Source organism: Lemur catta, chromosome 7 (assembly GCF_020740605.2).
Source record: "Lemur catta isolate mLemCat1 chromosome 7, mLemCat1.pri, whole genome shotgun sequence".
NCBI classification, from domain to species: Eukaryota; Metazoa; Chordata; class Mammalia; order Primates; family Lemuridae; genus Lemur; species Lemur catta.
The window spans coordinates 100,929,102-101,481,493 of NC_059134.1; the positions used below are offsets into that span (position 1 = coordinate 100,929,102).

Genomic DNA, 552,392 nt, shown 5'->3' on the forward strand with positions numbered 1-552,392 from the left:
CCTGGGAACTTCTCCTGGGTGGAACGAGATCATGTTCATCTGTACATTCTCAAGACCTGGCCCAAGGCCTATGCTACAGACCATGTTTACTGGGGAACAGAAAGGGCGTGAGTCAATTGTATCCTAGCATGTTAATAAGTCGTTTTTGTTTCCTTACCTTGTCTTATATTTGGGCCCTTTAGGCCACTTCCAGGTTTTCTTAGTGGTGTAAATCGGCTACTGTGGTCTGTGAATTATTTTTATTATCTACGGAGTCATTTCTTTAGGCCTCCTTTCCAAAGTGAACCATCGGAGTCATGGTTCTTGCTAGTTTTGTGGGTCTTGTTATATGCAGCCAGATTTCCCCTGGGACAGATCAAACCTGAGGACAGAGTTGTGTGCTTTAGAGCAGCAACACCACCCTGGAGCCCAACAAGTCTCTGGGGTTACGGGACCCTCTGCAGAGATGTTTAATCATGTGGACAGGAATTGTGTGATTTTAGGCTGCCCAGAAAAGTTCAGTATAACACAGAGAGCACATTACAGAGAAGCCTGCCACAGCCCACAGGTTTCCCAGAGGCCCAGATGGAGCTCAGTGTGAAGAAGGACCACATCTGAGGTCACTTGGCAGCAGATGTACAGGGTTCTGAAAAATCTGTGGATGAAAAATGGTGACAATTCTATCTATTGACTTCAGCTTTTATGTGACTTGGGGAGGAGCTACTATTTCAAGCTGCCTTGGTGGAATATCTCACACCACCTCCTAGAGATGGAAACGTTCTCAGGGTCAGCCCAGCTCCGGCACCACTATGGACCATTCCGATGGGGTCCTGGGGGAGGGGCATTTGCTCAGCAGATAAAAGTAGGCAGGATTCAGATTGGCAGCAAGTGGGGAGGGAAGGGGGAGTGAACAACATGGCCAAGAGATGGTTGTAGGGATGAGTTTGGGATGGTGGCAGGAAGTGAGGCCCCTGGTTGGTCTGAGCAGAGGCTTGTTCGAGGGTGATGGAAAATTAGGTGGGTTAGAAAACAAGGGTGTCAATAATGGAGGGTCTTGAGTAGCACACTGGGCACTTTGCCCTTTGTTTCTCAGTGTCCATCCAACAGATGATTTCTATACCAAACGTAGGATGGATTCTCCAGTTTTTTACAAAACTTCTATAGGATCCCCTTAAATATTGTCCTCCCCACTCCCCACCCCCACTTTGCATTCGGAAGGATTCAGTTTACAAAATATTATTAGTTTGTAGCTTTGGTAGGATTGCCAGATAAAATGCAGGACACCCAGTTAAATTCAAATTTCATGTGAACAATGAATAGTTTTTTAGGGTAAGTATATCCCAGACATTGCATGGAACATACTTACACTAAGAAAAGCATTCATTTTTATCTGAAATTCAAATTGAACCAGGCATTCTGTATTGCATTTGCTAAATCTGGCAACCCTAACTTTGAGGGTTCTGGTTTGCTGGACAGAGCTGGTGATGGAGGCTCCACAGGCTGGAGGCTGCCCTAAGAAAACCAGGCTAGAAAGGACAGATAGGGGAATGGTGGGTGTGGTCACCAGTAGGCTTCTGTCTCCCTCAGTCTCCCAGGGGCAGACGAAGAGCCCACGCCAAGCCCATTGTAAAGCCAGCGATGCAACCTGTTGAGAAGCAGAATCCTGAAGACCCTCAGATTTCCAAGGAGCCCAGCACAGAGGTGACAGGAAGCCCCTGGGCCTCCTACTGCAGCCTGCAGGGGAGGCAGGAGGGCTGGAGAAAGTTCCTCTGCCTGGGTGGAGGCCTGAGCCCCGATTGCCACACCCCAGCCTCCCGCTGCTGGGGAGTCCAGGCCCAGGGCCGGAAGGACAGGCACAGGAGGTTCCAGAGCTGGAGCGCCCCCTTGAGGCTCCTTCACACCTTCTACCACCACTTCCTCCATGGGGTGGGGGGAAACAGAGGACAGAGCCCCTGAAAAACAGGGAGATGGCATGGGAGAACCCAGCCTCCTGGGTGAGCAGCCTCATGCCACTTCAGTGACCATGGCACCTTCTCTGCAAAGCCGCCTTCTTCAGAGCAAAAGCTGAGCCTGCAGCCAGAACCTACGGTCACATTCCTGCTTACACTCCTGAGCACGTCTGAGCCCACCGAGCCGAAAGACCTTGACTCGTAAGGCTGTGTGAGTGTGTGTGAGTGCGTGTATGTGTAAAGTGCAGGGAGGCCTGGGGTGTCCCCCACTGCCCGGGAGCATTCAAACCTGAGCCGGGACTCAGCCCTGGGCTGTGCACAACAGGGGCCCAGACAGTACTGAAGGAGCCTGGGCCTCCCCACTCTGCCCACCCGCCTTGTCCAGCCTGTAGACCTTCTGGTCCAACCCTCACTGCCCACCTGCTCAGGGACTTGGAGATCCAGGAATACCGGTTCCTAGATCAGGAAGACTGGGGCCCCCAGCGGACCTCAAAGGAGATCAGGCATTTGCAGAATGACTGTATGAGGTGAGCCCAGCGGGCAGCTGGGGGTGGTAGGATGGCAGGGCTTCCCCCTACTGAGGCCAGGCCTGGTTCTCAGGTCAGAGCCCACATGCCTGGTTAGCAGGCAGTCCAATAGCTGTCAACCAGGGAGCTGCACCTTTAATTGTCCAAGAACTTGAGGGGTGGTTCAGTCTGTGGGGAAGGGTGTCTGCTCTCTGGGTATCAGGCTCTGCGGCTGGGGTCTGCATGTTCCCATGGCCACTTGCCGCTCTGTGGTAATCCCAGGGTCAGAGCCCTACCTGGTGACAGAGGTCCTGAGGTGGGGTGGGGTGTGACACTGCATGTGGGCACCCAGGCCGTGGGTCTGAGTGATCAGCTCTTCATTCATACACAGCTGACCTGGAGCACTCGGGCAGGGCTGGTTCCAGGGTCGGCCTTGTCACCGGCCTGGAGCCACAGAACCCTGTCATAGCCCCGACTATAGCTCAAAGGGATGACTAGCCCTGTGCCAACCACCCCCTTCCAAATGGGACCTCAGAGGGTTTCTAGCTCAGCCCATAGAAGCAGCCTGCCATGCTCTTGCTAAGGAAGACAAAAAGCATGGTTAGTCTCTGTCTGGGGCCCCTGATACAAGTCACTCAGGGAGAAAATTCCCTTCCTGCCTGTGGTTTTACCAGGACAAAAAGACTGAGCTCTCAGTGACACACTGATCCCAGGTGGCTACAGGACCAGGTGGCTGGTGCAGGAAAAGTGTGTGAGGGGTGCTGCCTGGGACAAGAGCCTGGGGACTAAGGCTGGGGGCCATCTGTCTTTCAACCCTAGGCTTCGGGAGTCACTGAGCAGTACCCAAATGGACAACCTGGTCCTCGGGGAGAAGCTGCAAAACCTGGTGAGACCCTCCGCCCAGGACCCCCTTCCTTTGTCTTGCCTCCTCCCTGCCTGCCAGCCCAGCTCCGGTGCTCGAGGGGCCCCAGGCTGTCCTGCCCGGTCAGCTGCCCACCTCTGGCCCTTTTGCTCAGCCCACCTTGCTGTATCAAAGCCTGAAGGAGGGAGCCCAGGCCATCCAGGAGGAAGTGAAAGTCATCCAGGAGGAAGTGAAAGCCATCCAGGAGGAAGCCCAGGCCCTGTTCCAGGTGCGTGGGCAGCACTGGCAGGCGGGGAGGGGGGACGCCTGCCCAGCATTGCTCATTCGCAGTCCTGTGCCTCTGCCCGCAGCATCCCAGCTCCCAGAACGTAGCCCTGCTCCTCATGCCACCTGACCAGCCCCACGACCAGAGGGACAAGAGTCAGCCCTGGCTGGGCCCAAGGCCAGAGTCCAGACACCTCCTCGGGAGGCTGTACCATCAGCTAGTGCCTCTCTAGGTCCCAGCAATAAACTTCGCCCCTGAGCTGCGGCTCTACCTCGTGTCTATGGGCCCTGGTCCTGGGTGGTGGGGGTGGGGAGCAGGAGGTCACCAAATCCACACCGAGCTCAGCCCCTGGGCCACCCTCTGACATCATCCCAGTTCCTTCTGTTTGCCTGTCCCCAATCTCCTCCCCGACATGGCCTTGCCCTCCCCCACCCCCCCAGAGAAGCTTCCAGGTCTGGTTGGTGTCAGCCTTAGAGAAACAGAGAGACATCCTCAAGGGCAATGTTCCCATGATAAGTGCTGGGGCGGGACTGGAAGGGGGCCACAGCCTCTCCCAGGAAGGATCCAGGCACCTGCTGTAACTCCAAAGTACAGAAAAATACTAGGGTAGTGGCAAGAGCCACTACCCACCTGGTGACCTTGGATAAGCCCTCTCTGCTTTGTAAGTCACAGGGTGTCAGGGAGAGAGGTAGTGGGCTCAACACCCAATACTCCTCAGGCCTGGAGATGCATCTGGCCCCACTCAACCCCCACTAGAGAACTCTCTGGCCCAGGGTCTCCTGGGGCCTCCTGTGAGCCCCAACCCCCCTCCACCAATGGGAATGCCAAAAGCAGACACATATACAGTCCAGGGGGACAAAAGAGGAAGGAATCCTGATAGAAGGTTGCTAAATTAGATACCAAATTGGTTAATATTCTCCAGGGCAATCTTTTTAAAAGTCTGTAACCCTAAGACTGGGCAGAAATCATTTGCATCTTAATCAATTTTCTGTACTGTAACCTCTAGCTTTACAGAGTCCAGGCCTAATCAACGGTAAAAGATCAATCAAGCAGAATTCCCTTGCTAATCTTTTAGTGTGACATGAAAAGGGCCAGGGATGATCTTTTTGCCCCATGTTCCTGTAGAGAGACACCAGCCAAGAGGATGGAAATTCAGGTTTGGGGCTCCTCCTCAGGCCTGGCTTGACTTACATCAGACTTCTAGGGCACCATGCCCAGCAAAACACCTGGTGACACACTTACTAGTGAAGGTTTGATTATGTCCCAGCTTCAGACTGAGCTGAGCTGAGCTGAGCTAACATCTCTGACTTAGCAGCCCACCTCTCCCGAGACTCCACCCTCCTCACTTGATGGCTGTAGGGGTCCCAGGCCTCCCCACCCCCTACTTTCTGACCTGTCCTTGAGCAGCTGTAGAAATAGCTGTCTTGCCATTTTTCCAGAAGAAATCATCTGACAGTGAGGTTGAAGATAGTTGGCTCAACAGCTAAATGTTTAAATCGATTTACCCATTTAAGGACTTCTATCAATAAGACACAGTCTTCAGCAAGGTGCTATTTGAGCCTGCTTCCTCTAAAGGCCTCTTAGCCTGGGAGGGCATGCAAGCTGGTTACATTAATACTGTCTGGCTGCAGGAAATCGAGGCTATTACAGAGCCTCCTCCCCAGTTATCTCCAAACCACAGAAGCGCTTGCAGATGCCCACATGCATCCTGGCCATGGCCCTGTGGCCCGGGGCCCCCACATTGGCTGCCCTGAGCTCAGTCCCTGAAGCCACTGGGGTCGACGCCGCATCCAAGCAGTACCAGCCCAGCACAGCCCAGCCCAGCCCAGCCCAGTGGTCCCTTTCATGGGAGCGCCCACAGCAAATCTAGGTGGGCCCCAGGGCGTTACCCAGTCTTTTAGTTCACACACATTTCCCCAAGATCTGTTAGTCAAAGGGAGTTACCATGTCAGTCACAAGCTGTGCCCAGATCTTTTAGTCTGTCATCAAGGCCCCGGGCTGGGTTGACAAACCAGGCTCCTCTGTCCCCCTTGGTACCATCTCTCTCGAGAGGGGCAGAACGGGATGCCTCTCCCCTGCCTGGTGATGAGAGGTGGCATAGCCTCGTGACTATGAGTGCAGGAGCTCGTTCTAATCGCAGCTCCACTACCTGCTAGCTTGTGTGACCTTGATTGAGTGACTGGACTCGCCTCTCCATCTGTAACGTGCGGTTGACCATTGTGCCCACCTCAGAGGGCTCTCGGGAGGACTGAGTGATTCAGTGTGGGTTCCGAGCAGTGTTGGCGGCCAGTGAGTGTTGGCAGTTGTTATCTGACCTCCAGTGGATCTTCCCAGGCCCCCAGACTGGCTTTAGAGGCCCAGTGGAAGCAGCTTTGAGTACCAGTGCTCCCAGCAGGCTCCCTGCCCCGCCCAGCAGCCCTGCTATTCCTGCCCGAGAGAGTGGCCAGGCAGCCCGGCAGCCCCTTCCTTCCTCCTGCAGCATCATTCTTTGGGAACATCCAGCTCTGGAGGTCTGTTAGATGGCCCCTCCCCTCTCACAAGCCCCCCGTGCCTGGCTCAGCAATCCCAGTGAGGCTTACCCAGAGGGGTCTGTTTCCCCAGGGCTTCCTTGGCCACCTCTTCTATCTCTCGTTTTCCTGGACACCCCTTGGACAGCGACAGCCAGAGCAGGAGCGTTGAGAAGCTGTGCTGGTGTAGGCCAGCTCTGCACCCAGTCCACGAATGCTCGCTGTGCACCCCCCGGTGCCAGGCACTGCTCTGGCTGCGGGGCTTCTGCGGTGGATAAAACAAAGATGCCTGCCCTGGTGGGACCTGCACTCTGGGAGGGGATACAAGAAATAACGAGCAAGTCAGATGGGGATAGATGCAGTGGAGAAAACCAAGCTTTGGAGGGGAGGGGAAGGCTGAGGGAGGGGAAGGAATGCAATTTTAGGTAGTCAAGGAAGATGTCCCTGAGAAGTGACATTTGAGCAAAGACACAAAGGACCTGAGGGAGAGCCCTGTGGGCAGCTGGGGGAACAGGTTCCAGGGAGTGAGAGAGGAGCTGCTAGGTTCTGGGGATGGTGGAGGCTGGCGCGGCGGAGCAGCGAGCGAGGGGGAGGAGGAGGGATGAGGACAAGGCCCTGATAGTGACCTTGTCACTCTGAGAGACAAGGGAGACTTGGAGGGCTGTGAGCACAGTTGTGACATGGCCCGACTTGTGTTTTACAAGGACTACTCTGACTGCTAAAGGGGACAAGAATGCCATCAGAGAGACCAGGTAAGAGGCTACTACAATAATCTGGGGAAAAGAGGACAGGATCTTGGGCCAGGCTGGATTCTGGGTTTGTTTTGAAAGTACAGCCAACACAGCTTACTGACAGAGTGGAAGTGGAGTGTGACAGAGACAGGAGTAAAAACCTAACTCCTCAATTTTCTGCCTGAGGGACTAAGGATGGAGCTGCTGGTACTCAAAGTGAGGCCTGCGGGAGGAGGAGGCTTAAGGAGGAAGATGAGGAGCTATGTTTGGGGTGTGTTGAGAGTCCGGAATGCTTCTTGACCACACAAATGTGGGCGTAAAGTAGGCAGCTGGAAATACAAGACTAGAGTTCAGGGGCCAGGTGTGAATTGGAGACACCTGTGGGTTTTCGGTCCACACTTGGTCATTTGCATTGACTATCTATTGCTGTGTAACAAATGACTCCACAACCTAGCAGCTTAAAGCCATAAACATTTACTATCTCACACAGTTTCCACAGGTTAGGAATTTGGAAGTGGCTTGGTTGGGTGGTCTCCTGGGGTTGCAATCAAGATGTGAGCTGGGGCTGCAGGCTTCAGAAGGTGTGGCTGGTGCCAGAGGACCCCCTCCCCAGGTGGCTCACTCACAGGGCTGGCAAGTTAGTGCTGATTGTTGGCCGGGGGACTCAGCTCCTCACCATGTGGCCTGTCCATAGGGTTGCTTGAGCATCCTCACAACATGGCGTCAGTAAGGTCATGTGACTCTGCAGGCACATCCAGAGGCAGGGGTGCAGATGCAGAGCAGGCAGAGTGAGTCAGATGTGACCAGGATGGGGTTTTCCCAGTGAATGTGACCAAAGCAGAGAGGATAGGGGGTTGAGAGGGCTTCAAAGTCCCCAAAATGGGCAAGGAGGGAGAAGAGCACATCTGGGAGGTGGAGAGTGGGAAGGAGCCAGCACCAATGTCTTGGTGGTCCTGGAGGGACTGAGGACCCCTTAGAGTCACTTGATGAAGTGAGTAAGTGGGAAGATAAAAGGGTGGTCATATGCTTTAGCTACTTTAAGTGATTTCCATCAACACCCACAATCCAGAATGTTCTGGGAAGGGCCACACCACCCTCCCAGCCAAGAAGGGGAAAGGAAAATTGACCAAGTTGATGTCTGGTGCCTACAGCAGTGTAGACACCAACGAAGTCTAACAACCTGAGCTGATTTCTTGGGTGTCGCACACACACTGCCACACACTCTCAGACATAAACCACACTGACAGCAGAGTGACCCACTCAGAAGTCACACACTTGTTCAGGTGTCCTTTCTGTGACTTCACATGTTCAAGGGGTTAAATCCTTCCAGGAGTGGGTAGGGCAGGGCCGTGGGGCTGCTGCCTTGGTGTCATCCCCATGTCTGTGCCTCGGCTTATCAGCTGACTTTGGCGTCCTGCTGCCCATCTGGTGGTGCCTGTCCTCTCGTGGCCTCATAAGGAAGGTGTGCAGTCCCTGAACTGTTGGGGCTCTGATAAGATCCAAGGTCACATTCCGGGCGCTGATAGTCACCTGGCAAAGAGTGGCAGCTTCCTGGTGCACCTCCCTGAAGTCACTGATCACACAATACTGTCCTGACCAGCGCACAAGGGGAGATGAGTGCAGGGCAGGTGGTGCTGGCACAATGGGGTTGTGAGCAGGAAGGGGCTGCTCTGAGAGGGGGCTGTGAAATCACACACGTGCACACACAGTCCACCGTGGTCCAGCGCCCCCATCCTCTGTACCGAGTACTTGGGGTCGCACTTGCCCTCTCAGCCTTCAGACATGCTGGTTCATCTGCACGATGGCCCGCCCTTGCCTCGCCTTCCCTGCATGCCGAACACCTTCTCTCCTCGGAGGATCCCCCAAATGCCCCCTCCTAAGAAGAACTCCTCATTCTCCCCTCTAGGAGCACGGCGGTCCTACCTCTTTAGGGCACTTACCACAGGGCTGAACCCAAAGCCTGTCTCCCCTGCTGGACTTTGCATCCCCAGGGCCTAGATGGACCCAGCACAGAGCTGAATGAGTGAACAGTGCTTGCATGGGCAGGCAAGGGGCGAATAAATGAATGGAGGATGGGTGGGTGGATAAACAGGAGGGCGGATGGATGGATTCCAGATAGGGCAGGGGCTGGAAGAGGAAGTCACCTTGCCAAGGAAGTATGGGCTTCCCCTGCTGTGTCCTCTGGACACCTCCCTTCCCAACAGTCCCACCTCCTCACATAAACTGGGTCCCCTTCAGGATAGATACAGAGAATTCTTCTGGGTCCCCCTTCTTCCTTTAGCTCTACACCTTGTGTTTTAGAGTGAAGAGTGACTAAAATTTATTGAGCTCTCACTATGTGCCACATGTTGGGCTAGACGTTTCTATAGATGCCATCTTTTTTTTTTTTTTTTTTTGAGACAGAGTCTCACTCTGTTGCCCAGGCTAGAGTGCCGTGGCATCTTCCTAGCTCACAGCAACCTCAAACTCCTGGGCTCAAGCGATCCTCCTGCCTCAGCCTCCCGAGTAGCAGGGACTACAGGTGGGTACCACCACGCTTGGCTAATTTTTTTGTTTCTGTTTTTAGTTGCTTGGCTAATTTTTTTCTATTTTTAGTGGAGATGGGGTTTTGCTCTTGCTCAGATTGGTCTTGAACTCCTGACTTCAAGCGATCCTCCCGCCTTGGTCTCCCACAGTGCTAGGAGACGCCATTTTGTTTAATGAAAGCACCACCACGTTTTGTGAAGTAGGTTTTATTATCTTCATTGTTCAAGCTAAGAAAAGAGGCTTAGAGAAGCTAAGTGAATTGCCTAAGGTCACGCAGCTTATGTCCAGCAAGGATGGAATTTGAACTCGAATTCTGCTCAGGCAGGCAGAGCAGGATGTGTTGGATTCACTGGTGGGAGGGAGAGAGGCGGTGCTGGTGGGCGGTGGGCACAGCCCTGCTCTGGATGCAGGGGCTCTGAGTTCCAGTCCTGGCTTGGCCTGTGTTTTACTGGGAGACGCTGGGTGAGACCCTTCACTCTTGGGCTTGAGTGTCCCTGGGGGACTTGCCGCCCTTGGAGGCCCCTTCCAGGTGAATAATGCAGAACGTGGTGGATGTGAGCAGCTCCTGGCTCTTACCACGAGATGTTCCCTCACTTTCCCTGCCAGCTGGGGGCCAAAGGGCAGTGCCACCCATGGAGTAATGGTTAACTAGGCCCAATGCCCCATCTATAAGGAGGCCCTCGTCAGCCCACCCCAGCTGGCGAAGATTCCACAGGATGCAGTGGGTGAAGGGGCTGGGGCTGGGGCTGGGCGCTGCTGCCTTCTTGGCACTGGGGATCATCCTGGGGCACTTTGCCATCCCTCAAAATTCCCCCAGCATCTCAGCCACCCAGGACCTGGACCTGGAGATCCTGGAGACTGTCATGGGGCAGCTGGATGCCAGCAGGATCCGGGAGAACCTTAGGTGAGAGGCAGCTCTGCCCGCTCCCCCTGCATGCCAGGGGCCCCTCCCTGACACCAGCCCCGCCACTCCCACTGCCCACCCTGCAGAGAACTCTCCAGGGAGCCGCACCTGGCCTCCAGCTCCCGCGATGAGGCCCTGGTGCAGCTGCTGCTGCAGCGCTGGACGGACCCAGCGTCAGGCCTGGACTCCGCCGAGGCCTTTGAGTACGAGGTGCTGCTGTCCTTCCCCAGCCAGGAGCAGCCCAACAGCGTGGATGTTGGTGAGTCCTTCCCAGGCTTGGGAATGCCCAGGGCAGGGAGTGGGGGAGCTGCTGGGCCCAGCCCTGACATTGCCCCCGTCTGCAGTGGGCTCCGCTGGGGATGTCCTCTACTCCTGCCGCCGGAGCGAGGAGAACCTGACTGGGGAGCAGGGGGGACCCGATGTAGTGCCACCTTACGCTGCCTATGCACCCCCTGGAACTCCACAGGTGGGCCTGGAACCCCCCTACTGCCCTGGCCCAGCTCAGGGCCACCTGGTTCCCACCCAGGCTTCTCCCCACCCTGACCCAGGGGGAGCTGAGGGAAACTGCATCTATTGGGGGGCAGCGCCACCCCCGGAGTTTACTCAGCTCCACACTCCATCACTACTTTCCTCCAGCAGTCATTTAACAAACACTAGCAGCTCCTGCTCAAGGCCAGACCTGTTACAGGGCACCGAGACACAGAGGACATCAGGGGTGATTGTCCCTGGGGGAGCTTCTAAGTGAAGTGAGGAAACCGAATCAAAATCCTTCCTCCTGCCCCTCAGCTTTCCTGTCCCTTTCCCCATTGGCCTGTGCTGAGCCCAGCTCTAAGGATCACGTCCTCTTGGGTCTAGGGCCTCCTCGTCTATGCCAACCAGGGCAGGGAAGAAGACTTCATGGAGCTGCAGACTCAAGGCATCACACTGGAGGGCACCATCGCCCTGACTCGCTATGGGGGTATAGGGCGTGGGGCCAAGGTGAGCAGCGGTAGCCCCCAGTGTACCGGTCCTGGGTGGGAGGAGTTGGGCAGTGACAGGAGGAAGTGAGGAGAAGGGGCAGTGTTGAGTGGGGGCCAAGCCTGGGCTGGGGCAGGAGAGGCAAGCTGTATTCAGGCTGTACCACTGATGGGCTGTGTGGCCTTGGGTGCCTCCCCCGACCTCTCTGAGCCTTAGGAAATAAAGGGATTGGACAAAACATTTGGCTCTGGTATGCTGGAAGCTCAGTCCTCCTGTGAAGTACTTCTTGAGACTATTCAAACTTAAAGCCCTCCTGTTGCCCCTCCCCATTTCTTTTCTATCCTAAACCTTGACTAGGTATTGCGTACCTATGGTTTAAAAATGTAAGAAAAAAACATGTTTAAGCTGGGTGCCGTGGCTTCACATCTGCAATTCTATGCCTTTGGGAGGCCAAGGTGGGAGGATCACTTGAGGCCAGGAGTTCGTTCAAGACCAGCCTGGGCAACATGTTGAGACCCTGTCTCTACAAAAAAAAAATTTTTTTTGAGACAGAGTCTCACTCTGTTCCCCTGGCTAGAGTGCCATGGCGTCAGCCTAGCTCACAGCAACCTCAAACTCCTGGGCTCAAGCAATCCTCCTGCCTCAGCCTCCTGAGTAGCTGGAACTACAGGCATGTGCCACCATACCCAGCTACTTTTTTCTATATATTTTTAGTCATCCAGATAATTTCTTTCTATTTTTAGTAGAGATGGGGTCTTGCTCTTGTTCAGGCTGGTCTCAAACTCCTGACCTCGAGCGATCCTCCCGCCTCAGCCTCCCAGAGTGCTAGGATTACAGGCGTGAGCCACCACGCCCGGCCTACAAAATTTGTTTTTAAAAATTAGCTGAGCATGGTAGTGTGTGCCTGTAGTGTCAGCTACTTGGGATGCTGAGGCTTGAGCCCAGGAGTTCGAGACTGCAGTGAGCTATGATCACGCTCCTGCACTCTAGCCCTGGCAACAGAGTGAGACCCTGTCTCAAAAAAAAAAAAGAAAAGAAAAGGATTCTGGAGATGGGTAGTGGTGATGGTTGCACAACAATGTGAATGTCCTTAACACCACCGATCTGTATATTTAAGATGATAAATTTTATGTTATGTGTATTTTACAATTTTTAAAAAAGTGCCTATGATAAATGCTGAGAAAAGAGAGAGAGGGAGCGACGGAAGAAAAGAAGGAAAAAGGAAAAGAATGGAAGGAAAAAAAGAAAGAAAAAAGAAAGGAGACAAGCAGAGTGGAAATACACAGATTAGAAAATTTCCAGTTTAATAAAAAAGAGTATAAAGTGAAAAAGTTCTCCGGTTATGCCATCCTCCAAAGAAGTAACCACTTCTTTTCTTAGTTTATGCATAATCTAGCCAGAGTTTTCTTTTAGAAGAAGCATATACGGTACAAATACTCTATATATCTTACCTCCTCTCCCAGCCATTTTACATAAAAATAGTGTCCTAGACCCAGGCTTCTGAACTGTGCTTTTTTCATCTTTATACCTCCTGCAGATCTTTCTTCTTTCTTTTTGTTTTACAAGGACATTTCTTTTTCTTTTTTTATTTTTTGTTCTTATTTCAGCATATTGTAGGGGTACAAAAGTTTAGGTTACGTATATTGCCCTTGCTCCCCCACCCCCCTCTGCAGATCATTCTTAATCAGTACACAAACTGCATCTTTTTTTTTTGGTACAGTTTTGGTTTTACTGTAGTACATTCTATATGTGTATATATGTAGTATAGTATATATATATTATATAATATAAAATTTGTCATTTTAAGCATACAGTGCGGGGGCATTAAGCACATTCACAATGTTAACCATCACCACTATCCATTTCCAGAACCTTTTCAATATTTCAAACAGAAACTATTTAACAACACCTCCCCATTTGCCCTCCCCTAGACTCTATTTTGTTTTCTTTAACCCCCGTTCTACTTTCTGTCTCTATGAACTTGCCTATTCTAGGTACCACATATAAGTGGAATCATAAAATATTTGTCCTTTTGTGTCTGGCTTATTTCACTCAGCATAAAGTCTTTTTTTTTTTTTCTTTCTTTTGAGACAGAGTCTCACTCTCTTGCCCGGGCTAGAGTGCTGTGGCGTCAGCCTAGCCCATACCAACCCCAAACTCCTAGGCTCAAGCGATCCTCCTGCCTCAGCCTCGCAAATAGCTGGGACTACAGGTGCACGCCATTACACCTGGCTAATTTTTCTATTTTGGGTAGAGACGGAGTCTTGCTCTTGCTTAGGCTGGTCTTGAACTCCTGACTTTAAGCAATCCTCCTGCCTCAGCCTCCCAACAGGCACGTGCCACCATGCCCAACTAATTTTTTCTATTTTTAGTTGTTTGGCTAATTTCTTTCTATTTTTGGTAGAAACAGGGTCTCATTCTTGCTCAGGCTGGTCTTGAACTCCTGAGCTCAAGCAATCCTCCCGCCTCAGCCTCCCAGAGTGCTAAGATTACAGGCGTGAACCACTACGCCCGGCCCAGCATAAAGTCTTGAAGGTTTGTTGATGTTGTATCAGAACTTCATTCCTTTTAAAGGCTGAGTAATATTCCATCATATGTTATATACCACATTTTGTTTATCCATTCATCCGTGATGGGCTCTTGGGTTGTGTCTATCTACCCTTTGGCTATTGCGGATGCTGCTGCTGTGAACCTGAGTGCACAAGGACATGCTTGTCCTGTCATACAGCAGAGCCATAGCATTCCATTGCAGGATGTCCCCGTTTATTCAATCAAACCTCACTGGTAGGTGTTGGCTTGGCCACACCCAAGCAGTATGTTGTGGTTGCAAGCAGCACCTCCACAGATGCTTTATGCAAAGGTAGACCCATCCTGGCTTCCGCAGCAGAGGAGAGAGGAAGGCCAACATGACGTGCCCCGCCGTCGTCCCTCCCCTACTCACAGCCTCCTTCTGTCTCCTGCAGGCTGTGAATGCCGCCAAGTACGGGGTGGCTGGGGTGCTGGTATACACAGACCCTGGCGACATCAACGACGGACTGAGCCTACCCAACGAGACCTTTCCCAACTCCTGGTACCTGCCTCCCTCGGGAGTGGAGCGAGGGTCCTACTATGAGTATTTTGGGGACCCCCTGACTCCCTACCTTCCAGCCAACCCCTCTTCCTTCCGCCTGGACCTTACCAATGTCTCCGGATTCCCCCCGATTCCCACACAGCCCATTGGCTTCCAGGATGCAAAAGTCCTGCTCTGGTGAGTCTGTGCCCTGGGTGTCCTGCCCATCCCCCAGTGGCCTCCAAACTTCAACCCAACACCCACATTTACTCTGAAGAGCCTCCCCCTCCTCCTCAGTAACCTCAATGGATCCCTGGCCCCAGCTGCCTGGCAGGGAGCACTGGGCTGTGACTACAGGTTGGGGCCTGGCTTCCACCCTGAAGGTGACTTTCCAGAAGACAGGTGAGGTGGGGCCGCTCCTCACTGGATGCCCTCTGTCCCCAACTCCCCTCTCCTCCTCCCTTGTTATTCCTCTCCTACCCTGGGTTTTCCCTCTCCCTGCTTCAAGGCCTTCCCCCTTCTCCTGTCTCCCAACTGGTCCCTGGACCCCGAAGTGTCTGTCTTGTCTTTGGGGAAGCCCGGGAAACACAAGGTCCTGTGGGTCCCCTGCTCTACCCCACTCATCTCCACCTCTGCACTCCAGCTACTCCCTCCCTTCAAGATGCCAAGCTCCATCCCTAATCAGGGCCTCTGCCACTCCTGGCCTCCACCACCCTCTGGCCACCAGGTGTCCTCCCAGGCCCCTTCACCTCCTGCAGCTGTTCACATCCTTGTGGGAATCCCCACAAGCATGGGGGGCCACGGCTGTCATTGCCCAGAGCCTAGTAACGTGCTGGGCATACACTAAGAGCCCAGCGAGTACTCACTGGGTGAGTGAGCGAATGAAAAGAATTAGGAGCAGAAGAGCTGGGCTCTAGCCTTTTTGCCTGTCTTGGTACTTCTGGGCAAGTGACCTTGAAATGTCCCTTTCCTGCTCCAAGCCTCAGTTTCTTCAGCATTGGGTGGGGGCAGTGGGCAGGGCCAAGACTCTTGTCACAGCCCTCACCCTCCCCAGCCAGGTGAATGTGAGTGTTCACAATTACCTGCAGCTGAGGAACTCCTCCAACGTCCTGGGGATCATCCGCGGGGCTGTGGAGCCTGGTGAGCCCCCGTTCTTGCTCAGTGTGCCCCGTTCCCACTCCGCCCTCATCCAGCCCTGCTGCCCCGCCCACCCCTCCCTCTTCTCTGGTTCTCTGACTGTTCCTCTGGCCAGACCGCTATGTGCTGTATGGAAACCACCGCGACAGCTGGGTACACGGGGCTGTGGACCCTAGCAGCGGCACCGCTGTCCTCCTGGAGCTCTCTCGCATCCTGGGGACCCTGCTGAAGAAGGGTGAGGTGGCCCCCTCCCCTAGTCCAGGGACTCTCTACCCAGGAGGTCACCTCCAGCCCACTCCTCCTATTCCACCTCCTCTCCCTCACTCTTCAGTGCCCACTTGTGCCAAGCCTGGGGGCTCAGGGGGCAGAGATGCCTGGGACGCCAGCCCTGGCCGGGAGTAGCCCAGTGTGGTACCAGGAATGGGCTGCTGACTGACTCATGCAGCAGCTTCTGAGCGCCTCCTGTTGCCTGGATGGCGTAGGCCCCGTGCTGCCATGAGCAAGGCCGTGCCCAGGCTCTGCCCTCGGGGCACTTCAGCCGCGCTTGGGCACAGACGACAGATGATGGTTAACCACAAACATGTCTCTTGTGCCTATGATGTGCCAGGCCAGTTTGAGGCAGGTCTCTCTGCGGAGGCGGCATTTCAGTGCTTCGGGGAAGGGGAGGCAGGTCCAGGAGGGGGGCGAGGAGGTGGCAGCTGGTATGGAGGCTGGCAAGGCTAGGTGAGGTGGCAAGGCAGGCAGGGAGTTTGGAGTTCAGCCCAAAGAGGCTGGGGAGCTGGTGAATGATTTTAATCAGGAGAATGATGTGATGGAGCCCAAATTCTAAACAGCTTCCTGTGCTGCAGGGGGAAGGGCATGGGGGGAGGGGCAAGGTCTTCCCAGGGCTGGAGGTGTGCTGGGGCTTGGACAAGGGTGGGGCCAGAGGGGTGAGACCATCTGCTGGCCTGGGATCTGCTGGCTACAGAGGGGAGGGAGAGGACAAGTAGAGGGCTCTGGTCTAAGCAACTCCATGTATGGTGGTGCCATTTACGAAAAACAGAACAGGGCAGATATAGGACAAAACTCATCAAGGTCTCCGAAGGTGGCCAGTGACCGTGGTAAGAGGAGCAGTGTGTGCATAGAAATTGGAGGTGGAAGCCAGGCTTGCAGGTATTCCAAGAGGTAGTGTGGGGCAGTGGTTAAACAAGCCTCAGGGACTCTGGAGCCCAAGGCCTGGATGTGAACCTGGCTCTGCTGCTTACTGGCCGTGTGACCCTGGGAAGGTCATGTAACTTCCTTATGGCTCAGTTCCTTCAACTGTGACATGGAGATGATAATGGCATGTCCCTCAAGGTGTTGTTGTAAGGATTGGCTCGCTATGAAGAAAGCCCTGGTTGTGAACGAGGTTTGCATGGGATAGGTGGAGGCGAGAGTTCAGGGGACAGGGTTAGATGGTCTTCCCGGACAAGCCTATGTTGGGGGGTGGGTGCATACTGGCAGAAGGGACCACCTGACTGAAGGAGCTGAGTGTTGGGGTCAGTGTTGCGGGGGATGTCACAGACAGGATGAGGCTGGAAAGAGGACAGAGCCTCCTGGAAGGCCTGGCTGAAGGGTACCAGGACATCCTGTCACTAGCTGCCCCGCCTTTTCCTCCCCTCCTCTCCATGTCTCTAACCTTTCCCCTAAGCCACGCTGAGATCTGGGGACCCTGCCCTCCAGCCCTCTATCCCCCTCCCCAGGCACCTGGCGACCCCGCAGATCCATCGTGTTTGCGAGCTGGGGGGCAGAGGAGTTTGGGCTCATTGGTTCCACGGAATTCACAGAGGTGAGTGAGCCCCACAGGTAGTGGATCGAAAGGGGATCCCAGGGTGGGACAGCGCTGGGCTGACATTGCCTCTCGCACCCATAGGAGTTCTTCAGCAAGCTGCAGGAGCGCACGGTAGCCTACCTCAATGTGGACATCTCTGTTTTTGGTATGGGGGGAAGTGGCTGGCCTGGGTGGATGAAGGAAGGGGCAGGGGCCAGAATAGTCTTTCTCTCCTCCCCCCACAGCCAATGCTACCCTTAGGGTGCAGGGGACACCCCCTGTCCAGAGTGTCGTCTTCTCTGCAGCCAAAGAGGTGGAAGGGGGTGGGCGGGGCAGGGATGGGGCTGTATGGGTGGGCGGGGCTGGGGACTGATACCTTTTAGAGGGGCTGGGGTGGGACAGCAGCTGGGGCAAGCCTTGTAAGACTGGGGGGATGGTGGGTGGGCTGGAGACTGGGGTCTGGGTGGAGACCTGCGGAGGACGTGCCTTGTTGGGGCTGAGGAGGGGCCGCACCAAGACTAGATTACCCTCCCGGCCAGATCCGCTCACCAGGCCCAGGAGACCTCAGCATCTACGACAACTGGATCCGGTACTTCAACCGCAGCAGCCCAGTGTATGGCCTGGTCCCCAGGTGAGCCCAGGGGCGCGAAGTGGGCCTGTGGCATGGCGGCCCAGCCCAGCGCCCTCCAGCCTGGCCCCTTCCTTCCTGCAGTCTGGGCTCTCTGAGTGCAGGCAGCGACTATGCGCCCTTCATTCACTTCCTGGGCATCTCCTCCATGGACATCGCCTACACCTATGACCGGGTGAGCAGCACCGCTCCGTCCCCACCTCCATGCCTTGCTCCACAGCCCCCTTCTCTCTTTCGGGCTGTTCTAGGGCAGGCTGAATCTGGCTTCTTCACTCAGTGGCTGTGCTACCTCCCCCAAGTTTGTTAACCTCTCTGAGCATCTGTTTATGCTTATCTATGGTATTTTATCAAACATAAGATACCACTGGTTGACTGTAAGATGTACCACTATGTTATACCTATTCTGGAGGGAAAAAGCCCCACTGCCAATCAGTTATAGGATGACAATGACTATAAGAGGCATCCTGATTCCAGAGATCTTAAAATGGGGGGCAGTCATCTCAGCATTGATTAAACAACGGTATGAAACAGGGATGATCCACAGTGTGGGTGTGAGGATGAAATGAGACGAGGGAAGCCGAGTGCCAGCCTGCATCTCCCTGTTTGACACCCCAAAAAGCCCTTTCTTACGGCCACACAGATTCTGAGTGGTAGAGCTGGGATTCGAATCCCCTTATCTGACTGCAAAGCCCCAGCTCTTCTCCTTCATGTGAAACTTGAAACTGGCACCGACCCAGCTCTGCCACTCATTAGCTGTGTGCTGGTGCGATGTCAGACAGTTTAGCCTCTTTGAGCCTTAGTTTTCTCCTCTGTAAAGTGGGACTCCTAGAACCCACCTCATGGATGTGGTGAGGATTCAATGAAGATGATGCCAGGCCAAGCGCGGTGGCTCACGCCTGTAATCTCAGCACTTTGGGAGGCCGAGGCGGGGAGTTCCAGACCAGCCTTGGCAACATAGTGAGACCCAGTCTCTATAAAAAATTAGCTGGGCATGATGGTGCACACCTGTAGTCCCAGCAGGAGAATCACCTGGGCCCAGGAGCTGAAGGTTACAGTGAGTTATAATTGCGCCACTGCACTCTAGCCTGGGCAACAGAGCAAAACCCTGTCTCAAATAAATAAATACAACAAAGCAATGGAGATAATGCAGCTCACTGGAGGTACACCTTCTCCTACTCCCATCCCAAGCCTGTCACCTCTGGGCCTTGTTCCCCCAGAGCAAGACCTCAGCCCGAATCTACCCCACCTACCACACAGCCTTCGACACCTTTGATTACGTGGACAAGTTTGTGGACCCTGGTGAGGAGGTGGGGAATGGGTCATCCTGAGACCTGAGGAGGATGGGCTGAGGACTGAGCCCTCACCTTGTCACCCTCCCTACAGGCTTCAGCAGCCACCAGGCTGTAGCGCGGACAGCTGGGAGCGTGATTCTCCGGCTCAGCGATAGCCTCTTCCTGCCCCTCAACGTCAGTGACTACAGCGACACCCTCCGCAGCTTCCTGCAGGCTGCCCAGCAGGACCTTGGGGCTCTGCTTGAGCAGCACAGCATCAGCCTGGGTATGGACACCCCCAACACTGAGTCATGGGGAGCCCTGCACCCACAGGTCTAAGCCACTGGTTGTTCCTCACAGAGCCTCTGGTGACCGCAGTGGAGAAGTTTGAGGCAGCAGCCGCAGCCTTGGGCCAATACATGTCAACACTGCAGAAGGGCAGCCCTGAGTGAGCAAGGGCAGCGGGCAGGCGTGTGGAAGGGCAGCGTCCAGGGCAGGACGCCAGGTTGGCAGCTATGCTGCTGGCTCCAGTGTGACTGGCACCTCCTGCATCCACCAGCCCCCTGCAGGTCCGGATGCTCAATGACCAACTGATGCTCTTGGAACGTACCTTCCTGAACCCAAGAGCCTTCCCAGAGGAACTCTACTACAGGTGAGCCTGTCCCAAAGGCCCTGGGGGGGAGGGACCTCCAGGTGGGGCTAGACTGTGGCCACCCATCTCGGGGAGGAGGATGTCAGTTTCTCGGCCCTTCAGAGCACAACCCAGCCCCTTGAGACAGTTGGGGAATGTGAGGCTCAGGGAGGGGAGGCAAACTGGTTGAGGGTTTGCCTGGAGCTGGGACTAGACCATACATCTCCCACCACCACTGCTCTAAGAGACAGGTGTGGGGGGTGCTTTTGTGCCTAGCTGCGTACAGGAGCTGGGCGAGTTCCAGCCTGAGGCTCCTCTTTCCTGGCCCTTGACTGACCCATTTCTCCTGTCAGCCATGTGCTCTGGGCACCCCGCACGGGCTCCACAGCCACATTCCCGGGCCTGGCCAATGCCTGCTCCAGGGCCGGGGACACAAGCCCTGGATCTGAAGCTTGGGCTGAGGTGCAGAGGCAGCTCAGCATCGTGGTGGTGGCCCTGGAGGGTGCAGCAGCCACCCTGAGGCCTGTGACTGACCTCTAATTCCAGCAATCTTTCTTCAGCTCTCCCTTTATCCTAACCCTCTCCCACCCATTTTCCTGGCGTGTGTCCCAGTCTTCCCCCGTGCCAAGAAAGGGCACAACCACGAGACCTTCTCAAGCTTCTCAGGCAATAGCTTGGGGTCCCACCAGTTGCAGACACCCGAGGGGAGTGGCAAGCTCCAGTGAAAATCTCCCTCATCCTGGCACTTAGTTGGCACAGGGTGGACATCAGGGGACAGGGATGGCAAAACCACCAACTGCTCTTGGTGGTGGGTGTATGAGGATGGCATGTATGACGCCAACCTTAGATGCCAAACTCAGAGATCACCAAGGCCACCCCTTAAGGGACCAGTGGGCAAACTGAGGCCCTAGGTGGATAGGGCCTTGCCCAGTCTGTGTTCCTCTGCTTCCACGCTCTTAGCATGGTTTAACTCCCCGCTGTACTCCCCCAAAGAAATAAAGTCTAGAGGTTGATCCCTACAAAATAAGTTTCTTTTATTGTCTGGCAATCATGGAAAAAGAAAACTAAGTGTTCTGACCCAGGCCGGGGCCCTGGGAGATTGCACACTCCCTCCTCAGGCTAGGGACCTGGGCCTGTCCACAGCCTCATCTTCCTCCTCTGCCATGACTACCTCCTCCAGGGTGCGCCCTTGAAGTTTGCTCCCCACTAACACGTTGCAGCTACTGGCAGGGGGCGGCCCTTCCTCAGCATAGCGACCCCTCAGGAACACAACTCTCTCCTCTCCGTCCAAGGGCAGTCCGTGGGCCTGGCACAGGTCCCGGGCTTCGTTGAGTCCATCCAGAGCCAGCAGGTAGACCATGAAGCTCAGAGGCAAGGTCTGCCCCTTTGAGGTACTTAGGGCACGATCAAGGCGGGCGAGGGCTTCACGACGGGCATGGCCCACGTGGCACTGCACGGCGCAGCTTGGCAGGTAGGGCAGGGTCCGGAGTAAGCGGAAAAGCCGGGCAGCGTTGCCCTCGCGGAAGGCAGCGACGACAGCCAGGGCAGTGCGCAAGGGCGGGCAGGCACGCAGGGTGGCAGGCAGCTGCAGAACCTCGTGCAGGGCCTCCGATGAGCCTGTGAGGGCGGAAAGCCAGGATATGGCCGCCTGGTCCTCCCTGGATCAGGCCCACCTCCCATTCCATCCTGCCCATCTCCTCTCCCACCCTGTTCTGGCCTCAGCCACACCTACCTCCACTGGCCCCTGGCCAAGCTCATCTCCAGGCCTCGGTCCCGCCCACCTCCTGCAGGGGTCATACCCACCCCTCCTCGACCACGCCCCTTCTCTAGGCCTAGCCCACCTTCCCTCTCTCTCCCCTCTCAGAAGTAAGATCCAGCCATTGATTGGCCCCTTCCCTGAACCATCTGACTGAGTTGTCACAGGTTCTCAACCTCCTTCAGTCTGGACCCCTATAACACCGAGGAAGTGGGTAGCGTTTACAGATGAGGAAACCGGCCCAGATAATTTAATGACTTGCCTGAGATTGTCCCACAGTTCTTATGTAGTACAGCCTGACCCAAATCCAAGTTTTCTGACTTGGCTTTCCTATTACCCTGGCTGCCCTGCACCCAGAGCTTTGGAAGCCAGCTCTGCCATACCTTCCCCTGACCGCCAGGGAAGGCCATTTCTTCGAGGAGGCTCTCCCTGCTTCCCTTCCAGGACAATCACAGACACTGGAACCTTGGGCCTCTTGTAAACTGCTGCTTCTCTCCCATTAGCGGGTTGTGAAATAAACAGCATTTTATTACAATTAGATATAATACAGTTCTTTTGTGGGTTTTTTTAGAGGTAGGGTCTTGCTCTGTCACCCAGACTGGAGTGCAGTGGCATGGTCAAACTCATGGCAGCCTCAAACTCCTGGGCTCAAGCAATCTTCCTGCCTCTGCCTCTGGCTGCGCTGGGACTACAGCTGCACACCACTACACTCACCTAATTTTTTATAGAGATAGGGTTTCACTATGTTGCCCAGGCTGGTCTCCAACTCTTGGCCTCTCAGCCTCCCAAAATGCTGGGATTACAGGTGTGAGCCACTGTGCCCCGCAACAAAAGAGTTAATTAGAATGCATCACCCATGGAAAGTATCTAAAATTTTGAACCTGCTGTCTCAGATACATTCGTGGGCATATGTTTCTTAGTTGCTTTGCAGCACTGACTGGGGAGTGTAGATTAAAGAAAAGTTTGAAAATCACTATCTAGGCCAGCTCTCCCATTCCAATCCCGCCTCCTTCACTTTTTTACTGAGAAAACTGAGACCCAGCGATGGGCCCAAACTCCCAGGTCGGGGCTGGGCGGACCCTGTGCAATGATATCCTGGGAGTGAGCTAATTGTGAAATGTTAAACCTGCGTCCTCCTCCTACCTCCACTTTCCCCATGGAGGGCTCCCCGGCCCCACGCTCTGCCTCGCCGCTGGGACCCCGACTCACCCAGGTTATAGAGCAGAAAAAGGCCCTGGAAGGTGGCCTGGCGGGGGTGCGGCGCCGCGCCCCGCGCGTAACAGCGCCGCAGCGAGCCGAAGCCCTCCTGCACCTGAGTCTGCAGCAGCACCAGGTCCGAGGGCCCGCGCGCCGCGTCCGGCCCAAGCCGCGCCACCACAGCCAGCAGCGTGGCCAGCGCCGCCTCCAGCACCACGGCTGCCTCGGCGTCGCCCGCGCCCTGCAGGGCCAGGTCCAGTCGCACGGCGCGCAAGCGGTCAGCCACGAAGCTGGCCACCTCGGCGCGGGACGCGTCGGCACTCTCAGCCACCTCACTGGCCAGGTAGCGCACGGTGGCCAGCAGCACCGAGGGTGGACGCAGCTCGCTTGGCGGTGGCCGGGGCTTGCCGGCGGCCGGCCGGCAGTACTCCTTCACTGTGCGCAGCGGGTCGGCGCGGGGCCAGTCCCCGCGGCACCCCGGCGCCACCTCAAAGCGGTGCAGGCGGCGCTCTCTTTCGCGCCGGGCGCGCTCGGCGGCTGGGCACATGTCCGGGCAAGTGCCCACGGGCAGCTGGCAACTGGGCATGGCGGGCTGCGGGGAGAGGGTGGGCGCTCAGCATCCCAGGACGGCGGCACCCACTCGCCCTGTTCCGCGGGAAGGCACGCCACGCCGAGGCCGGCTGAGACTCGGAGACGCGGGCTAAGGCCGAACCTCGCAGGGCCCGCATGCCGGCCCCCCCGCCCGGGTCTCCAGCGTCCTTGCAGCCCGCGCTGCCAGCGCCGGCCTCTCGCCGGCCGCGGCGACTCCGCCTCCCAACACGCGCTGCGCAGCCGTCCCGGACGCCCCTGCCGCTCCGCGCGCTCAGGCCGCGTTAACCCTCGCCCGTCACGCACGGCGCCCAACTTTACGAACCCCCATTAGTGTGTTTTTGAGACGGGGGTCTTGCTATCTTGCCCAGGCTGGTCTCGAGCTCCTGGACTCGGCAGTCCTCCCGCCTCAGCCTCCCCGGTAACTGGGGCTACAGACCCAGGCCACCGGCCCCCGCCCCTCAGGGTTTCGTAGTCCGAGCCGCTCCCAGGATGCACCAGTTTGTAGTCCCTTCCGTAACCAGTCGCCTCGCCGCAAGGGCGGGACATAGAGGGGCGCGGTGGCGGCGGGCCACAACCCCCAGCCCTGCCTGACTCCAGCCCCCTGAACCATCCTTGACTTTGGGGCCTTCAAAATAGGTACCCCCACCTCCGCTTTCGGTTTCTCTCCTTCATCCCTTTTACCCAACGTGTTGGTTCCATCGGCCTGTCATTCTCCTGTTTCCCTGAAGACTATCCTCCCCATTTTCTAGAGCAGGAGTCAGCAAACTTTTCTGCCCGGTAGTAAATGTGGGATTTGTGGGCAGCAAAGACTCATCTCTGCAGCTGCACAGCTCTGCCAGTGCAGTGTGAACGCAGACATAGACAATACTAAATGAAAGAGCCTGTTTGTGTTCCAACAAAATTTTATTTACAAACACGTAAGTTTCATATAATTTTCATCTGTCACAGAATATTATTCTTTTGGTTTTTTTCAACCATTAAAAAAATGTAAAAACCATTCTAGCTCACAGGCCTTACAAGAAAAAACCATGGGCCAGATTTGGCTGCAGGCTGTAGTTTGCAGACCCAGGGTCTAGATGGTAAACTGGTGACCAGAGCCGCTGCTCACACATCAAGAAGACAGGCAGGATCAGAAGTGTGAGTCCCTGATGCCAAGGTGCAGGTGTAGTCAGGGAGCTGAGAATTCATTGTGATTCTCATTCTTGGTCCAGTTACGTACAGAAATGGCCCCTGGGGTTTCGAGATCAAAGGGTAGGGCCAGGCCCTGGGGAAAGAAGGGGGTGTCTGGCAGTGCTGGAGCTAGAGTCCTGGGGAAGAGTCTGCTCCCTCTCAGGGCGGGAGCTGGGACAGGTGCAGGCGCAGGATCTCCTCTGCCCGCTTCAGGTACTCGGCCGCCTTCCTCTTCACACCTTCCCGGCGGGCAGGGGATGGGTCATCTGTGTAGAGAGACTGGCTCAGCCGAGGTGCCTGTGCCCAGCTACCTTTAGAACACTTGGTCTAGTCCCTTATAGTTAACAGAGCATTATCATGTGCCTTTCCCCCTTCCCTGGGACCCAGTGTCTATTCTCCTTCTTTTACAAATAAAGAAACTGAAGCCACAAGAGGTTAAAAAACAAAACAAAACCCTGCCCAAGTTTACACAGCTGGTCAGTGAGGAACAAGGGCTCCCTTCTTCACCGTCCCATCTAGGACACGGGCCTGACCCTCCACCCTCCAGGCCATACTCACCGGGCACTCCCTGAAGCAGGATGTGCACGCCATCTCGGTAGCCCTGCAGTGCAGCAGGGTAGGCGCCCACCTTCTCGTCCCGCAGGGCCTGGGTGATGAGCTCTGTGGCCTGGCTCAGATAGGCAGGGGTGGGCCCTCCTTCCTCATCCTCTTCCTCCTCCTGCCCTCCTGGCTCCCAGGGTTCCTGGTCCAGTCTTTCCGACTCTACTTCCACTGATGCCAGCTCACCTATGTGGGTGGGGCTGGGGCCTGCGCCTGCTGCCATCAAATAAAGAGGACTCAGGCCAGACTGGCCCTTCCTTTCCCAGGACCCGCTGCCCACCCCCAGACCTCTCTTGCCCATAAGGGTATCTGTCCCCAGTAGAGGGGAGTGATTCCTGGGCAATCCAGAAGTTGCCTGTGTATAGCAAACTAGCCACAATCTATTTGGTCAGTGGGGTTCAGTAGGAAGCCTTACCTTCCTACTTCTTTCTTTAGGTACACATTAGTTTATGAGCTCTGGATCACTGGTCCTATTTCTCTCCTGACTCCAGTTAACCTAGAAATCCAAGGATTCCCTCTACAAAGTTTAACTGAAGGATGCTAGGCCAACTGCATCAGGCCAAGGGTAAAAATACTCCAAGCCTTGGAATAATCTTAGAATAATGGATTCAGAGAATCTCAGGGCTTTCCTGAGGTCTTGCAATTCCAGCTGAGGCCCTCAAATGTGAAGACAGTGGGATGCAGGTATCCTCACATTCCAGAGTGAGGGGCTTATCATACCCTCCCGTACTGGCTAGGGGGCGGTCAGACATCCTCCCTGCAGCTTACATGTGAGGCACCTAGAAATCTCTTAAATCTACGGAGCAAAGGCCTTTGAAGGGAAGGTGCAGGGACAGGAACAGGGAGCACCATGACTCCCCACCATCCTGGGGAGGCAGGGGATGGTCATCTCCCCAGCCTCATCCAAGTGAGGAGTTCCACAAGAGCCCTGAGAAGACCGGGGCCTATGGAAGGACAGCTCCCGGCTGGGCCTGCAGCCCTCCCTCTGTTGCCCATGGGGCAGGCAGAAGACTGCCTGGGATACCTGAACACTTGGTTTTAGGGGTCTGGTTGAGGAAGGGAGACTGGAGGATTCCAGTGGTGAGAGGCTTGCTGGAGCTGCCCACGACGGCAGGGCAAGGACATGAGGCAGGGTCTGAGAAAACTGCACTTCCAGCCTGTGGGGGACAAGGCTTTGGGAGTTTTCTGGTGGGCCAAGTGAATGTCTCATGGGGGCGGCCTGTGAGGGGTCTTGAAAAGCTCCTGCCCACAGGGCACCCCAAGGACTCAGCTGGGGCAAGGGCAGAGGGCCCCTCAGAGGCTGGGCACAGCGGCCCATGACCCTGCCTCTGCCTTTCCCTGCAATGGAGGAAGCACAAGAAAAGTGGAAGGACACTCCTCACACCCTTGTCACCGTGGCAGGGGGCCGGGCCACTGGTTGGGCCTGAGGCAAGTGGAGGGGTGAGGCTGAAGACTGGATGGGACATTGATGTCCTGATCTGGACTGGACTGGACTGCTTCATACCTAAGGGCAAGAGCTGCAGTGCCCAAAACTGATCAGAAAACCAAAGGTCTGCCAAAGGGCGAAGAAGAGAAGCCAACAAAACAGGCTTGAAAACACCGTTGAGGAATCCAGAGACTGACTCATGATTACCTTGAAGTGCGATCAGCCACTCAATACCCAGGTTGCAGTGACAGCTTCAATTTGGAGCATTTTAGAATGAACAACTCCAGTGTCTCAGAGCTTGGGACTGTCAGGGCCTGGGATCTCAGGGCAGGAAGGTGCTCAGGACCCTGACCTCCACGGGGCAGCCCTTCTGTCTCGGGCATCCCACGTGCCAGCAGCGGCTCCGGCCTCCAGAAGGGCTTCCCTCTCTGCTCTCTGAGCCCAGACCTCACCCACGCCGACCATGACTTCAGGGTCTGCGGCCGGACCCTGAACCAGCCGGGAAATCTCATCTTGGGCTTCCAACAGAAGGAACTAAAACCTCCCATAGCAGTGTGACCCTGCTCTTTCCAAAGTGTCCTCAGGGAGAAGACCCCATCTCGGGAAATGGCTCATTCCCTTCCAACACGGTTGCACAGGGGCATCCGGCACACCGAGCCACGTGCCCTGGCACGGGATTGTGGAACTTGGGGAAGGGGCACCTGTATCTAATTCTCCCTGAGACTGCCATTTGCCCGCAGGGCAGCACTGCACAGGGGTGTCTTTCTCAGATTTACACAGGCACCCTGCAGGCTAGCGGCAGCTCTGCCTTCCTCCCTGCCCCTAAGGGCCTCCCGCCCCTGCGGCCCCCACTAAGGGCTGTCCCAGCTCATTACCTTCCTTGGAGAAGGGGTCGAATAGGGCAAGCTCAGCCTCCGTGAGGGGTCCTCGGGCAGGGGAACTGGACGCTTCCTCGGCGCTCCCACAGTTAAAGAGGAGATCCAGGGCCTCCTGTGCAGGGCTGGACGGTGGGGGGTCCGCTGAGGAACAGAGTGTGTGGGACATTAACACCCGCACTTATCTTTTCCCAGCTTTCAGAATGGAATGACTCTCTCACTAAATCCTTGCAGCAGCCATGGGCAGAGGCAAGCCCTGTTAGTCATGTCCATTTTCTAGATTAAGAAACTGTAGCCCAGAGAAGGAAGATGACCTGTCCACAGTTCCTCAGCCAGGAAGTGGTAGGGCTGGGACACACCCCAGGCTTTCCACTAAAGTCACTAGGAGGGAGTGTGGACCCCCCAGCCCGTGACTCCCCACTCTGGACCCTCTAGCACTGGCTCCCTCCCCTCACCCCATGTACCTGGCACCTCCAGCTCCTCAAGGCCCTTCCTTTCTGCAGGGAGTGGCTGGGGTAGTCGGGGCTCATCAGGAGGTGGGGTGGGGATCAGAGGGGGTGGCAGGATGTGCAGGTCCCTGGATACCTCCGAGGGCTGTGTCACCTCTCCCCCCTGCAGGAGAGAAAGATCAGAGGTGGGGAGTCATGGCGTGCAGCCTGGTGGGTAGGTAAGCTTCTTACGTGCGGGGAGAAGAGCAGGTACACATACCCGGAAGAACTCCTTGAGCTGGGGGCTGTTGTTGAGCGCAGGTATGTGCACAGTGAAGCGCAGCAAGTCCTCTGCCCCCTTGCGCCGCTCCTCGATCACTGAGGCTTCGAACCGGCCTGCAGTCCCCCAGGACAAGGGGGTGAGGAGAGTGGGCAGTGACTCCACAGGGGCTTCCGGCCCCAAGGCCCACTTTTCCTGGTTCTGTCTGAGAGGCTCTGAGTAACCCACTGGGCTCCTCTCCCTTCTCCCAGCAATCTTCCCTGGCTCCTCCTGGGGCGAGGGCTTGCAGGGGGAGCAATCTCCCTATTCATTCACTTGCCAGGTGTTTACTGAGCACCTACTATATGCTAGGCTCAGAAGGTGGAGAGGAAAGAAACACGGTCTCTGCCCTCATGGAAATCACATCCTAGACAGGAAAAAGGAGGGAATTAACAAGAAACAAAATAATCTCAGATGGCTTTGATGTAATGAGGAGAAAAGTAAGGCTTGGAGAGGGAAAGTGACCTGCCCAAGGTCACAGGGCAAGTAGCCCTTTCTTTACAGTTGCACTGCTCTGTTCTAGGTATTATGTAGAGTGACCTAACTGTAGCCTAACCTACCAGCAGTGACCCTTCACCTTGCTACTAAAGAACATCTCATGGGAGTCTGGAGACCCAAGTAACTGATCAGCACTGTCCAATAGAAATATAATATGAGCTACATGGGCAATTTAAAAATTTTTAGTGGATACATTTGAAAAAAGGAAAAAGAAACAAGTTTATTTTATTATTATTATTATTATTTTGAGACAGAGTCTCACTCTGTTGCCCCTGGTAGAGTGCAGTGGCATCGTCATAGCTCACTGCAACCTCAAACTCCTGGGCTCAAGTGATCCTCCTGTCTCAGCCTCCCAAGTAGTGGGACTACAGGTGCATGCCACCACATCTGGCTAATTTTTTCTAGTTTTGGTAGAGACGGAATCTGGTGTGTTGCCCAGGCTGGTCTCAAACTACTGGTCTCAAGTGATCCTCCCACCTCAACCTCCAGAAGTACTGGGATTACAGGCATAAGCCACCGTGCACATGGTCTAATTTTAGTAATGTATTTTATTTAACCTAATATATCCAAAATCTTATTTCAACATGTAATCAATATAAAAATTATTGAGATTGCTTACATTCTTTCTTCAGTGTGTACTAGATATGTACAGCACATCCCAGTTCAGGCCAGTCACAGCTGAAGTGCCCCTCGGCCGCACGTGACTCGTGACTACAGTTTTGGGCAGCGCAGGTCTGTAGGGAGTACCAGCTGTGGGAAGGAATCCTGGTTCTGCCACTTACAGGCCAAGGCCCTTCACCTCCCTGAGCCTCGGTTCCCTTATCTTGAACATGGGGCTAATAAAGATGGAGGTGTTAAAGGGCCCAACACACGGTAAGGGCCAGGCTGCTCTGAGCCTCAGTTTCCCCATCTGTCAAGTGAGGCTATCTCTAAGGGCCCTTTCAGCTCTCTAAACGTGTCTTTGCCTGGAGTTTCAGGCCCCCTCTGTCCAGCCCTCACTGGCAGAGCTTCCCTTTGCCCAACTCTCCCACTGTCCTTGGCCCGAGTGCCCACTCACCAAACACCTGCGCCTGGGGGAAAGCGGGGAACTCCTCGAGGCGGCGGAAGAGGTTGCGGTGGGTGTAGGCCAGGTCTCCGTGCAGCTTGCGGAAGTCGCTGTACCGCTTCCAGATCACCACCTGTGAGGGATGTGAGACTTAACCTAGACCAGCGATGGTGGGAAGTGGCCTTTCCCACGCCCAGACTGGCCCCAGGGTGTGTGAGGACTAGGACCGGCACCCTCTCCACCCAGGGCCAGGAGGAGGGAGGGCCGATCTCCTCACAGAGTTACCGGCAGCTCTTTTACAATTTTCAGAAATGGATTCACAAAATAGTCCCTCTTCCTCCGGGAGCCTTACCTCTTTGACATCCTCTGGGTCCTTCTTTGAGATGAACTGAGAACAAAAGGCAAGAACCAGATAAGAACCAGATAAGAACCAGAGACTAGGCCTGGTGCAGTGGCTCATGCCAGAGACTGACATTTGACACCCATTGTTCACCCTCTAACGCCCACAGGTACCTTCTAGTTCCCCTCAAAGGGACAGTGCCCTTTGGCCATTGGCATCAAGGCATCCTGGCTTTAAGGTTTTGAGTGTAACTTCCCGCGATTTTTTTTTCTCCAGATAAGGTCTTGCTCTGTCATCCAGGCGGGAGTGCAGTGGTGTGATCACAGCTCACTGCAGCCTCCAACTCTTGGGCTCAAGCGATCCTCCTGCATCAGCCTCCCACAGTGCTGGGATTACAGATGTGAGCCACTGCACCCGGTCGGTTTTTCTATTATGAACCTCAGTTCCTTCATCTGTCAAATAGGAGGATCCCTAAAGGCCCATCCAGACTGCTCCAACCTCAGCCCAGTTCCTTCAAAGGGCCAAATCCCTGCATTTCCTTCTAAAATCAAAGAACCCAACTCTCCAGCAAGGTGAGGCTCTGTCTCAGGAGCCAGTCCTTCCTTAAAGGAGGAGGCCTTGTGCTTGCCCTGGACATAGTAGAAACCCTCACTGGAGCTGATAACCCCTGGAAGGACATGCTTGGGTTGGAGATGGAAAAAAAACTCGGTTTTCATCATGTTATGTTTATAATAATTTTAAAATAATGCCCTATGGTTTAGAGCACTTGACAGTTTTCAAAACCTCTCCCATTCCTTATCCTAGAACCCAATGAGACAGACAGGATTAACACACCCAGTTAAAAGATGAGGAAAGGGAGGCTTTGAGAGGGGGTGTGGCCCAGGCAAGATCGCACCCCAAGTAAGGGAGACTGCTGGGACTAAAATCTTGGCCTTGGCTTTCGACAACAAACACTTGCCTAAAATACTGTGCAAAAGAAACTATACTTAAAAACCATTGAGGAATATATACCTAATAGAGGACTCATATCCAGAATATATAAAGGTCTCCTACAAATCAATATTAAGACAAACCACCCAACTTTTGAAAATAGGCTATAAAATACTTGAATGAGCACCCCTCACAAAAGACAATTTTTTGCTTCACTTTAATAGTCACTAATGCACCAGTTTAATAGGCAATAAGATGAAAATATGCTCAGCATCATGAATCATCAGAGAAGTACAAATTAATACTCCAATGAGATATCACACAACCCAGCAAAAATGGTCAAATTAAAGACACTGATGCTATCAAGAGCTAGGGAGAAGGGGAGTATAAAGTGGTACAACTACTTTGAAACACTGCTTGGCAATTTCTAGTAAAGCTATACATATACCTATCCTATGAACCAACAATTCCATTCCTAGGTGTATACCAAGGAAAAATGAATGCATATGTTTATAAAAAGTTGTACACAAAAGTTTCTACTTTACAACTAAAACTTCTTTTAGAAACAACCCAAATGTCTAACAGTAGGAGAATGAATAAAGAAATGGTGATATATTTATACAATGGACAACTACACATCAATAAAAAAGAACAAGCTGGGTGCGGTGGCACATGCCTGTAGTCCCAGTTACTCGGGAGGCTAAGGCGGGCGGATCTCTTGAGCCCAGGAGTTTGAGGTTGCTGTGAGCTATGATGACACCACTGCACTGTTGCCCAGGCGACAGAGCGAGACCGTGTCTCAAAAGAAAAATATTAAAAAATAAAATAAAATAAAAAGGAACAAACTACTTATACATGCAACAGCACGGATGGATGCCAAAAATATTATAGTGAGTAAAAAAGCTGAACATAAAAGACTACTTGCTGTATGACTCCATTCATGAGGTTCAAGAACAGACAAAACTAATCTATGGTGAAAGAGAACGGTAGTTACCTCTGTGGGAGGGTGATTACTGATTGGAAAGTTGAGAAGAAACATTCTAGGGTAATGGAAATGTCTATGTCTTGATCTGAGTGGTATTTGTACACATGTGTATATACAGAAATTTGACGGAGCAGTACATTTAAAATCTGTGTACATTTATATAAATTACGTTTTAATTTAAAAAAAAATTTTTTTTTTTTTGAGACAGAGTCTCACTCTGTTGCCCGGGCTAGAGTGCCATGGCATCAGGCTCACAGCAACCTCAAACTCCTGGGCTCAAGCGAGCCTCCTGCCTCAGCCTCCTGAGTAGCTGGGACTACAGCCAAGCGCCACCATGCCCGGCTAATTTTTCTATATATATTTTTAGCTGTCCAGATAATTTCTTTCCATTTTTAGTAGAGACGGGGTCTCACTCTTGCTCAGGCTGGTCTCGAACTCCTGAGCTCAAACTATCCACCCGCCTCAGCCTCCCACAAGTGCTAGGATTACAGGCGTGAGCCACCGCGCCCAACCTCAATTTTAAAATTTTAAAAAATAAGATTACAAAAAAACCATTAAGGAATACCAGCAGGTGAAAAAAGCAAGATACAGAAGGCCACTGAATGTAAATATTAATAAAGTGGATACATATAGTCACTTGTAATATAGAGTTTACCTGAAAGGATAAATAAGAAACAAGCAGAAATGGTTCCTTTGTAGAGGTGGAATAGAGACGGTAAGTAAACAAAAATTATTTATCTTTAAAAATTATAAAAACATATGAAATTAATGCATGTTACTTGGTTTAAAAAGCCAACAGAAAGACTTACAGGAAAAGGTTACAGTTCTTTGAGCCAGTCTTCCCACTCCCAGAGTCCGTCTTCCTAGAGACAATCTTTTTATTTGTATTTTTTAGGCAGGGGAAAAACATCATAAAAGATTTGGGACCCAGCGCGGTGGCTCACGCCTGTAATCCTAGTACTCTGGGAGCCCGAAGCGGGAGGATCGCTCGAGGTGAGGAGTTCGAGACCAGCCTGAGCAAGAACCAGACCTCGTCTCTACTAAAAAAATAGAAAGAAGTGATCTGGACAGCTAAAAATATATATAGAAAAAATTAGCCGGGCATGGTGGCACATGCCTGCAGTCCCAGCTACTCAGGGGACTGAGGCAGGGGATTGCTTGAGCCCAGGAGTTTGAGGTTGCTGTGAGCTTGATGCCATGGCACTCTAGCCCAGGCAACAGAGCTAGACTCTGTCTCAAAAAAAAAAAAAAAAAAAAAAGATTTGGGGAGGCTGAGGCAGGAAGTTCACCTGAGGTTAGGAGTTCGAGACCAGCCTGAGCAGAGCGAGACCCCTGTCTCTACTAAAAATAGAAAAATTACCCCAGCAACTAAAAATAGAAACAAAAAATTAGCCAGGTGTGGTGGAGAGTGCCTACAGTTGCAGCTACTCGGGAGGCTGAGGCAGGAGGATCGCCTGAACCCAGGAGTTTGAGGTTGCTGTGAGCTAGGCTAATGCCATGGCACTCGAGCCCTGGCAACAGAGCAAGACTGTGTCTTGAGAGAAAAATATATATATATATTAGGGGAAAGCATATTTTAAACATCTAAGATTCTGCACTTAGATCACTTTGGAAGTGTCTTTATGTGTTTGCTTCACTTTAATAGTTATGAATGCACCAGTTTAATATATGCCTAGTTGAAAATTCTAAAAGCACAGATATTTTACAGTAAAAAGTCTTCTCCCAACCCTTGTCTCCAGCCACCTAGTTCCTCTCCCTGGGGCCCTTCATTGTTACCAGGTCTTGTATATCATTCTACAGCTATCCTCTTACTGTTTTATATTTAATTCTTTTCATGGTTTCCTCCATATCTCTATGCGATGTGCTTATAGTGTTGTTATTGGTTCATGTATCAACTTTAGCCTTTACCTACCGACTTCCTGCTGTGGCCGTGAAAATAGAGGTTCACTCCGTATGTCTTTTTGAACTGTATGAATTTTTTAAACCATAGACTAGTATTATTTTTTGAAAAATTAAACATAATTAAACTCTTTAAAGGGCTTGCATGTAAGTATCAAACAAATCAATAAACAAAACTTACTCCAAGAGATTGGAGTACTAACTCATATTTGGGTTAAAACATAATTTTCATGTTAATGTAGAGAAATTCACAGCCTGATACCCGAACACCACACTTTGGGGTTGGGCACGCACGCCTGGCCAGTCCAGAAACTGCTGTCCACGCCCTTTTAAAAAGGACAGCGCCCTCCCGCGGCCCCGCCCCCTGAAGGTTAAGAAGTAAGCCAAGGCGCTAACCGCAGCCTCCCCTTAAAGGGGAAATTCATTTGTGTGGTCTAAAATGGAAGCTTCCTGCAGAGCCTTGCCTTAAGGCAAAACACGGCCCCCACTCCAGTTAAAAGGGTAAAGTCCCCGCTGGGCCCCACCTACCTGCGCGGTTACTTTGTACTCGGTGTAGCCCTTGGGGTGGGTCCTGGGGTCGGAGACGGTGTAGTGCCGCAAGAAGTCATCCTTCGCCTGGCGGGACATGACAGCTGAGCTGGAGCGGAGGTGACCGCCAACCTCCACCTCCTCCACGCCGCCCCCACCCCTCCGGGCCGGCCTCCGACAGCCGCCGCCTAGCCTGGGCCTGCGCCCTCCTTCCTCCGGCCCAGGGAGCTGCTCGCAAGTGACATCGCCGTTCTCGGCCCGGGCGCACGGCCAAGGGAGCGTCTGAAAAGTTCCCTGTCATCAGTGAAGCGCAAACCTAGGCAATTTGAGAGTAAGGATTGGTTGGGGAGGTTCTGATCTTCTCTGCCGGGCTATCAAGCCTGCCCTACCCGAGCGTAAACGCTCACCACAGACCTCCAAACGACTTCTGCCTCGCTTCCCAATTCCTTCCTTTCATCCACCCACCCAACACTTCTTGTGTCCAATATGTGCCAGACATGACCAAATTATTTCCAGGTCTCCCTCCACAAGCTTCGTTAATTCGTGTTTTCTGGAAACGTGGGGGAAGCAAAAAAAATGCGGGAGGAGGATGGTGCCATGGGCTCTGAAGTCACAATTCTTACTAGCTGCATGAGTTTCCCTTCACTACAGGATGGGGAATGTTTGTAATAGCATCTACTACCCTGGAGGTTTTTTGCAATGGGTTTGCTGCCCGAAATACAGGTGTGGTGAAAACCACCGCTAAATCAAAGCCAAAATGGGAAAGGAAAGACTCCTGTCAATAGAGTTGTCACTGAACGTGTAGTTTCAGGCAAGTCCACCCCTACTGGCCATCCTCCGATCTATAAGTGTGGTGGCATCAACAAAAGAATCCTGGAAAATTTTGAGGAGGAGGCTGCTGAGATGGGAAACGGCTCCTTCAAGCCTTGGTCTTGGATAAAGTGAAAGCCAAACAAATGTGAGAGAGGTTTAACCACTGCGGAAATGTGAGACCAGCAATTACCATGTGACCATCATGGATGCCCCAGGGTGCAGAGACTTTATCAAAAACCTGGTTACAGGCATATTTCAGGCTGACTGTACTGTCCCGAATGTTGCTGCTGGTGTTGGTGAACTTGAAGCTGGCATCTCCAAGAATGAGAGGAGCACATCCTTCTGGCTTACATGCTGGGTGCGAAACCACTAATTGTGTTAACAAAATGGATTCCACTGAGCCAAGCTACAGAGAAGAGATAGGAGGGAATCATTAAGAAAGTCAGCACCTACATTAAGAAATTGGCCACAACCCTGACACAGTGGCATTTGTGCCAATTTCTGATTGGAATGGTGGCAACAGGCTAGAGCCAACTGCTCACTGGTGTTGGCTCAAGGGATGGAAAGTCACCCATAAAGATGGCAGTGCTAACAGAACTACACTGCCTGGAGCTCTGGATTGCATCCCACCTCCACCTGACAAGCCCTTGGATGTCCTGACACCTCCAGGATGCCTACAGAATTGGTGGGATTGGTACTGTTCCTGGGGGCCGAGTGGAGACTGGTGTTCTCAAAGCCCCCATGGTTGGTCACCTTTGCTCCAGCCAATATTACAACCCAAGCAAAATCTGTAGAAATGCGCCATGAACTTGTGAGGCTCCAATGCGACAGTGTGGGTGCAGTGCTCAGAGAAGAGCTGCTCTCGTTACCGGAACTCAGATGTACAGGCGCCCTGGGAATCAGACTCTGGAGGCTCTGAAAGGGGTGGTTCATCCAGGAGGTGCTCAGGAAGAGCTGGAGCTGTCGCCTTGCACAACGCACACCAGGACTGCTCTGAAGACCCCTTTACACGAGGCCCCCACTCTCTGAAGTTCCCTCTACTGCCTGGTTTCCTTCTCACCTTCTTTCTTCCTGTTCTCTCCAAGCCCTTTTCCATCTAGGGCAGTCTGGCCCCTGACCTCAGATCTCCAGCCCCGCCAGCTCCATCACCAGAAGGGGCAAACAGAAGATGGCAGGGGACAAGGAAAGGCTGCAAAGGCGCCAGGCAGGGGTCTGCTTGGCCACAGGATGGAGACTTTCTGCCACAGATCTTTGTGATGAATGTAACTTTATTATTTTCTTATTTGTCTCTAACCATGAAAAATTCATCTTTTCAATCAGGGTGTTGCTTCCTAAGGGCCCCCAGGGGGCCCTGAACACTGGAGTGACTCATCCGTGATAGTGGCTCACTGATGCACGTGATGCATCAGTTGAATCAGGTTGAATTTGCTTAAGCTCCTACTGGTTCAAGTAATAAAATGATAGCGGACACTTACATAGTGCTTATGACATACAAGACACCAACCCATCTGGTGCTCAGCCCGATGCTAGGAGAGAAATTGAGGCACAGACAGTTTAGGCAACTTGCTCAGCATCAACCAGAGAGTGGCAGAGCCAGGATTTGGCTCCGGAGGCTGGGTGTGTTCACTTACCGCAGGCTTTGAGAGCCTGCAGACCACAGTATCTGTGAGCAGCTCAGGGCAGGGGCTTCTAATTTTGTGTGCCGAAGGGCAGTCTGTTTATGTTCTAAGGTTGTCCACCCAACATTCATTGCTCTTCTTCTGCTCTAACAAAACCCAGATTTTGCCCAGGTCTCTACCCCTCCAGGAAAGGATCCTAGTGCCAGCTTCAGAGTAAACCCCAGTGTCTCTTCCTCACCTTTGGATAATAGCATTCAACTGTCCCTTAGGAAAACCACCCTTCCCCCACTGGACACAATCTGGTGGGATTGTTGGGCAGCATGTCTTTACCCAGAGGTCGGCATGGGCTTCAGGCTGGGCCAGGCAGGCTCTCTCTCCCAGGTATTTGCACTGTGAGCAGAGACCAAACTGAAGATGATTAGGCCTGAGCTATCACAGGAGGCAGCAGGGTGTAGTGGCCAAATATGCAGGGTTAAATCCCAGCTACCCCACTTCCTAGCTGGGAGATGTTGAGCTAGTAAGTCATTTAACCTCCCGCGGGCTCAGTTTCCCTCATAAAAGGGAATACTGCGCATGTACTCATCTGGCTGAGCCTAATTGCACTGGCAGGTACATAGTGCTTAGAACAGAACTCTGTAGGGTAAGCAGCTGTGAAAACCAGCCGTGAAAACATCTCTCAGTCTCCTCACTTGGATCGAGGCCTTGGGGGCCCCCTTATCCCCATCCTTTCCCAGCCTGGCCCTGCTTCAGAGTGCCCTATAGCCATCAGGGAAGCCCTTAGCTACCCCTGCCTGATGGAGCCACCATCCCTCCCTCTCCCTGCACACCCTTCTCTACCCAACTTCATGCCCTTGCCCTTCATGCCTCTTTTGTGTGATTCCCTGCCTGAACCTGTGCTGCCTCGTACAGCTGTGCAGGTTGTCCACTGCACATGGGTTCCTGCCTGCGACGAGTTGGGAGCTGATCTCAGCTCATGTTCCATTCAACAAGCTGTGAGCCCTGGTCTGGGGCTGCTCCCTTTTCCTAATTCACACCTATGAGGGTTGCAGTTGCTCTGGTGAACTGTCCTCCCTTTCCTCTATCCATCCTTCATGCCCAGCTTTAATGTCACCTCCTCTGGGAAGCCCGCGTAGACTCTTCCAAAAGAATTAGCTGCAGCCCTGTCCTGTGCTTCTACACTTTTGCACATCTCTTTGACACAGCAGCAGTTAACCCTCGACTGAAATGATCTCTTCCTCCCTGTCTCCTGCAGGACTGTGGGTTCCCAGGTGGTCTCTAATGCTGTTGAATCAACAAATGACTCAGCCAGGAACCAGGGCAAGGAGTGGTTTATTCTCACAGCTGAGCAATGGATGAGGCCCACAGCCTCAGTAGCAGCAGAGGCAGCCCCTCCCAGCCTCAGCCCTCTCTTCTTGGTATGTCAGTTGCAGGCCAGGAACCAGGGTGACAGCCAGAGCACAGCCCTCCCACCATGGGAGCCGGCTGGCCACAGAGCAGCAGCGGGAGGCAGTAGCAGCAGCAGGTTACAGGGTTGGTGGGGGAGTGTTAGTGCGACTGGCTCCCATCCTCCCATGGATGGTGTCTGGTGAGGGAGGGGGGTGGGGGACCTGGACTGCTAGGTGGGGCAGCATCCAGAGTGGCTCAGTCAGCTGTGAATATGCGGCTGGAAATGTCATCCAGGAGCCAGTCGATGCCAGGCAGCAGGTTCTCCCCAGTCACGGCACTGCAGCCCTGGATGCACCAGTGGTGGCTGCGGATGGAGTCCAGCTCCAGGGCCTGGGAGGACAGAAGGTGCTGGTGGTGGCTAGTGACCACAGACACTGCCTGACCCCAGCCCCTTCCTTCTCCTGGCCCAGGGGAACTCCGCACCTCCCTGAGCCCTTGCTCAAGGGTCACCCCATCTAGGAGGCCTCCCCACTGGCCTCTGGTGAGGGTTTGTCAGCCCCCCAGGGCACCAGGGCTCTCTGTACAGTGTCTCCCAGTGTCACCCCTTAGTGATGTAATAGCAGTAAGGACTCCTGAGCATCTACCAGGATCCAGGCAGTGTACCAGGAATCTACATGACCTCTTATCCATTCCTCCAAGGCCTCATGAGCCAGGAACTGTGTGGGCCATTTTATCAAGGAGGAAACCAAAGCTCAAAGAGGTTAAGCAACCTGCCTGAGGTCACACAGCTAATAAATGGCAGAATCAAGACTCTAACCCTGCTCTTTCTCACTACAGTGCTTGAGTACTAGAATAACAGTTAAGATGTAGGCTCTGGGGTTAGACGGGCCTTCTTGTCTACTTACTGGCTGTGTGACCTTGGGTGAGTTACCTAACCCCTCTGAGCCTGCTTTGCCATCTGTAAAATGATAATAATAGTTCTTACCTCATGAGGTTGTGGTGAGAGTGAGATGAGTTAGTCCAAGCAAGCACACAGCACACAGAAAGCACTCATTCTGTGCTGGCCACTGTTATCCAGTGGAATAACCTATTCGCAGGTCTGCTTTCCCTCATGCTGTGGGCCACCACTACACCTTATTAACCAGCTAACTTCCAGTGCCCCGCATAGGTCCTGCCACACAGCAGGGGTTAATAAATGCTTTAAAGTAAATTAATAAAGAAACCCATGCCCTTTTTCCTCCGCAAGCCTGCCCCAGGGCCCGACTCACCTCTCGGATGGCATTAGAGGACAGTGCTCCAGGCAGGTCCTGCTTATTGGCAAAGATGAGGAGGGTTGCTCCGGCCAAACGCTGGGGGAGAGAAAATAGAGGGGTAGGGTGGCAACTCAGAGGACAGCCTGACCCCTCCTCTAATGGCCCGGAGCATCTGGGGTCAAAAATCGACCTGGAAGATCAGGTAAGGCCCCTGGTGGTGGGAGAGGCCCAGGTGGGTGGGCAGTGTGGACACAGCCATGGAGGCCAGCCCCCGCAGGGCGGAGGGAGCCTTGGGCTGGGGCTCTGGATCCAGCCAACCACCACTCAGTGGGCACCCTCCCATGCCTCAGTTTCCTCTTCCTAAACAGGAAGGGAGTATTGGATAAGGTGATCCCTGAGCCCCTTGTGGTTCTAGGCTGCTCCGATCCGATGACCTGACATGCACAGAGAATACGAGTGTCCCAGGGGCCCACGAGGGTCTCCTGGAAGTGATCTTTCCCTCTTCCAAGTTCACACAGCCCTTTAGCTGTTCCACTCCCAACAGGCCTCACTCTCTGCCTCTGATTCTAGTTGTTTCCATATACATGTTTGTGACTGGGAGACTCTCCATGTGAGTGAGTGGATCTGACTCTTTGGGCCTCGACCTCCCAAATGTCAGCATTTGACAGCCATAATCTCATCTGACCTGCTCGACACCCCCAGGAAGGGCTACTGTTATAGCCAGTGACCACATGTCCCTGTGTACCTAGGACTATTTATACCTGTTGTCCCTCTTTCATTCTCAAAAGTATCCTGATTTTCAACTAAATGCAATGTAGTGGCCAGGTGTGGTGGCTCACGCCTGAAATCCCGGTGCTCTGGAAGGCCGAGGCAGGAGGATCACTTGAGCTCAGACGTTTGAGACCAGCCTAAGTAAGAGCGACACCCCATCTCTACTAAAAATAGCAAAAATGAGCTGGGTATAGTGGCGCATTGCCTGTAGTCCCAGCTACTCAGGAGGCTGAGGCAGGACGATCGCTTGACCCCAGGAGTTTGAGGTTGCTGTGAGCTATGATGACACCACTGCACTCTAGCCGGGGCAAGAGAAGGAGACTCTGTCTCTAAATAAATAAATACATACATACATAAAATGCAATGTAGCAACCTGAATCAAATCTTCGAACAGAAAAGGCACATTAGTAGAAAACTGGTAAAACCTAAATAAAATCTGTAGTTAAGATAATAATTCACCAATGTTAATTTCTTAGTTTTGACAGACATACCACCATTATGTAAGATGTTAACATTAGGGGAAATGCAGTGAAGAATATATAAAGTATCTCTATACTATCTTTGCAACTTTTCTGTAACTAAAATTTTATTTAAATAAAAATGTTTTGGACCAGACAATAAACTATAAAATCACCTTAATTATAATCCCCATTTTAGGGGTAAGGAAGTGGAGGCTCAGAGAGGTTATGTGCCTTGCCTAAGATCACACAGCAAAGAGTCAGACTCCTGAGCCAGGCTCCACTGCCTCCCAAAGCTTCCTACTGGCTTTGGGTCATCCTCCCTAAAGCCAAATGATGTGGGTGTCATCATCCCCATTTCAAGGTACAGAAACTGCAGCTCAGAGTAGTGACAGAGTAACACCACAGGGACATGAACCCAGGTTTCAGTCTACAGCATGTGTTCTGCCTCTGGCACCGTAAGCCTCCTACGGTGGGGGCTCAGTGAAGAACAGTCCCTGCCCCAGGCATCTCTCTGGGGTCAGAGACCCCTCTGGGAATCTGCTGAGAAAAGTGTTCACATGTCCACGCATGTGCGCAAAGTGCGGGGGCGGCCCACCTCCTCCACCAGCAGGCTCTGGAGCTCCTTCTGGCAGTCCTGCATGCGCTGGCGGTCGGCGCTGTCCACCACCCAGATGAGGCCGTCGGTGCTCTCAAAGTAGTTCCTCCAGTAGGACCGCAAGGACTTCTGGCCGCCCACGTCCCAGATGTTCAGCTTGAATCTGGGCAGGGAGGGGGTGGCCGGAGGGTCAGCTGGCCCTCTCTTCCATCCCCCCACGCTGCTCTGGGCTGGCCCTCCCACAGGGACCCTGCTTACCCTCGGTGCTCCAGAGTCTTGATGTTGAACCCCAGTGTCGGGGAGATGGTGTCGATGTCTTCCCCATTGAACTTCTTGAGAATGGTTGTTTTTCCGGCATTGTCCAAGCCACTGGGACACATGAGGTTAAGGAGACGTCCCTGTGCTTTGCCAGGTGGTGACATCATCACAGTGCCCCTCTCTTAGGGGACTAATCATTTCCCACCACGTATCAAAATGAGTTGAGCACATGCCTGGCCCATGATAAATGTGAAAATATCAAGATAGAAATATTTCATCACCTCTGCTGACCAAAAGCTTCTTACTTCATGCAACAAATATATATTTGTTGAATATTTACTACATGCCAGACCCTCTTCTGGGTGCTGGAGGACAAAGTCCCTGACCTTATGAAGCTTACACTCTAGTGGGGAAACAGCAGATAAAGTGCAAACAAGAAAATAAGGCACCCTCGATCCTGGCTAGTGCTATAAATACAGCAGAAGACACTTTTGGAGTCACTGGAGGAGGTGCCAGGGAAGGCCTCTCTGAGGTGTCTTGAGCTGGGGCCCAAAATACAAGGACCAGCTTTTTGAAGGACTGAGGGAAGTGCAAATACCTGGCAGCAGCCACCCTCACCTCTGTTTCTGGACTATTCCAAACCCTCTGCTGCAGAGTGGAAAGGAATGGGTGCGCTCACCAGTGGGAGGGAACCACCCTCTTCTGTGCTTGAGGGTCTTCACACACCTCCAGCACTTGCAGCTTGGTGGGGCGTGGTGGGGAAAGGGCAGGTCCTGGCCTCAGGCACCTCTTACTGCCCACTCGACCCGGGGCCAGTGACTCAAACCCAGGAAATGGGGGTGAGGAGAGGACCTCTCCTGAGGCTCAGCCTTGCCCCCTCCCCCCCAGCACCATCATCCATGGTTCCATCTCCCCGATCATCCCCACCAGCTGACAAACTCACTGTTTTTTCTCCCACCCAAGGAGAAGCAAACGAAACCTTCTCTTGATCCCACTCCCCCATCTAGTTATTCATTTATATCTTTCCTTTTGCGGGAAATTTCCTCAAAATAGTTGTTCATAGTCACCCTCTCTAATTTTTGTATTTTTTTTTAGACAGATTCTTGCTCTGTCACCCAGGCTAGAGTGCTATAGCATCATCACAGCTCACTGCAACCTCAAAGTCCTGCACTCAAGTGATCCTCCTGCTTCAGCTTCCCGAGTGGCTGGGATTACAGGCATGCGCCACCATGCCCGGCTAATTTTTCTATTTTTAGTAAAAATGAGATCTTGCTCTTGCTCAGGCTGGTCTTGAACTCCTAGCCTCAAGTGATCCTCCCACCTTGGCCTCTAGAGTATTGGGATTACAGGCGTGAGCCACTGTACCCAGCCTGTATTCTTACTCTTTCTAGAACCCTTCATATCAGGCTTTTCTCCCACTGCTCCACAAAAGTGCTCTTGCCAAGGTCAGTCCCCAGAGATCTCCCTCCCCAGGGCTGCTCTCCAATGTCTGGGCAGCCCTCAGTCCTCATCTTCTGCTCTCCCTTCAGCACCTGACAGAGTGGCTCATCCTCCTTCCCAACACCAACATGTGACTGGCCTTCACTTTGGGACACACCTGTTACCTGGTATTCCTTCACCTCATGGCCCCTCCTCATCTCTCTGACTTCATTCTAGATACCTGGCCTCTCTTTTCTGGCCACACTCATTCCCTAGATTTCATTGAGGATCATGGCTTCAAATGTCATCTTTATGCTTGAAAACTTCCAAGTTTATGCCTCCCACTCATCTGCTCCCCGGGATATTGGTCCCTCTATTTAGTTGTCCACCTGACACTTCTAGGATGTCTCAGGGGCATCTCACGTGGCCAAAACAGATCTCCCACCCTCCCTGATCCTGTTCCTTCCCTAGTCTTCTCCATCTCAGCAAGTGGCTCCTCATCCTCCTCATTGCTTAGGCAAGAAACTTCCATCCTGGTCCAAGCCACCATCCAATCTCGTCTGCACCACTGCAATTTCCTCTCCTCCGCACTTCTCATTTAAACAGAAAGCCAAGAACCAAAGGCCATCCTGACATGGCCACCCAGCTGCCTCTCCTCACGCTCTGCAGCGACGCTGCCCTCTGACATTAGTTTGAATGGTCCTTTGAACGTTCCTCCTTTAGGGCCTTTGCACGTGCTGTTCCCTTTGCCTTCAACAGATTTCCCGCAGATATCTGCATGGTTCATCCCTCACCTCCCTCGTATCTACTCAACTGTCACTTTCTTAGCGTGGCCTTCTTTGACCATTCTATTTTAACTGCATTCTTTCCCATACATACTGCATATTTTACTTATTTGCTGTGTTACCATCTCTCATCCCCACTGCATTACAGCATCTCCATGAAGGCACAGTTGTTTTGTTTTGCTGTTTTGCCCTAGCGCCTAGCAAGAGTAGGCGCCCACTGAATATGTACTGAATGAGTGACTTCTCTGTGCCGTTCTCGGAGCTCTTTAAAACAGACATGATGTGAGTATTATTTTTAAGTTACAGGCGCACATAAATGTCTTCTCTCCACGGCGGCCGGGCCCGCTCCTGCATCATAGATTAGCTACACAAAGCAGGACGATCGAGCGCAGGCGCCCGCTAACGGGACTTAGAAGGTCGGCGGGACCCTCGGGCCTACAAGTCCTCAGCCACCGGGACACAGACCGCTCAAGCAGCAGCAAAGGAACCTACTATTGGACCCACAACAGAAGCAACCCGCAGAATCCACACTCTCCGCCCCAGGGCCGAAGGCGGGGCCCGCTCGCCCCCGGGATTCCGAACTCTAGGGCGGGGCCGGGGCCTGGCACCCTCGGACTGGGGGGAAGAAGGTCAGAGCCCGGGAGGACAGTGGCCCCACGCTCTGGTCAGACCGTCGGATGGTGGCGTCCGAGTCACCTATAGGCCCCACCTTCCCCTTCCATTTGGGACACTTGGTCCTGCCGCTACGCCTTTAGGCCCAGCTCTTTGGCCTTTGGAGCGCCCCCCCCTGCCCCAGCCGGTGGTACAGCCTCCGCCGGCCCCCGCCAGAGCGATTGGTAGGGCCCACGTGCGTGACGCACTACGGGCAGTTGTGCAGGCCGCCGACCGCGGCCCTGCGCCCAGCAGGGGGCGCCTGGCACCGCCCGCCCGGCGAGGCCCCATTACCCTCGCGGCTCCTGCGTCCGGGAGGATACAGCATAAGCAATCGCAGCTCCCGCTCTTTCTGCTTCATCTTCTTCAGAATGGTCAAAAGCCCCATGGTCCCCGTAGCCCCCTCCCGGCAGCCGTTTCTTCTTAGTCCCGGGACCCCGCTCCCTGCTCCTATTGGCTATCACGCCCACCGACAGCACATCCGATTGGTCGGTTCCATGTTTGGTCCCGCCCTCTCCCCACGTGACCGCGAGGCGGCCGAGCTGAGCAGCTGGAATGGTCCCTCTAGCGGTGGTGGGGACTTCTGCGTGGCCACCTGCGTTAACCTTTGGATTCCCGAGTGCTTAGGGTTGGGGGACCAGGGCAAGACCCCATTCCTCTCCCCTCAATACCCGAGGACTCGAACGGGAAGGGAAACCTTGAAGATCCTGGATTGTATTCTGGCTGGATAGGGAGTACCTGAGAAGGGATGCTGACCCAAGAGCCAGAACCAAGAGCCCCAACGGTGGTGACGAGTTCATCCTGGAGCCAGTGTAAGGCCCTGTTCTGGGGAAACATGATCCAAATCCTGCTCATTTTGGGCCTCGGCATCATCCAAAATCTGCTGGAGACAGAGCAGAAAATTAGGCCTGTCCCTTTCCCAGCTCCTATAGGAAGTGGACTGTTGGTTCTGAATCGAGGGCGGTAATGCCCCCCACCGCTCCGGGCCATTTCAGAATGTGCTGGGCGTCTTTAGGTTGTTCCAATGACAGAACTGTAGACCTGCACTGAGAATTGTCCTGCCCAAGATGCCCCTCGTTTCACTGTTGAGAAGCACAATTCGTACGTTTGCAGATGAGAAAACTGAGATCCAGGTGGTGCTAGCACAGAGGCTGGCATGTAGTAGGTGCTTGATGTTGTTGAGTGAATGACTGTCCAAGAGTTTTGTTCTTTACCTCAGTGGTCAAGAAGTCCAGAAAAAGTGAGGAAACTGAGGCCAGGGACGAAGCAGATTGTAAACTCAGGTGAGAGCCTTATTGTCTCACTTTGGGCCCTTCCCCCAGCCCTCTACAGGGTAAATGTGAATAGCAGCATGGAGCAATCTCTGTCTAACGCTTGGGAAAGAACTGTCATCAGGAGCTGAGGATATGGCTAACTCCAGTGTAACCCTTTACAACACATGCCACGTGTTCAGTTTCATCCTTCCTGCAACCCTGAGGTTTGTTTCCTTTTTGTAGATGTGAGAATAGAATCCAGAGAACTTAAGGAGCTTGGCAAGATTCAAACCAAGATCTGGTTGACAGTAAAGTACCGTCTTTCTGGTTGCCTCCATGGAGTTTGCCTAGAGGAGAGGTCTAGATGGAGCTGGAGCTTCCATCCTGCAGAAGGAGGTTGTGGGCAGAGGAGGGCTGGACAGAGTGCCCGAGTGGGCCCCTGCCATCAGCACCATTGACCCTCCCTCAGGCACACACAAGGGAAGAGCTTGTGCATAACTCCTACTTAAAGGCTTTGAAACCCAACTAAGATCAAAATGGGAAATGCCTAGACCAGGAGTCTGCCATTCTGCCTCCAGGAGACTGTGCCATAGAAATTCTGGTATTGCATGTGAGCGTTTATGACAAGGAAGTTCACTGTGGCATGGTTTGGAACAGAAAGAAATTGGAGAAAATCTGAGTGCCTTCAGTGAGGGCAGGTTACCTAAGCCAGGGTAGGTGTATGTGGATTCCATGGAGCCCTTAAGAAGAGTGAGGTGGAAAGATGTCCATACCATATTAAATGAAATAATCAAATTTCAATCCCATTTTTATTTAAAAAATAACATTAACTGGAAATATACCCATTAAACAATGTTCTTCAAACTATGGGATGCAGTCCATTAAGTGGATTGTGAAATTACTGTAGTGTCACAAATAGGTTGAACCATAGGAAATTGCCCATGTTTGACCATTTTGACTACAAAGATATCAGTTTCACACGGTTCAACCTAGTAGCATTAACAAAAATTAAATAGAATGAACCAAACAGAAAACATCACCACCTTTACCCATGTAGTAACAGTAAGTAGTGTTTGGTGAAACATTTGTTTCAGATATTTATATGGATGTATGTACTTCTCACTGTGAGTCACAGAAGAGTTTGAAAATCACTGCAATTCAGCTATCTCTGGAAAGGAAGTTTGGGAGAACTTAAAGTATTACCTTAAGCACTTCTGGATTGTTTTACTTTATTAAACTTCCACTAGCGTTGAAATACTTATTTAAATGTCATATTTGAAGTCCTGCCTGTCCCTGCTGTTGTAGCTTCCTATGGCCACATAGTAGGATTTCAGTGAATGGTGATTTAAAAAAACAACCTACAAGCTCTGTGAAAAGGGGGAGTCCAGGAAGTAACTGTTTAACTTTTGAAGAATTGCCTGTAGCTAGAAATCAGAGGGCAGAGAGGCTTTTAAAGACTAAAGGTAGGGGCTAGGCATGGGCTGTTTTCATTTGCCTCATGGAAAGGAGAAAAGAGAGCTTTTTTCTTTTCTTTTTTTTACTTGAAGCAGAGGAGCAGAAGGAAATGAAATCTTTGGGAAATACCTTTGAAAGAAAACTGGGAAGGAAGATATATAGAGCTGTAGTTATATATAACCGTGAATATTTTTTTTTCACAAGAAAGAATCATGAAATTAAAATACCGAAATCCTGACAACTGTGAAACCTGCTTTTCAAAGGAGAACTTCGAGCTAAGAAAATGGATTGTAACTTGAAGATAGAGTTCCAGATGCCTTTTAAAAAGGCATGTTCGTGGGGTGGGGGGCAATATACGTAACCTAAACTTTTGTACCCCTACAATATGCTGTAATAAGAATTAGAAAAAAAAAAAAAAAGCATGTTCACCCAATGGCTGGGGAGGACGATTTGGCATTATAGTTTTAATTTTAAAAGGTCTTTTAATCAGCCATGCTACTTCATCTATCACCTTTATAATCATAAGGAAAAACAACAAAACTCTTGATATTCTAGAACCAAAAGAAAAAAAGCCATGGGAGGGAACACTCCTTCTGGTTTTTTGTTGTTGTTTTTTTTTTTTTTTTTTTTTGAGACAGAGTCTTGCTCTGTTGCCCCAGCTAGAGTGCTGTGATGTCAGCCTAGCTCACAGCAACCTCAGACTCCTGGGCTCAAGCAATCCTCCTGCCTCAGCCTCCAGAGTAGCTGGGACTATAGGCATGCGCCACCATGCCCGGCTAATTTTTTCTATATATATTTTTAGCTGTCCAGATAATTTCTTTCTATTTTTTAGTAGAGACAAGGTCTCGCTCTTGCTCAGGCTGGTCTCGAACTCCTGACTTTGAGCGATCCTCCCACCTTGGCCTCCCAGAGTGCTAGGATTACAGACGTGAGCCACCGTGCCCGGCCTCCTTCTGTTTTTTGAATGAGGTGTTGCCTGATAAAATAAAAATAAATTTTTTTAAAAGTTAGGGGAGAAGACCCTGCTTAAATTATAATTGCCGATCATTAAACATTAGCAAGAAGTATACCTAAGTATTCTTTTTTAGCATATTTATTTTTAAATATGCTCTAGACACATTTTCTGTTTGATTCTTTTAAACTATAATGTTCATAATAGGGTGTTTAAAATAAAGGTAAAGTTTTAGGCTGGGTGCTATGGCTCATGCCTGTAATCCCAGCACTTTGGAAGGTTGAGACAGGAGGATCACTTGAGGTCAGGAGTTTGAGACCAGCCCCTGAAACATATCGAGACTTTGTCTCTACAAAAAATTAAAAAATTATCCTAGGGAAGTGGTGTGTGCCTGTAGTCTCAACTGTTCAGGAGGATTGTTTGAGCCCAGGAGTTTGAGGCTACAGTGAACTGTGATCATGCCATTGCACCCCAGCCTGGGGAAGAGTGCGAGATCCTGTCTCAAAATAAATAAATAAATAAATAAAGTTACAGTTTTAATGAGAAATCTGAAAACCTGTTTTTCTCTCTGGTTAGATACATCGATGATTCAAGTCTTATTTTTTGGACCATGTGCCTGTGACAGAGGCCCTAACCAGCACTTGGTGGCAGCACACCCAAGTATAGATTTTGTCCTATTAGTAAACAGAACTGGAAGGTTGAATGTGCAGCCTAAACCCTGAAATGGCAACTACATACAGACTACAGTTCTACCCTGGCCTGCTCTAGTATTCCCACCTCTAGTCTTCATCAACTTTAAGCATCCAAGGGCAGCCCTGTCCCCAGGGCTGGTCACTGATTATTCAGTGGGTATATACAACATGCAGGCCACTGCCAAATGCTTCAAATGGCAAGTCACAGTGTTGGAGTACCTTCATTACAAGTCTTAGCCCAGCTGTCTTGTGTGGGAGGCAAAGGAGGCATCCTCTCCAACTTCCAGATGACAAAAAGAGCTGTGACGCACTTCCCTGCCATCCACCCAAGGGCACATGACATCTGCAAGCCTTTCCAGAACTTTTGGCAGTGGGAAGGACTTGAAAACTCTGAGCTCTTCCAACAAGCACGTTTGCAGGCCACCTCACCTGCTGCACACCCTCGAGAACAAGACTGTGCCTGAGCTTCCTGCCTGCACGGGGCCTGGCCTGGTGAATAAGAGCAGTAGTTGCTGACACCCGGCGCCCACGTGCTGCTGTGCTTTCCCTCAGCAAGCTGAGGCTCAGGTACCACTCTTATCTCCATGTGACAGAGCCACCACTCACCTGAATTGTCACAGCAGCCTCCTGACCAGTTTCCATGCTCCCCTTCCCAAGGCACAGAGACTCTTCCAACTTGTGCATCGCATCCCTCCTCTGCCCCAGTCCCTCCCATGCTTCCTGTGTCTTCTAGAGGAAGACCCCAAGGTCTTCGATGGCCTACAAGGCCCTGTATGAGTGGCCCTGTGGCACTGCACCCCAGTCTCCTGCTCCCCCTGCCCTGCCAGTCCCACCTGGGCCTGGGGTGTTACATTCCTCCACCCCACAACCAGTACCTCCCTGTCACCACCCTCTCCTCTTCAATTCTTTGTTATTGTCCAGTGTAAACAAATTTTTTTGTTGTTCAAATATCTCGATGAGGCCCAGCCTGACCCCACTAATTACATGTGAACCCCTCCCACCCACATTCCTCAAATCCTTTACCTAGCTTGTTTTCTCCACAGCACCTATGGCCTTGCAACAGACTGTATAATTCACTTAACTTATTACATTTATTGTCTGCCCCACTCCCCCCTAGAATGGAAAGTCCAGAAGGGAAGGGATTTGCATCTTTTTTTGAAGAACAGATGTCTCCCAGCACCTGGAACAGGGCCTGCCACATAGTAGATGCTCAAGAAAATACTTGCTGCATGATAGAGACAGGGGCAGAGGGTTTGTTAATTGCTTCTAGATGCTCACACAGCTAGGAAGCAGCAGAGCTTTGTCAACCTTGTTCTTAACCACCAGGTTTCTCTGCCCCCCAAATCAGAGACCCAGCTCCCACTCTCTGAGACCCCCACGGATTCCAGCTCCTACCCTAGGCCTAAACCAAGAAGGGCATCTCAGAACCCTGTCCCCACGGGTGTCGGGAAGGGAGACTGAGGTCTGGGTGGAAGCAGGTGGTGGCTACCCTGGGAGCAGAACCCGTGCCCACAGTACCCACCTCAGTTCCTTGTTTTGCAAAGTGCCCTCCTTGGGCTCTGTGGTGTCTGTTTCTCCCAGGAAGCCCCCAGCCGGCCCTGGCCTGGCACATATAAGTTGCAGGTGAACCCAATTCTCCTGCGACCACTCCCAGCCTTTCTTCTGGAGGGGCGGGGTCCCTTTCCTGGCTTCAGGAAACAGACCTCTGGGAGGCCCCATCAGCAGTGCACCCCTCAATCTTCCTGCTGGTCCACGGCAGGTACAAATGCTCCCTGCCCTTCTGGGGGTGCCCAGTCTCCTCCATTATTTCCCCTCCAGGGCCCCGAGACATTGGCTGGGTCAGTGAGGATTAAGATGAGAAGAGCTCACCGAGGCTGTGGCAGAACCCGGGTCTGCCTGGCTCCAAAACCTCCTTGCACTTGGCCAACTCCCCTTCTCTTGCTGAGCCTCAGTTTTCCCAGTTGTAAAACAAGGAAACCAGATAATCTCTAGAGTCCTGTGGCCATGACCCGCTGCCAACCTGCTTGGCCAAAGCTCCCCTGCACCCTTGGTGCCATCCCTGGTGCCGGATCTGCCCAGGGCAGTGCTCTCCTCCCTGGTACATTGCAGGTCTCTGGCCAGGCTGGGTTGGGCTTCATTCCCCAGCCCAGCCCAGCCCGGCCCTCCTGTCTCTAACGGACACAGGGACAAGGTAGAGGGAACTCACTCGAGCTCCCTGGTGACCACTTTGCATGTGTGGTTTCAGTTATCATGACAGTCCTGGCAAAGCAAGGGTATTGTCGCTATTTTACAGACAAGGAAACTGAGGCCCAGAGAAACCAAGGGCCTTGTCCAAGGTCACACAGCTAGCAGTGGCAGAGCAAGGATTTGAACCCAGGTCTCTCTAGGGCTTGGACTACCTGGGAATATCCGGGAGCTGTGGTTGTGACTTCCACTTGCTGCAAAGCCCTGGGATGCTGGCAGACTCTCGGAGCGCTGCTGTTTATTGTTTCTACACCCTGCCCATTTCCAGGAGTTCCTGTCAGCTTCCCAGAAAGGTGTGCGTGTTAAAGGAGTGGCAGAGAATCAGAAGCACCAAGCTGTGGAGGCAGCAAAGGGCCCAGCAGGGCGGGGGCTTGGCTGAGGAGCTGAGTGTGGGGACATCTGCCAGCTCCTGCTTCCTGTCGCTCAGCCCCAAGGCCTGGGCGGGGACAAACCCATAGAACCTCAGGTCAAGTCACCCAGTTCCTGGGAGTCCCAGCTATTTGCAGACTCCAGCTTTAATGAGCACTGGCCACATGCTGTGCTGAAAGTGAAAGTCACCCCAGGCCCCCCAACTTCATGCCTTGGGGAGTCCCCATGACGTCGCTGGCCCAGTATTTAGTTCATCTGAATTCGTCCCCTCAGCAAGCCTTTGTTTTCCTGTGCATGGGTCTCTGACCGCTGGGACCTTCCTCCCCAACTCGGGCAGCTGTGCAGTAATGGAAAGAGAGCGCGGGGCTTGGTGTCAGAGACACGTGGGAATTTGAGTCCATCCACCTGGGGATGTGACCCGGGGCAACGGATGTACAGCCGAGTGGCAGCTTCCGCATATCTGAATCTGAGCCAGGGAGGTGGCATCGGCCCAGCATCCACTCACCCTTCTTCCACTGACAGCACCTGGTGCCCTAGGGAGTGGCCCCTTCCTCACCCGTCATCCCTATGGCTTAGACAGGGCTGACCCCATCCCTGGGCTCCAGGGTGGGCCTGGGACTCTCTGGCTTTGGCAGTCTCACCTTATCTCTGGCCACAGTGACCTATGTCAGGAATAGGCACATGACGTAAGCCAGACCATGGAGAGCCAGGCCTGGGGACTTTGCTGAAACTACTGGGACAGTGGCAGGAGGTGGGGTATGTTTCCCCCTGGGGAAGCCAAGCTGGTGTTTCTGTGGCCCTCTTACGACCACGAGCAGGCCCCGGGAGAGCAGGTGGAGCGAGTCTCCTGGTGACACTGCTTGGGCAGCATGGTCCAGCTGTGCCTGAGGCTGGTGCACTCCAGGCTGGTCAGTAAGTTAAGTTTGACACCATAATTTATAAGGGAGAGAGACTCCTCCAACACAGAGGTCTCCTACCTCTCAGCAAAGGTTTCATGAGTGACTCATAGAGAATACTTCATTTACTGCAACACTGTGTGAAATTAAGGCAAGTCCACTCGAAAGGCAATGAATGACAGTGAAGGGCTAAGTAGGGACAACTAAGAATCCAGACAACCCTAATCTCCCGTCTCTCATTGAGCTCCTTTGTAAGCCTGAGAAATTTGGGGCAGTTTACATCAGATACTAAATGCCACTTCTCACACATAAACACAATCATTAACTTTTTTCCCATTCAAAAGGTACTTCATTGGGAAAAGAAAACCTCATCCCTGTTTTTGCACCCCACCATTTTTTTCTTTTTCTTGTTTTTTTATTTCTTTATTTTAATAGATTTGGGGGGTACATGTTGTACATGTTTGTGTCCCCCACCCCCGAACTCGTGTGTTGAAGCAGCAACCCTCTATATGATGGTATGTGGAGGTGGGGCCCTTAGCAGGTAACTAGGTTTAGACGAGGTCATGAGGGTGGGATTAGTGTCCTCACAAGAAGACAAAGAGACCAGAGCTTTCTGTCTCTCTGCCATGTGAGGACACAGCTAGAATGCAGCTGTCTGCAAGCCAGAAAGACCGCCCTCACCGGAACCACATCTGCCAACACTTCCATCTTGGACTTTCCAGCTTCCAGAACTGTGAGAAATGGATCTGTTGTTTAAGCCACTCAGGCTACGGTAGTGTGTTACAGCGGCCTGAGCAGACTGAGACGCCATCTGAGGTCAGGCTGGATGGCCCCGCCGTCCTTGGTGTCCACCTGGGGGGAAGGGGGGCCTCGCACAGACATTTGTGGTTAAACATTACCTTCCCAGACTCCCTCCCTCCCTGCCACTCCCGCTCCCAGTCGTCTCCTCAAGGAGATCAAGCCATAAACGCTGCCTCCAGGGCTGTGGCCTCCTGGGAGGAGCCACACCTGCTGACTGTCTCCCTTCTAGGGGGAAGACTGGAGGTCCAGGGCTGGGGCTGGGGGCTGGGATGGGGACATGCGGGCCCTAACCCCTCTCCACACACACACACACACACACACACACACACACACACACGCATGCACACACAGGTGTGTTTTCTTAGTTACGTCACGCACGAGCCTCCTGCAGCTGGCTCCCTATGGAGCCCGGGGACTGGCTTAATGAGTCCCGCAGGGGCCCACCTCAGGCAAGACGCCTCAGCCCTCCCGGTTCCTGGGGAACAAAAATAATTCAGAGAAACTGGGGCAGCCTCACCGCATGGGGTGTCCCACTCAGGCCCCTCAGAAGCAAGGAGGGCAAGGCCCAGCTGTCATGCCCAATCCTGCCCCCCGCCCCCCGCCAGGCATTTTTAACGATGACACCGCATTAATCCTAGAGGCCACAGTATGACACCACAAGTGTCAGGCGGGGGAACGGGTCCGGATGGTACTTTACAATGTCCACAAAGCGTCTTTCCATCTTCAGAACAAAGTGTGTCAGATAGGTATGATTTCTCTGCCATCCCCAGCGTACCTGTCAGAAGACCCTATCTGCAGCCCTGGCCATCCCTGTGACCCCACATCATCGGCCCTGAGCCCTCAGGACTCAGGCACACCCCCAAGAAGCACAGACCACAGGACCCTAATACTGTGCGCTGTTCTCAGACAGGAGTCGTCGGCTCCTCCATCCCCTGACAGATGTCCCATCCAGCCGTCTCTCTCAGAGATCCGACACCCGACACCCGTTCAGGTTTGCCTGGGACCGCAGGGCTTACTAGTCCTTAAAAGATTTATTTTTTTATTTTTTAAACAATGGATTTTTTTTTTTTTTTGAGACAGAGTCTCGCTTTGTTGCCCGGGCTAGAGTGAGTGCCATGGCGTCAGCCTAGCTCACAGCAACCTCAAACTCCTGGGCTTAAGCGATCCTCCTGCCTCAGCCTCCCCAGTAGCTGGGACTACAGGCATGCGCCACCATGCCCGGCTAATTTTCTCCGTATATATTTTTAGTTGGCCAGATAATTTCTTTCTATTTTTAGTAGAGACGGGGTCTTGCTCTTGCTCAGGCTGGTCTCGAACTCCTGACCTCAAGCGATCCACCCGCCTCGGCCTCCCAGAATGCTGGGATTACAGGCGTGAGCCACCGCGACCGGCCTTTAAAAGTTTTTATTATGAAACATTTCAGGTATACCCCAAAGTGTGGATAATATCACAGAGAACTGTTTACACAGTTCAGGCTATTAAAACACTATAGACAAGTGGACAGAGTCCCTGTGTGTCCCTCTCAGACCACCCCTCTCTCGCTTCCCTTCACCATTCTCTGAGTGTTGTTTCTCATTCTCAGGCGTATGTTTATCTTTCATTACATATTTATGTGTCCGTGTTATTAAACCTCATAGAAATTATAGCATATTGTTCAGATCTTGTTGCAGCTTGCTATTTTCATACGATAAGTGTAGTTTTGAATCTTACGCCATATCACAATTGTGAATGTTTGTTGAGGTCTTATTCTGTCTGCAGCAGGCATGGGTTCAGTGACTTACCTGCCTTAACTCATTTAATCTTCACAACAAAATTATTTGTATCCCTACTCCACAGATGTGGAAACAGAGGCGCAGGCAGGTGAAATTATGAACCCAGGTCACATAGCTTGCAAGCTGGGCTCTGAACCACCACACATCAGTCTCTCCACTGCTGTGTGGCCTGTGGCATGAAAACAGTAATTTATCCATCTGCTCTATGTAAGGGACTTGCTTACTTTTACAGGCATGCCTCAACGTTGGTCTCAGAGGGCTGGGGGTGGTCGTATTATCTAAGCTCAGCTCCTACACCAAGCCTGGGAGTGAGTATTTGTGCCATCTCTCTCATACCCTTTACAGATGAGGAAACTAAGGCTCAGAGAGGGTAAGTCACCTTCTCAAAGCTGCACAGCTGCAATGTGGGCTGTGAACCTGGGCTCCCTCAATTCCAGAGCCCAGGGGCTCTCCATACCCCACATGCACCCTTGGTGCGTGCTGGCTTCTCCTCTCAGCTCTGTCCCTGGCCCCCTGCCCTCCCTCCCTCAGAACACCCTCCCCACACCTGGCCTTTAGTCAGTCTTCCCTCCTCCCCACCCTCCACCAGCCTCCTTCCAGAGAAGGGGCCCAACCGGAAGGCCAGTTCATGTTAGGAAATTCCACCCACGTGAGCAACCCGGAGCCAGGGATTCTGGGCAGCAAGTGGCTTTAGGAGAAACTGAAACTTGGCTCTCTGGGGGCGGAGTGGTCACTGGGGATTTAAAGAGCTGCCACTTCCTTAGGCCCCCAGAGGGCACTGGAAGGTCACGGCTGCTGAGGGACAGGGACGCTGCACAGGGGTGCCTCTGCTTCCCCTGCCTCAGCCATGCACCTCTGCGGGGGCGATGGGCTGCTAACCGGGACAGTGAGTACAGGGGACCAGAGGTGGGGATGGGAAGGGGAACATGCCTGGGGGACGAGTACTTAGGCAGTGAGAGGTGCACTTGGGAGCTCCAAGTCCCAGCTCTGTCCCCAAGGGCTGTGTGAGGAAGGGCTCTACACACCCCTCTCTGAGTCTCACTTTCTTACCCTGAAGTCAGAGCATTAGAATGAAACCTCTCCAGCTCTCATGTTGCAGATCCAGTCTCCAGTTGAGAACTTGGCCTCTGTCTACCTGTTTCCCCCTCACGGGAGCCTTCTCTTTCCTCTCCAGATTCCCCGGGCTGTGGTTTCCCTCAGAGGCCCTGCCCCTCTCATAGGACCCACGGCCCCTGCCCCCGCCCCTTTGCTGGCAGTGGGTCCTTCCCTAGCCTTTGTCTCTTGGTCTCCCCGTGTCTAAAATGAGCCTGCTGTGGCCATGGACCCCTAGGAGCATGTGGCCAGGATGGAGCTGTGGCACAGAGTCCTCCACCAGGGTAGCCAGAGTCTCACCTGAGGTCCTTACACAAAACACACCCCCAGAGTGACTTGGGAGGGGTTTGGGCTGTGAGGTCCCCAATGGTCCCTCTTGCCCTGACTGTCTGGGCTCTGAGCATTTGGATTAAATATTTTGTCTAAGTTTCATTGACCCCAGAGTAGGGGATGGTCACTACTGTCAACCTTTAAGTCCACTCCTCTGTCAGAATGGACTCTTCATTCATTCATTCTTGGGTACTGCCTCGCTAGAATGTGAGCAATTCGAGGGCAGGGATTTTTGCCTGTTTTGTTCATTGCTGTGTCCCCCTAGCTTAGGATCCGGCACATAGTAGGTGCTTAATAAATGTTTGTTGAGTAAGTGAATGTCAGCTCTGGGCCTGAGCTGGGCAGGGGCATGTGGAACTGAGTCGGCCCCTGGCCCTGCCTTCACGGGCTTACACTGGGGGAACCAGAACCTTGACTGAGGGAAGAACAGCAGTGGGAACAGCAGCAGCTGACCCCCAAGAGCCGCCTGCTCAGTGGGTTTTTCTCCTCTGCTCCTACAGCAGCCCATAAGCGAGGCACCAGGGGGCCACCACTGCAGGGATGGGGTGCCTTGGCCCAGAGAAGTGAGTGACCTGCCCAGAGTGTCAGGGCTGCGCGAATATGGGGTGTGGAGTCAGTCCTGTCTGGGTTTGAACCCCAGGCTCTCAGCTTCCCCGCTCACGCCCGCCCCACGTGAGCTGTGAGCAGGACACAGGGGTGAGGCTGACATTACACGAGGTGTGCAGCACCTGCAGTGGGAGGATGTGGGCCCTGAGGGAGCAAGAGGGGCCTCAGGGAGAACGGGGACCCTCGGAGGCTTGACTCAAGGGGAAAGACTTGGCTGTACAAAGAGCTGGCCAGGACAGAGGATGCAAGGCCCCTGCTGGGACCCTGAGCCCTCTGCCTGGTCCCCTGCAGGATCCTGAGGAGCATCAGAGGCAGCTGAAGAAGAAACAGAAGAACCGGGCGGCTGCCCAGCGCAGCCGACAGAAGCACACAGACAAGGCAGACGCCCTGCACCAGGTGGGAACACCTTCCTTTCCTGTCCCTGACTCCACTCCCCTGGCCCAGCCACCCCTTCTCCATTGTGCCTGTGAGTTCTCCCCTAAATTGCTGTCACCTGGGTTTGGGAGGAGGAAAGGGTCCTGTGCTGAGATTGGGGAATTTCTGAGTGTTGAGTGCAACCATGTGCCAGGTACACAACTGGCTGCAGGGACACAAAGGTTCATCCCCAGCCTGGCTCTGCCCTTAGGGCACCCCAGTCTAGGGGAAGGGAGGTAGGGAGTGGAGGCAAATGGGGAGAGCCCCACACAGTGGCCAGCTGGGGCCCTTGTTAAAATGCAGACTCTTCCTCCCTTTCCAGGTCTCGCCTCTTTAGGCCAAGTTGGGCCCAGGAATCTGTATTGTCATTAATTGCCCTGGAGTCAGCACTCTGGCGGTGGCCAGGACCACACTGTGAGAACTCTGGCTCAGGGTTGGGAAGGGCGAGGTGTGCAGGCCCAGCTGCCAGTTGCTTCCTTTGCTGAGCTCCAGTCCCACCTGAAAAGTAGCACAGACTGGGTGGCTTAAAGCAGACGTTGATCTCTCACAGCTCTGGAGGCGGACAAGTCCAAGATCAAGGTGCGAGCCAGCTTGGTTCCTGGGCAGAGCTCTCTCCCTGACTCGCAGGTGGCACCTCCTCCCTGTGTGCTCAAGGCCTCTCCTCGGTGCACGCGGGAGGAGAGAGCACGATCACTCTCCCTTCCTCTTCTGCTAAGGCCACCAATCCTGCTGGATCAGAACCCCACCCTTCTGACCTCATTGAATCTAAATTACCTCCTAAACACCTTATCTCTGAATACAGTCCCATTGGGGGTTAGGGCTTCAACGTCTGAATTTGGGGGTGGGGACACGATTCAGTCCATAGCACACAGGTAGTGGCAGCAGGCGGTATAAAGAGGAGATGAAGTCTGAGCTGGTGTTGAAGGGTGAATAAGAGTTTTCCCAGAGGATGAAGGTGAGAAAATGCACGGGGGGTGAATGAAACAGTGCTGGCACAGGTACAGGGGGCAGCAGGCACCCTGCAGACCGGCGAGAGTGAGGACTGGTGCTTAGGACGGTGCCTACGAGACCTTGTGCTTTCACCCATTCATTCCTTCCCCGAGACGCCTGTTCCAGAGTATTGAGTGCGTGACAGGCACAATCGAGGCATCAGAGGTACAGCTGTGAGGGCACTCCAGCCCCATCGCAGGGCTTATGTTCTCGTGGGAAAGCCAGACAGACAAACAAATGATCCAGAAAGTATTCGGGATGAAGTCGTTCCAGTTGTTCAGCCTTATGAGACATAGAAGTAAAATTTTTCCTGCATTTTCCCATTTTGCCATCACGAACGGTTATTTAGAGCTGCACGTTGATTCCTGTCCCAGTGGGTTCCCAGAACCCGGTGATCAGCTGATTCGGGGGTGCCAAATTGAACATACCTGCGGTGTCAACCTGTAAAATGGTCCCCTGAATCCTCCCACAGTGCTCCAGTGGCCAAGTCCGGGGCACTGGCAGGTCTGGCGGTGGCATTAAGCAGACTCAAGTGTCCGAGACAGATGACATGAAAGTCCTCACGTGAAGACCAGGTCAGGATTAGCATGGGGAGAGGGGTGGAAGAGCGTCCAGGCGGAGGAGACAGGAAACGTGGTGAAGAAGCAGAGTTCATGTGAGGGACAGGAAGAAGGCGGGAAAGAGAAAGCTGGAGGTCTGAGCTGGGGCCACCATGCAGGCCTCAAATTTCATGACAAGGACTTTGGATCCTGCAGGTCATGGGAGCCTTTAAAGGGCTGTAACTTACAATTAAGGACACACTTGCTGAACGGCTCCTCTGGGCAAGAGAATGGGGTGGTTTGGGGGCACATCAGTTAGGCTGGTGGAGGCCCCAGGCGAGGAATGGTGCTGGCTCCAGGGACCAGTGGTGGGAGGGAGAGCAGACAGTCTGCCCAGTCAGGAGGTGGAACAGGGACACTTGGTGCATGGTTGTGAAGGGCTGGCCATAGAGTGGCCAAGGGGCCCCAGCTTGGACATTCAGCTGGTGGTAAAGCCCTGAAGTCAAGGACCCTGGAAGGGGACAGGGCCCATGCCAGGTCCCTGATGCTGGCTAACAGCTCCTTCCCTGCCCATCTGCTTCTCCTGCAGCAGCACGAGTCCCTGGAAAAACACAACCACGCCCTGCGGAAGGAGATTCAGGCCCTGCAGGCAGAGCTGGCAAGGTGGAGCCGGACGCTGCACATGCATGAGCGCCTGTGCTGCACGGACTGTGCTTCCTGCTTGGCTCCAGGGTCCCCGGACTGCTGGGACCAGACTGAGAAGCCCCTGGTCCCCACCCCTCATGGAAAACAGGGCTGCCAGGAGCAGCCAGGCTTATTCCAGACCCCAGTCTGTTCTCCCCTAGCTCAGCAACTCTCTCCGGGTCCACAGCCTCACAATTCCCCTGGTCTCCTCTCATGTCCTCTGCTCTCACTGTCCCTTGACACTGCTGTGGTTACTGCACCTCCTGCCCAGCTGTCCCCCAGCCCTGTCCTGTCTGCCTCACCCACTGGCTACAGCCTGCTGGAGTCTTCCTCTAAGCTCAGTGCCCTCCTGCTCAGCCCCACAGCCCAACCTGACCCTCTACAGCCCCTCGGGCTGGAGCACTCCACCAGGGGCAGGCTGGGGTCCTCTCCCCACAACCCTTCCCCTGCTCTGAGGCTTGCATGTCAGCAGAGCAGGGAGCATGAGCCTGCTTTCCCTGCAGCAGATTGGCAAGGGCTGAGTGTGGATCCCAGCCCCCACCCTCTCCTGGCCTTCCCTCTGCTCTCCTCTGCTCAAGTCCACTTCTAACCTGGTCCCTGGAGCTGGGCTGGCCCCTCCCTTGGGCTCAGGAGGCAGCCTCAGCACACGGGCATCTCCTCCATTGCTCCCGAAGGCTGCCCCGAGAAGCTGACTGCACATTGGAAAAGGAAGCTGTCCTCAGTGTCTGCTGCTGTGGCAGGCCCTGTCACTGCCACTCTTATTTCAACCTCAAAATAGAGATTATCACCCCACTTTTTCAGATAAGAAAGCAGAGGCCCAGAGACGTCCAAGGTCACACAGCCTTTCTTGGGACCTGAAACACCTCCGTCTGCTCTTCTCTATCCGGGTGGGATCCTGGCCCAGGTGCCCTAGGGGCTGAAGTCCTGGAAACTGAGGAATAATGTGAGGAGGTGCACATTCTGGGAGCAGAGAGGGCCTCTCCCCTCTGTCTCATGATTCCCCAGGCTGGAGCTCTGCAGCCCCAGAAACCCCGCCCTCGCTGGGGCCGGTCCAGAGATCAAGCCTGGGTGGATAGAGGCCAAGCAGAAGCCCTAAAGTGGACTCATTCTCCCCCAAGTAGTGTTTTCAGTGCCAAGAAACTGAAGCTGTGGGTAGCAGTGGAGGAGAGTCCTGGAGCAGGCCCCTCTGGGGTTTCTGCAGGCTGGGGTACTCACAGCCATACCAAGGCTTCTGGGAGATTCTGCAGGGTCCGCTCTCCAGGCTCTTCCCAAATTCCTCCTACCTCCCCAGGGCCCCCAAGGCTGTGGTGGGAGAGCCATTCATCTCACACAAAAGGCAAGAGGGGAGAATGAGGGAAGAGCTGGATTTGCACCTGGCAGCAGGTCTCTGGTAGCACTCCCGTCCCTGTGCAGTCCCCAGGCTCCCACTACTTGGACCCCTCCTACGTAGCTCCCTCGTTGCTCTTTGGCTGAGGCTGACAGCAGCCAAAGAGCAGAGCCTAGGACCAGATGGGAGCTCAGCAGCAGTGTCTGCTGCAAGAGGGGTTCTCGCTGAGACTCCAGGACAAGCACTCTATGTGGGCTTGAGGTGACAAATCGCAGCTCTTCACTCAGATTTTCACATACATGTAAGCAAGATGCTGTTAGTATTTCACACACTCCTGGGTGCTGAACACAAGTCTTGGCACATATGTGATGGCAAATAAATTAAAGTGTTTTCCAGTCCTTGTTGCTTTATCTACTTGTTTGTTTTTCTTTTTGTTTTGATACAGTAGGGTCTTGCTCTGTTGCCCAGGCTGGAGCACAGTGGTGCAATCATAGCTTACTGTAACCTTGAACTCCTGGGCTCAAGCGATTCTCCTGCCTCAGCCTTCTGAGTAGCTGGGACTCCAGGTGCACACCACCATGCCCAGATAGTTTTTAAATTTTTTATTTTAGAAACAGTTTCTCACTATGTTGCCCAGGCTGGTGTTGAACTCCTGGCCTCAAGCAATCTTCCTACCTCAGCCTCCCAAGGACTGGGATTACAGGCATGAACCATCACACCTGGCCTGCCTAGTTGTTTAAAGCTCTGGTTGTACCTATACTGTTGAAAGCAAAAGGTCTTTGAAAGAAGAGGGAATAGTCTAGAATCTTAAAGGTGGGTAATCCCTCATAAACCACCTAATCTCCCTCCCATACTACAGATGAGGAAACTGAGGCCCAGAAAAGGGATGCTCTTGCCCAAGTGTATTAGTCAGGGTTCTCCACAGAAACAGAGCCAACAGGATGTGTGTGCATGTGTGCATGTGTGGGTGCATGTGTGTGTGTGGAGAGAGAGAGAGAGATTTAATAAATTGGTTCACATGATTATGGAGGCTGGCAAGCCCAAAATCTGCCGGGAGGACTGGCAGGCCACAGACCCGGGAAAGAGCTGATGTTCAAGTTCAAGTTCAAAGGCCATCTACTTGCAGAACTTACTCTTGCTTGGGGAAGGTCAGTCTTTCTATTTTAGTCAGGCCTTCAACTGATTGGATGAGGCCCACCCACATCATGGAGGGCAATCTGCTTTACTAAAAGTCCCCCAATTTTAATATCAATCTCATCCAAAAATATAACTCATAAAAATATCCAGAATAATGTCTGACCACGTTTCTGAGCACCGTGGCCCAGCCAAGATGACAAACAAAATTAATCATCATGCCAGGGGCACGTAGCAAAGACATGTCGAAGGATTGAGGATGGCAGCAGAGCCAGGGTCACCAGCAGTTTCAGAGTGAGCGAACTGGGGACAAGGAAGCCAAAATGCAGCTGATTGGGGGTGGGCTGGAGTCTGGGACAAGAGTTGACATTAGGCACTGGGACCAGGACTCAGTGTGGGGGATGAGGATACCGTGGCCTGGCTGTGTTGACACACCCTAAGTAAGTCAGGCACTGTGCTGTGTTTTACTTGGATTAAGTTAATGACACCTCTAGTAACTCTGTGAAGTAAGTATGCTTATCATCCCCACTGTTCAGGAGGGGAAACTGAGGCCCAGAGGAGTTAAGTAGCAAGCCCAAGATCACAGAGCTAGGAAACCATGTAGACTTGGTTCAACAATGAGGAGCCCCTTAATTGCAGGCAATCTCACCCTCAGCCTTCCCTGGCCTCTCACTCCATGCCCTGAACGGAGAGTGGCACACACTGACAGACGTGACCCAGGAGGCTACGACTGTACCTTGAGCTTAAAACAAATAAGAGAGGGGAGCAATTGCTTAAATTAATGTTGGTATGCTCATGTGATAGACGTCTGAAGAGCTGCTAAGAATGAAAAATTCTTTGATGATGATTTAATGAGGTGAGAAGATGCTTGTGACATTTGAAACAGAAAAAATAGAGCGTGTAACTGTCACTACAGTTTGATATTAAGTTTGTTTAAAAACATAAACAGAGTAAAAGGAGTGGGAGGAAATGTAGATTCTTGAGGAGGAACAAGTGCTAATATCTGTGAATCCCCGAATTTGTAAACACAGCTACCACTATAGCATAAGCTTTCCACTGAATATATCCTGGAAATCTATACCTGGGTGTATTAGTTATCTGTTGCTGCATAACAAATTACTCTGTGGCTGGGCATGGTGGCTCACACCTGTAATCCCAGCACTTTGGGAGGCCAAGGCAGGAAGATCGCTTGAGGTCAGGAGTTTGAGACCAGCCTGGGCAACATAGCGAGATCCCATCTCTACGAAAAATTTTAAAAACTAGCTGGGTATGATGGTGCATGTCTGTTGTCCCAGCTACTTGGGAGGCTGAAGCAGGAGGATCACTTGAGCCCAGGAGTTCAAGGCTGCAGTGAGCTACGATCGCACCACTGCACTCCAGCCTGGGCAACAGAGTCAGACTCTGTCCCTAAAAAGACAAAACAAAACAAATTACTCCAAAATTTAGTGGCTTAAGCAACAAACATTTATTGTCCCACAGTTTCTGTGGGTCAAGCATCAGGGGTGACTTAGAGTGCCTCTGGCTCAGTCTCATACAGGGCTGTAGTCCAGGTTGGGATTATAGCTATCTCAAGGCTCAACATGGGGACGATCTGCCTCCAAGCTCACTCATCTGGCTATCTGCAGGCCCCAGGACAGCCACTTCTGAGCTTGCTGCTGACTGCGGAGCTCTGGTTCTGGGAGGCTGTTGGCTGGAGACACTAGTTCCTTGCCACTTGGGCCTCTCCATAGCCCGTTCGACATAGCAGCTGGCTTCCCTCAGAGAAAGCAAGAAAAGGTGAGCAGTGTGGAAGTGTTGGACTGTTTATAACCTGATTTCAGAAATGACATCCTGTCACATTTGCCATATTTGCTTCATTAGAGGCAAGTCCCCAGATTAGCCCACACCCAGAGGAGAGGATTACACGAGGGCATGAAAACCAGGTGGCAGGCTCATGGGGGGCCGTCCTGGGGGCTGCTACTACACCGGGTAGGAGCCAGCACTTGCGTGGACCCTTCTGTTCCCTTTCACCACCAGCAGTAGTAGTTGGCTTTTTTTGGAGAGGCCATTTTTCAGAAGGAAACAGTTTGTGTCCCTTTGCAACAGTGGCAATGCCCCCAGCAGTGAGCGGAGATCTGGTGGGTTTTGGACAAGAGATCTGGAGACTTCCTCCGTGCTCTCACTGAGTGGGACCAGAGGGCTCCAACCATCCACAGAGGGGCTTCCCCGTGTCCTTTCAGCTGCAATAGCTGGAGTGGGGGAAACGTTAGTGAACGGGCAGAAGCTGAGACTCAGGACAGAAGCGCGATGATAAGGGGGCAAAGGAAACAGAGGCACAGGCCAGGCCCGTGACAGCACCACCAGCAGCAAAGTGACCTTGAGGAATCCTCTGTCTCTCTCTGGGCTGTATTTCTTTCATTTAGTCATTTATTCATTTATTCATGTTGTCAGTCAATTAATATTTATTGAGCATCCAGTATATGCCAAACACTATCATAGGTGCCGGGGATATAGCAGTGAACAAGGCTGCGGACATCCCTGCTCTTAAGGTACTAATAGTCAAATCAGGGGAGACAGAGACAATAAACACAAATAAATAAGGTAATTCAGAGAGTGGCATGGGCTATAAAGAAAATAAAGCAGGGAAAGTTGAGAGTCTGGTGAGGGTACTGCTTTTTTAGAGAACTCAGGGAAAGGGTCTCTAAGGAGGTATCATTCAGGACTAAGATCTGAATGTCAAAAGGGAGTCAGCCATGCAAAGATCTAGCATAAGAACATCCCAGGCAGCAGCAATGGCATGTGCAAAGGCCCTGGGGTAGGATAAAGCTAAACTAGAAACGAGGCCAGTGTGACTGGAGCACAATCAATTAGGAGAAAGAGAAAGATGAAGTCTGAGGAGGGTCCAGAAAAATTGTGTAAGCATGTGAAGGATGTGAGATTCTTCCCACATGAGTGGGAAAATTTTGAACAGGGGAATACACTGATTTTTTAAATTCATTTAAAAAATATTTATTGAGCACATACTCTCAAATGCTGTCTTAGGTACTTGAGATAAGGAAGGGAATAAACAAAAATGCTTACATTTTAGTGGGGAAGTGGAGGGAGGAGGAATTGGACAAAAAGAAAAGAGGAATTGAGAGGGTCAGAGTGCAGAAGCTGTAATTTAAAATAGAGTTGTCAAGGTAGCTTAATAGGAAGAGGACATTTGAGAAAAGATTTTAAGGAGCAAGTGAGTTAGCCATGTGGAGATATGTTCCAGGTAGAGGGAAGAGCCAGTGCAAAGGCCCTGGGGCAGGAGTGAGCCTGAAGTATTTAAGTCAGGAAGCTGGTGTGGCTGGCCTGAAGGAGCTGGGGGAAGGTAGCAGCAGGTGAGGTCAGAGAGATATCCAAAGGCCAGATCATAGGGACCACTGTAAGGGCTTTGCTTTTTTCCCATGAATCAGAGAGCTTGACATTTAAAAAAGATGAAATTGTTCATGGGTGAGAGGAGGCAGGGGGGTGGTCAGAAGAGGTGCTTTATAGATGGAGCCGATGGATGTGCTCATGGATTGGATGTGGGCAAAGGGAGAGAGGAAGGATGACTGAGATTTGGGGCCTGAGCAGTTGGTGGTTGGTAGTCCCAAAGCCAGGAGAGACTGGAAGACGAGCAGTTTGGGGTTTGTGTGTGTTAAGGAGGTGGGGCAGGAGCCCTATTTGGGCCATGTTAAATCTGAGATGCCTATTTGACATCTGACTACTTAATAAGAGTTTGGAGATTGGAGAAAGGTCAGGACTGGATATATAGTCATCAGCGGACAACGAGGGATGGGCAAGATGACCTTGAGGGCCCAAGCAGCCTGTGCCTCCATGAGGGCCTCCTCTTCTTGTGCACCCAGAGCTCTCAGCCTGACACTCCTTCCCTCACCACTCCTGCATGCCTAGAAGCTGCCTCTGCCACTCCTCTTCAAATGCTCCTTCCTCTAAGAAGCCTCCATAATCTTCCAAGTTAAGTGACCTCCCTCACCACACCTTCCCTGTGCCTCTCACCAGCATCTATCATTCTCCTTGTGTGGCTGTGTCTTCCTATCTTCTCGTCTTCCTCAATCACAGCACCAGTTTGGTACACAATGAAAACTTTAAAACAGCCCATGTTTTGGGAGGCAGCAGAGCATAGTGGTTAGAGAGCTTAGGATCCAGTGCCAGACAGGATAGGGTTCAAGACCCAGCTCTACTATTTCCTGGTCCAACTTCTTTGAGACTCAGTTTTCTCATCTGAAATATGGGGATTAAAAAAGGTACCCACCTACAATCCACCCCACGTATATGTATGTGTGTATACATATTCATATAAGGTAGATAAATGCAATAGAAAAACATATATTCACCGAAAGACATGAACAAGAATGTTCACATCAGCAATATTCATAATGGTAGAAAACTGGAAACAACCCAAATGCCCATCAACTTTAGAATGAATAAATTGTGGAATATTTTATACAAGTTAATGCTATGGACCAATGAGAATGAACAAATTATAACTATCTGGAATAATGTGAATAAACTTCGCAAGCACCACAATGACCTATAGAAGCTAGACACAAAAGAGGAGACAACTTTTATGATCCATTTATATAGAGTTCAAAATAGAAAAAAATAATCTATAGGGTTAAAAAGTCAAGATGGTGGTTACAGTAGGGGGACAGCCCCTGGAAGGGTACAAGAGGGCCTTTCTGGGATGCTGATATTTATAATGTTCTGTTTCTTGATCTTTGTGGTGTTTGCATGAGCATGTGTGTTGTATGAAAATTCATTGAGCTATACATTTATGATGTGTGCTCTTTTCTGTTACGTCTGATACACTTCAGTAAAAAGGAGCTGCATGTAAGGAGTAGATCATGGTCCATGGCACATAGTAAGTGCTCACTAAACATTAGTTAGTCTGAATGTATGAAATAACCCATCCCTTGCCTCCAAGTGAAATCCATTAACAATCAGAACCATGGACAGATCAGAGCCTGTGCTCAGGGAAGGCTGGAGGAAAGGGAAGAGATCTCAGGTCTGACATGGGACCTGAGGCAGGAAGGAATCTAAGATCTTTCCTTTTGGATTAGTGGTTCAGTGCCTCTGGGGGCATTCCCAACCTGCAGAAAGGAGACTATTCCTTGGGGACTGAGTGTCTGTGTGTGTTCATGCAGAAATACATTCCATCTTAAAAGGTCTACAGCCCCTTGTTTTTCTAAGCCAGTGAATGTTGAAATCTCCCTAGAGAGGCCAGTCCTGGGTCTACTATATCCAACAGCATGTCCAGGCTCTTGCAAGCTTTTCTCCCTTTCTTGAGCTTGTGTTAGGGGACAGGGAAGAGACTCCAATCAGGGTAAAAATAGCCTATGACAAAAGATCTCTCAGTCATGCCCAGACTCCTGACGGACTCCCTGGGGGTGGCCTGCGCCCAGTGTCTAGAACAGACTCCATGGAGGATTCCTGAGCACACTTGAGCCTCCAGAGGCCCAGTCTTTTCAGTTAGGTCCAAACACAAAACTTCTCCCAGGAGTACTCTTCTGAAGGGGTCTCTCCAGGTGGGGAAGGGGTTACCGGGTCAGTGGGTCACCTCCTTCTTGGGAGTTTCCCCTCCTTCCTGGGGTTCTCTGCTTATGTCCTATGACAGCCAGCACCGGCAGGAATCAGTTCCCACTACTATTTTAATAAAACAATGCTCAAAGACCTTCAAAGTCTGGGCTGAGCCTGGATGGATTCGGAGGCCTCTTTAAAAAAATCTATCCCACCCACCACCTCTGTAAGCTCTACAAGGCTCACATCTGAGGTTCTATGGCCTTACTGTGACCCAGACATCCAATGCACAAAGAAGGAGTGATGAAGTGACCTCCTGAATTACAGTATCCTCCCTTAGAAGACACCCCCTGCCCCCACCCCCGGGCTGCCTCTCTGAGCCGGGTCAGTTCTACTCCCTGCGCCCTGCCAGATGAGTCTCTGGCCTGCCAGCTGAGCTGAGGGCCTGGTGGGTAATTGGCCTGGTGGTTAATTGGCCTGGGAAGCCCAAAGGGAGGTGGGGAGGGTGCGGGGAGGGGGAGTCCCAGGTGCTGCAGGAAGTGGAGCTGTTGATTAAGTGGCTCCTTCTCTCAGCCTGGAGGAGACTGGGGAGCCGCACAGGCCCAGGGAGCAGCAGCTCTTAAAGAAGACAAGATCTGGTTCTGCAGGGCATTGCCCCAAGAGCTGTGGGGGTTGGAGAGGACCCCTGCCCCCAACACTTTACTCTTCCTCCCTACGTTAACCTTCTTCAGAGGACAGGGTTTGTTCTGTCCTCTGGGGCTCGCAGGCTGAACTGCTCAGTGGGAGTGAAGCCAGTTATGGAACCCATGTGACCAGGGCCCCTCTGAGAAACCCTTCTGGGAAGTAAGCCCCAGCTCCAGCTCAAAGGGGGTGGGACAATAGTCAAGACCAAGGAAACCCCCTGAAGGGTCAGGCGGTCAGATGGTTGTGAAAAAGCACAGCAATGATGGCCCCTTGACAGTCCCCTGCCCAGGGCTTGGTCCTGAGAAAGCTAGATTACCTAAACCGTTAGCACAACCACACATCGGAAATGCTTCATCCAAAGGTTATCTGAGCTGGTCCTCACCAGCAGGAGCAGCCTCCCCTGGGAACTTAACATGCAAATTATCAGCCCCGCCCCAGATCTACTGAATCAGAAACCTGGGGGCTGGGTCCAGCAATCCACACACTCTCTAGGTGATTCTGATATGCATTCACGTTTGAGAACTAGCACTGGTATAATTGGACAGAACTCCATGACTAGGATGCCCAGTAAACTTCATTTATTTGCAAATTTATTTACATTCATCAAATATTTATTAGCACCTTCTGTGCTAGACCCCTGTTGAGCCCCACAAGGAACCCAAAGTGGGGTAAACCTTAGTCCTGCCCTCCAGGCAGACTGACCAATAAGTACAGGCAAAGCAAAGAAAGCCCCAGGAAGAAGCTGCTCTGTCTGGCTAGGGGGAAATAGAGAGGGCTTCCTAGAGGAAGTGGCATTGAACTGGACCTTGAAGGATGAGTAAGAATCAATAGGCAGAAAACGAAGGGACGGGGATAGGGAAGCGGTGGGTTCCAGGAACATTTTTCTGAAACCCAAATCTAACTTTTAAAAACACCTTATTGCTTTGGGGATACATTCAAGTGGCTCAGCACAAGCTTCTTCATGATCTAGCCCCTACCTCCCTCAGCAACCCCATCTCCTGCCACTCCACACCTTCATTTCTTATATGTGAGTGACACTGAACTTACATAGAGCATCTATTTCTTATCGCCAGGCCTTTGCTCCTGCTGTCCCTTCTGCCTTGTATGTCCCCTCTTGCCTCTTACCCATCCTTCAGGATCCAGTGCAGGTGTTTTCTCCTCCAGGAAGCCCTCTGGACCCCTCCAGGCTGATTGAGTATCATCCTCTAAGTCCCAAGGCCTGAAACACAGGTGCATCAGTGCCATTACTGAACTGTATTTTAAAATCTGCTTCATGTTAATCCCCTTGTTAGAATGTGAAATCTAGTGAATAGGCCTCCCCTTCAACTGTGTGTCCCTAGGGCCCAGTGCACAGACTAGCTTGCAGTTGAGATTTCAATAAATATTTATTTAGCCAATGAAAGAAGGAAGGGAGAATGTTAAATAGGAGGTCCAGAAAACACACACACACACACACACACACACACGCACGCACGCACACACACACACACACACACACACCCTGCGAGAATGGTGAAGAGTCCAACAGGGTGCTCATCCCAAAGGCAAAGGTACAAAATGCTTTCCCTTCCGGAAGGATAGCACTGCTGGAAAAAAAAATTTTTTTTAAATGCTTTCCTTTACATAAAACCTGGAAGAGAGAAGACAGTGCTGAGCAGCCAGGAGCCTCTTGCCATGTGCTTGCTGGCTTGACAGATCTGGTATATGTGCTTTGAATTCAGTTGTCAGCTGTAAAGTGTTCACTCAGTATGTCAAGCTAAGTCTTAACACTGTAAATTATTTCTGAATTGGGATATAGGTTTATTAATCCTCAAGAATCCGAAGGGCGTGTGAAAAGGTGCTCAAAGGCGAGGCATAGTGGCTCAGATCTGTAACCCCAGTGCTCTGGGAGGCTGAGGCAGGAGGATTGTTTGAGGCCAGGAGTTCAAGACCAGCCTGAGCAATACAGTGAGACCCCATCTCTATAAAAAATAAAAAAAATTAGCTGGGCATGGTGGTACGTGCCTCTGGTCCCAGCTACTTGGGAGGCTGAGACAGGAGGATTGCTGGAGCTCAGGAGTTGGGGGCTGCAGTGAGCTCTGATTGCACCACTGCACTCTACTCTAGCATGAGTGACAGAGCAAGACTCTATCTCTTGAAAAAAAATCTTTAGTCATTAGGGAAATGCAAATTAAATGTACAAATAGATACCATTACACATCTAATCTATTGAAACATCAAACTTTTTTTTAATTTGTAAGAATTTTTTTGTAGAGATGGGGCCTCACTATGTTGCCCAGGCTGGTCTTAAACTCCTGGCCTTAAGTGATCCTCCTGCTTCAGCTTCCCAAAGTGCTGGAATTACAGGCATGAGCCACCAGGCCTGGCCTGGAATGACACACATTTTTTAAACTGAAAATACCAAGTGTTGGCAAGGACGCAGAGTTGGTGGGAATGTAAAATGTACAGTTACTCTAGAAAACATTTTTGTAGTTTCTTATAAAGTTAAACACACACCTATAATCCAGCAATCCTACTTCTAGATATCTACTTTAGAAATATGAAGACTTAAATTTACACAACCTATAAGTGAATGTTTATAGAAGCTCTATTCAAAATTTCCAAAATTGGAAACAACCCAAATGTCCATCAGTAGGTAAATGGATAAACAAATGATGGCATATCCATATAACAGAACACTACTCAGCAATAAAAAGGAATGAACTATTGATATACAAACAACATGGATGAATCTAAATGCATTACGCTAACAGAAAGAACCTAATTCCAAAAGGTCACGTACCATATGACTCCATTTATAAGACATTGTGAGGCCAGGCACGGTGGCTCACGCCTGTAATCCTAGCACTCTGGGAGGCTGAGGCGGGTGGATCGCTCAAAGTCAGGAGTTCGAGACCAGCCTGAGCAAGAGCGAGACTTCGTCTCTACTAAAAATAGAAAGAAATTATATGGACAGCTAAAAATATATATATATAGAAAAATTAGCCGGGCATGGTGGTGCATGCCTGTAGTCCCAGATACTCCGGGAGGCTGAGGCAGGAGGATTGCTTGAGCCCAGGAGTGTGAGGTTGCTGTGAGCTAGGCTGACACCACGGCACTCTAGCCCGGGTGACAGAGAGAGACTGTGTCTCAAAAAACAAACAATCGGTGGATAAGTCGCTGAGCTACAGACAAGCGTCCGAGCCCCGGCGGGCGGGACCGCACGCCAGCCCCAGCTCTCGCGTCCAGTGTCCAGCGCCCGTATCTTCCGGGCACCAGCTCAGCGGCGCGCGCGCCCGGCGGGGACGAGATTGGGTGGGGAGCGCGGCTGCGCGTGCGCAGAAGGCCTGGCGGGTGCGCGGCAAGATCCTGGAGGTCGCGGGTGAGCGAGCGAGTGCTCAAAGCCGGCTTTTTGAGGTCGGCAGCCGCCGTTTTAAGAGAGCATTTCTTAGTGGGTATTCCGGCCGTGGCCACTTTTCTGAGACGCGGACCCCTAGTCAGTGTGAGACAGAGCCTGGGAGCTCCTTGGGGCTGAGGTAACGGCACACAGCAGCCCGGTGCCCACGCCAGGGTAGCTTTGGGTTTCTTTTATCTCTGAGGGAAGTTTCTGGCCCGGGCCCCACCGCTCGGCAGCTGCAGTGTATTCCCCCCTCCCCCGAAGGTCGCCTGCTCAGCCCCAGGCCCCTGGGACGCCCAGTACACCGAGGTCCTCCCCGCGCCGCTGCAGCGCCCAGGCGGGAAGGGGCGAGGGAGGCCGGCGGCGGCTGGGCCCTCGGGCAGCGCGAGAGCCCGGGACCCCGGGGCCGACCCCAGGGACCGTGCTCCCTCCCAGCCCCCACCCAGCTCCGCTCACCCCACCCTTAGCAAAAACTTCCGCAGTAACTACAGTCTTCCTTCTGCTCTGTAACACCCTCTCACCCAGGCTTAGCAGTTGCCGCGAAAGCGAGACTGCTTGCATTGAAACATGTCCTGTCACATCATGCCTTAATGATTTGAATGAGTTTCTGGCTTTCAAATGCCCGATTTCACCTGGGAAGTAAATATTTGAGTCATGGCACTCAATCAGATCTCAGTTCAGCTCCCCGGGTCCTGGACTGAGTCTTGGCATCTGGAGAAGTGGATAGAAAGATGCAAACAAGTATACTTTGCTGAGCAGCTTTTATTTTCAGAGCTCTAGTTCCTTCATCTGTGCCTCTGCAGGCAGTAAGCCTGTCACAATACCCAACAGTCCACCAAATCTCTCCGGATGTCTCATGGCACCTCAAACTTGGGCATTTCCAAATACAGACTCAAAATCTTTCCCTCAAAAATTTACTTACCAAGGCTGCTTTTTTTTCAGAAAGTGGCACTTTTATCTCTTCAGTTAGTTGCCCAAGCATTGGGGAGTCATCCTTGACTGTTCTCTCTCTCCCACCCCATCACGTCACAAAATTGTTACTAGGCATCTTCTTAGGCATCTTCCTAATCAGTCCCCTTCTCTTCATCTCCACTGTTTTCACTGTAGGCCGGGCTACTACTACTGTTAGCTTCTGCCTGGAACCACAGGAGTCTCCTAGTTGGTCTCCTTTCATCTGCTCCTGTTCTGGGTTGTTTCCCACATTACAGCCAGAGGGATTTTTTTTTTTAAGTCACAGCCATCTGGTCATGTCATCTTTTTGTTATACCCTACAGTGCCTTCTGATTGTTCTTAGGATAGACTCCATAATCCATAACCTGGTTTATAAGAAAAGGCCTCATCCCTTCCCTATACTTTTCTTCCTAGATGATCTCATCCATTCCTGTAGCTCCACATACCATCTAAATACTGATGACTCAAATGTGTATTTCCGTCCTCATTTCCATCCCTTGCACAGTAGGAGACTGCATCCACTTGGATGTCTCATAGGCCTCTCAGACTTAACCAAAACAGAACTGTTTATTCCTCCTGCCCTCTCCCCACAAATCTTTCTCTAGAATCCTTCCTCACCTCAGTAAAGGGTACGTACCATTGTCTACCTAATTGCAAAGGTCAAAAACCTAAGAGCCATCCTTGATTCCCACATATAGTCCATTAGTTAGTCTAAAATATACCTCAAACTATTCAATAACTACTAAAACTCCGAGTCCAAATCGGAGCTTCTTTCTCTTGGACTACTACAAAAGCTTCCTAATTTGTCTCCCTGCTTCTGCTCTTGTCCTCTTACAGTTCATCTTCTTCTTGGCTGGCAGATATTTAGATATTTCTAAAACATACATCAAATCATTTCTTTCCTCTTTATAAAGCCCCTAGCATAAAATCTGGACTCTTTACAATGGCCTACAAGCCTTACATGGTCTGGCCCATACCTAACACTCTGACTTCATCTGCCTCCTCTCTGTCTTCATTCTCAGCGTTCTAATCACATTGACGTTTCTGTCCATTAAACTACCCATCAAAGGGCATCTGTGATTGTTTTTTTCCCTGTTCGGGATGCTTTTCCCCCTGATCTTTGCATGATTGTTTCCTTTTCATTAAGGCCTCAACTCAGTTGTGATCTCTTCTGAAAAGCCTTCACTGGCCATGCTAGCTAAAGCAGCCTCCTGGTCATTCTCTAAGATAAAACCCTATTGCATTTTCTTCGTACTACGTAGTGTGCCTGAAATTACATTTATTTATATGTCTAGTGTTGCTCTCCACACCTCCTGAAGTGTAAACTCTTAAAGACAAGGAATTGTGTCTCTCTTGTATTAGTGCCCAGAACACTGCCTGATGCACAGTAGGGCATCAGATGTGTGCTGACTCACTCATCTGTATAATCTCATAGCATTGTCTTTCTTGCCCACTGTGTTCCAGGTTACTATACTTCTCTCTTTTAAAAGTGCCATGCTTTTTCTCAACTGAGGACTGTTGCACCTGCTGTTTTCTATACCCACCCCAGACCCTATGCTCACTCTCCATTTGTGCTCATCCTTCAGAAATCAGTCACTTACTTAGAGTGGGTTTCCCTGACTCCAGTCTAGGTTAGGTTTCTCTTTAACATGTTCCCTTACCACCCTATATTTTTTTGTAACAGTCACCACACTTAAAACTATTTGTAAGCTCTGTGCAGGCAAGACCAAGTTCTTATTGTTCTCCACTTTAGCACTTAGTTTCTGGCACACATCAGGAATGCAAGTATTTGTGAACTGAATGAATGAACACTGACTGAACACAAGATTGAGAGGATCAAATCAGGTAAAAATTAGGAGAGTAGTTAGTATGAAGTGTAAGTTAGCTGGATCTGCTGTGCCTATTTCAGAGAAGTTTTTGGTTTGTTTAAGATAGCAGATATGAAAGCATTGTATAAACTGAAGTTGCTTTATAAATACAAGATTTTTTTCCTTTTTGTTTTTCTGCTAAGGCCTAGTCAACATCCCAGATTCCTATGGTCTGATGGCCTTTCAAAGTGCAGAGCTTTCTGTTTCTTAGCAATAATTAGCCCAATTCTGTTATTTTAGAGCTATGCTCAGGTGGTAAAATATAAAGAACTGAGGCTATTATTGAGTCTAGGCTAGTTTGTGAAGTAACCACATTCTTGACACCCTTCATTTAGCTGGACTACCTTGCTGTGGCAATATATCTGAGTTTTAGTCTGGCCCTTATTATGTGACCTTGGCCAAATCAGATTATCTCCTTGTGGCAGGTATATCTTTTTATAAACCTAGTGATTACAATTTTTTTCTTTTTCTTTTTAATTGTTATGGGTACATAATAGTTTTATATCTTTTTAGGGTACATTTGATATTTTGATACAGGCACACAATGTAAATTAATCACGTCAGAGTAATTGGATATCTATCACCTCAGGCATTTATAATTTCTTTGTGTTAGAAACATTCCAATTCCACTCTTTTAGTTATTTTAAAGTAACTTATTGTTGATTATAGTCACTTTGTTGTGCTATCAAATATTATTCATTCTATCTAACTATATTTTTGTACCCATTAACCATCACCACTTTATCCTCCTCCTCCCTTCTGCCCTTCCCAGCCTCTGGTAACCATCATTCTACAATCTGTCTCTATGAGATCTTTTTTTTTTAATATTTAGCTCCCACATATGAGTGACACAAGAGATTTGTCTTTCTCTGCTTAGCTTATTTCACTTAACGTAACGTTCTCCACTTCCATCCATGTTATTGCAAATGGCAGGATTTTGTTCTTTTTTGTGGCTATATATTTCATTGTGTATATGTACCACAATTTCTTTATCCATTATCCATTGATGGACACTTAGGTTGATTTCAAATCTTGGCTATTGTGAATAATGCTACAATAAACATGGGAGTGCAGATATCTTTTCAATATACTGATTTCCCCTCATTACAATATATGTGCAGCAGTGGGATTGCTTGTCATATGGTAGGTCTATTTTTAGTTTTTTTGAGGAACCTCCATACTGTTCTGAGTACAATTTTTGTCTCCCCTGTATCTCACCAGAATTGGATTAATGTTAGCAAAATATTTCAGATTTCCTAAGTGAAATTTGTTCTCCTTATATAAAAAGTCATTTTCTTTTCTTTCTCTCTTATTTTGCTTGAGAGACAGAGTCTTCCTCTGTCACTCAGGCTGGAGTATAGTGGCCGGATCAGAGCTCACCTCTACCTTCCAGTCTCAAGTGATTCTCCCACCTTAGTCTCCCAGGTAGCTGGGACTATAGGTGCATACCACCACACCCAGCTATATATATACACACACACATATACATATATGTATGTGTGTGTATATATATATATATATATATATATATAGTGTGTGTGTGTGTGTGTGTGTGTGTGTGTGTGTGTGTGTGTGTGTGTGGAGATGAGGGTCTTGATATGTTGTCCAGGCTGGTCTTGAACTCCTGGTCTCAAATAATCCTCCAGCCTTGGCCTCCCAAAGTGCTTGGATTACAGGTGTGAGCCACTGTGTTGGCCTTCTTTTCTTATTAACTTAATTTCTTCACAATCTGCCATTCTTTTATACCAAGAGCAAAGCTGTATCTTTTGGAAGTTTTCTTTTCACACTTTCCTATATCTTTCTTATGGCTACTTAGACCTGTAAGATATGTACATCAGAGACTTAGAGTTTACAGCTCAAAATTGTAAAAGATGCTTCTTTTCTCTCTAGCTAAGGATATTCTCTCTACCATTTGCCCTTCTGAAACTACTGATGCTGCTTCTTTTAATTTTTCCTCCTCAAATTCCTTTTTACCATTTTTTTTTCATTTTTAATCTTTTTCTCTACATGTACTGCTTCAGGGCAGTTCGCCCAATGGTGTAACTAAAAAATAAAATGTCCATCAGTGCCTACACTTTTACATCCAAATGCTCTTTGGGTTTCTGGGGTTGGTAGGAGAGTGCTGCAGTAAATTCAATGTGATATGAATGCTAATAGACAAGTTGATCTTCATGCTAACAAGCCACAACTACTGGACAGGGTGGTGAGATGAGAAACCATTGCATTTCCAGAATGAGCAGCACAGTCCTTCTATACAATATATCCATGCAACAAAACTGTACATGTAACCCTTAAATACATGTAACCCTTAAATACATATACACTTTTTTTTTTTTTAGAAAAAGCATAATCCTGGACCTATTGGCCAAAGGTAGTTTTTCATTAGCTTTTACATTTGTTAAGGTGGAAGTGGAAGATGCACTTAGGTGCAAAGAGTAATTTAAGAGTAACTTAAGGCCAGGCTCAGTGGCTCATGCCTGTAATCCTAGCACTGTGGGAGGCCGAGGTGGGAGGATCCCTTAAGCTCAGGAGTTCAAGACCAGAGTGAGCAAGAGGGAGACCCAGTCTCTACTAAAAATAGAAAAATTGGCCAGGCATGGTGGCGCATGCCTGTAGTCCCAGCTATGTGGGAGGCTGAGGCAGGAGAATGGCTTGAACTCAAGAGTTTGAGGTTGCTGTGAGCTAGGCTGACACCATGGCACTCTAGCCCAGGTGACAGAGTAAGACTCCATCTCAAAAAAGCAAAACAAAAAAAAAAAGTAACTTAAGTGTAAAGAGTAACAATGAGTAACTAAGTTAACCTAGGTTAACTTAAACTCCTTTCTGGTTTATTGAGTTGTCTACTAAGGCCTTTTGATTCCATTTCAAGGGGTCTTCCTAACTCTGTTAGGTTTAATTACTCCCCTCCCCCCAAACAAAACAAAATCAAATCTGACATAATTCCAAGGTCATATCTATTCCTGCACAAATGCCAATGACATTTTAAAGGTTGTGTCTTACCAGAAAAAGTAAGAAGAAACCTATGAGAAAACAGAATGACATTAATAAGTGTGGAAGTGTCCTAGATGGTCTTATGTTGTCAGTCTCTTCCTATCTCATATCTTAATACTTTTTTTTAAAAAAATGGCTTCTTTATTGGGTAACCTCTTTGCTACATACTATAATAAACAATTATACATGCATTATTTCATTAATCATCCTAATCACCCTGTAGGTAAGAAAACTGATAATTGAAAATAGAGCTTGAAGACAAACAAATGTGAATGTAACCATTTATATCAAAAATTACAATTCTAAGAACCTTTAATCAGAACAGCTTATATTTTGGTTTGATATCTTTGTACCTATAATGAGTTAGCCTGAGTCACCCAGAAGCATGAGAGTGACCAGGGTTATAATTTAATAAAATAACTCACAGGGTGATATGTTGTAATAGAAAATGCATGAAGCAAAGGATCCACAATCCTGGGACACTAATCCTGGTTCCATACTGGATTATGTGACCTGTGGAAGTCATTGCCTTCTTTGGTGAAGTCACTTCCCTCTCATCCCCTCTAAAATGAAAGGCATGTCCAGCTATAGGCATCCGTGAATCTATAATTGGAAATAGAGGCTTTCAGAGAGTCTGAATCTACTTCAGCAAAGGTGGGCAGACATCTAAGACCAGCCAAGGACTTTTGAAAGCAGAAGTGGTCATCTGTCCTCAATTACATTTCTAAACTGTCTTTGGATTCATAATATCAATGGGATTTCCCTATTTTGTTGCTCACATTCATTAGTGGTCACAGAGCCTATCATGTGCGATCTGTTCAGTAAATGTATTTTGAATAAATGTTTATGGAAGCTCTTTTATTCTTCAATATTGTGGAGGATTTTCCTATCAAATCTCACCAGATATATTTAGTGTCAATACTTCCTTATTGTCTCCTTTCACCTCAGTAGTCAATATGATTATCCTTATATAGCCTTCAGCCCTGCTTCAGGTTCTATGCACTGACCCAGATGTTCCTTTATCTGAAACAAATGACTAAAAATCATGACTTAAAAAATCATGTTCTTTCTAACGTTAGTCCCTACCTGTCATTTAAATTGAATTCTTAGATATTTTCAAGGAAAGGTTCTTGGTTGGGATTTGTCAGATTTGGCATTGAGATTAAAGCTAATCAGTTTTGCTCTCTTGAATTTGCTTTTCTAGTGAAGTATTAAAAGAAAAACTCTTCAAATCTATTATAACGGCTAATATTTACTCTGGAGTTTATGAAGTGGCTACTTACACGATTTTCTCATTTAATCACCACAACAGTTCCAGGGGTGAGTGTAATCTCCATTTGTAGATGTAGAAACTAAGAAATGAAGAGGCTAAGTGATTTTCTCAGGGTCTGATGACTAATAGAGGCAGAAGTAGGACTCAAGCCTTGGTCCTCCAGTTCCAGATCTTGTCTTTTGTACAATCCCATATTGTCTGTAATTTCTTCCTTTGTTTTAAAGCCATGATTTGTGGACACCTAAAAATGGGTTGAGAGTCTGACCCTTCATATGCAAGATCCCATCAACTTAATAGTAGTTGTTGGAACATAATGGCACCATGGCTACCGTATTCAATGTGGAAAATAACCCTGTGAAATATTTGAAAAACTACTACCGTGTGGTTGTTTTGGATTATGCTGTCTAATCTTTGTTTTCAAATGAGGTAATTAATGTGTGGTGTTTGTTTCTGAAGTGCAATTAACGGGAATAGGCCCTAGCTAGAAGAAGGTTGTTTTTTCTTCTTTCAGACAGCTAGCTATGGTGCAGCACGTGAAGTTTCCTCTCTGGATCGTCATTTCCAGCAAATGTTCTTCATTTCCTTTGCTCTGCTGCCCCCAGCCCTCTGTAGGGAGGTTACTATGTCTCAGAAAAATCCCTCACACCTGTAATCCTAGCACTTTGGGAGGCTGAGGCAGGTGGATGGTTTGAGCTCAGAAGTTTGAGACCAGCCTGAGCAACAGTGAGACCCCGTCTCTACTAAAAATAGAAAGAAATTATATGGATATCTAAAAATATATAGAAAAAATTAGCTGGGCATGGTGGCACATGCCTGTAGTCCCAGCTACTCGGGAGGCTGAGGCAGGAGGATCACTTAAGCCCAGGAGTTTGAGGTTGCTGTGAGCTAGGCTGACCCCATGGCACTCTAGCCCAGGCAACAAAGTGAGACTCTGTCTCAAAAAATAAAAAAAATAAAAAATAAAGAAAGAAAGAAAGAAAAGAAAAATCCCTGAATAATTGAGAGTTAAGTTTTTGTGGAAGCAACCTAAGTCTCACCAGGTGGGCTCCCTGCCTACTTAGAAAAGTCATCTGGCACCAAAACTCCATCAAATCTAGCTTGGGTTCCTGCCATGCCTTGAGCATGGGGCATCAGTAAGTTTTTTCTCAGGATATGAACAGTATTTCCCCTCTGGGACTTTGCAGTTGGCACCAACTATTTCTTTTCATTTTTGACTGAAATTGTAGCCTAAATAATTTCATGGGCTCTGGCTCCAACTTCCTGTTGTTCTCTAATCCCAAGCAGCCAAGATCAGACACTGAGGTATCTCTTTACTGGCAGCCCCAGACTTGAACTTTGGAAATTGTGGGAAATTCCATTCTTTGGGCACATAGATCTTATGACTCTACTATATAAGAGTTTTCCCTGCTGAGTAGAAATGGCATCAGGATAATATGGAGGAAAGAATAATGAAAATAGTCCTTTATGCATGTATGATATTTTACTAACAAAATGATTTTATTAATATGTTTATTATCTTCTTTTTTCTTCCTCATAACTCCAGGAAGCAGACTGGCAGAGTGGTTAAGAATATCAAGTCTGGATCTCTCCTGCCTCAGTTTGAATTCAAATTCCAACATTCATAGCTCTGGGCAGGTTACTTCATCTCTCAGTGCCTCAGTTTCCTCATCTATTACATTTAGACTTCTTATCTCATAGGCTTGTTGTGAGGATTAAGTGAAATAATATATGTAAAGCACTTGGAGTAGGGTGTGACAGAAGTTGCTGATAGTTGTTATTGGGCAAGTAGGAGAACCAAGGCTCAGAGAAATTAAGTAGGGACGTGGCAGCTGAGATTCAAACTCAAAGTCTCCTTACTTTGTGCCTGTTCTGTCAAGTCTGTCTCAGTTGCCTCTAATATCAATATTTGTGTTGTATATAGATCATTTTGATCCTTAGGAACTCTGGGCCTCTTTCTCTAATTATTTATTATTTAAAGTTCCTTGTGAAGAGACAGAGTGCAGGGTTTATTATCTTTATCATTTCTACTTTACAAATAAAGAGAGGCACAGGAAAACCCTAGTGACTTAGAAAATCACAGCGTGCTTGATTCTTACTTCTGAGCACATGCCAAATGCCCTCTTGGAGGAGAAGAAACATGCCATCCTTCTTTTTCCATCTTTCCCATTTCCTCAATTCCCCACAGGGAGGATTTTAAGTGGGCAGAGATTCAAGGATAGAAAAAATAAAACTAGTAAGTTCTAGGCGTATAGTAGGCACTCTTGAGACACATGGCAGTGTCACAAGTGGTGGAGAGGAAGGGTAATGGAGAGGCAAGGAAAATAAGGCATTCCCTGGCACCACTGGGAAACAGCGCATATCCTTATTTGCTACATTGACTGTGTCAGGGAGCTGTGGTAATCACTTAATTTTCATCTAAAATTGATAGCAGAGGTTCTCCTACTTGGCCTCTTATTGTTGTATCCTTTTGATTGTCTCATTATTTAACTTGAGCCCTCTTCATATCCACTGAGGTTCCAGGGAAAGTAGGGATGGGGGAAGAGAATAGATTCAAGGGATATTTGGGAAAAACATTTCATTCTAACAGAAATCCTATGAGTCATTAGGGAAGATATTAGTATCATTAGTTTTATGGAAGAGAAGTGACTTGCACAAGTCATAAATGGTAAAACTTGAATTCTAGTCTTTGACTTGAAGCATCGAGATCATTCCAGTACACCATGTATTTTCCCTATGCAAGTAGGAGAATGACCCAGGTGATTAATAGCAGAACTGAGCCCGGTACACAGGCAGTAGGGCTGAGTGTTGGATATTTTACTTATGAAGAAATGCTACAGATTGGGCGGGCTCCCTTTCCTGTATAAAGGAGCAATCTTTAGTTTTTTAGTAATTCTCTAATATTTCTACTTTATTTAGGCTATCATTTGGAAGCAATGAGTTTAAAACCCTTTACCTACCCATTTCCAGAGACGAGGTTTCTTCATGCAGGACCCAATGTGTATAAATTCAAAATCAGATATGGCAACAGCATCAGGTAATTTTAAAGGTAGGAGGGTAAGCTATCCAAGCACCAGTTAGCGCCTTCGCACAGGTCATTTCTTCTCTGCCTTCACTCAGTACAGGAAGCTGGCTAAAGTAGCATCTTGTAGGACTTTCCAAGGCATTTTATATTCAGTATATTTATTATTCATATAAGTTTCTAATTAGAGACAACATACTTTTGAGGCAGTGTTTCTCAAAATTTTTATCTCAGAACCTCTTTGTACTCTTAAAATTATTGAATATCATAGGGCTGAGCATGGTGGCTCATGCCTATAATCCTAGTCCTCTGGGAGGCCAAGGTGGGAGGATGGCTTGAGCTCAGGAGTTCAAGACCAGCCTGAACAAGAGTGAGACCCTGTCTCTAACGAAAAAAAAATTAAAAAAATCAAATACTTTTGATTATGTAGGTTATACCTGTCAATATTTATCATATACAAATTAAAACAGACCAGACTGAACTAACATAATGAGACTCCATGTCTACAAAAAATAGAGGCCAGGTGCGGTGGCTCACGCCTGTAATCCTAGCACTCTGGGTGGCCAAGGCTGGAGGATTGCTTGAGCTCAGGAGTTCGAGACCAGCTTGAGCAAGAGCAAGACCCCGTCTCTACTAAAAATAGAAAGAAATTAGCCAAACAACTAAAAATAGCAAAAATTAGCTGGGCATGGTGGTGCATGCCTGTAGTCCCAGCTACTCAGGAGGCTGAGGCAGTAGGATTGCTTGAGCCCAGGAGTTTGAGGTTGCTGTGAGCTAGGCTGACACCATGGCACTCTAGCCCAGGCAAGACAGTGAGACTCTGTCTCAAAAAAAAAAAAAAATTAAAAAATTAAAAATAATAATAAATAAAATAATACAAAAAATAGAAAAATTAGCTGGCCATGGTGGCATGTGCCTGTAGTCCCAGCTACTCAGGAGGCTGAGGTAGGAGAACTGCTTGAGTCTAGGTGTTGGGAGGTTGCAATGAGCTCTGATCATGCCCTTGCACTCTAGACTGGGCAACAGAGCAAGACTTTGTCTCAAATAAATAAATGAATGACCCTGTCTCAAATAAAACATGCCCCTGCACTGTAGCCTGGGCAACAGAGAGAGACCTTGTGTCTCATTTATTCATACATACATAAATAAATACCCTATCTCAAACAAACAAGCAAACAAACAAATAAATAAATAAATGTAAGAATGATATATTCATTAAATTTTTTTTTGGAGACAGAGTCTCACTCTGATGCCCAGGCTAGAGTGCCATGGCTTCAGCCTAGCTCACAACAACCTCAGACTCCTGGGCTCAAGTGATCCTCCTGCCTCAGCCTCCCGGGTAGCCAGGACTACAGGCATGTGCCACCATGCCTGGCTAATTTTTTCTATATATTTTTAGTTGTCCAGCTAATTTCTTTCTATTTTTAGTAGACACAGGGTCTCACTTTTGCTCAGGCTGGTCTCGAACTCCTGACCTCGACCAATCCTTCCCCCTCAGCCTCCCAGAGTGCTAGGATTACAGGCATGAACCACCACGCCCGACCTAAATGTTAACAAATAACATTTTATTAGAAATTCTACTTTAAAAAAATGAGAAGATTGGCACTGTTTACCTTCCTGGGATTTGCCCCAAGAATCCAAAGGTGGTTCAACATACAAAAACCAATCAACATAATACTTCACATTAATAGAATGAAGGAAAAAAAACTCCATATGATCATCTCAATTGATACAGAATAGAATTTGGCCAAATACAACATCCTTTCATGAAAAAAAAAAACACTTAAAAAAAAAACTAGGAATAGAAGGGAACTTTCTCAACATAATAAAAGCCTTAGGTGAAAAAACCCACAGTTAACATCATACTGAATGATGAAAGACTTAAAGCTTTTCATAAGATAAGGAAGCTTTTCCCCTAAGATAAGGATGCTCACTTTTACCACTTCTATTCAACATAATACTGAAGTTCTAGCCAGAGCACTTAGGCAATAAAAAAAGTATCTAAATTTGAAAGGAAGAAGCAAAACTATCTCAATTATTTGTAGATGATGTGATCTTATAGGTAGAAAACCCTAAAGAATCCACACAAAATAACTGTTAGAGCTAATAAATAAATTCAGCAAAGTTGCAAGATACAGAAATCAATACACAAAATAGTTACGTTTCTATAGGCTGGGAATAAGCAATCTGAAAAGAAAATTAAGAAAACGATTCTACTTACAATAGTGTCAAAAAGAATAAAATACTTAAATTTAACCAAGAAGGGTAAAACTTACACACTGAGAACTATAAAATATTGCTGAAAGAAATTAAAGAAGACTTAAAGAGTAAGACATCCTCTGTTCATGGATTGGGAAATTTAATATCATTAATTAAGATAACAATACTAGCCAAAGCAATCTGCAGATTCAATGTAGTCCCTATCAAAATTCAGATGACTTTATTTTTTTGCAGAAATGGAAAGAGCCATCCTAAAATTCATACGGAATTTCAGGGGAATCCAAAAATCTAAAACAATTGTGAAAAAGAATAAAGTTGGACTCATATTTCCTAATTTTAAAGCTTACTACAAAGCTACAGTAATCAAAACTGCATAAGGACAGACATATATTTATGGAATACAGTTGAGAGCCCAGAAATAAACCCTCACAACTATGGTCAATTGATTTTCAACTGGAGTGCCAAGACCATTCAATGAGGGAAAGAACAGTCTCTTCAACAAATATTAATAGTTCTGGGAAAACTGAATATCCACATGCAGAAGAATAAACTTGTATTCTTACCTTACACAACATACAAAAGTTAACTAAAAATGTATTCAAGACCTAAATTTAAGAGCCAAAACTATAAAACTCTTAGAAAAAACTATAGAGGCAAACCTTCATGACTTTAGATTTGGTTATGGTTTTTTAAGTATGATACCAAAGAAACAGACAACACAAGAAAAATGAATAAATTGGACTTCCTTAAAACTTAAAAATTTTGTGTGTAATGCTGGGCGTGGTGGCTCACGCCTATAATCTGGCACTTTGGGTGGCTGAGGCAGGAGGATTGCTTGAGGCCAGGAGTTCCAGACCAGCCCAGGCAATAGCAAGACCTCATCTCTACAAAAATTAAACTAGTTTTTATTAAAATTAACATTTTACTAACATTAACATTAATTAATGTTAATCAAAATAATTAACATTATTAACATTAACATTTTATTAAAATAAAAAATTGACATGTTTTTATTAAAAATATATTTTCCAGGTGTAGTGGCATATGCATGTAGTCCCAGCCACTGAGGAGGCTGAGGCAAGAGGATCACTTGAGCCCAGGAGTTTGAGGTTGCAGTGAGCTAAGCTGACTGATGATGCCACTGCACTCTAGCCAGGGCAATAGAGCGAGACCCTATCTCAAAAAAAAAAAAAAATTATGTGTCAAAGACACTCAGCAGAGTGAAAAGGCAACCTATATGATGGAAGATAGTATTTGCAAATCATATATCTGATAAGGGTTTAATATCCAGAATATATAAAGAATTCATATAACTTAAAAAACAACCTAGAGCCAGGCGTGGTGGCTCAAGCATGTAATACTAGCACTCTGGGTTGCTGAGGTGGGTAGCTCTCTTGAGCTCAGGAATTCAAGACCAGCCTGAGCAAGAGCAAGACCTTGTCTCTACAAAAAATAGAAATATTAGCCAGGCGTGGTGCTGCACACCTATAGTCCCAGCTACTCAGGAGGCTAAGGCAGGAAGATCACCTGAGCCCAGGAGTTTGAGGTTGCTGTGAGCTAGGCTGACATCACCACACTCTAGCCCGGGTAACAGAGCGAAACTCTGTTTCAAAACAAAAAGATAGGCCGGGCGTGGTGGCTCATGCCTGTAATCCTAGCCCTCTGGGAGGCCGAGGCCGGTGGATTGCTCGAGGTCAGGAGTTCGAGACCAGCCTGAGCGAGACCCCGTCTCTACTAAAAATAGAAAGAAATTATCTGGCCAACTAAAAATATATATAGAAAAAATTAGCCGGGCATGGTGGCACATGCCTGTAGTCCCAGCTACTGGGGAGGCTGAGGCAGTAGGATCGCTTAAGCCCAGGAGTTTGAGGTTGCTGTGAGCTAAGCTGACACCATGGCACTCTAGCCTGGGCAACAGAGCGAGACTGTCTCAAAAAAAAAAAAACCAAAAAGATAAACAATCCAATTGAAAAGTGGACAAAGGACTTGAATAGACGTTTCTCCAAAGAAGATATACAAATGGCCAGTAAATATATGAAAAGATGCCCAATATCATTAGTGACTAGAGAAATGTAAATCAAAACCACAATGAGATATCACTTTATACCTACTAGGATGACTATAATAATTTGAAAAACAAAACAGAAAATAACAGCGTTGGCAAAAATGTGGAGAAATTGGAGCCCCTGTACATCACTGGTAGGAATGTAAAATGGTACAGCTGCTATGGAAAACAGACTGAAGTTTCTCAGAAAGTTAAATGTTACCATATGACCCAGCAATTTCACTCCTAGGTAGATACTCAAAAGAATTGAAAACAGGGACTCAAACAATAACTTGTACGATGTTCATAGCTGCATTATTCACAATAACCAGAAGTTGGAAACAAACCAAGTGTCCATCAACAGATGAATGGATAAACAAAATGTGGTATATATGCACAATGTAATATTATTCAGCTACAAAAAGAAATTGCAAAAGGAAAGAAGTTCTGATACATGTACAACATGGATGAACCTTGAAGTCATTATGCTAAATGAAATAAGCCAAAAGAAAAAACATTGTATGATTCTATTTATGTGAAATTTATAGAATAGGAAAATTCATAGAGACAAAGTATTAATAGATTAGAGGTCACCAGGGGCTGGGAGGAGGGAAGAATAGAGTTATTGCTTAATGAGTACAGTTTTTCTGCTTGGGGTAATAAAAAATTTTGGAAATAGATAATGGCGATGGTTACACAACATTGTGACTATATTTAATATCATTGAATTGTACACTTAAAAATGGTTCAAATGGCAAATTTTAGGTTATAGATTTCTCTTTTTTGAGACGGGGTCTTGCTATATAGGACTCCTGGGCTCAAGCAGTCCTCCTGCCTCAGGCTCCTGAGTAGCTGGGACTACAGGTGCACATCACTGCACCCAGCTAACTGTTTATTTTTTTAGAGATGGGGTCTGTGTTGCCCAGGCTGGTATTGAACTCTTGACGTAAAGCAATCCTCCTGCCCGCAGCCTCCCAAGTACCTGGGATTATTGGTGCAAGCCACTGTGCCAATTTTGTTATAGATTTTTTAAATCACAGTTTTAAAATGTATTAATTTTAAAATAATCATCCATGAGATGTTAACTTTTTTTTTTTAAGAGATGGGGTCTTGCTGTCTCCCCCAGGCTGGAGTGCAGTGGTGGCTGTAGCTTACTGTAACCACAAACTCCTGGGCTCAAGCCATCCTCCCACCTCAGCCTTCCAAGTTGCTGGAATTACAGGCAGGAGCAACTGTGCACGGTTTAACATGTTTTTATTAAAAATATATTTTCCAAAACAAAAAAAAATGGGAAGATTGGTATCATTTTACATTTCTGCAAATCTCATTAATGTCTGGTTAATAGAAGACTGCTAGATTAACATACCTGCTGCTGCATTAACTCTGTTGTGAGGCCGGGCGCTGTGGCTCACACTTGTAATCCTAGCACTCTGGGAGGCTGAGGCGGGTGGATCGTTTGAGCTCAGGAGTTTGAGACAAGCCTGAGCAAGAGCGAGACCCCGTCTCTACTAAAAAAATAGAAAGAAATTAGCTGGACATCTAAAAATATATAGAAAAAATTAGCCGGGCATGGTGGCACATGCCTGTAGTCCCAGCTACTCAGGAGGCTGAGGCAGAAGGATCGCTTGAGCCCAGGAGTTTGAGGTTGCTGTGAGCTAGGCTGACGCTATGGCACTCTAGCCCGGGCAACAGAGTGAGGCTCTGTCCCCCCGCAAAAAAAAATCTGTTGTGAATTATTTTCCGGTTGAATTATGTGAAAAAAAATCCAGTTCACACAGATTTGTAGTTGAGAAGGGTAGGAATATATTAATATTAACAGCCCTCTTAGATCATTGTGGATATTCTTCTTTGAACCTACAACAAAACTTGACAACTAGTTTGGGTTTTTTTTAACTGGTAGTTTTTTTAAAGGTTAGTTGGAATGTGGAATCTGAAATTATATCAGTGAACTTTTAAAAATTCTGTTACATTATAAAATCCATTGGTCTATCTTGTTCTTTAAATGAATGTTTTATCTAGGATGATTTTGTAACATGATGTATTTCACTGGTCATTTGGAAAATTTTGGTTCACTGGCTTATACAGATCCTCCAAAGAGTGACACATTTCATTACATAATATCAAAAAATATTTGTTAATATCACCACTGATATTATCAGAAAAGTGTTTAAGTATTTGGAAGCTGTCAAACTCACAACATTGGATAAAAGTTTTCCAAAATTCATATTTTCACTTGAAAGCCTAAAATTTATCATTGACAACAAATACTGTCAGTTTTTTCTTGGAATTGACATGCTTATTTTTGAAAAAGTGTCTGTCAAACTCCCAACTCTGAATAACAACCATAGTTTGTCAGCTGGTCATTCAAATAAAATATAATTCTGTGAAAAAAGCAGTTAGTTCAATTTGCAGCTTAAACATCACACAGGTGGGTTTCCTCAAGATACCCATCGTATTTCAGTATGCAGCAGAAGTGCTTTATGCATACTTGCTGTTTTATCACAAAACACTTTTATGTAGTCCAGGTTGTGATTTTATAAAAATTAATTTTTTACTGTTTTCTCAAGGATATTAAATGAAACTGGATTTTATTTCCTGTGTGGCAGTGAAGATTATGACTGCTAGTACAGCGTAGTGCAAGTGTCTAGATATGTGCAAAGGCACTAGTAATTTTGCACACCATTCCTTTTGCACTAATGGTTACAAATGTTAACCCAGTGAAAAAGCCAAATACTATTTTAGTATTATTATGAAAATAGTTTTACCCTTGGAGACCCCTTGAAAGAATCTTAAGGTCTCCTAAGGGTCCCCAAACCACACTTTGAATACAATTAGTCTAATGAAATGATGAGCTTTCACAGTGGGAATTTAGGTCTTGGTGAGTTAATGGAGAAGACATTTTGGTACAGCCTTGTACCAATGTTCAGACCATGCCACCTAGGTGATCACTTGTTTCCCATGAGCACTGGGTCAGCCCACACAATTGTTATGTCATGTTTCTTTAGCTCCGTGGAAGTGTCATTTTTGCCCCAGTACAGTCTACCCTCTCCAGAGCTTTTCTTCTTGTCTTACTTTTGTCTGTTTACCTTCTAGAGGAGAAGAGATAGAAGATAAGGAAGTCATCATCCGGGAGCTGGAGGTAAGGAAAGGAGCAGACAACTTCTGAGAAAGATATTTTTTAAGCCAGGGATGGATCCACATCTAGATTTTAATTATTTCCTACAAACTGAGTCACAACCTCTACTTGATAACTTGGCTTCTCCCTGCCACATTTCCTCTGCAAAGAAACTTGACTGTTGTTCCAGGGAAATTTAAAACCTGTATCTTTTCTCAATTCTCCTAGTTGATGTGTCAGCAGCTTTGAGGCTGAGAGTTATTTAGTTTCTACCAGAGTTCCCAGCCTTCGGCAGCTCTCTTTTGTGGCAGCTGGCATAGAGAAAGCTTCCGGAAGACTTCTGCCTTCCAGGGCTCTGGGAAACCTCACCATCCCAACCACTGCCTGGTACTTGACGTTCAGGAAACTCAACTGTAAATACACAGACAAGGCTGCTGTGTCTTCATTTTAATTGGAAACATTTGCAGTTGCTTTATTCCCACTTCATTCATTCCTTTCTACCCAGCTCCTCTAGCTTTAGGTTCTTCCACAGAAGACTAAGCAGGTGGACAGCTTTGCAACTAGGTGAAAGCATTGGACAAAGTGTTAGAGTTCTGGGAGATGGCCCTGCATTCTAGTCCTGGGCTAGCTACAAATTAACAATGTAACCCTTGGCAAATCATATGTCAGTCTGGGTCTTAATTGCCTCATTTGTAAAATGAAAGGTTTAGTTTATCTCCTTCTAACTTTGCAGCGCCTTCTAACTTTGCAGCTCGGTTGATTTATGACTATTGTGATTTCTTAAGACTTATGCTTCCACATTTCAAAGCAATTAAATACACTTAAGCACAAAACTCCATGAGAACAAAACTTTGAGTCATAGCCTTTTTTAAAAAATTTATTTTCTTTCTTTTTCTTTTTTCTTTATTCCCCCTCACCCCCCAGCCACCCTTCAATTGAGTCATAGCCTTAAAGGCACCTGTGGCTCTCTGGCTAAGTGTTGGGTGATACCTTAGGATCTTGCAGGACCCTCAAGGACATCATTATAAATAACAATTATTTTAATATAAGAACATGAAAACTTGCTGTTTATTTTGATTATGAACACAAAAGCTTTTATTTCACTTTGCTTCAGTTAATCTGGGCAGAGAATGCTCAAGGCATCATAGTAAAACAGAGGGAGCATAGACTTTAGGGCCAGTCAAACCTGGATTTGAATTCTAGTTCTGTCATCCACAGTGTGACTTTGGGCAAGTTACCCATCCTCCCTGAGTCTATTTTCTTAGCTGTCAAATGAGATTAATAAGTAATGCCTGTCTTCCAGAGTGTGGTGAGGATTAGAAATAAAACATGTGTAGCCTGGGCAAGGTGGCTCACGCCTGTAATCCTAGCACTCTGGGAGGCTGAGGCGGGCGAGTCGTTTGAGCTCAGGAGTTCGAGACCAGCCTGAACAAGAGGGAGACCCCGTCTCTACTAAAAAAAAAAAAAAAAAAAAAAAAGCAAGAAATTAGCTGGACAACTAAAAATACAGAGAGAAAATTAGCTGGGCATGGTGGCACATGCCTGTAATCCCAGCTACTTGGGAGGCTGAGACAGTAGGATTGCTTGAGACCAGGAGTTTGAGGTTGCTGTGAGTGAGGCTGATGCCACGGCACTCTAGCCCAGGCAACGGAGTGAGACTCTATCACACACAAAAAAAAATGTGTAATGCCTGCCACATAGTAGCTCAATAAACACTAGTTAGAGAGCATTTACATACATTTATATATCATATTAAAGATTCTAGGGGGCCAGGCACGGTGGCTCACACCTGTAATCCTAGCACTCTGGGAGGCCGAGGCGGGTGGATCTTTGAGCTCAGTTCAAGACCAGCTTGAGCAAGAGTGAGACCCCATCTCTACTAAAAATAGAAAGAAATTATATGGACAACTAAAAATTTATATAGAAAAAATTAGCCAGGCATGGTGGCACATGCCTGTAGTCCCAGCTACTTGGGAGGCTGAAGCAGGAGGATCGCTTGAGCCCAGGAGTTTGAAGTTGCTGTGAGCGAGGCTGATGCCACGACACTCTAGCCTGGGCAATAGAGTGAGACTCTATCTCAAAAAAAAAAAGAGAAAAGATTCTAATTTTTCTGATATTTTTAATGTTCTCTTCCTTTTGCTCTCATTAGTTTTGAGGCAGATATTATTATTCTCTTTCATTCATTTAGAAAACATTTATTGAGAAGCAGTCTAGCCTAATGGTTAAGAATGTGAACTCTGGAACCCTACTGCCTGGGTTCATATCTTGGCTCCACTGTTTCTAGCTGTGTAACCTCCAATGAGGTTTTTTTTTTTTTTTTTTTTTTTTGAGACAGAGTCTCACTTTGTTGTCCAGGCTAGAGTGCTGTGGCATCAGCCTAGCTCACAGCAACCTCACATTCCTGGGCTCAAGCCATCCTTCTGCCTCAGCCTCCCAAGTAGCTGGGACTACAGGCATGTGCCACCATGCCCGGCTAATTTTTCTATATATATTTTTAGCTGTCCATATAATTTCTTTCTATTTTTAGTAGAGACGGGGGTCTCGCTCTTGCTCAGGCTGGTCTCGAACTCCTGAACCTTGAGCGATCCTCCCGCCTTGGCCTCCTAGAGTGCTAGGATTACAGGCATGAGCCACCACTCCCAGACTCGAATAAGTTTTTTCACCTCTTTGTTTCCTCATCTGTAAAATGGGAATAATAGAAGTGGCTATCTCGTAGGGTTTTTGTGAGTGTTAAAGTAATTAATATGTATTAAAACAGTAACACTTGCCATAGTTATCACTCAATAGACATTAGCTATTATAAACTAGACATTATGGTAGTACAGAGAATACAAAGATAAACAAGACAGTTTTTGTCTTCTGCAAGCCCAAACATGAGGAAAATGAGTCTGAGAAAGGTCAAATGAGCTAGGACTGAAATTCAGATTTTTTCCTATAGAAATCCAGTATTCTTTATGATACCAAATTGTTTAATTAGTATAGCCTAATAAGCACATGTTAATTAAGGACTATCAATTAAGATTTAAAGAGAAGAAAAGATTTGACTTAAGCAAAAGCAAAATAACTATATATCAGAAATTACCAGTATTATTCATTCATTCAATATACATTTATTGAGGACCTGTTACCCATCATCCACTATGGTAGACACCATAGAAGGGATGCTAATATAAATCAGGTGTATATTTTACTACAAGTAGATCTCCCAGTAAGGAATATAAAACATATGTGGAATGTAGTAAAGGTTCTAGGCTAGCTACCATGAAGTTTGAGGCTAAAAGTTAATTACAACTTGGTAAGTCAGGGAAAGCTTTCTGCAAGAGATGCTTTTTTTTTTTTCAATTATTTCAGCATATTGTGGGGGTACAAAAGTTTAGGTTATGTATATTGCCCTTGCCCCCCCCCCCCAGGAGATGCTTTTGAATTGTACCTTAAAGGACAGGTAGGATTTGGACATGTGCTGATGGATGAAAGGGGCATTTCAGGCAGAGGGAACAGATTATGCAAAAGCATAGAAATGGAGAAGCAGAAGGCATGTTCAGGGAACAGCAAATAGTTCAATTTAGATAGAACATAGGAGTATGTGATGAGAAGTGACAAATATAAACAGAAAGGTTGGCTGAGACTCAATAGTATTAAAGTCATTTCAAATATTTTTTTCAGGATTCTATCCGAGTGGTCTTGGGAAACTTGGACAATCTGCAGCCTTTTGCTACAGAACACTTCATTGTATTTCCCTGTATCCTTTCTTTCCTGGCTGGAAATGAGCTACAACACACATTGTAGATTCAAATGGAAGCAGCAAAACCATAGGCAGTTTGGAGGATAGCTCAGGGAAAGGAGAGGGAGTCTTATTATACCTAATATAGTACTCAGGGATGCATACTGGCATCTTTCCTCACTCCTTAGCACTGTTTCCCAGATAAAAGCAAATGGGAGAGAGTTTCCCACCTGAAATTCAAACATGGGGAAATCGTCTTGATCCCCTACCCATTTGTTTTCACTCTATATGTGGAGATGAAATGGTTTCATGAAAACCTGTCACCTGGTAAGTAGAATGATGTGAGTGTGGGTGGTAGGGAAGAAAATGGGTTAGCACTACCAGCTGAATATGGCTAAATGGGCCACCAGATTGGGCTCCACCCGCACACTGCAGAGGTCAGGAGCATGTGCTCCAAGCCAGACTGCGGGGTTCAAATCTTGGTGGCTTTGCCACTTAATTGCTGTGTAAAGTTAGATAAATTACTGAATCTTTCTGTGCTACCTTTGTGAAATGGCAAAGTATAATATTAGTACCTATCTCATTGAGTTTTTAAAAGGATTAAATAAATATATAAACACTAGTAGATGGAAAGTTTAAAATCTGACTTAGAGTAATCACTCAGTGAAAGACCTTTATGTAAACACTTCCTTCCATTTTAGAGTATTCGGTGGCTTTCACCTTAGAAGTGTCTTAAGGTTATCTCCCAATTTTTTTTTTTTTTTTTTTGAGAGTCTCACTTTGTTGCCCAGGCTAGAGTGAGTGCCGTGGCGTCAGCCTAGCTCACAGCAACCTCAAACTCCTGGGCTTAAGCGATCCTACTGCCTCAGCCTCCCGAGTAGCTGGGACTACAGCCTCCCTACTAGCCACTGTGCCCGGCTAATTTTTTCTATATATATTTTTAGTTGTCCAGATAATTTATTTCTATTTTTAGTAGAGACGGGGTCTTGCTCAGGCTGGTCTCGAACTCCTGACCTCGAGCGATCCACCCGCCTCGGCCTCCCAGAGGGCTAGGATTACAGGGGTGAGCCACCGCGCCCGGCCCCAATTTTTAATCTCTAATGGCCATGACTACTTTTATTCATTGAAGGACAAGTAAACAACTGCCAGTTTGATTTGAAAAGGGCTTGCCTCAAAATATCTCTTTAATTCATTTGTCACTGTTGCCTAAAGTTCCACTTTTTTTTATAGTAAGGATCATCCCTTTTTAAGTGGCATATCATTGTAATGTGAATCAAACCCTTTTCAGCTTATAAATGACAATCATTCTGAAACAGAAGGAAGAGAGTTTGAAGACGCTATTTCTAGGGAAAGTGGTACCAGGCAGAAGGGAGAAGGGCAGATGGGGAGGTTTTGTCTAGGGCCAGTTCCAAAAAATAAATAGTAGCCAGAAATCCAGGTAAAACATAGTTTTCATCCATTATGACATTCAAATTTCCTATTGTAGGGAAGCCAATAAATGACAGTCCTCTGGGGTTGGTAAGTTTGCCTTTTCTGTACAAAATGGAAATTGCCTTTATTGCCTCCTATTGTCCAAAAAGTCCTGCTCTTGTCTCTTCTTACTGTGCCCCTCAGTTGCTGCCCAGGTCTCATCAGAATTGTAAACATAAGACCATATTTTCCCCCTTGGCTAGATTTCTGAGACCATGTCTGTAACAGATGTCCATACCTACTTGCAAAACTGGTGTTAAAAGTTGCCTTTGGCAGCTTAAAGATGGGGGTTCTCTTCACTGTGCCCTCATGAACTGTGGGCAACTCTAGAAAAGGAGGAGTCACAGATGTCTCGTTCCTCTTTAAAGGTCCTAGCTGAGAAGAAAGCAGTAGGAGCCATGATGAGGAAACGAAAATGCATGGAAGAGCCCAGCTCCCCCAGCAGGCCGGGGCTGCACAGGTCAGTGGTGTGGGAGAGAGGCTAACTCCTGCATCCTAGTTAGACTTTGCTAGCTATTGCTGCCAGTTGATCCCATCCTTGGGCAAATCACTTGCTTTTTGGGGGCTTAATCAGCACCTGCCTATGCCAATAGTTGGACTGAGGAAAGGAAGCAAATTGATATTTGCAATATAATTTGAAAATAGTCCCTTTCTCACCAAAGGAGGATTGTTCTATTCATTAAGATGAAGGCTGAGGCTGGGCGCGGTGGCTCACGCCTGTAATCCTAGCACTCTGGGAGGCCGAGGCGGGAGGATCACTCGAGGTCAGGAGTTCGAGACCAGCCTGAGCAAGAGCGAGACCCTGTCTCTACTAAAAATAGAAAAGAAATGATCCGGACAGCTAAAAATACGTAGAGAAAAAAATTAGCCGGGCATGGTAGTGCATGCCTGTAGTCCCAGCTACTCGGGAGGCTGAGGCAGAAGGATTGCTTGAGCCTGGGAGTTTGAGGTTGCTGTGAGCTAGGCTGATGCAACGTCACTCTAGCCCAGGCAACATAGCAAGACTCTGTCTCAAAAAAAAAAAAAAAAAAAGATGAAGGCTGAGAGGAAATACAATCAGACAATTGTATTCAATATAATCAAACAATTGAATCAACACATTCAATTAGTACTTACTATGATAGGACCATGAGAAGGCACAAGACTTATGATGTCTCAGAATATTATACAAAAACATAGGGAAACCCTTGAAAGAGTAAGAACAAATAAAACGTGATTCTATTTTACCCAGTGAGCAGTAAGCTTTTGGAACTTTAAGAGGCAGTCCAGTCCAGGCTAAAATATAAATGTTTGCAAGAGGGTATGTATCAATTATTGGGTGAGGCACTGTGATATTAGGGAGAATATTGAGCACATTCCTAACATGTTGAAGCTGCTATTGTGGAGGCTACTTATGTTCTTCTTTTGATTCTCTGTCAGGGATAAAATGAGTCAGTAAGACAATTCAGTCATTGTTATTAGCATCCTAGAGAGGCCTGCTGGAATAATCCAAGGTGTGGTTTGCTCCCCAGCCCAAGATGCTTTCACTCAAGCTTCACAGAGAACAGCCGTCCTTTTCCTGGGACTCTGTGGGCCCCTATACATACAGGAGCAGCAAGGGTAGACCACAGGAAGCTGACCCCAGGCCCTCCAGATGCACATGTAGGTGAAAAGTTGGGGAACTCCTTTCCAAGCCAGGTGAAATGTGAGAGTACTCCAAGGTGTGAAGCTTTGCTCTGTTCCATTTGACTGAATTTTCTGTGGAGAAGAGGCCTCAGATCTTTTCTTTCTCTGGGTTTTAATGCACAATCAAGTATTTCAAAATATGTTACCTGCTGTCAATCAAGTTTTTCCTTTTTCAAACCCCAGTGTCTCAAGTTGGGATTCTACTGAGAATTAAAGCAGCACCCAAAGAAAATTTGGCCACACAATTTATCCTGCCAGCCAGGAGTGGTATAAAAATAGCTAACCTGATGAAATATTCATTTGGGCCACATTTGCTTGAATGTAGTAATATTGCCTCTGTCAGTAACATTTCCTGGGCTTTTTCTCTCAAACTCAGGGCCAAGATGGAGACTTCCAGCCAAGGCCCCAGCACAAAGAAGCCCGCTATGGAAACCAGGAGGGTAAGCACCAAAATGGAGGCTTTGGAGGTTCTTGGCTGTTCCTACTCTGTTACAAGTCAGGATTCCTGTTACCAGCACATCTTGGTCCTTAGTGCAGATTGAATTGACTGAACTCATTCTCAGGTTTCACTATCCGTAGAACAATATTCAACTATTCCACCCTTGCCACAACCCATCCCAAAAGTGGCTGTATAATACACACATCGATGAGTCCTTTTGTTAAAAGGTCCTCTATTCTCAGCCTGAAAAGCTGCTTCTCATACTCTGTAGTTGAAATAAGAAAATAGGTCTGTACTGAATTGAGGTGGGATCCAGTACATAATTTTCTCTTTAGAAAAATTTTGCCTTCATCTACACTGGGGCCTGAGTCTAGGAATGTCAAGTTTTTACAGGTGAGCTAGACATGTATCAGAACTGGTAACTGATAAGAGGAAAGGTCTACAGCAGTAATGGGCTGTCCCCTGATAGTATTTCATTTATGGATATATCTGTTCCCCATTTAGATACTCATTTATCTGCTACTCCTTTTCAGCACTTCTTTTCCATAGTAGTCTGTAAAATAGTGCCCTTTTTCTTTTCTCCCTTCTTTGAATAGCTGTTAGCTGTTATACATGCCTTATAGATCTTCCTTTTTTTCTTACTTCTCTGTGTCTCCAAAGTAGCTCTGACTCTAAATATCCAAACACAAACAACTCACCTCCTTCACCTTCCCAGAACCCATAACATGATCAGTTATCAAGCAAACATTTATACATACATAACATTCAACAACTTTTTATTGAGTGTCTACTATGTGCCAAGTACTGGGAATATCATGCTGTCCCATAAACATACTCACAGTGTAAGGCTAGGCAGACAATTACTGACAGATGTGCTATGTGCAGGGGTAGAAGGAAGCACAGGATACAAAGGGAACACGAAATGGCCATGAGGAAAGGGTTCCCAGAGTAGCTCAGAGTAGCTTAAAGAGCTCAGGCCAAAAGGCAAGAGTATGGTGCTTTTGGTGACTACAAGCCAGTGCACCTGGAGCTTAGAGCACAGTGCTGAGAAATGTTATTGGAGAGGTCAGCATGGGCTGGATCATGAATGGCCTTGAGGCTACCTTCAAGATCACAGAAATTTCCTTAAAACATTTTTAAGTAGAGGAATGAAGTTATTTTCATTTCCAAACTATCATTCTATCTCCTATTTGCAAGGCATTGTGTTGGGTGCTGGGGCATATATAAACATATGTAACACCTGGTTTCTTTTTTCCAGGAGTTTATAATTTAGTTGGGAGAGGAATGCATCCTTGGGGATTTAGACCGCTACCTCTGTGGGCAGGGGCAGAGTACATGGCCCCAGTTTGTGCCAGGGTGTACTGGCCCACTGAGTGATTTTAGGCAAATAGTCACTTCCTTCTATACCTCCCATCCTTTAGAGAGGTAAGAAGAAATGAGAAAGTACGTGAGAAGTACATGAAGCTCCGGGGAACAAAGACACTTTATACAACGAAGATAATTACTATTAAAGGAACATTTCCCTCACTCTCTACCCTTTGTGCCTTCCTATTCTTAGTTTGACACATCATCTCCCTCAAGAACAGTACCCACAGCTTCTTACTCAACATAATTACCTTTTCAACCTGATTCTGGGTTTAGAAAAAGACTCTGAGTAAAAGGAACATGTTTATTGATTTTGACTCAAAGCCCAAAGACAGTCTCCATTGTAGACCCTGTTCTCAGGGAGAGGATTTCTCCCAAATTAAAGTGATCATAGTGACTCTCAGTGTAAGTCACTTGATCTGGAAAAATTGAATTTGCTTCTATGGTCCAATGCTTAATATTTTCTTCCTCCCTTTGTGGGGAGTTAGGGTGTAAGATCGTAGTCAGTGTGGATGATGCATGTCTGAACACATTGGGAGCCTGTTGGGGAAAGCTTAGAAGAATACAACACTTTTCTGATCCATAAGTTGTGTTTCGGGGAGAATGGGAAGGAAGGGCAGACCCTGTCTGTTTGTTACTGCAGGTCCCAGACCTAGAGATCTGGACTTCAGAAAGATAAAAAATGGAGATGAGCCCAGGAATTTGAGGCTGCAGTGAGCTATGATGGTGCCACTGCACTCCAGCCTGGGTGACAGAGTGAGACCCTGTCTCTAAAACAAACAAAAAATTTTTAATAGGGGAGAGCAGATGAATGGCCCAAAAGTGAAATAGACTGCATATAGCTTCTTTTTTTTTTTTGCCACTTCTGCTTGAACTGATCTGGCCCTGAACATACAAAGGACAATCTTACATCAGGTTTTCAAGGACATTATGCCCTGATGGATGTCCCAGATGGTACCCTCAGTCTTAATTCCAGCTATAATGTTTTTCTTCTCTTACAACTTTTGCCTGAGAAAACCTCTCTCAAGATTAGAGGAGAGGCTGGGCGCGGTGGCTCATGCCTGTAATCTCAGCACTCTGGGAGACCAAGGCGGGTGGATCGCTCAAGGTCAGGAGTTCAAGACCATCCTGAGCCAACGCGAGACCCTGTCTCTACTAAAAAAATAGAAAGAAATTATCTGGCCAACTAAAATATATATAGAAAAAATTAGCCGGGCACGGTGGCACACGCCTGTAGTCCCAGCTACCCGGGAGGCTGAGGCAGTAGGATTGCTGAAGCCCAGGAGTTTGAGGTTGCTGTGAGCTAGGGTGACGCCATGGCACTCACTCTAGCCCGGGCAACAAAGTGAGACTCTGTCTCAAAAAAAAAAAAAAAGATTAGAGGAAAGCCACAAAGGCTATCCTATCTTGTAAAGGGGGTCTCCCCTGGTTCAGGGGTAGGCGCTATACCTCTGCCATAGAGCCTTTGCCCTCTGATACCTACTACCAACCTTAATAGATGCTTTCATTAGGGCCACTCTGTGCAGCAGGATTTAAGCCCACAACCATAGTTTAATTAAGTGTATAAGAATCATTCCCCCAAGCCAGAAACCAGAGATGGGCCCTCTAAATTCCATCTCCACTCTGTCTAGAAAAGTCAAGAATGGTCTTTTTCCTCCTCAGAGTTCCTTTTTGCTTTTCTAGGAATATGACTAAGGTAGCTGCCTATGTGGTCTGGGATTTGAGAGGTTTGCGAAGAAGCTCATCTCAGAAATATCTGCCTTTCTAACCTGAAGCTTACTCTTAGGATGGGGGCCGGTCCTAACTTTTCTAGGGGCTTGTCATGCCTCTGCCTCCCAGAACCCACCTTGCCAGGCCACAGCCCTTTGCTATAGAATTCTTCACCAGCAAAACAGCTCAAGTAACTCTAGCACTGCTGCATAATCAGGCCTGTATGTTCTGACTGGGTGAGGAGAGTAGACAGTTGGCAGAGATTCACAAAGAAAATATATGAACTATGGTTCTGACTGTCAGTATTTACTGGGAAATGTTGTGGGCCTGGAACCAGCCTGTAGAATGTCCTCTTCAAAGTACAAAGGAATTTTTATAAAGCAGTAGCACATGGAGAAATAATAAGATTGCACTGTATTGTGCTGACTGCTAATGCCATAGTCATGTTTCTGCTGCGCCTGGCTCTAGCCATGTTAATTGTATTTACTCTTTAATGGCACTGTGCCCTTGTACATCATCTCTCTGTCTGGAATGTCCTGCTCTCATTGACCATCTCCTCACCCTCATTATGACAAAATCCCACTCATCCATCAAGGCCCCATTCAAATGTCACTTCCCCTATGAAGCCTTCCTTGACTAACTAGTACCCACTCCATTCATGTCCTCAGTAACCACAGCACTCCATATAGACTCATGGAGTAAGTCTTATCACACTGTCTCTAATACTTAATTTGCATGTCAATTTTACCACACAGATTATACATTTCTCCAAGATAAATTTAAGGTCCTCCTGATTTCTGAAACCTCAATATTCTGTCCTTGGCAATAGTAGGCACTCAGTAACATGGTAAGTTAAACCCAGCTTGGTTTGTTCTTGGCTCTGAAATCTCATGATTTTAGAAGGACAGTGATTAGGAAGCAGAAATGAAAAAAGGACAATTCTAAAGACAGAAAAAAAAGAACAAAAACCTGTCTGAGCAGTCAGAAGCCAGGCCCCAGTGCTGATATAAAATCAGTTCACCAGCAAATAGCATTCAGATCACCAAGCTGTGTAGGAATAAAGTTTAAGACTTTCCTTGGGCCTCTTTTAATTAGAACAGGGAAAGAAAAACCCAGCAAGAATGGCAAGAGACCCTGGATTCTGATATCACTGATGTCCAAAAAGAGGGTACGTTCTGAGAAATTCATATTTATTCTCCTTTAATAATCACCTTGTCCTGTTTAATTCTCTGATGAGCAGAACAGCACAGAGCTCTGAGTCTGGGCACACTCAGGGTAATGTGCCTTGCTCCCATGGAGGTGTTTGTTGGCCACCTTCTGGTCCAGGGGCCCATCCTACAGTAATAGAAGCCCCCCAGCTCCCAAAAAAGAGTGAAAGGAGGCAATGCATGCCTGTCCTTTGCTTCTTATGGTGAAGTTGATGCTCCCATGATTCCAAAACATTTCCAACTGGGGTGATAAGTTTTATAGAAAAGTTTGGAGGGATGTGCTTCCCTTTTCTGTACTGTTGGAGAACAATCTCTGGGAAGCTGTCTCTTCTCTTCTCTTGGGGCATTAGCATTAACATTGAAGGTGCAGATGGATGCTCTGCAGGGCTGGGAATGCAAGTCAAGGTATTACCCTTCTACCTTGCTGATCTTTTACCCAGCATGAGGACTCAATGGGGACTACAGTTATTGCAGAAGCAGGGGATATGGAAGCAAGTGAGTTCTTCAAGTTGTCATTCCATGTGAAGGCATATCAGCCATGGTGGGTAGCTGGGACTTGAGCTGTGTAAATATCTCAGGAGCCTGAGTGAATACTCTGAGATCAGAATAGCATCTTACTTAGCTGAGATGAAATTGGGAAGGTCACAACAAACAATTCACCTGGATTTAAAGAAATCTTGGTATAAGGCTGCCCTTGTCTCATGCTGGGTGTCCTGCCTTCTCCTACTCACACAAAAGCAGCCTATGGACTAACACTTCTTCCTGCCTGAGGGTTTTCCTTACAGATTCTAAGTTGGGGGACAGCCTGCCAGGGCCAATTGTCCCACCATTGCAGCAGAGCAGTCCACCTCCACCTAAAGAACTAGGAACCAGTGGCTTCTTTGGGTTTCTAAGGTAAGACAAACTTCTCTCCTGCCATCAAACTGAGATCCAGCTCCAGAGTGGCATTCTAGTTCCAGAGTTTGCCTCATGGAATCTTTCACGGTAATTAGAATAGAGAAAAAAGCAGATTACTTGCAGAGATTTCTCATTGATCTCCAGGATAGATGATGGAAATGAGATTGAGAACAAAAGCCCTCATTGTGAATTTAGACTGTGTCATATTCATTTTTATACAGTTCATCCCCACCCTGGCATGCCCAGCAAGGGCCTGGTTCTGTAAACATTGCGTAAACAGAGACTATTCTTATTTTACTTGGGTCATTCAGATGATTTGGTTACTAAAATATTTCCATTCTCCCCTCTGAATCTAGCTTTGTGTCTTCAGAGTCTTTTTTTCAGAAGATAGCAAGTCCCTCTATTTGTCTAGAGCTCAGCCACCCTACTGCAATTCTTTTTATTTCCTCCTCCTGAGTATAATCTAATTTGGGTACCTTTTCAAATGCTGTTCCAGACTTGAATTTCCATTCAGTGGTTCCCCAGAGCAAAAATGCCCTAGCTAATGAAGCACTAATGGGAATCGGGAAGAAGGGAAGGGGACCTTGTAGAGTCTCAGACTACTCTGCTCTCATTCCTGCAGCTCTCTCTGCCCGTTTCGATATTTCTTCAGGAAGAGCAGCCAATAGTGAGCCTTCCAAATGCAGCCGTGGAAAGAGGATCATCTCTTGCAGTGATTCCTCCCGAGCCATTCTTCCTCCAACTCTATCCTTTTCTTATGACACTTCAGCCATGGGGAATGAGGGCACCAAACTGAGTCCTCTTGTGGGTTTGTCCTGTCCTCTGCCCCTTTATAACTGAATTTTTTTCCTATTTAAAACATTAAGAATGGAACTTTCTAAAATGCTGTGGCCCTGAGGGCCAATTTAGGTCTTTTGTCTCTAGCACTTAGGATTCCAATGACAATAAATTATTTATGAAGTTATCCATTGAATTTAGTGAAGTAGAGAGAGTAAGAGAGAACAAACTCTTCCCTCAAGATACAGAGAAACAATGCATGAAACTTCCTCTATGTCTACCTGGTTACCGTTTACTGGATCACTTTGGGTGGGTGAGTCTGTACCTGACCTCAAACCTTAAACTTCAGTGCCAGGGGTTAGGGAGTGGGGTTTTGCTCAAGACTCACTGTCCAGAGCCCTGCTGACCCAACAGAAATCTCTTCCTCAATTCACCCACTTTGGCCCCAAAATGTAGCCTCTCCATAGGTAAAATGCTTCCCACCTACCTATCCCTCTGGCTCTTTGATAGTAACACAGCTTAGTTTATTAGATTAACTGGAAGTCAGTTCAGGTTAGGGCCCCTGGAGAAGGCCTGGGCACCTGAGCTGTGTCTTCAGCTGAAGAGCTGATCTGAGCTGACAGATAGTTTAGACTTGTGTAGCTTCAGAGGACCCAAATAATCAATAGGAATTTAGGGAAACCTATTTTAGCTCAGGACATAGGAATCACTTTTTAACTGTTGAAAACGTCCAGTATTAGAATGGGCTATGTCCTGAGGTAATCATCCCCTATCACCCAAAGGCGTTAAACAGAGCTGATTATCTGTCACATGCCAGAGTGTTCCCCCAATGAGTGGGAAAGTGGGGGCTGGACTGCTGAGGTCCTGCTGAGTCCCCTTAATTCACTGCCTTAGCCTTTGTTGGGGAGAAGAAAAGAGGTGGACTGCTACAGTGCCCCAGCAAATGAGGACCCAGGGCCTGAGGGGAGGAGGGACTGGAGGGGAAACTGTGAGGTGTGGGGATTTGAGACTTAGCAACATTGGAAACACCAATTCCTCTCAAACTGTGTACAGCCTTCGCTCTAACTGTCCCAAACATGGCCTGCTTTACAAAGCTGCTGAAAGGCACAACTCTAAAATCTGGAGATCTGAGTGCTCATCCTGGCTCTGACTAGCTTACAATGAAGCTTTGGGAAAGCCGCTTTCCTCTCACATTCTTATTTTCTCATCTGGAGATGGAGAGGGTAGGATTTGATGAGCTATAAAGTGCCTTCTAGCTCTAGAAGTCTGTGTGACTGGCCCTGCTCTTTCTAAACAGATCAGTGAGGCAGTGGCCCTGGGAGGAGCTGTCCAGAATCACCACAGTTTCCTTCTGATCTCTACCCTGCCCAACCTCTCTGGCTACTGCTGACCAGGGGTCTTTTTCCAACTTGTCACATTCTTGCCCCAAGTATAATTTAGTACCATGGGGGGGGATGGTAGGAGATTTGGGTTCTATTTTTTTGTTTTGTTTTGTTTTGTTTTGAGGCAGAGTCTCACTCTGTCACCTGGCCTAGAGTACAGTGGTGTCCTCATAGCTCAGGGCAACTTCAAACTCCTGGGTTCAAACAGTCCTCCTGCCAGCCTCCCAAGTAGCTGGGACTACAGGCACAGATGACAATGCCGGGTTAATTTTTCTATTTTTTGTAGAGGGTCTTGCTCTTGATCAGGCCGGTCTTGAACTCTTGGCCTCGAGCAATCCTTCCACCTCAGCCTCCCAAAGTGCTAGGATTATAGGTGTCAGCCACCAACCACACCTGGCCAGAGATTTGGGTTCTAAACCAGTCCTAACGTTAACTGGCTGTGTAACGTTTAGTAAGACACTTTCCTTCTCTAAGCCTTAGTTGCCTGACCTACAAAACCAGAGCTGGACTAAACCATCAGATTTGCTGGGGTTGACAGCTTCAGGCTTGCAGGAAGGAGTCAGGTGGCTGTTATTCCAGACTAGGAGGACTGTCCAGCTCAGAGCCCCACTCTATAGCTGACCCACAGGATAAGAAGTCAACTGCTTGACACTGTGGAAGTGAAGTTCTGAGACAGACTTAGTAACCCCCAACCTCCCTGGCTCTGCCACCAAACACACCTCAGGAAACCCCCAACCCCAGTGTAAATTCCCTCGTCCATAAGACGCTTCTTCCCCAATCCTTTTCCTCTGCAGTCAGTAAAAAACACAGGCAGGGCTGAATTTCGTGGTTTTAAAGTTGGGTTGGCGAGGCCCTGAATAAGGAAGTGTCCTGCCCAAGGTCACACAGCAAAGAAGAGAACCCAAGTGGCCACAGTTTGGCCAGCAGTCCCGACCCCTGTCCTTTAGTGCACATACACTGCATACTCCACCCGCTCCTGGCTTTTCTTCACATCTCCCTTCCCCGACCCTGGACTGCGGGCAGCTTTATGGACAGAGGGAAGCAGAAAGCAGCAGAAGCTACTCTCTGAGGACCACGCCTCAAAGAGCAGGATCTCCCAGGTGGGATTGTGCTGAGGCTTCAGACTGGGAGGCAGGCCTGAAAGCAGATCTCCAAGAGGGCGTGGCTCCAAAACTGCTGGCAAATATAAAAGCCTGGAGAGCAGGCACCAGTCTGGAGACCAGCAGGAGGCACAGGGAGACTGCAAGCCACTCTGCTCCTGGGCCTTGGAAGTGGTGAGCTCCCGGAGGCAGGAGGAGCTCTGGGGAGGGCCTGGGGATGTGGACAGGGCCCTGCAGGCCAAGACGGGGCAGATGGAGGGAGGAAGATGTTTGTGTGCCAGATGGTGAGGGGAATTCCAGGGGAGAATCACCGCACAGAGGGCTGACACACAGGTCCCACCTGGAGACAGCTGCTCACACACACATCCATCTAGAGTGACACAGGCAGACACGCACACATACACACTCAGATACACCTCACCTGTCAGAAAGACTAAGCCCTGGCTCACTCACCTGGAGGCATGCAGTATTTAAAGAATTCCCCCTCCCACCTGCACACCCACACAGAATCTACCCACTATGTTGCAGATGCCTATGTCGTCCCCCCAAACCCTGCTCCTCTGCCTGCTAGTCCTGGCAATCATTGAAAGCTGGGGTCAGGAGACAGCCATCCCAGGCTGCCACATGCACCGTGAGTAACTCTGGGACCAGAGAGATAGGAGGAGTGGAAGTTCTGGGTGGGAGCAAAGAGCTGATAGACCAGACCATGGGGCAGGCAGCTTCTAGACAGACCCACACAGAGGCACAGACAAGAGGAGCTGGGGCAAGCCTTTGCAGAGGCACTGCCTACTGCTCGCCCATCTCCTTCTAGCCTTCAACGTGACAGTGCGAAGTGACCGTCAAGGCACCTGCCAGGGCTCCCATGTGGCACAGGCCTGCGTGGGCCACTGTGAGTCCAGTGCCTTCCCTTCACGGTACTCTGTGCTGGTGGCCAGTGGCTATCGACACAACATCACCTCTGTCTCTCAGTGCTGCACCATCAGCAGCCTGAAGAAGGTGAGGAGGGCCCAGGTCTGGTGGGGGAAGACAAAGGAGAGGGGGATCAAGATGGCCCTGAGAAAGGGCACTGGAACATGGAATCCCCTCTCCTACAGGTGAAGGTGCAGCTGCAGTGTGTGGGGAACCGGAGGGAGGAGCTCGAGATCTTCACGGCCAGGGCCTGCCAGTGTGACATGTGTCGCCTCTCACGCTACTAGCCCACCCTCTCCCCTCCTTCCCCCCTGGGTCGCAGGGCTTGATGTTCTGGTGGGAAAAACCTGGGTCTGGGATTTAAAATCTGGGAGGAGTTCCAACTCTGCTGGTTACTTGCTATGGGATTTTTTTAAATGAAGGGGTTTCTCCAGCTCTGACCCTTTTAAGATTTTGTGATTGTCACCTTCTGGGAAGAGGGAAGATTCTGCCTTTTCCCTGCCTCTTCCTGGCCCTTCTAACCAGTCTTTCATCGTTTCACTTTTCTCTTTGCCCCTACCCCTAAATAAAGCAAGCAGTTCTTGAGTTTCTTTCTTTATTAAGTCTACCCCCCAGCCAGGGGAAGAGGGATAGACCATTATTACTGTGACTCTTACCCCAGGACACTGTGAATCTTTTCTTGCCTGTGCCCTCACCCCTCCCCGTGCCCAATAAATAAAAAGGGGACAAGGAAGTACAGGGTGAGGGAGAGGAAGGAAGGAAGCTGCCCCAGGCCCAGGACAGTATCTGTGTTGAGGGTGAGCTGGGTGAGAATAAATACACCATGGACCCCATGGTGGGGATGAGGAGGGACCTCGAGCTGGCCCGAGGCAAGGGCAGGTGAGGTGCCGAGTGTCCTTGCCCTAGGCTGGGAGCTGGGGGTAGGAGCCTGCCTGCAGCCTGGAGCCCAGCTTTGCAGGGCAGGGGAAGATCCCTGACGGCAGCTTCCTGGTCAAGCTTGCCCTGGTCAAGTCCTGCCATACAGGCCTGAGAGTTCTGTTGCCAAGACCACCATCTCCTCTCCTCGTCTCCTCCCAGTGAAAGCTAGGCCAAGCAGGGAGTCCTCAGAAGCCATTCTGGCAAGGCCAGGGGCAGGTATGTGTCTCTCTGGGCCCCTGGGCAGGAGAAGGGATGGAGGGACTGGCTGGCGCCTTTGAGTTTAGCTTCTCCCCTTCTGAGGGGCTCTCTAGCTCTGACCCCCACTGGTGGACACCTGGGGTGTAAGCTGCTGGAGGGGGCCCTCCCTGGTCCCCTGGGCTCCCTGTAGCCGGCGTAGCTGCAGCTCCTCCAGGCCTTGCCACAGCTCCTGACGCTCCCGGGCCTTCTGCTGCTCCCTGGGGACAGAGAGTGAGGCAGCTCCCCTACCCGGGACCCCCACAGTCCAACCTCCCTCACCACTGCCCCACCTGCGAAGGCAAGGCTTAGAACCATTTTCTGTTCTGGGACTGCATAGGAACCATCTGCTTAGTGAAGAGAGCTGAGGAGAGACTTATCCCAGCCTGCCGTCATGGAGGTGAACAAGCCTGGCTCTGAGTGGCCCCCTGGCTGAAGGGTAGGAAGCTACAGGGAGCCGGAACAGGTCAGTGCCTGGAAGAGCTACTTGGAAGAATGACTAGAGGATGAAGTGGGCAGCCAGGCACAGGACGGCCCAGCACTTGGCAGGAACATGGGAGAGACTTTCAGCATCTGATCAGACAGGGTTTGGGATGGTCCTTTAGGGTTCCCTCCAGCCATGAGGGTCTGATTCCTTCCTGCTCATCTCCCTCTCCCCCACACCTAACCCCCCACCACACTCACTGCTGCTTTTCCAGCTTGTAGGAGGCTGTGAGTTCATCAAACAGCTTTCCATTCATCTCCATGAACGTCTTGAGCACATTGTAGATCAGAGATACGATGGTTCTTGGCAGGGTCAGGGGAGAGGGTTGGGGAGATGAGAACAACTTCAATTTGGCCCCACCTTTCTTTCTGGCATTCTGCCTGTCCCTGTTCCTCAAACACAGGACGTAGCCCTGAACACCACGAGCACTGCCCACTTCTCTGTCCTTTCACCACCCCCTTGGCCATGTTCTGATGCTTTCTCTGATCCTCTCCAGCTAGGAGTAGCCCCAGAGTCTGGACTGACTGACCCAGGTCCCAGTTTCTGTGGGTTAGGTCAAGGCTTGGGGACTCACTGATTCCAGTGCTCCTTGGAGACTTGGTAGAGGGTCCCAAACACAGCAGGCAGCACAGTGTGGCAGTTGTCCTCAATGAGGCTCAGGATATACTCATTGTTCCAGAAATACAGAGCCCGCTCTGCAACCTGGGGCAGACAAAATGGCACAGTGAGCCTGGCAGTGGCTTCTTGTGTGTGTGGAAGGTCTGGTATCCATCCCTACCCCAAAACCTAGGCCCTCTGACCTCCATACACCCCACACTCAGAGCTCATCTGACCCACTGGAGGAAGCAATGTGGTGAAAAGAAAAGAGGACTGGTTTTGTTTTTTTTTTTTTTTTTTGAGACAGAGTCTCACTTTGTTGCCCGGGCTGGAGTGAGTGCCGTGGCATCAGCCTAGCTCACAGCAACCTCAGACTCCTGGGCTTAAGCGATCCTACTGCCTCAGCCTCCCGAGTAGCTGGGACTACAGGCATGAGCCACCATGCCCGGCTAATTTTTTTGTATATATATTTTTAGTTGGCCAGATAATTTCTTTCTATTTTTAGTAGAGACGGGGTCTCACTCTTGCTCAGGCTGGTCTCGAACTCCTGACCTCGAGCGATCCACCCGCCTCGGCCTCCCAGAGCTAGGATTACAGGCGTGAGCCACCGCGCCCGGCCGAGGACTGGTTTTGAAGTCCAATGCTCAGGGGCAAATCGTAACTCCGCTACAGGTTCTGCTATGTCTGTGTGATCGTGGACGAAGGCATTTCACCTCTCAGCCTCAGTTTTTTCTCATCTGTAAAATGGGGCTAATAATACGTACTTCCACAGGACTGTTGTAAGAATCAAATGAGATACTGGACTTTAAGGTGTTTAATAAACTGAAGTACCAGGGTCACTGTGAGGAAGAACTGACTTCCAGGAGGTCATGGCTCATAAGAATGGGAGAAGTCTGGGCACACATGCAGGAGAACATGAGTTACAGTAGCTGGGATGATGTGGAGAAGCCTGGCTGAGTCCTAAGGTGGATCTACTGAAATCTAAGGCCACTAAAAAAGGGGGGAAAGTGGTCACAATCCTCCACCCTACTCTGAAGCACATTTCAGTTTACCAAACGTGTCTACACTCACGATCTCGTCAATCCTCATCACCCCGCTGTCCAAAGATTGTTCTTGGCCCATTTTACAGATGAGAAGCCTTAATGAGAACTGGAGTGGTAAAGTGATTTGCCCAAGGCCCCCCAGCAGAAGGCAGATCTGAGGCTTGACCTAGGTTTCCTGGCCCTAAGTCCAACATCTCCCCGTTATCAGACCTAGGACTGGAGGAGAAACCTCGGACGGAGGGAGCCAGGTCAACTGGCCAACCTTCCCAGGCCACACCCCTGCTCCCACCCCGTACGTCCCACCTCACACCTGGAAATGGGGGCTGGAAACACAGCGAGCCACCTGCTTGAAGAGAGGCTCCTGGATCTTTACGAACTGGGAGGGCTCGATGACATCCAGAATCTCTTCCATCTCCCCCAGAAACATCACCTGGGTGGGGTGGGGGAGGGAACAGGGACAGAGGGACAGCAGCTCACATCTCCCCCCAACACACACACACCTGACTGCCTCTGGAAGCCGACCCCTCCCAACCTCCCTCTGGTGGGCATCACAGCCCTTCATACCTCCTTCTGGGTGCAGGTTTTTGGCCAGTATTTGAGCAGCCCCCGGATCACCTGTGGGGGTTGAGGCAGAAAGGAGTCAGACTGGCAGAGGTGAGGGGCCCACCTTCCCCCAGAAGTACTCACGTGCTCTGTCAAGGTGGCATCCTTCTCTAGGAACTGCACTACACAGTATGCCAACTGCGAGGGGTGATGGGTGGAGAAAAGGAAGACAGGGGTCAGGAGGCGACCAGGTGCCAAGGACTGGCTTCCCAGCACAGGATGCCAGATACCTGCTCACTTACTGCCTCACTCTCTTACTCACCAAGCATTTACTGCCTGCCTAGGATGTACCAGGCATCAGGACCGGTGTTCTGGGAATACAATGATCTCATGGGGGAAATATTCAGCAAACTAATCCTTATAAATTTTGCAGAAGGTTCCATGATAGAATTCTGTATCAAAATCTTTGAGAATATAGAAGGAAGAGAGTTTAACTCTGCTTAGGGCAGGTAGAAAGGGAAGGGGCCGGGGAAGCTTCACAGGTCAGCCTTAAAGGGCCAGTAGGAATTCTCTAAGGTAGGTGGAAAAGAATTATAAAGTGGGATAGGATCCCATGACGTCCAGGCCCCACGGGCTGCTCTGACTCTGTCAGAAGGTCCTGCTGCATCATGGCCAGGACTGGGCCTCACCTGGGCATGAAAGACAGACAGTGACTTGACAGAGTGTAGAGGAATCAGGACGCGAACCAGAAACTGCTTGTGCTCCGTCTTCAGGGGCAGCGCAAAGCCATTGATGATGCTGAGGATTGGCAGAAGAGAGGAGGAGGGCTCAGATGACCCAGCCCCAATCCCTCCTTTCAAAATCCTAAGCTCCCGCTGAGGGCCAGGGATAATCACCTTCCCAAGATCTCTAGCAGCTCAGCCACACCATTGAAATGCTCGAGTTCATAGATGAATCTGCAAGAGGAAGAGAAGAGCAGGAATGCTCAGAGCAATCGGAGTAGGCGCAGACTCGCCTTAGGCATCCTGCCTGCTTGCCCCCTCTCACCCATACTGCCAATCCAACCCTCTCCCAACCCAGACGCTGCGGTCCCTTCCCAATGTCCCAAACCAGGCCCCACTGAGATCCATACCCACCTCTGAAACATCCTTCTCAGCCCTGCCACCTCTGCCACCGAATCCCCAGCTCAACCCTCTCTGCTGTGAAGTGTTCCAGCCCATCTCTTCCTCCCGCAGACCCTAACCCTCATCAGCTGATCCCCGTCCAGCCTGTAGGCACCTAGCCTACGTACTTTACTCTCTGCGCCAGTCAACCAAAAGAATGACAAACAGAGCATCTACTCTATGCCACATCCTTCTCAAAATTATCCCAGGAGGTAGGGCTTACTAAATCCATTATACAGATGAAGAAATCAAGACTCAGCAGTTAATAAGCGGGGAATCTAATGGACCACAAGTTCCTGGAGGACTGAGATTGCGTTTTGCCTATCCTGCAGCTACTAACAATAAAAGCTAATGTTTCAGAGTCCCGACCTCAGTCCAGGAGCTATACTGAGTGCTTTGGAAGCAACACCTCATTCCACCTTGACAACAGTTAGTACTGGTAGCATACCCCTTTGAAAGATGAGGAAACTAGGATATAGCTTAAGTGATTTGCCCAAGTCTACCCAAATATTGGAACCAAACTCAAATGCAGGCCATCTAACTCCAGAGCCATGGTCTCAACTACAAAGCCATGTGATCCCCAGAGGCCCATTGCGTGCTGCTGCTCAATATGTTTGCAGAAAGAATCTCTCTTTGGCCCAGTGCAATAAGGGTCAGAAAATTTAGGCCCTATCTTAGGCCCCTGGACTGACCTAGTCCCTGGAAACTACTTCATCTCCCTTGGTCTCTACTTTCTCATCTGTAAAATGGAAATAAATACCCACTCTCTGCAGATATCGCAGGCTTTATATAATCAATACTATGTAATATGTTACCAAAAAAGAACTTTATGAACCAGAGCGCCACAAAGTCCATACAGCCTGGGAGCCTTTGCCTCCGTCTTCTCCCCAACAGCTCTCTCTCTCTCCCCTGATCCCTGCCAGGCAGGCAGCAGCCACTCACCGGAGGAAGATGTGGTTGCACTGTTTGCGGATGTAGGCCCGGAGACCCAGGAACTTGCCATAGACCCGGTGCAGGATAGTCTTGAGGTACTCACGCTCCCTGGGATCCTCGCTATCAAACAGTTCCAGGAGCTGTAGAAACCAGGGTTGGGATCAGGTGAGCAGTCAACCCAGGTTGCTTCCATCCTATCCCAGGCCCCTCAGAGAGCCTGCCCCTGCCTTATGTTACCACCCAGCCTGGGCTCCCCACTTCACCATCAGAACAAACTTTTGATCCACGTATCTCTTGGCTACGGAGGGCTGGAAGTCTGGGCTCTCCAAGAAACGCAGGAAAAACTCATATACCAGCTGGCAGAGGGGGACAGACAAAAAGGTGAGTTCAGTAACAGCCTCACCCACTTACCCCACCCTATGGCCCTCATCCAACAGTATAGGGGTTAAGGAGACCCTCTCCCTTCTCCTCAGATCTCTTCCACAACTTGGATCCCTGCCTTCTCCAACCCTCCAGACCTGCAGATGTGGCCATGAAGGTTCAAGGTTGGGCTCATCCTCTTCAGGGTCAAATTCAGGGTTCTCACTGGGTGGCAGGGTCCGGAAGATATTCACTGAGATCTGAGGGGCAGAGTCAGTGTTCTTTAAGGAAGAGCCCTTGAAGGCAGAAGCCAGGGTGTTCCCTCATTCAAAGTCCTAATGGGTCGACCTCAGCACCCGCCCCAGCAAGCAATTCATTCCTTGGGCAATCATCACCTGAACACCTAGTTTGTGCCAGCCCTGGGCCAGGGGCTAGGGACCCAAGGATGGACAAGACCTTTTAGGTAGGTACAATCCAGTGGGGAAGATAGAAGTCAAAAGCAGTAAGAGGCCGGGTGCAGTGGCTCACGCCTGTAATCCTAGCACTCTGGGAGGCCGAAGCGGGTGAATTGCTCGAGGTCAGGAGTTCAAGACCAGCCTCAGCAAGAGCGAGACCCCTGTCTCTACTAAAAATAGAAAGAAATTATCTGGCCAACTAAAATATATATATAGAAAAAATTAGCCGGGCATGGTGGCGCATGCCTGTAGTCCCAGCTACTCGGGAGGCTGAGGCAGTAGGATCGCTTAAGCCCAGGAGTTTGAGGTTGCTGTGAGCTAAGCTGACGCCACGGCACTCTAGCCTAGGCAACACAGCGAGACTCTGTCTCAAAAAAAAAAAAAAAGCAGTAAGATCTACAAGCATTCTGGGCAGAAAAGAGGAGATTTCTAGCTTGGGCACTGAGAGTGGCTTCATGGGAAAGGCAGCACCTGAGCCAGGCCATGGAAGGTAAGGGGTGGGGGGAAGGGCACCCCAGGCCTTGGGCAAGCACAAGCAAAGGTGTGGAGGTGGGACAAGCCAGGAGGCCCTGAGTGGGTGCCCGGCAGCAACACAGCAGGGTGGGGGGTTAGATCTGAGATGTGGACCATGAGGCTACACCAAGAAGTGAAGAGTGTAGTGTTATTCTATGCACAGTGGTCCTGTGGGTAGGTCAGTAGGGTTCACACGCCCCCTAAACTGTCTGTCAGAGGCTGGGTGCCAGGCGCTTACCATGCGGATGATGTCTGGGTAGATAGGCTCAATGAGGACACCCCGGGTGCTCCCTACACACTCCACCAGCTCATTGAGTGCTGCCCGCTTCACCTCCTTCCCCTTTAGGTCGGCCACACAGTCCAAGAAGTCAAACATTACCCCACACTGGGCCAGCTTCCGGCTCAGCAGCTCGTGCAGCTCCGAGGCCGGCACATCTGTGGAGGGAGGGAGGGGGCTGAGCCAGGGTTCCAGCTGCCACAGCTCTGGGCAGGGGTGGACCCTCCTAATCCCTAAGGCTGGTTCTCAAGGCCACCTCTGCTGCCCCCAGACTCCGTGCTCTTGTGCCATCTCCCCCTCTTTGCAGGAGCAAACAACACCTGTCCCATCCTCCATTCCTAAGGGTTGGGGGAGCTTCTTCTCTTCCTCCTAATTCAGACTCAGAGAGTTATGATGGCCTGATTTTAAAGCAAGATCACAAGCCCCGGACATGTGGGCTTTCCACAGGTGCCCCAAACAGCCACTACCTCCTTCTCATAGGTGGCACCCTGCTCTAAGTGCCAGAAGTGGGAAGGGGCTCAGGGCCAAGGATCTCTAGGGTGCCCTCCGGCTCAGCTAGTCCAGCCCTATAGGCCAGGGGTGGGGACGGAGGCCACATGGTGGTCACAGGGAGCCAGGCCAAGCACCCAGCCAGGACCCCACAGCCGGCTGGGCTGACAGTGGCCTCCTGGAACCCAGGCTGCAGGCCCCACCCTTAGCCCTGGTCTGCCCCCCAGGGTGGTGCCACCTTCAGATGCCCCACCTCCAGGGATGACAGGCCAGTCAGGCCATGCGTCAGCAGAGAGGGCTAGGGGTCAGCTGCTTCTCACAGCTGGCCTTGCTGGTCCCCTCTGGGGCTCAGGTACCCCAGCAGCCAGCAGCTAGCTCACCTTTGAGCAGGGGCAGTGGTGTGAGCTCTTGCTGATTGCTCTGATAGCGGAACTGAGAAGAGCTGTGGGAGCGCCGGGGCCGGGCCCTGCGGAGGGAACGGCGGGAGAAGCCGTCCACCTTGTCGGGTGGGGGCACAGGCGACAGCCCTGGGGAGGAGGGGCTTGTGGGGGTGCTTGCAGAGGGCAACTTCGTCTCCATGATGGACAGGCAGCAGGTCAAGCTTTCAGAGCCCTTAGGGTTCTCTCTGGGCCTGGAGGATGCTGGGTGAGGCTGGGCAGACTAACTTGGGTCCATCCTGTCAGAGGGGGGGGCACAACCACAGTCCTGAGCCCCCCCCAGGGCCTTCGGCAACTGCCCGGTCCTGGGGGGGTAGGCAGGGTAGAAAGAAGGATGGCTCAGGTCCTTCCTCCAGGTCCTGAAGAGTCCAGTTAGGGTTCCCACCCTGGCTTTTTTGAAAATGAAGTCAGGACAGAAAGGTCAGCAAGAAAGAGACAGAGAGAGCCAGTCAGTTCTTTCAGGACAGATAGCCCGTGGGGCTGCAGCTGAGTGCCCATGTCTGCTTTTCCCTCCTAGCCTTGCCCAGGGTGCAGCCCCCTCCCACCGTGGACATGTTCCTCCCTTCTCCCAGACTGAAAGGCCCCAGGCTCCAAAATAACTGCTCCCAGAATAGGGCCAATCCCCCAAGCCAGCCCCCTACTCAGAATGGGAACCCCTTTCTCATCCCTAGCCCTTTACAGAATGAAACTCTGCTCCACTAACGCCTGCCACTGTGGGCGCCCCCAAGAACGAGGCCGTATTCCCCATGCCAGCCCCATCCTAGAACCCGGCACCCTCCCCCACCTGAGCTCCTCCTTCCTGGCCCCCCAAACCTCATGGGGGGGAACACTCACTTCTCAGAAACCCAGACTGGTCGCCAACCCCTGGAGACTGCCCGTGGGGAGGGGGGCGGTGGTTCAGGGCTCCTCTGCGGCGGTTCCGCTCGGGGCGCTGGGACTGGGCGGCGGCGCTCCTGGGTTCTCTCCCGGGCTCCGGGGGGGCTGGAGCATGCCCCCAGCTCAGCCCCGGGTCGGGGCCGGGCAAATGGCGGGCTCCACGCTGGCCTGGGCAGCGCGCGGACCTCCGCTGAAGTCCTGGGACTCCGACCCAGCGGGGTGCAGCGCAGTGGGAGCCACGGCTCGGTGCGCACCGGCACCCGCCGCCCAGCTGCTCAGGATGACATCAAGTCACCTCCCCCCGCCCGGCCCGCACCTCCCGGCGGGCTGGCGGGGCGGGGCCTGCGACAGGAAGGCCCCGGGGCCGCTGGGAGATGTAGTCCCCGCACCCTTTAAGGGGAGCTACCAAACTGAAGGGGGTAAACCCTAAAGGAGGACTCCGGGCAAAGGCTGCAGCTTTTGAAGCCAGAGAGCAGAGTTGGATGGGCTGTAGCTGGGGACTGGACCCCTGGACTCTGGAAGGGAGACTGTACAGGGAAAGAGGAGGACTCAGGAGTCTGCATCAGGAAACTGGTGGTCCTGGGGAGGGCAAAAAATAAGAAACTGGTGGTGATGCCAGAACACTGGGAGGAAAGAGGCCCAGCATGCTATGCCAGGCCCACGGATTTGGCCTGGGTCATCTGTGCCCCAGGCCATCCCCATGGGAACCCCACCGTCACCCCAAGATGGCCAGACACTTCAGAAATCCCTTGGAAACCGGCACTGAACTAGTTAATTGTCCGCAATGAGTCAGTGCCTGCTGGGAGGGGTGTGGTTCACCAGAGGCTGCTGGGAAATGCAGTCCATCCTCAGGCCTGCAGTCCCCCTCCTGTCCCTTGCTGTCTATGGTGACATCATGGTCTTGAGTTTAAAGGGCCAGCCCTGTGTAGTAAAGCAGGAGAGCAGGAGGTTTTCTCCGGGGACTGCCACTGCCCCCCACTAGGCAATCTGGCCTCCTCATGGATCTCCCAGACTCTCTGGGCCCTAAGATGTGTGGGGAGGGCCAGGGAGAGGGAGGAGTATCTCCTTCAAAATCCTGCTGCTGGGTGTCCAGGACACAGGTGGGATTCTAGGAGTTTGGCATTCTGGCCACAAGTCCCCAGCCTACAGTCCTGGGTCCCCTTCCTAGGACCCTGGACCCCAACCCCCTTTATTTCCCTGAACTTCATCTCCTGCACTGCTGTGAAATCTTCACCCTGGAATTTTGCCTGGATGAACAACTGGTTTATGCTGAGCAGCAGGAAAGGGAGAGGAGACTGGACAGAGAGATCGAGGAGAGGGTTAGGCCCTTTTCAGAGTCTGCTGCACCCTGCTTTGGTTGGGCCTTGGTGACCATTCAGTGCTCCAGAAGAACCACCTAGCCATCCTCCCTGCTGCAGAGGGAGCCTGGGTGCCCAAGAGGTGCCCACATGCTAGAGCAACGGAAAGCAGAGGTCTGTACTGAGGCCTGCACTTTAGCCAGGCTGGGATTCATGACTATATCACCGGAGACCCAGCTAGCATTCCACTGCTCAGGAATCTTCAGCAGTCCTTGCCCACCTGGCTCTTTGTGTCCTCGTGTGTCAGTTGGGAATCCATAATCTCCCTCCTTCCCTGCATCCCAGGTCAGGAAGTGAAGCTTCTTCCACATCCCTGAACAAGCTGGGGGAAGACCAGCCCACAGAGCTTTCTATAGCTAGGCAAGGATCCCAAGGCCCAGAGAGGAGAAGGTCACACAGCTTGTCACCAAAACCTGGTACTGGGGCCCAGGCCTCCACATCCCAGCTGGCTCCAGCCTGCCACCACAGGCCCCCTGGGAGCCAGTGCCCTGGTCTCAAGGCCAGACTGACCATGGATGGCTGGTGCTCTGTGCAAAGGAGATGGTCCATTTGAGGACTGGGGGACTGAAGGGTGGAGGAGAGGCATAAGACTTCTGGAAGAAATAGCATTTGAACTGGGTCTCAAAATAAGCATAATGTCACCTGGGGGATGCAGGGTTGAAAATCCTTTTCTTAATGTCTTTATTGAGATACCATTCACATACCATAAAATTCACCCATTTTGGAGTCCTTGTTTAATGGATATGATATTTCAGTTTTGCAAGATGAAAAAGTTCCAGAAATTGGTTGTACAACAATGTGAATATTCTTAACACTACTGAACTGTACACTTAAAAATGGTATTAACTATCCTTTTCTTAGGGTTGTGCTACTGTCCAAAGAGTGTGTAGTGAGGGCAGTACTGCTAACGCCTGCACAGCATGCCCCTATCAACTAGAGCTTGGCTTTACCTTGGTGCGATTTTGGAAAAAAAGATATTAAGATGGCAAAATTTATGTTATGTATGTTTTACCACAATTTAAGTAAAATATGTTACATTGTGATATGCAATGATAGAAAAATATTCAAAAGAAAACTAAAAACTAAAAAAATTCATCCATTTTAGTTGTACAATTCAATGGTATTTAGCATATTCATAGATGAAATTTTTTTTTTAGATGTGTCCAGATCCTGCTACACTCCTCATGGGTGCCCCTGAGCTACCTGGTGGAGCTCCTCTGGCCTTGTCATCTTCCTGGCGACCTCCTCCCTCTGGCTCCACCCAGCCTTGAAGGATAGGCCTCTCTTTCTCCTGGAAAGCCCTTCCCTCAAATAAAATCTAAGCCTTCCAGGAAGGACCAAAAAGCTACAGCCCCCAGGCCGCCTTCCATGCTCCCTTCCACACCTATCTTGATCCTACTGAGGACAATTCCCAGAGGGTGTGCCATCCCTTGGGGGAAGGGAGAGAATTCTTCAGGTCAGGGCCCCTGAGGCCTAGAGCATGCTGTTTGCCTGATGAGTTCCCACCTAATCTGAGGTGGGGAGGCCCCCCCCAGGAGCCTCCCTTCCTGGGCAAAGCCTGGCCCTCCGCTTTTGCTCTCCATGGGGAGGAATCTTCCCCAGACCTCTTGGGTTGACCAGGATCCAATTGTCCAGTAGAAGCTCCCTAATGCAGTGCCCAGGGCCAGTGTATTTTTTAGGACTGCGGGACCTAAAGTGGGGCTTGGGACGTTATCCCAGAAATGCCCCATGGGGTTCCTGTCACCACCTTCTCTCCAAAAAGAATATTGTCTCCTTTAATCTGCCAGTATTTTTCATTTACTCCTTCAGCTTCTGCTGCAAGGCCTGGGCTAGGTTGTGGAATGACTGTCTTTGGAGTTGGTTTTCTGTGGAACTTGTGGTGAAGTGTGTGGGGAAGATGGCAGAAAGACCTTGCTGCCCCCTCTCAGTCCTGTCTAATCTGCTGTGGCTCAGGCTCAGGAATGGACACACAGGCACAACTCCTAAGAGACAGGTGTGCCAGCCAGTCAAGTTGTTAATATAATGAGAGACAGATGTGAGTAGAGCCTGACCCTGGAGTCCACCTCAGCCGAGGAAAGTAGACTTGGGAAGCAGCCTCCTCAGAGGGGAGCTGGGGGCCTAGACATAGGGAATGACCCTGTGTCCCCAGGCTTTGCACATTGTACATCCCATTCCCACAGCAGGGAATGGTCACGCCTTCCTCGACAGGACATGAGAACAACTTTTCCTGGACTCCAGGAGAATGTGCCCTTTTATTTCTACTGCCTTTGTCTCTTCCCCCTCGCCCCCAGGAACACTGTGTTGAGACCCACTGCCTTTGGAAGAAATGTTGCTCCACAGCACTATGTGCATAGCCTCAGTTTCACCTCCCGCAAAAGTGGGGGTATTAACACTGCCTCCCTTGTGAGCCTATGGTGAAGAGCAGAGCAGATGAGATAAGGCACGTAAAGTAGGGAGCCCAGGGCCTAGGACATCACACAGGCTTAATTCATGGTATGTTATTTTTATTTTATTAAGTTAGTAAACAACCAATGAACACAGCACTGTCCCTGGCCTGTCATGGAGAGCAGGCAGATCTCTTGATTCACTCCACAAGCACTTTCTGAACGGTCACCAACTCAGCCTACCTCTGTGAATGGGGCCTTCCTAGGGATTCCTGAATTCTCTCGGAGGCTGCTCCTCAGTCCCTTCCAGGTAATTTAAGCTGCCCCTGCCTACCAACATAACCCCAGGTAACAGGGGATAAAACTGGGGCTTGCAAGAGGAGCAGTGACTTGCCTGAGACTGGGAATCGAATCCAGGTCTTTGCCCCCGGGCCAGGGCAGTTGTCCTTGCTACAGGCTGACATTTAGCATTAGATTGGCAATAGTCCAACTCCCTAGTAAAGCTAAAACAGGACCACAATTACCCATGGATAGCCCTGAAGTCACCCTATGATATAAGAGGTTTTGTGTGGCCAATCCTACAGAGCAGGCCTCAGGAAACTTTTTCTGTAAAGGTCCAGAAAATAAATTAGGCTTTGCAGGCCCCTGTCTCAAGTACTCAACTTGGCCATCGTAATAATAGCAAGAAAACAGCCCTAGGTGGTACTTAAGCAAATACGCATGGCTGCGTTCCACTAAAACTTTACTTCTAAACACTGAAATGTGATTTTCACATGTCATGAATTGTTAATACTTCTGATTTTTTTTTTTTAAAGAGACGGGGGGTGGGGGTGGGGGTCTCGCTCAGGCTGGTCTTGAACTCCTGACCTTAAGGGATCTGCCCGCCTTGGCCTCCCAGAGGGCTAGGATTACAGGCGTGAGCCACCGCGCCCGGCCAATACTTCTGATTTTTTACTAACAATTAAAAAATGTAAAAGCCTATTTTTAGTTCACAGGCTGTAAAAAACAATGGACCCCTGCACAAGGGAGGTAGAGTCCATTCTTTGATTTTAGGATTAGAGACAGGAAAAAGATAGGAAAAGCTATTATTATTCCAGAAGGGAGCCTGAGACCTTACCAACAGCAGAGAGACGGGAGGGTCGGTTAATCTGCTGAGTACTGGGTGGTGAGGAGTGGAAAAACAGACTTTCCAAGTGAGGGACTTAGCAACCTTTATAAACCAGTTTTCTTATTAATACCTGTCAAATGGTGACAATAATCCCTACCTTAGAGGGTTGTTAAGAGGGTTGAGTGAGCTAAAGGATGGTAAAGCGTTTTGCAAAATGCAAAAGTTTATTCACCGAATCGTTTGCACAGATGCTCACAATGACTTTATTCCTCTGAGGAGCCTTTTATGTACGAAGTTTGAAGAGACACGGTCTCTTTAAGTCTTCTCCAACCACTTAAAGTAGTTGGACGAATCAGCACATGCGCATTCCTCCGCGGGACTGGCAACAGCCTTCCCAGAACCTGTAGAAGGAGGTTGAAGGTCCTCCCACACAGTAGTTATACGCAAGCGTAAATCATTATTGAGAGCACTATATCATGCAGAGAGCCCAGTCCCTTTTTCGCGCCCGAAGGCCCCGCCCCCGTAGCCAATCAGTAGGCCTCGCCCTTTGCAATGGCCAATAGTCGTGAGCGTGGGGGGCGTGGCTGGACGCTCGGGGGCGCGGCCTGGCGCTGAGAGAAGCTGCGGGGAGAGCCGGGGGCTCTAGTGAACAGCGTAGCCGGACGGGGATTGCCGGCGAGCGGCGAGCGGAGGCGGTTCGGGCCCGGCGGTCTCCGAGATGTCACGATGGCTGTGGCCATGGTCAAACTGTGTGAAAGAACGGGTCTGTCGCTACTTGCTGCACCATTATCTAGGCCACTTTTTCCAGGAGCACCTCAGCCTGGACCAACTCAGTCTCGATCTGTACAAGGGCAGCGTTACTCTGCGGGATATCCACCTGGAGATCTGGGTGAGGAGTCAGGCCCAAGGCCAGGAAGGTGCGGAGGGCGGGAGCGCAGCGACCTAAGGCTCTCCGCGAAAGGATCAGGTTGGGGGACCTGGCATCAGGTGTAGAGAGCCGGGGGTGTCCAGCCCTCTCGAGGTGTCAGAGGCACCCCGGCTTGTTTCTTCAGTTTCTTGCCAGAGCCAAAGCCGGGCAGGAAGGGTCTCCACAGAAGTGAGGTTGGGGAGGAGGGTGTCACTTGTCTGGAGAACACCAGCATAAGCACATAAGTTTGGGGGCTGAGTTAAGGAGGGTGGTACTGAGGAGCTAAGGAGAGGGTGGAGAGGGAGCATAGGAACTGGGAACCCGGTGGAACTGGGCCAGGGTAGTGACAGAGTTGGGACTCAGGCACCTGGTCAGGGAAGGCTAGTAGGGGTCCAGGGCCCTGGGGAGGACACCTGTGGAAAATGTGCCTTGACCTCTTGACCCCACGATCCTGGGCCGGGTGGTGGGTGGGGTTGCCTCCGGATGTGGATGTCAACAACCCCGTCAGCACCAGTGTTGATCAACAACTCGTGCGACTGCTGCTGCCGTCTACTTCCTGCTTTGGGGAGAGTGGGACGACCAAGCGGGTGTTGGGGGAGGGATTTGGGGTCAGCATCCCTACCTGAAGGGGACCCCTGGCCTCAGGCAGGGAGATGGCCACGGGAGGTGCTGAGGAAGCCAAGAGGAGTAAGGTCTGGGTCAGGTCTGAGGCTGGGGGTGGTGAGGGCCCTTGACTCACAGCTCAGCTGACCTGAGGAGTTTCAAAGAAGCCACCAATTAGAGGCACCAGCCCAGGGCTGGTACTGGGTCAACCCTCCAGGTCCAGAGCAGCAAGGGTGGGCATGGGGGCAGGGACTTCTCAGTTTTCTGGCTGGCCTCAGGGGTCTATAGCTCTCAGCAGGAAGAGCTAGGCATTAGGGGTAAGCCAGGCCTTGGTGAGCAAGTGTGGCATAGGGGGATAAGCCTGAGCCCTCAGTTGGGGCACCTCCCAGTAGCCTGTTGTCTGATTCCAGTGTAGGAGGCTCTCTCTGACCTCTGACCTCAACCTCTTAGGCTGGCCTAATGGCCTAGACCTCTAGGCTGCCCCTGTCTATTTTCAGCTCCAGAAAACACTTCCACTCCTCTGCCCTGCTCTCCTTTTTGGTATTGAATTGGCTTCTGGCTAGGCTGCTTTCTGCCTCCAGGGAGGCACCGGCTCTGGACGATATGCACGTGCTTCCTTGATAACCAGCCCCTCCTCCCAGCCTACAGCCCCCACCTCGAAGGCACCAAAAGAAGTGGAGTGCCTGGGGAGTCAGGAAAGAGGCCTGGGTCCCAGTCTCAGTCCCCACAGTATACTGGATGACTAGACTAGTCTTGTTTCTCTAGGCCTCAGTTTCCCCATCTGTGGGTCTCTGGCTGAGGAATTTGGCCTAGATCTCTGTGGGCCTTCTAGCTCTGTTTTGTGGTTATTTATTCTGGGAGCCAACAAGTATTTACTGAGGCCCTCTCTGGGTGGCAACACACAGTGCTTGGGGTCACAGGGGGAAGGCAGGTAGACTGCTGCCTTCAAGGAGGTCCCAGGCTGGCACAGGTACAAGTCTAATACAGACATTTTAGCCAGGGGCTCAGAGAGAGGTATAGCTTCACTGTATTTGGGGCTTGGGGGGGTCCCATCTGGCCTCCGGTTAGCCCCTCTGAACACTTCCCCTTAAACTCTGTGTTCACCCAGGGTAAATGTGGGTGCTGCTGTGCTCTCTGCCAGGCATTTGTGTTTGTTTGTTTTGGTTTTGGTTTTTTTGAGATAAGAGTTTCACTCTGTCACCCCAGGTAGAGTACAGTGGTGTCATCGTAGCTCACTGCAACCTCAAACTCCTGGGCTCAAGGGATCCCCCTGCTCCAGCCTCTCAAATAGCTGGGACTACAGGCATGCACCACAAGACCTAGCTAATTGTTTTCTGTTTTTTGAAGAGACGGGGTCTCAGTCTTGCTCAGGCTGGTCTCGAACTCCTGAGCTTAAATGATCTTCCTGCCTCGGCCTCCCAGAGTGCTAGGATTATAGGCATGAGCCACCATGCCCGGCCTCTGTCAGGCCTTTATTCTTGTTGTTCCTGTGCCTGCAGCATACCACATACCCACCTGCTTCTTCCTCTTCACCCTTCAGCTCTCCCCTCCTCTGATGGCCCAGGCCTGCTTAGGCAGCCCCCCACCCCCCCATGCTTGCTCACCTGGTGTGCGCTGAGTCCCTGGCTGGAGCCTCGCTAGGCTGGGGAATAACATTTTATTTGCCCATGTAGCGGGTGTCAGAATGTAGAAGGTGCTCAGTAAATATCATTTTGAATTGAATGGAGAGGGAAACAGTTGAGCTGGCTTGCTGGATTGGGCGCCTTTGGAGGACGGGGTGAAGGGGCAGCCTGGGAGTAGGTACAACGTGAGCAAAGGTAGGAGCTTGTAGATAGTGTGTGGAGGGACAGGGAAAGCCAAGGGTGCTCTCCAAGACAGAGTGGCCAGACAAGGCTGTGGCAGCCACCTGGATTTGGGGTTTCCCTGAGCTGGCTTTGTCTTTCGCCTGCTTCCAGTCTGTGAACGAGGTGCTGGAGTCAATGGAGTCGCCGCTGGAGCTGGTGGAAGGCTTCGTGGGCTCCATCGAGGTGGCTGTGCCCTGGGCTGCTCTGCTCACCGACCACTGCACGGTGCGCGTGTCCGGCCTCCAGCTCACCTTGCAGCCCCGCCAGGGCCCAGGTGAGGGCAGGGCGAGGCAGGGGGCACAGAAGCGGGCAGAGACTGGGCCAGGGCACCCAGGAGCTGATTGAGCCTGCCTGCCTTTCCCTCCCTGCAGGCCCAGGAGCTGCCGACTCACAGACCTGGGCCTCATGCATGACCACGAGCCTGCAGTTGGCCCAAGAGTGTCTGCGGGATGGGCTGCCCGAGCCCTCTGAGCCACCGCAGCCCCTAGAGGGGCTGGAGATGTTTGCCCAGACCATCGAGACTGGTGAGCAGGCCCCTCCTGGCCACCCTTCCCCTTCATGACCCACAGGACAGGGGCTTCAGACAGCAGCACAGCCAGCCACCCTGCTGTCTAAATGGGAAACTCTCCCTCCCCGCATGCTGCTTCACCTGACCTGAGACCCCGCCTCCCTCCCCCCCCCAGTGCTGCGGAGGATCAAGGTGACCTTCCTGGACACAGTTGTGAGGGTAGAGCATTCACCGGGTGACGGGGAGCGTGGTGTGGCCATAGAGGTCCACGTGCAGAGGTAAGGGCAGGCTGCGCTGGGCTGGGCTTGGCTGGGCTCGTTTGAAGAAGGGGAGTGAGAGCTGCTGGGTAGCCCCACCCCTGTCCCCACCCCTAGCCTAGGCTCCTGGGAAGTGGCAGGGTGGGCCTGGGTGGTGGTAGGGTTGGAGAGGTGGGCTGTGTTGTGAGCCTGGACTGGTGTCCAGAGGCCTGGGCCAGTTGTGTAGGCCCAGAGTGGTTGAAGCCCCAAGGACCGGTTAGAGAGTGTGAGGAACACGGGCAGGCCTCAGCCCCCAGGCTGGACATGGGGGTCCAGGATGGCCTGGGCATGATGGGTCAGCTCTGCAGGCCAGGCGTCCTGACCCCATGCACCTAGAACAGAGCACTGTGTGGAGAGAGGGGCTCCAGGCCTGGGGTGGCAGGGCAAGGGCTGACCCTACGCTCCCCAGACTAGAGTACTGTGACGAGGCAGTGCGGGACCCAAGCCAGGCACTCCCGGTGGACGTGCATCAGCTGCCTGCCTTCCTGCACAAGCTGCTGCAGCTGTCAGGGGTCCGCCTGTACTTCGAGGAGCTCCCTCAACAGGTGGGCTGACTGATTCCCACAGTCCCTTTCTCCTTCTAATCCCTTGAGCCCTCTCACCCATCCCTTCTGACCATCCCTGACTCCATCTTCTCAACTCCGCCCTCCTACATCCTCTCACCTCCAGGAAAGAGCTTCAGAGCCACCCTTGCAGATTGGCAGCTGCTCAGGCTACATGGAGCTGATGGTGAAGTTGAAACAGAATGAGGTCTTCCCAGGACCCAAGGTGGGTCCCCAGGCCCCTGGGGATGAGGGAGCGTGCCCCATCTCAGATTCCTCCTTAGTAATGCTAATCACCTCCAGGCCACGGGGGGAATGTCAAGTGGGAGAAATTACTGCCTTCTTGGCAACTGGAGAAACTGAGGCTCAGAGAGGTCAAGTTGAGGCCAGGTTCATAGAGTTCATTGATAACAGAGCTTAGCCTGGCAACTAGCATCCTGCTGAAGGCAGGTGGGTGGTGGGTGTCAGAGGGGCTGGGTGGTGAGCATAGTCTCCATGGCTTCTCCCTTGGCCCCCAGTTGGAGGTGGTGGGACAGCTAGGCTCCTTGCACCTGCTCCTGACCCCCCAGCAGCTGCAGAGGCTTCAAGAACTGCTCAGCGCCATAAGCCTTACAGGTGAGGCCCCTGGGAAGTACAGGAGGTGGGTGGTAGCTAGGGAGGGCTGGCCAACCTGGACTGAAGTGTCCTCCCTTGTAGATGCCGAGGGCCTGGCTGACAAGCTGAACAAGAGCCGCCCACTGGATGCTGAAGACCTATGGCTGATTGAGCAGGACCTGAACCAGCAGCTGCAGGCTGGGGCTGTGGCCGAGCCCCTTAGCTCAGACCCCCTTACCAATCCCCTTCTCAACCTGGACAGCACAGGTGGGTGTGGGGTCAGACCCTGGCTGGAGGGACAGCTAGTGTGGATGCAGGAGTCTGGTGGCTGAGTCCAGCTGTCCCTGATGCCCCTCACCTCACCCACAGACCTCTTCTTCTCCATGGCTGGCCTCACGAGCAGTGTGGCCTCAGCCCTCTCCGAGTTCTCCCTCTCTGATGTAGACCTGGGCTCCTCTGTACACAGCGACGTGGCCTCCCGCCGGCTCTCTGCCCAGGCTCACCCAGCCAGTAAGTTGGGGTACCCTGGGTACTCCATGGGCAGGAAGGGCTGGAAAAGGCCGTGGTGCTGTGGGACATCAGATGCATGCAGAAGGCCCCCAGCGATGCCTGGAGGTCACTCTGTGACTTGGTTCCCTGGAGACCAAACTCAGTGTGAGCAGGTGATGCAGTGGACAGAGCCTAGGCGTCTGAGTCAGTGATCTTGGCCAAGCACTTAAACTCTCTGAGACTCAGTTTCTCCTTCTGTAAAAATAGGACAGTAAGATCAGACTTTGCCAGGCTGTCTGTTTTGGTTGATGTTTATGGAGAGCTTATTGTGGGTCAGGCACTGAGCTGGGTGCTTTATCACATCCAATCCTTCCAGCACCCTTGAGAGGATTAAATTGAGTCTGGGCAGAGGGTCTGGCATACAGGAGACACTGTGTCACCCTTGCCTGACCAAGCAGCTGCAGAGCTGCGTGATGGGGCAGGCTTGGCCTCCCACAGTCTGGCTGGCCCAGGCTACTCCCAGTTCCCAGCCCAGTGGCTGATCGTCAGTCATTCTACTGGGGGTACCCATGTGCTCTCAGGAGCCCCTGGTGAAACCTCTGTCCCCTCAGGCAAGATGGCTTCCACACCCCTCCCGGACACCATGCGCCCTGACTCGTTGCTGAAGATGACCTTGGGGGGTGTGACCCTGACCTTGCTTCAGACGTCTGCCCCATCTTCTGGACCACCTGACCTCGCCACCCACTTTTTTGCTGAGTTTGATGCCACCAAGGATGGCCCCTTTGGCTCCCGAGACTTCCACCACCTTCGACCACGCTTCCAGAGGGCCTGTCCTTGTAGCCATCTCCGGTACAAGCCTGAGGCAGGGGCCTGAGGAGAGAATATCAGAGCCCCCCAAGCCCACCCACTGATGCCTGTCTTCTTCCCCCCAGACTAACAGGCACAGCCGTGCAGCTGTCCTGGGAGCTGCGGACAGGCAATAGGCGCCGGCGGACAACCAGCACGGAAATGCACTTTGGGCAGCTTGAGGTTCTGGAGTGTCTGTGGCCCAGGGGCTCTCTGGAGCCTGAGTACACAGAGGTGAGGGCAGACGCAGAGTGTGTGTGGGACAGGGTCTGGAGGTTTGGGTGGGCATCTGGCCCTGCCTGACCCTGTTTACCTCTCGTGCCTCATCCCAGATCCTGAGCTTCCCCAGTAACCTGGGCTCCCAGGCCTCAGCTCGGCCCTGTGCCCACCTGCGCCACACACAGACCCTGCGCCGCGTGCCCAAGGTAACCCACCCCCCACTCCAGGCCTAGAGGCTGTTGGTTGCTTCCCAGGGTGTGCTGATCCCACCTGGCCTCCACCAGTGTCCCCCTGCTCCTCCCCCACCCCCGTTCCCCTCACCCTGTGCTCTAACCAGACCTCACCTCACACTGTTCAGGAGCCCTTGAACCCCCACCCCTGTGCCCTGTCCATGCCATTCTTTTAGGCTGTTTGCTCCCTTTCCCTGTCTCAACATGGCAACTCCCTGCTGGGCCTCTGGGAAGCTGAGAGTGGCAAGTATTGAGTGGCTTTTACTAAATAAACAAGCACGTGGTCTGCATCAGGCAAGGTGGTAAAGTTCTCCCGGTCTCCTCTTGGGCCCCTGCCCAAACTCTTCTCCCAACATTCAGGGGACGCAGGGTTTTGTTATTGCTCGAGGAGGCTCCGTCCCGCCCTCACCCACAGCCACCACTGACCTGAACACCCTCGCCCTCAGAGCCGACCCCGGCGCTCAGTTGCCTGCCATTGCCACTCAGAGCTGGCCCTGGACCTGGCCGACTTCCAGGCGGATGTGGAGCTGGGGGCCCTGAACCGGCTCGCTGCCCTGCTGCACCTGGCCACCGTGCCCCCCGAGCCGCCTGCCAGCCTGCTGGTGAGATGTCCAGCCAGGCAGGGTGGGGGTGGAGAGCAGGGCCTTTGGTTCTGGACTGCAGTGGGAGGGGCCATGGCAGCAGCTCTGACCACCACCCCCGACCCTCCCACAGACAGAGCCCCCATCAATGGCCGAGCAGCAGACAGTGTTCCGGCTCTCAGCTCCCCGGGCCACGATGCGGCTACGCTTCCCCATTGCTGACCTGCGGCCTGAGCGGGACCCCTGGGCGGGCCAAGCTGTGCGTGCTGAGCAGCTTCGGCTGGAGCTGAGTGAGCCCCAGTTCCGGTCAGAGTTTAGCAGTGGGCCTGGGCCCCTCACGCCTACCCGATTAGAACTTACCTGCTCTGACCTGCATGGTAAGAACCCCCTGGTTGATAACACCTGAGGCAGGAGACCTGGGCCTCTGGGAGAGGTGGGCTTGGGGCTATAGAAGGGGCTGGGTCACAGTTGGAGCACACCCTGGCCCAGGCCCTTACTATCTCTGCAGGGCACCAGCATTGCCTGTCCCTGGCCACCTCTAGGCAGCAGTCAGAATGGACCCTTTGTCCCTGGGCTCCTTCAGACCATGGGTGTCAGGCGGGTGGTTAGTGGGGTGCAACTCTGACCCAACCCAGGCACTGGGGAAGAAATAGAAAGAGGTAGTAGTGATAACCCCCTTGCCCTCCACATGCCCTCCAGGTATCTATGAAGATGGGGAGAAACCACCTGTCCCCTGCCTGCGTGTCTCCAAAGTCCTAGACCCCAAAAGCACTGGGCGCAAGTACTTCCTGCCTCAGTAAGTGGGGGCTTTGGAAGGGGCCTCAGAAGAGGAGGGTCCTGCTGGGGCCAGCTTTGGACCAGGTGCTAGGGGCCCTGCAGGCCAGTGACAGGCCTGTGCTCCGGCAGGGTAGTGGTGACCCTGAACCCCCAGTCCAGCAGCATACAGTGGGAGGTGGCCCCGGAGAAGGGAGAGGAGCTGGAGATGTCGGCAGAGAGTCCGTGTGAGCTTCGGGAGCCTGAGCCCTCGCCCTTCTCCTCCAAGAGGACCATGTACGAGACGGAGGAGGTGAGGCCCGGCCCCACCTTCCCAGGACTCCCTCCCATCCCCCAGGTTCTACCGTGGGAGCCACCTGCGTGGCTGTGGACCGGGGTGACAAAACCACCTGGGGTGGGCATGATGTGACCCAACACTGGTGAGGATTCTGTCTCTGTCAGTATTTGCAGCCGATAAAGGCGTCTGAGGCGTCGCTCTCTGCTCACAGGGCGGGGAGTGAACCGCACTGGGAGGGCAGGATCCCATCCCACCTCGGCTGTTTCTCAGCAGTGTACACTCAGGCCTCAGGATCCTCTTTTCTGAAGATGATGGGAGCTGAGGGAGAGGGCCTGGCTTCTGGGGCCAAACTGCCTGGGTTTAAATCCAGACTCTGCCCCTCAGTGGCTATGTCACTTGGGGAGTTATTTAACCTCTTGGAGAATTACCTACATATGAGTTTCCCCTGGGAAGTGGGCACAGTGATCTCTGTCTCCTAGGCCTGTCTTGAGGCTTAAAGGAGTTAACATACGCGAAGCCCTTACAACAGGGCTGGCGTGCCGGCAGCGCTGTATCCCAGATGGCCGCCACACACCCCGGCAGAGAGGGGCTCCTGTGAACGAGCAAATGACCGGCAGTCAGGACTCAGGCTGGAGACAGGCCAGGCATTGCTGAGATGAGTCTCCTGCCGGGGTGCTCTTTCTCCCTCACCCTGTCTAGATGGTGATCCCTGGAGACCCTGAGGAGATGAGGACGTTCCAGAGCCGGACCCTGACACTGTCCCAATGTAGCCTGGAAGTGATCCTGCCCAGTGCCCATGTTTTTCTGCCCAGCAAGGAGGTCTATGAGAGCATCTACAACAGGTAGGGACATGGCGTAGGGCGGGCTGGGTGAATGGCCGGGCCCAGGCCTGCCTCACCTCTGCCATCCGTCCGCCCATCTCAGGATCAACAATGACCTGCTCATGTGGGAGCCTGCGGACCTGCTTCCCACCCCTGAGCCCCCTGCTCAGCCCCCGGGCTGCGTCGGCCCCTTCGGCTCATGGCACGACAACTTTAAGATGTGCAAGTCAGCCTTCAAGCTGGGTATGAGGGGTGCTCTGGCAGGGGTGGAGGGAGAACCCCCAGATTGGGGCAGGGCTGGGCCAGCGCCCCAGCTCTCCTTCCCACCTGGCTGCCTTGATCTCACCCCAGACTCAGACTCGGATGATGAGGATGCCCACTTCTTCTCAGTGGGGACATCAGGTGCCCCCCAGCCCCCTGCCCCTGAGCCCTTAAGTCCTCACTCCAAGAGTACCTTCTCTACATTGGTGACAGTGCTGAAGGGTCGGATCACAGCCCTCTGTGAGACCAAGGTAAGGGCAGCCCTGGGCAGGTGGGCCCCTAACTCCAGAGCCCCCTTCAGCGGGAGAGCAGCTCCAGGTTGGGGACGTAGAGAGCAGAAGGTCAGAGTGGGCTGCACCAACCCACACGCGCCAGCCCAGCCACTTATTAGTACCTCCTGTATGTAATGTGCCACGCTGGGGGTCAGAATGGTCATAGTTTCATCCCAAGGAGGCAGACAGCAGGGTTGCTCCGTTGGGAAAAAGGCAGGTGCTGCCCAGGGCCTCGAGCAGGGTGTGTGGTAGAAGCTAGGGCTGACCCCGCTGGGGCCAGGGCAGTGCGGCTGGTGAAGCCAGGCCGTGTGCTCCGTCTGCAGGACGAGGGCGGGAGGCGGCTGGAGGCCACGCATGGGGAGCTGGTGCTGGACGTGGAGCAGGGCACCATCTTCAGCGTCTCCCAGTACCGCGGCCAGCCCGGGCTCGGCTACTTCTGCCTAGAAGCCGAAAAGGCAACGCTCTATCACCGAGGTGTGAGGGCTGGTTGTTACTGGGGATCTAGGGTCAGGGGTGGTGGGTTTTCAGGAGGGACATGCCCTCCTGGAGTGGGTAGCCAGTTGGCTTGCCAGGGGGCTCACAGTATCCCTCCCCAGCGGCTGTGGATAACTACCTGCTGCCCAGTCACCTGGAACTGCCCAGCTTTGCCCCCCCGGCCCAGCTGTCCCCAACCATCTACCCATCAGAAGAAGGGGTGACTGAGCAGGGAGCCTCGGGCCGCAAGGGCCAGGGCCCTCACATGCTGTCTACTGCCGTGCGCATCCACCTGGACCCCCAGAAAAACGTGAAGGTATAACCTCCCCTGCTTGCCACCCACCCGTATGGCTGGGCACTGCCTCCCTAGCGCCTGGTGGGGCTGGGCTCCCCACTGCCCTGACTGTGCTCCCACCCTCAGGAGTTCCTGGTGACGCTGCAGCTGCACAAAGCCACCCTGCGCCACTACATGGCCCTGCCCGAACAGAGCTGGCACTATCAGGTGAGAGCAAGGGTGGTCTGGGAAGTCACATGGCCTAATGAGGCTGGACTCCTAGTTTGGGCAGGCGTTGGGAAGAGAAGGGGCTAGGCCAGAGCTGACCTTGGCTGGAGCTCCTGGGCCAGGGGTGTGGTGGACAACTGATGGGCGGCAGGTGGGGTGCCAGATGGGGGTGGGGACAGGGAGGGGTGAAAGGAGAGAAGAGGCCACCTTGACCTCACTGCTTCCCCCTCTGGCCTCTGAAGCTGTTGGAGTTCTTAGATGTGCTGGATGACCCTGTGCTGGGTTACCTGCCCCCAACGGTCATCACCATCCTGCACACGCACCTGTTCTCCTGTGCTGTGGACTACAGGTACCCAGCCTGGGCAGGCTAGGGGTTGGGGACAGGGGCAGGCCCTCAGTGTAAGGAGCCTGCCACAGCCCAAGTATGACCCCCAGGCCACTCTATCTCCCTGTGCGTGTCCTCCTCACCGCAGAGACTTTCACCCTCTCCAGCAACATCATCATGGACACCTCCACCTTTTTGCTCAGGTATGCAGGCTGCCCCTGTGCTCCTGGTCCAGCCACCCCTGGCTGGGCTGTACCTGCCACCTGCTATGTATCCTTGGGCCTCTCTGTCTTTCTGTACATTTGGGGTGATGATCCCGTTCTCAGGAATGTGAATTGTTTCCACCCTCCCGAGGGACTTGGACCCTGTAAGTCAGAGCCTTAAAAGCATTTGTAGGCCATGTGTGGTGGCTCATGCCTGTAATGCTAGCATTTTGGGAGGCTGAGGCAGGAGGATCGCTTGAGGTTAGGAGTTCAAGACCAGCCTGAGCAAGAGTGAGACCCCATATCTACTGAAAAATAGAAAAATTAGCCGGGTGTGGTGGTGTGAGCCTGTAGTCCCAGCTACTTGGGAGGCTGAGGCAGGAGGATCACTGGAACCCAGGAGTTTGAGGTTGCTGTGAGCTATGATGACGCCATTGCACTCTAGCCCAGGCAACAGAGCGAGACTCTGTCCCCCCAAAAAAAGCATTTGTGCTCTCTGACCTCTGGGGGTTGTTCTAAGGATGTAAGGATAAGAGAGGTGGAACATAATGCTTCTGTGGTATAATTTAAAACAGTCATAATTTAAAACAGTCAAACTTATAAATGATCTGCCTCCAAATTACAAGCTGAGGAAATAAACATGGCCCACCCAATGGGTAGGATACTGTGCAGCCATTAAAGTCAAGTTGAAGAATAACTTTAAAACATAAGAAAATGCCATAGTGCAAATGTTTACTGAAAAAAATTGGATACAAAGCAATATGTTTTAAAAATATGTTTATGAAGGTATATTTATATATTTCTCTATGTGGCTGCACAGAAAAGATTGGAAGGAGATGTGTAGGGTGGTTTTCTCAGAATTGGGGATTAGCAATTATGGGTGGTTTTAACTTTCTTTTTCATCATTCTAAAATATCTTGAGGAAGTCTTTATTGTATTACTGTTAAAATAAGAATTTATTTTTAAAGACTAACAAACGCTGTAGGGGGAGAAAAGGACATCCCCTCCCAGGACTGTTGTGAGACCCGAGTGAGGTGAGACCCACACGAGGTGGTGGAGCTGGCCGTACTGTGAGAGCGCAGGGCCGCGGCTCGGGAGAGCAGACCTGCTCTCGTGCACATGACAAAACCGAGGCAGGAGAGGGCCCATCGATGCCCCTTCTTGTGGGCCTGGGCGCCCACCGCTTGCCTCTGGGAGCCCTACCCCCATCTGTTTCCCATGGAGCTGCCGCCTGCAGTGGCTCCTGGGCCCTTCTCAGCCCTGTCCCCCACCAGGTTCATCCTTGATGACTCTGCCTTGTACCTGTCCGACAAGTGTGAGGTGGAGACGCTGGACCTGCGGCGAGGTGGGCAGAGCCTGCACTGGGCTCCTCCCTTCTGAGGGTCCATGGTCCCCAGCCACTCCCAGAGCAATTCTGAGCTGCCCCACACACGTGCACACAGCCAGGGCTACCCCGGGTGGACCCAATCCTTCCCTCTGGTGGGGGGTAGGGGCTGGGTGGCAGGAGGCAACAGGGACCTTTCTCCCGCCTCCTGCTGCAGATTATGTCTGTGTCTTGGACGTTGACCTCCTGGAGCTTGTGATCAAAACCTGGAAAGGGAGCACTGAGGGCAAACTGGTGAGTGGCAGCCACCCAGAGTCCCCAGAGCCAGAGTGGGTGCAGGGGCCAAGGGAGGCTTTAGCAGTTGCCTGCCCCCATGAACCTGCTCCCTGCCTGGGCTCCGGTCACAGTGCGTGCTGCGTTTCCCTCTGGGCTGTGGTTGGTGCCCCTCGGGGGTGTCCCTTGGTGTTTGCTGAACGAATGAAGGAACCCAGTGGGTTTTAGCCCTGCCACCAGAGGGCAGCTGCAGCCAGGGCAGAAGCGGGGCCTCAGGAGTCAGACAGCCCTTGTGGGTGCCCAGTTTCCCCATCTGTGAAATGGAGGCAACACGCCCTGCCTCACCGGGCTGAGGCGAGGGGCGCAGCAACCTGGGTGTGCAAAGCCCTTCCTGAGGTGCGGGGGAGGGGCACACTCCTGCCTCCCCATGGAGCCCTGGGCCAGGCCCTGTCACTCTCTGGGCTGTTTGCTCACCTGCTAGGTGGGGTTTCTGAGCGGGCTGCCTGCCCCAGGCAGACCCATCCAGGTGGAACCTGTGGTGGGGACAGTGTGGTGCCCTCGCAGGAGGGGAGGCAGGGCCTGGTCAGCAGTGGGGCCTGTGCTGATGCTGCCCCGCCTGCTCCCAGAGCCAGCCGCTGTTTGAGCTGCGCTGCTCCAACAACGTGGTGCACGTGCACAGCTGTGCCGACTCCTGTGCCCTGCTGGTCAACCTGCTGCAGTACGTAATGAGCGCGGGCGACCTGCACCCCCCAGCCCGGCCCCCCAGCCCCACGGAGATCGCCGGCCAGAAGGTACAGGTGAGGCCTGGCCACACAGGCTGCCAGAGCTCGGCCAGGCCCCCTGCCGCGGCCCTGAGGGGTGGGGATGTCTGGGGTTGGAGGAGCCTCCTCCCCTCCTGTCACTCATCTGTCACTCCCCTGCATGGCCCAGCTCTCCGAGAGCCCTGCCTCCCTGCCCTCGTGCCCACCAGTGGAGACAGCCCTCATCAACCAGCGGGACCTGGCTGACGCCCTCTTAGACACGGAGCGGAGCCTGCGGGAGCTGGCCCAGCCTTCAGGTGGGGTCGGAGGTGCCTTGGGGACAGCTGATACGATCAGGCACCCACAGTGGGCATCTCGCCAAACTGGCCTCTTCTTCCTATAGGTGGCCCCCTCCCTCAGGCCTCACCCGTCTCGGTCTACCTGTTCCCAGGGGAAGGGAGCGGGGCGCAGCCTCCTTCAGCCCCTGCTGGGGGCTCCACTAGCAGCTTAGGCTCGTCGTGCTTAGACTCTCAGGAAGAGGAAAAGGAAGAGGAGGGGGACGGAGACACTCTTGACAGTGATGAGTTCTGCATCCTTGATGCTCCTGGCCTGGGCATCCCGGTATGTGCTGGGGGCCCAGTGTGTTGCCCTCGGGCGGCTGTCTGGGTTGTGGGGCCCAGACGCTCCGCGGTGGTTGCCTGGCTCTTCTGGAGCTTTTGCAGTGAGAGAAGCAGGCAGGAGGCAGTCACTGTCGCCTGGGAGGGGTGCTGGGTCCGTGCCTCCTGACTGGGCTTTGCTGGAATAGATGGATTTCCAGAGGAAGAGGAGGCCTGGCGTCCCATGCGGAAGGACTGGGACTTGGAGGATGAGGAGAGGGTGGTTGGCAAGAGGGGAGGAGAACCGTTCGGCTACAGGGGCCAGTGGGAATATCCAAACTCACCGAGGTCCCAGGGCGACAGAGCTGATGGAAGAAAGGGGCTCTCAGGCCCCTCCTGGACAGGCCACTCAGCGCAGACTCTGGGGATGGTAGCCCAAGAGGGTCATTGTTTATCAAAAACAGGGAGGAGGGAGATGTGAGAACAGGGGAAGAAACAGGGGAGCCGGGTCGGGGGCGGCTGCACGGGGAAGCCTGTGCCGCAGATCTTAGCCGGCTCCTCCCGGCAGCCTCGTGACGGGGAGCCCGTGGTGACACAGCTACATCCCGGCCCCATCATCGTGCGAGACGGACACTTCTCACGGCCGCTGGGCAGCACAGACCTGCTGCGGGCACCTGCCCACTTCCCAGTGCCCAGCAGTCGCGTGGTGCTGCGTGAGGTTTCCCTCATCTGGCACCTCTATGGCGGCCGAGACTTTGGCCCCCACCCTGGCCACAGGTGAGGAGGGGAGGGTTTGGGTGGTGGGAGGCAGGATTGGGGCCCAGGCTCGGTCCAGCTCTGACTTTTAGCAGTGGGTCACCTTGAACCCAGCCACCGCTCAGTGGGTCAGCTTCCTCATCCTGCCCTGCCCCGCCAACCTCCCAGGACTGAGACCGCAGAGGGTCTCTTGCCCCCGGCTAAAGCTTGCTCTGAGGAAGGGGAAGAGAAGGGGTTCCTCTGAGTCAGCTTGTCCCCCGTCCTGCTTTCCAGGGCAAGAGTTGGCCTCACAGGCCCCAGGGCCTCCCCTTCCCGCTGCTCTGGCCCCAACCGGCCCCAGAACTCGTGGCGCACACAGGGGGGCAGCGGGCGGCAGCACCATGTCCTCATGGAGATCCAGCTGAGCAAGGTGAGCGGGTGGGGACATCTGTCACACTAGGCACAGGCTGGACGCTGTTCCAGATGCTGCCCTAGCGATGAGCAAGGCAGGCAGAACCCCTGCCTTTGCAGCGGAGAGAGCCAGGCCAACACCAGGGTCTGTGTAGTGCGGCAGATGGCGAACGGTGTTCGGGGAGTCATCTGGGGGCACAGGTGTGTTGGGAGGATCTGGACAGTCCTCTTGAAAAGGTGCCACTGGCACAGAGACCTACATGAGTGAAAATGTGAGTGGGAAAGAGGTTTTCAGACAGAGGGGACGGCAAGAAAGCTGCAAGTGGGAGTGTCCCGACGTCTTCCAGGAATAGCCAAAGGCCTGGCACAGCCGGAGACCCGGTTCTTACTAGAGACAGGAGCCCCTGAGGAGTTTTGAGGAGAGGCTGCCTTGGGGGTGCGGGGCCTAGCAGCGGGGCTGGTGAGAGTGGGCAGGTTCTGCAGGGATTGGGTGGTGGGAAGACCCGGGTTGGGCACTGGATCAGATGCATGAGGTACAGAGAAGTCTGGAGGGTTCTGGCCAGAGACATTGTGCAGGGGCAGGTCCCACTGGCTGAGAGAAGCCCAGGCCAGTGCTGGGCTTCCCAAGGAACTGCTGGAGGCAGACGACAGAGGAGCACATGGCTGTTGGGAGCTGGGGCTGTGCTGAGAGAACTCAGGAGAGGAGCGTCAGAGCAGTGGCCGGGGCCTCTGAGACCTGATGGGGAGCAGCGGCCGTGTGGGGACAGGGAGCAGGAGGGCAAAGTCCTGGAGAGCAGACAGGCCTGGGCTGTTGGAGGGACAGAGAGGCTGGCGCCACAGGCACCTCCAGCAAGGGCCAGGGCAGGTCTGGGGGGAGAGGCGGGTCCCTGCCAGGCCAAGGCGAGGAGTGGGCGTCATACGCTGCACGAAGATCCCTGCGAGTGTGGGGAGAACGGGTTGGAGAGGACGATGTCTGTCTGGGGAAGAGGGGAGACGGCAGCTGTGGAGGTGACAGACCCTTCAGAGGGAGTCGGTGTTTGAGGAGGGCTTGGTGATGGAGGGGTTGGAGAGTGAGGGCAGAGCCAAGGCGGGGCAGGCAGGTGGCACTTAAGCTTGTCAAGGGCTGCGAGGAAGGGGGCAGGTAGATTCGGAGGAGCTCACGAGTTCTGTGGGATGGCCATGTGGAGGTGTGGGGCTCAGGTGGAGGTGGGCTCAGGAAGGGTCAGTGGGAGAGAAGGGGCCTGGGGCTAGCCCTTCCCCCCGGCTGGGGCCCTGTCTGCCCTGCTCAGGCCTCCGTGCACCCCACAGGTGAGCTTCCAACATGAGGTGTACCCACCGGAGCCAGCCACAGGCCTCGCGACCCCTGGCCGAGAGCTGGAGGAGCAGCCGCTGTCACGCCAGGTGTTCATCGTGCAGGAGCTTGAGGTCCGAGACCGGCTTGCCTCCTCCCAGATCAACAAGTTCTTGTACCTGCACACGAGCGAGCGGATGCCACGGCGTGCCCACTCAAACATGGTACGGCAGCCCTGCCACCCACCGCGGGGCAGGGCACAGGACCATTGAGGACACATCTTCATACACACACATCCCCCGTTTGTGAGCCTGGGAGGAGGGTGGAGGTAGGGTGGTCTTAGCAAAGGGAACAGCCTGTATGGACAAGGCTACCTGGGCGAACTGTCGGGGAACGGGGCCCAGAGGCCCAGCGAGCACCAGAGCTTGCCCTCTGTCCCCAGCTCACCATCAAAGCGCTGCACGTGGCCCCCACCACCAACCTAGGTGGGCCGGAGTGCTGTCTCCGCGTCTCACTGATGCCGCTGCGCCTCAACGTGGACCAGGTGAGTGGGCCAAGGGAGGACAGCCCAGAGTGACCCCCACTGTCTCTGGGCCTCTGAGTCTGACCCATTCCCCAAACTCGCCCCTGCAGGATGCCCTCTTCTTCCTCAAGGACTTTTTCACCAGCCTGGTAGCCGGCATCAACCCCATGGTCCCGGGGGAGACCTCTGCTGAGGGTGAGAGACTGGGCCGTGGAGGGGAGGGTCCAGGCCTCCTGCCTCCCAGGTCAGCCCCGCTCCTAGCCATCCCTGGCTCCATCTCCAATCCGTGACCTCCCCCGCTCTAGCTCGCCCTGGGACCCAAGTCCAGCCCAGCAGCCCCCAGGAAGGGCAGCCCGAGGGCTCGCAGGAAGCCACAGGCAGTGGACGCGGCTCATCCTGTGCTGATCAGCAACCCATCTACTTCAGGTAGGCTGCGGGCTGGGGCCCTGGGCCACACTGCAGGGGCCAGGCCGGTCCCAAAGGACCCTTCTCCCTGCTCCTCCGCCCAGGGAGTTCCGCTTCACATCTGAGGTGCCCATCTGGCTGGATTACCACGGCAAGCACGTCACCATGGACCAGGTGGTAAGTTGGGCTGTCAAGCGGGGTGACCCTGTGTGCCGGACTCTCTGCGGGCTCCCAGTTCTGCTCAGCTCTCGCCGAGTCTCTCTGGGGGCCAGGTTTTGCATTTGGGCACCATCAACTGCCAAGTGGGTCTCCAGTGGCTCCTGTGGGCTGGCCGGCTCCCTGAGTCCCCTCATGTAAACCTGGACCCCCCTGCCACCCCCAGGGCACTTTCGCTGGCCTCCTCATCGGCCTGGCCCAGCTCAACTGCTCTGAGCTGAAGCTAAAGCGACTCTGCTGCCGGCACGGGTGAGCCCCCAGCACCCCAGCCTCTCCTGGGTCCCGTCTTCCCTTTGCTCTGTTCCCGGCTGGTTGTGTGGCCTTGGCCAAGTTATCACCCCTCTCAGGGCCTCAGTTTCTCTGTAAAATGGGCACAGTCATCCCTCCGCTCACAGCTGGGTGGGACCACAGAGAGGGTTGGGGTGTTCACAGCACTTGCCATGGGGTACTGGGTCCTCCTGGCCCCATGCTCTCTCAACGTGTGGCTCTTCCCCATCTCCCCCTCCTCGCCTCTCCCCACTGCTGCCCCAGGCTCCTGGGTGTGGACAAGGTGCTGGGCTATGCTCTCAATGAATGGCTACAAGATATCCGCAAGAACCAGCTGCCCGGCCTGCTGGGAGGCGTGGGCCCCATGCACTCGGTTGTCCAGCTCTGTGAGTGTCTGTGTTTGGAGGCCCTTGGAATTGCCCTTAACCTTGGGCAGCCTAGAAGCTGCCATGGGAATAGGAGGAGGTCCTCAACCAGGGGTGGTGGGGGCAGAGCAGCCTTGGGCATGTCTGACAACCCCATCCCCCCAGTCCAAGGGTTCCGGGACCTACTGTGGCTGCCCATCGAGCAGTACAGGAAGGACGGGCGCCTCATGCGGGGGCTGCAGCGGGGGGCTGCCTCCTTCGGCTCGTCCACGGCCTCCGCCGCCCTGGAACTTAGCAACCGGGTGGTGCAGGCCATCCAGGTGAGTGGGTGCCCGTGTCCGGGCCATGCAGCACCTTGGGGGCAGGTGTGGAGCCTTCTGCCCCACGGCTCTCCACTTCTGCCCTCAAAGCTCTACTGAGTGGACAGTAGAGTGGACAGTTTCTCATTTTATAAAGAGAAACAATCACAAAAAGGAGAGGCTAAGTGTCTTGCCTGGGGCCCTCAGTGGCTCCTGTGCAGGAGGGTGAGTGCCCTCCAGGCCTGCAGAGCCCACTGTGTCTTCCTGCTCATGGCATGTCCTGAAGGAGGTGGGTGGCTGTGTTTACAGACTAACCCACTGAGGTCGAGACTGGCCCAAATTCGTTCGGGCCACAGACTTCCGTAGGCCTGGAGGGATCCCTGGGGAAGCGGGGGACAGCCTGTGAAGGGGGCAGTCCTGAGAGCCACTGTAGCCAGTGCGATGAGCTCTGTGTAGGTGGGGGACGCGCGTGAGGGGACCTGCAAGCTCAGACCCCAGGGGATTGTGGGGGGTCTTGAGAGAGGAGGCGGGAGGGATAAGCAAGCATTTGAGTGCCCAAGGGTGTCGACTGGGTGGGAAAGAGTGACGCTGGGCGAGGAACGCAGGGACAGCGACAGAGGTGCTGGGCTCACTGACGGTCCGTGGCGGTGGGTGAGGGGAACTCAGATCCGTGCTGGCAAGGAAACAGTCTTAGGCAAGCTGCATCTGTCAGCCACAGCCTGCATGTGGTCGGCAGGAGGAGGGCTTGGGTCTGAGAAGACAGTAGGAAAGTCCCCTCAGGAGTCATGTGCTCTGCCTGAAATTCCCTGACCTGGACAGGAGCCGGGAAGGGGAGGAGGAGTGAGAGGAGGTGCTGGCTGTGGGTGCGGCTGGGTGCTGGCAGGCTCCCCGGGCTGGCTGGGGGGCTGGGGGCCAGATGCGTCTTCCCAGGCTGGCTCTCCTCATCCGGTGCTCTCATGTCCTTCAGGCCACAGCTGAGACAGTGTATGACATCCTGTCCCCGACGGCACCCATCTCCCGCTCCCTGCAGGACAAGCGCTCTGCGAGGAAGCTACGCAAGGGCCAGCAGCCCGCTGACCTCCGGGAGGGAGTGGCCAAGGCCTATGACACAGTGCGAGAGGTAATGAGGGCGCCACCCTGCTCCAGCCGTCCCTCACCCCTCTCCTCACTCAGACCCTCACACTGACCTCTGACCTCCACAGGGCATCCTGGACACAGCTCAGACCATCTGTGACGTGGCGTCTCGGGGTCATGAACAGAAGGGGCTGACGGGTGCCGTGGGGGGTGTGATCCGCCAGCTGCCCCCGACAGTGGTGAAGCCACTCATCCTAGCCACGGAAGCCACGTCTAACCTGCTCGGAGGGATGCGCAACCAGATCCTCCCTGACGCCCACAAGGACCACGCCCTCAAGTGGCGCACAGAGGAGGCCCAGGACTGAGCACGCGGCATCCGAGACCCAAAGGGGCGCTGCCCACCCGCCGCTAGGCTGCCCACCGTGCTCAGGCCGGTGCCACCGGCTCCTGAGCCTGCCAAGAGCTCTGACCCACGGCTGGGCCAGGCCCAGCCCCTCAGGGGATGGCCACTGTGACGGACACCTCCCGGCCTGCTGTTGCCAATCCGCTGTGAGAGGGGGGCCCACCTGCCTTGGGGCCTTGGCCCTGTCTCTGCACTTTTCCTCTGGGGAGAAAGGACATTGCCTGTCCCTCCCACCTGGGCCCACACTGCTGCCTTGTCCCAGGACGGAGGCTTTCGGACCCTCGGACCCCTGGACCCCAACCCCACTCAGCCAAGTGTCTTTCTATGTCTCTGGGGGAGGGGGGGAGACGGACACCCGTGTGGTTCGATGTATTATTTTTAAACTCCATGAGTGTGTGGGTCAGTGTCTGCATGAAGTGGAATAAACTGCCCACCGCCAGCCGCCTCTCAGGTCCTGCGTACCTAGACAGCCCCTGTCAGGCCTGGCCTCAGCCCGACCTTGGCTCCTGGCCAGATCCCACCTCTGCACCCAGCACCTGCATGTCACCACCAGGGGGCGCTGCACCCCCAGCCTTGCCGAATAGGTCAGGGCACAGGGACTCAGGCCCCCCAGCCCCATGGCCTCTAAGCCAGCCCTGCGCTCCCTCCCTTGGCCCTGGACTCTGCCTCGTTGCCCTCCCGGGGGGCTGCCACCATGTCCCACTTCTGATGTGCCAGGAGCTGCTTGGGCCTGCCAGGGAGGCAGGAATGGCCCTTGGCGCCCACCTTGCCCAGACATATTTCTTGGCTCTGCCTTATTTGGGGGGCTGTGCAAATGGCGGGGCTGTGGGGGATGCCCGGCTGAGACTGAGGTAACACCCTGGGTCTCTGAGCCTTGGTGCCTCCTCGTGGTCCCTGCCTGGCTGACCCAGGGACCCAGAGTGTCACCTGAGGCCACTCCTAGAAGGCTGAGCTCTGAGCTCTCTGGAGGCTGCTCCCACCATCCCTAGCAGAAGGCTTTTGGGGTGACCAGGCCTCTGCTCTGGTGTTGCAGATCCAAGCCTTGGAGGCGAGACATGCTGGGACAGCACTGTGGCCAGAGGGGTCCCAACTGGCACTACACAGAACTTTACATGGGGTCAGGAAAATGTCCACTGCCCCCCCGCCACACCTTGATTCTTGGAGCAAGGAAGGAGCTGCTCCCAGTAGCACTCCCAGCAGTGGGTGGGCCCATAGGGAAACTGAGGCCCGGGTTAGGAATCAGAGCTAGAGAACCCTCACCTTGCTAAGTTTATCTGCAGACCTCTCGGACTGGCAAAGTCCCCCCCACCCCCGCCAGCTCCTCCTCTGTGACCCCTCCACAGTTAGGGAGGTCTGGGCACCAGGAACAGGCAGACACTGTCCTGGGGGACCCAAGGTTCTAGCTGCCCACAGCCACCTGGGGCGATAGGCTGAGCAAGAGGTGGAGCAAGGGAGAGGCTGGGGGCTGATGCTACCAGGAGGGGCAGGTGGGGCCCGGCCTGATGCTTCCTGGGCCTGCCCCACCCTTCCCCGGGCACAGTCCAGGGTTTCCTGCCCTTCGAACCACACTTGTGATCAGTATTGACTGTGGTGGGATAATCATTAACTGCCACCAGGGGCTGGGCCAACGGCTCAAAAGGCACTGGGCCCAGGGCGTCCCCACTTCCTCCTTGTGTCCCGAGGGCCAGTCAGGCACCCAGGTAAGAGATTTCACTGCGGTAGGACCCCTGCACCCCCTCTTCCCCACGACACTCCTGAGTCCAGGCACCTTTCTGCAGGGCCACCTGCCCTTCTGAGGAAGAGAAGGGATCTGGGCAGCTACTGGGTGACTCTGAGAAGCTCCTTCCTGCTCTGTGCCTCGGTTTCCACCTATGGGAGAAGGCGGCTGGAGGAGCATCAGCTCTGGAGCCGGGATTCCTGATCCGGCACTGCCTCCGCCAGGCCTGGGCACTTGGACCCCACACCGCACGGGACGGGCCTCTGGGAGTGGCGGCAGGGCTTGGGGAGGGGGTGGTCGCCAGCTGTGGTGTCTTCCTTCGCAAGCCTGTTCCCCCAAGCAGAAGGATTCCTGCCTGGGCTCCCTCATCCCCTCAGACTGCATCCCAAGAGGGAGAACACCACCTCAGGGAGGTTGTCAGGGCAGCACAGACCCCAGGGCCCTGCTCTGTCACCTTGGTCAGCCTCCTCTACCTCTCTGGGCCTGTTTCCAATGCTGGCAAAGAGGGACATGGCGCAACTTTGTTCTAGAAGCTCCCTTTTCTCTCTAGAAGCTGTGGAGTCTCCTAAAATGCCCACTGGGTCTCTGCTGGACTGGCACTGGCTCCTGTCGCTGAAGCCTGTCTGGGAAGGGATAAGAACGTACTTTGTGGGAGAAAGGTCTGCTCCCCAGAACCCAGGGCCCGCTCAGGGACCCTGCTCAGCAGCTCCTTCCTCTCCCCACAGTGGAGACAAACACAAGGGTCCCAGAGTGGGCGGCTCCTCCACCCCGCCCAGGCCAGGGTGCAGGACGGCTCACAAGTCCTGACTTGCATGTGAGGGACAAGCAATGGTTCAGAGAGATTAAGCTACTGGCTCAAGGTCACCCAGCTCCCAGGCCCCTGCTGGCTTTTAGGCCACTGAGGTACTGAGTGTTCTTCCAGATGGGCAGGGGCTCATAGCTCTGTTCTTGACGTGCTGCCGGCAGGTTTGTGCATCAGCATCTTTTCAAGTTCCCTGTCATCCCCGTCTCCTCCACCTCGCCATTCTCTGTCCCTGTTTTCCCTGTCCCTTCCCTGCTCCCTGCCTGCTCCTCTCATCTGTTCCTCTCCAGCCCCTCCACCCCCTTCTCTCTCAGTCCTGTCTCCAGCTTCCTATACGGGGCCATCCCATGAAACTGGGTATTTGGAAGTCCCTGGAGACTGAGAAATGCCCAGCTGTCCCTTGTTGTCCCTCTGCCCCATGGCTGCGGCAGGGAGAGTGGGCAAAGGGCAGAGGGCGGAGGCCACAGTGGCCAAACCTGAAAAAGAGGCCCAGCTCTGGTCGCGAAAAAGAAACGAGGAAACAAAAGAACTTGGGGACAGAGGGCGTGGGGGCGTCAGAGTGGGCAAAGACTGCCCGGGAGTCATAAATCTGAGCCGCTCCTGGCTTTATGAGGCAGATTCGGGGTTGAGCCTGAACTTCGCCCAGGAAGGAGTGCTGGCATCACACAGGGCGCCAGGTGTGGGCCCCAGATGATAAGGAGCTTCAATAAAAAGACCACGGACCAGGGGCCCAAGGGGGTGGGCGTGGGGTTCTCCCCAGAACCCTGCCCAGGGGACAGGCCAGGCAGGCAGGGCCCAGGCCTCCAATTGGCTCCCACCCCCTGTAACAGCAACTCCATGTGGAAGTGCCCACTGGTTCCAGTGGGGCTGCTGTTATCTGGGGTGGGGACCAGTACCCACGAAGGAGGAGAGGCAGCCACCACCCAGCAAACCAGCCCGGGATGGCAAAGCGTGGAGGTGGCTGCCGGCCGGCTACCAAGACCGAGTGCACAGGGCTCTGACCTATGAATTGACAGCCAGTGCTCCTGTCTCCCCTCTGGCTGCCAATTCCATAGGTCATAGGTATGTTCGCCTCAATGCCAGCCACCAGGATCTACGGGGCAGGGGCAGGGCTGGGGGTGTCCAGTGGTCAACGAACACCTTGCTACCCCAGAGCAGCACTCAAGGCCCCAACTTTGTCTCATTTCCACTTTTCCATTTCCCCCTTTGTGAGCCCGACTGTTTTAGTCCCGCCTATGCCGCCTGCATGGTGGCATGCCTCTGTGCTCTGCCCATGCTGTTCTTCTGACTGGAACACCCTTCCCAGCTCGTCTGCCACGCTCACACTTACTAACCGATTCAAGCTCTGCCCAAGCATTTGCTGCCTCTAGGAAGCCTCCTTGCAGCTCACTTGATTCTAAATGCCGGCCTGGGCACCCCCAGCACCCTGCGCTGCCCTTGAGCACGGCACTCGCCGAGCCCACTGCTGTCCTGTGCTGTGTCTCCGTCCTCCCCTCCCTGTCTGCAGGCTCAGCCCCCAGCCCAGGTGTGTGCACAGTACGTTTGCTGACAGATCCTGAGCCTCCGTCTTGCCCCCCAAGGAAGCACCCACCAACATACAGTGTGGCCAAGGAATGCCAAGTGCTCTGGGCTCCAGTCTTTGTGCTAGAGCCCCCACCAAGGACGGGGGCCCTGAGCCAGTGTCCCCTCTGCTTGCTCCTCTCTCCTCTCTCTTGCCAGTCTCATCTGCCTGGAGCACAGCCCTGACCCCCAGGCTCCCCTGGCCTGGCTGTGGTTGGCGGAGCAGTAACTCCAGGCCCGGGATTCTAAAGAGGGCCCAGGAGCCCCCTCTGGTTGTGGGGGGTGGGGTCGGCCAACCCCAGCCCAACCCGACCTCCCCCAGACAGCCTCACTTCCCTCTGTTTCTTATATGATGGGGTTCTGGGGAAATTTTCATTTGAATAAAAAGTTCTCTGCTGCTGAAAAATAAATTTTTTTAAATTAGAAACAGACCTAGGAATAAAGTCCAAATTGCTTAATAACAGGAATTGGCCATTGAGGCCTTCCTGTGTGCTCGGCACTTGCATGCGTCACCTGGAGTCCTCGGGACAGCCTTGCAAGGCAACATCATGAACCTGTTTGGGAGATGAGGACACAGGTTCAGAGAGGGTGAGCATTTGCTAAAGTCACAAAGCAAGTTGGACCTTCTCCCTCTGAGGACAAATTTCTGGCTCCCTACTCTGGTCTCTAAGATACTGGCCCTCACTCCTTCCTTCCCACAGGCGGCTTCAACTCACACTGTCCTGGCTGCTCCCAACACCGGGGCTGCCATCTGCCCTTGCCAAGGCCCAGTGCAGAAGCGTCCCTGCAGGCCCTCTGGGGGCTCTGCAGGACCTGCTTCCCCTGCCAGCACCTTATCTCACTCCGCACAGAGTGGAGGGGTGCTTATCTTATCCTCGTGCTGCTCTCAGACTCCTTGAGAGCAAAGTCCAGGACTTACTCATCCTCCCTGGCTTGGCTCCCCGCCCCCCTCCAGCATGGTAGGTGTTCAAGACACACTGGCTGGGTGGTGGGACACTGGACTGCGACCCTCTCAGGGCTGTTAGGCCCCGGCCCAGAGCACTGGCTTAGGGTAGAAGCGGGTGGCAGACAGCAGCCTCTGCTGCCCTGGGGCTCCTCCTCCATCTGTCTCTGTAGAGCACTGTGGTTCCACAAAGGTCTCAGATGGCTCTTGAAGACCAGATCCCAACCATTAGCAAGCAGACCTGACTCGCTCTGACTTGGGGCTGTGGCCTTCACTGACCTGTGGCCTGTTCCCAGCAGGCCCTGGGCCTGTGCACATCTTCCCTAGTCTGAGCCTCATCCCTACCCCCTCTTGGGCCCCCTCGAGACCTGCCTAAGGGCCACTCCCTCCCAGACACCTGCCTGTGCCCTGGAGTCAGCTTCCCACCTGCCCACTCGCTGGCTCCCATGATGCTCTGCGGCCTCTGTTGGCACCCCCATCACACCCCATCACCAATACCTGGCTATTTACCCCACCAGCCTGTGAAGCCCCTGGGAGTTGTGGCCACTGACTTTTTGTTTCCTATAGCCTCAGAGACTGGCATAGAGGAGGTGCTTAATAAACACACAATGCAGAACTGACTGCATGTGTGAATAAAGTTGTTTAGGGAGGGAGCTTCAGACACCTGCGGAGTGGGCAGGGCACCGTGGCCAGCAGGAGGCCCGCAATAAATGCCAGCTGAGGTCTTCCTCACCACCATCAATGTCACACATATGTGAAACGACTGACGCAGCTGACCCGGCATCCTCAGAGGATGTGCACATGGATCACCTGCACATTAACCCTGTCGGACCGAAAAGAAAGGGCTGATAGGGGAAGCAGTGGTCAGGGCTGGCTGGCCTGGATTAGGAACGGCTCCCTGGGAGAGGTGAATTTGAGTTCAGCTTTTGCTGCGGTGAAGCCCAGGAATAGGTCGTGAGCACTAGAGGAGGAAGGAATACCGGGGGACAAAGGTGCTGAAAGGTGACCCAGGAAGGGGGCGGTTAGGGTACGGACGGACAGGCAGGGACTGCTTGCTCTTCTACAAGCCTTACTCCCTGTGCCCACCGCTAGGCGGCGCTATGCACACCTCTCCCTAGCTGCACAGGGCCCATCTCCCGCCCCGCCAAGTCTTCCCAAACAGCCCCCAGTGGCCTGGCCTTTAGCCCACCTGGGAGGGAGCTGTGCCGGGCCTGGACGCTGTCCTGGGCAGAGAGCGCAGCCCGGGTCCCAGGTGTTCAGCGCTCGCCTTCCCCAAAGTGGGGTCCTGGTGTGACCCTTACCACTGCTGTATGTATAAAACATAAACATATAATGTATGTTCGTATAATTCTACAATGGGTCCCTGTGTAACAACCCCCAGAGCCCCCCAGATGTGTCCTTCCAGGTCCTGCGCCCGCCAGGTCAGCACAATCCCAAACTTGATGGAAATCACTTCCCCTGCTTCCTGCCCCTGTGCGCAGCCCAAAGCAGCACGTGTTCATTCGGCCTGGCTCTGTTGTCCTTGTCATACAAATGGAATCACCCGGCTGTGACTGGCTGCTGGAGCTGGGGCTTGTTCTCGCCTGGTCACTGCTGTGCAGTGCTCTGTCCTGGGAGGGTAATACCATTTATTTTTCCACTTTGCTCTAAGTGGACTTTGGTCGCCCCCGCATTTGGGGTTATCATGAGCAATGCTGCCGCGATCGCAAGCCCAGATCCTAGCACAGAGTGACTCTCTAGGAGGGGCTGCTAGGTCACGGGCGGTGAATGTAGGATCCACCTGAAGGAGGGATACCAGGGCATAGGATAGGCCCTTTTGTTTTTCTTTCTGATAATTATGAAATCTTTAGAAAAGCTGCAAGAAAAGTACAAATTACGCCACATACCCTTTACTTGGATCATCGATAGTTCACATTTTGCCATAATATTTGCTTCCTCTGTCTTTCTCACATGTGCGCCCCCCCTTCACACACACATAGACTCTGAGCCACCGGAGAGTAAGATACGTCAGCCACAACCCTTCACCCTTAAATATTTCAACATGTATCTCCGAAGAAAAATGACATCTCTTACACAACCACAATTCAGTTAACAAACTCAGGCCTGGCGACAGTGCTGCAATGCTATTATCTGAGGTGCAGTCCACTTTGAAATGTCACTGATCATCCCAATCCGCTGGTCGGGTCTCTTCAGTCTTCTTTAATCTGGAACCATACTCAGCCTTTCACTGTTTTTCAAGACCTTGGTATTTTTTGAAAATTCAGGTCAGCTGTTTTGTAGAAAGTCCCTCATCTTTTTCCCCCTTTACCTCCAATCAAAAAAGTCAAATTAGTTCACTATGAAAAATTGGGGCAATATAGAAAAGCAAATGAAAGTTGCCCTAGCTCCTACGATGCAGGCATAGCCCTGCAGACATTCCCTGTAGACACGTGAGTAACCGACTCTGCTGTTCCCCATGCCGTGTGCACGTTAACTCAAGACTCATGTGAGGGAGGTGCCTTTGCCGTCTCCCGCTTTACAGCCAGTCTCAGAGACCTTGGATGGCTTACTAAGATCACAGTCAGGAGGACTCGAACCCCTGGGTAACTCTGCTGTGGGGCTGCCCTATGCACTGTAGGGTGGTTAGCTGCGTCCTGGGCCTCCACCCACTAGATGCCAGCAGTAGTTCCCGAAGTTGTGACTACCAAGAATGTCTACAGACGCTGCCAAAATTACCCCCAGGTGAGAACCACTCTGTATATGTGTGTTAAGCCAGTTCATATCGTATTCACTTCTGAAATCTTCTTTCCCGGGTACTGGTACTTCATAGTCACTCTAGTTTCCTTCCATTTCCTTCTCCATCCCATGTCTAATGGCTGCCAGGTGTGGCCTATCAAGGGCCTCCTGGACTGACAAAAAGACAACTCCACTGCTATAGTTGTCTTCTATTGCCATAAAACAAAGTGCCACAAACCTCGTGGTTTAAAGCAACCCCCTCCTTTAAGGGCTCCCAGTTCTGTGGGTCGAAGTCTGGGCACAGTGTACCTGGGTTGTCTGTCTGGAGTCTCAGATGCTGAAAACACGGAGCCAGCCAGGCTGGGTGCTCACCTGGAGGCGCTGCAGAGGAATCTGCTTCCAGCCTCCTTCTTGTGGTTGGCAGAATCCAGTTCCTTGCAGCTACAGAACTCAGGTCCCCATTTCCTTGCTGGAGCTCTGCTGGGGGCTCTCTTGATCCTGAGAGGCCACCCACATTCCTTTCCACATGGTCTCCTCCACCTTCAAACCAACAACTACACACTGAATCTTTCTTGTGTTTTGAATCTCTGACTTCCTTTTCTGCAACTGACCAGCTGGAGAAAATTCTCTCCTTTCAAGGAGCACATGAGAGCAGGTGGGCCCCCAGGATAGTCTCCCTGTGTAGACTGTGCCACCTAACCACAGCCTGTCATGGAATAAGTCCATGAGATTCACACTCCCAGGGTTACACTGGGTATGTACACCAGGGTGGGGGATCTTGGGGACATCATGAAATTCTGCCTACCACAATGACCAAAGGGCAAGAGAGGTGTTTCTGGGGGAGATCATGGAACCAAGGGGCAGAGGGCCAGGCCAGATGACCAGGAGGAGAAGGCCTGACCCCAGCTCTGGGAAGGGCCTTGCTGTGTTCCTGCCCAACAGGTACTTCTGGGAGCAAGCATGGAACTTGGGCAGACACGGGCCTTGGTGGGGACTCTGGCTTCCAGTCCCCACTCAGATGACCCTTCACCATTTTCTGTATTTAAGGTGAACATGCAGGTCAGAGGAACGTCATGGCTGGACCAAAAGGGCAGAGAGAGAGAATAGCTGGCAGCAGAGCAGGTGGGCTGGGGACAGCTCTGTGGACCATCACAGACCATGCCAAGCAACCTGCACAGAGACTTTGATTTGGGGTAAGGAGGAAGGCGGTGTCAGGTCAGCAGAGGGGACTGAAGGGTGGCCTTGGGCGTGCTATCTGACCCCTCCTGAGGTGTGGGTTTGAGAGGATGGGGCACTGGGCCAGAAGCCAGAGGGGCTGGGCTCTGTGCCCTGGTGGCTGAGTGTGACACACAGTTGGGGACAGAACTACCCTCCAGCTTCCAGCCTGTGAGCCACCCGTGGTAAGGCTCAGGGCAGCCCCCAGCCATAGGGGAACTTGGGGTAGAGGCTGTGGCCAGGGAGAGGCAACCAGAGCAGAAGAACATGGGCAGACTTGTTCTTGTGTACACACAAGACACAGCCCAGAGACCTCTAGAAATGCCTGGAGGGAACCTCGGCAGGCCTGTGGCCCACACCCAAGTGGGGCTAAGACCATTGTCACTCAGGCAGCAACACCTGTGCACCTCATTTGTACTCTCAGGCTGCTGAGAGGGCTGGGGGGGGACGTCGGGGCTACACCCATCATTTCATTAGTGTAGGCTAAGTGGGACCCCAGCAACCTGCAAGGAGCCTCTGATGTCATCACTGTAGAAGACAGAATGCTCTTGTGGCAAATAATAAACCACTTCCTGTGGGGTTCCTGTGCACGATCTCTCTACAGCAAAGGCCTGGGGCCCAAGGCAGGGCCAGCTCGGTGCCTGGGCTCCCCAATGAGTTTAAGGTAAACACTAAGCCGTGTTCAGCTGCAGCTCCTGCCCCAACAGTCTCTGCAAGGTGGAGCCAGAGGCTGCTGGGACTAAGACACACATTTAGAAGCCTGAAAGTTGACTATAGTTTTTACTAAAAGCATCCGAGGCCTGTAAGTCTCAGCTCTGCAAGCACTATGCAGTTACACATGCACATTGCGTGGTAAATGTGCAAGCCTGTCCCCTAGGCTGCAGGGCAGCAAAGGGGCTAGAGAGGGCTAGTGAGCTTCAGGGCAGGGAGTTCACGCCAGCCTGCACCTGGGAAAGAGACTCTGGAAACTCCTTCCCTATGCTATTCCACCTGCCTGCCTCGCACCTTCAGAAGGTTAGCACGTGGACAGAGCACGGTATTGAAATTCTGAAGGCTCAGCTTTTCATTCAGCCTGGGCTACCTCGAGCAAGTCACTGGACACCCCAGGGCCTCAGGCTTTTTCTCAGTGGGATTTGAAAGCAGCTAAGATCCTGACACTGTCACCTCCAAACTGGGCTGTGTCCTGGCTGTCAGATGCCCACAGAGGCTTCTGGAGCCCAGCAAGTCCCCCCAGAGGCTGAGCCTAAGGCCATGGCTCCTGCTGCGAGGCCTTGTGGTGTGGAAAGGATGCCCTTTTGGCCAGGCTGGAGATCCTGGCACGCAAAGAAACAGATTTCCTCGGTTTTTCACCTTGTTCTGACAAAATGGATCTGTTGCAGTCTCATGACTGCAAGAACAAAAATCTGTGCTTATATGCAAACTTTCTCAGTGGAAAGAATAAACCACTCCTCGTCCGAGAGAGAAACCTATGTGTTTTTGGCTTTTCCGAGCCTGATTCTTCTGCCATATTTGGAGAAAAACTCCCTCTTTATTATTTTTTTTTTTAAGTTGTCTTTGGGGACCTTGTAGACACTTCCCTAGACTAGGCCATGACATGACTGAACTTCCAGGGGAGGCAAGGCTGCAGGAGACCCCTTTCTGCTGGATGAGGGCAGTCTCTAGGAGACCCAGGGGCACCCCAAGGCTGCATTTGCCGAGAATTGAATGAATGTGTCTGTGAAATGAAGAAGAAAACACTCGGAGTCGGGGATGGACATGGTTTCTGAGACAAAAGGGAAATTGAAGTCGCCATCAGTCTGCCCTTGACCCAGGTAGACAGGCCGAAAGTGAAACAGCAGAGAAACCAAAAGTGAAATGGTTCATTCACATTTTATAAAATTTTCCCACCAAACAGAAACCATCCTACTCAAGGAATACAAAGAAAATTAGGGCATTTTCACAATCAGGAGCATGACAAGATAAGGAAGCTGCCAACTCCATGAAATTGGAGGAACTAATTCCTGGCCACTTGAGCCACAGTAGGGTGAGAGAGAGCTCTTCTTCCAGTCCTTCCAGCTCTGTGAAGTCAAGTGGCCATACATAACAACAGGGTCCGGGTTTCATTTATAAATAACCCAGGAACATTTTGTTGTTTTCAGTTTTCTGGCGCTGGGTTTTCCCAGCACACAGGGCTCTGGGGAGATGTGAAAACCATGGCGGGTCAGTGTGAGTGCTGCGGGGCTCAGAGCAGCCTCATTCAGATGATGGAACAACCGCCTCATTCAGGATCCCTTCCCCCATCGCCCCACCCCCAGCTCTTTCCTAGACCCACCCCAAGATTGCATCTCCAGGGTGGATCCCTCATAGCACTGTGTAGGAGCTAAATCCTTTGGCTTCTAAGGCTGACCCAGGAAGTCTGGACGGGGCCCCCGGAGGCTCCTGGTCACCAATTGGCACGCAGCCTCTGGTGACAAGCCCTGCCTAGCAGCCTCAATATCCTCTTATGGAGAATGCCAAAAAAAAAAAAAAAAAAAGTCTTGATGGCTTCTGTGATTGATGAAAAGAATATTAATGAAATCCCAAATAAAAGCAGTAAGTCAGAGACCTAAGATTGCAGACAGGGCTGATATCTGCTCTCCAGTGGTTAGGGAGGAGGAAGAGTGGAAGGCAATCTAACTTTATCTATTCCCTCAGAGGGTACAGAGGCCAGCTCCTACAAGGGTTGGGTGACCAAACTTCCTACCCTGTTCTCTCTGGATCCCACCTGACTCAGCTCCAGTTCCTACCTTTGTCCCCTTAGCTTGCCAGACTGCATTCTTCTCGCTTGAGGCACCCAGCCCTCTAGGCTTCCACATCTCCCAAAAGCCAGAAAATTGGAGAACAGGCCTTCAAGTTCCCAGGTTCATTTTAGATCTCTCCAAGCCCCGGGGACCCCCTCCCACACTTTAGTGTTCTGATACTGGTTACCTAACAATCACAGTCCCTAAAGCTCTGACATCACCTACTGAAGATTCTCACCAGCCTGGACAGCCAAGCGGGTATACGTGTGGCCAGGGATGATGGCGGGGGCATGAGCCCAATGGAACAGCCAGGAACTGGTGAGGAGTGGGACATAAGTCAGAGTAAAAAATGGTAACTGGTGGTAACCCTGAGAGGAAAGCGGAAGTATTTGGGTTTTTAAATTTCCCCCTAAGTTCCCACAAGATTTCATTGTTGCCCCCACATTTTCCTTCTCCCCACATAGGGAATTTCCGATTTCACTTCCTCCAAACTCAAGTGGCCAGAGAGCCTCAACTTCCTCTTTATGACCTCCCGCCTTGCCACAGTTGCAGCCTCTCTGGGGAAGCCTTCTCTTCACCACCACACGTCAAATGTCACGTATGTCCTCCACCGCTTGTGTCCCTCTCCCAATCCCAGCCCCGTCGGCCTGAGGAAAGGTCAGGCCTTTTGCTGCCAGTCAGACTTTCCCCATCGGCTCCTTCTCCCTCCCCATTTTTCTTTTCTGGTCACCACCCCACCTTGGATTCTCTACTCCCTCAGCTTCCCCTGCTACCTCTTTCCTGTCTCCCCCTATGCAAAGCAGATAAAAGATGAGGGGACGAGAGGAATGTGTGTTAGGGAAGCGCGAAGAAGAGGAGCCGCGACCCTGGGGCCTCCGATGCTTCCGGGGATTCTGAGCCGGTGGGAGGACGGTTCACGGGGGCAACTGCGGGTGGGGCGCGTAGTCAAGGAGCTGGGGTGCGTAACTGGGTTCTTGCGGAGCCAACCTGCGGGGTGCGGGGGCTCACAAGTGCTGCAAGGGGCCTAAGCCCCAAGACCTCACCGCGAGAGGTCCGGCTCCTCGCCTTCCCAACCGCAGCACTTCCGCGAGCAGCCCGAGGGGCGGGGCGAAACAGGTGCAGTTGCCACGGCACCCCGACCAGGGGCTCGCGATATTTGGAATCAGCCAATGGGAGGCGGAGGAGGGGAGGACGTGGCACGCAGCTAAGGGGCGGGGCCTGAGGGGCTCCTTCCTCCCCTCCCCATTCTCGGCTGCTCAAGCGGCGGCGGCGCCAGCCGGATCACAGGGCCGATCCTATAAAGGGCGCTTGGCGGGGCGCGCGCTCCACTTGGCTGAGGGCGTCTCCGCGGGGTGTGCCGTGCGCCTGCGCAGTGTGGGCCGCTCCCCGCCCCCTGCCCCTCTGCTGCCGCCTGCTGCCCTAGTCAGCCAGCCAGCCGGCCGGCCAGGCCCCGCCTCGGCTCTGTGCTCTCGTCCACCTCTCAGCCGCCGGTCTGCCCCGCAGCAGCCAGCCCCGTCTCCAACAGCATGTTCAGCTGGGTCAGCAAGGATGCCCGCCGCAAGAAGGAGCCGGAGCTCTTCCAGACGGTGGCCGAGGGGCTGCGGCAGCTGTACGCGCAGAAGCTGTTGCCCCTGGAGGAGTACTACCGCTTCCACGAGTTCCACTCGCCGGCGCTGGAGGACGCTGACTTCGACAACAAGCCCATGGTGCTCCTCGTGGGCCAGTACAGCACGGGCAAAACCACCTTCATCCGGCACCTGATCGAACAGGACTTCCCGGGGATGCGCATCGGGCCCGAGCCCACCACTGACTCCTTCATCGCCGTCATGCACGGCCCCACCGAGGGCGTGGTGCCGGGCAACGCGCTTGTCGTCGACCCGCGGCGCCCCTTCCGCAAGCTCAACGCCTTCGGCAACGCCTTCCTCAACAGGTACCCACCCCTTGCCATAGGATGCGGGAGGCGCGGCTGAGGTACTCGGTCCCGACCCTCCCGCGGCCGTGGCCCCCGCCGTCCTTTGTCTCCAAGGCCCTGGTGAGACCCTCAGTGACCACTTCCTGGGACGAGCCCTGCTTGTTTTCACAGAAAATCCACTCGGGAGTCTGGGAGTGGGCCTTGCCGGCACCTCCAGCTTCTGTCGCCCCAGAATCTTCCAGGTTATCAGTTTAACTCCCAAACCCCCCGCAGATCCTAGCCCCACTCCCCTCAGAACAGGGCCGTGGTAGGAGAGTGAGGCATTCGTGTTTGCTCTTCCTAGGTCTCCACCTCCTTCCCCACACTGGACACACCGATTCATTCAAATCAGCCCCTCACTCCCCTGCCTTCAGGGCTCTGTTTAAGTGTCCCGGGAAAGCACAAACTGTTAGGCATTCCCTTTGCTGGTGTGGTATCTCTGCTCTACCTCCCCTGGGATGGTGGTTTTGTGTAGGAAGGACAAGGAGGCTCTGCTGTGGCCTGCTAATTTGGGGGCAGCCCTGGAGGCTGGGGACTGATGGGGTTTGAACACTTCCAAAGGCAGCTCTCATAGGGTCAGTGCTGCCTTGAGGGGCTTCAGGAAGCAGCATGAGGTAGTGGCATGGGAGCCCTGAAATGAGATTCCAGCCCCAAGGTCCCTCTGTAGATGCAATAAGATGTTCCTTAACCTACTTGGACCTCAGTTTCCCCAGTTAAATAAGTAAGACCTGCCTGCCCATGAATGCACCGAGATTCTTGCTGTGAGTGAAGCACAGTGGCTCCTCTTGGAGAAGGAGTCACTTTTCTATAAAGGAACTCAACGCATCCCATCCCAACCCCCCAGGGAACATACCAAAGGACTTCACAGACCCTGCCCTCTCTACCACCCCCATTCAAGGAGTGACTCCACATGCCTTTCTAGTCAGGGGAAGAGCCTAGGAAGGAATCTGAATTCTGCCTCCCAGGTCCCCGCCCTTCATGACCACATTCCTTTCCAGACACTGTCCAGCCGTACAGGGCGGCTCGCCCCACAGCGAGCCAGTGCCAAGCCTACCTCCATGCGCAGAGCTAACCTTCAATGTTGTGTTTTTGCCCCTTCCAGGCATGTCAGGTTGTCCTCTTGTTTTATGGCTGTTGGTGTTTGTATGTCAGGGCCACACAAACACCAACCAACCGTTTGGGCTAAGGGTCCTGAAGAGAGAGGCTGGATCCTTTGGCCTTGAGCGATTTTGTTATGCTTGAGTCAGGGTTATGCATCAGCCAGATAGTGTTCATTGTACCCAGACCTCCTGTGTTTTAACATTTTTGTGCCCGTAGATAGGCGATTGGCTCAGACTGTAAGCTGGGGAGAGCCATTTGATCTTGTGGAAAGTTTGGCTGCTGTGCTGGAAAGTCCAAGCATTAGGTCTCTGCTTCCACGCAGAACTCTGGGAAGCCATAAGGAAGGGTCGCTGTACTATCCTCAGGTATTCACTTTTGATTGTAAAGGCAGACCATTTTTGAAAGGAGAAAGAGGGCACATGACTGGTTCTCTGAATTTGGAAACCCAGAGTTTCAGAGCTGGGAGGATCTCAGCATCTCAGCAACCCCTACCTTGTTGATTGAGGAAGCTGAGGGCCCAGGTGACTTTTTGAGGCCTCCCTTTAAGTTTACGCAGTGCTCACTGCCTGGCCTTTGTGGCCAGTTACTGCCTGCTGTTGCTTCTACCCGAAAAAAGAGCAGTTCTGTTTAGGAGCACTTGGTCCAAAACAGGCACTTTGATGACATTGGTGCCACAGGATCTGAAAGCAGAATGCTTTTGTTTCCTTCTTGCCACCACCTCATCTCCAGAGGGTCCATTCTGAACACTGATGGCACTGCCAGAGGCATCCTTATCAGCGGAGCTGAGGCCTGGAGCCGTGTCAGGGTGTATAGTGCAGGGAGTGCCACCAGGCTGGGGAGAGCACAACAAAGGGGGCTTTTCTCTGGTTGATACAGCCTCTTTTCAAGAGACCCTTTGAATCATGATCTTGAGTTTCCGGCCTTCTTCCACTGAGTGCTACTCTAAGAATAAAATCAGATGGAGCAGACCAGGACAGGGCGCAGTCAGGGTGTCCTAAGAGCGTCTTGTGAAAACTCCTCCTTGCATAACTGGGACTGCCCCCTTGTAGTGTGAGGTAAAATCTGCCTCCTTGTTGGTGAGAAGGTGGGATTGGTGCATCTTTACTGCCTGCTGCCTTTCTTGTTGTCTGCCACACTCCCTGGGCTTTGCAGAGCAACTTGTTTCTGGGCCCTACAGATGTTATCTCACTGGCCAGGCTCATTTTTAGGTATGTTACTTCCCATAGCCAGTTCGACTTCCAGTCCTCCTAGGTTGTCATTTTCTCCAGTGGCTCCCGTCCTAGCAGCTCTGCTACTGGCACTAGTGAGGGTGAGGTCCAAGGTCTGTTCACCCTGTGGGTCAGCTGCTCTTGCTCTGTTGCACTTGCAGGCAGCACCTCTCACCCTGGCCAGTTGCCCCCGGCCTGTGGGCCACTGGTCACTTGGGGGAAGGTGACCAAAAGGAGAAGCTAATCAGCTCAGATTCCTCCCCTCTGTTGGAAGGGCTTTCAGTCTGTATCTATAGACAATGGGTCAGTATTTTCTTTGCTCACATGCCTTTTTCAGAGAAGTTTTTAAAGGAGCTTTTTCTGTGTCCCGTAAAGAATCCCTGCTGTCAGTTGAGACAACCCCTTGCTGTTCTGGACTGTTCTAAGCTTAGTGTGGAACTCAGGCAGGCATAGCTGAGCCCTCACCCATGAGTCACCAGCTCTCCGCAGCCTGTTCTCCCTCAGCCTGCTTTGACTTTCAGAGAATGATGTGTCTGTACTTCCTCCACCAGCCTGTGTGGCCCCCTGGCTTTTACTGGCTGCCCATGGCAGCTAGGTGAAAGGGCAGGGCTGGCCCTTGTAGCAAAAGGAAGAGACCAGCTCTTTTTGGCATGTGGAAGGTTAGCCAAGCAGCTGAAAATATTAACTTGGAGTTCCAAAATCCAAGTGTCACCCTCCTGTTTCCCTTCTGAGTTGCATGGTGACCTAGGCTCGCAGTTTTCACTAACAAGTCAGCAGCTTGAAAGTTGAACTCTGGAATTCTGGGGGGAAAGCAGCTGTGAGGGAAGTGCTGGCGTAGGTCAGTTCGTGTCTGCTGGTTGCATGCCCGGTTAGGAAAGTACCTCCAATTTGCTGGCCACCCCTGGAAACTGAGATGACAGAAAAGCTCCTATGAAGTCCTTCCTTCTGGAGAGGAAGCCAGAGATGGAGACAAAGTCCAGAAAGCCCTGTTGTCGCATCTGCAGCAGTGATAACTCCATCTTGATATCTCACTTCTGGCTTTTGCTCTCGTGTAGGTTCATGTGTGCCCAGCTGCCCAACCCTGTGCTGGACAGCATCAGCATCATTGACACTCCTGGGATCCTGTCCGGGGAGAAACAGCGCATCAGCAGAGGTAAACAGGCCCTGACCGCAGCCCCGGGCACTGGTATTGTCAGACTCCTATCTGATATCTGCGACCTGGTTCAGATCTGCCCTTGAGATTTCTTCCAGCCCCAGGCTTTTGAAAAAAGTAGGTCCAAGTGAGAACCCATTTTACAACAGCCTCTTAACTTCCGCAGTGCTGCGAGCACTGAGGGGACAGGAGCTGCTTTCTGCCTTGCTCGCTATGCCCCGGTGACAAGAGCAACCAAGGAGAGACCACAGCCAATTTTGTGCAACTGTCATGCTTTCAAACCCATGAGGCATGCTGGGAACAACAGGATCCGGAGAGAGGGCCTCAGGCCACATGCTGAGGACACAGGAAATGGCTTACTACCTGTGCTCCAGGTTGTCCAGCCAGCACCCTGGCCTCCCTGGGGCTCACTTGCCTTAGCTTGTGTTTAAAAGCTTTGCCTCCCAAAGCTGTCTAAATTCCTAGTGGAGTCCAGCAGGACCATGAGGGAGCCCACCAAAAGGAGAAGTTAGCAGAAATTTGCTGAAACGTTAAGGGGCTAGTGGAAATTCACTTAGCTGTCGATAGTCAGCAGCCTCCCTGGGTGAGGTTTCCATGCTGTGCATTAGTGCTAGGCCCATTCCAGGTGTGTAAACTGCCTGGATGTTGCCAAGCTTTTTTGAAGATCTGGTTTGGGGTGAACCTGAACTGGGTCATCTATCTCCCACTGCCCATTTTTGTAGAAGGGCGGGGGGCTTTGGGACCTGGATGCTTTCTGGGAGGAGCTTGAGGGCAGGTGGCTGGTACCTGGCAGGTCAGGAGTGGCGTCCACAGCTGCCAATGTGAAAATGGAATAAGATCAAACTCAAGGAGAGGTTGAGGACCAGTGACCAGGTTTGTTTATCATTAACTTGCAAATGTTCCTGAGTCCCTTTCTTCTAGAATGCCCAGAGGTAGTGAGCCTTGCGACCTGGGATTTGGGGTGCATGTGTGTCTCTCTGCTGGGGCTCTGAGGGGGTGGGGGCTCTGTTCTTGGTGCTGAGAAACCTCGCTTCTCTTTCTTTCCAGGCTCGTGGGCCCTGCCAATGTGGGATTGCATCAGAGTGTACTGAAACTGCTGTCTCTCTAATCTGGTTGCAAAGCTGCCAATTAAGCTTTTAGGTTCTCCCACCCCTGGTGATAGTGACGCTCCTAGGAGTTCAAGGGAGGAGATTTGGGGACCTGTTTTTTAAAAAGTGAGGGCCAGTTTTTTTCTTTCTTACTACTATTATTGTTCCAACCTGGTTTTAAGAAAATGCCTGATAAGCAAGACTTGTCATTTGCCGAAGCAAGGCCAGAGAGTCTGAATAAGTTACTCTTGAAGAGAGACAAGCACGGAGGGAATGTGTTCTCAGTCTGCCTCCAGGGCCAAGGTATTCTGGAGGGACATTGTTTAAGGCTCTATTGAAGTGTCTTTCAGTAGTAGAGGGGACTCCTCTGACAGGGGCCACGAGATAGAGAAGCCCCTGAGATAGAGAAGCCCTGGTGGGGCGGCTGGTGTGTACACATCCTGGGGCAAGGGACAATAGCGCACAAGAAGAGGTTTATCTGGCCGGAGTGCCACTGCTCAGTGTAGCTTCGGAGCTGAGTTTAGTATGCAAGGGGAGGGCTTTAGGGTTCTGGAGGCCCCTATTGTCTCAAAAAGGAACTCAGAAAGAGCTGTTTTCCACCAGTGCTAGGAAGGCCCCCCCGCTGGACTGTCTTGGACCTTTCGGCGTGTGTCCTCAGAGCTTAGCAGGCTGAGCAGCTCAGACTGTACACCTGGATGTGTTGAGTGCCCTGGCCCCTGCCCGCTAGGACGGTCCCTCTGCTTCCTTTTCCAGTTAGGAGAGACAGGCCCCAAAGCGGCACTTGAGGAATAGGCTCCACAGTCAGAGGACCAGCAGATGTGATGTGTTTCCACTAGTGGTTGGGGGAGGACTCGAGTATGACGGGTGGTCCTGGTCCTCAAGGTGCCCGTGCAAACGACAGATTGGAGGAGTGAGCTGTCGGTACTCTGCCTGTGGGGCCTGCCTGTCCCCTCTGGGAGTAAGGTGTGCCCCTCTGGGTCCCTGAGCTGCCAGGCTCCCCTGAATCCACAGAAGGCCTCCCCGACTGCGCCGTGGACAGGAAGGGGAGGATGGCTGAAAGAAAAGCACATGGCTCCGATTGGAGGAGGGTTTCTTGCTGTGTAATAGCACAAGGTCAGACTGATTTTACTAGACTGTTTGTGTCCTTCCATAGCCCTAGGGGGTCTTAGTTTAAACATATCTTACTTGCTGGGCATGGTGGCATTCACCTGTAATCCCAGCTACTGGGGAGGCTGAGGCGGGAGGATTGCTTGAGCCCAGGAGTTCAAGATCAGCCTGGGTGACATAGCAAGACCCCATCTCAATTAAGGGGAAAAAATAAAATAAAATAATATTTTACCACTATACAATATATACATGTAACGGAAAAAAATGTATTTGTGTGTAATGAAAAAAAAAAGTTACCCAGTTGGGGTTTGGTGTCAGCATTTTGTCCTCAGGAGGAAGACCGTCACCGGGTACCTCTTGGAGTTTCTGGTGTGGACTCCGGGAACCACTAGGTGACTGGGAGGAGTGGATTTAGCCTTCCTGGAGTCCCGCCCATCAGTCAGGCAAAGGCCCGCGTCGCCCTGTCCAGCAGAGGAAGTCAGCAGGGCAGTGCGTTCCAGGCCCCGGGCTGGCCGCCTCCTGCTCCCTTTGCTGGTGGCGTGGAAAGCAGGTGTTTCCCTCAGAAAGACAGGGCCACAGCACGTGGGGCTGGGCAAGCGGCACGCCTTCCCGTGGCCTGCCAGCCTCATTGCCTGGGAACAGACGTCCTCGTGGAAACTGCATGTGCACGAGCGTTGCTAATGACATTTACTTCCATTTCCCACCCTCACTGGGCTGGCTCCTCCTGGCTTCTTTTCCCCTTGTCCCCTAACGTGTGCAGGAAATGCTGTGTGCAAAGATAAGGTGGGGCACCCAGAGCAGTCAGGATGCGCCTGCTCTGTGAGGGACCCTGAGGCACTCTGAAGAGGAGGGGCCCCTGCTGGGGTCTCCGGCTGCTCTGGCCCTTGTGCTAATCTTCTGAGTGACTTTAAAGATACCATTCACCTGTGTCAGCAGAGAAAGGTGGCCTGTGGGTACAGCGTTCATTCGTGAGTGCTGCCCGCGTGACTGATAGAGGGCATTCCAAAGGGCAGCTGGGGTGTGGCACGACTGCCGACCCCCCCCCACAGTCACAGTGCAGCGGAGCCTGGAGCAGGCTCTTCCCACAGCTAAGCTGAAACTTTCGTGCCTCAGTTTCCCTCACAAAAGTTGTGTCATCCGGGAGTGTTGTTTCAACTTAGAGTAGGAGATGGGAGACCTGGCTGGCTCTGTGCCTGACTTTTGCTGGCCCCGTCAACGGGCTCCATTGCGGTATCACAGCAGCTGCATCTGTGTGGAAGCTACTGCATTTCAGAGGAGGAAACAGGCTTAGGAAAGTTGAGTAATTAGCCTAAGATGACACACAGGCTAGCAAATGTTGGGGCTAGGATTCGAACCCAGGCAGGGGCTGTGCATGCACATACCGCAGTGCAGCTGAGGGAGGGCGCCTTGGTGTGGAGTCCCGAGAGCTTGGATTAGACAGACCTTTGAGCCTGCTGGGTCATTACTGTGGCGGTTCAGAGCTGTCCTGAAATGTGCGGAGGCCACGCTCTGCTTCTCTTCCAGCCCAAGGTCAGACTCCAAGTCCACAAATGGACCTGAGGTCTGGGGCCTTGAACGACATTGCTGGTATCGTCTTCCTTTTCCCTGTTTCCTGCCTCCAGCCAGAAATGACCCCCAGGCCACCCAGGGAGTGGCACTTGGAGCCCTGGCCCAGGGTGGCTGGTTTCCTGGGTTCTCATTTGCCCTCCTGCTAACTCCATCCAAGCCTGGGAGCCGTCCTCATCCTTAATAGTCGACAGAGCCTCCACGGCCCAGACTCCCATCTGTGTGGCCTGGAACCCTCTGACCCAGAGGTGGAGCTGCTCTGTAGACAGCCCTCCTCCTGCTGCCGCCCCCGAGGTGCCCCAGCGCTAACAGCCCTCTAGGTTGGTGTTTCACCAGGGCGTTCTGCAGACATTACGGTGTCCCAAGGGGTTGTCCAGAGGCCCTGGGCAAGGCCAAGTGCTGTGTCCCCCTTGGATTCACAGCGTCCACAGCACACATGTAACAGAAGGTTCAAGTCCCACGTCAATACTTTAGGAGCTGAGTGGCCCCGGGGAGTTGCCATGACCCCCGGGAGCCGCGTCAGTACAGTAGGCATAACAATACCAGCCTCTAGGGCTATTGCTGAGTACAGACACTTACTTGTGTTAGGCTCTTGCTCTAGTGCCTGGTACAAGTTAAGTGTTCAAGAGATGTCAGCTGATTAATAATAAAGAGACTGAAAAATCCAGGGTTCCCCAGGCATTGATGAAGGAGACCTTTTTCTGTGTAACCTGGAGGGAGGATCCTCAGAGTAGCACTGAGTCTGCCAGGTTTTCCCTTCATACTCCAGGGCCGCGTTGGGGCTCTGCAGCTTCCAGCCTCCGTGCAGCCTCCCAGGCCTTCAGCTCAGCCCCTGTACCACTGTTCCCTCCCCTAGTCCAGCAGGCCAGAGTGCCAGGAGGCTGTTGGCCGCAGTGCGCGGAGGGGGCGTACCAGGTTGTGCCTGCGGCACCTGTTCCCAGGCTGCGAGCCCCACGGGCGGGGGAGCAGCTGGCCAGGGCGCCGGCACACATGCCATTTATATTTGGAGGACGAGGAATGCGTCATGCGTGTGAAGTGATCCTTGCCCACACACCCAGCAGAATCTGAGCTTCTTGAGCCCAAAATACAAATCCTGCGAGTAAATAAGAGCAAACATTTACGACATGCTCACGGAGTGCCAGGCTCAGCCAAGCCTCCCGGCAGCACTCCGAGGGGGAGGCCGACTGTCTTCCAGCCACAGGTGGGGAGTCCGGGGACTGAAGCTCCAGAGGCAAATGGCCTCTGGGGTCACACAGCTGGTTTGTAGGAGGCTCGGGATGGAAATGTGGGCCTGATTCCAGCGTCCGTTTGTCCTTCCTCCTCTTCTTTGGCTCACTTCAGGCCTGGCCTGTCGAGGTCTGCCGGATACAGTAGAACCCCCCCTTGGCGGCGGGTGTGCTGCTCAGGGAAGCAGCCGGGGCCACCCCCACAGCCAAGATAGAGAGTACTCCTGTGACCCAAAAGTTCCCCCTGGCCCATGTAGTCACTTCTGGTCCCAGGCAGCCCACTGACATTTGTCCCTAAATTTTATCTTTTCTAGAATGTCACATAGGTAGAATCATACAGCATGAAGCCTTAGTGTCTGTCTTCTGTCACTTCTGTCACTGGAGCTTTCTGCTTTTGCGATGCATCCACGTGTTTGAGAGTATCGGGGGTTCGCCCCTTTCTGATGCTGGGCCATGTCCTGTCACAGGAATGTTCACCTGTTGAAGGGCATTGGGGTTGTTTCCAGCTCGGGACAGTTTTAAATTAGTTGCTATAAATGTTTGTGCTCAGCGCTTTGGGTATGTGTTGTCATTTCCTTGGGCAAGTACCTAGGGTGGGGAGGACCCTGACTTTTCACCTCTGTGCTACCCTGGAAAGGCCCTTCCCTTAAGAGCTTCAGCGGAGGAAGCTCAGGAACAAATCCTCCCAGTATAGATTCTTCTCGGTTCCTGAATCGCTGTCTCGCTCTGCCATGCTGCTTTCTCCTGGGCCTGGCCCGGGTTGGAAACCTGTGTGATGGGGAGACCGGCGAGAAATACCGAGGCCCACGCAGCTTGAATGGCAGGAAACAAAAGTCGATTGGAGACAAACCCTCTATTGTTTTGTGTTTTAGAAACTTTTGGAATGTACGAAGCCGATTTTCCCCCAGCTACTGGAACTACCTGCATTTTGGAGGGTGCTAGGGTAGGGCTCGGAGGCATCAAAACAGCTTCCTCCTCTACCTCTCCTGGGTGGCGGAAGGCAGGAAGGTGGCCCCTGTGAACAGGCCAGCCAGCCTCTGGGAAGCTTCAGGTGCCTCCTGAGCAGGAGGGGCCTGGAGGAGGGAACGGAGCCACTGTGGGAGGTGGCACTCGGCCTCCTGCCCAGGGTGCCCGTGCACACCCTGCCCAAGGTGTCAGGCAGCCGAAATGGCTCAGCCTGATTGCCCAGAATAACTCTCTTCTTTTTACCCTCTTGCCCCACTCCCAGGACTTTTTTCTTTCTTTCTTTTAATTGTGGTAAAATATACCTAACATAGCAGATTTGCCATTTTAGTCTTTTATTCCCCCTTTTTAAAAATTCTACTTTTCGGGCCGGGTACGGTGGCTCATGCCTATAATCCTAGCACTCTGAGAGGCCAAGGCAGGAGGATACCTTGAGGTTAGGAGTTCAAGACCAGCTTGAACAAGAGCGAGACCCCGTCTCTACTAAAAATAGCAAAAATTAGCCGGGCATGTCACACACCTATAGTCCCAGCTACTCGGGAGGCTGAGGCAGGAGGATCGCTTGAGCCCAGGAGTTTGAGGTTGCTGTGAGCTAGGCTGATGCCACGGCACTCTAGCCCAGGCAGCAGAGTGAGACTCTGTCTCAAAAAAAAATAAGTAAATAAAATAAAATTCTACCTTTTTCTTTTCTTTTTTGCTTTTTTTTTTTTTTTTCGTAAATCAGAGACCTCTATATCCGTTTCAACCACTCTTAAGTGCACAATTCAGTGGCACTAAGTACATTCACATTATTGTGCGGCCATCACCACCGTCCAGCTCCGGGACTTTTTTCATCTTCCCAAACTGAAACTCTGCCCCCATTAAACGCTAATTCCCCCTCCCTCACCCTGGCCCCACCATCCTACTTTCTGCCTCTGTGCACTTGACTGCTCTGGCTTCCTCCTGTACACCGAACCCTACAGGAACCCTACAGGGGGCTCTTGGCCTTTTGTGAGGGGCTCATTTCACTTAGCTGATGTCTCCGGAGTCCCAGCTTGTCCTGCAGCTCAGGTGGTCCCTGGTGGGTCTGGCTTTACTCACTGAAGTTACTCACTCTGCAGGTGGCCTTTTCTTTCCAGCCCACAGCCCTGGGCCATGTTTTCTGTGTCCTTAGTGGAGCTACAGGTGTCAGCTTTATCACTCCCACCCCTGCATTGGTGGGGACGTCCCCCTTTCTTACTGAGCACACACAGCTTCCTGCTTCTGCTGCGGAATAAGTAATAATTGCTGTTGCATGAGGTGGTGTCTGACTCCTGTTTTGACCACCAGTGTCCCAAAAAAGGCTCGTGGCCTTGGGCAGTGCTGGGGGCGCTGGGCAGTGCTGGGGGCGCTGGCCAGCCCTGTTCTGTGCTTGTGACCTGCGCTGAGCTCCAAGCCCAAGGGCGGCTCGGTGCTGCCGCTGTGTGGTTAGCCCTTGGCACCTCTTGACACCTGGCGAGTGAGGCGCATCCAAGGGCAGTGAGGGGCTGGTTGGTGGTTTGCAGCCACATGGTCCCACACCTGCAATGACATGGCACAGGCCCGAGTGCTGTGGCCCTTTTTGTCGCCTATGGGTATGCTTGGCCAGTCACTGTGTTTTCTCTCAGCAAAAGTGTGAGTGTTCTCTGTAATAAACAGGAAATTTCATTCACCTGCAAAAAAAGGGACTTAGTTCTGTTGACTTGATCTTGAGGCGACGGCCAGTGACTGGATTTGGAGGCAGGGTTGGGTGGGGGGCGGCGCTGGCTGGGGCTCATGGACCCAAGGACTGGCAGAGAGTTTGATGTTCTTCCTCCTTTCTCTCCCTTTCCCCAGGGTCCCCCTCCATCCAGCGGGAGGAGGGAGTGAGGCCACACTGGGTGGAGTTTGGAGGGTGACCTCAGCTCCCCAGGCGCTGTCCTGACTCCTAGGCCAAAGCCAACACGGCCGAGCACAGCCCATGAGGGCGTCCTGTTCCCAAGAACTGAGTTTTGGCATCACTGCCTCCCCAGCTGTGTGAATTCTAATTTCAGCTCGGGCCGGTCTGAGAACAAACAGTTTGATGAGGGGGGAAATGGGGCCCCTTTTGCTGAGCGAGGAGATGCTGCTCAGTCCTTGCGTCATCGATTTTTCAGTGCTGACCTGTGTTCTCAGAGCTGGCCCATGGCCGTGGCAGCCATGGGCCCCAGGCAGGCCTTGCAGGCTCAGCTGGGTGCCCCTGGTGGCGCCAGGGCAGCAGGCGACCTCTCCTTGCCCCTGCTTCCCGCCTGCTGCCCCTGGGCCTTCCCCTCTCTCTGGTTTTCTGCTGATCTTTCACTCTCTGGGCGTCCCTTCCTGTGGTTCTGGGAGTCAGGGCGTCTCAGAGGCCTTGTACTTTGGAACCAGCAGCCTGTGGTCCTGGCTAGCAGCTGGCACATGCTCGATGCCCTCCCACATCTTCTGGGCACGTGGGATCTGGGCCATCCACAGGAGCCTCTGGGAGGCTGACGGGGCTTCCCTGCCCAGCCCGAAGGGCCCCAGCACCATCCTGTGAAGACCCTCCGCCCTTGAGGGGCTGTTTCGGTTCTGAGCAGAGTGCCCTGTGTCCCCGGTGCGCTGGGGCAGGAAAACTGTTGCAAATCACTGCTCTGGAGAGTCTGCCTATGCTGTGTTGACCGAAGCAGTGGATTTGGGATTTTCCTTGCATTTTGGTGACTTTCCTTCAGGACAAAAGCTGGTCTCTGGCCTCAGAGCCGAGCATGGTGAGGTCCCAGGCCGCTCGGCCCGTGTTCCCTCAGCAGGTCTGCAGGGGGTCCGGTGCAATACCTCAGTGGTCCTCCCCGTAATGCTAAGAGGAGGGGTTGCTGTTTGAGTTTTACAGGTGGAGAAAGTACTGAGAAATTAGGAAAAGAACTTGAGGTCACAGAGCCGGTGGCTGGAGCTGGGAGTTGATTGCAGAGCCATCTTATTTAAAAGCCCACATTTTTTTTTTTTTGAGACAGAGTCTCACTGTGTTGCCCAGGCTAGAGTGAGTGCCGTGGGATCAGCCTAGCTCACAGCAACCTCAAACTCCTGGGCTCAAGTGATCCTGCTGCCTCAGCCTTCCGAGTAGCTGAGACTACAGGCATGTGCCACTATGCCTGGCTAATTTTTTCTATATATATATTTTAGCTGTCCATATAATTTCTTTCTATTTTTAGTAGAGATGGGATCTTGCTCTTTCTCAGGCTGGTCTCGAACTCCTGAGCTCAAACGATCTGCCCACCTCAGCCTCCCAGAGTGCTAGGATTACAGGCATGAGCCACCGGCCTAAAAGCCCCATTCTTTCTGCATGTCCCAAGTGTGAGGAGAGGCCCAGCACCCTGTGGCTTTAGGCTCACAGGTGACTGAGGCACACTGGAACCTGGGGGCCTGGCAGCAGGGACGTTTGTCTAACCAAGCAGAGCTTACTCCTCGCAAGCCTCACAGCGCAGTTTATCTCAGGCTGTGCGGGTGGAGGCCGCCTCTCGGGCAGCTCGGGCTGTGGACTTGCCTTCAGCCCGGGAGGGCTTCCCAGGTGGGGGCAGCCTGTGCCACTATGCTGCCTCCCCAGCTCGGGGTGGCTAATCAGCAGGTTCCTCACCAGGGGGACACTGGGGGCTGCCCTCCTGTCACTTCAGGCTGCGCCTGGCTGCTGCCTTTCCTTGACACTTTTTCCCTTTTTTTTTTTTTTTTTTGCACTTCCTGTCCTCTGCAATCTAGAGAATACATATCTAAATCCCCAGCTTGGTCAGAGGGTGGTAAGTGTTTTCCATAGGGGATGCCAGGAGCAGGCCGTGGGGGTGAGGAGCTTGGTTTTGGCCAACAGCTGGGCTATGTCCCAGACTGTTCTCTGGCTTCTCTGGCTTTTTTCAGGAGCTTGACTGCTCTCTGGGAAGTACCTAGTGGTTTTTAAGAGGGCTGATCTATATTTAGGGTGGCCTGGTACCTGTGGATAGACTGAGCCAGGGAACAAAGAAGCTTGCTCAGAATCAGTCAGAGGGCGCATGACACCTCAGGGGCTGGGACTCAAGCTCCCCACAGATGCTAGGCCACTGTTGCCACAGAGTCTTCCTGTCTCTTCTTGGTATTCCTAAAAGGTGAAGACAGAATTTTCATTTCTTCTGGAGGCAGTGGAAGAAGTGGAAACGTTTTGAAGAGCCGTAGTTGTCAGATAGGGTACAAATTAGACTGCTGTTACAGAGACCCAAAAATCATTGGCTTAAATCTGATATCCAGTAGTTTATGTGAAAAATAAGTCCAAGGCCATCCGGACATGCAGCTTTCATCTCTGAACCCAAAGTGGTTGCTCTAGCTCCTATTTTATCACATCTGCATCCCAGTCCTCAGGAAGTTGAGAAAACGACAAAGGGTTCATGTACCTTTTCTCATTTATTTCTGCTGCAAGGGAGATTGAGAAATGCAGTCTTAAGCTAGGAGGCTATGAGTCTAGCTGAAATGAGATAGTTCCATTATTAAAGGAGGAATTCCAGTTAGCAGTCTCTGCCACAGAGGACACAGTTCCCTTTAATGGCTGGGCCTTAATTGGGCCGTAATGGGTTGGTGGGAAACAGCATAGATTAAGGTTTAGAGCTAGAGTCTGTCTAGCCCACCTGCTTCATTTTCAAAAAGCGTTTAAGACCTAGAAAGGAGAAGTGGTTTGTAGCACTTCCTGCACTTGTAGAGCAGAGGTCGGCAGACTTTTTCTGTAAGGGTCAGATAGTTAATATTTTCAGCTTTGCAGACCTCATGGTTTCTGTCACAACGACTAAACTCTGCTATTATAGACAAAAGCAGCCATAGATAATACAAATGAGCTTGGCTGTGTTTCAATAAAACTTTATTTACATAAACAGGTGGTGGGCCAGATTTGGTCCCTGAGCCGTAGTTTGCTGGAGCAGTTAATAAATGAGATTCCTGCAAAATAGGGAGCCTGGGACATAAGCACTATACAAATACCAGCTGCAGTTACTGCTGTCCAAGGGCACACGGCTGGCAGGTGGCAGCACCTGAGTCTGCTCTGCCCACCATACTGTGCTGGGCCGTGTTGCTGGGGTCTCCTCCTCACTCTTGCCCTGGTCTGACCGACCTTAGCGAACTTGGACTTGGCAACTTCCTTTGCTTTAGCATCTGTTGATGCCAGGTGCTGTGTGGGCACCACCATGGCAGGTACAGAAACGGGAGACCTGATGAGCCTGCCTTCAGGGTGCTTTGCTTCCAGACGAGTACATTATGAGAATTTAAAAAATGACCTCAGACTGAGAAATACTAGGCCAAGTTAGAAATACAAGAGCCATCAGAGCAGCCAGGCCCCTCGGTGCCTCGATCTCACCTTTCTCCTCCCCCTCAGGTTATGACTTTGCAGCTGTCCTGGAGTGGTTTGCCGAGAGGGTGGACAGGATCATCCTGCTCTTCGACGCCCACAAGCTGGACATCTCTGATGAATTCTCGGAAGTCATCAAGGCCCTCAAGAACCATGAGGACAAGATCCGCGTGGTGCTGAACAAGGCCGACCAGATCGAGACGCAGCAGTTGATGCGGGTGTACGGGGCCCTCATGTGGTCCCTGGGGAAGATCATCAACACCCCCGAGGTGGTCAGGGTCTACATCGGCTCCTTCTGGTCCCACCCGCTCCTCATCCCCGACAACCGCAAGCTCTTTGAGGCCGAGGAGCAAGACCTCTTCAAAGACATCCAGTCTCTGCCCCGAAATGCCGCCCTCAGGAAGCTCAATGACCTGATCAAGCGGGCGCGGCTGGCCAAGGTAGACCCTGGGACGAGGGGAGCGGCCTATTGCCGGTTGGGACTCGGGGGCTCTGGGACTGGCACTCGGGGCCCCGGGATTGCCCAAGGCCCATCCCTGCCTGCTGCACAGCCAAACCTGCCCTGTGCTGTTTTCATGTGTGCAGAAACCAGTCCTCGTGCACACCCACAGTGCAGCCTGCCCATCTGAGATCCCTTACCTGGCCTCCTCTTAGCCTGTTCTGTTTGTGCTTTATACCCCAAGTACTTGAGGAAGGATTTGAACATGCTGACAACATAGAAACAGCAAACAGGAAGTCACCACTGAGGCAAAGGAGGCAGCCCCAGAAATGGAGTGTTTGGGGGGCATAGGCCTGAACCTCATGGGCTTCCCTCTTGGAGCTGTTAAGCACTGAAGTGTCCCCAGCACAGTGCTAGGCACTGGGGACACAGGAGGAACACAGCCTGCAGCCTAACATTCCCCAGCCTTCATGGGGAAAACAGGGCATACACAAAAAATAAGCATTGGTTGTTTATGTTGTCCAGGGCGAGCACAGGGCACTGCAGGAGCTGACAGCTGGGCAGCTGTCCCGGTGGGGTAGAGGGGCTGGGAGGCCCCGGGCGGGAGTGGATGTTTAGGCTGGGTAGGAAACAGCTAGTAAGGAGAAAGGGCGCCAGCCTGCAGCCCAGAGAGCATGCTGGGTGCTGATGCCCAGCCCACAGTGGGGTGACATCCGTCCACACAGGCCTCATAAACCATCTTCACCCCTTAGGAAGCACAGGGCCCCTGGTACCTGCCGCCAGCATCTGAATTGTTCAAGAGTTTGGAATCTCAGTGGCTGGCCGTGTACTAGAGTGAGAGCCCAGGATGCTGGTGCTAGGAAGTGAAGGTTCATGCCGTCAGTGGACTCTCCAAACACAGAGGGACAGAACATGTCCCCTTAGGGCATCTGACTTGGGACAGCACCACATCATGAGCCAGCCCAGATATGTCATTGTGAGGGATAGTCCCAACTGTGGCTGGGGTTGGCCCTTTGGACGGGAGTATCTAATGTGCACTAAACAGCCGGAAATGACCAAGTCCAAACACTGGCATTTTGGCAGGGCGTGCAGCTGTGCTTTCAGACTCTCAGCACTGGGATCAGGTGTTAAAGGGGTAGACTCTGGCCGCAGCTCCCCTGCCAGGCTGGGTCAGAGCTCGGCTCAGGAACTGCCCTGCCAGCACTGGTTCTCCAGTGAGAAGCCGCAGAGAGCCAGTGCTCACCCCTGCCTGTGGAATGCAGAGAAGGACCAGGGCAGACATTGTGTGGGTGCTGAGCCTCAGTGACGGCCTGTGGCCAAGGACGAAGTCCTCCAGGCTCCAAGTGTGACTGAGGACTGAGGAAGGCGCATTCCAGGGAGCCTGTGCCCCCGCCTGCGCTGGGTGGGTCAGAGGTGTGGAGCCTCATCAGTGGCTGAGCCAGTGGCCCTTACACCCACTGTCTCGAGGCCAGAGCGTCCAGTGGCATTCGGGTGCTGCCTGGTCCAAGGCACTAGAGCTGACCATTTGTCCTGTGCCACTGCACTGGCTCCACCTTGTGACCCAAAGTGCCTGTGGCCGGCAGTTTCGCAGCCTGTTGGCCCCACAGTGCAGGTCTGAGCCACCTCGCCCTGCTGAGCCAGAATCTGCTTATGACTTGAGCCCCTGGGGATCTGCGCATGGGAGCAGGTCGGAGCCTGCTAGGGTTCAGGGCTGCATGTTTTTCAAGATATCTGACTTCTAGCGGTGGCTCATGCCTGTAATCCTAGCACTCTGGGAGGCCAAGGTGGGAGGATCCCTTGAGGTCAGGAGTTTGAGACCAGCCTGAGGGAGAAAGAGACCCCCGTCTCTACTAAAAATAGAAAAACTTAGCCCGGCTTGGTGGCGCAGGCCTGTAGTCCCAGGGTGAGGCAGGAGGATCGCTTAAGCCCAGGAGTTGGAGGCTGCTGTGAGCTAGGCTGATGCCACGGCACTCACTCTAGCCCGGGCAACAGAGTGAGACTCTGTCTCAAAAAAAAAAAAAAAACATATCTCCCTATGAGTGGAGCCAGTTCGGAGAAAGGAACCCATGAGAAAACCCTGGTGACTGAACCCCAGCCTCAAAGGACCAAGGATGTCCTGAGCGAGGCTTGTGGCCCTGGCTGAGCCTCACCCAGCCTCCCTCAAGGACAGGCGGGACAAAAGGCAGTTGTGGGCCCCTGCCTGGTGGCCTGGAGAGGTGGTGTGTGACTGCCTGCCACAGGCATACTGAGTCCCCTCGCCTGGAAACCCTGCCATGTCTCGAAGGCTTCCTTTTCCTGGAGTGAGTGGCGCTCTCTGCACCGACTCTCACTGGCCCGTTGCAGGGCAGAGTGGTGGCCACGGCTCTCTGTGACCTGCCTATTGCAGCATCTCCAGGAGATCCTGGATGGGGGTTAGGGGGGCCGCCTCCCTAAGGCAGTTCCTGGCCAGGCTGCCCGGGCTGGACAGGCGGGGCTCGTGCTGAGCGGAGGGCAGCGGTGGGCTGGAGCCGGCCGCAGCCCTTCGTGGCTGGACGCCGCTTGGCAGGGCCGAAGGATCTGAAGCTGGGCTGCTCTGGAGGGGTGCTAGTGTTCCCGCCGCTGCGGGGAAGTGAAGGGTGTGCCACCCTTAACTCTGCCTGAGCAAGGTACTGGAGCTCAGATAGAGCTCAAAACTGCTGGGAAAAATCTTCGTGAGATTTTTCTAATCCTTAGTCATCTCGAAGCCGTCATGATGATAGAGTGGGGTGTAGCTCAGGCCCGCAGGAGCTGTGTGAGCTCTCCGCGAGCGCGCTGCAGGGATTGGCACGTGCAGCCTCAGCTCTGCAGGAAACACGAGGGGAGGGCACAGACAGAAAGAACGGAGGCTGTGGGCCGCCTTGGCCCCCGGGATGTGGTCCTGGCTCTTCCTCGTAGTAGCCAAGCACCCTGGGTAAGGCCTCCCACCTGCCCACCTTGCTCAGGGCCAAGGTTGAAGTCACCCCACCCTTGGGCCTTGTGGTGCTCACCAAACAGCCTTCTCTTAGTTCACAGACTCGGTTTTCCTCTTCCTGGACCCTCACGGTGTCTCGTGCGGGGCTGTTGTCTGTCCATTTCAAGTGGGTTTTCCTCTCCTTTCCTTCCCTCTGCCCGTGGCAGTGGGTGGCGGTGGCCTCTCCACACTGTGTCTGCTCCTGGGCCCTTGGGTCCTGTGGGACAGCAGCAGCCTGGAGCTCGACGCCATTGCTCCCACTTCCCTGTTCCCGAGCAGCTGGCAGCAGCAGTGTCCCCGGAGGCTCCCTGGGGCCGCCGGGCATATGCCAAGGAAGCACCTGATGTCTGCCCTCCGGTCCCCTTAGGTCCATGCCTACATCATCAGCTCCCTCAAGAAGGAGATGCCCAACGTCTTTGGTAAGGAGAGCAAGAAGAAAGAGCTGGTGAACAACCTGGGAGAGATCTACCAGAAGATCGAACGAGAACATCAGATCTCCCCTGGGGACTTCCCGAGCCTCCGCAAGATGCAGGTACGGCTGTCCTGAGTGCCCCTGGGGCCAGCAGGGAGTCAGGAGGGCCCAGGGCACTCGTTCTGGAGGGAATCCCAGCTCCATGGGGGAGGGCTTTCCAAAACGGAAGCAGCTGGGTTAATCACCAGCACTCCACCCGAATCAGGATTGACCCAGGCAGTGACACCGAGCAGGGGAATGTGGTGACTCACCTTGCGTGGGGGGAGAGGGCTGGGCTGTGCCAGGCACTCTGCGGTGTCCTGTCAGGTAGTCCTGACAGCGCTGCAAGGAAAGTGCTGTTAATGCTTCCTGTTTACAGGTTAGGGAGCCGCGGCCCAGCCGGGTTACCTAAGTTGCCCAAGCTGGAGAGTGGGAGAGCAGCTCTTTCTACTTGAGAGGCCCTCACTTGAGCCGCTTGGCCTGGAGCCTGGGGGGGCCGTCCTTCCCAGCGCTCGTCTTCCTCCCCCCACCCACAGGAACTCCTGCAGACCCAGGACTTCAGCAAGTTCCAGGCCTTGAAGCCCAAGCTTCTGGACACAGTGGACGACATGCTGGCCAACGACATTGCCCGGCTGATGGTGATGGTGCGCCAGGAGGAGTCCCTGATGCCCTCCCAGGCTGTGAAGGGTGGCGCCTTCGACGGCACCATGAACGGGCCCTTTGGGCACGGCTATGGTGAGGGGGCCGGCGAGGGCATCGACGATGTCGAGTGGGTGGTGGGCAAGGACAAGCCCACCTACGATGAGATCTTCTACACGCTGTCCCCCGTCAATGGCAAGATCACAGGCGCCAATGCCAAGAAGGAGATGGTGAAGTCCAAGCTGCCCAACACGGTGCTGGGGAAGATCTGGAAGCTGGCCGACGTGGACAAGGACGGGCTGCTGGACGACGAGGAGTTCGCCCTGGCCAACCACCTCATCAAGGTCAAGTTGGAGGGCCACGAGCTGCCCGCCGACCTGCCCCCACACCTGATCCCGCCCTCCAAGCGGAGGCACGAGTGACTGAGTGACCGATTGACCGGCCTCGCCCCGGCCACCCGCCATCTCCACACCACGCAGCAGGCAGAGGCCTGGGAGGCAGAGACTGGGGGGAGGGGAAGGCTCACCATTTCTCAAGGTCCATAAAGACTGAGCGGATGTTTCCTCAGCTCTTGAAAAGGAAAACCGCCATCTTTATTTTAAGGCTGTTCCTGGGCCCGGCTGGGGAGGCAGGGGTGATACACAGATGTGAATGATGGAATTTTGTGCACAAGAACTATGGATATTTTTAATATATAACGTTAGAGGCACGTTCTTTCTTGCCTCCTGCTCTGTCTGACAGCCCCCCACACACAGCCTCTGTCCCCTCCCGACCTTCCCTCTGCTCTGGCTTTGGCTGGACGGCGCGTGCAGTGACTATGCCCACAAGGGAACTAGCTCGCCCCTTCCGGCAGCTGCCAGGCCAGGGCTGTGTGGACAGGAACGCCCAGCAGCCTCCGGGTTACTTCAGGGGCAGTGGTTTCCTCCCTCACCCGGCTCTGCCTCCTCCCGCACTCTCGGTGAAGTGGGTTCTTGTGCCTTCCCCTTCCCGGGCCCCCTGTGCCCGCCCCTGCTCTTTCCTCCCGTACCCCACCTGCCCCAACACTCCACCTCAGCTGGCAGTCACAGAAGCAAGGCCCAGCCACCTTTGTCTTTCTGGGGACTTGCGGGGAGGAGTGAGAGAAGGTCTTCCAGAAAAATATATAAGCTAGTTTTTGTTCTGTAAAGTGATACCTTTCATACTTGACTGAATTTTCCAGCAACTTCCCAGCCACTTGTTCAAAAGCTGTGATTTTTGTCTCCCCTTCCCCATATTCCAGTCTGGGGGCAGCTCCACCCAGGAGCCATTAGATGCGGGGTCCTGGGGAGCACGCCCCTCCTGGGGCCCCAGAGTTGTGTCCTGGCTGAGCCTGTCCTGGAATATGTCCCCCTCGCTGTACTGGAGCTTTCTGGTGTGCCCCTCCCCCGCCCTCAGGTGGGTGGTGGGTCCTCACGCGTGGTTTGGTGAGGGAGAGAGGAAGCCCGAGGCTCAGCCTGGGCCTAGTGTCCAGACAGCAGGGGTTGAGGGAATCCCCTTCCTTTCCTGCCTTCCTCCTCCCTGGCTGAGCAGAGGAGGGCATATGACTTAGATGTCCTTAGAACGACCCCGCCAGGCTGAGCAATAAGAAACTGGAGCCGGCGTGGTGGCCTGAACCCCTCACTCTGCTTCACCTGGGGAACCGACGCACTCACCACCCCATCGCTGGGCCGTGGGTGGCTGTCGGGCGCAATGGTGAGCCCAAGTGCTTCATGTCCGTGTTCCCCCAGGCCTGGCAGGGGTCGGGAACCCACAGCCTCCTGATTTCAAGATTGTTCGTTCTTAAGCACCAAAGGAGGCAAGAAAAGCTTCATCTTTCTCTGTTGCACCCCTTTTAATAAAATGATTTGATCTGTAAAATTTGGATTCAGTTAAAAGGCTGTACTTAAGGACCTAGAAGGCCACATGTGGCCTTAAGGCCACAGGTTCCCCACCCCTGCCAGGGGTTCAGGGAGTTGCCCCTCTACTGCCCCCCAGCGCTGCTCTGCTGCTCTTGGCCCTGGCCAGCCGGAGTCTCCAGGAACTGGCCTGTTACCTCCCCTGCCCTTCGGCCGCACGGTATTAGGTGAGGGACGCAGACACGTCCTCACCGGCCTCACCGGGAAGCTGCTGCTAAGGTGCAGCAGCTTGTTCACACTCGCCTGTGGGAAGAAAGTGACTGAAGACTTCTTCCTTGCATTAAACAGTTTTAATTGTGCTGAAGCTGGCTTCTGGTGCTTTGTCGTCTTTTCTGGGGGCAGGAGCCAGGCCCTTCTCCCCCTGTGGGGGTCCTGGCAGAGCATTTGGGGCCCGAGATGCCACGGGGTGCTGTGCAGCAGCTGTCGCCTCCTGTGAAGAGGGTGAGGCCTGGACAGGTAGGGAGAGGGGGACTCCAGGGGCTGACGACCCACTTCCTCCTTGTGCTAGGTGGGAGCTGGGCAAGGGTTTACTTGGGGGTGAAGCGGCTGGGAAGACGTCTGATAGCTGAGGACGAGGCTGGCACCCTTCTAGGGTCCTCATGGCATCTCCTCCAGCCTGGCTCCGCCTTAGCCAGGGACAGATAAGTGGGCACCCGTGGGGCCCTCAGCACAGGGAGGGGTCAGTAAATAAAGAGTTCTGGGCTCCAGAGCCAGCCTGGCACCATGCTGGCCCCAAGGGTGGTTTACAGACTGGGAAGCCGGGACCGCTGAAGATGGAGGAAGCAGACAGGCCAGCAACAAAAGTACAATTAAGGGTGGGGCTGGGCAGGCCCGGGTGATGTCAGAGATAGGGAGACTGTACCAGCAGAGGGGAGGGGACCAAGAGACAGAAAAGGGTACAGAATAGGGTAAAGACTGCTCCAGGCAAACTGTGGCAGAAGCAGGATGTAAACAAGAGCCTGAGGATTTGCAGGACCCAATTGTGTCCTCCAGGACGCCCAAGACCGAGAATGGCTGGAGCAGCATTGGTCGTGGAAGGGACCCACCCCAGAGCCCTCTCTCCACCGGGCTTCTAATCCACCGCATGCTTAAAAAGAAATACATGGTGGTGATCCCCCACGCTACCCACCCTAGACTGCAGCTGCACTCAGGGCTGAGAAAGCCAGGTCAAAGATTGAATGCTGTCACTCCAACCTGAGCCCTGAGAGCTTGGGACTGCCCCTCAGCTGGCAGGTGTCACCCAAGAGAGGTCGAGTAGTTAGTGCATCAGAGAAAAGACAGAACTTGGGAGTGCTCGTGGAACGTGAGTCAGGGAAGCTGCCTGCCCTCCTTCCCTGAGCGCATTCCCCCAGTGGGGCTCTGCAGGTGACACGGAGTTTGAACCCCCCCGGGGGCTGCCCCAGGAAGTGCCTGCTGAGCTGAGGCTTGAGGCCAGATGTCCGCCCCAGAACTCAGGGAGGGGTCTTCTTTGGGCCAAGACGGAGGCCTGGGGAGGGCCAGTGGATGTGGACTAAGATGTGGCCACCTACCTGGAGGGCTAGCACCCGCCCCTCCTCCCCAGCTCCCTAGGGGACTTCTTCTCCAGGGACAAAGGAGGGGGTTTCCACCCAGTCCCCAGGCCTCTGGAGTAAGAGGCCTCCGGGACAATCTGATCAGGGTTTCCCACCCAGTGGCACCTCAGAGCCCAGGACCCAGGAGACAAAGCACCCACCACTGCCTCGGCCCCTGCCCGCACAGCAGCTATGTTATGTAGAGGCTGCTGGTAAGGTCTCATTCAGATTAAACATTTCTTCTGCTTCTTAGAAAACAAAGACAGTAACCACAAATCCAACCCAGGGCCCGTTCTTATCTCACACGGGCTGCAGGTAGGACTGGCAGGACTTGCAGAGCCAGGGCGGACTGAAGAGAGGGGGAGAGGGGTCGGGAGGATCCTGCCAGCGCTCCTGCCCACCAGCTTCAGAGCTCAACAGCTCGGGCAACACACAGAGGGCAGCCTTGGGCAGACAGCCCCAGGTTCAAATCCCAGCTCTGCCACTTGCAGGGGGCCAGCCAGTCCTGCAGGCAGGAGCAGCCACATTTCACAGAGGCAGAGCTCCAAGGAGGCCCACCTTTGTGGCCTCCTTGGCTGAGCACCCCAGGGAGGTTAGTTGGCGTGGGGGTAGGGGTGGGGTGCAGGGAGCACGGTGCCCCACCCAACACCCAGAACAAAGCAGGCTGGACCCACCCTTCCCTGAAGCAGCTTGCAGACCCAGTGGCGCCTGGGGGCCAGAGGAGGGGTGGTGGCCAAGGGGGCCCAGGCCTGGCTTCCTGTGCACCTAGAGGGACTGATAATTGTAAAACCACATGGGGCTGCAGCCACTGTGGAGCGTAGGAGCCCCTATGGCTTGTTGGAGCAGCGCGGGGAAGGTTTTTGGAAGAAAAATCAGGATGATGAAACCACCATATGTCCACCCATGTGGAGCTTTGGACTTTTCCAAGGACACACCCCTGGTGTGCAGGGTGGGCAGGGGCAGGGTGTGGGGGCTTCTCAACCCCCACCATCTCCATCAGCCCCTCCCCAGCCCCCCAACAGTCACACATTTCAATAAAACTGGGGGCCTGAGCAGCAAAGGAAGGGTTACCAACTCTCCCGCCTCCAACCACATGGCTGCCCGCACCCCTTCTAGAGAGCAAAGTTAGGACGGCTATTCGTAGCCATACTGGGTACCTCATTTGTCCCTCACACCTGAGCAGGTGTAGTTCTCCATTGTACACAAAAACAGTGTCCAGACAGAAAGGAAGGGACTTGCCCAAGGCCACATGCCTGGTCAGCAGGGACAGGGCTGTATGACCCCACAGCCAGCAGCTCATCCCCTGACCCCTGGGTGGGGATGGGACACCACGCTCTGGTTCCCGAGTGGCTAAGGGCAGCGGTGGCTGCCATTCTCCTCAGCCCTACAGGACCATCTGCTGGGAGCTGCATCCGGAGGCCGGGTCTGGGCGACTCATCCTAGCCACCTGCTGGAGGCTGACTCCCTGGGCCTTGGGGAAGGGGCCGCCACAGCCATGGGCCTACGATGTGACTGCCATGCTACAGACCCCCAGAGCCTACCTTCTGTCTGAGCTGCCTCCTATACCCAAAGGGCCATGCTCTTGGGGTCAAGAACACGGGTCCCCTGCCAGTCACTTATGCTCCCTTCTCTGGGCTTCTCGCTGCCTCTGAACCTTCTCTTTCTGCGAGGCCTGGGTCGCTGAATTGACACTTTCCTTTTCTCCATCCAAGGCCCTTTGCAGAAGCCTACATCAAGTCTACTGCAGTCTGGCCTTTCCCTGCCCCTGTCCCCAGCATCTAGGTGCCAACCACGTGGTTCCCTTCTGCTGCCAGGCACTGACTTAGCTCCAGAACCTGGGGACTCAAGCAGGCTCTGGACCAAGGGAAGGAGCTCAAGGCTGGCACCATCCAGTCTCTGCAGCTCAATGTATTAATCCGCAAAAGGAAGGTAATGATAACTCTCTCCTGGCAGGGCTCTTGTGAAGGTAACAGATCTGAAGTCACTTTGAAATGCCAAGAAGTCCCGTGGGAATGCAAGGTGCTATCAGCATGACTTGTTCCCCCCAGGGCTGGGCAGAGCTGTTGCCAGAGGGGCTGGAGGGTGAGGTGACCACAGAGGAGGAGGAAGGGAGAGAGCCCCCACCACCCAGATGGGCTGGGCTGAGGCTCTGGGGGGACAGGTGCCTCTCACTGGACTCGCACATCCCTGGAGCCCCCCACCCCACTCCCCCGAGAGGGGCCACCGTGTGCAGGGCTCCATAGGGTTTCTGTGGCCCTGGGGGGTCTGGCTGACACGGGATCAGAGAACAGATCTGCTGGGGCCAAGCGAGGCCATGTCCAGGAGCTGCTTCTGTCAGGGCTGGAGGCCTGGCCCTTGTGGAGGCCGGAACGGACCAGGCAGAGATTGCGCCTTTAAAGACTTGCCGGCATTGGAGCTGCAGAGGAGTGAGCAGGGGGCCCGACCCCCTTTTATAGACAAGGAAACTGAAGCCTGCAAATGTGATGTGACAAAACCTAATAAAGTGCAAGAGAGGCAGGGAGGGCCCCAGGCAGCCCCTGGCCTGGGGACTCCGTTATTGCTGTCCGGGACTCAGTTTCCGCTGTACTGTGTGGAGATGGCGTCTGATGCGGGGGAGGATGGACTTTTCTGAGAACTCAGCCTTCAGAGAGGTTGAGAGACTCACCAGAGGTCACACAGGGAATGAGCCAGCACCCAGAGGCCTCACAAGTTGGCCCCGACAGCGGACCCCCGGGGCCGTGTTGGGGTGGGGGTGGAGGATCAGGGTGTCCAAGAGCAGCGGCGGAGGAGAGGCCCATCTTCAACCCAGGCCCCCTCACCCCGATTCTCCAGGTGGGAACTTCACTCCGGCCACAGCGCCTGCCCCGCCTCTGGTCTCTGGCGCCCTCCTGTGGCCTGAGGGAGCAGGCACCTCTCACCTCCTCGGGGCCCCACGCCGCCCGCCTGTAGGACGGCCCAGAATCCCTCCGAGGGACCGGAGGGCTCTGTCAAACCAGAGAAACTCCTGCCCCTACCCCTCCCAGGAGACCCGGTGACAGTGACTGGGATCCCCAGATTTGGGTTTGAATCTTGGCTCCCCTTCCCGGCCTGACTGACTTGGGTAACACATCCGGACTATGTTTCCCCAAATATTTCTCAGATTGTGCGTCCTGCGAAGCCTCAGGGCAGAGTCCCTGAGATCACGCGGGAGACCCCTGACGTGGAGGAGCACCCTGTTTGCTGCCAGGGGGTGCTCAGTTCAGCTCTACAAACACAGAGCTCCTCCTCCCCCAAGGCGGGGAACCTCGCCCTGTCCCTTCGCAAGGAGGTCCCAGTCTGAGAGGGGAGGCAAACCCTTGAACAGATCTTTTAAAGAAAGAATGTGTTGTCTAAAGCCACTAAAATGCCCCACCCTTTAATCTCTCGTCTTGGGCAGACCGAAAGTCCCATGGCGTCTGGTCCAGCCCAGCTGGCTACAGCTGGGCAGAAATCAGAAATACCACCAGAGTCAGCCCCTCCCCTCCCGCCGGTCTCCGGCAGCCCATCGGGACCTCTCCTTGCCCTTCACATTCCAGGCTGAGACTCAGGCCCAGCCCAGCGCCACCCCAGGGGTCTAGCCTCGGAGCCTCCTCATCCTCAGGCCCTCAATTCACCTTCATCCTTCCCAAGCCTCAGTGTGACCATCTGCCAGATGGGTGTGATCATCCCTACCCCACCTTCCTGCCTCCCGGGGCAGCTCTAACGATACAATTAAAGTGAGATGAGAAACTTTGTGGGTGGATGAGGGGGTGCCAAGCGCGGGCAAACCTGGGAGAGAGCGAACTACAACTCCCATCCGGCTCCGGGACCGCGGGCGTCCCCAGCCCCTCTCCCTGACCCAGCCCAGAGGCGGCCGCTGCCCAGGGGGAGAGGGAAGCTGTGGTGCTCTGGGCCTCTCCCACCTGGGTTAGGGCCCGGCGAGGGCCCAGGTAGAGCTGGGCCTGGGGCCGCGCAAGAATCTAGGCGGTCATTTGGACCCAGGGGGACCCCACCCCCACCCCGCCCAGGAGTTACTTTCCGCGTCCCGCCCCCCCCACTTCCTGGCCGGAGTTGGTCCCACCCCCGCGCGCCTCCGCCCTCCCACCTTCACCTTCAGCCGCGGCTCCCATTGGCCGGCGCGCACCTGCCCGTCCGTCGGGGGGCGGGGCGGGGGGCGGGGCGCGGCGTCCAGGTGAGGGCGCGCAGGCTGCGGCGGAGGAAGGTGACAGCGGGGAGGGCGGGACGGTGGGGGTTGGACGCGAGGACCGGCCTACGGACGGACGGACGGACGGACGGACCGACGGGCGGGCATGCGGTCGGGCATGCGGGCGGCCGGGCTCTAGCCAGGGATCGGGGCTCGGGCCGCAGCCATGGAGCGGCGGCTGCGCGCGCTGGAGCGGCTGGCACGGGGCGAGGCCGGCGGCGGCCCCGGGCTCGACGGCCTCCTGGATCTGCTGCTGGGGCTGCACCACGAACTCAGCAGCACCCCCCTGCGGCGGGAGCGCAACGTGGCGCAGTTCCTGAGCTGGGGTGAGTGGCGGTGCGGCAAGGTCGGGGGGGCCGCCCTAGGGAGCCCGCGCCGGGACCCCACGCGCTCCACGCTCACAGGCCCTCCCGCAGGGACCTGCACCCCCAGACGTTCCCCTCGCAGACTCTCCTCACTGGCCCTGACAGGAGAACCCGCGGCCGGCTCACTCACCTGTGCACCTCACCCTCACTCAGATACACACACGCCCCTTCCCACTCACAGACCCCGGCACAGGTACACAGCAAACACTTCACACAGACACACGCAAACTTGTGCCCAGGTATAGACCACAGACACATGTACCAAGGCACGCCCTACGGAGTTGTGTACAAGATTTCTCGCTCACACATCACACCCCACACCCCACACCCCACGCAGACCCACGTCTGCGCCGTGCACTGACACAGGCTCTCTCAGTCTTGCACACTTGCAGATACCCGCACACACAGACACACACCCATCTCCCTGCATACAGGACCACCGCAGCCTGGACTTAGGAGGCAACTTCAGCCCCTTGGTCTCTGCCAGCTGCTGGCCAGGCTCCCTGAGAGCTGTTCCCCCAGGGCCGGGGAGGGGGGCCTGGCTGGAGGTGGGTCTGTGCCTTTTCCTGGTTGACTCATCTGAGTCACCGGGAGTGGCTGGCCTGGGGTGACCCTGAACCTACAGTGGGCCCTGGCGCCACTCAGAGGGTTCCCTCATTATACCCGGCCAGGCCATGGGAGTAAGGCACGGGGGCCTGACCTGGAGGGTAGGGTGAGGCGGGTGTTTGCCCAGTGGGTGACTAGCGTTCCTTGCACTCCTGAGCTCTGGGCAGGCACAAGGCCTGGCCTGGCACACTTGGGGGCCTGCAACCCAGATGTGCCAGCAACTTGGCCCCCAGCCCCAGGCCTCCCGTCCAGGCTGAGGGCAGTCAGACGGCCCCTGTGGGACTCTTGTGTGTTATGCGTGTGTCTGTGTTGTCATCACCTCCCCACACACGTGTGTGTGTGTTTGCACACACATGTGTGCTCCTCCCTGCCTGCCTCTGGCACCTCTACCTGGGACCCCAGCATGGGGACCCATCTGTTGACATCTCCCGAGGTAACTCAAAGGGCGGTGACTCATTCCTCTCCTGCCCCAACTTGTCCCTGCTGCTGCCCAGAGCCCCCATGCCCTGTGGCAAGGGAAGGGGACTGGGCAGCCAGTCCTGGGGGCCTGGATCCTCATGCCTATGGGCCCTGGGCATTGGCCTCTGTCTGGCTGGTGGGTCACCCCTCTGCTCTGGCCTCGGTTCCCCCTCGGAGGCCGGTGGCTCCTTCTCCCCATCTCCACACACAGACCTGGGAAAGAGACAATTAATTTTGGTAATGAAGTTTCCACACCACCCCCGCTGCGGGGGTTCTGCCTGATAAACCTGTGGAGCAGCTCTCTGTCCCACCCATCGGCCCGCCCAGCTGGCAGGGAGTTTACCTCCTGGCAAGGGGAAACTGAGGCAGGGTGCCAGACCACAGCTGCCCCTTGTCCTGAATGGTCACTCCTGCCTCCCTAAGTTCCCAAGACCCAGTTCCCTCCCTCCAGCCTGTGGCTACTCCAGGCCTGGGAAGGGCCTGGGAGTGGCTAGAGATGCCCCTTACAGAGGCATCCAGGACTCTGAGGAAGGAGGAGGTTCTTGGCCAGGCATAGGCCTCCTCCCAGGAGGGAGGCAGGGCTTAGAGCTGTAGGCTGGTCAGGCCTGGAGGGGCTCCTGAGTGCTCACACCCTCAGGTGCTAGTGTCTGTGCCATGGGAAGGTGTTTTGGCTCTGTTTTTGAGTCTTGTGAGCACCTGGGCGACTGGTATTTATGCCTCCAGACTGAGGGGGCCCCACTTGGGGTGCACAGAGCCTGTCCTCCCAGAGCCCGGCAGAGCCACTGTCCTCCCTGCTCTAGGGCTGCCCCAGACCTCACCCCCAGCCAGGTACCTCTATGCCTACAGGGTCCCCAGACCCAGGCCCACAGCTCCCAAATGGCAGAGAATCCTCTCTAGGGACAAGGAATGTCACCCGTCCAGTTTCCCAAGACAGGCCCTGGCCTGGGCCTGTTAGGGGGCCAAGGACTGTGAGCTGGGGTGGGAATGGTCTCCCCATGGTCCCCAGGGCAACCTGGCCAGCCAGGGTCAGGCCCTAGGCTGAGGAGGACCACAAATCCCATCAACGCCTGGGGTGGAGGCTGCCTGGAGTCTGAGGATGGGGGTCCAGAGAGGTCTGGGGGCCAATTGGTAAGCTGAGCCAGGACCCTCACCTTCCACACTTCCTGATCATTGCCACATGGGCTCCAGCTTCTCTCGACCCCTTAGCCAGAGGCTGTCACTGGGGAGGGCATCCCTGCCCTGGGCTCACAGGAGTTGCAGCTCCTGCTTCCCAAGGTGAGAGAGGGAGCTGGCCCCCTCACTCGCCCTGCATGCACTCTGAGCCTCACCCCGTGTCCCCTCAGCCAGCCCCTTCGTAACAAAGGTGAAAGAGCTGCGTCTGCAGAGAGATGACTTTGAGATTTTGAAGGTGATCGGCCGAGGGGCCTTCGGGGAGGTGAGCAAAGGCCCTGGGGTAGGTGGGGAGGAGTGTGTTCCCACCGGGCTGTGCTGACCCCAGCCTTCCCTGTGGCCTCAGGTTGCTGTGGTGAGGCAGAGGGACAGTGGGCAGATTTTTGCCATGAAAATGCTGCACAAGTGGGAGATGCTGAAGAGAGCTGAGGTCAGTGTGGGGTCTGGTGGGCCTTTGGCAGCCTTCACGTGGGTGGGGGTGGGTGTGTGCTGCCCTTGAGGCATCCAGGGGAAGGGGAGGGGGATGGCTGCTGACCAGGCAAAGGATGTCACCCTCAACAGCCACAATCTCCTGTCCCTTCCTCACAATAAACCTTTCTTAAAAGCAAGCAGAGTTGTTCCCCTTTTCCTTACGGTAACACCAAGGCCTAGAGCCATGAAGTGTGGGCTCAGGCTCATCCAAAGCAGCCTGGGGAGAGCAGAGCCGTGACCTCCATCTGAGCCCTTAGACTTACTAAGTCCTTCCCCATCTCCTGAGCTGGCAAGGCAGGGGTGGGGGTTCCTGGGCTCTGATCCCATCCTACCCCTTGCTCCCTAAAACCTGCTGCAGACGGCCTGTTTCCGGGAGGAGCGGGACGTTCTGGTGAAGGGGGACACCCGCTGGGTGACCACTCTGCACTATGCCTTCCAAGACGAGGAGTACCTGGTGAGGACACTCTGCAGGGTTATAGGGGGGTTGCCTAGGGGGGCTGGGGGTGCTGGGACCAAGGAGAGAGACTCCTTCTACTGGGACAAAGAGGCTTCCCTCCCTCCAGCTCCTGGGCCTGGAGCCTCCTGCCTGAGCTCTGGCTGGGAACTGGCTACCCTAGGCATGCTGGGGGACACAGCCCTGCCTTCCCAGAGCCCCATGGGACCAATGTGAGGGTGCAGGTGCCCCTTCCTCCCAGGCTGATTCTTGTTCCCTACGTACCGCCATCCAGTACCTGGTGATGGACTACTATGCCGGTGGGGACCTCCTCACACTGCTGAGCCGCTTTGAGGACCGCCTGCCACCTGAGCTGGCCCAGTTCTACCTGGCGGAGATGGTGCTAGCCATCCACTCGCTGCACCAGCTGGGCTATGTCCACAGGTGGGGCCCCACAGCCCCCTGCCCCATCCAGCCCCTGCTGACTGCTCTGGGGAGAGCTGCTGTTTGCTGAGCACTCAGCGTGTGCCAAACACTGCTGGGGGCTTCATATATGGTTCCTTTGAATCCTTATGCTAAGAAAGCATATGTGGTGAGGGCTGCTCTGGTCCCCATTTTAGTCGAGGAAGTCAGAGCTTAGCACGGGTAAGCACCTGACTCAAGGTGACTTGGCTTGTGGGTGGCTGAGCCGTGGTCTGCACTGGGGATGTCTGGCTCCTGCAGCCCCGACAGCACACTCTCCTGCCTCCAAAGGGTTGTCCTCAATCTAGCCACCTGCTTCCTCCTGGCCACCAGCCTTCTCTCCCTCCCATGTGCACGCACACACCTTGCACCTGGGCATGAGCCTTAACACACATCCACACACACAGGTCAAGCCCCTCATGCTCCCTGCCCTCCCCCAGGGATGTCAAGCCAGACAACGTCCTCTTGGACGTGAATGGACACATTCGCCTGGCTGACTTTGGCTCCTGCCTGCGTCTCAACAATAGCGGCATGGTAAGGACCCCACCCCAGAGTGGGATCAGGGGATACCAGGCAGGCCAACGGGAGCCCCAGGCCCCAGGTGGGGGGGCATCAGGCCAACCCAGCCCTGGCAGGGTTGGAGTGCCAGGGTTGTGGTGAGGGGCCAGCAGCCCCAGCCATGCCCGAAGCTGCCCTCATGGCATCATCAACACCACCCCCCACAGGTGGATTCATCAGTGGCAGTAGGGACACCGGACTATATCTCCCCTGAGATCCTGCAGGCCATGGAGGAGGGCAAGGGCCACTACGGCCCTCAGTGTGACTGGTGGTCACTGGGAGTGTGCGCCTATGAGCTGCTCTTTGGGGAGACGCCCTTCTACGCCGAGTCCCTGGTGGAAACCTATGGCAAGATCATGAACCATGAGGTCTGGTTGCCAGGCTCTGGGGCTCCAGGGAGGGCAGTGGGACTCCCAAGTCTGTGGGCTTGGAATCCTGGACACTTGACCCAGCCTGATTCCCCTGCCCACAGGACCACCTGCAGTTCCCCTCGGATATGCCTGATATACCAGCCAGCGCCCGAGACCTGATCCGACAGTTGCTGTGCCGCCAGGAGGAGCGGCTGGGCCGTGGCGGGCTGGATGACTTCCGGAACCATCCCTTCTTTGAAGGCGTGGACTGGGAGCGGCTGGCGGCCAGCACTGCCCCCTATGTCCCTGAGCTCCAAGGGCCCATGGACACCTCCAACTTTGATGTGGATGATGACACCCTCAACCACCCAGTGAGTGGCTGATGCTACTGCAGGCGGGGAGGTGCCCTGACCCTCACTGGCTGTGGGAACCCTCCAGAAGTTCCCTGGGATGGGCTAGGGGTGAGGCCTTCAGACCCCAGGGGCTTGCAAGAGTTATGGTTCACCTCAGCCTGTTCACCTGTGCTGGAGTGGGTTGTGCCAAGTGAAGGTCCTTTGATCCCAGGTGTCATCCTATTAATCAGCATTCGCAGAAGGAAGAAACTCCCAGCAGCCCCTGGGAGGCCACACCCTCAGGGACTCATGGGAACTGGGGGCTGTTTTCGTGGGGCCGTGTTATGCCCTTAGGTTCCCACCTGAGCAGGTCCCCAGGGGCCTCCTGGTTCCCAGGCCTCCTCTTGGAGCTCTGCCTGTTCACTCTGCCTCTCCTCCCATCTCCTCCTGCAGGGAACCCTGCCACCACCCTCCCATGGGGCCTTCTCGGGCCACCACCTGCCATTCGTGGGCTTTACCTATACCTCCGCCAGGTGAGTTTAGTCCTCACACACCTGGTGGGAAGCTGGGGGCTGCCTGGCCTGGAGGACACTGGAAGCCCACCAGCAACCGGGAAGGAAGGCAGAATGGCTACCCAGTGCCTGCACGTGACAGGTGCTCTGAGCCTGCATGTCCTCAGGGTCCCGGTGAAACCATACCTGTGTCCAGCTGGGCCCCATCCCAGCACGTGGCTCTCTCAGTGCCCTCCACGGCAAGCTGAGGATGGACTGGACTTGGAGCCAGAGGCCTTGATGGACTTTGAAGCCCGTGCGGCTCCCAAGCTTCACTTAGTGCCTCTGTAAAATGGGTGGGATGATCATGCATTTGAGGGGCTGGCGTGAGACTGCGGCAAGGTCCTGGTGAGGCATGCTCTGGGGTACAGGAAATACCTCTGACCCCTACTCATCAGAGCCAACTTGGCCTGTGTCACCACATCCTCTCAATAGCCCTGGGAGAAGCCTTGTTATTGCCACCATTGCCCATGAGGAAACTGAAGCTATGTTAGGTTCAAGGTGATACAGCTTGGAAAGGCTAGGACTAGGGCTCACACCTGGGCCCAGGACCCTGAAGCCTGTGCCCTGGAGCCACTGCCCATGGCACCAGCCTGGGTTCTCCTGAGGGCAAAGTCTGGTCTGGGTGTGTCTTGGGTGATGGAGTGATTGGATGCACTAGGATGGAGGGGGCTTTCTGCCAACATATGTCGCCCCTGTCCTCCCCCAGTCCCAGTCCTGAGGGCAGCTCTGAGCCCTTGGCTGCTCTGGAGCGGAAGCTCCGCTGTCTGGAGCAGGAGAAGGTAGAGCTGAGCCGGAAGTGCCAAGGTACGGGGAGCAGCTGGGGAAGACTGGCTGAGGTTGGGCATGTTGGCCCTGGGGGCTGCTGCTGCAGGAGCAGCTGCTCACCTATGGGGGCTGCCTCCCCTGCCAGAGGCCCTACACACCCCTTCAGACCACTGGGAGCTGCAGCAGCTACAGAAGGAAGTGCAGACTCTACGGGAGAGGTTGTCAGGTATTGCTGGCCCCATCCTACGCCCACGCTGTGGCTGAGTCCCACCTGGGTTCCATTCCTACCCCTGCTCCGTACATGCTGTGTGATCTTGGGGAAGTACCTTAAACCCCCAAGCCTACAGGTGGGAAATGGGCCACCCACCTGGGAGGAGACCCACCTCCCAGGCCGTGGTGAAGGTTCTATGAGACACTGCACGTGCAGTACCTGGCTGAGGCTGGGGCAGTCAGTACGTGCAGGTCTCAGTGACTATTCCTGGCAGAGACGCTGAAGGACAGCCATGCCCCCTTGTCCCAGATGGATGGGTCCCCTGCTAGTAGCCCAGGTCAGGACAGTGACCCATGGCATGAGAGAGACCAGCTCCACCAGGTGAGGGCCTGCTGAGGCTGGTGAGTGGCCCAGGGCTCCATGCTGTGGAGGTCCTTGCCCTGATTCTGGGCCTTGTCCTCCCCACCCTGACTCCCCAGGAGCTGGCTGAGGCTCGGGCAAATCTGCAGGCTCAGGAGCAGGAGCTATGCAGAGCCCGGGAGCAGCAGGAGGAGCTGTCCCAGAGGCTGCAGGAGGCCCAGAAGAGAGAAGCGGCCATAGTCAGCCAGACCCAGGCCCTGAGCTCCCAGCTGAAGGAAGCCCGGGCTACCCAGAGGGAGGTGGGTGAGCAGGAGGGGTGATCTCAAAGTCCACTGCCTCCTCGTGCCTGCTGTGGCTGGCAGAGCCTGAGTCTGGTGAGGTGGGGCAGAGGGATTGGAGTGGGCAAAGTCAGCACTGGCCTGCCTCTGCACCCATCACAGCTGGAAGCCCAGGTGGCCACCCTGAGCCAGGAGGTGACACAGCTGCAGGGACAGTGGGAGCGAAGCCTTGAGGAGTGTTCCCAGGTCAAGGTAGTGAGGTCTTACCCCCTTGGCAAGAGGTGCTTTCCCCCAGGCCTGACCCCTGTGTCCCAGGGGTGGGGTGGGCCATGGCCTCCTGGGCCCCTGCCTTGAACCCCTCTCCACATCCTCAAGACGGTCCACACAGCCTCTGAGACCAATGGCACGGGACCGCCCGAGGGTGGGCCTCAGGAAGCTCAACTGAGGCAGGAGGTAGCTGCTCTGCGGGAGCAGCTGGAGCAGGCCCACAGCCACGGGTGAGCTGGGCAGGAGGGGTGGTGGGGACAGGCTGGACCCAGGCCAGGCTGGGAGTCACTGCCTCGGCCTTCTCCTCCCCAGGCCAAGTGGGAAGGAGGAGGCTCTGTGCCGGCTGCAGGAGGAGAACCGGCGGCTGAGCCGGGAGCAGGAGCGGGTGAGCAGGGCGGACAGAGGGACAGAGTAGACAAGAGAGGGAAGGAGAGCCAGCAGGAGGGTGGGCGGAGCTGCCAGGGGCTGGGCAGGCAGGCTATAGCAGTGAGCAAGGGCAGGCACAGATGGGGCTCTGGGTGCGGGTGGTCCTGTAGGGAGAAAGCAGATGGCCAGGGCTGCTGGAGCACTCTGGGGCTCAGCCACCTCCCTACCCGGTCCCCAGCTGGCAGAAGAGCTGGCGCAGGAGCAGCAGAGCAAGCAGCAGCTGGAGGGCGAGCGGCGGGAGACAGAGAGCAACTGGGAGGCCCAGATCGCCGACATCCTCCGCTGGTGGGTGCTGGTGGGCCAGAGTGGGCCCAGGGAGGGCTGAAGGGCCAGCCCCTAACCCTGAGCCCCTTTCCCAACAGGGTGAATGATGAGAAGGTCTCAAGAGGCTACCTGCAGGCCCTGGCCACCAAGATGGCTGAGGAGCTGGAGTCCTTGCGGAACGTAGGCACCCAGACACTCCCTGCCCGGCCGCTGGTGAGCCCCAGGGACACCCTTGGGGGCTGCAGGGTGCCAGTAGCCTCACTCTGCAGGTGGGGACACTGTGCTCACAGCAGGTCAGTGGCTGAGCTGGGGCTTTGAGCCTGGCCAGGAGGCATGGACAGTGGTGTGCTCTGGGGGAGTGGGCCCCTGAGGCAGCTGGGCCCAGAGGGCATCTTACATGTGTGCCCCGTGGCCATCAGGACCACCAGTGGAAGGCACGACGGCTCCAGAAGATGGAGGCTTCGGCCAGGCTGGAGCTGCAGTCGGCGCTGGAGGCTGAGATCCGCGCCAAGCAGGGCCTGCAGGAGCGGCTGACGCAGGTGCAGGAGGCCCAGCTGCAGGCCGAGCGGTGAGGCTGGGGGCAGGCGCTGCAGGGTTGGGCCCTGTGCAGAGGCCGGTGGCGAGCCCTTGCTGTTCTCCCCCAGCCGTCTGCAAGAGGCCGAGAAGCAGAGCCAGGCCCTGCAGCAGGAGCTGGCCACGCTGCGGGAGGAGCTGCGGGCCCGCGGGCCAGGGGGTGAGTGGCCACTGCCTGCCCATTCTGGAGCCAGGCCCCCACCACAGCTTCATGGCCACAAAGGGGCTCTGGCAATGGCCTGGCAGGGCTGTGGGGACAGGAGTCTGTTCTCGGACTCTGCTGCTTACCCTGCCATCTGTCACCAGCACTCACTGAGCACTTGCTGTGGGCCAACCCTGCCCCCAGCCTGTGGTCCTTTCCCTGTTTTACTCAGGTGGTTAACTGAGGCCCCTGCTGGCCCCAGGTTCATTGGGCCAGGGACCCCATCCCCAGTGACCCACACTCTTTGTTTGCAGACCCCAAGCCGTCAAACTCCCTGATTCCCTTCTTGTCCTTCCGGAGCTCAGAGGTAAGAGACAGGGAGAAGGGGTCAGGGAGGAGTCCTGGAGCAAGGTGCAGGGGCCTTGACTTTGTCCCTCCCTCTCCCATCCCCAGAAGGATCCTGCCAAGGAGACTGGCGTCTTAGGAGAGGCCCCAAGGCCTGGGATGGAGCCAGAGCTGAGGCCAGAGGGCCGACGCAGCCTGCGCTCAGGGGTGAGCACAGGCGGGTTCCAAGGTTGGGGGGCGGGGCCCCACCCCCTGCCCTTCTCACCTATTCACTTCCTCTCCTGCAGACGGTGTTCCCCAGAGTACCTGCAGCCACCACAGCCCCTGCAGAAGGTCCTCCTACTAAGGTCAGCACCTAGCAGGCTGAGCGGGGTGGGGGCGCCAAGCTATTCTGCCAAGCTCCATGGGACCTTCCACGTACATAATGACGGGCAGACACATTTGGGGTGGCCTGAGCCCTCAGGGCCGGGCACAGGGCCCTGGGAGGCTGTGGCAAGCGTGGGTAATGGCACGTTCCCCATCCCCAGCCTGGCTCACACATGCTGCGCCCCCGGAGCTTCCCATCCCCCACCAAGTGTCTCCGCTGCACCTCGCTGATGCTGGGCCTGGGCCGCCAGGGCCTGGGCTGTGACGGTGAGAAGCCCTAGCCCTCCGCACACCCGCTCCCCACACTCCAGCCACAGCCCCCATGTGTGTGACCCTGACACACCCAGGCTGTTTCTCCCAACCGAGGGTCACTGGCACCTGCTGGTCCAATGTCCCAATGCTCAGTTTTTGTTTTTCTTTTCTTACTTGTTGGGGAATTGGTGACAGTTCAGGTGCCACCATGGCCTCAGGGAAGCTGGGGCTGGGAATGCCTAAAGTCCTGGCTCGAGGCTGTCCCTTCCCAGCTTCACCCTATCTGCCCTCTCCCACTTTCCCCACAGCCTGCGGCTACTTCTGTCACTCAACCTGTGCCCCACAGGCCCCACCCTGCCCCGTGCCCCCTGACCTGCTCCACACAGCCCTGGGAGTGCACCCCGAAACGGGCACGGGCACTGCCTACGAGGGCTTCCTGTCGGTGAGCAGGGGCTGGGGGAGGGGGTCGGTATGGGGGGCTGAGGGCTCGCTCGGGCCCTCCCATGCCTGCCTTCCCCCAGGTGCCACGGCCCTCTGGCGTCCGGCGGGGCTGGCAACGGGTGTTTGCTGCGCTCAGCGACTCGCGCCTGCTGCTATTTGACGCCCCTGACCCTCGGCTCAGCCCGGCCAGTGGGGCCCTCCTGCAGGCGCTGGATCTGAGGTGGGTGGTGGCAGCGGGACACAGCCTGGGACTAATGGTGAGGGGGCAGCTGGGGACAGTGAGATCTCTAACCTGCTCCATGGACCTCCCAGGGACCCCCAGTTCTCAGCCACTCCTGTCCTGGCCTCAGATGTCATCCATGCCCAGTCCAAGGATCTGCCACGAATCTTTAGGGTGAGTGCCTGGGGCGCAATGGGCCAGCCACTCTGCCTCCCCATGCTGTCCCCAATCCAGCCACTGTCCTCCCTCTCCACATGCTGGCCACAGTGGCCTCCATTCTGGCCCTAATGAGATCGCCATCTTGCAGCCACAGTGAGCTTCCCACATGAGCATTTGGACACGTCCTGCCTTGTTCAGGACCCTCTGTGGCTCCCATCACCCTCAGGGTGCTCCTCCTGACTGAGGCCTTGAGTCCCCACGGATCTGACCCTGCAGGCCTCCCAGCCCTCTCCCCGGGCACCTCTCCCTGCTCTGGCCACTCCTTGTTTTCTCCAGTTCCAAGGGTTCCCCGTACCCCTGTGCGCCTTATGCTCTGTCCTTCATGTTCTGTTCCCTTTGTATGCAACTGGCAGCCCCCGCCGGTCCCCAGCCCCTCACCCTCCTTGACTAACGCCTGGTTAGTCCACTCACCCTCAGGCTCTGGCAGAAGTTTCACATCTCTTGGGAAGTCATCCTTCAACTCTTGGCCTGGGGTAGGGGCTGTACTCTTGTTCCCACAAGGCCCGTCCTTGCCCTATTATGGCGCTGGTCATACAGTCCTCTGCAAATTGTCTGCATGCTGTCTGACCTCCTGACTAGCTTGTCCCCTGCTGTGGACAGGGCCTAGCGCTGCACCCAACAAGTACACACTCGGTTTCTGTGCACACTGGCTGGTGAGGCGGGAAGGGAGGCAGGATGGCAGGCTCTCAGCCCACAGCCCTCCAGCCTGGACCCTGCCTGCAGGTGACAGCCTCCCAGCTGACCGTGCCACCTACCCTGTGCACCGTGCTGCTGCTGGCTGAGAGCGAGGGGGAGCGGGAGCGCTGGCTGCACATGCTGGGCGAGTTGCAGCAGCTGCTGCTGGACACACGGCCAAGACCCCGGCCCGTGTACACACTCAAGGAGGCCTATGACAACGGGCTGCCACTGCTGCCCCACACACTCTGCGCTGCCATCCTTGGTGAGCTGCCTCGAGGGAGCAATCTGGGCCCGTAGGGTTGGTGCTGGCCCAGGCACAGTCCAGAGGGCCACCATCCCTGCCCATTCCCTGCAGCCATGAGCCGTGGACCCAGCTTTGCACACATATCCTCTCTGCCCTCCTCTGTGCACAGCTGTGTGAAGGGTCCTGGGCCACAGGGCAGGGAGCCTGGCTTCTGGCCACTGCATTTCTCTGTGCCTGTTTCTGCTTTTTCTAAAAGAATTTCAAGCAAGTGGAAGGAGCAAGGGCTTTGAATGAGACAAACAAGGGTCCCGGTCCTGGCTCTCTCTAGCAGCTAGGGGACCGTGGGCAGCCAAAGAACCACCCACCTGGAGCCTCACATCTCCTGGGCGGAGCTGCCACAAGGCTCACTCACGTTCAGCAGGGCCCCTCCGTGACTTACAGCTGGGAAAGATGCCTGAAACAGCACTCTTAGTCTTCTCCTAACAGCTGAGCCCCTGAGCCAGCCCTGCCCTCGCTCAGGGTGGGAGCCATGGGAGAGGGCGTGTGGATCCCCTAGGTCAGTTGGGAGCTGGAGGGGTTAGCCACCGGCATTGCTGCTTCTCTTCCTCACAGCCGCCCTGTGAGAGAGGTGCCATCATTGTCCCCAGTTTGCATAAGGGGAAACTGAGGCTCCAAGTGGTGATGTGACTTACCACAAAACCCACAGCTCAAGATAGTGGGCCTCTCACCTACCCCCTGCCCCCATGGCTTTCTCTCTTTTGAACCAAGGGAGAGAGGGGTCCGGCAACACAGGGACAGTGGGACTATTACCACCCCTACCTCCTCAGGAGAAACAGGCTCAGCAAGGGCAGGTGGACTGCCCAGTTTCTCCACCACTGGACAGACCCTCTGACCCCCGACCCTCTCCCTCCCTCCACCAGACCAGGAGCGGCTTGCTCTGGGCACCGAGGAGGGGCTGTTTGTGATCCATCTGCACAGCAACGGTACATGCCAAGGGCAGGCATGGGTGGGGTCAGCCCAGGGGACAGTGGAGGATGGGGATGTGCTGCTTTCCACTCACCTGTGGGTGACACTCTCCCTTCGACAACCCTGCAGACATCTTCCAGGTGGGGGAGTGCCGGCGGGTGCAGCGGCTGGCTGTGAGCCCCACAGCGGGCCTGCTGATTGTGCTGTGTGGCCGTGGCCCCAGTGTGCGCCTCTTTGCACTGGCCGAGCTGGAGAGCACAGAGGCAGCAGGTGCCAAGATCCCCGAGTCTCGAGGCTGCCAGATGGTGGTAACTGGGCGCATCCTGCAGGATCGCACCCCAGTGCTCTGTGTAGCTGTCAAGCGCCAAGTGCTCTGCTACCAGCTGGGTCCAGGCCCAGGGCCCTGGCAGCACCGCATCCGTGAGTTGCAGGCACCCGCACCTGTGCAGAGCCTGGGGCTGCTGGGCGACCGGCTGTGTGTGGGTGCCGCCGGTGGCTTCACAGTCTACCCACTGCTCAATGAGGCTGCACCACTGGTGCTGGGGTCTGGTCTGGTGCCTGAGGAGCTACCGCCGTCTCGAGGGGGCCTGGGCGAGGCACTGGGCGCCCTGGAGCTCAGCCTCAGTGAGTTCCTGCTGCTCTTCACCACTGCTGGTGTCTACGTGGATGGCACAGGCCGCAAGTCTCGTGGCCATGAGCTGCTGTGGCCAGCAGCACCCACGGGCTGGGGTAAGGCCTGCAGCGGGCCTGGCTGGGGGGCCAGGCGCCTTCGATGTATAGGTGAAGACAGGGTCCTGCCCCAACTCCTGAGTTTGGTATTGGAAGCCCTACACGTCTCATTCCTTGATCCAGTGCACATCCTCCAGCCCAACCACAGCCTGTTCTGCTTTTAGTGGCTTGTGTGGGACCTTCCTCTTCCATGCCTGAGCTGCTCTCCATCTTTTATATCCAGCAAACTCTTAACCAAGTCCAGCTCCAGTGTCAGTGCAGGGCCTGGAGCTGGTAGGCCCTCCAAAGACGACTGCTGCCCTTGCTGTCATTGTTACTAGTGCCTTCATGCTCCTAGCCCTGCCCTCCCCGTCACTTGTCTCTCCCTTCTCTGCTCTCCTACCTCTCCGTTCAGACCTGTGTCCTGGCTCATCACCTCCTACTGAACGACTGGCCTGGTGCACTGGGGGCCTGGGGAATGGGCCCTGTTGGTTTCATCTATATCCAGCACCCAGCCCAGGCAGGCACACTCCAGGGGCTGTGAATGTTTGGAGGGATGAATGAATGAATGGGGTAGTGGGGCAGTCTGGCAGTTAGGTGCATTCATAAGTAACTGGTGTGGTGGGCTAAGGGCTGGAAGAGAGACAGAGCTTCCTCCATGAGCAATGGCTCTTCTAGGATGGGGCTTGTGGCTTGGGAGTAGCACAGACTTTCAGCATTGTAGGCTTTGGACCCAGACAGCCTGGGGCCAAATCCCAGCCCTCACTGGGTGACCCTGACCATTACTTAGCTCCCAGGTTTCCATTCTGTCATCTGTAAGTTAGGGGTGATAATAACAGTACCTGCTCAGAGTTTGAGAATTAAGGGAACTGGGTGTGGTTCACCTGTAATCCCAGCCACTCTGGAGGCTGAGGTGGGAGAATTGCTTGAGGCCAGGAATTCAAGACCAGCCTGGGTGACATAGCAGATTTTGTCTCAAAAGAAAGAGAGAGGAAAGAATTAAGGGAGAAAAAACATGCCAACTGTGCCAGGTATGCAGTGCGTGCTCCACGGTTGTGGAGGTTCTGTAGGGCAGCCCGTAGAGTGTTCAGGGGAAGGACCACTGCGTGGAGTGTGGAAGTTACTGTGCTGTGACAGGGCACAGGGTCCCTGTGGTACAGAGGAGGAAGTGAGCTCAGAGAGGTGCCTGATTTGCTGGGGGCTGCACAGCACAGGCAGTTTCCTGCCTGCAGGTTATGCAGCCCCCTACCTGACAGTGTCCAGCGAGAGCGCCATCGATGTGTTTGACGTGAGGCGAGCAGAATGGGTACAGACGGTGCCGCTCAAGAAGGTGAGGGCCTCCCCAGACCCCTGAGGCTGCACTGGGGTGGGGCTGGGTGGCCTGGCCTGACCTCTGCCTGCCACCTCAGGTGCGGCCCCTGAATCCAGAGGGCTCCTTGTTCCTCTATGGCACCGAGAAGGTCCGCCTGACCTACCTCAGGAACCAGCTGGCAGGTGAGGGAGTGTGTGTGTGTGACCTGAGCGCGAGCTCGCTGGGGCCCTGGGGACTTGCGAGCCCCGCCCTGCTCTCTGCTGCTCCCACAGAGAAGGACGAGTTCGACATCCCCGACCTCACCGACAACAGCCGGCGCCAGCTATTCCGCACCAAGAGCAAGCGCCGCTTCTTTTTCCGGGTGTCGGAGGAGCTGCAGAAGCAGCAGCGCAGGTACGCCTGCGCGGCGCGGGGGGCGGGGCCTCCTGTGGGCGGGACGAAGAGACGCCTGCTGAGGGGCGTTGAGCTTCGCGCCCAGCTCCCGACACACCCTCCACCCACCTGCAGGGACATGCTGAAGGACCCCTTTGTGCGCTCCAAACTCATCTCGCCGCCCACCAATTTCAACCACCTGGTGCACGTGGGCCCCACCAACGGGAGGCCCAGCGCCAGGGATCCGCCCCGGGTGAGTCCTGCGGAGCCAATCACCGGCCTCTGTGGTGAGCTCGAGCCAATCGCAGGCCTCTGTGATTACAGGCCTGTGACTCGTCCCTCCGGCGCTGGGACTCAAGCGCTTCCAGAATGGGGGTCGAGGGCAGTTCGTTCATTCGTCCTGGTCTCTTATTCCTCCGGGTCCCAGCCCCTTTGCACTGTCCCCCAACAGGCTCCGGAAGGGAAGGGCCGAGGTGCCCGCACTTCTGGCCCGCAACGGCCCCACAGCTTCTCGGAGGCGTTGCGTCGCCCAGCCTCTGTGGGCAGTGACGGCCTCGCTGGACATGCAGACCCCAGTAAGGGTAGCCCAGTACTCCACACCCTCCCCCGAGTTCCCACCCGCTGTGGGCTCCTCACATATGACCTTGGCACTTTTGTCCCCTTATCCTGCTCCTGGAGCAGTGAAGAGGAAACCTTGGACATCTCTGTCCAGCGAGTCCGTGTCCTGCCCCCAGGGATCTCTGAGCCCAGCAGCCTCCCTAATACAGGTGAGCTGGTGGGGAGGGGCTTTTCCTCTCCGCCATTCAAAGGACAGGCAGTTCTGTTCTGTGCTAGGCCCCGCTCTGGGACCCGAGGCTAGGGAATGAGCTGAGCCCATCCCTGCCCTCTATCCTAAGAGATGCAGACTCTTACCGATATGACCCCACCAGTGGGCACCAGCAGGGCCCTGGAGGCAGGTGGGCCCAGGTGGGAATCTTGGCTCTGACTGACTGTCCCAGCTGTGTGGCCCCGGGCTAGGTGCCTAAGCTCCCTGAGCTTTGACTCACCTGTAAAATGGTTATTTTCGTGAGACCTGTGTGAGGTGAGGATACCTGGGAATGGCTCAGCACAGTGCCTGGCACAGAGGGAGGATGCCACACGAGGGGAGCTCTGGGAATTCTTAACAGAGGCCCAGCCCATGGTGGGTAGTCAGAGGAAGGAGCAATCCATTCCGACTGCGGACAGGGGAAGACCTAAGAGGAGCTGGGAGGGCACCACTCACCCTCCAGTCACATCTCCAATGCCCCCCATACACACATCCACTCCAGTCACACCAGGCCACTCAGAACCCTGGAACTGGCCATGTTCTTTCACACTTTCAGGCTCTTGCCCCTGCTGTTCCCCCTGTTTTGAATGCCCTTCCCTATCTTTAACCTGATTAACACCCAGGCTTCCCTCCAAGGTGCCCATTACTATCACCTTCAAAGAAGCCTTCCTGGCCACTGGTCAGGTGGTCACTGCCTCCCTGGGGCTGGTGCCACCTTGCCATCCCCCCCGCCAACCCCTTCCCTGAAGCTCCTGCTGTACTGTGGTTTTCTCCTGGGTATCTGTCCTCTCTCCACTGTGGGCTCCTTGATGGTGGGGGTCAGGTTTCATTCTTCTGCCCAGAGTAAAGCATGTTTGTTGATTGGATGAAGAATGGAGTGAATGAACAAAGGGACTTTGAGTTCATTTAGAGTTAAGTAGGATTTCTCCATGTTCTTCCAGTGACCCATGTCCCCCCCTCCTCCCAACTCCACTGCACATCTGGCTTCCTCCAAGGGCCCTGCTACAGCAGGTGATGGGTCCTAGGGAGGCCTTTGGGAGGCACTGGCCCCTGAGGAAATAGTCCTCCCTGCCTCTTCCCACTCTGACATCCTTCTCTTTCCCCTCCAGGTCTCAGAACGACCCCGGAGCCTCCCCCCGGCCCCTGAATCAGAGAGCACCCTTTGATGTTCTCTGCCAGGGCCCACCCCAATCCCAGGACAGAAAGATGTGAGGGAACAAAGTTTGAGAAATGCCATATTCCGGCTGGTCCGGGACATGGAAATTCGGACTCAGGGAGGTCCTGGACTGGGCAGTGACTGGGAGGCTTGCCTGGGTTCCTAGGACTTGGGGGTCCTGACTCCTAGCCCTCATCCTGCCTTCCCCTCTGCTCCCAGCCCCAGCCTGTGCCAGCCATTGGGAATGGAATGGCCCCTCTTCTGCCCTGGTGTCCAGGGGTGATTGTGCCAAAGCTCTTATGGTACCAAGCCCCAGGAGGCTTGTGAGAGTCGGGATGAGAGATGGAGAGGGACCGGGTCCCTGGGAGCAGGTTGGGGATCTTGAGCAGTTGTAGACTGTCTGGTCCCCAGCTGAGGCCAAGATGGGGCAAGTCCAGGTCTGTGTTCAGGGTCTGGGTGGGAAAGGTCTGTGTTCAGGGTCTGGGTGGGAAAGACAGGCACTGATCCAGAGACACGGAGGATGGAGGAGGGAGAGGATGTAGGTGAAGGAGGTGAGGGAGAGGCACCGGAGAGGAAGTAGAGGAGGAGGTAATAATAATCGGAAGGAGGCAGAAGCCATGCAGAGGAGGAGGGAGGGATGAAGAAGGAGGATGCAGAAGAGCAGAAGAGAGATACAAAAGGAGCGGGGAGGAGTGGGAGCTGGAAGAACACAGTCCTACAGTCCCTTCTCTGGGGACGAGCTTGGTGAGACTGGGAACAAGGGGACTCAGTGTCAGCCAGGCCTCTCAGAGGGGAAGAGAATCCTAGGCAGGGAGGGGATAGGGAGGGTATTTATAAGGGCTTCTTGGTGGGAGATGGGCATCTAGAGCGGCTACTGGAGAGTCTCCAGGCATACTCTGGCCCTTCCCAGAAAGGGGGTTCCTTTTCCCCAAAGCTTCCACCAACTGCGTATTAGGGGACTATAGGGGGCATTTTATTATTGATCATAGTCATTATTATTGTTATTATATTACTATTTTTATTAAACCTCCCCCTACTGAGGCGTGGGGGGCAAAATAAATATTTATCTCCTCAAATGCCACATTCCTAGGAGGGACAGACCATGATGCTCTGTGAAGCAGCAAGAAACTAATAAAGACAACTTTGTAAGCTGCTGGTCTCTTTGCCTGGATCTGTCCACCTAGGGTTCAAAAGATGGGATATCAGGGATGGAGGGAGGAGTGGGGGTGACATGGAAAGTTACAGATCAGGTGCCTTCCCTGCATTTTCAGGAATCAGGTGACTCAAATGGAGTAAATTAATAGGGTTTTTTTTTTTTTGAGACAGTGTCTCACTGTCATCCAGCTGTAGTACAGTGTCATCATCATAGCTAACTATAACTGCCTCAGCCTCCCAAGTAGCTGGGACTACAGTATGCGTGTCACCACGCCCAGCTAATTTTTTAATTTTTTGTAGAGATGGTGTCTCACTGTAATGCCCAGTCTGGTCTTGAACTCCTGGCCTCAAGGGATCCTCCTGCCTTGGCCTCCCAAAGTGCTGGGATTACAGGTGTGAGTCTCTGCACCCGCCCAATGAATAGACTTTAATAGCAGAGGGATGGTTTATAAAAATGTGGGCAGTGTTAAGGGAATCCATCAAAGAATGGCAGTGGCCCAGCCCTGGCAGCAGTGGGGAACTTAGAACCCCAAGCCACCTGGGCAGGAAGAGGCAATGGTATTACCTGATAGGAGCTCAGGCTTTTGGTAGAACTTGGCCATGGCTGAGCAGGAAGGCAGCCCAGGAAGTAAATTCCTCCACCTCTAGTAGTACTCTCTCCCATCTCCTGCCTCCCTTTGTCCAAACTCAACCAGCAGCCAGAAGCCCAAGAACTCAGTGACTGCAGGTTGTAGTGGCCAGCTTTAGGGGCACAGCAGGGTGAAGAAGGGAAGTGAATCTGGAGGGCACACCAGGGGTATCCAGTGCCCTGTTGCCCCTCCAGGAGGAGAGGTCTGGGAGGGACCTCACTTGTTTTTAGCTTGGGTGTCCATGGCTGGGCAGGACCCAGACCTTAAGGCTGGGCTGGTTGAGAAAAGGGGAGGGCATGTGCCCTAGGATCAGGGGCAGGCCTGGGGGACCAATGGCTATGCCCCATGGCTCATCGTGGGCCCTAAAGCTAGGGGAAAATAAAAAGAGACTCGGGCTGCCACTGTCTGGTTGTGAATGGCGTTGGAGGGTGTCCATCGAATCCTATGGCCTGGTTAGGAGCCCAGGAGTGAGAGCCAGACAACCTGGATTCTAGTCTAACTGTGCAGCCATGGATAAGTTACTTGACTTCTCTAAGCCTCAGTTTCCCCATATATAAATGGGAATCATAAAATCCATCTCATGGGAGGTTCTGGTGTTTGGTGAGATAGTGATGTAAAATGCCATTGACCCACTCAGGAAATGTGTGCCTATTGGGGTGCAGAGGCCCAAAGAGAGGGTCCTGGACAGACAGCAGGCAGGCTAAGACCTGGAGCCATCCCTCACTATATTGGAGAAATGGCTGCTTCTCTGGTGCTCAGCAATAATTTAGCCAAAAGACTTTCAGATTTCCAAATTTTTATAGTTTTGGAAGATAAATCTCCCACTGTTTTATGTTGACAAATTCCAAACCTACAGAAAGATTGCAAGAATTTGAATTCCATATACTCTTCACCTAGATTCGCCAATTAACATTTGTCTGCCTTTGCTTTACCTACATATCTCTCCATCTCTACATATATATAGCATATATTTTGCTAAACCATTTGAAAGGAAGTTGCAGACATCTTGAACTTTGCACCTAAATGCTTTAGCAAGCATTTCTAAGAATAAGAAGCCACCAAACCCCATAATTATATTGATATAACATTATTTAATATACAGTCTATCATGGGTTGAATTATGAACCCCTAAAACGTGTATGTTGCAGTCAACCCCAAATACCTCGATTGTGAACTTATTTGGAAATAGGATCATTGCAGATGGAATTAGTTAAGATGAGGCCATTGGGGTGGGCCCTAATCCAATATGACTAGTGTCCTTTTAAAAAGGGGAAATTTAGACACAGACTCACACAAGGAGAATATCATGTGAGATGAAGGCACAGACTGAGATCTGGGTGACGCTTCTAAAGCTGAGGAACACCAGAGATTGCCAGCAAATCACCAGAAATTAGGTAAGAGGCATAAAACAGGGTCTTCCTCACAGCCAACAGAAGGAACCAACCCTGCCAACACCTTGATCTTGGACATCTAGCCGCCAGAACTGTGAGACAATAAATTTCTGTTGCTTAAGCTGCCCACTTTGTGTCAAACATGTCCTTGATAGCTGGGCATGGTGGCTCACGCCTTTAATCCTAGCACTTTGGGAGGCCGAGGTGGGAGAATTGCTTGAGGCCAAGAGTTAGAGAACAGCCTGGGCAACACAGTGAGATGCTGTCTCTACAAAAAAATAAAAAAAATAGCCAGGTGTGGTGGCACATGCCTATAGTCCCAGCTACTTGGGAGGCTGAGGCAGGAAGATCACTTGAGCCCAGGAGTTTGAGGCTGCAGTGAGCTATGATCAGGCCACTGCACTCCAGCCTGGGCAACAGAGTAAGATCCTATCTTTAAAAAAAAATGTTCATTACGGCATTTTTGAAATATCAAGGATCCAATTCTGGTTCACATGTTGCATTTGGTTGTCATGTCTCTTTATTCTCCTTTAATCTAGAACAATTCCTTCCTCCCTCTTTATTGTCTTTCATCATCTTGACATTTTTGAAGGGTCCAGTCCAGTTCTTTTTAGAATGAACTACAATTTGCATTTGTCTGATTGTTTCCTCATTAAAATTAGATTGTACTTTTCTGTCAAGAATGTTAGGCTCATGCCTATAATCCTAGCACTCTGGGAGGCCAAGGCAGGAGGATCGCTTGAGGCCAGGAGTTCTGGAGACCAGTCTAAGCAAGAGCAAGACCCTGTCTTTACCAAAAATAGAAAAAATTAGCCGGGAATGGTGGCACGCACCTGTATTCCCAGCTACTTGGGAGGCAGAAGAATCACCTGAGCCCAGGAGTTTGAGGTTGCAGTGAGCTACGATGACGAAGACGCCACTGCACTCTACTCAGGGTGACAGAACAAGACTGCCTCAAAAAAAAAAAAAAAAAGAAAATTAGAGGCTGAATTCCCCCTTGACTCCCTCCCCTCCCCCCATTAAGACTAATTTAAGTTGATGTGCTCCGTGGTTACCTGTACATACATACATATTGGCAGATGTCCAGAAGGACTGCCCCCCCCCTTGCCTCCAGCAGTGGGAATCACATTCCACATCCCTACCCTCACACAGCTGGCTCCCTGCCCCCACCCTACCTCAAAACCCTCCGAAGTGGTCCTGCCCTTCATCCCTGTGGGTCAGTTTCACCACAAGAGACTCTCAGGCTCCCCAGGTTCTCCTCAGGTTCTGCACAGCTCTGGGCACCCCATTTTCTGACATCGTCCCCCCTCCGCAGCCCCTGAAGCTGTCCTTTGTGCCCTCTGTAGTTGACTGTCCATCTTCAGCAAAATCTCCTTGTCCTCACTCCTTCTCCAAACAGTTCCTTATGCCCCCTGCTCTAGCAGAAACCTTGCTCTCCCTGAGGTCACTGCTACTCCTCCTGCCGCCTCCCAGGGTTTCCTATGCCCCTCCTGACACTGGCCCTGGAGGAGGTGAGGTAGGTGTCCTCCCTAGTCCCCATCACCTCTTACAGACATTCTCCATCCCTCCTCCTTTCAAGCACTCAGGTTCAAACTCCAGTTATCAGCTGATACAACCCACTTCGTTTCTGACATCTCCCAACATACGGATGGCTCATTTCTAGATAATTTTGGTTTCTGGCTTGCTGTCACTCCTCATCCCACTCCCGTGTTAATTCTTAGAGATTTCCATATACATGCCAGGCCTCTCAGTTCCTTGGACCCCTCTTCTCCCAGGATCTTGTCCTCTATACTACCTCAGCCACTCATTCCCACAGTCATGCTGGACAGCCATGGTGTCCAGTAAGGAGTCACTAGCCACATCTGGCCATGGAGCACTGTGCCTAGTTGAAATAGCATTTCAGATACACTGCATTAAATAAAATATGTTATTATTATAAAATTAATCCCGACTATGTCTTTATCTTGCTTTTTTTAATGTAGTTTCTGGAAATTCCAAAGTTCCATATGTGGCTCATGTGATGTTTCTTTCTCTTTTTCTATTTCTTTCTCTCTTTTTTTTTTGAAACATAGTCTTTCTCTGTTGTCCGGGCTAGAGTGCCGTGGTGTCAGCCTAGCTCACAGCAACCTCAAACTCCTGGGCTCAAGCAATCCTACTGCCTCAGCCTCCTGTGTAGCTGGGACTACAGGCATGCGCCACCATGCCCGGCTAATTTTTTCTATATATTTTTAGTTGTCCAGCTAATTTCTTTCTATTTCTAGTAGAGACAGGGTCTCGCTCTTGCTCAAGCTGGTCTCTAACTCCCAAGCTCAAACGATCCACCCGCCTCGGCCTCCCAAGTGCTAGGATTACAGGCATGAGCCACTGCACCCAGCCTCTTTCTCTTTTTTTTGAGACAGAGTCTTGCTCTGTTGCCTGGGCATGAGAGCAATGGTGTCTTCATGTCCTCACCCAGCCTACATTCCAGGTCAATCATGAATAATCACTCCTTTGCATGCATGTATTTATTTACTCAGCAAATACTTGTTGTACACCTATTATGTGCCATACTCTATTCTAGGCACATGGGACAGATACATCAGTGAACAAAACAGACACAGTCCCTGTCCTGTGGAGCTTATATTTTGGTGGTAGGAAACAAACAGTAACAAATAAGTCAGTTATATTATATGCTAGAATCGTGGTTCTCAATCAAGGGCTATTTTGACCCCCAGGGCACATTTGGCAATGTCTGGAGACAGTTTTAGTTGTCACAGCTGGGAGAGGGGTGCTGCTGGCATTCACTGGGTAGAAGCCCTGTGTGCTGCTCACCATCCTACAATGTACAGGACAGCCCCCAACCACAAAGAATGTTCCAGTCTCAAATGTCAATAGTGCTTAGATGGAGAAACCCTATTCTAGAAGGTGTTAATGCTTTAGAAAAAAAAGTAGAGCGGGGTCGAGGGACCAATAGAGGAATTTGGGCTGGAGGGTGTGATTTTAAGTAGGAAGGTAAGGTCTGGGACAGTTTCATGGAGAAGGTGACATTTGAACAAAGGTGTGAAGGAGGGAGGGAGGGGATATCTGGAGACAGGACGATGACTGACTGAGCTTCTTATTTCATTGAGAAAACTGAAGCACCCACCACATGTACCGTGCACTTGGCCTTATCTGCAGTTGCTGTGGATAAAGAGCCCACGCTTCTAGCAAAGGCTAAACTTGCCACTCAGAAACTCGTTCCCTCTCACCCACTCAAGGCCACCACTCCTCTCTTATTAACCAACAAAACCTTTTGGACCCTCTTTTTCTCCAGCTATTATCTTATTTTTCTCCCTCCCTTTGCTGCAAAGATCCCTGAAAGAGTTGTGTGTTATCACTGTCTCCAATTTCTTTCCTCCCATTTTTCTTGAGCCCAAGCCCATCAGACTTTTGCTCCCAAACTGCTCTTACTGTGGGCATCAGGGATGCCCTCAGAGCTAAATCCACTGGTGGGTCGTCAGTCCTCAACCTGCTTGACCTATCAGCAGCATCTGACACTGCTGATCACACTGCTGCCTGGATGCTCACTCTTGTTATGCTCTGGGACACCAGATGTTCTCTTTTTCCTCCTGTCTCTCTGGCTAATCCTTCTCAGACTGCTTTGCTGGTTCATCCTGGCTTCCCAAACTCTATAGGGAGGAGCACCCCAGAACTCAGTCTTTGGTGATCTCATCCTCTCCTGCTTTAAATCCTATCCATGAGCTGGGGAGTCCCAGATTTCTCTCTCTAGCCCAGACCTCTTCCCAGAACCCTGAACTCGTGTATCCAGTTGCTGACTCAGCATCTCTACTCAACTGTCCAGGAGGCAATTCAGATTTACCAGGTCCAAAACAACCTCCTGCACAAGTGGGTTTGGCTTTTGCTGGGAGCATGGACAGTTCATCCAAAATAAGTAGAGAGGGCTGGGCGCGGTGGCTCACGCCTGTAATCCTAGCACTCTGGGAGGCCAAGGCAGGTGGATCGCTCGAGGTCAGGAGTTCCAGACCGTCCTGAGCAAGAGCGAGACCTCGTCTCTACTAAAAATAGAAAGAAATTATCTGGCCAACTAAAAATATATATAGAAAAAAACTAGCTGGGCATGGTGGCGCATGCCTGTAGTCCCAGCTACTCGGGAGGCTGAGGCAGGAGGATCGCTTGAGCCCAGGAGTTTGAGGTTGCTGTGAGCTAGGCTGATGCCATGGCACTCACTCTAGCCCGGGCAACAAAGCAAGACTCTGTCTCAAAAAAAAAAAAAAAAAAAGAAGTTTTCCAGTCTTTTCTTCTCAAGTCAGTCTTTGACAAAATCTAGTAAGGATTAGTAAAGGAAAGTGAGGTAGAAGCAAATGGGATGTGGCCAGCCTCTGCCCTGTCATGGCCAGGAACTTAAAACTTCAGGGTTTTTTAGCCAAAGGAGGGTCTGTTAGTCTGTTAGGGAGGGGTAGGACTTTTATTTCAGTCCTCAACCTTGACCCTCTCCAGTGTATCCTCCTCACAGCAGTTGGCACTGTCTTTTTTTATTTTTTTTTTTGAGATAGAGTCTCGCTCTTTTGCCCTGGCTAGAGTGCTGTGGCATAGTTCACAGCAACCTCAAACTCCTGGGCTTAAGCAATCCTTCTGCCTCAGCCTCCCGAGTAGCTGGGACTACAGGCGTGTGCCACCATGCCCAGCTAATTTTTTTCCATATATATTTTTAGCTGTCCAGATAATTTCTTTCCATTTTTTAGTAGAGACGAGGTCTCGCTCTTGATCAGGCTGGTAAACTTTTTTATTTTTGAATAATCTTAGATTTACACAAGAGTGGCAAAGATAGAACAGAATTCCCATAAACCCTGCTCCCCCTAATGTTATCACCTTACACAACCATGGCACGTTTATCAAAATTAATTGATGAAAACTATTCACCAAACAACAGACTTTATTTGAATTCCACACGTAGCGCTCCCAGGTGCCTAAGACTTGACTGATCTTAAAACAGAAAAGTCCCATACCCCTGAGTCCCCTCAGTCCTGGGCCAACTGGGATGGCTGGTCACCCTATTGACTAGTTTTTCCACTGATGTCCTTTTTCTGTTCCAAGATTTCAATCCAGAACACCACATTGCATTTAGTTGTCCTGCCTCTTTAGCTTCTCATCTGCAACAGTTTCTGGGTCCTTCCTTGTCTTTCATGAGCTTTACACTTTTGAGCAGTACTGGTCAGGTATTTTGTAGAATGTCCTCAGCTTGGGTTTATCAGATGTTTTCTCATGATTAGATGAGAGTTAGGGATTTTGAGGAAAACCCAGAGGTGAAGAGGTGAAGGACAGGAATTTAGTGTTTTATTCATTACTATATACTCAGTGCCTAGAACTGAGTGCCTAGCCCATTGTAGGTACCAAAAATTCATTTGTTGAATGAATAAGCATGACTGACTCAGCGAAAATTTAGTATTGTTTCAAAGTTTTAAAATACTAATATAAATACTATCCTAGCACACAAATTGTTCTGCAGCTTATTTCCTTCAAAAATATGCCCTGAGGATCCATTTTAGGGTGCATAGAGCTACTTCATTCTTTACCTTTTACCTTATTATTAATACAAATAACTACAGCGGTTCTTTTATGTTCCTCTTTGCACGTCGGGGAAGAGTTGCTAGACACAGAGTAGGCACATTATTTATACATTAATGGATACTGATAAATATACAACCAAAGTGGCTGAATACATTTACACACGCCACCGGTGTTTATTTATTTATTTTTTGTTGTTGTTTTGGTTTTAAAAAATTTTTTTTTCTTTTTTTAATAATATAAAAATTCTTCATTTCTTTAAATGTATTATATTCTTTTTTGTTTTTCCTTTTATTTTTTCAATAACACCCCTTATGCATATAGCCACCGGTGTTTAAAAGTTTCCCTCATATCTTGCCCACTGACTAGTGACAGCAGAACCTGCAGAAGCGCAGTGACCCCCTGAGCGTGCCCAGCCACTCCTCGGACTATATCTCCCAGAAGGCACCGCGGACACCCCTACTACCCGGTCTGCGGGAAGGGAATGACCAAGCCTGAGTATCTCGGGAAGGCTTCGCCGCCTCCTCTCCTCGCCTACCTCTGCGGCTCCCGGAGCGACGGGCCTACCACTCCCACAAGCCACCGCGAACTGGCCGAGCCCGCCCCATCGCCAGACTCGGCGGGGCGGGGGGGGGGGGGGGGGTCCGACTCCACTTCCCGGCAGGCAGTGCAGGCCGAGGGGCGGGACTTCATTTCCCAGCAGGCTCCAGGCGGCGGGCGCCTCGGTGCCTTGTGTGGGATGTAAGCGCGGAGGTGGGCGCGGGGGACCGAGGCCAGGACTCTCTTTAGGGTTTGGGGGCGTTGGCTTGGGTGTGCCTTCCAGATTGACTCTAGGGGCCCGGGGGTGCAGTCGTACGGAGGGGACGGGGTGGCCATTCGGGGTTCTTAGCGGGGTCCTTGGGGCGCTCCCTCATCGGGGCTGGGGGTCCCAGGGTTGTGGGGGACAAGGAGGCCCTACTACAGCCTCAGCTGAAGGGTCTCGCCGACAAAAGAGAGGGAGCTGGTGAGCGGAGAGTGAAGACAGGGAAGCAGGGAAGTTGTATGTGTGTTGGGGGTGGAACCTTAGCTGAGCCTGGGAGGGGGCTCCCCAGCCGAGCCTGCCCGACCCTCCCTTCCCTGGCTCGCCCGCAGGCCGCCGCCCGCCGCCATGGGGCTGAAGGCCGCCCAGAAGACGCTGTTCCCGCTGCGCTCCATCGACGACGTGGTGCGCCTGTTCGCTGCGGAGCTGGGCCGGGAGGAGCCCGACCTGGTGCTTCTCTCCTTGGTGCTGGGCTTCGTGGAGCATTTCCTGGCTGTCAACCGCGTCATCCCCACCAACGTGCCCGAGCTCACCTTCCAGCCCAGCCCCGCACCTGACCCTCCTGGCGGCCTCACCTACTTCCCTGTGGCTGACCTATCCATCATCGCTGCCCTCTATGCCCGCTTCACCGCCCAGATTCGTGGCGCTGTCGACCTGTCCCTTTACCCTCGAGAGGGAGGTGTCTCCAGCCGTGAGCTAGTGAAGAAGGTCTCCGATGTCATATGGAACAGCCTCAGCCGCTCCTACTTCAAGGACCGGGCCCACATCCAGTCCCTCTTCAGTTTCATCACAGGTTGGAGCCTGACTGGTGGCAAGGGGAGAGAATGAATCCTGTCCCACCTCTTCACAACACTCCATGGTTTACAAGCCCTTTTGAGACCTGTAAACCTTGTGTGGTGGAGCAGGTGTTAGTTGTCCCTTTGCAGTTGGGGAAGCTGAAGCCCAGAGAGGGAAAGTGATGTGCCAGTCTCACACAGAATGGCAGGGCTGGGACTGGAACCTGATCACTTGGCTCCAAATCCATTAGCCTCTCCTCTGCCCCCTCAGAACCCCCACCCCTGACATTGAGCAGCCACAGGAGTCATGCAGCCCAGCATGAGACACAGAGGGTGGTAGCAGATTAAGGGCCAAGGAGACAAAATTGGGCTACACTTGAGATGATTAAATGAAATAATAACTATGAGAATGTTTTGGAAATGAGCAGACCAGGGGCTTAATTTCAAGATTAAGATTTAGGGCTTGTAAAGAGCGACTTTGTGCCAAGCCCAGTTGACTGGCAGTCACATCCTAGTATACCATATTGAGAAGGAATCTGAGGCTGCTTCTGAGCTTAGCAGGAAAGAGTGCAGAGATAAATTAGGAGTATCTTGGTGGGTGTGTGAAAAGAGTGTTGGCCAGAGTGTCCTGTTTTTGCCATCCCTGTTTTAATCTAATAAGTGCAATAAAATGGGAAAATCCTTAAATTCACAGAAATATATAACATGGTTGCAGAGAGAGAAGGGACAGGGTCAAAGTCTGGGTCAGCTACAGGAAATCCAGAAAGGTCTCTTGTTGGGGATGGGGGTGTAAACGGGGAGGGAGAGGCTTTGAACACAGTAGGGAAGAGCAAAAGGGACAGTGGGCAGGAGCGTCTAAAGATGGGGCACAGGCTTAGAGTGGGGCTGGGAGGGAGTGTGGCCCATCACTACCTGTCCCCCTTTCCCCAGGCCAAAGCACAGAGGACTCTCTTTCATTTCCTTCCCCTTCCACAGGCACCAAACTGGACAGCTCTGGTGTGGCCTTTGCTGTGGTGGGGGCCTGCCAGGCCCTGGGTCTCCGGGATGTCCACCTGGCCCTGTCTGAGGATCATGCCTGGGTAGTGTTTGGGCCTAATGGGGAGCAGACAGCTGAGGTCACCTGGCATGGCAAGGGCAACGAGGACCGCAGGGGCCAGACTGTCAACGCGGGTGTGGCTGAGCGGGTATTGTGTTCTCCCAACCTTGTCCCCTTCATACTCTGCTAGCCCAAGCCACCCAAAGGACTTTACTTTCTTGGGCCCCATTCCCCTCTTCCCATCACCACCTATGTATATCAGGAGGGGAAGGCAGAAGAGCCCCTTCCCTGGCTGTCATTCCCTGAAGCAGGCACAGGGTGGACCATCATGAGACATTTGGTCTTGTCTCCTTGAAAGAGCTGGCTGTACCTGAAAGGATCATACATGCGCTGTGATCGCAAGATGGAGGTGGCATTTATGGTGTGTGCCATCAACCCTTCCATCGACCTGCACACCGACTCCCTGGAGCTGCTGCAGCTGCAGCAGGTGAGGGCTGTGCCTGTGGGGCAGGAGCGGGCTAGGCCAGGCTGCTGACTGGACTTGCCGTGGGACCTGGGGCAGGGGCACTTTCCCTTCCTGAGCTTCAACTTCTCTTTCTGTAAAATGGGTTAGTAACTCCTGACCTGGCCTTTCCCAGGGCTATTTGGAGAGTGGAATTGAGACATGAAAGGGCTAGTTCCTGAATTCTGGTCCTTCCACCTTGGTGGGAGATCCCTGTTGGTTCTGGCCCCCACCTCTGCTTGATAGACTGAGGACCCTTCTTCTTCCTACCCTCCTAGCTCATAACTTTCTCTTTTGGCCCCTAGAAGCTGCTCTGGCTGCTCTATGACCTGGGACATCTAGAAAGGTCAGTAGGGGAAAGTGGCCAGGCTGGGCCTTGGGGGCCCAGAGGGCTGGGTGGCAGCCTGAACTTATGATCCTTTCCCAGGTACCCTATGGCACTAGGGAACCTGGCAGATCTGGAGGAGCTGGAGCCCACCCCTGGCCGGCCAGACCCACTGACCCTCTACCACAAGGTGGGGTCATCTCAGGAGGGTGCAGAAGGGAGACCCCAACAGTGGCTGGGGTCCCCTTCTGGGAATTTGGAGGGGCAGGTGAAGTGAGAACTTTGTGTGTTGGGGTGTATTACCATCCAGTTCCACGTTGTATCAGATATACTCTGTGCATACTCCGTGCAGTCAGGGCTGCCTGAACGGTGTTCGGGGTTCTCCAGCCTGAGAGTGGCAGGACCTGGATTTGTCCCTTCAGCCCTTCATTTTCTGCTGCCTCTCACTCTCCTTCCTGGAGTATAACAGAAGGTCAAAAACAGTGGGAGCACGAGGGGGCAATGTTAACTTGGTGAAGGTGGGGGTAGGAGGGCCATTGGCCTTGGCTTGGAAGTCCTTGGTGTTTGTGTAGACGAGTATGTGGGAAAGCCTGGGTAAGAGACAGAGCTCAGAGGGTAGGCCTCTCCCCTCCCTAGGCTTGTTCTGTGTGGGCCCCACCCCTGCAGTTGGCCCCTGGCCTCAACAAGCAATCCTGCAGTCCCAGGGAGGAGCTGGCAGGGAGTGGGTGGGATTGGAGATGGGCAGGACTCTTTGGGCTCTTCCTTTTACCCCTTCTGGGTGTGACCTGATGGGGCATTTGTGCCAGCTGAGGCAGCTGAGGGCTGCCTCCCTGAGGTTCCTCTGCCTCACCCCCCAGGGCATAGCCTCAGCCAAGACCTACTACCGAGATGAGCACATCTACCCCTACATGTACCTGGCCGGCTACCACTGTCGCAACCGCAATGTGCGCGAAGCCCTGCAGGCCTGGGCCGACACAGCCACTGTCATCCAGGAGTGAGGATCTCCCCACTAGGGCCTCCAGCTCCTCCTTTCTTCACCCTCCACCCAGTTTCCAACCACTCTCGTCCAGCAGTGAGGCCTGGATCCTAAGCCCCATCCCCTCTTTGTCCAGTCCCTAGGCAGCCAAAGCCCCCATCACCCAGGAGGTAGGGACTCCTGATTAAGGCCTTGCCTCCCTCCCTCCCTCTCTCCTCCCAGTTTTTAACCACTGTCATCCAGCAGTGGGACCTCCACCTTAGCCCCATGCCCACTCCTTACTGTTGCTCTAGGCTAACACGGACACTATCACTTTGGAATGAAACCCCCAATCACTCCCCCAGTCCCTTGGATGACCCAGGAAAAGAAACCTGGGCTCTACCCCCCACTAGGTCCCCAGGGGTACCCCCCCATGGCAAGACCCCACAGTGCCCACTGCTCTCACAGCTACAACTACTGCCGAGAAGATGAGGAGATCTACAAGGAGTTCTTCGAAGTGGCCAATGATGTCATCCCCAACTTACTGAAGGAGGCAGCCAGCTTGCTGGAGGCAGGCGAGGAGCGGCCAGGAGAACAGAGCCAGGTGAAGGGCTGGTGCTCTAGTCTGTGTCCAGCCTGCCACCTTGCAGGACTCCCCAGCTACAGGACATGGGGCTAAACGAGGAAGGTGGCCCCAAGCAGAAAGCCACATTCTCTTCTGCTGTAGCTGAGGTCCTGGGCCTGGGTTTGAGGGGCAGGGAGTACTTTAGTGGTTTCTACCCTGTGCCTTCAAGTAAATGGGGTGGAAGCTCATCTCTTTCATGGCCAAGGTCCCTCATTCAGCTTACGGGGTGGGATGGAGGTAAAGGATGGTTCCCCTTCCCCAGTCCTGGCTAAGGACTGGTTTTATGAAAGAACGAAGCCTGGGCAAGAGCGAGACCCCATCTCTACACAAAATTGAAAAATTAGCCAGGTGTGGGGGCTCAAGTCTATAGTCCCAGCTACTCGGGAGGCTGAGGCAGGAGGATCACTTGAGCCCAGGAGTTTGAGGTTGTACTGAGCTGTGATTATGCCACTGCACTCCAGCCCAGGTGACAGAGTGAGACCCTATCTCAAAAAAAGAAAGTTCTGGGAATGCTGGGAATGCTCCCAACCTATGTTCACCTCCTCCAGAGCCAGGATTTGTTGCCTAGGTTGGGGGGGGGGGCTGTGCCCTTTGCTTAGGGACGAGTAAGGGGCTCTGACCTGTGCCCTCCCTTCTCCCTCACCCAGGGCACCCAGAGCCAGGGTTCTGCTCTCCAAGACCCTGAGTGCTTCGCCCATCTGCTGCGATTCTACGATGGCATCTGCAAATGGGAGGAGGGCAGCCCCACGCCTGTGCTGCACGTAGGCTGGGCCACCTTCCTTGTGCAGTCCCTCGGACGTTTTGAGGGACAGGTGAGGGGCGGCTGTACAGGAGGGCTGGGCATTCCAGGTGGTGACAGCAGCCACAGGAGAGTCAGACCTTTGTGGCCCAGAGGCAGCATCTGCCCATACCCTTGGGTACAGTTGAGACTGAGACTCCCTATACAGGATGGGATGGCCATGGCAGGGTCCTGGAATTCCAGCCAGTGGGCCGCAGCCTTTCCCTCAGCTTGCTCTCTCATGGCCCAGGTGCGGCAGAAGGTGCGCATAGTCAGCCGGGAGGCCGAGGCAGCAGAGGCCGAGGAGCCCTGGGGCGAGGAAGCGCGGGAAGGCCGGCGGCGGGGCCCGCGGCGAGAGTCCAAGCCAGAGGAGCCTCCACCACCCAAGAAGCCCGCTCTGGACAAGGGCCCGGGCGCCGGCCAGAATGCGGTGTCGGCACCCCCACGGAAGCCCGCAGGGACGGTCCCGGGCACCGCCCGAGGCCCTGAAGGCGGCAGCGCGACTCAGGCGCCAGCACCTGCAGCGTCGCCGCCGCCCGAGGGTCCGGTGCTCACTTTCCAGAGCGAGAAGATGAAGGGCATGAAGGAGCTGCTGGTGGCCACCAAGATCAACTCGAGCGCCATCAAGCTGCAACTCACGGCGCAGTCGCAAGTGCAGATGAAGAAGCAGAAAGTGTCCACACCCAGCGACTACACTCTTTCTTTCCTCAAGCGGCAGCGCAAGGGCCTCTGAGATACCGAGGACTCCCTAACAGCCCACCGGGCCCCAGGGCCCGCCCTCAGTCCGCATCGAGGCTCCACCCAGGTCCTCCCGCTCTGAGCCCAGGCTCCGCCCCCAGCGCTCTGGGGCCTGGGCCGGGCGGCCACCTCAGGACCAGGCCCCACCCCTACCCGGAACCCAGGCATCTGGTCCCCGGAATGCAGACTACGTACATACCCCGTCTACCCCCGACTTAAGATTCGCGCCAGCTCAGAACCGTGGACCCCGCTCCCAGAATCCCAGCCGGCCGATGGAAACCTCACCCCAGTCCCTGATCACCGATCTTTAAAGGTCCAACCCCTGGAAACTCTGGTTCCTCCTCAGAATGGAGGCGCTAACCTAGAGCTAAACCTAGTGCTCCCAGCTTGTAGGGGCTAAGTTTCACCCTTAACCCAAGAAGCACAGGTCCCATCTCCAGCCCTGGAACCCAGAGCCCCTGTTAGCCCCTAGGAGTACATTTCCGCACTTCAGAATTCCAACCTTTGGGAATCCAAGTCCCCTACCCCAAAGAACCTAAATCCTGCTCCAAAACTTGGAAATCCTGGCTTCCTCTCCTTCCTATCCCAAGAGCCCCTTACACGAAACTCTGCACCCAGCCTATGAGAATCCTTAGTCCTGCCCTCTCTCTTCCTGACCTAACTGGCCCGGGATCAGAGCAGGACCTATCTTACGACCCTCTAGGAACCTCCCCGAGGTTCAGTCCATCTCGGGGACCCCGGAGGAAATCTGCAGGGGGTTGGGAGTGGGTGAAGGGAGCCTAATCTCTTCCTATTTTGTACATAGATTTATTTTTCAGTTCTGAGGAAGATAAATACGTTTTGTAAAAAAACAAAACTCATGTCGGTGTTTCATCTGGGAAGTTGGGGATGGGGAGGGGAGTGGGACGCCCCCTCTTTCCTCTGCCTTCTGGCTTTCTGGACTTGGCGCTCCCCACCCATAGAGGGCGAGGAACTGCCGCATGGCTTCAGGACCCAGGCCCCGCCCCGGCCTCGGGACTTCCCCACGTCGCAGAGGGCCTGTCCCGCGGGCGCCTCCTCCCGGCCGGGCGGCGGGGCATCCCCGCCCTGGCCCCGCCCCTCGCCCCGCCCCCGCGGCCTCGGAGCCACCGGCGTCCGCGCCGTCCCGCCCCGCCCCTCGCCGTCCCGCGCCGTCCCGCCCCGGCTCCGCAGCTCGCACCCGCCAGCCAGCCGGCCCGCCCGGCGCCGGGCCATGGCGCTGCTGCGGGACGTGTCGCTGCAGGATCCGCGGGACCGCTTCGAGCTGCTGCAGCGCGTGGGAGCCGGGACCTATGGCGACGTCTACAAGGTGCGCCGGGCGGCAGGACAGGCGGGAGAGCCCGGAGGAGGCTGCGGGCTCTGCGTTCTGCCGCGGGAACCAGCCCCCAGTCCCGCCCCCTCCTCATCCCGCTTCGCCCCTCCGCCCCTGCAGGCCCGCGACACGGTCACGTCCGAACTGGCCGCCGTGAAGATAGTCAAGCTAGACCCAGGTGAGGGCCAGGCCGGGGCCTCTGCGCCGGAGGGAGGGCGGAGCGCTGGCGGGCACGGTGTGCGGGGGCCCGGGGCTGACATTTGTGAGCCCCCCTGAGAGGCATGCCCCAGGAGGTCCTGTCGCTTAGCACCTCTCTGGCCTGGAGGGAGGCACTCTGTACCCATTTTGCAGATGGGGGCACTGAGTCAGGGCGACCCTTGTGCGGCTCCCCCCATGATTTCTTGTGTCCCCCAGGCGACGACATCAGCTCCCTCCAGCAGGAAATCACCATCCTCCGGGAGTGCCGCCACCCCAATGTGGTGGCCTACATTGGCAGCTACCTCAGGTGAGGCTGCTTTATCTTCTGCTCCCAGGCAGCCCCCATGTGGCCTGCTGCGTGCCCACCCCAGCTCTCTGTCCCTTCAGGAATGACCGCCTGTGGATCTGCATGGAGTTCTGCGGAGGGGGGTCCCTGCAGGAGATTTACCACGGTAAGGCCAGGGCTCCAGGCCCCAGAGGGCCAGGGCCTTCCCCTCACCCCACCTCCACCCCAGTGCAGGGGCAGGAGAGGAGAATCTGGGTCCTGGACTTGCGCACCTCTCCACTCCTGGCTGGCTGTGTGACCTTGAGAGAAATGCTGTCCATCTCTGGGCTCAATATCCCTGCCTATACTAGGAGGGAATTTGGCCAACACATCTTTCACTTAGCAGTGCCTGCTGTTTCTCCAACACAGGGTAGCCTGGGAGGGGCAGCATATCCCCTGGCCCCCCTACCAGCCCTCGCACTTTCTGTTTCAGCCACTGGGCCCCTGGAGGAACGGCAGATTGCCTATGTCTGCCGAGAGGCACTGAAGGTAGCTGGGCCCATGAGGCACTCACCACCCCCAATGCACAGGACCTGTGGGCCAAAAGCCCAGTTGAGCAGTGGAGGGTGGGTGGAGTGGCTCAGGCAGGGCTGGCCTGAGGGGCTGTGGGTCCTACAGGGAACGGGCCCCAGCCCTGTTGCCGGAAGCAGCCCATTTCCCTCTTGGCTTAGTTACTTCCTGTTTGGGGAGAGGGGAGGAGGAAGCGGCTTGGGTGGGGGGCCCCCAGTCCTGAGAGGGGGTTCAGGAGAGGGGTGATAGGGCTGGGTAGCTGCTCTCAGAGATTCCTCTTTGTCCCCAGGGGCTCCACCACTTGCATTCTCAGGGGAAGATCCACAGAGACATCAAGGTACGGGTCTGGCCAAGGGCATCATGGGAGGGAGGAGGAGGCTCTCGGGGCACCAGATGGGATTCTCTTTCCTCCATTCCCACAGGGAGCCAACCTTCTCCTCACTCTCCAGGGAGATGTCAAGCTGGGTCAGTACCCTGGGGACACAGGCAGGGTGAGGGTTCTGCGGGAGCTCTGGGAGTCTTAGAGAGAACCTGGACTTCAGTGCTGGGTGTCCTTAGATAAGTCACTTTGCCACTTGAGTCTCAGTTTCCTCATTCAGAAAATGGAGCAGTACTCCCTTCCTTCTAGAGGTTGGATGAGGTTGGGTCTGTATGGAGACTGACATGGGACAGGCACTCGGTCAGGGATAGTGGGTGGTTGACCCCTTTCTGGAGAGGGACCTGGCTTTGCCTTGGGCCTGTGGCAGCTATGACTGAACCTGGGCCCCCTGCCCATCTGAGCCCCACCAGGTGCATCCTGAGCTTGAACCCTGGGGGTGAGATGGCAAGTGGCAGGCAGAGGGCTGGTGAGAGCCACTGCTTCTCCCTGCAGCTGACTTTGGGGTGTCAGGCGAGCTGACGGCGTCTGTGGCCAAGAGGAGGTCTTTCATTGGGACGCCTTACTGGTGAGGCTGCGCCTCAGGCGGAGGGGGCAGGGGACCACAGGTGTGGCACCCAGCCATCCCATGTTACCCCACCTCTAGGATGGCTCCAGAGGTGGCTGCTGTGGAGCGCAAAGGTGGCTACAATGAGCTGTGTGACGTCTGGGCCCTGGGCATCACCGCCATTGAGTTGGGCGAGCTACAGCCCCCTCTGTTTCACCTGCACCCCATGAGGTCAGCTCAGCACTTGCCCCTTGTGTAACCCTTGTCCTGCGGACCTTGGCCTCTGACCTGGCACCCTCCACAGGGCCCTGATGCTCATGTCGAAGAGCAACTTCCAGCCGCCCAAACTGAGAGACAAGACTCGCTGGTGAGGGCCCACATTCTCCTCCTGGGACCTCCCCCCCCCACCTTTTCAGCCAGGCCCCATGAGCGAGGAGGAGCCTTCTGCCAACTCCCAAGGTGCAGCCTCAAGTGCCCTCTCTGGGCTTCTACAGACCATCTGAGCGAGGGGCCTGGTGGCCCTCTGGGCTGAGGATTCAGTGTGGACAGGAAAGAAGGGCAGAGAGTTGATGACAGAGGATCTGCTGTGTCGCAACACAGCATTGCTCAGGCCAGCTGCCCTTGGCCTTTGCTGGCTCTTTCCTACGAGGGCCCAGCAGACTCCTCTGCAGGGGGGACAGGGCAGCAGGTGGGATGCTGTACACAAGAACTAACCTGAGGGGTGGGGAGTGTCGGGGGGGAAAAAAAAAAAAGAACTAACCTGAGTCTGGGGGTGGGGGGCTCTTGTGCCCACTAGGACCCAGAATTTCCACCATTTTCTCAAGCTGGCCTTGATCAAGAACCCCAAGAAGAGGCCAACAGCAGAGAAGCTTCTGCAGGTGGGAGGCAGGGAGTGGGGTAGGGGGCTCAGTGCTCAAAGTCAGGGGCCTGGACAACAGGGGCCAACCTGATCACCCCCTCCTCCAGCACCCATTCATGACCCAGCAGCTCCCTCGGGCCCTCCTCACACAGCTGTTGGACAAGGCCAATGACCCCCATCTGGGAACGCCCTCCCCTGAAGACTGTGAACTGGAGGTGAGTGACAGGGGCTGGGGAATGGGTCTTGGCCGGGCCTGGTTGGAAGGACCCAAATGTGATGTCAGTCAAGATCCCTTCAACTTGTACAATACTTGCACAGGGGGCTTCCCTCCAGTTGGGCCCACCCATTAGGAATCTTTCCTGAGCTGGGTCTTGCCTCCCTGTAACACCCAGGAACCCTGATAGGTTCCTGCCCTCGGGCCCAGGCTGACCAAGACCATGACCCAGCTTCTTTTTGCTTTCTGTGTGATCTCTCAAAAGTTATTTGACATTTTTGTGCCTGTTTTCTTATATGAGGGTGTCATCTCATCTCACGATAATCTCAGAGGGTTGTAGTGAAATCCACGAACACCTAGTATGATACCAGGCGTGAGGCAAGTGGAGGTGTGTGGGTACTGTTTGTTCTCTCTTAGACGTATGACATGTTTCCAGACACCATTCACTCCCGGGGTCAGCACGGCCCGGCCGAGAGGACCCCCTCGGAGATCCAGTGTGAGTCTTCGGGCGGGGCTGTGTGCGGATTTGCTAGGGGGTGGTTCATCCTGAGACTCCAGCCCTCTAACCCCTGTATTCTGGGCCCCCAGTTCACCAGGTGAAATTTGGTGCCCCACGCAGGAAGGAAACAGACCCCCTAAATGAGCCGGTGAGGGGCAGGCTTTGTGGACAGGGTGGTGTGCAGGGGTGGGGTGGGTGGGCACTCTGGGGGAGCTGGGCACCTCCAATCAAGGGAGCTTTGAGTGGGCCTCAGCCACTGTCCAGGCAGGCCTGTCCCACCCAGGGACCCGGAGGGCTAGGGGCTCCTTCCTGGGCCACATTTCCTTTGCTCCCACAGGCTCGGTCTCTGTCTGCCTTGCTGTCTGTCCCTCCCGCCAGTTTGTCTCTTTGCCCTTTTCTTTCACAATTTCTTGGTCTCTCTGCCTCTCACTGTCTCTCCCAAGTCTCTTGCCTGTCAGCAGCTCCCTTTCCACCTGTCTGTCCTTGCTCTTCCGTGAAGCCCTTGACCATCCTCTCACCTTGTCCCTCTCTCTCTGCCCCTTTCTGGGTCTCTGCCGCGGCTTCCCCCAGTGGGAGGAGGAGTGGACGCTGCTGGGGAAGGAGGAGCTGAGTGGGTAAGTGAGGGGAGGGAAGCTGCAGGGAGGGGTTGGGGGCAGCGGAAAGGCTGACCCGTGACCCCTTTGTTCCCCTGCCCAGGAGCCTGCTGCAGTCAGTCCAGGAGGCCCTGGAGGAAAGGTGAGCAGCTGGACCCCAGGGACGGGCATGGGGCAGCCAGGCCTGGGTGTCAGTCACCTCTTCACACCTCAGCTGCCTCTGGTCTGTCCCCTACAGGAGCCTGACCATGCGGCCAGCCTCGGAACTGCAGGTGCAGAATGGAAGGAGGCTGGAGCTGGGCGTGAGGAACCCACTGCAGAGGGTGTGATGGGGTAGGGCAGGTTACAGAGCCACCTGCTAACAGCCAGGCTGGGCCCCCAACCCTCCTGCCAGGAGCTGGACTCTCCAGAGGATTCCATGGGAACCATCAAGCGGGCCCCATTCTTGGGGCCACCCCCCTCTGAGCCTGCAGCTGAGGACCCTCTATCCAGCCCCCCAGGTGAGTCCCAAGCTTGGGAGGCCAGGCAGGCCCAGGGTAGGGGCTGGGCAGAGAATCGCAGCCAGTCTGTGCCTACAGGAACCCTGCCCCCACCTCCACAAGGCCCTGACAGCCCCCCACTGCTGCCCACCGCCTGGGCCACCATAAAGCAGCAGGAGGATCCTGAGGTGAGGGGTGCTGCCAGGGGGTGGGGGGTGGGTGGCAAGGGCCTCACCTTGGCCCTGACCCCTTCCCTCCCTCCTAGAGGTCGTCCTGCCATGGGCTGCCCCCAACCCCCAAGGTGCACGTAAGTGTTTGCCCGTGGCCCCACTGCCCGCACCGCTGCCCCTGCCCTGCCCCTACGTGCCCTTCCAGCCTCTCACTCCTTCACAGATGGGGGCCTGCTTCTCCAAAGTCTTCAATGGCTGCCCCCTGCGGATCCACGCTGCTGTCACCTGGATTCACCCTGTTACTCGGGGTAGGCTGGGAGCAGGGAGGGTGCAGGAGCCCAGGAATCCCTCAGCTTGGGCCAGGGGGCGTGACTGACCTCTGACCTGTGCCCAAACCTGCAGACCAGTTCCTGGTGGTGGGGGCCGAGGAAGGCATCTACACCCTCAACCTGCATGAACTGCACGAGGACACGCTGGAGAAGGTGAGGCCTGGCTGGCCGTGGAGGGTAGAGGGCTTTGAGGGCCCCGGGTGCTGACCACCAGTCCACCTGTCCCTCTGTCATCTCCAGCTGATTTCACACCGCTGCTCCTGGCTCTACTGTGTGAACAATGTGCTGCTGTCACTCTCAGGTACAAGATGGGACTGGCAGGGAGGTGACCCCGCAGCACCCACAGCTCCTCAGTACCCTGCCCACCAGCACCCTCGAGCCCCTGCCTCTCTCCCTCCCTGGCAGGGAAATCTACGCACATCTGGGCCCATGACCTGCCAGGCCTGTTTGAGCAGCGGCGACTACAGCAACAGGTTCCCCTCTCCATCCCCACCAACCGCCTCACCCAGCGCATCATCCCCAGGTCAGGGGCCGTGGTGGCGTGCAGGGAACTGGGAGGCAGAGGGGCAGAGTGGGGCCAGAATGTGGCCCTGCCCGTTACTGGGACCCCTGTGATTTTCGAGGGTTGCTTGCCCTCTCTGAGCCCATTTCCTCCTCCATCAATACAGTTGACAGCCCCCTCCAGGTTTGTAGGGAGGCCAGGAGGAGGTAGTGGACGTGAAAGTGTTTTGCAGATTCTGAGAGCCTGGTTGTTAGGGTATGGTGCTTGATTTGACAGTTGAACATTTCCTGAGCGTGTATGCTGTGCTTGGCCCTGTTCTGGGCCTGGGGACGTAATGAGTCAAATGAGTCCTTGCTTTCAAGAGTCGGGGGAGATGTGGGCCCATTATCAGACAGTTAGCCAGCCTGAGCACGAGCAAGACCCCATCTCTACCAAATACAGAAAAATTAGCCGGGCATGGTGGCACACGCCTGTAGTCCCAGCTACTCGGGGTGTGAGGCAGGAGGATCGCTTAAGCCCAGGAGTTTGAGGCTGCAGTGAGCTGTGATGACACCGCTGCACTCTAGCCAGGGCGACAGAGCGAGACTCTGTCTCAAAAAAAACAAAACAAAAAAAACCACCAGACAGTTAGCACCTGGTGCTGAGAGCCAACTAAAAGGGGACCTGGGAGGGGTCAGGGAGGCCTCAGGGAGGCCAGGCAAGCTCATGGAGTTTGAAAGGACATTAAGGTTTCCCCGGCAGAAGAGCTAGGAACAGCATTCCAGGCAGAGGGAAGAGCGAATGCATGTGGGGTGAATGGATGCTCTGGGGAGCTCAGGGGTGTTTGGCCTGAGGGAGGAGGCAGAATAGCCTGAGTGGAAGCTGCACAGGTGGCAGAGCCCCTGCTTTGATGCTGGGCCCAGGATTTGGGCCTCGTCCAGCTGGCAGTGGCACCATGAGCGTGTTAAAAGGATTGCGCTGTGTGCTCATCGGGATTCTTCCTTTTGTAGGTGATTCAACTCACTGGCGTAAGCACAGAAAGGGGACTTAACGACTCATGTAAATGACAGTTCAGGACTAGGGTTAGCTTCAGGCCCCACCGGATCTGGGTTTAAATGGCCCCAGCAGGAGTCTTTTTGCATGTCTTGGCTTTGTTTTCCTCGTGCTGCCTTCATTCTCACACTGGCTGTCTTGTCACGTGACGGCTGCCCGCACTTGCAGGCCCGTGTCCTGCTAGCTAACAACTCAGTGGAACTAGAACCTCTCTTTCCAAGTCATTCCCACAAAAGTCCCGAAGCCCATTCTTTTTTTTTTTTTTTTTTTGAGACAGAGTCTCACTCTGTTGCCCGGGCTAGAGTGAGTGCCGTGGTGTCAGCCTAGCTCACAGCAACCTCAAACTTCAAACTCCTGGACTCAAGTGATCCTTCTGCCTCAGCCTCCCGAGTAGCTGGGACTACAGGCATGCGCCACCATGCCCGGCTAATTTTTTCTATATATACATATGTTTTTAGCTGTCCATATAATTTCTTTTCTATTTTTAGTAGAGACGGGGTCTTGCTCTTGCTCAGGCTGGTCTCGAACTCCTGAGCTTAAACAATCCGCCCGCTTCGGCCTCCCAGAGTGCTAGGATTACAGGCATGAGCCACCGCGCCCGGCCCCGAAGCCCATTCTCATTGGTCTAGCTTAGGTGCATGCCTGCCCCTGCGCCAGTCACTGGGGCCAGGGGATGTGGGGCGCGGGTGGCCAGGCCAGGGTCACATGCTATCCCCTGGAGCCTGGGGGAGGGAGAAGGGCTCGTCAGCCCCCCAAAGGAAAACCCCAGTCCTCTTGCCAAACGGGAAGGATGCTGGGCAGATGAAAACAAGATGGCTGGCTGTGGCAACAGTGGAAGGGAACAGTGGAGGAGGGAAGGCCGGTGGAGTGGCCTGAGAGGATGGAGGTTGGGCTGAGGGCTGGCACCCGAGCAATGTGCAGGAAGTAGCACTGACAGGATCGAGCGCTGGCTGGAGTGAGGGTGGTGTCAGGAGGTTGCGCAGGAAGATAACGAGCTCTGCCTTGTCATGTGCTTTATGAGATGCCGGGAGGACATCTGAGGGGAGAGTCACTCCTTGATCATTCAGTGAGTATCTCCACAGCATCTTGTAGGTGCCAGGCCGTGTCCTGGGGCTTGAGATGCTCCTTATCTCCTCACCACTGTCTCGTGGAGGGAGACAGACAGTAGTGCACGTGATAAAGGAGGGTGTTCTGTGTGATGCACCAAGGTGGGGGTGGCTCTGTGAAGAAGGCCAGGAGGGTGGGGTGTAGCCTGCGGTTTCAAACAGGGTGGTTGAGAAAGGCCTCGCTGAGAAAGTGCTGTTTGAGCAAAGCCTTAGAGGAGGTGAGGAGGGAGCCCTGTGGGTACCTGGGAGAAGGACGTCCCAGGAAGAGGGATGGCCAGTGCAAAGGCCCTGGGGCAGAAGCAGGCCTGGCCTGTTTGGGGAGCAGCGAAGAAACTGCAGAGGGAGCCATGGGCTGAGAGTTGCACGAGCTCACTGCTGCTGCTGTGTTCACCAGAGTAGAGTGAAGGAGTGAGGCGGAAAGGGGAGACCCCTCAGGAGGCTGTTGGAGGTGGCGGTGGCTTGGGCCAGGGTAGCAGTGAAGGAGGAGAAAATGGTTCGATTCTGGTTCTGTTTTGGAAGTTGAGCCAACAGGATTTCCTGACGGTTGGTGGTGGATGGAAGGGAAAGGAGTCAAGGATGGATGATTCCAGGGTGTTTGGCCTGGGCAACAGGAAGGATGCAGCTGTCATCAGCTGTGGGTTTCAGGGGGAGCTGAATTCAATTTTGTCACATTAAGATGCTTGTTAGATGTGCAAGTGGGACCTCCATCCATCTGTGGCTGGGTGGGGCTGGACTCCAAGGAGAGGGGGTTTGCTATGGGATCAGACATTGTCATGACCATGTGGGTTGTGGGAACCACGGGACTGAGCAGGGAGGGCAGGGGATGCCGGGCCAGTGGCTGCTCCAGCTGGGCAGATCAGGAGGGCCCAGGCCCTTCCTGTGATGTGTTCGCTCCTGGACTGCATCTGGAGCCCTGTGGCCTCAGGGCTTCCTGAGCTCAGTCCCCAAGCGAGCTTGTGCTTTGGCCCAGGACCTGCAGGAAAGAGGCCTGTCAGAGCCCCAAAGAGTTGCAGGCAGCTTTGGGCCAGTGTTTGGGAAATCACAGAGTCACAGTGTCCACTTTGAATGTAAAAAAACAGGGGGCTGGAATTGTTTGGAGAAGAAACAAATACAAAACTATATGCCTCTGTCCCATCCAAAGACCAGTTGGGGAAGCGGGTGGGCAGAACAAGGGGAGAGAGGGAAGTGGCAGACAGACAAATGTTGGCTTCCTGTCCATGTCCTGGCAGAAGGTACAGACAGGACCTGGGTCGCTGAGTGGAGATGGCAGGGCTGCCGGCATGTAGCCCCGTTCCCCAGGGGAAGAAACAGGCCCAGAGGGTCCTCTGGGGGATTACGGGACACTCAGTGACCAAGGCAAAGACCCTTCTCTTTTTTTTTAATTGATAATTTCATTATAGTTATATCATAATTTCTACATTTTTAAGTTTATTTTAGTCAGATACAGTTTTTTTAATTAATTTTTTTATTATTTCAGCATATTGTGGGGGTACAAAAGTTTAGGTTACGTATATTGCCCTTGCCCCACCCCCAGGCAGAGCTTTAAACGTGTCTATCTCCTAGACAGTGTGCATCGCACTTATTATGTATGTATACACCCATCCCCCCCCAAAGACCCTTCTGATGACCATCCCTCACCCGTCTCCCCAGGCAACAAGGGAGCCACCCACTGGACCCTCAGGGCTGTAGCCTCAGCTGAAGAGGCAGAGGACAGGCCCTTAGCCCTTTGAAGTCCTTTAACCTCCTTGGGCCTGTTTTCCCATCTGTGAAATGGGCCATGAGCACTTTGTGCAGTCTGGGAGCCGGAGCCTGCATGCTCTCATTTCTTCATTTATACCTTGTCTTCACCTAAAAAGGATTGTCAATGACTCGAAATAGGTGGAAAAATACTAATACAGGCTGAGACCAGGTGCAGTGGCTCACGCCTGTAATCCCAGCACTTTGGGAGGCCGAGATGGGAGGATCGCTTGAGGCCAGGAGTTCAACACCAGCCTAGGGAACATAGCGAGACCCCCATCTCTATTTAAAAAAAAAAAATACTAATACAGGCTGATAAAAGCCAGCCCTCTGTGAGCACACAATGTGCTGGACACTGCTCTCAGTTTCTCCCCTCTTTGACCCTCCAGGATGGGCACCACTGTTATCCCCATTCTATAGAGGAAATTGAGGCACAGAGATGTTAAGTGACTTGCACAGAATCACAGAGCTAGAGGTAATTCTGTGACCCAAAGCCCTGGACTGGACAGAGACGCTCCAGACTGTCGAGCCTCGAGACCCACTCCAGGTCCTCTGCCCTTCACAGCTGTTCCCTGGGCAAGTTTCTCTGCCTCTCTGAGCCTCAGTCTCTCACCTGTGAAGTGAGAAGATAGTGCCCACTTCATAGGGCTCTGTGGGGACCTTGCCCGCAGATGGCACCCAGACACATGCCCTGGTTGTCACCCCTATAGGCGTTTTGCCCTGTCTACCAAGATTCCCGACACCAAAGGCTGCCTGCAGTGTCGTGTGGGTAAGAATGGGGCCAGGGTGCTGGGCAGGGTGGCAGTGCAGGCCTGGCCCTCTGCCAACTACTACTTCCCGCAGTGCGGAACCCCTACACGGGCAGCACCTTCCTGCTGGCCGCCCTGCCCGCCAGCCTGCTCCTGCTGCAGTGGTATGAGCCGCTGCAGAAGTTCCTGCTGCTGAAGGTGAGGGGTGCTGGGGGAGGCCCAGGGCACCCTCAGGGGTCTGTGGGGAGAAATGGAGACCTGAGCATCCCTGCTGCCCCCCAGAACTTCTCCAGCCCTCTGCCCTGCCCAGCTGGGATGCTGGAGCCACTGGTGCTGGACGGGAAGGAGCTGCCTCAGGTGTGTGTGGGGGCCGAGGCACCCGAGGGGCCTGGCTGTCGTGTCCTGTTCCATGTCCTGCCCCTGGAGGCTGGCCTGACGCCTGACATCCTCATCCCACCTGGTGAGCAGGAGGGCATTTGTCAGAGAGACAGATGGGAGGGAGGCAGGGGTAAGGCTCTCAAACTAGGCTCCTCACAGCCCTGGGCTCTATGGAGACCTGGGGGCCTGCGGGTGCCGAGTCTGGTATGGAGTGCCCGGCCTCCCTTCAACAAGCTTCCATAAAAGGTTTTATAGGCTACAGGGCATGGCAGCTAAGGAAAATCTGGCCAGCGCTGCGCTGGACCGAGGCAGGAGCCGCAGGAAAGAGCCAAACCTGGCAAGGCTGGGACAGGGGCCTCCACCCCGAGCAAGGGAGCTGCAGCTGGGAGCTGGGGCCGCTAGGGAGTAGAGATGGGTGACGGAGAGGGGAAGGTGTACATGGTCTAAGGCCTCCGGGGTGCTGGGTTTTCATTCTTGACCCTCACAACAGCCCTGCAAGGTGGGCATTATCATGCCTGTGTAACAAATGAGGAAACTGAGGCTCACGGTGACTTGTTCCAGGTCACACAGTGACTGAGTCACGAGGCCTGGTTCACCTGACTTTGGAGCCCTCCCATGGCTTCCTGGGACTCCTCCCATGCTCCCCAAGAGCCTGAGGATGGGTCACTTACCCTTTCTGAGCCTCAGTTCCCCAGCTGTGCAGTGAGATTAGGATTCCCAACCCCATGTGGCCATGGTGAGGCTGAAGTGTGCTCATGGCCAAGGGCTGGCTGTAGTATGTCCCCTGTGTTCTGTTGGGGCCCAAGTGTGCTGGTGGCTCAGCCAGCCCTATCTCCCTTCTCTGTCTGCAGAGGGGATCTCAGGCTCGGCCCAGCAGGTGATCCAGGTGGACAGGGACACCGTCCTCGTCAGCTTTGAACGTGAGTGCCCCGGGGTCAGGGCTTGGGCCAGCGGATCGTAGGGGTGAGGGAAGCCTGGTGGTCTGCCTCCCCAGAGGGGCCACGCACCTCCACCTACCAGCCTCCTCCCTGTGCAGGCTGTGTGAGGATAGTCAACATGCAGGGTGAGCCCACGGCCACACTGGCACCTGAGCTGACCTTTGACTTCCCCATCGAGACTGTGGGTGAGTGAGCAGAGGCGGGGTGCGGGACTTTGTCTGGCCTGGAACACGTGAGGAGGCTCAGGGGCCCAGGGCTGGAGGTGGGACAAGGAGGTAGATCCCCCAGCCCCTCTCGAGAGCCAGCTTGGACACTTGAGGTCAGCGAGGACCTGTGGCCCAGACCTGGGTGGGTGTGGCTTGGGGCGTCAGTCTCCTCAGGGCAGGCGCAGGGCTGATGGCAGCCCGGCCTCCTAGTGTGTCTTCAGGACAGCGTGCTGGCCTTCTGGAGCCATGGGATGCAAGGCCGCAGCCTGGATACCAACGAGGTGCGTGGGGCTCAGGGACTGGCCTGCCCCTGCCCTCTGGTCCCCACCTCTCAGTGCCCTTTGTCTTCCCAGGTGACCCAGGAGATCACAGATGAGACGAGGATCTTCCGAGTGCTCGGGGCCTACAGGTGGGCAGTGGTGCCTCAGCCTCCCCAGAGGAGGGACGGGCGTGCCTGAGTGCGTCCCACCCTGCTTACCTCTGCTTCTCCATCCCCTCCAGAGACATCATCCTGGAGAGCATTCCCACCGACAACCTGGGAGCACACAGCAACCTTTACATTCTCACAGGCCATCAGAGCACTTACTGAGCTGCAGGCCTGGCCAGTGGCACCCCGCCCCACCCCCATGCCTTAGTTGCAGACCCTTTTGGGCAAAGGGGCCCCTCCCAGATAGAGGAGCCCAGGCCCCAGCTCTGCTGGGGCTGATGGGCAGAAATAATCCTGAGGTGTTTAGGAGCTGGGGAGGGAGGGGAACCCACCCATGCCTCTGCAATAACTGCACCGGGGAAGCTGCTGTCACCTCCCCCTCCCCAGGGGGCAACCCAGTCCCTAGTGCCCCGAGGCAGGGGGCCCTGGGCCATCCATTCCACATTTCCTTTCCACGCATTCTGCCCAGAGCCTGCCCCAGCACTGTCCTGGGGAACATGGTATTTAAAAGAGAGCACTAGTTTGGTATTAAAGCTGGTTTGGTTTACTCCTCTGGTCCCTCTGGGTGGGGGGAGCTGAGCCCACTGCCTCAACTCCCTCCTCCCCTCCCTCTCTCCCTCTAGCACACCTTTCTGTGGCCACCAGGTACTGTGCACGCACCATGGAAGGGTGGGGCTACCAGTGTTTTGGGGAAGCCTGGTTGGGGTAACAGGAGGCCAGTGGCCCCAGCTGCCATCTCAGCAGCACCGTGTTTTCCTGGGCTCCCTTGCTCAGAACTAACCCTCAGCTTTGCAGTTTAAGGCTTCTGCTGTAGTTTGGCATGCCGAGGACTCATGCAGATGGGGGCTCCTGAACAAAGGGACTCATCATCTCACCTGCTGGCCTGTGGAAGGGCCCAGGAGGGGCCAGCCAAGGGTGTTCCATCCAGCCTCAGAGAGGCTGCTGCCTGTAGAAACAGCCCGCTATGATCTGCAACCCCGCCCAGGCCTGGAGCTGCCTCCCTGCCTCCCACCTCCGGCCTAGGTGTCAGGCCAGGTACATTAGATCACAGCAGGAGCATCAAGTCAGACTGGAGGGAAGATTAGCCTGTGTCCCTATAGCAAATACTCCTGGAGGGCCCCCTCAGTGCCAGGCCCTGGGGTCATTACCAGGATAGGGACCAGCCCCCAGGGAGGGGGCATCCTTGCTGGAGTCCACATGTCAAGGGTGTGTCAGTGACCTTGTGCTTCAGGTTGTCATTCTCCCCTGTTTGCCTCTCAGAGGGTTCCGACCTCAAGGCCTTCCAGGGCCAGGGGTCCCCCTGTTGCCCCAGGCACTGACTGGCTGCTCTTGGGCAGGAGCAGATGAGGCCAAGGAGGCAGGAGGAGCGCTGCCTTGAGGGGTGGGGGGCACAGGCAGGGCTCGGCCTGCAGGGGGAGGAGGGAAGGCCCAGGTCAGGCCTGGAGGTGGTCCCACTATCTTCCTTCTGACATTTAAGACAAGTGTTTGAACAAGAGCTTTCTTGCACATGGTGGCCGGCAGTAAATACTTGCTAAATGAATGAAGCAACGTGGGGGTGGAGGGTGGATGGTGGATGGCCCCCTGTGTGAATAGACTGTGGCTCCCATGGATGTCACATTGTCTCCTTGTCCACCTCCAGCAGAGCTCTGCCTGCTCGGACTCCTTCAGTGACTGGGAGGGTTTCTTGGATGAAATAGGGAGCCAGATCAGGGCAAAGACGAATCTCTTGGTATCAGCTGTTCACACCCGTGTTCCCCATGAGACCCAAAGGAGGGCAAGAGGCACCTTCCAATTCTGATTTGCACCTGCCTGAAGGGCATCTAATGGTCCACATATGAGGGGATAGGGATACAAAATGAATTCCTTTCCAGATCTCTTGGAGGGATACTGGGGGCAGTGGGTGGGGGTGGGGGGTGAGCTCCCATTCCCCAGAAGCCCCTGACCCTAGACCCCAGTGCTCTGGGGAGGGCCGGCCTTCTGCCCACACAGCGGCAGGCACCAGGCAGCGCCACCTTGTGGCAGGTCTCTCCGGTCCTCAGATCCTGTCTGCAAAGGGGGTTTGTGCGTCAGAGTGCAATGTGCCAAAGTGGGGGGGCCTGTGAAACACTGGGGCCTCTGATGAAATGTTTGCTGCCAGCAATGGCAGACTGCAAGCCAAAGAAAGGCCAAAAACCGGGGAACATGCACTGAAAAACTAAAACTTTAAATTTTATTTATGTATTTTTTAGTAGGTAGCCCTTTCCCCATTGTACATATTTTTTAAAATACAAAAGAGGTATGTTATAAGCTTTGTTTGTGGTTAGAAAATAATAAATAAATAAATGAACAAACAAACAAACAGAAGAGATATGGTAAATCTCCCTCTCACCTGTCCCCAGCCACCCAGGTCACGGTTACTTATGAACCCTTCTAGAAGTTTTATGCATACTTGGACAATTTTATTCTTCCCCCTCTTTTATACATATGGTAACATTCCACATACTGTACTGACCTTGCCTTTTTAAACTATATCCTGGAGAATACGAATGTATTAAATTACCACATGTATCCCCAAAATCTCTTAGAGATCTTTCCATTATCAATGTTCCCCTTTGTTTTTTTCAAAGCTGGTGTGTAGGTTCCCTTGTGTAGGTTCCCCATAACTAATGTTAATGAGCTGTTATTAGATCTCTACAGATGGAAATTTAAGTTGTTTCTACTACTGTGATATTACAAACAACACTGCAATAAATATTCTTATGCCAGTGCCACTCTGTACATATGCAGGTGTTTCTGCGGGATAAATTCCTGCAAGTAGCATTACTGAGTCAGAGGTGGCTGCATTTGTCATGGCAATAGCTACTGTCAAATTGCCCTCCACGGAAAGAAACCTGTGGGATGGGTCAGACCAGACACTTTTAAGTCATGTTCATGGACAAGTAGCAGGGACATGGGCACCCCAGAATGTTTGAGTAACTGGCCTGTGCGTGGAGTCATCCTGGCTGGGATGGTCAACGGAGAGCCATGATGTATGCTTCAGGACGGCAAGGGATGTGCCACGTGCCCATAGGATGTATGTCCAGCACCTGCTCACTGCACACAGGAGGGCCTTATGAATGAAGGAGACAACATAACATGGTGGTGAAGAGATGGCCCTGGAGTCTGGCCAGTGGACTGGGTGAGCCACCCCAGCTTGCTGAGCTTTATTCCCCCCAGGTATACCATATCCTAAGCCAACTGCAGGGGTGTTGGGAGGACTGAAAATACTGTAATATACATAATGCAATAACATAGATGAATCTTGGAGGTAAATTAAAACAGTGAACTGCATAAAACTACACACGGTGTTATAGCATATAATAAAGCTCAAAACCAAGCAAAACTATACCATCTATTGTTTGGCAACACAAGCATGTGATAAAATGCTATTAAAGATCAAGGGAAGGAAAAGCACAAAATTCAAGACGGTGGTCCCTGAGGGGAGTGTGGGATGGGATAAGGAAGGACCCCAGGAGTTTGCAAAGGTGTTGCTGGTATCTTGGCTCTCAGGTTCGGCGGTAGGTTCATGGGTGTTCGATTTATAATTCAGCTCCTAACTCAATAAGGTGCCACACATCCTTCTGTATGTATCAAATATTAGGTAATAAAATTTAATTTTAAATACTACTATTTAATAGTAATCACTCAAAAAATAGAACTGGCTTGAAAAACAAAACTAAAAACAAAGATGATCCCTTCCTAAATGAAACCAAGTGGAAAGGAATCACACCAGTGTTCTGCATAGAACTCTGGGCAGAACACTCTCCCTGTAGTTGCTGTCTTCTATGATTATCTTTTCTTTCTCTTTTTTTTTCAAATGTCAAGTTTCTACTTCTATATGTCTTTTATTATTGTTTTTAAACAGCTTTACTGAGGTATAATTGGCGTACAATAAACTGCATTTATTAAAAGTGTACTATGTGATGGCTTTGACATATGTATACACCCGTGAAACCATTAGCACAGTCAAGATAACGAGCATCCCCTTCACTCCCCGGTTTCCCTGTGCTCCTTGGTAATCCCTCCCGCCTGCTCCCCACTGCCTCCCATCTGCAAGTAACCACTGATCAATCTGCTGTCACTATAGACTGATTTGCATCTTCTAGACCTTATACAGCTAGAATCATACAGTATGTATTGTGTTTTCTCTGGCTTCTTTAACTAAGCATAATGATTTTGAGATTCACTCATGTTGCTGCATGTATTAACAGTCATTTCTTTTTATTGCCAAGTGATATTCCACTGTATGGATGTACCACAGTTTGTTTAGCTATTCACCTGTTGATGGACAATGTGGACCATGTCTAGTTTTGAACTATTACAAATAAAGCTGCTATGAACATTCATGTACATGTCTTTGTTGGATATATTCTTTCATTTCTCTTGGGTAAATACTTTAGAGCGGAAGGATTGAGTCATATGTACAAGTATACGCAGTTTAAATTTTTAAGAAATTACCAGCTGAGTGTGGTGGCACGTGCCTGCTGTAGTCAACAGCTACTCAGGAGGATGAAGTGGGAGGACTGCTTGAGCCCAGGAGTTCAAATCCAGCCTTGGTAACATAGTAAGGCCCCATCTGTAAAAAAAAAAAAAAAGTTTTAAATAAATAAATAACAAACTGCCAAATTTTTCCAAAGTGGGTGTACTGTTGGGTTTGGCAACCTCATTCTGTGTTCTTGGTTCTTGGTGTGCTCTTCCCAAAGAATGACCAGACATGCCAAAGTAAGGCAAGCACGAGCTGAAATATAATTGAGGGGGAGCAAGATAGGATTATAGAGCATGAGTTAAGATAGGGGTTTACAGAGCAAGATGCATACGCCACAGATGACAACCAGACCCCCTGTCATAGGAAAACAAAACTTGATTATGGTCTGGGTCTTGTTTTATAGTGTCCGGATAGGGACCTCCTTGTGGCTCAGATGTCATCATGGAACCACTCTGATGGACAGTTGGCAGTTATATGACCTGAGTCTTACTGTGTATGTGGATTTCTCATGAGCCTCTCTCAAAACCTATGGTGGTGGGGGGTGAACCACAACATAAATTTAAGTTAATGAAATGATAATTAGCCTTAGGTTGTCCTAAGTCACCTTCCAGAATCTATTATACCTATGCCACTTTGCCCATAGGCTAGAGTCCTCTGCGTTCTTTTGCAGTTGGTGTGCTAAATTCTGATTGGTAGACTGGTAGGGCGTCCCCACCACCCCCAGGTATGGCAATTTATGGGGACAGGATTAAGGTGGCACAGCACCGAGATGGGTGCCTGAGGCTCACCCTTGTCCCTCTTCCCAGGTATGGCAATTGCTCAAGGCAGCACCAAGACAAGGCACTCACTTTCAACCCTAGAAGACCCAGAATCCTTCGCTAGCTACCTAACAGTACCATTTTACATTCCCACCAGCACTAGAGGAGAGTTCCATTTCCTTCATCCTCATTAACGTTCGGTTTGGTCAGCCTTGTTTAATTTGTGCCATTCAAGTAGGTGTGTAGTGGTATCTCACAGTGGTTTTAATTTGTATTTCCTTACTGAAAAATGACGTTGAGCATCTTTTCCTGTGCTTATTTGCCATCCATACATCTGTTTTGGTGAAGTGTCTGTTCAAATCTTACGTCCTCTTTGCAAAAAAACCAGTTGTTTGTAAGATTTCTTATTGTTGAGTTTTGAGTTTGGATACAAGTTCTTTACCAGACTTGGGATTTGCACATATCTATTATGCTATGATTTCTAATTTGTACCTAAGTCACAAATTCTGCTACCCATTTCTCATTGGCTCAAATTACCTTTAATAGGAAGCTGTTAAATAAACATGGTTGTCAGGACAAAAAAATGAAGGAAAATATTAGTACTTAGTGTATCACAGAGGCTCACTCCAGGGCAGACATTATCATTCCTAATTCGGCTGAGGTGCTAGGCTCTCCAAAGGCTGGACTCAAAACAAACAGCCATGGACTTGCTCCCTCCAGTCTCAGCTAGCTAGATGCTGCTGCCTCTCCATCATGCCCATGGGCTTGGGGTTTCTGAACTATCAGATGTAAAGATAAAAGAAAATGCCAGAGATTAGAAGTAAGAGGCTGGAAACTTCTTGCCCTTTGCACTTCAACAGCAATACTCTGACACCAACTATCGGACTGGATGTTCCATAATTCAATTCACTTCTGACAGGAACCACCTGGAGTTAGCACAGATCCATCCCACAGGTTAGGGAACTCACTTCTGTCCAACTTGGCCACTAATTCCCATGACCTCCTTCAGGTTCAATAATTTGTCAGACTGACACACAGAACTCAGGAAAGTGTTATAATTATGATGACCATTTTACGATAAAGGATACAAATGAACAGGTAAATGAAGAGATATACAGGGCAGTGAGGTCTGGAAGGGTCCTGAGCCCAGGACTTTCTGTCCCTGTAAAGTCAGGGTATGTCACCCTCCTGGTACATCACTATGTTCACCAAACTGGAAGCTCGTTGAACCTTGTTGTTTATAGTTTTTTTTCTTTCTTTCTTTCTTTATTTTTTTTTTTTTGAGACAGAGTCTCTGTTGCCTGGGCTAGAGTGAGTGCCGTGGCATCAGCCTAGCTCACAGCAATCTCACACTCCTGGGCTTAAGCGATCCTACTGCCTCAGCCTCCCGAGTAGCTGGGACTACAGGCATGCACCACCATGCCCGGCTAATTTTTTTTCTCTATATATATTTTTTTAGTTGGCCAGATAATTTCTATTTTTAGTAGAGACGGGGTCTCGCTCTTGCTCAGGCTGGTCTCAAACTCCTGACCTCGAGCGATCCACCCGCCTAGGCCTCCCAGAGAGCTAGGATTACAGGCATGAGCCACTGCACCCAGCCTTTCTTTTTTTTTTTTTTTTGAGACAGGGTCTCACTCTGTCGCCCAGGCTAGAGTGCTGTGACGTCAGCCTAGCTCACAGCAACCTCAAACTCCTGGGCTCAAGCGATCCTCCTGCCTCAGCCTCCCGAGTACCTGGGACCATAGGCATGCGCCACCATGCCCGGCTAATTTTTTCTGTATATTTTTCGTTGTCCAGCTAATTTCTATTTTTTTTTTTTTTTTAGTAGAGACGGGGTCTTGCTCTTGCTCAGGCTTGTTTATAGTTTTTATTGAGGTTTTATCCTGTAGACATGATTAATTAAATCACCGGCCATGTGACTGAACTCAATCTCCAGTCCTTCTGCTCTCCAGTGGGACTGTGCTGAGGCTGAAAGTTGGTTGGTTTTTCTGGTGATCAGCCCCCATCCTGAAGCTTCCTCAGGGCCCTCAGGGCTGGCAACAAGTCCCTATGTTAGTATTAACTAAGGTATGGTCCCAAGAGGTTTATTATAAATAACAAAATACACCATCTTTCAGGAAATTCCAAGAGTGCTTGAAGCTCTGGTTGCCTAGAACTGGGGACAAAGGCCAGATGTGGATTTTTTATCATGCCATAGGCTTGCATAAAATCAGAGGTCTCTGAAATCTGTGTGTTCTGGACCCCGCAGCACAGTAGACAGTCTAGTAAACCAACTGTGCCCTATGTTCTCAAAGAATCAGCACAGTGCCCTGGAGGTGAAAATGACCTGAGATCCCACCTGCAGTAGAAATTTGGTGGTTGCCCTGCCAATGCATTTCTTTATGCCTATGCAGTTAATATATCGTAATTGGATGTCAGACATTTTTAAAAAGTATGAAGAAGCAGGCCTCCACCAGGTACAGTGGCTCATGTCTATAATCCTACCACTCTGGGAGGCCAAGGCAGAAGGATCACTTGAAGTCAGGATTTTGAGATCAGCCTGAGCAAGAACGAGACCCCTATCTCTATTAAAAATGGAAAAATTAGCCAGGCATCATGGCAAGCACCTGTAGTCCCAGCTACTCAGGAGGCTGAGACAGGAGGATCACTTGAGCCCAGGAGTTTGAGGTTGCTGTGAGCTAGGCTGATGCCACAGCACTATAGCCCAGGGGGTGCAGGGGAAGTAAGACTGTCTCCAAAACAAATAAAAAACAATATGGCACAGAGGTCATTCTAGTCAGTTGGTATGGATTAACAGCTTTTCTGGCTGAGCATGGTGGCTCACACCTGTAATCCTAACACTCTGGGAGGCTGAGGTGGGAAGACCGCTTGAGCTCAGGTGTTTGAGACCAGCCTGAGCAAGAGCGAGACCCCCTTCTCTAAAAACAAACAAAAAAAACACCAAAAAACCCCCAATCCCCCCTAGCTTTTCAAGGCTGCCTAATAATCCAGGTTACAAATATTCCAGTTTGTTCAACCATTCATATATTGATGGAAATTCACTGTTTCCAGGGTTTTGCCGTCATAAAAAAAATATTGCAGTAAATACAGAATACTTTGAACACATTACAATTCTTTTTTTTTTTTTTTTTTTTTGAGAAGTCTCACTCTGTTGCCCAGGCTAGAGTGCCATGGTGTCAGCCTAGCTCACAGCAACCTCAAACTCCTGGGCTCAAGCGATCCTCCTGCCTCAGCCTCCTCAGTAGCTGGGACTACAGGCATGCGCCCCATGCCTGGCTAATTTTTCTATACATATATTTTTTAGTTGTCCATATAATTTCTTTCTATTTTCGGTAGAGATGGGGTCTCCCTCTTGCTCAGGCTGGTCTCGAACTCCTGAGCTCAAACGATCCGCCCGCCTCTACCTCCCAGAGTGCTAGGATTACAGGCGTGAGCCACCTCACCCGGCCTGAACACATTATATAATCATATGCCTTGTTTTGGAGCAGATTCCCAGGAGTGAGATGCTGGATTGAAAGGGTTTGTTTGTTTACTTATTTATTTATTTTGAAAGGGGGAACCATTTTAATGGACAACAGAATGCTTTCCAAAAAAGGAATTCACAGCAGCAGGTGTTAGCACATTTATTTTGTTGCTATTTTGAAAAAGAGATTCCTCATTATCACCTTAATTTGCATTTCCCTGATAGGAGGTGTCTTAATATGCTTTATGCTCCTCTAACAGAATACCTGAGACTGGGTAATGTATAAAGAACACAGATGTATTTCTTAACAGTTCTGGAGGCTGGGAAGTCCAAGGTAAAGGGGGCCCCCATCTGGCGAGGGCCTTCTTGCTGGGTCATCCCATTGCAGGAGGCAGAAGGGCAAAATAGCACAAAAGGGAAGGAAAAGGGGGCTGATCTCATCTTTTTATCAGGAACCTATCCCTGAGGTATAAGCATTAATTCATTTCCGAGGGCAGAGCCCTCATGACCTAATTAAAGATCCTCTTGCATTAGAGATTAAGTTTCTAACACATGGGCTGGGCACCCTGGTTCATGCCTCGTCCTAGTACTTTGGGAGACCCAGGTGGGAGGATTGCTTGAAGCCAGGAGTTCAAGACCAGCCTGAGCAACATAGTGAGACCCCCATCTCTACAAAAAATAAAAAAATTAGCCAGGCATGGTGGTGTGCACCTGTAGCCCCAGCAGCCCAGGAGTTTGAGGTTGCAGTAAGCTACGATGATGCATGAGTGATACCATGTATCAAAAAAAAAAAAAAAGAGCTTCTAACACATGAACTTTGGGGAACACATTAAAAATTGTCAACCTAAAATAATCAAAAGGGTCAGAATCTAATTTAAAGGGAGTTTATTCAGGTGCAAAGTGTGAGAATGGACCACCCAGACACACCAACTCCAAAGGAATGGAGTTAGCAGTCCTAAGAAGGGAAGTTAAAGTTTCATTTATACAGGCAGAAACAGAAGAGTTTTTAGCAGGATTACATTATTTAAACATGGTTGGTGCAGTTATGGCAATTTGATCAATTATAGGCAGTGTTTCTTTTTGAGAAGGGTACATTTAATATTTTTTACAGAGGATGTAATAGTCATGGGTTTTCTGTCATCTCGTCTAAGCATAGCAGGACAACAAAGGGGAAGTTAGTCTATGACAAGAATCACTATTTAAGCAGACAGGAGGTTTTTGTCCTCTAGTCATTGTACAAAACAAGAAAAATAAGACAGCGAGTCCATCTATAATCTGAGAAACAAATTCTAACCATGCGTGACTCAGATCACAGTCACATCTCTCTCAAGGCTTAAAATGTTCTGGAGTTTCCAAAAGCTTTAAAATTACATTTACTTGCACAAATTGTAACAAGAGGGTTGTACACCCTTTTGTTTCTTGGTTATTTGGATTCACTGAGACATGCGCATTCATATTTTTTGCTCCTTTTCTATTGTTTTTGCCTTTTTCTAATTTGTTTTTAAGATTTCTCTGTATATTATAGATATTGGCTCTTTATCTGTCATGTGTTGCAAATATTTTTTCCTTTTTTAAAAACATTTTTTTAATTTTTACTATTTACTCTATTGTCTTTGAAATTTTTGCAGCCACGTTTTTTCCCCTAATCTATCGTCTCTTGACTTCTACACGTTTTAGGGTTTTTTGTTAATCAAGTATTAATGTATCTTTTAAATTCAAGGTTCCTGTCTTCCTAGACTCTCAACCTCTATATTATCTTTATAGTCTCCGAAATTGTATTCTAAATGTTTTAAGACCCTACACAATTTATTAACTGTTTACTCCATTTAACTTATGTACCATCTTTGTGATATTTCTACCTCTACCAGCGGAATCTAATTTCGGACTCTATTGTGTTGCACTAATCTTTCTGCAACAATGTCATATTGTGTCATTGTGTCTTACGTACTATGTTTATTAACTGGAAAGGCAAGCCCCTCCTCAGTCTCGTTTACAAGTTTTCCTACTATTTTCACAGTTATTTTACATGATTTTAAGATCATTTAATCAAAGCCCCCTTACCCCGTTGGTATTCCAATGGAAATGTATATTTGTAAACTAACTTGAGACTTGACAGCGTATGTTGTCTTTCACCTGAGATTACGTTGGTCTATTGGTTCGGATATTGTTTCAAATTTTTCAATAAGACTATTTCATAGCTTTTTGGGTCACTTAATTTTTTTTTTTAAAGAAAACAGGAAATCCCTTTTCACCTGCGGCGCCAACGGATCCGGTTTTCCGGCGCGCGCCAGTCCCTCCCCCGCTCCCGCCCCAAGGTTCCGGTTACCATGGGAACGAGGATTGACGTCACTGAGGGCTTCCTCGCCGGACGCCAAGGTAGACCGTGAAACGAAAGAGGCAGAGAGGCGGCTTTGCCCACGTACGCACGCGCACTTCTTGCTCCACGCCTCCCCTACCATAAAGCTGGTTCGGCCCGGCCTTTTCCGCTCTGACTCCTCGCTTAATCCCGGAGAAACTGCTCCCTGGGGCAGGGGAGGAGACAAAGTCTCGAGCCAGCGACGGCCAATCCCACGCCACTACGGAGCAACCGAGATTGACTGACTCCATCATCTGCAGCCAATGACCGAGCTCCTCGCCCCTTCGTCATAGAGTTTGCCCCACCCTATCCCCTCCTTTCTGGACTCTGAGCTCTGTTCGCGCAGTAACAAATGAAGTGCGCGCTGCGACACCACCCTGCCTACCGGACTCCGCCGCCATTTCCTCGCCTGGCCTAACGGCTCGGCCAATCCCAGCGTGCATCGAGAAGGACTAAGGCTCCGCCAATCGGAGTCCGGCGATTCTGACCCTCTCCTCAGCCCGGCCCAATCCAGGCCCCGGCTTCGCCGCCCCCGGCCCGCCCCCGCGGTGCCCTCTCCTCCTCCCTCTTTGTGCGTCTCGCGCCGCCACCGCGTAAGAGGACTGGCTCCGCTCTCCGCGGCAGCGCAGTCGGGTTCCCTCCCCCGGGAGGCTCGCGAAGGAGAAGCCAGCCGCCGCCGAGGAAAAAGAGCCGCTGGTGCTGGTCCCCGGGGGCGCCATGGCGACGGGAGCGAACGCCACGCCGCTGGGTAAGCTCGGCCCCCCCGGCCTCCCTCCGCTTCCCGGGCCCAAAGGGGGCTTCGAACCGGGGCCTGCGCCTGGGGCGGGGCTGCTGGCGCCTGGGCCGCCGCCGCCCCCGCCCGTGGGCTCAATGGGGGCCCTGACCGCGGCCTTCCCCTTCGCGGCGTTGCCGCCGCCGCCTCCGCCGCCGCCCCCCCCACCTCCGCAGCAGCAGCAGCCGCCGCCTCCGCCGTCCCCGGGCGCCTCGTACCCGCCGCCGCAGCCGCCCCCTCCGCCGCCGCTCTATCAGCGCGTGTCGCCGCCGCAGCCGCCGCCGCCACTCCAGCCGCCGCGTCAGGACCAGCAGCCGGGCCCGGCCGGCGGCGGAGGAGGTGAGTCGGGCCGAGAGAGCGCGAGCGGCGTCGCGCGGACGGGCCCGGCCGCCTAAGGGGCGCGCTGCATTGGCGACGGAGGCTGCACGCGGCAGGGGCGCGCGCGCACGGGGAGGCCCGGGCGGAGGCGCCCTAAGGCGCGCGGCCTGGTTCACGGGGCCTGGAGTGCGCACGCGCGCTGGGGGAGGGGTAAATGGCGGGAGGAGGTGTGCTGTGCGCAGACTCAGTGAGGTGGCCGGGCTTTGCGGCTCAGTTCTAAAAGCTGGGGGCCCTCTCTTGCCCTCCAGTCCGCTAGTGTAGGGGAGACGGGTGGAGGGTGTGAATGCCGGGAGGGCGTGAAAGGGTCACCTGACGACTTGTAGCGTGTGTCGTGGTCTGAGAGGAATCTCAAAAGGGAGACGAATACACGAACAGTTCCTCTGCTTGTATAGTACGGCAAGGTGTTGGCGCTGGAGAGCGGGAGAGGCTTCAGATGGTTAGGTCTTTTTTAGCTTTTTGGGGGAGGCGATTCCGGTTTTTTCCAAATCCCCTTTTGCCCTAGAGAATTTTCAAGTGTGACCCGCTTCCCCCTCACTGTTATAAAAGGCTTTCTCTTTGGGCCTGTACCCCTTGGGAAGTAGAACAACTTCTGTGTTCTAAATGTAGGGAGTGTCTGCCTATGTATCGGGAAAAGAGGGCTTCCTTACTGTCATAGCTCGTTCCGTGTTGAACTTTTGATATATCCTTTAAGAGTTCAGGGTCCAACTGGCAAGGAAAAGTGAATGCTGATCTTGGCTAAACTTAAGAAAAGGTGATCTTGTTGAAAAATCAGGTTTTTCACTTAGTAGTGTGTAACTGTAGATTTAGTTGTGTTCTGGCCTATTGTAGAAACTTGACTGGTGAGGGGTGTGGAGGTGGGAGGAGCCAGCAGTGTCCCCATAGTGCTTTACAGACCCGCTGATGGTGATTCTTAAATTTATTGTCTCCCCTGGAGTTTTGAAAGCATCCCTTGAATATTGTGTGTATCTTCTTATTACATCATTTCACTCTGAAGTTTTATGCATTAAGATTTACTTCCTTGTTCACATAGTACAGTTTCTCTAGACAAAAATAAAGAACATGAAATGTTAACTTCGTAACTCAGGACCAGATAACTCTTATAGTGGCCATGTGTTTTAATCTCTGATCTCTGAGGTTGGTTTTCCATTCTGTGTCGTTTAAATTTTAGGTCAGGTTCTCAGTTTCAGAGTCTGCTGAGTTTCTGTGTAATATTTTAGATATCCTGAACTGCCTGTTCGTTACTCTGCTTTACTAGTTTATATTTACACCTGATGGATTTTGTCTATCTTTAGACTTCCCAAGTAAGAAGCGGAAGAGGAGCCGCTGGAACCAAGACACAATGGAACAGAAGACAGTGATTCCAGGAATGCCTACAGTTATCCCCCCTGGACTTACTCGGGAACAAGAAAGAGCTTATATAGGTAAATACACGTTCTGCATCCAAATGCATTTTCAGATTGTTGCTATTTATTCTGAGTGATGCTTCTGTTTGTTTTGAAAATTTGAGATTTTAGTTTTCTTTTTTGATACAAGATGTGTTCAGGTGTACTTTCATGACTCTGATGTGATCCGTCAGTTTTTGCACAGTGAGTCCTGCATTTGCAGCTCCTTGTTTTGGTCTGTTCATAATAGCAGTGTTCTCCACAAGTGCCGGAAAGATAGGGGTCCACTTAGGAGTGAGAATAGTCTCCAGTCGAGCAGCACACCCTTTTCAGCTGCTGCTCATTGCCAGTTGATGAGGTGAGTGTCGTCTGCTGCTCTGAACAGGCCCCAGTGGAGAACACTGCAGGTATTGTAAACAAGATACCTTTTTCACAGCATGGCCTTTCACCATAACTCCATATTCCTCCCCTCCCCTAAAATGTGGTTTTACTTTTATAGGTACTTTCTGAAAGGAAAAAAAACTCAGTTTGAACAAAAAAGTGGTTCTGAAAGTGTGTTTACAGTTCATCCCTTTTTACTATTTTGTTGATTTTTAACCTTCCCTTCAGTATCTTTTCTGGTTTGGTCTTTGGAGAGCTGTCTTAAAATGAACAGGCTCCTGTATTTACTATTAAAGAAGTCTGCTGGAGAAGGGATATACGGCATGGAACTGGAACGAGGTGGTAGGATAAAAGATCTTATCTGCTGGGGAGTTTCAAGAATTAAGAATGACCTATCCACGGTGGAATTGGAATTAACCTCAGAATTACTTTTTTTTTTAGCTGCAAGGTTTTGTGGGTTTTTTTTTTTTTTTTTTCTTTTGAGACACACTTTCACTCTTGTCCTAAGTAGAGTGCCGTGGCGTCAGCCTAGTTCATAGCAACCTCAAACTCCTAGGCTGAAGCGATCCTCCTGCTTCAGCCTCAGCTGGGACTACAGGCATGCGCTACCACGCCTGGCTAATTTTTTCTGTTTTTAGTAGAGATGGGTCTCGTTCTTGCTCAGGCTGGTCTCAAACTCCTGAGCTCAAGCAATCCTCCCGCCTTGGCCTCCCAGAGTGTTAGGATTACAGGCATGAGCCACCGCGCCCGGCCCCCCTTATGTCTCATATTAGACCAGTTTGGGTCTTTACAACCTTGTGGAATGCTGCTAGTGGAGAAGTGTACCAAAAACACAAGCAGATTTAGAAAATGGGAAAAATAAACTATTCTTACAACAACTCTTCTGTGGAGGGCTAAGCACTGAGCCTTAAGGGCTTTTTATAGCTATAATCAAAGTAGACAGAATCAAAAGTAGAGTGTGAAATAGGTTTATTAAGAAGATAGTGATCGTTTTAATTTAATCTTTAGTACCAGCTGTTTATTCAGACTAGAGTCCATAGCCCCACAGTCCAGTTAAGAAGACTGATTGCCTCATGAAGGTGGCTTTCACCTTGAGTTGTTGAGCGCTTAACACTCAACTGCAAAGTCAGGATTTTTCTGGCATAAAGGAGCTTGGGGAGCCATGGGTCTTACTCATCTTTTGTCTCCCGCGATATGCACTGTTTGTCCAGAATACCCTCAATGTTTTTTTTTTTTTGGATATTAACAAGTTTTCATTTCTTCAGTGTTTCAGTGGGGGGGGGGGGCGCGGGGGTGATATAGCCCTGGAGGAGGAAGTATTTAAAATTAGGAGGGTATCCTATCTTGGAGCCAGTTCAACTTTTGACACAACCTAGTAAGACCTGCCCTTATTAGAGATGCCTGCTTAGAACTCTAAGATGCTACAAAGGTAAGGAACAGGTGATTTATTCAGCACGTTGAAGAAAGCCACTCTGGCTCTGCAGTTCCCATTATCTTGGAAAATCAGCTGTGTCACATTTCCCTGGAGTCACTGACAACTTTTGTGAAACCCTCATCTCTCTCTCTGTACAGCCTCATTGGTCAAGGCCTGAGGGCCACATTCATTCTCCTTGACCCACACTTCCCATCTTCTACACGTCAACTCCCTGTATAAGTAGCAAGTCTGAAAGCAGATTTCTAGCACTTTATGGTTACTGGTTTATTAACATAATGTGGTTTGTCATTTAATATTTGAACAATAGCTACAGGTATTGGGAGACCCTTACTAGTACAGGTCTGGTTGTACAGAAAGAGTATGTACAAATTTTTGTAAGGTGTTTAATTGGTTATTAAATGTCTCGTTTAAGGAATTTTAAGCCTGGTATTAATGAAGATTATCTTTGCTCAACTGGTATTTTTCTTTGTCCCATGTTAATTGGGTCTTGTTTTGGGGTATGTTTAATATTTAATGAAGAAAAATGAATTCAAGTCTTGCCCTCAAGTAATTTGGTGGGAATTGGGTATTGGTGATATCATACATGGTTTTTTGATTTCTGGGTGCTAATTGTAAGCAAGCCTTGATGGGGAGGGAGAGGTACAACACCTCATAATAATTGCTTTTACGTTAGCCTTAGTGAACAGTCTTTATTGCTAACCCCTCTTCCAACAAACTGTTTGCTTCCTTAAGTGATAACCATTTTGAAGTGAAAAATACCTATAGATTTAAGTGGATTCCTGCCGATAGGTGGTTGGGGGTTTTTGCCTCAATGTGTTCACTGATCAATCGTCCCTTTCAAAGTCTCCGAGTTCTTCATGCTTGTTGTTGAGATTTGAGATGTTTTTTGGTAACATTGTCTTTTTTCCATCCTTTTTTTTCTTTCCTAACCTGGTTTCTTCCAGTGCAACTGCAGATAGAAGACCTGACTCGTAAACTGCGCACAGGAGACCTGGGCATCCCCCCTAACCCTGAGGACAGGTTGGGAAACAGTTTTAACCAGCTGACAGTAACGCTTTTACCTTTTTCTCAATACGTTTTACTGGTGGCAACATAATAGTGTCAGTTCAATGAAATCCTATCCTAGTAAGACGACTGGTACTCTGACCATTCTGGGGCCTAGGGTTTAATTAGTGATATATATTGTCAGTCAACAGTTAGAAAATTGGAATGAAACTTAATTATTAGGAGAATAAAAAGTCACAGGAAAATGGACAACTGGTTTCCGATTGGTAAGCATGTAGATTTTAACCTGATTTACCCACCCCTAGGGACAGTTAAGGTGGCCCATTAACCTGCCTTTTCAGTACCTGCTTTGGCTGAAAGCCCAGGGGGTAGAGTTTTTCTCACAGGTACACGATGCAGGGATTAAGAATATTTTTGAGCATCGGTGAATTTGAGCAGGCCAGAAACTCGGATCAGCTCATTGCTGCAGTCTTCCTGCTCATGGTTTTGAGATGGTTTTAAAATCAGATGAGATTCCTAACCAATTTCCTTCACTGCCAGTTAATTTTCAGCCTTGGCCATTGCCTGGGGGTGCTGGGAGGGGCCAGAATACTCTTAACTATTTGGGGAAGTCAAGCAACCAACCCTAAATTAAATTACTCTTTTTTTTTTTTTTTTAAAGGGAGCGTGGGCCTCAAACAGCTGTGGTCATGTCATTTCAGTTTACAATTTATCTCGTGTTTTGAAAAATAAAAAGTTTGAGGGAGATGAACTGTTTAAACTCGAATTTTATTGGCTAATTGATCTTTGAGCTGCTAAAATTTGGTAATTTAATAGGATAGTCTCTCCCTCTCACTGAAACTTGTCTTAGTGCATACAACGTAGTTGAAAAGACTTTGCTTTAAAAAGTAGTGTTTTGGGCTTTTGTTACCCAGTTAACAGCTCATTAAATCAGGAAGATGATGTAATGGCTTCAGAAGTCACTCAGGCATCTTTCTGTTTCTGTTGCCCTTAGAAAACAGATTAACTTCCTTATTTCTCCATATTGACTCTTTAATTTTACTTACTAAATTTGTAATTTTTTTTCCTGTAGATTTTGGTTGGAGGGTTGTGTTGTGATTTATATTTCTTTTTGATTTGAGGATTTTTTTTTTTTTTTTTTAAGATTTACATTGTAGGTTATAGACCACAACTGTTTATCGCCTTTTTGGCCTTTTTCCCTTTAATAATATGTCTACAGGTTACCAGGCAATTCCTCCAAAGGTTGAATTTTTAACAAACCTTCTTTGCTTCCTGGAGAACTTACAATTTAGTTGATCTATCCGATGCGTATCCAAGGTGAAGAAGTCGGGCTAGTCTAACCTCTAGAATATTAGCTTTTACCTTTCACTTCTGCAGTTTGGGAGGAGGTTAAACTGGTGTGAGGCCTTTATTTGGCCAATTGGGTGCTGATAAAACTTGTTTTGGTGCTTAGCCAGAATGCTTAATTCTAGACAGCTGTGGGTGGGTATTAACAGTGTCAAGCGTGTTAGAAATAAAACCAGAGCAGGGTTTTTCCTCCCTTGTATTCAGTTTTGGAAGGCCCTAATGCCTGATTGGTTTTGCTTTTAAGACCAGGTTGGAGGGAAATGCATCAGTTTCTTACCTTAATAAGATTATTTCTTAAGAAGGTGTATCTCAAAATTAAGCCACTTTATGCTATTTTGATGTTGCTTAACTTAAACAGTTAAAAATGTTTTAAAATCTCTTTGTAGACTTAAATGTATAAGATGATAGTCCAATGAGTGGGGGTATGTTTGCTTTTGTTCACTATTACTGGATTGTGTTAACAGTTTATACAAATGCTAGAAACGGAGGTGTCAATTAGCCGTTATTAGCAATGAACAAACCTGACCTTTTATTCCATCGTGTGTGTAACGTGGTATGACATGGTTCCCTTTAGGCTGAAGACAGTGGGAGCAGCCGAGTTCAGTCCTTGCTCTCCAACTAGGCAAGGTTCTCTCAACTAAACCAAGGGTATAGGAGTCTTGACTACTTTCAGGATGTTTTTTTAATAACTTGATCCACATGGTCTCTTCCCTTCTTGCAGCTGCTACTAAATTTTCATTCAGATTATCAACCTATGGTCCTTTTTATAATCTTAACTTAGAATTCTAGGAGTGTAACTTCTCTTTTTTTATTACCGCAAAATCCAGCTGTGGTAAACTGACCATTTTATCATTATGATTTTTTTTTTTACTTGTAGCAACAGCATTTTACTCCTTAAAAAAGAGAGAGAGAGAAAATCTGCTTTCTGGACTTTGTAAACTCTGGCGGAGAATCATAGGTTTTCCCCTTGCTGTTTGCAGGTTCAGACCCTAGACAAGTATTTGACCAAATCTGCATTTGCAGCCTCTCTTAGAGGCTGCGTTAGCAATTTAACGTTTTTCTCTACCCAGACTGCCCAACCTCGAACAGCCAGAAAACAGGTTGTCTCCTGGGCCTTGGACACAGCCAGCCAGGCCGTTGAAGCAAAAGCAAAGACGAAGCCTTGAACCATCTCTCTCCATTGTTGGGGCCAAGTAGCTTCAGTAGCCTTGTGTCCCAGTTGCATTGGGTTTAAAGAGCTCATACTTACTATGTGTCAGGGGTACAGACACTCTTCCTGATAGGGCATGAGCTCTCTAAGAATTAACATTTTACCTAAACGTGGGGTTTCTGTGGTTCATAAAGTTGTGATATTGTAATTTTTTTTCAAATGAAAGAAAGTCCATATTTGGCAAGAAGACTCTAGAGGATGATACTGTCCTTGCCATTTACAGTCCAAAAATTTTCCCCAAAGGATAGACTTTTCCCCCCCCCCCTTCACTTTTAGAAGCGAAACCATTTTTTTCCTTTCTCACACACACCTCAGTCCCCCTAATGTTAAGCCAGATCCATCTCCCCATTCCACACGATCTTGAGTAGCACACGTTATGGTCGGTTCCTCCGAAGAGTGTTCTGTTAGGGTCTAAGGCAGAGGGGCTGGGGAAGACTTGTTATAGTCCATGTGGGAATGAGAGAAGTGGGAGCAGAGCAGTAAACGGGGGTCTGTTTCCCACAGGTCCCCTTCCCCCGAGCCCATCTACAACAGTGAGGGGAAGCGGCTTAACACCCGAGAGTTCCGCACCCGGAAAAAACTCGAAGAGGAACGGCACAACCTCATCACAGAGATGGTTGCTCTCAACCCTGATTTCAAGCCACCTGCAGATTACAAGTAAGCAGCAGGGCTACACTGGGACAAGGACACATGAAGGTCATGTGTGATCTCTTGGGACAATTTTGGTACTACTCACCTCTGCCCCAAATCACCCATAAATATTAGCACGTGGTACCAGTGGGTCTAGAAGAGCTATTGGCTATGTGTGTCATCTGTACGTGTGCAGTCAGTGACAGTCTGTCCTTCCTTAGACCTCCAGCAACACGTGTGAGTGATAAAGTAATGATTCCACAAGATGAATATCCGGAAATCAATTTCGTGGGGCTGCTAATTGGGCCCAGGTGAGTAACTGCTAACCTATGGGATATAGAATTCTTTAGAACATCTGAAATGTGTGTGTTATGCCAAATTGGCTGCTGTTGGCTTACTTTCCTGTTTTCAGTAGAATGTTCACTTTGGCTGAACTATGCCATTCTGTGAGAAAATCTCTCTTCTCTGTTCTACTGCATAGAAGTCAAATCTTCGGATTTGCTGTGGCTGACCTTAGAGATTATGGGGTCTTAGTGGGAAAATCCAATTCTCTGCACTTGTAGTTTCCTATTAATGCCTCATCAGCCCAGCCTCTGCCCCCCCTGGACTCTGAACTTGCTTGTCAGATATAAACTCAGTCCTTTCTGCCTCTGATAGAGGAAACACCCTGAAGAACATAGAGAAGGAGTGCAACGCCAAGATCATGATCCGGGGGAAAGGGTCTGTGAAAGAAGGGAAGGTTGGGCGCAAAGATGGCCAGATGTTGCCAGGAGAAGATGAGCCACTTCATGCCTTGGTCACTGCCAATACAATGGAGAATGTCAAAAAGGCGGTAGAGCAGGTAAGTGGTGAGCCCAGAAAGAAAGCTTGCCAGGCATCTACGTGGTGGCCTCAAACACTTATGTAGCTGTCTATTGTGTCTTTATTAGATCAGAAACATCCTGAAACAGGGTATCGAGACCCCAGAGGACCAGAACGACCTACGGAAGATGCAGCTTCGAGAGTTGGCTCGCTTGAATGGGACCCTTCGGGAAGATGATAACAGGTATATAATCAGTTTAAAGGAGAGTGCGGGAAGATGATAACAGGTATATAATTGGTTTAGAGGAGAGTGCGGAGAGACCTGAAGAACCTGTGGAAGTAGAGATTGTCCATAGCCCTTGTTGACTTTTTTCTTTCTCAGCAGGATCTTAAGACCCTGGCAGAGCTCAGAGACCCGCAGCATCACCAACACCACAGTGTGTACCAAGTGTGGAGGGGCTGGCCACATAGCATCAGATTGCAAATTCCAAAGGTGAGGGGCTGGCTCTTCTCATGGTTTTTTGGTAGCCCATGGTGTATAGGACAGCTCTCTCCTTTTGCTCTCTTGTCCAGGCTGGAGTGCAATGGTGCTGATCACAGCTCAGTGTAACCTCGAGCTAGGCTCAAACAGTCCTCCTACCTACCTCAGCCTCCTGAGTAGCTGGGACTACAGGTGTGAGCCACCATGCCCAGCTAATTTTTAAAATTTTTTTTGTAGAGACAGGGTCTTGTTATGTTTTGCAGGCTGGTCTTAAAACTCCTGACCTCAAGCAACACTCCTGCCTCAGCTTCTCAATGTGCTGGGATTACAGCCATCACACCTGGCCAAGACAGCTCTTTATTTATTTATTTATTTATTTTTGAGACAGAGTCTTGCTGTGTTGCCCGGGCTAGAGTGAGTGCCGTGGCGTCAGCCTAGCTCACAGCAACCTCAAACTGCTGGGCTCAAGCGATCCTCCTGCCTCAGCCTCCCGAGTAGCTGGGACTACAGGCATGCACCACCATGCCCGGCCAATTTTTTCTATATATATTTTTAGTTGTCCATATAATTTTTATTTCTATTTTTAGTAGAGACGGGGTCTCGCTCAGGCTGGTCTCGAACTCCTGACCTCGAGCGATCCGCCCGCCTCGGCCTCCCAGAGGGCTGGGATTACAGGCGTGAGCCACCGCGCCCGGCCCAAGACAGCTCTTAATAGCACATTAATGGTTGTTAATCTTAGGGATCCAAGAAAAATATTTTCTTTTTATTTATTTTTTATTTTTTTTTTTGAGACAGAGTCTAGGTCTTTTGCCCTGGCTAGAGTGCTGTGGCTTTAGCCTAGCTCACAGCAACCTCCTGGGCTTTAAGCAGTCCTTCTGCCTTAGCCTTCTAAGTAGCTGGGACTACAGGCCACCATGCCAGGCTAATTTTTTTCTATATATACTTTTAGTTGTCTAAATCATTTCTTTCTATTTTTAGTAGAGACGGGGTCTCGCTCTTGCTCAGGCTGGTCTCAAACTCCTGACCTCAAGCGATCCTCCCACCTCGGCCTCCCAGAGTGCTAGGATTACAGGCGTGAGCCACCGCGACCGGCCCAAGAAAAATATTTTCTGTCAGTGTGGTCTGTAATGTGATTTAAAGCCCAGGATGATTAGAAACATCTGTACAGAAAATATTCCTAATTTGTCTTTAGCCCAAGAAAACTGGAAGCTGACATTCTGGGCATAAATATTTTTACTGGGCTTATAATATTTAAATTCACTACCTTTCCTGCTTAAGATTGGTTCAAGAAGACTAAGCAATTACCGATTTTTTTTTAACCAGTTGCAAATCGGCACTTTATAAATCATTTTTTTTCCTGGGTAGCAAATATGTAAGGCTTCGTTAAGGAAATTTTTTCTGGCAGTTGCTCCAGTCTTGCACATTTTTCCTTCCCTCAAACTGGGAAGGGAGAATTTAATGAATTTGAGAGTTGAGAGAACCTGTGCTTTGGTGGCTGGAGAGGGCTTGGTGCTCAGGGTTTCCTGTGCTCTTCGCCCAGGGCCTCTGCTGTGACAGTTGCCATGGTGATCCCAGGTGCAGAACTGGGCACAGGACTGAAGTTCTGATGAAACTGTTTTGAGCCATGCTCAGTAAGGGGGGGTTAGGAAGATACAATGATCTGATGATTGAATTCTCCAAAGTCGTCTGTGTATAAATTCCTGAGGGTAAAAGCTTCCTTCTTAATGAGTTTTTCCCCTTTCTCTGTGTCTCCTGCCTCACCTTAGGCCTGGTGACCCCCAGTCAGCTCAGGATAAAGCCCGGATGGATAAAGAATACTTGTCCCTCATGGCTGAACTGGGTGAAGCGCCTGTACCAGCATCTGTGGGCTCCACCTCTGGGCCAGCCACCACACCCCTGGCCAGTGCACCTCGGCCTGCTGCTCCTGCCAACAACCCTCCTCCACCGGTGAGCCTCAGGGGCTGGTTCTCTTGGTCTGGCTTTCCCATTCTCTTCCACAGAGAATGGGAGCCATGGCCAACTGCTTTGGGTAGAGCAGGCTGATGAATGTGGCTGGCAACATTGTTCTTCTGGGATGTCAGGCCAGTTTGGGGACCTTTCGCTTTGGGAAGACCATGTTCTTGTGTTCTGGTCCTGTGGCATAACCAGAAGAACAGTGTTGCCACCGGGGGGCACAGGCAGGGACATTGGTGGGAAATGCTCTCACATAGTCTCTTATGTCTACCACCCAGAGCCGCCCGCCCTGGATGAATTCTGGCCCTTCAGAGAGTCGGCCTTACCATGGCATGCACGGAGGTGGTCCTGGCGGGCCTGGAGGCGGCCCCCATAGCTTCCCACACCCATTACCTAGCCTGACAGGTGGGCATGGTGGACATCCCATGCAGCACAACCCTAATGGACCCCCACCCCCTTGGATGCAGCCACCACCACCACCGATGAACCAGGGCCCCCACCCACCTGGGCACCATGGCCCTCCTCCAATGGGTAAGTAAGTGTCAGACCAGAAATCTTGGGGCTTTGGGATAAGCAAGGGTTTCCATCAGGTTGCTGGGAGCTTGGAAGCAGCTCTCAGAGTGGCTAGGTTGTGCCCTGGATCTGCGTGACTTGCCAAGGCTCAGGGTCCAGAAAGAGCAAGATTACATTTTGGTTCAGGTAGTGAGTGACTTCTGGGTGGGGTGGGCACAGATCTGCCTCTTACAGGCACGGTTCTGAGAACTCTTGTAAGGGTGGTGACTTAAACTGTTGGAGAGGGTGTGTCTTTTCTGGCCAGTTCAAATGTCCTGCTAAGTCCCTGCTCTTTCCTTCCATCAAGATCAGTACCTGGGAAGTACGCCTGTGGGCTCTGGGGTCTATCGCCTACATCAAGGAAAAGGTAACAGGTGTCTGCTCCCTTTGCGTCTTCACCTAGGCTTGGGAGTGAGTGGGGGCTCTGGCCCAAATTCTTCTCCTGCCCTGAGGCCTCACCCTTGCCTCCACCTCCCTGCAGGTATGATGCCGCCGCCGCCTATGGGCATGATGCCACCGCCGCCGCCGCCTCCCAGTGGGCAGCCCCCGCCCCCTCCCTCTGGTCCTCTTCCCCCATGGCAACAGCAGCAGCAGCAGCCTCCGCCACCCCCTCCGCCCAGCAGCAGTATGGCTTCCAGTACCCCCTTGCCATGGCAGCAAAGTGAGTAGAATATTTTGGGCTTGTGGGGGTGGGTGGGATGGGGGGCTAGGGCTGAGAGGAATGATAGAACCTCACAGCTCACACAGGCAGGCAGACACACCTTGGGGTGAGACTCTAGTTTCTGTTGGGGTTGAAAACAGAAAGGGCCTCCTGGTCTGGGGGGGTGTCTCGGAGAGGAGAGCTGATGTTTGGTGTGGTTGTGTCTGGGGAGAAATTTGTGGGGGCCGGCCTGGAGGGGAGCCTGCTATTTTAGGTAGGGTGCCAAAAGTCCAGGCTCTCATGGGCTGAGTGAGTTGCTGGCTGGCCCGAGCCTGGTGCATATGGCCCGAGTGGGATGGTGCATGCATGCTCTGGAGAGGGCTGTGATTGGGTTGAGAGACTGCAGACATGGGGCTGGGCAGTGGGGTGAGAGCAGCTGTGGCCTTGAGGTTGAATGTGCCGTTCGGTGGTGGCGGCGGCTGGGCAGAGGGACATCAGAGCCGTTCTTGTGTCTGGTACCTTCCCCTCGGCCCTTCCAGGGGCATTGGTGACAAAGGGCTTACTCTGTTAAGCCCAGAGACTTCGAGGCTGACCCCAGGGTAGTCCTGCCCACCCCTCCACTCCCCATCACCAGGACAGCCCCGCCCGCCCGCCCCCCACCACCGTACCGCATGCCAAGCAAGGAGCAGGCGCCCCTCGCCCCCGTCCCAAGGCAGCAGCCGCAGAGAGCCGCGGTGTGCCCCCGCGCGTGTGACCTTGGGCTTCTTTACCACCCCAGATACGACGACTACCACCACGAGCGCTGGCACAGGGTCCATCCCGCCATGGCAACAGCAGCAGGCGGCTGCCGCAGCTTCTCCAGGAGCCCCTCAGATGCAAGGCAACCCCACTATGGTGCCCCTGCCCCCCGGGGTCCAGCCGCCTCTGCCGCCCGGGGCCCCTCCCCCTCCGCCGCCTCCGCCACCTGGTTCCGGCATGATGTATGCCCCACCCCCTCCTCCTCCGCCTCCCATGGACCCTTCTAACTTTGTCACCATGATGGGCATGGGGGTGGCGGGCATGCCGCCCTTCGGGATGCCTCCAGCTCCCCCACCGCCTCCACCACAGAACTAGACTTGTTTTTTTAAGAAAATATATATTATAGAGAGAGAGAGAGAATTGGTCTCGTTTAAACACACGCCGAACCTCACCATATGGAGCCAGACATTGGGACGCACGCATGTGATTGTATGTGCACGCATGTGTGTGTGTGCACGCATTGGGCTGGGCCAAGCGACTGAGGACTCGCTTGGGAACGGGCAGATGGTAGTAGGGGCGCCAGCTTGGGCTCTTCTGGCGCCCCGTAGCATCGAGTGTCTTCTTTGTCTTCTTTCTCTCCTCACCCAACTCCCTTTGCCTCTCCCCAAACCGGGCCGCCAGGATCCCTCCCCGCAGCAGCGATGGCCCGAGCCATGAGAGTGAGGACTTTCCGCGCCCATTGGTGACCCTTCCAGGCAGACAGCCTCAGCAGCGCCCCTGGTGGACAGGATGGTTCGGCAAAGCAGCCTGAGTTATTTTTGTGGACGGAATCGGAACACGCTGGCTCCATATTGTGAAATTTTTATTAATTTGTTTCTTTTTCCTTTGTTATTTCCTTATTTCTTCCTTTCTTCAGACTCCGTCCAAGGAGACGCTCTCCCCGGTCTTCTGCTGCAATTAGATTCCTTTCCTTTCTCTCCAATTCTTCCCTTGCCAAGGAGAGAGGAGCAAATGGTTTTAGGCACAGGTTTTGGCCATTAATGTCAGGCTAGTGGAGGGGGGGATCATTTGGTTCTAAGTTTTTCAAGGTTCCATAGCTACCCCTGAAGGTGTTTGTTTGTTTTTTGTTTTTCTTACATGTGGGGTTTTATCTCTGCCACCCTTGTTGAAAGTCTTGTATGGTTGCCGTGGGTGTGTCGATCGCCAGGTTCTGGGATCTACATCTGTCCTGGCACTCCTGTGGCAGTAGGTGGGACAGCCTGAGTCACCTTGGGGCTTAACTTATGGCCTGGAGTTCTTTCTGTGCTCCCTGACCACCTAAGCTGCCTCGGATTCCATTTGTTCCTCTTCTTCCTGCAAGGTTTCCTTTTACATTTTATTTTAATCCCAAACATCTGAATGTTTTGCAGTGTCTAGGGGTTTGAGCCCCTTGTTCTTCATTCTACATCCTTTTTCTCCCCCCTTTCCTCTCCATGGAGTGATTATGTTGACGATAATGTGTACTGCGCGTTCTCTTCACTGGTTTATCTGCAGAAATTTCTCTGGGCTTTTTTTCGGTGTTTGATTTAACACTGCCCTAAAGGGGGGATGTTCCATTGAATAAAAGAGCAGTGTGGTTTTCTGGGTCTGCTTATTTTTTTTTTTTTTTTTTCACATAAACCACTTCTACCGGTGGCAGCAGCATCATCAAACTTGCCTGCCTGTGTTCAGCACCTGGCCCCAGGGTGAAACCGTGGGGCATTAATTAAGGAAGCCCGCTGCGTGCCTAACTGCGGGGGCTCCACTGTCTGCCCCTTGTTGACTAGCTATAACATAGCTGAGAACCAGGTTCCCCCCTCCTTGGTTACCCGTTAACTCTGTAGTCTCTGTCTTTTTGAAGGCCTTTTCCTGGGGCTTAAACCCTGCATCTGATGAGCTCCAGTTGTGGTCTATGCCTGAAAGCTGCCACCTGACCAAGGCCCTGGGCCTAGGGAGGCATCAGCACTAAAGGTCAAGCCAACTAATCCTGCCTGTCAGGCACAGAGCAGCTAAAATTAAAACCGCCAAGTGGCTTTTTTCTTCTCTGCTGGTGGCTTGCAGCCTGCCAGCACTGTAGGCTTTAGGGAGTGGTGGGGGCAAGATAAAGTGCCCCACCTTTTGCTTTGCAAGCACCTTGCAAAGAGTCTTAGGCTGTGTCTGAGTTTCTTTCATGTCTTGGGCAGTGGATACTAGCCATTGTGGCACAAGAAAAACCCATGTGAAGTTTCCCCCAGGTAGTGAGGTCCTCACCTAGCTCCTGCTGTTGTTGCTTGGTTGCGCCACCCCTGGGGTGAACTGTCCTGCTTCTCAGCCACCCCTCCTTCCTCTAGGCAGTGCGAGCGCCCCCAGCACCTGGCCACTGGGGCCAGCAACTGGCCTGGGCTGCTCTCCAGTTTTGAGCTGGGGCTGGCTACTGCTGTTGACCGGGAGCACAGCCAGTGTCTGGTCACTGTCCAGGATGCTTGTGCTGCTTTGCTGTGGGCCTGCAGGGCTTAAGGAACCCTTAGAAGCAAGGCAAGTTCCCGGGTTTCCCTAACCAAGCTTGACTAAGATACTTTCCCTTTGTCCTTAACTGATGGAATAGGGGCAGAGCCTGGGGCCTGGCTACCCTCTTTGACCTTGGCTCTCCCTCACTGCTTGCCCTACAAGCTTGGTTTCCCTGGTGGGCTCATTGGGCGGTTAATTAGCTCTTTGAAGCTCTGGAAGCAGCAAAGTGGCGCTATGTGGGTTTTAGAAATAAAATCAATAAATGACTTAACCACAGCCCAGCTATCTTCTCCAGTCTCTCTCCCCTGAGGCCAGCTCCATGCCTGTGCTCCCTCCCTCGCTGCTCCCTGCCGTCAGCTTTTGTTATGGTTTTGGAGAGTAACAAAGTGGCTGACTAAGGCATCAGTCTCTGGAGCTCCAGGCCCAGAAATGGAAGAGACAGCAGAAAGGCTTGGCCCTCAGAACTGCAGCAAGCACCTGCCTTTGCAGCAGAATTGGGGAGAGATGGGAAATGCTTACCCCCCCGTCTTAAGGCACCCAGGGTGCGAAAGAATTCCCTTTACCCTGTCATGTTATGTTGTGACAGGGCTGTTTCTGCTGCTGCAGCAGTGTCCCCACCCGCTCAGCCCACAGGAGGAATGCCAGTTGGGAAAGGTCAGCATTTGGGCTCTGTTACTGAGGCCCAGCCAAGTGCTCTGGAGAAAGCCAGTTTGGTCCAGGGAAGAGGCTGGGTTTCTGGTAGAAACTCAGATAAACAACCTTGAGGGCAGTTCAGGTTGGGAAAGTGTGCTTTTAGGGTTCATTAAAATATATAACTGGCGGGGGGTGGCGGGGTGAAGGGAGGTGGGGAAATGGGGAAACAGAAGCAGGTGAGTTTGAACCTTCAAGGTTTGGTCATGCTGGGCTGGATGTACAAATAATGAGGTGGCCCCTGTAGTGGTGTCACCACTGGAAAAAGGCTGGAAGCACTTTAGGGGCTGCTAGCACAACCCACAAGAAAGACAAGTCAAAGCACCATGCATTGCCCGGTAGAAACTGTTCAGGGCTGCAGCAAGTGCCTGAGTGCAGGAGGGAGGGGGCTGAATTGACAAGAGGGAGGGCCTCGGGCTGGCAGCTGGGAAAGAACGGAACTCACTAGGCCTGCCAATAAGAAGATGGGGAATGGTCTCCTAGGATGGGTCCTGGGTGGTAGGAAGATAGTCTTGCAGGCAATAGTGTGCAAAGGTTTGTGTGGGCAAAACATGCCACCCCAATTGGAGTGTGAGGTGGCAGCATAGCTAACCAGCCGCCACTTGTCCAGTGGTGGCTGCCAGGAGTGCAACTCCCCCAGGGACAAGTGCAGGCCAGGGGAATCTCAGATGCCAGGCCCAGCCAGGGATTCCATGCTTGGTGGAGGGTGGGGCGCAGGCTTTGAAGGGGAAGAGATCTGAGAGCCGCCAGCATTCTTGGTTTTTTTTTTAAGAGACAGGGTCTCTAGCCTAGGCAGGAGTCCAGTGGCACGATCACAGCTCACTGCAGCCTCCAACTCCTGGGCTCAAGCGATCCTCCCGCCTCAGCCTCCCAAAGCACTGGGATTACAGGCATGAGCCACCACACTCAGCTTCTGTCTTGAAATATGGTTTACAAAAAACTTTTTTAAAAAAAGTGGAAATTACAGAAAAATGCAAAAAAGTTTTTCATATTTCCACTAACTATATCTGTGGAGGTGTATTTTGGGGATTTCTTGGTCTTTTTTTCTCCACTTGGAAGACTAGCCAGTTGGTGGGTGATAGCCCGGGGGCAGGGTGGAGCAAGGCTGGGGAGTGGAGTCTAAGGCCTGCGGAGGTAGGACTTGCACTTTGGCCCCCACAGAGCAGTTAATTCCAGGGCTTGGTCTGCTGTGGCCCAGAAAGTCCTCGAAAACTTGGCATTCCCCAAACCAGGCTCTCAATAGCATCCTGTAACTGTCCAGGCCTCTGACCTGCTTCCTTGGCACTCAGCACAGAGCACCCAGTTCCTCCCCTCAACCAGCCCACCACCCCAGCAGGCCCAGGCCGCCTTTGAAATAGCACAAGGTCCTGGGTTCCTTCTGCTCAAAGAACAAAGCAGAATCCAAAGTCTGCCCCCACAAGATTAGGAGGCAACAGTTGATGAGGCAGGGATTTATATTCTCATTTGAGAGTATAAATTTGATGAAGAAATCCAAGGCTCAGAAAGGTAAAACAACCAGCCGAAGGTCACACAAGTCAGTGCCAGGGCCATGACATGACCAGTGAATGGGGGCAGCTTTGAGCCAAAGCCCCAAAAGGAAGGGCCTGAAGCTGCCAGGGCACACAGGAACGTCAAGTCCCCAAGATGCAATTTGGGAGGCCAAGGGAGGAGGGTCACTTGAGGCCAGGAGTTCAAGATCAGCCTGGGTAACATAGTGAAACCCTCGTCTCTATAAAAAATAAATTAGCTGGATGTGATGGTTTGAGCCTATAGTCCTAGCTACTTAAGAGGCTGAAGCAGGAGGATCGCTTGAGCCCAGGAGTTCGTGGCTGCAGCGAGCCACAATTGCGCAATTGCATCCCAGCCTGGGTGACAGAGTGAGACTCTGTATCAAAAAAAAAAAAAAAAAAAAAAAAATCCCCGAGGAGCTGTGAGCCATGGCCGCAGGGGGGAGGAGGGAGTGAGAGAAGGCCTCCAATCACTCATCAGCAGTGGGATTGCAGGGAGAGCACAATATCATGCATCAGTATTATGTGTGGGTGGGAAATGCCTCAGTTTCTCCCACCCCTGTGGGGCCACAGGACTACAGTTCCCAGGGGTCCCTGTTCTAGTCTGGAGGCCTCTAGCCAAAGCTGGCCTGTAATCTGACCATCCCTCTCGAAAAGGTCACTTCAGAGCTCCTTGAGGGACAGCAACAGGGGGAGCTCAGAGCAGCTTTGGTGGGGGTGGGGTGAGGCAGTGGCCCTGCCTCAGACAACCTCCCCCACAACACCCCTTGGAACTCGGGGTCCTGGTCCACCTTCTTGCAGACACCCAGTGTTCTCTGCGAGCTGCACCTCTTCTGTGCAGGGCACTCTGACCCTCAGCTCCTGGCCCCTCAGCCTGCAGGGGGACCTGCCACAACACCTGGACTCCCTCCCCCAGTGCAGCACTCTGCCTACTGCATTTGTCTCCAACTCTGCAAAAGGCAGGGACAAGGGACAGAAGACATAAGACCTGGAGGAAGTAGGTCAGCACAGGGCAGTGAACAAGACAGGCTGGGTTGGCCTGGCCCTATGGAGCTGGTCCCTCCCTCCCTTCTCCTCTGCTCACCCCAAAATAGATCCCTGAGCTGCCAGGCCAAGACCCTCCCATTGCAGGGGGAGGCGGGGCATGCTGCCCAGAGCCAGGCTTTAAATCCCCTCAGGGCTGGGGAGCTCCACTCCCTGGCTGGAGGCACCGCTGAGGCCACTGTCCCCTTGTCCGTCCGTCCATCCATCCATCCTTCTGGCCTGTCCTCCCACAGCCATGTCCCGGCCCCTGTCAGACCAGGAGAAGAGAAAGCAAATCAGTGTGCGTGGCTTGGCCGGCGTGGAGAATGTGACTGATCTAAAGAAGAACTTCAACCGGCACCTACACTTCACACTCGTAAAGGACCGCAATGTGGCCACTCCGAGAGACTACTACTTTGCGCTGGCCCACACCGTGCGCGACCACCTTGTGGGCCGCTGGATCCGCACACAGCAACACTACTATGAGAAGGACCCCAAGGTGCTGCTAGGGACACCCTCGGTGGGGTATGGGCTGGGAGATCTGGATTAAGTGGCTGTTCCTGGTCACTCCATGTTCCTGGGGTTGGAGGATCCAGGAGTGTCAGGTGCAAGGGGTGCTGGGACAGCCCAGGGGAGAAACCTGGGGTGGGGGCAGGTCACGGGGCTCCAGTCAGGTAGGCTGGTTGCAAAGGCCCAGCACCCACTCAGAGAAGGGTAGAGGGCCTGGTGGTGGGCAGGACGATGCCTATGGCCTGGGTTGGACCGGGGTGGAAGGACATGTCAGTCACGGGATGTATTCCTGATGTGCCTGTGCAGCAGGTGGGTGAGGCTGGGGCAGCTGAGGCGGCAGGGATCAAGTGTCTGGTGGGATCACTGGTAAATGTCAGCAACCCAACACCCCACCGTGGGGAGTGGGGGAGGGGCAGGCAGGCCGGGCAGGGAGGGGACCCGGGAAACAGGGAGATCAGGCACTATCAGCATCCTAGCTCCAGGTGCTTCTGGGTCCCCCTCTTGGACTGAGGCTTGAGGGCCAAGGGAACTGGGCTGTGCAAGCAGGGGAGGTGGTAATCTCTAGCCCTGAGTCACTGTGTGACCTTGAGCAAATGACTTTTTTCTCTGGGCCTTGGCCCTGTTCTCTTGCGGAGTACTTGGAGGTGCTTCTCTGTCCTGACTCCCAGATGGGCTGTTGGGAGGCATGTGCATGATGGAAGGGTTTCCCACCTCTCCCGAGCGCCTCAATCCCTCAATGCCCAGCTCCATTTTCCAGATAATGAAACTGAGGCCAGAGAAGAAAGTGATTTGCCCAAATTCAGAGGAATACTGGGACCAGAACCTTACCTGCTGGGCCCCAAAGTCCAAGATGGTTCCTCTGAGTGGTGAGGAAAAACTTGGGGACAGAGATGGGACATGCTGGGGCCCAAGAGTAGGGCAGGAGGGTGAGAGGTCCAGGCCCACGTGGGCCTGGTTGAATGTTGGTGGGTGGCCCTGACACCCTCCCTGGCCCTCTGTCTCCCTGGGCAGAGGATCTACTACCTGTCTTTGGAGTTCTACATGGGACGGACGCTACAAAACACCATGGTGAACTTGGCCTTGGAGAATGCCTGTGATGAGGCCACCTACCAGGTGTGTGGGGGTGGGGGGTGGGGCGAGCCTGAGGGATTGGGGGATTCCCCTGCTGGCGGTTGGCCCTGACCACTGCCACCCCTCCCCCTCCAGCTGGGCCTGGACATGGAGGAACTGGAAGAAATCGAGGAGGACGCAGGGCTGGGCAATGGGGGCCTGGGCCGGCTGGCAGGCAAGTGCACAGGGCTGTGGGGGGTGGGGTGAGCAGAAGGGTTCCTTTGTGCTGAGTGCCTGACACCCACCTCCCTGCACACCCCCAGCCTGCTTTCTGGACTCCATGGCGACGCTGGGCCTGGCTGCCTATGGCTACGGGATTCGCTATGAGTTTGGGATTTTTAACCAGAAGATCTGCGGGGGCTGGCAGGTGAGCAGCCTTGGCCCTGACCTTGTGGGGCCCAGTCATGATGGAGAGGACCCCCATTTGGTTATCCATCTCTGGATAGGTCCAGAATCGGCCCAAAGCTCTGCAGAAAGCATCCTTGCCCCTTACCCATCCCCCCAAAGCCAGCTGGTGACCCCTGGAACAGGTGGTCCACCTGTGGACTTCTTGGGACACATCATGTCCCAGTGAATAGCCTACCAGACTAGGGGCCAGCCCACCTCAGAGCCCTTAATTCACACATAGTAGGGGCTACACCAGGGCCACTGCTCCTGCTCTGCCCCGCTGCCCACTGTGGCATGACTACCAGGCTCTGACGTGGCTCCCTTCCTCCCTGGCCTGCCTTGGGCCCAGATGGAAGAGGCTGATGACTGGCTTCGCTACGGCAACCCCTGGGAGAAGGCCCGACCCGAGTTCATGCTGCCTGTGCACTTCTATGGCCGAGTGGAGCACACCAGCCATGGGGCCAAGTGGGTGGACACGCAGGTGAGCGTGAAGCCGGGGTGGGGGTGGGGGGCATCCAGTGAGGGGAGGAGGCTCCTAGAGGAAGCAGGAAACAGGGAAAGAGTCAGGAGGTTATTGAACCCAGTGCTGTTTTACTACTGAGGACACTGAGGCTCAGAGAGGCTAAGTGACTTACTCAAGGTCACACAGCTGCAGCCAGGAGAGACTGGAGACAGGGTCACCAGGGAGCCAGGCTAAGGGCAGAACCTGAGAGGAAGAGAGAGGCTGCCCTGCTCCACAATGCCCCTCCCCTGACCTGGCTCCTCCCCACAACACAAGACTCATTAGAGGACCAGCATGGTGACTTAATTCTGTAGCAGCCCAGAAAGGGGGGCAGGGGAGACAATGAAAGCCTTGAGTGAGGAATTCCCTTGTCACAGATCAAGCTAGGGGATCGTAAAGCCAAACCAGGTGTCCAAATCCCAGTTCATTCATTCCTCTTGCTGCAGCTGCAGCTCACCAGCCTCCAGATGGGCTGCACGAAAACCGTTAGGCTTTCAGCATTGGGCATTTGTTTACTGTCATCCAGGCTAAGGCCCTGTGGGGCTGCTGGCAGTGCATGCCAGGTGCACATGGCAGCCTGGCTCAAGCAGCTCTGGCTAGAAGGCACTGCCACCTGGCTGTGTGCTCTTGGATCGGTCCCTTCCCTCTCTGGGCGGCAGCTCTGGCTGTGCTCCAATCAGGGGTGACTTAGTGTGGGGAGGGAGGGCAATGCCCTTTCAAAGGGCTCCCTTGGAGGAGTGCATGTGCCCCGCACTGTGGTACCAGGCGGCTATTGGCAGCAGTTATTGACATTTGCTAATTGTGGGGAGGCAGGGCCAGCATTAGTCACTGCTAATTAGCCCTGTGGTCAACCAGGCATAAGACCTTTGAGTAGACTTGACCTCTGTGACTCCTTCAGCCTGGCCCCACATTCCCCCAACCCTCTCATGAGTCCAAAGTGTCTCTAGCTTTTGCTCAGGCCAGGGTGGCCAGCCCAACCCCCTCAGTGCAGAGTGGCCACCAACAGAGCCCCACCTTGGGCTCTGGGTGTGTCACTCTGCTCCTCTTATAATCTTTGCAACAGTCAGACAAGGCAGGGGTTATGGGCATCTGGAGGAAATGTTGGGGAGTGTCTTCTCTATAGATGAGGTCCAGAGAGGCTATGGGTTTGCTCATGGTTACCCAGCTCATAAATGTCAGCGCTGGGACTAGAGCCGGGTTGGGACTCGGCAAAGTGCAGGGACAAAGTCTTGAGTCCTAGCCTTGAGGGGAGGGAGGCCCCATGAGTCAGATACAGGCAGATACCAGGGCTGGCACCCTTGGCAGACCGTCCAGCTCCTGATAAAGTGTGCCTTGCAGGTGGTATTGGCTATGCCCTACGACACACCCGTGCCTGGCTACCGCAACAATGTTGTCAACACTATGCGCCTCTGGTCAGCCAAGGCACCTAATGACTTCAACCTCAAGGACTGTGAGTTCATCCACTGGTAGCAAGCAGCCCCAGCCTGCCCACCGACCACACTCAGCCCAGGCCTGACCCTGTCCTTACTTTCGTCCCGCAGTCAACGTTGGTGGCTATATCCAGGCTGTGCTGGACCGCAACCTGGCGGAGAACATCTCTCGTGTCCTGTACCCCAACGACAACGTGTGTCACCCCCTGGGCTGGAGGCAGAAAGCCTGAGTCCTTGGGAGGGGGTGAGGGAGAGCTGGGGAGGGACAGGTGCTGGTGCCCTAGTCACACCTAGGGCATTTTGCTGGTCTTGTACCTTCTGTCCCCGCAACCCCAAGTTCTTTGAGTGGGAGGACACCTGAGTCCTGAGGGGAGATGGCTAGGGAAGGCAACTTGGAGGCACTGTCCCTTGGTGGCACCCACAATACTCTTGGTCCTTGTGTCCCACTCTTCCTGACGCTCTTCCCCACCACTACTTCTTGGTGGGAGAAAGACCCCTGTGTGCTGGAGGTGGGGCCAGTTCAAGGCCCAGGGGGCTGGTCTGGCCACACCCATAACAGCTCTAGGCCACGCCCCTGCCACGTTGCCTCACCTATTCCATGCTGTCCCCAGTTCTTTGAGGGGAAGGAGCTGCGGCTGAAGCAGGAGTACTTTGTGGTGGCCGCCACCCTCCAGGACATCATTCGTCGCTTCAAGTCCTCCAAGTTTGGCTGCCGTGATCCCGTGCGCACGAACTTCGATGCCTTCCCAGATAAGGTGCTGTGTCCGTGGGATGGGCCACGCTCTGCACCTGGACAGTGTGTGCCATCGCCTCTCCCCTCCAGCCTCAGCCCGCCCCACCCTGTCTCACGGATGAGGGAGTGCAGGCTGGGAGTGTGTGGGTTGTGACTTCTCAGGATCCTCAATCAACAGGCACATAACCTGGGCTTCCTGCCCTTCTCCTGCCCCGCCACTGCCACCATGAGCACCTGCACCCCCAGCTCAGACTTACAACCATGTAGGGCTCTCTGGGGGGCTCTGAAGTGGCAAAGGACAGTGACCATAGCGCTTGGGTTGGAGTCCAGACTGACTTCCGGTCCCCTCCCACAGGTGGCCATTCAGCTTAATGACACCCACCCCTCCTTGGCCATCCCTGAGCTGATGAGGATCCTGGTGGACCTGGAACGGATGGAGTGGGACAAGGTGGGCTTCGGGACCCTTCTACCTGTCTGATGCTCTCTGCTGCAGGGTTCCCTTCCCTTCCCAGTTTGGCGGGTGGAAGGATATGAGTGCAGTGAACAGAGGGGAGTGTGAGACCAGAGGGGTGTGTCCTGGAACCTGGCAGTGGCAGTCCCAACGGCCGCAGTATGTGTGGAGAGCCATGGGGCTCAGGCCGAGTCCGCTTCCCACCCGCATGCTAGGCGTGGGAAGTGACAGTGAAGACCTGCGCCTACACCAATCACACGGTGCTGCCCGAGGCCCTGGAGCGCTGGCCGGTGCACCTCATGGAGACACTGCTGCCGCGGCACCTCCAGATCATCTATGAGATCAACCAGCGCTTCCTTAACGTGAGTCGTGATTCGGGAACGTGTGGCTCTGGGGGAGAGTGGGAACCGAGGCTAAAGGCGGAGTGGGGGCACGGAAAGGGTGTCCACCCAGGATCCCGAGACTGGCTCAGTGAGTGCTGGGTTATGGGTGCTGGCTCCAGGGTTATGGGGCTGGGGACTGGGGTTCTTGGGTCCTGGTCCTAGCTCTGGGCTCTCTGGACACAGCGGGTGGCGGCCGCATTCCCAGGGGACGTAGACCGGCTGCGGCGCATGTCCCTCGTGGAGGAGGGCGCAGTGAAGCGCATCAACATGGCACACCTGTGCATCGCAGGTTCGCACGCCGTCAATGGCGTGGCTCGCATCCATTCTGAGATCCTCAAGAAGACCATGTGAGCTCCGCTCTATGGACCCCGCCCCTCTCACCAGGCCACGCCCCTGTCACTTATAGACCCCGCCCCTCACCGTCTGGCACTGACCATTCATGGTCTCCCGCAGCTGGCCCCTTCCACAGGTGGCGTAGCTCTTACAAGCACCAATCCCCTTCCAGTACAGTCCTGTCCCAAGATGACCTGGTCTTACACACAGCACCCTTCCCCTTCCCCAGGTCTGCAATTCCCCAGCCCAGGCCCCTTTCAGCAAGATACCAGGCTAGGGGCCCCAGGGAGGAGGCCTTCATCCCACAGGGGTGAGTGGCGACCCTCGTCCAACCCCCTCCCGCAGCTTCAAGGACTTTTATGAGCTGGAGCCTCATAAGTTCCAGAATAAGACCAATGGCATCACCCCTCGGCGCTGGCTGGTTCTGTGTAACCCCGGGCTGGCAGAAGTCATTGCTGAGGTGAGAGGCCACTGTATGGCCAGCAGGGTTAATACAGGTCACTTCAGGGATCAGCTGGGTATGGTGGGGTAGGTGGCTCACTGTACCAGGGCTCCCAGCCGAGGGCTGAAATCCATCCTGCCCTAACTTCCCTTGCAGCTGCCTGGAGGAAGGGGCACCGCTTTCTTATTTTCGTGAGGGTGCCCTATGGGCTAGTGGAGGCCCTGGCTTTGGAGGTGAACCTGGTGGGGTTCACAGTCCAATGGGGGGTCATCCATGGGTCACATCTGGAGTGATACTGGAAGGGGCAGATATCTAATAGAGGAGGTGTGAGCTCAAGCCAGCATGACGAAAAGGCCAGGAAGCCAGGAAGGCCTGCAGGGGTCAGGTGGGGTCAGCCATCAGAGCTCAAGGATGAGAGAGGAGGAAGATGGCCAGGGATGCACCATGCCCCAGTCAGGAGGCTGGAGGAGGAGTGGGGAGTGTTCTCAGAGCAGTCTGCTGGGTGGAGGTGGCTTGGCTGACCTGGACAGAGACCCCTCTGTGTCTGGAAGAAGAAGGATGGGCAATGGTCTTGACTGAGAGCCATCTTCCCACAGCGCATCGGGGAGGACTACATCTCAGACCTGGACCAGCTGCGCAAACTTCTCTCTTTTGTGGATGATGAAGCCTTTATCCGGGATGTGGCCAAAGTGAAACAGGTGGGGAGGGCTGCAACCTGGAACAGCTGTGCCAGGGCTGGCACATGGAGAGTGCTGGAGGGGCCAGATGTCTGGGTCAGGGATGGCAAATAGAGCTCATGTCTCCTGCCAGCCCCAGGCCATTGACTGAAGTTGTCTGGAGTCTGAGACATCATCTGACCTCAGGGGAAGAGTGCTGACATTGATTAGCAATGTCTGCCCTGGTGCAGTTGTAGATGAAGGTAGCAAATGAGCCTCCTGTTATCTACCTTCCTGGGCTTGAGTGAATGGAAAGACATGAGGACTGTAGGATTTCCCGGGGCTGAGGCCTATTGGTGAGCACTTCCCCTCTCCCCTTCCTCCAGGAAAACAAGTTGAAGTTCTCTGCGTACCTAGAGAGGGAGTACAAAGTCCACATCAACCCCAACTCACTCTTTGACATCCAGGTGAAACGGATTCATGAATATAAACGACAGCTCCTCAATTGCCTCCATGTCATCACCCTGTACAACCGTGAGTGACAGGGACTCCACCCTGTCTCTCAGTTGTCCCCTCTGTGTACCTGTTAGCATAGCATATAATGCCTAATCAGTATCTTCTTTGGCCTCATGTCAACTCTTGGGTCATGGAATTATCCCCATTTCACGGATAGGCAAACTGAGGCTCAGAGAGGGAAAAGTGAGAGTCACATAGCAAGTGATTGTCCAAGTCAGGCCTACTGTCTCCCAGCTCAGCCCTGTTAGGAGCTACTACCCAGAGGGAACAAGCTGGCCTCCTTGATCCTTCTCCGTTCTCCACAGGCATCAAGAAGGATCCCAACAAGTTTGTTGTGCCTCGAACTGTGATGATTGGAGGGAAGGTGAGAAGCCGGGGCACACTCTGGGCCTTTGATGTCCAGGTTGAGGCCGCTTGGCTGGGTTGCAGGATAGGGGGTACAGAGGGGATTGGCCTGTACAGCTGACCCCAGACTGTGCCCCTACAGGCTGCACCTGGGTACCACATGGCCAAGATGATCATTAAACTCATCACAGCCATTGGGGATGTGGTCAACCATGACCCAGCAGTGGGAGACCGCCTCCGTGTGATCTTCTTGGAGAACTATCGAGTTTCACTGGCTGAGAAAGGTGAGTGCTGCCTATGGAGGCTCTGCCTAGTTCAGTCCCAAGAGGAGACATTAGTCTTCTTTTCCTGGAGTACTTGCACTTAAAAGAAGAATCTGGAGATGGCAATGCTTAAACCACGAGGATACCCCTCTAAGGGTGGAATTTCAGGCAGTACAGGGTGAAATTATCAGGCAGATGGGCCTTACCGGTGCCCTTCAAATCACACAATGGAGGTAGGGGAATCCAGGTTGGACCCAGGTGTCCAAGAATCAACCATAGGTGGAGGGCAGTGGGGGTGGGGTGTGAGAGGGAGACTTGGTTGGTAAAGGCTTGGGGTGTGGGGGGCTCTGAGTCCAGCTATGCCTAGAGCCCCAGTTGGGGTGGGACTCTTCCCTGAGTTTCCTTGTCCCTCTGCTGCTGCTCCACAGTGATCCCGGCTGCTGATCTCTCGGAGCAGATCTCCACTGCAGGCACTGAGGCCTCAGGAACTGGCAACATGAAGTTCATGCTCAATGGAGCGCTGACCATTGGCACCATGGACGGGGCCAACGTGGAGATGGCAGAAGAGGCGGGAGAGGAGAACTTTTTCATATTTGGCATGCGGGTGGAGGACGTGGAAAAGCTCGACCAGAGAGGGTAATGGGGGTCAAGGACGGGTAGGAGGCACCAAGGTGTGCCTCAGTTCCCCAACATAGTTTTCTCTTCCTTTTCCTTCAATTCTGTTATTTCTTTCCCATTTCATTAACCTTATTTCCTGTAAGCTCCCTCAAGAGTTTTCCAGAATCCTGACGGCTGTAACTAAGACCTTGCACAGCCGTGCCCACCTTCCCAGGCATGACTTTTGCTCCCAGAACTGCCCTCCAGCCTGGGCAACAGAGCAAGACCCCACTCTGTTTACTCTAAAAAAGAAACAAAACAACAAAAACAAAAACAAAAACCCACAGTTCTTCAGAGGAGAACTGCCATTTTCCTGGCATTAAAAAAAATGTATTTTTAAATATGATTTTTTCTTACAAAAGTAATACATGCTCACTAATTGGAAAAATACAAAATCAAAAACAAAATGACTGTCACCCATAATCTCATCGCCCAGATTTAAAGCCACAGTCCTCTTTTTTATGTGTGTTTATATATATATTTTTGTATATAATTTTTAAAAGTTGGGAACAATGTATGTACAATTTTGAGTTGTGATGTTTTATTTATTTATTTTTTTTTTTGAGACAGAGTCTCACTTTGTTGCCCGGGCTAGAGTGAGTGCCGTGGCATCAGCCTAGCTCACAGCAACCTCAGACTCCTGGGCTTAAGCGATCCTACTGCCTCAGCCTCCCGAGTAGCTGGGACTACAGGCATGAGCCACCATGCCCGGCTAATTTTTTTTTGTATATATATTTTTAGTTGGCCAGATAATTTCTTTCTATTTTTAGTAGAGACGGGGTCTCACTCTTGCTCAGGCTGGTCTCGAACTCCTGACCTTGAGCGATCCACCCGCCTCGGCCTCCCAGAGCTAGGATTACAGGCGTGAGCCACCGCGCCCGGCCGTGATGTTTTATTTAACATTAGAGAGACATTTCCCGTGTCATTAGTCTTCAAAAATACTTTAAATGTTTGTATAGTGTTCCATCCTATGAACATGTCACAACTTATTTGATCAATTCCATATGATTGGACATTAAGGTTGATTTCCCGTTTGTTAGTCTAAATATCCCTGTGATGAGCAACCTTTTAATATCTATGTCCACATCTCTGATTATTTCCTCTAATTATTAGAAGGGGGATATTTTTGAACCAAAAAGTATGAGTTCTTAAGACTGCTGACACAGATTGCCATTCTGCTTTCCAGAAAGTTTCTACCAGTTTACACTCCCACCAACAGCTTACGAGAGCTGGCATCGCATAGTGAAAGGAATTTCTCCTGTGAGGCTTGACTAGAAAGTTCAGACCTTGTCCTGTGCAATGTTTTGGGCAAGGTCCCACATGTTCAGAACTGGGTTCCAGAACAGCTCTGGCTGTGGGAGGGAGATTAGGCTGGAGAGGGCAGGGGGGACCAGTGTGGGCCTTGATTGGCACCATAATGCAGAGAGAGTCGCTCACATTGGGGCAGCACAGGGGCGGGGATGGGAAGCTGTGGGGGAGTCCTTGGTTTCTGGTTGGAAAGGGGCAGGGAGCGAAAGAGATGAGACTGACCTGTGCAGGGTTTCTAACCCCGGGTGGGGGTGCTGGACAGTCTGCGTTTAAGGGACATACCTGAGGACATACCTGTTGGCTCTTCCTGGAGCCCAAGGGCAAGGCCACGGATGGACTTGGGACAGTGGGGGAGAAAAGCCATTCACAGAGGGAACAAAGCGGCCAGGAGACGGGGGTGATGTCTGGGAGGAAGAACGCTTGTTTTGGGGCCTTGGCTGTAACACTTCCCTTTCTGTCCCCTCCAGGCCTCAGTTTCCTCATCCACAAAATGGGGGATGAAAAACTGAGCAAAGAAGGGAGGGACCTGCCAAGGAAGGACCCTTAGAGGGGATGTGGCAGCCGCAGGGAGGGCAACCATAGGCTGGGCCTGGGTTTTGACCCCGGGGCTTGGTACTTGCCAGATTTCCTGTGGAGGAGGAGTGGGGAACTCCTTACCAGGGAGCTGACCACAGCTCTGCCCTGGCAGGTACAATGCCCAGGAGTACTATGACCGCATTCCCGAGCTTCGCCAAATCATTGAGCAGCTGAGCAGCGGCTTCTTCTCCCCCAAACAGCCCGACCTCTTCAAGGACATTGTCAACATGCTCATGCACCATGACCGGTGAGCTGGTTGGCCAGGGAGCCATGCGCATGGGGCTGCTGGGCTGCACTGGGCTCAGGTGGGGATGGGAGGATGGACAGGAGTCCTGGGCAGTTGGGGCCAGGCTCCTTTGGAAGCGGCATCACTCTCCAGGTCCTAGCTGTCCACTGGGGCACAGGATGGGCTTGGCCCTTGACTCATAGGGGTTATCCTGTCCCTTTAAAGGGGATGGCTTATGCCCGTCCTTTCCCCTCCAGGTTTAAAGTCTTTGCAGATTACGAAGACTACATTAAGTGCCAGGAGAAAGTCAGTAACCTGTACAAGGTGAGGAGTCCTGGGTCAGAGGTTGGCAGGGCTTTGGTGGCCCTGACTGGGTAGAGTCAGAAGGTCCCCCCCACTTCCGTCCCCTCCCCCCAGCCCACAAAATGAATCCAAAGCTTCCTTTGGCTTGTAGAACCCGAGAGAGTGGACGCGGATGGTGATCCGGAACATAGCCACCTCTGGCAAGTTCTCCAGCGACCGCACCATTGCCCAGTATGCCCGGGAGATCTGGGGTGTAGAGCCTTCCCGCCAGCGCCTGCCGGCCCCTGATGAGAAGATCTGAGCCTCCAGACCAGACCCCAAACCCTTGGCCCAGCCCCAGCTCCTCATGCAGAGGGTGGGGTATTGGAGTCAGTTCTCTAAGCCCCTTTTTGGAATCCTCATTTTTCCCCAGCCTCCAGGCCTCAGTGTCCAGCGTGACTAAGGACACTAGTGCCCTTCTGTCTTCAGGCTTTCTGCCCCCTCCTATTTATGGGGTCTGACCAACTGCACCCATTCCCCAATAAATTGTCTCTCCTTGGGAGTCTCCTTATTCCTCTCTGTTGCGAAATATTTTTAGCTCTTGGCGGGCACAACAGCAGCTGCGCAATCGCCCCCTTATCCTCCACCCCCCATATCCCCCCCGAAGGTGCGTCCCGGGGGCGGGGGTAGGGTGAGGGCGGGAGGTGGAAGGGGCGGCCCGTAGGGGCGGGCCCTGGGACTCTCCAGCCCCTTTTCCCAGCGTCACCCTCCACGCCTCTCTTTCCAGTGCTGTGTCCATACTAGGTCAGCGGCCAGCCTGGCTGGCCGGGGCGGGGCATCCGCCTGGGTGGGGCCCACCCGGGTTGGGAGCTGGGACTTAGGCTGAAGCCTCGGGGACTACAGAGGATCCACGCGGTCAGGGATAGGACCCAGGAATGGGAGGCAACCGTAGACGCTTGGCGCCTTCTAGGCTCTGCCCTTAGCCCCGCCCCACTGCGGCGTTGAAGGGTCTCTTAGCAGGTGGTTATGCTTGATCCAAAGTCGGGGGAGTGTTAGGGCAGGGGATACTCATGCATGGACCGCCTAGGCTAGGCCAGTGTTACTGCCTTATTATGGGGAAACTGAGGATCAGAAAGGGCCTGTTCCTAGGTCTCACATTAACAAGATTGAGGTGTGGCCCCGAAGCAGGGAGGGGCAAGCCTCGGAAGGGAGGTTTGGGGTCGGTGGTTTCAAAGTGAGTGTGTCTGAACCCACATGGCCGGAAACCGTTGCCAGCTCTCCTAGGCCCGGCTAGAGGGGACCCCAACCGCCTGCGGCTGCCCCTCCCAAGTTCCTCCCTGCTGGGGCCCAGGCCTCTAAGACCTCCAGTCTCCAAGCTGCGGAGAACCCCGGCCCCCACCGCCTGCGGCTGCCCCTTTTCATCTGGCCCTGTAGGGAGCCAGGCTTCCGGGGCCCCGTCCCTCCTGTACGAACTGGAGCCCCCCCAGCCCATCCCCCGACATCAAGGCCGCGTCTCCAGGTAGCCACGTTTTCATTCCTCGCTCCCTACAGGCCCCTCTCCCCCCAAAATGCTCCTATCTTGTCCTAGCCCCTCCCCCAGACTATCACAAGGACCCGCGGCCCCCAAGCCCCAGACCTCCGTCAGGCCTGTGCCTCCCGCCTCCTGCAGGAAGACGCCCGGCCCGGGGTCGGGTTAGCCCCGTGGGAACGGTTTGTCTCGAAAACAGGAACCCGGGTTGGGGGCTGGGCGGGGCGCCCCTTCCCCACCGCAGTCCGCTTCCTGCCCCTCCCGGCTTCCTCCGCGCGACACCCAGGCAGGGTGGGGGGCAGTAGGGCGTCCAGGGTGGGGGGAGGGGGCTCTTACTTTAGTTACCCCCTCCGCGTCCCGCGCGGCCTGCCCTCGGCTCGCCCACCCTCGGCGCAGCCAGTGGCGCAGCCCCCCGCCCGCTGCCCCGGCCCCCAGGGTGGCGCGGCAGGGGAGGGGTTAAGCTGCCGCAGGGACCGCCGCGTGCGGGGCGAGAGGGAGCCCCGGGTGGGGGAGGCGCAGCCGGCGGTGCGGAGCCGGGCGCAGGGGCGGGAGGGGAGGGGAGGGGAGGGGGCGGCTGCGGCGCGGGGGCGGGGCGGCGGGGAGCGGGGCCGCTGCACGGAGACCTGGCGGCTGCTGCAGCCGCAGCGAGGCCGGCGGGCGGGAGCGCACGGAGGTGGGGCCGGCCGGGCCGGGTGCGGGCTCCTTGCGGCAGGTCCCAAGAGTGAGTGAGCGAGCGAGCGCTGGCGGGGTGCCAGGCAGTGGAGCGCACGGTCCCCTGGGTCCTCCCAGGACGGCGCGGGTGGGCTGGGGGAGGCGGATGGGTGGGGAGTCTGTGGCCCGGGTCGCGGATAGGAGGGAGCTGCCGCGAGAGCTGAGGCGCTCTGGACTACCCGCGGGAGGGGGGCATCCGCGGCGCACCAGGCTCTTCCCAGCAACACCTCAGCGGGGCCCTACTCTGCGAACCCCCATTTGACAGATGAGAAAATCGAGGCTCTAGAGGCCAAGTAATTCTCAAGGTCACACGGCGAGGAAGCAGCAGAGCCAGGCGGGGATGGCTTTAGGCGGCTCATAGGAAAAGTCTGCCTGAGAACTCCGTAGAGGACCCCCGCCCACAGCCTGGGGGCGTATGTGGGGGCGGGGTACCTTTCCGTGGGGCTAGGGTCTGGGAGTTAGGGGAGTCAGGGCGCTGGGGCCGCAGGGCAGGCCCTGCACAGCGGATGGAGTGGGGGGCGGCGGAATGGGCGTGTGCACACCCACGGGGGTGTGTGCATGTGTGTGGGAGAGTGTACATGCGTGGAGATGCACTGGCTTGGGTGTGTGCACACGTGTGCCGTGCACACGTCAGCGCTGCTGTGGAGGCAGGACTCGAGGTTGGCCTGGCTCAAGTGAACAGCAGGTCCGGGAGGCGACCTCGTCCACTGGTTTGCATTCTGGGGTAGAGGAACTGGGTATGTGGTAGAGGAACTGCCTGAGGGTTCCTCCGAGCAGGAGTGCACGGGTGTGGGTGCCATTGTGTGTGAGCGGGAGGATGGGAGGCCAGTGCCTGTGGCCCCGGTGTGGGTGAGCGGGGCATCTTGCACCTTAGTGCAGCCGCCTGGCCTCCGGTGAATAACTTGGGTATGGAATGGTGTCTGTCCCTGCATGGGTGCATATGACCCCGCCAGTGACCAGAGTTGCTAATGGTGTCATGCACGCACTGGTCACCCCTCACGACGCTAGCGCCCCCTTCTGTGCACCCTAATCTGTATGCCCTTACAGTTCGCTTGCTCAAGAGTGGGGGCCTGGGTCGGGAGCGGGGGCTAAGGAGAAAGATGGTCTGTGGAAGAGCTGAGCCGGGACCCCTGGGACCTTCACGGAGGTGGCCTGGGAGCGCTCAGTTCCCAGGCTCAGGCTTCCAGCTGACGCCTCCGGGCCGCAGCGCCCCCCCACCCCCCATCCCCGCCCCAGGAATGTGCCTCTCCTCTTCAGCCCGCCTCTCCAAGTGCAGGTCCCTGGGGACCGCGACAGCCCCGCCTTCCCTTCCCGGGCGCCCTGGAGGGGGCGAGGCGGGCAGGACGCCTGGGTTCTCTCCTCCCCCCTCCCAACTCAGGGAGAAATTCCTCCGAGGTCCCCTCAGGCTCTGGGTTCCCAAAATAACCCTGCGGGGGAAGGGAGGCTGAGGAGGGAGGGAAGCGGGCGAGGCGCAGAGCTGAGCTGCGGGGTGCTGCAGGTGCCTCAGGAGAGGGCGCGAGGAGAAGGGGGCCTGCGGGGGCCTGGGGCACCAGCTAATCCCTGGAGTCCTGGCTCGTCTCCATCCCCGTGGAGCCCCTCGGCCCTCCAGCGACTCCGAGGGTGGGCCGGAAGCCTCTCGGCTCGTTGGTTTCCCAACTAGCGGGTTGCACCATCCCGGGCCAGACCGTTTAACCCCGGGAGTGGCCGCAGCGGACAACTCCGCCCCTGCCCAGCAGGGGGCGTGCCCGCCCCACCCCGTTCCTACCCGCGGGGCCGCTCCCCCGGCCCGCGTCCGCAGACTCAGGCTCTTTCCCGGACAGGGGATAGGTGCGAATCCGGCGGGAGGCTCCCGGAACGCAGCTTGGGCCCAGCCCACCCGCGCTGGCGGCCATGGCGGGCACCCTGGACCTGGACAAGGGCTGCACGGTGGAGGAGCTGCTCCGCGGCTGCATCGAAGCCTTCGGTGAGTGGCTGGGGGTGGGGGGGCCTGTCTCCTAGAGAGACCCACCCAGCTCCGCATCGTGCAGCCTCTTTAACGAAAGCCTCCTCTTCACCACAGGGCAGAGATGCACGAGCTTCAGATAGATGAAATGTTTCCCTTCCCCAGCCTTCCCAAGGCCAGTGGTGATGGGAGGGCTGGGTCCCAGGCACTGACACGGGAGGGGCATTATCTGTCTCCCAGGAGAACCGGAGGAACTTGCTATCTCCGGCCTGGGAGCTGTTTCCGGCTGATGGGGGACGGCTTATCTGGTGAAGGGTGCCCCTTCCCCCCAGCACTCAGGAAATGACCTCTGGATTCTTGACCCCAGGGAACCCAGGCTCCTTCCGCCCCAGCTGGTTCCCCTCCGGAGGATGGGCTGGCTCAGGCGCTCCCCTCCTCCAGCTCCTCAGGGCAGGCCCTCTCCTACTCCCACCCTACCTTTCCTTTCTAGTTTGTCTCCTGGTTTCGGAGTCCTGGGAAAGCGGGAGGTGGGCGGGGTCGGGATTGCGGCCTGAAGGACTGACGCCCGGTGGGCTGCGGGGCAGGGTCTAGAGGCCAAGGCTGCGGGACCCAGCGTCAGCCCGCCTCTCTTTGTTCGGAGTTAGATGACTCCGGGAAGGTGCGGGACCCGCAGCTGGTGCGCATGTTCCTCATGATGCACCCCTGGTACATCCCCTCCTCTCAGCTGGCAGCAAAACTGCTCCATATATATCCTTCGCAGGCCTCACCAAGCCCGCTGCCTTTGGGGTCCACCAGCAGGCCCCGCTGCCCAGGCGGAGAGTGAGCTTCGCCCCTAAGTATAGGCCCGTTCGTTCTGTATTCCAGAATTCAGGCTTTGCCCGCCTCGCGCTGGGGCCTAAGCTCCACCCTTGCGCCCTCGCCACTCAGGCCCCGCCCCAGACTCTCTCCCCAGCTTAGGACTTGCCCGCAGCCCCCCTAGAGTCTAAGACCTGTCCAGGTCCCTGCTCTTGCTTCTCTTCTCTCCTGGAGCCTAGGCTCTGCTTCTCAGCCTCCCCCAGAACCTAGCCCACCCCCAGCCCCTGTATGACCCCCGCAAAGCTCATGCCTCACCCCCAGCATCCTCCAAGAACACAGGCCGCGCCCGGGTGAGCTCTCTCACCACCCCCCCGCGAGCTCCGCCCACAGCGGAGCCAGGCCCTGCCCTAGGAACTCAGCCCCATCCCTGCTTCGCGTTCTAGAGGTTCTAGAGTTAGGCGCCGTCCTTGCTTTCCTTAACTCTCCTTCACTTACCAACAATCCCGGAAGGACAACTCCAATTCACTGCAAGTGAAAACGTGTCACCTGGTCAGGTGAGTCTTCCTCCTGGGGTTCGCGCCCCTCCTCTTGGTCCGTTCTCCCAGGCTTCAGGAGAACCAGAAAGTATGGACAGAGCATTATTCTAGGAGTTGGATGATGTAGGTTTGAAGGGCCTTAGTTTTCTTATCTGCCCAGTGGGGCTGGTTGTCTCAGGGTCTTCTGTAACTTGGAGAAGGAAAGAGCTGGGAGAGGGGGAACCACAGTTTGAGGCTCTTTGCCTCTCTTTGGGGGACTGCAGTGCCGATTAGTTCCTTGGGTAGCCCACTAGGGGACGGTGACGAGAGGCGGGGGGGGGGGGGGGCTGCCTCGGATGACTCCACCCCTCTACTAGGTACTGGATCTCAGCTTTCCCAGCGGAGTTTGACTTGAACCCGGAGCTGGCTGAGCAGATCAAGGAGCTGAAGGCTCTGCTAGACCAAGAAGGGAACCGCCGGCACAGCAGCCTCATTGACATCGAGAGTGTGTGCGTGGGGGGAGCTCAGAGGGCTGGGGGGCACTCAGCATCCTACACCATCTGTGCTTAATAAATGTCTGTTGAATTGAATGAGTGAGGGTCATGTCACTCTCTTGCTTAAAAATCTTCCATGGCTCCCTATCGCCTTCATCTGCACAATAAGGCCCTTGGTAGTCTGACATCAGCTTGGCCTTCCTGTCCATCTCCCACAGCCCACCGCCCATCCCCTACACCTCATGCTGCAGCTACGTGGGTCCACTCTCCATTGTCTGAGCCACTGCATCCTTTCCCACCATGGTGTCTGCTCATAACGTTCCCCTCGCCTCCTCCTCCATGTTACCAAGACCTGGCTCGTATGAAGTCTCTGGGCTCTGAGGGTTCGGAGCTCTTCCAGAGCAGAATTTGTTGTTCCCTCCTCTTCTCCCATGGCATTTTGTACAGATTCCTGTACAAAAACCTCTGTACATGTGTCACGCTGTTTTGTGATTGTGTGTTTCTGTGTCTGTCTCCCTTAGTAGACTGTGAGCTCCTCGAGGGCAGGAACCATGTCTCACTCACCTCTGTATACCCAGCGCCTTGCACAGTGCCTGGCACAGAGTACGTTGTCCATAAACGTGTGTTGAGTGCATGACCGGGATGGGAGATATGGAGTTGCTGAGACTGGAGTCATAGTGTCTAGGACAGTGCCGCACATTTTGGAGGTCTTCCGTCAGCTTGAGTGGCATGTCTGCGTGAGTGCGGGGCCATGAGGCATGGGACATCTCCAGCAAAGGGCTCACTACCCCTGCTCCCCCAGCCCCACCTACAAATGGAAGCGGCAGGTGACCCAGCGGAACCCTGTGGGACAGAAAAAGCGCAAGATGTCCCTGTTGTTTGACCACCTGGAGCCCATGGAGCTGGCGGAGCATCTCACCTACTTGGAGTATCGCTCCTTCTGCAAGATCCTGGTGTGGCCCGAGGGCTTGGGGCCAGGGGTCTGGTGTGGGCTATAAGGGGGTCCCAAGAAGGGTAAGGTCACAGTGTGGGCTTGGGGTTACAGCGTGGGCTTGGGGTTACAGTGTAACCATCAAAGGACAGCTGGAGGTTGAGAAGTGGGCATCCATGAGCGGAGAGGCTGGCAAGGCGCTGAGGCCACTCCCACCCATCCCAGTTCCAGGACTATCACAGTTTCGTGACTCACGGCTGCACCGTGGACAACCCTGTCCTGGAGCGATTCATCTCCCTCTTCAACAGTGTTTCGCAGTGGGTGCAGCTCATGATCCTCAGCAAGCCCACAGCCCCACAGCGGGCCCTGGTCATCACACACTTCGTCCATGTTGCAGAGGTGCTTGCCCCTCCCCGCACCCTTGACCTCCCCATTTGCCAGTCCAGCCTAGCCGTCCTTTCCTTAAACCCACTGCCTCTCTCCAGAAAGGCTGGGCTAAGTTCTGGGCCCGCTTGGTGACTCACTGCCTCCCCCTCCCCATTTGCCTCCCAGAAGCTGCTGCAGCTGCAGAACTTCAACACGCTGATGGCGGTGGTCGGGGGCCTGAGCCACAGCTCCATCTCCCGCCTCAAGGAGACCCACAGCCACGTCAGCCCTGAGACCGTCAAGGTGCCTGTCATAGGGGACTGGCCGGTGCTTCCCAGGTCTGGCCTCACTGTGTCCTGCCAGCAGCGCTGGGGGCTGGCATGACTGTCTCACTTGACAGATAAGAAAACTGAGGCTTGGAGGGGTTAAGTGCTTTTCCCAGGTCGCACAGTGGAAATGGCAGAGTGGGGGCTCATAGGTCCGATCACCTCAAAGCTTATTCTTTGTTCTCCTTTTTTTTTTAAAACATATTGGGTAATGTACCTATAGAAGAGCATATACAATATATTAATAGTTTAAAGAAAAATTATAAAGAAAATGCCTGTGTAAGTGCCAGCCAGGTGAGGAAGTAGGAAATCGCCAGCCCCCAAAGCTCCCAGCACCTTAGAGCATAACTCCCTCCCCACCAGAGGTACCTGATGGCTGCCTTTTGTGACGGTGACTTTGGCTTTCTTTACAGCTTTACCACTTACCTGTGCATCCCAAATACGTGGGAGTTTTTTTTTTTGGCCTGTTTTTAAATGAATGGAATCATGTCATATGTGTTATTTTGTATCTTGCTTCTTTCATTTCACATGGTGTGAGATTCTTTTCATTCTGTTATGTGGAGCAATTGTTCATTCATTTCGTTGCCATATAATATTTTATTGTGAGTCTATCCCACTTTATGTTTCTATTCTATTGTTGAACATTTGGGGGTTTTCCAGTTTTTGCTGTTATGGATGGACAATGCAGCTAGGAACATTCTTCTAGGTCATTGCCCTGTGCTGCCTTGCCTCCCTGAGCCTTGGTTTCTTTTTCTGTTGAATGTTGATGAAGACCTGTGCCTAGGTCTAGTGGTGTGTTTGGCAGTGTGTGTTGCCTTGAACTCATGATCTATGAACTCTGACCTCCAGGGACTGAGAGAATTGCTGTTGGGGGAGAGTAAGGGAGGATTTTACTCTTTCATCTATCCCTGACCCTGACTCCTCTTTCTCTGCTTCCACATTTCCAGGGCCGAGGTGGGGAGGGGGCTTGAGTGGGGTGTGTGTGTGTGACCCTCTGCCTCCCCCCCTAGCTCTGGGAAGGTCTGATGGAACTAGTGACAGCCACAGGCAACTATGGCAACTACCGACGCCGGCTGGCAGCCTGTGTGGGCTTCCGCTTCCCCATCCTGGGTGTGCACCTTAAGGACCTGGTGGCCCTGCAGCTGGCGCTACCTGACTGGCTGGACCCTGCCAGGACCCGGCTCAATGGGGCCAAGATGAAGCAGCTCTTTAGCATCCTGGAAGAGCTGGCCATGGTGACCAGCCTGCGGCCACCGGTGCAAGCCAACCCCGACCTGCTGAGCCTGCTCACGGTGAGGGGCTGGGGGCAGGCAGGCTGGGGGGGCCAGGCACCGGGGGTTGATAGCTCCATCTGGTCCTGGCTGTGGCCTTGGCCTTGGGTTTGGGGTTCTTGTCAAGGAACTCAGATCTAACCTGAGCTCTAGGGTTTGGAATGAATGCTGAGATGGGGTCTGATCTTGAGGCTGGCACGTGGATTGTGTGCTGTGTTTGAGGCTGGGCCTGAGTCTTGGGTTGAGTTCCTGGCAGTGGGTTGTATTTAAGGGTTGGGGCCAAGCTCTGGATTTTGCGGGCAGGGGTGGTTTCTAAACATGTTCCTGGGCACTGAGTGAAGTTCTGGGCTTGGCCTTGAACTTGGTTTGGGGGTCTAGGATGGGAGTTGAGTTCTGGGTTATTTATGGATAACACTTTAGACGTTGGCTGGAACTTAGGTTTTAGGATTTGGAGTGAGTTCTTAGGTGGTTCTGGGCTTTGGACAGGATCAGGGTTGAAATCTGAGCTGGATTCTAGGTGAATCTCAGAGCTCGAGGCTGGGTTCTGACCTGCTTCTTGGCTGAGATCTTGGCAGTGCCTTGTGTTCAAGGTTTGGGGCCAAGCTGTGATCTGGTCTATGTGCTAGGCCAGCGTGGGGTTGCCCGGGTGAGTTCTAAGCCAGGCTTTGTCCTGAGTCTGGCTTCTGAACTGGGCTCTGGACTCTGGGCCATGGGCTCCTATGAACAGTAGGGGCCAGTGGGTGTGATCAGATGCGTGTGTTGCAGGTGTCTCTGGATCAGTATCAGACAGAGGATGAGCTGTACCAGCTGTCCCTGCAGCGGGAGCCTCGCTCCAAGTCCTCGGTGAGGGAGGGACTCCTCACTTTCTCACTTGGCCCACCTGAGAATCCCAGGATATGAGGACAAGAAGAGCTCTTAGAAGCTACCTACCTCACCCTTACTTCTTGTTGGACAGAGGCAACCTGGGGGTGGGGAGGTGGCCTTGGGCAGGCCCCCTTCTTCCCTGGGGATTGCCTGCTCTGGTCCCCTGGTCCCTGGGCTCCCTCCACTTCTGGCCCTAGCTCAGGCCTGACTGTTCCCACAGCCAACCAGCCCCACAAGCTGCACACCGCCTCCCCGACCCCCTGTGCTGGAGGAGTGGACCTCAGCTGCTAAGCCCAAGCTGGACCAGGCCCTCGTGGTGGAGCACATTGAAAAGATGGTGGAGGTGAGACTCCTGCAGCCCGCGCACTGGGGGAAAGGCCACTGACAGAAGCAGTGGTCGGTAAAGGCCGGTTTGCCAGAGCACTGCCTGGGAGCCAGCACTAGTGCCATGTGCAAGGACCAGTGCTTAGTCCCCAGGAGGCACAGGGCACAGCAAGCTGGCTGCACAGGACTGAGGTCCCCGTGGTGGAGTCGGGGAGCCTCTGTGAGACATCCCTTATAATGTGGATTGGGAATGTGGAAAGGGATGGGTCCCGATGTTCCTTTGATTTTCCCTCTCCCACCCCCGTATGTCCCTCTATGTGCCCCAGTCTGTGTTCCGGAACTTTGATGTCGATGGAGATGGCCACATCTCACAGGAGGAGTTCCAGATCATCCGTGGGAACTTCCCTTACCTCAGCGCCTTTGGGGACCTCGACCAGAACCAGTGAGGAGGACTGGGGGACTGGGGGAGAGGGAAGGCAGCCCAGCCCACTTCCCCCGGGCTTCAGGTTCCTCATGTGCGATACCAGGCCATCGAGCTAGATAATCTTGGCTGGGGAAGCTGCCCACATGGGAGGGCCTCTTGCTTTTTGGGGGAGGGGAGGCTACCAGCTGTGGAGGCACAATGTCACCTCACTAATTCAGATAGATGGGGGGCTCCACCTGAATCTTGCAAAGACCATGGCCTGGGGACTATTGCTATGTAAGTGCTGTTTTATTTGTGGAGCTCACAGCTGGCAAAAAGTGTGGGCAAGTTGAGCTCCTGGGTAGCCTCTTTTAATGAATAGATAAGAAATGCCTGTAATTAGCAGCACCCACTTGCTTATCAACAATTCATATGCTGACAATTTGGAAAAACAGCTGGTTCTCTGAAGTAGGTTAAACATGCCCCCTGCAACCATGTTCATGCCCCATTTTTGCTGAGCAGACGAAACCCCAATCAAAATTTACAGTCCATCCCAGATTGATTTATTTTTTAATGTTACCTGGATTTCAAGAGTCCATTGTTGGCCGGGCGCGGTGGCTCATGCCTGTAATCCTAGCCCTCTGGGAGGCCGAGGCGGGCGGATCGTTTGAGCTCAGGAGTTCGAGACCAGCCTGAGCAAGAGCGAGACCCCCGTCTCTACTAAAAATAGAAAGAAATTATACGGACAGCTAAAAATATATATAGAAAAATTAGCCGGGCATGGTGGCGCATGCCTGTAGTCCCAGCTACTCGGGAGGCTGAGGCAGGAGGATTGCTTGAGCCCAGGAGTCTGAGGTTGCTGTGAGCAAGGCTGATGCCACGGCACTCGAGCCCGGGCAACAGAGTGAGACTCTGTCTCAAAAAAAAAAAAAAAAAAAAGAGAGTCCATTGTTTTTTATGTCCACGTTACAAAAATCCATGGTGAAAAAAAAAAAAACAGTCAAATAAATTTATAGTGAACAAAGTGCTTAAAGAAAGAAGTGAAAGTTCCTTCCCTCCTCTCTCACCAGTAGAGGTTACCATGATTAAACACTGTTAACAATGTTAACGGTTTGGCAACATGTGTACCCTTCCAGTCTTTTTCTCTATGCATGTGCAAATTGATAGAGATTTTGTGTTTTTGGTGTCTGTTTCATGGACAAACAGGATTATAGTATAAATCCAGTTCTGCCTGTGGCTTTTGTTGCAGTTGCTTTGTTTTTTCTCCCAGAGTTGAGGCAAAGGTATTTGAGTTCCATATTATTTCCCTGGGTTGGTGGGTGGATTCTTTTCCAGGCCACCTTCTCAGTGAGGGTGCAGCCCTTGGAGACTTTGGAGGCCCCAGCTTCGTGGAGGGGTCTCAGCCTTAACCCTCTGCCTCATGCAGGCCCTAGGCTGTGCGCCTGGCCCTCGGGTGGGTATGAAAACCCGGCATCAAGAGGGAGATCAGCAGCTCCCTCTCAAGATCCGCCCAGCACACTGCTTCATCATGAAGCCCCTCTTTGTTTCTGGAACTTGGCAGTTTCCATTTCCTTCTTGCAAAATCACCTATGCATTCAGAGCAATTTTTGAAATATTTTTAACCAGCATCTAGGTGTTTGTAGCAGTGGGGTTTTCTTATTTCTTGTTTTCTTTGCTTTTCTTTTTCTTTTTTAATCACTGTCTTGACAGAACTGCATGCCTTGCTTTTTTTCCTTTTGTGTTTACTTTCCACTTAACCCTTTATCACAGACATCTTTCCCTGTGGATTCACGTAGAGCTGCCCCATTCTTTAGAACAGTTGCAGAGTATTCCACTGTATGGCTTGACCATCGTTTTCCTAACCGTTCTCCTGCTGATGGACATGTAGACTGTTCCTGTTTTTCACTATTATTATATGCCATGCTGTTGTGAGCATCCTTTTACTGATATACTCAGGCCAGTATTTCTGTAGGAGAAATTCCTAGAAGTGGAATAATTGGATCAAGAAATATGCACATTCTAAATTAGGAGAGAGGCTGCCAAACTGACCTCAGACAAGGTTATACCCGTTTGCACGCCCATCAGCAGTGTACAAGTGCCTGCTTCCCAACTTCCTTGCCAACAGTGGATGCTATAAAAAGCTTTACAGTTTTGTCAGTCTCGTTGGCAAATGGTATCTTGGTTAAATTTGCATTTCTTTAATACTAATGGGGATAGGATATCTTTTTATATGTTTATTGGCCACTTACATTTCTTCTGTTAATTGCCTGTTCATATTCCTTGTCCATTATTCTGCTGGGTTTGTTGGTCTTTTTCTCATTGATTTCTAGGATCTCTGTTAATGGATATTAACTCTTTGCTGTTGAATATGTTTGCAAATATTTTCTCCCTGTTTGTCATTTATGTTGTCTTTTTCCATATAAAATTTAAAAAATTTTGTGTGTTTGATATGTCAGTCTTTTCCTTATGGCTTCTTGGATTTGTGTTATATGTAGAAAGGCCCTCAGCCCCTCAAGATTACAAAATTAGTCTCATATCTTTTCAGGTGCATTTATGATTTTTATTTTTTACATTAGTGTTCTCAATTCAGTGAGAATTTAGTTTTCATGTACAGTATGAGGTAGGCATCTAGATTTATATCTTTTTTTCAATGGCCAGTTGTCCCAATGTGCCATTGATTTGAAGGGCCACCTGGTTCTATTGTGGACCCCCAAATACAGGGGGTGGGAATCCCAAACGAGGGCCAGACCTAGTGGCTGAGGACCCACTACCTTCATGGACACTGTTGTAAGCACACTACGTGCATTTTCTCATTTAATCCTCACAAAAATCCTATGAGGTATAGGAATTCTCATTATGCCCATTTATAGAAAAGGAAACTGAGGTACAGGTAGATTAACTAGCCACAGGTCACGTGGCAGGGAAGTAGAGCTGGGATTTGAACTGAGGCCTGTGTCCAGAACACATGCTTATTCTTTCCCTAAAATATAAGGGAAGAAAAGGATTCTGCTAGAAGCCCTGGGTTATGTGGGGAACCCTAGAGTACAGGTGTCTTTCCAGCAGGATTATGCGAGAGTGACAGGGATGCAGATTTCCCCCGATCTCATCTGGCCCCAGAACTCTCTAGAGAGCTCTTAATTCTCAGGGGTCCTGACTGGTGTGCAGAGCACACTTTGGGAACCTGAGGCTGATGATTCCACAGGAAAGTGCATAGCCCTTTATCTTTGCACACCAAGTGTGAAGTGAGCAGGGCAGGAATATGATCCCCATTGTTCTGAGAAGGAAACCCAGGGAAAGTGACTTGCCCAAGACCACACACCAGTTGATGGCAGCTGCTACATCTGCCAGTGCTTTCTCTTCCCTGCACCAGGAGTCTGAAGTTCAGTGAGGACCTTTTATTTGGTAGGGGTTTCCCAGAGGGATGGGCTAGGCCAGTGGTGGGCAGTCCTGGGAAGGCTGGAGCTGAGGCACCCACCCCCACGCCCCTGCAGGGATGGCTGCATCAGCAGGGAGGAGATGGTCTCCTACTTCTTGCGCTCCAGCTCTGTGCTGGGCGGCCGCATGGGCTTCCTACACAACTTCCAGGAAAGCAACTCCTTGCGCCCGGTCGCCTGCCGCCACTGCAAAGCCCTGGTGAGCGCCCCCTACCTGCTCGCCGCCCCAGACGTTCCCTTGCAGCCCTGCCTCCGTCCCGCCCGTGCCCCGCCCCTTCTGACCCCGCCCCTGCCGGAGCCTTGTCCGTCGAGGCAAACCTGGTTAATTCCACCGGCCTCTCCTCTTGCTGTGGTTCTGTCCCTGACCCTGTCTCTGTCCCTGAAGCGGCTCTAAGACCCTAGTCCCTGCCCTCAAGAAGAGAGAGGGAGAGTCATTACCCCTAAATCCCTCCCTCCCCAGCACGGCCCCTTCCTCTATTGCAGATCCTGGGCATCTACAAGCAGGGCCTCAAATGCCGAGGTGAGACGGAATGAATGGCAGGGCTGCTCTGCTGGGCAGTGCTTTTGGGAGAGTTACTGTTAGGGCGGGGATTCTTATTTTGGTGGGGCAATTGCCAAGCAGTGAAGTCCTTGGGAACCACAAAGGCATGCTGATTGATGTGAAAGGGTAGCCTTTAAGAGGATGTTTATTTTGGTGAGGCAGCTGCCAGGACAGAGAATGTTGGAGAGGGCATAGACTGGCAGTTAGGATGAAGAGAGTACTTTGGAAGGAGATTCTTATTTTGGTGGGGCAGCTGTTCAGGTGCAAAAGAACCTGCCTGAAGGGATAGAGGGTATTCTGACCCATGGCCCTGGCTGGGCTCCCTATTTGCCTTCCCCCAGCCTGTGGTGTGAACTGCCACAAGCAGTGCAAGGACCGCCTGTCAGTGGAGTGCCGGCGCCGGGCCCAGAGTGTGAGTCTGGAGGGGTCTGCACCCTCACCCTCACCCACACACACCCACCATCATCATCGCGCCTTCAGCTTCTCCCTGCCCCGCCCTGGCAGGCGAGGCTCCCGGCCTCCAGGTAAGAGGGAGTCTCGTTTGCACAGGCCTTGGGAGGGAGGGAGGCATCCAGGGCCATTGTGGCAAAGTATTAACTTATGCAGGCTGGAAACCATTCCAGAGTTCATAATTTTCTTATTGTGATGGGACAATAAGAAAGTGTTGGACAGGTAAGGGTGCCAGAAGGAGAGACCCTAATTTATAAAGATGTCTAAAAAATGTAAAAAGTTTTAAGAATCCAGGCACACTTTTACTTTGTTAGAGGGATTGACAAAGGATCGGAGAAGGTGTTACATGAGCCATTTGCTTGCATTTCCCTTTTAGGCTGCACTAGAGGTTGTTCTGAGAAAAGTCCAGGCCCTAATAATTTCCTGGTGGCTCTCTTGGGGTCTCTGGTGGTTTTAGGTCAGTTTGCTGAGTGACAATTGACCAAATAATTATTTTGCTGAGAACAGTCTGAGCAACTATGTTAAACTGGGGTCTAAGGGAGTTGACCACGACCATTTGGCTTGGTATAAGTCCTAAAAAAATAGAGGCAGACACAGGGCGAAGTCCTCAAAAATAGAAGAGGGAAAACCATTTGCATCGAGCCTTCCAGAAGTGCAGGGGTCTAAAATGTGAAGTACACACTGCAAACTGCACTGACAAATCTGTGGCTGCGAAAAAGCTGCAGCAAAATGAAAACTTAGAAAAGGAGCCTCAAATATTGGGCCGTTAGGTCATTCAGGGAATTGATTTTTGGTGGATGGGTCTGCTTCTGGGATGGGGCAGGTGCCTCCTGTGAGGGGGGAAGGGCTGCTGAGGTCACAGGGACCCTAGAGTGGGTTCTGTGACAACCCTCCTCCCAGCAGAGATCCGTGAGGAGGAGGTGCAGACTGTGGAAGATGGGGTGTTTGACATCCACTTGTAATTGATGGTGAGTCCTCCCACAGCCAGCCGGAGCCTCCCCATTTAGGGCTGGGGCTAGGACGGAGGGTATTAAGGAAATGGGTGCTCTGTCCAAATAGCACAGGCTAGGTGGGGGAGTGACTTCCTCACCACCTCTGTTTTTCTTTTCCCAGCTGTGACTGGATCAAGGACTCATTCCTGCCTTGGAGAAAACACTTGGACCAGAGCAGGGAGCCTGGGGGTGCTGGGGCAGGAGGCTGGGGCTGGGGGTGGGTGTGAGGGTGGCATGTGGCTAAGGACAGGGCCTGGGCTGGTGTCCCTAAGGTTGTACAGACTCTTGTGAATATTTGTATTTTCCGGATGGAATAAAAAGGCCCGTGTAATTAACCTGGATCATCAGAGCCTAGAATCCTGGGGGGCTGTATTACAAGGACTACAATCTTGGGATCTAGAGTTTTGTAGCTGGAGAAACTTGGGAGGTCTGGAATCTCATGTGTTTGGAACCTTGGGGGATAGAACCTTAGAAATGGAAAACCTTGGAACATAAGAATCTTGAAGAGTCCAGAATCTTGGGGATCTAACACTTGAAACTATAGTGTCTTTGCACCCCAGGATTGCTGGGCCCAGTGGTCATGTATAACCTTCAGGCTTCAGCCCACAGAAAAAATTCCTTTGCTTGACAGGTGGCCTTTCAGCTCCTGCTTGGACACATCTGGCAATGGGGTGCTGGAGGCCTAGGAGGGAGGGGGCAGCCCAGAGTGCTGGCTGGGGGTGGGGAAGGAAGGAGGGAGAGAGGGACTGGGCAGTCATAGGCCCCTGCTGGGCTCGTGCCTCAGGATAGGGGCTGCACTCCTTGGCCTTGCAGCCTCCCAGAGGCCTGGTACTGCTGCCAGCCGGAAGGACAGTGACTTCCAGAGGAAATGCATATTGATCCTGCTCTCAGCCTCCGGCAGCCTCTCCCAACCCAGCTCTTCCCTCCTGAGCTTGCAGCACAGAGGTTTTGGGGGTCACCGCTACCTGAAGAAGGCTGAGGCCACTTTTAAAGCTGGTCTGGGAGTTTTCTAAAGCTTCTGAAGCTGGGCCAGGCTGTCCCTGGGATCAGGAGGCTCCAGACAGCACCCCTGAGAATGCAAGCTACCTCCCAGTCCCCCAAACTGGGGGTGTCCTACAGCAACTGTGGGATTGTCTTGGGGATGGAGACTTGAGCACCCCAAGTCCAAAGCACAATATCTGCAGACATGGCAATGGTCTCAGCTCCCCCATGAATGCCCCAGTACCCCTCCAGGGTCCCCCCACCTGAGGTCCATCTTCACCTTTGAGATCTCACTCCCCCTGGCCTAGTCCTTATTTTGCGTCGCCCTCTTCTCCCTTCCAATAGCTCAGGCCTGCCCCCTGTTGGGCCCCCCAGCCCTGTCCCCTGTTGAGTGCCCCCTCTGCTCCTCCTTCTGTCCTCAGCCCCCTCCAGCCCTTCCCCCTCTTGAGGCTGTAATATCCGTTTCACGATTTGGGGGCTGAGTTGCTATAACAACAGACGGCGATTGTGTTGTGAAGAGCAGCTTGCTCCTGCGGCACCCGCCTCCTGCACTGCCTCCATCCCTGCAGCCTGGTCGCCTCCCCTTCCCACCACCCCCCAGTTCCAGCCTGGACTCTTCCCTGCGTGTGTGTTTGTGTGTGTGTGTGTGTGTGTGTGTGTGTGTGTGTGTGTGCGCGCGCGCGCATATGCATATATATGCCCAGGTCTGCCCCACCCGGGATGTGATGTGTGCCTGTCTTTTCATGGTTGCATATGTCTGAGCTTCACATTCGCGTGTGTGCATGTGCGTGCACGTGCATATGTGTGTGCATGGACATGCATGCTGTATTCACTGCATTTCCTCTCCCCTGTGTGTCCCCACTGGCCTGTGTGTATGGGAGAAGGGCATGTGCTCAGCATATCACTCAAGTATCCACATTGGATGGGTGCCTGTATGTGTAGGTGGGGTGTGTCTTGAAGTGGTGGGTCCCAACTGCATGGAGGACCTTGTGGAGAGACACTCCTGTAGGTGGGAGGAGCAGGGAGGTGCAGCAGCTGCCAGGTGACCTTTCCTGCCCTTGATGGGCAAAGCTAAGGATGGAGACAGGAGACAAGTGCTCACCCTTACCTGCCTCCCTGCCCAGGCTTATCTATAAGGGTCTGAGAGTTAATCTGATTCACTGCCCCTGTCTGTCCATCTATGCCCTCGAGCCTGGATGGACAGGTGTGTGTGTGAGAGGTTATGTGTGAGTCCGAGAAAGCCGCAGGAAGAGGAGCAGTGGGGAATGGGCGGGGCAGTGGGCTGTGGGGTGAGAGAGGCAATTTCACATTCACAGGCCCTGACTCAGCAGTTCCCATTCTCTGGCTCCTTCAGTGGCCTTGGTGGGGACGATCTGAGGGTCTCTTCAAGGTCAGAGTGGGCCCTAAGTCTGGGACCTGGCTCAGGGATTGCCCTTCCCAACCCCTGGAAAACAGCCCTTCCTGGGTTCCCCTCACAGGCTAGGGAGGGAGATTCTCTCTGGTGATTGTTGTACACAGTCATCCATTCAGTAACTGACCACTCTGTGCAAACTTCTTCAGGGGGGAGGATGACCCCTTGGGCAGGTCCCCTGTGTGCACCTGTATCCTGGGCATATATTCATTTCCGAGTGTGTAGGTACTTGTGTGCACAAGTGTGTGTGTGTGCATGTGTGTGTACATGTGTGTGTTCTTGGGCAAGTATGTGCTTCCTGTGGGTGTCTTACCACGGTGGGGCATTTCTGCAGGTGCCCCTGTGTGTCTCTTTGGGAATGCTTCCTGTTCACGGATAGGTGTGCATGGCTCTGTGTCAACATGTGCATGCATTAGTGGTTGAATACGCGTGTTCTTGCCTGTTGCCTCTGGCTAAGGAAGTGCCAACTGCCACCAGCTGTGCAGATCACAGACCCTGCAACAGAAATTAGGGTCCTGGCAGAATGGTCTGGTGTACATACACACACACACACACACACACACACACACACACACACTGCCTCATTCAGAAGCCCAGTGTCCAACTTTGTGGTACACACAGTAGGTGCCAGGTCCACCTTTTATTGGCTGAGTGAAGAGGTGTCTCCCTCCCCCCCACACTCATACACATGCACAGTGATGCAGACGCCCCTACAGGGAAGAGCTACACCCCAGTACCACACTAACTCTGAAACTCAAGGGAGGGGGAGGAGAGCAGAGAAGAGGGCTGCTGCCAGTTTCCCTCAGTGACCAGGCATGTGAAGCCGCAATCCCGCCCCCAAACCTACTCCCACCCCAGCCCAGGTCTCCAGGCAGGACTGGGAAACCCCAACCTCTTAGGTCTACCTCAACCCCTTCTCTCCCTTCCCGCCCCCCGTCTGTGCTAATCCCAGCAAAGCCCCTCCCTCCTCAGTTCTGGGGGTTTCAAGCTAGGGGCCCCCAGGCGGTGGGAGGCGGGGCCAGTCTACCGCCTGGAAAAAGCCCCCTGGCAGGCGACCGTGGACCGGTTCCCCCTTCCCTGAGCTCCTCGCAGACCCGGCCCGCCCCAGGGCGTAGCCAGCAGAGGGCGCTGCGGCCCCGGCCCCGTGCCAGTCCTGCTCCCGCGGTGCCCCAAGTCCAGGTCCACAGCCTCTCCTTCGGCTTGTCCCAGCCCTGGGCGCTGCCACACAGATTCGTCGTCCGGGGGGTGGGTGCGGGACCCAACCCAAAGGGCGAGGGGCTAGGGCGCCTGAGCTCCCGGAAAAGACCTCTAGGCTGGGTTGGTGGTCGGCTTGGTTGGGGGCCCGGGGGCCCGGGCGCCCGGGCTAAGGACTGGAGAGGCGGGGAAGAGCACGAGAGCCCCAGGGCCGGAACGCCCGGGTCCCGCGTGGGGGAGGGAGGTGGGCCTGTGGAGCCGCGGGACTTGCGGCTTCTGCGCCTTCGCATTGGCTGCGCCGCTCGTCCGTTAGCGCAGCGCGGTCCAATGCGCACGCCTGGGGGGCGGGCCCTGGTGCTGATGCTGCCGTCAGTCGGTGTTGCAGGGATGCGGCGGCGGGAGCAGCCGCCCTGACTCGCGGAGCATCCTCCTCGGAGAGGCACCGCGGCGGGGCCGGCGGGCGGGCGGGGACGCGGCGGGGAGCGAGAGAGGCGCGAGGCGGCGGACACTGCTGGTCCTGGCTCTGCCACCCGCCGGAGACGGGGCGGCCCTTAGCTCTGATCCCCACCCTCCAGCTCCTGGCGCCCCCAGACCCAGGTACAGGAAGGGGGCTGCGGCGGAGACAGGCGGGGGGTGGGAACCGAATCCGGTGAGGGGAGCGGATCGGAGGGGGTGGGGGAGGCATGAAGGATGAATGGGGGGCGGGGGCGCCGCGCTGAGAGGGCTGGCTGGGTGACAGCAAGGAGGGGAAGCCGCGGGTGGGGGGCTTTGGGGGTCGGAGGCTCTCTATGGAAGGGGCACTGGCCCTGAGCTGGGGGGAGTGGAGGGGGTGGGAGGGGAGGGTCATTGGGGGAAGGGATGGGGAGGGAAGAAGGGGCGTTCAGAGGACTAAAGGGGGTCCCTAGCCTGTGCTGGAAGCAGTGCTGGGCCAGAGGGGCTGTTGTGCTGTGGAGGGTCTAAAGGGGAGAAATCAGCGAGAACTGAGCTTCGTGGGAGGAGAAGGAGAGGGGGCCGGCGAGGAGAGAGGAGAGAAGTGGAGAGGGAAGGAGCAGGGCCAAGCCAAGGGCTTCCTTCTGGGGGGACCCACTGAGGACTAGGCTTTCCTGAGGATGGGAGCCAAGGGGAGAGGAGGTTACTGGGAGGGAGCAGAGGGGAAGGTGCCAGCGTGCTGAGGCAGAGATGGTCTGTGCTGGTGGAGAGATGGGGTCTGAGGGAGAGGAGCGGAAGCTTGCGGGGGAAGGCTGGGGGTGATGAGAGAGGGAGACTGGGAAATCAGTAGGAGGGGGCTTGTGCTGGGCTGGGAATGCGCTGGGGGCAGCGACAAGGTTCTGGTCAGAGAGTGCTGCAGGGGGAGAGGGACTGCAGGGCCCTGGGCTTGCTCCCCCACCCCTAAAGAGGAGGGGACCATTTCTGATGTCCCAGCCTCCTCCCCCAGCTGAAGCAGCAGTCTGCCCTGGGTTCTTTGGGCTGGGGTATGAGCCCTTGAACCCTTGATGGGCTCTTGGGGGCAAAATTGGCTTTGGGAGGCTGTTGTCTCCTTTATTCTCACCCCACTCCTGAGTCCTGGGAAAGGGCATTTGGTGCCTCACTGAACCAGCAAGGGCTGGAAGGGGGCTGTTTTTTGGTGCCTGGAGGTGAAAGGAGAGGCTGCCCAGACCTAGAGTGATGGAATAAATCTTGGAGCTGAGTCGTGGGTCTCCAGTCCTTTTGACTACCTTGGAGGCTTCCGTATACCCTCATTTTTGTATGTGTTGGGGGGGGGGGTGGGCTTCTCTCCCCTCTCTCATTCATTCCTGCCCCTTCTTCTAGTCTACCTTCCCAGGCTCTGGGCATTCCTTTTGGGGGAGGGTGGACTTTAGGGTTTTACATTCTCTGTCTTTTGCCAGAGAAGGCGAAAGAGAGAAGGGGGAAGGAAGGAAGAAAGAGAGGAGGGAGGGAGGTCTGCTGGTCTGTTAACTGTGAGGCCTTCTGTTTTGTGGGTGCTTCAGCTGCTCAGGTCCCTAATTCCTCCTGCTGCCAGGGATGGCTCCAGGGATGCTGGCATCCAAGGTGTGGCTGGATCTTTCTGGGGGAGGGGAGAAGGGATTGGCTGGGGGGCTCTTCATTCCTGCTACAGCAAGTGTTTTCAGACCCATCTCAGATCCACAGAGGTGGGTGGGACTGGCCGACAGGCCACGGCTGCTGGGGAGTTCTCTCCAGGAGCCTGGGCCTCCCCTGGCTTCTTGGCTGGGCTGAGCCTTTACACAAGGGACTCCCGAGAGGAGGGGGCTGGGTTCCTGAGGGGCTGGGCACCTGGCTTCCCTTCTGCACTCTCAGTCTATCCAGGTCTGGCTGCTCCCTCCTGCCTGCCCTTGTCAGTGACACAGACACCCTGACACTGACACACACGCTCGGTGGCACGCACCCAGACACACACCTACACAAGCACACACACCTGCATACACAATACACCTCCCAGCAGCATGCCACCTACATTCCCTGCCACCTCAATGCCTGCCTCAGAGACCTCCCCCACACACCCTGCTGTCATGTACATGACACGCACAAGGCCCTTAGATGCCCCCAGAGCCCCCAGCACAGCACCGCCAGCCCTCACCCTCAGACACACACAGCCCCCATGCAACCATTCACCTCTGCAGGTTCCCAGGCATCTAGGCACAGCTGTGCTCCTGCTACACATGCCTTCACTCCCTGGACACACCCTCCCCTCCTAGACACACCATCACTCCCAGATATACACACCCACACATGCACACCCTCCCAGACACACCAAACCCCTGCCCCCCAATAAGTGCATGATTGAGTGCCATGTGCTTGTCTGGGTCCTAAGCACTTTGCCCTAGGCCTTTGTATGTGTTCACGTGTGTGTGCACACAGGTGCATACATGCATGCGAGCACACCCTTTATGTCTTGGCTCACCCCCTAAGTCTCTCTCCCCCTTTCACTCTCCGTTACTCTTTCTCTTATCTTTGTACCCTCAGAAAGCCCCCAAGTCCTAGGCTCTGCCATCCGTCCTGACCATGACCACCATCCCTCCCAGTGGAGCCTAGCACTCAGTCACACCTGGCCTCCTTCTGAGCCACCCCACCCCCCATTTCTCAGCACCTCCACCCCCAGCATTAATCCTCATGTGCGGGGCCCCTACACCTGCCTTTGTGCTGGAGACACACTGTCCATTCATTCACAGCTCCGGCCCGGCCCCCACGGGGATGCCCCAATTGTGTGTCCTCACTCGCCACCCACCCTGTTGCTCCATCTGTTGGAGCAGCTCTCCCACCCCGGCCCCTTCCACATCGACAGGTCTGTGGGCTTTCCCAGACTCATTCAACAAATGGTCCAGCGCACACCTTCGGCGTGTGCATGGCACCTGTTGTCGTTTACAAGGCTGTTTAGCACAGTGGGGTGAGGGGGTGGCTGCATGGACTCAGCTGTACTCCTCAGAGAGCCTCAGTTTCCTTACCTGTAAAATGGGATCCTCACACCTACCTCATGGGGATGTTATGAAGAGGAGATGAGATGATTATTGTGGCAATAACAATAGTAACAACTGTATTTATTGTGTACCTAATGTGTGCCTGGCTCTGTGCTAAGCACACTGTAACCTTTTCTTCACTGGGTGTATTTCTCAGGCACATGGAAGGCCCCCACTAAATGGCAACTATTTTTGTTATCATTATCATAATCTTCTCTGCGCACACACATACACACACACACACACATACACACACCTGTCCTGGTACCTTTTAGAACATTCCAGGCACCTTGTGCTTACTCACAAGGCCGCCCCTGGAAACCATCTGTCCCCTCTGCATCACTGGGCCACACCCACCCAGGTTGGTGTGTCCCAGCTGTGCAAAACATAGGGACACTTGGAGCTCATCTTTCCCACCGCCTACCCCCATGGTGCCACGTGCTCTGGCCCCCACTCCACCGATCGCCCCATTGTACCTCTGCCCCAGCTCGCCCATTTCCCAAGCCCCACACACCTGGCACCATTCAGCATTCTCGCCCTGCACACCTCGAGCTGCCACCCCTTGTGTCCAGCCCTCTTCACACTTCTCTCCATGTGCCCAGAGACCTGCTCAGGGGACTCACAGACATGCCCACTCACTCCCAGCCCACCTGTCTTCAGACCTATTCATTTGTTCTTTTTTTTTTTTTTTTTGAGACAGAGTCTTACTCTGTTGCCCGGGCTAGAGTGCCGTGGCATCAGCTTTGCTCACAGCAACCTCAGACTCCTGGGCTCAGGCAATCCTCCTGCCTCAGCCTCCTGAGTAGCTGGGACTACAGGCATGTGCCACCATGCCCGGCTAATTTTTCTATATATATATCTTTAGCTGTCCGTATAATTTCTTTCTATGTTTAGTAGAGATGGGGTCTCGCTCTTGCTCAGGCTGGTCTCAAACTCCTGAGCTCAAACGATCCGCCCGCCTCGGCCTCCCAGAGTGCTAGGATTACAGGTGTGAGCCACCGTGCCCGGCCTATTCACTTGTTCTTCTACCTTCTGAGGCAGAGTGGAGGGCATCAGGGCTGGGAGTTAGAACCAAATCTGAGTCCCAGCCCTGCCACCTATGAGTTGTGTGACCTGGGGTGGGCCCCTTCTCCCCTCTGCATGTCAGTTTCCTTATCTGTAAGAGGGGCAATGATAATACCTGCCTTGCTTACTTTCCTTACCAGGTGCTGGTGGGAATCAAAGGAAACACCATACACATGTAGTTCTGCAAACTGTAAAAGGCTGAGGAGTCTTAAAATCATCATTAATATGGCACACACTTTTTCACACTTTATGCTAGGCACTGTACTAAGTGCTTTACATATATTAATTCTAATTTTGACAACATTATTATCTCTATACATTAAAAAACTGAAGCACAGAGAGGCTAAGTAACTTGCCAAAGGTCACACAGCTAGATAGGGGTAGGGCTGGTATTTGAACCCAGGCTCCAGAGCCAGTGCCTCTAACCATTGCACTAATTTTTGTTTGCCTACTGCTGAGGTTGTGGCTGGGTGTGTACCTGCTGGGGGTCTTCCCTTGTCTCTGCCAGGCCATCAGGGCTTACAGGAAGGGGCAGGAAGGCAAGGTAGGAACTGTTTGCAGTCTGCCAATCCTGCCTGGTGTTTTAAGGGGAGAGAAGACTCTCCAAAAAACATTCTGCACCTGAAAGGGACCTGATGGGTGAAGCAGTCTGATGTCCCCCTCCAATATGATTCAAGAGCCCCTTCCTGAGCATCTCCGAGCAGTAGTCATCCTGCTTCAGCTCGTACACCTCCACAGACAGGGAACTCACCACCCCCTGAGGCAGCCTACTCCACTGTTGGAGGCTTTGGATTGCCAGCAAGTTTCTCTTTAGCTTGAGCCAAAATCTCCCCCCCGCCCCGCCCCGTAACACGCACTTCTCCCACCTGTCCACGTGCTGCCTTCTGGGGCCACCAGAATGTGTGTAAACCCAGCTCTTCCTCTCTGGCGCCTGGGGGAGGCCCCTGCTGTCTCACTCCCAGCTGGCATGAGAGGATGCTGGCGTGAGGAGAGGAGAGCCAGAGGGAGGCTGGCATTCCCATGGCTGGAGGTGTGTGCGTGTTTGTGTTGGCATGGCCAGAGAGGGGGCTGTGCGGATGCTGGGAGAAGGGCCCCTGGCCAAGCACTCTGCCAGGGGAGGTACAGACTTCCTCATCCCAGAATGTGCACCCATTTGCTCATGTTTTACTGGTGGAGTTGGGGCTGAGGACTTTGGTTGGGCAGGAAGGCTCAGGGCTGCATCAGTGGGTACAGTGAGAAGCATCTAGAATGGAAGCCCAGTGACTTCGGTTCTAGTCTTGCTTTTCTTTGTGATCCCAGCTCAGTCACTGCCCCTCTCTGGGACTCAGTTTCCACCTCAGGTAAAAGTGAGAGAGATGAACTCCATGAGCTCTGAGGCCTCTTTCTCTCAGCCCCAGGGTGGGCTCAGAGTCTGGGGCGCCTGTAGAGGGTGGTGTCCGCTGTGAAGGCCAGCTCAGAGGAGGGTGGGCTCTGAGCCCCAGACACTGCCCTGTGGCCTGGGGACAGTACGAGGTAGAAGAAAGGCCATAGACTTTGCAGCCAGCAGAGCCACACCTGCACTGTGACATCGGGCAAGTGAATACATCTTTCTAAGCTCAGTTTCCTCATCTGAAAGCCTGAGTGACAAAAGTACCTCTTAGAACCTGGAGGATTAAATAAGACAGTGCACATGGGGGTCCCGCCTTATGTAGAGTTTGGAGCCCAAAAGTTGCAACCCAGAGGTTACAATGGCACTGCCCTGGCTGTGGGAGGATGAGGAGGAGGCTGTCTGGCTTAGGAGGACCCAGCAAGAGTTAGTGGGAGAGAACAGAGTCAGGGAGAGAGTAGGCAGGAGTCCTGAGGGCAGCCTAGTCACCCCAAGCCCCACCCCCTCCAGCTTCAGTCACCAGTGGTCTGAGGCTGCAGGGTCCATCTGTGGGCAGGGGATGCTAGGGAGCTGAGTGGGTGCAGAATCCTCGGATTACTGTGGAGGTCAGCTCCCCAGAGCTGTGGTGGCCCCAGGCCAGCAGCGTGCACTGCACGGGGATGCCAGTGAGCACGCAGGGTACGCTGGGGCTGCTTTTGCCAATGTCCCTGCACTGGCAGTGGGCCCTGGAGAAGAAGAGTGGGTCTTGGAGGACAGTGCCTAAGCGCTGTGGGTGCAGGGGGCTTCCACTGCACTGCATGAGCCCAGGGGAGGGGCCACTTCCTTGCACAACTCCAGGGGACACCGTTTACTTGATATAGTTGTGGGAGGCAATGGGCTAGGCCCCTGGGGAGGAGAGTGCTGGAGATTAGGGCTGCTGCTGAGGCCAGAGTGGAGTACCAGGGGCCGAGGGAGGATGGGGCACCCTAGGTCAGCAGGGACACCCTGTGTCCTGGGAGAAGGGTGGGTTGGAGGCTAGGTCAGCACAAGCCTGGCCTGCGGCGGGGAGGCTGGAGGAAGGGGAAGGCTCGGGGAGAGCAGCACATTTCCTGGGCATGGGGTGCGGGGGTGGGGTGGAAGGGACCCAGGTGTCCGCTTAGCTCACACTGCTCTTGGGGATATCTCTGCCTCAGAAGCCTGTAGCTGTCCCAAGGGTCTCTAGGTCCCCAGGGAGAGGACTCAGGGAGGGCTGGGGCATCCTTCTGGTCAGCCCTGCAGCCCCTGTGCCCCTGGCACCGAGCCAGGCCAGCCTGTGCTGCAGAGCTGTGGGCTGTGGGGAGAATGAGTAATGAGCCTTGAGGGGCTGCAGGCTCAGAGCCTGCCCTCACCCCTCCCTCGAGGCGCCCACATAAGCCCAGCCTCTGCCCCACAGCCGCTCACAGACACGTGCCTCCTTCCTCACACAGAGCACGGTCACCTCCTCCTGGACTCTCACTTGCTTCCCAAACCCCGCCCCCTCAACCAGGTAACAGTCCCTCTGGCTCTTAGGACACAGGGCCTGCCTCCCAGGCTCTGTCTGCTTCCCCACCATCCTTCGCTTTCCTCCTCCAACCCCCTGAACGGAGGGTGACACTTCCCTAGGCTTTTCCTCAAGAACCCCACTGCCACTTCCCTAGAGGGTGGGACAAGTGAGCATGGCAGGCGAACTGGGTTGGGAGTGGGGCAGGGGATAGAAATCCCCCCTCTCCCGGGCTTGGGGGTGAGTGGACAGCAGCACAGAATCCTATTCCTTCCGCCAGCAGAAATCGATAGCTAATTAATTCCCTCCCCAAAATAGTGTCTGGAGGTGGGGGTGGGGTCTGGGAGAGAGGCAGATGGAGGCTAGGCTAGGCCAGACTGAGACCCAGACCCCAGCAGGGAGGGAGGAAGGATGGTCACTTCTGGCCACAGGGCTGTGCCTCTGCTGGGGTCTCTGGCTACTCCCTCTGGAAAAGTAGGGGTGCTTTGGCCTTTCCCTCCCCGATGACTGAGGGACCCCCTCTTCTGCCCAGGGCTAGGGTGTGTGTGTGTGAGGGGGGTGAGGGCGTCAATCAGGCTGGGAGCAGGTGCTGCATTTAATTTGATTGGCTAATTAGCTCGCACATGTTAATTATCTCCATTACCCAATGAGGAGAGGCAGTGGCAAAGCTATATATAACCTCGACAGTGTTTGTAGGGAGTGGGGGCTGCTTGCCTAGATCTCCTCCCCTCTGCCTGGGAAGGGGCAGCCCTTGGAGAGGTACTGGGGCAGGACACTTGGGTCCCCCTTGGAGCCTGTAGGATTGGGAGGGCAGCTGTCAGAAGGAGCTGGATGGAGGGACCTGAGGGCTGGGCTGTTTTGGTCTCTTGGACATGGCTCTCCACACACTCTCTATGGCTTTCTGAGGCCCTCTCTGTCCCATCTGCCTTCTGTACATGCTGCACTCTTGGCTCACCCCCTCATTATGATTTTTAGGGGGGCCCCAACTTCCTCCCACAGAACTCTTTGGCTCCTCACTGCACCCCTGCAACCTTCCCCTCCCCAAGTCAGCCCTCTCCTCTTCTTTTGGCTCTCACCTTTGAGCTACACCTGTGGCTATCCTGTCCTCATTTCTTTCCTGGGGATGTTGGAGTCGAACAGACTTGGATCTGAGTCCCAGTTCCATGCTGATTGGCCGTGTGACCTTGGGAAAGTCCCTGGACTTCTTACGTGGGTTTCCCTGGTGGTTAATGGGAATAATGGGACTTCTCCAAATGATTAAGTAAAATGACATTTGTAAAAATGCCCAGTATCCAGGGCCTTGACAAATGCTGTTTGAATTGGGAATTTAATTTTCTCTATCTTCCTTTTCTTTTCTGCCCGCCAGGCCACCTTCCTCCTCCATCACTCTTCCATCTCTGTCACTTTTCATGCGCTTCCTCTCTCCTTCCTCTTTCTCTCTCCCCCCTTTCAATCTTTCCCTGTCTCTTCCAAACTCTGGCCCCTCCCTGCTTCTCTCCCAGGCTTATCCCCACCTCCTTCCCTCTCTCCCTCCCCAAAATAAAATCAATGCAATATTCAGGAGGGTTGTTGGATATAAATAATTACGACTCAGAGTTTAACGAGATGCAAATTCCCCTCCCTGGCGTGGGGTATAAATTGCTCTCTGACAGCCCGTTACAAGGGTAATCATTTCAGAAAGGCAATTTTATGCAAATGAGCCTGCATGCCTCCTGGTGGCTCCCCTAGTCCTGGGTGGGGGTGGCAGGAGGAACTGAGGGGTGAAGAGAACCTGGGTAGTGGGGCCAGTCCTGAGGCTGAGGACCAGGAGTTGGTGGTTGAGGGTGACAGACATTTAGCTTCCGGAAGGACCTGGGCTGGTGAGGGGAAAGGTTGGGGCCTGGGAAGGGGTGAGTATGGGTTGGGGGAATTGGAGACACACAATCAGATGCCTGTGTCCTTGCATGAATGGAGAGGGCTTGGGGCCTAGAAACCTGGGTCTTGGCTAGCTTCTCTCCTTGTCCCCTTCCCCGCCTGGTTACCCTGTGATGCCATTGACGAATTGGCATTTAATTAATCCCAATGAATTATTTAGCAACTTCATTATCCAGCATCAAGAGCTGATGAAAGAGAAGAGCGGTGGCTGGAGGTGGGAGCCAGGCACAGAGGTTGGGCAGCTCAGAGAAGGAGCTGGGATCACCAGCTGGAGAAGAGTTCCTAGGCGGAGCCCCAGGAACTGGCCTTAGTCTTAACACCTGGGTCCTTTGAGAGGGTGAGATTGAGGACACTTGGGTTGTTGGCTCCTATTGGACTCTAACGTGTCACCTCCCCACCTCTGAAACCAATAATGCCCCCCGTAAGTGTCATCTCTCCCCAAGTGTTGGGCCCCCAGTACTCCATCCACGGTGGTGTCTCTTGCCTCAGGACCCTCTCCAGGACAGGGCCAGCACAAGTCTAAGAGGAAAACAAAAGGGACACCTAGGGGCCCCCTCCTCCAAGCTCCTCATTAACCTTTTCCTCTCTGTTTCCCCCGCAGGCATCCCTCTCCCATCTTCTGTCCGAGCCCGCAGCGGGGGAGGGGCGCCGCCGCCGCCGCCACCCAAGGAAAGCCCGCACGTGGGCCTCTGCGCGCCTTGCCCCGAGGCCGGGCTCATGGCACTGTGAGCCGGCGAGGTAGCCCCGCTCGGCGCAGGGGGCGCCCGGCCCCCTCCCCGCCCCATGAGCCCGCGGCTCTGAGGCCTGAGCGGGGCCGGGGGCCGGGCGGGGCCGGGGCCGCCAGAGGCATGGCGCCCGGGAGTCGGTGGCGGCCGCCACCGCCGCTGCTGCTGCTGTTGCTGCTGCTGGCGCTGGTGCCGGGCGCGGACGGCCTGGAGTTCGGTGGCGGCCCAGGGCAGTGGGCTCGCTACGCGCGCTGGGCGGGCGCGGCGAGCAGCGGCGAGCTCAGCTTCAGCCTGCGCACCAACGCCACGCGCGCGCTGCTGCTCTACCTGGACGACGGCGGAGACTGCGACTTCCTGGAGCTGCTGCTGGTGGATGGGCGCCTGCGGCTGCGCTTCACGCTCTCGTGCGCCGAGCCGGCCACACTGCAGCTGGACACTCCGGTGGCCGACGACCGCTGGCACATGGTGCTGCTGACCCGCGACGCGCGGCGCACGGCGTTGGCAGTGGACGGCGAGGCCCGCGCCGCCGAGGTGCGCTCCAAGCGGCGCGAGATGCAGGTGGCCAGCGACCTGTTCGTGGGCGGCATCCCGCCCGACGTGCGCCTCTCGGCGCTCACGCTCAGCACAATCAAATACGAACCGCCCTTCCGCGGCCTTCTGGCCAACCTGAAGCTGGGCGAGCGGCCCCCTGCGCTGCTGGGCAGCCAGGGCCTGCGCGGCGCCGCCGCCGACCCGCTGTGCGCGCCCGCGCGCAACCCCTGCGCCAACGGCGGCCTCTGCACCGTGCTGGCCCCAGGCGAGGTGGGCTGCGATTGCAGCCACACGGGCTTCGGCGGCAAGTTCTGCAGCGAAGGTGAGCCCCTCGGCGCCGCCGGGAGTGAGGGGCAGGGCCTGTGGGGCGCCCGAGACCCGCAGGCTCGGGTGCGAGAGCGTGTGCGGCACGCAACGGTTGCGGGAACGTGTCCCCGTGTGGCGCGCGTGACGACGCGTGTTTGGGGGAGGGAGAGAGGCGTGAGGTTAACCAGTGGGCGGGGAGGGCGGGGCCAATATGGGCGTGGCCAGCGTGAGTCCTGAGGCGCCCCCTGGGTAGCCTGTGTCATCAGGTTCAGGAAGGGTTAGTGAGGTCCTGGGAGGCGTTGGGGCAGAGACTGTGAGGCGCTGGTGACGGCTTGTGGGTCCGGTCTGTGTGGGTGGGGCCTTGTGGGCGGAAACTGTGGGCCCCCTGAAGGACAGTGGGTGGATCCTGTGCGGGGGGCGGGGCCTTGCGTGGGGCCGCGAAGGATTGAGTGGGGCCTGTGTGGGCGAACCCTGTGGGCGGGGCATTGGGGCGTGGCCTATGGGAGACAGTGGGTGGGGCCTTACAGCGGGGCCAGTGTGGGCCCGAGAAGGCTTGGGGCGGGTCTGTGTGGGCGGGACCTGTAAGGACAGGCTTGTGAGAGGCCGCGGGCGAGACCCTGGCCGTGAGGGGCCGGGCGTGGTCCACCGTGGGCCTCAGTCTGTTACGGTCCACGGGTGAAGGGCGGGAGGTGCAGCCTGTGAGGCCTGAGAAGGACGGGGGATGAGGGCCGAGGCATGAGGGTAGCGGCGTGGGGAGAAGGGCACGACGGCGAGGCGAGGGCAGGTGAGGGAGCGCAGGGATTGCGAGGCTGTGGCTGCACCCCCGCCAGGAAGGCGGAACCAGATGTTTCTTTCTCACCACAGAATCGACCTAGCCCCTCCGAGAGTGAAGGAAAAATGAGGGAGAGGGTGGCTGAGGCTTCTCAGGCTTGTGACTGGGAGTTGACAGTTTTGGTGAGGGGCAAAGATGGCTGGTAGTGAGAGACCGAGAGTGGAGGCTTATGTTTTAAACATTGGAGCCCTGGAGAGCTGGGGTGGGAGATTCCTGGGCAGGACAGGGGTTGTTAGGGCTCTGGAATATGGACTTGAACTTGGGATAAGGACTTGGAAGGGAGGCTTATGGGAAGAAGGGAGGGGTTCTGCCAGCACGCTGGCTGCCAGAGGCCAGCTGTCTGGTGCAGATGAGTGAAGTGACGGGGCCAAGTCGCTGGGTTGGGTCAGGCCTGGGGTTGGTCTGTGTTTCAGTGGGGATGAGGGAAGGAGAGATTTAAGGAACCTCTTTCATTTGCGTCTGGCTGGGCAGTGGGGAAGAAGTTCCCCATCTGTTTGAGGGTGGGGCATGTGCCTCTCCTTCATCCCTTGTCCCTGGCAGCTGTTTGTCCAGCAGGTATGTGCAGTCAGACCTGCTTTACTCTCTCCTAATGCCTCTAGAAGTTGTGGGCCACTCAGTGGTTATGTGTGTGTGTCTGCCCTCCGAGAGGTAGAGCCTTTTGGGGAGTGTGTGCATGTGCACATGTGTGCCCACAAACCAGTGTGGCCCTGGGACTGCTTTGGGAGTGGGTGTCCTTGGGGCCACCTGGGGGTGGCCGTGTGCTTGTGGACAGCCATGGGAGGAGCTGAGTCTGCAGGTGTGGCCCTGGGTATGGGAAGCCTATACTTTGGATGGTAGTTTGATCGTGTATTTGTAGTTGTGGTAGATGAACACGTAAGGAAGGCTTGAGGATTGTTTTTGTGGGGTTATTTAGACAAGGTTGTGGGTATATCTTCAGGAACTGTGTGTATGTGTATTAAGTTAATCTGACACCTTCTCACCTTTTCTCCAAGGAGTTCAGGTGTTCCCTAAACTGTGAAATTGTGTGTTTGTGTGTGTTTGCCTGCATGCAGGGGCCCGAGAGTCTGGCAATGTGTATTTTATGTGTGAATGGGTCTGTTTGAACAGTAGTGTTTACAGATAGGAGCTAGTGCTTAGTAGAGTGAGTAGTACCCACGTGTGTGGGTGTGTGCTCATGAATAGGTACCCATGTGCATGTGATTTAACATGAGACCTCAGTAAGACACCCAGCTTTCTTTCCAGGAACTTAACTTGATTCTCTGGTTCCTATGACTCCTCCCCATATGCTTTCTTAAGAAAACAGGATGAACCACCACTCTAATTTGATGGAGGGGAAGTCTGAGCTACAGAGGGGTTACAGTCCCTGGTTCATGGTTTCACTGTGGCTGAATTTGGCCTGGGTGTATGAAAAACGCAGCCAGAGGCACCCTGGTCAACCGGAGCGCTTGAATCTATTCCCTGAAAGGACTCCAGTGAGCCAGACAAGGTGCATACTTCTGAATATGGCTTGTGTGGTTGCATGTCTAAGATGTGCTGGGGTACATGTGTGTGAGAGGGATGGCTGTGTGTATGATATGAGTGTGCTGGGTTGGTATCGAATGAATGTGTCAGCTGTGTTGGAGCTGTGAGAGACGGCAGTATATGTACATCTGACCTATTGTGTGTGTGTGTGTGTGTGTGTGCGTGCATATGAGATTCATGTAAAAAAAGGGAAAGTGAGATATGAGGTGGGTGTCAGACCACTGGTAGGGTCAGGGTTGCCTATGTGTATGTGTGATATCTCTTGAGAGAGCAGTGCTGAAGGGTTGTGTCTTTATGCATTTCTGTATTCCCTGCACCTAATCTAGTACCAGGCACTTAGCGGGTGTTTAATAAAGGATTTGTGGAATGAGTGAAGAGATATTAATAAATATTTGAGGTAATTGGTAAGGCCGTATGTGTATGTGAAAATATGTATCGTGTATTTTCAGATATATGTTGTAGGTGGGCATGGGGGTTGGAGACACTGATTGCACCTGGAGATGACAGGCCCATCAACAACCCTCCTGATTCCCTGCCTTTCTCTCCCTACTCTGCAACCTCATTCCATCTTATATTCGTTCTTTATTTCCTAGGCAGCTTTGGTAATATCCTGTGCTCATTACACTTCTAGTACTTTCTCATCCAGCCAAGGGGGAGAGGCATAGGCTTCCACTATTAGGTATTGGGGTGGGTGAAGGAAGACTTTAAGGGGAGCAGGACTGGCTCCTGATCTCTGAGACAGTTTTCGGTGCCAGAGTCCCCAAGCTTTCCTGGAAGTTACAGTCACTTTATTACTATCTGCTTTGAGTGGTTCCCGATTGTTTCTGAGACTGAGGACATTTTTAAAAGTCAGTAATTCACAGCACCCCTTCCAAAGTAGTTATTATTTTTATACCTGTTTATTGTGAACATAAATGACTCAAAGCTACTGTGAATTCAGAAAAGCTTTTAGATGACTTTGATGTTATATTTGCCATTGTGGTTAATAAAATATACATTAGAAAAATGGTTTTAGCTTTATATGCAAGATGTTCCAATCTGCCTTCAGAGGTCTGGCGTGCATATGATTTGTGGATCCTTTGGAATCACCCCTGCTTTCCTAGAGTCTGGGCTTACCCAATGACTGAGAATCTCCATGCTAGGAGATTTACTTGCTTTCTCCTGGGAGTCTGGCCACACGTAACTGAAGACGGAGCTAAGTATGTGGGGCTGAGAGTCTGTGTGCCCTTGCTGATTATCTGCCCAAACCAGGATAGAGTCGACTGGGATTTTGCAGTAGTTTACATGTCAGTGCTTCCTCATGTCACCCAAGTGTGTGGAGAAGGGGCTGAAAAGTGATCAAGAAGAAGGGATGTGCATGTGTGTGTGGGAGACCTCCCATGGAATGGTGGCCCAAATGTTTAGGACAGAGTGTCAGGTGTGTCACCTTGCTCAGGAGATAAATAGGAAACTAGTGGTAATATGTATGCTTACAGGGAGGTAGATACACAATGTCTTGTGTGTGTTTTGTAAGTTTGTTAGTGATTTGATTCAACAGGTACTTATCAAGGGCTCCTTTCGGATAGGCTGTGTGTTGGGCACTGCAAGGGAGTCAGATGAATAAAATGGACTCTCTGCTCTGGGAGGTGACTGTTAGATTGAAGAAGCAGATAAAAAAGCCATCCAGCCTGTGGTTAAGAGTGCAGATTCTGCATCCAGACTGCCTGGGCAGTGACCTTCGACCTAAGTTCTCTCTGACCTGGTTTCCTTATCTGTAAATGGGGATAGTAATAGTACCTACCTTATACAGTTGTGAAAATTAGATTAGCTAATTCATATGAAGTGCTTAGAACAGGGCCTGGCACATAGAAAATGCTCAATAAGTAATACTGAAAAAACAATACAATGGAGTGTGGTATATGCCTAGAGATGCAGTGAGTCAGTGTAGCTTAGTGATTAAGCCACAGACTCCTGTGGCTCAGATCTGGATTTATATCTGTCTTCTCTACTCACTAGGACTGTGATATCAGGTGAGTACTTAACCTTGAGACTCATTTTTTCTTATCTGTAAAATGAGGATAACTCACTTATCTCATAGGTTTGATGTGAGAATTAAATGAGTGTCTGGTACATAATTAGTGATGAGTAAATGGTAGTTATTATCACAAACAAAGTGCTATTGGAGTTTCAAGGAAGGAGAGAGTTTACAAGTTGGGGGGACTGGTAATAGGTTTGTGAAAGGCATGCTGTTTACAATTTGCCTTAAACATTGATTACTAAGCTTGGTTTTGAGGAGGTCACTCCAAGCAGAGGAACTGGTATGAACAAAGGCATGGAAGGCAGAAATGTATTAATACATCATATCTGTAGAGGGGCAGCAAGGAGTATAGGGAAAATAGTGGAATCTAAGCAGGAGAAGCAGGTTGAGGCCAGGTCTTGGAGATCTGCCTTAAATCATTTAACTCACATTTATTGGATGCTGATTGGGTGTAGCGCATCGGCAAATGGAGTCACAAAAGAATTTTGAGCAGGTAAGTGGATAACATAAGAACTGTATTTAGGAAGCTGGCAGTGAAGTGTAGAGGGGTTATAGGTGGCAGAGTTATGTGGCAGAGAAATCAGTTGGAAGATAGTTCAGAGGCAATGTGGAGGCCCTGAACCCTGTTTGTCTTGGGGAATGGCAGGGAAGGCTGGTGGCAGTCACAGTGGCAGTGGTTGAGGGCATTGCTGAACTAGAGCTGTGGGACTCTGCCTCTTGGGTATGGAGTGGAAGGAGAGGAGTTCGTTTCAAGTTTGCATGGTTGGAAGGATGGTGGAGGCTGAGAGGAAAGGGAAATGTAAGCAAGGGGAGCAGGTTTGGGACAATAGATCACACACGTGTTGAATTGTGGTGCCCCTTGGTGTTCCAGGCTGTTGGAAATGTGAGACCAGAGCTTTCTGTTGAACGTGGGGCAGGAGACCAGGCCCTGGGAGCCATGTGTGTGGAGAGATAGTATCGGAAGCTCTGGGATTGGAGGAAGTGGCCAAGGAGAAGGTGGGGAGAATTAAGCACAAGACTTTAGAGGAGCATGCAGTTGGGAGGAGGCGGAAGAGGAGTGGCCACAGACCCAGTAAAGGAGCAGTTAGAATACAAAGAGAATCAGATCACACGGTCAAGGGAGAAGACAGAGGGGACTCACTGGGTGCCTTCTATGTTTTATCTCATTTAACCCTCATGATTGCCCCATGAGGGTAACTGTCTCCATTTTACAGAGGGTCAAAGTGAGACTCAGGGATGTAGGAGCTGGGATCTGAATCCCAGCAGAGGCTTAGCCCATTAAAACACAAAACTTACCAACATTTAACACATTGCAGATGTGAACACATCTTCACATTATGCTACACACCTTTTTGCCTCCCTAAGTATAACATCTGGAATGTTATTTAACCTTTTCCTGATGACTCAGAGCAGTCATGATTCCCCTCAGGTATTACACTGGACTGTCACGCAGTGGTTCCTTTAGTGGGGTTTGTCCCTGCCTGAAATGATGCCTGACTGCTGTGCTTTTGAGTTCTTATATTAGCTTTTTATAGTTTTTCAGTCTTTGCCCTTAGGAGGAGTTGTCAGGTAGCAACTGACACCTCTCTCTCTCTCTCTCTCTCTCCCTCTCTGTGTATGCTGGTGTTTGTGAACATGGAAATCAGCATTCCCAAGCATGTCAGAACTGTGTGTCAGTAAAAGTAAGTGGGCTCTGGTGAGGGTCTGGGAGGCTCTCCTATGAGAAAAATAACAGTTTGTTTGTTTTTTTTTTTTGAGACACAGTGTCACTCTGTTGCCTGGGCTAGAGTGCTGTGGTGTCAGCCTAGCTCACAGCAACCTCAAACTCCTGGGCTCAAGTGATCCTCCTGCCTCAGCCTCCTGAGTAGCTGGGACTACAGGCATGCGCCACCATGCCCGGCTAATTTTTATATATATATATATTTTTAGTTGTCCAGCTAATTTCTTTCTATTTTTTTAGTAGAGACAGGGTCTCACTCTTGCTCAAGCTGGTCTTGTACTCCTGAGCTCAGGCAATCCTTCTGCCTCGGCCTCTCAAGTGCTAGGATTACAGATGTGAGCCACTGCACTCGGCCTAATAACAGTTTTTAATGCCCAGGTGTTAGATGTCTGTTTTGGCTACTTAGACCTCTTTCTTTTCCCTTTTGTTCTGGTCTTAATCACTGTCCTTGATAACCAATCTCCTGGAATCTGGAGTTCATGTTAGGCAGGACATACCATCTGTGACACCGTCTCTGTCTTTTGGTGAGGCAGGGAAGACTCACATGTGTGAAAATTGAGTAAATGAGGTCATGTATGTTGGGTCACTGTCAGTTCTTTTTTTTTTTTTTTTTTGGGACAGAGTCTCACTCTGTTGCCCCAGGTAGAGTGCAGCGGCATCATTGTACCTCACTGTAACCTCAAACTCCTGGGCTCAAGCGATCCTCCTGCCTCAACCTCCCCAGTAGCTATAGGCGTGTGCCATAATGCCTGGCTAATTTTTCCATTTTTAGTAGAGATGGGGTCTTGCTTTTGCTCAGGCTGGTCTCAAACTCCTGAGCTCAGGCAATCCTTCTGCCTCGGCCTTCCAGAGTGCTAGAATTACAGGTGTGAGCCACCACTCCCAGCCCCACTGTCAGTTCTAACATCAAGTATCATGGATATGACAGTTTCTATGGGTGGAAGCCGCTCCAGGCAGAATGGGATGGACTTCTCTAGAGAGCAGTGCAGAAAGCACCTGCTCTCAGAACCCAGAGACAAGCTAGATGCTCCCAAGCGAAGATGGCAGAATGGTTAAGAGCAAGGGCTGCTTGGTTTGAACTTGGCAATTTACTTATCCACATTGTTCTTCAATCTCCTACTCTGTAAAATGGAGGTAATAATGTTGTTGTAAGAACTAACTGAATGAATATATAGAAATCCTTTACAATGCACTAGGTACTATTCTAAGTGACTGATAAATGCTACTATGGTTATTAACTCTAGCAGTCAGGGAAGGCTTCAGGAAGGAGGTGAGACTTGGCTAGATCTTGAAGCATGACAGAGTGAGAGTCATAATGGTGGATAGGAAAGGGCAAGGCTTTCCCGCCAAGAAAATAGCCTAAATGAGGAGTGCAGGGGTAGTGAGTTGAGTAGGTCAGGGTGTGGTGAAGAGACCAAGTTTGTTGTGCTTTGTGGGACATAAAATCAGAACTATAGATTAGAGTCAGCTTCTAGATGTCTTGACTTCCAGGCCAGGAATGTAGCCCACTGAAAGTTTTAAGCTGGATCGACTCTGTCCCTAACCACTGGGGTGACCTTGAATTTCCACTTTCTCGATCTTGTTCTCCTCACTTCTAAAAAAGAGTAATAGTAATATCCATTTACAAGGCAGTAGTGGTGAGTAAAAGAAGTAATGCCTGTGAAGAGCCAGGCAAAATTTAAATGTGCAGTACATGACAAGTGTTATTTTATTATTCACTCAACAAACATAGGAATGCCTTCTCCTGAGCCAGGAACTGTGCAAGCAGCTGGATATGGAGAGATGAATGAGACATCGTCCTTGCTCTGGGATATTTCATAGTCCAGTCAGGAGGCAGACATATAAACACAACTGCGATATAGATTCAATAAGTGAAATACTACTAGAAGGTACATGCCTGGAGCTGGCACACAAGAGGGTGACTAGCTCTCCCATGTTCAGAACATAGACGGACATGTATTCACCTGAGTCTTAAAGGAAGTGTCGACTTTCTCAGGCAGCTGTGGGTGGAGAAGAGTGTTTCAAGAGCAGGGAATAGTATGTGCAGAAACATGGCGTATTAGGGAAACTGGAAGAAGGTGGGCAGTGGCTGGAGCCTGGATTGTCGCAGGAAAGGAGGGTGGAGGGAGGCACAGTCAAATTTCCAGTGGACTTTCCTGAGAAGTTGGACTTTTTCCTGTAGGCACTGAGAGCCTTGAAGAAGTTTGTGTAGAGTCGTGGCATGGTTGGACCACTTTGGCAGTGTGTGGGGTATGAATTGCGGGGTGAAAAGACTGGCTGTAGCAGGGATCATCTCAGAGATTACTAATGTTCTGAATAGAGGAGCTGGTGAGGGCCTAGTCTGGGCTGTGCTGGTGGGTGTGGAGGGATGATAAGGGTTTCTAGCAGTTTGCTTTCACTTCTAGGGTTTTAGCAGATGGAATTGACAGGGCCGAGTGATTGGCCTGACGAAAGAGCAGGGCAGCTATCTGGGTGCCTCGCTTGATCAGGGAATGCAGACAGGAGGAGAGGGTTTGGGGGGAAGGGTTAGGATCCCCACCTTGGACACATTGAGGGTGAGAAGCCCGTGAGACTGCTCTGAAGGCAGATGGGTACCTAGGTTGGGAGCACAGGAGAGAGGTTTGTACCAGAGCCACTGAAAGGTTCTGAGCGTGTGTGTCACTCACAGCAGTATTTACTAAGTGCATCAGGTACCCGTGCCAAGAGGACCAGGCTGGGGATGGGCAGAGAGACCAATCAGGAGGAGGCTATTGCAGGAAACCAGGGTGAGGCTGGAGGCTATGGTGACCTAGGATGGCGCTGGAGAAGGGCAGAGGTGATTTTATGCTCGTAGGCATGTTTCTTTTTCTGCAAAGAGGAGAGAGACAACACCACTGAGCTCATTAGGGTTACAGGGAGGCTGATGCATGATGTTGCACGTTGAGGGTCAGTATGGTGCCTGGCACATGGCTGATTAGTGGACTCTCTGGGGCCCAGTAGTGTGAGACATGTCGTGAGTGCTCACAAACTGCTGGTTGAAAGCGCTGGCCTAGGAGTTTGAGACCAGCCTGGGCAATATAGTGGACCCCATCTCTACAAAAAATAAAAATAAACAATTTAGCCGGGCATGGTGGCATGCACTTGTAGCCCCAGCTACTTGGGAGGCTGAGGCAGGAGGATTGCTTGATTCCAGGTGTTCAAAGCTACAGTGAGCTATGGTGATGCCGCTGCATTCCAGCCTGGGCAACTGAGCGAGACTAAAAAAAAAAAAAAGAAAGAAAAGAAAGTGCTGGCGTTTGCTAAACACAGGGAAACAGGCACTTGGTTGTGGGGGTGGAGGTGTTGAGAATGGCCTCAGTGGAGTTTAGATGTCAGAGAGCTTGCCAAGCAATTGCTGAGCGGACAGGTGGCCAGCAGGCCTGGCACTCAGGGAGGAGGCTGGGGCTGCAAATGTAGGTTTGGGAGTCCCTGAGCCATGAAAGTGAGCCGTCGCTCTGGAGACCAGGGAGATGTGTGGTGGGCAGGTGACCAAACCTGGAGGGGCCTGTGTGGCAGGTGAGGGGCACAGGTGAGTCAGCAGAAAGCAAAGAGCAGCAGGGCAAGAGTGGTACCCGAGTCTCTCAGCGCTGTCTCTCTGAAACCAGAAGCAAACCAAGCTTGGTTATTTCACCTTTCTGAGCATAGATAGCGTGACGCATGTTTCTGGCAGGTGGAAATACTTTTTGAAATATCTGCCTTGTTGGAATCTAGAAATCACCATGCCACCTTATTTGCACAGGTGCTAGCGAGATGATTGTGCCGACTGACCAGGGCTTTAGCACCCTGGGACCAAAGAAATTCCAATGCAGCGGTCTGCATGACAGCTGAAGGGTTTTCCTGAAGGCTCCTTTAACTAGCCAGCTCCCCCTCAAAATGTAACGTGATTCAGTTTATTTAAGAAAATTGTTGTATATGCAGCTTTTGGGGGATGCAGCTGCAGATAAAAGCAGCTCTGTGTTGTGAGGAAGTATGTTTGTAATGCATGCAGACGTGGAAAGGCTGTGTGTGTAGGTTTAGGAAATGGCAGATAGATCGCAAGGGGGCTGTGTTCATCTCGGGATGTGTGTCTGTAGCCACCGGCGGCAGTGTGGGGTGGTGGCAGTGTACGGTGTGCGCATCTAGTGTTATGTATTGGATCGCTGCAGGTCTTGTGTTTGCATTCAGCCTCTGTGTGTGTGTGTGTGTGTGTGTGTGTGTGTTATGGGGATGGTATAAGGTATGACAAATGACAGTGTTTGTTTTTGGAGTATAGCTAGCTCCCCAAGAACAATTGAACAAATATCACAAAATGGGGTTGGAGGTGGGAGGAGACAGTGTGTGTATGTGTGTGTGTGCATGTGTGTATACATGTGTATCGAGAGGCCTGCACATGTGTGTGTGTTTTCCCACTGGGTTGTATGTTTGTAGCTTATGCTCTTTGTCTCTTCCCGCCTCTTGCTCCATCTGAAGGCTCCCAGAAGGTCAGCAGGTGGGCACGTGGCAGATGTCTGGAGCTGGGGCTGCCTGGCTTCTCTTACAAGACAGACCAGAGCTCAGCCTGCTTGAGGAGTGGTAGCCTAGTTGAAGAAACTGCCTCTGTCCTCCCTTCCTTCCATCTTCTCTCTTGACCCATTTGGTGAGCCCCAAGGCCAGGCCCAGGCAGGCCTCCAACAGGTAATGGCTGCTGGCCCAAAGGGCGTGGCATGACCTAGGGCTGGGCCCAGTGTGCCCCCTGCCACCCCGCCCCGCCCATGGCAGTGGCCATCCAGCCTGGGGCCCTTTGCCTCACCCAGCTGTTGAGAAGGCCTTTATCCTAAAATCTGAACCACAGTCTGCAGGGGCCTCAGAAACTATCTAGTCCCCCCTCACTTTTTGCAGGAGAGGCACTAGAGGCTCAGTGAGGTTAGGCAAATAGGATGGAAGTCACACAGCCCTTTGCGGCAGAACTGACTGTGTCCTGATGCCTTTTCTCCCTTGGGTGGGTGGGGCGATGCAGGGTGGTTGGGTCATTGTGTGCAAAGGCTTCAAATGTGAGTTGTATGAGAGGCTATATGTGCCACTGGATTGCTAAGTGCCTATGTGTGTCAGTGTGTCACCGAGCGTGAGTGTGTCTTGGGTAAGCCTTATAAGACAGCTACTGGTGTGAGTGTGTCCCCATCTGTCTCTGAGATGCAATGGAATGCCTAGAGGAGCCTCTCTGGAGGAGTCGGGAAGCTGAGGCCACCCTTGGCCCTGCCCCAGATTCTCCGTGTGACCTTGAACAGTCACTTCCCTGCTTCGGGCCTCAGTTTCCTGAAATGTCACATGAGGGTTGGGCCCTCTCAGATGGGCTGGCTCTGTGTGTGCAGAGCCGAGTCGGGAACAGCTCTGTCTCTGCCTCATCCCTAGCAAAGCTATTCCTTGAGATTTGCCTTCCAGGTTAGGGGATGCATGTCAGGGCCTGGGTGGGCTTAGGGATCTTGGGCCCCTCATTCTCCTTGGAGCCCGTACCCAAGGCACCCTTGCTAACAGCCCTGTTTTCTTCTCTCTCTGCCTCTCCCTCCTCTGAACCTTGCCGCCTGCAGAGGAGCACCCCATGGAAGGTGAGTGAAGCTTCTCGGTCACTGGGGTAGTGGATCTATCGCCATGGGGGTCCTATGTGAGAGGTATCGGTGGCCACCTGAGAACTCCTTTCCCTGTTTGGGGTTTCTCCAGGGAAGAGTATCTGGGGACCTCTACTGGCTGCCTTGGCCCCCCCGTGCCCATCCCCTCTTTATTGGTGTGGTGGGGAGAACTGCCAGGCAGAGGGCAGGCCCTCCCCTCGCCTGCTTCGCTCCAGGTGCCGAGTGGCCTTTCTCCTTCCTCGCTGGAGAGGGAAAGAGAACTCAAGGGAGGGGATGTGGAGTGGCGGGGGCAGGGGCTGGCAGGATTCCGAAGTGCTCAGACAGGAGGGGTAGGCCCCGTTTTGCCCAGCCCAGCTTAGGGAGCTTAGAAGGGCTGTGCTGCCTGGGGCTGGGATGGTCTGGGTGTGGGCTGCTGCCCCAGAAGCCTGTGCTTGGGGAGAACCTGCTCTGGGCTCTGGAGCCTCTGTTGCAGGGCTTGGGTGGGCTGGAGTGCAGTGGAGAGCTCTGGCAAAGTGGGGTGCCGGGTCCCCGGCTCAGGTGATGTGGGGTGGGGGCTGCTTCTCTGCTCTGCTGTGATGATGCTTGAGGCAGGCCCTAGCCCCTGCCCCATGGGCTGGTAGGTCGGGGTTGTCTGCTTCTTCCTTCAGCCCAGCTGGAGGGCAAGGTGGAGAGTGGGCTTCTCTGGGTCTCTCTGTCCATTCTTTTCCTACCTTCTGTTCTGTTTACCTTTCTCCCACTCTGGGTTTTGTCTTCTTCTTTTCTCCAGGGCTCTGTCCCTGGACCTCTTTCTATCTGTTCTTCTCCACACTCTTTCCGGATTTCTGTCTTTCTCTGAACTTTCCCTCTTGCTTTGGTTTCCCCCCATTTCTTTCTCTTCTTGGGGTGGACTAAGAACAGGGAGAGGGAAGCCTGTGCTGGGCTCTGGGCTTGAAGGCTGGGCTGAAGGTGAGCTGCACAGCCAGCATGGGGGAGGTAGCAGGGCTGGTGCCTCCCTGGGAAGGCAGGTGTGGGAGGGCAAGCCTCAGCCAGGGCCCTGGCCCAGGCCTGCTGGGGGGGGGGTGCAGAGAGAGTGCTGAGGGTGCAGGATCCAGGGAAAGCAAAGTGGCAAGGGGCTCTTGGCCCCATTTTCGGCTGGAGCCTATTTTTCCTCGTGGCGTGCATGGTTTGGCTTATCTCTCTCTCTGGATGTCTCTTCTCTTTGGGGTCTCAGGTCACTGATCCCAGCAGGCAGCACTGTGTGTGTGTGTGTGTGTGTGTGTGTGTGTGTGTGTGTGTGTGTGTCTGCATGCATAGCTGTGCATCTCTGTGTGCCTCTGTGCCCATCTGTGGACATACACTGTGTATGTGTAACCCAGTTTTGTGTCCGAGCGTTTGGGTGTGCTGTGCACTTCCACCATTGCGTCTTCCGTGGTGTGGCCCACATCTCTGTGTCCCTCTGTAAAGTGTCAATGTCTTTGTGTGTCTGCATCTGTGTTTGCATCTCAGTGTGTCAGTGTTTACCTCTGTGTGCGTGTGTCAGAGAGAGAGAGTCTGCGTGTCTGGGTGGGTGCAGCCTTCTGAGGGCTGGAGATAAGATTTAGTGCTGATGTGACTTTTACTTGCTCTTGATGTCATGTCTCCTCTGAACAAAGGGAGAGATGGGGGGAGGAAGAGAGAGAGGGAAAAAAAGGTGGAGGAGAGAGGCTTGGGGGCAGGAAGGAGGGAGCAGAGAGAAACAGGCCGGAGAGGGAGTAGGTGAAGAGGTGGGAAGAGAAGAACTCAAGCCTGAAGCTAGGGCAGCTTGGCCAAGAGAAGAAATCAGGAGGGTGCTGTGGGGAGAGGGGCATGCAGGGAGGAGTGGACAGGAAAGTGATAACAGGGACAGGAAGGGAAGCCAGTCTTCCAGGGCTAGTGTGGAGGAGGCCTGTGGATGCCACCTCTCCATTTCTTTGGTGGCATGGTGGACTGCTGGTTTAGATTGGGCACGGTGTGTGCTTGCACATCAGGGGCTGTGCAAGGGTGTGTATTTGAGGCCATGCATGTGTGTGTATGTGTATATACCCAGCGTGTGATGCATCTCTGTGTCTCTGGGATGTGTCTGTATGCCTGCTCGTGCATCTCAATCTTGTCCCCAGTAACCTGTCTTCCTCTGCTGGTGGTCCTCTCCCAGGTTTCCGCAGGAGAGTTGGGGGTGAGACTGAAAGTGGGGAGGTAGGTTTGGGAGGTGGTGGTTCCTTGGAGGTGGGCTGGGGCCTCCTCTGTGGCACTGTGCTCTGGACCCTGCAGTTCCCCTTCAGATCTTTAAAGAGCCCTCTGTGCCTTCACTCTCTCTTCCCAGCACCCCAATACTGTGCCTGAGGCTGGCTCTCTCCAGGAACTTAGACGTCCTGCTCCACAGCCCCTGCAAGCACCTCCTGTTTCCTCTTAGCCTCTTGTAGCAGGGAGAGGAGACCCAGAAGCAGCTAGCTAAAGTGCCCTAGGAAGGGAGCCCTGGTGATGCCATTCATCACTGCCAGCCTCCTCTCCAGTGGTGGGAGAAGGGGCTGATGCTCCGGTGGCCGTGGGAGGAGAATACCCCAGTGGGGCTGGGGCCAGGAGGAGGCAGCAGAGACTTCAGATAGGGGAGACTTTAGGGAGAGAACCCTCGGGTTAGCAGGGGCCAAGCTGGGCTAGACAGGAAGGGACTGGCCTCCCCTTCACCAAGATGGCTGGTGCTGTCACGCCTGAGGGAGCTGAGCAGCTGGTTGCCGTGGTGACAGAGGGAGACTGCCGAATGCTAATGAGGCTGGCGAAGAGCTGGGCAGTGAAAGGGTCTGGGAGGGGGACATGTGGCTCTCCTCACAGCCACAGTCAGGCCTGGGCAGGACAGACGGTGGGTTCACAGGGCACCTGGCTCCTGGGCTGGGGTGGATTCCCAAGGGTGGGAGCCTGAGGGCGAGGCTGCTTCAGACAGGGAGAGTCTGCTGAGGGTTTAGGGCTCTGGGTCTGGGTGCTGGGTTTAGGGTGTTTGCAAAAAGATGCTGGCAGTTCTTGGGGAAAGAGTTGGTAGGAGGCATTCAGAGCAAGGAATGAGGAGCCTCGGTTCAAATGCTTGGGTCCCTACCTGTGTTGTGGATTAAAACCTGTGTCTTCCCAAGAGCTGTTCTGTCCTGAGGCTGTCCTCAGCAGCTGTGGCCTCCTCCCCAGCTGGTCTCAGAGCTGGGGAGAAACCAACGCCACCCCAGAGAGCTGGGGAGAAGAGGGCAACGTGGACCATCTGGCCACATCTGCCACAGGGGCCAGGCCTTTGGCCCCTGGCTGTGCCCTTCCTGGCCCCCTCACTGCCTCTCCTCCTGGGACCTAGGTGTCCTGGCCCTCAGCTTCGTCTCAGAGACACTTGTAGCTCTTTAACCTTGATACTTCCATCTGGGCCCCAGCTTTCTCTCCCTAGGGCCCATGTCTCATCGCCATAGCAGCTGGGATGGTTTCCAAGGGTGACAGTGGTATTATAGGGATGTTCCCTTCCCCACCCTCTTGGCCAGATGCCACAGGGGAGGGTGCGGTTGGGGGGCCCTGAGGTTTGGTGGGGCTGGCTGGTCACCTCAGGGAGCCCTGGGGTCTCAGCCCAGCTGTGAGGCCTGGGCTGCCGGCTTCTCGTGAGGGAGAGCTTTCCTTGGCTGGTGGCCTTTGGGGCCAGAGGTGCTGATCTAGTGGGCCAGATTCCCTGCCACTAAGGCTGGGGAGGGTACCTTGGGTTAGGGCTGACAAGGCTCTCTTAAGGGGCCCAGGGAATCCTGGATGGAAATCCCAGCTGATCTTGCTCTGTTTTCTATCTTCAAAATTCAGCTTTTGGGTCATCTTTGTGAGGTCCTGGCCAGAGAAAGGGGGTCCATAGAGTAATTTATGAATGAGGTGCTTTGACCTCTCCGACAGCTGGGCTCCCTCCCATGGGCTGGGCTGTCCTTTTTGGACCTTGCTGTCCGAGAGCTCTGAGCCGGGGCTCCCACTGTTCCCTGGACTCCGCCTTCTCCTACCTGCTTCCCCTTTAGCTTATCCTCCTGAACCGCAGTTTCCTCTTGGAACCCAGGAGTGCAGGTTCCCTACTATCCATAGGGAGGGAGTAGCTGGGAGGATTGGAACTGGACAGACATCTTTCCCAGTCCCACTGTGGTGGGGGAGTTTTTTAGGCCCAGGTCCCTCATAGTTCCCTTCCTCCCCACTTCTCTGCCGGGGCCAGAGGGGTCACCGGGCTGGGGGTGTGGGGGTGGGAGGCCCCCTTGCCCGCTCAAGCCCACGCTAACAGGACACTCTCTCTCTCTCCAGGTGGCTTTGATTTTTGTGTCGTGTTTTATTTTCTCCTCCATCTGAATCGTTTTTCTCGTTGACCGTTTTTTTTTCTCTCCGCCTCCCGGAAGAAAAAAAAAAAGAAAAAAAGAAAAAGGAAAAAGCAGCCCTCCCAGCCTCATGCTTCTCCTCCTTTTCCTTTTTTTTTTTTCCGGCAAGAAGAAAAAAAAGAAACCAAAATCTCCTCTCCCCCCTGCAGCGACTCCCTGCCCCCTCCTTCCTCGGTTCCACCTGCCCCTCTCACCCCTCTGCCCCCAGTCTCTCTCTCTCTTCCCCTGTCCTGCCCTCACCCTCTGTCCGGCATCGGGCCCCTCTCCTCAGCTCCCGGGCTGGGGCTCTCCCCGATGTCTGTCACAAGTTAAAAAGGGTTTTTAAATTGTGGCAGCAAAAGCTTTTTTCTCCCTTCTCTCTGGCTGATTTTGATGACTCGTGTTTTCTTTGTTTTTTTCCCCCCTTTTCTTTCTTTTTTTCTTCTTTCTTTTTTCTTTCTTTCTTTCTCTCCTTCCCCTTTCCAAGGTCCGGCTCACCTGACGTTAAACAGCGAAGGTATGGTTTGAAGTTTTGGTTTGGTTTGGATTGGATTGGATTGCCCCCAACCTACACCTGGATTTTCTGTTCTTCTCCCTGTCCCTGTCCCTCTCCTGTCCCCATCCCCTTCTCCACCTGTCCTGCCACCTTCCTTCCTTTCCCACCCCTTTCCTCTTCCATTTCTTAATTTTATTTGGGGGGTGTTGGGGTCAGGGCGGGGGGCTTGTCCGGGTCTGTGCACTCCCCCCCACCCCGCCTCACCTGCCCTGAGACACTCCATCCGCCCTCATCTCACCTTGGTTTCTGACATCAAGAGATGTTTGAACTCCTGCCGTTGTCTCCAGTCAACCTTTTTTTTTGCGTTTTTCTAGTAGTGTACCTTGCTTTTTTTCTTTCTCATGGTGGTATTTGATTTCCTTCCACTCATTCTGATCATTCTTTCTTTTCTATGAACCCAAGTAAAAAGAGAAAAGTATGATCTGGAGAAAGAGGATCTTAGGCAGCCTCATCCCCCTCACCCTGCTGCTGTGGGATGTCACATCCACACCAGGAATGAAGAGAGAAAACAGGGGACGGAGGTGTAGGGTCCCTCCATTCCCACGGTGCCCCCCCCCCCCGCCCCACATGCCTTCACCCTTGTATCTTTTGAATGTCTCTTAATCCTATTTGACAGATGTTGACATTGAGGACCAGAGATGAAATGACTTGCTAGTGACTACACAAGACTTAATTGGTGGTGTGGTTGGGACTAGTAATTTAATTTTAGTCCCCCCTCGAACAAGTCCCTACCATGTTTGAAAGCCCCGGTGTTAAGCAAAGTTAGAGACAGAACCCAGAAATTCTGACTGCTCTCCTCCTGCCCTGGCCTCCCTCAGCCCTCCCCCATCACTGAGCTCAGGCTTTTGGCCTTCCAGACCCTTTTGGCACTGCCACATCTGCCCTGCTCAGCCCTCTGTTGGGGGTAATCTGGTGGAGGGACAGGGTGGGGTCTCCGGCCTGTAGGCAGGGGGAGCCTGTAGGACCAAGACCGGGCTGTGGGGAGAGACTCTGAAATTTGGGATGGATTCACATATGGGGAGGGAGAGGCATGGGATTCTTGCAAGGATGTGAAATTATGGCAAGAAATGTGGGCAAAGAGGAAATCCTGAGTGGGGAGTTGGGAGCAGAAGTACTGGTTGGTTCACTCACGTCCTTCTTGCCTCTCAGTACCCGGTTCTGGCTCTTGATCCGTTTGTCATAGGTGAAGCCCCCCCCCCCAAAGGACCCCAGAACTCTCCCCTACCAAAGTTCCACAGCTCAGGTGTCATCCTGGTTTTAGTTCTATGGATTTGGGATTAGGGTTGGAGTGATAGCCCAGGCAGGGACTCCCCCCATCCCTGAGTTCCCTCATCCTGAAGCCATCCTGTGGATCTGGCTATGGGGTGGGTGCCCTGGTGCTGAGCACACACATTCTCTGGCAGGGGTGGGCTCACTGGTAGGGGTGGGTGGAGAGTTCTGGCCTGGAACCCAGATGTGGTCACATGGGGCGGAGGCCTGTGTGCTAAGGGGTGGGTGGTGGGGAGTGAGAAACAGCCCCTGAGAAAGGGCTTCCCACTCCCAGGCTGAGCTCTAGCTAGCCGGGCCCCCGCTTGGTGTGCACAGCCCTTCTGTGGGCACAGTACAGGGGCAAAGAACAAATAGGAACCACAGGAAGCCCCTGAGAATTCCCTGGGAAGTCCCAGGGCCTAACTGGCAGAGAAGTGGACAAAGGCGACCTTCAGAGCCCTCCCTGTAGTGAATGAAGGAAGCAGTGTAGATGGCAAGTGAGAGACTTGAGGACAGGCAAAGAACAGAAGAGAGGCTTGGTGTGCGAATCCAGGGAAGTTTCTAGAGGAGAGGTACCTGTGTCAGGCTTTTGAGTGAGTTGAGCGTGAACTCTGACCCAGCAGAAAGGTGTGAGCAGAGGTGTGGAGTCGGGGTGGGTATGGGGGAGGATGAGCCTCATGGAGGAGGCGGCCAGGAGAGTGAGTGAGAAATTGGAAGGGGGAGCTCAGGGGCCATGGAGCGCCAAGGGCCGGCCTGTGTGCCTGCTCTGGGGAAGACAGGCTCTGCCTGCAGTGAGGCCTGGTCTCCCCACCTCAGGCAAAGCATGGGAGCTGGTGGTCATGAGTCTGATGGGGTCTGTGGGGGCCCATGGTCCTTGGTTTGTCAATTGGGTCCTTACCTAGAGGTCTCAAAGGTAAGGGAGTCCCCAGAGAACCCCCCCTCACCTGTATCTCCAAGCAGCGCCTCCATCCTGGAGAGGGCCTTCCATCACCTCAAGGCTGGGGAGGGACTGGCTGGGTAGCCCCCTGTGCCTGACTCCCCAATTCTGCTTCTCCAGTAGGGTCCTTACTGTTCTCCGAGGGGGGGGCCGGGAGAGGAGGAGCCGGCGATGTGCACCAGCCAACAAAAGGTCAGTGACCCCACAGTCCCCAGAGAGCCCAGCCCTCGCCTTGCTGCAGGCTACCTGTGCTTCCTGGGGGAAAGCTGAGTCAACACAGGCGCATCCCCTTGCACCCCCCAGGCCTATAGGAACTGGTGGGTCTGTACCCCCAGTCCATTCTAAAGGCCCCATTTCCTGCCCTGGTGTGAAGGGCCACAGACCTCCATTTCTTTCCCCAAGCCCAGTTGTCCTGATGGCCTCTTTCTAGAACACAGGTGCCTTTTTCTGTGGCAATTGTTCAGGCCAATCCCTAGAAAATATCTGTTTCTCTGGTAGAGCGACTGGGCAGCAAGACAACCCCCCATTAAACCACGAAATTCTGGAAGCCTGCTAGGTGCCCAGCCCAGGGGGGCTCTGGTTGGGAGATATGGCATCTGTCATCTGTAGGCATCATACATATCCTCTAAATGAACCTTCACCGCCCTTTGTGGTGTGGGTCGTTGCCCTCAATTTACAGATGGGGAAACTGACACTGGCCAGAGCCCCCAAGGCCAGCACGGGGCGCTTCAAGCATATCTTAGGATTCTACCTCCTCTATCTGTACTGTGGATGCCTCTCTTAAGAGAATCTAGTTCCCAAGAAGTTTACAGGCCAGTTTGATGACTCCTCAAGGAAGTACAGTGGGTGACAAGCACTGGGCTGGAGATGTTCTTTAGTCTGAGCTCTTCTGTCTGCCTGGATTTCGGCCACCCTGCCCCCTTCCCCAAAGTCTGGCATCTCCTCCGGCTGACCCTAGAGACAGCAGCCAGGCCATCCACACTGGCTACCCTGGACACTTCAGTGTTCCCTCTGTCTACACCTCCATTAGATGGCTTGTCACACTGCATCATAACTGTCACTTCACCTGTTTGCCTCCCCACTAGACCGAGCTCCCTGAGGACAGGGATTGGGTATTGTCATTGTATACCCCGTGCTTTCCACAGCTCTTGGCACATACATAGGCGTGTGCTCAGCAAAGTTACTTAATATGAGCGAATGGTCTCTGTTCCCGTGGTGCTCTCTGATGTTCTAATACATGACTACAATAAAGCGTGGTCCATGCAAAGTATTTGGAAAGTACAGACTCTGTTCAGAGGAGTTAATTTATTCATTGAGAGGGAGACTGAGAGACAGAGAGGCAAGACACATAAAGTTAAGTACCAGTCCAAGAGTACCAGTCCATTTGAAGCTTTTCTCTAAGAGGTCCACAGAAACCTGGGAGGTGGGCTGATGACTAGCTCCATTTTCCAGAGAAGAAAGCTGGGGTTTAGAGCCCAGCTTTGTGACCAGCCAAGGTCACAAAGCTGGTGGTGGAGCCAGCACGAGCGCCCAGGTCTTTCTCACATCACACTTCCTCTCCAGGGAGCAGTACAAGATGTTACTAGGCAGTAGGTGCCAAATGAGCAGAACAGACAGCTGTAGCACTCCGGCGGGGGAGGGGCGGGCGCTGGAGACCTTCCCAGAGGGGGCCTTTGAGCTGGGCCTGCGAAGGCGGCAGCTGCTCTGTCCCTCATGGTGCTGAGGCCCAGGCCCACAACAGCTACTCTCTAGCCACGTAGAGTTTCATTGGGGACACTCGAGGGGCTACAGACTCCCCAACTGTGGCGGGGAAATAAGGATCAGTTATTGCCCCGCTTCCCGGGGCCAGGCGCTGTCAGCAGCGGCGCTGTCTGTTGCTCCTGCGCTGCTGGGAGTCGTAGTTCCCCGCTCGGCCGGCGCGGCGAGGATGGGGGAGAGCGCCCCCTGGTGCCTCAGGGCTTGTGCGTCCCAGATCGGGTATGTGCTCCGCGGGGCGCCTGGCGGCCCCCACGCCCTTAACCCCAGTAGAGTCCCCGACCAGTCAGTCCCTTGAAGTCCTGCCTCCGCCCCCACTCCGGTTTTCTGTCTCCTCGCCATGCTTCGGTTTCCCTGCCCACACTTGCTCCTCTCTCTTCTGTCTGCCTGCTCGAAGGCTTCAGGCGCTTTTGGGCTGCTGCTGCCCCTCCACATCTCTGGGCCGACCGGGGTCTTTGGCGGCAAAGGGACGGGAGCTGTCGAGGCTGGGGCTCCAGAGTGGCTGGTTTCGCTTCCACTCCGAGACCTGAGGCAGAGCCGCGGGGGCCGGGAATGGCCTCATTTCTCCACTTGGCCTTGGCAGCCATGGTTGGCCCCAGACTCGCCTCTCTCTTTTTTTCTGGCCTCTTTTGTTCTGTCCCAATCACTTTTTCACGTGGTTGCCTTATTCTTCCCTTTCTCTCTGTTTGACTCTTTCTTTAATGGTATTTTCTTTGACTGCAGTGAAGGTGAGGGAGTGGGAGGAGTGGCTTCTGGGAGGGACTAGTACGTGCCGCAAACCCAAGGTCAAACTCGGTCCCTTTTCTGGTCCTTGAGCCCCCTGGCTCTGCCGGTGCCTGGGCAGCAGGCCTGGTTGCTATGGAGATGGCAGGGCCCCAGAAAGCCTTGGCTTCCATTCCTTAGAGGTCCCTGTCCCCTTTCCTTGCTGGCCCTCTTCCCCTCTCCTTACCTGTCCCCTGTGGGGCCTGCTCTTTTTCTTTATCCAGGTAGGTCCCCTTGTCCCCTCCTGTTCCCTGTCATCCCTGAGCCAGCTCCACTCATCTCTTGTTCCTGCGCTGGTCCGCCCTTCCCCCTCTCCGCCCTCCATTCTTCCCCACCTTCCCTTCTTGTCTCTGCTGGGGTCCTCACCTTGGCTTTCTGGCCCTTCCCCTGGCACCCTAAATAGGCAGAGGGAGGGATGCAGACTGTCCCAATGTTGCCCAGGCCCCCACCAGCCCTGCTGCCCTGTGGCCTCAGGAAACCAGGCCTTGACAGCTGCAGCGAGTGCTGTGCCAGGCTCTGGGGCAGCAGCTGGTGCCTTGGCATCCGGAGGCAGTGAGGACAGAGTCTATGGGCAGCCTGCCCGGAGGGAAAGAAGCAGCTTGTGTGTGGAGGGGAAGGGATCTGCAGATTCTGTGCTCAGAGACCCCCCACCTCGACACGGAGCCTCCCTGCCCCCCAGGGGAAGGCAGGGGCCTGCTGGTGGCCCTGCATGCATTGTGCCTGCTCTTGCCCAGGCCTTGGGGGCATCTGCTGAGACCTCCTGCACTTAGATAGCTTGGTTTCTTCATAGAGACCCTCAGGGACACAGTCTTGTTTGCCCCTCATCCACCCTGTGAGGTAGGCAGGACCACCTGTATGTCAAGGGCTACTGGCCAGGAGAAGCATGGTCCTCTGGTCTCTCCTGACTCCATATCCAGTTGTCTTCCCTCTGCTTGTGCTCTGGCTTTTGAAGGTGTGGGGCTGAGAACCCAACTTCCCGCTATCACTGAATCATCGTCCTGTCACTTGTCACCAACTCACAGAACGCTAACAATCCTTCAGGCTCTCCCAGTAGTTTTTGATTTTGCTTAAAAAGTGCCAGTGGAAGGACCCTGTGTGGGATGCCTGTGTGCACATGTGCACACGCACGTAGGGGCACACGCACAGAGCCAGGCCTGCCCTTGCACTCTTACCCCATCACCCACTGGGGACACACAGGTCGCATACCTGGCGCTCGGGCTGCTCAGAGGCTCTCTGCCTAGGGCCTGTCTGCGCTGTCCTTCTCAGGCTGGAGTGAGGAGTTGGGGTGGTGGTGATAGCAGGCATGATGGCCACCTGTGAAAGCGCCACTCTGCGACCTGCTGCTGCCTGGTGCCTATCCCTGTCAACTGCATTGTGTCTTCCCTGCCTGTCCCCATTCCACCGCCTCCCATTGTCCTCCTCTGCCCTCTGCTGCACGACAGGCCTACTTGTTCCATCCCATATGGTGAGGCTGAAACTGTCCCAGGGCCCTGAGATTGGCTGTCACCAAAGGAGGGGCAGGAGTCCCTTGGTGCCTAGCCATTGGGGAGGAACTCCCAGGGAGAAGTCAGCTAGAGCCTTGTTTCTCTTCCATGTCCCTTTGTTAAGGGGAGTGGCCAATGGGAAGGCTGCTGGGGAAGGGATAGTGAGACCCTCTGCTTTGCTTGGGCCTGTGGCAGTGTACTTATCAGCAGTTGGTGGGAGCCACTTAGCAGCCTCTTAGTTTGGAAATGGACATGGGAGAAGTTGACTTTTTTTTTTTTGAGATAGTCTTGCTCTGTTGCCCAGGCTAGAGTGCAGTAGTGTCATCATAGCTCACTGCAACCTCAAACTCCTGGGCTCAAGCCATCCTCCTGCCTTGGCCTCCCGAGTAGCTGGGACCGCAGGCATGTGCCACCACGCCCAGCTAATTTTTCTATTTTTAGTAAAGGGGTCTCGCTGTTGCTCAGGCTGGTCTGGAACTCCTGAGCTCAAGGGATTCTCCCACCTCGGCCTCCCAGAGTGCTAGGATTATAGGTGTGAGCCACCGTGCCTGGTCTGAAGTTGACTTTTGACAGCAGAGATGGCAGGGTCCCTCTGAGAGGAGGGTTGACAGGCCGAGGGCTGGGAGCCCAGGGCTCCTGGTGCCCAGGACCCACGCCTGGGTTGCTGGAGGGGGCGAGGGAGGCACTGGCTTACCTTAGCCCACTCAGCCTTCCCCCGTCTTCCCACACTGCGGCATGCAGGCAAGGAGGAGTTTGTGGCGACCTTCAAAGGCAATGAGTTCTTCTGCTACGACCTGTCACACAACCCGATCCAGAGCAGCACTGATGAGATCACGCTGGCCTTCCGCACCCTGCAGCGCAACGGGCTGATGCTGCACACGGGCAAGTCGGCCGACTACGTCAACCTGTCCCTCAAGTCTGGGGCCGTCTGGCTGGTCATCAACCTAGGCTCAGGTGCCTTCGAGGCCCTTGTGGAACCTGTCAACGGCAAGTTCAACGACAACGCCTGGCACGATGTCCGGGTTACCCGAAACCTGCGCCAGGTAGGGGGAGCAAGAAGAAGGCCGGGGGTCAGCTGACCTGGTGTGTAGGGGAGTGGCGAGAGGGGCCTGCAGGGCGCAGGTTGGAGGGGTCAGGGCTGGGCAGTGAGATTGTTTCTGGAAAACATGGCTTAGGGCTGTGAGGGTCCCGATGTGCAGCTGCAGTGTCGTTCGTCACAGGCTTCAGAGACCAGGCAGCAGTTCGAGGAGGAGGCTTCAGAGCTGCCCGTGGGCAGAGTCGCAAGGGCAGGGGAAGGGCTGGGCTCAGATGGGTGGGAGCAGCTGGTGTCTCAAGGGTGGGGGCCAAGAACTTGGGTGACTTGGCAGGAGGGTGATTCAGGAGATGGGAGGAGTGAGCCAGAGCCTGAGTTGGTGGCCCGGGGTTCCATGGGGTGGGGATGGGGCTCTCGGGAGTAGGCAGGCTCTGGCCTGGTGGAGCAGGTGTGGGTGTGCTGACACTAGGGCAGTAAGGCATGAAGGCAAGCCTGAGCTATGAGTGGGGGCAGGATGTGCTCTGTCCTCAACCACGGCTTTTCTAGGGCAGAGGCCGGGGGTGGGGGGCGTCAGAGTGAGGTGGAGACGCAGCAGGCAGAGAGGGAGAGCAGGACCAGGGAGATGTTGGCCCTGTGTCTCCTCTGGGCAGGACACGCCCTTCTCTTCCCTCCCTTTCCTTCAAAGGAGCCAGGCCTTCCAGCACGCCATGGCTTGCATCTGCCTCTCTGACTGCTGGGCTAGCTCATTCAGGTGCTGGAGGAGACCCTCCTGGCTGGGCCCCTGCAGACAGGACAGGTCTCTTCCCTGCAGTGTCCCCTCGGCTTCTCTTCCCAGATGCCCCCACTGGACAGGTCCTCTTAGCAGTGACCCTCTTCACCTCTCACAAGGCCCAGGGAGGCTACTGCAGTTGCGGCCATCTCTCTGGCCAGGCTTTGCTTGGTAGGAAACCTCCCCAGCTTGTTTTTAGCCCGAGAAGTTCCCTTTCAGGCAGGGTCCTGACCCTTCTTCCCAAGCAGGAGAGGCTGCTGTGGCTCCTGTGGTGGCTCCTTTCTCTACCTCCTGACTCCTGGGTCTCAGGTGCTCGGGCATTTGCTGGTTCTTCTTTCTCTTGGGTGCTGGTGGCTGGGAAGATCTTCCAGCTCCATCTCTCGCGGTCTGTGGGAACCAGGAAAACCTGACAGCCCTGTCCTCAGAGGCTCTGTCCTGCTCTCTGTGGCCATTCTCTTACTAGTTTCTTCTCTGGACTTCCTGGTTCTGGCAGTGCGGTGGCCACCCTCCCTTGTCTGTCCTCTTCGTCATCATCTTTATCGCCCTCCTTCTCCTCTTCTTCTTCCTCCCCTTCCTCCCACTGAAAGGCTCGTCAGCTGGGCTCAGCATCCTGGCTCACTGCCCACTCTCCTTACCTGGACTTATTTGACACCACTGGAGATGATCTAATGGGGATTCCTCCCCGGTTCCTGCCGGCCCCGTCTGGGAGGGTGTTCAGACTGATCCAGCTGCTCCTCCCCCAGCCTGCACTCCCGGCTGCAGCTGGGCTCCTGATGCTGGGCCTGTTCTTCGTGGCCCTGAGTTCTGAAGAGTGGCATGCTTGGTGGAGGCCCTCTCCTCCATGCAGTGCCTGTCTTCATGTCACATCATCCCTTTCCCCATTCAGAGGGCTGTCTTGTGTTGTCACCACAGTCTGAACATACCTGAGTGTGTCATGTACATTTGTGATACTTTCAGGTACCCCACACATTTTGTTGGTGCTTCTTACTGTGTACTCTCCCTGGGACCAGTGCTGTCACCTGGTAGTGCCTTTGGCAAGATGTTGCAAGCCTAGAGTCCCTCCCATACATCATCTGGCCAACGAATGTATGGTGCATCCATTCTGGGTACAGACGGAAAAAAGACATGGTCTCTGCCCTCCCAGGACTTCAGCTCTTGATGCGTCTGTTGAAAGTGAACAGAGCAAGGCCATGCAAGTGCCAAGTGAGCAGCAGAAACCTTCAGCATGCTAGAACTTGGGAGATACGCAAGAGGAGGGAGAGGTTTGTGGCTGGGTGAAGTGGGGAAGCCACACAAAGGAGGTGGCACATGGCCTCGGCTACTCTGAGTGTAGACAGTGACCCATGGTCAGCTCTTCCTGGGGCTCATAGGATCACAGGTCCAAGCTGGTAACTGATGGAAACTGCTTCCCCTTGGAATGTTCTACCAGGTGGCTTAGAGCAGAGGCAGGTCATGCTGACCCCAAAGCAGGTTTTCAGGACCATAGACTGCTTAAAGACTTTGATTGAGAGCTCTCTTTAAAGGGTTTTTAGGGGGATTTCTTTGACACCAGTCCATGCCCATAAATGTGAGGTGTAGGAACTGCAGATGGGCAGCTCTCTTTTGGTCATCGTGGGCCCTTGCTCAAGGCCTCACCTGTGGCCACATCCATCCTCACCAGGCCCTTTGTGTGCCTGTTTTTCAGGGCTTCAGAGAGTAAGTTAGTGGATTCTGTTGTCCCTAGAGCAGTATTTCTCAGTCATGTAATTGTGTTGTGCCCCCAGGGGACATTTGGTAGTGTCTGGAGACATTTTGGGTTGTCATAACTTAGGGGGTACTGCTGGCATCTCGTGGGTAGAGACCAGGATGATGCCAAATATCCTACAGTTGACAGGACAGTCCTCACAGCAAAGAATCATCTGACTTCAAATTTCAGTGGTGCCAATATGGAGACACCCTGCTCAAGAAAGTTTATGCAGTGTCCAGATGACATCCTGGGATTGGAAAAGTCCTTTATGTGACTTGAGGGGTGATGCTAGGTGGAGTGGTTTGAACCAATGTCCGGTCTCCTCCAGGTTTTGTGGCCCAGGAGATAGGACAGGGAGGTAATGTGAGAAATGACGTCTGTTTCAGCCTTACAGGAGAGATGGCCAGGATCTGAGGACACTGTGGCTTCCATGGTGTTTTCCTCTCATGTGACCAGAATGGCTGGGAAGATGACCACCTGGGGAGGGCCTGGCCCAGAACCGGTACCGAGGGGTCTCCCTTCCCTTTGCTTCTGCAGCTGTGGAGTGGGTCAAAGGCCAGCTCCAAAGACTGAAAGGAGGTAGAATTTTTCTCCGTTTCCCCCTGAACTAGGTAATTATCCCTGGAATAATTTAGAAGCCCTTAGAACATAGCAGTTAGGACCAGAGGGGGGCTGATGTGATAGTGCCTTGCTCTTTCCTTTCAAGCCAACCCTTGAAGCCACTGTGACCAGTGGTGTCTTCTGGGGGATGTTGGCAGGAATGATTATATCTGAGGATTCCCTGAGGCCTATTTTTAGTCCTGGGCTTGCTTTCCTCCCATACTCAGTGTACTTCCCAACTGCTTCCCGCCATCATGCAAGCACAGTGTGCAAACCCATTTTATCATTAGCCAGCACCAAATTTGGAAGACAAGCTTGCTACCAAAATATCACATGGTGCTTCCTCCTGCCCAGCTTGAATGAATCCTCTTCTCAGTGCAGAGAGTCTCAGGAGCTCCCCAATGCCCCAAGGATCAAGTCTGCAAGGATGAAGTCCCCAAAGATGGGGATAGAGTCCTTCAAGCATAGAGTTCCCCAAGGATGTAATCCCTAAGGATGGAGTCTCCAAGGATGAAGTCCCCTAAGGATGGAGTCTTCCAAGGATGCAGTCCCCAAGGATGGAATCCCCTAAGAATGGAGTCCTCTATGGATGGAGTCCCCCAAGGATGGAGTCCCCCACGGATGGAGTCCCCTAAGTATACAGTCCCCAAGGGGAAGATGGAGTCCCTAAGGATAGAGTCCCCCAATGATGCAGTCTCCAAGGATGGAGTGTCCCCCAGGATAGAGTTCCCAAGGATGGAGTCCTCAAGGATACAGTTCCCCAAGGATGGAGTCCATCATGCATTTAGGGCTCCTCTCCCTACTTCCTGCCCAGATCTTTCACCCTCTCTGGCATGGCACACACCCTGTCTCTGGGCCTAGCTGTGCTGCTCTCCATGTTCATTTATGCCAACTTTCCTCGCTCTTTCCTTTGTTCCCACAGTTCTTCCATGGACAGCACCCATCCACCCTTCTTTTTGCCTGGCAAAATCCTAGAGCTAGTGTTTTAGTCAGACAGACTGGGTTCAAATCCCAGCTCTGCCAGTAGTTGTTTGAGTGACTTTTAGGCAAGTTATACAACCTCTCTGAGCTGCATCTTCTCATTAGCAAAGTGAAAATGAGCCTTTTGCTAACTAACGAGGTAATCCCTTAAAGCACTCAGCATAGCCTGGCACAGCGTGAGCAGGGAAGGACTCACTGCTGCCATTATCATTAGTTGTGTTTTTTTCCAATCTTTCAGGCCCAGCTTAAATGCCACCTTCTTCATAAAGCCTTCCTCAATCCATCCCCTTAGCTAGCCTCCTCCTTGGCTGTGTTCTTCAAGTCCCTGGGAACTTGTATTCTAGCTCTCTCATCACATTCTCCCTACATCAATATTTATATTCATTCCTTGTCTCTACTTCTAGGTGGTAAGCAAATTGAGGGCTTAACACCTGCAACTATTGAGTGTTTTTAGTTGTTTTTCTAATAGTTTTTTCTGATTCATTTGTTCTTTTTCTTGAAGGCAATTTGTAAGGTTTTGGACACGAGGACCCATGCCCCAAAGTAGTAGACCTAACAACTTCATATGAGCACTGAACTACTTCTTGTCCTCCTGTAAAAAAACTCCAATTTGCTTTACAAGACCAGAAGAGCACCTCTCCTTCCTGCTCCATCCTCTGAATATCCACAGGCCTCTGTCCCTTTGTCACAACATTTCTCAGGTTGCACTGTAACATTTCTCCCCAGCTAGTCCCTGGGTTCAAAGGTTTCATTTCTCTTTAGTGTCTCACCTAATTATTATGACAATCTGGTGAGGTGGGAGATATTATTCCCATTTTGCTGATGAGGACACTGAGACCTGGAAGATTAAAGAACTTGCTCAAGGTTATCTAGTTAGGAAGTAGTGGAACTGGAAGTCTGACTTCGAACCCACTCCATTTCTTTGCCTCCAAGCAAGGGACTGGTTGTTGTCATTGGTGCAAAATGCAAAGGAGGCTGTAGTTTGTCTCGTGGTTCTGTCATTCTTGGATGTTCTCAAATCTTGAAGCCATTTGAATGTTCTGCTCATGTCTCTGAAAAATGGGTCCCTCTTATGTCTGAGTGGAGTGGGTTCCTCTTTTCTTTATCCTGAGATTCTCTTGCTCAAGCTCCACAGATTGCCTTCATCCCAGATTTTTATGATTTGTGCATATGATCCCCCTCTTGGATTCTGAGGGAGCTGGAGTTATACTCAGATTTCAAGGTGGAGATGGGATATAGTTCTGTCCGAAGGCCCTTGGCCTTGGTAAATGACCACTTGATATGATGACTGGCTTCTCCCCTCTATGACTTTGATGCCGTTCTCACTCATTATGCATTGTTATTCTTGTGCCCCCAGGCTCCAGGAGCTCTCTACCTGCTTCTGTGGGTGAGATAAAGCCTTCATTGCTCATCTGTTAGTCTGAAGCCTCAGCTCTCCAGATCCTGGGCCTTTGGGGAGGCCTGGGCTGCCAGGAACCATTTTCCTGTGCTGTGTCACAGGCCACCAGGAATGGGCTCCATTGGAAACTCCATTCTAGTATTTGACCACAGTTGTCCCCTTAAGCATGGTCTCCATGGAATGGGTTCTGGATGCTTGATCCTTAGGCCTGGGGGGGCCCTGTCTCACCCACTCCAACCCTGCTGTTGTTCAGAGGAAGCCTGGATCTCTTGACAAATTAGTGGAAGACCCAGGCTTTGAATTCACATTTCTTTCCTCTCAATCCTGATTCTTAATTTACTGTTCTGCTTGCTAAAAATGGAATCTTCTCCATGAAAGTTGAAAGCTTTTTTTTTTTCTTATTTTATTCTCCACAACCAGTTCTAATTCAAAAAGAGTAGTAATTGGATCTTTAACGCCAATGCCTTTTTCCCCCTGCCTTGTTTGACTAGTGCAGTGATACCAGACAACTCTTACCTTTTGGGCACAATTGGTTTAGCTACCCTGAAGCTAATTGTTCCTTGTTCTGACTAGTTGGCCTCTTTATTTTATGATAGTGCTACCAGCTGGCAGTACTAATCCTCTTATCACACGTTATCCCCTGGCTCCAATCACTGCACCCACAATTAGACTCTTCTCCTGCTATGTAAACTGCCTCTGCATCACTAATAATTAATATTGGTTATTCAGTACTTCTTCTAGCTGCTAAATATTGAATTCTGTTATTTTTAATTATACAAGCCCTTATTAATTATCTTACTGAATTAGTCCTGTGCCCACTGGTTATAGCAACTCTCTAACTAATGGATCTGTCCCTAGAATACCTCTTTCTCACAATCACATTCTCGGGCATGCAGTTCAGTATTTAATGGACATCAAAGAATAATGTGCCTCTCTCTCTAATATTCTTAAGTAAAGCTGCCTCAGTACCTTTGACATCTCCTCCCCAAAGACCAGAGTGATTTGGAAGGTGGTTGTTGTTGCTGTCTTTGGCAATGAGAAGAGAAAATGAACTGAGAACCACATGAGAGTGGGGACTCCAGAAATTGGGGTAGAAGAAGCTGGCTTATAGCTTGGGGAGGAGGGGGAGGAGTAAGGGGTTTTAGAGGTAGGTGGCCCTCTGTGTTGCTTTTTATGGGTACAGGGGGAGTGGATTTCTGGAGCTGGCTGCGGGGAGTGGAGGCTCAGGGTTTAGGGGTATACCTGGAGAGAGGCGGGCTACTGGGATGGCTTCACCAATTCTAGGGACTTGTAGGGATGGTGGGGGTAGTGCTTAATTCTGGGAGGGACGGGAGCACAAAGGAGAGTAAGAGAATGGGAGTGGGGTGATTGAAGAGCTTGGAGAACTTTTCAGGAAATGTGGGCTCTGAAAAAGTCAAGGTGGATAGGTGGGAGGAGTCAGCTATGGATGGGAGGACGGGTGGAGAGGGAGGAGGGGGGGGGTGATTAGATGTAATATGAGCGTGAACCCTCTGCCAGCCCATGGAGGGCAAGGTTTCCTTCCAAGCTTTTCTGATGGCGACTCACTCTCTCTTCCTTTTTCAAGGATGAGAAGCAGGAAAAAATAAATAAATAAGAGAAGCTGCCCCTCCCCTGAGTGACTCCCTGGATCTATTTGCCTACCCTCCATCCGCAAGAAAAGCAGACACCCATGTCCCCTCCTGTTCTCTTTGGGAATCCCTTCCTTTGCCTCCAGATGAAATTGCCTCTCATTCTCGCCAGTCCCTTTGATTCTCCAGGGGTATTGCCCACTCTTCTCCCAGACTGACAGCCAGCTGGCCCATCACCAACCTGTTAATCCATTAACCTGACATGGCCACTGGTCAGCCAATTGGCTAGCACCAACTCAGTTTTTAGCCAGTTCTTTGGAAGGCCATCTGGGTGATCAGTTAGCAACACACCCGTCAGTCCGTGACTTGACTCAGCAGCCCAACCCTTCTCACACCCCTGTTCCCTCCCTCCCTTCCCCTCAACTCCCTAACATTTCAGCTGATAGGATTTACTAATACTGCATAATTGGGTCTGCTTCTTAATCCCCTGCCTTCCCTTTCTCATCCTCTGTTGGAAAACCCCGTTGCCAACTCTCTGTGTGTTACTAACACGCTTATAACCCAGGGGACCAAGGCATGGGCAGGGACAGGTGGGGCAAGGTATGAGTGAAAAACCGAACTAACCTTTCTGTCTCATCTGCGGAATGTCGACCATCCTTAAGTCTTTGCTTTCTTGGTCCAGTTCTTTTGTTGTTTTCTTCTCTACTAACCAAGGTCTCTAACTGTTCCCCTTCTCAGCAGATGGCTCTTCCGGGAGGGGATGGGTGAGGGGAGAGGAATCCAGAGGAGGGATGGGCGAGGGATGGGGAGAAGGGGCTTAATTTTTTTGTGTGTTTTATTTTTCCCTCCCATTATGATTTAATTTTCTTTAAACAAAATACTTCCCCTGAACCTAAGGTGGGAGGGTTTGAACAAACAACCAAATATATATGGATATCTATTTTTCCTCCTTCCTTGAGTTTCACAGTTGGTCATTTTATTTTTCTTTTCGTTCTGTTCTTTTGTTGTTGTCTTTGTTGTTTTTTTTTTGACACCCCCCTCCCCCCTCCCCCATATCTCCGGTGAAGCACGCAGGGATTGGACACGCTATGGTAAACAAACTGCATTATCTGGTAGATATCACTCTAATTGTCTTACCGTTTGGTTTGCCGTGGGTTTTTTTAACTGTTCGATTCTCCCTCTTTTGTTTCCTTTCCCTGTTTGGTTTTGGTTGTTTTGCTCTTCCAATTGTTTTTTGCGTCCTGGACAATCTTTAGATTTTGCTTCTCTCTCTTTTAGTTTTCCTCTTTCCCTTTTCTTTCTTTTTTGATCCAAACTCAAATCCAAAAGACAAATGGAAATCAAGGAATTTGGCCTGTTCCTCCCCTAATCCCTGACTCTTGAATTTAGACTCCTGGCCAGAGAGACCTGGGGGCAGGCCCCACGCTCATTGGCTCTGGTTAGACCAGCCCGGATGCCAGGTGGCTTATTTCTATTGCTTTATTTTGTTCTTTTCTCCCTTCCCTTGTTTTTTTCTCTTTGATTTAGTTTCTTTCTTGGTCTCCTGAAAATCCATGGAAAACACCATCCCATGACATGCTACGCTCTGCTCACTGTCAGCTCCCTGGAAGGACCCCTCAAGTGGGGGGAGGGGGTTGGGGGTGAGACCCCTGGTGGCAGCCAGCTGGGCAGGCTCCCCGGGTGGGGGGTGGCCTTGGGAGATGCAGAGCTAGCTGGGACCCATCTGGACCTCATTCAAATCACCAGTTCATGTGAGTTTGGGGGCTACCCCATGCTGGCTGCCAGGAGAAAGGTGTCACCCCGTCCCTCGCTTCTCAGCCTTGAGGGTTCCTGGTTCTGTCTCCCCTACATTTTGCATGGCATGAATGGTCTTTTCTCCCCACCAGGGATAGCGTCCAGTTCTCCCCAACTGCTCCGCTGCTCTGACTAACACTGATTCTCACTCTCTTCCCTCCCCTTACCACTCCCCTCTATGCCCCTGCCCTCCCGCATGGCCTCTGACAGGGGTGGGTTTCCTTCCCTGATCAGGGCAGTGAGAGGAGGAGTCCCCGCAGGGGTGGACCTGGGGTGTTGGTTTTTTTTAGTGTGGTTTTTTTTTGTTTTCGTCCTTGTCACGAAGCATCTCTGTTTGGGTTGGGCTCAGTCCCGGTGAGTGTCGGTGTGGGTGTCTGTGTAAATGCAGCTGGTGTGTGTTGGTGTGTGGGTGCGACTGTGTGTAAATGTTGGCGTGACATTTTGGGGTGTTAGTGGGAAACTGTACTCTGTGTGTGTGAGACTCTGCTGGTGACTCTCTATGTGTAAGCACTGGTGTGAACTGGGGGGCTGCGTGACTGTGTGGGTTTTTGAGCCTGGCGAGGACTGTGCGGGGGTGGGCTGCGGGGGCCGGCCCTTCAGTCTAGGTGCCATGACAGGCGGGAACAGGGGAGGAGCTGGGCCTGGCCCTGTGCTCCTCCCTCACCTCAGAGTGTGTGCCCGCAGGCCCTGCTGTGCGCGATCCCCTGGGATTCCCTCATGCCTGCCCAGTCCTGGCTCTGCGGCAGCAGCCGGTTAGTCATCACCTATTAATAATGCAGAGTGATTGAGCACCAGGCTGGGGGCCCTGCAGATGGACGTGTCTGCTCTCATGGGGCCAGTGCTGCTTGGGGCAGCTGCCTGGCCGGCCCAGCCTCCCGGGTCTGTGCGACTGTCTGGCTGGTGAGGAGGAGGGCAGGGTAGTTGGGGCTCCCAATCTGAGTGGCTCCCCAACTTCCCCAGGAGGCTCTACCTCTGGGGCCAAGCCTGACCTTTCTGGACACTTTTGCAGGCCCTTGTTTTCCTGTACCCACGTAGACTAGTGCTCACAGCCAAAGCCATCTCAGCCCTCCCCAGCTGGAGGCCTCGTGTGGCCATTCCCAGTGGTCCTAGTGTTCCAGTGGGCCATGCGGGAGGTCCCAGCCCACCCCTCCACAGGCTCTGTTCCTCCAGCTGCTGCTTCCAGGAGTTAGCTGCCACTACTCTGTTCAAGCTAGGCCATTAAATACCTGTCAGGAGCTGGCCATTTGGAATTTTCTTTACAGAGTGTCACTGGATAGCCAACCTGTGAGTTTGGGGACAGAAGGGAGGCCACCAGATCAACCCATGTGGTACATCGCAAGCCCCTGGGGAATACCATCCTAGAATTAGCACCCAACAGACCTTCTCAATTCAGTTAAAAATTGAACACGTGGGCTGGGGCTGCTGAAGCTCACTTCCGCCATCTACCAAATGGGCTGATAACATACCTGCATCACCCATGTCATGGGGCCGGTATGAAGATCCAGTAGGGTAATGGAAGCAAAAGCATTTGTACTCTGTAAACGACATTAGAACTTTATTAGGCTTTATAAAACGTTAACTAATTATCTCAGTGTTTCCAGGGCAGGGATGTTTTGTAAAGAAATGATTCCCTTCCCATAGTAAACCCTGGAGAATACAGCATCTCTGGCCCCACAAGAGATCCTATTACCATCCCTTCTTAGGAATCAGTCCCAAAATAACTACACGAAACCCCAGACTGCTTCAGGAATTGGGCTGGGGAGGGGGAGGAGGAAAGATAAATGACTTGGTTAAGTTGGTTAAGAAGCAAACAACCCTGCATGGTTTCAGCCCTGGGAAGGAAAATACCTGCTAAATTCTAACTCTCTAAAGTCCATACTTTCCTGCCTGAGCTACACTGATTGGTGAACAGATCCGGTTGCCTCTTGGTGGCCTCATGATCGTTCACAAACCTGTGCTGGGGATGAGTCTTTCAGGCCAAGACTCGAGTCAGAGTGGGCACCAACAGCATTCAATGTGCTCTGATTTCCAAGGCATCCTCCAGAGAAGTTCTGTTTAGTTTTGAGTTTATTTTTACTAACTTGTTCATATGGACTCTTTTCTTGTTGTTTGAGTACTTCTTCTTGGGGGACAGGGTAGATATAGACCAAAAAGGCCAACTGGTTGAGAGGTTTGGACTAGGTGCATTCAGGCTGATGGAGTTTGCTTGTAAAAATAATAATAGTTCTCTGTGTACACTCTGGGGTCTTTCAATAGCTTTCCCATTTTGAATATCATTTAAACTTGATGAATGCCTGGATGGCAGGCAGCAGGCAGAGAGTGCTCCCAGTTAACAGATGGGGAAACTGAGGCCCAGAGAAAGCACCTTGCCTGGGGTCATATAGCTAGATATGGAGGAGTTTCACTTCAGTCGTCTCACTTGATGCTCAGAGTAAGCCTGGAAGAAGTGGAAGTGACAGAAGTCGCTAAACTCCTTTACAGATGGGAGTCAGAGAGGTGAAATGAGATTGTCCTGGAAAATGGAAAGGGCTAAATGATAGCCCAGAATTTCTTTCTTTGTTTTTTTTTTTTTTTTAAGGCAAGCACGAAAATGAGGTTTATTGAGGAGAGAAAGATAGGATTATAGAGCAAGAGTAAGGCACAGGTTTACAGAGTGTGATACATACGCCACAGATGATGACCAGACCTGTTGTCACAGCAAAGTGAGAGCAAAAGGAAGGGCAGAAAGGGAGAGCCCAGAATTTCTGACCTGAAATCTTTCCTCTCTGTTCCCAAACTGTATCAAATTTAGATGTGGGGACTCACAGTCGGTCTGTAACTTCTTGGTGTGTCTTTCCATCTTGTTTCTCTCCTTAGCTTCTGTCCCCCACACAGAACAGGTGGCTAAACCACTTAGTAGCCCATGCCTGACCTTGCTCAGGCTGGGAACCCTCTCTGCCCCTTGTCTTTATCCTCTGCTCCCACCCACTCAATCCTAAGGGGATGCCAGGACCTTTCCCCGGGCTGGTTGCTCTTAACCACCTTCGGCTCCTGGACCCCTTTGAGAATTTGATGACAGCAATGTACTCACAGAAAAACAAAAAAAAAGCCCTTTGTTGCAGTTTTCTGTACAGTGTCAAGGGGCTTGTAATTCCCGAAGCCTAGCCACTGGCCCACAAGCTAAAAACACCTGCCCCGCAGTCTTATTCTCCCCAGAATGAACCCCCCTCTTAAGGGTGTCACTGGCCCTGTGATCACTGCAGGCAACTGGGAGAGGTTCCAGAAGATGGCAGAAGGGTACTCCCCTCTTCCTCAACCTTTCATTCTGGGGCACGTTGGCATGCTGGCACGGTTGCCTGCCCGTGTGGGGCTATTTATGGCCAGGACCTAGTTTTACACCGTACCCAGCCTGTGGCAGGGGAGCAGAGCACGAGAGAGGTGGGCTCAGCAGGGAGGGCTGGGAGCCCACCCAGGTCACAGGCTGCCCCCTGCAGCCACCTCCAGCCTGCCTCCCTGCCCCTGGGCAGGGCAGTGGGCTCCTACTGCCTCGTGCTGCTTCCCCCGTCCCCTGCCTGAACATGACTCTTCCAGCGCAGAAACTCTGGCTCCTTCCCCTTGGCCTACGCAGTACCCACTTGGCCTGGCTTGTCTGTGTTGAGGGGGTTGTCAGGGCTTGGGTGTAGACCCTCTGCTGTGTCCCGATAATGCTGTTTGGAGAGGAGACAGCCAAGACTTCCTCCCCACTGCCTTGGGGAGGTTCTGGTGTGTGTGCAGGTGTGTCTGGGGCTCCGTGATTTGTGGCAGATCAGTGGTGGAATGAATGTACGGGTTGCTCGCTGGTGAGGAAAGTAGAGTCTAATGTCCCTTCCCTTTCTTTCTAAACCCCTGAGTGTCTCTGTCTTAGTGGTTGCTCCTCTCTGCTCCTCCATTGGAAGGAAGTTCCCCCCTTCTTGCACCCTATAGCTCTTTAGCCTCCATCTCTGCTCCTTCCCAGGCCCCTGGCCCGCATGCCTTCTCACGCTGCCTTTCTCTGGCCTGTCCTGCTGGGCCTGGCCCCACCCTGCTCCTCTAACCTGCACGTGTCCCAGTGGCTGCTCTGTGTGCCTTGCATGGCCCCCTCCCTTCCCTCCTCCCCCGCCAGCCCCACCCCTTCCAGAAGCTGCGTGGGGCGGGGTTGGGGGGCAGGGGCATCATGAACCCTGGGGTGGAGGGGGACCGGGGGAATTATTCCCCTGTTTCCTGCTTTTACTAACGAACCTGCCATTTTTGTGTCTGGACTTTGATTTGTCTGAGGGAACAGTCGGGTTTTACTAATCTAAGTCATCTCCCTCCCTGCCTTCCCCAGAGACCTTCCTCCATTCCCTCCACCCCGGCTTCCTTTCCACCCCGTGCCCGTCTGCCCTTAATCCCTCTGCTGCCCTCTCTGGCTGCACCTCCTTAGTTATCCTGCCTCCTGCTATCCCCTGCCCCGACCCACTCCTGGGCCACAGGGGGGACTGAGGCCACCCCCTTCCAATAGGGGGCCGTGGGAGTAACTTGCACAAATCCACGGAAGCCGTGGGAATGCACCAGCCTGGAGGTGAATTGAGGAGGGTGTCCCCACTGCCCACCAAGTCAGGTCCTTCTAACTCTGAAACGGTGAAGGGAGGGTGGCCTTGGCAAACAGAGTAGGTGAAGAGAACCCATAAGGTGAGGGAGGTGGCCAGTGGCTGATGTCCTGGCTTCTGAGGCCAGGGAGAGAAGACATAGCTGAGGGGCTCAGGTGGGCTGGAGGAGATTCTCTTCCTGGGGAGCTTTGGGGCCAGGAGAGCCTTCTCCCCACACAGAAGCAGGGGTGCACTTGAGGATCTGTTACCAAAGAAAGTTACAGGCTCTCCAGGCATTAGGTTTATAGATGGAGACACAGGCAGTGTGGCCCAGTCATAAGGCAACTTGCAGTTGACCTTTAATGACCATGTACTGTATCCCCTGGACTGTGCTGGGATTCATGGGGTTACAGGGACACATTGGGCTGGTGCCTGCCCTTCAGGAGCTGACCAGTTGAGGTGACCACACTTGGGCTCAGGAACTAATCAGCCCTGTCCTACCTAAGGCCACTTCTGCCTTTTCCAGAAGGTTCCTGGTCTCTCACTACAACATCAGGAGGGGTGGAGCTGGAGGCCTGGATGGAGCTGGGTTTGCCCCAGGGAGGTCCCCTCACCCTGTCACCCTTTCCCTGGCTTATCCCTACCCCTTGATCCTGGTCCCCTCTTCCCTTTCTCCAGCCTCTCTCTGCCCAGTCTAATCTTGTTTGCATGTTTTTGTGACTAATATTTTGACCCTTCCCTTTTCTACCCAGACCCCTACTTCCCAGCCTCAGGGTAGGGTGGAGGGGAGAAGAAATAAACAAGAATGACCAGTCCTCCTCTCAAAATGAAACTCAGAGCTTTCACACTGCCCCGTTCCACAAGGACACCCCATCTACCTTCTGCCCCTGAACCTAGTTACCCTTGGCACAAAGTTTGATGGTTCTCAGGAGGTGGCCAGTGAGGCTCAGCTTTGCCCCACCCACTGCAGGCTCCCACTGAGCTTGAGGGGACTCGAGGGTCCTGGGAGGGCGGGAAGCTCCCCTTACCCAGGTTCTGCTCATGTCCCTTGGGAGTTCCTCCCCCTCAGCCTCAACAGTGGAGCCCTGGAGACCAGTTGCTGGAAGATGGCTGGCGGCATGTGCGTATGGACTGGTGTGGGTGGGGACATCACAAGATGTGACTAGGGGGTCCCAATCTCCAGACTTTGCCAGAAAAGGGGGTACAGAGGCACATCTGGGGAGTAGGAAGTAGGGGTGAGCCGTGGCCTGTGGAAGTACAGTGTTGGGCTAACCATGAGCCAGCTTCCTGCTTTCCCTCTGGGGTCCCCCCTCTTTCCCAGCTGGCCTCCCTCAAACCACTGCCCTCCCAGAGTGGGAGTTCATGGTCCCACAGCCACAGCTCTTACAGACTTGCTGGGTGTCTTGAACCCTTATGGGCTGTTCATAAGGCTAGACTTTTCAGGGACCAAGTGGGCATTTCCCTGGGGCATTGGTGGGGTCAGAGAGTTTCCTGTCCTTGTCATGCCCTACCCCACTTAAGGTCACTTGTGCCTCTCCAGCCTACTGATGAGCGCTTCTGCCTTGTGGAACACCAGGTACTCCCCGATCCCTATCTATCTTCCTTTCTTACTGAATTTTCAGCACCCAGGGGCAAGGTATTCATGAGCTTAGCCCTGTCCCCCTCTGTTCCCTAACCTGGCCCGACTCCCTAGCGTAACAGTGGTAGTGTCAGTAGCGAAGACAATGAGATAGGAAGAAAGGAAGGGCTGCCCTCTCCTTTGGAGGCAAGACAGTGACCTGAATATAAGGGGACCTGAGGAGTGAAGAGATGGCCTCAGGAAGGGGCTGGAAGTGCAAGCCCTGGAAACTTGGGTGGCAGGGGTGGGACTTGGCCCTGTGGGTGTTATGCAAACCCAGGAAGTTCCAAGACTTGCCAGGAATATGTGAGCTCTTGGTCCTCACACTGCTGTCTTCCATCTCCCTACTGGGCTCAGACTTACAGGCCCTTCTCAGTGCCCAGAAGGAAGGGCTGCAGGGAAGTCTGAGCCACCAAGACCCAGGGAGCACTGGTATTCCCTGGCTCACTTTTGAAAGAAGCTCTGCAATCACGTGTGTCCACAGAGAATCTGCAAGAGGAGGAAAGTGAGGGCACCATTTGCAACCCCCCATGTCCCAGAATGGGGCCCTGTCCTGGAGTCCCCATTCCTGCTCAGAGCGCCTTCCGGGAACTATTCTTGAGGCTGCTCATGGTGAGCTCTGCAAGTACCCTCCAGGCTCCTGCCAGCTGAGCTGGGGGCCACTGGGCAGGCCTTAGCCCACCCTGAAACCATCAAATCTTGTGCTGCCTCCTTGTCCTCCTTCCCTCTCTTCCCCCACTGTTCCTCCTCTGAGACAAGCAGACATAAAAATGAGGGGTCCCCCTCCCCTGCTGCCCCCCGGCCCCTCCCTTGCCCAGCCTGTGGTTCTTCCCAGGGAGTTGATGCCAGTTGTCTCCTGTCTCTCCCCCTCCCTCCCTGGGCTGGGCAGGTGACCATCTCGGTGGACGGGATCCTGACCACCACAGGCTACACGCAGGAGGATTACACCATGCTGGGCTCTGACGACTTCTTCTACATTGGGGGCAGCCCCAACACAGCCGACCTGCCGGGCTCGCCCGTCAGCAATAACTTCATGGGCTGCCTCAAGGACGTGAGTAGGGCTAGAAAGGGGCTGGGATAAGCCCAGGAGCCCTCTGGCCCCTGTCGTCAATGTGACTTAGCCTTAGCTGGCCGACTGCCCGGGTCCTCTGTTCCTTCCAAGTCCACGGTGGGAGACAGCCCCTCTTTAAAACCTAAGGCCCATTCACTTGGTCAAGAGGCTTCTGCCTCTTGTTTCCCTGAGCCTTGGAAGGCCCCATCCTCTCAGAGGACCCTCAAGGCAGCTGTGGTGCAGAGGAAAGAATGGTGGAGACCAAAGACCTGGGTTTGAGTCCCTGCACTTCCATTCTCTAGCTCCGTGACCTTGGCCAAGTCACGTGACTGATGCTTAGTTTCCTCATCTGTAGATGAGTGGTCAGTACCTACTTCTTAAGGGTGTTGTGAGGAGTGCATGAGAGTGTAAATGAAAATACTTTGTCAATTAATTAGAAAATGGCACCAGGTATTGGTGACGATTGCCGCCTTGTCATTGTCATGAACTGCCATACAGCGCCCCTGAGAGCCCTCAGGGCTAGCCTCCTCACTGGTGCTGGGCCGGAAGACCTGACAGAGGAAATACATGGGGCAAGGGAGCCTCTGAGCAGGAAGATGTAGAACCAGGCCCAAGCCAAGTGGTCTGGTGGCACTGAGCAGGGGCTACCAGGGGTGGTGGCCGGGTCCCCGGTGCTGGCTGCTGCTAGGCAGGAGTAGCCAGGCCCTAAGCTGCTTTGCCTCTTATCCCTGACCCCACCCTCCCTGCAGGTGGTCTATAAGAACAACGACTTCAAGCTGGAACTATCCCGCCTGGCCAAGGAAGGGGACCCCAAGATGAAGCTGCAGGGAGATTTGTCATTCCGCTGTGAGGATGTGGCTGCCCTGGACCCCGTGACCTTTGAGAGTCCTGAGGCCTTTGTGGCACTGCCTCGCTGGAGCGCCAAGCGCACTGGCTCCATCTCCCTAGACTTCCGCACCACGGAGCCCAATGGGCTGCTGCTCTTCAGCCAGGGCCGGCGGGCTGGGGCTGGGGCTGGGGCTGGGGCCGGTGGCCACAGCTCCGCCCAGCGGGCTGACTACTTCGCCATGGAGCTGTTGGACGGCTACCTCTATCTTCTGCTGGACATGGGCTCTGGGGGCATCAAGCTGCGGGCGTCCAGCCGCAAGGTCAATGATGGCGAGTGGTGCCATGTGGACTTCCAGAGAGACGGGCGCAAAGGTCAGGAGCCCTCTGGGCCCTCCCCCTCCCCCGGCCACTGCTCTCCACCTGCCCGACATCCTCTCTAGCTCTCTGCAGCTGGTTTTCTGCTCACACCGTTTCCTGTATTCCTCCCCTGACACTTCTCCACCCTCCTCGGGTCCTCCCATTGTCCTTTCTGTCATGCCACGTTGGCAGTCATAGTGTTTGGCATCAGCCATACCTGGACTCATACCTCAGCTCTCCTACTTGCTGCCTGTGGGACTCAGTTTCCTTATCCGTGAAAGGAATACTTACGTGAGGGGTGTGAAGAGGAGAGAGTCAGGGCACATGTGTAGAAGCATTAGCACGGTGCCTAACACAGAGTGGACATCCCATTGTCCTTTAAGAAAATATATTCCCAGCCACGCCTCCCTTCTATCTGGAGCCATTAAACTTTCTCTTAGTAGCGCGCTCAAAAAATATTTACTGAGCACCTACTATATACCAGGTACTATCCAAGGTGCTGGAGATAGGGACAGCAGGAGCCCCTATTCTGGTGGCAGAGGGAGAGAGATAGGCAGGAAGCAACCAGGCACTCCTGCCTGGCAGTGAGGGCTCTAGAACATAAAGCAACGGGGCAGAGAGTGCTGGGGTGGGGCAGGTGCCAGTTGTTGAACATTCTGTCACTTGTAGCCACCCTCTCTCCTCCACCATACTTTCAGTCTTTCTTTCCAGTCCTCTTCTTGTTTTCTGTCTGTGAATTCTTCCGTCTTTATTTTCCTCCACCTTGTTGAACATGAGAGAATTATCCAAGAAAGAGAGAATTGATATAAATGGGAACTGACACATCATCCAATTTAAGCGCTTATCAACATTAGCTAAATTTTTGTGCTCCTCCAGCTGTCACCGAGCTGGGCTTGTGAGTCTGGGTGAAGTGACCTTTCCTCCACACACGGGAAGTGGGGGTGCTGTGGCTCCCAGAAGTGTTGGCTTCTCATGGGCTTGCTGTTTCTTCCTCTTCCTTCTTGAAAGAAATGTTATCTTCCCCGGGCTTCACATTAAATGGTTTCACCCCCAGGTTGTGTGTCAGGACAGCAGTAGGGGTCCTTCACAGAGCCCAGGGTTTCCACACAGGTGGTCAGTAACTCCCTAGGCTGGGAGTCTGCCCAGGCCTTGCAGAGTGCGCCCAGGCTCCTGCTCCTCTGTGCCTGCAGGAAGTGGCCCTGTTAGCCTCACAAACCGGTCTCTAGAGCCCAGACGCCAGGGACCATCGTCTTAACCAACTCCAGATGTTTCTGATGGCCCTGATTCATATGCACACAAACACGGGCTTGGGGCAACCATTCCAACAAGGCTCTCTTAGACCTTTTCCCTGACTTTTTTCTCTCTTTTTTGGAAATTGTGGTAAATTATATATAACATAAAATTTACCATCTTAGCCATTTTTATGTGTACAGTTTAGTGGCATTGAGTACATTCCCATTGTTGTGTAACTATCACCATCATTCATCTTCCCAAACTGAAATTCTGCACCCATTAAATACTGAGTCCCCATTCCCCCTCTCCAGCCCCTGGCACCCCCTATCCTGCTTTCTGTCTAAGAATTTGATGACTCTAGGGACCTCGGTTAAGTGGAGTAATATAGTACTTGTCCTTTTGTGACTGGCTTTTTTCACTTTGCATAATGTCAGAATTTCCTTCCTTTTTAAGGCTGAATAACACTCCATTGTCTGTGTATACAGCCTGTGTTTATCCAGGCACGTAATGATGGATGCTGGGCTTGTTCCTTTTCATGTTTGGTGGGACCTGCCCACTTGGAGTAGAGGCCTGCTCTCACTTTGATTTCCTCTCACTGATGCTCCATTACACACCCCTTTCCCCACCTCTTCCTTTCCCTCCCTCCTCCTCCTCCAACATTCAGTTCATCTGTTGAGAGCCCCAGGAGTCCCTCCAGTGTGTGGACAGAGTGAGCGTCAGGGGAATCTGGCTATAAACAGAGGAGTGGGTGATCAAGTGCACCATGTTGGGGGGCCTGGTGGAGGAGTGACCCCAGCCCTGGGAAGTGGGTTTAGCAGCGGGACCCTGGGGCATCTGACACCTTGTACGGAGAGAACAGGCGAGGGACCATGTTATTAAATGGGGGCACAGGGGTTAATGGCGTCCCTCATTCAGGTCAGATTTTGAGCAGAGGAGAACACATCCTAAGAATGCACTGTGTCTGTTGAGGGGCCCTGATTCTGCCCCTTTGTTTCACACCCCTGCATTCACACTCTGATTTCCTGTACCACCTCCGAAGCTCCCTGCCAAATTCAGACCTAATGTAGACCCAAACCCTCCTCACCTCTCTTTAACCCCATCGAGATAGGCAGAGTTCTTTCTTTTTTTAGGAGTTCTTCCAAATTGGAAAAAGGAGGAAGGAAGGAAAACATATGGAATAAAAAATACAAAAATGCAGTTTCCAGTGTATCGTTTTCTGTAGCTTAAGATGTCAGTAAAGGCTTTGAAGCTCCCACCTGATCCCAAATCTTTCTTCTAAGATAACCACCCTCTCCTTCCAAAGAACTCCTCCAACTCAAAAGCCCTGTGTCTGCCTCCTTTCTCCTGGCTGCCATCCTGCCTCCCGGGCTATAGAGCTGATCTGCCTGCGTGTTCTGTCCACCTGCACAGTGCGGGCTCCAGGCTGAGGTGGACGGCCAGGATGGGCTCTGAGGTCTTGCTGCCTGGGCCATGCTTTGGCTCTGCTCCTTCCCTGCTGTGGCACTTTGGGCAGGTTCCCCAGTCTCTGTAAGCCTTGCCTGCCATTTCAAAATGAGATCGTAAATGAATAATTTCATAGAGTTATTGTGAGACTTAAGTGATATAATATATTTAAAGAGCTAGGTGCCTGGCATGTAGTCATAAAAGCTCAATAAATGTTAGAGGGGAAAAGGCCCTTTGGGTTTGAACGTTTCGGCTTCCTTAAGGTTCTCTGCCTCCAGTTCCGGGTCCGAGGGTCTGGTTGGTAGGAATGACCCAGAGAATGATCCAGCCCTTTCTGGGCTTAAGCTTTTGGGCATGTCCACCTCCTTCCTGAACATCCTCTGAGGACTTGCTCTGGTGGGGAGGAGGGGTCTGGACGGAGGCCCACAGCTTACTGCAGCTGGGCTGGGGCTGGGTCCCATGAGCTCCTGAACCTGGGGACTGTGTCAGGCGGTTTCTGCAGCAAGGCAGATGAGGCTGAGCTTCCAGCCTGGGGTGGCTGCTCATCCTCCTGAGGCTGCTGCAGGGTGCAGGGTGGAGGGGCACAGCTGGGATTGGGGGCCTCCCTGGCAGAGTCAGGGCACCCCTTCTGGCTTGTGGCTTCATTCCAGCCTGCCTTCTCTTGGCCCCTAGGCTCTATCTCGGTGAACAGCCGCAGCACACCGTTCCTGGCCACTGGGGAGAGCGAGATCCTGGACCTGGAGAGCGAGCTGTACCTGGGCGGTCTCCCTGAGGGGGGGCGGTTGGATCTGCCCCTGCCCCCAGAGGTGTGGACGGCGGCGCTCCGGGCTGGCTACGTGGGCTGTGTGCGGGATCTCTTCATAGACGGGCGTAGCCGAGACCTGAGGGGCCTGGCCGAGGCACAGGGGGCTGTGGGTGTCGCCCCATTCTGCTCCCGGGAGACACTGAAGCAGTGTGCTTCAGCCCCCTGTCGCAACGGGGGCATCTGTCGAGAGGGCTGGAACCGCTTCGTCTGTGACTGCATCGGGACCGGCTTTCTGGGGAGAGTCTGTGAGAGAGGTGAGGCTAGTCTTCGTCCTGGGTGTCCTTGATCCCCATCCCTGTGCCCCTCCTTCTCAGCGTGGTCCCCACTCTCCACTCCTGTGCCCCTTCCTCCCCAGGGTACCCCTCATAAGCCAGGCCTAGCCTTGTCATCTTGTAATGATCTCTGGTTTTCTCTCTCCCTCCACCGGCCTTTGCCTGTCTCCCTCTTCCCTCTTCCCTGACTCCTGGGTCAGAGGCCACGGTCCTGAGCTATGATGGCTCCATGTACATGAAGATCATGCTGCCTAATGCCATGCACACGGAGGCAGAGGATGTGTCCCTACGTTTCATGTCCCAGCGGGCCTATGGACTCATGATGGCCACCACCTCCAGGGAGTCTGCCGACACCCTGCGCCTCGAGCTGGATGGGGGGCAGATGAAGCTCACTGTCAACCTTGGTAACCACCCCGCCCTGTGCCTCCTGGCCCCCTCCCTGGCCCTGTCTCTGACCCACACCCCCCTCTGTCTGGAGAAGCTGGTGGTGGCACCAGCAAGAGGTTCCCTCAGCAGAGTTTGGAGATGGGGAGGTGCCATCCTGGGTCAGAGCCCCTGAGAGCTCTGTCCCCGGTGAGATGCACAGTGCAGGGCAATGTTCTATGCTTGACAACACTGTGGGGGTGGAGACCGGAGTGCCCAGGTATGTCTGCGGTGTGATGACTGTCCTCCCAGGGCGCTCACGTGGAGTCTTTTTTTTTTTTTTTGAGACAGTCTCACTCTGTTGCCCAGGCTAGAGTGCTGTGGCATCAGCCTAGCTCACAGCAACCTCAAATTCCTGGGCTCAAGCAATCCTACTGCCTTGGCCTCCTGAGTAGCTGGGACTACAGGCATGCGCCACCATGCCTGGCTAATTTTTTATATATATATTTTTTAGTTGTCCAGCTAATTTCTTTCTATTTTTTTAGTAGAGATGGGGTCTCACTCTTGCTCAGGCTGGTCTCGAACTGCTGAGCTCAAATGATCTGCCCGCCTCAGCCTCCCAGAGTGCTAGGATTACAGGTGTGAGCCACCATGCCCAGCCTCATGTGGAGTCTTGGTGGCGTCTGCCCTGCACACACATGTAATGGTATAGCTCATTCTTGGTTGTGGGCTCATCCACCTGCTCATACGTTGGTTCATTCATTTGGGAAGCACTCACTGACGCCTAATGGGTACTGAGTTCAGTGCGTGGCAGATGCAGAGATGAGCAAGACCTGGCCCCTGCACGCAGCTGCCCTTGTCTGCTCTGCTTCATTTAAAGAGCCGTCTCTGTGTTGGCGTTTATAGGTGCACATGTGTACACTGGACACACGGGACATGCCATCTTCTTCTTGTTATTCCATGTACTTTCATGTTTGAGCCCCATAGCTACTCTATGAAGACACAAGATCACCTGGCAGACCTTACTATCCGTGTTTATAGATTCTGAAATTCATATATTGACTTGTCCAACATTGCAAAGCTAGTGATAGCAGGGGGAAGAGCTAGGACTCAAACCAGCTCATTTGCCTTAAAGTACAGTGCTTTTCCCATCGCCTCTGACAGGGCTGGGGGTGGAGGGGCATTAGGCTGCTGGCCCTCCGTGCCCATGGGTGAGAACGGGCCTCAGCCCCACTTCACCTGCAGTCCCAGGGTGTCTATGTGGGCCTGACCATGAGGCCTGACAGGCTCTCTCCATGGGCTTCGGCTCTCATGGTCAGTGCAAAAAGGAAGCAACAGGTTCACTTATGCAGCTAATATTTATGGGACACCTGATAAGTGCCACACATGTTCCAAGCCAGGGCTACAGCAGTGAATAAGCAAAGTCCCCACCTGTATGCAGCTTTCAGAGCAGGGGAACTCTGGGAGTGAGAGGTCCTAAGCTGTTCAGGGTAGGGTCAAATCTGTCCATTTCATACTGGCCTCTCAAAGAATACGAAAGTGTAGCACTGAAGGACCTGCCATGTGGTAAGTCTTCAGGCCACTACAGTCACCTCTGTGTCCTGGGCCTAGAGGAGAAGGAGGGCTTTTCCGAGTGGATTAGAATCCTCAACTGGAGAGAATACAGAGATTTGAGCTTTTAAATATTTATCCAGAGTCCCAGCCTAACACTGGTCTCTAGGGCATTTGGGGGACAGACTGTGGCCTTTTGGGGGCCCATTACCTCATTATTATAATTATACTGTATCCTTTCCTTTTCCCCTTTTGACCACCTGGTCTTGGTATTCCTAGGACAAGGACTTGCCGAGAGAGGCAGGGGCTGGAGGTGGGGAGGTGTGCAGGTGGCCAGGGCCTCAGAGTTGGTTTGAGGGGTTCCTTGCAGCTCTGCTTCTAACCACAATCGCAGCCTGTAAAGTGGGTGGTGTGAGGCAGCTCTGCCGGGGAAAGCAGGCCAGGACACGCCCTTTGGCCGAAGCTCCACAAGTCTGCACAGGGTCCCCTGCATCCCTGAAACTGTCCAGGGAGGAAGGCCCAGCCCAGGACCCCATGAGTGGCTTGTGCCTCTCAGACTGCCCAGGTCCGTGTACCCAGCATTCAATGCCCCTGCCTTCGCCCTGGCATGTGTGTGTTCTTCATGTGGCTAAGCCACATGGCTCTGTGCTTGATGGGGACACAGCAGGGAAAATCTGGGGCCTTTGATTTTCAGGGAAGGGAGATGCTTCTTGCTGCTTAGACTGTCCTGGGCCCCTGGGAAGAAGCTGTGTTTCTTTATGTTAGACAAGAGGCAGCGTCCTTGGCCAGGAAAACTTATCCTGGTGGGCCCTTGGGACCTTTCACCTTAGGACGTACCCTCTCCTCTCCATGGGCGTGGTTTTCCTCTGTGCTACACGAGTACTCAGAAGTCAGAGAACAAGGTGGCCCTCCTGGAAGACCCATCGTGTTAAGAATAGGCTTCCCAGACTGACAGCCAACAGGACTGTCCTCCCACCTACCTCTCACCCCTGGCTGTGCCCCTGCCCCCACCCACGGAGATGTATGTGCTGCAATGCTATCGCATGTTTCATGACAAGCTGTGACCAAACATTTGGTGCAGATGCATCTGTCTACAGACACCTCCTGATGCGTGTACACAGAGGTGTGTGGCTACTGTGTAGGTGCTGCGGATACACGGGTGATCCCTACCCAGCAACCCAGCATTGGGCTGTAATGGGAAGAGTGCTGGGCTTAGGGCCAGATGACCTAGGGTCTAACACTGGTATCTTTCACTGCTGGGTAAGTCATTTCCCATATAAAGACTCTGGTTTTGTTTTTGTTTGTTTGTTTTTTTCTTTTTTTGAGACACAGTCTCACTCTGTTGCCCAGGCTAGAGTGCCATGGCGTCAGCCTAGCTCACAGGAGCCTCAAACTCCTGGGCTCGAGCAATCCTCCTGCCTCAGCCTCCCGAGTAGCTGGGACTACAGGCATGTGCCACCATGCCCGGCTAATTTTTTCTATATATATATTTTTAGCTGTCCATATAATTTCTTTCTATTTTTAGTAGAGACGGGGTCTCGCTCTTGCTCAGGCTGGTCTCGAACTCCTGAGCTCAAACCATCTGCCCGCCTCGGCCTCCCAGAGTGCTAGGATTACAGGCATGAGCCACCGCGCCCGGCCTGTTTTTTTTTTGTTTTGAGACAGAGTATTACTCTGTCACCTGGGCTAAAGTGCAGTGGCATCACCATAGCTCACTGCAACTCAAACTCCTGAACTCAAGCGATCTTCCTGCCTCAGCTTCCTGAGTAGCTGGGACTACAGGCATGCGCCACCATGCCAGTCTAATTTTTTCTATTTATAGTAGAGGTGGGACCTCAATTTTGCTCAGGCTGGTCTTGAACTCCTGAGCCCAAGCAATTCTCCTATCTCGACCTCCCAGAGTGCTAGTATTACTGGCATGAGCCACTGCACCCAGCGTCTCTGTTTTTTTAATCTGTCAGATGAGGATACAAACCCCCTGCCTGCTTTCTGTGGTGGTTTTGAGGCTCCAATGTAATAATGGGAATGAAGACATTATACAAGACATTATATGCAAGGCATGCATGTAGAGACCCCCAGCCTTCTCAGAGGAAGACCATACTGGGACAGGGACCTAAGCTTGGAGCCGGGCCTGGGGCTTGCTTCCACATAGCATGACCCAGTCTGGCCCCCACCTTGGGAGCCCCATTCTGATCCCCACCTGCCTACTCCCCAGGGCCTCAGGGCCTCACAGACAGGAGCAGCACCAAGGCCCCTGTCCAGGCTATACTTGCTGGCAAACTGGGAGAAGCCTGGGAGGCTTGGTCTCTGGCCGTGCAGTCTGGTGCTGTAAGGAGGCACTTGGTGGGATGAAACAGACTCAGGGCTGGGCCTGAAGAGAGAGTGGAGGCTGCCAGTGACCACTTGGCAGGACAGCTGGGAGGAGGCCTCAGTGATACCCTCCAGAAATGGGATATTTGCGAAACAAGAGAGGGCCAAAATGGCACTGCTGCCTCTTTCCAGACAGAGGATCCAGAGGAACCGGATCATGCCTCCAGCCCCCACCACTCCTGCAGACACTGAGTGAGGTTCCTGAGCTCTGCTGTCTCCAGCCCTGAGCAGGGCAGTTGATTTTCTGTCCCTAGGGGATGGTAGAGTCTCCTGGATTCTTTGCCCTGTTCCAGTGTGGCCTTGGTCCCTACATTCTGCCCTGTGTCTGGTTTCTGGGGTCAGTGCCCAGCCTGGCCTGTCCCCTCCTCCCCTCCCTGGAGTTGTCCATCACTAGGTGTGCCTGTGGGGTCCCAGCTGCTAGTGCAGCTGACATGGAGGGTGCAGTGTAATTAGGAAGTCTTTGAGTTGCAAGGGGTCACCTCTTTCAACCCCTTTTATGTGAATTGCCTGTGCATTTCCCACCAATATGGGGATATCCACCCCCCACTTCTATGGCCATTCTGATCATTGGGTTGTTTCTTAATGTCACCCTACCTTTCTGAAATTCCCACTAGTTCTGCCCTCTTGAACCAAACAGAGCAAGTGCAACTCTTCATGTTTTAAATCAGGTTAAATACACATTGTACCCCAAAGCTCTTTCACCCGGGGGCCATGGGAGGGTGCCCTGCCTTCCCACCTGGTGCTGATCAGTAGTCATCGAGATCGGGCTGCTGGGAGCTGGCTCTGAATGAAGGCTGGATCTGGAGTGCATGTTGCCACTCTGTGATGTCACTTAGATGCACTGGAGCTGTGGGCCCACCGTCTCCAATCTGTGGGGTGGGGCTGGGAAGCCTGTGTTCTTCCCCCGAGTTCCTTTCCATGCAGACTGCTCTCTGCCATTGGTCCCATCACATGTTCATACGACGACCCTGGTCTCTGTGTCCAGCCAGGGCCTTGGTGGGTCTGTCTCTGCAGACCAATCACTTCTGCCCATTCCCTGCACTTGAGGCACAGGTCACTAGTTAACAGGTTACTGGTTAGTGTTCCCTGAACTGTGCTTGGGTGCATGTGTGTGCTGAAGGGGCTGGGTTTCTCCCTCTCCTGCTGGGCCCCTGGCTTTCCTCTGGGGTGGGGCTGTCTACCCCCACCACCCACCTGTGCTACCCATCTTCAAGGTGTGTTCATTCTCCTCAAACCCCACTGGAGTGGGGGCTTCCAAGGGTGGAGTCACTGCAGGGGTGGGCCCAGAGCTGACACCTCTTCTCTAGACAGATGGACCCCCATTCCTGGTGCTCCCCTGATGGGGAAGGGAAAGAATTGAGCTCCTCCCTCGGGCCTTTTCCCCAACAGGGGCCTGGCCTGCCCTTCCAGCCCCCTTTTTTCTTTTTTGGACCCTTCATTGGTGAAGACTCTGCTGGCCCCGAGAGAGCCCCCGGGACCCAACTCCAGGGCCTGGCACTCTTCCACCCTCACTCCGATATCCTTCCCTTCCCCCACTGTCCAACCTCTCCTCCCCTCTGCTCCCCTGTTCTTCCTCTTTTCTCTCTGTACCCTCTCTGCCTCCTTCCTCTCACTGTGACTTCTCACTTCCCCTGTGTCTGCCCTTTGGCCTTTCTCTGCCTCTTCTGCACCCCCATGGTGCCAGGCTGTGGTTCAGGGTCCTGGCTGCTCCCCCCACTCTTCTGCTGAGGTTGACAACGCGTGTGGAGCTCAGCTGTACTGCCCGAGGGGCCCATGGCCCCCAGAGCCACAGGGGCCATCAGTTTATCTCCACTGCAGGAACCTTCAGGGGCCCAGGGGATGCCAGGTGCCACCCTCCTCTGCTTCCTGGGCCATGGGGCATGTGGGCAGAGCCTGTTCAGGAAGGAATGACAGGAGGCCAGAAGATTGCTGTTAATCGAGGGCCAGAGACAGTCCCTTTCTGAAAGGCAAGGGCTGGCCCAGTGCACACCTGCTAGCTACCCTCTCCCTGCTCAGGATCCTCCTGTTGCAGCCCCCCAGCTCACAGGGAGGGAAGTCAAGGCTGGGAGAGAAGTGCTCTGCTGGAGGTCACACAGCGAGTTAGTGAGTGTTAGGTCGGACGAGGATGCAGCTGCCCTGTCACTCTGTGCAGGGGTTTCTGCAGCTACAGCCAGCACCTCTCCCTCAGGCTGAGTCAGGCTCTGGGTTTGGTGGAGCAGTGCAGGCAGCCTTAGGGCCTTCAGCCTGAACTCTACAGGACCCTAGTTCTCTGTTCCCTCTGTAAGGGCTGCCTGACTCCCACCTTGTGGGTGATGTGTTCAACCAGAGGGATGGCCAGAGGCCCCGGAGCCTTGGGCTGTAGGCTCTGCATAGACAGGTGCTTCCTGATCATCTCTTGAAATCAGAGTGCAGCAATGCCCAGACTAGGCAGGGGCAGGAGACTGCCTACGGTGCCTGCTTGTCCCTGACTTGCTTTGTGTCCTCAGAGAAGCCATATTTTGGGAGCCTCAGTGTCCCCATCTGTGAAGCCTTGGCCCCTCCCTAGGAAAGCAGATTAATACTAGGTCCTCTTCTGGGTGAAGGACCCCCCCATCCCTAGGGACAGCCTGGAATCCCCCAGGATGGGAAGTGGTAGGAGGAAGGTTCCTGCAGGGGTGGTGCCAGCCCCTGGGGCTTTGGGAGGTATATGGCCTCGGGAAGGGGGCCCTGGGGCAGACCCCTCCATTTAGCTCAGAGCCGGAAGGGGCAAAGGAAGTGACTTGTCACACCTGCTCTGAGCAGGGGGTCGTCCCAGAGCAGGGGATGCAGGGACTCTGGCCCTCCCCATCCATCTCCCTCCTGGAGACTGGGGAGATGTGGGGTTGGTCAAGCCCCTATCCCCTATGGTCCCCTGTACGACTGGGGTTCCCAAGGTGCCCATCTCCTTCAGACACCAGAGGCCTGGGCCCTTCTAAGAAGAGGGATGAAAGGCCTCCTCCCATCACCTGACTGCCTTGCCTCCTGGCTCTGGGGAGGGTTGGAGCCCTCTTGGGGGCAGGAGGGACGGGGGTCCTACTGAGGAAGGGGAGAGGGCACCTGGGCACGCGTGGTCCCCGGAAAGTGGCCCTGGGGGGAACCCCCGCCCGCAGACCCCCCTCCCTGTGAAGGATGTAAAAGAAAAAAACTTGTTCTGCCTTTTTGTCTCCCCTCCCCTCCTCTGCCCGCCCCATGGCCCCCCCAGACTGCCTGCGCGTCGGCTGCGCACCCAGTAAGTGGCTTCCCTCTTCTTCTGCAGAGACCCAAGGGAACTGGGGTGCTGGACGCTGGGACCGAGGGAGGAAGGGTGGGGGAGGGGGAAGCCTCAAATGCTGGCTTGAGTGGGGGTTGGGTGTGGGTGTGGGGAGGGGGGCAGTGTTGGGGGCCGGGGGGCGTGTGGTTGTAGAGGGCAGAGGGGACCAGAGGAAGCAGCACTAGGAGAGCCGGCGGAGGGTCCATGACTAGGACGCTCACTGGGTTCCGGGAAGGGGAGACCAGGAAGCCTTGTCGCCCAAGGCAGCAGAAGGGGGGGAGCAGGAGGTAGAAGTCCAGGGCTGGGGCAAAGACTTGGGGGGCACCTGCAGTGGTTGCTCCCTGTCCTATTGGCTGGCAGGGAGGAACCTGGGAGGGGCTGGGGATGTGCCGCTGCATCTCCAGAGGTGGCCACAAGGGGGAAGCCGAGGCACATGGGAAAGAAGATGAAGGCAGGAGGGGAGCATGTCCAGGGCCCTGAGAGTTCAGCCCTCCACGGCTCAGCTTCTGTGTCAGCTGGGGGACAAGTTTCTGCCAAACGGGGGCTTGCTCACGGGAGGGAGCACGTGAACGTGGTGGGCACAGGCAGAGAGGCTGTGTGTGCTCGGCGCCCCTTCCTTTACGTATGTGTGGTGTGGTGTGCTGTGTGCGCCCTGGACTTCCTTCAGCCCCCTCCAGCCCTCGCAGGAGGGAGCCCTGGGGGCCCAGGAATGACCTGGGAGTGCCGCAAAGTTCAGCAACATTTTAAAGATAAAAGATAAGTATGTTTTGTTTTAGACTCTGGAAGCTGATAATCCTGGTTTGAACAAATGGTCATAATTCCTAGGAAACAGAACATTCCCCTTTCTAGTTGTGCTGCACATTTATGGGCTACGCATGTGTTTGCATGACCAGTGTATGGAGTTAACCAGGCAGAAAGGTCACACTGGGTCCCACCGTGGACGGGGGAGCTGGGTGTTTGTGGAGGATGAAGCTGTGGGTGCACATTTATATTTGGGTGCATGGTGAGGCTGTGTGAACTTTGGGGAAAGTTTTAGGTCTGTGCTCATACGCTGCAAATTTAGCTGCTAGCTACGCACACTGAAGGCCCTTAGAAGTCTGGGGGAAGAGTGTGTTGGTTGTAGGTAGGAGTGTCTGGGTGCAAAGCCTCAGGGCACAGCTCCAGGGGCCCCAGTCACTTCACATTCCGTGTGCATGACCCCGTCTGAAGTTGCACAAAGGGCGGTATGGAGCGTCTGGGTTTATGACGGGGGGTGTGAAAGCTCTGTGCATGCACACGCTCTGGGTAGGTGTGAGGCCAGGCTGTGGGTGTATGTACTTGTGTGCACAGGTGAGGTTGTGTGTGTATGTGTGTGTGCACACGTGTGTGGGTGGGGAGGCTGTCTGTGTGCCTGGGGTGGTACAGGAAGCCACCTGTGAGTGTGTGTAGGTGCCATACTCACTCCCCCCTTGGTGCCGCAGGTAAAGGCCCAGAGACACTCTTTGCGGGGCACAAGCTCAATGACAATGAGTGGCACACGGTGAGGGTAGTGCGGCGTGGCAAAAGCCTGCAGCTGTCTGTGGACAACGTGACTGTGGAAGGTAGGTGGTCTGGGCCCAGGGAGGTGGACACATTTCTGTGACCTGTGCTTAGCCCCATTCTACTTGGTGACCACAGCCTGGACAGTGTTCTGGCGAGCTGCCTCTGCCATTTCTCCCTCGGGGTGGTATATTATGGGAGTCTGGGGCCCAGGGACCATTTCAGCACCCTGCAGGCAGCATTTCCCTGGTAGCCTGCTGGCCCTGGACTCCTCCGGGAGCTGTGCTTGCTGCTAGCACTTAGCCGAGGGCATCTCTGTGATGTTGCTCATGTGTGGCCCTTGTATGGAGGGGAGGTTACTGGAAACCTGAGGCTCAGCCCTAGAAATGATCCTGCGGCCTGTGCCCTAGAGCCATCCCCTTCATCTCAGTCTCCTGTCCTGAGCAGGACAGATGGCAGGAGCCCATACGCGACTGGAGTTCCACAACATTGAGACGGGTATCATGACGGAGCGGCGATTCATCTCCGTGGTGCCCTCCAACTTCATTGGGCACCTGAGCGGGCTGGTGTTCAATGGCCAGCCCTACATGGATCAGTGCAAGGATGGCGACATCACCTACTGTGAGCTCAATGCTCGCTTTGGCCTGCGTGCCATCGTGGCCGATCCTGTCACCTTCAAGAGTCGAAGCAGCTACCTGGCACTCGCCACGCTCCAAGCCTACGCTTCCATGCATCTCTTCTTCCAGTTCAAGACCACGGCCCCTGATGGGCTTCTCCTGTTCAACTCGGGCAACGGCAATGACTTCATTGTCATCGAGCTGGTCAAGGGGTGAGGGGCTGGGCATTGCACTGGTGTCAAGGAAGTGGCCCCCTCCCCCTGCTGAACCAGATGTAGCTCCCCCAGCCAGTGGTGAGGGTGTCCAGTCCCCTCTAGCCACAGGTCGTGATTGAGGTCTCCAACCACCAGCCAAGATGGAGAAGCAACCCCTGTCCCACTCTGCTGACTCCCTGGCTGCTTCCTTCCCCGGGCATCCAGTTATGGCTGTTCTCTGCCCACTGTCCTGACTCAGGCTCTCCACCCTCTGCAGGCAGAAGTCAGCCTCGCTCCTCTCTTGCCTTAGAGGACCCCACCCCAGAGCAGCCCAGTCCCTGCCTCCAGAGGACCCTGTTGTCCCATGAGCCTCCCCCATCCTCTCTTCTGAGCCTGTGTCACAGGAGCCAACTCCTCAATGGCCCTCCCTCCCCACATTTTCCCCATGACAGGATCTCACACCATAGCCCTCTTGCCATTGGTTTTGGTCCCTCTCCAATGGGGTCTCCCTCTCAACCCCCTCTTCCCTTGGCCTCTAGGACTCCTGCCAGCCATAGCTGCTCCTCACCCCACCTTCCCAGCATCACCCCCACCCTGACCCAGTGTCTCCTCCCTACTGTGGGGCAGGTACATCCACTACGTGTTTGACCTGGGGAATGGCCCGTCCTTGATGAAGGGGAACTCAGACAAACCAGTCAATGACAACCAGTGGCACAACGTGGTGGTGTCCAGGGACCCAGGCAACGTGCACACGCTCAAGATTGACTCCCGCACTGTCACGCAGCACTCCAATGGCGCCCGAAACCTCGATCTCAAAGGTGGGGCTGGGGCCTCTGGAGAAGGCCTGGCCCTAGCCCAGACACCCCCTCCCCCCGGCAGGATTGACCCCTCCCAGCTGCTGCGTCCCTCTCCCTCCGCCCCTAGCTTCCACTTCTCTTTCCCTTCTCTGCTCTGCCCACCTGACATTGTCCTGTCAAAGTTCTGCTCAGCGCGCCTGCGAGTTTTCTTCTCAACACAGAAAGCCTGGTTGCAGGGGTGCTTGGTGGCCTCCTAGAGCTAGGAGTAGGTAGCCCAGGCCTTCCAAGGACCTCTTGGACCTCTGAGGTTGAGAATCCTGCCTCGATGGAGGGCTGCAGTGAGGAGGGAGCTCAGCACCGCCCTGGGCAGATGATGAGAGGCAAAGGGAATCCCTGAAGCAACTGTCCTGGGCACCGGGCTGGGTCAGCTCTGAGACTTTTTGGATCCAGGCTTCCCTGGTGTGTTCAGGATGACACAGGGTCCCATGTTCCCCAGGGCCTCTTCAGTAGCCATTGAAGCGGCCATTGCCTGCCCCCAGAGTGACTGACTGAGAGCAGGGAAGAGGAGGGTGAGCTAAGAGTTCTGCAGTCTCTCCAGGGTTCTCCACTGGGGGCAACGTGAGCTATTCCCTGCACATGCCCAAGGCAGCCCTCAGCCCCATAGGGACCCCTGGGTGTCAGTGTGGTTCAAACTGTTAGAGCTTGGGAAGGGTCCTCAGAGACCCCTGAATTCCACGCCCTGTCCCAGTCAGATCTGAATCTGTTGGATCTTGCGGCATAGTGCTGCAAATTCTTCTTGCTTCCAGAAGGGGGCGATGTGTCACAGAGAATCCGAAGTGGCAGCGAACCCAGGGGTTATCTTGGCTGGTCTTGTGTTGCACTGAGCCAGTGGGCAGCAGATTGACCGGTGTCTTAACTGAAGCTCTGTTCTGGGCTGGCCAAGGCTTCCAGGGAATTTGGCTCCATGGAGGTGGCGGGTGTCAGGTGTCCCCAGGACAACTTCTTCCCAGAGTCCCCAGAACAAGCCCTAGTTGTTGGGGGAAGGGAGCTGGGCTTAGAACTCCCTAGGAGAGAACTCAGAGATGGGAGAGGCTTGAAGGAGTTCTGAGAATGGGAGACTTCAGGAGGGAGGGAGTGGAGGTGGAGGGGATGGGGCTGTGCATCTATGAAAGGCCCTGATTACAGGCCGGAACTGGAATCAAATGTGTGGGAGAGAGCACGGAGCAGGTTCCTCCAGCTGTCCCCCCACCCCCACTCCCCCAAGCATCTGGGCTTCTCTGGGCGGGGAGCAGACAGATGGCAAAGTGAAGAAAAAAGAAGGAAGAGGTGGGGGGTGGGGATCTGCAGGTCGCTGGATCTCTGCAAGGGACCTGGAGTCTGGAATGAGAGCTTGAGAAGGCTGGGAAGATCTGACAGCCAGATGCCAGTGCCCTGGGAGGGGAATGAGGGCCTGGATGCCTCAGTTGACTCCACTCCCTTTGCAGGGGAGTTGTACATTGGCGGTCTGAGCAAGAATATGTTCAGCAACCTGCCCAAGCTGGTGGCCTCCCGGGATGGCTTTCAGGGCTGCCTGGCCTCCGTGGACCTCAATGGGCGCCTCCCAGACCTCATTGCTGACGCCCTGCACCGCATCGGGCAGGTGGAGAGGGGCTGTGACGGTAAGTGGAGGGTGGAGGAGTTAGGTGTGACCCTGCTGGCTGCAAGGCCAGCTGCAGAGGCAGAGAGGGGCAGGTAGCCTCTGCTTGGCAAAGTGGGCTTCCTTCTCAGGCCTCGTGGGAGCCTGTGCCACAGTTCTGGGGCAGGAGTACAGGCAGGTGAAGGGTCACTTGCCCTCCCTCTTACCTCCCACCCTGCAGTCCTGGAGTTCCTCCCATTCCCACCCCCATCCCCCTTATCAGTACTTGGCCCTTTCAGCCCGGCAGAGCTCAGAGTAGGACTTCTCCACCTGGCCCTGAAGCTTCCGCACCTCCTGGGAGGGAGAGGGCTTGGCTGAGCTGGGGCTGTTCCCTCTCCTGCCCCTTTCAGGCCCCAGCACCACCTGCACCGAAGAGTCCTGTGCCAACCAGGGCGTCTGCTTGCAGCAGTGGGATGGCTTCACCTGTGACTGCACCATGACTTCCTATGGAGGCCCTGTCTGCAACGACCGTGAGTGCTTGGAAGGGTTGGGGGGTCAGGGGAGATCTGGGCCCATTCCCAGCCATAGAGACTGCCAGGGAGGAAAGAGGGTCTCTGGGAGCCCAAGAACCATGCTGCTTGCTTCCTTCTCACCCCTTGTCTTGAGAGGCCAAGGGGAGCTGCTGGCTGCTGTCCCTTTTCGGAGTCTCCTGGGGCTGTGCAGGATTGCTGCTGCCTGCATCTCTGGGCCAGTCCATTGATAGATGGCCTTTCCTCCTCACTGAGCTGGCGGGACTCTGCTCCCTTCACCCACAGCCAAAAGTGTCAGCTCTGTGGGTGAACTTGTTGCTGTCCTGTGTGATTTTGGTGATGGCTTTACATGTTGTACCTGTACCTCACACAGACACACTATTGTACAGGGAGGGGGGCAGTTATCAGCCTGCACCCCCTTTGCTCTGGTGCCCTCAGAGTGTGCAGTGGGAGCCCATTATTTCCCACCAGGAGCAGGCCCACACCCCAGAGGACAGGCTTGGGAAGTTCCCAGGAGGCCAGGCTGTTGGACAGCTGGTTTCCTTGGACATGGGCGCTGCTGTTCCCTCATTCTCCCCCAAGAATCCTAGCTGCAGGTTGTCCCTTTGAGCCACAAGGACACTTGGTGGTGTCCTTGACTGGTTATTCTCCCTGGCTGGGCATCTGCTTGCTAACTTGGGTATTGTTTTAGGCCCCTCCCAGAGAGGGCAGCTTCAGCAGCAGTTTCCAGTCCCTAGTGGCTGGTGGCTGGCAGCTGGTCAGAGCCTGGCAGAGGGAGGGCAGCGGGGGCAGGAACAGGGTGGGGGGAGGAAACCTTCTATTTTGTGGGGTGATTTGGAGTTTCCCTCCAATGATCGAGTACTGAGCAGAATGCAGTCTCCTCAGACATCGCTCAAATTATCTTCCCTGGGGTAGCCTTGCTGCAAGACCAAGCAAAAAAGTCAGTTGCCTGGGAAAAGACACACACACACACACACACACACACACACACACACACACACGCACGCGCGCGCGCACGGAGTGGGTATGGAGCTTCTCCATTGTACAAACACGGACTGAGGCCTGGAGAGGACAGTAGGTTTCTGGAGGGTAGTGAGCAGCAGATCTAGGGTGAGAACCCAGGCCAGTGCCTTTGCCTCCATACCACACTGCCGGACCTTCATCACCCGGGTGAGTCTTGAATTCCTTATAGGAGAAGACTATTAGTTCCAGGGATTGGGGCTCTTAGTTTTTCCTTTGTCTTTGAAAAAATGTCCAGCGCATCTCCTTCAGCACTTTCCTGGCACAGTCAGCCCCGTGTACCACCACATTCTACTCTGTCCCCCAGGGTTTTCCTCATCTCACCTGCTGCTCTCTGTGCCTTCCAAAGCTTCCCAGACAATGGCCAGCTCAGGGGCCCTCCAGCCCTGGCTGCCATGGTGTAAAGTTGGGGCTGAGGTTGGGCCTATTCCCAGCCCGGTAATTCAGCTTTGCACAGATCTGGAGATGATGGTAACTTTGGAACTTATTAATAGTAGTAACACTCCCCACTGATAGTTTAGTGTTTGCAGCTTATAAAGCCCTTATAATTTGATCCTCAGAGAAGGGAGTGGGATGGAGACTTCCTCCCTGGTTAACTGATGAGGAAACCCGGGTCTCGGGAAGAGGCAGGACTTGCCCCAAGTCATGGGGGTGGGAGGGAGAGCTCAGCTAGGACCTAGGTGCTCCCGACTCTGTTGTTCAGCTCTGGGTTGTGGTGGTGCCCTTGGTGTGCATTTCTTGCCAGGGTGGAGGGAATCAGCATCCGGAAGTGCTGCTGCCTACCTCACTGCTTTGCTCCCACCCAGTGGAGCCTTTCAGGAAGGGGGCATAGAAATGGATGTGGGGGGTGGGGTGGGGACGGGCTAGAGGGACACGCCACCTTTTGGCAAGAGTGGGAAGAGCACCTCCTCTGGGTTCCAGGCTGGTGGGAGGCAAGGATCGTTGGGGTCTTGGGAACTGTCACCATCCCCAAGCACTGGTCTTCGTGCCTGGCAGCATAGCCTGAGCAAAGCTGTGGAGCTAAGATAAGGTGGGTGCAACCTGGGAGCCTGCAAGGGGCTCAGCGTGCTGTTCCTCCGAGTGGCGCTGAGCCTGGTGACCCTCTGAGATCTCCACCCTTGAAAGGCAGGGCAAGAATCTGGGGAGCAGGGCTCTGCCAGGGCTTTTCAAATCACACCCCTCCACTCCTGGGGCTGCTCCTCCTTTGAACTTGCCTCTGCTTGAAATTTTGTGCTCTTTCTGTGGCTGGTCTTCTTGGGGCCTTGGTGATGGACAAGGCCATGCAGGAGCCCAGCAGAAGAGAAGGAGGGGGGTGGGATCGGCCACGGTGGAAGGAGCAGGACCTGCCCTCTAAAGTTTGGGGTGGGGTGTGGAGCTGTCTGATTTGGAAGGGCCCAGGGCGAGGCGAGGTCAGACCTTCCGTTTCCCGCTTATGCCTCAGTTTCTCCGTCTGTGAGATAGGGACTTCCCGTGGGGGTGAAGGGATTTTTGTGTTTCTTCAAGGCTCAGGAGCCTCTGCTCTGGGAATACAGGAGAAAAAAAATCAGAGGGACAGAACCCATCTCTGCAATGAGAGGCAAGTGGAGAGAGAAAGAAAAAGAGAATATGAAATGAGAAAGGGGATAAAAGGAGAGACACTTCCTGACATGCAGCCGAAGCCCAGGGCTGAGGCTTGAGACCGAGGTGCTCCCTTCCGGCCACTCGCCCACTGGCCTACTAGAGGCTCTCGCCCTCCCTGGGGGTCAGCTCCTCACCGTCTCTGCCTCCCTGTCTCTGTTTGTCTCTGCAGCCTCTATTGATCTCTTGCACACCTCCATCTCTCCCTTCTTTCCTACCCTCTATGCCTCCCCGTCCCTCCCCAGCCTTACCCCCTCCACCTCTCTCCAGTTCCCACTCACTGGTATTGATTGGCCTCTAGGCGGTTTCCCTTCCTCTCCTCTCGCCACCGGCTCCTCCCTCCTTCCCTCTGGGACCATAAATTTTCTGCCTTCCCAGAGCTGTGTCAGTCTATATTCCAGATCCAGGGGCACAAGGATGGGACAGAGAGGGCAGGAGGACACAGCCTCCGAGAGCCCCAGCCCTGCTCCTCGGCCTGCAGTCTCTCTTCCTTCATGGGGCCATGCACCGCTCCAAGCCTCCTCTTGGGTGCCTCTGAGGACCTGGCCCTGGCATCTAGCGGGGGTGGAGGGCTGGGAGCAGCACTGAGGGAGCTGTCCTGGGTCCTGACCATATCCTGGAGCTGGGGGCAGCACACAGGGCTCATGGTGACAGTGTTTGCTCCCAAATGGAGTTCAGAATCAATAAGCAGGAGCCAGCTCTCTCCTGCCTCTCTCACCCTCCTCTCTCCCAGCCCTCCCCTTTCTCACATAACCCCCCCTTCTTGCCTCTTCTTTGCCCGCCCTCCTCCTCACCTGCAGGTGGGCTTTGCTCCGCTTCTTTTCCTCTGTCCTCTGCTCCCCACACCCTGCCCCTGGCCCCAGCAGGCTGACGTGGGCCTCAGACCATGGCCTCCAGATGAAGGGAATGGAGTCTCCCCACACTTAACCTCTGGGGCCATGACAAGTGCTTCCTAGAGGCCTCCAAAAGTTTGGGGGCACAGATCCCAGTTGATGGGGTACCCTGAAGGAGAATTGTTTTCCTCAGCTGGACATAAGTGGTCCAGGAATGGTTTTGTCCTAAGTAGAACACTCAGTGGACAGGTGTCCTCGAGACCCCTCATGGAGGGAGAGGTTGAGGCTGGGGCAGTGGGAGTGGAGAGTAAGGATTGGAGGTGTCGGGGAACGGATTGTGCAGAGGGGTTGGGGAGCACCCTTTGTGGGGAGGTGGTGAGGAGAATGTATGTGTGTGTGGCCTGTCTTATTCTGAAATACCTTTGGGGCTCTGGGTGCATTGTTTGTATGCTATGGATGGCCCTATTTCAGAGGTGAGCTTCAGGGGAGGGGCAGGGGTGTTTATGTGTATGTTGGCCATTCATTGCCTGGATCAAACATGTATGTGTGCGCACATATGCGTCTGTGAGCATGCTACACACTCGGCTCAGAGTGATTCCGTGTGCCAGTGTCTGTGAGCACATGCATGCATATATGTGTCTGAGCCTGTGTGCGTGTGCCTGCCTGCACACTGGTGCCTGTATGGGCACGTGGGTGTCTCCATACCCAAGCCGGTCCACATCCCAGCGTGCACGTGTATTCCGAGGGGTGCGTGCAGAGGTGGCGGCCGCATCTCTGCGCTGGACCTGCGAGCGCTATTGGGGTGCGTCCAGGTGGGAGGGGGGAGGGGAGGAGGAGGAAGAGAGCGGCCTCTCTTGCTAACCTCAGTCCCGTTCAATTATTCAGCAGGGCCCCTTCTCGGGGAGGGGGGTGCGGGAGGAGAGCGCGCGCCCGGGCGCGGGGGAGGGGCGGGGCGCACGCAGAGGAGAGGCGAGCGCCGAGCGGGCTAGCCAGGTGCCGCGCGGTGGAGCTGCCCAGCGCCGCCCGCCGATCGGGAGCCGCTTCGGTCCCTCCGCCCTGCCCCCTCCTCCTCCCGCGCTCCCCTTCCCCTCCCCTCTCCACTCTCCTCCCTCCCTCCCTCTCCCTTCCACCTCTCAGCCTCTGCAGCAACACTCCGCTGCCTCCATCTCTCCGCCGGAATCTCTCAGGCTCGCGCCTTTCCTCCGCTCAGCCCCGCTCCCCTCCTCTCCCCTCCTCTCCCCTCCTCTCCTCTCCCTTCATTCCCCCTCACCCGGATTTGCTTCCCTTCCCCCTTCTCCCGCCCCCCCTCCCCCGGCCGCTCCCTCCTTTCCCCGGCCTCCGTCGGGCGGCAGCGGCAGCAGCGGCGCGGCCGGCCCTAGTCGCCGTCGGTCTCCCGCTTTCCGGGAGCCGGGCCTCGGTCTCTCTTCTCTTCTCCAGCCGCACCGCCCCGCGCCCCGGCTGGTTTTTCCGCAGGATTTCCCCGCTCTCCCTTCCCTGCTTGGCCCCTGCTTTCCCCTCCCTCCCCACCCGGCACCATGCCCCCTCCCCCGGGCGCTCCCCCGGGTTTCTGACGGCCCTCTGCGCCGCTCCGACCCCGCCGGGATGCGGAGAGACCCCTAGCTCCTCGCGATGGACCCAGGCGTCCTGGACCTTGGCATTGCCGCTCCGCGGACCCCCGATTCCCCGGCGGGATCCAGTTGATTTCGTTGGCTCCGGACCGAGGCTTGGGCTCTGGTTTTCCTTCTCTTCACCCCTACCCCCCTCCCGGAGTTCGGAGCTGGAGGGGGGCTTCGCGGGGCTACGCAGCCCCGCGTCCCCGCCCCCGGCCATGGGGCTGTGAGGCGGCCGCCCCCGGGCCGAAATGCCCCCCGGGGGGAGCGGGCTGGGGGGGTGCCCGCACCGCCCCCCCGCCCTGGCTGGGCCCCTGCCGCCGCCACCGCCACCGCCACCTCTGCCGCCGCTGTTGCCGCTGCTGCTGCTGCTGCTGCTGGGGGTGGCCGAGGGGGCCCGAGTCTCCTCCAGCCTCAGCACCACCCACCACGTCCACCACTTCCACAGCAAGCACGGCACCGTGCCCATCGCCATCAACCGCATGCCCTTCCTCACCCGCGGCGGGCACGGTAAGTGGCACTGCCGATGCCGGCTGGCCCCCCTCCCCCCGGGCCTCCCGTGTGCTAGTCCCAGGCCCCCGCGGGCCCCACCCCAGCTGTGCGCGGCGAGCCGGCCCTTTGCTCTGCAGCCGGGAGCCCCCTCACCTCCCATAGCCAGCTCCCATCAGCTTGGCCCCACCCTCGCCTCCATCACTCTACTCCCGCCATCACCCTCATCTCCGTCTTCATCACTTTGCTTCTTTCTGTCCTCACCATCACCTCCTCATCCCCCTGTCTGGTTTGTAATCACCTTCCTATCTGTCCCCCCATTGCCTCCCTCTCTGTCCTTTCAGCCTCTCGGTACAGCTCTGCCTTCCATCTCTCTTCCGCATCACCTCCTCCATCTCTGCCCCTTGTCATTTCTCCGTTTGTCTTACCTCCACCCCTGCCTCACCCTCACCTTCCCACTGCTGGTCTGTGGTCCTCCCCTCCCTCTCACCTCCGTCTCATCTGTCATTTCTGCCTCTTTCACCTCTTCATACATGTCTCTATTTCTCTCCTGTCCCAACAGCAACCTGCCCTTCTTTTCCCATTACAGGTCTTCCACCTCCTTGCAGATGATCTTACTCCATTGTCCCACCATTCTCCCATCCTTGTCCTCTGATGTCCCATTTCGCCCCTGCATACTGCTTCCTCTCTGCCCGGCCTGCACCTCTGACCCGCAGCATCTCTCACCTCTGCTGCCCTAGCACTTCTAATTTCTGTTCCCAGGCTCCCCTTCACCTCCTGTGTCAGTCCTCTGTCACTGTCCACTGACTGTCACCTCTCATCTCAGTCCTTCATAACCGTCCGGCTCAAAACTGACTTCACCTTCCTTCTCACACCCCATCCCCTTCCCTGTCTGACTTCTGTCTCTTCTCATTTCTACCCTTCATCACCCCCATCTCAGGCCCCTCATCACTTCATATCTTAGATGCTTAAGATTCCCTGGATGCCATCTCTTCCCACCTGCACCTGCCCCCATCATTTCCCACGTTTGCACTTGTCCCCTTCCACCTCTGTGGCCCCATTACCTCCCACGTCTGCCCTATCACTTCCCACCTCAGTCCCTGCTTCACATGCCATCTCTGAGCTTCCGTCACCTCCCATCCCAGAGACCCCATCACCTCCCATTTTAGTCTAGTCATCACTTTCCTTCTCTGTACTCCACATGGCCTCCCGTCTCTGTGTCTTGTCATGACCTCCCATAGGTACCCCATGGCTCCCATGTGGTTCCCCTCATCACCTCCCATACCTGTCCTCCTGTCACTCCCCTCTCTGTGCCCCCCATCCTCACCTTCCATCTCTGTCACCTCCCACTGGGGTACTCTGACACCTCCAAGCTCCCATCACCTCTCATCACTGCCTCCGTCAGTTCTCTCTTGTACCTATGTGTCCTACATTTCTGTACCCCCATCCCTTCCCTTCCCTGTACCTTTCTCACCTCCTGTTTCTGTCACCTCTCAGTTTACTTCACTTTTGTCCTCCATCATTCTCCTCCCCTGTATTTTCATCCTTTCCCATCTGTGCTCTCTATGCCTCCACTTACATCATTGTTCTACATGCGTCCATCCTTGCTTCCCAATCTTTGGGCCACCATATCACCTCCAATCTTTTTGCTTCTTTTCTGGTCTTCTTCCCTTTTCTCCTACTTCATCTTATCTTTGTTTTCATGCCTTTATTTTCTCCTCATCCAATTTCCCCCGGAGCAGCCTGTTCAGACTCTCTCCCTTATGCCTTTCCTTATGCTCATCCCCAGCATAGTTTCCCTCCTCTCTTCTCTGAGAAGCGGAGATCCTCTCAGCCTTTCTCTCCAGTTTCTTCCTCTTCTTCCATGTCGCACCCCACACTTTGCTCCTGATCTTAGCTCTCTCCCCTCCCCAGGAACTCTGGCTCTCTCTACCTTCCTCCCCCTTTCATTGTCCCCTTCTGCCTCCCTAGAGGCCCAGTGTTGCTCCCAAAGGTACTCAGATAGGCCATGGTCTTTCTGGGCAATGAGGCATGAAGGGGCGAGATGGGAAAAGGGAATCAGGCACTTGGGGGCAGCATCATTGGGTGGAGAGGAGAGAAGGTGAAAGAGGAAGGCAAAGGAGAGAGGAGCTGGCCCAGGGACACTAAGCAGGTTGGGAAGAGGGCTTGGAGCTGGAGTGCCTGAGGAAGGTTCCGCAAAGAAGCAAGAGTTAGGCAGAGGGAAGGCAAAGGGATAGAAGAGCAAGGGGAGGGAACCTATGGAATGCTGGCCTTGGGACTGCCTTAGAGATGGCCACCCCCTTGCTGTGCAGAGGAGGAAGAGGGCTGGTGACTGCCAAGTGCCTTACGGAAGTAGAGGAGGAGCTGGCAGGGAGGCCATTCCAGGAGAGTGATGGAAGGGGGTGGCTGGTGTGGAGGGGCCTGTAAAGGGTGGGGCAGCTGAGAGGAAGAAGAGGGCCCAAGGAAAGATGGAAAGGTAGGGATGAGGCCACCTGTCCTGGCTGAACCCCACCTCTGCTCGCCTTAACCGTGGAGGTGGTGAAAGGACAAGTTCCTATGGGGCCGCAAGCTTGGCTAGAGGAACAGGCCAGATCTGGAGGCTTTTCTAGGCCAGACTTCCTCTGCCCCAGTGTCTCCCTAGCATCCCCAGTGTGAGGGAGCCCCTCTTCCTTCTGCACCTGTTTCCACACTTCCTTTCTCTTGGGGTCTCCATCTGTTTCTGCCTTCCCTCCCCCTTTCTCCTCTCACACATGACCCATTTACCCTTCCGTTCCCCAGCCCCTCCTGTTACATAATGTCCCTACCTGCCAGACACCCGTGGACACTCCTGCCCCTGATGTCTGTCTGGGGTGTGGAGGACTGGCATACCTGGGTCCTAAAAATGGGCTGAGGGGGTGACACTCCTGGTCCTTGACCCCCAATTCTGGCTTCAGAGTCCTTGAGGGCCCTCCCCACCCCCGATCTTCATTTCTGGTACCCTCTGGAGCCAGGAATGGAGTGGTCAATCCCAGCTCGATTCTGTGCCAGTGTCTTCCAGGGGTTCTGGGTTTATCACCCCGTGCATAAAGGGGGCTAGCATTTATTTTAATTCTGAATATGGGTGTGTTAACTTGGATTTCTGACAAGATGGTTTTTGGCCAAGCAGGGGGTTAAGAATTGAAGAGCTATATTCTGGGATTCTAGATCTAGAGAGCTGAATTCAGGGATCTGGCCCTGTAGAGATCTTTCCCTTTGGGTTGTGAAGGTCCATATACAAAGAGCTGGCATGGGCTGTGAGCCCTGGGACCAAGGCTTTTCTGGATTGTGCCAGAGGTTCTATCCTGTCACAATTCTAGATCTTCCAGAAGGCTTTTGTCATGTCTTCTGATGCTGCAGGGATACAGGCAGACAGAGGGTGTGCACGTGTAGTTTTACCCACAGGGGCATCACTGCATGGGTGGGTTTTTACATGGGATGATTATGTTGTTTGGTCTGGGTTAGCTAACCATTATTAATGGTTGGTTGCTTTTTTTCTAGAATGCAAGTGTAGTGTGGGGCTCTATGGAAGATTCTTGATCATTTAGAGTGTTTCACTGGATTTCAGTGCATTTCTGGGTCTAGGAGGCATTGAGGAGATGATGTTGGGTGTGGGCAGAAGGTGGCAACTCTGGTCCTGTGGCATCTGGTGTCTGGCCAGAGGCTCTCTTGCCTTGGGCTTCAGGTGTGTAGTATTCCCTGAAATGTATGCACAATTCAGCTCACTAGCAGCTTCCTAGGGCGGTTAGAAACAACTGGTCTGGAGCCCCCTTGGGCAACATTTTGGGCTTGGCTTAGGCCCCTCTTATCTCTGAACCCTTTCTGGAGCCTGTCAGAGATTCTAGATGCAGTGCTCTATCCTGGGCTCCATGTCTCCTAGAAGGCCGGTCATGCTTTCCTTGGGGGAGTCCGTGGGCAGGGCAGAGGACAGCTTGCCTGAGAGCGGTGGGAGGTGTCTCCAGAGTGCGCTGTGGAGGGACCTGGCGGAGGCTCCGCCTCCCGGCCCTGGTGTCTTCCCCAGCCTCAGCCCTGTGCGCCCTCGGGTGGCAGCCGTGGTGCTGGGGAGAGAAATGTCTCCCCAGGGTAATTACTGCTGCCCCAGACCAATAAACCATTCATCCTTCACCTCTTCTGCTCAAGAAGTGTCTCTTCGCCCGCCTATTCCGCCCCCCTCCCCCAGTGTGATAAACGCCCATAGGCTTTAACGGGCCGGCCCAGCGTAGTAAACTGGCTGCAGAGTGAGCACAGCTGGCTGATATACATGGGGGGAGGCCTAGGCTGGCCTGGGCTGGGAGGGCTCGAGGGTGGGGAGGCCTGGGGCGGTTGTGTGCGCTCTGTCCTGCTCTGAGACAGCCCCTGCCCTTGGGCCACCTGCGATGGCTCGTCTTTGTGTGCTCACCGCCATGATTCCCAGCTGCTTCGTCTCCTGTCAGGGTCTGCCTCTCCACGTTGGGTCTTTGTGTGCAGCTGGGTGCATCACCGCCTGTGTGTGGGTGTGGGGTCTGGCTGTGCGTCACTGGGGACGTGTCTGCTGCGAGCCTGGGTGGTGGGCACCGCCTCTGATCACCCCTGCCTCACTGCCCAGCGGGCATCAGGCCTGCTTGTGCCTCGGCCCTCTCTGGCACAGACAGGGCTCTGTCCCTGGTGATGTGCTGTCTGGGATTGTGGGTGGGAAAGTGAGGAGAAAGGAATTCTTTCCCCCTAGATCTGGGGGACTTGGGGGCAGCCTCCAGGTAGATGGGGTTTTCTTCCTTGGACTGACGGACCAAGAAACCCAATAAAATCCTCCTCTGACTGGGAGGCCCTCAAGCCCGGGGTGAAGAGGCTGCCGTCTCTGGTCAGGGAAGCATGGGTCCAGGTATGTGAGGGAGGTCAGTGTCCCGGCTCCCCTGGCCCTCCCCACCTCCCAATTCAGACGTGCAGTTTGTAAGCCGGAGGGGGGGAAGGAGGACCCTGGGTATTATGGTTGCCATGGAAACAGCTGATCTGGAGTGCTGCAGTGTTGGGAGTGGAGAGACTATTGCCGGCTGAGACCTACTGGGTTCCCCGCCTCTAGGCCCTGCCCTTTCCAGGCAGGTGACCACACAGGGTGGGGGTGGGGCTCTCTGTGTATCCTGCCCCCAGCCACCCTCAACTTGGGGCCCAACCTGAAGGTTCAAGGCTCACCACTGTGCTTCTAGAACCCCTAGGTAGAAAGGACACTTGGGGCTGGAGGGGGCAGAGACAAGCTCCCTTTGTCTGCTAGGGGTGGTTCCCCAGCCACAGGCTGGGGCGAGATGTCACTTATTAGTAGACAAGTAGGTGGCTCTTTCCCCCTGCCCTGTCCCCCAGGGGCCATCTCTGACTCTCAGGCCCTGTCAGGGGAAGTGCAGAGCGTTGATGGTGAGTGGTGCTCTGGGGAACACACGGGGACTCATGGCTCTGCTTCCTGGAGCCCCAGCCCCCTGCTGGCCTCATTGCCTCTCTGGGACTCAGGCAACAGCCTTCCCTTCTCTCCGCAGCTCCTCCCTGTGCCTGTAGACAGTGCCTCTCTCCAAGGCATTCAGGAGTCCCCCTCTCCTGTGGGGGCCTAGGAGCTCCTTGGGAAAGAGCCCCCTTAACCCTGATTGCCTGAGTCACTGAGATGAGGCACCTCGAGGTAACTGAGGGGACCTGGCCCCATGTTACCAGCTGGGCCACCATCTTGGCTGAGGCAGATTGCTCCTTGGAAGTGCAGCGGGCACCCCCAGTACTCCCTGTGCCAGTCCAGAGCTCCCCACCCCCAGAGCCGAACTTTTCTCCCAGCCATACTCCAGGCTTTTGCCCCCAGGCCCCATCTACCTGTCTCCTTCTCTCCGGCTAAGTCCTTCCTTGTACCCCTCTCCCCCTAAGAAGTGCTTTGAGAGGAGTCGTTAGTGGCTAATTATTTAATTAAGAATTTTATGAATCTCATCTGCTCCATTTACGTTCTAAAGAATGCGAGAGTATTCTCTTCCCTTTCCTCTGCAGGCCCCAGAGTGCTAGTTCTCCAGGCCTCCCAGACAAGGCTCCCTTCCCAGAAACTGGGTGACCAACCCCCCACCCCCACCCCCAGGGAGCTCAGTCAGCCGCAGGAGGGAACATGGCGACTAATGGGGTTTATTTTGGGGCTGAGATCGTTAGGGACCTCACACCGCCCCCAGCAGCCGGCTGGCAAAGAGGAGAGGGAGAAGGGGAGAGAGGGTGGGGTGGGGGAGGGCTAGGAGAGGGAGCCTTCATCTCGGGCTCCCACTCTCCCGTTTCTCTCACCTACACCCCTCTCTGTCCTTCTCTGTCCATCTGTCTCTGCCTCCTTCCTCCTCTGGCTGTCAATCTCCCCTCCACCCCATGTCTGTGTCTTCCTTTCTGGGCAGGGCTCCAGGTCCTCGCTGCTTTGGGACCCAGGCAGCCCCCTGGTTGGGGTGGAAGCAGGGAATCCTGGTCAAACCAGGTGGGGATGGCAGGGCAGATGCTGGGGCCACCAGCTACGCCAAGTCAGAGCTGCATACAGCCCTGCTTATCTTCCTGCCGTCGCCTGGGGCTCCTTTCTGCCTTGGTGCCTGCTCAGCTCCAGCCCCAAAGAAGCACACACCTTGAATCTGTCACCCATGCCAGCCCTGGGAGAAGTGGAGCTGGTCAGGACCAGGCCCCCTGGGTCCTCCCTGCCCAGGGCACTCTTGTCTTCTCCGTCTCCTTGCAGCCTCTCTCTAGGCTCTCTCTGTGTCACTCTATTACCTCTCTGTTTTGCTGTAATTAAAGCTAGAATTCTTGATGAGGCAGCTACATCTGTCTGTGCGTGTGCACAGGCTCTCACCCGGGCACCCGCCTGCCAACTGTTCCCTGGGGTTGCAGGGCTGGTGTCTGCCATGGGTATAACAGCCCAAGCCCCACACCTGGACCCAGGGTCCTAGTGGCACTCTGGTCACAATCCTGAGGACCTGCTGACCGCGCTCTCCTGATATCATTTCTCCCTCTCTCCCCTCTCTCTGCAGCTGGGACCACATACATCTTTGGGAAAGGGGGAGCGCTCATCACCTACACGTGGCCCCCCAATGATCGGCCCAGCACGAGGATGGACCGCCTGGCCGTGGGCTTCAGCACCCACCAGCGGAGCGCTGTGCTGGTGCGGGTGGACAGTGCCTCCGGCCTTGGAGACTATCTGCAGCTGCACATTGTAAGGACCCAGGGCCCTGGCCCTCTGACCCCCAACCTTCCCAACCCCAACTGCATTCAGTCCTTCACTGCCATGGCATCAGCACCCCAAGTCATTCCCTCATGGGGAGCCCTCAGAACCTCTGTTCCCCCATCCCTGGAGCTTCCTGCTAAGAAGTTCTGCTTCTAAGACCCATTCCCCTCCCAGTCATTCACTGAGACTCCCAGAGCCACCCTCTCATGGGATTTGAATATCCCCCAGCTCCCTGAGACCATTTGTGACCTCTGACATTCCTGAACGTAGTCAAAGACCTCCTTGGGCTCTCCAAGCCATTCTCCTGAAGCCTTCAGAGATGTCCCACACTCCTGACTACCCCTAGGCTGCTGTCTGCTCACTCCTAGACCACCTAGGGTGACCCATGGTGTCCCGCACTTATTCCTGCCCCCTCCTGCATACCTTCCTGCCCCAGGGCAGACCACCCTCCCCATCTCTGATGCTGCTTCATCCTGCCTCCAGATCCTGCCCCAGCCTCTGCCCTACCCTTGACCTCTGCTCCTATGACCTTTGCCCTCCCAGCAGTCCCACATTCCCACCCTGGCCTGTGGTCCCACCCAGCTCTGCCTTCTCTCCTGGCCCTGCTCCCTGACATGACCTTGGCCCCATCCCAGGGCCTCCCTCTGGGCCTCCCAACTTGGCTGTCCTGTCTAACTCTAGCCTGCAGGCAGGCCCTCTTCTCTCCTGGCCCTTTCCCCCTGCCCCACACCCTTCCCTATGGCCTCTGGCCTCAGCCTCTCTCCTGACCCCTCCCCATGGTCTTAAATCCTGGGCCTCTGTCCCCATCTCTAGCTACACATTTCTAGTTCCTAATAGCACCTCATTTCCCTGCCTGCACCCACGTGCCAACCCTGGCCAGGAGCCCTGTGCTATGAGGGTCAGGCAGGCTGGCTAGGCTCTGTGGGCTGGAAAGGTCTGGGTGAGTGGCCCCAGGCTTTAAGGGGGGCAGATTTGAAAGGGGAGAGAGGAAGCCAGGGGAGAAGGCTTATTTGTTTGGGCTCTGACTCCTCTGAAATGGTTGGGAATGTGGCTATGGGCCCCTCCTTACACAACAGCTTTTCAGCATCCCAGGTTTATACCCCCAGCACCAGGGCATGAAGGAAGGAGGCGTGAGGGGAGATGCCCTGTGGGCAGAGCAGAGCTGGTGGAAGTGGCACCTGATGGGCTCTGGGCAGGGAAGGGCGCAGAGGGAAGAGTCGCAAGTGGGGCAGTGGGGCAGGCCTGGGGAAAAGGCCTGGAAGTTCTGTGTCTGTGTGAATGAGCTGGACAGTGTCTGTATTGGTGAGTGGTGGCCCGAATGAGAGAGACAATGTGGCTGTGGATGACAGTGTGGGGCTGGGTACATGATGACAGTGTGTCAGGAGTGATGGCTGTGACTGGGTGACAATGACAGAGACTGAGTCTTGGATCCAGTGTGTAGGTATAGATGTATATTTCCCAGCAGAATGGTGTTTGCTGGTGTTTTCAGTCACTGTCTGTGGGTCAGGGTGTGACTGTTTACCTGTGTCCTTCTCTGAGTGAGAGCTGCTCTTCCTCCCTCTTCACTGTCATGAGAGGCTATGACGGTAGCTTTGGAGCAGATGGCCTGGGTTTGAGTTCCAACTCTGCCATGTCCTTGCTCTGTCTCTGTGCAAGTCCCCACAGCTCTCTGAGCCTTACTTAGTTCCCTCGTCAGTGGAGTGGCATAGTAAGAGGACAGAGGGATGCTATGAGGCTGAAATGAGATCAGGTATATAAAGCACTTAGGGCCTGGCCCACCTACAGGAAGCACATGGTGTTAGCTAGTATCTTGGTCATTTCTGATTGGCCCCCTGGGCAGTGTCTGTCTGTGTGTGCCATGTGTCTCTGTGTCCACTGGTTTAGGGGACAAGGTTCCCTGGTGCTGAGGAGAAAGGGTAGGGGACCAGGGTGTTGGGAGAAGGGATTTCCTCCTTTTCCTCCCCAACAGCCACTCACAGGCCTCACCTGGTGCCTGGTGCTGCAGAGGGCAGGGTGGAGGGGCAGGCCTGGCCCTAGGATGGGGAGGCCTGGCAAGGGTGGGGGGCATGAGAGAAGCCAGCTCTGAGGGGGAGAGTTGGGCCCAGACGGGCTGCAGCCCCTTGGGGGCAGCCGCAAGCCCCCTCCTCCCCTGGTGATACATCAGCTCCCACCACAGTGTCATTAGCAGCTCTCAGAGAGTGGGGAGGCGGCAGCAAAATAAGAGAAAAGCAATTTGACGTTTCTAATAAAGCGTCGCTCCACTTTGCCAAATTAATTTTGACTCCCATAATTATTTGCTGTAGGAGCGGCTGCGTTCTCCCCACCGCCGCCTAATGAGGTAATTGGGGAATTAGGAATTAATGACTTTAACAGAAGTGACAACTGACTTCACATTGGGTGAGGCTCTGGGGAGCTGCCTCTCCCCCGGAGTGCAGGGCTCTGAGCTTGGCTGCCTCCTAGGAAACCCAGGTGTCCTGCCTTCCGGTTCCGCTGGCCAGCTCTCTTGGCTCCAAGGCTGTGTGTGCTCCTTGACCACTGTCACTGCCCAAGCTGAGCCTCATGGGGAGAAACCTCCAAGAGGCAGATGCTATTCTGGGTGATATTATTACTAACAATAGTAACGAGGTGGATTGGCTGTTCCCTTCCCATGTGTGGGGAGCAGATGATCAGCCCGTCTCCCTGGGGATGTTGTCAGTCTGTGGGTGGTGGGTGGGTGGGGTTTGCTAATACTCTTTGTTAGGCAAGTCCAGCCTCAGTTTCCCTGCTTTACTGCAACTGAGGAGAGACGCTGCATGTGTGTGTGTGTGTGCGTGTGTGTCTGTGAGGGTGTACACGTGTGCATGTGTGTGGCTTTCCCAGGTTCCAGGAGGGGGAGGACTGGATGCCACAAGTGGGAAGGATAGAACATGAGTCTCTAAGTAAGCCACAGCTGCACACCCTGCCCCCCAACTCTCTCTGCTAAACCCCAACCCCCGTAAGCCACCCCTGCGCCCACCCCCAGTGCCACCAAGCCTCTCAGCTCCATTAGATGCAGGAGGTGGCAACTGCATGGCTGCTCATGCTCAGGCCGGAATGGGGCAGTCTTTCAGGAAGACCCCAGGAGTGTAGCATATTTCTGTGATGGGCTGGGTCCCTGTGAATGTGTATGAGCAGGGGGCCTGAGGGAGCCTCTGTGAGCGTTCTGTGCAGGAGGAGACCTGGGTGGATTCAGGAGGCTTCGTCCAGGAGTGCTGCTGGGAGGTGCAGGGGAATGAAATGGGGGCTCAGGCTTAGTGCCCAGTGGGCCTTTGCTGGTTTGGTTAGATGCCTTTGGTCTTGAAGGTAGCTTGGCCAACAGCCTCTTGGATCACTCCCCACCCCCACCCCAGCTCTTTGAGCCAGGGTGGTGGGCAAGGGGACAGAGCACGGGCTTTGGAGTCAGGCCAGCTGGGGGTTCAAATCTGGGGATTCCCTCTCATGAGGTGTGAGATTTTGAGATGTTACTTAACCTTGCTGAGCATCAGTTTCATCCTCGATAAAAAGGGAAGCTATGAGCTTCCTCAGGGGGTTGCCGTGGGGACGATGAGAGCACGTGTGCACAGTACCCACCCAGAGCCTGGCACGTTTTAGGGCTGAGCGAAGCTCTCCCCCTCACTCCAGCAACACCAGCAGAACTCTTCCAGGGCTGGATCCTGGGTGGCCTCTGCAGGGTCCCCCATGGGCCTGGGTCCCAGAGATTGTTCAGGCTCTTTGTTTCCTGTCTCCAGGCCTCAGTCCCTGTCTCTCCTCTGCCTGTCCTTCCCCGGCCCCACCCCATACCCTGACACCTCGTGCTCCCCTTTCCTTATTAAGCCTAGCATAGTTTGTCCCTCATCTCTTCCCATGCCCATCACTCCCAAACACACAGTCCAGACCCCCGTCTTCCACCCCCATGGCTGCAGAGGGGCTGCCCCCACACTCAGAGCCTGACCTACTTTGGGTCTGAGAGGCTGCCAGGAGCAGCATGCTGATGCCCTGGTGCCGGGGCCAGGGGCCTGCTCAGTGCTGAGTATGCAGGGAGGAGAGGCTGGAGCTGCGATTGGGGAGAGGGTGTGGGGTAAGGGGTCAGACCTTCCTCAGGCAGAGGCTGGCTTCCCTGCACTTCTCTGTTGGTCCGTGCCTTGGTGAGGCCTCTGCCCTCCAAGCCAGGGCTGGCCCCAGCTTGGTCTGATATCCCTGTCTGGGCTCAGTGGCCCTTGCACAGAATAGGCATTCTATAAATCTTTGTGACTATTCAAGGCAAACCAAAAGGCAAGAGACAGGTGCTGCTCCCCAACCTCTGAGCCTCAGGTCACTCCCTTGCTGCATACGGGGAAGGGGAGAGAGCCTGCCCACTTCCTTGAGCGGTTGAGACCTGGGAAAGGTGCCTTGTAAAGCTGTAAAGTGCCCACAGGAGCGTCCACTAGAAGGGGCGAATGGCTGCTCTCTCCAGTCGCCGACCTCTACCTCCCTGTCCCCAGGAGCAGGGCACCGTGGGGGTGATCTTTAACGTGGGCACGGACGACATTACCATCGACGAACCCAACGCCATCGTAAGCGACGGCAAATACCACGTGGTGCGCTTCACTCGAAGCGGCGGCAACGCCACCCTGCAGGTGGACAGCTGGCCGGTCAACGAGCGGTACCCAGCAGGTAGGCGGGGCGGGCCCGCGGAGGAGGTGCGGCGGTGGGGCGGGGCAGGGCAGGTGGCGGCCTCTGATAGGAGCGCTGCCCGCAGAGGGGCGGAGCTAAGCGGTGAAACTTCTGGCGTGTGGAAGGGCGGGGCTACGGGGAGGCGAGGCTTGCCGGGGCGTGGCTAGGGTGGGGGCGTGGCCAAGGAAGTCGGGATTTGCGGGGCAGGGCGGGAGTGTGATGGTGGGAGTGCGCCAGCTAGCGGGAGGGTGTCAGGCATAGAGGGGAAGGCTGCAAGGCCAGGGTCCAGTTTGGGGGTGGGGGTAGAAGAGGAGGGAGGGTAGAGGTAAGGGAGAGACTGATGCGATTGAGGAAGGGATCAGTTTAGAAATGAAGGACAAGCAGAAATGGGGAGGCAGATGCGGAAACCTAGGAGAGGAGATCCAGAAGTAACATAAAATGTATCGTGGCAAGGAGGCAGGGCTGTTCCCAAGGACAGAACAAAGGAAAGAACCAAGGTCTTTAAAAACAGGAAGACAAGGATCCATATTAGAAGATCTAGTTAAGGAAGAGAAGTAGCTCTGAGGCCCAGAGAAAAGGAACCCCACTGTCTTAGGGAGTAAGGGACACAGTGAAAGGGAGGGAGAGACAAGGAGACAAATGACAAGAATGAAAAATAGGATCAAGTGCATTCATCAACCTTCACTGATAACCTGCTAGGTATCAGGGCCTGTTCTAGACCCTGTGGACACAGAGGTGAGCAGGACCTGGCCCCTGCTTGCAGGGAGCCTCAGAAATGCAAACAGACCCAGTTCAAAGGGTGACAGCTATGGTGGCCAAGGACAAACCAAGGTCTGAGGAGCACAGGGGAGGGATGGAGCTGAGGACATGAAAAAAATGAGGAGGCAGAGACAGAGCCTCAGAGTGAGAGGAAACCAGAGGAGGCGAGTTGGAGAGATATGGAAACGGTACTGAGACATGCAAAGATAGAGGAGAGATGAGAGAGATATATCAAGATGGCGCCATACGGACCCAGCCAGGGAGGGGAGAGGTGGACAGAGCCTTGGGAGAGAGTGGGGGAGAGAGCCCCACTGCAGGAGATAACGAGGGAAGGAAATAGAAGCACTGCAAGGAGAACTGCAGAAACCCAGAGATGCTGAGATACAGACTGAGCGACACTGCAGTCATACACAGGGCCTGACGGAGAAGCAGAGTGAACATCTGTGACCTCCCTTTCTCTCCTAGGCAGAGAGGCAGCCAGGTAGAGGCAGAGAAGCTGCCCCATGCAGATTGCGAAGGGGGTGGGCTGAGGGGCAGTGTGCAAACCCTCATGGGCTCACCTATGCTCGAGTAAAGATGCCAGTATAGGCTTACGACTCCCAGTCATGCAGGCTTGCACCCAAACATTTTTGGGAATCTCCCTAATAAATACAGAGGCTGATGTACATACAGCCAATCTCAGACATACAGACTACTGTAGACATTCATGTGGTCAGACAGACACATGAGAAAATAGCTCTGTAGAGGGATGCCGGCCCATGCCAAGGCCCCTGGGCACACCAACTCCTCTATGCTAAGTCCCCCTGCCCAACCCTCACCCCAAGCAGACACTGACAGCTCAGGCTGTGTAGGCATGATTGCTCTATGGGCATCAAACTTCTCTCTCTTATCAGATGCATACACACTAGGGTAACCTTTGTAGCCATGATGACATCAGTCTATGCAGGACAGGGCTGGAATTGGGGGTCATGAAGGCCTTTACCCTATCAAGCCAGGAAGTGGGTCTAGAGCTTCTCCCCTTGGAGCCCAGCAGGCCAGAGGCCAGGTTGAAGGAGTTATACCTCCTCCCTCCTGCTCAGGGACCCCTGGCTGGCAGGGGGAAAGGCTGCTGGGTGCCCCTTACCTGCACAGCAGAGTAACCTGAGGGCCTGGTGGTTGCCTGTGTGCACTGCGAGGGCCAATCCTGAGCTGTGCCAGCAGGTCAGCTCAGCAGTTTGCGGGGCCCAGAGAATGGAGACATTCTGATTCTTAGGGTGCAGAGGCACAGCCCATGGATTCGGGTCAGCAGGACCTGGGTTTTACTCCTGGATCTCCTACTGGCAAGCTGTCTGACCTTGGACGAGTCATCCAGCCTCTCTGAATCTCAGTTTCCACCTCTGAAAGGTGGTGATGACACCTACCTCATAGCAATACTGTGCGAATTCCATGGGATAATCTAAGGAAAGTGCTAGAACAGAGGTGCTCGATAAATAGGTCTTTTGTTAGAATTTTTATATACTCAGCCTCCCTCCAATGGGGCAGATACACATTCATCTCCTCCTGTCAGGATACACATACACGAGCATGCACGTGCGTGATTGAATGATCTGTTTTCAACCTAAACACGAGTGTCTTGAATCTATAAGGAGGGCAGAGTCTCACTGTCTCGTAAGCAGATAAGGAGGCACTATCCATGCACACATGAACACATGGTGTGCACCCTCATGGGAGGTGTGCACAAGTAGGCCCAGACCTGCATTTCTCTGGGCAGGTGAGCACAGCTGTGCAGTGGGAGACAGGAGGGAAAGCCTCTTGGCCCCACAGGTGTGAGCTGAACAGTATGTGAGTGGCCAGATTCTCCAAGGAAGTCAGTTCCCTTTCCACTAGTGTGGATTGGGATCACCCGCAGCCCACAGAGGAGCACACAGATACTCCCAGGCACACGTGCGCACACACACTCTCACATGTTCTCCCTCCCCGTCTCCAGGGGCTGGAGATTGGTGAGCGGAGAGAGGAACAGGTGGGTGTCCAGATGGGCAGCCGAGGATGGAGGGGGAGAGAGTTGTGGGGAGGAGCCTGAGGGAGAAAGGCTGCTGGGCTGGCAGGGGAGCAAGATGAGCGAGATGAGTTGGGAGCTGGGTCTGGGTGCAGGGCAACAAGGAGAGGAAACCGGTCTCTGAGCAGAGAGGGGTCAAGGTGAAGGCCAAGGCAGAGGAGGAAGCAGAGGAGGGCTAGGGGTGCCTGCAGGGGAGGAAAAAGACCTCTGAGATGGCCATGGGAGAGAAGTGGGTGGTGCTGGGAGATGGTCCAGCTCCCACACTGGTCACAGCACATGATGTCACTGATAGTGGCTGCCAGGTAGAGAGGGAGTGGTGACCAGGGTGAGGAGGCCTGAAGTGCCTTGCAGGGAGTGCAGTGATGGGGTTAAGGTGGAAGGTGGTGGTGGAGTCATGGTGTGAGGTAGGGACCAAGGGGAAGCTGGGAGTGGAGCATGAAGGCAAACGGAGTTGAGGTGGCTGGAGAAGTGGTTTAAATCTCACTGTTCACTGCGTGTGCCTTGCCGGGTGACCCCCCTAAATGCCGCATAAACCCTGCTTAACCCGTCCCTCCCACTTCTAAACAGTCCTCTAAACGCAGTAACCAGCTGGGCCACTGATGCCTCCCACCCCCAACTTAAACCTGCTAAATGCCCCTCCCCCGCCTGCCCCCACTTTGGGATGGGGAAGGAAGGAGGTCAACAGCTTGACCACAGAGAAACTTGTTTAACCCCTGACCTTTGACCTTCCAGCTGCCTTTTCTTTTGTGTCCCTTTCTTTTTCTTCTCTTTCCTCTCTTTTGCTTTGGGTTGCTCCTGCCCCAGGGTGAGGCTGGCTCTGGGTGGGAGCCTAGGGAGGGGGCCCAGGGAGAGGAGGGACCCGGCATTTCTTTTCCTACCTTCCCCTCTTGCCGTTGGATGTTGCTGCTTACTCTGAGTCTCCTGAGAAATGCATAATTACTTTTCTAACTCCTTTGGACTTCGCCGCCTGAGAAACCTACTGTCTTTCTAAACTTTTCCAAGGAAACTTTGATAACGAGCGCCTGGCGATTGCTAGACAGAGAATCCCCTACCGGCTTGGTCGAGTAGTAGATGAGTGGCTGCTCGACAAAGGTAATTAACCAGAATTAATTAATTAATTAATTAACTTTAAAAATACTATCTTAAAGGTGCAGAGCTCTCTCTTCCCCCTCCGTGCCTTTGCGGGCGCCCACCCCTCAGTGAAGGGATGATTGTCCAGCCCGGATGCTCCTTTCCCCTTTGTAGTCAAGGGTCTGTGCATTTCAGAGCAGTGGTTTGAGGGCAGGAGTGGGGATTTTTTAGAAGAGGGAGAGTTCTTCTCTTTCTAAACCTGGGATTGAACTAGGGTGACCCACAAGATCTCTGAGCACGGCAGCTCCCCAGTGTGTGCCAGGCCATACACCACCAGCAGGCTAGGAGGGCAGGTTGGTGGGTAGGTTCTCTTTGCCTGAGGCTCATCTCAGAGATTTTGTAAAGGGCCAGCTGAGGGCCACAGGCCTTTGGGAAGCAGGAAGGGCTGACCTAAGGATCCAAAGGTGGGTTAGGAAGGCTTCCCCAGGGTCATGTGAGGAGAGAAGGGAAGAGTGGGGGCTTCAGATCTTGTTGGAAAGACCCCCAAAGGGAGTGCCTGTGGGGCCACTATGTCTGGAACAGGCCCACCTTAGTCCAGAAGGCGTCTTACTAGCAGTGGAGGTTGAGGAGAGACTGAGAGAGACAGGGGAGGAGGTGGTGGGCCCACAGGGATTTCTGTGCCTGCCAGGCAGAGGAGGGGGATGGGGTAGACTCCCTGTGAGGCCTGCATGTGGCGAGGTGTTACTGGGAGGGAGAGGAGAAGGAGAAGCCTCCTTGTCACTAAGGGAAGTTGGGGTCCAAGGGCAAAGCCATCCCATTCCCTTGGGGGGGGGCGAGCTCTGTACCTCTAAGGCTAAACTCTAGGGGGGAAGTAGAACTGTTAAACCTCCACTTAACCAGCTGATAACTGTGCTTTTAAATGTCCACTGGGGCCTTCCCCAACTAAAACCCCCAAATGTAACTTCCAGCCCCCCACACTAGTGGGGCCTAAACATGCTGATAACCAGATGTGATAAATCCATATCAGGACAAAAAGTTAAAGGGACTGTAACAGACATCGCTAAAACCTACAGCCCCCAGCCACACTGGGCTGCTCTCTCCAGCGGGGCGAACTTTAACCCTTTGAGGAGTTCATGGTGGGTGGGGCCAGGGACAGGGGCCACAGGGACTGAGTTTGCTAACACCGTGGCTTCCTCTCCATTACCCACCTCCCTCTCCTGGAATCAGAGAGGCCAAGGGAGCAGCCTGGGCTGAGGCTGGGACAACTTGTGACCCCAAGGGTAGGGAGAACTAGACAGGCCCTGTTGGGAGGCAGGGGAGCTGTGGCAGGTGAGGGAAGAGCTCAGGTTTTCCTTCCCTTTCTCTGTAGGCCTGAATTTCCTCTTCTAGAAAATGACAGATTGGGCTAGATCGGCAGTTCCCAAAGTGTGGAAGGAGGAACTCGCATTTTGTGTGGCCTTGGCCAAGTGCTTCCTCTTCCTGGGTCTCAGCTCCGTCCTCAGTGAGCCGGGCGGGCACAGGGGTCCTCGCTCAGCCCACTCACAGCCATGTTATGAGGATGAGATGGAATAAAGAGCAGGGAAGTATTTGAGAGCAAGGCCTGGGGCTTCTTGGAGGGAATATTTTATTGTCAGTGCCTGGCATATGGTAGGTGCTCAATAAATATTTATTGGATGAATCCATTTTCTAGTTCCAAAACATGTCCTATGGAACAGTATCATGAGATGCTTGACAGTGAAGAGGTTTGTGGTAAAATGACTTTGGGAAGTGCTGAATCCTGTTTCTTCCTCTTGGAAATGCATACATACAGTAGTTTAAAAAAAACTCCAAGAAGTCCTTTAAGAAAGAACCTGTTCAGTTGTGAAACATTTGCTTCCCAAACTCATTTCACCACTGTGACCCTTCTCCCTTTCGTTTTCCTCAAAATTCTTAGTCTGGGAACAAAGTGGGATGCAGAGGCCCCATGGCCTAGCCCAGAGCTGCCACCACTAGCCCTTTACCTCCTGGGCGCCGGCTCTCCCATGTAAGGTTGTGACGCTGGTCCAGGGACTGTCCTGTCCTGAGGGGGCAGTGAGAGGGCGTTGGAGGAGGAGGAGAGGCTGAGCCGGGGGGCTGAGGAGACCCACCAGTGGCCCGTCATTGGTCAGAGTCCGGACAGCTGGTTGGGTGTCCCAGAGAACCTGTTTCCCAAGAGTGGGCTTCACAAGTTGGACTGTCCTCAGCCCAGGTTTGGGGGCAGGGCTTCCAGGCACCTAACTCTAAACCAGATCTTTAACGAGGCACTAACCAGAGGCTAACAAGGGCTAAGCCAGGTCTAAACCCCCCAGCGCCAGAGCTGAAGGTCCGGGGAGACGGGGGCAATGTAGTAGGCCCTCTGCCCAACCCCTCTCCCCTCAAAATAAGCGGCACCAAACCAAAGTTAAATCTAAACTTAAACATAATAAATATCTTTTCTAAAAACCAAACCAAAACAACAAACTCAGAGGGTTAAACTGACCCCCAGATCCACTAAAAACAAACGGAACAGACAAACCCCACCCAGGTGGGAATTCTGAGGTGTAATACTGCCGAGTGCGGAGCGAGTTTGGAGCTGGAGCGGGTTTTTTGGCTGTCAGCGAGCAAAGCAAGGTCCCTTTAACATTTGCCATTTCTGTGCTTGCACGTCCAGGTGGGAAGGACGGCTCTTTTCTAGGGCCTGGTCCCTGGGCAGTGGCTGGGCCTCAGCAGGGGAGGGGGAGAGAGGGGAGCCTGACCAGGGGTCGAGGGGCCTGTCATGGGCGGGAGGCCAGCCTGGAGCAGTGCTGCTCCCACACAGTCACACTGTCACACGAGTGCCCTCAGTCTCGCCTCCTCCTCTGCTTTCACATGCACTGACTCCACCTTGGCCCGGCAGCCGCCTCCTCTGTCTCTGCCTCTTTGTCTCCTCTATCTGCCACTTCCCAGGGCTCCTTGGCTCTGTGGCTCTGGCTGGACACTGGGGTGGGATGTTTGGGGCAGCAGAGGAAGAAGATGGGGGCTGAATTAAGGGAAGAGGAAGAAGAGGGGCGATGACCCTGGAGCAGGAGAGGCGAGGGGATGGGGAAGGTGGAGGAGGCATGCGCATGGTGGGGAGGGGGGCTGGGCTCCCTTTCCCCTGCCCATGTGTGCCCTGGGCACCCTCCCCTTCTGGGGGCCCCACCTGGCTGCACTAGGGGCTGTGGCTGACAAGGACTTTCCCTTTGGTTGTCTGCCCCTTCCTCATTCCACCCCCGACTTGCTGGCTTCCTCCTCCGTTCCTCTTTCCTCCCCTTGGCTTCCGTCCATTCTCCCCATCCCTTCCTGGTCCCCCCCACTGCCTGCCCCTCCTCTGTCTGTCACCCCACCTTCCCCTCCCCCCAGGCCGCCAGTTGACCATCTTCAACAGCCAGGCTGCCATCAAGATCGGGGGCCGGGATCAGGGCCGCCCGTTCCAGGGCCAGGTGTCCGGCCTCTACTACAATGGGCTCAAGGTGCTGGCGCTGGCCGCCGAGAGCGACCCCAATGTGCGGACCGAGGGCCACCTGCGCCTGGTGGGGGAGGGGCCGTCTGTGCTGCTCAGTGCAGAGACCACGGCCACCACCCTGCTGGCTGACATGGCCACCACCATCATGGAGACCACCACCACCATGGCCACGACCACCACGCGCCGGGGCCGCTCCCCCACGCTGAGGGACAGCACCACCCAGGTGAGGCCCCCTCCGGCTGGGGGACAAGGGCGAGGCTTTAGGTGGGGGATAGGGCTGATGTCTGCATTGCGATTGTGGTGCCCCCATGAGGGTCTGAGGGGTCTGGTGGGATCCAGAAGGATGCTGTCCCTGCTGTTTTTGTCATGGCAATGGGCAAGGTCACCTTTCAGGAAGTGGCCTTCACCCTGGTGACAAGGGAGATTATGGATGTGGGAATGGTCACTCTTTCTAGAGGAACCATTCTCAGAGTTGAGGGGAAATTTGGTAGCCCAGCTACACCAGGGAAGACCACGCCACCTACGAGATGGGAGTCTGGGCTGGGGGCGAGGGTGGAATGGCCCTTTCTGTCCCCGAGTAAAGGCCATGCCTAGTGCTGTATGGGCAGCGGTGGGAGATGGATGGTACCAGGATGGCCCTGTTCTGGGCAGAGGTGACAGCGCTGGAGGAGCTGGATGCAGTCACCCGGCCAGAGGCTGGAGGGGGCCAGGAGCAGCCTCTCCTTGTTGCTTTCTCCCTGGGCTCGCTGTGCCCTGGGGGCAAAGCCTTCGGATCCCCTCAGTTCTTTGGCAGAGAGGAAACGGGTACAGGCTTGTCTCTCCGGGATGACCCTGGCTCCCTGCAGCACAGACTGCAGTGGGAAAGGCCCTGGCTGCAAGTCCATTGCCTTCACCAGTCCTCTCCCTGTGACCTTGAGCAGGTGCCACTGCACAGTGGGCCCCAGTGTCCTGTGGGTCTGGGGGCTGTCGGTGCAGACAGTCCCCTGTGTTTTACGCTGCCCCAGGGCTGGCCCCTGCTCAGGTGCTTCCTGGGCCAGGTCAAGCCCAAGGGATGGGGGAGGACATGAGGGGCTGCACTCGGGAAATGTGGCTCTGCCGGGGCAGGATGGGCCTGGCTTCCCTGGTGGCCAAAGCCAGTTGAGCATGTGTGACTTGCTGAGGCCATCAGGGGCTGGGCTGAGCTTTCTGGTTGTTGGCACCAGTGCCTGCTCTGGTTGTTGGCCTGGGAGGGCTCACACCTGGCACGTGGGCCTTGCTCAGCCACCTGCCCCCAGCGCTGCTTCCCTCCCCACCCCTCATCTCACCGCCTATGGCTGTTCGGCCTCGAGGCCTGGAGGGCCCCATGTGCTCCCAGGATGAGGGAGGGACCTAGAGACGGCCGTGAGGACGTGCCCTATCTCTACCACCAGTCCATCTTCAGCTTTGCCCACTAACTGAAGGGTGGGCTTCACGCAACTCCAGGCTCCTCCTCCCTGCCAGTCTGTGCTGCAGGGAGCCAGGGTCATCCGGGAGAGACAAGCCTGTACCCCTTTCCTCTCGGCCAGGGAACTGAGGGGATCTGAAGGCTTTGCCCCTAGGGAGCAGGGAGCCTGGGGAGAAAGGCCTGAGCTCCACCCAAGGCTGGGCACCACCATGCCCAGTGCCCTCCAGATCACAGGGAAGGAAGGGCTGTCTGGTCTCAGGTGGACCACCAGGTGGAAGAGGGGGATGGGCCCAGCAGTCACAGCTGTGATGAGGATGCATCCAAGATGGAGGCTGGTGGTGAGGGGGCAAGAATGCAGAAGGGAAGGTGGGTCCTCCCAGCTCTACCTTGCCTGTGGGTGAGGGCTGCAGTGTGTGAAGATGGGAGGAGGCAGGATATGACCCTTTGACCCTTCCTGTCCTTGGCCTTCAGCTTGGTCCTCTCTTCCCCGCCTGCAGTCCCTCGGACTCCCTTCCTGCCTGGACTTTTTTTTTTTTTTTTTTTGAGACAGAGTCTCACTCTGTTGCCCAGGCTAGAGTGCCATGGCATCAACCTAGCTCACAGCAACCTCAAACTCCTAGGCTCAAGCAATCCTCCTGCCTTAGCCTCCCGAGTAGCTGGGACTACAAGCATGCACCACCATGCCCAGCTAATTTTTTTTTCTGTATATATTTTTAGTTGTCCAGATAATTTCTTTCTATTTTTTTGGTAGAGACGGGGTCTCGCTCTTGCTCAGGCTGGTCTTGAACTCCTGAGCTCAAACGATCTGCTCGCTTTGGCCTCCCAGAGTGCTAGGATTACAGGCGTGAGCCACCGCACCCGGCTGCCTGGACTTTTGCTTCCATCCTCGGGTCTCTTCCCTAACACCGCCCAAGTGCCCCACTCCCCCTTACGCTCACTCATCCTGGGGATTCTCTTTCTTTGCAATCAGGAGGAGAGAAAATGCTGACAAAGTCGACTCCCGTTGTCATGGCAACCATAGCCCTAATTATTGTGTGCAGCCCGCTCCCTTCTCTCAGGCTCCAGGAAAGGGGGTGGGAGAGAGATGAGGGGTGATGGGGTGGTGAAGCTGGGGCCAGGAAATCCCTCCAGGTCTGTCCCCACTCTGCCCTGCCAGTGCTGGCCTTCTCACACCCCAGCCTGGGGCATCCTGGGCCCCCTTGCTCCGGCCCTGCAGGCCGAGGTCCGGTCTCCGCACTTCCCAGAAGTAAAAAGCACAACCTGTGCTGTTTCATTGATCCTCGGAAGCCAGGGCAGCTGCAGGGCTGGCGCTGTTAAGTTTCCTTTGCACAGGAGGAAATGGAGGCCCAAGGTCACCCAGCAAATGAGGGCAGAGCTGGGACTTGGACCCTGTTGTCTGTCTCAGCCCAGGGCTCTGTTCCCTGGACCATTGCCGTGCCTCAGGAGGCAGCTGTGGGGTCTGCTGACCTCTCTGGACCCCTCTTTCCCCACCCCTCCTCTCGCCCCAGAACACAGATGACCTCCTGGTGGCCTCGGCCGAGTGTCCGAGTGACGATGAGGACCTGGAGGAGTGTGAGCCCAGTACTGGTGAGTGCCTTTCCCCCCTCCCCTGCCCCGGGGCCCTCCGCGACGCTGCTGGGAGGGGGGCGACAGTCCCTGCCACCTGGCCCAAGCCCCAGAGCCTGCTGCCAGGCCTTAGCTTTCCCTGATCGGTCCCCTTCCTAACATCCCCCAGGTCCCTCAAATGCCCTCTGGCAAGGTGCCTTCTTTGTTCCCCACCCCTCAGAGGTAGTGAAGTCCTTAGCCTGGGGTCCTGGGTTGATAGCCAAGGGCTGCTGGGGGGGAAAGAGGGAGACTTTTCCTTAGAAAGATGAGTAACTGCAGCTCCCATGAGTCCTTGGGGTGGGGGTGGGTGGACAATGCAGGCCTACAACTCCCATCAGCTCTTGGGTCCGGAACTGCAACTCCCATCTGCCCTGGGGTCTGGTGCTCTCTTGGTCACCAGAGAGGAGGTCTCTACTGGATCCTGGACCCTCCTCATCCCCAGTCTCAGGGAAGTGTCCAGTATACTGGTCTGAAGAGTTCCCAGGGTGGATGCCACCAGGACTGCCAAGGCAGGACAGTTACAGCACAGCTACTGCTCTGTGCCGGGCAGTGTGCTGGGTGGGAGGTGCCCCCTAGGCCAGACATGTGGTCCCCTGGGGAGATGGGGGCCTGAGGTCTGGCCCAGGTTCTAGTGGGGGCCTGCTGTAGGAGGACAGCGGGGCTGGGGGGGGGCCTTCCAGGCCTCTGCTTGATGCTTCCAGTTGGAGTCAGCAAAGTAGGGGTGCCCTGAGTGCTGCCTGAGAGACATAGGGTGTGGAGTGGACCAGTGGGTGCCAGGGCTGCTCATCTGAACAGGTTGAGGGTGGCCGAGAGCAGCTGGGGAGGGTGAAGCACTTGAGGCTGGCGGCTGAACTGAGAAAGGACTGGATGTGACCAGATTTCCCAGTGGGGAAGCACAGGCCTTGGTGGCGGCCAGATGAGCTCACTCGTGGGAGTGCAGGGCTGCCCACAGGTCTCGCCTGGGCTCCCAGACACTTCTCGTTACCTTGCAATGGGTGGTGCCTGGGCTGTTGGTAGCAGAGGTTGGAGGTTGAGGTGGTACCTGCAGGGCTGGGGGAGGGCATGTGTTCAGGAGGTGGGCAGTGGGCCCTGGGTACATCCTGTGGCCTGGGGGCCTCTGAACTCCAGAAGAGGCATTCGAGCTGAGGGTGGGTGGGCCATGACCTTGGAAGGAGTGTGGGTAGAACAAGAAGGGAGCAGGAGCTAATCATGGACCATGAGCCTTGGGGCAGTGGCTCAGCTTCAAGGATAAAGGACAGAGGGATTTCTGGGACACATGTCCTCTGCTCTGGGAGGCTTCTCTGCTGGGGCTGTCCCTCCATCTTGGTGGGCAATCTCAGCTCAGGGATGTACACTCCGACCCCTCCCTTGTTTTGGGAGGTTCTGGGCATCCACACTCCCCAGGCCTGCTTCACCCCTCTAAGCTCTAGGCACTTACTGAGGGCTCCTGTGGCTGAAACCGCACTGCTAGCCCAGGCCTGTGGAAGTGGCTGTGGTAGATGGCCCCCTGAGAACCCTGGATGGGGCTCTGGGGACAAAGGTCTGTGTGGGTCATGAGAAAAAGATGCTTTGTGGCCCCATCACATATGTCTGCACACATGTGCCCATGTTCACATGCTCTGGGACAGGAACTCCCGGGTGACAGGAGTCTCTGTTTTCCCTGGACCCTGCAGAGGGGCATCTGGGGCTAGAAGGTCACCACACAGAACATGCAATGCACACTGGACCCCACCAGGGCCACATTCTGTCCACCGAGGTTCCAACCTCCCTCCCAGCCCTGGCTTGGAGTCTCGTCAGGGGCTTGGGTGTGACGCCGAGTGTGTGCCCTGGTGGTCTCAGCTCTTTTCGGCTGTGTTAGGGCGGCGGGTCAGGAGAAGCTGGAGCCAGCAGATCAGCTGCTCCCCAGTCAGGGCTCTGTGAGGTCACTGACTGCTGGGCCATCCTCCTGGGAAAAAAGCCAAGTATGTGAGGGGCGGATGGAGGGTGTAGGAGAACTAGAAGCCAGGAATAGGGAGGGACTGGCGGCCTGCCCAGGACCCAGCTTTAAAAATAAGGCTAGAGGGAGGGCAGAGTGCACATTGGAGCCCCCAGAGGAAACCGCCGGAAGCCACAGGCTCTTCCCAGGCCTGTGTTGTACATGTTTACACGTCTACACTCCCATCACTCTGAAAGGCTTATCACTGGATCCTTTTCATCCCAATGGGAGGCCAGACAAGGACCAAGATGACTCCAGGGTCCCCCAGGCCATGTCCCCCAAGCCATGCCCTCCAGAGGCTCTCTAGCCAGAGCCTCTCATGGGCCCCTATGTGATGAGGCTTCTCTCTAGCAGAGGGCCGGGTATCCCTTGGTTACAAGGTCAGTGTTAGAGGTGGGGGCAACCTGGCTGGAGGCAGTGGCTGCCCAGGGCCTGACCCCACAGGTGTTTGCACCCCTCCCCCCTTCCAGATTGATCCTTGTCCCTGGGTCCAGGTGTGGCGTCTGGGATCATCCCTGCCGGCCTTTCCACCCACCCGCTAACTGGGCTTCGCCACCGACCCCAGGCCCCACACCTCCTCCCTTGCTTGGTCAGACCATCATCTACACGGTCATTTTACCTAAGGTTGGCAACTCAGCCAAAGAATATTGTTTACGTTCTTTTAGAGCGGGGCCGCCTTTAGGGGCAGGCACCGTACAGCTGCTAATGTGACCCACCACCCCTTGTTGTCTCATCTGGCCTGACCCACACACTGTGTTCTGGGCCTGGCCCCTGTGGGGATCTGACTTTGTACACCCTGAGACATGCAGGAAGAGTACACACAGGCTCAGACCACAGAGGCACACATCTGTATACACATGTATGTGCTTTGACCAGAGGCATGCCTGCATACATCCCTGCACACACATCGACGGACCCACCGGCAAGCTCACGTGGGCCCACTTCCACATGCACACATACGTTAAAACCTAGAAGAGCACACACCATCCATGCCCAGACCAACAGAGGCACACACATGCTTAGACCTCAAGAGGCACGTGTGTGCTCATACCCCCCAAAGTCCATATGCACAGATACATACCTCTTGAGACCCAGCTCATGTACACATGCACAGTCTCACAAAGACACACATGTGTACTCACAGACACTGAGTCGTGCTTAGAGCTCCAAAAATACCCACAGAGGTGCTGGTGCTCAGACTCACAGGTGTACACCTGCTCAGCTCCCAGAGGTTTACACTTAGAAGAGTGCTCAGTCACACAAAGACGTGCACACACTCAACCACGGTGTCTCAGATTATCAAGGTCCTTGCATGTCCTCTCAGAGATATGCACGCATGCATGCTCAAACCCACGGAGGCACTCACACACTCCCAGCTATTGACATACATGCCAAATGTTCAGAGTCACACACACATGCTCAGTCACATAGACACACTTGCATATTGCAGACACTTGGAAAGCACGGGTGTATGTTCAGACCTGAGTGTGTGCACATATGTGCTCAGACCCAGGGAGGCACATGCCTTGTGACACGTCTTTAGGCTCAAAGGATTACACATCCATGCTCAGTTCACAGAGGCACACACATGAATGTACAGATCTCCCTGTATGATGTACATTCACACAAGCGCTCAGACCACAGAATCCCACACCTGTGTTGAGATTTACAGACACATGTTTTAGAACCACAGAGACCTGTATGCATGTTCAGATCAGGCATGTACACAATGTGTTCTGACCCACTGAAGTGCATGTGTGCACATACACACAGGTATTCACCAAAGTGCAGATCCATGCCCGGACTCACAGAGGTGCATGTGTGTTACAGCTCTACCCAAGTATACTCACCAAGATACACATGTACATCTTTAAAGGGATGTACTCATGCACCAACGTGTGTATTCAATCCCACACTGGCATGCCCACACACATACAAAGGTGGATATATGCACTAAGACTCACAAAGGTTCAGGTGTGCACATTCTCAGGTAGGCTGTGTGTGCTCAGCCCCAGGGGTCCACACACATGCACAGTTTGTTCAGCCTCACAGACCTGCCGCTCTCCCACACTGCTCCTGAGAGGCCCACTGAGCTCACACCTGCAGAGGCTCATACTTTCACGCATACTCATGTGCTCAGACACACGCATGTGCTCAGACTCCTGCAGGCATGCATACATGAACTCAGTCCCACAGTGTGATGTATACACGCATGCTTGCCTGCTGAAACGTACATGTTGGTTCAGACTCACAGAAGAACACATATGTACATACAGACCCACAGAAGCACAGGTACATATGCTCAGACCCCCATAGAGGTGCGTGTACACACACACACACACTTAGGCCTACATTGGCTCACACAGGTGCTCACAGTATGGGTGCACTTCTGTGCTCCAAGGTCCCCATGCAGCAGGGTACCCAGGTAGTGGCACATAGAAGGGTACACAGATATCCTCAGATCCATGGGGCATGTACACATGTTCATGCCCAGTACAAGGCATGCCTCTATGTTCACACTCAGCTGGGTACACACAACTGTTCAGACCCACAAGGGCACACACGTACACACGTGTGTACTCAGATTCACCCATGCCCATGTGTGCTCAGACCCACAGAAGCAGCCTCTTGCACTCACCCCAGGTACACACCCCTGCTGAGGCATTGCCCCATGCACACATGAATGAGACCCTCAGAGGGACACTTGGACTTAATTCCACAGACAGAATTTGCTCAGACCCACAGAAGCACAAATGTGTTCAGATTCACAGAGGGTCTCAGGTAACACTAGTTACTGTAATAGACAAACCCACACATCCATGGTTTAACACACACAAATACATTTCTCATTCAACTAAGTTATAAATAAGGGTTCCTGATCGGTGGGCAACAGTGACTCAGGTGACATCCCAAGTTGCGGTGGAAGCGGACCCAGCATGGATTCATGAAGGGGAGGTTTTTACCGGCCAGGCGTGGGAGAGGTGTCCATTGTTCCTGCTCACATCTGTCACCTGGAGCTCAATCATGGGGCCCAACCTAGCTTCAAGGAAGGCTGGGAGGGACGGCCTTGCTGTGTCCCCAGGAGGAAGCAGAAACAGATTTGGGGACCAGTTAGTGAATTATTTGCCAGTCTGGCCTTCGGGTCATCAAGAATCCATTTCACTTTTCCTCCCACCCCTAGAACATACCCACCCCTCCTCAAGGGAGACAACCCAAATTCCCACCCCGTTAGGGCATTCATCTCAAAGCTGAGGGTGTCTGGGAGGTGGCCGCCCACTCCATCCCACCCAGACCTGGCTCTTCTGGTCTGGGGACCTGGGTGTGGTCTGGAGACCAGTGAACGGCAAAGATGATTTATCTCACTGCCCCCACTGCCCAGCACACACCCAGAATACAGTGGCGGGGAGATAACGACCCCGACGCGGCCTCTCGTTCAAAGAAGGGAAAGATGGAAGACACCCAGTGGCCTAGATGTGCACGGGTCTCCAATGCTGCCAGCACGGAGGCTCTGCGCCTGCGGGGGGCTGGCTTCCTCATTAAACCCCTCTGCTCTCTGGAAACTCCCTCTCCTGCCTGGGGCCCCTGGCCCTGTCTCCGGGATGTTCTCCTCAATCTTCCTCCTCCGTGGCCATCTCCGAAGTGGGCCTCCTTAGGGGTGCTGTCACGTTGCAGCCCACCCCTGCTCATGTATATTTGGGGGCCCAAAGAAGGTTTTACAGCCAAAGTAGCCCCACCCAGAGTTCTTTCCTAGGCACAACTCTCAAGGCCCATTTATTTCCTTGTTGCTCCCCCTGTGCCTCTTTGTCTTCGTGTAGTGGTGACTGTCTTGCAGACTTTGAAACAATAGGTAGGGAGGCCACACCCTAAGCTTGATCCTTGAGCAAGGCTGAGTGCCCTTATGAGAAGCTTTGCTGGGCCTCAAGCCCTTTTTCAGTTTTCCCTCCTTACTGTTTGGGGTTTGGAAGTGGTGGCTCTTCTGACTCTTGCAGGACCCACGTTGCTGGGCTGTCTAGTCCCTTCCTTTCTGCTTGCAAACCAGCCAATTCTGGCCACAGTCTGTGTCTTTCTTGTATGATGTTGCTAAAAGCAGACAGTGAAAGCCAGCATGGTCACCGGGCCCTTTCCCAGCCCTTTCCCTCGGTGCCTGAGTAGGTGCGCGCCCACCCTCTGGGTCATCACAACCAAACGGTTTGCCGCTGCATGACATGGATCTGCGTCTTCCCAGCTTCCACACCTGGCTCCTTGGATTGTCACAGGAGTGCCAGAGGTTTTTGTTGCTGTGACATCCATGTCTGGGGCCGGTGCCTGTATCAGCTAAAGTAACTTTTGTTTCTGTAACAGCTAAGCCGCACATCTCAGTGGTTAATTCAAGAGAAGTTTCTCACTTGGGTGTGCCCTCCCTGGGTGCTCCGGTCAGCAGGTGGCTCTGCTCCAAGGGGCAATTTAGGAGCCCACACCCCTTCCAGCTGTGGCGCCTCTGTTGTCAACACATGGTTTCCAAGGCCCCTGTAAAAGAAGGAGTGTGGAAGATGGCACACAAGAAGCTGTTGGGGGCGGGATGGCAGTGCCCGCTACTCAGTCACATGGCCATGCCTAGCTGCAAGGGGTGCTGGGAAATGCAGTCTGGCTGCCCAGGAGAAGGAGAAAATGAGTTTGGTGAATGACATGTTCACAGGTGTGCACCCCATGCGCCCAGACCCACGGTGGTGCAGTCACGTGTTCTCGGGGTACATTCACACGTGCACACTGAGCTCAGACCCAGGCTCAGGGGCCAGCGGACCATGCCAGAGCCGGGGGTCCCCTCACTGACATGCACAACTCTTATGCTCAGACCTAGCGAGGTTCACGTACACACTTGCACATGTGTGCTTAGAGACATATGCCTAGGTACACAGAAACACAGCCCCTCAGAGTGTGTGTGCGTGTGTGTGCATGTGTGCACACACCACAGTGTACCTCCCTTTCTCTGACCTTGAAACTACCCTGGCCTCTGCCCTGTTGTGCTGGGGTTTCAGGGTAGGGAGGGCCACCATCCTTCAGGCCACCACACACAGTGGCACAGGTGGTTCTCTGCTTGGACAGGTGAGTAGGGGCTGAAATCTGGCCAGTGCTCTGCTTCCCAGCCATGTGTCCTGGGTCCCGGGACAGGACTGTGTCCACTGGGAGGAGAGAATGGTTCTTTCCAGTTTTGCAGAGGTACTGTTGGTCAAGGTGTGCACCGCAGGGCTGTGTCCATACTGGCTGCCTTTTCTCTAACCCATATGAAATGTGCTGTAGGCTAGTGGCTGTCTTGCCCCTCACAGCCCGGCCAGGGCTCCAGCACTGGTGGATGGGGCCTAAGCTAGCTAATTGCTTCGTCTTGGACCCTCTCAGCTTCGGTTCTAGACTCCCCCTTTGTGGGTGGGCACACCTTGCTTGGGTGGGAATGGGGTTCTTGGGTAGATTTCTAATTAGGGGCCTTGTGTGCCCTAACAGCAGAAAGGGCCCAGCTTGCTGGGCAAGCAGCCCCCAGAGGAAGGAGAGTTGGGAGGAAGGGGTGCCCAGGAATGGCTGGTGGTCTCCTTGGTCAGAATGGAATTCTCTAGTAAGTGGGACGGATATGCACTGAAATTCAGTTTTTCTGAGGATGCAGAGGAATGGAGGGTGGGTGGCATCTGTGATAAGTGTGCCCTGTGAGGATTTTCCAAGTGCTACAGCTGCCTGGAGTGGGGGAGGGGCAGGAGGCTGCCTGGGGTCCTTTCCAGACTCTGGTGGCTCCTAGGAGCACCCTATCCCAGTGTGCATCCTTGGCATAGAGCTGGACCCCAGGCACCATGAGTCATCCTGAGTCTGTACCCGCAGATCCCAGCGGGAGGGACAGCAGTTGGGCTTTGGGCAGTGAGAAGTCTCTGAGGGGTCCTCCCCTCCTCCAGGCCCTTCCTATTCCTCACCAGGCACCCTCTTCTGATGCTTCCTGAACCCAAGGTGTGTGACCCTTGGAGAGCCCAGCACCCGACACTGTGACTTGGCGGCCTCAGAGGCCAGGGCAGGTTGGGGAAGGAAGACTGTGAGTGTTCTCATGGGCTCCCCACAGCCTGGTGTCTTGTAGAGAGGGAGTGGAGTGCGGGACACCTGAAGGACACAGGGAGGAAGCAGGGCGGGAGACAGGCTGTCATGAGAAGGGTGCACCGGTAGGGGGAAGTAGGTGAGGGCAGGACACCTCAGGAGATGTGCTGTCGTAGCGTCAGGCAGAGGAGGGCTCAGGGAAGCCCCAGAGGAGCTGCAGATGCAGGGACAGGGCTGGGACCCAGACATGGAGGCCAGACAGGCAGTGGCTGGGGTTGAAGGGGCAAGAGGTCAGTGTGAGCAGGCCTGGGAGGGCTCTGGGGGTCATGAAGGCTGCACAGGAGGATGCAGGGAGCCTCTGGTCCCAAGGGCCAGCAAGTTGGGGAACATGGTGTGGGGAGCTCAGGCTGGGCAGGACTTGTCTGTGGGCCTGAACCCGCCACGTGCCCTGGCCCAGCTAGGGGTGAGCAGTTGGTAGAGAGCTGAGGTTTGTGCCCTGATCAGCCTGTCAGCCCCTCTAGGGCAAGATGTGGTCCCAGCAAGGGCCTCTGGGTCTGTGCCCTGGGCCTGGCATTTCTCTGGGGCCCCACCTATGGCCAGCGGTCATGAGGCAGCTTAGGCCAAGCCTTGACCCTGGAGTGTCCAGGAGCAACGGATGGCCCGGTCTAAGATGGAAGGTGGGGGTGGCAGTGAGTGGGAGCCGGGCTGCGAAACAAGGCTCCTGCCAGGCTGAGCTCTGAGCCGTGCCTGCCACCTCGGAGGGTGGAGGGGGTGGGGTGTTCAGAACTCAGGGATTCCTTAGCTCAGGAATCATGTGGCCCTGCCCAAGGCTTTGCTCTGGCTTAGGAGAGAGGCTCCCACCCACTTCCCCAGATACCTAGCCTGGCCTGGCTCAGAGGAAATGCCTGAGGAATATCGTTCCTCTTCCCCTGGAAAATCATGATGACCCCAGCTCTGGGCCAGGCCCACTGCTATGTGCTAGGGAGACAGACAGATGGGACTTGGGCCTTTGGGCCTTCCCTGGCGGTGAGTCCAAAGCTGTACCTCCAGGACAAAGTAGGGACGTGGTGTCAGAGGCACCCAAGGCAGGGAGCATCCTTTCGAGATCTGCATGGAAGAGAAGATGTTCGGCTGGATGCTGAGGTGTCAGCAGGGGAAGGTGTTCTGAAGAGAAGGCAAAGGTCAGGGAAGAGGGCAGGTGGTGCGGGCCTGCAGGGAGACCCCCGATGCACTCAGGGTCCATGCAGGAAGGAAAACCCTGTCATGGCTGGGCCAGGAACACCCCCACTGGAGGGACTACTGCCCTCCTCCGGAAAGCTGACAGTTGAGTTTGCCCCTCACCCAGGGACCAGGTTGCTGGGCTGTCCTTTGGTGGGTCTGGGGCATCAGGTGGGGATGGGAGGGCACACTAGGTTCCTCCACAGGATAGAGGGCCCGTGGGGGCAGGCCTTGGCCTCACCCTAGGACTGGAGCACAATATCCTAGTTTTACAGATGACAAAATTGAGGCCCAGAGAGTGGAAGAAACTTGCCCACAGTCACACAGGAACTCAGGGACAACAGGTGTGCGGCCTCCCAGATTAGCATCTAAGCCAAGCATCAAGCAGCCCCTGCAGCTTCCTGGAGGCATGGGCCAGGGGAGGATTCAGGCTTTCCTGGGCTCCTTGTGAGACTGGCCCTTCCCTGGCCTCTGAGACCCACAGAAGGGAATGGAGAGTCCATTTGTTCACCTTGCCTGACACTAACACCTGGTGACCTTGGGAAGTCCTGCCCACACAGGCCTAAGCATCCTCATCCATGGCAAGCCAGGGTGAGACAGTCCCAGCACCACAAAACATGCTTCTCTGCTCTTGGCTCGGTTTTCCACTGTGGCTGAGTCTGTGGAGGGCCAGGCTGGGGCTTCAAATTCTGGGGTGTAGGTGGGCCCCAGCCCAGACATTGGAGCCTGGTAGGAAGAGCAGCCTGGGGCAAGGCTTTGAGTTCAATGGCAAGATCTTGGCTGTGGGCTGGCTGGTGTGGCCAAGGATGGCTCTGCGAGATTGCTGGAGCTCTGTCTGAAGGGTCAGCATAGGTGTTTGGCTGTGGCTAGGTGGGAGGGGGAAGGAGAAAAGCTCTAAGATGCGGAGGTGGAATGCAGCTGGCCTGGCTGTGGTGGGCTGTGGTGGGGCAGGGGGGACCTGGCAGTGGAGGCCCAGGGATGCTTTCACTAAGGGGCTGGGGGGCCTGTGGGCGTGATCTGTGAAGACCACACCCTGCAGAGACCAGGGGGAGGCTCTCAGGTGTGGGCAGAGCTTAGGCTGTGCTGGAGGGAGAGCCAAGGAGGAAACCTCCAGCCCCACCAGGCCCAGAGGTGCCCCACAAGAGGAGTGAGGCCTCCTGCCAGCCACCTACAGCCGGCTCTAACTTCCTTCTACCCCAGGCCAGGGGTTGCACTGTTTTGATTTGAGGGGAGGCCCAGGAGGCTGATGGGAGTTGTATTAATAGTTGTTGACCTAGGGACTGATGGGAATTGTGGTCCACACCTCTCCAAGGGCTAATGGGAGTTGTAGTTCTCACCCTTTGGGGGCTGATGGGAATTGCAGTTTCTGTCCAGGGGACTCCAGTTATCAGACCCAGGGAGGGGGAGACCTACTCTCCCCTTCACACAGCCCTCCACGCTAGTTCCCCTGGGCCCTGTTTTAGCAAGTGCATCCCTCCCAGATGGCTGTGTATGTATTTTCTTTTCTTTTTTTGCTTTCTTCTTCTTTCCGTTGTTTTATTATTGTTTTAACAATAATAAGAGGGCCAGAGGCCGTCAAGCCCTGGCCAGGTCCTGGCGGCCCATGGGGGTTCTGGGGAGGGGGAGGGGGGAAGTCAGTGGGGGTCAGAGGTGGAGGGTGAAGAAAGTTGGAGAGTTAGGCTTAGCTCAGGAATCTCACGGCCCTACCCACTTCCCTCCCTTACTCCGTGCCCCTTCCCCCCTCCCTGCGTCTACATGGCCCATCGCCACCGCTCCCAGAGTCCTATGGGACAGGACCCTGCTCCAGTGTGTTTGAGCCCTCCCCGTCTGCTCTTCCTCACTGGCCTCCTCACCTCCCACCTTCACTGTCCGCTCTCCCACAGCCTTCCACGCCCCTTCCCATGGCCATCCCGTCCCAAGTCCTCTCACTCATGTAGCAGTCCCTACATAGCTGCCTGTCATGCACCTCCACTCCAAGCCCTCCTGCCCACTATTCCCTCCCTACCCCACATGCTGACACCAAGTGGCGGTAACAGGTCCTCGGCCCTAGCCTGCACGGTGCAGATTTCAGCTTTGTGTTTAATGAGGGGAAGAGGGCGCTAGTGAGGGAGGAGAGTGTTCAGGAGGAAGGAAGATGGCCAGGGAGAGAAGAGCGAGGGAGGGAGATACCAAACAGATAGAAAACGTTGTACGGAAAAGTTGTTTTTTCTTATTTTTTTCCGGGAGAACCCGCTTACACAGCTCTGTTTGTAATTTTTTTCTTCATGCTAAAATCACACGGCCTATTTGTTGATGTAAGTTGCCTGAATTCCGTGGTATGCTATCTTCTTTTTTAAAAACAAAAAGCAAAAAAAAAAAAAAAAAAAAAGCAAAAAAAGAGAAAAATCTAGAAAAAACCCTAAAAGATATTGTTGTTAGGTTTGTTTAAATGCTGCTGTTGTATCTGTTTTTAAAGCCTTAAAACAGTAGAATTTTTTTTTCCGTTTCTTTTCAATTTCCTTTTCTTTCTGTTCCTTTTGGTTTCTTAAGACAAACAAAAGACCAAAACCCAGAGTCACAGAACCCGTGCGTGGGGTGCCCAGGGCATCCGAGCCGCTGCCCGCTTAAAGCGCAGTGCTCCGGCCGGCTGGCGGGCGGGCCCGGCCCGCTCTAGTCTCCGCCAAAGCCAATTGGAACCGATTTGGGTGTGTGAGGCTGTTGTTTCTCTCTCTGTGCCGGCCGCCTGCGCCCCGGCCCTCGCTGACGCCCTCTTTTTTCTCTTCTCTCTCTTGTTCTAGGAGGAGAGTTAATATTGCCCATTATCACGGAGGACTCCTTAGACCCCCCTCCCGTGGCCACCAGGTCCCCCTTCGTGCCCCCACCCCCCACCTTCTACCCCTTCCTCACGGGCGTGGGCGCCACCCAAGACACGCTGCCCCCGCCCGCGGCCCGCCGCCCGCCCTCCGGGGGCCCGTGCCAGGCTGAGCGGGACGACAGCGACTGCGAGGAGCCCATCGAGGCCTCGGGCTTCGCCTCGGGGGAGGTCTTTGACTCCAGCCTCCCCCCTACGGACGACGAGGACTTTTACACCACCTTCCCCCTGGTCACGGACCGCACCACCCTCCTGTCACCCCGCAAACCCGCTCCCCGGCCCAACCTCAGGACAGATGGGGCCACGGGTGCCCCTGGGGTGCTGCTCGCCCCCTCCGCCCCGGCCCCCAACCTGCCGGCGGGCAAAATGAACCACCGAGACCCGCTGCAGCCCCTGCTGGAGAACCCGCCCCCAGGGCCCGGGGCCCCCACGTCCTTCGAGCCGCGGAGGCCCCCTCCCCTGCGCCCGGGCGTGACCTCAGCCCCCGGCTTCCCCCATCTGCCCACAGCCAACCCCACGGGGCCTGGGGAGCGGGGCCCGCCGGGCGCAGTGGAGGTGATCCGGGAGTCCAGCAGCACCACGGGCATGGTGGTGGGCATCGTGGCGGCGGCTGCGCTCTGCATCCTCATCCTCCTCTACGCCATGTACAAGTACCGCAACCGCGACGAGGGCTCCTATCAGGTGGACCAGAGCCGGAACTACATCAGTAACTCGGCCCAGAGCAACGGGGCAGTGGTGAAAGAGAAGGCCCCGACTGCCCCCAAGACGCCCAGCAAGGCCAAGAAGAACAAAGACAAGGAGTATTACGTCTGAGCCCCCGGCACCGCGCCCCACTGCCATCTGCCCCTCCCGGGAGGACCCGGGAGGAGGGTGCGGCCCTCTCCCTGCCGGGGGCCTGGGAACCCTCTCCCTGGCTGCCTCAGGCTTCTCTCACGAAGAGGAAAAGCAAAAAAAGAAAAGGAACAACCCCGTACTCGTCCCCTTCCTCCTGCCGCCTGCCTGCGCCTGCGGCCGGCATCTCAGTCCTGGGGCTGACTGTCCCTCTCAGCCCTGCGCCCGCCAGGCAGGGCACGTGCTCACAGCCCTGGGTTGATTTATTTTTTTAAGGGGGGTAGTTTTATTTTGGTGGGGTTGGGCGGGAAGGAAGGCTGGGGGTTTTGTAAAGTGTCCACTACTCGTCCTGTTAATTTTCCTCAGTTTTTCTTCCTCCCTCTGTCCCTCCTGCCTTCCTTCTCCACCCAAGCCCTCCAGCCCCCATCCCAGGCTTGCTGTCTCTGTCCCCACCCTCCTTCTCCACTTCTCCTTTTTGTGTGTGTCTGGTTTCTCCCTTCCCTTCCTCCCTTTGGGTTTCCAGAGTTGGTGGGGGAAGGGTGGGAGGGTGGGCCCAGTGGGCGGTCAGGGCATGGTGGGGCAGGGGGCTGTCCCCAGTGCCCCAAGTCTCCTCACCAGGAGTGGCGCTGCCTGGTGCCGCCGGGGAAGGGGCTCAGGCTGAAGGCCTGTTCTGTGTGTGCTGCCGGGCGACGTGCATTGATGGGAAGCTGCTGGAGGAGCAGGGGTGGGGGGCGGGGGGCGGGAAAGGCAAATGCAGATATATATTAAAGACAAATACTCTAGATACCACGAGCAGTGGCCTGCGGGACCTGTTGGGCACGGGCAGCAGGGAAGAGGAAGCGAGGCATTGTCCGAGGACTGCTGGGGTCATTCTCTGCCCACAGGCTCCCTGCTCCCCCAGTTTTTTTCTCTCTTTGTTAACAAATGTGTCCAAGTCTTGGAAAACACCCCAACCCCAGAAATGTGTGGGAAAAAGAAAACAAAAACTTTCCAAATTCCAACAGTCCTGTGCAGTTTTTTGGGGGGGTGGGTGCTTTTAGGTCCTGGCTTTGGGCTGGGGTCTGGGCCCACACTAGGGTCTGTGAGAGCTGGTAAGTGACCCCCAGGCCTTTGGGCTGAGCATGGCTTTGGGCTCTTGGGGTAGCTTGTCTCTGTCTCACCCCTGTGTCCTTGCTGGGTTGAGGACTGGGACAGGAAACATGGCTGGTCTCTGGCCTGGTTCCAGAGACCTTAGCTTCTCAGGAAGGCAGACGGATCCCCAGGACTTCGTGTTGCCTCCTGGTGGCTGGATAGGGCCCACGCCTCTGGGGCAGTGTGTACCTAATCCTTGCCACAGCCCTTGGAGGAAGTGGTGATTTCTGAGTTATGACAGCTTCAGTGGCTGAGTCCAAGTGGCCTCCAGTTCTCCTGACTCCAGGGTCTCTGCTCCTTCCCGAGCCTCTAGGGAGTTTGGACCCTGGGACTCTCCCCACCCCCAAATCCACTCTGTTGACTTCAGGCGGCTACTGGAACTGAAGCTGGAGGCTGAGCTGGCCACCTCATCCACGGTGTTCACTCCTTTGTGGAGACCCTGACAGGTCCATGGTCCCAGACGTGTTGAGAGATTGGTGTATGTTTGTTAAGCCCCTCAGTTGTAAGGAACAGAGACCCACGTTTGCAGCACAGAGAGTGAGGTTGGGTCTGGGTCTCAGGGGTGGCAGTGGTGGGCTGTCACGCCACTGGACACATGAGATGCAACTCAGCCACACTCTGTCACTCAGGACTTCTCCCTGGATCCACCTGCCCCCCACCTTCCTCCCATCACCCTGGCCTCCCCTCCTGGCTCTGCTGCTCGTGCCCCTGGTCGCCATCGCCCTGGGCTGCTCGATTCTGCATCATGATCTTCCATCTGTAGGTGACTCTCCAGGCATTTTCCAGGTCTGAAGCCTGGTCCACCTTTAGGCCCAGACCCCTCGATGCCCACAGGAGCCCCACCCTTCAGCTGGGGGCCATCCCTTAGTGGGCGTGGCAGGTGCCAATCTCCAGAGGCCCAGCTTGGCCTCCTGTCCCTCTCTCCCCTCCCTGCACCCCGGACACCCAAGACAAGCTTTTGTCTTGGGACCCTCCCCACCATGGTGCCCTCTAGGATCTCTTGAGGTTCTTCCCCCAAAGTCCTATCAAGAGTGAAAGAGCAGGTCCTCCCTGCCTGCCCCCAGCTGTGGCTTTCTGTGGATTCGGCCCCTCCTGCCCTCCTGCACCAGCCTGGGGTGAGGTTCGGTCCCTGCTTGTCCTCCAGCTGCTCACAGTCTTGGTGCCCAAAGTCAGTGCTACTGAGGTCAGCTCTAAGCACCTGTGGGAGTCTGGGAGAGGCCCTGACTTGGGGCAGTCTTGCCAGAATGTCCTGTGCCTGTGCTGGGGATGGGGACCCCTGGGGTCCCCTGTTGCTGTTCTCTCTGCCCAAGGGACAGAGACTTATCTTGGGTTCCCCTCTTCCCACCACCACTAGGCAAAGAAAACAAAGACAGGCAGGCGGGAGCTCCTTGGTATCAGGAAGGGAAAGAACATCCTTACTCCAGAAATTTCTAGAATGGCCCTGAACAGGGTGGGGGGAGTCTATCAGGGTGGAAGGGCAGAAAGATGGACAGTCCGGGAGTTGGAAGGATGGGCCTCAGTCTTGCCATATGACTGTGGGACTTGGTCTTTCTCTCTGCGCGAGGAGGCTAAGAGCTCCTGTCACTCAAGGGCTTGGTTGTAAGAGGAAAGATTCCTGGACCTGGTCATGGACTCAGTTTACCCATCTGTAGGAGACAGGCACCTCAGTCTCAGTTTCATCGTCTTGTGCTTCTGATGTTGAACTTAGCACCTGGGCCTGATCTGAGGCCCTGGCAGCGACCCAGGAGAGTCCCAACAGCCCCCGGGGGTGGTTAAGATTCGGGCACCCTGGCTCCTTGACAGGCTGTCCTTGAAGGAATATGTCAGGAGAGTCCACCTTGGGGCTATCAAGGACAGCGGCTTGGGGAGGAAGTTCACAGACCTGCCCTGGCCACACAGGCCCCCAGGGGAGGGAGCACCAGTGTGGGGCTCTTCTGGGTGGCAGCCGTCCTTCTGGAGGTGGATATGGAGCCGAGGGGCCTGGTGCTGTCCCCTCCCCACACATCCTCCCTCGTGAGCTTCAAGCTTGGAGGGAGGCAGGAGAGTGGACAAAGTGGGTCCCAAGCCACTTGCCTTGTCCTTGCTGCCTCAGGCCTCCACCACCTTGGGGGGAGACTGGTGGGGTGGTTATGGGCTTGTCTTCCCCACAGCCAGTTAGTTCTCTTGGCTCCTTCACTGTAGGGGGCCCAGCAGCCTCTGAGGTCAGCAGCCCCCATGGTGGGACCAAAACAGAGGGTGGTCCTGCTGTTTGGGTGGGCAGCACCCCTGGGTGAGGCCTGTGACTGCTGATGAGGGAGGCTATTATCCCTCGGCAGGAGCCCACTCTGCCTCAGTGATGCTCACTCCCAAGAGGGGCCAGGGCCTGAGGCCCTCCCAGCCTCCAGGTCCTGTTGAGCTGATTGAGGGGTGACATGTTGGAAGCCAGTAGGCCCTAGGTCCTGGAAGGGCTGGGAGCAAGGCCACTCCGAATGTGGACAGAGGGGCAGCCCTGACCCACTAGGTGAGCTGGAGGGACACCCTGGGGGAGAGGGGGAGCCATCTCCCACCAGCCCTGGGTTCTGCCTTCTGGAAGTTTCTGGACATCCTGGGGCCCCAGGAATGCTGAGCAAGGATGAGCAAGGCCCTGGGGCTCAGCCGGCAGCAGACAGACAAAAGATGGAAAGGCCAGGGCAGGCCGGGACACCTCACCTTCGGACACCTTTACAGACAAGATCCCTGCTCCTACCCCTTTGCCCTGGGGTCTTCCCTGAGGGGTGGCCATAAACGGATGGCCGAAGGACGTGACTCCACAGAGGCTCAGGGGCTACAGCTGACAAGACCAGGCCAGGGAGTGGTCCCCACCTTGTGGGGGCAAGGAGCTGCCTTCTGTTTTCTCATCCTGTGTGTGTGCACCTTGCAGGTGTGTGGGGTGGGGAGGGGGACAGCCCTGCACTGAGGTGCCTGGAAACAGTGACACAGGCACAGGTGAACCCGGGACCATCTGAGCGTGGCCCGAGGGTGGCACAGCTGATGGGGACCTGGGTAGGCAGTGGATGGCTCCTGCCTGCTCCCACATCTCTGCCGCACTGCACTGTGCTTCCCCGTGAGTGCGGGTCCTGGCTCAGTCGCAGAGGAGTGAGGAGGCCCTGCCACTGCCCTGGAGGGGCGCTACTAGACACCAGATTGTGAGGCCGGTGAGGGGAGCACAGGGGTGTTGTGGCCAGAGTCGGGCTCTGGAGATCTACCGACTAGAGTTGGAGTCCTGAGACTGCCCCCTCCTAGCTGTGTGTTGCAGGCAGTGGCTCCAAGCCTTAGTTTTACATCTGTAAAATGGGGGCAATATCTACCTTACAGGGTTCAGAAAAAGGTGAAACGAGAAGATGCTTTAAGGTGCCTAGCACGGCCCCTGCAGCCTGGCATGAGGGGCAGGAAACTGGCCTGGGAAAGGCGCCCCTCCGGCAAGGAGCCCCCGCACAGTCCTCCTTACCCAACCCTGGGGGATCCTGGTGCGCATCACTGGCACGGCTGGAGGCTTGGGGGGCATCCGCTCGTTCGTTCCTTTATTCACTCTTTAGTCCGTCCTCGCACCAATGTGCCTCTGGCCTGGCCCCCTGTGGGAGCGGGGACATGGGGTAATGGGACCACCCCAGCTCTCTGAGAACTCGCAGGCTGGCAGGGTAGGAGGAGACAGTGCAAGGCGGTGACCATGGGTGATAGTTTCACTAGTGCCTCCAGCCTGGTCCTGGACCCCTGGGGGAGGGTCGCTGTCCTGGGTCTGGGAGGCTGAGCGCCGTTTGTCGGGCATGAGGGCAGTGGGGGGACTGCAGGCAGAGGGTGTGGCGGACATGTGGCTGGGGTGTGGAGAGGCGTGGGGAGGGGCCGGAGCGGCTGGGGCCAGGCCGCCAAGGGCCTCCGCGTGAACCTGAGGAGCTGAGACCACTGCTCGTGTGGAGCCAGGGGAGGTCCTGACTGCGGGTGATGGTCCGTTCCCAGCTCTGTGCAGGCGGACGGGTGGCCGTGGGCAGGGAGGAGGCAGCACGGGGCAGGGTCGACGGGGCTGGCCCCTTCCCCAGGCCTGGGCCCTCTCCTCTTCACACAAGGGAGCGCGCCTCCTGCCAGCCAAACTGCCCGTCGCCCCCTCGGTGTTGAAGGGGGCTCCTCAGACAGTGAGGGGGCAGGAGGGACATCCAGGTGGGAGAGTGAGGGTCCCAGAGGACAGCCACTGGCCCCCTGGAGATGAGACCTTTGTGCTTCCCCTGCCCTCTCCAGAGGACGGAAGAAGCCGCCTCCTCCTCCTCCTCCTCCAGCTGGGCTTCCCAGGAGGCTAGAGCTGTGTGGAACGCAGGACGGGGCAGCCCCGTGTGCGGTGTGCCGCCTTCTTTACTGCCCTGTTCAGGAAACACGGGGGTGTGTCTCAGCGTGCGGAGTGGCCCTGACCCTCGCCTGTGGACTCATGCTCTTGGGGGCCCAGGAGTCAGCTCCCGGAGCACAGGATGGTGGGCAATGACAGCCCGTCAGCCATCCGAGGGCTTCAGTGGTAGAGTTGGGGCTGGTGAGGGCTCCCGACAACGGCCATCACACCCCGATCTCCCCTCACAAAGGGCTACCCACTCCCTTCCCCTTGGCCTCTCTGGAGGCAGACCTGTGGGTGGCTGGGCCACTTGGGCCTCAAATGGTGGAGTGAAGGTCAGAGAACAAAGCCACATTGTCAGCCGGAGACCCAGCCCTGAGTCTCCACTCTCCCAGAGATATGCTGTGTGACCCTGGGCCAGTCCTATCCTTCTCTGGGCCTCTGCCGGCCCCCCCCCCCTCGTCCACTGATGAGGGTGAGTGGCCAGGCCGCCCTGGAGGGAGGGAGGGAGGGAGGGAGGGAGGGAGGAAGGGGTGGTCCGGGGCCTGATCCACTCACTGGTTCTGCACATCTTGGATGGTGTCGGGCAGTGGCAGGTTCCGGGTCTCGGGCAGCAGCAGCGTGGCCAGGCCACTCAGCACTGGCACCGTCCCATACACCAGCAGAGGCAGCGAGGGCCCGTGCATGCTCAGCAGCCGGACCAGAGGCCCCAGGCAGGCTCCCCCTCGGGCTGCCATCTGGCCCAGGCCCACTGCCCTCATCCTGCGGGTGCAGTTTCGTCTGTGAGCACTGGCTTTGCCTGCCCATGGCCTTGACCTCCCACCCCAGCCTAGGGAGGCCCAGGGGGCCAGGCAGCCCTGAGACCACAGGGAAGGGAGATGCAGGACATTAACATCCGGGTCTGGGGGAAGCCACGCCCGCCCGGCATCCCAGCCCAGGGCGCCCCTCTCCTGGGGCCCAGGCACAGCCTCACCTGAGCACCGTGGGGAAGAGCTCGCCATTGTAGATGGTGATGCAGGTGAAGGCGGACCCCATGCACCCCAGCCCCATCACGGCCAGGGCTGAACGTAAGGCCCCCAGCTCTGTGGACAGGCATGGGGTTGACAGGGCAGGTGGGGGCCCAGGGCCACACGGGGGCTCCCTTCAGCCCAGGGGCCTCTCTCCAAGTGTTTGTGAGTCATCTCTACTTGGGTGTTCCGGGCCCCACGTGTGCACCGTCTTAAGTAACCTCCTGCCTCCCATCTGCTCGTACCCAGACGCCCTCAACCCCATGTCCCTCCCCTGCAATCCATCCCTCAGTTCGGTCGTATCTCCACACCCTTTCCCGATGATGCCTCCTCCACTCAGACCTGCCGCCCCTGCGCAGGGACGGCCATCTCTCCCTACGGGCCCCAGCAGCCTCCTCCCCAACTGAGGAGGGGCCAGGGGTCTCTGTTCCCAGCTCAAGCCCCCCAGGTAAGGGAGCCTCGGGCCGGGCGCTTACTCACCGCGGGGCACCAGCGTGTTGGCCAGGATGCAGGCCCCCGACAGCACCAGGGACAGGGCCTGCAAGGGGCGGCGGCCCAGGCAGCCCAGGAGCAGCAGGGAGCCCGCCTTGGCTGGGATGTCCACCACCCCGATGAGCACCTGGAGCAGGAAGATGTTGCTGCCCAGCCCCTGCAAGTCCATGACCAGGCCGTAGAACGTGAAGCCAAAGGCGAACCTGGGGGCAGCGGGCAGGGGGTCAGGGTGGGGAGTGGGCTGCTCACTTGCTTGTTTCTTCTCAGATTGGATTCCCTGGCCCTTCTGCTGCTGGCTCTGTGTGGTGGGGGAGGGTCTCCCAGGTCCCCTCGCCAACGTGGCTTCTCGTTGGGTTTGGCTGATGGGAGGCACTGGTGAGAGGCCAGGGCGGAAGGCGGGGAGAGGCCAGGGTGTTTCTCCCTCCCTCTATGTTTGGGAGCTTTGTCTGAGAGTGACTATGTCCCCTCCATGGTTCCAGCTGCCACTAAACAGGCCCTCCCTCCGTGGTCTTTGCTGGGTGGCCCTGAGACCTGGGCTCTGATGACTCCCTCCCTCCTCCACGTCCCTCCAGCCAGTGTGGATGTGCCTTTCTGCAGACGCTGTTCCCTGGGTCTGGCTAAGTCCTGTCTGGCTTATTAAAGCTGCCTGCTGAGCCCCCGCCTGGGCTGTCTCCTGTCGGGGTCTGACTGATGGGCCTCCTTGGGAGGCCCTCTCAGGCCGGGGGACCAGCATGAGAGCCAGCAAAGGCCCAGGCCTCGCAGCCAGCCAGGTCCCCTGCTGCCAGCAGCCCAGGGCAGCCAGAGGCAGAGGCTGTGGCCTGGGTGGGGCGGGGCTGAAGGGCAGGTACCAGCACAGCATGGAGACGCAGGTCCGCAGGCGCAATCCCGGCATGCGGAACAGGGTGCCCAGGCTGGAAGGAGCCTGGTCCACACTTGGGTCCTCCTGCATGGCTGAGAGCAGGACCTGCGGGGTGGGGGCGCTGTTGGCACCGGGGGTGTCAGGCGGGCCCTTCCTCCTGAGACCCTCTTCCCAGGGGGCCCTGAACATCCAAGGAGCGGGGCCTGGGGGAGGGCCCAGCCCCACCTCACCTCGATGGTCAGGATGTCCCCTGCTGCCCTCTTCCCGTTGATGGCAGCCACCCTCCGAAGCTCGTGCAGGCCACGGTCAAGCCTGCCGGTGGTGAGGAGCCATCGTGCCGACTCTGCCAGCCACCTGCCATGGAGGGGGCATGGGATGGCCACTACCTGTGGCCTCTAGGGCCTGGCGTGCACCAGCCTCACTGCCCTCTCTCCTCTCTGCCCACAGGGGTGGCTTCCCTGGTGCCCACAGGCCCCAGGCTCAGGGAGGCTGAGGCCCGAACGGGCAGTGAAGGGTGCTGTGGCCTATGGCAGCCACTCTGTTGTCCCCTTCTGCCTCCCTCCCTACACCACAGCCCTTGCCCTGCCTCACCAGGAACCGGGCCCATGTGGGCCTAGGTGCAGTAAGGACCCCCACTGGCTGCGGGACCACAGTCTACAAGGCTGCCAGGGTCCCCCACTATCCTGGGGCTTGCAAAACAGGGGTCCAGTGTCGGTGTAGGAGAACCAGGAGGGGAGCCCTGGAGTCTACATCACTGACCTTTGCCCTCCATCCTCCACTCTCTTGGCGATGGGGGTCGATCTGCCATGCCAGAAGGCCACTGGCAGGCACGATGGCCTCCCTGCAGAGCCACTGCCTAAGATGTGCTCATCTCCTGCTCTGAGGAGTGTCTGTAAATTAATTGTTACTCCTCTCCAAGCTGTTGGGTTGGGAGAGATTTGTGAAGTCAGCCTTCCTCCTGGTGCGGGTGCGGGCGCCTGCCCTCCACTGGGCCTCGGCTGTGCTGCTTTCTGCGGCGGCCACGAAGGCCGAGCAGCTGCTGAGTGCAGGGCCCGTGTGTGAGGTGAGCCGAGCTCAGCCGGCTCTCTGTGGGATGGATGGATCCAGCTCACTCTTCCATCCATCCATCCATCCACCCATTCACCCATCCAACAAATAGTTTTTGTGCTCACTAGTGCTTGGCAAGGGCCATGCCTGATTCATTTCAGGGCAGTGCAGACATTTCCCAAACTCCTATACCTGCCAGCCCTGCATGGGGACTGCGGAGCCCCCTCTGATGACTGGGTCCTGCTCCCTGTCCTCCAGCAGACAGACACATGCATCAGTAATGTCAGTCTACGAGGCAGACTGGGGCTGTGCCGTGTGATTGTGTGTGTGTATGTTTGTGTGTGTGTATATTGTATCTTTGCATCCCACCCCAAGCCTGGCCTACTGCTGCCATGCCTGATACAGAGGAAGGGGTCAGAAAATGAGCCTGCAGCACGGCTGGCCAGGCAGGCCTGGACAGGCGAGGGGAATGGACCAGGAAGTGATGGGAAGGGGGGAAGGGAGAAGGCTGAGTAGGAGAGGGAGGTGCCCAGGAGGAGCAGGGGAAGTGTCCTGGGCACCTGAGCCCCACGTGGAGTGGCCGAGCACCGGGCCAGGCCCCCTCCCAATTCTCCTCCAGCCCATGCACCCCGGCCAGCAGCACACCCAGCGCTCTGTCCCTGGGAAAGGAGAGTCTTCCATTCTCCCCGGTGGAGAGTGAGCAGGGCCTCCTCCCAGGAGGAGGCGTGGGGCATGGCACCCACCATGAATACACAAAGCAGAGGAAGAAGGGGGCTGAGACTAACAGCTGCAGCATCGAACAGTCCCGCACACCATAGGCCACTGCAGACGTCAGGACCTGGCCTAAGCTGAAGCCCAGAGAGTTCAAGGTCATCATCAAGACTCGGGCCTGCGCCGATGTCCACTCCATCACTGCAAGAAGACTGAGTGGGTCAGCCCTGGAGCCTGTATAGAGCACCACCCCCCGCATGGCACCAGGTCGGGGACCTACAGAGTGTGCTTGTGTTCATCATGACGCTCGCAAGGGCACAGGCCACCAGGAAACGGAACAGGCAGTACAGGGGGAAGGTGGGGACCAAGGCAGCCACTGTGCCCGACATGGCCATCTGAAGGTAGCTCCAGCTCAGCACCAGCCTGCGCCCGAACCTGCGGCACACACACCAGGAGGGGAGGGGTTTGTGGCTTGCCGTGGCACCGGCCGTGGGGGTCTGACCCGCCGAGAGCCCGCCCTGTGCTTGCCCACTGAGCTGCAGGGGATACTGAGGGCTGCTCAGGGCCAGACCCACATTCTCCACCCAGGGAAGGCTCGTGAGCATAAGGAGAGTCCCTGAGGTCAGAGCCCAAGGCACGCTCAGTCGGGCAAGAGTCCCTGTCACCAGGGGCACTCAGCCAGGAGCTAAAGGCAGGGGCATGGCCCAGCAGGACTTAGTGGTGAATGTTTGATGGGAAGCAGTGATTTTCTACAACCCACAGAGTAGACTTGGTGAACCCCAAGCTCAGAGAGGGTGTGAGACTTGATTAGGTGGCACAGCTGCAGGGTGGCAGGTCAAAGACCCACACCTAGCAAGCAGGGAACTTTCTAGACCTGGCTGCGAGAGGCCAGTTAGGGGTCAGTCAGGTCCAGGGGCCTCGGAGAGCGGGGGCAGTGAGGGGCAAGGGTGCCTGCCCGGACCCAGGGTACTCACCTGTCTGAGGCTGGGCCACTGAAGGAAGCTCCCACCATCATCCCGGCCAGGTAAATGGTCTGGGCCATGGGCTTCAGGGCTTGAGAGTCACACACCAGGTCCCACTGGTGGGAGAGGAGGGGGGCTGAGCTCAGGAGGCCCTTACAGCCCCAGTGGAGGGACAGAGGAGCCAGATGGGAGGGCCCCAGGAAGCTGGGTGTGGGTGGTTGACCTGGTGACCTCTAGGGTCGTGGAGCAGGGCCCCATGGAACAGTGAGGGCACCTATAGGCATAGCTTGGCCTTGTGAGGAACATCCTGCCACCCCTTGCCTAAGGGCCTCCATGGCTCCCTATTGCCCAGAGCGTCCCCCTTCTCCCCTCCACTGGGCAGCAGCCACACGAGCCGACACCCCGGCCCCTCCCCCAGAGGCTGCTTCCCTCCTGTTCTTTACAAAGAGGCCCGGGCTTGACTAATACCCGTCTGGGAAGCAGCCTCGTGCTGCCCCGTACCCTGTGTGCTTTGGCCTTGTGGAGTCCAGTGAACTGTCACTGAGTCCTCCTGTGACTGAGGTGCCTGGAGTCACAGCTGAGAAGTGTCAGCAGGGCCAGGACTGGGTGAGGCCAGAGAGGCATCCAGGTGCCAATGTCCAGAGGTGCCCACTCGGGTGCCCCTGGCACTTCCAGGAGCCTGGGGGCCATCCTTGCCCGTAGGCTGCCTCCTGCACCCGCTCCCCTGCAGGACCACGCGGCCGACCGGGGCAGAGAGCTGGCCGGGAGCGGGAGAGGCCTGGGGAGGTGGGTCCTTCCCATGACAGGCCCATTTTGAGTCCAGCCAACCGTGATCTGTGACTCTGCCCTCCAAGGTGCCAGGAGCTGGGGCGGGGGTGGGGGTGGCCCTCACCTTGGTCACGATGGTGGCAGTGAAGGTGCTGCGGTCGTAGACCCAGCCGTCCAGGCACGGCTCCGTGGCCGCCTCGCTCCAGTTGGTGGCCGTGGTGTTGGGGTCCAGGAGCTGCCACTGTGGTTGGCGGAAGCGGCGACACTGGTGGGGCCCCTGGTTGGGGCCAGGTGGGATGGAGACGGCCAGGAGGGTCTCGGGGTCCAGGACACTGACCTGGGAGGTGCTGTTATCCAGGAGGGACACCCAGCAGCGGTGGCTGGGCACAGCTGCCGAGAAGTTCTCCAGCATGGTCTGAGCAACGAGCCACATGATCGGGAGCATCAGAGCCACCGTCTGGAGAGCCTGGTACCTGCCCAGGCCGCCCACTCTGTCCAGGAGTTCCGAAAATGCCATGGAGCCTGCCTGAGGGGCCCAGACGAGGTCCCCACTTCACAGGGGCTGGCCCAGGGCAAAGGGGCCGACTCGACGGGCCGGCCTGCTCCACAGCGGTGCCCGCGCCAGCCTCCCCTGCCCGGCAGCCAGGAGCATGTCAGGGCCCACCGGCTTTGCTGACTCGGGCTCTCTGGGCATCTGCCCACTGGCTGTCACTTGGGGTGGCTCCAACTGGGACCTGAGGCCTTGAGGTGTGATCCTGAGGCCACCAACATCCCTCCAGAGACGCAGCTGCTCCAAACCTCCAGGAAAAGCTAAATTTGGAACACGGGGAAGGTGGAGACTGAAGTCACCCAGACTGGAATTAAAGTGTCACCAGGTGACACTTATGGAATAGGGTTTAGTAATCATTTCCTTGGTCAAAGTTTAACTCGGCCTTGAGGGAGGCATGAATGCAAAAGAATAACGATTTCTCCGGCCCTCCAGGGGCCACTCCGGCCTGGTCTTTGACAGATCTGGGGGACGCCTGGGCTGTGCTCACGGGGTGCCTGCCCACCCACCCCTCCCAGTGCCCCACCCGCCTCACAGGGTGACCCAGGAGAAGGCAGACCGCGGCCCTCCTGATCCTGGGGCTGGGGCAGCTGTGCGGACCTTTGTGTGTGCCCGGTGTGGGCGGCAGCCAGCCCAGCCCCAGGCCACTGCCCGGCCCGCCCAGCCTCACTGCCACTCACCTGCTGTGGCTGCTGCCCCGTCCCACCCTTCCTCTGCCATCACCCTCTCCTGAGCCCTTTGGAGCTTCCCCAAGCTTAGTGTGCCCAAAGCACCCCAGGATCCCTGTCCCCTCCCCAAATTTACTCCTCCGTGAGCCCCGCCTTGGCTGTGGCCTCCCATCATGGGTCCCAACCCGGAAGCCAGTATCTGTTCAGGCCCTGATTGTTTTGCCTCCTAACGTTCCTTCTCCCCACCCCTCCCACACCAGAGCTGTCCCCTCCCTGGGCTTCCTGCCGCTACACTGCAAACCCTCAGATCAACTCCTGCTTAAAAGCCAGGGGAGCTCCCAGTCAACGACAGCCAGTGATGCCTCACCTGGGCAGGGGCTGGCAGCTGGTGCGCCGGGGGGTCAGGGAAGGCTGGACCAGGGCCAAGAGAGCCTCCTTGGTGAGGACAATTCATTCTCCAGGCTAAAGAGCCAGAGAACACAAACCAGCAAAAAAGGTGTGTGCATACCTGTGTACATGAGTGTGTGCACATGCATGTGTGTGCACACGTGTGCAATGCAGCAGTGACTGCAACCCTACTATTTATTCTCATGTGCTTTGGGCACAAGACTGTCCATTTGAGGAATAGCTCCCCTCCCATCTGCTTCTTTCTGCCTTACCTGCCCTTCCCTCTGCCCCTTCCCATCGCCCACCAAGCACAACCTCTTCGCCTCCCTGGACTCTGTGCCCCAGCTCATCAACTGCCCACCATGTGCCCTGTGCTGCCCTGCTGGGGACCTGCCCTTGCTCACGCTGTACCCGCCTGGAATGCTGTCTCCAGGCCTGCCCTCAGGCCACATTCTGCATGTCCTACAGGTGCCTCTTCTCCAGTGGGCTCTCCCTGCTTATTCCCACCTCTGCTTGAGGCTCAGAGTCATCCACGGAGCCCCACTGTCAGGCTGTCTTGCACTCTCCTATTATGGTCCTTCTGGTCTTATTTCCAGCCAGTTCCTGGCAGGCAGGGACCCTTTAGAGCCTCTTTGGAACCCAGCACTGATCGGGACAGCAAATGAAATCTCCATGAAGACTTGCTAAAGTACATGAGGGTTTTGAAAACATTTTCCATCTTTTCCTGACTATAAAATTAATTTACATACCTCCCCTCAAATTCTGAAAGTATTGAAAAGTATAGCTAAAATAAAGATCACTGTTAAATTCATCAACCAGTAATCATCATGTTTACATTTTGGTGTAAATTCATCCAGGCTTTGTTTTAGTAACTTATATGTTCAGCTTCATCAGCCTGGGCTGCTAAATAAGCTCAACATCTCCTTTTGTAAAATCCAAAAGGAAAGCCTCTGACTTTTAATTGGTGATTTTAACCTGTTCACATTTGTTGTTATTACTGACATGTTGGGACTTACAATATGTTTTCTTGTTTACTATATTTTCCCTCTAAATCTTCGTTTCCTTGTTCCTATTTTCTACTGAATCTGTTGAGTCTTCCTGTTCTATTTTTCTGCTGTCTTGGGCTGTCAGTTGTATGTTTTATTTCTGTTATTCTTATATTGGAACACACAAACTGGGAGCTATTTTATACCATCTCCTCTCTTCAAACCTGCCACCTCCTCCTCCATTCTCTCTCTCAGTAGATGGCCTTCCTTCTTATCTGGCTAAGAAAACAGAAGCCATCAGAAGCCCGCAGTCTAATTCTTGCATCAGCCCACCTGCCTCAGTGCCCCCACATTCTGTCTTCCCCCGCCCTGTTCTCTCTCCCCCCACCAGCCCCTCACTGTGCGCCTGCAGCCGCCCCCTTCGCCTCCTCCCTGCTTGCGTCTCCCTTCTCGCTCTGGCCACCGTTTCCCCTCTCTATTGGGTAACGCCCATCGGTGTAGAAATATGCTGTTTATTTCCTCCGGTCCTCCCTGCGAATCCCTTTTCCCTCTTCAGCTATTGCCCACCTTCTTTGCTTCCATTTGCAGGGAGTTTCTATGAAAGGATTATTGACACTTGTCTCCCAGTTTCTCTCTTCCCATTCGTTATGAGATTCATGCCAATCAAGTTTTTGCCCCTGTCACCAATGGCCTCCAAGCTGCTAGATTCAGTGACATTTTCAGTGCTCATCTCACTTGAGCCATCGGTCTCTGATCCTTCTCCCCTGACAGCGCTTTGTTCCCTGGGCCTCGGGGACTCGCCGGTTCCCCTCGGTCTCCTTGGCCAGTTCCTCCTCTTCTCCCCACACCCTTCATGGTGGGGGTCACAGGGCTCAGTCCTTGGCTTTCTTCTCTGTCATCTGGTCCATTCACATCTTCAGCCCGGACCTCTTCTTGGAATACTAGACTTTGAATCCGGCTTCCAGATGTTAGGTGTCATGTGAACCTCTCACTCTTAGCACGGCCAAAGCTGAATGCCCCCAAAATGTGCTTCTCCTGCAACGGCCCATCTCTGTCTTCGGAAACTCCATCACCCAGTTGCTCAGGACGATACCGTGGAGCCATCTCTGACTCTTCTCTTCCTTTCTCACCCCATACGTTCCCCAGGAAACCCCGCTGGCTCTGCCTGCAAAACCTGCCCGCGACATGCTCGCCTCTCACCTCCTCCACTGCCACCACCTTGGCCTAAGCTGCCATCACGCGTCCCCTGGGTCGTTGCAGTGGCTTCTTCATTGGCCTCCCTGCTTTCTCCTGTGAGCCCTTACAGTTTATCTTCCACACACAGATGGAGGGATTCCGTTTTACATCAGTCAGACCACGTCACTTCTGTGCTCGACACCTGCCAGCATCTCCTCATCTAACTCAGTAACAGCCGAAGTCTTTACAAGGACATGCCCTCGACTGTCTCTCTCGGCTCATCTCCTCCTGCTCTCACCCCCACTACTCCAGCCCCACGGCCTCCTTGCTGTCCCTCGGATGTGCCAGGTGCATCTCTGCCTCAGGGTCTTCGCACATGCTGTTCCTCCTGCCAGGAGCCCTCATCTCCCAGTGACCCCCACGGCTCACTTCCTTCAAGTTTTTGTTAAGAGGTCCCTCCGGGTGCTGTCTGGGAACACAGCTCTTCCCAGCCCGTGGCCCTGCGCTCCGCATCCACACTTCCTGTGAACTAGTCACAAGGCCCCACCTCGACGGCAGAGGCTGGGGGCTACGCCCTTCCTGGCTGTGTGGCTGCCTCTCGACCCATCCGCATGCTCTGGATGGGAGGGCGTGGGTGGCGGGGACGGCTGGCCATCTCTGTTGCAGGGGCTCACACAGTTGTGTTGCTGATGCTCTGTTGTCAAGGGGGGGGTGTCACAACTCCCTTGTATGCTGAGGGAAATCAACTGTTAGGAAGGGAAACCTTGGCAATGTTGGCAGGAGATGGGATATTTGTCAGAGCAGAGTCCTTGAGACTGAGAGGGGACAGGACCCAGAGCACAGCGGAAGGCTTGGCCTGGGAGTTCCAGCTGCAGGAGGCAAAGGCCAGTGTGTGCACATACCCGAAGCTCTGCGCAGGGGGGACGAGAGAGGCGGGTGGAATAAGAAGCAAGGCTGGCAACGAGAGAGGGGAGGCGAAGGAGAGAGGGGAGGCGGTGGAGAGAGGGGAGGCGATGGAGAGAGGGGAGGCGGTGGAGACGGGGCAGGCGATGGAGAGAGGGGAAGCGGTGGAGATGGAGGAGGTGGTGGAGACAGGGAGGCGGTGGAGAGAAGGGAGGTGATGGAGAGAGAGGAGGTGGTGGAGACGGGGGAGGCGGTGGAGAGAGGGGGGGAGGCGATGGAGAGAGGGGAGGCGGTGGAGACGGGGGAGGCGGTGGAGACGGGGGAGGCGATGGAGAGAGGGGAGGCGGTGGAGACGGGGGAGGCGATGGAGAGAGGGGGGGAGGCGATGGAGAGAGGGGAGGCGGTGGAGACGGGGGAGGCGGTGGAGACGGGGGAGGCGATGGAGAGAGGGGGGGAGGCGATGGAGAGAGGGGAGGCGGTGGAGACGGGGGAGGCCGTGCGAGTTTGAGGACTGAGGACGGAGGAGAGGTGGGGGAGGGAGGCAGGTAGGGTTGCCCCTGGTGCCTCTGAAGGTCTGTGGTAAGATTTTGGCTCTGCTCCCAGGCACAGGCACAGGGTGGACACAGAGTTGGGTTTGGCCATGGAGGGGCCTGGCCAGGCAATGATGGTGGACAAGGACGGCGCAGCTGAGCCGAGCACTGTGTGAGGGAGTGGCTGGGAAGAGGTTCCCGAGGAGTCCTGAGCGGTTCAGAGGGTCACGAGGATGCAGAGGTAGGGACGGGGCAGAGGGAGCCCCCTGGGGCTGGGGGAGGAGTTGTTATGGTCCAGGTCTAGAGTGGGAGCCCGGGGTGGGGAGCCGGGGGACGGGCAGCTCGGTCAGGTTATGACCACGGGCTGAGCAGCAGGTGGAGGACCAGATTCCGGAGTGGGGAGGGGCCAGGAGCAGAGCAGTGACGCTACGGAGCAAAGCGGGTGAAGGGGGTCACCGTGCTGGAGGGCTCCCCGCCTAGAGCCAGGCTTGGTGCGTATCGGGCATTGTCACTGGTGAGGTGGCATTGTTTCTGAAAGTGGGCACAGGCAAACTGTTGGTCAACATGGTTGTCTTGGACTTGGGGGTGCGCTGTGGACATCTTTCTGGCTGGATCGTAGAGCAGGTTTTTTGTGATTCCTCCCAGCCCCCTATGTCCTGTGGTGACAGCAGCTGCCCCTGGGCCCAGGCCAGGCAGGAGAAAGGGCAGGCGGGAGAGCTTACTGTCCGTGACTCACCAAGGTCCACAGGCCAGCGGGTAGCGGGTCCAGGCGGGTGGCACGAGGAGACGGCAGCCAAGTGGGCTGGGTTTGCTCAGCGCCTGCCAGGCGCCCCTCGCCCCTCGAGGTCCCCTGGAGCTCGGGAATCTATTATGGAAGGATCAGAACCTCCATTTCCTCCCTCCCTTCCTCTCTGTGGGCTGGGGTCTATGGGATGGATAGCACTCCTGGGAAGAAGCTCTGGGCGGGTCCCTGTGGAGGGATCTGCCAGCCTCCAGCTTGTCATGCCTTGCTCAGAGACTTAGGTGACTCCCTGGTGCTTCCGAGAGAAGGGCAAGGTACACAGGAACCACCTTTTCTCCCTTGCCGTCTCCATCACGTGGCTCGAGCCTGGACCACACAGGGCACTGACTCTTTCTTGCCAGGCCTTTTGCCCGTCTGCCCTCCTTTGCTGTTTCGTCTACCTGAATGCTGTGCCCACCATTCCTCTGTCCCATCCCCCCTCGCCGTGCTGCTTCCCCTCCTGTTCCCCAGCACCTCTAGAGCAGTCCCCACCCCACTGGACCTGCCTTGAGTCAGGGCTGTGGGTTTCTAAGGGCCAGGCCCGAGTTGCCGTTTCCCTAAGAGTGCCCCACGGAGTACTTGGCACACAGGCCAGGGCCCAGCCAGGGCCGGGACAGGCGTGGCTGTCCTCACAGTCTCGGTTTGAATCCAGACTTTCCAGGCTTTGAGTTCCTCATCTATGAAAAGGGCATGATGCCCTGCACTTTGCAAGGGGATCTTTAGGACAAGGAGTCGTGGTTCTCTGAGAGTCCTGCTCCAGCCACCGAAGTGTCCACGTGAGGTTTATGAAAGCCTCAAAGCCCATGATCCACGTGATTCCTGGAATTCCAACTCCCCCAGAACCCAATGTTCTGGGTGTTGCATGTTCTGAGCTGCTGTTCTGGGCGGGAAGGTTGGGCCATTGCCTTTCTAAGAAACTGCACCCACTCCTCTCCCCACCACTACCGAACGTGCCTCAAGTGTGGCCACAGGCTCAACTCAGGATTCCCCAGAGAACGACCCAGAGATGCCTTGATGTTAAGGTGGTGATGATGGTGAGGACAGTGCTGATGATGGTGGTGGAGATGGTGGGGATGATGTGATGATGATGGTGGTGATGGTGGTGGTGGTGATGATGATGGTGATGATGGTGATGGTGATGGTGGTGATGGTGGTGATGATGGAGATGAAGGTGGTGATGGTGATGATGATGATGATGATGATGGTGGTGGTGGTGATGATGATGGTGAGGGAAATGATGATGAAGGATGATGATAGCTAATGGTCATTGAGTCTTTACTATACTTTGGCCCCTATTCTAAATCTTTTTCCCGTATTAACTCATTTAACCCCTCTAACAATCTTAATTAAATATGCCATTCTTTTTTTTTTGAGACAAAGTCTTGCTTTGTTGCCCGGGCTAGAGTGAGTGCCTGAGTGCCGTGGCGTCAGCCTAGCTCACAGCAACCTCAAACTCCTGGGCTCAAGCAATCCTCCTGCCTCAGCCTCCCGAGTAGCTGGGACTACAGGCATGCGCCACCATGCCCGGCTAATTTTTTCCATATATATTTTTAGTTGGCCAGATAATTTCTATTTTTAGTAGAAACGGGGTCTCGCTCTTGCTCAGGCTGGTCTCGAACTCCTGACCTCGAGCGATTCTCCTGCCTCGGCCTCCCAGAGTGCTAGGATTACAGGCGTGAGCCACCGCGTCCAGCCATAGATATGCCATTCTTACACCTGTTTTTACAGATGTTGAAACTGAGGCTCAGAAAGGTGAACCTAGGGCACCTAGCAACTCTGCGGCAGGATCAGGACTCCAATCCAGGTCTGTCCAGCTCTAATGTTTGTGTTTCCAACTGGGCTTGTGGGCAGCAAAGTGGGGTGCCAGGAAGCCACTGAACACTGCCTGGCAGGCACCCCTGCCTTAGCACCCTGCTCCCTCCCCTTCTCCGTGGGGTCCCTTGCGTCCTCTCTTCCTGAGCCCCAGGGTCCCCTTCCCCTAGCACCAGCACCTCCCTAGATGGAGCCCCCAGGCCCGGGAAGGGAGCCCTTACTCTCTCATTCTGCCAGCTTGGCCTCTCACCCGTGGGACCAGATTCTAGCTTTACACTTGTATAGCTAAGGGGTCCAGTAAGAGGTTTTCCCCAAAGGAAAGCAAACTTCCCCTCAAGATAACTTCCAGAGTCACCCCTGGAATAGCCATTTCCATCTGTGCTGCATGCGTGTGGCACCTGCCCGGCACCCAGTGGGCACTCAGTCAACAGTCCCTCCTTCCCCTCCCTGGCACCATTCTAGAGCATTCACAGGCATCACTTGAGTTAAAATGCATTTACCTCTGGACTGAAGGCTGCTGGCCCCTGGGAGCAGGCGATGGCTGGCCACCTGTGTGTCACGCCACCCACGCAGAGGCTGCGTTGTGGGGAGGACAGTGGGGGTGGCGGCCACAGGCCACTGGCTCAGCACCAGCTTGTGCAGGTGGCCAGGGCTTGGGGGAGCACATTCATGGCTTTAATTGGCCCCCTCACATGAGCTGCCGAGGCCCTAACTACAGTCCCTTCTCCTCGGCTTCCCGGGGCCCCGGCCAGAGGGGTGCTCCAGCCGTTGAGCAAATCTGCCGAAGTAGGTCAAGGGGAGCGGCGGCCGCTCTGCTCCCCTTCCCTTTCATGTGCCTGGCTGCTCCTGTGAGTCTGGCCTTCCTGCTCCAAAGGGACTTTGCTCTCCTTGCTGTGTCAAAAAGATGTTTCATGTTAAAATTCAACGGAGAGATGTTAACCAGCCATCGGAACCAGGCTCGTCAAAACGGGAGCTGTTCAAACAGGTTGAACTTTGCACATTCTGTGCTCGTGGAGGGTCTTGCCCGCAGCCGGCCGCTTCCAGTTGGCATATTTTAACGAGACTGGCTGCAAATATTGCCCCCAGCCCTCGGTGCCATTTCCTTGGAGCCTGTGCCGCGGGGCTCCTCCCTGGGGCCAGAGCCGAGCTGCAGGTTCCCACAGTCCTCTGCCTTTACTTCGGGATGACAGCATCTTTATTGGAGGAGTCACACGCTGGTTTAGCCACATTCTTAGAAACACCTGGCCTTCTAGCACGGAGCTGTCTCTCTTTGATTTTGTGAGTTGCAGCCTATTGTTAAGAGGAGCAATTTTAAGTGGCTGCAAGGACAAGTGTAGCTGTGGGGAGGGCGGGGGAAGGCATGATGTAGATTTTGGCAAAACTCCTGTCATCTCATCGGAAAACACAGCGATGGGGTTTGGCTGGCGGTGTGCAAACACACTGTGCCAGCGGGAGCTTTCTTTTCTGCTTCTGTGGATGAAGGAAGAAGCCACATAGACCAAGACCAGAGCCGGCCACGGCTTTCCCAGCCCCCACGACTTCTCCCTAACAAGAGACGCAGCTCAGGCCAATGGGTCTATGCACACTCGGCGTCAGGCTGCCTGGATCTAAATCCCTGCTCCACCCAAGCTCTGTGGCCTTGAGAGAGTTGCTTAATCCCTCTGTGCCTCAGTTTCTTCCTCTGTAAAATGGGGATGATAATAGTTCTGATCTCATAAGGCTCTTGTGAGGACTAAGCTAGTTTATGTAAATCACTTAGAACAGTCCCTCGTACACAGGGAATGCTTTGTACGCATTGCTATTATAATTACTGTCATTGTTTTTGACCAAGAGGCCCGTGGGAAACACATGGAAGCTTCCAGAGGCTTAACCTGAGAAGGGGTCCTGGGAGGCGGCTGGCCCTGGGCAGACGGGGCAGGCATAGACGCTGTTGAAGGACCAGGTGCCAGCCCGCGCACCGCCGGCGAGGCTGCGTGAACCTGGGGGACCTTTGCACATATGGCCAGTGCGCTTGGTGGTAAACAAAGACCTCTCGTTTTTCTAAAAAGAGCACTTGTATCGCAGATGTCGGGAGAACTGGACCTTCAAGAGCTAAATACGCCCGGCTCATTCGCAGTCCATGCTGTTGGAGCAAAACTCGGGAGGGCGCAGTGGGCTGGGGGTGCGGCGGGCCGCGTGCTCCTGGTTATTTCCCGCCCTGCTGGCGTCGCCCTCTGCCCCGGGGCTCGTGGCTCTGCCCAGTGTCTCCCCTGGATGGATCTGCACTGTGGAAACACGACTGTAATCCTCGCCCTTCATCCGCACAGGCATGCACCGACACGCAGACACACGGCCGTGCAAGCAGACACGCAAGCACGTACGGACGCAGCACGCACGCAGCACGCAGGTGCGCGCACACGCACGCAGGCACACGCCGCTCACCTGTCTTCACGGTTCAGGTGTCGGGGTGGGGCGGGGGCGAGTGCAGGCCTTTGCTAAGACAGAGTCTGGGAGGCTGTGGAATTACAGGGAAGGGCAGGGACATTCGGCAGGGGTTGGGGGACAGGCACTCACACCTGTGGCTGGGAAGGAGCCGAGTGTTCCCACGTGGGCAAGGACCTGCCAGGCTCGCTGCATCGTGAGGGCATGAGCGAGGGGCCAGCTGGTGCACGTGAGGCCGGGTCACTCGGGGCCCAGGGGTCTCGTAAGGCCTGAAGATTGAACCCATGATTAGACTGGGGCGACAAGTTTTCGGGAAGAAGACCAGGGAGGTGGCGGGCACCACACCACATCGGGGGTGCACGCACAGGTGCGTGGCCATCTGGTCTGTGACCCCAGTGATGCTGGGAAGGGGGGTGCTGCCAGGCCCCCCGGGGATTATTGCTAGCTTCGTCGCTTGTGTTCTAGGCAGCTGGTTCTCTGATAACCCCATGTCCGTTCTGAGCGGCCGAATGTGGCTGGGAACAATACACACACAGCCCGGCTGACGGGGCCTACTGTAAGTTCACGGCCAGACCCAAGCGGGTCCTCCGTGTGCCTGGAAGCCTGACTCTGTTTCCCCAGCTGCTCCTTCCCTACTCTTTTCTCACCTCAGCGCCTCCCCTCAGCCCCCACCCCTAGACTCAGGAGAGGATTCACATCCTCCCAGCCCCCTCCCCTCCAAGGGCACAGGGTGTGCCTGGAACACACAATATGGAGTGGAAAGAATAAGTCCCAGAGGACGGAGGATCCCGCGCTGGTGTCACCAAACAGCATATTTGGGGGGGATATATAAGTAGATGGCACATTTCTGGGGGTTTGATTATCGTTTTAAAATTTGATTATAAATTTTAATTTCTAAGTTTTCTTGAGCATAACTGACCACACATATTTAAGTGTACAGTTTAATGGGTTTTTGACACAACTGTCTCCATAATGAAGATATTGAACACCCCTCACCCCCAGACTGTCCCTGAGCGGCCTGGTCCCCCTCCCCCTCCCCCCTTCTCAGGCAAACCCCCATCTGCTTTCTGTCACTGTGGATCACTTTGCATTTCTAGAGTTTCATATACATAGGAATTGATATAAAGAGCATTCCATCGTGCGGTGGATCGGAGTTTGTTTATTCATTTGCTGATTCATATTTGGGCTGTTTCCAGCTTTTGGGAATTGCAAATAAAGCTGCTACAAACATTCATGTACAAATCTCTGTACGGGCATGTGTTCCTGTTTCTTCTGGTAAATATTCAGGAGTGGAATGATCGGGTGTACGTTTAACTTTTTAGGAAACTGCCATGCTCTTTTGCAAAGTGGCTGGCCGCTTCACGTTCCCACGTGGTTCCACATGCGCGGCGGCACTCGGTCTATTCAATTTTCCCCGTTCTAGTGGGTGCACGGTGGCATTCTGTCATGGTTTTAATTTGCATTTTCCTGATGATGTTGGTCATCTTTTCACGTGCCTATTAGCTATTCACATATCCTCTCTGGTGAAGCATTTGTTCAAACCTTTGGCTCATTTTAAAAATTGCATTATTTTTTATTGTCGAAGAATGGTAAGCGTTCTATTTTCTGATAGAAGTCGTTTGTTACGTATAGATTTTTCCACTATTTTCTTCAAGTTTGTGGCTTGCCTTTTGATTTTTGTATCTGTCTTTTGGAAAGCAAAAGTTTTTAGTTTCTATGAAGTCCACTATATAATTTTTTTCTGTTATAGTTCGTGTTTTAGTGTCCTAGTTAAGAAATATTTGCCAAATCCGAGTTTGCTAAGATTTTCCCCTGTTTTCTTCTAAAAATTTTATAATTTTAGCTCTTACATTTAGGCCTATGATACAGTTAAAGTTAATTTTTGGATATGGTGTAAGTTAGGGTTGAATTTTTCCATCCCTCATTTCCTTTCTCTTCCCCTCCCCTTCTCTTTCTTTCTTTCTCTTTTTGTAGATGGCTCTCCAATTGCTCCAGAATCCTTTGTTGAAAGGACTGTCCTTTCCTCATTTAATTAATTTGGCACCTTGATTGAAAATCAGTTAACCATATATACATGGCTCTATTTCTGAACTCTTGATTCTATTATATTGAAAAAAAGTTCTCCAACTTTGTTCTTTTTCAAAATGGTTTTGGCTAACCTAGGCCCCTTGCACTTTCATATAAATGTTAGGGTGAGCTTGTCAATTTATACCAAAACATCTACTAGCATTTTGGCTGGGATTTCATTAAATCTGTAGGTTAAATTGTGGAGAATTCACATCTTGATAATACTGAGTCCTCCATGACCATGGTATATCTCTCCATTTATTTAGGCCTTCTTTAATTCCTCCCAGAAACGTTCTGTAGTCTTCAGTTTATGGGCCTTGTCTCTTTCTGTTCAATTTATCCCTAGGTATCATATTTTTTCTCCGTGCTATTATTAAATTGTATTGTAGTACAATGTTCAATTTCTGATAGTTACTAGTATACAGAAATACAATAGATTTTTGTATATTGACCTTGTATCCTGCAACCTTGCTAAACTCATTTATTAGTTTTAATAAAATTTTTGTAGATTCTTTAGGATTTTCTATATAGACAATTATGTCTAAAGATAGTTTTATGTCTTCCCTTCTAATCTGTATGCCTTTTATTTATTTTGCTTGCACTGACTAGGACCAATGTTGAATAGAAGTGGTGAGAGTGGACATCCAGCCTCATTCCCTATCTGAAGTGGAAAGAATTCAGTCTTTCACCACTAAGCACGGTGTTACCTCTAAGGTCAGAGGGTGTCCTATTTAGGGCACAGATGTCTTTCTTCAGGTTGAAGCAGTTCCCTGTATTCCTAGTTTGCTGAATGTTGTTTATCAGGAACAGATGTCGAACTTTGTCAAATACTCTTTCTGCATCTATTGAGATGACGTATGATTTCTCTTTTTTAGTTTGTTAATAATTTAGTTTGTTAACCTTGATTTCCAGTGTAAAACTAACTGCATTCCTGGGATAAAATCCACTTGGTTGTGATGTATTGGCCTTTTTATATGTGTATATTGTTGGATTCAACTTGCCAAATGTTTATTAAGAATTTTTATGTCTATATTCTTAAGAGATATTGGTTTACAGGTTTCTTTTCTTGTAAATGTCTTTTTCTGGTTTTGGTATCAGGATAATGCTGGCCTCACAGAATGAGTTGGGAAGTGCTATCTCATTTTCAATTTTCTGGAAGATTTTTTTGTGCAGAATTGCTATTATTTTTTGTGTAAATATTTGGCAGTGAAGCCATCTGGGCCTGGAGTTTTCTCTGTGGGAAGGCTTTAAAACAGAAATCCAATTTTTAAAATAGATTCAGGGCTAGTAAGGTTGTCTGTTTCTTCTTCAGTGAGCTTTGATAGTTTGTATCCTTTAAGAAATTTGTCAGTTTCATTTAATTGGTCAAATTTATTGACAAAATACTGCTCGTGTCATTCGCTTATCATTTTAATGTCTGTAGGATTTGTAGTGATGCTGCCTTTCTAATTTCCAACATTGCTAACGAGTGTCTTCTTTTTCCTGACCATTATGGATACAGTTTATAAATTATATTGATATTCTCAAAGAATCAGCTTCAGGTTGCATTGATTTTCTTTGTTTTTCTATTTCTGTGATTTCTCCTGTTTGTTATTTCCTTTCTCCTGCTTACTATGGTTTAATTAACTCTTCTTTTTCTACTTTCTAGGTGGAAGCTGAGACTTTCCTCTTTTCCAATGTCAGCATTTATGATGTAAATTCTCCTCTAATCACTACTTTAGTTTCATCCTGCACATTTTGATATTCCATTTTTTCGTTTTCACTCAATTCAAAATATTTTCTAATTTCCTTTGAGATTTGATCCATAGATTATTTAGAAGTGTGTTGTGTAGTTTGAAGAGGTTTCCTAGATATCTTTCTTTCTTTTCTTTTTTTTTTTTTTTTGAGACAGAGTCTCCCTCCGTTGCCCAGGCCAGAGTGCCGTGGCATCAGCCCAGCTCACAGCAACCTCAAACTCCTGGGCTCAAGGAATCCTTCTGCCTCAGCCTCCCAAGTAGCTGGGACTACAGGCATGTGCCACCATGCCTGGCTAATTTTTTCTATGTATATTTTTAGCTGTCCATATAATTTCTTTCTATTTTTAGTAGAGATGGGTCTCGCTCTTGCTCTGGCTGGTCTCAAACTCCTGAGCTCAAACCATCCACCTGCCTCGGCCTCCCAGAGTGTTAGGATTATAGGCGTGAGCCACTGCGCCTGGCCCTAAATATCTTTCTGTAACTGATTTATAATTGAATTTCATGATAATTCAAGAACACTCTTTGTATGATTTGAATCCTATAAAGTTTACCGTGGCAAGAGAGGAGGCTGGGGGCCCGTGAAGGTCAGGCCAGGCAGGGCCCGGTGGGTGGGGGCGGCAGGGGAAAGAAGGGTGATCTTTGGTATGAGCAACTGGAGGGTTTTGATCAGAGAGGGGGTTTGGTTTGAACTGTGTTTCTTAATAAGCACTGTGGCTGTTGTGTGCAGGACAGTGTGGACGTCAGGGACTTGTTTAGGGACCAGCTATGAGTGGTGGGAACCAGGGTGGCTGCCAGAGCGAAGGAGAAGTAAATAGATTTGGGGGCTGTGAGGACGTGGTGCACACGGGGTAGGAGAGGATGGATGGAGACGTCTGGAATGGGGACTGCAGGGCTTGGAGGTTCCCCGAGTGGGACGTCTGGGAAGGCTGTGGGGTAACTCTGTGGTGGGGCTACAGCTATCAGGGGCTCAGGGGGGTTAAGATGGGGGTATGAACCTAATGTGCCAGAAAGAGGCTGGCACTGGGTGTCGGGGCCGGGGCTCAGCCGTGTGACTGCAGACATGTCAGTCCAGCTCTCTGGGTGTTAGCTTCCTCCCGTCGAGAAGAGCTCGGCCTCGGAGATGTCGAGGCCTGTCTGGAAACAGCCCTATGCTGGCACAGCAAGGACCACGCGCAAGGTCTGCAAATCTGGGCAGAGGAAGGGGGTGAGAGTGGGGTTCACACTAGAGGGTCCCCAGGCCTTGCCAGTGTGAGGCCAGCGGCCTGGAATGGGGTCTGGGCTCTCTAGCAAGGCCCCAGCAGAGCTGGTGGGTGTCAGGCCGCCGAGGGCCAAGGAGACACGGGACAGAATGAGATGTGCCACAGGCAGCCAGGGTGGTGGGCACAGGAGCTGCTGAGGGTGGCTGAAGGTGGCTGAGGCCCTGTGCCCCCTACAGGTCCCTCGGTCCCGAGGTACTTCTTGCTGTGAAGGCGATGGTGTGCTGTGCCAGGCCCTCAGCAAGGGCCTGGGGTGCCCAGGTGCCGGAAGCCTCCTCCTGCCCCGCAGCCTGCCTGCCTCAGCCTCCCCGCCCCGCACGTCGCTACGAGGAGTCTCATGCCTAGTGTGGTGCCCTAGGCAAGGCTTTGAACGTGTTCTCGGAGCGTAGCTGCCCCTCCATCCTTGCTCTGCCCCTCCTCCCACCTTCCTCCTTGCTCTGCGGCCACCATGGGACACATGTCCCTGTCCCGTCCCCCAAGCCTCCCACCCTGAGCGATAAAAGGAGGCATGGAGAGTATTCAGGGCATCACTGCCTTGTTCAGAAAGAAAACAGGAGCTGGCGCCAGCGGCCTCCCCAGCTCTCTGCACGCGAATTACTCCTGCTCCTTTAACAGCGAGAGGACACACACTTGCACCGCACACACACGCACACACACACGCACACACGCACACACACGCATGCACACGTGCTCCCACACGCTCATGCTGACATGCTCACGTGTGCACACACCCACACACTTGCACACCCACACACATTCATGCTCTCACACACTCACACACACATACTCTCTCACACACACTCGTGCTGACACACACGTGCGCACACCACCCCACACTCGCACACTCATACACACTCATGCTCTGTCACACACACACTCTCTCTCACACACACTCATGCTGGCACACATGCGTGTGCACACACCCACACACACACTCACACATGCTCATGCTGACACACACATGCGCACACCACCCCCACACTCGCACGCCCACACACGCTCATGCTCTCACACACTCACACTCACACTCACGCTCTCTTGGCGCCCTTTCTGCCTCAGCTGGGGCAGCTGCAGGCCTCCCTCAGCCAGCCAGGCCCTTCCTCGTGCCTCAGTCTCCGTCCCCCGGCTTTTAATTCTGCTCAGGCCCTGGTCCTGTCACTCACTAGCTGCTCTCAGGCTCCTGACTTCACCTCTTTGAGCCTCAGTTTCCTCATCAGGAAAGTGGGCAAGGGCTGGTTGGGGCGACCGGATTCCTGGGACAAGCAGCAGAGGCTGTGATGGTCAGAGCCCTGGGCAGAGCCGCTGCACGGTGGCTGGACACACCGCTTTGGGGCCAGGGAAGGGGGCGTGGGCGGGGAAGCCAGTGCTCAGGCCACCACCACAAAGCCCCCCTGCCTCACCTTGTGGCCCCAGCACGTTGGCCAGAATGGACAGGCCAGCCGTGGCCTGGAAGCTGGCCTGGGTCACATGGCGGCCAAGGAACCTGAGCAAGAAGGTGGTAGTGGCCCGGGCCAGGATGTCCACTGCTCTGAAAAGGGCTGGGAGGAGGAAGATGTCACGGCCCAGGCTCTGCAGGTCCAGGACCAGCCTATAGTAGGAGGATGTTATGGAGAAGCCACAGAGCAAAGCCAGAGTTGGGCCCCTGCCCGGCCAAGGAGGGGCAGGGTGCTCCTGCAGCATCACTGGCACACGGGCTGTCCTGGGAGGGCACGGCCACCCACGGTCGGACTCATCCCGGCAAAGACGGGGAGGGTAAGGCCTTCACCTGTTCCACACATGGGCCCTGGGGTCAGGGGTGGTGACAGGCCCGGGCATCGCCTCCTGGGCTCCTTGGCCACTGACCAGTGGGAGACTCAGCCCTCTCTGGGCGGCAGCCAAGCCCGCTGTCGGGGGCCTCTGTGGGCTCCCCGAGTGCCCCTCAGTTCCTGCCGAGCCTTCTCAGGGTTTTTTCCATTAACAGACCACACTCTGCCCCTCTCTGGATGCCAGCAACTGGTCTTGAAAGCCGGGGTCTCTGGGGCACTCCGGGCTGCACTGCCCAGACCCCAGTCAGGGTGGGGAGTCTATTCCCTGGTCCCTAGGGGTGCTGCCCCCTCGCTGGTCCACAGGACCAGGAGAGGGACCCAGGACGCCCCCCCAGCCCGCGCTGTCCACACCCTCCCCTCCCTCCCCTCCCCCATCTCAGAGGCTGCTTCCCGGGGTCCCCCACCCCACCAGCTCCTGAGGAACTGAACTCAGAGGGTCTAAATTTCCAGTTTGGAGATGGAATTGGGATCCACAAGTGGATTCAACGTGAAATTATTCTCAGCCACTTTTAAAATCTGTCCCCATCCCTGCTTAACCCCACAGTTTCTCAGCCTTTCCCTTCACAGCACCTGATTGCTTCATCCGATAGACATCTGACAACACGGGCCCCACAGCTGCAGAGTAAAATTATCGCAGTGCCTGCGGAAATCAGCGCATCCTGAAGTTCATGCGAGTGACAGTGACTTGGGAGCCGGGCTTGGCTGGTGCTCAAAGCCTTAGACAGACAGCAACCGGGTTAACATCAAGACAAGAAAACCCACAAGGTGAGCCCTCCAAGCCTCTGATTTGAATAACAAAGGTTGCAGAGAACCGGGGAAGCCTGGAAGGTTCTCAGAAAAATGGCCCTGGATGTTGGCAGTGCCCAACTCCTTCTGATTTCTCAGAAAAAAAAAAATTTAAGCCAAAAAAAAACCAAAACATTTGATCCATCTTTGTTCTAAGACATAGCAAATATTTGCCATCACAAGCCATATGTGGTTAAATATAGCATAAAATAAACATTTTCCTAATCTTTAGTTTCATTTCAAGACAAAAGTCCCAATCAAACCTGATCCATACTTTTAATACGCTTTTTGAAGGTCACCTCAACTGCATTTGTTTTAAGGGTGTTTTCCTGGTCCCAGGTGCCCCTGGGTGCTGAGTTGGGGCTTCCCGGAGCAGGACAGGGCCTGGTGCAGTGTGGGGCCTGGGATGACGGAGCCCGGGTCAGCATGGGCTCTGATGGCGGCTCCCTCATCTTGGGCAGGGTACTCACTGCTCTGGGCTCCACCTTCCCCATCTGAGAAGTGGGCTGCTGGGAGGGGTCAGGGAGTGCCAGGGCGTGGTCATCCTATGGGAGGGTGGCTGATAGGAGGAGTCTCCAGTGCTGGCAGCAGTGGTCCTCTTTGGCCATTGCTGGTCCCCTGGCTCTGGGGACCCAGGTCCTATCCTGGGCTTCAGCCTGACCTCAGTAGCCTGCCCGGGAGGCTCCTCCTGGCCCTATCTCTCCCACTGGCTCCCCGCGGGTGCCGGCCTGCTCACACTCCCTGTCCCACTCAGAAATGCATCCCCATGAGGCCTGCAGGTGCTGTTTTCCCTGGACACCCGTCCCCACCTGTCCCCAGCTCTGTCTCTGGGAGGGATGACCAGCTGGGTGTACATCACCAACAGCGTGACGCAGCTTCTACAGCAGAGTTCGGGCCCTCGGAACAGGTCCAGCACCGACCAATGGTCCTTCTCAGAGGCCACCTCCTCCTCCATGCTGGACATCTCCACCTCCAGGGAGAACGGGGACACAGTGAATGTTGGCAATGGCCCCACCCCACCCCTGTACCAGGGAATGGTGGCCAGGTGGGCGGAGTGATGGGGGAGCCCTAGGGGTTGGGGGATGGGGGAGAAAACTTTCTCTGTGTCCCCCTGGATCTTCCGCAGGCCCGGCCCACCTCCCCTGCCCCGAGGACGGGGTCTTGTGTCCCAGCTCTGGCCCTCCAAGCTGTAGCTGCAGGATGCTCTTGGCAGGCACTCAAAGCCACACCATCCCTCCTCATGCCTCCAGGCTGGGACCAGGGCACACCCACTCTGGCCACCGTAAGTACCCAGCAGCCCCTCCTGCACCTCCGGGCCCTGCCTGCATGGTGCTCAGCGGGGTGCTGTCAGCTCTGGCTCACCCCGTTCTGGAAGCCTTCCCTGATCCTCCCACCGCGGGGGGCCTGTGTCCTCTGATCTCCGGCAGCACATCCTCCCGCACCCGCTTCCTCTGCGTGGCTACCTGCACATGAGCACAGCCCACTTCCCCAGATGCAGCCAGAACCGTGAGGTGGGTGCGCAGTGCGTGCGGGCTGAGGCCGTGGGTAAGAGAGGTGTGAGGCAGGCGTTGTTGGTAACGGAAGTATTGTTATTGGTGGCGGTGACGGTGGTGATGTCTTGGAGAGGTGCTGAGGTGACGCCAGTGACGGCGTTGGTGGTGCCGGCAGTGAAGGATGGTTGTGATGCTGTTGGTGACGGTGTTGGTGATTGCGCTGTTATTACCGGTGGTGGTGATGGTGGCGGTGGCGATAGAGATGCTGGCGCTATTGGTGGCGCCGATGGAGGTGGGGGGGGAAGAGGTGACACTGGGATAATACACCAGGGCGTGTCCTTTCCTGGGTCGAGTCTCACACTCTGGGTCACAAGCAGCAGTGTCTCACCTCGATGGCCTGTGTCTTTGGGGCTTCCTTGTGGCCATTGACCCCGGCCGCCTTTCTAAGCTCCTGCAGCGCTTGTTCTGGTTTCCTGTAGCGACCCGCCAGCGGGCGGACTCCAGCAGCCGCCTGTTAAGGCAGCGGGCGCGTGGCTGGGAGTTCACGCGAGCCAGGCTGTGCCCCCGGTCCCGTGGGAGGTGGTGGGCAGGGGCCCTCAGCTGAGAAGAGTGAAGGAAGGTCAGGCAGGAACACTGCAAGTCCCTGACGAGGCTGGCACGGTGGCTCACACCTGTGATCCCAGCACTCTGGGAGGCCGGGGCAGGAGGATTGTTTGAGCCCAGGAGTTCCAGCCCAGCCTGAGCAAGAGTGAGACCAGATTTTTAAGCAGAAAAAATTAGCCGGGCATGGTGGTGAATGCCTGCAGTCCCAGTTCCTTGGGAGGCTGAGGCAGGAGGATCGCTTGAGCCCAGGAGTTGGAGGTTGCTGTGAGCTAGGCTGACGCCACTGCACTCTACCCAGGGCAACAGAGCAAGACCCTGTCTGAAAAAAAAAAGGCCCTGATGGTTTCAGAATGGAGCTGAGTCCCAATGGCTGGCTGCCCGTGTCCCCGTGCCGCCCCCATCTGGATTCCCTGGCCGCTAGAAGCCTGCCCACCTGAGCCCGTGCATAGCCAGTGCACAGGCTGCCTGGGCGTAGGGTGGCCCTCGATGCCGGGGCCATTTCTGTGAGACAAAGGTCACATGGTGCTGCATTTTTGTATTTTATTTTTTAAGCACACTTAAAACATCCCCAGCCAGAGATGAGTGATTTTGTCAAACCAGCCTGCTCTTCCCCAACCACAGGGGCGGGCGGGCCAGCAGAAGCATTTTTCTGGTGAAAGGCACAGTTTGGCCAGCCCACCGGGGCTCAGCCCTGTTTGCGGGGAAGCTACGAAGGGCTTCTGCAGACAGTTTGACATCGTGGTTAAGAGAGTAAAGTCTGCTTGGGTTCACATCCTGCCTGTGGCACTCACCTGCTGTGGTGACCTTGGGCAAGTGACTTAGCCTCTCTGGGCTTCAGTCTCTCATGTGAAAATGGCAGTAATAACATCATCTTCCTTATAGGTGTGTTAATATGCATCTGGTATTACCAACTGCACCTGGTACACACCTGACAGTGTGGCCGGGGTGGCCTGAAAAGTGTAATTATGGGATGGCCTTCCTCCTTGCGCATTGATCCTGTTTATACAGTATAAACTCCAGGTGGGCAGAGGCGTCTGTCTGTTTTGTTCATTTGTGTTTCCAAGGCGGAAAACTGTTTGCTTCCTGTTCCCCCAGTTCTGACCCAAGGACATATTTCTAGACCCCAGGGCTTTTTGCAGCACAAAAATGATCATGGTAAGGATATATCTGCATACCCAACGGGGGTCCTCACTGTATGTGGAGCAGGGAGGCTGGCGGGTGGGGACTGGTGCCTGTGCCCAGGGGCAGCAGAGCCCGGGGGACTGCTGAGCGGCTGGTTCAGCTCCGGCCGGAGGTTGGCCTGGTGCTTCCGGATCTTCCAATTTTTCAAAAGAAGGTAGAAATTCTGTTTTTCTTTGTTTTAAAATATGTGCTGATTTTTAAATGTTAGCAACTAGTTACAAATACTTTTTTAAATTGCCATTTGAACCGATGCCATGCTGGCACAGACCTCTGGCTGAAATGCTGACCCCAAACTCTGGATCTAGAGTGTCTCTCCCCAGCAAGGGCCCCGTCACGCCGTTGCCCTTCTGTGGTCCCCACGTCTCGCGGCCTGTGCCCAGCCAGGGCAGTGGGAGCGAGGGGACTCCCTCCCGCCCGGATCTCCCAGGGGAGGGCATCGCCGGTACTGACCAGCAGATCAGGGAGATGGCAAGGAAGGGCAGTGACGCAGCCAGCTGGAGCGCTCGCCAGTCCCGCAGGGCGAAGGCCAGGCCGGCCAGCGCCATCTGGCCCGTGCTGTAGGTGCATCCCAGCACAGTCAGGGTGACATCCCTCCCACGGGTCATGGTCCACTCCACCACTGAAGGCAACGCAGCCATGTGCAAGTGAGGCCCGTGGGGGGCGTGGGACCCATCCTCTCCTGCCCACCGTGCAGGAGCAGACTAGCCAGGGACTCAGCGTTACTGAAGGCAGTATGACACCACCCACTGCAAAAGCAGTCAAAACTTCAGGCAGCCTTAGATGAGGAAGGTCAGGGCAAAGTCGGTGCTGGTGCCAGTCATGGCCACTGTGGGCAGCTGCAGCTCAGCTTCCACCCAAACCTGTCGCAGGAGACAAGCATGTGGGACCTGGAGAGCCCCCCCCCCCCCCCCCCCCCCCCCGGGACTGGCACGTGCAGGCAGGCGCTTGCCTTCTGAGGATTCAACAAAGCCAGGGGGCCTAGTGCAGGCAGCCCCTTCTTCTCCAGGCTTCTAGGAGAATGTCGGAGCGCTTTTGTTATGCAAACAGCAGGTGTCTCTCTCTAGGGGCAGTGCAGCTTTGTGGTGAAGAACACAGGCTTCGCATCAGACACCTAGGCTTGAGTCTAGCTCTGCTCTGGCTGGGTGACCCTGGGCACGTGACTCAAGGTCTCTGAGCCTCAGTTTCCCCATCTGTAACATGGGAGTATTCATCATGACATGCCTCATAGGGTCGTTGTGAAAATCAAGACACGAGCAAGGGCAGGGTGGTGTGCAGGCCAAGTGCACGTGACCTTGGGCAAGGGAGCCCACTCCTCACCTCGCACCGTGGCAGGCGGTCTCCCGAGATGCATGCGGAGCCACGGCCCACCCCCTGTGCCCTGCGGCCTCCAGGCCGGCTTAGCCCGAAACAGCCTACATTCAGTGCCACTGAAGTTCGTATTGGTCAGAGCAGCAACGCGGGCAGATGCTGGCCTTGCCCGAGATGCAAGGGCTGGCTCCATGAGCAGGGCTGCCCCCAGCACAAGTCGGGGCAGCACATCAGGTGTGGTGTCGCCTGAGCAAGGGCAGGAGAGGGACCCCCATCCAGTGGCTTCGACTTTCTCAGGGTATTTGAGACACGCGTCAGCTGAGAGTGAGGGACAGTGGCAGCGGCTGGTGTCTTTAGAGGGATGAGAATGTCCTAACCCGGCCGCTGAGACCCCAGCCCCAGCCTTTGTCCACCTCTCCAGGCCCGTGTGACCTGTGAGATGTCATTTGTCCCCTGACTGCACATGCCTGACACCCTCTTGCCTCCTCCCATCTCTCTGTGTAGTCCTCTCTGGGCCACGCTTTAGGTCTCTGCTCAGATGTCACTTCCGCCAGGCAGCCCTCCCAAGCCCCCATGTTGCTCTGGCCCCACCCCTGCCCCTGCAGCCGCATTATTTGTATTTTGTAGCACATCTGTGCCTGGAGTTAAAAGAAAGAGGGTGTGTCTCTCCTGGAGACTGCCAGCTCCCCGATGGCAGGGGCTGCCCCGCGTCTGCATACAGCTGGTGCTCACTAAGCGCCGTGCAATGGCTGAAGGTGGATGTCTCGCCGCACAGCCTAACTTGGCGTGAGGTTCAGAGCCAGGTTCTTGGGAGTCTCTGTCCCCTGGGGCCTGGTGATTGGTGCCAGACCCTGGAGCCCTCTCTTAGGGGACGTGATGTCCACCTGACATTTCTGTACCTTCCCCCCACACCTGTGACTCTGTGTTGAGGGGGCCAGGAGGGGAGGAGACACTCACCGGTGGGAGAGGAGACCCCAGGTGAAGCTTCCCACCAGGACGCGGCCATGGAGACGGCCCACGCCAGCGGCTTCAGGCTCTGGGAGCCGCACACCACGTCCCACTGCAAGAGATGGAGGCGCGATGGCCGGCTCAGTGGACGTGGAATAGTGGCCTGGGCGTGGCTGAGGGACCCCTGGCCAGCCCGAGTCCTTGGGCAAGCCAGTCACAAGGGGTCGCTAGACTCCAGAGCCACACAGGAGGAAGCGCTCTGCCACCAGCAGGGCCCCAATGCTCCACTGGAAGCCCGGCCGCAGGACAGAATGTGACATGGGCCTGGGTCTGGCTGTGTGGCGGCCACTCCGTGTGGGGTCTGGTTGTCCAGTCATGCAGATGGCAGGCTCTGATGAGCAGGACAGCCTCGAAGGAACAGAAGGGGGAGGAAAATTAATTTTTTTGTAGAAAGAAGTTTGGCAGGCATTGTCTGGCGGTGGCAGGGAACGGCTGGGAGAGGTTAAACCACAGGCTTGAATTCTGCCTCTGCTGGGTGCTGGCTGGTCACGCTCACGTGCGTTACTGCCCTGGCTGGGCCACCCTCTGCTATAGAGACGGGCCCATGACGCCCTGTCCCCGGGCTGTGAGGATGACTACAGAGGGCTCGGCATGGTTCACCGTGAGTTTTGCAGTGGCTCCAGCCCGGGCCCGGGCATCCGCCGTCTGAACCCCCCTGTGCCCTCCTCCCAGCCCCACGCGCAGGTCAGTCCTTCACTGAGGCCTGACAGCACCACGCACCTCTGTCCATGCCCCTCTCGCCCGCAACTGCAGGAGCCTCCGGTGAGTCCTGCCCCTTCTCCACCCTGCAAAGTGACCTCTTGTAAATGCAAATCAGACTCGTCTCTTCCCTGCTCCAAATCCCCCATGACGTTTCCTTTACACTTAAAAGAAAATCCCAGCTCCTCACCTGGCCACAAGGACATTCAGTTCAGTCTCATCCACCTTCCAGCCCCGCCCTGCCTGTGCCCAGGTGCCCTGGGCCTGGCTCTGCTCCTCCCGGCCCCAGTCACTCTCCCGCCCCGCCCCTTGTCCTGGCCGGCTCTCCTGACCTTGACGTGACCGATTCCTCCTCTCACCATTCAAGTCTCATCTTCCATGTCGCCTCTTCGGAGAGGCCTTCCCGGCCACCGTGCCTGAAGGCGCCAGCCTCTACCTCCCGCTAGCAGGGCTTGCTTTTTCCTTCATGCTACTTATGTGTGACACAGGTTGCTGTCCTGACTGCCTGGGTCAAATCAGATCCCAGTGCACTTTAGCTGTGTGTCCTGGGGCAGGTTACTCAACCTCTCTGTGCAGCTGCAAAGGCAAGACCCAGCGCCACCAAGACCTTCTGCCCTCCCTCACCTTGGCCGGGTTGGGGTGGGGCAGCTGTCCAGTAACTAGTTGCATCAGTCCCAAGGTGTCTGGTGTCCTGAGATGCTCCAAGGGAACTCCTCCTTGTCCAATGTCTAGACTGACCACAAGGGGTGGGTCATGGGGCATCGGGGGACAGAGTTCACTGTGCCCAGGCTGCCCACGGCGTCCAGACCAGGGAGGGCTGAGCCCCCTCTGGGTTCTTCAGCACTGAAAGTGAGAAGTTGAGCAGATTATCACACACACAAAAAGACACGATGCCGTGGTGTTGCGACTTACAGCTGTGGAAGACAGAGCAGTCGTCTCAGTGTGTTGGTTGCAGTTTAATCTCAGCGCGGCTTCCGGGTGAGAAGGGCAGGCTCAAGTGTCAGGGCCCGAGGCCTCAGTAACTCCCCGCTGGCGCTGATCTCATTCTTAAACCTTAAATCTTTAGAACCTTTATGTGGGGCCCTTTAAATCAGGAAGCCGTTGGCCTCACCTAAACCCGTCCTGACAGTCAGTTCAAGCCAGGCGAGAGGCCTGGGGTGGCCTTTCCCTGCTGGGCAGGGGTGGGGTGCGTAGGGTGGGCGAGAGCTGGCGGGAGGACCCAGGCCTGTGCTCTTTTCCTTCCCGAACCTCGCCTCCCACTAGGCAGCGCCAGGGAGACCAGCTTGCAGACACGCTATTTCCGGAAGCTTCTATTCCGAGGGTTTAGGCTGCCTTGAATAGACGGTGAGCTCCCTCAGTGTGGAAACCATGGCTACCACTTCCTGGCATCACTTAGAAGCCCCTCATGGGCTCAGAGCTACGGAATTGAGCAAAATCACACCTCTGTGACCCAGTGTCTGAGGCCAGGGTGGGGAGGAGTGAAGCCATCCCTGTCCCAGCACCCACCTGGGCAATGCCTCTTAGTGACAGCTGCTCCTGGCCCCGAGGGCTTGCTGTGTGCTCTGCCATGCTGCCTGTGCCCTCTCATTCACTCCTCACAGCAGCCCAGGAGAGAAACGGTGCTAATTCCCTCGAACCAGGGAGCTGAGGCTCAGAGAGGGCAGGCAGCTTGCCCAAGGTCACACAGTGGAGTCCGGATTCGAGCCAGACACCAGAGCCTGAGCTCCCTTCTATGCCCCTGGGCAGCTGCTGTGTGGCCCAGCCTGTCATGGACCAAAGCCCAGCTGAAAGCTGAAATTCAGGATTTGGGTCAGAATCAGGGTCAGCCCGAAGTCAGTGCCCAGACTGCGAGAGGGAAGCGGCTGAGTCAGTTCCGGAGAGAAGTCTGAGAAGTGCTAGAAGTGCGGGTGGGGTGTGGGTGGGTGTCTGGACCCCGAACTTCCGAGAATGTCCCAGGGGGCCCAGCCAAGATGGCGGGCAGCCAGGACGCCGGGACGCAGGATTCCGGGCCGGATCTCCAAGCCCAGGCTCCTTCCTGACTCTGCCTCTCCAGGCAGGAACTCATGAATTTTAAAATAGCAAATAGAGATTGGGGGTGGGGGAAGAACCAACCCAAACTAAAGCACAAGAGGCTGCAAGAGAGGGGCTGGCTGGGCACGGCCCGTCCCAAACAGCCCAAAGGCCGAATCTTACATGCAAAGAATTGTGCTTCATTCCCGGGTAGTGCGAACACCCTCCTAACCCTCAGAGGCAGTGGCCTCCCCTCCCGGCCCCTGGTTCCTGGTCTGTGAATTGAAGAGTTGCTATGTTGGTGTTTGCAAACCTCAACGTGTATTAGAAACCACAGGAGCCGGGACTAAAATGCAGTTTCCAGGGCTCCTGCCACTGGGCCAGGCTGGACCCAGGGATGTACATTTGAAAATAAGCCCCCAGGGGGCCCCAGGCCTCGCTAGAGGTGGCTGCTGAAATACAAGGTGTCCAAGAAGAAATTCATTTCTCTTTCTCCTTCCTCCTTCCATATGTTTTAAAATGTTTTTTCTTCTTCCTTGCCCTTTGCCTGTTATGGACACCCCAGGCTTTGCTTACAGCAGAAGGTCAAACCTCCCGGATTTGCCAGAAGGCTCCCGGAATCTCCAACTGACTTTCCCCTTCCAGGCCAAGGAATTTTTAATTGGTATTTTCTGTTTTTCTGGGGCTGCTGGGGGCAGGGCTCGGTGCAGCTGCTCTGCCACCTGGTGGTCACACCTGGGAGCGCAGCATTTCCAGAGACAAGCACGTCGGTGCCTAGGTGCCTATTCTCCAAGGGTTCCCGCGCACGTGGGGTGAGGGGGGCTTGGGGAGGAATGCAGGCGGCCCCAGATTATAGTTGCCAAGCCCTTGGGGTGTTTCATTAAATTAACTCATTAATTACACCTCTGTTAATAATTAACAGGGGGGTAAAGTGAAACTCTGTTACTCATAGAGCCAGAATTGCCTTTGGAGTTGACTTTCCTAGCCAAGGGCTCCCATCAATTAAGTCTCAGGCTGAGGCTGGGCGCGGTGGCTCACACCTGTAATCCTAGCACTCTGAGAGGCCGAGGCGAAAGGATCACTCGAGGTCAGGAGTTCAAGACCAGCCTGAGCAAGAGTGAGACCCCCCCCCCCCACCCCGTCTCAACTAAAAAATAGAAAAAATTATCTGGACAACTAAAAATATATAGAAAAAATTAGCTGGGCATGGTGGCGCATGCCTGTAGTCCCAGCTACTCGGGAGGCTGGGGCAGGAGGATCGCTTGAGCCCAGGAGTTTGAGGTTGCTGTGAGCTACACTGAGGCCACGGCACTCTAGCCAGGGCAAAAGAGTGAGACTCTGTCTCAAAAAAAAAAAAAAAAGAGTCTCATGCTGTACCACTGAGCTAGCAGGGTGACCAGGGCGCCCATCAATTGAACCAAAGGCCAGAATGGCCACCAAATGACCTTAGACAGTTCACTGCCCTTCTCTGAACTTCAGTGTCCTCATCTCTATGATGAGCCCTTCCATTTAAGGTAGTAAGATTAAATGAGATAATGAATGAGCCTGACAATAAATATTAGCCAGCACCATCATCATCACCACCACCAGCATCATCATCATCACCATCACCACCACCATCATACTTGATCCCTTGTTCTCCCGTTTTTTTCTTTTCCCATTGAAGCGACGGCATTTCAGATCCAGCTGGGATCACAGGGGTTCCTTGTTTGGCCTCTCCCTGCAACCCTGGAAGAACCTAGAGTCGGCAGGAGGTGCAGGTCTTTCCTGGGTTCGCACTGCGGTAGGCCCTCCAGGGTCTTAGAGCCTGGCTCCAGTTTCGTTGCTTTTTCCACCCTACCTGTGTGAAGATGCCCAGTGATCCGTCAGAAAGTCAAAGAAACAGTAACCATCAAATGTTAAATTATTTTCCCGTTCTAGAGAACAGGCCTCACCCCGCTGGGCAGGAGGTGCTGATGCATCACAGAAGGACAAACCCAGACCCACCTCTTCAGTTCTGTGCTTCCTCCCTGAGGGGCGTAACTTAGCGGATTTTCCCCACCAACACCCCCACAAGCTGAAATCATTTTTCTTCCCTTTGGAATTCCTCTGCAAGTCACTGCCTAGCGGCAGCGTGGATCTCCTAGGTCTTAAGCTGTTACGAAAGGTCATCTTTGCAAATCTTACAAAATTCACCCACATTCCTTTTTGCAGCGAGAGAGGATGGAGGGAGCCTCCTTACATCAATTCTCCTGCCTTTTCTTACAGCTTGCACACTGTCAAAACACAGGCCCATGTGAGGAGCGGAAGGAACACCCCTTTCTTCCACCTGGCCCCAACAGTCCCACTGCCTGGAGAAACCCATGTGAACACCTTTTCTTATGTATTCAGAAATATGTCAACAGAAGTCATTATAGTCATTTTTACTGGAGAAGTCCTGCAAGCACATGGTAAACAACCCAAATGACCTAGAAGTGTGTAAAATGTCAAGTAAAAGTCCTTTGTCCCCATCACCCCCAACTGCCCAGAGGCAGCAGCTGCCAACACATATATTCCTCCAGAAAAATCTTAATACATCTTCAAATGTATGCATAAAGTTTTAAAATCGTTGAATAGGTAATAAATTCACATCGTCCAAAACCAGAAAATGGGCCAGGCACAGTGGCTCACGCCTGTAATCCTAACACTCTGGGAGGCTGGGGCAGGTGGATTGTTTGAGCTCAGGAGTTCAAGACCAGCCTGAGCAAGAGTGAGACCCCGTCTCTACTAAAAATAGAAAGAAATTACATGGACAACTAAATATATATATAAAAAAAAATTAGCCGGGCATGGTGGCGTATGCTTGTAGTCCCAGCTACTCGGGAGGCTGAGGCAGGAGGATTGCTTGAGCCCAGGAGTTTGAGTTTGCTGTGAGCTAGGCTGATGCCACGGGAGTCTGTCTCAAAGGAAGGAAGGAAGGAAGGAAGGAAGGAAACAAAAAGAAGGAAAGAAAGAAAGAGAGAGAGAGAGAAAGAGAGAAAGAAAGAAAGAAAACTAGAAAATGTACAAAAATGTGTCGCGTGAAAAGGCTCTCTCCCATCCCCAGGGTTCCCACTCACCACCTCCACCCTCAGGTGACCATTTTTAGTTTCTTGTGCATTTTGCTGATTTTCTTTTTGAAAATATAAGCACAGATAAATGTACATTCTTATTTTGCTCCTTTTGACACAAAAGGTGGTTCTTCCCTTTGTGTTTATTTCCCACAGCAGTAAACCTCGCGTCCCTTTGCCCACGCGTCTGCGAGCACCCTCCCTCGTGTTCTGCAGCAGCGTGGCATCTGCGGCATGGAGTTGCCGTCACCTATTTAACCGGTCCCCTGTTCACGGCCACTGGGATTGTGTCTAAAATTCTGATATTACAGAAAAACACTCGAGTGAACAACTTTGCACATATACTATTTTGAATGTGTGCTAGTATGTTTGCAGCATAAAATTCCAGAAGTGAGTCGTTTCACTGAAAGGTAAGTGAGCTTTGAGAGGCAGCCACTGCCCGCCCCAGGGACACACCCATTTGTACTGTCCCCAGCTCCCTAACTCAGACAGCTAGTGTCACACTTGTGGGTTATTTATTTATTTATTTTACTCAATATCATTGGTAAAAAAATGGTATTTCGGTGTAATTTTATTTTGCTTTTTTTTTCGTATGAGACTGACCATCTTTTAATATATTTAAGATGTATTTGTATTTCTCTTTCTGTGAACTATTTCTTCATATTCTTTGCCTATTTCAATTGCATTTTGTTGTTTCCTTACCGATTTCTACAACTATAAGCCCTGTATAGATTAGGAAGGTTGGTTCTTTGTAATATTAGTTGCAAATTTTTTTTCAGTTTGTCTTTTAACAACTCATGTTGTTATTGACACTTTTTTTGCATGCAAAATTTTTTTGTAATTGAATTTATCAGTATTTTCTTTTTTGACTTTTGAATCTGGAGTCATAATTGGAAAAGGCCTTCTCCATGCCATGGTGATAAAGGAATTGTTTCATGGTTTGTTTGGTTTTTTCAATTAAGAATGATTGTTGGATTTAATCACTTGCCTTTTCAGCACTTTTAGAGTTGACACTATGACTTTTCTTCTCAGATCTATGCATGTGATGACTAATATTCATGGATTTCTTAGTGCTTATGCTGGGAGTAAGTCTACATGGACAAGATGTGTGTTATTGCTTTAATGTACTCCTAGACTCTGTCTGTGAATATTTTATTTAGAGGTTTTCATTAATCTCTACATGTGAGATGGGACTGTAGTTTCTCTCCTTTTCTTCCTTTTTTGGCAAAATCTTTGTCATGTTTAAGTATTAAAGTTGTACTCACTTCGTTGAAGGGATTTGGATGTGTTTTGTTATGCTTGCCTTGGTCACGTAAGGGAGGGCTGTCCCTCGTCCTCTGTGCCTGGACCACTGTCATGTGACCGCTGTGCTTCAGCCCAGCCAGCCCGGTCCTTGATGCATGGCGAGGCTAAGACACAGGCCTTAGGGGGCTTGGGGCTGGGGCGGAGAGAGAGCAGAAGAGGGTCTCAGCTGAGCTGGCAGTTTCTGGGAGTCAGATTTTAACCAGTCTAGTATCGGGCTTTATTTCCTTAGATGGGTCCAGGCTGTGGAATGTTCAGGTACAGAGGTTCGTCCTTGTGCCCCAGGTGGACCCTAGTCACTGTGTGCCCGTGTGAACTTTGCCCGGCTGCCAGAATCGTCATGTCTGGAAGCTGGTGGAGTTACACAGCGGCCCACGGCATCATCTGGCATTTTCTCTGAGCTCTAGTTACATGAGTTCATCCCTTGCTATGTGACTTCTGCCTATTTCCTTTGGTTTCGGGGGGACCAGGGCCACAAGCTGTCTTTTCTGATGCCTTCTGATGGCTCCGACTGCAAGTACCGGAGGACTTTCTCTGGCTGCAGGAGCTCCAGGGCCACCTGGAGCAGGCCAGAAGCCCTGGGGCCTTAACGCCCCCAGGGCAGCCTCCAGCCTGGCTTTCTGGACCTAGTGGATCAATGTCCCAGCTCCCTTGGCCCCAGCTGCCCACAGTGGTAACCTGCTTGCTATCGCACCTTCCCTCCCTGGCCTCACTCCCCTACCGAGCCTCCCAAATAAATCATTTACATTCAGCCCTTGGTTTCTTGTTGGCTCTGCTGAGGGAAGCCAGCCTAGGGCAACCCGACCTTCTCTGTGAGGCATGGCAGCTGGTTAGCGGCAGCCCCTGTGACTGCGTGCAGGCATCTAAAGCAGGGGAAAACTTTTCCTTAAACTCCCCAGCACCCGGTCCCGGCTGGTATGCTAGAGGTGCCTATTCAGTGCTTGCTCAATCGATGAAGGGACTGTGTCTCAAAACAGGCTCGCAGCATGCCACGGCCAAGTCCATTTCTATTCTCTGCACCATCAGGCAGTGGCGTGAAGAGGCGAGATGGCACATGAGGGAGAAGAGACGGGCCGGCCCTGCCAGAGCACGCTCGGATTTGCTCTCCACACAGCCAGCCGGAGAGGCGGAGGCCCAGGGACACACATCCCCTCGCTGCCTTTCCTGTTCCCCCTGACGCGCCTGTCCTGGCAGCAGGTGGGTCTCAGGCTCTCCTCTCCACTGGTCCCAACACAGCTGCAGACTGAGCTGTCTCGGCCGCTTCCTCACCAACTAAATTCCTTCCTTTAGGAACCCACTGGGTGACATTCCAGCAACCAACGATTTTGTCCAGACTTCCTCATCTTCAAATATGAATAGACAACCAAGAAACATCAAAAATATAAGGAGTTCCAGCGCACTGAAAGACAGACACGGAACTCAACAAACAGAAGAGCCAACACAGGAGGTAAGTGAACTAATGCAGCAAGCAGAAGAAAAGGTAAAATAACGGTAGCTTACATTTCCAGAGAAATTTGGGAGGATATCTATTTTTTAAAAACATGCTGAGTTTGGAAAAGTGCAAACATGACTGACAAATTCTGAGAACATTAATTAGTGGGCTGAATAATGAGGTGGTACACGGACCTGGAAGTTCATGCCAAGGGGGTTTCTCAGAACGCGGAGCAAAAGGACAGAGAGATGAAAAATATGAACAAAAAGTTACACGATATGGAAGTTAGATTGAAGGTTTTCAACATCTGCCTAAATTGGAGAAAACATTGAACATAGGGGTAGAAATACTAGAAACATAAGAAAAGAAAATATCTCTGAGCTGAGGAAGACTGAATGTTTAGACTGTGAGTCCCAGTAATTGCTGAGTAGGAATAATGAACAATTGACCTACGCCTGGTGAAATGTTTAAATACCAAGAACAGAGGTGGGTTCGTATGTCAAGTTCCCACCACGACTCCTGCAATTTATAGGTGACCTTGGCCTTCATTCATCCATCCATTGATTTTTTTCAATCAGCAAATCTTTATTGAGGACCTGGGCAGATGTGAAGATGAATAAAACAGGCAGGACCCCGCCCGCACAGAGAGCAGCCTAAGACAAGAAAACAGACAAGCGCAGCAGTTAAGGGCACGGGCTCTGGAACCAGACTGCCCAGGTTGGAACCCGGTTCTACCTCTCACCAGCTCAGTGATCTTGGGCAGGTGACTTAACCTCTCTGTGCCTCAGTTCCTTCCATGTCAAATGTATAATAGTCATTCCTATCTTGTAGGTTGTTTTGTGAACGTAAGTAAAGCACAAGTGAAGGTAAGCGCTATGTAAGTATTCGCTAAACACAGATGGTGGCATGCTAAAGAGAGGGGATATGGGGACATAAAAGAGGTGGCTGACCCTCCCTAAGGGGTCCGGGGAGCTGCCCAGCCAGGCCTCAGCATGACCCTGCCGTGAGAAGCTTGCAGACCCAGGCTCACTGGAGCAGGTGCAAACGCCGCTTCCGTGGGCCCCAGCCTCCACTGTCCATCCGGCGCATGTGAGGCATGTTAGGCTGCTGCCCGGGGTCCATGGCTTGTCACTCCCTGTTCTGGTGACGCTGATGAGGACTGCAGTGTCACCAGTGCCTGAAGGAAGCTGCCCCAGCACACCAGATATTTCACATTTTATTAGCTGCCTCTGCTCATCTGCAACCTGATTTCTCTCCAGCACGCCACCCCTCCGCAGCCCCGAGGCCGCAGGCCAGGGCCCCCATCTGTGGGCAGGGGAGCCCCGGCAGATGAAGGGGTGGGTGTGGGAGGCTGCTCTGTCCTGGAAGGGCGGCAGGGGAGGTGGCCATGAGATGGGCTGGGACAGGGGTGCAGGCATGTTCCCACCCCGGGCTGGCCCTCAGGGACACGGGTAGGGGGCAGTGCCACCTCGGGGTGGGCATCGGAGGTGGAGGTTTGAATATAGGTGTCCAGGTGGCCCCAGGAGAAGGACAAAAATAGGCTCACTTGATGCATTTCTTCTTCTCCTGGAGGGTTCCGCTTCCTGACTTCCTCCCGCTGGGACGGGAGAACGATGAACACAAAAAACAAATGCTCCTCTGGAGGGGCTGGGTATGTGGTCAGGGGATTTGCAGCACAGGGCCAGGTGGCCTGTGAACCCAAGTGCCAGGTGAGTCCCATCACCCATGGAGGACCTGACACCAGAGCTCACGGAGGCCTTGGGCCACCGATCACAGCCCCCAGGCAGGGCTCCCTGGGGCGTTGGGGCCTCCTACTGCCCCCAGCACCAGGCAGATGGGAACCTGGAGCCCCTCAGGAGACTGAGGATGGGACATCCCAGCCCAAAGGGACTCTGGAACCTCTGGGCTTTCTCTGCGGCCACCTTGTGTCACCAGGACCTTGTCCCTGTGCTTCCCATCATCAGCCCCTTCTCCCTAGGGCCTCACTCACTATCCTCTGCAGCATCTAGGTGGTGTCAGGCCGGGAAGGCCTTCAGTCCTAGGGAGGACACAGCCCCCAGGCTGGCAGCGTGGGAGTGACACAGTCGATGGCAGCTGATGGGAGGGAGGGAGGTGACGTGCCCTCCAGGGATCCTCAGACCTTCAGAACCTCGAGACGTTCCCCCGAGAGCCGTATCTGGCCCACTCCCCTGGCGTCCCAGAAGGAGAGTGGGAACATTCTCCAAATGCCCCCATCCTGCAGGGAGCCTGGCAGTGCCTGCTTCATGCCCCAGTGACCAGCACTCCCCCAACTCTGCCCTGGAAGGACAATGACAACCACACTCTGTGCTGCCAACGTCCTTAAACCTGGAGACACCAGCCCATGCAACGGCCCCCTCGCCTCAGGACGGGATTCCCACCCTGAAGACTCTGCGTCTCCCTCAGTCCCCACGCAGCAGGGGCCCAGGTCGATGCTGCAGCCGCCAGTGACCTCGGCACAGGTGCATCCTACGACATCGCACCACCACGACACAGCCCTAAGAGACGCCGAGGCAGCCAGCACCAGGCAGGGCTCAGGCCCGGGGAAAGGCCTCCGTGTCTGCCCAGGGCACACTTTGAAAAAGCTACGCGGGAACAAAATCGCAGCGCTGGCATCGCAGTGCTGAGCTCGCGGGCTGAGCAGCCGCGACCACAGTGGAGCTCGCGCATAGACCCTGGAGCCGGCCAGGCGGGTTCCAACCCGGCTCTGTCACTCGTGGCTGGGTGGCCTCAGAGAGTTGGCTCACCTCACTGTGCCTCGGTTTCCCCATCTGTAAAGCGGGGATGTGGACTGATGTCATAACGTGTGAGGAAGAAATGAGATGGTGTCAGTAAGCATTCAGAACGGTGCCTGCCCACAAGGCAAGCGCCATGTATGTACGTAATTAACGCACGTTCCAAGTTTCCGAAATCCTCCAGGCCCGGACTCACGGCATCGGGACAACACAGGAACAAGACACAGTCGTGAAATAATGAGTCCCTGACCCGGCAGGTGATAACCGTCTTGCCTCAGAGCAGCGTTTCCCCAGCCTGTGTTGTTTACAGGCCTTGCCGACTCTGCCAGATCACTCATACTAGTATTTAATTCATGGTTTTCTTTCGGCAAACTGACTTCTAAATAATTTATTTTCCTTGGAATGTTTATATCAACCACCATAACTGGAAAACCAGTTCCACAAATAAAGAAAACTGTAAAAATAAACCCTGTGAAAACAAGACCAACTTTCCAGTGTTCTAGTGGGTACCTCTGCCTGCCGGGGCCCCGAGCCCCAGGCTCTGACCGTGAGAATGAGGTATTAGCGCGGCTGCCAAAGCTCCTGCTTGAGAGAGTTAGAGGCGCTGAACGAAAATGGAAAAGGGAATAAACTTGCCACCATGTGAAGGCACATTTAACTTCCCTCTGACGCCACCGGGAATGATCCCCGACTCCAGGGCTGTGTCCCACCGTGGGCAGCGCAGCTGGCAGCAGAGATTGTCTTCGGAGCACCAGGCCAGACCTCCCTTGATGGGGGTGGCAGTGACCCAGGGGAGAGGCCAGGAGAGGAGGGGGCTGCCTGGCACCGCAGGGCTGGTCTAATCTGGGGCTCTCTGGTGGCTACAGGCACAGCCTGCTGCTGCTGTGGGGCAGGGGCGCACCTGGGCTCCAGGACCTGGTAAAACAGAGCTGGGCCCCACCCAGACCCCTGGGCACCCCAGGATATGAAGTCATATCCGGGCAGTGTGGATGGAGACAGTGAAGATGTGCACGGACAGAGTCCACGCCACGCATGGAAACAGAACCCCGAGCAGCCTGCAGCAGCCGGTCCAGGAAGCCCAACCGCAGTCTCTGCAGCAATCGGGCCCACACGGCGGGGGCTGAGCCAGTAATGGCCAGTTTCCCTGACTTTTGTCCTGGTTTCCAATGTAGGACCAACTGAAGGAAGCCAAGCCTGCCCCCTGGCCCGTCACAATAACCAGGTTCCAGCAGCCTCCTTCTGGGCGTACCTACTGAGCTTCCCCTTTCTCACCCCCCCCCACGCCTGCAGCCACCCCCCCCCTTGTGATAGCAAATTCTGAATAAACAGCTTTTGCTTGTTCTCATTTGGTTGGTCTTTGCTTATTTTCACAATAGCAAAAATAACAACAAACTTCTTGTACATGGTATAAGCCTTGTCAATAAAGCTAACTTCTCTCGGGGCTTTTTCATGATGAGTACTTTATGTGCAATATCAAATTGAACCCTCATTTCACACGTGAGAACACTAAGGCTCAGAGAGGTTAAGAAATTTGCCAAGGTCACACAGCCAATAAATGATGGAGCCAGGTCTTGAACCCAGACAGTAGGACTCCAGGGTCCCTAAGAACTTGTTATGCGGACTAAGGTGCTTGCTAGCAGTGGTTCCCCTGCTGAATATAAGTTGAGGGAAATTTTCAGAGAGAACTTGACTTTTGACTTTATATACTTGCCTGCTATTTGAAAAACATTTTTCCCAAAAAGCATATACTACTGTCATTACAAACCAAAACCTCTGTCCCTGAGCTTCTGTTCCATGGCCACCTCATGGAGCCAGGCCCTGTCAGCCCCTCCAGGAAGGTGCTGGGTTAGTCAGGATCAAAGAAAAGAGCCTAGGAGCTGGGAAACTGACATCTTAACTACATTGAGCCCTTTTTCCATGAACACAATATTTCTGCCCATATATTTAGGTCTTCTTCATTTTCTTTCATCTGCATTTTATAGTTTCAGCATGCAGAAACTGTACATATTTTGTTAGATTTATACTCAAGTATTTTAGCTTTTGGAGTTATTGTTAATGACATCTAAAAATTTTTGGTTTCCAATTGTTTATTGCTAGTATAGAAATGCAGTTGACTTTTGTATGTTGACCTTGTATCTGTGACCTTGCTAAACTCATTTAAATTCCAGAAGGGTTTTTGTTTGTTTGCTTGTTTTATAGATTCTTAGGGTTTTCTATATAGACAATCCTTTTGGATACAATAGAGACAGTTTTATTTCTTCCTTTTCAATCTGGGTGTCTTTTATTTCTTTTTCTTGTCTTATTGCACTGGCTAGTGCCGCCAGTACAATGTTGAATAAGAGTGGTGAGAATAGACATCCTTGCCTTGTTGCCTGTCTTAAGGGCAAAACATTCAGTCTTTTGCCATTAAGTATGATGTTAACTGTAGTTAGTTTCTCCCTGCCCTCCCCACCCCAGAGATGTCTTTTAGCAGGTTAAGGATTGCTCCCTTCTGTCCCTACTTTGCTGAGAGTTTTTATCATGAATAGGTGTTAAATTTTGTCAAATGCCTTTTCTGCATCTACTGATCTGCAGAGAGTGATATTTAAAGCCTGGCTAGTGATTGCTATGACCCAGGGGCTGCTGGGGGGCGGGGTGAGGCCCCTCCCTCCTGCCTCATACTTGCCCTGAATCCCAAAGCACTCCAGATAGAGGACAAGCAGCAGGAGGCCCATCTCTGTTGGCAGAGAGCCTCCTGCATGTGGTAAGCAGGTAGCCTGAGACTTAGTGAGCAGCGGGGGCTCATGGGGCCCCCAGGTCTGTGCCCTGGATGGTGGCCCTGGGGTCACACCTATCTTGGTCCATCAGGTCTCCCCACACAAATCTTACCCCTGGGAGCAGACAGAGTACTTGGCACTAACCCTATGCTCTCCATTCATTCATTCACTTGGCCAACATTTCCCAGGTGCCTAGTGCGTGATAGGACCCGAGGTACCACACAAAGCCCCTGCCTCATGGAGCCTCCGTTCCAGCCAAAGAAGAGAGCCCCAAAGCAATAAATACTCAGATACAGAGCCGGGGGCCAGGGACAATAGAGGAGCAGATAAAGAGGGGTGGGGTGGGGGGTTCCTTTAACTCAGGTGGTGAAGAGAAGTCTCTCTGAAGAGGTGACATTTGAGCAGAGATTCGAATGGAATAAAGGAGTAAGCCATTTGGGTCCTGGGAAAGTTCCAGGCAAAGGGAATGACAGGTGCAAATGTCCTGAGGCATGGGGGGGCTGCAGTGGGTGCTGGGGGACCCTCCCCAGCCCCTCCTTCAGAACCAAGGTGCTCATTCATTCCGCACTATGACTGCCGGGGTGTCGGTGCTGAGGGCTCACAGCAGAGTCCCCTCCAGGAACCACCCTCCTCCAAAGGGAGCTTCCCACCCGTGCCCCGCTCCACCCCCAAGGAGCCTGCGTCCTCCGCGTGGGACAGGCTGAAGGGCCACCCCAGCTCAGAGCTCCCCAGGATGGGCTGAGGCCTCTCTTGCATCTCAGTCCACCCGCTCCCTGTACGCCTCCGGCACACAAACCTCTGCCCCAGTGTCTGCCGCCCTGGGGAATTCCGGCCTAAGGCGACACATCGGGCTTTCCTCGCTCTACTCAGCAGAGCCCCCGAAACAGCTGGGGGAAAAGTGGTGGTTGCAAAAGGTTAAGTTTGCAGAAAATTATAAAATCTGTTCGCCTTGATAGACGGTTATTCTTGTTCCCTGTGTTGTCTTATTTTTCTTTATCTTTCTAAGTTTCAAGGTTACCTTGATACATTTCTTAGTTTTAGCCAAAATAATTTTGTCTGGCCATCCACGGACCCGTGAGGGCTGTGTGTGGCGGGCTGGGGTGCGGGAGGCGTTAGCCTTTGACCCAGGGCTGCGTTTTACTCGACACGTCTTTCATAAGGACTCCATGAACGTTTATCAAATGAATGAATGAATGAGTGAATGGAGTCACTGAAGAGGTAAACTAATGAGACACACTGGGACACCCTTCCCAAGGACCGCATTGCAGCTCCTCTCTCCCGCCTCCCCCCTGCCCCCTTCCTCCCGCAACCTTCCCCACTCCGCCACCTCCTGCCGAGTCTGTGACCCATAGCCACCCCCATTGCTAAGAGGCCTGCAGAGAGCAGGAGTTACCAACCTCGCCCCTTCTCCAGGGTCTCCAGCAGCCCACCCTCTGCCTGGCGACAGTTCCCAGCCTGGCTGCTGAGTTTCAAAATGCTGTGGCCCAGCCCGTGGAGCTTACTTGATTGACCCATTTGGAAACTCCCCTCCTGCTGCTGCCCCCAAAGGGCAGCTTCGAGCTCCCCAGCACCCCCTGTCGGAGTGAGACACTTGGATTCCAGGCTCCAGAGGAAATTAAGGCGAAGGTCGGAGCTGGGAACCAGAGCAGGTCCCGAGTTCTTTGCAGCTGGGCCTCTGTCCCTCTGGTCCCGCTCCCTGTTGAGTCAGGCCATCGGCCAACTGGGATGGACAGTATTTGAGCCCTTGGTGGCCCAGCAGGGCAGCTGTGGCTATTTCCCCCTTTGTGAGGACAGTTCGGGGGGACTAGGGGCTTTATCCTCTCCCCTCCCCTCCTCTCTTCTCTCCTCTCCCCTCGCCCCTCCCCTCTCAGCAACCATCTCCCTGTCCAGCGCAGCACTGAGGCCCACGGCACCTCCACACCGTCAGTGGGACACTTAGTTCCCAAGGCCGGGAAGCACAGATGAAGGGCTGACAGCACCAGCCGCAGGGACAAGGAGCGTGTGTGAGGAGGCAGCTCCAGGAACCGGTGCTTTGGGGGGGCCGCAAGGTGGTTCAGGGGCCGTGTGGGCAGGGGCTTCTGGGCTCGCTGCTTCACAGTCCAAGAGAAGGAACTTGGCTCAGCTTTGGAAGGACAGCCTGAGACGAATCTCTCACTTTGTCACCGTGTGACACCTCCTTAAGCCTCACTTTCACCACCTTGCAAATTGAGTTGCAAAAAGTAGCCCTTTGATGGGGCGATTGTGAGGTTTCCCGGAGATAATGTAAGTGGAGCCCTGAGCAGAGAGCCTGGCCCCTGGAGGAACCCCCCAAGTGACAGCAAGAGCTACTGGGTTTATGTCAACCTGACACAGCCACTCAGGGGCTTAAGGGGGGGGGTGGTGTCACTCCCAACAGGGACAGGAGGCTGGAGAGCTTAGCACGGCTCTGTGAAGACCTGCAGTGGGGCTCTCTGGGTCCCAGCTGGGCCTTTTCCGCTCTCACTTCCTCCTGGCCAGGGGTCTGTCCCCAAAGAAGGCCCTGGTCCCACCCCCCACCTCCAGCCTCCTTCCCAGGGATGTCTATATGTGCGACTGTATATTCTTTTTTCTTCCTTTTTTTGTAGAAGTCATATCCCTGGCCATATCCAATAATAGTATCTCTCATTGAGTGTCTTCCTCCTACCTTGTTGGGGAGCAGTGAGGTGGGTGCTGCTGCTATTTGAGGCACAGAGAGGCCAAGGAACTTGCCCACGGTCATACAGCCACGGTCATACACACCAAGATTTGAGCCCAGGTCACTTGACTCCAGGGCTCATGCTTTGACCTCCTATGTCACTTTCTAAGAGAGCAGAGCTAGGCTTGCATGGAAGACAATTCATGTTTGTTGAATGAATTAATGCGTAAATGATTTTGGTGCTGATGTCTTCCATTTCGACCTCCAGAAACACTCTCCTCCCTTCTGCACCCTCTCTGTGCGCCAGGAGACAGGCCTGTGGGGGGGCATCAGTGAGCCCCTCCCCCGCATGGAGGGCATGGGAGACATCTGGGGGGGCTACAGCCTGTGAGGTGTCGGGGGCCACCTCAGTGGCAACGGTGGAGGGGAAGGCTGTCACCATACACCAGCTGTCCACAGGCTCCGTGTCCTGCACCAGCACCAGCCCCAGGCTGGTGTAAAAGCTGCCGCTGTGGGTGCAGGAGCGGCCGGCTTCACTTCTCTGGCTTCTTCTGTAAGCCCAGTGTTGGGGGCGGGGGGAGGGGAGGGAATGAAGACCCCCCAGGAGGGCACTGAGATGGAAACTGCTTGGCATGCAGGGGAGGGTGTCACTGTCAAGTTCCGGAACCAGCACCAGTGATCGGGGACAGATGCTGAGAAGTTCTCCACCAGATGGTGAGATGTCAGCAGCGTGCCAGGGAGGATGACGGCTCCGTGCGAGAGGTCAGCACAGGCCGTGGGGCCCCAGAGCAGGCGCTTGGGCGTCCAGGTGAGCAGGAAGGCTCTGGCAGGTGTGTCTGCTTCCTGTGGCTGCTGGAACAATCCCCACCAAGCCGTGACTTGAAACAACACATTTGTGTTCTCTCCCAATCTGGAGTCCAGGAGTCCAAACCAGCCTCGCTGGGCTGAAACCAAGGTGGCAGCGGGGACTTGCACCCTCCAGGGCTCCAGGGGACAATCTGCGTCCTCCTGCAGTTTCTGGCCCTGTTCCTCGCACGCAGCAGCGCGGCTGCTTGCCTCGGCGTTCACGTGTCCTTCTTCTTCATCCTCGACTCTCCCTCCGCCTCCCTCTTAGAAGGACACATGTAATTACATTTAGGGACCTCTCAGATAATCCAGGATAATCTCCCTTAATCTCAAGAACCTTAACCTAATCACATCTGCAAAGTCTCTTCTGCCATACAAGGGAACCCTTGCAGGTCCAGGGATTAGGACCAGGCTTTCTTCAGGGTGTTATTCTGCCAGTCACAGGGCAACGCCAAGCAGACGAGCAACTCTGAAGACCAGGCGGCCGGGGCTGTGCTGCCTGCTTCTACAGAGGCTGCAGGTGCGGGGCTGGGACGCTTCGGTGATGCCCAGGTGCTGCACACTAGCCTAACGGCTGCTTTGGGCCTGAGGACCTGCAGGCCCAGGGGCCAGACCCGGGTGATGACCGCAGAGTCCAAAATTCTCAGGGTTGGCACTTTCCCAGGAGCCATTGTTCCAGAATAAAGAACCATTTCTTGATTAAAGCTTAACTTGCAGAGTGAAATAAAAACAGAAGAGAGACAAGTGACCATTTCCGGCACTTAGTGGCCGGGCTGGCTGAGAAGTGTCATCATTCTCTGAGCAATGCTCAGCCCTCAGAGCGCCTGGGTGAGTCCAGGCCTCCAGCGCTGGGCACCGAGCGGCGTCTCCCAGACAGTCCCATGCCCGAGACAGCCCCACAGCCCGCGCTACCATCGCACGCTCCGATTCTGGGTACAGATAATGGTCATCGTGGGACTGTTTTGATTTCCCAGGAGGGGTCCTGAGACGCACCCATCCCTGGGGAGGGACTTAGCCATGGCCTCAGCAACTGATCTCCACGTGCTTGGCACCTGCCACGGACCCGGTGGTACCTGGGTGCTATGGGGAGGGGTCCCATGGGGGAGCAGCGATGAGGCGCACAGACCCCGCCTGCCCCAGGCTTTGGGCAGCGGGGCTTGGAGGACAGCACGCTGGGCAAGTCCACCCGCATTCGGGGACCAGGGAAACCCTGGCCAGAGATTCCGCAGGGAGGCACCCAGTGAATAGGAAGAGGAGGAGGATGTAGCAAGAAAAAAAGCAGAAAGTTATGAAAGTAAAGAAGAGGAGGAAAGGGAAAGAAAGAGAAAATAAAGGGAGGGGAGGAGACACAAGGTCCACCACTCCCCGCGCACCGAGCGCCCCTCCCGCCAGCAAGACGCACTGCCAGGCACGGGGCCTCCTCAGTCCCCCTTCAACCCCCGGAAGAAACGAAGGTTATGGATACAATGCTCAGGCCACAGTCTCAAGTGAGAAAAATAGAACCTGCTTTGTTTGTTTTTGTAGCTTATTTCCATTTACAGTTCCAGCCACTGTTCCCCTTGGGATCACTCAAACTATCCCTGGGTTTGGGGACTTGTTTAGTGTCCAGAGCCTGTGTCTGGGGCTCACGCTGCCTGGGCCCCACCTGCTGTACCTATTGTCCCATGTGTCCAGGACACCATCCGGGCAGGTGGCAGCTGGGTCCACCTCATTCCAGCCTCCTCTGTAACAGTGGAACGGAAGCTTAACACAACTAGCCCCATTTTGCTTCAGACCCCTGCAGTAATATTCTTTAGTTTAAAAGCTTCTGCTGAGCCCTACACATAGGTTAGAAGAAAGGTGACAACTGTGCCTTTTCCAAAATTAACTCCTGGAAAATAGGAAGGGGGTACACACAAGTAGCAATGCTGTGCAAAAGATTTTAGGAATATCCTGACCTTCATCCTCCAAAGTTAACTGACCAAGAGCAAAGAAGGTTTACAGCCTCCTCAGACTCTCACCGACGCCCAGATGTCTGCGGTCTTTGGTTACCTCTCGCGACCCAGTCCCCTCTTCCCCCTCCCGGAGGATTTAAAGGAGCCTGAAGTTCATACTAACTGAAGATGGTTCTTTGGAACATGAGGCTGCCATCTTCTTGGTTTGCTGGCTGTCCAAATGAAAGACAAGCTCTCCGTCCCAACACCTGGCTTCTCGACTTGCTGGCTGTCCTGTGGCGAGTGGTAAAGTTTGACCTCGGTCACGCTTCCAATCCAGCCCCAGTGAATTTTTTGGTGTTCTTGAGGACAGCTTTTGAGCAGAGAAAAGACTTTTCAGGTAGTTTGGTTCTTAAAGTTGGTTTGTGAGCCCCAATTCTTCCTTTTATCCCACCAACTTTTTAAAAAATTGTGGTAAGAACACTTAACATGAGATCTACCCTCTTGAATTTTAAGTGCACAACACAGTATCGTTAACCGTAGGCGCTACATTGTACCGCAGACCTCTGGAACTCCCGCATCTCATGTGACTGAAACTTTACACTCATTGGACAGCAACTCCCTGTCCCCCACCAACATCCTTGAGCTTTTAAATGCAACTTACAGATCTTATTCTATGAATAGATCCAGCAAATTTTAACAATCATTTTTAGGGAGAACTTTGATTAATGTTTGTACCATTTATCTACTTAGTTAATTAAACTCTTTTAAACATTTTAAGCTGCAATCAAAGTTTATTATATTCAGTTTTCTAAGTTTTTCAATTATCTATCAAATCTTCCCAAGTCCTTATGTGATCCTTAAAAATTAAATACATTAAACGTACAATTATGGTGATTTTTAAATATTCAGAAACTGTTTACCAACTTAGTAAGATTTCAACTTGCAATCACAGGTCGAAATCAATGATTCAAGAGGCCATTTAGAATTAGAATCACAAGTCTGATGTTAACACTCAAATATGCCAAATCTCTTAAACTTTATAAGTTTGTAAAATGCCAAAGATGTATATTTCTAAACTTAGCACAAAAGTATAAATGCTATTGTTTTGACCTACTTCATCATTGCTATACTCGATTCTAAACGTCCCTGTGTTAAAACTATTTCTCACACGGATTTGGGGTTTCCTTCTCAAGCACACGGCCAATCAACGGACAAAGTTTCGTAATATTCTGTTTCAATCTCAGCTGCTGTGTGGCAACTGAGTTCTGAGTCAGCCACCTGGAGTTAGTGTCAGACTCCACAGGTTTAAGGACATGGTTCCTGAAAAGATTGTGCCCACTGCAGATGCTACCCAAAGTTCAGACGGTCCCCAGGCCACCCACACTTCATTTTTCTGTTTGTTTGTTTTGTTTTTTATTTGAGACAGGATCTCACTCTGTTGCCCCAGCTAGAATGCTGTGGTGTCATCATAGCTCACTGCAACCTCCAACTCCTGGGCTCAAGCAATCCTCCTGCCTCAGCCTCCTGAGTAGCTGGGACTACAGGCTCGTAGTCCCTACTGGCTAATTTTTTCTATTCTTAGTAGAGATGGGGTCTCACTCTTACTCAGGCTGTTCTCTAACTCCTGACCTCAAGCGATCCTTCTGCGCTGGCCTCCCAGAGTGCTAGGATTACAGGTGTGAGCCACCACTCCTGGCCACCCGCACTTCTGACTAGCTACAAATTCAGGGATTGCCTCAAGTTCAATAAATTGCTAGAACTCACAGAACTCAGGAAAGTGCTACACTTATGATTATAGTTTTGTTATAAAGGACATAGATTAGGACCAGCCAAATGAGACACATTAGGGTGGGTTCTGGGAGGGTCCCGACTGCAGAGCTTTGTGCTGCCTCTCTGTGGAACCAGTCGCCTCCCCTACCTGGCACCTCCTTGTGTTCATCAACCAGGAAGCTCCACCGAGCTTCACAGTCTGCAGTTCTTCTTGGAGTTTTGTTATGTTGACATGATTGTTTGAATTGCAGGGGTTGAACTCAATCTCCAGCGCCCGTTCCCTCCCCGGTGGTCTTGGAGCCGCAGCCGTCTAACCACGTGCTTGGCCTGCCTGGCCTGGCCGCCCCATCCAGCAGCTGTCTAGGAGCCCACCTTGAATGGCCCCAGTGTGAACTCAGGTGTGATCCCACAGGCTCAAGAATAACAAACGCACTCTTATTGCTTGGGATTCCCAGGATTTAGAGTGTTACTCCCAGGAGCCAGGAACAAAGGCCAATTAAGTTCCTTATTTTGTTTTTTATGGTTTTTTACAATGTCTTACTCTGTCATTCGGGCTGGAGTACAGTGGTATGATCACAGCTCACTGCAGCCTTGAACCCCTTGGCTCAAGCGATCCTCCTGCCTCAGCCTCCCAAATCACTGGAACTATAGGTGTGCGCCACCACACCCAGCTAATGTAAAAATATTTATTTTTGTAGGGAAGGGGTCTCGCACTATGTTACCCAGGCTGGTCTTGAACTCCTGGGCTCAGGTGATCCTGCTGCCTCAGCCTCCCAGAGTGCTGGGGTTACAGGCGTGAGCCACTGCACCTGGCCAAGTACTTTATTATACAACACCTAACATCTGAAGAGAGGCCTGGCCAGAGCTAGCTGGATCCGTGGCTGTGATCAAGGGGTCCCTCACTTAAAACCAGCTGCTCACAGAACCCACATCCTGGGTTTGACTCACACCATTGCCCGGTTCTCTGCAGCTAGTAGCTGCGTCAGACCCCTCCTAAGGTGGGCACAGAGGGGCTTCTCCTGTCCCCTGGGCTCTGCAGTCGCTGGCATTGAGTCGCTGAGCCGTCTTCCTCCTGACTAGCTGTGCTGCCCCCAGGCTGTGCCTACCCTGGGGTCACGGCTCCAAGCCCACGTCCGCCTGCCGTGGCTCTTGGCAGCCTCTGTCCCCAGGAGCCCCACAACCCCGGAGCGCTGGGATCCTGCCACTCCTCACCTTCTAGAGCAGGGCTGTCCCGAGGGTCCCAGGCCTCATCTTTCCATCCTTCCTCCTACCCCCAGCCACAGACTCAGCTTTGCAGGTGGGGAAGCTTTCTTCTTCCTACCCAGCCATTTTCCCTCAAACCTCCTCTCTCTCCACCCTCCCACCCCACCCCTGGCCTCCAGACTGAGGCTTGGAATGCACCAGCTTCTGCACAGTGCGGGGAGGAGGAAGGAGGGGGGGCTGCTGTGTCAGACATGCACTTTCAAAGAGCGGAGCGTGAGATCCTACTCTCCCGCCTTTTTCTCTCTTTTCTACAGAAAATCACTTGGATACAATAAAGTGCTCACTCAGCGCAACGAGTCTTTACAGTGTCTGTTCCACCCTGGTCAAGATTCGGAGCATGTGCAACACCCAAAGGCGCCCCTGCTTCCCCCCAGGGTGGCGCCCCCCATCCAGGAGCCCCTGGCACTCTGAGCGCCCCTCCCGGGATCAGCTCTGCCGCCCTGCGCTTCACACGCTCCAGCCTGGCCTCTCCCCCGCAGCGTCGTGTCTGTTGACTCCTCTGCCTTGTTGTATCACTAATATTTTTCCTCCCATTTTGTGAATAATCCACGCTCTGTGTATCCACTTGGCGACGTCGTTACCCGGGCAGGAGTGGTTACAGCCTTGGGTCTCAGCCATCAACGCAACCCTCATTGCTCTCCCCGAGGTTGGGCTGGAAGTCCCAGCCCTCTAATCATGTCTTGGTCTTTCTGGTGACCACCCCCCACCCTGAGGCTCTCTAGGGGCCCCCCCAGCCACCAGCGATCTCATTAGCATACCAGAGACACACTGACCACGCTGGACATCCCAGGGGTTTTGGGAGTTGTGTGCCAGCAACCAGGGCAGAGATCAAATACGGATTTCTTTTGATGTCATAATACACAGCGTCCTTCTGTACCCCACGTCCCCCCTCCACCCCACCCAGCTGGGCTCTGTGAGGCACATCACACCCTCCACCTGCTCTCTGTGGGGTTTAGTGGGGGGTCCTGCTGGGGGAAGCTGAGTACAAGCTTCCTGTGGGACACGTGGCCTCTCTACGAGTTCTAGCTTCCGTCCTTTGGATTTTCCTGGCACAAGGACCCCAGGCACAGTGTTCTCTCAGGGGACTGCAATCGCTGTAGCACTTAAGCCCCAGGGCTGGTCTGCAGGCCCTGCTTTCATGCCCGGCCCAAGGAAATCACAGTTGCTCTAAGTCACCTGGGACGGCCGGTTACCCACTTCCCAGCTTCCCTTACAGTTAGAGGAAGTGGAACAGGAATCTGTGCTGGCCCGGGAGGCACAAGCAGAAGTTTGCTGGGGGCCCCAGGGGCCCTGGGAGCCCTGTGCTGCTGACGGAAGGGGCAGAAGCTGCAGCACCCCTCACTCCACTGTCCCGAGAGCAGAGGTGGAGCCTGGTGCCTCAGTGGCCACCTGTGCCCAGGAGGTGACAGACGTGGATAAGAGGAGTGATGGAAAGAGAGAGGGGTCTGGTCCCTGGTGGCATTGTTGGGGAACTGAACCAAAGCCAGAAACTGTCCGCTCTGGTCTGACGGTTACACTCGGAAAAGAAACCCTGGTCTGCCTGAGGCGTGGTTGGCTGGGGCTCCTTTCCTGCCCCCCGCAGCCAGGTGCCCCGATTCTGCACTCGGATGAGCAGCAGGTCGGGGAACAGAACCACGCACTTGCTCAGTGGGCAAGAATGGGGGTGTCTTTAGAAACAGCAGCAGGACAATTGGCCAGCGATGTGGGGGAGAAAGTTAGAGCCGTACCTCACACCACACGCAAAAATAAACTGCAAAAGGGAAAAGATAAACCGCAAACATCTAGAAGCAAACAAAACTAAATATTTATAAATAGAAGCAACCCATGAAGCCCAGATCGAAAGCACACTGTGTCTGGGGGCTTGGGAGGGCGCGGTGTGTGTGCCCACCCACATGGCGGTGATTTTCATCCCCTCGGACAGGAGTCAACACACTGCTCCAAAACCCCGAATTAATTCTTCTAAAGCTCCAGGCATGAGGAGAGGGGACAAGTAGTTTAATTGTTTGAAATATGCTAGAATGTAAACCACTGTTCTATTTGTTCTGCAACAGCCATTATTTTTTTCGTGACAGAAACTAGAAACAGAGAAACCACGAGTTCCGCTTCCTGCAATATCAAAGACTTGGCATTCTGCAAATAATAGCAACAGCAGCAAAAACTACGAAGTCTATAAGAGCGCCAGACAAAATACCGCAAACATCCCTTTACATGTACAGCTGGGCTTGCAAGAGGGGGACAGAAAGGAGAGAGGAAGAGGAGCGCTGGGCAGTAGGAGCAAAGGGTCCGCGACACTGAACGTGGGTCCTTGGTTCTAAGAGCCACACTGGGGACGGGAGACGGGGCCTGGAGCCCACGGAAAGGGAGGGGTTGGAATCAAGGTCCCCCCCTCAATGTGAGCCTGGGACCCTTGAGAGGCTGCCTTCTTCACGAAAGGTGAGCTAGAAAAATCCCACTTGCAGTGAAGGGGGCACATAGCGTGGCCACGGCTCAGCGTGGCCAGCTGGGAGAGCCGCCTGCCACGGGGCAGCCGGAGTCCTCACGAGCAACTGCGGGCCCAGCCGACGGGCGCCGACAGAAACTGGGAGCACAGGCTGCGGGTGGGGGTGCTCTGTGCCAGCCTGGGGGGTACAGTGTCAGGCTGGAGCGGGGAGAGGTTACTGATGAAGGGGCACCGTCCCATGTCTCAGGAGCCCACATCATGACAAGGGCACCTTGAGACACCCCTTACACGCTGCTGGGCCACCATCTGGGGGTTTGGCAACAACAGCGGCCACAGTAGATAAGGAGGAAATGCCAGAATTCCTTGGTAGATCATTAAGGGAGGGGTTAAACGCCCAGAAGGCACACTTGTTGGGATGAAGTCCTTAGGAAAGACTGGGGAACCTTCTCCCTGCCGTGTTCCCAGGGAGCCCCCGAGGATGCAGCTCACCAAGACGCACCTGTGAGGGAAGCCCCGGCCTCGCTGACAGGCTCAGTCTGGCCACCGCCTGTAGGACAAAGTTGATGCCAGGACACGCTGCTACAGAACTGGGCTCACTAGTGCCCGTGGGGAAGAGGATTCCAAAGTGACAGAGAGAGGCGGCACACTTACCCACAGAGGTGACTAGAATTGCTACATATTCCAGGTATGAGATTACCTTTCCTGACTGCAGTGCTTCCGCTAGCACCACTGTCTGAGGGCTCGTGGAGTGCCCACTGTACTGTCACAGGATCTCAAATAACACAGCCTAGGACCAAGAGACTCAAACTATAGCAAAAGAGGTGTGACAATGGGCAAGACCATCTGCCGCTTGACAGAATGTTGGGAAAACTCTTAAAGACTCAGCTGAGGTGCCAGTTTGGGGAAGACACTGTAGGATACTGAGTTGGAAATTGTGATGTGTACTTTGAAGTTAAAGACTCAATGTATAGACTAAAGAACATAGTGAACACAGTTGAAGAGAGAATTGGTGAAATGGAAGGTAGAACCAGTGTCCACTACAATGGTTTTCTGTCCCTGATAATTAGACTCCGTTGGGCAGGCACCAATGGGTGGAAGTAGGAGTGAATCCTCTCACCATCATTCCCAGTGAGGGCTGCTCACTGCTGCATAATAGCAGCAGGCAGGAATTTGTCTGGAAACCAAGGGATTCACTTCAGCTCCTCTTGTTGCTTGGTTTGGTAATAGCTCTGAACAGGCAGGCAACTGCAGCAACCATGGCCTCACAAGGTACAGTCATCAGGGGCTCAGACCCCTCTGGGAAGAAGGTCATGTCCCCCTACCAGACAAGCCACCAAGACCAGGAGAAATGCTGACCCAGAGGTGGAAGAGGGGACCTGCTCCCTGTTCTGGTGGCAGTCTCCCAGCAAAGCTGCTGTACCCTGGCATCCGCAGTTCCTGCAGCAGTGCAATCCAGTCTGCAGCTTTTCCAGCACGTGCAAACCAACTTCATCGTGCCTCCTCCCTACCCCTCAGAGATGGGGGGTCAGAGATGTCAGCACCAGCCACAGTCCCTCCTCAGGGGTCTGGGTCCCAGAGTCAGGGGGCCTCCTCCAAGTTATTAAGCTTCAGTAATTCCAGCCTCTTCCCTTTGTTCCCACAGCCCTGGGGTGGCTGATCTAAATTTCTCTTTTCACTGTTTCAGTTACCTTGTTAACAGCTATATACATAGTTGTTATATACGGTTGTCGTGTACAAAGAATACTTAACAATTCTTTATATTAAATCCTGTCCGTTCAAATAATTGAAGTGATTTCTGTGTCTTAACTGTGCACTAACAGATGCAGCTTTAGAAATTAGTAAGTTTCTAAGAATTTCTAAGCATTGATAGCACACAGACTATGTGCGGAGAGTGGAGAGAGCACTTCTCAAGTAAAAGCACTTGAGTGAATCATGGGAGAATTATTTGACAAGATTGAAAGGTGGGAAGGCCTTTCCAACCATAGTACGAAGTTAAGAGGCATAAAGGGAAAAAAAATGAATAAATTTGACTATATAAATTGAAACATTTCTGATGGGTAAAGATGAGTTTAAGTAAAATTAAAAGACAAAGTCAAATTGGAGAAAGTAAGTATATATTATAGTCAAAGCCTAGTACATAAAGAGCTTTTATAAATAAGAGTCTAACAACCAAAAGAAAAAATGGGCAAAGGGATGACTAAACTATGCATAAAAAATATAAATAACATTTTGAAAATAAACTTTTTATCTTGGAATAATTTTAGGTTTACAGAAAAGTTGCAAAGATAGTACAGAGAGTTCCATATACGCTTCTCCTCGTTCCTCTGATGTTAACGTCTTACTTAATAACTGTGGCATATTTGTCAAAATAAGGTGTTAACATTAGTACTCTGCTGTTAGCTAAACTATAAACTTTGTTCATGTTTTACCAGTTTCCCTCATTAATTAATTCCTTTTTCTGTTCTGGGATCCAGTACCGGGCACCATGTCACATTTACATGCGTCTTCAGTCTCCTCCGGTCTGCGGCAGTTTCTCAGTCTTGCCAGTTTTGAAGAGTGGTGGGCGGCTGTTGTGTAGAATAAACTCGGTTTGGGCTGGTCTGGTGTTTTTCTCACGATTAGACTGGAGTTGCAGGTTTTAGGGAAGACAACACGTGTGGCCACGGGCCCCCCTCATCACACCGGATTGTGTGACACCCACACGACTCGGCGACGTTAACCTTTCTCACCTGGTTAGGGTCCGCCAGGTCCCTGCAGCCACAGTTACTGTTTTCCTTCCCGTACTGTGTTCTCAGGAAGCCACTCATCAAACCCACCCCGTACTTAAAGGAAGGGGATTGAACTTCGCCCTCTGGAGGGAAGCACAGCTACGTATATTTTTGGACTTTTCCCATAAGGAAGATCTGTCCCTTCTCCCCCATTTGTTTATTTATTCAATCATTTATTTATATCAGCATAGACTCATGTATATTTATTTTATATTTTGGGCTATAGTCCAATACTACATTATTTATTTTGCTGCTCAAATGGCTCTAGCTTAGGCCATAGGGAGGCATTGGGTTTTTTTGTTTGTTTGTCCAGGCTGGAGTGCAATGACATCATCATAGCTCACTGCAACCTCAAACTCCTGGGCTCAAGTGATCCCCCTGCCTCAGCCTCCTGAGGACTCAGCCTCCTGGGACTACAGGCTCCCGCCACCACATCCAGCTAATTTTTCTACTTTTTATAGAGACGGGGTCTCACTCTTGCTTAAGCTGTTCTTGAACTCCTGAGCTCAACAGATCCTCCTGCCTTGGCCTCCCAGAGTGCTAGGATTACAGTCGTGGGCCACCAAGTCCGGCCCACGGGGAGCTTTTTGAATTGGTTCTGTGAGCCTTTGACATGCCCCTATCATCGTGGGTCGTTTTGTTTTGTTTTTAGCACTTTGTCACTTCTGTTGCTACAAGATGCTCCAAGCTCATCTGGCATTTTCCCTGCCCCAGACCTAGAGTCACCCCTTTCTCCAAGGATCTCTAGCTCCTTTCACTGGAGAACAGCATCTAGAAAGATCTCTATAAATTACTTTACAACATATAAAAAGATGTTTAACTTCACTCATAATAAAAGAAATACCAGTAAAGCTAAATGGACACCATTATTCACTAACAGACCAACAAAGAACCAAAACTTGATAGGATGGATACTCTGTTGGAAAAGCTGAGGGGTAGACAGGACCTCTCACCCAAAGCTGCTGGAAGTAGCGGTTGGCACGGCGCCAGGGAAGGCTTTGGCAGTAGCTGCATGTGCACTTTGACCCAGCAATTCCACTGCCACTCGCGTGCTTGCCCATCTATGAAGTGATGTGTGAAATAAAAAGGCCTTTTATTGTAATATTGCTTGCAAATTTTAAACAACTATAAGGCAAACCAACATACATCAGTAGGGAACTGGGTATTCAGACTGTGGTTCATCCATTCGCTGGGATGCTACACAGTTGCACAAACAAATGGCGAAGCTCTTTCCATGCTGATGTGGAATGGTCTCTGAGATGTGCTATTAAGGACAAGCTAGGCCAGGCGCGGTGGCTCACGCCTATAATCCTAGCACTCTGGGAGGCCGAGGCGGGTGGATCGCTCGAGGTCAGGAGTTCGAGACCAGCCTGAGTGAGACCCCGTCTCTACTAAAAATAGAAAGAAATTATCTGGCCAAGTAAAATATACATAGAAAAAATTAGCCGGGCATGGTGGCACATGCCTGTAGTCCCAGCTACTGGGGAGGCTGAGGCAGGAGGATCACTTAAGCCCAGGAGTTTGAGGTTGCTGTGAGCTAGGCTGATGCCACGGCACTCACTCTAGCCCGGGCAACAAAGCAAGACTCTGTCTCTAAAAAGAAAAAAAAGGACAAGCTAACACACATTTCAGAACTAAAGGGATAGGATTTGTTCAGGAAGGGGGAAAAGAATATACACATATTTACATATACATTGTATGTATGTTTCTATACTCACACATACACCTTTTACTTTATATGTAAAAACTTTATCTGGAAGGACACTCAGCTAACAAATAATATTAGTTGGCTATGGGTGGCTGACTGGGGGACAAGGGGAGAAATAGTAGTTTTTCTTGTAGACATTTTACGCTCTTTGAATTTTGAAACTTTTGAATGTATTACCTACCCCCTCACCAAAAAAAAAAAAAGTTTAACCCCGTACCTCTAAATCCTTCATGAGTCAATTGAGAAATCATAAAGAAGTTTAAAAATGCACAGAACCGATTACTGGTAAAAATACTACCTATCAAAACTTGTGGGATGCAACCAAAGCAATATTTATATGGAAATTTATAACCATAATGCTTACATTGGCTGAAAATGAGTGAGAGACACCAAAAAGAGAGATGTCTCTCCAATCCATCCATTAACCACCGTTTTAAAAAATAATAACAAATAAAGTTTAATTCTATCTCCTAACAGTTTAAAGAGCTTAAAGCATCCTTAGAGGTCAACTAGTAGAACCCACTCATTCCCTGGTTGGAGGACTAAGGCTGGAAGAAGTCTGGAGACTTCAGTTCTCCTGTCCCCACCTTCTCCTGGCCCTTGAAGGTGGCCCCCATCACACCCCAACTCGTCCTGTGCTCAGCTGTGCCCAACGGCAAGGGCATCAGAGTGATGCTCCGTGGAAGGTCTGAGATATTGCACATCTGGAAGTACAGCGACAAGGTGAGATGCGGTTCTGGCTGAGAGGAAACTTCGTGTTCCTAGTAGAGTGTGAGCTCGAGCTGGGATGGTGAGTTTCTGGCAAATGATGAGGCAGCCCCAGAAATCCCATTAGGGGGTAGGAGCAGGCAGTGTGCACCACACAGCTGAGGAGCTCGGGATCCTAACCGGCCTTGGCCTCTGTGCTCCGCCCCATCCCCCACCCAACATGGACATGTCTGGGTCCTAGGAAGGCCATGAGTGAAACCTGAAAGAGCTACTCTTGGAAAACCTCCCAGGCACAGAGGGCTTGATGGCATGACCTGATGCCTCTGACCCCTTCCACAAACCATGGAGACGGATCTTGTCCCCATTTGCCATGCAGAGCACTCAAAGGACAGATGCCAGGGCTGGGCCAAGGGGACAGATGCCTGGGCTGGGCCGGCAGAGGTAGGCACCAGGGTGCCAAGCAACAGTGGTGCTGGTGCCTGCCAGATGCCTGCTGGCAGCTGACAGGGCCTGAATACAGATGGGACACCATGAATATTTGGGGGGCTTGAGAGAAACTTGCAGGGAGCTGAGCTCCCAACCAAGGATGGGGTAAGGACCCAGCACAGGTGCTACCAGAGTGTGACTTGTGCCAACAGGCTGGCATGGCCTGGGGTCGCACCAGCTATCTGAGCAAAGGCTCAAGCAGACAAAGCACATAGAGCAGCTCCCAGCCTGTCTCGGTCCCCTACGCAGCAGTTCCAATCTCATGAAAACACAGGCAACTGAGACACGGTCAAAGAACAGAGAATAAAACCCTTTGTGATTTATAGCGTAGACGAGATCGCACATAAAAGGTTACTTTAGTCCTGAATTTAAAATGTACGCTTGTTCTAAAAAGTACACATTTACAAGTATTTTCACTTTAGAATATTACAAAAACAATTTCCTGAGGACTTAAAGATTCCTATTTTGAATTACAGAAGGGAAAGTGGAAGAAGTTGCTATCTGAAAATTGAAATAAATGTCAACAGAATGGCGCAAACAGCAGAGACATGGTTTTATGGGCAAAACAGATTTTCTAAAGCAATATCAAAAGGCCTGAGTTGAGTAGTTACTTTGAATACCCTAATTTCAAAGAAATTCGCCTCCTCTTTGCCAAAACACTTTCATTGTCACAGCACACCAGCACGCAAAGGCTTCACTGCAAGCAGGTCGTTAAGCAAATATTTTGTGTGTGTTTGATGCCTGTGAAGCCCCAGAGCCACCAGAAATTGACGAGCAGTTCTCTCCTGGGATCAGCAGGACGCCACGGCTCTGGGTGAGAGGGAGGGCAGGGGCTGGGTCTCAGGCCCAGGGACAGGAAAGGGTCAGCACGCACATCCACAGCCAGCCAGGGGACCTCGCAGGACCCCCGAGGACTCTCTTGGAAGCAGGAACAATTTGCCGGCCAGCTGGGCTCCCTCTGCGGCCTCGTGCACGCCTTGAGCTCCCTGCAACAGGAACAAGGGCATCTCTTCCAGAAACAACCTGGCCAAACCACGTCATCCATGGTTGCAGGAAGCTCCAGGAAACACTCTTCCCCGCCTGCCACAACCACTCGCAGAGGACAACAGCACAAACAAGAGGCTGTCTCCGGTGTGGTGCAGCTTCGAGGGTGGGAGTCAGCTCCTCCGCCTCGCCAGGAACCATCGCATGGTAGCCAGGGTGCAAACTACCGTCTCAGTTTGGACAGCAGTTTGGCCATATCTGGTAAAATGAGGATGCATGGTGTCCTCGTCCCTCAGTTCCCTGCCTGGATGTGTCCCCTAGAGATGGCCACACACACACACACATAAAACCATCTGAATGCCCATCAATAGGCAAATGGAACAGTTCGACACGGAACCTCACACAGCCAGGTCAGGTGAATGGGCAAAGCCGCAAGCCTCGACATGGGTACATCTCAAAAACATAAAACTGAGTGAAAAACGCACACTGCTGAATGTATCAAATAACGCCTTTTCTGTAAAATTCAAAAGCATCCCGGGCAATGCCATCCACATATTGTTTACGAGGACATTCACAGGTAGGAAAATTGTGATCCTGCCTGGGATGAATGAGACCGAGGGCCCCGGAGAGGTCGGGGCCTCTGGTTTCTGGGGTCAGGCGGCGGCACACGATAGTCCCTGTGTGCATTGTGCTTGCGACTGCGTTTTGCATGCTTGAAATATTTCATTTAAAAACAAACAGCCTAAAGGTGGAAGCAGCCCAGTGTCCATCAGCGGGTGAATGGAGAGCTTGATGTGGTTGTGGGGAAGCGCAGCTGGGAGCGGTTTTAATCGGGAACTGTGCTCGGGAACCCCCAGGGTGGGGCAGGTGAGAGCGCCGCCCATTGCCTTTGCTGGGGTTTTTGTCCCAGGGTATGCACCTAAGTCTCCACCGGATAGTTTGAATAATTTCGGTGGACTATAGGGCTGCTCCCTGGTCGTCCAGTACCTGGTGCTGCGGTGACGTAGGGCAGGGGGATACTCGCTCCACGTGTGAGTTTGTGATAAAGGAGATGGTTCGGGGTGTGTGTGCGCTGGACTGGTTGGTTTGTATATTAAAGGTGTGCTGGCCAGTGTCAAGGCTCACACCTGTAACCCCAGCACTTTGAGAGGCCGGGGTGGGAGGATCACTTGAGGTCAGGATTCGAGACCAGCCTGGGCAACATAGTGAGACCTTTGTCTCTACAAAAAAATAAAAAATTAGCTGGGCATGGTGGTGTGCACCTGTAGTCCCAGCACTTTGGGAAGCCGAGGCGGGAGGATCACTTGAGCCTAGGAGTTGGAGATTATAGTGAGCTATGATTGCAACACTGCACTCCAGCCTGGGTGACAGAGTGAGACCCCATATCTAAAAAAATAAATAAATATATATATATATTTTTTAAAAGGCATGCTGGCAGGGGAGTCATTTACTATTTCTAGGAGTTAGCTAGCTCTGGGAGGGGCAGTCTCTCCAGATCAAGGATCCAAATGCCAGAGCATGAAGAACACAGAAAATAAGAAAACATAGTCAACACAGTGGTATGGACAGACAACAGATTATCACTGAACCTTCAAAAGGAAAGCAGTTCTGACACAGGCTACGATATGGATGAATCTTGAAGACATCGTGCAAAGTGAAATACGCCAGTAACAGAAGGACAAATTCTGTATAAAGTACCTAGAGTGGTCAAATTTACAGAGACAGAAAGTAGAAGAGCATTTGCCAGGGGCTGGGGGAAGGAGGAGGGGGAGTTAGTGTTAATGGTTCCAGAGTTTCAGTTTGGGAAGATGAGAAGGTGCTGGAGCTGGGTGGGGTGACGGTGCCCAAGGGTGCGAATGTGCTCAGTGCCCTCAACAGGTGTGCTCAGACATGGTAAACGGTAACTTTTATGTTATGTATATTTTACCACAACAAAACAAAACAAAACAGTAAGTGTTGAAAGATGCATAAATGTATGTGGTTCTCTTTGGCTACTCTCAGCTGACTCTTTTAGACAGAACTGGGATATTTTCTGGAATTACTAAATTTTTCAAAATATATTGGATAAAACACACTGATAAAAACAAAACAAATCAAAAAGGCAACATGGAGACTTGCAGGAGACGTTTGTAAGGTTGAGGTGACTCATCTGACCCAGGATCTGAAAGCTGAGACTGAGTCACTTTTATCTTTTCCTTGACGCCAGGGACTTCTGGGGTCCCCAGTCGTGAAGCCCTGTCCCCTTTGAGGCGTGTCTTGAACACACGTGCACAGATGCACACAGCATCACTTTGCGGCGACTCCACCCACACTGGCCAGCGCGTGCCAGGGCTGGGCTCCGCTCCAGGGAGTGGGGAGGTGGACACGGGCTTGGCTGCAGCCCTCAGAAAACAAAGGCCACAATGCAGACTTGCCAAGGAGTATTCCAGAAGGACAGAAGGTGTCAATGGCTCCAAGGGGCTAGCGCAGCCCAAGGGAGGAAAACAGTACTTCCAGGTGGGAGGGTGGGGGAGAGCCTCAGGGAGGCGGTGTATTTGAAAGGACCCCCGAGAGACAGGTGCTGGCACCAGAAGTCGGCAGTTGGGGCCAGGGGACACCTGCGAACTGGGTCCCACAGCATCCGTGCAGTTGTGGGGTGGAATCGCACTCAGCCTACTCAGCCATCTCAGCGGTGGAACGAGCTGGACAAACAGGTGGGAGCCATCGGGGCCAATGAACAAGCTCCCGGGCCAGAAAGACACTGTCAAAGTGGTGTCCTCAGAAGCTCCGTATCCGTCAGGCATGAGAGGGAAGGAGACGAGGCTCCATGGTAGACAAAACCCACAAAATCACACAAATAGATATGAACTAGTGACTGAGGCCACTGTTACCAAGGACAGGTACAAGTTCAAAGGACAGGGTAGATGGGGGCTTTGGTGTGGTCAGGGAGGTCAGAGACACTCCCTGAGGAAGCAGTGGGTGAGTCAAGGGTCTTGGCACGAGTAGAAATTAACTAACCGAGGAGGAGAAGCAGCAGTGTTCCCAGTAGAAGGAACAGCATGTGCCAAGGCCCTGTGGCAGGTTAGAGCACGGGGCCTTCTGGGAGTCACAGAAGTGTGGCTGGTGCCCAGTGTGGGACATGTGGAGAGGGAAGTAGTGTCCTTAAATAAAAATTGCAGCATCATTTACCTGGCCAGTCACCTCCAGATGATCTCATGGCTTCAGACACCAGCCACACCCAATGACTCCCAGGTGTGTACCTCCAGCCCGACCCCCTGCCCCAGGCCTGACTCATACCAACCGTCTACTTGACATAACCACTGGGACATCTGATGGGCATCTCACACTTAGCAAGTCCAGTCCTCTGGTCTTCCCCATCTCAATACTGATGGCACCGTCCACCTGGCTGCAGACAACCTAGTGTCACCCTTGAGTTCTCCCCTTCCTTCTTCTCCCTGCCACTTCTTTATCCAGATGCCCCCGAAAGCCAGAAGTGCCTGGGAGTCTCCGTCTGTCTGGGCCGGCCTTTCCATGGCTGACTGGTGCAGAAGTACGAGAGCCCTGTGCCCCTGCTTCAAGGTGGGCTGCGCTCCGTGACACAGTTTGGGCTCCAGAATGCCCTGCGGTTCAGGCTGGGGCTCAGGTCTCACCTGAGATTGCACCTCTGTCTGGCTGCTTCTTCCCTGTCCCTGTGAAGCCGGCTACACTACCACCTGCAGGAGTCCGGTGAGACAGCTCTCACAGTAAATTAAGCAGGGCAGTTTTATTCCTCCAGGCAGCAAGAGCCTGGGGTTCACTGCCAGCGGGTCTCCCTGCCCACGGCTGCCCCACGTAGCACCACCGCTGAAGGACCCCGAAAGGTGTCCACTCTGGGTTCTATAGGGGAAACTGGACCCACTGAGCTAAAGTGTTGCAGGACATCCTGTCCTGGGAGGGACAGGAGCAGAGCCCGGGCTGCTGTGTCAGTCCCTCTTTATCTCAGGGTGTGATACTGCCAGCACATTCCACAGTTATTCTGAGAACTACCAGTGGGAAAGGGAGGAAGGACTTATCCTGCACCCACTGTCCCTCCAGTTCCTCCTGGGAGCACTTCTTTAAAGAATCTTTTGGAAAGCAATATGGAGATACCTCAAGGAGCTACAAGTAGAACTACCATTTGATCCAGCAATCCCATTAGTGGGCATCTACACAAAGAAAAAAAAGACATTCTATAAAAAAGACACCTGCACTAGAATGTTTATAGCAGCACAATTCACAATTGCAAAGATGTGGAAACAACCCAAGTGTCCATCAATATGTGAGTGGATTAATAAAATGTGGTTTATGTATATCATGGAGTTCTACTCAGCCAAAAAAATCAATGGGGATCTAGCACCTCTTGTATTATCCTGGGTAGAGCTGGAGCCCATTCTACCAAGTGAAATATCCCAAGAATGGAAAAACAAGCACCACATGTGCTCACCATCAAATTGGTACTAACTGATCAACACTTACGTGTGTACTTCCCATTTGAAAGACCATGTCGGCTGATGGAGTTGTGCCTGGGCATTTATCTATTAAAGTACAGATTATTTTATTAAAATTGTCTTTATTTTATTTCTCTTTTATTATTGTTAGGGAATTATAACAAAATTTAAAAATATATCTCTGAATTTCATTGTGGGACAGTAAAGAAGGAGCTGCATACTCCTTGTTATAACATGGGATCGCGTGGCAGACAGAGCCAAGGGCTGTGGCTCTAGGCTGGGTGTTGAGGCAGAACGAGTCCCAGGGGAACTTCCTGGCAGGTCCTGAGAGCCTGTCCCCACGCCTTCTCTGTCCAGACAGAGTGCCCATCCCTGGCTCTCCATCCACCGGTGCACATGTTGTTGCCAGCACGGTGGCCAAGTGGACTGCCTTCCTCCTGTCCTTTCTCCTCTTACCAAGGCCTGACTTCTTACACATTGGCCCAGGAGCACGCAGAGTAAAGAGCCGTGCACTTTCACTTCAAAATGAGGATTGTAAGGCAGCTCTTGGGTGGTGACCAGGGTCCAACTCTCTGAGATCATGACTCAGCTTCCTTGATCCGTGTGGTCTGGGTGGGGACCCAATGGGGCAGGGGCTGACATGGTGCCACTTGTAGTTTCATCATCATGGCAGTGGCTTCTCTGTGACATATCCAAAGGTGATTCCAGGGCTGAGGTAGGAAAAGTACAAGATCTTTTGTGCCAGAAAGTGAGGACATGCTCAAAAATTGATGGGGACAAATCAGAAAGACAGAGGAGCCAGCTCTAAGGGGCTCCTGTTGGTGCCAACATGATTCTAACACCAAACTAAACAATGATAATAACAGCATATAACCCAGTGAATAAAACAGAAAACCATATAGGCATAAATGAATGAATACATAAATGAGAAGAAGAAAAATCTTTTCTTTTAGCAAAATGCCAACTAATAAATGTGGAAGGAATTATGGAATTAGAAAAAAATTACCATTTGACAATCATCATAGTTATTAGTAATTTAACCAAGAAGTATCAATAGATGCTAATACCACTGAGTAAAGGTTTGAACAGGCAAGAATATTTACATGGTCTCAAAGTACTTCCCCACAAAACACATATTAATTACAAAGGGAAAAAGAATAAATTTATAGCAGAGAAGCCGGGCAGATACCATTTTAACCAAGTGACCAAAGTCACAGTCAAAGCACAACATCAACTACCAGCCATGGGACAAATCCAAATTGTGTTCTCTCTAGTAGGATGCAATGAGAACACAGCACAACTACTATGATATTCCTGCCCAAAATGCCCAACCTGAATCTAATCAAAAAGAAACATCAGACAAATCCTACCTGAGGGACATTGTACAAAATAACTGACCTGTACTCTTGGAAAGTGCCAAGGTCATGAAAGTCAAGGAAAGTTGGAGAAACCGTCACAGATTGAAAGAGACTAACGAGACACGATAACTAAATACAACTTGTGATCCTGGATTGGATCCTATTGCTATAAAGGACATTCCTGGGAAATTGTCAAAACATGAATGCAGGGCTCTGTTGATTAGATAGTAGTGATGTATAAGTGTTAATTTCCTGATTTTGATGTTGTATTGTTGTTACATAAGAGAATATCCTTGTTTGTAGGAAGTACATTCTAAAGTATTTGAGATAATGGGCATCAGGTTGGCAATTAATTCCCTAAGTGTTCAAAAGAAAGAAAAAGCTATTTGTACTCTGCTTACAATTTTCTGTAAGTATGAAATAATTTCAAATTTAAAAAATTATCAGGCTGGGCGCGGTGGCTCACGCCTGTTATCCTAGTACTCTGGGAGGCCGAGGCGGGTGGATCGCTCGAGGTCAGGAGTTCGAGACCAGCCTGAGCAAGAGTGAGACCCTGTCTCTACTAAAAAATAGAAACAAATTATATGGCCAACTAAAAGTATATATAGAAAAGATTGGCCCAGGCATGGTGGCGCATGCCTGTAGTCCCAGCTACTCGGAAGGCTGAGGCAGGAGGATCGCATAAGCCCAGGAGTTTGAGGTTGCTGTGAGCTAGGCTGATGCCACGGCACTCACTCTAGCCCAGGCAACAGAGTGAGACTCTGTCTCAAAAAAAAAAAAAAAAAATTATCAGCTGGGCATGGTGGCTAATGCCTATAATTCCAACACTTTGGGAGGTCGAGGCAGAAAGATTGCTTGAGCCCAGGAGTTTGAGACAACCCTGGGCAACATAGTGAGACCCTGTCTCTACAAAAAATTTTAAAATTACTTGGGCATGGTGGTGCATGCCTGTAGTCCCAGATACTAGGGAAGCTGAGGGCAGAGGATCACTTGAGCCCAAGAGTCTGAAGTTACAGTGAATTATGATCATGCCACTGCACTCCAGCCTGGTGACAGAGTGAGACCCTATCTCTTAAAAAAAAAATTAAAATTATTTTTAGCACTAAAAAATAAGAAGAGATAATGAACAAAGAAATTGACTAAAATGTGAGCAAATCTAAATATTGACTATAAAGTAATAATAATGTCTAATTTTAGGGCTTAATAAAAGATAAGTTAAAAAACAAAACAACAATATTTCATGTTAGGTTATATAAGAATTAAACTATTCTAAGGCCCTTGATTATTAAGAAGGGTAAAGACATTAATTAAATTTAGACTTTGTTATTTTAAGAATATATATTTTTAAAAAGCTAGGGTTACCACAGAACAAATAAACAATGAAAAAAAGGAAAAAACAAGAATTAGTTCACATGAAGGCCAAAAACGGGAAGAAAGGAAAAGGCACGAGAATAGGAAATCCAACATAAAAGGATCACAAGCAACCCAGGCGGACGGAAACAAAAAGCAAACAGGAGTGCGATATTGACATGGAAAGGCGGGAAAGCACCAACTACACGCAAATGGGCAATACGTTATGACAGAAGCCACTATTTATGAAGAAAACAGACTAGTTATAAACCTGCGCCCAAAACAGCACAGCAGCTAATGATAAACACAAGCTGTTAGAAATGGGGGGGAGACCTTGATTAACAGAGAGAGAGACACACACACACACACACATGTGGATACGTGTGTACATACACATATACACACATTAATCAATATACACACACGTATGCACATATACAAGTATAGTGGGAAATGTAAATATATGTAATAAAGTACAATTAAAACCTTCATATTTAATGGAAATATATCGAGACCTTTATATCATCTGAACAGAGTATTCACTTTTTCACGTTCATGGAACACGTTCCTGTTTGGGCCGTAGAGAAAACCTTGAGAATATTTTTATTTTTTATTTATTTATCTATTTTGTTTTTTGAGACAGAGTCTCGCTCTGTTGCCCAGGCTAGAGTACCATGGCATCAGCCTAGCTCACAGCAACCTCAAACTCCTGGGCTTGAGCAATTTTTCTGCCTCAGCCTCCAGAGTAGCTGGGACTACAGGCATGTGCCACCATGCCCAGCTAATTTTTTTTTTCTATATATATTTTTAGTTGTCCAGATAATTTTTTTATTTTTATTTTTAGTAGAGACGGGGTCTCGCTCAGGCTGGTTTCGAACGCCTGACCTTGAGCGATCCATCCGCCTCGGCCTCCCAGAGTGCTAGGATTACAGGCGTGAGCCACCGCTCCTGGCCTGAGAATATTTTTAAAACAGAGGTTACAGGCCGCATCCTCTAACCAGAATCCAAAACAACGAGAAATAATTAATACTGAGAAGACCAAAAAATGTTTACAACATTGAAATTAAGAGACACGTACCCAGCTTACACTTAGCTCAAAGAGGAAATAAAAATCAAAGACATACTGTCTTGAAAACAATGAAAAAGAGGACGTTTCATCTCAAAATCTATGCTAATCCTCAAAAACCGACACTCAGAGAAAAATTTATCACTTTAAAATGCTTCTGTTATTAAAGCAGGAAGATGAATAAAAGAACTAATATCCCATATTCATCATAAGAAATTAGGAAAGGAAAACAAAACTGCTCAGAAGAAACCGAGAGGAGGAAACTAACAAAGGCAAAGGCATGTCCGGGCCATCTGTGCAGGGCTGCGGCCACAGCCCGGACGTCAGCCTCCACCCCAAAGCTACCAAGAAGCCACTGAACCGGGCGATGTCATCGGACGGGGTTTCCTAAAAAACTGCTCAGGCTGGAGAGTGTCCTAGCGAGAGGGCGGAATGGGTGCCAGAAACAAGAGGCTGCTCAGTCACGATCAACAAGTCACGGTCATGCCCTGGTGGCAGAGTGGCAGTGCCGCTGGACAGCTGGTGGACGGTACAGCCATTGGCCAAGGAAGCCGCCCAGAAAATCAGATTAGGGAATCTGACTCAGGTGGGATCCTGAATTTGTATTTTTCAATACAATCTCTAAAATGATGCACTCAGAGCCACAGACACAGGCTGTTACAACTAGAATCCAGGCGGCTGCAGGTGTGGAACAGCCCAGCCAGGAGCACCACGGGCCTGGGGGTTCATCTGCGCAACCGCGCACCCCAGCCAGGACCGTGACAGTCCAGCAGAGGCTAACAGTCATGTATGGACAAGCACCGCTCTGTGGACACATTTGTCAGATGTCCACAATGGGCCTTGGGTGTGTCCAATAACTATCCGCCAGCGTGGGGACACAGGAAGGTGAGTGACCCCAACCCCAGCATCCACACGCCAAGGTGAGCTTGCAGGAGAGGACGAGAGACAGAGGCAGAAGGAGGCTCCTCCGTGACCCTGAGAACTGCAGGGCCACGGGCTCGCTCTGAGCGGGTGGGAAGCCCCCAGGTGGGCCAGGTGAGCACAGGTGAGCTTGTCGGGGCTTCTCCATCGAGGCAGTGTCAGGAGAGAGCTGCATCCATTCTTCCTCTTGACGTCTGGGGGTTCCTCCCCTCAGCACACAGCTCCCCCTCCACGGCTGTGTTTATTAACATAAGTGGCTGAGGCTGGACTGATGGCCTAAAACTGGCAAAGCCCCTCAGCCCTGAGACCCCGTTCTGGCTGGTAGCCGTGGAGTGTCCGTGGCTGCCATGGCTGACCAGACGGGGATGCAGACAGCTGGGAAACATGCCGCATGAGTAAAACCCAAAGGGGATGTGGGTCCAGTGCGTGTGGGGCACCCCCAAGTGGTCGGTCATGACAGAGGTGCATGCAAGTCCTGGAGACAGTTGTAGAAAAGTGACCAAAATTGGACGTGTCCGGAGGGCCACAGCGTGGGGACGTGAGTTTATCACGCTGCAGTGCCCTCCCCCACCCCACTGTGGCCCCGGGCAATGAGCCACCCTGTGCGTGTGCTGAGACCCTCTCTCCTCACCCAGCCCCTTCCCTCAAGACACGTGCATGACACCCGAACCATCAGCCAGTGATTTAATGTCGTATTTTTATGGCAAAACAAAAGCAGACAGTCTGTGGGGTAGAATGAACAACGTACAAGAATTTTTAAGGTAAAACAGGAGACTTTCAAGAAATTTTACACTTGGGTGGGCCATTTCCAGCTTCTCTGTACCCGCAGGGGCTCACATTACTCTCTTCTGTGTTGGGGATGCTTTGGGGGAAACATTTGAAAGGTGTGTCCCAGGCTACTGAATCGGAAGGATTCTGGCTTCAACACATGAATTTGGGGGGACACAAGCATTCAGTTCACAGCATCACTTAATCTCTCTGAGACTGTTTCTCATCACGAACTGGAGATTACACCTATATATCCACAAGGCAAAGAAATCCAAAACACATTCCTGAACCTCTAGGACTCCCAGATTACAGGAGATTCTCATCATTCACGGTAGTTCTGTTCTAGAAGTCACTGCGGACACTGAACTCGTGGAAGCTGAACCATTGCTCCTGGGGAAATGCAGAGTCAGGGTCCTGCAAGCCTCTGGGCACAGCGTTTTGTCAGCCCATCAATACACAACCTTCTTTTATGTGTGTTCCTGTTTTCAAACACCTTATTTAATATCTGTCGTTGATTCATTAGCATTGAACTCACAGCCAAACTATAACTCACGCCCGAGGGAGGTGTATCTGCCACCGCACTACGCTGCAGTGAGGGCCATTTTAAACAAAAAAATCATCAAGATAAAGCACAAAAATGCAAAACCCCCAGAGCACTAAATAGGCGTTGATAAGGACGTTTGTTTACAATATAAGAGTGGAAACAAAGAAGGCAGAGTCTTGTCCCACCCCAGCTGGAAAGGGCACTTCAGGCAGCTGAAATGTGTTCGCCTCTCCGTTCGTGTCCACAAATGACTGCAAAAGGCCTGATATTGATTGCGGGTTAGCAATACCTTTCGGCGAGTAGGCAAAGTTGCAAGTACAGAATCCTTGAGCAACGAAAATAAGGATCCACTGTCTCCGCAGCTTGGGTCCCTGTGCCTCCCTTAGCTGTCGTCTGTTCAGGACACAGAGCATTTTGCAGCTGTTGGATACGGGGCGGGGCCCTTTCGTGGGGCCCACTCAGGAGCAGGCTTGCCCCAGGCTCACATCAGCCTTGGCAGGGCCAAGAAACCAAGAGCTCCATTTTCCTTCTCTCTGAAAAACATATTTCTCCATTTGGGTGATCTTCCATCTTAGGTCTTCACTCTTTGATTTTTTCTCTAATGAGAAAAGCAATAAAAAGAGAACAAAGTTCATCTGGGGCCTGTACTCAGCCATGGTCAAGAGCAAGACCAGGGATATTGGTCCCCCAAGCCCTCGAGGGTCACTGCTCCCTGATCAGGGCAGAGAGCACGCAGCAGTCCCACCCCGGCCAGGCTCCTGCCACCTCTGCTCCCCGAGGGTGGGTGAGGCCCAGAGCTGCTTCGAAACAGCTCCTTGTCCCTTTCTGCTCCTGAGACACTCCTCTACCAATTCCTCAAAGCAAACTCAGCTACAAAATTTGTGGGATCCAGTGCAAAATGAAAATGCAGGGCTCCTTTTCAAAAGCATTAAGAATTCAAGACAGTAATCGCAAGGCCTTGGACCAAGCATGGCACCCTTCTGAGCAAGTGCACAGGTGGCAAGCGCATGAAGCCACCCTGCCTCAAAGCCTAGTCCCTTCCGCGGCCTGCCCACACTCCCCCCATGCTGGTGGTCCTTGCTGCCTGGCCAGGGCCCCATGTTCATTTTGCAGGGTGTCCGCGAGGCTCTGCCCACCGACAGCGGTTCTGGCAGAAGGAGAACCGGGAGCCCTGGCCCAGTGGGCATGGCCCTCAAGAGGAGCTTGTCCTATGGTCTGGCCCAGTGCACCCACGGAGGGACTCAGGCTGGCCCTGTGGGGTCACCACTAAGGCTGTGCTAAGGGAGTCAGCCAGGTGAGGAAGGAGCGCACATAAGGTCCTGCAGACAGCACGAATCTGACGGAGCTGTCCAAAGAGCTGGTGACTCAAAGATAAGTAAGATGTGTCCCCTTCGAGGAGCAGGGTGTCAGTGGCAGGCACACACCATAAGTGAACGATTACAACAAAATGAGATAGGCCGTCACAGCTGTGTGCACAGGAGGGGGCTCTGACTCACCCCCTTCCCGCCCCATCCTGCCCTGCGCCCCGGGGCCGCCCAGCAGCCGGCACATGGTGGGACTCCTCGGCCTCCGTGATTGCAGGAGCCAATTCCCACAAGAAACCCCCTCACACACAATCTTGGTGCTTGTTTCTCTGGAAAAGTCCGAAATTCTATTCCTTTCAATCCTGAGCTAGTGGGTCTTTCCTGAGCCTGAGTCTGTGGCTACTGCACACTCACTCACGCACAGCTATCAATGTAACCTTCGATCGTAGGGCTCCACGTGGCCCAGGCACTGCTTGGTGCAGATCGGACGGAAGGGGCAGCCCGACCCACGAGCCGCGACGGTTCACGGGGAGCTTTGCATGGAAAGCCGCCCATAGATCCAACCCAGCCTGCTCTTTCCCCTCTCACTGGCATCCCTCGCCTACCTGGAGGACCCCCGCAGCATCCTGCAGCCAGAAATGACTGTCACCATGTCTTTCCACATGAACCAACCTGAGGACCTCATCTCCCTGCAACCAGGGGGCTGCGGGACCCCAGGGAGCACTCAGTTGTGTCACTCTGCTTTTCCTGTGAGGAGCAACTGTCGAGTGTTTCTGGTGAATAAAACTCTCTACCTGTTGCGTCCAGGTATACATGACATACATGACGAGGAGGTACCGCCTTGCGCTGTGCCCACAGAGCTGTCTGGCTGGCGGGAGAGCAAGACAACCGCCCCTTCCCCTTGTTACTTCTCTGTAGTTTCCATGTTTCCTCCAAGGAGTATCTGATTACAAAAATTATCAGAACTAAAGGACAAAAAATTTAAAAGGTAAATAACGGGCTAGAATGGATGTGTAAGGTACTGTTTATTGCTAACTGGAGCCTGGTGGGTGGGGTGGTCATTCCCCTGCTGGCGGCACAGCGTGGAGGGAGAGCAGACGAGGTTCCTGCCACGTGGAGCGTCCCGACTGGTGTGAAGACCATCAGACAGATGAAGACGCCACCCCTGGGACGCAGTGAGTGGGCAACGCGGGACCCGACCTGGGGCGGGGGTCCGCTGTGGGCAGGGCCGTAACAGCGGAAGGGAGGCTTAGCACGACCAGCGCCGTGTGCTTCTCACCCCTGCGGTAACATCCTTTCTGTTAAAAGCTTCTCTGCTCAGCTCTGCACCTAGGCCAGCTAATGACAGGAAGAATCTAGTTCGCAGTTCAACTCTAGAAGAAAGGTGATAAATGTCCCTTTCCCAAAACTAACTCCCAGGAGATAAGGAAAGTGTGCACACAAGTGACCCAAGGTTAAAGATTTATTGGAACATCCACGTCCAGAGTTAACTGACCAAGAGCAAAGACAGGTCACAACCTCCTCTGACCCTGCCTGATGCCCAGATGTTTGCAGTGGTCCATTATCTCTTACAATCCCCTCCTCTTCCCCTCCCTTAACATAAAAAGGAGCCTGCAGTTCATACTAACTTACGAAGCTCCTTAGGACACTGGTCCTGAGCTGAGCAGGGAGCCCTGTGCCCCTCCCAGGGAAGACAAGCAGTGCCATGAGGAAGCGCAGGAGAAGCTGCTGGCACCTTGTCTGGGTGCTCTTAGCTGGAGAGAACTGCAGTCAGCCCGGGGCCACCTCTCCTGGAAATGCCCGGAGGCTGCAGCACCCCCCAGGGGCAGCCTGAAGCCAATGTCACTCTGATCTGGAAGGTACAAAAACTCTACCTTCTCGCCTGTCTGCGGGACCTGGGACCACTCTGTGGTGCATCCACACCCGGGGACTCTCAGGGAGGGGGCCAAGGCTAGCAGGCTGCAGCGGGAACCGCATGGGCGCCGAGCCCCCCTTCCTGTTCCTTTCACTTCCCTCTTCACCCAGAGCCTCTCTCAATAAACCACTTGCTCAACAATCCCCATCTCAGGCTCCACATCTAGGGAATCTGACCCGAGACACTAGGAAACCCCACTCTGGAGAGGAAAGAACCAGGAGAAGGCAGACGTCTAAGGAGAAGGGGTGGTCGTGGCCCCCGAGGCTGTGGTGGCAGTGAAAGGCTACGTGGCAGGCCCTGTCTCTGGGCCCTCCATCCTCCACGGCCCTCCTTGGCCCTCAGATCTCCCAGGCCACTCACTGCCTGCAGGATGAAGCCTGGAGTGCTTGGCTTGCCTTTCGGGAGCCTTGTCACTTCTCCACATGGCTGCCCGAATGTCCCAGGGCCTCTCCTGGCTCAAACTTCATTGATCCCTCAGGGCTGGTTCAATCTCCCAGTCCTGCGTGGAGCCCTCCCTGGTGCTCACGTGGTCTCCTCCAGCTCCCATCAAGGGAGCACTGGTCGCCTCTCCAGCTCCGAGTCACACCCCCAATCAGCCCCTATGCACCATGAGGCCAGGGACTATGTCTGAAGATCCACCATGCCCATTTATTGAAGGCCTGCTATGTGCCACGTCCTGTGCCAGCACTTGCCGTGGGCAGCAGATCTCCCATTGGCGGTTCTGGCAGAGGCACCAAGACGCTGGATCTCGGCCAGAGGAGCAAGGAGGGAGATGGGGCCTCCCCACAGGGTGTCAGAGCAGGGTGGCCACGAAGAGGTGTCACAACTCACTGATACCTAGAATCTGAAAGGATGAGGGTGGGGGTGTCTTAACCTATTTGTGTTGCTCTAAAGGAATACCTGGGGCTGGTGATTCACAAAGAAAAGAGGTCTGTTTGGCCCACAGGCCTGCACGCTGCACAGGAAGCACGGTGCTGAGTCCACTCACGGGAGCTTCAGGCTGCTTCTACTCATGACAGACGGTGACAAGGACCAGTGTGTGCAGAGATCACACAGTGACAGCAGAAGCAGAAGAGAGAGGAGGAAGTGCCAGCCTATTTCAACAACCAGTTCTCACAGGAACTAAGAATGAGAACTCCTTCCCTCCCTGGAGAACCGAGAACGGCACCAAGACACTCATGAGGGATCCGCCCCATGACCCCAATACCTCCCACCAGCCCCCACATCCAACATTGGGGGTCAAAGTTCAACATGAGACTTGGTGGAGACCAAACAAACCAGTCGGGACCCTAGCAGAGAGGTATTTGAGAAAAGATTTCTTTAGCTAGAACTGGAAGTTCCACCTCCCCTAGGTGGGGTGAGAGGGGTGTCCAAGAGTTGGTTGAGTCCAGCAGGTCACCAAGAAGGGCAGACGGCTTGGGAGGGGACAGCTGGAGGTGGGCTGCTTAACTCCCAGGGTCTGGGAAGGGAGCACAGGAACAAAGGGCCTCTGCCTAGCACGACGGGGCTGCTGCCCTGGAGGGACCCCTGCCCTGGAGGGTCTTCAGATCGGCAAATTGCCACGAGAGGAAGTGGCAGTTTTAAATCCCGCAGACCCCAAAGCACAGAGCTACATTCAGGCCGTGTCAGCCGTGCAGAGCTTTCCTGGCCCTGATGGCTCCCCCTTGAGCCTGCCCGCCTGTCAGAGGGGACAAGGAGGTCAGAGAGGAGGAAGGTGCCCTCTAGACCCTGTCCTGCGACAAGCCATCTGTCCACAGCCAGTCCGAGGTGCCTGGGCGTGGAGTGAGGAAGCGTGTGTGGACCAACACATTGGACTGGAAACCTCGAGCCTCTGAACTGAGACTCTATTTTGGACTCAAAGCGACTATACAACATTTCTCCCCTAAGGGTAATTGGAAAAGTCATAGGAGCACCTAGATTTTCATCTCCCACTGTACTGGGTTGAACAGCATCTCCCCCAAATTCATGTCCACCCAGAACCTCAAAATGTGACCTTATTTGGAAATAGGATCTTTGAAGATATAACCAAGTTAAGATCAGGTCACACTGGATTAAGGTGGACCCTAAACCCAACTACTGATGTCCTTACAAAAAGAAGGAAATTTGGACACAGGCGCTCACAGAGGGGAGATGTGTGAAGACTCGGAGTTGAGGGAAGGAGGCCCCATGATGACAGAGGCATGGACTGGAGTGACGTCTCTACAAGACGAGGAGTGCCAAGGAGCACCAGCCACGCACAGAGCTGGGAGAGGCAAGGAAGCATCGCATCCCCCCACCCCCACCCCCAGAGCCTTCTGAGAGAACGTGGCCCTGCGGACACCTTGATTTCAGACTTCCAGCCTCTAGGATGGTGAGAGAATAAACTGATGTTGTTTTAAGCCACCCAGTTTGTGGCGCTTTGTTATAGCAGCCCGGGAAACTAATACCCCCGCCAAATGCATGTAAGCCAGGCAGTGGAGGGCGAAAAGAAAGGCGCTTTTCCACGCCATCCCTATCCCACACTGTCCCTTTCCCACGCCGTCCCTTTCCCATGCCATCCCTATCCCATGCCGTCCCTATCCCGGCTGGCTTTCTCAGCAAACCCGCCAGCCTCCGGGCTCTCATCTCCCTTCACAGCCACTGAGGTGTCGCTCTGCCCACTCAGCAGAGGAGAAATCAGAGTCTCTGACTGACTTGCCCGTGGTTGTTCAGGAGCGCCTGGTACAACAGGCCAAGTGCAAAGCCAGTGTCTGCGGTGCTGCTCTTCTAGACAACTCCGTCCCTCCCAGGCTCTCGCCACCAAGCGTGTGTCAAGGATCCTAAGACAAGGCTGTCAGCCCCTCGTCCTCTCCCGAGGGCCAGTCCAAAACATCCCATGATACTCTCCACATCTGAATTCAGTCCATCGATCCGTTTAAATCTAAGACCCCGAGGCTTTAGCTAAAGCCTTTGAATCTAATTAAAATCTTGCCAGCCACAAAGCTCGTGCTACTCCTAGGAAATGTCCCCCTCGGCATTCCTAAGACCACGTTCTCCTCCCAGTCTCAGCGGTTGATATGTCCCCGGCTTCTTTTTCCCATTCTTCTGTGCTGTTTTCCTGCGTGTTTTGAACACTGGGTCTAGTTTGCCCAGGATCATCAGCCAACCCGGAGACGCCTCCAAACACCTCTCTGGGTCTGGGTTTCCTGAGAAACATAGAATGTGCCAGTACGATGCCCGCAGCAAGGAACGTCACCTGCAGCCTGGCTCATTAGAGTCCTGGGTACAGTCCCTTGTCAGCGTTGTGTACAAATTCCAAGTCAGAAGTCTGCCTTTCAATCAAATTATTAGTGCCCAGAGCAAATGAAAAATGGATTTGAACTTCACGGCAAAGTTATAAGTCACACTTTTTCTATCCCAATCTAATTCTTCACAAATATCAATGATTCAGATGCTATGTCTATTTCTTTCTCATTTTATTTTCATTATTAATGATAATAGTGGGTTTTGTTTACAGCTTACAAAGAGCTTTCCCAGACAACAGGGCCATCCTCATTTTGTAGATGACACTTACACAACTACTTATGGAGAAGCCAAACTTCCATGACCCCCTGGGCTCTCACCTTCAAATCAGTGCCTTCGACCCTACGTTGCTTTCTCCTGATGCTCGTAAAAGAAACTTTGTAGGGAAAGAACTTCTGGAGTCCATTTACGGGAATTACTTTGGAAAACTGGGAAGAATCTATGAGCCACAAGATTCCCCTCATCAAAGGATGGTCGAATGGTCAAGGATAACTCCTCCGCCTTCCCAGAAGAGCGGGACTGTGGCGAGAGAATCCCCTGGTGACATCTGTGGCTTCTCCGCAACTGGATTAACAGAAGGACAGCCAGCTCTTGGAGGGTCCCCATGGGGACGGCCTTGGAACATTGCGTGACATTCCCGTCCACAACCCCCCACCAGAGCCCTGGCTCTCAGGAGAGGTAAATGAGAAAATGGATTTCCCAGTTCTGCTGTTAACTCACTGATGTGGGTTAATCGTGTCCCCTCCTAAATTCCTGTGTTGAAGCCCAATGCCTGGTTCCCCAGGATGCAACTGTATTTGGAGATCAGGTCTTTAAAAAGGTGATTAAGTTGAATGAGGCCATTAGAGTGAGCCCTAAACCAGTCTGGTCTTCATAAGAAGAGAAAATTTGGACCCACAGAGACACCAGGGAGGCACTTGCACAGAGAAATGACCATTTGAGGACACAACGAGAAAGGCGGCATCTGGAAACCAAGCAGAGAGGTCTCAGAAGAAACTGTACCTACCAACACCTTGATCTTGGACTTCCAGCCTCCAGAATTGTAAGAAAATGGATTTCTGTTGTTTAAGCCACCCAGCCCGTGGTATTTTGTTATGGCAGCTGGAGCTGACCGACATACTCCCTGACTCAAGTCATTTGTCCTTGTGCGGCCTCAGGTTTCCCATCTGCCATAGGGGTGGGCTCTGCCCCTCTCAGCTTCTCAATGTTGGGGGTCCTTTGGTGTCATGGACACAAAAGCCCTTCGTAAGACGCAGAGCAGCAAGCACCCTGGAGGTGTGAAGAGCAGGTCACCCCAGGTGCCACATCACAGGCTGGGGCTGGGGAAGAGCTGGGGTCAGGCGCTGCCAGGGCATCTGCTGCTGGTTTGAAACGAGCCCCCAAAGCTAATGTCGGCTCAAGGGAGGAGAAGCATCTACTGATACAATCTTTCACAGACTGGAAATGTGCATCGCCTTGGGCTCAACACCTCCACCTCTAGGAGACCAGCACACAAGTGAACTAACATAATGGAAAGAGACACGTGTCCCAGCACTATTTATGATAGCAAAAAAAAAAAAAAGCCCAACAAGGAACTGGTTAAGTAAAAATCATATGAAAGAATAATTTTCATCCATTAAAAATTATACTGTACAAAAAAATTTATCAGCATGAAAAATATTCATAATATATTGGTAAGAGAAAAAAAAGCACCTGAAAACACAATCATACGTAAAAAACACATACTTTTGTAGCTGATATATCTGAAAATATACATGAAGAAAACACATCAAAATGCTAACAGTGGGCACGTCATTATGGATTTGGGATTTACTTTTCTCGAGTTTTTCTGTGTTGTTCAATTTATCTGCATTGAATAGGCATTACTTTGTTCTTTTTTTTTGTTGTTGAGACAGAGTCTCACTTTGTTGCCCGGGCTAGAGTGAGTGCCGTGGCATCAGCCTAGCTCACAGCAACCTCACTGGGCTCAAGCAATCCTGCCTCAGCCTCCCGAGTAGCTGGGACTACAGGCACGCGCCACCATGCCCGGCTAATTTTTTCTATATATATTTTTAGTTGTCCAGATAATTTATTTCTATTTTTAGTAGAGACGGGGTCTCGCTCAGGCTGGTCTCGAACTCCTGACCTCGAGCGATCCACCAGCCTCGGCCTCCCAGAGGGCTAGGATTACAGGCATGAGCCACCGTGCCCAGCCTGTTCTTTTTTTTTTTTTTTAAAGTAATAACCACTATTTTTAAAGACATAAAAAGATAAATGGCACATCAGGGTCCAGAAAATAAAAGTCTCACGGTTAAGTGAATGACTTATACAGATGATTTGGGCAGAAATAAAAAGGACTGGCCACATACAGGACCTCGGAAAGTGTGCGGCAAAGAACCCCCTCACGGACTGCTGTGGGGACCTGAATTGATAATAATCTTTTTGGAAGGTAATTCATCTGCATGTATTAAAACTTTAATGAGCACACACTTTGGGGCGATAGCATCCTTGGGAATCTATCCTACGGGCACAAGAGCCCCGGGACTTAAGGCTATGTGGACGTGATTGCGGACAGTGAGTCTACCTGGGCCACGACAAAAAGCCATCACACAGGGTGAGTAAGGGGTAGTATGCCCACGCCAGGAACTTCTGTGCAAACAAGAAAGAGCAAATGTGTTATACAGATGGTCTGGGGGCTTCCTGTGATATGTGAAGTGAGGAAAGCAAGATGCAGAGAAGTGTGCGTGATTTGATTCTTCCATCAAAAAGACAAGCATTGATTTGTTGATTTGTATGTGTAGAGACTTTATGTGTGATTCAATGAGCTAGAGAAAAACTGTCACCACTGAGTACCTGGGGTGGGAAGAAGGGGGATATAGGGAAAAAACTTTAAAAAGAAAAATGAAATAGGGATCAATACTTAAAAACGTGTTTACCATGATCCAACATATACAAAATAATGTTTGGGATATGAATAGATACATAGAGAAATGCATGAATGGATGTGCTCCAAAACGTCCATATTGGTAATGCCAAGACGGTAACATTTCACATGATTTTTACTTTCTTCTTAATACTTTTTTGTAATGTTTGGTATTTTTATAATAAGCATGTCTTTTTAGCAAAATCATATAAATACAATAACAATAATTTATTTGGAAGGGGGGGGAAGCAACCCTTCACTCCCAGCTCTCTCTCCCAACAAACCTACATGAACTAAGTCTGAGAGTGATGCCACTGGGCATTTCAGGATCAAAGGCTTCAATCTCTCTCCATTTCCTCCTGACCCTACAAGTTCAGGGAAAATAGAATTTATCCTTCAACCCAACTGTCCTTTAATTGAATCATTAAACAAAGCCTTTACATATTCTCAAAAATGAATATGATTTTCCCATTGCCTACATCAATTTGTGATCTTGGAGACTTTATTTTTTTGAGACAGAGTCTTGCTCTGCCCTGGTAGAGTGCCCTGGCAGTGGCATCATCATAGCTCACTGCAACCTCAAATTCCTGGGCTCAAGCAATCCTCCTGCCTCAGCCTCCCAAGTAGCTGTTAACTACAGGCATGCGCCACCACACTCAGCTAATTTTTCTATTTTTTGTAGAGACAGGGTCTCATTCTTGCTCAGGCTGGTCTCGAACTCCTGAGCTCAAGCGATCCTCCTGCTTCGATCTCCCATCAGAGAATTTTTTAATGTGAGTAAGAAGGAATTGATAATACTTCTATGCTCCCTGATCTGAATGAGTTCAGGCACCTTCGGTTACACACACCTGAAGCTGGGCACCGTGGTTCTGATAGCCGATATTTAAAACTCAACAGAAGAAAGAGGGCCCAGCACCCTGTCCTCAGCCTTTTGCTCTTGGCCATCGGTCTTTGGCTGAGCCTTGTCCACACCTGCACCAACCCAGGGATCTCACAGGAGGCAAAGTAAGGTGCAGAATGCCCGGTGGAGGGGGCACAGGCCAGGCTCCACCAGCTTCTAGCCCACACTCGGCCACCCTCCATGTGAGCTTGCTAAGAGGAAAAGTTCCAACGTGGGATGGAGGGGCCACCCAAGGGCTAAGGGGGATACTTCAGGCCGGAGGGAAGGACTTACTGAGTGTGATAGTGGTGACAGATGCTGTATTTGTTTCCTGGAGTTGTAACAAATACCACAGACCGTGTAGGTCAGAATAACAGAAATTTACCGCCTCCCAGCACTGGAGGCCAGAAGTCTGAAATCCCAGCGTCAGCAGGGCTGGTTCCCTCTGAGGCTGGCGAGGGAGAAGCTGTTCCAGGCCCCTCTCTCAACTTCTGGGGGTTCGCTGGCAATCTTTGGCATTTCTTGGCTTAGAGATGCATCACCCCGATCTCTGCCTTTGTCTTCACATGACATCGTCCCGTTCTATCTCTGGATCCACGTGCCCCTTTCTATAAGGACAAAGCCCTGTTGGATTAGAGCCATCCCAGTGACCTAATCTTAGCTTGACCACATCTGCAAAGAACCTGACTCCAATTCAGGTCACATTCTGAGGTGCCGGGGGTTAGGACTTCGATGTGTCTTTCTGGGCAGACACAATTCACCCGTCACAGATGCTATTCCTGGCAGCTGCCCACAGGAACCACGAGGTTTGGAGATATTAAGGAAGAAGCAAAGGGCAGTGCAGGCACCTGAGGGAGCAACAGCAGTATCAGGAGATCAGCCCTGGCTTCCGCCACCGCCAGGTCGAGGGCCGATTAGCCCCTGCAAAGACTGCCGTGACACCTGGTACCAGAGCCTGGTACAGACAGGAGCCTGGTACATGGGCTGACAGAGCATTACGGCTGTACTCGGAGAGACCCTGGAGGACAGTGGAGAAGGAAAATCCTCTCACTGGGCAGAAATTAGAGGAGAACATGTGGTTGTCCACTTTCCCCGGAAGGAGAAAGGGCCAGAAGTATGGATCTATACTGACTCACCGGCAGAGGCTGGTGATTTGGAAGGTCAGTCTGGGGGGTTCTATACCCTCCTGACACCAAATACGTGGGTTTTTTTCTCACACCAACCAATTCTCTGACCCCAACCAGGTGCTAGCCATTCGATTCAATTCTGACACCATCCCCCTGGAGTTAGCGTCAGAGCCTGCAAGTTAAGGGCTCGGTCCCACAAGACTGCCCCCACCTCAGATGCCAATCGCAAGTCCCAAGCCACCTGATCTTCTAACCAACTGGCTATAAATCGGGTGTTCTTCAAACCCTCCTTGGGTTCAATAATTTGCTAGAAGGCACACAAAATTCAAAAGAGTGCTTCCCTTGCTAATGCTGGTTTCTTAAGAAGGATACAGCTGAGGAACAGCCAAACAGAAGAGATGCATGGGGCAAGCTGGGGGTGGGGGGGCTCCACGCTCACCCCCCATCCCCTAGGTGCACCACCCTCCCAGCACCTCCATGTGTCCAGCAACCTGGAAGTTTAGGGAGCTTGTGGCAGTTTCATCATGTAGGCATGACCAAATATTAACTCAATCTCTAGCCCCTTCCGTTCCCCAGAGGTTGGGGCTGGGGCTGAAATTTCCAGGTTTCTAATCAAGGTTTGGTCTTTTCGGGGACCAGCCCCCTCCTGAAGCTATCTAGGGACCTGCCAGGAGTCACCTCATTACAAATAAAGATGCTTGTATCACTCCTGTTCCCTCAGTAAATTCCAAGGGATTTAGGAGCTCTGTGCCAGGAGCCAGGGACAAAGACCAAATATTTATTTCTCACTATGCCACAGTCGAGGACTAGGAAGAAACAAGAATGGAGCATTGGTGTCAAGGAGGTCTGGTATGTGGATGGGTCTCTCGGAATGAGGATCCTTGTGACCCCTGTAAATGTCAGCAAAGCGCCGTCACACAGAGCAGCTCTCAATCACCAGGTAGGAAAGCTCCAGACTGAAGACCTATATTCGCAGCCACGTGAATGAATTGTTTCTCACATGGATGCGGTTTGTAGTGCGCTCCCAGGATGCCGAGCAGGGAGTTTATCTACAAAAAGATAGTTTTACTGATTCTCCCGACCAATATCCGTGAAACCAGCTGGTTTGATTTATAATAAAATTTCAATTCACTGGCAAAAGGATGCATTATTCAAAGAAAATTTTAGTGTAATTAGCTTTGCATTTAGAAGGAAACAAAGTTTGATGTCTACCTTACATCATACACAAAAAATCCTAATCAATTCAGTATTAAGACATGCATTTATTTTTATAGAATGGTAATATATAATGTAAGATGTACTTATAAGTTTGAAGTAAGTAGGGTCTTTCTAGCCATAACACACAAACCCAGAAGCCAAAAAGACAAAGGCCCACACATTTGACTACGTAAAAAATTTTCATTTCAGTACAGCAAAGACATTATAATTACAGTCAAAAGATAAATGACAGATGGGAAAAAATACTTGCAGCATATTTGTTCATCATTCAACAAATATTTAGTGAGGACCCACTATGTCTGAGGCACAATACTAAATGCTCATAAAATTACTTGTAGAATATTCATAAATTTGCATGTTTTCCCTCAAATTTTTTATATATGTATGACTACATAAAGGGCTTAAATCTAAAATATGTGAACAGATACACCTAGCAAAACACCAAAGAAACTGAAAATAGAAGCACACACAGCAGAGATATATCTGATGTATGTTAGGTACAACAGTTCCAGTGTCAACGAGGATCGAACATTTTCCTTCTCTCTGTTCCACTGTTCCAGTACTTGATGCCTTCCTCAAGGCAACTTTGTGCTCCAAGATGGCTGCTGGAACTCCAGCCATCCAATCAGCGTTCCAGGCAGCAGAAAGGAGAAAGGCAGCCAGAACAAAAGGGGTGCCCTCTCCTCTGGATTACTGCCTTCAAGCAGCTTTCTTATCCTGAGGAGGCACCAACTTACAGTGCCTCACCACTGCTGCAAGTGAAGTTTCTTAATGTAGTCTTTCAGCTAGTGCATTTTCACTACAAATACAACTTGGGTGTGCTACTAAGAAAAAAGGGGGAAATTAATAACTGGGTGGCAACTCGAAGCCTCTGTCATATCAGTAAAATGCTAACCTATGAAGCTGGCCTGCCAATATTGAATAAGAATTTATGGCAGAAAACATTATTAGGCATAAATAAATATACAACATAATGATAAAGTGTACCGTCCTCCAAACCATGAATTTGCATACACCTAACAATATAACTTCAATATACACAAAGCAAAAACTGACTCACTCACAAGCAGAAATTGAACAGCCACAGGCATGGAGGAAGATTTTGATGCTCATCTATCAGAAACTAACAGATCAGACAGATAAAATATATTGTGATAATTTATAATGTCTGGACAACACAATTCTCAAGCTTAATCTACTTTATATAGAACTCTGAATGCAACAAATAGACAATATTCATTCTTCTTTTTTTCTGAGACAGGGTCTTGCTCTATTGCCCCAGGTAGAGTACAGTGGCATCATCATAACTCAAGTAATCTTCCTGTCTCAGCCTCCTGTGTAGCTGGGACTACAGGTGTGTGATACAATGCCTGGCTAATTTTACCAGTTTTGCTATTTTTAGTAGAAACGGGGTCTCACTCTGTTGCTCAGGCTGGTCTTGAACTCCTGACTTCAAGTGATCCTCCTGCCTTGGCCTCCCAGAGTCTAGTATTACAGGTGTGAGCCACCACTCCTGGCCTCATTCTTTTCAAGCACATACAGGACATATACAAAAACTCACCATTTATGAGTTCACAGAGGAAGTAATAAAAAATGCCAAAGAATCTATATCTTATAGGCCATAATCTATGAGCACAATGCAGTTAAACTGGAGAGCCACGATTTTAAAAACAATTTTTAACCTCACTCATTTAGAAATAAGAAATTAGCCTTAGGTGACTACAGATTATAAAAGAGACTACAAAATAAATGACAAAATATTTAGAACTGAATGTCTATGAAAGTACTACTTTTCAAAACTTGTGGGATATAGTTAAAGTGCATAGGTACTTATTTCTAAATTTACACCCTTAACTGTATTATATTTAAAAAGAAAAAAAGTGAACACTGAAATCAATGACTAAAGCATTAAACTCAAGAAGCTAGAAAAATACTAAAGATAAAGAAAGTAGAAGGATAAAATAAAAATGGCAAAAGAAACCCTAATGAGATTGGAACATTAAAATATTGTAGGTGGGTAGCGTCAGGGGAGACTTCATTCCCTACTCCTGGGACTCCCTGGCTGCACTGAGAAACTAGGCACGTGTGGACCTGCCGGCCTGTCTCGCTTCTCTCTGTCTCTGTCTCTGTCTCTCTCAGAGCACACTGAGCACAGAAACCTGCCTCCGAGGGACCCAGGCTGGGTGCATTTCCCAACCCTGGCAAGCGGGTGAGCCCGGTTTGCTGAGGGCTGCAGCCCTGGAAGTGCCTCTCTCCATTTCATCCTCCTGCATCAGCCTCATCGGTAACCAAGGTGATATTTTAATAATTTGGTCCCTCATGCGTTTTCCTTTTTGTCTTATTTCTCAAATGACATATAAATTCCATAAGAAAGACAGATGATGTTAATTGGGTTCCCTAAAAAACCCACGAAATCAACAACACCAAAAGCAGCCGGGCGCAGTGGCTCACGTCTGTAATCCTAGCACTCTGGGGAGGCCGAGGCGGGAGGATTGCCTGAGCTCAGGAATTTGAGACCAGCCTGAGCAAGAGAACCCTGTCTCTACTACAAATAAAAAAAATTAGCTGGGCAACTAAAAATAGAAAAAATTAGCAGGACATGGTGGTACATGCCTGTAGTCCCAGCTACTCGGGAGGCCGAGGCAGGAGGATTGCCTGAGCTCAGGAATTTGAGACCAGCCTGAGCAAGAGAACCCTGTCTCTACTACAAATAAAAAAAATTAGCTGGGCAGCTAAAAATAGAAAAAATTAGCAGGACATGGTGGTACATGCCTGTAGTCCCAGCTACTCGGGAGGCTGAGGCAGGAGGATCGCTTGAGCCCAGGAGTTTGAGATTGCAGTGAGCTATGATGACACCACGGCACTCTAGCCCAGGCGACAGAGCCAGACTCTGTCTCAAAAAGAAAAAAAAAAGACTCAGCAGGGTTGCTGGATTTAAGATCAATATATATTGTAAAAGATCAATAACATTGCTATGCCCAGAAATAACTATGTAGAAAATATAAGAAGACATCACTAACAATGGCAGCAGAAACCATTGTTTAAGGTTTAAGGGATTAAGATTAAAAGAGAGACAGGATGATGCACAAGACCTTTATGGAGGAAGTTATAAAATACTGCTGCAGAACACAGAAGACAAGAAGAAATAGAGATACATAGCATGTTCATGGATAGAAAGACTCACATCATAAACATAACAATGCTCACTAAATTAATATATAAAGTGAGTGCAGTGCCAATCAAATTTTGAATGGGGCTTTTCAGGGAACTCCACAATATAATCCTAAAATGCAAATACAAAAGTAAAGGGCCAAGAATAGCTGAGACAATTTTGAAGAACAACAACCAGTCAAGGTATTTGGGAGAGGGCAGGTTCCCTACTAAGTATCAAGACTCATAAAGCTGTGTTCATTAAGACAGTGTGGCCAGGCGAGGTGGCTCACGCCTGTAATCCTAGCATTCTGGGAAGCCAAGGCGGGAGTATCGCTTGAGCTCAGGAGTTCAAGACCAGCCTGAGCAAGAATGAGACCCCCATCTCTACTAAAAATAATAGAAAAAATTAGCTAGGCTTGGTGGTGTGCACCTGTAGTCCCAGCTACACGGGAGGCTGAGGCAGGAGGATCACTTGAGCCCAAGAGTTTGAGGTTGCTGTGAGCTAGGCTGATGCCACTGCTCTCTAGCCTGGGCAATAGAGCAAGAGTCTGTCTCAAAAAAAAAAAAAAAAAGACAGTGTGATAGCAATACAGTGATGGACAGATGTACCCAGAACACTGAACTGAGAAATTTGATTTAATAATATCAACAAGAAAATGGATGGATAAAATAAATTATGCTGGGTCAACTGGCTGCCCATTTGGAACAAGATAAATGTAGGTTCCAGCCTCACACTGGAGTGGACACGGGGGTGCCCCGGCCACTCCCCCTTCACACCCCTGACCCAGTACATACAAAAATGTCCTCTGTGACCCACAGGCTTCTGCTCATTCTGCAAGAACAGCAGCTGGAAGTGCCAGGGAGCTAATGCCCCAGCATTAGTGCCCAGTGGTACGGCGGTAATAGGCAGGGGCTGAATGATAACAACACCACTTCCCGGCCACTCAAGAGGGACAGTCCCCAAGGTCCCCAGTGGGCTGAGTCCCAGTTGTCCACAGTGGTACGGTTTCCTCAACACACCCTCTGACTTCCTTCCCTCCCCTCTGCCCGCACCCAGATCCTTGTCTCAGGAACTCTCCTGGGGAAACCAAACCTAAGATAACACCACACCAAAAAAAAAAAAAAAACGTGAGCAGAATTTCCAAAGGTGAAAAGATGAAAAGCAGAAAATATAGGAGAACCTGCTTTTGATCTGCGCATAGGAGAAGGGTTTGTTAAACGAGATGCGAAAAGCACATCAAAAAGGAAAAGATTGATAAATGTGACTAAGTTAGAACGTAGCATTTGTTCAACAAAGACACCGTAAGCAAAGTGAAAAAACAAACTACAGATTAGGAAAAGAAATTCGAGTTGCAGTAAAGGATCATGACCAGAATATATAGGAACATACTAGAAAGAATAAAAATAAGAAATGGAGAAATGGACAAAGGATAGAAATACAAAATCCTCAAAATAAAATATAGAAATGAGAAAAAATAAAACTATATAGTCTATCTTGATAATGTTTAAAAAAATGCAAATTAAAACAATGAAATAATCACATGTTACCCACCAGTGTGGCAAAATTTTAGAAGATAGAGACAGTGTTGGGGGGAAGGGCACACCTTTCACTGCAGACAGGAATCAGTGGACCCTTTTGGAAGAACAGTTTGGCAATATCTAAAAACTTTTGAAATACTTATATCCTATGACCCAGCTACCCCACTTTTAGAAATGTACCCTACAGAAATAATAGCGTAAGTATATAAAATATTTATTAAAGGGTATGTTTTTATGCATTGTTAGTAAAGATAGAAATCAAAAAGGAACCCTAAATGGCTCTCAGTAAGAAATTTTAAAATAAATGAAACTGTACTACTCAGCCATTAAAAGCAAGGGGTGAAATGTGGTCCATACAGACAACGGAATGCTATTCAGCCTTACAAGGGAACCACTTACAAGGGAACCAGAGGCTGCGGCGGGACACTCACTTGAGCCTAGGAGTTGCAGGCCAGCTCGAGCAACGTCAAGAGACCTTATCTTAAAAAAAAAAAAAAAAGGAACAACGTTCTGTCACATGCTGCAATGTGGATGAACCCGAAGACATTACTCTCAGTGCAATAAGCCAGTCACAGCAGGGCAGATACTGCGCGGTTCTGCCTACTGAAGGTTCCTAGAGTCAGAGTCATAGAGTGAGAAAGTGGAACGGAGGCGACCGGGCTGGGGAGGAAGGGGGCAGACAATGTTCGATGGGTACAGAGTTTCAATCTGGGAAGATGACAAAGCTCCGGAGAGGGATGGCCGGTGGTGCTGGCCGCGCAACAACGGGAATATAGTTGATGCCAGTGAACGGCACACTTAAAATGGTTAAGACGGTCAATTTCATGTTATGTATATTTTACCACAATTTTTTTTTAAAGGCAAGGGGTGGATACGCATGGACTGACCTAGAAAGAGCTGCTCGTCTGCTCGGCAAACACTCCCGGAGCGGCTGAGTGTGCCAGACACAGTTCTGGGCATGAGAAAGATGAGGCAGTAAGCAAGAAAAATAAGGTCCCTGCCCTCGTGGGGCCGGCGTCCAGCAGAAGAAAAAGACAAGAGAACAAGCATATAAACAGGATCATTTCAGATCAATTGTGTTTCAGAGAAAATGCAGGAAATGGAACAGGGGATGGGGCGGGGGAGGCTCGGTGAGATGGAGGACCCAGCGGAGCCTCTTCGAGAAGGTGACGTGTGGGGACCTGAGCACTGCTTGGATCTTCTGAGAGTCCCTTCTTGTCGTCCCTTCTGCACGGGGCCAGGGAAACCCGGGATCCCAGAGGGGAGTCCTTGTCAGTGACTGAAGGAAAGCTTTGTAAAGAAACCTGGCGTTGAAAACACATGAATGGTCCGGCCAGGGTTCGCATTCGCAAGATAGAAGGTAAGCACTACATGCAGGGACAGGGGGTGCTGGCACGAAAAATGCAGAGGATTTTGGGGAGGAGGGGGCTACCCCAGTGTGGCCCGTCCCAAGAAGGAACGGGACAGGTGAGGGGCAATCTCGAGGTGGCGCTGTTTTGTTCTTGCTCTGTCAGCACCTTTCCCTCCGCCCTGTTTCAGAAAAATCTAGACAGGCTCGTGGTCTTAGGTAATACGTCATCTCCTCACTTCCAGAGGCAAGAACAGCTGTGGTTCAGTCATTACTATGCCCAAGACCAGGAAATCACCCAACTCTCCATTTCATTGAAGACGGAGGCTCAGCCGGGCTGCAGCAGGGAGCTTGCAGCAGCTTGGCGGGGGCTGGGTGTGAGGGACTGGGGGGGGGGGCGGTGGGGGCGCTGCTTTTCTTTATTATTTCTTTAAATTGAGGCGAAATTTGCATTACATAAAATTAACCAAGGTGCCTCTTCTGCCCTATGATGGATGCCTGGCCTTGTGATTTGGTGACTGACTCATCAGCTCATGGTGAAAAGTTATGTCTACTTGGTCACTTGATGTCCCCTGATCAGATGCTCAGTTTCTAAAATACCATGGCCCAGGGACATGTCCGGAGTCCTTCTCTGCTGCAGATGGCATGGCCTTGTTCCAGCACCCTCAGGATCTGCTTTCCTATCGGGGCTTGCCAGAGACGCCACATGGTGACCTTTTCTACTGCAGATACCTCTAGTGCCATAGGGTCTGGCGAGTCATGTGTCCCAAGCACGATGGCTTATATGATTGCAGCTCCAAACTAGAGCCTTCTGTGTCACCCAATAAATGGGTCAAAGCAGCACTTGGTCAAAGCCAAGTGCTGAGCATGCTGCCCCCAAACCCGAAGTTCTTTCCTAGTGGTAGGTACCAGGTGAATAACCTACCCTTTACTTTGCAGGAGACAGCCCACCATGCCCAGACCACTGGACCCTTTCAAACTTCCCCTGTGTGGCAGCTGTTGGGTCTTTCTGCCCAGCTCCCACCCCCTGGAGCACACACATTCTACCAGGGCTTCCAGTGGACCTGCACTTCTTGCTCTATAAGTCTGATTAACATGATGCTGCTGCTAGAGCTGACCAACGCAGTGGTCTGCATGCTGTCCATGGGGGCTGAGTTCCTTCAGATTATACTGTGGTAGCGAGCAGGAGAATTGACACAGCCATGAATGTATATGGCACATGTCATATATCCAAGATGATATTACCATTACCCAGCTCTGGCAAAGACACCCCATCCTTCATAAAAGATGCACTTGGGGCTACTACTCAGTTGAGCTAGTGGTTCTCCACTGTCATCTGCCATGATCCAGGTGGTTTTGCAGGGGCCAGACTGGGGAGTTCAATAGCTCTGTGACAAAGACCCCTCACTCCTGCATTCTTGGGCCTCTGAGGATGGCACTAATCTCGGTCATTCCTCCAGAAGTGCAATATTGATTCTGATTTTTTACCTTAGCTGGGTTGGGGCAGTGGGGAGGAGGATTCCATCTGGCCTTTCCTAACATGATAGTTCATATTCTTCATGTCAAGGGACCAACAGGAAGGTTCTGCAAATGGCTAAGTATTTCTGTTCCATTTATACATCAGGAGCTGGGAGAATGACCCCACAGGAGGTCTCTGGACACAATAGGCCTGTCGTGAGATGGACCTAGGCCAGGTCTCCATTTATCCCTGGTTCCCCCACACCCTCACTCTACTGTGACATATGGCCTTTGAGTTTCTGGGAATCGGTGTCAATTGGGTCATATATCCAACAGCCCTTGAAAGATCTGGGAAACCCCTGGTGGCCACCCTAGAAAGGTGCCATGCAGCTCCTTCAAGAGAGAGCCTAACCTGGGGGAGCTGACAGCCTCCACAGAGGGCTACTGTGCTTGAGTCAAGGCCATGCCCGTCCTTCACGGCTCTCAGCCAGTAACTACACACAGCAGGAGTGTCAGGACCTGGCATTTCCTTCCCAGCGTGGGACCCCTCTTGTGGGGTAATCTTTGTTCTAGAGCCCCTGCTGGACTAGCTGAGACTCCCTTTTCCTACCCAATCCTCCTTCCTTCCCACTCTCCTCTCCCAGGCATCAGACCCTCATCATAGTCTGAAAGTCCCCCGCCCACTCCTGCTAGCCCCTGTCACAGGTGCCACCCCTATAAATCCCTTGCACTTCTAGCTCCATCTGTCCACTTCCCAGAGGACCAGAGTGGACCATGCCTTTCCCCCATGTGTGCTTACTAGAGAAATGGCTAAGTTCCCTGTTGTGGGTTAAATTGTGTCCCTCCCACTGCCTTCCCCAAAAGATGTTGCAGTCCTAAGCCCCAGTACCTGTGAATGTGACCTCATTTGGAAATAGAATCTTTGTAGATGCTCAAGCTGAGGTCATTGAGAGAGGTCCTCATCCACTGTGACTGTGTCCTCATAAAAAGGGGAAATTTGGACATGGAGACAGACAGGCACACAGGGAGAACCTCACGGGAAGACGAAGGCAGAGATCAGGGTGATACGTCTACAAGCCGGGGGACTACAGAGACGGCCGGCAGCCACCAGAACCCACCCCTGCTGACACGGCTGGGCTTCCAGCCTCTAGACCCATGAGACAGTACCTGCCTGTTGTTTAAGTCACTGGTCTGTGGCAGGTTTGTACAGTGGCCCTAGGACACGAATGCAGTCCCTTTAGGGAAGGACTGGGCACTGTGCTATACGTACTCACCGTGCCATTGTAGGTCCTTCCTTAGGGACCGGCCCCTCTTTCTGTTGATGGATTCTGCATCTGGGAACAGGCTCAGGTCTGGAAACTGGGGGAGGGTCATGACTTTCTGCTGGGGCATCTGACCTCGGCCATCTGCTGATCCATTCTTGGTCACTTTTGATTACACACATTAAACAACACCCTTGCTAGCTGCCCAGATACCTCGCCCCTGGAAATGCCACATCCTGTCAGCCGTCTCCACGGGGCCCTGTGGGTCAGGCCCTGGGCTGCCATTCCAACCCGGAGGTCCATTCTGGTCCTTGCACCCACCTTGCTTGTCACAGTTAAGTGCTGCCCTCTGGCCTCTGCCACTCAGGAATCCTATGACGCCCAAGGCTGCGCAAGAGCCCAGCTCTGTGGCAGCCTGTTCCCTGCCAGGCCCGGCCCCCCAAGGACAGCCACCTCTGGGCACTCCACAAGGCTGACGCCTCCACGCCAGCCCTTCCTTGCCATTTGGGTGAAGCGCTGGGCCCTCCCAGGGAAATTAGGCAGTCGGTGGCTTTTCCAACCTGTCCCACGGCAAGCAGGTCGATGCAGACCTACCCCCAAGGGTCATGGGAGATGAGGGGCCGGAGAAAAAGGCTGAAAAATCCAGTGTCTTGGGAAGAAACATTTAATAGGGACTTATGAGCAGAGGCAATGTCTCAGGCAGCCACAAGACAGTGGATTCCCGCACTCGCCCTGCAGAAAATATCCTTTATATAACAAGCTTTTTTGGTAAAACATGTGCAGCTGGTCACGTCTCAGCCTTTCTTACAAAACTCGTGACCACTGGAGAGGTTAGATAAGCATCTTTATGAGGGGTTATCTGTGCTGCAGGCATTGTTTAAAGACTTTACTGCAGAGCACCTTGGTATACCAGAGTCAAACATTGGTCATCACAGCGGTTTTGCTACGCAACAGGCTGTTCTACACAGGCTACGAAAAAAGACACATTTAGCTTTCCCACTTGCGTCCCTTCCTCTGTGGCCACTCTGACACCTCCTCTTCATTGACTGCACACCATCACTTTTCCCAGGCTTCCAAGAACCCTCACAGCAACATAAGACCCATCCTTCCAGGGCCTTTCCAGGATTCCAATCTGAGTCTTTCCATACTGATAAAGTCTCCAGTACCCAGCCTCTAGCCCCCTCTCTGATCCAGAACCTTCAGAGTCCTCGCCCAGGAATCTCCTCCCAGTCCTGGCGGGTCCCCGGTGGCCTGCCCCTACAGCTCCTGCAGTGGTTAATCACTCTTGTTCCTCTCCAGCCAAAGCACTTCCCTGGTCGGGTCATGCTGAGCTGTGAGCTCAGCTTTGAGTCTGGGACCAAGAGGGGAGGTGGGGGCAGACCCGAAGAGGGAAGCCTTGCCTCCTAAGCACCTCCCCTTATTCACAGTTCCACATAGTCTTTGAGGCTTACCAACAGCGGGATGGGCCGCTTCTGCAGGCCAGTGGGTACAGGAGAACCTTGGGGTTGGAGGTTCTCAAGAGCATCCCCAGATAGTCCATCTCAGGTCTCAGGGACCCCACCTCCCCTTGGGGCCCTGTCTTTGGAAAGGAGACTTCCCCAGCCTGGGAATTCCACTTTCTCTGAAGTCCTGCACCTTGTCGCCAGCAGTCTGCCCTCTGACTGTAGAAGAGAAGGGTTTCCTTGGCCAGGCACGGTGGCTCATGCCTGTAATCCTAGCACTCTGGGAGGCCAAGGTGGAAGGATTGCTTGAGCTCAGGAATTCGAGACCAGCCTGAGCGAGAGTGAGACCCCATCTCAACTAAAAATAGAAAAATTAGCCAGGTGTGGTGGCACATGCCTGTAGTCCCAGCTACTTGGGAGGCTGAGGCAGGAGGATCACTTGAGCCCAGGAGTTTGAGGTTGCTGTGAGCTAGGCTGATGCCTGATGCCACAGCACTCTAGCCCAGGTAACAGAGCAAGACTCTGTCTCAAAAAAAAAAAAAAAGAGAGAGAGAGAGAGAACGGTTTCATTAAAGGCTGCCAAGGAATCCTGACTCTGTTTTAAATTGGTGATCTGTGGCCCTGAACTTGTCACTTTCTCTCTTCAAAGCATCAGTTATGTTCAGCAACAGCCTCCCGATTCCACGGTCCTTATAATTATTGCTTTCCCTAATGTCTCTCAACACCAGTGATATTGCACGAGCCAGGCCATCCTGTCCACCTGAGTCCAGTTCCAGGTGACCACAGGTGGAAGTCTGAGCAGCTGCTCTGCTACCTCATGTGTGGACCACCAGCGACAGGCTCCAGAATCCCACCCTTGGTTCCGACTTCCTGGGACCACTTCTGGTGCTCCCTGCCTTCAGGTGTCAGAAGCAGAGCCCAAGACAGGGCTGTACTAGGGACGAGCCCCTCAGGGCATGAGGGCAGTGGGACAGGGAAGGAGAAAGGACCGAGGTAGGGCGAGGTCTCAGGGTAAGTCCAGCCCTGGCCGGGTCCGCAGGGGGCTCTGGGATACACAGATGTACCCCCATCTTGAGGTGATACAGCAGTTAGCCATTGGCCATGGGCTGTCACCTGAACCTGACAGGCCTTGTGGCTCCAAGGGCCAAGGAGGCTTCAGCAGGGAAGGAGCAGGGTGCCCAGGAAAGGGCATCTGGCCGGGACACAGACCAGACCAGGTGTGTAGCTCCAGAACCACAGCTCCCACCTCTGCCCCCTCGAGGGGATTCACTGACCAGTCACCACTTCATTGTCTCCGGTGCGTGTCAGTCACCCGCCAGTGTCTCCCCAGCTGCAGGGGACATAAATCCCGCTCTCCCAAACGCTCTCCATACTGACTTAAGGTAAGATGTGGGTCACTTTCAGGCCCCCTCCACCCTCTCGGAAGCAAACCCTCCAATCCCAGCTCCACCTGCCTGACCGCTGCCAGCTGGAGGGGCCGGCCATCCGGGAGCTCCAAAGCCAGCCCGAGCTCCGTGACCAGCTTTGCAAGGCTCCTCGGGATGCGGGACTTGCTGGCACCTGTTTTCTGAAAGCCTCGGCCAAAAAGGAGCCAGAAAGAATCTGAGGCTAACACCCGTCACTGCAGCGTGGCGATTGCAGCTGGCGACTCCCCCGCCTCTCCCCCCTGCACTGGGGCTTACCCCGCACCCCACCCCCCAAGCCGGCAGGAACCGAGCCACGAGCGCCCCCCCCGGCCCCGCCCAGGGCAGCGAGAGGCTCCGCGCGGCCGGGCGCGCCACCTAGTGGAAGCGGGGCGAGCCCCTGGGAGGCACGCGGGACCAGGGCTGCCTGCGGGACGCAGTGTCGGGCAGGGCTGGGCCGCGTGCTGGACAGCAGAGGACACACAGGCAGAGCACTGGGGAAAGCAGGAACCAGGGCGCCCCCGGGGCGCCAGGGCCCCGCCACCGCCTGCCTGTGACCACCGCAAGGAAGCGCGTCTGCTCCAGCAGGACACACACGTTCAGTCTCTGCCCCTCCCCTGACTCTTGGGGGAAATTTCCTGCAAATTCTAAGCGTCCCTCAAAATCCATTTGGGTCTGATATTTCCTTTATTCTAAGGAAAGGGGTAAGAAAAGATTCAGAAAGAGGAGAAGGTCTGCCCTCTCCCTAGCCGCCTGAGGGGCACTGAGCTGCCCCTCCACGCGGTCGCCCTGCCCCGCATGGAGGCGGCTAATGAGCCAGCTGCCCCCCAGACCTGGAGATGGGAGGTCAGCACTCCAACCTTCCTGGCTCCAGACACACCTGTGGGGCAGAAGGATGCGGCCCCACACAGATGCAGATACGTGGCCTTACATGTGTATTAAAAGTCTGGAAAAAAACTGTCCCCAGCTGTTAATAGAGGCTGTCTCAGAGGGAAGGAGCAGAACTTTCACTTCTCAATTTATACACTTCCCCAAAAATGTGGTGGGGTCATGAGCAAACTGCACTTTCGGTTTTGACCGCTTTTTGTATTTTTCAAGTTAAAATGCAATTGGGAACAACTGGACATTATGTGCCTCTGAATGGAAGGACACGGCATCACCAGTGAAGTGCCACAATCAGGCCGGAGCCCGGCCATCCTCGGCTGAGGGCTCTGTAAACCAGAGCCCACATCGTGTGTCATCAGAACAGGTCCCTGCTCAGTCGTTTACACGTTGTCTTTGGCTGCGTCCTTGCTACAGAGTTGAGGTACTGCCACAGGGACTATTACAGCCCACAAAACCTAAACCATTTACTCTCTGGCTCTCTATGGAAAAAGTCTGCCGGCCCCTGCTCTAGACTCAGCTACCACATTACAAGAAATACGGGGACAGAGGAGCCTCTCCAACAACAATGAGGGGATATGACCAGCAAAATATAAAATAAATATAAATATTTGAATCAAATATTAAGGTGTTAAAACGTTTTAACTTAATATATGGATGAATATGTTTATAATCTTGGATGCTGGCAGGCCTTTCTAAATATGACCTGAAAAGCAGAAACAACTAAAGATTGCATGAGAATCTAAAACTTCTCCGCAGGAAAGCTGTTATAAATATAAGGTTGAAAGACAAATGACAAATGGAAAAAAAGATTTGTAACAGATAATACAGAAAAAGGATTAATTTCATAGTATTTTTGTTGCAAGCAACAGAAACTGACCTTAGCTGATTTAAGTGGAAAAGGGGTGGATATTGGACACCACACAGACTTTCCGGGCAGGCGGGCGCACCAGGCTTGCAGGCCTCCCAGACGGGAACAGCGATGGTGCTACAGCTGATCCGGGAACGACGCCACAGCTAGCACTACCACAGATCAGCTGCCATTGCTTCTGCCCTCTCCACAATAGTCTGCACGATCCCTGCTACCTCTGACTGGCAGCTTCCAATCCCATTTGGGAGGCAAGAGCCTCTGAACGAACAGCAGGTCCTCAATCATGGGCCTGCATCCCAGTCATGAGGGAGGCTGGGAAAGCCAGCCCCCGGCATTTTCAGGTTCCATGGCAGAAGTCAGGGGATGCCCCAAACATAGGAAGGGGATTGAGATGCTGAGTAGACAAACATAATGACAGATGTGCATTACCATCCCTAATACAATTCATTAAACAAGAGGAAAAACACGGCAGACAAATAGGCAAAGGACATGAAGAGGCAATTGACAAAATAAGTGGAATTAGCCAATAAATATACAAAGAGCTGTTTAGCCTCACATAGCAGCTGCTAGTGGTTGCCTACCCCAAATCAATTCCCACCTCTTCCTTGCTGGCAGAACCCTGAGACTGTTTGGATATCAACCCCACCTGCAAATGACTCAGGGTGAGCGTGCAACCCAGTTCTGGTCAGTGAGCTGTGTGGGTGAGCCTGCCAGGGGGAGACTTCAGCATTAGTCAGCATAGTCTAGCTGCTGTAACAAACACGCTCCAAATCTTCGTGGTTGAACAAGTTTATCTCTTGCTCATGCAAGCCCAACGTGAATGTTCCTAGTGCTTGTCCTGGGCAGGTCTCCTGCAGGCAGTGACTCAAAAATCTAAGGTCCCTCCACGATGGAGCTCTGCCATCCTCAACATGTGGCCTCCCAGATCGCTGCACACAGGAAAACCATGGAAGTGGCACATGTGCCTTCTGCTCACATTTGATTGGCCAGAACAGGTCACATAGTGACAGGTACCCACCCAGCTGCAGGGGAAGCTAGGAACTGTAGTTTAGCTGTGTGCCAGGAAGAAATGAGCCAAATTTAGTGAACACTGTCCTTGCCACAGTTCCGCTTCTGGTTACCATATATCTTTTGGCTCTTCCTCCCGCATAGCAGACACACTCCTCCACTGGGCGCTAATCTTCCTCTCCTGGCAAAGCTCCCTCTCCATTGATCTCCGTGCCCCGCCACTGCCAGTCCTTTTCCATTAGCCAACTTGGCCGCATCTGATGTGGGCCATGCATTCTTTGGGGGCTATATAGCTTTTGCCAGTGGCCTTCTGCTCCCACTGTCAAGACCTGAGAGCATAAATTACCCTCCCATGACATATCTTGGTGAAGGGTCCCAGTTGGGCCAGGTGGGTTGTGCCCAGCCCTGGTCTTCTACCCCTTGTAGGTCTGACCCACCCGTGAGACTCCCACCTCACAGCCTGCACAGATGCCAAGGGAAGTGCTTCTCCGGGCAGGCCAAGAAAGGAGACAACGAGGCTGGCCCAGGGCCGCCTCAGCCCTCAGCACAAAGGGAAGAGGCCTTGGTGACACGAAGGAGGACCTGCAGGGGGGAGGCTTTCGAGAACTCAGCACTCACACACACGCAAAATTCACAATTAAAAATTCAATACAGAAAGTGAAAAAAGGAAAGATCCTTCGAGAACAAAAGCTCCATTCCAGAAGATCAGATGGAAGAGCTCGCTCACGATACCGAACAAAAACACAAAGAGACGAAGGCGTGAATAAAGAGATAAGAGGCTGGAGAATCAGATCTAGGACCCTAAATTGTAAGTAATCGTGTTTCTAAAAGGAGAGAAAGGAACAAAGGGAGGTGTGGTAACTTAAGAAATAATAGAGTAGAAGAGAAACTTGGATCTTGAGATTTGAAAGGGCTCCAGGCCAGAGCGATGGGTAGAAAATACACGCCTAGACTCAGCCTGGCAAGACGTCTGAGCCCCACAGATAAAGTCTTAGGAGCTTCCAGACAGAAAGGCCCCGCGACGACAGAGCGGCAGGCTTCTCGCGGCGTCCCTGGCAGTGAGAAGGGAGAGAACCAATTTGCCGACTGGTGAGAAAAAGCAGCAGACGGGGAAAAGAAACCCAGGGAAACCGACCAGAAAACACTCTAAGGAGTCGAAAATCAGATTGGAACAAAAGTCTCCGAACAGTGGAAGACAGAGAACACAAGACGTAGCAGTGAGCGACAGCTGTGTATGGCTGCGTTTCAGTGGACGATGACATGTCTGGGAAATAGAATAGCATGATTGAGGAGGGATTATTGCAATGCAGGAAGCAAACCGTAAGAGTAAACTAAATAATAAATAGCCTGAGACTGGAACTAAAAATCCTAAATGCAGGTGCAAAACTCAGATGTTGAGTTGAGGGCAGCAGCAAGGGAAGGAGGGGAGGGAAGTAAAAGTTCCAGAGTTCTCTTTTGGGGTGATGCGGGCAGAGTGGACAAGAGAAATGTTAGAGGGTTGGATATTTTTATGTTTAACTTGGATATGGTAAAAGAGAATTAGAAGTTTAAATAAGGTTAAGACTCAAACATGGGCAGCGGTGGTGGAGCCAGGGCCCCAGGGCAGAGGCAGCACGCGCTTCGTGTGCGGGGGTGACTCTCTGCCAGACCGTGCAGTCCTGGAGCCCACGGGGGTGGCAGCTGTGTCCAGCAGGGATGGTGTGGCACTGGACCAGCATCTGGGGTGGTGGCAGGCTGAGTCCCCAGCTTCCTGGTTATGCCAGAAATAGTGGCTCTTTTTTAGGCTCATTCTGCAATTGCCGTCAGGCAGTCAATCTGAAAGCTCAGCTCAAAACCTGCCCTTCCGGCCATTCCAGCGATTTTGTAAGCCCATAATTCCATGCATAAATCTCTCTCTGATTTCTGTTACTTGCAACTGAGCCATGACTAATACAAATGGTAAACGTAAAATAATACAAAAAGGATAAAAACAAATATGTCTGTTGTCACAATAAACGTGAATGGGCTAAATTCTCCTATCAACTTTGAAATTCAAATTGGGGAGCAAAGAAGGAAAGAAAGAAAGAGAGGGAGGGAGGGAAGGCAGGAAGAGGGAAGGGGAAAGGGAGAGAGAGAATCCTGTTATATACAACCGCGTTGGAAAACCCTTTGGCCCTCTCTGTCTGCTGAAGCTGAACATGTGTCCGCCCCACAATTCCGCAGTCCCACTCCTAGGTAAATACCCCAGAGAAATGAACACGTATTTCCCACCAAAAGATATGTACAGGCATGTTCATAGCAGGGTTGCTCAATATAGCCCAAAACTAGCAACAACCCAAGTGCCCCTCAGTGGCAGAAGGGATGAACGATAGAACACGCACACAGTGGAATACTACGGAACCAAGAAGAAAAAAGAACAAACCACCTCTCCACGCAAGAACATGAATAAATCTCACAAACATAGAATCGGGAGAAAAAAGCCAGACAAAAGAACACATATTGTGGGATCCACTGTCTATGAAGTTCCAGAACAGACAATAGCACAGACAGTAGCAACAGAAGTCGGAACAGAGGTGGCCTCTGAAAGGAGGCACGAGGGGCCTCCCGGGCGGCCGGGTACGTCCCATGTGTCATGCGAGTGTTGACTGCATGGACGTAGCTGTGGTCAATGCCAGCAAGTTGTCCACTGAAGATCAGGAGATTTTGCTGACTATACAAGGTGTTTCTTGTCCTCAATAAATGTTTTAATCCAGTCATACTATTTCTGAAACGATATATCTAAAACAAAATGAAAGGAAATGCTGAAAAGAAACTAACTTTGCTTGAGAAAAAAAGAAAACCCTGAAGGAATACATTTCAAACCAAACACAAACTCCTTCTGTCACCCGCACTCTTTGACAGGGCTCCTGCCCTCTGGGAGTCGAAGCCCCCCCAGGCCTCCCCCCACCGGGCTCCTCACCACCTCAACACAGGGAAAATCTGCTTCCCTCAATCCTGGACAGAAGACAGTCTAAGTTCCCTCATCAAACGCTGAGTAGACACCTACTGCACGCACCACACCTCCAGGATGTATCCTCTCTCCCCTCCCTACCCCTCCGCTCAGAAGTGCCAGCTCTAAGCCTTGTTCATACATGTTGCTTCGGCTGCTCGAACCCCTCCCCGGGTGATGGCTCGTAACAGGGTCCAGGGCCACTCAGGAAGGGTCCTATCCCATGAGTCAGCCACTGCAAAGAGGCACTCACCCGAAACAGGCTGCCCATTCCTGCATGGTGGACTCAAGTGCAGCCCGACTCTCCGCCTCTTGCTGCATGCACACCTTCGCTGCCACCTTGTCACGGCGAGGGCACTTCCCTGCCCCTTGACTTTGAGGATTTGCTCTGGCTGATGGCACATGAGCAAAAGTGACGACCTGCCACATCCCAAGGAGTCTCATTTATTCCGTTCACCCTCTTGTGCCTCTACCAGTGCTCTGAGAGAAACGTGCCCCAGCCACCCCTCCTGGGCAGCGAGGATTAGGGCTCGTGGAGGGGACCTGCTGCAGCCGAGCCGCAGACCAGCAGGGAGCAACAGAGCTGCCCCAGCTGCCCAGCCAAAGTCCAGCCTGGACCAGCCAGGCTCGGACCAATCCGCAAAATCGGGAGACTAACTCGTTGTTGTAAGCCATTGACTTTGGGGACAATTTGTTAAACAACACTGTCGGGCAATAGCTAACTGATACATCCCAGCACCCAAGAAATGTTTGATTAGGGCCACATGAGGGGCATGACACTGTGACAGTCAGTCAGAAAAGGGAGAGCTCAATGTGGAAGAATCTAGATGCTTTCCCAGCCCAGCCCAGTGGCTCATGCCTGTAATCCTAGCACTCCGGGAGGCTGAGGCAGGAGGATCACTTGAGGTCAGAAGTTCGAGACCAGCCTAAGCAAGAGCGAGACCCCATCTCTACAAAAAATAGAAAAAAATTAGCCAGGTGTGGTGGCTTGCACCTGTAGTCCCAGCTACTTGGGAGGCTGAGGCAGGAGGATCGCTTGAGCCCAGGAGTTAGCTAGGATCGTACCACGACACTCCAGCCTGGGCGACAGAGTGAGACCACGTCTCTGAAAAAATTAATTTAAAAAAAATTTTTTTAAAAAAACATTCCTCCAGGAGGCGGCTGTGCACTTCGGCAGGCTGCTGCGTGCCAGGTGCCGTGCACACAGCTCTCATTTATCCTCATTGACACCCGTGCAAGGTAGACGTGGTTATTCTGACACTGCTGAGCCTCCTCACTCCCACGTGGCGACAGCCAGTTGGAGCCGAGCTGTCCCTCACCCTCTGCCCAGGCCCCTCCGTGCAGCTGACCTCGGCCCATCCCTCCCTACTGCCCTCACCTGGCCCCAACCACTCCTCTGTATCACCGGCCTGGCCCTTCCCAGCACTGCAGTTTGAGACCCCTGACCCCTGAGTGGGTCCTGAGTCAGGGTCCCTGAATCTGTCTCTGCCAGCTCTGCAGCGAGAGGCCGTCTTTTGGGGGGAGGAAAGTTGTGGTACTGGAGAACTCACAGCGTCCCGAGGCTGTCCACCCCCATTCCAGAGAGACAGGGTCACTGAAACCACAGAAAAGGGGAAATCGCTGAGAAGGCCCCCGTAGAAGACAAGAGCACCAAAGACAGAACGCAGGAGAGACTTCAAGGGGAGGAGGTGAGCCTCCAGCCCCCCAGGAGAGAGACAGAAAGAGCCCAAGACAGGAGAAGAAATGTCCCGGAGGCCAGGAGAAGGCCTTGCTTCCAGGGGACGGGTGCTCAGAGGATGCTGCCAAGGGGCAAGGGAGGAGCGGCCAGCAGAGACTGCCCCCAGCACTGGGCAGCGGGAGGGCGAACGTGGCCTGTGATGAGCTTTGAGAACACTGATTCCCCAGCACAACAGGGTGAGAAGCCCGGCTACAAAGGGTTTTGGCTTTTTTTTAAAGACCAGCACCAGCTCCTGAGGGCTCTAAGCGAGCTGCGGCACAGCTGGTGGGACGTGTTTCTCGGCCTGGTCCAAGGCCGCTGACCGTGCACGCCCTGGGAGAGAACACAGAAAATTCGTTCTCCATTCCTTCCAGAAACGTCCCTAAAGTTGGGTTGTTTCCTCCATTTTTCCTCAAGACACTATGTTCTGCTTTGTTCCACATCCTTTAGTATAAAAGAGAACAAAGTATATGAATAGGGTTGGGAGATTTCCCAGGGAAAAAAATAAAATCCAGTTTGGTTTCTATAGCTGTGGAATCATTGCTCCTTAACTACCTGGTCCATCATTTCTTTTCTGGAAAAACTCCAGGAGAATAAGCCAAAATCCTGCTCAGACTCATGCAGTCCCACCTTTGCCTCACACTTCTGAGCCCCTGGGCAGCTGGGACACCAGTGGAGTGAAAGGTGGGACATCAGTAGATTCACAGTGTCCAGCCAAGTCTCTGTGCAGGCCAGATTTGTGTTCCAGAAGTTGTTAAAGTATCCTCGACTAATAGTCCTCACAAAACAACAAAGGGGCCAGGCACCGTGGCTCACGCCCAGAATCCCAACACACTAGAAGGGCGAGGTGGGAAAATCATTTGAGGCCAGGAGTTCAAGACTAGTCTGGGCAACACAGCGAGACAACAAAACAACATTTCTACAAAAAAAACAAAATAATTAGCCGGGCATGGTGGCACATGCCTGTAGTCCCAGCTCCTTGGGAGGCTGAGGCAGGAGGATCGCTTGAGCCCAGGAGTTTGAGGTTGCTGTGAGTTAGGCTGATGCACCACTGTATTCTACCCAGGGTGACAGAGCAAGACTCTGTCTCAAAAAAAAAAAAAAAAAAGAATGTGGGAAAATGTAACCAAAAAGTCCAGAAGTGAAGCATAATCACACATGTCTTCAAAAGCCATGGTGATTCTCTCTGTTGTCCTCCAAGGTCTTGGCCTCCTCCTACCATCACACCTCTGTGGTCACAGAATGGCCACCAGCCGCAGCTGGGCTTCCTGGCTCCTGGGTCACAATCAGTGGGAGGGGTCAGTGGCGTGCCGGTAAGTCAGCTCTCTGGCAGGTGCAGGGGGAGAAATCCCTGATTTGTAGCATTTGCCAATTTCTGTGGTGTAAATACTCCACCGTGGCTGATTTCAAGCTACCAACTCGACTACACCGTTGGAAATAGATGCACACACTACACTCTCGCACAGCTCCTGCACATCCCTGGCAGCAGAGAAGCATCCTTCTCTGTACCAAATAAGGCATCCCCATGGAACCGAGGATGGGATAACATGGATTGGTTTAGGCCAATCAGAGCTCATCCCTGGAGCCCGAGTCAATTCCACCTGTACCATTTGGAGCTCCAGCACCAGCAGCAGGAGAAGGGAGCAGAGGTTGTTGAGAGACGCAGCCACAGTGGACACAGCTGGATGTGGCCCTCTCACCTCCCAACATACCTGCCCAGCTGGCCTCTTGCAGCTCCCAGCGGCAACCCCAATGCCGGCTGGCAGCCCTAAGAGCACTCCCACTCTTGGTGGTGGTGGGCAGTGGCTGATTCCTGGTTTGAGGACAATGAAATCATGAGGCTGGCAGGCAGGAGGACCTCAGGGATAAGCAGGACAGCAAAAGCCAGCAACTCCAGGAACCACTTCCCAGGCCTTTGTCATGGCTGCGTGGCAAGCAGCCTACTGGCCTGACAAAGCAGCAGCCATTGCTCATCACAAGCACATCCTGGCCCCTCCCAGGCAAAGAGTGACCCCCAGGAACCCTCACTCCCCAGTCTGCACGAGCTCAGGGTCTCTTGGTGCATCTCTGGAACCCACTGAGGGTGGAAGAAGGTGCAAAGCCAGAGGGAACAGCCCTGCATCTCTGACCACCTCTGTTGTAAATTCACAACCATGTTGTCAGATGGTTCATTTTTCTTCCAAGCCCAGGGCTTTGGGAAGACAGACAGCTTTGCAAGGCGTGGACATGCCTGCCCGAAGCCTGAAGTTCCTGCACCTGTGCTGGGGGAGGACTGTGGTCTGAAAGGCGCCCCCTCCACCGCCTGCTTCCTGGCCCAGAGCCACGTGGTGGGCTCGAACTGATGCTTCCTGCATCATCTGTGCAGAAAACCTGTTTCTCTTTGCTGCCAGCAGAGCTAATTGCTGAGTTAATTGGCAATGTGTTGTTAGGTGAAAAAGAGCAAGTTATAAAACTGTATTTATAGTTTGACATTCTTGGGGAAAAGGAAATATGTGTATGTGTGTTCATGCATGTGTGTGTGCATGTGTGTGTGTGTGTGTGTGTGTGTGTCAGAGGAGTGTCTGTACGAATATAAATGGACATAGAAAACAAGAATAGAACAGGGGTTCTCACTGGGGACAATTTTGCCCCTCTCAAGGACATTTGGCAATGTCTGGAAACATTCCTGGCTGGCACGACTCAGGGGGACGGTGCTATGGCATCTAGTGGGTAGAGGCCAGGGATGCTGCTAAACACCCTACAATGCACAAGACAGACCCCCTGCAGAGAATCATCTGGCCCCAGATATCAATAGCGCCAAGTTTGCGAGACCTTGATCTAAGCAGTGGTCCCAAAGTGGGGTCTTCAAAACAGTAACATCACCTGGGAACTCATTAGAAATGCATACTTAGCCCCACCCTTGCTCTACTGACTCAAACATTCTGGGGATGGGGCCAAAAAATCTGTGTCTTTCACAAGCCCTCCAGGTAATTGTAACGCTTTCTCCAGGGGGAGACCACTGGTCTAAGAATATACATGTTTTCTCTCTAAATGGGAGGCATAGTTACTTTGATGTTTTCCTTTTTCTCTGTATTTTCTAAAATCTCTCTATTTAACTAGGTATTATCATTGTGATCAGACAAAATATAATCTAAAGTCTTAACTAATCAGCAATGGTAAGGTTTCCTTGTCAGTGGGGAAGAGAACAGATGGTTCCAAGACCAGAATGTTAATCTTGCCTCTATTTAGGAAACCAGCTGTGTGACCTTGAATGAGCAAGGTGGGCTGAGCCTCAGCTCTCTCACCTGTGAAATGGGTGTTACAATGGTCCCTATCTCTCAAGTTTACTGGGGCCATGAGATGAAATCCCAGGCAAAAGCACCCAGCACTGTTCTGGTTTCCTGAGAGGTGGTCAGCAAGTCCACCCAAGTACACCTTGGGTGGAGGTGACCCTGCCCTAATGTGAACCAGGCCACACCTGGACAAGGACACCCCCCTGGGGAACACTGGACCCCTCCCTTTCTAACTAGAGCTCAGACAGCACCATCATTGTGGGCAATGACGTCCCCTCCCCACACTGATGAGAGCTTGGTTTGCTTAAGCAGCACCATGAAAATGTTCCTGTGTGTCCAGCCATTTTTTCCGATGAGGGGAACATTGTGTTTGGAGGAATTTCCTCCATGGATCCATTGAACTGGATGCTATCAGATACTATTTTACAACAAATGAAGTCTGTCCTACACTGGGGAGTGTCAAAGGCACAGCACCAGCTCCACCTCCACCCAGTTACTGTGTCTGGTGCCACATGCCACACCCAGGCCAATCCAGCCAATCAGAACTCAGCACCAGCCTGGGGTAGGACTCCAGTTGATCCTTTATACACGTTCTGGGTCAGCTAAAAAAAAAAAAAAGCCAGATACACAGTTGGAGGTAAATAATAAAATAACAAGGTTGTACCCATCGCCAGAATATCTCCCAGCAGGAGGGGACGTGGCAAGGGCAGAATGTCTGAATCCTGGTCTACGAATGGACAGCAGGGGTGCTCTGTGACCTTGGATGAGTGACTCAGCCTTGCTGGGCGCCCATCCCTAGTCTGTAAATTGGGGTGAAGAGCACCGTGTTCGGGAGTCCTTGCGAGGATTAGTGAGGTCACCTGCCTGCAACGCTACTTGGCCTAGTCTATCTGTACCTAGTAAGTGCTCATTAAATGGTGGCTCTTAACTGCCCCAACAGATCTTGCACCACAGCCAGGCTGCTCTGGAGTCACCTGTGATCTCTTGACAGGGGCTCGTTGTTCGTTTTCTTCCTGGAGGATATGGGATTCAGGGCTGCCGTCCCCCACCCTGGAACCAGGCGGGGTCTTCAAACCGTTTATTCTCACAGAGGAAGGCCCAGGACAGGGCTCCAAGCAAAGTCATCCTGTCCTTGGAGCTCCTGGGAAGACAGCTTTGCTGCAGCCCTCGCCCCAGAACTAGGCGCTCTGTGGCTTGAGGAGATTTGGGGTAAGAGGCCTGTCTTTGAGAGAAAGGGGTGAGGACCTACAGGCCAGATGAGAAGCCGGGCCCAGGGGAGGGAGCAGCGCCCCCGAAGCTCTCCAGGCCCATCACCCCCACACCCATTTTGGTGCCTACTCAAGCATCTGAGCTGGCTGAGAAGGTGACAGCATCTGGCTTTTAGCAAGACAAAGAAATTATGATCCTCAGAGGACCTAAGAATTACCTTGTAGTTTCCTTGGAAACCAAGTCCCCTGTTCACCTTCCTCAGACCTCTCTTATCTGTCTGGTCTTTCTCTCCTGCCTTGATCTGGGCCGGGAATCCAGGAAGAGTCAGGTCCTCACTTTACAAGGGGGGTGGGCCAAGAGCCAAGAGGAAAGAATCACACATTTCCCTGTCTGCTGTCTGGGGACCATATTTCAGGGTAACCAAGGAGCCCTAGTTGCTGAAGGAAAGATTTCCTGCAAATAAATGGAGGAGGAATGACAGAGTTAGAAAATCAGTTTGTAACTTCTAATAAAATAATTGATTCAGGCAGTGGGTGAAACATTTAGAGGAAAAGTTGATGGATGCCCCAGTTAATAACAAGCCATCCTTGAACGTGGTGACTAATAACAATGTCATAGTGTCTCTCCCGTTCAGAGCTGACCGAGCGTGGGTTGACTGGGCTGGGCTGGGCAGATCTCACTCGAGTCTGTCATACAGCTGGAGTCAAATGGCCGCTGGGGCTGAAGTGATCTGGAGACTCAACTAGGTAGGACGCCCAAGATGGCTTCCTCATTCCCACGTCTGATGCCTCAGCTGAGAGGGTGGGAACAGCGGGGACAGGCAGGCGTCTCTCCCTGCCTCTCTTCATGTGACCTCTCCTGGGTGCTTCCTGGCAGGGTGGCCACACAATAGTCTCCTTAGGTGGCAGCTGGCCTCCCCAGAGTGAGGGTTCTGCAAGACAAAGGGGAACCTCACCTCAGAAACCACACAGGGTCCCTCCTACCGCAGGCTGGTGCCAAAAGCAAGTCAGAGAGCCAGCCCAGACTCAAGGGGAGGGGACGACGGAGGGCGTGAATACTGGGGGGCCAACTTTGCAGACTAGCTACCAAAGAAGAAACCTCACCATGGAGGGGTCAGGCTGTGGCCACCTGAACACACACATCCTTTCTAGCACCCCTAAAAAAGGGACAAGCTGACCACATGTGCCCTAATAAGATGCAAGAGCACGCAGCACACCCCATGGAGAGTTCTTGTGAAAAGAAAAGGTGAACCGAATTCTAAGCGAGCCTCTAACGCTAACGTCCCTTTACAGGAAGTGCAGCAGTGGGAGGGAAGCGGCGCTACGGCCATGCTAGGGGGAAGCAGAGAAGCCCAGAACGCGGAGCAATGCCCTGGAGAAATAGCCAGGTTTCCACTAGACGTCAATGGCATTAAATTAAAAAAATAATACAAAGCTGGGAAGTGATCAGCTCAGGGTTGGAAAGGCCTTAAGAAACCTAACAACCAAATGCCACACGTGGGCCTTTTCCGGACCCAGACACCAACGAACCAATCACAGCATAAAAAGACACCTTTGAGACAAACAGGGAAATTTGATTACGGGCTGAGTATAAGATGATCCCAAGTGGTTAATATTTATTTTGTTAGGTGTGATAATGGCTTTGTGGTTATGTAAGAAAATGTCTTCTTTTTTAGAGAAATGTGTAAAGGTGAAGTCACATTACGATTGAGATTTTACTTCAAATTCTTCGACAGAAAGAGAGAGAGGGGGGAGAGAGGAAGAGAATGTGGCAAAATCTTGCTAATTATCCAATGGGGTGAGTGACAGGTGGGTGGGGCCTCATTGTACTATTCTGTCCTCTCGCGCGTGTGTGTTTGAAATAGTTGGTGATAAAAAGAAAAATGTTTAAGGGGAGCCATTTAGAAGGAGCCTTTTATCCCCTACTGCTCCTGACAGCGTGGCTTCGCACTGGAATCATTTGTCACAGCAAAGCTCAGCTGCCCAGACCTCGTCAGGAACAAATGCAGCCTTTCAAAGTCACCTTCCAAAAAGGCACAGGCTGCCTTTCTAAGCTGCCGGCTTCCACCCCTCCTGTTGTTAACTGGGGGCTCTGCTCAGCGAATTGGCAGATTTTAGCTCCTAAAGAACAGCACCCCCTCCCCACCTCAGGATCACACGTCCCCAGGGTTCTGTCTCCTTTGTGGGATGACATCAGCATCAAGTGGACACCGCAGGCCACATGCTGTATCAGGGAGGGTTTGAAGCAGACAAAGGGAAGAAGGTCAAATACACGGCACGTACAAGTCCACATGTGCATGCCTCCCAATGCCTCCCAAACGAGAGAGAAAGAGAGAGAGAGAGGGAGAGAGAGAGTTGGGGGATTAATTGGCCAGGGCCAGTCCTCCTTCAAGATGGATGTTGCTTCTCCATCTGTAAAAAGAAGAGGCAAGATCAGTGGTCCCGGCTCCTGGCTGACCCCCGAGAGATATCTCTACTGTAGGTTTGGAACCTGCCTGTTTTTGAAATACCCTGGTGATTCCAAGGTCATAGTCTCAGATCAGCTTTTGCGGGGTCTGAGGGTAGAGATTCTGGGCCCACATGGGTCTCAGATGGGCTCACTCAGACGCTCAGACTTCTCGTGGGAGGGGAGGAGGGAAGAGGGCAGATCGCTGGCCTGGGAGGCAGGAGCCCCGGGCTCAACCCCAGCTGAGCAGCACCAGGAGAGTCACTGCTTCTCAGGGACTCAGCTGTAAACCGGGAGCAGGGCATGACGCGGGACCAAGGTGCCTGCCTCTGAGATTCTGCTAACCATAAAAGGGTGGGGACTGAGATACTGAGCACCTGTTCACCCAGCCATGGCTGAGCCTTAGCACCTTTGGGTGGCTGGCTTGGCCTCTTTGACATGCCGCAATGCACAGCAACTTTCTGACATGCAGGTCTGCTACCTTTCCGAGGAGAACCCAGGCCAGGCCAGGGTCTCCTCTGGGGGATGTCATCTCAGCCCCAGGTCTCGCCTGAGCACACAAGAGACAGAGCTTTACGAAGAAGACACGTGAGTTCAAGCTGTGATGATTGCTGAGGGGACTAGTGATGTCTATCCTCAGCTGGAGCAAAGTCACGTGTCCTCAGCCCCAGAAAAACTCTTTGGAACCACCCCGTAATCAAAGAATGCAACCCAAGAGGATCTACCAGAATTAACCCTAGTTTTATCCTTTCCCATAATGAACGAGGCTATAGAATCTATAATGTCCACTTGTCTACCTTCTGGCTGGGTGCTGACACGGGAACGTGCTGTGCACACACAGCCAGGTACACACAGAGCTTAATGGAAAGACATCAAGTAACACAGAGAACGACTTCTTATGGGTCCCACCTGCAGATAAACCAGGTGCCCCTCCCACCCTCACCTGACTAAGCCCACCTTCTAGGGACCACCCTGGACATTGGGCATGGCCCTGCCCCTCATCAGGAAGGGAGGGAAGGCACATCTACAGACTGGCCAAGACCTGCTAGGCTCAGAAATAGCTCCAAACATACTGTCATATAACCAAGCAGGTGATATAGCTGGGGGAAAGTTTGAAGGAGCCAGAATATTCTTGATATACAAACATTCCTATTTTTAAAAAAATATTCTTTCCTAACAGAAGTTCCTTCAATGTGGCAGGGTTAGAGGGGATTTTTCTTCTTCTTCTCCTTCTCTACATATCTGTATTTTCTCTCTTTCTACAATAACCATGTCCCGCGCTGTTTCCATAGAGACTTTAGCTCTACCATTTGGGGCCGGATAACTCCTTGCTTCTGAGGGCTGTTCTGTGCATGTGGGGTGCTTAGCAGTACCCTGGGCTCTGCCCACTAGTTGTCAGTAGCAACCCCCGGGTGTGACAACCAAAAATGTCTCCAAATATTGCCACAGGTCCCCAGGGAGGTAAAATCACCCCCTGTCAAAAGCCACTGGCCTAAAGTGTACCTGCTGAGACAGAGGACGAGTAGCCAGAGAGCCGAGGGAAGCCAGGAGCGTACGGATGACAGTGAGCAGGTGCTCAGCTCTTCCCAAGTGCCAGCACCATGCTCCACGCTTCCCAGGTGTCACTGTCTAAACCTCACAGGAACTCAATGGGAGGCCCCATGATCATCCTCCTTCTAGTCAGGCCACAGGCAGGTGACTACTGAGAAAGCTCATCACAGAAACCAAACGGGGAGACTTTCAAGAAGAAAGGAGCCATCAGCAGTCAGACCCTAAGGGGCTTTCCAAAATGCACATAAATGGTACACCAGCGAGTTAGATAGCATGGGTAAGATGGAGAAAATCCTACAAAGACACACTCTGCAGAAACTCCCTCTAGAAGAAATACAAAATCTGAATACACCTATGACAAGCAAAGAGAAAACTATCTACAAAGAAAAGCCTAGGCCCATTGGCTTCATTGGTAAATTCCACCAAACAGTTAAAGAGTTAATATCAATTCTTCACACATTCTTCCAAAACATAGAAGAGAGAACACTTCCCAATTCACTCTGAGGCCAGTATTACCATGATACCAAAACCAGGCAAAAATGTCATAAGAGAAGAAACCTATACACCATGACCAAGCAGCGCGAGGTTGTTTGAACATCCAAACGTTAATTAATGGGATTCACTCTTTCAGTAGAACAAAGGACAAAGACCATGGGCATCCCAATAAATACAGAAAAAACCATTGACAAAATGACCACCCCTTATGACAAAAGCACTCAGCAAACTAGAAATGAAAAGGAGACCCAAAATCCAATAAAGAGCATCTATGAAAAACTCACAGCTAACATCACATTTAATGGTGAAAGGCTGAAAGCTCTCCCCTAAGAGGAAGAACAAGGCAAAGACGTCTGCTTTTGCAGCTCCAGTTCAATACGGTACTGGGGCATTAGCCAGGGCAATTAGGCAAAAAAATGAAATGAAAAAAATGTATATTCAAAAGAAAGAAGTAAAACTGTCCCTATTTTTAGATGACATAATCTTGTATATTAAAAAATCCTGGCCAGGTGCGGTTGGCTCACGCCTGTAATCCTAGCACTCTGGGAGGCTGAGGCAGAAGGATCGCTTGAGTTCAAGAGTTCCAGACCAGCCTGAGCAAGAGTGAGACCCCGTCTCTACTAAAAATAGAAAAACTTAGCAATTAAAAATAGAAACAAAAAATTAGCTGGGCGTGGTGGCGTGTGCCTATAGTCCCAGCTTCTCAGGAGGCTGAGGCAGGAGGATCACTTGAGCCCAGAAGTTTGAGGTTGCTGTGAGCTAGGCTGACATCACAGCACTCGCTCTAGCCAGGGCAACAAAGTGAGACTCTGTCTCAAAAAATAAATAAAAATAGACTGGGCGCGGTGGCTCACACCTGTAATCCTAGCACTCTAGGAGGCCGAGGCGGGAGGATCGCTCGAGGTCAGGAGTTCGAGACCAGCCTGAGCAAGAGTGAGACCCCATCTCTACTAAAAATAAGAAAGAAATTACCTGGACAACTAAAAATATATAGAAAACAAAGCAGAGTAAGGGTATAAAGAAAGAACAGGGGTGTTATTTCAGATGGAGTGTCACATGTGGCCTCTCTGAAGAGGTGACATTTAAGTGGCAACCTGAATTAAAGGAGAGCACAAACCACGAAGATATCTGGAAGGCATTGAAAACAGACAGAAAAGCAAATTCAAATGCCCTAAGGAGGAAATTGGCTCCCACATTTGAGGAAGGGGGAGAAATTGGGTCACTTATGATAGAAATTCTGATATATAGCAGGAAACTTCATCTGTTAGTTGAAGCCCAGTGGCCTTAGAGGATGTTGCAGATGAGGACTTAAGGAAAATGAGAGAAATGCTGTTGGAAACTGGAAGGAAGAAAATTCTTGTGATGGTGCCAGGAAGTTTAGCAACACTGCAGTAATGTGGAAAGTAGAAAATGTACCTAATGAGCTGGGCGATCTATTCATAGTGAAGGAGATTTCCAGACAAAGTGTTGGAAGCGCCATCTCATTTCTTGCCTATTTTAGTAAAATGAGATAGGAGAGAAATAAGTTAAAGAAGGATTGTTAAACATAAAGGACACAGGATGTCCTGGTTTTAAAAATTCCTGCTTCTCTGGAGGGCAAATGATGCTAAAATTAAGAAATAGTTTCTGGGAAAAGATCAAATCTAGGACAATATCAGGAAAATATAGTCTAACAATGAAGTGGAGGAGTGACTGTAAACTCTTATTATATTCTCAGAACACGTAAAGTGTACTTAGAGAATCATTCAGTTAATAAGGCTTGTAAGAAGCTTAGAGATATTATCCATCAGCAGTGTCAACAGAGAAAGGCTTCTCGCAGAGAGATTTGTCTAATGGGGCAGACCTCAGTAGGATTCACAGGAGACCCAAAAAGGCTTTACGAGAATTGTATTGGCAGAAACACAGCTAGTTTGGGCTGAAAGGAACAGAGACAATACAAAATAAAAAGAAGAGTTTCAACTCCCAAACTTCTACAGGCAGGAAGAAAGCTGAGAAAACCAGTCAATGGCTAATGAGTTACTGTTCATGAAAAAGAAAAGATAGCTCAGAAGGGAAAAAGAATAGCCCGTAGGGCAGAGCCAAGAGCCATGGAGAATTATTTCCAGTCCTTAAGTCCTAATGAAGTAAACTCCAACATGTGCCCAGACAGAGTTCAGAATTGCTATTGACCAGTGACTCCCGTGTGACTCCTTTCTTAAACTGGGAGTGTCTGTACTGGTTACCTTAGGCTTCCAACACCGTTGTGTGTTGCGGGGACACAGGGAGACAGATAACTGTCTCTTTAGTCACATGTCTTCAGATCTAGCGAAACTGTTCCCCAAGAGCCATACTTAAGGACTCTTACCCAAGAAGCCTCATCTGTGCCTGATTTAAATGAAGAGATTCTGCACTTTGAGCTGTAATAAGATGAGGTTTCTGGAGAGCTTTGGAGGAGGTAAGAGTATCCACATTTGGGAGGGATGTAACTTCTCAGGGGCCAGAGGGTAGACTATGACGGGCTTCCTCCTGGTGGCCCCCATATGATCCTCCCTCCTGGTGTTCACACCCTTGTTTGGCCCCTCCCACACTGAATAGGGAAGACCTGTGTAACTAACAGGATACTGTAGAAACGATGATGTGTGACTTCTGAGGCTCAAAAGACACTGTGGCTTCCGGCTTGGTCTCTCTTAGATCACTCACTCTGGAGGAATCCAGCCACCATGTTGTGCGGACACTCCAGCAGCTCTGTGGATAAGTCCACGCAGTGAGGGACTGAGGCCTCCTGCAAACACCCAGCCGTCGATGCTGGTGGCCCATCCTGGAAGCAGAGCCTCCGGCCCAGTCAAGCCTATGGGTGACTGCAGCTCTGGCCAACATCTTGGCTACAACCTCATGAGAAACCTCAAATCTGAGCTATCCAGCTAAGTAAGCTGCCCCTGAATTCCCGACCCACAGAATCTATGTGAGATAACCAAATGTTTATTGTTGCTCTAAGTCGCTACATTTAAAATAATTTGTTATGCAGCAATAGATAACGAATACCAAACGGCCATCCATTCTTTGTTTAAATCTTTCCAGGATCAGAGAATTCATTTATTCATTCATTCAACAAACAGTTATTGAGCTTCTACTCTGTGCCAGCCAAACAGTCACCACCCCTCCCTGTGGGAGCATTATATCTCCCCATTGATGACAGAGTTGGTTATGTGACTTTTTTTTTTTTTTTTTTTTTTGAGACGGTGTCTCACTCTGTAACCCAGGCTAGAGTGCAGTGGTGCAATCATAGCTCACAGCAACCTCAAATTCCTGGGCTCAAGTGATCCTCCTGCCTCAGCCTCCCAAGTAGCTGGGACTACAAGCACGTGGCCCAATGCCTTGCTAATTTTGTTTAAGTTTTTTGTAGAAATTGGGTCTTGCTTTGTTGCCCAGGCTGGTCTTGAATTCCTAGCCTCAAGCAATCCTCCCACCTTGGCCTCCCAAAGTGCTGCAATTAAGGGCATGCACCATTGCCGCTAGCCCATGTGACTTTCTTTTACCAATAAAATGTGATCAGAGTGATATAAGCCACTTCTGCCCAGAGGCTTCAGAGCCATGGCTTAATCCTGCGTCATTCTTCTCCCTGGACCTCAAAAACAGCAATTTCCTAGCTGCCCCTTTGGCCTGAATCCTGGAATGAAGAAGACATGGAACAGGGTTGCAGCCACTGCAGGCAACAGGTGGTGCCTGTTTGTCACTCAGCACACCCAGCAGAAGCTGATGGGTATGGTCACATGGTATCCGGACCTCACAGGATGCTTTTTTCTGAGCTTTCTCCCTCCTGGCTTTCCTCCTCAGAACACTTCCGGGTCCTCACTGTTCCTCAAAACGTGACTCCCATACTCAATATGGCGTAGTCTGACCAGCCCAGGACACAGTGGCCTCTTCCCTCGCAGACCTGAGTGTCACACAAGCACTCCACAGCTTCCCAAAACTTGCGAAACTTTGCCCCCTGGTAACCTCAGAGTCTGAAACACAGAAACCTCCTGCTTATACTAGAGAAGAATGTCTCTGGGGACCAAAAAGACGTCATAAGTCCACACTCCAAAGCTTGGGAACTTGACCCTGAGGACAGCCTTCCAACCTCCTCAGAGCCTAATTAAACATCCTAACCTGCGATCTAACGAGCTTGGTGATACGGTGGCAAGTGAGCAACAGACTCAAAGGTGCAAATGAGAGAGAAATGGAAAAGCCAGGCAGTCAGGCAGAACCGAGGCAAGAACAAGATGGCTGAGGGCCAAGGTGTCAGGCACGCGCCCTCTCACAGCTCTGCAAGACAGATGCCAAGGTGCCCACTTTACAGGAGAGGGAGCTGAGGCTCGGATAGGTTACTACTTTGCTGAAGTCATACGCTTGTCAATGAGGATTCAAGCGGGCATGTAGCTGATACGACAGGAACGGTAGCTCCCGGTGCTGATTTTGGCGTCGATGTTGTTCATGGGGATGGCAGAAGGAGCCAGTGGGGAGGGAGAGACTGGCGGGATGAGAGGGCTGCAGGAGAGTTTCAGTGGAACGAGGTCCCAGGTGGAGAGGGGACGAGCCCCAGGGTATGGAAGTGCAGGGTACAACGGGCGAGGGGAACCTGATGCCCCCGGGACCCAGGAAGACCATCCCCTCCTGAGAGGGGGCCTTCCTTAGAGCAGGCTGCCCCTTCCTGTGCTCCCCAAAGAACCGAGCCCAGCCTGGCCAACCGCACGGCGCTGCCTGCCCCAGGCTCACGCAGGGCTGGGTTGTCACAGGGTGCTTGGTGAACTCTAGGAGCCCGAACAGACTGGGACACACACATGGACCAGGATGAACCCTGATGCTGGGTTTATAGCTGCCCGGCCGGACTGGAGAACATCGTGCCCCCTGAACTGAACTTGCCAGTCAAGGGCCAGGCACAAGAGCTGGACAACTGTAGGCCCCCAGTGAGGGGTCCACGGGGGGGGGGGGGGGGCCTGCCCCATGGAGGACAGGAGAGGAGAGCAGCCTGCAGGCAGGACTCAAGAGAGACGCAAGAGACTGGCACAGAGCCCCGCTCTGGACCCTTCTTCCAGTCTCAGCCATCACCGCGTTCCCCCTCAGGATAGATGACACACGGAGCAGCCAGCATCTGGGTCCCAACACTGCAGGTGGGCACGGACAGACGGAGGGCTGGGGTCACCCAGCAGGCTCCACCTGGAGACCCTGGCTGAGACCAGAAACGCCCAGGATTTTAGAAGCCTCGATGGACATCCTCCCAGGGCTGATTTAAATTATTTTTTAAATTTTTATTATGGCAAAATATATATAACATGACATTTACCATTTTAACCATTTTTAAGTGCACAGTTCAGTGGCACTAAGTACAATCACATTGTTGTGCAACCATCACCCCATCCAGCTCCAGAACCTTTTCATCTTCCCAGACTGAAACTCTGCACCCAGTAAACACTAACTCCCATCCTGCCCCAGCCCCAGGCACCCGCATTCCACATCCTGACTATGAATCTGACTGCTGGAGGTACCTCGTATGAGTGGAATCATACAGTGCTTGTCCTTTTGTGACTGGCTTGTTTCACCTGGCATGATATCCTCAGGGTTCATCCATGTGTGCATGTGTCGGAATTTCCTTCCTTTCTAAGACATTAATATCCCACCACATGGATGGAGCACATTGTGCTCATCCATTCATCCCCTAATGGGCATTTGCGCTGTTTCCACCTCTTGGCTGTTGTAAATAATGCTGCTATGAACATGTGTGCACACTGATCTCTTGCAGCCCCTGCTTTCCTTTATCTGGGGCATATGCCCAGAGTGGAATCGCTGGGTTATACGGTAATTCTGTGTTTAATTATTTGAGGAACTACTATACCATTTTCCACGGCAACCTCACCATTTCACATTTCACCAGCAGGGCACAAGGGGACCAATTTCCACATCCTCACCAACACGTGCTATTTTCTGTTTCTTTGATTATTGGCATCCGAATGTGCGTGAAGTGGTATCTCATTGCGGTTTTTGTGGGGGTTTTCTCTTTGTTTGTTTGTTTGTTTGTCTTTAGAGACAGGGTCTTGCTCTGTTGCCCAGGCTGCAGTGCAGTAGTGCAATCACAGCTCACTGCAGCCTGGAACTCCTGGGCGCAAGAGACCCTCCTGCCTCAGCCTCCCAGGTGGCTGGGACAACAGGCTCAAATCACCACACCAGGATAAATTTTTTTAAATGTGTTGTAGAGACAGGGCTTTGCTATGTTACCGAGGCTGGTCTTGAACTCCTGGCCTCAAGCAATTGTCCTGTCTTGGCCTCCCAAAGTGCTGAGATTATAGGCAGGAGCCACCATGCCAGCTCTCACTGTGGTTTTGATCTGCATTTTCCTAATGACTTGTGATATTGAGCATCTTTCCACATGCTTTCATGTTCTTCTTTGGAGAAATGTCTATTCAAGTCTTTTGCCCATTTTTGTTGTTGAGTTGTAGGAGTTATTTATATATTTTGCATATTAACCTCTTATCAGATATTTACTTCCATTCTATGGATGGCCTTTTTATTCTATTGATAGCATCATTTGATGCACAAAAGTTTTTGATTTTGACATAGTCCAATTTACCTATTTCTTCTTTTGTTGCCTATGCTTTTGTTGTCATAGCCAAGAAGTCACTGCCAAATCCAATGTCATGAAGCTTTTCTTCTATGTTTTCTTCTAAGAGTTTTACAGTTTTAGTTCTATGTTTAGGTCTCTGATCCATTTTGAGTTAATTGTGGTCTAAGCTAAGTGTTCCATTTCATTCTTTTGCATGAGGATATCTAGTGTCCCAGCACCATTTGTTGAGTCAATTATTCTTTCTCGTTTACTTAAATATGGACAAACACAAAAGCTATGCCTGTGGTTCTTACAGAACTGTATAAGCCAAAACAAATATGCAAATTAAACACAAACAAAACAAGCGACCAGTCAAACTCAAACAGCGCTATGTTACACTTGGCAACAGCACAGCTGGTTCTGTTGGTTGACCCGCCACGTTCGCCAGTGGAGCGGCGGTCTGAGCGCCTGTCTGGACTGGTCTGCTCAGTGCCATGCTCCCCGGGTGGGGCGGTTCATACTGCAATGTCATGACAAAAACAAACACAAACACATGACCGTGGAAGCACATGGCAATGTGCATTCATACGTGGTCATCTAGGTGGGCCAGAATCAAGCGTTTCAGTTATCAGTGACAGGAAACCCCTAATTTTAAGAATTCTTGTAAAGAACTTGAGGATCTTGAAAGTATGTCTGAGGATCCCAGGGAGCCCAGGGCAGAACCTGAGTTAGCAGACGTAGCACAGAGGCTTTCCGGAGTGAATTAGGTTTACAGCGGCTATTTTACAGAGCGGAAGGTTCAGTTTACAAATGCAGACAACTGGCTTCATGTTGCCAGCACTGTGCAGCCCGCAGATCATGCATGCTTGAGACAAGCGTGTCTTTTCTCTGTCTAGAGTCCTGGGCTAGCCTCAAGCGCCGCCTGGCCCGTGCACACACTCCCGGCCCAGCACCCTCCTCCCTCCGCCTCCTCCTCAGACCCCTACCTGCTTCCCCCACCCACCGCCTCAGCCGTGACCTTGCATCCTTTTTCTCTGAGAACTTCCCCAGCCCCCACCAGCACATCTGTCCCCTCCCTCAGGCTCTAGGACATCGGGACATCGGTCCAGCCAGCCTCCCCCTCCTCTGGCATCATAATGCTTCTCTCTCTGCTGAAGCATCCCAGCAGCTCTTCACTCCCCTCCCCTCCTCTCCAAACGCTCCTTCCCTTTACAGCAAAACCCTTGAAGCCCCTCTGAAGAGTGGGCTCTACCCTCTTTCCACTCTCGCCCTTCCCATCCTCTCTCAAGCCCACTCCAAGCAGGGTTGCAGCTAAAACTGCCCTTGTCAAGGTCACCTCTGACGTGACCAAGTCACCAAGTCAGCAGTCAGCCCTACACTAAACCACCAGCACTTCCGACTCACCTCCCTTCAGCTCACCACCCCCCTGGAACGCCCCCCATCCTCCCCACTGGCCCCAGGGCCAGCACCTTCCTCCTCCCCGCCGCTCCCCAGGCTTCTCCCTCACGACCCAGCCTCCAGGCAGCTGTGCCCCACTCTCCCTTGCACCTCCTGGTTTTAAAGGCCACCATATGCTGATCACAATCCAAGTTCAAGGCTCCAGCCCAGGCTCCCCCCACCTGCCCCGCCCCTGGTTCACAGCCAAGTGCCAGGTGGACCTCTCCAGTTGGGGACATCCAACTTAGCATATCAAACTGACCTCCTCTCCTGACCCTTCCCTCTCCTGTCCCTCCATCCTCTGATTGCACAGGCCAAGCACCATGGCTGCACCAGCGAACAAGAAGCACACGAAAAGATGCTCAACATTATAGTCACTGGGGAAATGCAAGTCTAAATGACAATGAAATACCACCTCCCACACGGATGGCTGTAATTTAAAACACACACACGCACTGGCGAGTGTTGGTGAGGATGTGGAGAAAGTGGGACCCTGTGTGCTGCTGGTGGGCACGTACAATGGTGCTGCCGCTGTGGAAAGCAGCTTGGCAGCTCCTCAAAACGTTAAGCATGGAACGACCGTGTCACCCTGTGATTTCACTCCTGGGCACACGTACCCAAAAGAATTGAAAGGAGGTGTTCAAACAAAACATTGTGCCTGAGTGTCACAGCAGCACTCTCAGCAACAGCCCAGAAGTGGAAGCGACCCAGAGTCCACCGATGGGCGAGTGGCTACACCAGGTGTGGTACGTCCCTGCCATGGCACATTGTGCAGCCGCAAAAGGAAGGAAACTCCGTCGCACCCTCCAACGTGGATGACCCTTGAGGACATTATGCTGAGTGAAAGAAGCCAGTCACAAAGACCACCTATTGCATAATCCCATTTATAGGAAATGTCCGGAATGGGTGCATCGCAGAGAGACAGAATGCAGATTAGTGGTCGTCAGGGGCTGGGAGGGGGAAGGGGAGCAGCTGCTTAATGTGTCCGGGTTTTCCTTTTGGGCGACGGAAATGTTTTAAAGATAGAGGCGATGCCTGAGCAACGTTGTGAGTGCACTAAATACCACTGAATACACTTTAAATGGCTAAATTTACATTATGTGAATTTTGCCTCAAAAAATAAACCAACCAGCCAAGCCTGGCTGCTCCTGGGCTTCTATCCTCCTCCCACCAGCCACGTCCAGCCCCCGCCCAATCCCTCAGCTCTGTGCTCGGAACAGACGCAGACTCGGCCAGTTCCACAGCCTAGGCTGCCACGCCGGTGCCACGCGGTACTCACCCCTGCCACCTCTTCCCGGAGGACGGAGCCTGCCAGCCTCTCCCGGCATTCGGCTTTGCTCCTCTTAGGCCTGAGGTCCTCGCAGCAGTTGGGAATCTGTTAAAACACAAGACAGATCAGTCCTGTCCCTGCTCCAAACCTTACAAGCCGGCATCGCACCCCCGTCAAAACCAAAGCCCTTCCCACGACCTTCCATGCTGATGCCACTTCCTGGCCGCGCCCTGCCTTGGCCACTGGGCAGCCTCCTACTGCCCCTCACACACGCTGGGTACCCCCAGCTCTCTGCGGTTGCTCAAGTCTGGTCTCAGCCTGGAGTGCTGTCCCTTGACACCTGTGGCCCGCCACTCACGTCCTCCCTGCTGTGGGCCTCTTGGCCTCCCTAAAGTTTCAGCCCCACCCCAACATCCACCCTTCCCCGGTGTAGCTTTAGCTCTATCACTGGCTCTTGTGTAGCACACGGTGTGTTCTACTTCTTAACCCTGCCCACAGGGTCTGTCTCCTACCCTACAGCACACACTCCATGGGGAGGACTTTTCCCTTTTTTGCTCCCTGCTCTGTTCTCAATGTGGGGGGCTGTGCCCAGCATAGAAAACACTCCCAAGAAATAATTGACGGATGAATGGATTCAAATTGATCCAAGCCCATACAGTTGTATTTGTTTTGCACAGGCGTGTGTGTGTGTGTGTGTGTGTGTGTGGTCTGCGTGTCAGACGATTGCCCAGGGAGGTAGGAAACTGAGAACACAGACACAACTCAGAAGACTTGCCCCCCCCCCAGGAGGCAGGCTGTATAGAAGGTACTAGATTGGATCAGAGTGTCCCATTCCGGGTGTTACTCAAAAGCACACAGCTCAGACTTGAAGAACATTCTGTGCCAGTCACATCCGTTCACAGAGTGTGTGGCACCTCTCGTGAAACGAGTAGCCAGCCATTCCCACTGCTGAGACAGGCAGCACCTGGGATGAGGCAGCCAGGAGGGGAGAGGACCTGCTGGGGTGTCCTGGGGACAGAGCAGTGTCCACCCAACTCTGGCACAGCCCTGAGAGCTGGCATCTCCTTAGATATGTCACCCTGGGCACCTGACTCACCTCACCCTAACCCTGGCCCTGCAGCCACAGCTTTCTTCTGGATAATTCCCAGGCGTGCTACGTGCATGAACCCAGCTAAGGTGTCAATCTCGTTTCTGAACCACAGCACAATTCCCCATAAAAGACATCTGTATGGACAGATATTTCACGGCGGCAGCTTAAGAGGCTCACGTTGCTTCGGCAGCTGGTCCGCGTCCTCCCTCGCCAAACCCGCTGCAGCTGGGCGTGTGGAGCCGGGATTGCTGATCGTGAGGTCTCCACTCCGAGGACCTGGGCTAGGAGTGGCTTATATCAAACTCCCAAGAGTCACAGAGCAGCAGCATCTGGCCCCTCCCACGTCGTTCCAGAAGGGATTTAAGGTGGCTTAATGAGAATCCATAAAACACAGCAAGAGAACATAAATTGGAAACGGGTGTGCGAGAAGAAATAAAACAAATGGGAACTACGTGATATATGAGCCGGGAAAGGGGGGGCAGGGTAAGAACAGGGAAGGGGCCCCCGAGCCAGCCTGGCAGGAGGGCAAGTCTTCCCGGACAGGCAGGAACGAGCTGACTCTTGAAGGACGAGCAGAAGTTGAACCTGCCTGGAGCTGGAGGAAGGGCCCTGCGGGGCGGCAGGGCTGCACCTGCTGAGGACCAGGAGTGCGGGAGGCTCAGCTGGTAAATTGCAGGGAGGGAGTGGCGGGGGGTGGGGCAGAGTGAGTTTTTCCTGCAAATCCCTGGGCCACAGTTCAGAAGATGCACACACACACACACACACACACACACACACACACACACACACAGTCTTGGTGACCATGGCCCGACTGCCCAGACCCCTCCTTCCCTCGGCCCCAGAGAGAAGAGAAGCAGTGGTTTACCTGATGGCAAACCTGGGAGTCTGACCACATCGGCCTCGTCCCCCAGGGGCAGGAGCGCTGCACTGGGAGGCTGGGCCTGCTCTCGCCACTCCCTGGACCTGCCCGTGCTCCAGGGCAGCCTCTGCACCACCTGCCCGTGAGCAGGGTCACTCGGCTCCGAGTGGCGGGCAGAGACCCGGGATCCCACGATCCAGAAGCCTGACACTCCAGCTCCTGATACCGAGCTTCCGCTAACACATCGTGACCACATCCGGGTCCTTGCGTCTGTTCAGGCGCCCACGGAGATGCTGAGTGATCACCACCTCGGATGGCCAACTCCAAGAAGCCCTTCGAGAATATTAAAGAAAAAATTAGTATAGGCCCGGTGCGGTGACTCACACCTGCAATCCTAGCACTCTGGGAGGCCGGAGCAGACTGGAATGGCCCACCTGGCAGAGTCCGGGGCAGGTGGCCATCAAGGGCTCACCCTATGACCTCATTTAACCTTAATTACCTCCCTAAAGAAACTATCTTCACATATCTTCACTGAGAATTAGAGCTTCAGCACATGAATTTTGAGGGGACAAAAAACAGTCCATAATACTTCATCCCCCTGAAATGAGAAGATGCAAAGTCCCAATAGTCACTGGGCTCATCCTGGGGGACAAGTGCACCATCCGTCTTTGAGACTCGTTAGTTACTCCTCGGATTCAGCCACCCTCCCATCTTAAAATTCTGCTACCTAAAGACTAAATTGTAAAGTCAAAAAGTTGTAAAACTTATATAAAATAATACAATAATAAAATAGGAGAGGGAAGAAAGGAAATTCGCGCTGCATGGCAGGACCCCAACCCCACCTGGGTACTGGGATCAGTCGTCCCAGCCCGCAGGGTAACCCCTTTGTTGCTATTGGTTCTGTGGCGGAGGAGCCTCAAGTGGCCAGATGGCCATCTCAACTCCGACTCAGTAACACAGCTGCATCCCCTGGGGGAAGCATTCCCTCCTTGGGAACCAAGACTTCCAAACCAGTGGGGTTCAAAGTTCCTGGGAAGAGAGGCAAAAACTCGGAGTGGCTATTAGGTGCAATGACAGAAGCCACTCTTACCCCACCCCTGATTCCTGGACCCCGGGTTCTGTCTGTGGAGAAGCAACACCATAAATCCGTCACAAGTTCAAAGCTATCTCTCCCCTGTAGGTTAGAACGCCATCCTTTCAGCGTGTTGTCTCCCAGCTGGTGCCGCAAGTCAGTGGCTATTGCACCACTCCACAAAGCCAGCTGCTTCTGAGTGACGGGGTACTTGGTAAGACCAGACAGTCCCATGAGCATAAAGCTATCGCCACACTCCTTTTGCTGTGAAATGAATTCCTTGATCAGAAGCAATGTTGTGTCATGAATAAGGCACTCACACAGTGCACGGATCATGGTGCTGGCAGAATCATTCCGACCAGGGATGGCAATGCATCTTCAGCGTATGTGTCTCTCCTGGTGAGCACAAGTCTCTGTCCCTCCCATAATAGAAGGGCTCTGAATATTCAATCTGCTGCCAGGTCCCCTGCTCCCCTGGATGTCCTGGACCAGGGGCTTCTCAGCCGTAGTGTCATCACCAGACTGGCCTTAGCGAAGGGAAGCACACATTGGTCACTGAGCCCCCGTGTAAGCTTTTCATCTGCCACCACAGCCACTTTGAACACGGACTCACTGGGCGAGTCCCTGGGCTGGCTAGGGAAAGAGGATGACTGGCATCTGCAGGGCGATCCTTCCCTTCACCCCCTCGTCACTGTTCCACCTGGCTATGAACAGCCACCTCTACAAAGGACACCCTGTGGTGGCACCCATACTGGAAATGCACATCTTCGCAGGCCGTGCCCACCTGGGTGCTCCCTGTGTTTCCTGCCCACCCTGCTTTGTCACCCATCTTCCAACGCTGCTCTTCCCAAAGCCCCGGCCATTTAGCTGAATGTAGAACTTTGTCTACCAGGTTTACAAATATCTCAGGCTTTGTGGGCCCTGTGTTCTCTGTTGCAGCTCTGCCCTCATAGCATGAAAGCAGCATAGACAATAAGCAAACAAATGGGTCTGGCTGTGTGCCCATAAAAGCTTTTAGTTATAAAATCAGATGGTGGCTGGATATGGCTTGGGGGCCATGGTTTGTTGTCAACCCCTGAACTAAACCATCAGCAACTGCCCATGAATTACTGCAGATCCATAGTTCTGATCTTCCATCAGCCCAAACAAAGTGGAAACCCCAATGTTTTGCTTGAATATCTGCCCTTCAGTGGCCTTCGGGGCGGCCCCTGAGGGAGGCTGTCCCGTGCGTGCAGGCTCCCACTTCTGTCGATGCCGGATATCCTGCAGAATCATCTGTAAACAGGCCCCACACATCCCCTCCCCATCAAGTGTCCCTGAGGCCATAGGTGGGGATCAGAGGAGACTGCAGCAGAGTCCAGGGTGCCTGAGCCACCTGCTCCTGCAACGCCCCTGTGCCTGAGCACACCCCACTTGATAGATGGCTGCTGTGCAGACTGGCCTCGGGGCACGGTGGGTCCCATAACAGCCAATTTCTATGGGATGCCCTGGAGGATACCAAGGTGCTCAGGGAGATCCGCCCCAGGACCGAGGCGGGGAGCACGACCTGCTGAGACTCCCAGCTGAGTCATCTCTGGGCCTGGCCCTCAGCAGCAGGGAGCTGCCTCACCCGAGGACGTGACCCCGCCCTGGGGAAGCTGTCAGTGCGGGACTGCGACGGTGCGGCTCCTTTGCCTCAATCGGGGATACTGCCAAGGGGCTAACCCAGTTCCAGAGCTCCCCAGGGGACTGGCAGGCCCTCTGTGGCTCACAGTTCCATCTCCTTCACTCCCTGACAGGGGTCATTTCCAACAGTATTTCCCAGTAAAGCTCCTGGCCACAAATCTCCACCCCAGAGCATGTTTCACGGGAACCCAACCTTCCAAGACAGGCGCTCAGGCTGCGTGGTCACTTGATGGCCAGTGTTCAGGCCCTGCCAGGGCCCAGCTACAAGCCGGGAAATATTTCTCTAGAGGAGAATAGGCAGTTGCAGAAGGGGAGCTGGATTTGCCCCCGAATCCTAGAGGCTGCGCAGTGGCCCTCCCTCGCCAGCCCCCGCCGCATCCGTAGCCACACGCACACCCGGGTGTCAGCCAGGGGCAGGCAGCTTGCTGGGCAGTCTGTGCTTGCTGCGGAGTCTTCTCTTGGCCTGGGCTCCACTCAAAACTGGCACCTCCTGGATTCCTCAGCATACAGGTTGGAGAAACACATCCAGATGTGGCGTGTGCAAACCTCCGTGCATTTTGTCGTAGGTGATGCCAGGTGCAGCAACTTGCCTTCCACCTTGGAGAGGATATCTTGACATGCTCCAGACCACTGGGGCTCCGGAAACCTCACTGAGGTGGCAGGACCTTGAATTTTTATGGGGCTAATCTCCCGCATTTGCATTTGTCTTACTAATGCCTTTAAGAAGTACCCACTGCCTCTTGCTTCCCCGGCCTGTGTCAGTCCATCATGTGCTGCTGAAACAGATGCCACAGGCTGGGGCATTTGTAATGAAGAGAAACTTACTGGCTCACAGCTCTGGAGGCTGAGTAGTCTAAGACTAAAGGGCCGACATCGGCAAGGGTCTTCTGACTGCACCATAACATGGCAGAAGGGCAAAGTGACAGTGAGAGAGAACAAGAGGGGCGAGTCCACTCCCACAACAACAAGCCCACCCCCAACAATAGCATCGGTGCATTCCCAAAGATGGGGCCCTCACGACCTAAACACCTCCCAAAGGTCCCACCTCCCAATGCCAGCACAGTGGCAATTAAATTTCAACACGAGTCTAGGCATGGTGGCTCACCCCTGTAATCCCAGCACCCTGGGAGGCCAAGGCAGGAAGATCGCTTGAGCCCAGGAGTTTGAGGTTGCAGTGAGCTACAATGACACCACTGCACTCTGCCCAGAGCAACAGAGCAAAATTTGTCCAAAAAAAAAAATTTCAACATGAGTTTTAGAGGGGACACACATTCTCGCCATACAGGCCCAATCAGCATAATGTCACCCAGGTATAGGCCAGTGTCATGTTCTATGGAATTCAGAATCAAGATCACTGTGGCAGGAAGCAGTGGGGGGTCGATGTGACCCTGAGGCAAGACTTTGAAGGTGACAGGGAAGAGCAAACTGCTTCTAGTGGTCCTTGGAAATTGCTAGAGAGAAAAAAGATTTGGACAGGTCAGAAACTGCATACCAGGTGCCAGGGGTGTGCTATTTTGCTCCAGGGAAGATGCCACACCTAGAGCAGCAGCTGCAATGAGTCATCACCTGATTACATTCACAGCAGCACAGCCTCCTGCAAGATGCATCCACTGTCTGCATAGACCAGACAGGAGAAACGGGGAGGGCTGGAATCACCTGTCTACAGCCTTCCCGACTTCGACGGCTGTGTAATCGCTGCACTGCTGCCGTGGGTGCACACTGCTCTGAGCTACTCTCAGAGGGGAGGGAAGCTCCAGGAGCTCCCACGTAGCGCTTCACAGGTCAGAGAGCCTAAGTGGAGACTCTGCCTGTCAGCAAGAACGTCTGTTGCAACCGTGCATCCAGGAAGTGGGAAATCACCATGGGGTGAGTCCCCGGACCAACCGGGCCACGGAGATTCAACTTGGGCCGAAACTCCCTTTATCACTGGACTGCTGCAAGCCCTACTTTCACTGATGGTCTACAACAAAGAAAAGAGAAAAAGAAGAGAGAGAAAGGCTCCACAACACAGCAGGCAGTGTAAGACTATATATAGAAGAAAAGGAAAGGACCAATACAGGTTTTATGTTAAAAATCTAGCTGGGCCCGTGAGAAAGCCTGAGTCCTCCATCTGTCTGCTACAGCCATCTGGGGAACTTCGCTAGGACCCTGACGCCGCCCTCCCGCTCCCACCCGGGATCAATTCATCAGGATCCCCGGGAGTGGGGCCGAGCACCAGGAGATTTGTGATTCCAATGAGCTGCGGAGTTGGGAAGCTCAGTGGGGGAGGAAGCTCAGATGGAAATAAACACTGAGAGCCCCAACCCACTGCCGCAGCAGAGCCGGAGTGGCAGCAAGGAGCACTTCTGCCGCCGCTGTAAAAATAACACATATTACTTGAGTCCTAGAAAATTCAAAAGCCCGTGGAAAAAGACACGTTGCTGCCCCTGGGCCTCTGGGGACACAGACATCTGAAGGATCAGCAGCTGCTTTGGATCAGAAATATTCCTCCGTTACTCTCCAGCTGAGACATCTGCAGGATGAGGGGCCTCAGAAGGGGCCTGGGGAATCCCTGCAGCTGCTGAGACTCCACTGCCCTGAGCCAAAAGCTCCCTGCAGATCCTGCGGAGGATGAAGAAAGTTAGAGGGCAGAGCAGATCCGAACTGCAGGGAGCCAAGGACACTCTCACAAAGAACTAAGAGCTTTTGTATAAGCGGGGTGAAGTTAGGGGAGGGGAGGGGAGCCCTAGGTAAGTTCTGGAGACCGAGAGTGACTTCAATGAAAATTTTAAGTTACCCAAGAAGACAACTGTCCCCAAGGCTGCTCTCTGAGAGCAAGTTGTGAGCCTGGGTGGATACAGGGAGCAAGGGACACAATTTCTTTCTTGTTGGGCAATTTCCCCCAGTGGAGTTTAAATTCATGGGTCATGGACTCTCATGGTGAAGCTGAAACCTATTTTTTCTTGTCTCTCACGTGTTCCGTCTGCCCTCCTTTCTCCAGCTAAGCTCTCCGCTCTAGGCCCGTGGCTGGCCACCGCAGCGTACTCCGGGCTGGGTTCCAGAACATGCACAGCTGGGTTTGCCGCGGTGGTGATGCAGGCACTGCTTACATTTGTTTGTTTTCTATATTCCGTGGGTGTAGGGCTGGTGCTAGGGTCATCTCCTGTGTCCCAGAGACTATGCCTCTTTGGAATTGTAGAATCAGACCAAGTTTGCTCTGAAAGTGGAGAAGAGCTTTGTCCATGTCAGCAGGCGAGTCTAGGCCACAGCCGCTGATAAGAGAAGCCAAACTCCAGCCGGGTGGGGCCCTCCAGCTAGGGCCGGACATGGTAAGATGCTGCAGAGGAGGGATTCTTGACTCTAATTTATCTGGACTTTGCTTAGAGGGGGAAAGGTATTGCATTTTGGACTTTGATGATAGGGGTTCTTACACTCATTGGGCCATCTTATGTCGCAGGTTTTCTCGTGGTTCTCATTGTTCAAACCCCACTGGGAGCAATACCGGATGATGTTGTTTGGCCTAATTTAAGATGAATAGGAAATGAACTTTCTTCCTAGGGTATCACATGGCTGTAGCAGCTAGGAACGCTTTTGGCTGCAAGGAACAGAAAATCTATATATCAGAGGCTGAAGCAACAAGAGGCGGCAGTTCTGGGTTTGGGGAAGCAGTTCAGAGTTGTCCGGAAGCCAGGTCCTCGTTTGTTGGCTCTTTGTCAGGAAGAAATGAGGTTCCTCTTATCAAGAAGGAAAATAAGCCAGGCACGGTAGCACCTATCCCACCAAACTAGGAGGCTGAGGCAGGAGGGTCACTTGAGCCCAGAAGTTCAAATTCATCCTGGGCAGCATAATGAGATCTGTCTCTAAAAAAATTTTTTTTAAAGAAAAGAAAAATGCTTCCCAGAAGCAGCCCCTCCTCCCTGCAGCCGTTTCCTCACATCTCTTTGGCTAGAGCATGGCCACCCCTAGCTGCAAGGCAAAGTGGGAGCCGGCAAATGGAAATCACATTGTCATGACTGTGGGGGCTGATGTGTTGCCTCCCCACACAGAACCAGGGTTCTGTCAGCAAGAAAGAAACAAGAATATCTGCCACTGTGGCTATTAATGTTCTATACTGTCATCTTTCAAAAACTTAGGAGGAATTCAAGAATAAAAAGATACAGCCCAAAGCAACCTACAGAATGGGAGAAAATATTTGCAAATCACATAGTCTAATAAGGGGTCAATACCTACAACACAACAACAATAAACAACCCAATTAAAAAGTACACAAAGGACTTGAGTAGACATTTCTCCAAAGAAGATATACAAATGGCCAACAAGCATGTGAAACATCACTAATCATTAGCAAAACACAAATCAAAACCACCTTAGATCCATTTGTATGGCTACTGTCTTAAAAAATATATGTACTTAATACTATGGAGCTGTATACTTAACAATGGTTAAGACAGTAAATTTTGTTGTATCTTACCACAATTTAAAAAACAATACAACCCAATTAGTTTTGGGGTTTTTTTGTTTTTTGCTTGTTTTGAGACAAAGTCTTATTCTGTCACCCCAGCTAGAGTGCGGTGGTGTGGGGGACCGTGCCCAGCATATAAAATACACCCAATAAATAATTGATGGGTGAATGGATTCAAATTCATCTAAGCCCATACAAGAGTCATATAACATTTTTTTTTTTCAGATAGGGTCTTGCTCTGTCGCCTGGGCTGAGTGCAGTGATATCATCATAGCTCACTGCAACCTCAAATTCCTGGGCTCAAGCGATCCACCTGCCTCAACCTCCTGAGTAGCTAGGATTATAAGTGTGCACCACCACACCTGGCTAATTTTTTTTTTTTTTTTTTTTTTGTAGAGACAGAGTCTCAATCTTGCTTAGGCTGGTCTTGAACTCCTGAGCTCAAGCAATATTCCTGCCTGGGCTCCCAGAGAGCTAGGATTACAGGCGTAAGCCACCTCGCCTGGCCCAATTAGATATTTTCTTTTATTTTAAAATGGCCAAAGAATCTAAATAGACATTTCTCCAAAGAAAATATATGAATGGCTAATCAGTACATTAAAAGATGCTCAACATCATTAGTCATCAGAGAAATGCTAATGACGACCACAGTGAGACACCATTTCTTCCTTGCAGCCAGAGCAGCTGGCAGAGGCAGTGGGCAGTGTCTGCTGGTGCAGGGTCAGGCTGAGGAGCTGGGGTTTGGGTCCCAGGCAGAGAGTACAGGACCCGACAGGCCACTGAGCAGGACTGCTCCAACCACGGTGACCAGAGTCTGTGGGAGGGGCCGGGGCAGCAGAGGCGCAAGTTAATGGATTGATCTCAGCCAACATGATGAACGTGGTGGTGAGCATGGTGGCCTTGGGGACATAGAGGAGTGAACACATTCAAGAGATATTCAAGCTGGGCACGGTGGCTCACACCTGTAATCCCAGCACTTTGGGAAGCCGAGGCAAGAAGATCACTTGAGGCCAGGAGTTTGAGACCAGCCTGAGCAAGAGCAAGACCCTGTCTCTACAAAAAATAGAAAAATTAGCCGGGCATCGTGGCAGGTGCCTGTAGTCCCAGCTACTCAGGAGGCTGAGCAGGAGGATTGTTCCAGCCCAGGAGTTTGAGGATGTGGTGAGCTATGATGGCACCACTGCACTCTAGCCCGGGCAACAGAGCGAGACCCTGTCTCAAACAAAAAAAAAGGAAAGAGAGATTCAGTGGGCAGAAAGGATGAGACTTGGTGACCTTGTAAAGGTGGGGGATGGGGATGACTCTTGTGTTCCTTCCTGGACAACTTGGGAGAGGATGATGGTGTCACTCATGAAGCCAGGAGTTGGGGGCTTGGTGGAGATGCTGATTCTGTTTTAAGTCGGATGAGGTGGAAATGCCTGTGGGACCTCCCAGGGGAGGTGTCCAGTAGAAAGGGGGACATCCGTCCATTCAGGGGGACATCCATCCATTCTTGGGGACTGGGCTGAAGCTACAGACTGAGTCAGCATCAGTGTCAAGGTGACATTGAAGTCATGAGAGCGGATGAGGCCCCATCCCAAGGCTGCAAGGGACTGGCCTAGGGAGACCTGCCTGATTTCTCACTGCTCCCTTGGCAGGTGCCTCCAGAGCCCACACCTGGAGGCAGGTGTGCTGACTCATCCCGGGAGCAGGAGAGGGACACTGGTCGCTTTGGCCAACCCCTTCCTATGTCTGGGCCGCCCCTCACCATAAAGTCCTGGTCACAGGCAGAGGCCACGTCCCACCGTGGCAGCCGAGAAGCAGCCTTGCTCCTCGGGCTCCCGTGCACCACAGGGCGGATGCACAGCCCAGGCTCCACCGGTGGATGCACCTGCCCTGGACTTGGAATCAAGAGTCAGGGACAGCGGAGAGTGTGTTCTGGCTGCAGTGTCCCACTTCAGGAACAGCAGGGGCCTCAGGGTCAGTGGTGGCACCCGGGGCACAGAGCCAGAGGCTGCAGCAGGGCCAGACAGGGTGCCAGTGGTGGCAGCAGCAGACCAGTCCTATGGCTTGAGTTTGCCTTGGGTTCCGGGAGCTGCACCCGGTTTCCACAGCGCTCCAGCCTTCCTGGTACTCACATCCAGAAGAATCCCTTCTGGCCCCCAGAGCTGAAGTCAAATGCCCGCTCTTCTGTGCTCCCTGGAGCCACCCCCTTCACAGCCTTGTCATCTCTGCCTCCCCAGCAGCCCCGCAGCCCCCGAGGGCGGGCCACGTTGCATCCAGTCCACAGCTCCATCCCCAGGCCCCAGCTCCAGCCTTCCGCGGAGGAAAAGCTCCTGCTGTGGAATGAATGTCTGATTCTTTGGAAACAGAAACAGAATCCAGGAGGGGGTTGACCCAAAGGCCCCAAGAGGTGGCATCTGCAGAGACCAGGCATCCCCAGCCCCAACGGTGCCCAGCACCACAGAGGCAAGGCCCGGAAACAGCCCCAGCAGGGAAATCAGGAACCACACTGGGGGCAGAATTGCCAAGATCTGCCTGAGATGCAGGACCCTCCATCCCCTTCCCGTCACCCAGTGACCCGCAAGAGCCACACTTAAGAGACAGTCCTAGGAAAAAGGTCTCCCTCCTGGGAAGAACCCCTGAGAAGCAGAGCTGTGGCAACTGCTTCAAGAGCAGGGAAAGGAGCAAGGGGACCTGCGTAGGGCCTAAGTGGCCTGGGACAGTGGTGTGCAAGGCCAGGGATGGCTTCCCTGCCAAGGAAGGAACTGACTGTCCGGCTCATAAATCCCCTCCTGTGTCGGGCCTGCCTGTTCCCACGAGAATGCCCAGGCTTAGAGTGGGCCATAGCCAGAGCTGAGTTTCCCAAACTACCTGCCACGGAACCCTGGTACTCCACGGGTGTTCCTGGGTGTGCCGTCAAAGCTCTGAGTCAAACAGGCTTCACGGTGCAGGACTCCTCAGAGCCTTTAATGTACAAAGGTCCTTTATGACTTTCCAAGAGGCAGGAAAGCGCACAGCTGATGACAAAACCTTTTTGCAGAGCGCCTATTACCATCTTACAAACTCCATGAGCTCAAAGGAACATAGGTTGCAAAATGCTCCCATAGGGCAGCTCCCTGCTACGTTCCAGCTAAGAACCCAACGTCCCACCTCCCAAGTGAGGCTCTCACCATCTGTGGTGGCAGTGGGGAGCCAGCCTGTTCCCCCCACCCTGGGGCTCTCTCCACACACTGTGCTCACCTCTCTGGGTGGGGGGGAGGGTGTCATGGAATTTCTGGGCCTGCTGAGCCAATCGCAGACCTAGAGCCCCTGGAGGCTCCTCCCCCCCCCATCTCCAGCAAGCCTCCACCCCCACCCCATGGCACACAGCCCCAGGCTGCGCGGCTGCCCTTGACTTCTCCTCTGGGCCAAGTCCACTCTCCTGTCCTCGCCCTGCCCCCTGCAGGCCACAGGACAGCCGTAGGCATCACCCACAGAAGGCTGGCAAATGAAGAACCTCAGCCCCTCCAAGTCCCAAGGAAGGTCCCACCTTCCCCTAACTGTCCGTGCACCTGAAGAATGGTGGTGCCCAGCGGAAGGAGCACAGCCCATGCCTGCACACCCTTCTGCTGGAGCTCTGGGCTGGCTGCCCCGCAGCGGGCCAGGCTTCCTGGGACACTCTCCACCACCGAGCCCGCTCCCTCTGCCAGCTACGCACAGGGACAGTTTCTTACCGTAGAACTTTTTGTTAATTGACATATCGTTGTCCTAAGCTGATGACTCATGTGACTGTGTCCTTGGTCCCAACACCTTTTCCTGATTTGCTCATCACACCTGAAGAATGGAGCAAGGAGCACAGACACAGCCATGAACTGCGGCCCTCAACGAGCCGTGTGCTGACCATGGACGCGGGGACTCTGGACGGTGCCGGGAAAGAAAATGACGATGGGAGCTGCTGCCTGGCTCAAGGACAGTCCGGCATAGGGTGACCACAGCATTTGTTCCATCCAGCAGCTCGGCTGTGTCGTCAGGATTTGACTTCTTTCCTCTCTCCTGTCATCTGCAGCCTCAGCTGGACCCTGAGGCACAGTCCCCTTGTGGTCACAGGCGGCTGCCCGCCACCCTTGGGGCTAGGTGCTTCCTTGGCTACAGCCAGGGGAAGTGAGCAGGCTTCCTAGGCATTCCAGCAACTCTGGCCAAGGTGTGACCTAGGACGTTCGTGGAGGGACAGAGTGGAGACCTACAAGAAAACTGGGACTTCCTAAGAAAGTGTAAGCGGCAGGGACAGGTGCTGTGTCAGCTGCACATATCCAAAGAGATCACACATCACAGGCTGAGACTCAAAGCTCAGCTGACACTTTTGTTCTATTCACACAAATACTTGGGGTCATGCTGAGCCCATCTTCCCTTCCTGCTAATAGTCTGCGGGGCCTTGTCGTCACACACAAGCCCTCACCTCACATTCTGTGTCTGCAAAATGAAGGTTGAACTATCTCCCCACCTAACTCCCAGGAGAGAACTCGCTCTACACCTGCAGAGCTGTTGGCCATCGTACTGCTGGTCCCCGCAGCGGGTTTCAGATCTTGCTTATGAGTGGGCATCAGTTGGCAAAGGGCTGTTTCTAAGAACAGGGTCCTTTGGGTCAGGCAGAGCTGCTTAAACCGAGGAAGAAGGTTTTGCGTTGGGCCGGGCACAGTGGCTCACGCCTGTAATCCCAACACTCTGGGAGGCCGAGGCGGGCGGATCGTTTGAGCTCAGGAGTTCAAGACCAGCCTGAGCAAGAGCGAGACCCCATGTCTACTTCAAAAAATTAGAAAGAAATTAGCTGGACAACTAAAAATATACAGAAAAAATTAGCCGGGCATGGTGGCGCATGCCTGTAGTCCCAGCTACTCGGGGGGCTGAGGCAGGAGGATTGCTTGAGCCCAGGAGTCTGAGGTTGCTGTGAGCTAGGCTGACGCCACGGCACTCACTCTAGCCCGGGCAACAGAGTGAGACTCTCTCTCAAAAAAAAAAAAAAAAAAAGGTTGTATACGCCTTTAAATCTGTTAGGCCGAATTGCTGATTCAATAAGCAAACATGGAGCAGACAGAAAATGTGGGGTGAGCTACAAGACAGCAAAGAGGGCTGTGAGGTCAAGGGTGTTTACAGAGCAGCTGTGGAAACCGGCTTTCCGAAGGGGCGCATCTCCACCAGGTAAAACGCAGGCCACGGCAACGAGCGAGCGCTGCAGGATTTACGATGTTAATTAAGTTCGTCAGATTCCAACTCCCTGTGTAACTTCATGTCCCGCTTGGCCACCCGATGGGTACAAATGAGGTCTCTGGCTAAATTGCCAAGGTTCTCGGTGCGCGGCTGCACACCCACAGAGCCCCAGCCCCGCCCAGCACCCGCAGGCAGGGACTGCCGGAAGCCCTCGGTGCTCAGGTACAAGCCACACTTGTCTCCCCCAGCCTCGTCCTCTCTGTCTCTGCTGACCCACCCATCAGGGCTACCTTCCGTGGTCCCCAGGCTGCCAGTCCTAGAGAGTCAGGTCAGGCTAGGGTTGGGCAGAAACACAAAGCTCTGTGCACTGCCCCCCCACCCCGTAGCTGCACTGTCCTTTGTCACCCAGGCCTGGAAGGGACCCTGCCTGAGCCCAGAGACTCGTCGCCGCCTCTCCCAGAAGCAACTCTGCAGGCTCCAGCCCCAGCCCTCACCCTGCGGCATCCTCCTCCACCGTTCTGCCTCCCTTCCTCTCCCTGAGTACTTCTGTCCCAAATGTCCTCATTCTCCTCCTCCAGTCCTAAGAAATAAAACTAGCATGCATGTCCCTTCCTGCAAATAGGGCCCCCAGTCCTGCAAAGAGTTGGCTCTGTTCCCATATGGACACCTTGGGGACACCCCACTACATCCGTGTCAAACTTCTCTTTATTCATGAATAGAGATAGGAAGTGATGTACCAGGCGTGCTCAAAAGCCTTTGGTATCAGTTAAGAATTACACCTGGCTACAAGTTACAGAGAACCAAAATAACAGTGGCTAGAGTAAGATGGAGGCCAAGAAAAACGTCTAGAGATAGCCAGACCAGCATTGATATAGCAGCTCCATAGCCATCAGTAAACCAGGCTCATTCTATCTTGCTCTCCGTCATCAACACAAGGCTCCATCCGTCAGGTCACCTCATGATCCCAAAGTGACTACTGCAGCTCCAGATATCACATCCACATTCCAGGCCTCAGGGAGTAGAAAGGGGTAAGGGCAAAAGGACATGACTCCCAGCTGAGTCAGCCTCGTTTGAAGAGCTGTCCCAGAAACCCCACCCAATAATCTTTGCTTACAACTTATTGGCCTCTTTCTGAGAGGCTAGGAAATGTAATATTAGCCTATTGACACACCCAACACTATAGGCTTTCTGTTGCTAAGGAAGGTAGGGGTGTAGATATTGGGTAAGCAAATAGCAGCCTCAGCTATACTTTCTTGAGAGCTGAATGAAGGTAAGAGCATAGAGCTTCAAATGAGTTGCTCACCTGTATTCTTGTGGAGGTCACAAGATGGGAATGATACAAGTCCCTAAACAGTGATTATGGCAGCAAAAAAAAGGAGGCAGAGTGGCAGGTATTCTCAGCCCAGTCTACACCTGAGATGCGGCACTGTTTTGTGGTGCTTACCTTAACAAGTCTACTCTCATATTCCACTGCTAAATAGGTTTTTATTTCTTTTTTTTGTTCAATTTTATTTCACTTCTTGCAGAGCTCTTCTTACTAAGTAGGTTTTTAAAACAGCAGCTGACTAATGCTCAGCTGGTGGTCCACTAAGACCTCAGGGTCTTTTCTCCTGAATTTTTACAAAATATATTCCTCTTCATCCATTTTTTTTTTTTTTTAAGAGATAGGGTTCCACTATATTGCCCAGGCTGGTCTCAAACTCCTGGCCTCAAGCAATCCTCCCACCTTGGCCTCCCGAAGCACTGGGATTACAGGCATGAGCCACTGTGCCCAGCCTCATCCAACTTTCATTTGTGTTGTTTGCTTTTCTCCTTGAAACAATTTACAGTCATGTGCCACATAACAGTGTTTTCGACAACAAGGGACCACTTATACAACTGTGGTCCCATAAGATTATAATGGAGCTGAAAAATTCCTCTTGCCTAGTGGGGTCACAGCCATAATACCGTTGGAGTGCAACACGCTACCCCTCCTATGTTTAGATACACAAATACTCACCACGTGTTAACAGCTGCCCACGGCATTCAGTGCAGTACCATGCTGTACAGCTACGTAGCCCAGGAGCAATGGGCCATACCACATAGCCTGGGTGTTAGGCTACGCCAGGCAGGTTCATGTAACACTATGATGTTCGCACAAGGACGAAATTGCCTGATGACGCATCTCTCAGAACGTGGCCCCATCATTAGGCAATGCGTGACTGTGTTCTGGAATCCTGTTCCCAGTAGTTCTGGACCACAGCCTCACATTGTGGCAGCACGTCGTTGATCAGAAGGGAAAGCTGAGCTAAGACAAGAGACACCGCGATGTCACATGACAACTGACATGCTCTATTTCAGAAAGGCAGCGGGTTGAGCTGCTGTGTCTGCTTCTAAGGAAGAGAATCCAGAGCTGGCATTCACAGAGCTTCAGGCCCTGCACAGTCTGAGCAAGAACCGGACTCTCGGTGCAAAGAAAGCTAAAATGTGGTAGAGGAAAGCAAATGACCACACATCAGGGAGAGAGACGTCCAGAAGGCAGAAGTTAACATAGGCAGGCGGCAGAACGCTGTGGTTAAGGGCTTAGCTCTGCAGTGGGGAGGCCTGTTTAGGGCCAGCGTCCCTGGATGCCTTGGTGTGGCCTTGGACTATTTCCCTCTCTGAGCCTCTTTATCTCCACCCACAACATGGGAGCAAGAACACAATGGCAATGGAGAACCTGTTTGTGAAACGGATCCATCTGTGACAGTGCTCGGCCCAGAGCCTGGCTCTCGGCACAGGGCAAGTGCGCGGTTACTGCTGCAGCTCGCTGTTGCTGTGATGTGTCCAGCAACAGCAGCAACAACAGTGATAATAGTGCTGTGACCTTGAATCTGTGTGCACAAAACCTGACACACACGGAGACTCAATAAACGGACTCGACATTGTCATTATCCTTGTTGTCGAAGGAAATGCCCAGAAAGTGTTTCCTCTTTCCACAAGCAACCACAGACACTTTCCCTGCACTTGGCTCACCCAGAGAAGAAGAACCTTCTGGGCTGAGCTTCCAAGCCTCAGCCAGGGCAGATGTGGACGTGGACGGAAGGCAGACGGAAGAGCTGGAAGATGCACAATCTGCTTGGCGTCCGTGACTCTCTCGGTGGAGAATTGCCTCCCTCCCTGCTAACCAGCCAGTGCCCACCTGGTCTCACCAGCTCAGAGGCAGCCTCTGCCCCCTCCCTCTGTGTCCGGCGTCCTCCCAGCAGCCTGCCTTGTGGCAGTTTGCAGGGACATCTGTTGGTGAACAGGCCCTGCCAGGCACCCATTGACCACCACTGGACAGGAAAAGTAACACACCAAGGCTCCGCGGATCTGGGTGTGGGGTGGCGGGGTGCATAGCAGACACCCCTTACTTTATAGAACACCTGTTTCCACTAAAGCGGAAAATGGCCTGGGCGTCTGGCAGAGGATAGTGGTTTCTGAGAGTCCCTAGCATGAAACTGGACCTGTGTCCCTGTGGAAAATGCCACAGGACACAAAGCATAGCCCAACAAGGAGGAAAGCCCGTGCTTCGGGCATCAGTCGGCAGCTCTGTGGCTCTGGGTAAGTCCCTTCCCCTCTGTGTGCCCTGGTCTCCCTGTCAGAAAAGCTGCAGAGGTTAAAGAGATCTGTGGTTCTAAACCCTGAATGTACATCAGGGAAGCGTTTTAAAAGGTAGATCCCCAGACCCTGCCCCCAGAAATTCTGATTCAGCAAGACACAGGGGGCTCAGGAACACCTGCCTGTCTCTCAACCTGTGACTTCAGGTGTCCCGGGGCATCCCACGGTCTCCAGGCCCCAGGGAGAGTCAGAGACAGGCAAGGGTTCAGGGGGGAGCAGCCGGGAAGAGGGGGACCCAGAGGCCCTGGCCTGGTGGCTGCAGGCGTCAGCCACCCAGAGCAAACCCACACTGCCCACCTGGGTCCCACCTGAGGGCCAGCACCATCGTAGGGGAAGCTGTCAGAGGCAGCCACTGTGAAGTGTACTTATGCAAATTGGTCTCCTTGCTTTCCCTGCTAAAAAGTCCTTACCTTTGAGGTTTTCAGAAATCTGAAAGGAATGGCTTCTTTCCATGAAAGCGTGTTGAAAGGCCACTGCACACACACGTACGCACCATCCCGCAGAGCCTGCCTGGGTCAGCCCGGATGGCAGTGGACTCCCTGCCTGGCACACCCAGGGGCCCTCCTGCCCTCTGCCGCCTCCCCAGCATTCAGGGAACACCAGGGCGGTGCCCCAAGTGCTTGACATGTATTACCTGACTTTATCCTCACAAGCACCCCACCAGGTAGCCAGTATTATTGCCCCATTTCACAGATAAAGTGGACTGAGGCACAAAAAGTTTCCGTAATTTGTCCAAGATCCCCCACTCGCACTCAGGAGAAGCAGCCCCCGCGGCTGAGGCCCTGCAGAGCTGGGCCTGAGAGTCAGTGACCTCCCCCCATCCCATGTTACTGATAAAGAAGCAGAAGCTCCAGAGAGTGGGTGACTTGCCCAAGGTCACCCTGCACGCAGGTGACAGAGCTATTGTGATACGGGCAGCCTTCAGACACACACTAGACCTATTAGGCAGCTTGGGGAGGGGCCCTGCTCAACTAGCCAGTCCGCCCTGAGCCGCTGGATGGGGAGAGCAGTGGGGTTTTACAAATTCAGCTGGGGTTGCTAGGGAATGGCTGGATCCACAAGTGTGTTCATTTGCTCACTCAACAAACATCAACTAAGTGCATACCATGTGCCAGGTATGACATGGCACCAAAGGTACAGCTGTGAATGATGTGGGCAGTCCTGTCCCTCCTGCCATGCTCACAGCCAGAGGGAGAGACTGACAATTACACGATTACAGCAACATGACGTCCGGCTGCTTTCCTGGGAGCTGCGACCTGCTCTAGAAGCCCAAGGTGGAGAGATCCCAGGCTGCACAAGGGTGTCAGGAGAGGCTACTCTGAGAAAGCAGGTTCCATCTGAGCACTAAAGGATGACACAGCATCTGCTTGGCCAAGAGAAGGGACAAGTGTGCCCAGCAGAGGGAACAGCATAAGCAAAGAATGAGCACAGTGCTCAGGAAAGAGGCGTGATGGAGCCAAGAACCCACGGCAGAAGGTAGCAAGGAATGAGGCTGGCGAAGGGGCGTGGCTTTAGCCTGCAGAAGTTGGATGAATGTCGCTCTCATTGTCTGAATTCCCCTGACTACTTGTACGGAGGAGGACAGTATGGAAATGCTGAGGACCAGTAGTAGGGAATTGTGGTCCCCAAGGGAAGAGACAATGTCCTCAGCATTCTTTTCCCAACCTCCTCTGTAAGGGGGTAGTGGGGAAGGACAGGAGACAAGTCTGGCTAGTGACATGGCCAGCAGTGACATACACGGCTTCCAGAATATGTCCCCCTCTCTCTCACTTGCCATCCCCCCGGGTGATAATGCCAGGGTAAGCCTGGGAGCCTCAGGGCCAAGTCTCTTCAGCCTGAGTCCCTGAGCCTCACTGGACAGCAACAGGAGGGCCCACCACACCCCTCCCCGGGGACAGAGACTGGCCTGGCCCCTCTCCAATAAGGATCCCTATTGCCAGAGGAGGGAAGCAGGCTGGGGGAGGGGCATCTATAAACGCTCCCGCGTTAATGATGTTCATGCATCACTTACACGCTGGATCATTCTTTGAGTGAATTATCTGGGTTTTTTTTCTCTGTATATTTTCCCCCTTTTCCTTAACCCACCTCCCATTCAAGCAGGTAGCACTTGCCTTAGGGCAGGCATGTGTTGGGGTAAAAACACCTACGGGTCCTAACTGGGAGGCAGTGAAAGAGAGAAAGGCCTGGGTGTCCTGAGAGGCTCCGGCCAGCCTCAGGGTCACCTACCCGCTCCGTCTCCCTGAGACAGGAGTCAGATGCCCTGCAGGGAGTTAGGGCAGGGTCAGAAGGACAAGGCCAACAGGATAAGAAAATCACAGGGACGTGAATAGCGGTGCTAAGATAAATGTAACCAGCAGGGACCCCTTAGTTAGTTCACTTTAGCCACAACATCTTTATTGAAGGTAAAAGGGGGAATTCCTTTGATTGGGGCATGTGCACAGTTGAGGCGACAGTGTCCCTAAATGAACTACTGTCATTAACATAGTAAAAATCACACCCACCAGCGCTGTGGCAGTTTACAAATGCCATAGCAACTCCCGGAAGTTACCCTATAAGGTTAAGAAAGGGGAGAGTTCCCGGTTCTAGGAACTCTCCACCCCTTTCCCAGAAAATCCATGAATCGTCCGCCCCCAGCTTAGCATATTATTAGGGATTAGCATAAAAGGACAGACCCTAACCTTGGGTGGCACTGTTCCTTCTTGGATCAGTCTGCTCTTTGACCTTTCCTTACGAGCCAGCGCACTCTGCTTTCAATAAACCTCTCTGCTTTCGCTCACCTCTATCTGAGCTCCCTTCTCTTGCTCCTGCTCCTGCACTTGAATTCCTTCCCCAGCAGAGGACAGGAACATGCTGCCTCCCTCCACACCCTTCTTTCTGCAGTTGGCAAAGCAAGAGTCAGGGCAAAGCAAGAGTCCCGGAGATGAGTTCCTGCCTGGCCCATCGCTCCCCAGCCAGCTGCCACCGATGCCGGCCGCCCAGGGCTCGCCTCTGCAGCCTCCAGGGCAGCCCCACCTGGCGGCGTGTGAATCCACATTCCCAGGTTATCAGAAGTTCCCAGCCCCAGCCTGATCCTCCTGCAGGAGGGGAGTAAACTGGCAGGATGGAGTATTCGCTGCAGGGCTTCCGCCCTGGTGCTCTGCATTTCCCACAGAGAGTACACACACTCTCCTCTCGCACTCACACTCACACATGCACACACTTTCACACATGCTCACACTCACACATATGCAACACACACACGCTTTGTTCACACACACATACACGTTCACACTTGCACATGCAAATGCACACACATCCTCACACTGAAACACACAACACCTTCACACTCGTACACACCCACACTCGTGCTTACTTACACATTCACACTCACATCCTCACACTCACATATGCTCACATATATTCTCACACTCGCATACATTTGCACACTCACGTACACACATGCTTACTAACAGCCTCACATTCACTCACATACATTTGCACGCTCATGTAGACACACACAGGCTCATGCACAACCTCATATTCACATATGCATTTGCTCACATACGCTCTCCTTCATGTACTCACATGCACAGAGTGTGTTCCCACCCCGACCCGCTTTGCTCCCAGGCAGCTCCTGACATGCGCCAGGTAGGAGATGGATTCACACTTCATGGTGAGGAGGGTGACCTGGAGCTCACTTTTTGGTGGAGGATCAGGAACCCCCAGCTCTAGCTGATGCTGGAAGGCTGCCGGCTGCCCGGGACAGGGTAGGAGAGCTCGAGGGAGGGAGGAGCGCACCCCTTTTCTTGCCTGGACATGGGTCCTTTCCTGGGCATGCCTGAGCCGATCCTGATTTTCCTGGGTTCTCTTCATACTTTTTTTGCAAACTGCCTTTTGTGAAAGAATCCCAATGTGCCAGGCACCAGGCCATGCACCCTTTGCCAGTCCAACGTGGGTGCAGTCCTAGCCTCATTTCACTCCAGAGGCCACAGAGATTCAGGTCCCAGTGGCTTTGGTCACGATCAGTTGCACAGCTGGGAGGGGCAGAGCTGGGGTTCACACCCACTCAGAGGCTCAGCTCACAGCTCTGCAAAGCTCTCTGAGCTGCGTCCCCTCTGGCACCTCCTGCCCCGGCTGCACACCAGCTCCCTGGAGACTCCGTGTGACATCTGTGGGGTCACTCTCCACCTCCCCCTCACAGACTGTGCCCCAGCCCATCCCTGCAGAGAGGAAGGCCAGATGGAGGACCCCTGTCCATCATCCCCCACCCACACCCTCTGACCCACCCACCGGCCCAGCCAGACTGCGGGGCAGGGAAGGAGGAGCCCTCTGGCTACAGTGGCAACCACCTCCAGGAGCTCTGCCAAGAAAAAAACCAGGGCAAGGACACACTCAGCTGGTGAGACCCGCCATTCCATTTTAAAGGAGACAGTGCTCCTTGGTTCTTGCCCCTGCTGCTGCCAGTCACATAAAATTACAGGATCTTTCGGAAGGTAGTTAGATCATACATATCAAAAGCCTTTAAAATGCGCATGCCTGAGCACATCTCTTAGCCCAGGAACTCCAGGACTTCCACTTCTAGGAAATGTATCCTAAGGAAATATTCGGACAGGTGAGCAGAGGTTTAGGTACAAGGATGTTCACTGCAGCACTGTTTAAAACAGCAAGGAACTGAAAACTGCCCAAGTAGCCAAAAATAAAACAATTTAAATGAATCATAGCACACTCATACAATGGAATATTATTGTGCAGCTATAAAAAATAGTTGTGAAATATAATCATTAACATAGGAAGATGGTCATAATCTATTTCTGAAGTTTTTTTGTTTTTGTTTTTGTTTGAGACAGAGTGTCACTCTGTTGCCCAGGCTAGAGTGCTGTGGCGTCAGCCTAGCTCACAGCAACCTCAAACTCCTGGGCTCAAGTGATCCTCCTGCCTCAGCCTCGAAAGTAGCTGGGACTACAGGCACTCGCTGCTATGCCCAACTAATTTTTTCTATTTTTAGTAGAGACGGGGTCTCACTCTTGCTTAGGCTGGTCTCAAACTCCTGACCTCCTTCATGATCCTCCTGCCTCAGCCTCCCAAAGTGCTAAGATTACAGGTATGAGCCACTGCGCCCAGCCCTATTTCTGAGTTTTAGACAGGATATAATAACCTATTTGCATGTTGATGCCATTTCAATCAAAAATCTGCATTAGTAAAGAAAAATCTGGAAGTGAATGCATCAAAATGTTAACTAACGCAGATTAGCTATGGAGAATAATGCCCCAGATGACTTTTTATTTTTTCTTTTGTATTTTCTAATTTTTTTTCCTAACATTAATATTCAATTAATGTGAATTTTTTGATCATGTATACATATTACTGTATTTGTTGGACTACACATAATATATGCCTGGAAGACTACACAAGGACCAATGACAGTGGCTGCCTCTGGCAACAGGGGGTTGGTGCCTGAGAGCCAGGGCATGTGGAAGAAGATATTTCACTATGTACTCTTTTGTAGCCTTTGAATTTTGAATCATCTGAATTTAGTATCTCTTCACAAATATAAGCTAAATTTAAATTTTGAAACAACAAAAAAAAAGATTTAAAGGGCATCTTTGACATTTCACAAACCCCATTTTTATACAGCAGTGAACATGAAGAGATTTTTTTATATCAGAATAGCAAATTCAAATACCTACAGGGGTCAGGGAGAGAAATGAGGGACAGAGCCCATGGAAGCAATAGGGAGTGATGGGGACTGTCGCAGGCTGGAAAGCAGAGGCCCTGTCTATGGCGGGTTAGACCCTGCAGGAAGTCTGCCAGCTCTTCCAATTTACCAATAAAAGCCTAACATCTAGACTTTCACATGCATTTCCTCATTTCAAAACATGCACTGGCCCCCCAGAAAATGAGCCTCTACAGGCCAGGCACAGGCCAGTCTGCAATCCCTACATTGCTGTGGAATATTCTTGATTAGAGCCCCAAAGAACATTAGGGAAAAGCAACTTGCCCAGAGTCAAACAGTGGTTACCACAGAGCTCAGACTAAAACCCAGCACCCCGACTCCAGTCCTACCAGTAGCTCGTTAACAGTGACTTGGAGAGAGCCTGATGTTTACAGGGCTGTCAGCCCCTTTCGGGGCACCAGCATTTTAACAGGGCAGGTCTGAACCTGCTCACTCAGACATTTTAAGAGTGTGAACGGAGGCCCAGCACTGGAAGGTAAGCTCTCCCAACTTCCCTGAAAGAGCCAGACTCCACATAAGGCTGGCCCGGTCAGAGGCCAAAGTCAAGGCTTAGAGGCAGGAGGCCAGACTAGAGACCCTGAACACTGGCCTCTAGCCTCCATACCTCTATGCCTGTGCCCACCCTACCCACTTCCACATCGCTGGCTCACACCCTGGCCAGCCTGTAGCCCACTCACATCTAGCTCCCTCCTGTAGGCTCCCTGACCCCACAGAGAAGAGGCAGCATTCAAACTCTGGCTCACTCCTCTAGGCCCCTGCTCTTTCCACCCCTGCAAACTCTTTTCTCAGAGATACTTCCAGCTTCTGAGCCCCAGTCCCTTCACCCATGGACACCTCTGCCCTTGTGAGTTACAAGGGATGGGAGGGGAGAAATTGAAGGTAAGACCATTTTTATCCACTAAATTAGCAAAGGTTTTAAAATGGTAATACTCGGCACTTGTGAGCATATAATGAAATGGTCCATTTTCATATCTTTTTTTTTTTTTGAGACAGAGTCTTGCTCTGTTGTCCAGGCTAGAGTGCCGTGGCATCAGCCTAGCTCACAGCAACTCCTGGACTCAAGCGATCCTACTGCCTCAGCCTCCCGAGTAGCTGGGACTACAGGCATGTCCCACCATGCCCGGCTAATTGTTTCTATATATATTTTTAGTTGTCCATATAATTTCTTTCTATTTTTAGTAGAGACAGGGTCTCGCTCTTGCTCAGGCTGGTCTCAAACTCCTGACCTCGAGCAATCCTCCCGCCTCGGCCTCCCAGAGTGCTAGGATTACAGGCGTGAGCCACCGTGCCCAGCCCATTTTCATATCTTTAAATGAGATTCCCACGTTGAGTGCTCAGAAGAGTCCCTGCACATTGGAAGAGCTCAGTAAATCTCAATGAATACTTAGTGATGAAATGACCATACTCTACAATAGTTGACTCATGAGGAGCACACAAATAAATAAAAATAAAAATAAAAAATAAATGACCACACTCTTACATCTGTTGCCTGCAGTAGAGTACAGTGGCATCATCATAGCTCAATGCAACCTCAAACTCCTGAGCTCAAGCAATCCTCCTGCCTCAGCCTCTGGAGCCTCCGCAGTAGCTGGGACTACAGGTGCACCACATGCCTGCCTAATTTTTCTGGGGTCTCACTCTTGCTCAGGCTAACCTCGAACTCCTGAGCTCAGGCAATCCTTCTGCCTGTCTCCCAGAGTGCTAGGATTACAGGCGTGAGCCACTGTGCCCAGCCTGTTAATTTTCTGTAATAGTTCCTCCTTTTGACAAATGGGGAAGTCTGGGGCTATAAGGTGACTTGCTGAAGGCACACAGCTGGTAACACAGGAATCAGACTTGGCAATCTTTCCGCTTCTCTGCCTTCCTGGGGGACTTGTCCTGGGCCCCTCCCAGCCCTCTCAGACCACCAGGATGGGACACAGTTGGGCACCCCTATACCACCCAACTGCCCCTGACTCACTCTCCTGAGGCCCCACCTGCATGGCTTTGCCCCGACTTCAGCATCTCTGGGGCCCCGGCTCAGATCCTCAGGCCTGTGTGTACCTTCTCCTCCAAGAGGCAAACTTCAGGACAGGAGGGAAAGTTTCACCGTGAAATGGTCCCACAGCTCTGGGGAGAGAAGCTACAGGAGGCGACCAGGAGCGGGGAAGCAGGAAGGGGTTCGGGCAGGGCCTGGGGTGCAGACTGTCAGGGCGCCCTCACTATGTGGACAAAAGGTCCTGTGACCTAGGGTGCCAGCAAAGGTGCGCAGGCCGCAACCGCACTACGGCCACAACCACCCAGCAAGGATCACACAGGGAGGAGTCTCAGACACACCCTGAGAGGGGGCCACACGCTGACCCCTGTGAGGGCCATAATGAGCAAGGCTGCTCCCCTCCTCACTCTCTCCTTCATTGACCAAGCCAGGTGCACCTGATCTCCCTCTAGGACCCACCCCTTCCCCTAGTCTCCACCCAATAAGCTTCCAGAGGGACAGTCCATGATCCAGATATAAGCCAATCAGCACATTTCACTCCTAGCCACAGTGATTGGTTCAGGGTGGACACGTGACCTAAGTGGATCCAATCAGAGCACATCTCAGGGTTTGCCTTGAGACTGCTAAAAGAAAGACTATCACCAGATTTCCATCTGCAACCTCTGTAGGCCCTTTAGCCTCTGGTACCCGTCCTGGAGCCATAAGGAGAGTCCTCCAGACTAGCCCACCACCAAGAAAACAGAATAAAAAACAGGGACTCGGAAACTGAGTCCTTCGTGATCATGTGTTTGAGTTCTGATACCGCTGGACTGTGTAGTTACAGAGCCTAAAAAATCCTGTTTTGCTTAAGTAAGTTTAGCATGGGTTTTCTATGACAGACGCCCTGACTTAGGAAGGTTCGACTTTACGATGGGTTTACAGGGACACAATCCCATCTTAAAGTAAAGAAGCTCCTTAGAATTTTTGATGGGGTACTGTTTCTACTGAATGCCTATCGCTTTGGTTGGTTCCTAAAGTCAAAAAATCTAAGTCCAACCATTGTAAGTTGGGAACTTTCTGCTGTGCTGCCAGCATTAAATGAATTTTCTACTTACGATGGGCTTATCAGGACGTAGCCCAATCGGAAATACAGGAGCACCTGTATTTACAACCAAAAGAATCCTAAATGATACATATACATGGCAGAGCTGTCCAGATGCACACCTAAGATGAGAGTTTGGCCCTCCTACTGCTCATGTCAAAAGCCAAGGACACAGGGTACCTTCTTAAAAGATCTGCCAGTCCCTCCCCTCTGAGGTCCCAGACTCCACGGGCTGGCAGTCTTCTGCACAGGACCTCTCTTCAGACATCCACACCATGAACGGGCGCACACATAGATGCCACACACAGCACTGGGTGGACTTTTATTTTAAAGTCAAAGGCACAGCCTGAATGGGCTTAGGCAGTGACCACGAATGCCCAGCCCAGGCCCCCAAGGCCCCACCCCCAGCCAGGAGCAGCTGTGCCAAAGGGGAGGGGGCGGGTGAGAAGGGGACCGCCCCTTTTAGGGGGTCACCTACTTCTTTCCTCAGCCCCAATAGGGGAGAAGCAGGTGACATAAAGTGAGGCAGAAATGCTTCAGGGGGATCCCTCAAGCCCTCTCCCTCAATCCCCCCAACACAGGTGTTTGGTGGACATAATTGCACAGACAGTCCATAAAGTGACAGCTTGATGGGTGTCCCCTCCCAGGAGCAGGACCTCAAGGGAGAATAAGGGAGGAGGTACCAATTTCTCCCTTGGCAACAGTGTTTAGAAATGGGGGGGTCCTTCCCGTTGGAGCAGCCCCTGGGAGGAGCCTTCTGCCCAGATGAGGCAGTGGCTTAGGAGGGGGCCTCCCACACCCCACTCCCCAGCAGGCCCCCTCCTTCCCTGCATCTCTAACTCTATCTGGTAAGACATAAAAAATTCTCAGCTTATAAAAATACTTCTGCTCTGTCTGGGAGTAGGGTAGGAGGGGGGAGGACGATCCCTGGGGATCAGGGCGGAGCCGCTGGCAGAGGGCAGGGGGCAGTGAGCCGGGCTCCCAGGACACAGCCCCTAGGGGGGAAGCGGGGATCACAGTGGCAGGGGCTAGGAGGGGGGCAGGGGGCCGTTGGCTCGGCGGGGGGTGCCCTTGGCGGTGGGCGCTGGGGAGCCGCGGCGGGAGGCGGTGGCGCTCCGCAGCTTCTGCTTCCGCCGCTTGGCCAGGGGCGCGTTCTCCACGCTCTTCAGGAAGAAGCCCTCGCGCTTGCCCCGGTTGAACGCCTGGTGGAAAGGAGTGGGTGAGTCCCCAGCCTGGCCCTGGCTTCCAGATCCTAGCTTTGGCTTCCATTCCCGGACTTTCCCCCCTCCACTCACCCCTCTAGGCCAAGGCCAACAGGCCCCTGGCCTCTGGCCTCTGGCCTCCAGCCTCCCGCAAGGTCAGGGCCCAGACCGACCAGAGGCCAGACTGGGTTCACCCCGCCTTCTGGGCAGTAATGACGCCGCCTCTCGAGCCCCGCCCCTTACCATGAAGGTGGCGTTGAGCCCTGAGCGCACTGCGGGCCCGGAGGACTCCAGCACGTCCGGCGTCCGGAGAGGGGGCGAGGAGCGTGCACTGCCGTCCTGCAGCCACGAGCTGCCCCGCAGCCCCTCAAGCTTCAGCCGCTTGGCAGGGTCAACAGTCAGGAGCCCTGGAGGCGGGGCGGGAAAGTGTGGGGAGGGGCCTTGTGTGGAGGCTGCTCCGCAGCTAACAGCCCCACTCTTGTCCCCTACCCATCCCCCAACCAGGACAACTGACCCAGTGGCCATCCCAGTCCCAGCATAACCACATGACCGCCACTCCCCAACCATGATCTGCGACCTCCAGCTCCGCACCTCGGACCAGCTCCTTGGCTTCCTCCGACACACCCTGCCAGGCCTCCCCGTCAAGAGAGAAGCGCCCCTCGCGGATCTTGCACATGATCTCGGCTGCCTGGCTCTGCCCGCCCTGGCCTGAGGCCCCCTGGAAGGGGACCTGCCCCGACAGCATCATGTACTAAGAAGGGGGGTGCGGGGAATGAGACCGGCCCAGGCTACAGGCTGAGCCTGACCCCTCAGTCCACCCACAGCACCATTCACCCTCTCCTCTAGGGTAACTCCTGA

General features: G+C 53.4%; 20 protein-coding genes, 1 long non-coding RNA gene and 2 pseudogenes across 95 annotated transcripts in view; 15 read left to right on the forward strand and 8 right to left on the reverse strand.

Moving 5' to 3' along the window:
- Positions 1-1,617: 1,617 nt before the first annotated feature.
- On the forward strand, positions 1,618-3,820 carry LOC123642159. Its single transcript, XM_045557068.1, has 6 exons — positions 1,618-1,905; positions 2,023-2,129; positions 2,357-2,455; positions 3,254-3,320; positions 3,451-3,564; positions 3,647-3,820. The coding sequence occupies exons 1-6, from the start codon at positions 1,618-1,620 to the stop codon at positions 3,791-3,793; spliced, it is 822 nt and encodes a 273-aa protein (XP_045413024.1). The 3' UTR covers positions 3,794-3,820.
- Positions 3,821-10,012: 6,192 nt separating this feature from the next.
- Positions 10,013-20,715, forward strand: NAALADL1 (N-acetylated alpha-linked acidic dipeptidase like 1). Its single transcript, XM_045556076.1, has 18 exons — positions 10,013-10,229; positions 10,316-10,488; positions 10,574-10,695; positions 11,085-11,207; positions 14,150-14,433; positions 14,533-14,637; positions 15,290-15,375; positions 15,488-15,607; positions 17,094-17,179; positions 17,264-17,327; positions 17,407-17,474; positions 17,701-17,792; positions 17,874-17,964; positions 19,007-19,088; positions 19,173-19,346; positions 19,421-19,508; positions 19,620-19,712; positions 20,045-20,715. Exons 1-18 carry the CDS (start codon positions 10,042-10,044, stop codon positions 20,229-20,231), a joined length of 2,226 nt encoding a protein of 741 aa, XP_045412032.1. The 5' UTR covers positions 10,013-10,041; the 3' UTR covers positions 20,232-20,715.
- SAC3D1 (SAC3 domain containing 1) lies at positions 20,705-23,705 on the reverse strand. Its single transcript, XM_045556077.1, has 3 exons — positions 23,558-23,705; positions 22,657-23,236; positions 20,705-21,308 (listed from the first exon to the last, which is right to left on the reverse strand). The coding sequence occupies exons 1-3, from the start codon at positions 23,561-23,563 to the stop codon at positions 20,806-20,808; spliced, it is 1,089 nt and encodes a 362-aa protein (XP_045412033.1). The 5' UTR covers positions 23,564-23,705; the 3' UTR covers positions 20,705-20,805.
- Positions 23,706-24,158: 453 nt separating this feature from the next.
- SNX15 (sorting nexin 15) lies at positions 24,159-35,315 on the reverse strand. Of its 3 annotated transcripts, XM_045556079.1 has the most exons (9): positions 35,282-35,302; positions 34,279-34,594; positions 29,949-29,984; positions 29,609-29,729; positions 28,015-28,130; positions 27,771-27,918; positions 27,307-27,450; positions 24,964-25,218; positions 24,159-24,671 (listed from the first exon to the last, which is right to left on the reverse strand). In XM_045556079.1, exons 2-9 carry the CDS (start codon positions 34,375-34,377, stop codon positions 24,565-24,567), a joined length of 1,026 nt encoding a protein of 341 aa, XP_045412035.1. In that variant the 5' UTR covers positions 34,378-34,594; positions 35,282-35,302; the 3' UTR covers positions 24,159-24,564. The 3 variants fall into 3 exon arrangements, with proteins under 3 accessions (XP_045412035.1, XP_045412034.1, XP_045412037.1); XM_045556078.1 differs by lacking the exon at positions 35,282-35,302 and having other exon boundaries at positions 24,964-25,221; XM_045556081.1 differs by lacking the exon at positions 24,159-24,671 and having other exon boundaries at positions 25,128-26,162; positions 35,282-35,315.
- LOC123642161 lies at positions 34,376-36,374 on the forward strand (annotated as a pseudogene).
- A 1,648-nt stretch (positions 36,375-38,022) lies between these two features.
- Positions 38,023-44,767, reverse strand: ARL2 (ADP ribosylation factor like GTPase 2). Its single transcript, XM_045556082.1, has 5 exons — positions 44,613-44,767; positions 41,435-41,545; positions 41,177-41,339; positions 39,365-39,445; positions 38,023-38,486 (listed from the first exon to the last, which is right to left on the reverse strand). Exons 1-5 carry the CDS (start codon positions 44,675-44,677, stop codon positions 38,352-38,354), a joined length of 555 nt encoding a protein of 184 aa, XP_045412038.1. The 5' UTR covers positions 44,678-44,767; the 3' UTR covers positions 38,023-38,351.
- Positions 44,768-55,435: 10,668 nt separating this feature from the next.
- On the forward strand, positions 55,436-61,095 carry BATF2 (basic leucine zipper ATF-like transcription factor 2). Its single transcript, XM_045556083.1, has 3 exons — positions 55,436-55,609; positions 57,043-57,147; positions 59,284-61,095. Exons 1-3 carry the CDS (start codon positions 55,571-55,573, stop codon positions 59,965-59,967), a joined length of 828 nt encoding a protein of 275 aa, XP_045412039.1. The 5' UTR covers positions 55,436-55,570; the 3' UTR covers positions 59,968-61,095.
- A 10,253-nt stretch (positions 61,096-71,348) lies between these two features.
- Positions 71,349-106,134, forward strand: LOC123641401 (glycoprotein hormone alpha-2). Of its 19 annotated transcripts, XM_045556092.1 has the most exons (13): positions 71,368-71,410; positions 76,584-76,615; positions 78,440-78,555; positions 81,425-81,542; positions 88,885-88,930; positions 92,570-92,645; positions 92,829-92,954; positions 94,114-94,145; positions 94,466-94,557; positions 96,139-96,202; positions 105,169-105,271; positions 105,452-105,636; positions 105,735-106,134. In XM_045556092.1, exons 4-13 carry the CDS (start codon positions 81,442-81,444, stop codon positions 105,834-105,836), a joined length of 927 nt encoding a protein of 308 aa, XP_045412048.1. In that variant the 5' UTR covers positions 71,368-71,410; positions 76,584-76,615; positions 78,440-78,555; positions 81,425-81,441; the 3' UTR covers positions 105,837-106,134. The 19 variants fall into 19 exon arrangements, 18 of the variants coding, with proteins under 18 accessions (XP_045412059.1, XP_045412064.1, XP_045412055.1 ...); XR_006736289.1 differs by lacking the exons at positions 76,584-76,615; positions 78,440-78,555; positions 105,452-105,636 and adding exons at positions 100,372-100,444; positions 101,270-101,378 and having other exon boundaries at positions 105,735-105,821; XM_045556091.1 differs by lacking the exon at positions 76,584-76,615.
- Positions 106,131-115,169, reverse strand: PPP2R5B (protein phosphatase 2 regulatory subunit B'beta). Of its 6 annotated transcripts, XM_045556088.1 has the most exons (14): positions 114,830-115,169; positions 113,939-114,381; positions 113,031-113,227; positions 111,983-112,084; positions 111,728-111,820; positions 111,474-111,604; positions 110,265-110,324; positions 110,058-110,166; positions 109,513-109,566; positions 109,390-109,440; positions 109,136-109,255; positions 107,760-107,887; positions 107,386-107,487; positions 106,131-106,922 (listed from the first exon to the last, which is right to left on the reverse strand). In XM_045556088.1, the coding sequence occupies exons 2-14, from the start codon at positions 114,135-114,137 to the stop codon at positions 106,775-106,777; spliced, it is 1,494 nt and encodes a 497-aa protein (XP_045412044.1). In that variant the 5' UTR covers positions 114,138-114,381; positions 114,830-115,169; the 3' UTR covers positions 106,131-106,774. The 6 variants fall into 6 exon arrangements, with proteins under 6 accessions (XP_045412044.1, XP_045412043.1, XP_045412042.1 ...); XM_045556087.1 differs by having other exon boundaries at positions 109,390-109,566; positions 113,939-114,234; XM_045556086.1 differs by having other exon boundaries at positions 109,390-109,566; positions 113,939-114,300; positions 114,830-115,168.
- Positions 115,170-117,074: 1,905 nt separating this feature from the next.
- On the forward strand, positions 117,075-117,200 carry LOC123643150 (annotated as a pseudogene).
- Positions 117,201-120,328: 3,128 nt separating this feature from the next.
- Positions 120,329-140,650, forward strand: ATG2A (autophagy related 2A). Of its 4 annotated transcripts, none has more exons than XM_045556110.1 (42): positions 120,329-120,610; positions 123,187-123,349; positions 123,447-123,599; positions 123,759-123,861; positions 124,289-124,424; positions 124,549-124,647; positions 124,940-125,036; positions 125,118-125,282; positions 125,385-125,525; positions 126,116-126,353; positions 126,437-126,584; positions 126,683-126,775; positions 127,246-127,401; positions 127,514-127,757; positions 128,080-128,176; positions 128,287-128,446; positions 129,131-129,273; positions 129,356-129,495; positions 129,604-129,764; positions 130,109-130,259; positions 130,382-130,575; positions 130,681-130,761; positions 131,004-131,110; positions 131,197-131,289; positions 132,258-132,323; positions 132,564-132,634; positions 132,831-132,907; positions 133,513-133,683; positions 133,817-133,943; positions 134,030-134,247; positions 134,791-134,999; positions 135,252-135,387; positions 136,677-136,883; positions 137,102-137,203; positions 137,293-137,377; positions 137,488-137,608; positions 137,692-137,764; positions 137,970-138,052; positions 138,335-138,456; positions 138,601-138,755; positions 139,702-139,854; positions 139,937-140,650. In XM_045556110.1, exons 1-42 carry the CDS (start codon positions 120,440-120,442, stop codon positions 140,171-140,173), a joined length of 5,847 nt encoding a protein of 1,948 aa, XP_045412066.1. In that variant the 5' UTR covers positions 120,329-120,439; the 3' UTR covers positions 140,174-140,650. The 4 variants fall into 4 exon arrangements, with proteins under 4 accessions (XP_045412066.1, XP_045412067.1, XP_045412068.1 ...); XM_045556111.1 differs by having other exon boundaries at positions 120,347-120,610; positions 133,513-133,677; XM_045556112.1 differs by lacking the exon at positions 132,258-132,323 and having other exon boundaries at positions 120,347-120,610.
- Positions 140,651-153,265: 12,615 nt separating this feature from the next.
- Positions 153,266-173,813, forward strand: EHD1 (EH domain containing 1). Its single transcript, XM_045556114.1, has 5 exons — positions 153,266-153,852; positions 157,238-157,335; positions 168,630-169,042; positions 172,377-172,541; positions 172,997-173,813. Exons 1-5 carry the CDS (start codon positions 153,449-153,451, stop codon positions 173,519-173,521), a joined length of 1,605 nt encoding a protein of 534 aa, XP_045412070.1. The 5' UTR covers positions 153,266-153,448; the 3' UTR covers positions 173,522-173,813.
- A 7,022-nt stretch (positions 173,814-180,835) lies between these two features.
- CDC42BPG (CDC42 binding protein kinase gamma) lies at positions 180,836-207,212 on the forward strand. 4 transcript variants are annotated; one of them, XR_006736290.1, is made up of 38 exons: positions 180,837-181,089; positions 183,537-183,628; positions 183,710-183,793; positions 184,193-184,288; positions 184,563-184,711; positions 185,170-185,263; positions 185,455-185,655; positions 185,760-186,008; positions 186,423-186,502; positions 187,230-187,327; positions 187,434-187,514; positions 187,774-187,880; positions 187,979-188,158; positions 188,300-188,389; positions 188,513-188,634; positions 188,717-188,789; positions 189,009-189,115; positions 189,193-189,307; positions 189,514-189,662; positions 189,739-189,827; positions 190,124-190,176; positions 190,263-190,361; positions 190,442-190,501; positions 190,682-190,787; positions 191,081-191,214; positions 191,294-191,433; positions 191,526-191,607; positions 192,376-192,592; positions 193,495-193,557; positions 193,670-194,269; positions 195,481-195,578; positions 195,658-195,742; positions 195,833-195,953; positions 196,068-196,185; positions 196,384-196,507; positions 196,614-196,699; positions 197,679-197,748; positions 197,847-199,042. XR_006736290.1 is itself a non-coding variant. In XM_045556115.1 (37 exons), exons 1-37 carry the CDS (start codon positions 180,930-180,932, stop codon positions 197,901-197,903), a joined length of 4,659 nt encoding a protein of 1,552 aa, XP_045412071.1. In that variant the 5' UTR covers positions 180,838-180,929; the 3' UTR covers positions 197,904-199,042. The 4 variants fall into 4 exon arrangements, 3 of the variants coding, with proteins under 3 accessions (XP_045412073.1, XP_045412072.1, XP_045412071.1); XM_045556115.1 differs by lacking the exon at positions 197,679-197,748 and having other exon boundaries at positions 180,838-181,089; XM_045556117.1 differs by lacking the exons at positions 196,384-196,507; positions 196,614-196,699; positions 197,679-197,748; positions 197,847-199,042 and adding an exon at positions 206,982-207,212 and having other exon boundaries at positions 180,836-181,089.
- An 85-nt stretch (positions 207,213-207,297) lies between these two features.
- On the forward strand, positions 207,298-214,002 carry MEN1 (menin 1). Of its 2 annotated transcripts, none has more exons than XM_045556119.1 (10): positions 207,298-207,365; positions 207,744-208,204; positions 209,163-209,371; positions 209,582-209,710; positions 210,031-210,071; positions 210,153-210,240; positions 210,908-211,044; positions 211,474-211,609; positions 212,278-212,442; positions 212,659-214,002. In XM_045556119.1, the coding sequence occupies exons 2-10, from the start codon at positions 207,760-207,762 to the stop codon at positions 213,139-213,141; spliced, it is 1,833 nt and encodes a 610-aa protein (XP_045412075.1). In that variant the 5' UTR covers positions 207,298-207,365; positions 207,744-207,759; the 3' UTR covers positions 213,142-214,002. The 2 variants fall into 2 exon arrangements, with proteins under 2 accessions (XP_045412075.1, XP_045412074.1); XM_045556118.1 differs by having other exon boundaries at positions 207,301-207,353.
- Positions 214,003-214,258: 256 nt separating this feature from the next.
- Positions 214,259-230,011, forward strand: MAP4K2 (mitogen-activated protein kinase kinase kinase kinase 2). 2 transcript variants are annotated; one of them, XM_045556120.1, is made up of 32 exons: positions 214,259-214,473; positions 214,597-214,654; positions 214,891-214,981; positions 215,062-215,126; positions 215,433-215,488; positions 215,799-215,846; positions 215,932-215,974; positions 216,381-216,453; positions 216,532-216,663; positions 216,737-216,799; positions 217,229-217,310; positions 217,399-217,506; positions 217,923-218,001; positions 218,094-218,152; positions 218,575-218,618; positions 218,701-218,739; positions 218,836-218,869; positions 218,992-219,097; positions 219,176-219,264; positions 219,342-219,383; positions 219,470-219,554; positions 219,649-219,728; positions 219,816-219,876; positions 219,981-220,098; positions 224,663-224,721; positions 224,796-224,899; positions 224,984-225,161; positions 225,931-225,999; positions 226,116-226,202; positions 226,434-226,504; positions 226,577-226,632; positions 226,725-230,011. In XM_045556120.1, the coding sequence occupies exons 1-32, from the start codon at positions 214,378-214,380 to the stop codon at positions 226,810-226,812; spliced, it is 2,463 nt and encodes an 820-aa protein (XP_045412076.1). In that variant the 5' UTR covers positions 214,259-214,377; the 3' UTR covers positions 226,813-230,011. The 2 variants fall into 2 exon arrangements, with proteins under 2 accessions (XP_045412076.1, XP_045412077.1); XM_045556121.1 differs by having other exon boundaries at positions 214,321-214,473; positions 217,420-217,506.
- An 8,291-nt stretch (positions 230,012-238,302) lies between these two features.
- SF1 (splicing factor 1) lies at positions 238,303-253,057 on the forward strand. 13 transcript variants are annotated; one of them, XM_045556138.1, is made up of 14 exons: positions 238,353-238,842; positions 240,174-240,302; positions 243,024-243,099; positions 246,146-246,298; positions 246,493-246,582; positions 246,929-247,112; positions 247,201-247,316; positions 247,458-247,565; positions 249,320-249,500; positions 249,764-250,037; positions 250,366-250,425; positions 250,540-250,719; positions 251,477-251,678; positions 252,118-253,057. In XM_045556138.1, the coding sequence occupies exons 1-14, from the start codon at positions 238,449-238,451 to the stop codon at positions 252,245-252,247; spliced, it is 2,277 nt and encodes a 758-aa protein (XP_045412094.1). In that variant the 5' UTR covers positions 238,353-238,448; the 3' UTR covers positions 252,248-253,057. The 13 variants fall into 13 exon arrangements, with proteins under 13 accessions (XP_045412085.1, XP_045412088.1, XP_045412084.1 ...); XM_045556129.1 differs by having other exon boundaries at positions 238,303-238,479; positions 251,477-253,057; XM_045556132.1 differs by having other exon boundaries at positions 238,304-238,479; positions 247,455-247,565; positions 249,764-250,041; positions 251,477-253,057.
- An 83-nt stretch (positions 253,058-253,140) lies between these two features.
- On the forward strand, positions 253,141-268,843 carry PYGM (glycogen phosphorylase, muscle associated). 3 transcript variants are annotated; one of them, XM_045556124.1, is made up of 21 exons: positions 253,141-253,968; positions 257,417-257,661; positions 258,684-258,785; positions 258,879-258,957; positions 259,046-259,149; positions 259,519-259,650; positions 261,010-261,121; positions 261,213-261,295; positions 261,713-261,856; positions 262,190-262,282; positions 262,501-262,647; positions 262,852-263,015; positions 263,347-263,461; positions 264,040-264,141; positions 264,486-264,633; positions 264,921-264,979; positions 265,103-265,244; positions 265,652-265,859; positions 267,877-268,011; positions 268,248-268,314; positions 268,445-268,843. In XM_045556124.1, the coding sequence occupies exons 2-21, from the start codon at positions 257,419-257,421 to the stop codon at positions 268,592-268,594; spliced, it is 2,529 nt and encodes an 842-aa protein (XP_045412080.1). In that variant the 5' UTR covers positions 253,141-253,968; positions 257,417-257,418; the 3' UTR covers positions 268,595-268,843. The 3 variants fall into 3 exon arrangements, with proteins under 3 accessions (XP_045412080.1, XP_045412079.1, XP_045412081.1); XM_045556123.1 differs by lacking the exon at positions 253,141-253,968 and having other exon boundaries at positions 256,403-257,661; XM_045556125.1 differs by lacking the exons at positions 253,141-253,968; positions 257,417-257,661 and adding an exon at positions 258,149-258,538.
- A 322-nt stretch (positions 268,844-269,165) lies between these two features.
- On the forward strand, positions 269,166-284,497 carry RASGRP2 (RAS guanyl releasing protein 2). 16 transcript variants are annotated; one of them, XM_045556141.1, is made up of 17 exons: positions 269,166-269,292; positions 269,548-269,791; positions 272,332-272,474; positions 273,098-273,200; positions 273,740-273,802; positions 274,141-274,272; positions 275,060-275,210; positions 275,414-275,587; positions 275,741-275,857; positions 276,891-277,172; positions 277,917-277,994; positions 278,236-278,358; positions 278,666-278,781; positions 282,234-282,375; positions 282,660-282,696; positions 283,059-283,241; positions 284,281-284,497. In XM_045556141.1, exons 3-17 carry the CDS (start codon positions 272,402-272,404, stop codon positions 284,448-284,450), a joined length of 1,944 nt encoding a protein of 647 aa, XP_045412097.1. In that variant the 5' UTR covers positions 269,166-269,292; positions 269,548-269,791; positions 272,332-272,401; the 3' UTR covers positions 284,451-284,497. The 16 variants fall into 16 exon arrangements, 15 of the variants coding, with proteins under 15 accessions (XP_045412097.1, XP_045412099.1, XP_045412096.1 ...); XM_045556143.1 differs by lacking the exon at positions 269,548-269,791; XM_045556140.1 differs by lacking the exon at positions 269,166-269,292 and having other exon boundaries at positions 269,541-269,791.
- Positions 284,498-288,116: 3,619 nt separating this feature from the next.
- NRXN2 (neurexin 2) lies at positions 288,117-397,981 on the forward strand. Of its 9 annotated transcripts, none has more exons than XM_045556156.1 (23): positions 288,117-288,342; positions 297,663-298,639; positions 310,275-310,292; positions 315,132-315,161; positions 317,506-317,577; positions 322,128-322,429; positions 330,551-330,595; positions 338,350-338,511; positions 339,261-339,711; positions 343,045-343,431; positions 343,650-343,853; positions 350,954-350,980; positions 352,462-352,581; positions 352,967-353,348; positions 353,958-354,148; positions 355,612-355,785; positions 356,153-356,272; positions 368,846-369,027; positions 373,518-373,689; positions 377,486-377,575; positions 380,933-381,258; positions 383,967-384,045; positions 396,079-397,981. In XM_045556156.1, exons 2-23 carry the CDS (start codon positions 297,910-297,912, stop codon positions 396,963-396,965), a joined length of 5,151 nt encoding a protein of 1,716 aa, XP_045412112.1. In that variant the 5' UTR covers positions 288,117-288,342; positions 297,663-297,909; the 3' UTR covers positions 396,966-397,981. The 9 variants fall into 9 exon arrangements, with proteins under 9 accessions (XP_045412112.1, XP_045412115.1, XP_045412116.1 ...); XM_045556159.1 differs by having other exon boundaries at positions 396,661-397,981; XM_045556160.1 differs by having other exon boundaries at positions 330,551-330,574; positions 396,661-397,981.
- A 3,975-nt stretch (positions 397,982-401,956) lies between these two features.
- On the reverse strand, positions 401,957-409,111 carry LOC123641417 (solute carrier family 22 member 12-like). 5 transcript variants are annotated; one of them, XM_045556165.1, is made up of 11 exons: positions 408,415-409,111; positions 407,535-407,638; positions 406,841-406,995; positions 406,635-406,761; positions 405,033-405,156; positions 404,792-404,907; positions 404,193-404,302; positions 403,932-404,100; positions 403,418-403,526; positions 403,003-403,206; positions 401,957-402,481 (listed from the first exon to the last, which is right to left on the reverse strand). In XM_045556165.1, the coding sequence occupies exons 1-11, from the start codon at positions 408,805-408,807 to the stop codon at positions 402,185-402,187; spliced, it is 1,908 nt and encodes a 635-aa protein (XP_045412121.1). In that variant the 5' UTR covers positions 408,808-409,111; the 3' UTR covers positions 401,957-402,184. The 5 variants fall into 5 exon arrangements, with proteins under 5 accessions (XP_045412121.1, XP_045412120.1, XP_045412123.1 ...); XM_045556164.1 differs by having other exon boundaries at positions 406,593-406,761; XM_045556167.1 differs by lacking the exon at positions 404,193-404,302 and having other exon boundaries at positions 402,327-402,481; positions 403,932-404,146; positions 406,593-406,761.
- Positions 409,112-423,388: 14,277 nt separating this feature from the next.
- Positions 423,389-430,313, reverse strand: LOC123642162 (solute carrier family 22 member 11-like). Its single transcript, XM_045557069.1, is given in 10 exon segments — positions 423,389-423,491; positions 424,961-425,259; positions 425,326-425,423; positions 426,415-426,696; positions 426,849-427,121; positions 428,033-428,115; positions 428,118-428,155; positions 429,880-430,048; positions 430,143-430,190; positions 430,193-430,313. Coding segments are annotated over 10 exon segments (1,389 nt in total). The 5' UTR covers positions 430,251-430,313; the 3' UTR covers positions 423,389-423,450.
- A 43,889-nt stretch (positions 430,314-474,202) lies between these two features.
- On the reverse strand, positions 474,203-524,783 carry LOC123641418. Its single transcript, XR_006736294.1, has 3 exons — positions 524,749-524,783; positions 523,662-523,757; positions 474,203-474,357 (listed from the first exon to the last, which is right to left on the reverse strand). It is a non-coding gene; the product is annotated as an uncharacterized LOC123641418 (long non-coding RNA).
- A 25,845-nt stretch (positions 524,784-550,628) lies between these two features.
- RPS6KA4 (ribosomal protein S6 kinase A4) overlaps positions 550,629-552,392 on the reverse strand; it is an 11,652-nt gene continuing 9,888 nt past the window's right edge. Inside the window, exons 15-17 of the mRNA XM_045556170.1 lie at positions 552,126-552,285; positions 551,778-551,941; positions 550,629-551,534 (exon numbers count right to left, since the gene is read on the reverse strand). Coding sequence (XP_045412126.1) covers positions 551,361-551,534; positions 551,778-551,941; positions 552,126-552,285 — 498 coding nt within the window. The 3' untranslated portion in view covers positions 550,629-551,360. The remainder of the gene's footprint in view (positions 551,535-551,777; positions 551,942-552,125; positions 552,286-552,392) is intronic.

Coding starts and splice junctions, on each gene's coding strand:
- LOC123642159 (XM_045557068.1), top strand. CDS start 1,618: ATGCAACCTGTTGAGAAGCAGAATCCTGAAGACCCTCAGATTTCCAAG. Junction 2,130..2,356: donor GAGCCGAAAGACCTTGACTC/GTAAGGCTGTGT, acceptor CCACCTGCTCAG/GGACTTGGAGATCCAGGAAT. Junction 3,321..3,450: donor GGGAGAAGCTGCAAAACCTG/GTGAGACCCTCC, acceptor CCTTTTGCTCAG/CCCACCTTGCTGTATCAAAG.
- NAALADL1 (XM_045556076.1), top strand. CDS start 10,042: ATGCAGTGGGTGAAGGGGCTGGGGCTGGGGCTGGGCGCTGCTGCCTTC. Junction 10,230..10,315: donor AGGATCCGGGAGAACCTTAG/GTGAGAGGCAGC, acceptor CCCACCCTGCAG/AGAACTCTCCAGGGAGCCGC. Junction 17,328..17,406: donor TGTGGACATCTCTGTTTTTG/GTATGGGGGGAA, acceptor CTCCCCCCACAG/CCAATGCTACCCTTAGGGTG.
- SAC3D1 (XM_045556077.1), bottom strand. Junction 21,309..22,656: donor TTTTCTGCTCTATAACCTGG/GTGAGTCGGGGT, acceptor CCGCCCTCACAG/GCTCATCGGAGGCCCTGCAC.
- SNX15 (XM_045556078.1), bottom strand. CDS start 34,377: ATGTCCCGCCAGGCGAAGGATGACTTCTTGCGGCACTACACCGTCTCC. Junction 29,985..34,278: donor AGTACAAAGTAACCGCGCAG/GTAGGTGGGGCC, acceptor TTTTGTTCTCAG/TTCATCTCAAAGAAGGACCC. Junction 27,919..28,014: donor AGCTCAAGGAGTTCTTCCGG/GTATGTGTACCT, acceptor TCTCTCCTGCAG/GGGGGAGAGGTGACACAGCC.
- ARL2 (XM_045556082.1), bottom strand. CDS start 44,677: ATGGGGCTTTTGACCATTCTGAAGAAGATGAAGCAGAAAGAGCGGGAG. Junction 41,340..41,434: donor AAGACTCTGGAGCACCGAGG/GTAAGCAGGGTC, acceptor CTCCCTGCCCAG/ATTCAAGCTGAACATCTGGG. Junction 38,487..39,364: donor CCTCTAATGCCATCCGAGAG/GTGAGTCGGGCC, acceptor CTGTCCTCCCAG/GCCCTGGAGCTGGACTCCAT.
- BATF2 (XM_045556083.1), top strand. CDS start 55,571: ATGCACCTCTGCGGGGGCGATGGGCTGCTAACCGGGACA. Junction 55,610..57,042: donor ATGGGCTGCTAACCGGGACA/GTGAGTACAGGG, acceptor GGTCCCCTGCAG/GATCCTGAGGAGCATCAGAG. Junction 57,148..59,283: donor AGGCAGACGCCCTGCACCAG/GTGGGAACACCT, acceptor CTTCTCCTGCAG/CAGCACGAGTCCCTGGAAAA.
- LOC123641401 (XM_045556093.1), top strand. CDS start 81,442: ATGAGTTTAAAACCCTTTACCTACCCATTTCCAGAGACGAGGTTTCTT. Junction 105,272..105,451: donor CCCAGGCTGCCACATGCACC/GTGAGTAACTCT, acceptor ATCTCCTTCTAG/CCTTCAACGTGACAGTGCGA. Junction 105,637..105,734: donor CCATCAGCAGCCTGAAGAAG/GTGAGGAGGGCC, acceptor CCTCTCCTACAG/GTGAAGGTGCAGCTGCAGTG.
- PPP2R5B (XM_045556087.1), bottom strand. CDS start 114,137: ATGGAGACGAAGTTGCCCTCTGCAAGCACCCCCACAAGCCCCTCCTCC. Junction 112,085..113,030: donor ACCCAGACATCATCCGCATG/GTAAGCGCCTGG, acceptor TCTGCCCCTCAG/ATCTCAGTGAATATCTTCCG. Junction 110,167..110,264: donor CTGCTAGAGATCTTGGGAAG/GTGATTATCCCT, acceptor GCCAATCCTCAG/CATCATCAATGGCTTTGCGC.
- ATG2A (XM_045556110.1), top strand. CDS start 120,440: ATGTCACGATGGCTGTGGCCATGGTCAAACTGTGTGAAAGAACGGGTC. Junction 123,600..123,758: donor TGCCCAGACCATCGAGACTG/GTGAGCAGGCCC, acceptor TCCCCCCCCCAG/TGCTGCGGAGGATCAAGGTG. Junction 132,635..132,830: donor GACGCTGGACCTGCGGCGAG/GTGGGCAGAGCC, acceptor CTCCTGCTGCAG/ATTATGTCTGTGTCTTGGAC.
- EHD1 (XM_045556114.1), top strand. CDS start 153,449: ATGTTCAGCTGGGTCAGCAAGGATGCCCGCCGCAAGAAGGAGCCGGAG. Junction 169,043..172,376: donor AGCGGGCGCGGCTGGCCAAG/GTAGACCCTGGG, acceptor CGGTCCCCTTAG/GTCCATGCCTACATCATCAG. Junction 172,542..172,996: donor CGAGCCTCCGCAAGATGCAG/GTACGGCTGTCC, acceptor CCCCACCCACAG/GAACTCCTGCAGACCCAGGA.
- CDC42BPG (XM_045556115.1), top strand. CDS start 180,930: ATGGAGCGGCGGCTGCGCGCGCTGGAGCGGCTGGCACGGGGCGAGGCC. Junction 188,390..188,512: donor AGGAGTGTTCCCAGGTCAAG/GTAGTGAGGTCT, acceptor CACATCCTCAAG/ACGGTCCACACAGCCTCTGA. Junction 190,502..190,681: donor CAGAAGGTCCTCCTACTAAG/GTCAGCACCTAG, acceptor CCCCATCCCCAG/CCTGGCTCACACATGCTGCG.
- MEN1 (XM_045556118.1), top strand. Junction 208,205..209,162: donor CCTCTTCAGTTTCATCACAG/GTTGGAGCCTGA, acceptor CCCCTTCCACAG/GCACCAAACTGGACAGCTCT. Junction 211,610..212,277: donor GGCCAGGAGAACAGAGCCAG/GTGAAGGGCTGG, acceptor TCCCTCACCCAG/GGCACCCAGAGCCAGGGTTC.
- MAP4K2 (XM_045556120.1), top strand. CDS start 214,378: ATGGCGCTGCTGCGGGACGTGTCGCTGCAGGATCCGCGGGACCGCTTC. Junction 224,722..224,795: donor CTGCCTGCAGTGTCGTGTGG/GTAAGAATGGGG, acceptor TACTTCCCGCAG/TGCGGAACCCCTACACGGGC. Junction 224,900..224,983: donor AGAAGTTCCTGCTGCTGAAG/GTGAGGGGTGCT, acceptor GCTGCCCCCCAG/AACTTCTCCAGCCCTCTGCC.
- SF1 (XM_045556126.1), top strand. CDS start 238,449: ATGGCGACGGGAGCGAACGCCACGCCGCTGGGTAAGCTCGGCCCCCCC. Junction 246,299..246,492: donor AAGCCACCTGCAGATTACAA/GTAAGCAGCAGG, acceptor GTCCTTCCTTAG/ACCTCCAGCAACACGTGTGA. Junction 247,566..249,319: donor TCAGATTGCAAATTCCAAAG/GTGAGGGGCTGG, acceptor GCCTCACCTTAG/GCCTGGTGACCCCCAGTCAG.
- PYGM (XM_045556124.1), top strand. CDS start 257,419: ATGTCCCGGCCCCTGTCAGACCAGGAGAAGAGAAAGCAAATCAGTGTG. Junction 257,662..258,683: donor ACTATGAGAAGGACCCCAAG/GTGCTGCTAGGG, acceptor CTCCCTGGGCAG/AGGATCTACTACCTGTCTTT. Junction 268,012..268,247: donor ATGCTCATGCACCATGACCG/GTGAGCTGGTTG, acceptor TTTCCCCTCCAG/GTTTAAAGTCTTTGCAGATT.
- RASGRP2 (XM_045556141.1), top strand. CDS start 272,402: ATGGCGGGCACCCTGGACCTGGACAAGGGCTGCACGGTGGAGGAGCTG. Junction 272,475..273,097: donor CGGCTGCATCGAAGCCTTCG/GTGAGTGGCTGG, acceptor GTTCGGAGTTAG/ATGACTCCGGGAAGGTGCGG. Junction 273,803..274,140: donor AAAACGTGTCACCTGGTCAG/GTGAGTCTTCCT, acceptor CCCCTCTACTAG/GTACTGGATCTCAGCTTTCC.
- NRXN2 (XM_045556155.1), top strand. CDS start 297,910: ATGGCGCCCGGGAGTCGGTGGCGGCCGCCACCGCCGCTGCTGCTGCTG. Junction 343,432..343,649: donor GGGGAGAGTCTGTGAGAGAG/GTGAGGCTAGTC, acceptor CTCCTGGGTCAG/AGGCCACGGTCCTGAGCTAT. Junction 352,582..352,966: donor GGACAACGTGACTGTGGAAG/GTAGGTGGTCTG, acceptor TGTCCTGAGCAG/GACAGATGGCAGGAGCCCAT.
- LOC123641417 (XM_045556164.1), bottom strand. CDS start 408,807: ATGGCATTTTCGGAACTCCTGGACAGAGTGGGCGGCCTGGGCAGGTAC. Junction 407,639..408,414: donor CTGCCACCATCGTGACCAAG/GTGAGGGCCACC, acceptor CTCTCCCACCAG/TGGGACCTGGTGTGTGACTC. Junction 406,996..407,534: donor AGTGGCCCAGCCTCAGACAG/GTGAGTACCCTG, acceptor TGTGTGCCGCAG/GTTCGGGCGCAGGCTGGTGC.